General features: G+C 42.1%; 5 protein-coding genes and 2 long non-coding RNA genes across 12 annotated transcripts; 3 read left to right on the forward strand and 4 right to left on the reverse strand.

Moving 5' to 3' along the window:
* Positions 1–12,285: 12,285 nt before the first annotated feature.
* On the reverse strand, positions 12,286–20,931 carry ARPC5 (actin related protein 2/3 complex subunit 5). The gene is made up of 4 exons (XM_082702941.1): positions 20,594–20,931; positions 18,174–18,255; positions 15,440–15,616; positions 12,286–13,663 (listed from the first exon to the last, which is right to left on the reverse strand). The coding sequence occupies exons 1-4, from the start codon at positions 20,734–20,736 to the stop codon at positions 13,601–13,603; spliced, it is 465 nt and encodes a 154-aa protein (XP_082559067.1). The 5' UTR covers positions 20,737–20,931; the 3' UTR covers positions 12,286–13,600.
* A 206-nt stretch (positions 20,932–21,137) lies between these two features.
* Positions 21,138–271,398, forward strand: RGL1 (ral guanine nucleotide dissociation stimulator like 1). 4 transcript variants are annotated; one of them, XM_082702929.1, is made up of 20 exons: positions 21,187–21,593; positions 47,022–47,172; positions 113,876–114,039; positions 150,825–150,935; positions 187,079–187,287; positions 210,894–210,971; positions 227,026–227,210; positions 230,572–230,696; positions 232,107–232,322; positions 236,039–236,142; positions 239,188–239,272; positions 244,013–244,102; positions 246,616–246,702; positions 248,032–248,064; positions 249,816–249,937; positions 252,651–252,740; positions 257,194–257,380; positions 261,556–261,810; positions 265,880–265,994; positions 268,955–271,398. In XM_082702929.1, the coding sequence occupies exons 3-20, from the start codon at positions 113,908–113,910 to the stop codon at positions 269,140–269,142; spliced, it is 2,412 nt and encodes an 803-aa protein (XP_082559055.1). In that variant the 5' UTR covers positions 21,187–21,593; positions 47,022–47,172; positions 113,876–113,907; the 3' UTR covers positions 269,143–271,398. The 4 variants fall into 4 exon arrangements, with proteins under 4 accessions (XP_082559058.1, XP_082559055.1, XP_082559056.1 ...); XM_082702932.1 differs by lacking the exon at positions 150,825–150,935 and having other exon boundaries at positions 21,138–21,593; XM_082702930.1 differs by lacking the exons at positions 21,187–21,593; positions 47,022–47,172; positions 113,876–114,039 and adding an exon at positions 134,713–134,769.
* On the reverse strand, positions 32,488–38,821 carry APOBEC4 (apolipoprotein B mRNA editing enzyme catalytic polypeptide like 4). The gene is made up of 3 exons (XM_082702611.1): positions 38,580–38,821; positions 37,697–37,991; positions 32,488–34,200 (listed from the first exon to the last, which is right to left on the reverse strand). Exon 3 carries the CDS (start codon positions 34,168–34,170, stop codon positions 33,070–33,072), a length of 1,101 nt encoding a protein of 366 aa, XP_082558737.1. The 5' UTR covers positions 34,171–34,200; positions 37,697–37,991; positions 38,580–38,821; the 3' UTR covers positions 32,488–33,069.
* Positions 140,243–149,482, reverse strand: LOC309849901. The gene is made up of 3 exons (XR_014303980.1): positions 149,350–149,482; positions 147,468–147,585; positions 140,243–141,361 (listed from the first exon to the last, which is right to left on the reverse strand). It is a non-coding gene; the product is annotated as an uncharacterized lncRNA (long non-coding RNA).
* Positions 271,399–277,822: 6,424 nt separating the features above from the next.
* COLGALT2 (collagen beta(1-O)galactosyltransferase 2) lies at positions 277,823–391,221 on the reverse strand. Of its 3 annotated transcripts, none has more exons than XM_082702933.1 (12): positions 380,562–381,140; positions 320,985–321,095; positions 318,383–318,500; positions 315,298–315,432; positions 311,159–311,363; positions 305,489–305,608; positions 295,129–295,205; positions 291,168–291,274; positions 287,429–287,561; positions 286,189–286,316; positions 282,244–282,450; positions 277,823–280,701 (listed from the first exon to the last, which is right to left on the reverse strand). In XM_082702933.1, the coding sequence occupies exons 1-12, from the start codon at positions 380,822–380,824 to the stop codon at positions 280,425–280,427; spliced, it is 1,881 nt and encodes a 626-aa protein (XP_082559059.1). In that variant the 5' UTR covers positions 380,825–381,140; the 3' UTR covers positions 277,823–280,424. The 3 variants fall into 3 exon arrangements, with proteins under 3 accessions (XP_082559059.1, XP_082559060.1, XP_082559061.1); XM_082702935.1 differs by lacking the exon at positions 380,562–381,140 and adding an exon at positions 391,045–391,221 and having other exon boundaries at positions 277,824–280,701; XM_082702934.1 differs by lacking the exon at positions 320,985–321,095.
* Positions 391,222–391,646: 425 nt separating this feature from the next.
* On the forward strand, positions 391,647–426,962 carry TSEN15 (tRNA splicing endonuclease subunit 15). Its single transcript, XM_082702937.1, has 5 exons — positions 391,647–391,864; positions 394,176–394,257; positions 394,531–394,666; positions 424,899–425,040; positions 425,543–426,962. Exons 1-5 carry the CDS (start codon positions 391,733–391,735, stop codon positions 425,561–425,563), a joined length of 513 nt encoding a protein of 170 aa, XP_082559063.1. The 5' UTR covers positions 391,647–391,732; the 3' UTR covers positions 425,564–426,962.
* Positions 426,963–430,323: 3,361 nt separating this feature from the next.
* LOC309849900 lies at positions 430,324–445,449 on the forward strand. The gene is made up of 3 exons (XR_014303979.1): positions 430,324–431,248; positions 431,781–432,068; positions 443,607–445,449. It is a non-coding gene; the product is annotated as an uncharacterized lncRNA (long non-coding RNA).
* Positions 445,450–576,716: the final 131,267 nt, after the last annotated feature.

A 576,716-nucleotide genomic window follows, 5' to 3' on the forward strand; every position in this document is an offset into this window, starting at 1 on the left:
GATTTTATTTATTTATTTGACAGAGAAAGAGATCACAAGCAGGCGGGGAGGCATGCAGAGGGAGAGGGAGAAGCAGGCTCCCTGCTGAGCAGAGAGACCGACATGGGGCTCGATCCCAGGACCCTGGGATCATGACCTGAGCCGAAGGCAGAGGCTTAACCCACTGAGCCACCCAGGTGCCCCACCCCAACTCTTTATTTTTAGTTCCTTTTTCCTTCTGGTGGCAGAAAACAATCTTATTCCGTTCCAAGCATACTCAGACACCTCGGATTTAAACCCACTCAAGTTCTCTTACTCTAAAATTCCCAAACTTTTCTAGGGGGCCTGTTGTTTTCTCCTCTGAAGCTGATGACTTCTGAGAGGCCATGGCCTTCAGGAAGTTCCCCATTCATCCTGACTCTCCCTTGTCTGTCTTCTCAGGGGTGGGGAGGGGGCAGCTGGGAAGGAGGCAGTTGGAAGAAGGAAGATGGAGAGTGCAGGAGTCTGGCTTGGCCAACATTCTCCAACTCTCCATCTACCTTTCAGTGTTACCTAGGAGGACTCCTTTTGAATTTAGAAGCCAACAATCTGCTCTCTTCTCTGGCTCTCCCAGAACAAGCCTCCTCCGGGATAAAGGGGAGCCTCCTGCTTCTCCACAGGAATGGGGGAAAGGTCACCGAGGCAAAGGGAGAGTGAGGAGAGGAATCACCCATGAATACTGCATAGTGTTATGTCACCAAACGCCATTATTGTGCAGATGCTCTTTCTCAGTTATTCCGTCTCTTGTACTATTGACTAGTTACAATGGATGCAACATTGTTGAGCAAAGGGCTTGGGGCTAACACTAGTGGCTCACTTGGTACAGGCTGGAACACAGGGCAGAAGGTCCACAGGTCCTTTGTTCTCTCAGCCTCCTGGGAAGAGGTGTGTTTGGGTGGGGACAGAACACACTGTGACAGGACCCTGTCCCCTCCTGCCCCTCCTTTTCCTTCTCTTCCCTTTTTTCTTTATGATCCCTCCCTCCCTTCTTGCTTTTGAAGTATAATTTAAGAGAGAAGCAGGCTCCCCGCTGAGCAAGGAGCCCTGGGATCGTGACCTGAGCCAAAGGCAGCAGCTTTTGTAAAATGTAGTAAAATGCATACGTCTTAAGTGCACGACTCTGTGAATTATTAGCTGTGTTACACACGAATGTCATCACTCCTAGAGAGCTTCCATTTTATAGGAGATCACGAGAGCAGTCTTAGAACGAGGACAGATAGAGCCTGACTTTGCACACAAAATGGCCTGCCTTTGGGTGCTGGTTGTTTATAGGAGTTTGTGGCTTTTGAATTCCTCAGTTCCTCCCGCCCCAGCTCAAGTTGCTGGATCAGAAAGGCTCTATCATGGGACCTTCCCTGCCCAGAGGCCCAGCAGGGTCCCCCCCTGTCACCAGTTGTCCTCTACAACTGGTGGGAGTGTGGTCGACATTCACATGACTGCTCCAGATGACGAACTGGGTCTTGTGGGGGCGTCTCAGAGTCACACTGCATGCGATGTGGGCTCAGCCCACACAGCCTCATTTCTTGGTCAACTACTAGCGCAGACATGAAGCAGCATCAGAACCAGAGTCAGCTGAGAATTAATCTGAGTTTGGTTGTTGTTGTGACAGCCCTGGCCTCGGACAGAGGAATTCTGCCTCTACAGCTTTTTAGCTGTCCTCATAATTAACAGGGCCTTGGATCCCCTTGAAAGGCAATAGACCTGTTCCTCCAGGGACTTTACTCTGACAAGTACCTTCAGTTCTGGAAAAGTTGCAATTGGGACAACCTCTCTGAACAACACTTTGTAATATACTTGTAATACCCTTTGATTCAGCTTTCTGCTCCTAGAAACCTGTTCTGCACACATATATGCACACTGCAGCAATGTTTATAACAGGTAATAATTTTTTCAAAAATCTAAGTGACTGCCAATAAGGGAATGATTAAATGGATCATTTTGTGTGTGTATAGGAACGGAATGCTATAGATACATTTTCTGATACTGAAAGATGGCCAAGCTACCCTGTTAAATAAAACAACACAAAGCAAAACAAAAACCTAAAGAAGGGTTTGATACCTCTTTTTAAAAAAAGATTTTATTTATTTATTTATTTGTCAGAGAGCGAGAGCGCAAGCAGAGACAGAGAGAGAAGCAGGCTCCCCGCTGAGCAAGGAGCCCTGGGATCGTGACCTGAGCCAAAGGCAGCAGCTTAACCGACTGAGCCACCCAGGCCTCCCAAGTTTGATAACTTTTTGATAAATTAATAAGAATATGATATTAGCACATGTAATGGAAAAAGGGATGGACGTGTATAGCACAGTATTAACATTGCTAAGTTATCTCTGAGATGTGGGAGGAAAGCTAGGGAACTTTTATTTATAGTTTTATATTTCAGTATTGTCAGAATCTTACAATGAGCTTGTGTTGCTTTAAAAAAAATTTTTTTTAATTTTTTATTTTAAGTAAACTCCACACCACATATGTGGTGTTCGAACTCATAACCCCAAGATCAAGATTGGCATGTTCCACCGACTGAGAAAGCTAGGCACTGCAAGTTTGTCTCACTTTTGAAATCAGAAAAACTGTAGGGTTTTGTTTTGTTTTTCTTAAAAAAGAGATGAATTCTTGAAATTGGTGAGAATATAGAGAATTTTTCCCATGACTGCTTCCAGAAACCCGAGGTTAGGCTATCTATAGAGCGGGTTGGGATGGGCAGTGGAAGTCTCTGCTAAGCAGAGAGACACTCCCCTAACTCAGGGATGTTACTGGGGGTGGTAGGCAGCCACGGGGTCTCAATGACCCCAGCTTCATAGTATTCACACGCTTGCGTGAGCCCCTGTCCTTGAATGCAGACTGGATCTATTGCCTTGTGTCTAATGAAGAGAATACAGCAAATTAAAAAAAATAGCAATAAAAAAATAAGCTACAAACACTTTTTAAAAAAAGAGAGAGAGAGTGGGGATGTTACTTCAAAAGTAATGGCATGTTACTTCCAAGATTAGGTAACAATAGGCTGTGATTTCTGTCTTACTAGCATTCTCTCACTTCCTCTCCCTTGCTCATTTTGATGACACCAGCTGCTGTGTTGTGAGCTACACTACTGAGCAGCCATGTGGCCAAGAGCCTCTGGGGAACAGCAGTTGAGAAACTGAGGCCCTTAGTCTAAGCAGGGTGCAGAAGGGATCCAGCCTTAGCTGAACCTTGAGATGTGTATGGCTCCTGCCCCACACTGTGATCACAGCCTAAGAGAGACCCTGGGCCAGAAGGCACAGCTCAGTTATGCCCAAATTCTTGACCCATAGTAAGAGTGAGATGATAAATGTGTGTTTTAAGCCTCTAAGTTTTGTGGTAATTTGTTCTGAAGCAGTATGTAAGTGATAGAATAGGAAAATGAATGTGACCTCCTGGTTACTTGAATGGGTCAGAGGCTTTGAGAAACAGTAACTTATTAATTGTGTATGAGAAAGTTATTTTTTGAGACTTTCACTGGAGTTTCTGAATTTAGAAACCCAGTATAATTCCCAGGGAGGTAGAGACGCCTCAGGAAAGAATGCTCTGCTTTCTTTGTACAAATGTTTTCCATACATCAAGGGTATGAAAATACAAGAGTTAAACAGAGTCATTTATGGTAACACATCCCCAAGATGGCTTCCAGTTGACCATGCCTGCTGGTTTTCATGTCTTTGTGTAGTCCTACCAAGAATCAGAGCTGACCTGTGTGACCATAAGATTACTGTACATATGACTGTCTGTGCCTTCCAATGTTAAGCCATAAAATTGCAGACTTGGATAGTTTTCCCTGGTAGAAGCCAGCTGCCATGTCTTGAGGATGCTCAAGAAACTCCATGGAGAGGCCTAGGTGGAGAAGAACTGAGGCTTCTTCCCAAGAGCCAGTGAAACTTCCAGGCTCTTGGGAAGATCTCCAGCCTCAAACAAGCCTTCAGATGACTGTAGCCCCCACTGACTTGCGACTACAACCTCATGAAAGATTCAAAGCAAAAGATACTCAGGAAGCCACCTCCAATTTCCTGAACTTCAGAAACTCTGAGAGGTAATAAACGATTCTTATTGTTCAAAGCTACTATGTTTTAGAGTTGTACAGCTCTAAACAGTATAATTTAGAGCTCTCTGTACAGTTGGTTGTACAGCAATAAGAAATAAGTTTTTGGTCATTTTTATTGTACAACATACATTTCTTCAATATTTTCTGTACCTCTGCAGTACATCATCTCACTGTGCTAGTCATGGGAGAAGTGTGGTGAGCAAAAGGAGACACAGCGCCTGTTTTCATGGAGTGGACCATTTATTTAGTAGTGATACAGGTAATCAAATGATCAGATAAATAAATGTAAGTTACCAGAGTGCCAAGTGCTGCACAGAAAAAGGACTATAGCTACTCTCGGCTGTGAGGGGGACCTAATTTAGATCAAATAAGATGTGGAAAGATTTTCCTGAGGAAGCACACTAAATGAGGAGTTAGGCGACAGGGAGGGAGAGGGGAAGAGCATCTGGGCAGGGGAAGCAGTGTGTACAAACGCCCTGTGCTGAGGGAGCATGGTGAAGGCACTGAGGGGAGGCCCCTGTGGCTAAGGCTGAGAGACTGAGGAGACATAGAGTTTTGTGGCCATACTAAGGACTTTGGGTGTTATACTAAAAGCAATGGGAGGAATTTGAAGCATTTTAAGAAGTAGAGAACTATAATAGGATTTTGATTTTCAAATCTTTGATTTGGAAAAAAATTTTGGCTGTGTAGAGATGGAATGGAGAGTGTCTGTGTGGCACCAGTTGAAGGCTGTTTCAGTAATCCAGGCATTGTCACCATCAAATGGTATGCTTACATTTCCTAAGCACAGCTGGCCTTCTTGGTATTCTTTAAAAAGAGTAAGTTGTATAGACATAATGCTTGGTCTCTCAGAGTCTACCTGCTAACAAAATAAACCATGGTAGAGTCAAATAGGATGGCACGCAGACGTAAAAGATGGCTGGAAAATTAAGAAACAACTCCAAAAAAGACAGTTAGTACAAAAAGGAACTCTAACTAATATTTCTCGAAAATCTGATATGCCAGACATTTGACGTTCTTTTTTTTTTTTTAATATTTAAAAAAAATTTTTTTTATTTATTTGACAGACAGAGATCACAAGTAGGCAGAGAGGCAGTCAGAGAGAGGAGGAAGCAGGCTCCCTGCTGAGCAGAGAGCCCGATGCGGGGCTCGAGCCCAGGATCCTGAGATCATGACCTGAGCCGAAGGCAGAGGCCTTAACCCACTGAGCCACCCAGGCACCCTGACATTTGACATTCTTTACGGGTTTATGCTTCATAACAACTTTGTGCTGTAGATGACATCATTGTCACTTTGCTGAAGAATATACAGGCTCAGAAAAGGTAAAGCAACTTGACAAAGACTAAAGAGCGTGCTGGGTCTGTTTGTTCCAAAGCAAAAGCTTATTTATTATGCCATATCACCTACATCTCTTTTAAGACTCCATTTGTACTCCTTCATGTAGTGGAAAAAGTCTTGTTTATAACCAGACACTGAAATTCTAGTTGATCCTATAATGTCTATATTTCTTCAGGCAATATAATTAACTGAGCTAACCTTATTAAAATGGAGACAATAGGGCCACTTGGGTGGCTTAGTCAGTTAAGCATCTGCCTTCCACTCAGGGCATGATCCCAGGGTCCTGGGATCAAGTCCCACATTGGGCTCCTTGCTCGACAGTTGATAGGGAGCCTGCTTCTCTCTCCCTGTCCCTGGTTCATGCTCTCCTTTGTGTACTCTCTCTCTCTGACAAATAAATAAAATCTTTAAAAAATAATAAAAAATGTAAAAAATGGAGATAATAATACATATATTCATTCATCATTCAGCAAAAAGTACCTGGTCCTTCAGTGAAATATATGAAGGACCCAATTACATACAAGTTTTATAAGCTGATCAAACATAAGTAATCCATGGATCCTGCTCTGGAAGAACCTGTATATGAAATAGACATTTATTAGTTTGTGACATAAGAATCTCCTGTTTCTAAGAACTTGAGTTACAACAAGTTTCCGTATTAGTAAAGCATGATCCTTCCTACTCTTCACAGCTGATTGGTCTAGAGGTTGATTCTTGACTCAAGCTGGACCAATTAGAATCCTTCTCTGGGACTTTGGAAGTGGAACTGAAAACGAGAAGTCAGTTTTTGTCTGGGTGTCTGAACTTCAAGATGGAAAACAATAGGGGGCTTCTGATGAACACAGAGAGGAGTCTGGTTGGTAATAAAGCCAAGAATAGTGCAGACCTACAGAGAAATGCAGGCATGCGTTTTAGGGGGTTAGCATGTCAAGTTAAGCAGAACTTTAGTTACTGTCATGTTGTATGGCACCAAGGGGCACCATTTACACAGTTCCTATGAGTGGCCCCCCTGAGAACATGACTGCATGGCATGAATGGGGACCCTTGGAGTTGTGCTATGAGACAGTCCTAGTTTCAGTTGGTAGACAGAGGTCAGGGGCAAATAACTTAGGGTGTTGAATGCAATTGAGTAGCATGTGTGCCATCATTCTACCCCTCCAAAACCCACTGCAAACATCACTAATTACCATGGTCTGCCTTCCTGCTGGTGCCCGACATGTCCTACTCAGCACAGCACTCCAGAGTGACCATCAGTCAGCATGTGCCTTGTGTATATATTTCTTGGACCAACAGCTGTACCATGTCTTTTATAAGTGGCTTTGTCTCCACAGCAGATGTTTTCCCTCTGGCTAGAATCAACACTGGGAATGACATAGAAGTTAAGGAAATCTTTTGCTTTCTATCTGAGGACCAAGAAAATTTGGAACCAGTACTCAATCACTTGGTGGTACAATGGTATCAGTTAATTAACTTGACTCAATACCAAGAATGAACAAGATTCTGGAATGCTAATTGGGTGATTTCTGATACTGTACTGTTCCCTCTGCCTGGCATTCCTTTCTGCTCTTGTCTATCTGGCAAACTCTTATACAGCCTGCAAGCCTGGTGAAAAGGTTATATTCTTGCAGCTTTTCCCTGTCATACACTCTTGGAGAGGTAATTGCTCCCCATTCGGTATTCAACATGACTTTATTCCTTTCTGTATTCTAGCTTGTTTCCTATAGAATTGCAGGCTGCTTATGGTGTCCATTCCCTAGAATGAAGCTTCTGAAAGATAATGATTGTGTCTTAAATATTCTAAGGAACCCATAAGTAGAGTCAAGAAAGGTGGCGTAATAATTTTTAGTGATTTGTTGTAGCATTGTTGGTAGCATTGTTTTGTAGATTGTTTGTAATTGCCAAAGATCAGAAACCACCTTTCTTTACCTTTAAGGGAAATAAGTGTTGGGACACGTCTGGGACCTTCAAGGTGATGCCACAGAATAATGAAAGCTGTTCCATGTAAACTTCCTGGATGCCACTACTGGCCAGACGTGAGCTCGAATTCTGTCCCTCAGCCACTGTCTCTGGTGACTTGCGAACCTGCACACTACCCAGACCACTCATGCTCCCCATCGTGGCTCTAATTTCTGCCTAAGGCTGACAAATTTTTGGCCTACATGGCCACACTGAAGCCAACTGAAATTGTGCTTGGATCTAGGTTATTTGAATCCAAGGAGGATTATTTAACTCTTTTCATAGTTCTCCGTTTGTGCTTCAAATATATTATCCTATCCAGGCACCCCAGGACCTGTGCTAGAACTCAGGATATCTTAGGGGTGCCTGGGTGTCTCAGTGGGTTAAGCACCTACCTTTGGCTCAGGTCATGTCGCCCCCGCAGTAGTAGTTTCGAGCCCCACATTGGGCTTCCCGCTCAACGAGGAGTCTGCTTGTCCCTCTGTCCCTCACCTCGCTCATGCTCTTTCTCTCTCACAAATAAATAAATAAATAAAATCCTAATTAAAAAAGTAAGTCAGGATACTTTCTATGACTCTGCTCAACCAATATGATGCAAACAATAGATATTTGGTGAGCATCGACTATGTCAGGGGGTTGCGGGGAGTAAGACCTCAGAAAGGTTGCACCTTCTGGTGGAAAGTTCAAGAGGTTGGTTGCTCTAGAGCAGGAGCTAGATGCTGGGCTGAAAAATACGGGAGACTTAAAACGTGGGGCAGGAGCCGGATAGTCTTCAGTTTGTCTTTCATGCAGACAGCCTTTAGGGAACTGTTTCCTAGAGAAGAGATGTAAACATAGATAATTTATGTTTATTACTTAAACATCCAAGTAACATCAATGAAGGAAAACAAACGTTGAGAGGGGAAGCTCGAGCCCACGTGGCCTGTGGTTGGCTCATCACCGCGGGGAAGTAGCGCCCCCTTGCGGCCGATGCTGTGTGGTACCTCTGTGGGTCCCAGCCTGGCTCGAGAAGCACCTGCATTTTAGCGCTCCGGACTTTTGGAAACTGGGGTTTTCACATATTTCTCCATCAGTGATACCGGGCTGAAGTGGAGATGGGGTTAGGGAAGATCCCCGGCAGGATTACGGACAGAAGCAGCCTTATTGTAGGGCACCCCTGTCGGAAATGTTCAGAGCCAAATCAATTTCTTTATTGGGTTCGTCTTCCCATTCCCAGTCACCTTGGTGCTCTTTTTTGTACCTTTTTTGGTTTCTAAGGTTAAGTTATTTGTAAATCTAAAGGGGAAAAATGTACTTAGAAATCAAGTTTGAGATTTTGGGTTATTTGCTCAATTTCTGTCCAAAGCAAACCATGGAAATAAACCCCAGCATTTTTGTGGTTTAGAAAGAAAGGGCTTTTAAACACTTCGAGTCAGATGGAGAATTGGGGTAGGGCCTTATTTGAACGAATCTGCCTGAGAGCCACATACATGATCAGCAGCAATGAGTCTGAGTGCAGGTGCATGGAGGAATCAAGGCCGCAGGAGTAGAGAGAAGAGGGAGGGAAGGCAGCAGCAGCAGGAATGAACAGCGAAAATAATTCGGGAAAGGAAAGCAGAGCAGGAAAATGCCAACAAGGAGTGGAAACAGTACAGGTAGACAATAGCAGTTAGAGTCTCTCCAGATCCATACGAACCCACCCACGTGTGTGAGGGTCACACGCAAAGCCAAGCCTTGGTTCCTTATCCACACAGGTCTACGATTTTGATTCGGATTTCCTCAAGCCCAGTTATCTCAAAGATGTCCTATCTCCTAGGATTTCTTCTGCAAAAACTCGAATCCTCCACTGGCTTTGAAATCAGAATGAGGGCATGCCAAGATCGTCCTCCAAGACAAGCTGCTAATTTGGGGTACCTCCAAAACAGGGGACTGGACAATTACAGTGCAGGTGACCAAAGTGACTCTTACCAATTCAATTAGGCAATTAATTTTTAGTTATGACCAACAATATATTGAGCTTGGCTAATGAAATCAGAGATTGAGGCTCCGGTTCTTGCTAAATGGAATTAGGATAAAACTAATTAAAATAGAAGTTTATTAGTTAAAATACAGCAGCTGTGAGAACATGGAAAATGGAGAACATATTGAAAATACTGCATGAAGAGTGGGGTGCCTGGGTGGCTCAGTCAGTTAAGTGTCCAGCTGGATTTCGGTTCAGGTCATGTTCTCAGGGTCCTGAGATGGAGCCTCACCTTTCCTAGGGCTCTGTGCTGAGTGTGCAGCCTGCTTAAGACCCTCTCTCCCTCTCCCTCTGCCCACCCGCCCCACTCTCTCTCCCTCTAAACCCCACCCCCCAAACCAAAAAACTGCATGAAGAATGACACACAGGGATGCCTGAGTGGCTCAGTTGGTTAAGCGGCTGCCTTCGGCTCAGGTCATGATCCCAGGGTCCTGGAATCGAGTCCCACATCGGGCTCCTTGCTCAGCAGGAAGCCTGCTTCTCCCTCTGCCTCTGCCTGCCACTCTGTCTGCCTGTGCTCACTCTCTCTGATTAAAAAAAAAAAAAAAAAAGAATGACACACAGAGAAATTACAAGCTTTGAGGAGCCCTAGGCCACTTTTCTCTTTTCTAGTGGAGTTAGGCATGTTATGAGTGTTAAACTCTAACCTCACAGCTTTAAAAGTTATTGAAAAGCAAGTTAAACTCACAGTGAAGAAATAGCTATGCTCTGTGCACTGCTGGGTATGTCATTGTAGTTCCTTTTCGAATCTTCTTCTGACCTCAGCACCTGTCTACTCTCCTCACCTCTCTGAAGGGCTTCCGAGTGGATTTTTCCTCTCAACAGTAGCCCCCATGCATCCAGGGTTGAGATTTCTAGAGGAAACCCCAATCCTCTTCTCTCCTGGAAGTATCTGTATTCCCCAAGTTCCAGACTTGAGGGAAAAGTGTGGTATAATCTTAGAGTCAGGCAGAAAGAATTGGAATTTCTGTTCTGGCCCCTACAAACCATGGGATCTTCTATATGTTCTCCAAGCTTCAGTTTTGAAGATACATCATAAATACTCAACAAAGGGTAGTTTTTCTATCTTAATCCACATACTCTCACTCAGAACCTTGCTTTGGAAATTAAAAGCCGTGATATGCTGGGGGTACATGCCTCTGATCTCCTGTTACTTGTGCTCTATCTGGGTTAGGGTTTTTTCTTTTATAAAGCTCATATAAGGGGCATCTGGGTGGCTCAGAGGTTAAGCCTCTGCCTTCAGCTCAGGTCATGATTTCAGAGTCCTGAGATTGGGCCCTGCATCGGGCTCTCTGCTCAGTGGGGAGCCTGTTTCCCCACTCTCTCTGCCTGCCTCTCTGCCTACTTGTGATCTCTGTCAAATAAATAAAAAAATCTTAAAAAAAAAAAAAAAAGGATTCTATCCTATCATGTTTTTAAAAAAAATAGCTCATGTACCTCTGGACCACATGGACCCAGGCGGAATTACTGATGTTCAGCTGGCATTTTAAGAAAGATTCAACTGGCATTTTAAGAAATGCTCGAATATATTTAGAGGATAAAATTATTGATACCTGTTTAAGTGAAGTTATTACTGACAAACATACTTATTACTAGCGTACTATTACTTTTCTATTATGTTCTTCATGATCCTTGGTAACACAGTAAATGCTTAAAAAATAACAATTTGTGGGGCACCTGGGTGGCTCAGTGGGTTAAAGCCTCAGCCTTCGGCTCAGGTCATGATCCCAGGGTCCTGGGATCGAGCCCCGCATCGGGCTCTCTGCTCAGTAGGGAGCCTGCTTCCTCCTCTCTCTCTCTGTCTGCCTCTCTGCCTGCTTGAGATATCTGTCAAATAAATAAATAAATAAATCTTAAAAAAAACCAATTTGCTAATTTGTAGCATCTATAGATTGATTGCACATACATGCTACTGAGTTTCCTTACGACATCAGCACACTTACTATCAAGTAGGACTGTTGCCTACATGGTGTGGTCACCTAATTACCAAGAGGGGATGTGTGCCATTTTGCCCCCTTTAAAAATGGCAAGGGCAAAACAAAGAAAAATGGCTACAATGAAACAAAAAACCCTAGAGACTCAAGTAGAAGGGAATGGATGGGCAAGAACTACTTTTGCGTCCAAAGTGCCCCTTAGGATTTGTATTGGTTTTCCGCAATCACCCTAACCCCCTAAGCTGGTCTGGCAGTGTAGTCACCACCCCCTGGGCTCAGTCAGCTCACAGAGGAATCGGGTGAGCCAGTGGTCTCCAGCCAGCATCCACTCTGAATCAGTCCCTGTGCTGCCCTAATTGTTAAATTTTTTACTCTCTCCCTGAGTGAAGCGGATACGCTGGCAGATTTAGGAAACACCCATTTGGGGAACTATAAAATACGGAACTCCAGAATATTCTCCAATAACATTGATAGTCATGAAAATGACGTTAAGAAGTATTTTACAAAGAAGTATTGCAATACCACTTCAGTTTTCATTTTCAAGTTTGTAAGGGGTTATGCTGTACCTACTTGACTATCTATTTTTTCGCTTAACTCCCAGCCTTCTGAGTTGCCCTTTCGGTTTCTAGAGCTTTAGAGCAAGCATCTAATCAGGGCCAGTGTGGACACAAGAGAGGCTGTGGAGTGAGAAAGGGTGTACAGGCTAGGAGCAATGGACCACAGCTGCTAGGCTACCTGGCACATTCTAGTTTTGGTCTTTGGGCAGTGATACTTGGGGGCTCAGCTGGCATCCAGATGGCTATGGAATCATTCCCAAGGCTCCAGCGGTACCCTACCTTCATCAATGACTCTCTCCTTTACATGTGAGTAAAGGAGATTTAGAAATCTTCTGTACCAACTTACTTCTTGTTGAAAATACCATAGCCTACTGGGAAAAGAGGAAATCTTCCCCCTTAATTAACCCCACATTCACAAGTATTAAAAGAAGAGAAAAATAAATTATTCAACACTGACATTTTATTTCCTGAACTTTATCATTTTTACAAAACAAAACAAAAAGCAGGTATCAAAAACAGCAAAGAGGTTATAGAATTTCTCCACCAGTTCTCACATAAGACAGTTATTACAAAACTGGTGTCCAATGTAAATACTAAACACAGGCTGATTTCCCTCTTGGTCATGTGCATTCAGGTGGTTTGTTTTGGAGATACTGAATGATAACATTTTATAAGCACCGGTCATTTTTTGAGAACCGATTTGGTTTGTCCAACAAAGTAAACACTTTTTGCTATGTGGCATTTTCCTTTTTTAAAAACCACTGAGCTAAAATACAGACTGTTAATGTGTCTGGATCTGAACCAAATCTTTTAAGATCCTAATTACCCTGAAGAACACTGAAGACATTTATAGGGCATATTAAACACTAGTTATATACCTCATAATGTCTAAGGCAGCTATTATATTTCTAAAGAAAAGAGCGTTTCATTCAGAGGCTGCCCAGAGTTTGAACTTCATCATTGTTTCCACGTCTTTTCTCATTTGGAGTAGTTTCCCCACATTGGGTCATATTATTAGAACAAAGTTTTATGCTCGTGCTAAACTGGCTCTGGCATTTCCTAGATACATTTTTGTAGAGCAAGACTCCTTGCTCTGGACCCTGGAGACCACAAAGAAATCGAGAGGCCATGATTATCGGATGCAGAGAGGAGGAAGCGTACTTAAGCTCATGTGATCTAGAGATAAGCAGAAACAAAGCTGCAACTTGGGAGTGGTGTTCACCCACCACTCATTCCAGAAACACATTTTGCTTAAATAAGGGAATTCTGGTCCAGTTTTGCAATGTTAATAGCTGCCAGTTTCTCAACTGTATTTTTTATAAAGATCATTTCCTGGCTAGCAATGAGTTAGGAAACTGGCCTCAAATTCTGATCAAATTTCTCACTATTAGTCAAAAACAAAACAAAACACCTTAAAAAAATGCAAAACAAAACAAAACCCCACCAAGCCAATAGGGGTTAAAATTGCACAATTAAACTTGAAGGCAAATTGTACTATATACAGACAGGTATACACTGAAATCGTTTTTGAGCATGGAATACTCCTGTTCATAAACATTTCCTCTGTATTATCCCAATTTTCATGAAAGGAAAACTGATATGTGATTTTCTTCTTTACAGATATGAAAAAAGGAAGCAAGAAGGCAAAGCTGAGAGAAACAGATGCTGCCTGAAGGGCAGCGGTGGCATTTGGTTGTTTTGGTCTTTGTACCAGCGACTCCCACACACCCACAGGCTATCCAGTTCCTGCCGACTACACAGTTTTCCTTGCAGTCAGGACTCGAACAATGGATCCGACTCCTCCAGCAGCAAGTGCCTAAGAAGAAACCAAAATGTAAGTGCTGATGGGATCAGAAAGGGTCAATTCTCATACCAACTAAAACATTTTTCTTAAAGAAGGAATGTGTCCAGCTATCGGCTTTGGATTCATTAATTTTCACACGGATTTCTTGCACACCCATTGTGCGCCAGGCACTGTTCTCAGCACACAGAGACCCACACCACCTTCGGAGTCCCTGCCTCGTGCACCCACATGCCAGTGAGACAGTAGCTGATATTCTACTATGTTGTTTTCGCGTAACAGGATGTTCTTACAGCATGTGCTTGCCTAAAACAAGCGCTTACATATAAATTAGGAATGCATATTGCTCTCTTAGCTCTGTCAGGAAGAAATTCAAACTGGGATCAACTGCCCTAAGTTCCATTTAGATTAGCCAGTCTGTCAGATTCTTTTTATTCCCCCAAGCTAAGAATGTTATTATTCAATAGCTAAGAACTTGAGAAGTTTAATTTTGACTTTACCTTCAAAAACTGCAAGTCTAGAGTATCAGGAATTGAAAGTTCTGGCTTACTTCCTGAATACTTCTGTGTACTGGGTACCGTGGTGGATGCTAGGGACAGAGCTTCTTCTGGTCTACCAGGAGGGGACAGATATGTAAGGAGAACATGCTAGTATAATGTATGCAGTGACAGAGGTGTGCCCTCCATGAGGAGGCACTCAGGCACAGAGAAAATCCTGAGCAAAGGTCGAGGAGTGTGAAACAGTACAGTGTATTCTGGGAAAGCATACGATTATGCTGCTCACTGCCGGAGCACGGGGGTAAGGACAACATAGCAGAGGAGCGGCTAGACTTGGGAACTTGGGCTTCATTCTGCAGGTGGCTGACAGGGTAGATCTGGATTGGAGAAACCGCATTCTGGCAACCGGGTGGAGAACAGATTTGAGGGAGGCAGAACTGGTAGCTGGAGGCCCAGATAGGAAGTTACAGCAACAGACGGAGAGAGGCTGCAGAGCTGCACTAGGGAGGTATCCGAGTGCATGGCTGGAGAATTACTTAGCAGACAGAATGGCAAAAAACTGGTGACTGATGTCAGGAAGCAATCAAGGCTTAACGTGGGCCTCAGTTTCTCCATCCACCTAAACAGGTATGACAACAAGCTTTCTCTCCTAGTATTTTTATGAGGATTAATGGCGTTAATATTTGTGAAGTGCTTGGGAGAGTGCTTGGAATACAGTAAATGCTCCACCAATGGCTGCTATGATCCTGACACTGGACAAGAACCACGTGGCTTAGGTTTTTAAGTGGGCTCTTCATCTCTAAACTGAGGATGACAAAGATATTTATATACCTTGTAGGGTCATGGTAAGGTTTAAATGAAACATCAACTAATGGTACAGTGACCATATACATTACTCTCCAACTGGTACACTGGAGACTGAAAGGGAACTAGTCATAATTATGTTGGGAGAACAGGTATAAACTGGGGCCATCTTGGGAAAATCCTGGTTACCCCATCCATAAAAGTTAGCTCTCTTTATCTGGTCACAGATGAGCCATCAAATGACTTGACAAAGACAAGTTTTACAATCTCTTTAGTGTGTGTTTTCATCACTGAATGTGTTGTAAATGAGAATCTCTTAAAACCAAGGTCAGTAAGCATAAATCTAAACTTGCATTTTCATGCATTTATTTGTAAAAACAAAGATGTACAGCCGAGAAGTCAAAATAATAATTTAGGTGGTAGAAGGTGTGTCATGGTTACTTTCTATTATAAAGGAGCCAGTCATAGTGACTTAGAATTTGTAACTTACCTTTTCATGCCACTGCAATAACACAGCACTGCTATTGTCAGAGGGGCTCTCGAAGCCTTTATAAATATACTTCATTAGAAGATCCACACCATTCTTGTCCAGGGATTGAACTGCCTTTTCAATATCATTTGCTTTAAAAGAGATGAGCACCTTCAAAACAATGCTGCCTGCTCGATCCTGGGGATAAATAAAGAACAGAACATTTATTTTTATCTATCAATTTATTTATTTTTAATTAATGTCTTTTTAAAAAAGATTTTATTTTATTTATTTGACAGAGAGAGAGAATCACAAGTAGGCAGAGCAGCAGACAGAGAGAGAGGGGTAAGCAGGCTCCCCGCTGAGCAGAGAGCCCGATGTGGGGCTTGATCCCAGGACCCTGAGATCACAACCTAAGCTGAAGGCAGAGGCATAACCCTCTGAGCCACCCAGGCGCCCCAGAACAGAACATTTAGACGTGCGTGTGAAGTGGTTGTTCCAGAAAGGCTCCACTGAGGTGACATTAAAACCTGATGGGACGTAAAGAAGCATCCTTGCGTATATCTGAGAAAACCATTTCAGACAGAGGAAAGAACAAATGCTGTTATTGTGTGTCCAAGGTGTTCAAGGACAGCAGAAAGCTCCCTGGAGGCCAGAGTGATATGGCAGAATAGTAGGACAGGAAGTCAGAAAGGCAGCGGGAAGACAGACCACATAAGCCCCGCAGGCCACTGTGAGGATTCTGGGTTTAAGAGAAATGAGAAGATGTTGGAAGGTTTTGAGAAGAGCAGTGATAAACTGACTTGTATTTTAACAGGATCCGTTTGGCTGCCATGCCGAGAATAAGCTGATGCAGTGCTGGTGGGGGGGGGGCAGGGAACGAGGCAGAGCTGGCAGAGACCAGTTTGGAAGGGACTGCGATAATATAGGCTGGCTTGGGCTCGCATCGGAGCAGTGGAAGGGGACAGACTCTTGACATGTCTGAAGGAGAGCTGAAAGGATTTGCTTACATATGATAACCTGCCCATTTTATTAAATCTGTATTTAAATTTTACTTCTTGACCTCAAAAAAACCCCGAGGGCAAAGAAAAAAATGAACTACAATTCTATATTGAACCATCCTTCAATAATAATAAATAAAAATAAGCTTTTAAGAACACTCATTTTAAGTTTCATATCTACAATCAAGATATAAGATATAGTGATCTTCATTTTACGATTTTTTTTTCTTTGATAAAAGGCTGCTCCAAGAGCAAAGTCATTTTTTCACCCATGAAGGAAGCAGAGAACACTTAATTTACCCTTTCAACAGTTTCACCTCGCCTATTCAAGAGTGGTATCTTTGGCATTCCTCATATTCAGGAGTTTACAGAATGTTTCTACCACCTATCGTTGTCTTCAGTTTAAAGACTATGCAATTACCCAATTTAGAAAAATATTCTTAACCACCACACCTATAACTTCCCATCCGCAAACTGTGATTAAAAACTCACCTATGTAAAAGCAGAAGGTGGTAAAAATGGAATTTCAATGACCTCTCTCATCATTTTCAAAAACCAAAGAAAATGTTTCCTCTCATTGTTGGCGAGGTAATTATTAATACATCTACTTAAATTATTACTTGTATTCAATTAAAGGGATCCTTAGGGTTCCTATAGACAATGGGGTCAGAACTCTGGGCTTCATTTTAAACAATCAGTAAGTAAGTTCTCCAGAATTTCCAGATTTTCCAAAGATCGCTGCTGGGGATGCTAAGTCATGTTTTTCTGGCAATTATCTACCACCTGTACCAAAAGCCTTAAAAAATGTGCATTCTAAAAACCCAGCAATTCACTTCTAGGAATTCATTCAAAGAAAAAAGGTAACAATATACCCCAAATGTTCATTTCAGTACTGTTTACAACAACAGGTCAATAACCTAAACATATGACAAAGGAGATTAGTTACATGTAAACTGCAGCCTATCTATATGCAGCCATTAAAAAAGATGCTTTTGAAATAAACTTACTGCCAAGGAAAGATGTTCATATATATTTAAAAAAAAAAAAGCCAGTTATAAACCTCCATTAAAAAAAAAAAAAAAAAAAAAAAAAGGCAAGACAACTAATACAAAAACTCTGTAAGCATACAACAACACCAAAAAGTAATAACTGGCTACCTCTGGACAGGGGGATGACGATTATGCTTTCCTCCCCACTTCTCTGAGTTTTCTATAAACATTTAATACTTGCATAATTTAGAAAAATTTCTAAAAAGCAACCAAATAGAATCTGTTTATTTTGCAAGAGTTTTGTTTATTCTTCAGGCCTTTGCTCAAATTCAACCCAAGTGCCTCCAATAACACACAAAAAAGCTCTCATTCTCATAACTCAGTATTGGATTGCTGTTTTTCACATATAAATTTTTACCTATCAAACTACAGAGTAAGCTCTTCCACATCAAAGACAATAAATGGTTAAAATATTTGTTGACTTTGGGGCGCCTGGGTGGCTCAGTGGTTTAGGCCTCTGCCTTCGGCTCGGGTCATGATCTCAGGATCCTGGATCGAGCCCCACATAGGGCTCTCTGCTCAGCGGGGAGCCTGCTTCCCCCCTCTCTCTCTGCCTGCCTTCTGCCTAGTTGTGATCTCTGTCTATCAAATAAATAAATAAAAATCTTTAAAAAAAAAAAAAATTTGTTGACTTCACGACACTTCAGAGGATTCTGGTAAGAAAGCTTCGGTATCAGCAGAGATCACTGTGTGTCTGGGACTTACCTTCACTGCCTGACTCTTGGTGTTGATAGGGGGATTTTTCAGAGCTGCCTGGAGGGCAGCGGTCATATTTCCTGTGATGCAGGTTAAGGGGATAGCACCAAAGGGCAGCCCTCAGGAAAGCAAGTAAGTATCATTGGTTCTTAAGATCTGACTTTATGCATAGAAAGAAAAATTACCACGGTCACTCTGTTGAATATTGGAAAACTCAGCATGTTGGTTTCAAGGATGTCAATCAAATGTAAAATATTGAAGATATAAGAGAAAGTAATAAGGCAAAGACCAGTTCTTGTCTGGCTCTAACTACTAAATGAACACTTTGGTGATAGCCTTTTCTTTTCCTGTAAGACACAGATGCAAACATTATCCAGTTACATTTCTAAAAAATTATACGTATCTCAGAATTATCAGGTCCCAAAATGAAACAGCATATTCTCAAACAAGATTTCTTTTTATGTGATTCTGACTGGAAAAATAAAGACCAAATGTTTGCTAGAATCATATTCTATATGAATTGAAATGCGGGTAGAAAATGCTGGTGATTATTGCAGCACTCTAAATGATATACCTCAGCAATCTCTCAATATTAATGAAAAGAGGCACTATAAAAGATCTAATAATTCAAGGACCTTTAGGTAGTAGCTTAATTTTTGTTTTGTGTTATTTTCTCTTATATTTCATAAAGGTTATTGAAACTGTTTTAGGTCATACCTATTAAATTTAGTCTTTGAAAGCACCAGTGAGTTAGCAAGTATGAGACACGGAAGGCCAATCAGAGTGTCAGAATATACAGTCATTCCCCTAAAAGGAAAACCACAGAGTTCACTTGTTCCTCCATCTGTAGTGCCTGGCTCAGAGCTTGTCTCTTCTGGTTGCAACAAGAGAAGAGCCAGTATCTTTTTATTTTACTATAGTGATTAAAAAGCAGATCCATTATATGGATACAGCGGTACCAGTTAAGACTCATCACCCATCAACCTAAAGTTAGTTCACAAAACATCATTTTTACACCACAAAGAGTGTTTTCAGACAGAGTCATGTCCACTGCTTATGTCTGGGAGAAAGAGAGAAAAAAAAGTCTGACCAAAAAAAGCCCAAAAACCAAAAAACCCCTCTGGGTGGCGGTCAGCTGTTATTTTCAAGGGTTAACGGAACTTCTAGAAAAGCGTCTTTTGCAGACTGGCTCATTTTTAAGACCTAAAGCATTTAAGTATTTAAGTAATGCAAAATAGCAACAGCTGACTGTGAAAGTTGTGGAAATCAAAAAAACATCTGTATGTTGATAAATGTTTAGTGCTGTATTTTAGGTGTCTTTAAGACTAGATATAGTTACAACCAATATTTTCACTCATATTTCTCCATTATACTTTATTTAATAGGACACTGATGAGGAAAGGGTTTAGAGTCTTCCCTATCTTATAATACATTCAAGAATAATTAGAAATGAGTGAATTCAGTAATTGAGAGTCTCTAAAATTACAGCATTAGTTGCTTCAACATTTACATTCTTCTAAAAAAGATGTGATGCAAATGTGCAAATTTATGAATATTCAAATATGCAAAAACAAAACCCAGGAACTGACAGCCACATTTTAACTGAAATGGAAACGATTTCAGGGTTACAAAAATGATCCTGCTTTGAACAAATGACTCATCGTCTATTTTATTCACTGGGGTTTATTTTAAATATTTCCAGGGATTCTCCATATGCAATCCCTCTTTCCATTGTCCCTCGTTTATCAGGTAAAAAGCCTCCAACCTTCCGTCTCGGGAGTTGGGTGTTTCATACTCTTTCCCTTCCTCCCGGTTAATAAATTCTGTACCTTGCAATCTTTATCTTGCCAAATTCCTTTCTCTTTACATAATAATGCTTTAAAAAAACGCCCAGGGGCTAAAAGGACCGAGGGCATCCATTCAGCAAACCGCCCCATCCCTCCCAGCAAGGAATAAACTCTCCCAACGCTGCCAAAACCAAACCACCCAACAGAAGCAGCAGCCTGCTAACTCCCAATCACAAATTTCTGGAGCCGAGGTGACTCCGGCCAGCACCGTCCTGGGGAGGACAACGTGAACACCCCCCGAGAGCCAGAGGGCAGCCCCAGATGCCTCCCCCCGCGCCGCGGCGAGGGCGCGGCCGGCCCCGCCAGTTCCCGGAGGCAGGAACTCCGGCCGCAACCTGAGGAATCGGGGCGGGCAGGGCGCCCCGGGAAGGGCGAGTTTCCGAGGCGGGTCCCCGGGGTCTCGGGGCGACTCGGGTAGAAATGGGAGTGTCCCCTGCCCTCTCAGAGCGGAGGCCCCCAGAGAGACGGATTTAAGTCATGGGCCGCTGGGGGCAGCTCCGCGCCCCTGGCCCAGGGGGCTGCGGGGTCCCGGGAGAGGGGCGGGGCGGGACGGGGAAGGGAGGCCAGCAGACGCAAGGATATTGCCGCAGGCAGGAGTCCACCTCGCCTTCGTCGGGCCCGGCCTGCCCGTCGCCCCCGTCTTCCTCGTCCACGAACTTGTTCTCGTCGTACTCATCTACGTCCACCTTCCGGAACCGGGCCGACGACACCGTGTTCTTCGACATCCCCGATCCGGACCGGCGGCGAGAGCCTCCTCTGGGTTGCTGCCTCTACCTCGGTAAGCGAAGCTCACCAGGAACCCGCTGCCTGGCGCCTTCACTTCCCTCTTCCGCTCTGGGGCGTCGCCGGCAGTCCGGGCTCGGGCGGTTCTGGGCCTGCGCGCTGGCGGCGCTCCTTCCTCCTCAGCTTCATGCTCTTCTCTAGCCTCCTACGCCACCCCCGCTCTTCCCCGGGGAGCGCGCGCGAGGGAGGGAGCGCGCTGAACGCAGTGCGCAGGCGCGGGCTCTCTGCAGGAAAGGGGCGGGGCTGGGAGAAGGAGGCGGGGGCGGAGGGGGCGGGGCCGGGGGAGGGCCGAAAGCGGGGCCGCGGGCTGAGGGAAGAGGCAATTGGTCGTCTGGTGCCGTCATGTGATCCTCAGAGGGTTTCCATAGCAACGCTTCTCTGCGGTCCAGTCGGGGCGGGGGGTGGGGGGGGTCCTTAGCTTGGTGGCTATGGGCACTGGGGGCGGGTGGCTTTTGCTGCCGCCGCCGCTGCCGGCGACCTGTCATCTGGGTCCTGCGTGAGGTCCGGCTGGCCCGGACTTGCCTGTGAGGTGGGATGGACTGGTCGCCGGGCCGCGTCCCCTGCAGTTGGCAGGAGTCTGGGGCGGAGTGATGCGCGCCCGGGCGCCCGGCGTCGTTTTAGTTGTCAGAGACATCACTTCGGACCGTGCACTGCCGGTGGCTGCGCTCCTGAGCCGGGAGCCCCTTTCCCCGGGTTGGAACTACGCTGTGCAGCCAGCGGGAGGTCCCCAAGGACGGAGTCGAAAGGTCATATCTTATCCGTCAGTGCTGTGTGACAGCATCCCGACGGCACCTGCAGAGTAGGTATCATATCCGTCGGGAGGGAGGGGGGGTTCTGGGCAGGGGCCGGGGTGGCAAAACTGGGGCGAACCTGTGGAATTTGGGGTAGGGTCAGTCACGGACATCTTAAAATAAGTGGCTGTTTGGAGCAAAATTGTTAGAAAAGGATAGGGGCGAGTTACGCTCTCCGGCGATGTGGGGAAACAAAACGTGTGAGAATTAGTGAAAACCAGATCTTTAAGATTTATATTTGTGACTTAAGATTTGTATGATCCTGCTAGGCCAGCTTTTCCTTACATTTGACATCCTCGTTTCTGAGAGCAAAGCTCTTATAAGAAGATAGAGGCACTAGCACTAAAGAAATGGTAGTTGTGCTCTGTGTATAACACTGAAATACAGATATTTGCAGAATAAAATTATTTTGGACATTCAACCGGACGCTGCTCAGATAGCTTTATGTTTTCCTGACATCCTGTCAGGTCTAGCTCAATCCCATCTCAGCGGAAAGCCGGTTGTTGCCCTGTTAACACCCCCAATCCTTGGTTTCCTGTGCTGTATTGAAAGAGCACTGGACTCAGAGTCGGAAAACCCTGGCTCAGGTCTTTTCGACTCGTAATCCATTGGATTGAGGCATTCCACTTAAAATTCTGGATTTCAGGTTCCTCGTCGCTGAAGTGGAGCTAATAATGTGTACTTCACGAGTCTGTTCTGATGATTAAGTGCAGGAAAGTGTTCCGAAGCTCTAAAATTCTAAGCACATGTAAAATACATGTTACCTGTACCATTGATTTTGGCACTAGTCTTATGAATTATTTAATGACAGATCATGTTTTATTTCGTTCCTGGAAGAGATCAAAAGATTCTGGAGGGCAAAGACTTGTCTTATATTTATTTTGTATCTTATTTACATCTGATATAATGCTCGGCATGCAGGCAGAACTCAATACATTTAGGTACTCAGTTATTCATTGATGAATGCATAAATGTTTGAAAGTCAGAGTGAACATAATGCATCAGTAAGGAAAGGGAGAGAGATCTCAAAATCAACCATTTGTTGGACAGATACGCATACATATGTATATATGTATCTATATCTACATTGACATGTATGCATATGTATATATGTGGAGATATATACATATATATGTGTATGTATATGTATATATGGAGAGAGACAGAGGGAGTTCTCAGGAATGGAATGCATCCTTTCTTGGAAGGAAGAAGCAATATGGCATTTTTCTCTTCTCAATTAAATCACTCTTATAGAAAATATATCATTTAGGTGGTGGAAGTGACATTTCTTTAAGATTCAAGTTATGAGGGGCACCTAGGTGGCTCAGTGGTTTAGGCCTCTGCCTCTCTCTCTGCCTGCCTCTCTGCCTACTTGTGATCTCTCTCTGTCTATCAAATAAATAAATAAAAATCTTTAAAAAAAATTAAAAAAAAAGATTCAAGTTATGAGCAAACACATGATAAAGAACTCCTCCATGCTCTGTTTTCAGAGAGCAGAGGAAATTTTTCTACCTGTTGGTAATATTTATTTTAAAAGGTCATATGCCAGGGGCGCCTGGGTGGCTCAGTGGGTTAGAAGCCTCTGCCTTTGGCTCAGGTTGTGATTCTGGGGTCCTGGGATCGAGCCCCGCATCAGGCTCTCTGCTCAGCAGGGAGCCTGCTTCCCTTCTTCTCTCTCTGCCTGCCTCTCTGCCTACTTACGATCTCTGTCTGTCAAGTAAATAAATAGAATCTTTAAAAAAAAAGTCATATGCCAATGTATCAGACCATTACTATGGTGAGTGGCATTATATAATTTACAATAAAGATTTGTTTTACTATTTCCTGCTCAGTTTCAATCTTTTGCTAACTTTGGTAAGAGCTCAACAGTATACTTGTTTTGATGTGAAAGATGATTGTACTTTTTTGTTCTTCTAAATCAAGATTTTCTTTGAAGAGAAAATTGAACATTAGAAGCGCTATTGAGAGCAAACAGAAACAAGGTTTTAAGACTAATATATCCCTTCTCTTAATTTCTCTTCTTTTGTATTAGGTCTTATTTAGGAAATGTCTCTGTTCTCTTATTTTAGAACTGGGAGGAATTCTGGGGTAGAAAGCAACTTAAGGGGATAGTGAGAGGAATTTAAAAAATTGACTTGCTCAAGGGTATAATTGATTTGATTACTCAGAATTTTACTCTATATGTTGAATGTGTTAAATATAACTAATTCTCAGTTGCATAATGCATAATACATTTGAGATGTAATAATGTCAAAAGGTCCTTTTCCAATGTGGTATTTTTTATTGTCTTGCAATGATAAGTACCTAGTATAATAGGTATGAAACATATTTGTACCCAATGAATAATCTAACAATTTTGCAATCATTTTTAGAGAGTATTTCTTAATGGATACATTAATTTCCTCCCTACCCTAATCAGCTAACAGTCAAATCTATAAAGCTTTAGGGAAGTGTGTGTGTGTGTGTATGTGTGTAGAATCCTGTCCTTAATTATGTTTTAATTAGATAATACACATTATTCCACTTTCTTGCAAATTACAACTTTTTATGTTAACCATGGTACTTAATTCATTTTATGTAATATTATTCTCCCTATTTTATTTTCCAAATGAGTGTGTATCCCTGAAATAACAGATCCGTAGGTTTTAAGACATTTTATTTACTGTGCAAATAACCTGGTTTAGTTGAATACTAAAGTATTCAGACTAAATCTGAATTTTCTCAAGGTTAATGCTGCGTGATAGTATGTAGCTCCTTTTTATTATCTGTGATAATGCAAAGAGTGAAGAATCTTTTTAATTAGAAAGGATTTTGATAAAACTATTTTATAATAGGTCTTTCTTTTCAGATATTTTAAACTGAGTGCTCTACTACCATGTGCTTGTTTTCCCCAGCCTTGACACTAAATACTTAACAAATGAAGACATTGAATCCCACAGCAATGAGATGGAAGTGAGGCCAGTGTTAATCAAACACATCAAACATGTGTTATAAATATAACATAAATAAGTGAAGTTCAGTTCTGGTAATGGTGATGTAATACCACTGTTCTCTAGAAACATAATTAGTACAATATAAGAAGATTTTTTTAAAAGATTTTATTTATTTATTTGATAGAGAGAGAGGCCCAAGTAGGCAGAGAGGCAGGCAGAGAGAGAGGGGGAAGCAGGTTCCCCGCTGAGCAGAGAGCCCGATGTGGGGCTCAATCCCAGGACCCTGAGATCATGACCTGAGCTGAAAGCAGAGGCTTAACCCACTGAGCCATCCAGGCACCCCTATAAAAAGATTTTTTAGCATGTTACCTAGACTATAGTTGGTCTAATGCTTGTACATAATATCCAAATGAACTAGTTCTGTGTTGAACCACTAGCCTTCCATTCCATTTTTGCTTTGTGATTTATTTTAGCTTTATATAACTTTATGATTATACATTAGGATGGGATAGATAGGGTGAACTATTTTACAATGGGGCCTCTATTTATATGTTAGTACTTATAAGATTAAAAATTTTAATCTGTTCTCTTGTCTCAGGAAAAACGTTTAGTGCTAAATCAAACAAAAATAAATCTTATTTGTTAAACATTGTTTTGAATTGGACTCTCTGTTTAATTTTTTTACCTGCTTATAATACTAAGAGAAGGTATGGATTTAAAAATTTATTTATTCTGTATTCTTTCCCACTGCTGGGATCTCTTATTAACGCTAACAGTTGTTTTAGGGTTGCATTTCTTGTCATAGTATATAATCATAATATTTGAGATAAGGATAACTAACATTTTCTTTTCTAATATTTATATCACTTTCATTTATTTTTTTTTAATCTTATTGCATTAGTCGTACTCGCAAAAGCAGTGTTGAAAAACTGGGTGATATTAGGGATCTCTTCCTTGTTTCTCTTTTAATGGAAATGATGTTGGTATTTTACCAGTTTATATTTCCTGTTGTTTTAGGATATTTAGGAATGACTGCTGGAATTATCAAATGCTTTTTTTGAGGGGCCTAGTAACAAAAACAGTATTACTTTTTATCTTTTAATTAAATATATATACATATATTAAATATATATTTAATTAAATATATATACATATATTCATATATGTGTGTATACATATAGACTATATATATATATATATATTTTTTTTTTTTAAGATTTTATTTGAGAGAGAGAGAGCAAGCATGGGGGGAGTTGGGGAGGGGCATGGGGAGAGGGAGTAGACTCCCTGCAAGGAGCCTAATGCAGGATCTCCATATAGGCTGGATCCCAGGACCCTGAGATCATGACCTGAGCAGAAGGCAGACGCTTAACTGACTGATCACCCAGGTGCCCCTATCTATTTATATTTTTTTGCACTGAACCATTCCCGCATTTCTAGGAATAGATTGTGGTTATTTACTTGATAGTTGTGGTTAATTACTTGATAGTTTCGATTAGTTTATATTTTGTTTACGTGATTTCAGAATCGATACATGTAAGTGAGATTGCCCCATAGTATTCTTTGCCATCTCTATTCAATTTTGATATTAGAATTAGTATAGCTTTGTAAGATGAGTTGAGAAGATTTCTGCCTTCTCTTCTATGCTCTGGAAAAATATGATTAGAAAATTACTATGCTCTTTTTTCTTTGAAAGTTCTAAAATAGGCTTGCAAAATTATCTGGACTTGCTCATATTTTTAGGGTTAGATCTTTGATCATCTCTCTCTTCTGTGGTTATTGACTTGTTTGGTTTTTCTCTCTTTTTGAGTCAATTTTATAATTTATATTTTCATAATAAATCATGCATTCTATCTAGATTGCCAGTTTTTTTTTGCAAAAAGTTGCACAAAATATTTTCTTACAATTATTTTAATATCTTGCATGACCATGGACTTATTGCTTCCCTTGTTGCTTTAAGCAAAATATTAAAATCAAACTTTTTTCCTTCCCCTAACATAATTGTTACAAATCCTAGTAATAAATTGTTACTTCTTATAGAAAATAAAATTTATGGTTTTGATAGAATTTGAAAGATCCTGCAATTCCTACTTTTTCTACTGTCTATCCTTGTTCTATTAATATTTTATTAATAATAGTGACTGCTTGATGTTTGTTTTGTGTTAGACATGGTAAACAATCTATTTATTTAATTATCAGAGTAGCTCTAGGACTTAGAAGTTAGTGTGTCCATTTTATGGATCAAAAAACTAAGACTGAGAGAGGTTATGTAACTCAGCCACTGAGTGGTATTACCATACCAGTCTGCAGACTGATATGGGAATTAGGTATGTCAGATTCCAAATCTTGTGCTTTTAATCACCACAAGTCTTTCTCACTATTCCCAACTGTGCTGCTTACCTTTGTGTTAAAAATAAGGATATAACTAGGTATCAAGGTCCCAATAAACCTACACTTGAAATGAACTCTAAACTGTGAACTTAAAAAATCTTATTATTGTAATGATTTTTTTTAAAAGACATGTGTTTTTCTGGTCTTGTCCAACCTTATCTCAGTATTTTGAGACTAGACATAGAGCCTGTTACCTAATATTTAGTCTGTCACAAAAGATGTCACTTTTTTTGGTATAGGAAGAGATCAGTAGGTGTTGATGAATAATTCCACTTAATTTTTCTCAAGTTGTAGCAAAATACACATAACAATTTACTGTCTTACCATTTTTAAGTGTACCTCTAAGTAATATTAATTATGTTCACATTATTGTACAACCATTATCACTATCCGTATCCAGACCTATTTTATCTTACAGATCTGGACCCTGTACCCATTAAACAATAACTCCCCATTCCCCACTCCTCCCCCCAGCTCTGAGAGATAGCCATCTTACCGTCTCTATAAATTTGATAGCTCTAGGGATCTCATATTTGTGGATTCATACAGTACTTTGTTCGTTTCTGTGGCTGGCTTATTTCACTTAATTTGATTTCCTCAAGATTCATTCACAACTGTAGCATGTGTCAGGACGTCATTCCTTTTCAAGGCTGAGTAGTATTCCATTGTATGTATATTCGACATTCTCTCTATCCATTCATCTATTGAGGGACACTTGGATTACTTATGGCTCTTATGAATAATGCTGCTATGAATGTGGTTATACAAATACCTGAGACCCCATTTTCAATTCTTTTGGTTATGTACTCAGAAGAAGAATTGTTGGATCACATAATTCTCTTTTTAATTTTTTGAGGCACCAATTCCATTTAATTAACTAAATAGGGTAATAAAACGATGTTCCATTGCCTTAGGTCTCTCTGATTTGCTACATCCCTGAGAGTCAGAGACATCAAGTAAAGGTAATCTTAGGGTGTATATTTGGTATGAGGCTCCAGCTAAAACAAGAGTTGGGGATGGGGAGGGTGCTCAGACCGTGGGATCTAGAGCTCCTGAAGTTCTCCAGCCCAGCCCACCCAGCCTCCCTAGCTCCCATAGTCTACAGGATGCCTATTGATACAGTAGTCTGAGCAGAACTACAGAAAGGCCTCAGTGCAGGTAAAAATGGATATTGATCCCAGGCTTCGTACTGAGTCCATATTGTTGCTATTTTGAGAGCCATTAAAGTGTAGTGATTAAGAACAGGGATTCTGGAGTTAGAGCTCCTGGGTTTGCCCTTAGCTCAGCCTTTACTCCATGAGCTTTCTGTGGTGCAATTTTCTTATATGAAAATAGATATTTTAGGGGCACCTGGATGGCTCAGTGGGTTAAAGCCTCTGCCTTTGGCTCAGGTCATGATCCTGGGGTCCTGGGATGGAGTCCCACATTGGGCTCTCTGCTCAGCCGGGAGCCTGCTTCCCACCCCCCCACCCCCACCTGCTTCTCTGCCTTCTTGTGATCTTTGTCTGTCAAATAAATAAATAAAATCTAAAAAGAAAAAAAAAATCTTTAAAAAAAGAAAATAGATATTTTAGTAATACCTACCTCATGGGATTATTGGGAGAGTTAAATGAGTTAATACATGTAACTGTTTAGAAAAGCACCTGACATACAGTTCTCACTAAATGTTAGGCAGTAATAATATTATTCTTAATTAGTGTAAGTCACCATGCAGCTTTCTTTAAAACCTTTGGAAATAAGATGCATAACATGATATTGTTTGAGCTAAATTTTTTGGATTTCATGTGCTTTGAATAAAAAAACTACTGTTACACAGTAACAGATAGGATTTGCTCCCAAGCCAACAGGATTAGATGGTAGCTTGATAAAACATTAACATCTGTTAATGTACAGAGAATCTGTACTAGTCATGACAGGAGTTGGTTATAAAGGTTTCTGTGGTCTCTTACAGTCTCGGCCCCCTTCAACACTGTATGGGGGTTGGAGTCCTTGGGCAGAGCCCACCGTTTCAGGCACAGTGTCTCTGGTAAGCAGCTGGTAAGCAGTGATGGCACTAAACATTTGATTCAAATAATGAACTCCCCTAATCCACAAAGCAACCTTACAAAAAAAAAAAAAAATAACTTGGCTTCTCAGGTATCATCTCTGCATGGAGAGGTTGTATAGACAAGACTGTTTGAATTATCTGGTTGCATATCCCGTTGTTAAGTCTCACTGGAAATCAGTACGTTAGCCTTCTGTTTTTACATGTCTATCTTGGGAGCTTAACTAATCAAGGTCTTCCCTGATTCATTACAGATAGATACAGATAGATAGATTCACTCTCTGTACTGACTAAGCAGGTATCTGAGCCTACAGACTAAGAGCCAAACCTGCAGCATGGTAGATCCACAAAGGTAATGTTCCCCTTTCTCATCAGTTTCTTGGGATATAGCCCCCTTCCTCCTTTAAGTCACCCACCACTAGCTGCGTAATTTATTGGCTTGTGTTTTCTTTATTGGAGTTTCCCTAAGTGTGGGAGCAGTGAAAATTCTTCACTATCAGTAACGCCAGTGTGCTGAAGAGAGGTGGAACTTTCCCACTTTGATGCTTCCCTAAGTCCCCGGGCCAGCCGGATGTGACCAGGAATCCGTTATTTGGTGATTAAGAAGTGTAACCACTGCACTGTGAACACTTGCTCTGTGGATCTATTCTTCTGATCTAAGCCATCTTAGTATGGGTAGAGCTGAAAGGACATTATGTATGAGCTCGTTGGTATCTCTTGTTTTACCGAAGGGGAGAGAGAGGCTACATGCCTAGGGCCCTATATCTTTATGCTCTCTTAACAGTCTCTTGAAGGCTTGACTATACTGGCCAGGACTCATGACCTGTCAGTGACATTCTTCCTAGCACCAGATATCTAACTAGTACAAAAATTTAACTGCCAAAAGAGACTTTCCTGTCCTATAGTTCAGGCAACACTTCTCCCTTTGTTATATACTATTGAAATACAAATTCATCTCAGATTTCAGACTATGTTTTTTTTTAAATGTTTCTTCTAAAGATTTATTTATTTTTTTAGGGAGAGTGGGAGAGAGTGTGAGTGGGAGGAAGGCCAGAAGGGGGGAGAGAGAGAGAGAGAGAGAATCCAAGTAGATGGGCGCCTGGGTGGCTCAGTGGGTTAAGCCGCTGCCTTCGGCTCAGGTCATGATCTCAGGGTCCTGGGATCGAGTCCTGTATAGGGCTCTCTGCTCAGCAGGGAGCCTGCTTCCCTATATTTCTCTCTCTCTGCCTGCCTCTCCATCTACTTGTGATCTCTCTCTGTCAAATAAATAAATAAAATCTTAAAAAAAAAAAAAAAAGAATCCAAGTAGACTCTGTGCTGAGTATGGAGCCCAGCTTGGGGCTCAGTCTCAGAACCCTGAAATCATGGCCTGAGCTGAGATCACAAGTTGGATCTTAGCTGACTGAGCCACCCAGGCTCCCCTTCAGACTTGGTTTTTAACTGAATGCTTTGTAGCCCGATTGTTATGTCTTTTGACCACTTTGTAGATAGAGTTCCTGGTAACTATTTGAATCTACTTTCCCCCTTTTTTTTGAGAGGCCTGTAAGGTGGGCAGGTCCTTCCCAACTGCTGCAGGACATCACCAGCTAGCCTGGCAAGAGGCTTCAGAGCCAGTTCCCCAAACCTTCAGATTTGCCAATGTTCTTAGCTCAGTTGCCCACCTGGATAGAGATGCTGAATTTGTCACATTGGTTCTTTTTTTTTTTTTTTGACTCTACATCCCAAATTGTAAATAGATGGTTTCATAATCTTATAATAAACTTCAGTACTTTATAAAATAATAATTACTATATACTACAACATAATTATAGTCCAATAATTCTATAAAAATTTTTACATTAACAAGAGAATATTCTTTTAAAAATTTTAATGATGTTTATTTTAATCACAATAGAAATTTCTATTCTAAACATTTTTATTTTCTTTTCCTTCTCCTCCTCCACTTCCTCCTTTGACATGGAGTACTACTATGTGCTTTAAGCTTTTAATTTATTTTTATTTTTTTAAAAGATTTTATTTATTTATTTGACAGAGAGAGAGATCACAAGTAGTCGAGAGGCAGGCAGAGAGAGAGAGGAGGAAGCAGTCTCCCTGCTGAGCAGAGAGCCCGATGCAGGGCTCGATCCCAGAACCCTGAGATCATGACCCAAGCTGAAGGCAGAGGCTTAACCCACTGAGCCACCCAAACACCCCTATTATTATGTTTAAAAATTAAAAACAAAGTTTTCCTTTTTAAAATTTAAATTCAATTAGTTAACATATAATGTATTATTGGCTTCAGGGGTACAGGTCTGTGATTCATCAGTCTTATACAATGTCCAGTTCTCATTATAACATATACCTTCCCCAATGCCCTTCACTCAGTTACCCCATCTGCTTTAAGCTTTTTTTAATGGCAAAATTAGCTTAGCATTACTTTTACATACTTAAGAAAAAATTTGGGGTGCCTGGGTGGCTCTCTTGGTTGAGCGTCTGACTCTTGATTTTAGCTCAGGTCATGATCTCCGGGTGAGGTGGAGCCCATATTGGGTGGGGGGCGGGAGGGCCATGCTCAGTGGGGAGTCTGTTTGAGAGTCTCTCTCCCTCTGCCCCTTCCCACCATGCATGCTCTCTCTCTCTAAAAATAGGCAAATCTTTTTTTTTTTTTAAGAAAAAATTTGGTAGCCAGTTACAAATGGATATACATTTTTCTTGGAATATGTTTTTACATATTTAGAAATATGTAAAAAAAGTGAGGCCGCATTAATGAGTGAATTAAACAGAAAGTGTTTTAATGTACATGCTCAGATGGTTATTCAAGAAGCACTTCCTAGAAGTGTGTTTCGAGCAAGATTTTAAGAGATGGTATAGATATACACTGCTGAAAAGAGAAGAGGTTAGAGAAAAGGGAAGTAAAACAAATTATGCATTGTGGCGCTATATCAGAAAAAGGGGGAATGGATGCTAACAAAAAAATGATGTCCAGGGGTGCCTGGTGGCTCAGTGGGTTAAGCCTCTGCCTTCGGCCCGGGTTATGATCTTAGGGTCCTGGGATCAAGCCCTGCATTGGAGACTCTCCTCAGCGGGGAGCCTGCTTCCTCCTCTCTCTCTGCCTGCCTCTCTGCCTACTTGTGATCTCTCTCTGTCAAATAAATAAATAAAATCTTAAAAAAGAAATGATGTCCATTGCAGGATGGTTAAGCAAGCTCTTTGTTGGAATGAGTATGGAGTGTTGGAAAGCAGAGATTGGTAACATTATTGAGATGTAGATTCACAACTTTGCAACCTGCATTATGCCTGGATACTTGGCTAGATTCTAAGGGAAAACCATAGAGGGAGAGGGAGGTGCCTGACCAGTAGGAACTTACAATCTTGCGATGAGATTGGGCAGCTGGAAGGTAGAGAAGGAGCCTTCACAGCCCGGAAGGGCAGCTTGGATTTTACACGGCGTGTGATGGAAGGAGCCTTTGCAGGGTCTCATGTATCATCCTGCCTCTGCTGTCTGACCAGGAAGGAGAGATCTGTGCTGGGAAAAATCAACATTGAGCAGGTGACTAGGTTTCAAAAATCAATTTTTGCAGCTATATATGATCAATTAGCAAAAGAGTTGGGTTTTTTTTTTCCATAAAAAACTATTTTGAATCACTTTAGGAAAAAAATGGACTGCCTAAGGTCTTCTGTTCATGATTAACAATTAATGGAAAATCACTGGTTTGCTTTTGCAGACAGTACTTAATGTCAGTAACTTCAGGCTGTTTTCCAATTTTACAGTAAATTTTTATACTAAAACCAATTTAGGAAGCTGTTTAGTCCATGGCCTTTTTCGGTGGAAAGATGGGTGGGTAGACTAGAATAATGACATTTTCTTTTCCACACCAAAGTATTAATAAGGTACTAATGGCTCCATTTTGATACTGTCGCTTTCAAAATAAAGGAGAGAGGTCAAGTTGCTTATGAACACATCTTGGATTATGGTAAAAGTTGGGTAGCTTTATAGCAGTTGAGATAGCAAATATTTCAGGTTTTGCTTTTAGTGTATCAGTTCATCTCCCATCTTGGATCAGACCCAAGATTTTTCTTTGCTATTGAATTTGTCCTCTCGTAGTTGTTTGGTCTCGTGTTGTAGAAATATAGATTTTATTTTTTCCCTTTCTTCTTCTTTTCATCTGCTTCTTTGGTACTTGCAACCTGCTCTGTGATTTCCACTCTCTCCACTGGCGTTCCCATGGGAGGCCTTCTGGGGTCCTTGGTGTCCAGGAATGACATTTGAGGCATATTTAAGTGCCTCACAATAATCCTGGGTTTGTGTGCATTTTGACGCACATGGATTGGTGGTAGGTCTCTGAAAGGCACCAACACAAAAACGACAGGAACTCTGAGGTCTGGGGTCAGATTGGGTTGCGGTTGTCCACGTGTCACTTGAAGATACTGCCCAGGAAAGACCTTGTTGAAGGGGTAGCTCTCTAAAGCCGCCTGAGCTTTTATGTTCTGATTCTCTTTTGTCTGGGGAAGAACATCAGTGAAATAAGGTTTCACTCCTGTTATCCTGTTGATTTCATATGCGTTGTGCCTATCAGCCAGTGCTCTCCTGGTTAAAATGGGCTGGAAAACAGTGGGTCCTGAGACACCACTCACAAAGCTGTTGAGGAGAGAATGCCAAATTCCACCACTTATTGGGCTCAAGGTGACCTGTGGCCATAAACTGGCCAGGCTCCGGAGAGCTTCCCGGTTCCATGCCGAGGCAGGAAATTCGGCCTCAGTATGATAGAGCTGAGAAAAGTAAATGCTGAGAGTAACATCTGGATACATTATTAAGAAATTGTACATTTTGCTGATGCAGCAGTGGTTGGCTTCATTACAAGGAGAGTTGTTGGAATACAGAATGATATGCCTGATAGCATTGTTTTTGTGTCGGGCTGCGTCAAAATAACCATTCATCTCGAATAGCATCGATTCTGGATGGGTATTGTTCTCAGTGCAACTGCTAGCGTGGCCCTTTTGCACCAGGCTTCCAGAAGAAGTTTTTAGCTCATAAAACGTGAGGTGCTTTGTTTGAGGATACACTGGCCCATAAGGGAATCCAAAAATCTGATGAAATTCTGTATAGGGAACTCTTGCTTCTTCTCCTGTCCGAATATGGTAAGGACAGTTCGAACAGTCTAGAGAGAAGCTTAGCCAGTAATAAGGTTTTACTATTGTTCCACGATTTGCTAGGTATTCTTCATATATAGGTTCCATTGCTAGATTTATGGTCTTCTAGCTGCAACCCTAAACAAGGAAAAGAAATTATACGTAAAACCAGTGTAGGAAAAACTAAAGAAAGTGCACTGATTTATTGAGCCATACTTTTCTTTAAAGAAGGTAGCACAATAGGTATAGCATTTTTTATTTATTTTTTTAAAGATTTTATTTATTTATTTGACAGAGAACACTCGTAGGCAGAGGCAGGCAGAGAGAGAGAGAGGGAGGCAGGCTCCCTGTTGAGCAGGGAACCGGATGTGGGGCTCGATCCCAGGACCCTGGGATCATGACCTGAGTCGAAAGCAGAGGCTTCAACCCACTGAGCCACCCAGGCGCCCCAGCGTCTTTGATTTTTTTTTTAAATAAAGTTATTTATTTATGTATTTATTTATTTGACAGAGAAAGATCACAAGTAGGCAGAGAGACAGGCAGAGAGAGACAGAGAAGCAGGCTTCCTGCTGAGCAGAGAGCCAGATGCGGGACTGATTCCAGGACCCTGGGATCATGACCTGAGCCGAAAGCAGAGGCTTTAACCCACTGAGCCACCCAGGTGCCCAGCGTCTTTGATTTTAAAAGATAGTTATATATAGGCATAGATGAGGAAGCTCAAGATTCATCTTTGTTCATTGAGATTCTTGGGGTGTGGGGAGGAGATGAAAAAGAAAGGCATAATGCAGCTTTACCTGTTTCACAGATTGTGAGACGACACAGCAAATGGGTTAACAGTGCAAGTTCTGGAAACAGACTGCCTTGTTTCAAATCTGGGCTCTGCCCCTTACCGGCTCAGTGACTTTCTGCAAGTTGTTTAAAGTTTGGGAGTCACAGCTTTATACACAAGAGTCTATAAAGTGAGGATGAGAATTGTACCCACCTCTCAGTAAAAGGTTATCTGGAGGGTTGAATAATAGAATACATATAAAATGCTTTATTATGTGCCTGACTCATGTTAAGGACTCACTAAAGATTAGCTCTTAATAGTGACAGTACAAATCCCAGGATTATCTAAACAATTCTTGTTTTTGAAAGCCTAAACAAGCGGGGGTTTTGCAGTTTTGTTTGTAATGTTCTTCCTTTGTCCCTTTCTTGAATGATATTATCTAATTATCTGCATAGGTTTTGAATGTGCTTGCATTTAAAATCAGCTGTTTCTTCAGATCAGTGGCAGTAAATTGAAGCTAATTATCCTTTTGGGGAAAGGATCATGGTTACTGGTGGAGACTTCTCGTGGGAATGCCATTTGAGTATTCTTTGGGAAGTGAACACTTTGCTATTTGAGGGTTTTATTTCCAGTGGGTGGGTCTTGTTAGAACATTTTGGAAACTTTACCATTCTGGAAAGCACATATGGTTCTTTAGGATATTTCAAGTGAATAGTTTCTGAGATGTTAAACCACAAAAGCTGAGGTCTGTAAGTAATGATTTTTTGCCTTTAAACAAAAATTACTCAGTTACATTGTTCCCATGCAGCAACCTAGGGCATTCTAATATAGTTTCAAGAACATTTTTCAGTAACTTTGTATTATTCAAGTATTATGTATTTCTTGTAGGATATTTTTAAAAATGCTAATATATACAGGGAAAAATAAAAACTCATCCTGATTTATCTCAGTTTATGTTCCCTAACTGTTAACATGTCTCTTCCCTCCAGTCTTTTTGCTACGTGTTTGTTATTCACAACAGAAATAAAATCATGTTTTATACTTCGCTTCTCACTTAGTATAGGTCATGAGTACTTCCCCATGTTATTAAAAAGTTTTCAAAAAGCAATATTCATGGCTAATTAGTATTTTATTATGCAACAAATATGTAATCAAATATTCTGGTTCTTGCCTCTTATTATTATTATAAATAATACTTCAATGAGCATTTCTGGAAATAAAGTTGTGTTTTCTTTTCTTTTAATATAGATTACTAAAGTTGTATTATTAGCTCAGACTTTGTCAGATTGCTTCTTAGGATGGTGTCCCAATTCTATCTCATCCTCCTTTGCCCATTTGAGAAGTGAGCATCCGTATCCCTTTTTGGCTATAATTTGGACCTTTTCAATTCCTCGTGAGGTTGAACACATTTTCACATGCTTATTGGTCTGTAGTATTTATCCTTCTGTGAAATATCTCTGATCCCCACCCCCCCAAGCGCTTTGTTGAGGATTTCCTTACTGATTTGCAAGAACTCTCTTTGTTTTGTTTTGTTTTTGTTTTTTAAAGATTTTATTTATTTATTTGACAGAGATCACAAGAAGGCAGAGAGGCAGGCAGAGAGAGAGGGAGAAGAGGGCTCCCTGCTGAGCAGAGAACCTGATGCAGGGCTCGCTCCCAGGACCCTGAGATCATGACCAGAGCTGAAGGCAGAGGCTTTAACCCACTGAGCCACCCAGGCACCCCGCAGGAACTCTTTTTGTATTAAGAATATTAGCTGACATAATTTTTGCAAGTATTTTACCTGGTTTATGGAGCCATTGATTATGCTGATGGCATTTTTAATTATACCGATTTTTACATTTTTCTATGGTCTTATCTTCACCCTTAAGATTTTTTACTGTTGTATTTAGAAAAGACTTCCCCATCAAAGAGGAGTTAAGTATTCCCCATATTTTTTTCTAGTATGTATGGTTTTATCTTTTACATTTAACTCTTTGTCCAGGCAACAACACAGATAAAGCAGAAAATTAAAGAGAGATAAACTGACCATTACAAAACAAAAGAAAATATATTTCTCACTTTCCAAAATCGAATTTGTCATTTTGGGAGTATTTATTACAGTTTTCATATGGAAGCACTTGGATCAACTTCTTTCTTCCTCAACCCCAGTCAGTTCCGTCCCTGCTGTATTTGGTACCACTGAAACCTGCAATGCCCCTTTGCCAACCTGTCCTGGGCAGAAAATGGTTTAGGAGTCTCAGTCCTGCTGTCGAGGGAGTGTGATTTACTCATGCCACCATTTTCCTAATGGCTTAATGTCTTTGCAGTAATTCCGGATGCCACAAACCCATCAAATTCCAGGTTTCTCCTAATCTCTGTCCTGTCAATTTAGTCCATAGGGTCAGACATTTACCTCAGTGTCCTCCTCAGTTCTGCACTTTCCTGGCGTGACTGAATTCGTGCCCCGAGGCCTCCCAGCCCTTGCCTATCTTTTCCTCTGGGTCCCGGACTTTCTTTCTTCCCCTTTTGGCAACGAATGCATGACCTGGAGCCTCACACCATCTTGGGTTGATCCTGGGCACTGTTTTCTCCCTGGATTTCCTCCTCTTTCAGCCTTACCCATCAGACCAGATAGATGTCTCTGAATATCAAAACTTATTGAAACCAAGCCCAGAGTCCCACTTGCTTTTGAATCTGGGGCCTTGGATGTGGTCTGCTGTTGGGTGGCACAGCCTATATCCAAGGGACTACTCAGACTGCAGTTTTAAGTCCCCCATGATTCGACTGGAATGTTCCGGAAACAGTAACATGAGGCCTTTGTCTGCCTGTTTTAGGGTGGATGGGATGGGTGGAGTTAACTACACTTAATCATCCCACACTTACCCTTATGGGAAGCAGAAGTCTTTGTATCTTTCAAAATAAAGGCAGTATGGGAAGTCCCAGCTGTTTTTCTAAGTACTCTTCTCTTTGTACTCCGTCTGCTGTTTTAGCTGGGAAGGATGCATCCTTCCTGTCTTTAAGGAGATCTTAAGGACTGGTGGCCTCCATAGGGCACGGGGGTGGGCGAACTCTGGAGGTTCATTCTTGCTTTTCACTGTCAGTCAGCTGTGGTTCCCCATGGGTGGGGCCTCCACTTTTTCAGAGGGTCTTTCGAAGACTTTTCTTGGATCACCTTCATCTGAGAGGGAAGCAGGAAAGACCTCCGTCAGCTTTGAACTCTTAGAGAATTGGTGATTTGTATCATCAGTTGGCCAATGATCACAGACTCTTTTGTATCATTCACTTCTGCTTATCCGCCCATTCACTCTGTCTCTACCCAGGCAGGGGCATACCCTGTTGAGCCCAGGACCAGATTCAGGGAATCTTAGTTGGTTCATAGGCCAGGTTGGCTGAGACTTGTCTCCCCAGCATCCTCTGTCCCTACTACCTCGTCCTTTCCCCCTCCACCTTTGGCCGTGCTTGGGAAAGGCATGATGCCTTCGGTAGAGCAGGTCTACTAGTATGAAGCAGAGATCTATAGAACCCAGCGCCTTGCTACTGGTTGTGAGTGGCCCCTGGACTGCAGCCTTGGGACCACAGCCTTCCTTCCTTTAACATAAATGAGGCATACATGAGGACAATCTGCTCTCTCTTCACCCCCAGCTAGGATTAGTGAGTACTGGTAAAGCACAGTTTGCACTGGCGTAGTGGGAGAATGGAGTTTGCCCTTCCCAATCTGTGCACAATCTGTTAGCAGCTAAAAACAAATGCTAGCAGTTATAATTACCATCATTTTGTCTCCAGGCTTGGATAACATTCCAGGTGTTCTAGAAGATGGTCTGCTCCCTTTTTTCCTCCTTTCAGTACCATGCCCTGTTTCGAGGGGCTCCCGAGGCTGGTCGTGCTGGCGAGCTTCACCTCCCCAATCGGTTCGGGACTCTTTTGCAGTTTGTGTCTGTTAGTTCCTTTGAACTTTGCTGTCCCAAGTTAGAAAAACCTTGCTGAGGTGTGGCTGCCTCTAAGAACAGTGTTGAATCGGTGCCATGGTAACGTTTGCAAAGTAGCTACTGCTAGGATACGGCTCTGACACTTATTACTTTATTTGCATTTCAAACCACCTGTTCCGAAGATGAAAATATACACGAATGCATATTCCAGTCTGCATGAAAGCACACTTGCTGACGATTGCAGGGGACATCTTGGGGGTTTTCTCCCTCTGGCTGTAAGAATCAAGCTCTGAGGTCCTGCTCCTCAGCATCTTTGTCCTGATCTAGATCAGGTGCCGGGCCTGGTGGTGTGTGGACACAATTCACTGGTTCCGTTGCATGTAGATACACCAGGGCCCTTTCTTAGGAAGTTTGTGTTTTGGTGAGAGGGAGCAGAGACTCGATCTCCCCAAAGGGAGGCACTTACTACTAATAGGTCCACAGCCTCTGAAGGGAGAGCTCTTCAGTGTGTCCAGATCTGGGCCAGCAGTCTCTCTCTTCTTACAGATTCCCTGGGAGACTCTTGCAGTTGGTATGTATCTGTTTCCCTCCAGTTTAAGGCAAACCCGCCCCCTGGATCGTGGTGGCTCCTTGTTCATAGCCAACGGAAGAGCCACTCGGCCTGCTCTGTTCTGTTCCCTTGCCCCGCCTCCTACGTCTTCTCCTAGGACACTGGACATGTCGATGGTCATGACTCACTGTGCTCACTACCAATTATTCCCTCTTTCCTCTTCCTCAGGCCACTTGAAGGAACAAGTGATGATCACTACTGTGTATTTCCATTAGTTACCACCTCAAAGTTTTTTTAAAAATTATTTTTGTTAACATATAATGTATTATTTGTCCCAGGGGTACAGGTCTGTGGGTCATGAGGCTTACACATTTCACAGCCCTCACCATAGCCCATACCCTCCCCAGTGTCACCCCAAAGTTCTTCAACACATTTCCTGTGCTGAAAATAGCGCGGCAGGGACAATGGAAGCACCTAGAAGGCTTCCTGCAAGCAGCCTTAACCACTCTTAGCTAGTTTCTCAGTCAAACTCCCAGTCTCCCCAACAGCGTCTGTCCTTTCTCCTTGAGGCTTGAGGGGACTCCTTCTGGTTTAGATGTTTTATGTTGATCTTTGCCTTTTAAGGGTCTCACCTAACTATTTTTCGGTTACATTTTCTTTCATGCTTGCTTCCGGGACAACTCGCTAGGTCCCTTCGCCGCCGTGGCCGCTGAGCACGCCTCCGTTGTGCTCCCTTCCTGCCTCCGGCTTCCTGGCATCTCCTAGCTCGATGAACTTGTAAACTTAAGATCAAGATTCCATCTTTATTTAACATTAATAAATGACATCCCATTTAAAAATGTTCCCTGAAGAGGCGCCTGAGTGGCTCAGTTGGTTAAGCGTCCGACTCTGGACATACGCTCAGGTCATGAACTCTGGGCTGAGCCCTGTGTCAGGCTCTGTGCTGAGTATGGCGTCTGCTCAAGATTCTCTCTCTCAAATAAATAAATAAATCTTAAAAAAAAATCCCCTTAAAAATGAGTTTCTATCCACTGACATATTTACCAATTGGATTTTAGGTTAATTTCAGGTTTAGGCAATCCCACATAGCCACCAGTTTTAAAAACAGCTCTATTGAGTTTTAATTGACAAATAAAAATTGTGTATATTTAGGGTGTACAGCTTGATCTTTTGATAAGCTTATACACTGTGAAATGGTTACAGCAATCAAGATAATTAACATATCTATAACCACATAGAGTTATCTTTTTGGGGGGTTTGCATGAGAACATGTAAGATCTGCCCTCTTAGCAAATTTCAAGTAAACAATATTGTATTGTTAACTGTAGTTGCCATGCTGTGCATTAGATCTCCAGAACTTAGTCATCTTACATAACTGAAACTTTATACCTATTGACCAACATTACTCCAGTTCCCCCTTGCCCCAAACCCTGACAACATTTTACTCTATGCTTCTACGAGTGTATTTTAGATTCCACCTATAAAAATGGCATTATGCAATATGTGTCTTTCTGTTTCTGGCTTATTTCACATAACATAATATCCTTCAGGTTCATCCATGTTGTGGCAGATGCTGGGATTTCTTTTTATTTTTTTTTTAAGATTTTATTTATTTATTTGACAGACAGAGATTACAGGTAGGCAGAGAGGCAGTGAGAGAGAGAGGAGGAAGCAGGCTATCCACTGAGCCTGATGCGGGGCTTGATCCCAGGACCCTGGGATTATGACCTGAGCTGAAGGTGGAGGCTTAACCCACTGAGCCACCCAGGCGCCCCACTAGGATTTCTTTTTAAAGGGTGAATAATATATCATTTTATGGGTGTACCACATCTTCTTTATTCATTCATCTGTCTGTGGACATTTAGGTTATTTCCGTACCTTGACTATGGTGAGTTAATACTGCAGTGAGCATGGGAGTGCAGATATCATATCTGTGAGATACTGATTCCATTTCTTTTGGATAAATACCCAGAAATGGGATTGCCAGATCTCGTGGTAGTTTTATTTTTAATTTCTTGAGGAATTGCCATATTGTTTTCCATCATGGCTCTATCATTTTATATTCCAACTAACAGCTCCCTTTTCTGTGTCATCACCAACCCTTGTTTTCTTTTGTGTTTTTGATAATAGCCATCCAAACAGGTGTGAGGTGGTTTGGGTGTGAGCCACCCAGGCGCCCTCCTTTGGCATTTTTAAAATCAGATTGTTTGGGGCACCTGGGTGGCTCAGTTTGTTAAGCGACTGCCTTTGGCTCAGGTCATGATCCTGGAGTCCCACATCAGGCTTCCAGCTCCACAGGGAGTCTGCTTCTCCCCCAAACTTCTCCCCCTCTCATTCTCTCTTTCTTTCAAATAAATAAATAAAATCTTTTAAAAAGTCAAATTATTTGGTTTCTTTTTTGCTATTACACACATTCCTTATATATTTTGGATATTAGTCCCTCATCGGGGTTAGCAAATATTAGCAAATTTGTTAGCAAGTGTCTCCCACCATCTGTAGGTTGCCTTTATACCTTGTTGATTAAGTTTCTTCAGATGTGCAGAAGCTTTTTAGCATCATGTAGTCCTATTTGTCTATTTTTGATTTTTTAAAAAGATTTTATTTTTTTAAAAAATGATTTTATTTATTTATCTGGGAGAGAGAAAGAAATGAGCGCAAGTGAGGTGTGGGGAGGGGCAGAGGGAGTGGGAGGAGCAGGCTCCCCATGGAGCAAGGAGCCTCTGTGGGGCCGGATCCCAGGACCCTGGGATAATAACCTGAGCTGAAGGCAGATGCTTAACCAAGTGAGCCACAAGCACCCCTATTTTTGCTTTTTTAAAGAAAATTAATTTCTTATTTAGAGGGAGAGAGAACAAGCGAGCAAGAGAGCAGGGAGAAGGGCCAATGGAGAAGGAGAGGCAGAGAATCTTGAGCAGACTGGCGCTGAGACTTGGGGCTCAGTCCCATGACTCTGAGATCAGGACCTGAGCTGAAAGCAAGAGTCAGATGCTTAACCGATTAAGCCACCCAGGCACCCTTATTTTTGCTTTTGATGTCATATTAAAAAATTCATCACCAAGACCAATGTCAAGAACATTTTTCCCATGTTTTCTTTTAGTAGTTTTATAGTTTCACCATTTACATTTGTCTTTAATTTTGTGTTGGTTTTTGTATATGGTGTGGGATAAACGTCCAGTTTTATTGTTTCGCATGAGCCACCATTTTTTGCATCTCTTAGGTGTAGGAAAATTCCAAAGGAAGATCAGCTTCACAAAGCTTCATTTAGGTTGCACAAATGATTTTTTAAAATTTTATTTATTTTGTTTGTATGTGGGGGTAGTGAACCCATGAGCAGGGGGAGGGGCAGAGGGAGACAGAGCAGACTCCCCAAATGAGCAGAGCAGGGCTCATCCCAGGACCCTTAGATCATGACCTGAGAGCCAAGGCAGATGCTCAACTGGTTGAGTCACCCAGGTGCCCACACAAAAATGATTTTTAAAATTGACTTTAGGGGCGCCTGGGTGGGTCATTGGGTTAAGCCGCTGCCTTGGGCTCAGGTCATGATCTCAGGGTCATGGTATCAAGTCCCGCATTAGGCTCTCTGCTCAGCAGGGAGCCTGCTTCCCTCCCTCTCTCTCTCTCTCTGCCTGCCTCTCCGTTTACTTGTGATCTCTGTCTGTCGAATAAATAAATAAAATAAAATTGAGTCTAGCCACAAGGAAACGAAGGACTTTGATCATGGGGTTTCTGCTCACAATTCTTACTGCTAAATTGATATGTACAGGAAGGGAGAACTTTGAAGAAACATCTATTTCCCCAAACAGACTCCTTTCCTCTGTCTTCCTTTGTTACCTTGCCATCCTTCATCTTCAGTCAGATGAGTTACAGTGAATATTATCTGTAGCAAAGTAATAGGAGATTATAATGGAAAAGCTTTGCAAAGGCCAAACTCTCTCATACTGATATATATATATATTTAAAAGACCTTTATTCAGGTTAACACTCTAAAAATTGTTTCTAATCTGTGTTCTGGCTTCCCAATGTGAGGTGTATCTAAGGAGGCTTGTGTGTTGCTAGTTGCTACCTCTAAGGTGATTTGGATAACTTATATTTTATTGCCTCTTTTTTTTTTTTACTTTTATATGAAGGCATATGGCCAGTTGATTATATAAGTCACTGCTTTCATAGCGGTTTGGTAGACACTGAATAATAATGCCCACTTTTATGTAGCAGTAAGATGCTACCTACACTGAAGAAAAGAAGGAGAGGAGAGAATTCAGTAGATTTCATGGGGCTCACTGAGAGTTAGGTAGGACAAATGGGACAAGATAAGTGTTAGGGTTAGAGAGGAAAAGAAGACAAAAAAAAAAAAAAAAGCAAAGGATGGGTGTCCTTGCTTGGGATTATAAATGGAAAGGCCACAGGGTGGCAGCACAGTCTTACCAGCAGGAAACTTTCTGTTGGACCACAGTTCATTTGCTAAATTCACAGATTTGCAGAATTCCTCCATGTCGGTTTCCTCCGATGTCCCAGGTAAATACCAGCAAATGCTTAGAATGAGAGGTAACTCCTAAAATTTAGGAAACTTTAGGTAACTCCTAAAAATGGAGCAAAGTGCGGGGTGAAGCCACCATCTTTACTCCCAGAATCTGTACAGATGCTCTAAAAAAGGTTTCAGACTGTCTGTGGGGAAGGACAGTTTCAGTTTACCAACCATCGTACACTGATCATTTTGTAAAATTCAATGAAAGTGATTTTTACAAATAATTAAAAGACATAAACAGATCAAAAGTTATGAAAGTTTTAAATCACATTTCAATAAATGCAAATGGAACACCCGTCTATTTTTGCTTTTGTTGCTCATGCTTTTGATGTCATATTCAAAAATCATTGATCAAACCAGTGTTACAAAGATTTCCCCATGTGTTTTCTTCTAGGAGTTTTATGGTTCCAGGTCTTATGTTTAACTCTTTAATCCATTTTGGGGTTTTTCTGGTGTATGTGCATGGTGTAGGGTAAGGGTCCAATTTCATTTTTTTAAAAAGATTTTATTTGTTTATTTGACAGAGAAATAACAAGTAGGCAGAGAGCAGCAGAGAGAGAGGGAGAAGCAGGCTCCCCGCTGAGTAGAGAGCCTGCTGTGGGGCTTGATCCCATGACCCTGAGATCATGACCTGAGCTGGAGGCAGAGGCTTAACCCACTGAGCCACCCAGGTGCCCCCCGATTTCATTCTTTTGCATATGGATATCCAGTTTTCCTAACACCATTTGTTGAAGAGCTGTCCTTTCCCCATTGCATATTCTTGGCACCTTGGCACTACCAAAGATCATTTGACCGTATGGGTGTGGGTTTGTGTTATTTTTGTCCCATTTGTCTATATGTCTGTCTTTATGTAAATATAAACAGAACAAACATAACACAGAAAAAAAGAAAAAAAGAATTACCAAAACCATATGTGTTGTTTATTGAAAGTGTTATGTATAGATGACTAGAGTAGAGAATCACTGTTATTATTATTATATTCAACAATTATATTAAACAAAAAGCTTTTGAAGGATATAGCAATGTTCAGTGTCCGAAATATGCAGTTTGTGAACATCAGTATATTGACTTATAAAATTTTTATTGTGACCAATCAACTTGCTTCTTGCTTGTTACTCCATCTAATCTAGGTCCAACTGATGGACAACACTATTTGCAGGATATAATCATATCTAGACTGATTCTGTGTTTATTTTGGTAGCATTAGAATAGGGAAAGCCAGTTGTAAGAGGTATGCTAATTGGAATAGAAGAAGAGGCTTTAAAGCAATTTCACAAGCTCAAGGTATTCATTTTTAACAATTTTAAAAAATAAAGCAAGTGATACTATATTTTCAAAATTCATCAGTAGCCACTTCCAATATTTTATCCTGTAGTTGTATTAAATTTAAGTTATCTTTTGATGAAAGGACTAGTTTATGGTTCCACGAATTCCCTATACATAGATTGTCTATCAAAATTATTATCTATAGCATTGATAATAGTTGTTAAAATTATGAAACATGACATAACCATCTCTGGAAACTCTGTTTTTCCACACTTCTCATCTTTATTTTGACTTTTCAGTCATCTGCTATTGAAAAACATGTTGAATTTTTTCCATGTTTGGAAATACTAAGGTTATTAACATAACAAAGATTACAGACAAATAGGCAAATCTGAATGTCTAATATACTTTTTCTTTAAAAACTTGGGCCCAAACTGGTTTCTTACCCAGCAGTAATTCTGAGCATTTATTCAGCAGTTCCAACATTCTCTACAGAACTTTTCCCCTAGGTGACCATCATAAGCCAGTATGTAAAGCTGTTGTTTATGATCAACTTCCATATTATCACATAAACAGAATAATTTCAAATGTAATGCATTAGCATTTATGTAATTTGTAGTGTTTTTTAAATGATTCATTTCATCTTTTTTTTTTTTAAGATTTATAAAAAATTTATTTGTCAGAGAGATAGAGAGCACAAGTAGGGGAGAAGCAGGCAGAGGGGTGGGAGAAGCAGGCTCTCCACTGAGCAGGGATCCTGATGCAGGGCTCGATCCCTGGACCCTGGGATCATGACCCGAGCTGAAGGCAGCCGCTTAACTGACTAAGCCACCCAGGCGCCCCTGTGTAATTCATAGTTTTTAATGTGTCACTAAGCACAGTGATTAGCTTGGCTGACTTTTTTCCCTAGTAAGGTTTTCTCAATGAAGGAAATAGTGTGTGGTTTTGCATTCTGGCTCGAGTTCCTTAATCTGAGCAATTATCCTAGAACTTTCTCCCATGCAAGATTTAAACTCTAAATCACTTTTCCTGATGTAAATCATACAGGGTCATATCAAATTTCTATTAAAGTTTCTAAGTACTTTCGATTTCTGTACTTACCTTGTCGACATTGTGACAGTCTATGGGTGGGCCCTGGTTCATAGGCAGCTTTGAGTGACATTGTTTTTGTGTACTTATTCCATTTCACTTAAGTCACTATTAGGTAGTGATTCTGCTTAACTAAGTGCACTAAATTTTATTTAATTCCTCTGGCTATCTTATAATATAAATGCTAAAGAATTTGAATGAAAATACCATTCGTTGAACACAGAGGAACACTTACTGAATGCCTCCTTTGTGCCAAAAAGTTTACATGCCTGACATCCCTAAGAGGTGCGTATTATTACAATTTCCGTTTTACAAATAACAAAACCAAGGTTCAAAGTGGCTAATGCTAAGATAAGATAGCTAGTAACTGGTAGAGCTGGGATTTGAACCCAGAGCCCTCTGAAACTCTTTTATTTGTTTATTTGACAGACAAAGATCACAAGTAGGTAGAGAGGCAGGCAGAGAGAGAGAGGAGGAAGCAGGCTCCCCCCTGAGCAGAGAGCCCAATGTGGGGCTCGATCCCAGGACCCTGAGATCATGACCTGAGCTGAAGGCAGAGGCTTTAACCCACTGAGCCACCCAGGTGCCCCTGAAACTCTTTTCTTGATACCATTATTGCTCCATCACATCCTACATTTTGAGCAAAAAGAAAATAATTTCAAATTTATGACCTAGTCTTAAGATAAATGGAAAAAATTAAATTTCAGAAGTGAGGAACTGAAGTTAAGAAAGTCAAGCAGGCTAGGAAAAGTGTCATGGTGAGAAGGTAAGTGTGGGAAAACAGCTGAAAATGTGAAAATGTTTCTGTCAGAGGAAAGAAAGTTAAAAAAAATTTTTTTTTAAAAATATTTTTAGATCTTTATTTGCGAGAGAGAGAGAGCACCAGCAGGGGGAGCAGCAGGCAGCCGGAGAGGGTGAAGCAGGCCCACACCGAGCAGAGAGCCTGACGTGGGGATCGATCCCAGGACCCCAGGACCACAACCCGAGCTGAACCAACTTCACTGAGGTAAAATTTATATAATAAAATGTACCCATTGTGTGTTCCGTTATATGAGTTTTGACATATGAATATACTCATGTTACCACCATCGCAATAAAAATATAAAACATTCCCATCAACCCCAAATTTTCCCTGGGTCCCTTCCTTCCCCATCAGTCACCTTCCTTCATGGCTCTAGGGAAGTATTATCTTTTTGCTGTTACTATAGATTAGATATTATTTTTCCCCAAGTTTCACATACATGGAATCATAAAGGATGAATTTTGGCGTCTTTCACGTGTTGCTCAATGTTCATCCATGTGATTGTGTATATCAGTAGCTTGTTACTTTTTTAATACTGAGTAATATTCCATTGTATATATGGAATATATACGCTATAATTTATCTATTCATCTGTTGATGGACATTTGTGTTGTTTCTAGTTCGGCGCTCTTATGAAAAAGGTACTCTGAACATGCTTGTCCAAGTCTTTGTGTGGATGTAGGTTTCTATTCCTCTTGGACAAATGCTTAAGAGTGAAATTGCTGGGTTGTATGGTACATGTGTCTCAACTTTCTAAAAACTGTCAAACTTTTTTATCAAAGTAGTTATTATTTTATATACCCACGGGCAACATATGAACATTTCAGTTACTCTGCATTCTTGCCAACGCTCGGCCTATTGTCAACATAAACAAGTACTTGACATAGCAATTCAGAAAGACTAGTTTCTCTTACGCTTGTCATTTGACAGGATGGGAGTAAACAGTGGGTGGGATTCTGTAGTTCTTCTGTTTCTTCCTTTGCATAACCAACCCCCAATAAATCTCCAAAGAGCACCATGCTTATCAAGAAATTTGATAATTAGCTTCTTAATTGCTTCCAACTCCTCTTATGGAAGAGACTTCTTCCAAACGAAATCACTGATAGGGCTGAGCTGAGCTCAGTCCAGTCTCATCCTTCAGTTAGGACAAGAGTATGTGGAAGCTCAGAGAAAATATTATGGCCATGGACTCAGTATGGGGAGGATATAGTGATCTCTGACAATCCTCTAAGTGCTTGCTATCAAGAAGGCTGTTGTCAGTCTCATCGTTTCACTGTAAGTGTTGCCTTTTCTTTTATTCTTGCCTTTCATGTTTTATAGTTTTAACATGATGTGCTTAGGTGTGGATTCAGTTTTCTTTCTCCTGCCGGAAATCCAAATTTGGTGATTCTTATTTTTCATTAACTCTGGAAAATACTCAGAAGTATTTGAACACTTAAAATATTAGAAATATTTGTCTCCTCTGTTTTTTCTTTTCTCTTCTTCTGGAATATCGATTAGGTATATATTGAACCTTCTTACATGACTCTAAGTTTTCAGCTGTCATTCCTACTGCTCATCTGTCACTGCTGCATTCCAGACACCTCTTCCAAATCAGTCCTCTGGCTCTCCATTTTTCTCTACACGTCTGACAATTTGCTGTTTAATCCACTTACTGAGTTGTTTTTTTTAAGTCACTGAATATATATATTTAGTGTCTGTATTTTTCTCCATTTTCATATTTTTGATCTTTTTAATCTTTAATTATTTTAAATGTTATTGCTATGTAGTCTGTAACAAGTAATTCTATTACCTAGTGTTCTTGGGAATTTAACTGTGCTTTTTGTTATTTCTGCCTACCCTTGCATATGGTGAATTGTACCTTTGGGTGTTGTAAACTTTGTTTTTTAAGTCATGCTTGGTGGGAATCCTGTGTGGTCTGTGCTAAAGATACGTGCCACAGCAGTGGTTCTCAATCTTTGCTGCATGCCTCTTAGAATCACCTGGTGAGCCTTTAAAAGTTAGAATGACAGCTGGAACCCCAGACCAGGTAACTCAGATACTATGAGTATGAGACTTACACATTAGTGTTTTTCAAGCTCCATGGTCATTAAAGGAAAAAAGAAAGAAAGAAAGAAAGAAAGAAAGAAAGAAAGAAAGAAAGAAAGAAAGAAAGAAAACAAAAAAATACCCTCTCCCCAGTTATGGTTGAGAACCAGTGCTCCAGAAGAATTTGCTTTTAATTTTTATACATATTAGAAGTTGTGTTTCCAGCATATTTCTAATATCAATTAGAATTTAATATCAATTTCTTATCTCTGGGCTTTAATATCAATTTTAGTATCAGTATCAATTTCTCAGCTCTGGGCTTCTGAACTATATAGGTAGTATAAAAATTTTCTAACAGTAGAAAAACATTTTAAATACAGAGTGTCAACAAAGCCAATTTGATTATTTGTATTATTTGCTTAAAGACTGTCCCTCCAATTTTTAAATTGACACATATGAGTGTATGTATTTAAAGCATAAAATGTGATGATTTTATACATATATGCATTGTGAAATGATTAGCAAGGCATTCATCAACTAACAATTAATTCTGGGATTTTGTTTATTTGGATTTATGGTGAGAATGTTTATGGCCTACCTTCAGCAACTTTCAAGAATATAAGTATCCAAATTAACTATGGTAACCATGCCGTGCCCTACATTAGATCCTCAGAACTTACTCATCTTATAACTCAAAGTTTGTGTCCTTTGACCTGCATCTTCCCGTTTACCCCTCGCCCAATCCTTGGTAACCACCATTTCATTCTGTTTCTGTGAAACCAAGTTTTTCTTTATTTTCTTTTCTATTCTTTTTTAAAAGAATAGAAAAACATAATGCCATCAGGGTTCATCCATATTGTTTCAGATGGCAGGATTTCCTTTTTTTAATGGCTGAATAATATACCATTAAATATACTCCATCTTTTTTAAAAGATTTTATTTATTTATTTTCACGGACAGAGATCACAGGTAGGCAGAGAGGCAGGCAGAGAGAGAGAGGAAGGGAAGCAGGCTCCCTGCTGAGCAGAGAGGGGCTTGATCCCAGGACCCTGAGATCATGACCTGAGCTGAAGGCAGAGGCTTTAACCCATTGAGCCACCCAGGCGCCCCTATACTCTATATTTTATTAAATCTGTTTATCTCTTGATGGACATTAAGTAGTTTCCGTTATCTTGGCTGTTGTAAATAATGCTGCAGTGAAGCTGGGAGTGCAGATACCTCTTCAAGATACTGAATTCAGGATTTGTTTGTTTTGATAGATGCCCAGGAATGGGATCGCTGGATCATGTGGTGGTTCTGTTTTTAATTTCTTGAGGAACTACTATTCTGTTTTCCATAAAGACTGCACCAATTTGCATTCCTACCAATACATTCCCATCATACACACCAATTAACATTTCCACCAACAGTGCTTAAGGATTCCTTTTTCTCCACATCTTTATCAACATTTTTTGTCTTTTGTCTTTTTGATAATGACTATCTTGACAGGTATGAGATCATATCTTATTGTGGTTTTGATTTGCATTTCCCTGATGATTAGTGTGTTGAACACCTTTTCATGTACTTATTAGTCATTTGTTTTTGGAAAAAATGTCTCTTCAGATTTTTTGTTCATTTTTAAAAGTCAGATTATATGCTTCTGTGCTCTAGAATGCTATGTGTTCTTATATATTTTGGATATTAACTCTTTGTCAAGTATATGGTTTGTGAATACTATCTCCCATTCTGTAGGTAGCTTTTTAATTTATTGATTGTTGCTTTTGCTGTACAAAAGCTTTTTAGTTTGATGTAGTCCCACTTACTTATTTTAGCTTTTTTTTTTGCCTGTGCTTTTGGTGTCTTATCCAAAAAAATCATTGTTAAGGCCAATGTCAAGGAGTTTTTCCCTATTTTTTTTAGGGGTTTAATGGTTTCAGGCTTACATTTAAGTCTTGAATCCATCTCAAGTTAACTTTTATGAGTAGAGTAAGACAGGGGTCCTGTTTCATGTCTGTCTAGTTTTCCCAACACCCTTTGTTGAAGAGACTGTTGTTCCCGTTGTGTGTTTTGGTGCCCTTGGCAAAGATTACCTGACTGTATATGCATAGGCCAACTTTCAGGCTTTTTATTCTGTTCCATTGGTCTCTGTGCCAGTACCATACTCTTCTGATTACTATAGCTTTGTAATTTAGGTCAAAATCAAGAAGCGTGATGCTTCCAGCTTTAGTCTTCTTTCACAAGATTGCTTTGGTTATTCAGAGTCTTTGTGATTCTATGAATTTTAGAAATATTTTTTTCTCTTTCTGTGAAAAATGCCATTGGAATTTTGATAGGGATTGCATTGAATTTATAGATCACTTTGGGTAGTTTGGACACTTTAACAATAGTAATTTTTCCAATGCAAGAATGTGGAGGATCACTTTTTTGGTTAAATTTACTCCTAAGTAGGACCACTTAGGTACCTTAGTTGGTTAAGCATCTGCATACTGATTTCAGCTCAGGTCTTGATCTTAGAGTTGTGAGTACAAGCCCCACATTGGGTTCCATGCTGGGTTTGGAGTCTACTTAAAAATAAATTAATAGGGGTGCCTGGGTGGCTCAGTGGGTTAAAACCTCTTCTTTTGGCTACTGTCATGATCCCTGGGTCCTGGGATCGAGCCCCGCATCGGGCTCTCTGCTCGGAGGGGAGCCTGCTTCCCCCTTTCTCTCTGCCTGCCTCTCTGCCTACTTGTGATCTCTCTCTGTCAAATAAATAAATAAAATCTTAAAAAAATAAATTAATAAATTTATTTTTAAGTATTTTATTTTTTTGATGCTATTGTAAATGGGGTTGCGTTCCTAATTTTATTCAGGTAGCTTATAGTTAGTGTATAGACATGCAAATGATTTTGTGTCCTGCAACTTTACTGAATTCATTTATTAGTTCTAACAGTTTTCTTTCTTTCTTTTCTTTTCTTTTTTTTTTTTTTTGGTGGAATCTTTAGGGTTTTTTGCATATAACATTATGTCATCTGCAAAGAGATAATTTTACCTCTTTGTTTCTTTGTTTTAAAAGATTTTATTTGTCTATTTAACAGAGAGATACACAGCGAGAGAAGGAATACAGCTGGGGGAGTGGGAGAGGGAGAAGCAAGCTTCCTGCTGAGCAGGGAGCCCAACTCGGGGCTCCACCCAAGGACCCTGGGATCAAAGGCAGATGCTCAACAACTGAGCCATCCAGGCACCCTTCACCTCTTCATTCTAATCTAGATGCATTTTGTTTCTCTTTCTTGCTCAATTGTTGCGGCTAGGATTTGCAGCGCTCTGGTGGATAGAAGTGGTAAGAGTGGACAAGCTTGTCTTCTTTCTGATCTTAAAGGAAAGGCTTTTCCTTCACCACGGAGTATGATATTAGCTATGGATTTGTCACATGTGGACTTTATTTTGTTGAGGTGTATTCCTTCTTTACTAACCCTGAATCATGAAAGGATGTTGAATTTTGTCATAGGCCTTTCTGCATCTGTTGAAATGATCATGTAATTTTTATTCTTTTTTTAAAAAAGATACTATTTATTTACTTGTCAGAGAGAGAGAGAGAGTGTGTGTGTACAAGAGTGGGAGTGGCAGGCCGAGGGAGAAACAGATTTATTTACTTGTCAGAGAGAGAGAGAGAGTGTGTGTGTACAAGAGTGGGAGTGGCAGGCCGAGGGAGAAACAGACTCCCCGCTGAGCAAGGAGCCAGAGGAGGGACTCCATCCTAGAACGCTGGGATCATGACCTGAGGGGAAGGCAGACGCTCAACCAACTAAGCCACCCAGACATCCCAATTTTTATTCTTTTTTAAAAAAGATTTTGTTTATTTATTTATTTATTTGATAGAGAGAGAAAGAGCACAAATAGGCAGAGTGGCAGGCTGAGGGAGAGGGGAAGCAGGCTCCGACTGGGCAGAGAGTCTGATGTGGGGCTCAATCAATCCCAGGACCTTGGGATCATGACCTGTGCTGAAGCAGACACTTAACCAATTGAGCCACCCAGGTGCCCCTAATTTTTATTCTTTATTCTGTTAATGTGGTGTACCACACTGATCTATGTATGCTGAAGTATTTACGTTCCAGGGATATATTCCACTTGATCATGGTGTATGACCCTTTTAATGTGCTCTTGAATTCAATTTGCTAGTCTTTTGTTATGAATATTCAGATCTGTTCATCAGGAATATTGGCCTGTAATTTTTTCGTAGTTTGCTTGTTTGGCTTTGGTATCAGGTAGTGCTGGCCTCATAACATGAGTTTGAAAGTGTTTCTTCCTGGGATGCCTGGGTGGCTCCTTCTGTTAAGTGTCTGCCTTTGACTCAGGTCATGATCCCAAGGTCCTGGGATTAAGCCCTGTTTTGGGCTCCCTGCTCCGTGGGGAGCCTGCCTCAGTTAGGTAAATAAATTTGAACTTTGTGTTTGGGGATGCTGGGGAGTCTATGCTGAGATAGATTCCTTGTCATCTCAATAATTTTATTAAGAAAGTAGCCCTTTGAGGACTTATGGGGGGTAGGGAGGGACTCCGTCCCACTGCTCCACATTAAGCAAACCCAAGGCTTTATCATCTATTTCTGTATAGCTATAAAGCCCCAAACTTCTTGCTTATCAGTATCAACAAATAGTCTCAGGACAATCCATGTAATATATCTGTATTGATGTACTTCTCTTGTTCAGTGCTATAATTTCCCCTACGTTAGACTTCCTTGTGCATTTAAAATCTTTGTTTTATTTTATCCAACAATTCCAGATTTTTCTGTGTACTTAGGCCACAATATTGCTAGAAACAGAAGTTTTGCTATGACTGTGAGTCTATACCTTCATGGCCATGCCCTGTCCTTAAGTTCATTCTCCCGTTCATAGTGTCTGCCTGAATCAAGAGGGCATTTGCTGTGTCTTTGGACATGATATATTGCACATGCAGTGTCCTCCTGGAGACAAACCTCTGGAGCTTGTATGTGTTTCCCTAGACTGTGCCTGGCCTGGTTTGGGCTTCGTCTTGCTCCAGCTGGCCTGTGTTGCCAGGGTCCCAGCATGATTTGAATTCCAGCCTACCTGAATTATGTCCACCACTGTTCTTTTTCTTCTGTTTCCAAGTCCCTGTCTTCACGGACTTGCCAATCTAAAATCTGGCTTCAGTTTATTTCCTGGACTTGTCTTTCTACAAAGGACTCTATTCCTGATCTGAGAGTTTGTAGCATAGTTTATAGCAATGTGGGAATGGGTCCAATTTAGGATTCAGATTTCTAAGATGTCCAGATGGTCTTAACAAAAACTAACTTTCCACTTCATTTTTAAAAGAGAGTCCCAAAGACTTTCTCTTACATGTTGATAATATATGTACCCATAGTATTAATTGAAGATAAATACTGAATTACTCATTCTGTCAGAAGGAGGAGTTTACAGTTGAGGTTACCCTTTGATTTAATTTTATTTGTTTAATTCACGAGGAGCCATCTCCGTGTATACTAAACACAGCCCACTGCGGTTGGATTGTGGCTGTTCTAGACCATGTACTCTTTTGCTTTGAAACCTTGTAAGGAAATTGAGTCTGGCAGAAAGCATCCAGAGAACTCCTGGCAGTATTGGATGGATCGCTTACCCCAGTTTGGGCTTTCTTATTTCTTTTAGGGAGCCCTGGCAAGTTCACTACCAAGACATCCGTCTTACTCTGAGAACAACCCTAGCTCTGTGCCAGTGGTGTTAGCATTTGATTATGGAAAATGGCTTTGAAGATGAAACAAGGGATCTGGTGGCAAGAGTGCTCATAACAAGTCCACGGAAATTATGAGTTGAATGGTTGGTCAGTAGTCTAGTAGAATTTTTAATCTTTATTAGTCGTATCCATTGGGCTTCATGTTGGTGTCCTTTCCATCATTTCATCCTTATTTAGATTTCTCTTCATACTTTCTCTCTTGCTTTTCTTGGCAGCATCTTCAAAAGGAGTTTGGAGGCTCTTCCAGAAGTTGCCTTTGAAGATTGTTGCAATGTGTATACTTGTCAAAAAGGATTGACCAAACCCCGTGGAAAGCTATTTCACATGTTAGGTCCTGAGCCAGTCTCACTCTTCTGTCCTGATCTGATCATCCAGAATGATCCAAAAGAAAACCATCAGAGCTAATTATAGAGCCTAGAGTGATTTTCAGATGCCTTTTTATTCCTTTTTCTGATGCAGGGTACTCAGGAATCTTGTACTCTGGGTGAACCCAATTTACATTCTTGTTGGAATTGGGAAAGAAGGGGTTTAGAATTCATTTTGAAGGCAAACTTGAAATTTATGTAGTAACACTTAAATTCTATATGGTTTTCTTTGTTTCCTTTTTTCTTTTTTCTCAATCCTCCTTCCCTGTCTCCCCCACCCCCGGCTCTGCTTCTTTCTTTTTCTTCCCTCCCATCTTCCTTCTTTCCTTATGTCTTGGTAGCTTGGATTTTGTTGAAGGGAAAATATTATTTTTATTACAAAAATGTGAATTAGAATAATGAGATCTTGGGTTTGGAAAAAAAACTTCATGTTCTTCTATTTCAGCCATTTAACTAATATTTGAATCCTTTCTATTCTACCCACAGTCTATGATGGGATAGATACTTTCATTACCTACAGTGAGATACAACGCCCTCTGTTCCAAAGTAGCCCATTGCAGTTCTGAACAATGCCGACGGTTACTTAGCTGTTGTTTTGTTGACTTGAAATGTACTTTTCTGTACCATCTTCCTACCGCTTTTTAGTTTCTCTTCTTGGAAGCTTGTAAAGCAGCATTTTTCAAATTTTAGGCTAAAATCCAGGGGTTGTGGAATAATTTTCGTTGGATATGACCAGCATTAAAAGAAAATAAGAAAAAGAAGACAAAGAAATAGGTAGAATAGAAGTAGCATAGAATAGAAAAGAAAATATCAGAGTGTATTATAAGTAGTAGGGTATCCATGAAACCTTTGTCTTGATCTCATAGTTAAGTTATTTAATCATATAATTAACTATGTAGGTAAACTGAATCTCAGTGATGAAAAAAAAGTTTGAAAGCTGCTGAATAGAGTCTGACTTTTCCTCCCCATGGCCATCCTGTATTTGAGCTGTTCTCATGCCACACCAAGTCTCTTCTCCTCTAAGTTGAACAGTTCTTTTTGCTCATCCGTATACTGGTATTACGGTCTCATATCTCTCCTTGCCTTTTTAAATACACCCTAGCTTACCTAGTTGGTATGAACAATATGGACCTCGAATCAAAACCATGTTTCTGGCTGTACTCTGATTGAAATAGAGGAAATGCAGACTATTCTTTCTTGGCCTGGTTAGCAGAATGCAATTCAATGCATTTCATTGCTGCCCGAGGCTGTATGTTATGATGGTTAAATGCACAGACTCAGGCGACTGGTTTTGGAGTCTGTCCGTTCAGTTAGCGTTAGCCTTGGAGTAGGCTGACTAGTAACTTGGGGCAAGTTACTTAAACTCTCCGTGCCTCCCATTTTTTTCACGGTAGGTAGGATAACAATACTTCTGAATACTTTTGTGATTATCAAATGAGCTAATACATGAAAAGGATTTCAAATAGTGCCAGGCATATGGTAAACAATTAATGAATATATTTCTAATCCAGGTACAGCAAATTGTTGATCCACTTAATTTTTCATCAACTCAGATGTCTAGAGCTTTTGGTGTGTCCTATAAGTAGTATGATCATGTGTCTCCATTTGCTGAGGGGAACCCCACTTTGCACCCGTTTTCCTTGAGTAATTTACAGTGTCTCCTTTTACTCTCAAACGTGGCCCAGATAGAAACTCATGTTTGATTATTCTGAACTATATTTTTGTAGTAGGAATTTCTCCAGTTAAATGCCCCCCTCCCCACTAGGTATCTTCTCTAAGTATTTGATCAATTTTGGATTTACATGGAGGATCTTACTTTTTTCCCCCCTCTGGAAACTTCACCTCAATTCTCTGCCTACAAACTCTTGACAAGTGGCAGAATCAAGATTAAAAACGGAGTCTAGCTGACTCTCAAGGCTAAGGTTTCCTCACTCTGGGAAATTACCTGTGTTTCATTTGACCCATTATTCTGTTCTGTGAGGAACTTCTGGATTTTGATTAAATTATTCAGAGTAATTATTCATCCTCTCAACCTTATATTATTTACACATTTTTAATTCATTCAACAAGTATTTTATGAACTTTCATGGGATGCCGGGTCCTGTTCTAGGAGACAGGGATGGAGCAGAGGCCAGCCAAGTTCCTTCTGCTGGGAACTGATGTTCTTTGAAGGTTGCTCTGGGTCTTAATCCAAGTAAATTGGGGTTGCCCAAAGAGGATTTATATAAAGCCCAGGGACTGGTAACTAGATACTTCCTTCTGGATTAAAAATATGTATCCCTTAAAAGTAGCATTTGGCAATCATTTAATATAATGAATCTGTTTATATTATCACTCAACCTGTATTTTTTCTTCTTGTGCAAAGGATAGTATAAACCTATTGCCAAAGGCATTTTTCTTGCTACAGAATACCTCTGATATTTTCTAGATTTATTAGTCTGCTGTGAGAGCAAGGAAATGGTTTAGACTAACTAATTCCTAGTGGAAGCCCCATAGTATTCTTTATTACTATTTTTTAAATAATTGCACTTTATTTTATTTAAAAAAAATTTAAATTAACATATAATGTATTATTAGCCCCAGGGGTACAGGTCTGTGAATCGCCAGGTTTACACTTCACAGCACTCACCATAGCACATACCTTTTGCCATAGCGTTCTTTAAATGACCATATATTTTAATGGTCTATTCTAGAGTGCTGTTGTGGCCAGCAGTTCTGTAGTTTGCAGAACTTGCATTCTGTTATTTTGGAGGTTGAGACTTTCCTTCATTTGACCAGCTTCCTCTCAACTGCTTAGATTCCTTAAAGATGCCCTCTGTTGGCCCAGTGATCTCATTTGCTTAATTCTTTCCATATCCTACAATGTAGTTTGGTCAAGCTAGGAAATTAAAGCTTCTTTAGAGAAGCTAGATGCTTTCTTACAGTCTGAGTCATCTTTGGTTTCGGATCCTTCTAATGAATATATTAATGAAATTCTTCACTGAAATTTGGATGTTGTAACAGTGACTATATATCAAGTACTTAACTAGGCACAAAGCATAGTAAGCATTTTACAGGTATATCTCCCTTAGTCATGTAGTACCACCACCTCATAACTATCATCTCCATTTGAGAGATGAGGAAAGCAAAGTACACAGGTAATGAGGTATAGAGCAGGGACTAGAACCTGGTCTGCAGTGTCAGGATAACTGGAGACTGGGGTACCTTCATGACTAAATTTGGACAGAGGTTCTTGATCAAATAGCCTTCTACAATGGAAGACTTTCTCCTCCCCCACCCCTGCTCCTCCTCCTCCTCCTTCTTCTTCCTTCTAAAAGGGAAGAGAGAGGGGAAAGGGGCAGAAGGAGAGGGAGAGAGAGTCTTTAAGCAGATTCCTTGCTGGGTGTGGAGCCTAAGAGGGGGCTTGGTTTGAGAGGATCTCAGGCAGGCTCCATGCCCAGCACAAAGCCCAAGGCAGGTCTTGATCTGACCCTGAAATCATAGTCTGATTGAGCCACCCAGGAGCCCCTGGAAGATTTTCTTCTAATGTGATAAAATTAAGTTTGCATTTGTAAATTATAACTTTGTTGGTGATTCATAGTTCTTGGCTAAGATATTTTACTTCCACAAAGATGAAGCTATTAAAGCAGATGCAGATGAGGTGGAAATTTGCAGGGTCGGGAGAGAGGAGAAATAATCTAAGGAAAACTGTCCAAGCATCCACAATGTCTATTCATTTGCTTTTCTTCATAAAAATGAATACAAATGAATATGCAGCTATGAGTGACCTCCCAGGCAGTGAAACACAGTTTGCTTTCTGTGAAATAGACCAGGACGCCAAAGACCAAAATAAGTTCTTTTGAATTATTTTCTCACTCTCCATTGATTCAGTCTTCCCTGCCATGATACCATGACCAGTGAGTTTAATTTTCATTAGCTCATATCAGGCTTATTTTCTAGAAGACTTTGGGGGTGATTGGCGTATTAGTGATATTAAAATAATTATTTCTATATTACTGACATCATCTCTGTTACTACTGAACAGGAGGCTCTTAAAGACAGGGATCCAACTCTTTTTTGTTCACTGACACATTATTTGCTCTGAGTACCATTCATGGCACATTGCCACATTAATTGAGTAAATGAATGAATTGGTGAGGGGCAGTCTCCATGTTAGCTCTAAGAAATTTTCTCTATCACTTGTATTTATTTGGTTAGTGGTAGGTTGAGAAGCGCCTTTGTATCTCTTCTTAAAAGAGCAACATTCTTTTTAAAAAATGTCATGTTTGAAAGAACAAGATTACTTTTTAAGACTTTCCATTTTGGAGAACTTTTGTTAGCTTGGTGAATTTCAGTGATGCTGGCTGTTTGTGTGACCCACAGGAGGAACAGAGCAGAACATTTGCAAGGGTGAGGCAAGGGACCTTTCAGTGTCGCTGTCAGCCCCCCCTTTAGAAGCCCAAATAGTCACAGAGCCTTCTGGGGGTGGGGCACTTGCCATATTGACACATCTGGTTTTTAGGTGGAAAGACTGGGAGACTTCAGTCTCAAAGTGGACAGAAGAGCCTTTATTAGTGAGTACTAAGCACACCATAGAGGTGAAGTCCCAGACCCATAATTTGTTTGCTTCCTGCCCGTCCTGCCCTTAGGATGTTAGTGGCAAGTTGCTTGAGCAGAGCCGAAGACAGTTTTTCCTTTGGAGACCCTTACTTCTTTCCACTTAAATTATAATTATCATCTGAAAGTACACCAATGTTTGACTTCAGTATTTTTGTATTTATATTTATAGGTAGTTATATATTTAAAAACCTCATGTAGAGAACTCAATTTAGAGTAACAGGCAATTAAGGAAAGGTATAATAGCATCAAGAAGAGAACACCCTAAATTGGCTTAGAGGTCTCTTTTTTCATTTGAAATGTTTAAAATTTCTTCAGTTACTCAAGAAGTTTAACTTTGTTAACAACAAAGATTTTCAAGTTCAGCCTAAAACCTGGAAAAGCAATCAGTTGCCTGGTTATGAATCAACAGTGCCATCTGGTGCTTGCTACCTTGAATTACAACTGGAAGCACCAGCAGGGGACATGAGAGACTAACTTCTACTGTATGTTGAATGACTTACAGAGAGTTGTAAAACCTATTTCTCCCCAGGTTGAGATTTTAGCTTTACATAATCAGAGGGGTTTTCCATTTAGTTCAAACAAGGCAATGACCACGGTTTCTTCCAAGGTCTCCTTAGTGTTAAAATTTTTTAAACATGCAGTAACATTAAAAACAGTAGTTATAATTTCATAAAGACTATATGAAATCTTTTCTGCAGCAACTCTTTAGGTATTCTAATAAAGCCTTGGATAATAGGTTAAGTTGGCTAAATCGATAAGGTACAAGGGTAATTAGATAAAATAAGCAAAAATGTGGCAAGAAAATGATCAGATAATAATCTTGCTTCCTCTCTTCTTACTGTATGGCACTATAGTAGTTTTGTGATCCTTAATTTGTCTGCTGCTTTTAAAAATCCTTTCCAATAGTTCACACATCTTGATGCTTTCAATCCGAAGAAAAGGTCTACCTTTTAAGTTTATAATAGGCTAGGCAAATGTATGGGATCTTTGAAATTTCTAGAATAATTACACTTTAAAACCTCAACAACTTTGTAACCTCACCAACGCTCATTACAGTTTAGCAAGAACATTATCCAGATCAGTCTATCAGTCATTTGGTGATTCCAAGTGCCACATTGGAGCTTCTAGAAAATAGTCCACGAGTTGCTTTTTTTTTCCCCTCTTGGTTATATATGTCATGACAAATCAGCATGATTTTCAGAAATCATAATTCTTTATTATATCACCCTTTCATGTGACTTTCTTTTTCTAATTATGAGAGTAATGATAAAATTCTAAGAATTAATCAGCCCCTGGAAGTAGTCACTATTAAATATTTACTATAAAAATATTCACAGCATACTATTTTCAGTTGCTACATTTGTTAATGAAAATCTTTTCTCTGCCCAGTGGGCCAGAGGTAGGAATACCCTATATTTATTTTCCTCGGTGGCATTTTCCCTATCAGGAGATTTATTGGCAATTGGTTTTGCTCCTCTGCTAAGGTAACTGGTCACTTATTACCATGGTCAGGAAATTTACATTTTCAATTTCTGGTTTTGCTGTTTCTGTCTTTCTATGGTGTTAATTTCTTGGGAGCTTGACGACAACATGTATTTGTGTACTGGTATGCAGATTTCCTAGCACGTTCAGATACATATTTATCCTGCATAGAAAGGCTGTAGAAAGGTTAAAGACTTTGCCCAAGTTAGGTAACAATTTGAACCCCTTCTGATTACACATGTCCTGAGATGAACTCATCTGGTCCCATGACTTTAAATACTATCTGAATTCTGTTGAATCTCAAATTTGTATTTCTTTCTTTCTTTCTTTTCTTTTCTTTCTTTTTTTTAAAGATTTCTTGTTTATTTATTTGACAGAGATCACAAGTAGGCAGAGAGGCAAGGGGTTGGGGAGGGGGAAGCAGGTTCCCTGCTGAGCAGAGAGCCCAGTGTGGGGGCTCGATCCCAGGACCCTGGGATCATGACCTGAGCCGAAGGCAGAGGCTTAACCCACTGAGCCACCCAGGCGCCCTGAAATTTGTATTTCTAACCCTAAGTTCTCCCCTGAGCTTTAGACTTGTATACTCAACTTTTTTTAAAAAAAAAAGACTTTATTTATTTATTTACTTACTTGGGAGAGAGAGAGAGAGAAGAGAAGAGCAGAGGGAGAAGGGAGAGAGACAAGCAGACTCCGTACTAAGCACAGAGCCTGTTGCAAGGCTCTGTCTCACGTCACCAAGATCATGACCTGAACTGAAATAAACATACAGACAGACATTTAACCCACTGAGCCACCCAGGCGCCCCTCAACTGTCTTTTTATTTTTTTAATAAGATCTTCACTTTGACGGCACCTCCAACTTGACTTAGCAATATAGAGGATCCTTGATGTTCCTACCCCTGTCCTGTTTCTCTCAAGGTCTTTTCCGTCTTAGCCAAGGTACCCCTGGTGAGCCACACGTTTACTCAGGCAGAAATCTTAGAATAATCCTCGATTTCTCTCTTCCTCAAGCTTGACATCAAATCTATTGGCAAGTGTTAAACTGAACTATTTTTCATCAGCCTACTTTCATCTGTTTCCTGGGCTTCCGTTATCACTTCTCAGCTGCTTTCCCTGCTTCTGCTCTGTTCCCCATGATCTTGTTTTATTTTTTCATTATACTTAACAATATATAATATTATTTGTTTATGGGTTTGTTGTCTTTCCTACTACCTCTAGAATGTAAGCTCTACAAGGGAGAAAGTTGGCTGCTTCCCACTAAAACCCTGGGGCCTAGAGCACCCTGGCAATACGGAACTCCATGTTGAATTAATGCATGAGTGACCCAACCAGTGAATGAATGAATGAAATGAAGAATCTGCTCTTCTTTTCAGTAGTTGTGGATTCAGAAAAAAATTACTCCTTGACTGATTTTCTTAGGGCTCTTTTGTAAAGTGCTGAAAGAACTGAAAGACTTTTGTTTCATAATGTGTTTCTGAAGTTGATATTAGAGTCTTATACTCTTTTTTTTTTTAAGATTTTATTCATTCATTGGACAGAGAGAGAGATCACAAGTAGGCAGAGAGGCAGGCAGAGAGAGAGGGGGGAAGCAGGCTCCCCGCTGAGGAGAGAGCCCGATGCAGGGCTGGATCCCAGGACCCTGAGATCATGACCTGAGCAGAAGGCAGAGGCTTAACCCACTGAGCCACCCAGGCGCCCCTAGAGTCTTATACTCTTAAATATATGGTATCATTTGGCCTTGTTGCTTGCATCTTGTGGTCCCTGCAATCTTTCTGAGAGGTCTTCTGTGGAAACGAATTAATGGTGTTTTCTGGGAGAGAGGCCTGGCCCAATAAATAAATGGGAAGAAATTTTACTGGTTGAGGGAAGCATTCAGTATGCCCTCCAGCAGTGATATAAAAGAGGAAAAAGGAAGTGAATGCAGAACATCGTTATTTGCTTTGGACTGCCCATCGTCCAGTAAGGCTAACTGTGAATAAAGAGGAATTGGATATTGGGCTGATTAATACATTTTTAAAACTGGAAACTCAAGATGAAGGTCTCAGGATCCTGAAAAACTATATTTAAAACCAATCAATGAGTCTATTACGAAATGCAAAACAAAATGAGCGAAAGATGGAGAAAATGTTTGGTTGGTTGTTCTGTATCTGGTGTGATGGAAAAGATTATTTTGTACCAGTAAGATGTGGGCTTTGATTCCACTTTTGCATTATGTCCTTGAGCATGACACTTCTGGAACCTAGGTTTATCATCTCTGTTGGAGGTTTAGGATGATCACATGAGGTGAATCTAGGGCAAGAATGCTAATAAGTATAAAGTATGAGACAAATACAATGTGTCATCCTGATCGTCATGATGGGGGTAATCAGCCTTCTTGTATGAGATTCCGGGTCTTCATTCTCTTATGGTTTTCAACTTTGGAGTCCTAGAGCTTTAATGGCAGTGGAGAGCCAATGAAGATCTGAACTCAGTTTTGTGAAACAATGCAAAATAATTTTAAGAGACTTTCTAGGAAATTTCTGCTTGCTTAGTTAGTTGATTGTTTATTGTGTATCTGAGATTAGTAACAGGGATAAAGGCACCTTGAGTGTAACACCATCAGTGAGGCTTTGTGTCTTTATTATAAATTTCTGTGCATTCTTTAGGATCTCAGATATGAAGCCTGCTTTGGATATTTTGGGGGAGAGAGAATGAAGGCTCTCGTGTCTTTAAAAACAATTATAGGCTCAGGTCTCTGAAAAAGTAGTATGTGCCAGGAATGGCACCTCTGCAACCATTTCTTCTTGACTTTATTCTTTCCAGCTTTTTTTTTTTTAAGCCAGACTATTGATGCATTTTAATATCATTAGTATTTTTTAAATAAAATTAGTTTAGCAGTGTTACTAATCTTTCTTTTTAGAGTACAAGGCAGGAAAGTGAGCCCAAAGCAGTTTATTGCCTGTGTTATTAAGTGAGTCCTATTTCCAGATATTGGAAGGCATGTTTTTAAGTGTTCTGGAGAAAAGTAATTTTTTTTTTTAAAGTTCAAGCAGATTGTTTTGTTTTAGAAATACTGAAGATGCAATATGTGAATCATATTTGGATTTTTAAAGCAGGATATTAAACTTCACAGTAAAAGTGATTCCATGGTTGTTAAAGCCCAAAGAGAGGTTTATAAAGCCAGCAGACAGAGAAGCTGAAACGTACTTGGAGAAGTAAATGATACAGGAATGGAAAAGTTGAATAAATACTTTAAAACCATTTCTTTCTTGATGTTATTTTATCCCTTGAAGGCAGACAGAGCTTTACAATTAAAATTGTATTAAAAATCCTCTCTGTATAAAAATATGTAACCTCATAAAATGAATGTTGAGTCAGTCACATGTGTGTCATTCCAAATCCATAATTTGGACTTAGACTGGATTTCCAAATCCAAAATACTAAACTTACTTAGCATTGTGAAATTCGTATTTGCTAGGCAGTGCACCTTAGTCCATTAAAAAAAATAAATAAATCCCTGTTCAGGCAAAGAATCCAGAAGGTGAGATGAGTCGGCCTTTGTGAAATGTGGACGCATTCTGAAAGGGAGGACAAGATTAAAGAGACAAATTATTTCCATACTTTGGGCCTTTGCATTTGTTGTTACGTCTGGTATGTCTTTCCCATCGTAGTTCATCTGGCAAATTCCTGCTGATTCTTCCAACATCCATTTCAAGCATCCTGTTCTCAATGAGAGCTTTACTAACCTCTCTGCATAGATGCTCGCCTACTCCTCCTTCACTGGTGCCTTCTGCTCCCGTTCCTGCATGTAGGACACCATAGTTCATCTGCTTGCATTCTGTCACTTCTGTATGTTCAGGACCTCGCTTCGTGACTGACCCATAGTGGGAACTTCATAAATGATTGCTAAGTGATGAGCAAAATAGTGTAGTGTGATAGCCCTTGAACTCTGCATAGCCTAGATTTTGCTCAAAAAGATGTGGGTCTCGCGCATCTGGGTGGCTGAGTCAGTTAAGTGTCCAACTCTTGATTTCAGCTCTGGTCGTGATCTTGGCATCATGAGATCAAACCCCACAGCAGGCTCCGCTCAGCAGGGAGTCTCACTGAGCTCTCTCTCCTTCTCCCTCTCCCCGGGCCCCTCCCACCAATCTCTCTCTCTCTCTCTCGCTCACTAAAATAAGTAAAATAAATCTTGAAAAAAAAAGTGGGTCTTGGCCTCATCCTTCTCCTTGGGCAAAGTAGCGGTGATGGGACAGAACTACCTAGGGGGTAGGTTAGATGAATGCATTGATCATTCAGTAAATATTCACTGGCACCATGCCAAGGGCTGTAGGTAGAGTTGCAGAGATGTAAGGTGTATCTGTTTTCAGGGGTTTGCCAATTAGATTTTGATGTATAGCTTACCTGTATGAATTATTTAGAGGGAAAGTGAATGCTAAGTTTTAAGACTTGACTCTGTGGGTGACAGGAAGCCTAGAAAGACAGAAAGTGGGGTTGGACGGAAGGAATCGGGGAAGGCTTTGTAGGAGACACACAGGTTAATTTGGACTCAGCAGTACTGAGCCAAAGGAAAGGACTGAAGAGGTAGCAAGCCTTGAGCCAGGGCAGAGTTGAATGGATGACTTGTGAGCGTCAACTTGGAGCAGGGTTTACTCTGACGATGGCAGATTCTCTGTGCACCCAAGGATAGGCTTCAGAGTAACTTTGAAACCCGGGATTATTTGCAAACTGGTTTTATATGTATATGGACAGTTTTCTATGGATGGGGCTTGGCTTTTAAAGGGGTAGATGTAGAATTTTAAAAGAATTCTAAATTTTATCATTTTAATAAAAAATAGGTAGCACTTTAACCATTTGTCTTTTCAGGAGGCCTTAAAGAGAGAGCAAAAGGAAGAATTCAAGGACTGGGAAGGGAAAGGAAAGAGAGGAAGGAGATTCAGGCTAATCCTTGAAAAGTCAAAATAATGGTATAGGTATCAATATTAATGATCTTCCCCTGAAAGTGTATCAGTAATCATGACGCATCCTTAATTTATTGCCAAAAGAGATCATCTAAGCAATGAAGGCCAAAATTCTGGAGCCAATACCCCTGATTTCAGAGAAAGAAAACGCAGTTGACCCTTGAACAACATGGGTTTGAGTTGCATAGGTCCATTTATATTGGGAATTTTTATAGTACAGTGCTGGAAATGTATTTTCTCTCCCTCGTGATTTTCCTTTTTCTATGATTTTTAAAATTTTGTTATGGTAGTCACCATACAGTACATCAGATCAGGAACATGACAAGGATACCCACTGTCACCACTATTGTTCAACATAGCGCTGGAAGTCCTAGCCACAGCGATCAGACAACAGAAAGAAATAAAAGGTATTCAGATTGGCAAAGAGGAAGTCAATCTCTCTTCACAGATGACATGATACTTTATGTGGAAACCCCAAAAGACTCCATCCCCAAATTACTAGAACTCATACAGCAATTCAGTAATGTGGCAGGATACAAAATCAGTGCACAGATCAGTTGCTTTTCTATCCACTAACAATGTATCTGAAGAAAGAAATTAGGGAATTGATCCCATTTACAATAGCACCAAAAACCTTAAGATACTTTGGAATAAACCTAAACAAAAAGGTAAGGGATCTATACTCTAGAAACTATAGAACACTTATGAAGGAAATTGAAGACACAAAAAGTTGGAAAAACATCCCATGCTCATGGATCGGAAGAATAGACATTGTTAAAATGTCTCCCTTATGATTTTCTTAACAACGTATACTTTTCTCTAGCTTACTTTCTTGTAGGAATACAGTATATAATACATATAACCTCCAAGACATGTATGAACTGACTATGTTATTGGTAAGGCTTCTGGTCAACAGTCGGCTAAGAGTGGTTAAGTCTGGGCAGAATCAGAAGTTATTACAGATTTTTGGCTGAGCAGGGGTCCGCATCCCAATCGCCACATTGTCCAAGCTTCAGCTGCACTTACCTAGACGTGAGTGAAAATTTGGGGGCACCTGGGTAGCTCAGTCGGTTAAGCATCTGCCTTCAGCTCAGGTCATGATCCTGAAGTCCTGGGATTGAGCCTTGCCTCAGGCTCCCTGCTAAGCAGAGAATCTGCTTCTCCCTCTTACCCTCCTCCCTCTTGTGCTCTCCCCCTCTCATTCTCAAATAGATAAAATCTTTAAAAAAGAAAAGAAAAGAAAAGAAAATTTATCCCATTGGTATCCAAATGAAAAAATACTACATTGCAAGGCAGACAGTTCTATAGGACTTGGGATTTATTTTCTTTTATTCGTTAGTATCTTTAATCAAATAAACTTGTTTGTTTTTAAGGATTATCCTATTTAACCTTTTGAATTTAAGGAGTTATATCTAAAGATCAGTAATTTGTTCTAAAAATTGAACATAATGAACTTGACTTGGTTATTTGCCACAGATGCTGTTTCTTTTAATATTAGATGCTCAATGTAAATAGAAAATTTTCATATTGAAATTCTTTATCGGCCCATTGCCAACTGGAGGTTAACATACTAACACTTCACCAACAGGAATGATGTACTTCCATTCTGGTTTAGTGAGCATTTCATTGTTAGGAACATGCTTTGAACTCTATATGCTGTTTAAGTGTGAGTTGATGGGGAAGGGAAGAGACAGATGAGAAAAATAAGTCTGTTCATTTGTTTTTTGGCTTGTTCCAAAACGATTGCAATGAAGAAATATTTCATATCATTGGTTTATGGGATTGATAAGAGCTTAGTAAATGAGGAGCAAAGAAGCTGTACAACAAGTAATGCCACAGGGGATGTTTACACAATTCTTTTTTTTAAGGAATTAATTTAATAATTCTTAAAGAAGATAGTAATGTTGAGAGAAGGTGTGGACATATAAACCTCAGTTATACCAACATCAGTAAGCCATATTAAAAAAAAAAAATATATATATATATATATATTTTTTTTTTTAATTTATTTTCAGCATAACAGAATTCATTGTTTTTGCACCACACCTAGTACTCCATGTAATACGTGCCGTCCTCAATACTCACCACCTGGCTCCCCCAACCACCCATCCCCCACCCCTTCAAAACCCTCAGATTGTTTTTCAGAGTCCACAGTCTCTCATGGTTCACCTCCCCCTCCAATTTCCCTCAACTCCCTTCTCCTCTCCATCTCCCTATGTCCTCCATGTTATTTGTTATGCTCCACAAATAAGTGAAACCATATGATAATTGACTCTCTCTGCTTGACTTATTTCACTCAGCATAATCTCTTCCAGTCCTGTCCATGTTGCTACAAAAGTTGGTTATTCATCCTTTCTGATGGAGGCATAATACTCCATAGTGTATATGGACCACATCTTGCTTATCCATTTGTCTGTTGAAGGGCATCTTGGTTCTTTCCACAGTTTGGCAATCGTGGACATTGCTGCTGTAAACATTGGGGTACAGATGGCCCTTCTTTTCACGACATCTGTATCTTTGGGGTAAATACCCAGTAGTGCAATTGCGGGGTCATAGGGAAGCTCTATTTTTAATTTCTTGAGGAATCTCCACACTGTTCTCCTAAGTAGTAAGCCATATTTTTATATAGAATTCAGTTTAATTGGAAGAGCTGAGCAATTTGATGATGCTGGAAACTTGTTGGTTTAGGTGTATAAACCTAAAAAATGTATAACCAATGTTAACTTAATAATGTTATATTTTAATAGCTTTAAAGTCAAGTATTAAGAAAGATATTATGTAAATTCTCAAGTCATACAATTTTATAAGAGATAGAGTGTTCAACCCATTAAGATTCAACATTAAATGCCACTTTAGCAGATATTCAAAATGTATTGTCATTCCTATATGGTCTAATCTCATTTTTTTGAATTTGATAATTATATGTATATATAAGCATGTATATATATATATATATACACACACACCCACATATGTATATACACACATATATACAATGTTACAGAATCATAATATATATTTAATATGGTATTCTATGTTACAGTATATATAATATTACAACATATATAAAAATATATTGTATTATTGTATATATTGTAATTATATATTGTATATATTGTATATATTATAATACTATATATACAATATTATGTAATATGTGTATTATATATTGTAATATATAATATACTTTAGTTCTTAATATTTCATACTTAAAAAAAAAGTCATATACATGGCACATTTGTATATGCAACATTTCAGATGACTGTACTACAAGCTGGAGACTGTAGTGTCTTCAGAACGTGCCCCTTGCTCATTGACGAGGTTGGACCAAGAGAGTGTGTTGGCCTCGTGAGCCATTTGTGGGACTCGCGCTGGAAGGTGGGAGGTCGGCCCAGGTAACTTAATTAGAGAATCCAGAAGTGCACACTGTGTGTGAGTCCAAGGGGGAGCAATGGGTCAGAACTAGATCAACCAGACACACTGTCAGTTCTGAGTCGAGGCTGAGTAAAGGGCAGTTGAGAGCAGTTGTGAAGGAAGGTTCCCCCGGGAGCGAGAGAAGCTCCAGGCCTCTGTGAACTCTGAACGGGGTAGGTTTTCTGTACTGTCTGTTCCCAGGTTGATGTTGACTAGAATTAAAGGTGCAGTTTCAGATGGTTCACCTTTTTAAGTTTCATGCTTATTAACATAAATTTATATTTTATCTTGAATAAATTTTGATATGAGTTAAAATAACTGCCATATCAAGATGCTTAACTTTCAAGCTTTAAACAATGGCATTTCTAGTTTGGGAATGTGGAACAAAGAAATCTATTTATTTGTTTATTTATTTTTGAGAGAGAGAGAGATGGAGAGCATGTGTGCAAGTGGTGGGGAGCGGGGGCAGAGGGGGAGAGAGAATCTTAAGCAGGCTCCAGGTGCAGTGGCGATCCCCACAGAGCCCAACGTGGGGCTCAGTTTCACAATTCTGAGATCAAGACCTGAGCTGAAATCAAGAGTCAGACTCCTAACTGAGCCACCCAGGAACCGTGGAACAAAGTAACTATTAACGATCTATTTGTGAAGAACAGATCAGTGGTTGCTGAGGTTAGGAGTGGGGAGATAGTCTTACTCCAAAGGGATAGGCCCAGGAAGTCTTCTGGGGTCATCTTTCTGTTCCATATCCTGATGGTGGTGGTGTTTACACAAATCTGTATTTGTGTAAATTCATAGAACTGTATACCACAAAAAGTCCATTTTACTGCATGATAATTTGAAAAATACAAAAGAGAGCACAAAATGCCTACAAGGACATACAAAACTCTTTTCTTAAGTAAGAGCCAAATGATGGAGAAATGTACACTGAAATAGTCCCAGAAGGCCACGGGCAAGCAGGGGTCCTAAATGTGTAGGATTTGCATGTTTCTTAACTCTTTAGGTTGGAGAAGTGCACCCTTCAGATTGTTCTATGGAAGTTGAAAATTACTTGAGTTCCCAAGCTTTCTTTTTCTCTCTCTCTCTTTTTAAATAGATCGTTCCTGCTCCCTTCTTCCCTCCCTCCCTCCTTCCCTTCTCTCTGGAGTGAAATTCTGACTTGATGAAGTGGCGTTCTAAATTACATGGAAGGAGCGTGAAATGAGGGAGATGAGAAGCTGGTCTGTCCAGTTCTGCTCCAATCCTGAGCTGAGCCAAAATACAACCAAAACGAGAACCGTGCTGCTCTTCAGAATACACTTGTGGTATCTGACCTAACCTGTGGGCCTCCCTCGTTCAGACAACATTAAATGTTCAGACAACATTAAATGTTGTTCTGTAGCTGAGTCAGGCTCCAGAAGCTGGGCACAAGCCAGAAGTGACCAGAGGGCCTTTGGAGTAGCCGTCAGGTGATCTTGACCTTTTAGTGTTCTTTGGGCTGGACATCCCAGGGTGATTCGTGTCCGAAGTTAGCTCTCTGTCCCTTTGAACGAATAACTTTGTGTCTCGGGCCTGGACCAACTTTGAAGCAGTCTTCTACGGATTCTGGAGCGCTGTGAAGGCAAGACTTAGACCACGTGGCCTCTTCCTTCAGTTCTGTCTCTTTAGCATCTCAATTCCTTGGCAACCCGATTTCTGGTTTTCTGAATGGGTGTTCCTCTGGCCATTTGCCCAGGAAACAGCCCTGAACAAGGGACCAAAGGAGAAAGTTTTTTATCCCTTGGGAAGGGGAAGGTTAATGTTTCTTTCCAAGAGCACAGGCTGCATGAATTCTTGGATACAGGAGTTCCCAGGAGAGTGTGGTGTGCAGATGCTCCACACAGGCAGGAGGGGGCTGGGCGGTGCTGTGTAGAACCGCCTCCTGAGTCCGCTAAGTACAGACTGAGTCAATAAAAGATTAGTTTGAAGTTCTCAATTCATATTCTTTACATGAACCTTTGGTGATCTCTTTTCCTTTCCATCTTTCCCTAAGTCGTTCTGGATTTTAAAATGCTAGCTGTGAGACAACGGCCAGTGCGATTCTTGACTTTTGCCAACCCTAGCCATACGCCTTGCTTAAGATCATTTCAAAATAAAGCATTTGTCTTTTAGCTAGTCTGAAAATATATTGTTTGTGTTGCTGGTAATAGATTTCTTGGAGTTGAATCTCTGGGTATAAGGTTTGTGGTTTGCACTCACCATCTGATTTATACATCCCTGTTCCGGTAGTAACTCAGATTTGCAAATTGGGGTATCGCTAGGACTGTGGGGCTATTGTATCTGACTTAACTGCATATTTAAATGTAAGCCTAGAACTAAAGTTAAAAAAGCAGATGGGTTTAGAAGAGGAGCTTGTCCTGTTTTGAGGTCATGTGGAAAGCCAAGAAATTGCTGGAGCAGTTTTGACAAGGATTTCAGGAAAATAGGCTGGTAATATATTTCCACTTCTCTCAGCTTGCAGTCTGGCTGGAAATGCAGTAAGATCAGCCTCTTTCCCAAAGGTCTGGGTATTTCTGCAGCTGTTTTCAGAAAGCCTGTAAAACAAAAAGCAAAGTAATCCACAGAATCTCAAGTCTCCATGCCACCATCACCAAAGTTTTCAGATGATCTAAGTGGGAGACAGTTGAAGCCACATTAAGGTAGGTGTGCGTGACATGGTATATGGGTAGAGGCTGCCCTTTCAGATATGACGTCATGCCAACGGCATCCCTACATCCCCACCACAGGGAGCACCGGCTCAACAGCAAGCTCGCCAGAGAGGCCTTTTTCAGGAGCTCTGTGGGTTCTAGTTCTACTTTCTATTATTTTAGGTCCTTTTTGTTCCATTCACTTGAGTCAGCTGAGGCATCTGTCTAGGTGAGGAAATGTCCCAAGCTTCTCAGTTGGTCGAGTTAGCTCAGTCTTAATGTGTCATGTGCTCTCACTACTGAGAAACTGTGTTAAAGCCTTTTGAATGAGTGCTTCCAGAATTATCATTCTGGGCCTCCAGGAAAAGAAATGAGGGTTCAGAGGATTTATGTGACTTGTGCAAATCATAGAAACAGACCACTGGATTTTAAGAACTATAAGGTAGTAAATTTTATACTGTTAGCTGCCAGCTTTCAAGTGGTTGAAGCTCTCCATGTATGTAATATGTTTTTAAGGAAGTTTAAAACAATAAGAATGTTTGGATTGCACTGGATTCTTAAATATTTTTGGCAAATGGAATTTATGTGAAAGCCCACTATGTTAAGCCATAGCTCCTATTTTTAGCATGAATTTATAAGTGCAGTTTTCTAATTATTATCCATTTTCTAGTTAACCAGTAACACCAACAGACTATTTATGATGAACACAAACCTTTATATAGTCAGTTGGAGCCTCACTACCTGGATATATTTTTAAGTTTTGTTGATTGCCCAACATTGAAAAAAATTCCAAGAGATAAATTCTTGCCATTGGGTATAATTTTCTTAACAGAAGGTGACTCAGAATAATCTCCAATCCGATTGAGCCAGAAGTTTGAAAGATCACTGTTAGGAAGCTTCTGGTCCAGTTTTAGTCACCATATAACTCTGACAAAGAAGGCTCACTCTTTCTTTCTCTCTTAAACCCAGTACGATGCATTCTATTGAAATGGCGCTTGTCTAGGTTCCTAGACCTCCATGTCTGTCCAAAAGTTCTCAGAGTCCCCCTCAGGGGACCCATCAGCTGCATCCTCTCCCCCTCTCCTTCACTTAGCTCCCAGGTCTCCTCTCTCTCCTGGCTTTCTTCCAATTCACCGGCCACTTGTTTAGTTTTCTTTCTGCTCCCTCCTCATTGCCCTGACTAGTTTGGAGTCCCCAGTCAGCCTTTCCCAACCATGGTTTCTCATCTGAACCACACAACACACCTAACAGTTTGAAAGACTATTTTCTCAATTTTCCCAAGATAAATAATGAGTGCCCTTCTAGAAGCATAGGAAGGATGTTTATTTGTTATGTACAATGGGTGTCTTAAGGAGTGGCCTTAAGTTTCTCACAGACTCTCCGTTGAGAACGGTCGCCAGGCTCAGTCCACAGATTTTAGGGATCAGATCCACTTTCATGGCTTTAAATTCTCTCTGTATGTGGACAACTCCAGTCCAGAGCTCTACTGGATAGAACACAAGGTAGACTTTTCTATCCAACATCTATTCAGTGCCTGTCTTAAATTTCTAACTGACATCCAGACTGAGCATGTTTAAATACAAAAGTTGATCCTTCTCCCCAGAGCTGGTCCATCTGCCAGTCTCTGCATTTGAGAGTCATCGCTGACCTTCTCTCTTTCTGTGACACCTTCCATCCAGTCTTCTACAAATTTCATTGTATCTCCCTTCCCCACTCTGCTCTGCGTTGCTGGTGGGGGCCTCCTCCTTGGGCATCCTTCTGTCTGGGTTGGGCCAAGAGGAGCCACTAGTGGATGATGGAGGGAAGCGGGTGGGAGAAGCCAGCATCTTTCCTTCTCCCTCTCTGCTTCTATGAACTCCGGGGGCAGTGGTAGCTGAGTCCACTGCCCTGGCGGCAGCTCCCAGCCTGTGAGTCCTGCATGGTGCTTTGCAGGAGCCAGTGCATACCAGCTCATGAGGGACAATGCTGTTTTTTTTTTCCCTACTTCCTGTTTACTGATACCACGTTGATGACTTAAGATAAGCCCCATAGGGGCTAATGGACTTTCTCGCATTAGCCATTGTTAAACATTTCCCAGGGCACTCTGTTAGCCCAGCTGCTGGGTTCTAGTAAGCTCTATCTTCTCCTTTTCTCTCTCTAGTCTGGGAGTCATAGAGGCTTCCAGCTCTTGCTTCTGGCTGGATTCTACTCCCGTGTCAGGGACTGTGGAGGACTCAGTTCCTTGATCAAGTGTGTGAGGAATTCCCTGGGCTAAATTGTTTCCTTTGCAGAAGGAAGAAATTATTTCTGCTTTCCTGGAAAGTGACTGATCCAGTCCACGTGCTAGGGCAGCAGTGCTATATTTGAATGAACTCAGACAATCTTTAGTAGCAACACACACACAAATTTGTCTTACCTGAAATACCTGTACTGTTGCCTTGCTTGAGAATGTGAAGAAATACAACATCCATTCCTTATTTGGTTGAATTGTACAGATTTTAGCCTTTTCATTATGTACGTTGTATGCCCATTTTTGGATACTGTGAGCTATGTTATCTGGCCAGTGGTACCAATATTTCTGAGGTAAAGTGGCCGGGACATCTAATGCACTCACTGCAAGGTAGCCCAGAATTTAATGGGTTCACTCAGTGTGTTTCCCTCACATGTGTTGGTATTATTTGCCCTGAATGATAGTTTAAAATTCATTTTCACTATTGGAGTGCCATGGCTCCAGACTGATTAAGATCCTTGAAACTATATTGTACCCTCACCTAGGTACTGCGTCTCAGGTCTGTTTCAAAATGGCTCCAGGCCATGGACTTGAACTACAATTCCATGTTTTATCTCAATGCCCACCTTACAGAGTCCCTAAGGAGTATTCTGGAGAGCCCATCTTTCTCTGTTGATCGAAATATTTTGTTCTGAGGGGAGCAAGGAGGGGATATAAGAAGAAAAGTTCACTGATCTTAACACTGTTCCATCCTCTTAATATTCTCCTCAAGTCTGACGGAAATCGTGTCAGGCCCAACCCGGTTTTTCCTGTGCAGGGTTCCTCCTCTCCCCAGACGGAGCCGCTAGACTCCATGTGCAGACCTCACCTGGCTTCATGTCCCTCCCTGCGGATGGTCTGCCTCCGCCCTTTAGCTCTTGTCTGAATGTCTGAATGTTTGCTTCGTTCTCACATGGAATCCCTGTACTTTATTTTTTATAACTGGCCTTCTTAGTTCCTCCATCTTGGTTCCAGTTTACCTGCTTATTCATCTGTTCCCTCCTTGTTCTTAATGCCCCATTTCTCAGAGCCTAAAGATCTGTCCCAAATTCCCAGCTGAAGCCTGGGCTCTACCGTCTGTTGAGAGACTGATGTGAAGCCTATGGTCCGTATCCTGCACATTCTCTGGAATGTCTGCCTCTGTCCCTCTGACATTGTGTTGTGCCTGCCTGTTGAGGCAGTGCCACCTTGTTGTGTTTGCCTTTGTCCCTGGCCATTTGGACCAGTGTAGATTGACTGTGGTGCTTTGCCTGCCAGACTGAACCTGTTTATTCTCAGGATGATACCAATTCTCTTAGTGGCTGTGGCCAGGTTAATTCTGTGTTCTAACCCCTCTCCTCACTCCCACCCCCAACCCGCTCAGACCTGGACAAAGAATACGATATTACCCACCCAGTTAATAATTCCCATAATAAACAGACTCCAGCACTTACCACTGGCCTTTTCAATCACGAAGAATAGCCATATGGGAAGAAAGTCATTGCAAGCCTATGGTGGTGGCTTTGTCAAGTTAGTAACACTGGTCTGGTCCTCAAGGGGAGGATTCTGTCCAGATTTCAGCTTTGTAGTACTAAATTGGGGACATCTGTATAATACTATTAACATAGGTCTCATAGGAAGTCTTTCCACGTCCCAGGAAAATGGACAGAAAGTAGGTTTCAAGGATCTTGGGTCACAGATGGGGAAATGGAGATTTGGATGAATCCCGTGTTGCCCCTGACTCACACAGGGATTTGTTGGATAGATTCCAAGCTTTAGTTTTGGGGACTGCCAATCCACTAATAAAATCAGAGGTTCCCAACCTTTTGATGAAGAAAGGATGATTTTCAGTTTTCTGAGGCCTTGAAGTAATTTAATATAAGAGCTGGCCCAGAACCGAACTTGGAGGTCACCTGGTTATTCGTGTAAACCCTCTATTTTGAGGGGCTGCTGAAGTTCATGAAAGAAAGGAGGGTGAGCTCCATATCCCTGCATTGCTTGCTCACCCAGTGCCATATGACTGGGAGAGATGGATGGGGTGTGGTCTGTCAGGAGAGGCCTCAGGACCTACCTTAACCTACTGTGCAACCATGTTTATTAAACGGACACGATTCAATGGGAATTGAGGCAGGGCCAGTTTCCTATCCCTCCCCGATGCCCGCTGCATTCAATAACGTGCTCTTCCACTTCATTTTTCCACTTCCTCTTTTTCTGGGTCTTTTCTAGGATCAGTGGTGGAGGTGGACAATTAAAAGGAAAGGGACAAAATTATTATTGTGTATCTGGATGCCGCTTATCCATCTCTCTCTTGGTCCTTGCTGTTCTCTCTGTGTGGCGCGCTTATGTGCATCATCTCTCTGTGGGCCACTCTCCTGGGTTCCTTGGAGGACTTTCATTGGGGACGACTCTGCTTCATTCTTCTTTGACTCCCTCCTGTGCTCCTGCTCCTGGAGGTTTACCCCATACAATCTATTACTAGGTCAGCCCTTTTAGAAGGAGGTCTGTTCCATATGTCTCAAGCCTGGGCACACTTTGCAATGTGCACTTGGATCCTAGGAAACTCCACCGTCTTCATGGTGAGAGCGTAGCCTGCCGCCCTCTCTCTGCACTCTTCTTTGGTAGTTTGGCTCCAGTTGACCTCTTCAGTGGGAAGCAGGCCCAGGCTCTGTGTCCATAGACATATTCCAGGAAATAGCCATTAGTTTCTCCCCGGAACCATCCTTGGATGGAGTTCAGTGAACATTGTCCTCTGGGTAGGCGGTCACTCCCAGCCTCAATGAGCAGTTTCTGGGAGCCCTCCAGCTGCCCTCATCCCCCACTGCACTTAATGGGCGTGTAGGGGGTGTGTGTAGGAATGACAGAGCAAAACCACAGAGAGGAGTGAAATGTTACAGACCCTTCTTCCTGGGTCTCTCCAGTCCCCTCATAAGGTTACTAAGGCCTAATGGTGGAAGTCTAGGGGCTCCTTAGATTTCCCCTTGGCAAGCCTTGGAAGGGAATCCATTGCACGTTCTTTTACAATGATCTGGGGAATCCTTCTGTTGAGCCTGTGATGCTCAGTGGATTCAACAACCATCTTGAGCTTTGCCCTGGGGGGCTCTCCAGGTCATTCATTAGGTATCGCTCCAGTATCCACGGTGTTCCAGAACTCTGAGATTGAGTGGAGGAGGGAGATGGGAGCAGAGGAGAAGCAGAAGACTTTCATAATTGACATCTCTGATAGCAAATAGCTACTGTTACAGGCCACTTTATCCACGAGCTAAATGGTTAGTCAGAGATGTTAAATGCTGCGTGGTCTTGTGTCTTTTGGTTTTCCCATCTCTAAAGGCAAGAGTATCAGTTCAGATTTACTTGGCAGGGCTTTTCTGAGCATTAAAGTCTCCTAAGTCATGTAATTAAAATGATCATCAAGTGTTTTTCCAAATATGAAGAGCTGTGGAAATGAGAAAAAGTACTTCCCAAGAGACTGAGTGCAGAGCTATGCCTGGGCTGTCAGCCTCTCCTTGGGCAGCAGTCATTTATTTCCTGGCAGGAACCGGCCCAGGAGGGGCTTTGCACAGAGCTAGTTTACGAAGGCCTGATTGACACATACTTATTATTTTATCTTTGTAAAGCTGCAGTGTAAGGCCTGAGACAGCGGGAGGAGGCCATGAGGTAGTCACTTGACAGCCTGCCATTGTCGACTCTTACGGTGGGAGACGTCAGTGCCTGGAAGGACCGCCTTGGGTTGAAAGTGGTTCTTTTTTTTTTTTTTAGTTTAGCTGCAGCAACTCCTGCTGGTGATCTGATACCGTGATTTTGGAACTCCCCACGTGTGCTTGAGTGGGTGGGTGTGTGTGTGCATGCTCATGCATTCTTGTGAATGATGCCTACTTACTCACTCTGTGATTGCCAGTGGGCCACCGTCTTCACTGGTTTCTGAGGCTTGGTATAAAACACATTTTATGAGGATGACCTGGTGTTTTGGACAAGGAGGCCAACACAAGAAGTCTTGTCCTTGTTTAGTTTATGTCTTACTGTTGGGGGTGTTGGCTGGTGCAAGGCCAATGTGGTCTGATGTTATCTGAATCCTAGTTCCTAAGGCAGAATAACATGTGGAAATCAAGTTTTCTCGTGCTATCACAAAGAAATGTTTTGTAGAATTCTTACAAAAGGAACAGTTTGGGAAATCCCTGTTGAACCTTGATTTTGTGACTGCAAATTATGATAGATCCCGGGTTCCAGGCATTAGAGAGATTGGTCCCTGCCAAGCAGACCAGCGAGGAGGAGGTCATTTTTATCAGTTGACATGAACAGTCGGCCCCATAGCGGTGACCTGCATGGCCTTCCTTTACCTTTGATGATTGGATGCCAGTGGGATGCTAGAGGTTTTTAAAAGACACCTTACTGCTTTTTTTTTTTTTTTAAATCTAGAAGCATAGTGTTCCATTTTTAAATGACCCTTTTGACTGAAGCATTATCTTACACATTCCAGGACCAGAGGTAAATTAGTCACTAGAATGTGATTTAAATGAATGCAGAGATTTTGTACATTTTATTCACCAGTGGATCCTCAGGTCCTGGCCCTGAGCCTGGTGCTCAATAAATGTTTGTTTAATGAATGAATCAATCAGAAAAGGAGTATGGCCCACCACTGGGGGTGACTTCTGGGTTGTGGTTAGTCCTTGCCCTTGGGGGTTCCCTGCGTGGGTGTCATAAGTGCAAACATCTTAGGCCACAAGAAATAGGGCGTTTGTTTCCACTGCAGTGATTTTCTATGAAAACGCTACCCAAAGTTCCTCTCTCCCTTTCTGTAAATATTTCTTTAATGAATGCATATCAGGGGTGAGGGATTTTTCCTCTTTTGGGGCATACATTAATTTCTATCCTTGCTTCATTTATTATTTCATACAGATGTCTGTGTGATGTTTAACTTAACCTAGCTACCAGGTTTTTCTCTTCTTTTCTTTCTTTTTATTTTTTTCTTTTCTTTCTTTTTCTTTTTTTTTTTTTTGGTATCTGAGTCACATTCAATCCCGTGCCAAAGAATAATACAGTTCAGCTCTCTGATGGCCATGTACCATGTCTGAATAGGTGGTTTACCTTACTCTTTTTCAAGTTGAGGACCACCTTAGTGTAAAAGATCAGATAAACAACCCATTCTCTATCTCCTTCTGCTTTGCTGGCCTGCACGGAAACAGTGGTGCCAAATCACAGGGCCAAGAACTACATTCAGAGTTAAGGCAAGATGAAGCATTTGATTAGACATCAATGAACAAACAAAATTTTAGAATCAGTAATAATCTTAGCCTATTATGTAATTTATCACCCCCCCCCCCCCGGGTTTCCACCTGAGGAAGCCAAAGCACAGAGCAGGGACCTATAGGAACCAGGGTTGAGATGGAAGCCCTAAAGGGCACAACGTTTATTCTGCGACACTGCTGCAGTAAGCCGCAGGGAACCAATGTCTCTTATAGTTTTTAAATAATATATTATATCAAATGATTGATTAAAGCCAGAAACAAGACTACAGATGCTAACAGTTTTTATCTTTGTGCTACCCAGCCCCCTGGCCACCTGGAAGAGCCTCACGGGCCTCAGTGAGTCTGGGAAAGCACTAGAAGAACCTCTGCTGAAAGGCTGGGGATTGGAAGTTGGAGGCAGTCTGGTGGGGTGTGGTAGGAACCGAATTGGGGCGGTGTGAGGAAGGTTGGGTTGGGACTCTGGTTTTGTTGCAGGGAAGAAACCAACATTTATGGGGCCACTGCTATGCTAGACACTTTTTATCTCATTTAATCCTAATTACCACCTTTGTTAGGGGGACATGGTTATTCTTAAGAAGGAGGAAACTGAGGCTTAGAAAGGTTAGGAAGCCCACCTAAATTGAAGTCATATAGCCAAGGATCGGCCGAGATTCATTTGAACCCTGGTCTGCAGAGTACTACCTGAAAGTGACGGCTCACTTTCTCCTCCCGGATCTCACTGGGAAGAGGAAATATTTGGGCAACCTCTGAGAGTCCTCCTGGGTCCCCAGTTCTGGAGATTGATACCTGCTTTCCATCCCCTCTTGCCCCTGTCCCCCCTCGACTGTGAACTGATACAGAGATTTTTGCAAATGGGGCTCTCAGGAGATGGTAGTGGGGGTCGGGAGGGATCCACTAAAGACTGCAAAACTCGCCTTCCTTGAGCGGTAAGCCTTGTTTCTCAGGCTGCTCTGATATCACTAGCATCTTAGGTGATTAGGGGGTGAGTGCAATTAACACTTTATTTGTATATTTCACCACCACAAAGCTAAGAATTGCCACTATTTTACCAGTTCATGCAACTTTTAGCCCATGGACCAAACTGTTACCTCCATATACTAGAACTTTTACATTCTTACATTCTAAGACAGGTTGAAATTACTCATCAGACCAAAGGAAAGGAAGGGTGGAATGCTATATAAAACCTTGTGTAGGCTGCTATAACAAATGGATTCCAAAATGTATAATGGCACAAGCATAACAGAAGTTTATTTCTTGTTCCTAAGGAAGTACTGGGGAAATTAACAAGTCAGCAGGGACCCCAGTTCAAAGAGGCTCTTTCATCTGCAATATTCAGCTCCTGAGGTCAACCTACGGGTTGCTTCCACTGCAGCCAATTGGAAGAGAAAAGAGCTTGGGAAAGTGCCACATGGGGGGATTTTATGAGCTGGACTAGGAAGGCACACAGCATTTTCTTCAAATTCCTTTGCCAGGGTCTCAGTCATGTGGCGGCCCCTAACCGCTAGGGGTCTGGGAAATGTAGTCTCTGGCGAGAGACCCCACATAATAGACAGAGGGACATACAATTCTAGAAGACAGCTAGCCTTCTGTCACACCCTGTACCAAAATCAGAAGATCTGTATTCTAGTACTGGCATTCCTGGTAACTGACTGGTAATTTTTTCTTATCCATAATGAGGGAGTTAAACAGTTGACATCCAAGGTATCTTTTTTTTTATTCTTTTTTTTTTTTTTTTTTTTGGGTTAAAAAAAGCAGTCTTCTTCCATGGGAAGTCAGCTAGTTCTTTGGCTGGATGCAGTGAAGTCCTGGGCTGATGCAACAGAACTTCTCTCACGTTGAACTTCCATCCTGACCAAGCTGGCAGCCAAGTGGAGGGGCTCATTTGATCCCATGCTGGGATACGCTTCAGGTCTTCATGGAGCAGAGTTAGCACTGATCTGTGGGAGGCAGTCCACTGTAGCACAGGGGTCTTCTTCTTCTTCTTCTTTTAAAGATTCTATTTACTTATTTGACAGACAGAGATCACAAGTAGGCAGAGAAGCAGGCAGAGAGAGAGGAGGAAGCAGGCTCCCCAATGAGCAGAGAGCCCGATGTGGGGGTCGATCCCAGGACCCTGAGACCATGACCTGAGCTGAAGACAGAGGTTTTAACCCACTGAGCCACCCAGGTGCCCCCCACAGGGATCTTCTAAGTGGGCTGTGTGCGCCCCCACCATGCATGAAGATTTCCCAAGGGGTGAGGTCCTACAGAGTTTTAAGGGAACCAGTTATCTATAGCTTTTAATGTTCATATGTTTCTTAAAACTGATCAAAGAATATCCATGGTTAAGGCATCTTATCAGTCCTCCCTCTTTCCCCACAAAGAAAGGTCTCCTGCTTACCCGTGCTGACTCTTGCGTAACTCACTATTTCAAGTGGAAAAACCTTGAGGGCACCAAAGTGGTTTTTTGAAATAATTGGCCTTACTTATATTCAAGATATTAAACATGCTTCCTCCATTTATCTCATTAAGAGATACATCTCTAGTAAAAATTTTACTTTATATGTTTATTAAAAATGTGCATGAATTTATATTGTTTTGATCAATAATGTACTATTAGTCATCATAAATACAACTAAGAACATATTATTTAACTTACAACCTTATAGTCACAGAAATAAAATTTTTATATATATATTTTTAAAAATATTTTATTTATTTGATAGAAAGAGATCACAAGTAGGCAGAGAGACAGGCAGAGAGAGAGGGAAGAAGCAGGGTCCCTGCCGAGCAGAGAGCCCGATGTGGGGCTTGATCCCAGGACCCCGAGATCACGACCCGAGCCGAAGGCAGAAGCTTTAACCCACTGAGCCACCCAGGCGCCCCTAAAATTTATATTTTATTTATATATAAAATAATTTGGAATTTAAAACTATTTTACATGAAGATAAAACTCTATAGCAAAGGTGAAACAAATACAATTTCAAGGAGATAAAGGAACAATTATCTGCTTGGGGTGTAGTTATAATTGAGACAAACTCTGCTTTCATGGATGAATCCACCCAGGGGGGCGACAGAATGTAAATGAATACCTTCGCAGATGTGCAAAATAATTTTAGGTCATGGTAGGTACTATGAAGAAATAAACAGGGTGGGCCATCCAGGAAAGCTTCTCAGAGGAGGTGACATTTGGTACATGTGCAGAAGATGTGGTCTCTGTGTTTGAACAGGTGTATCTTTCAGTTGCAGGGAAGGAGCCGGTGAGAAGGAGAGCATGGCTCCTTTCCATTAAAGAAGAACTTGTGCGCATGTATTTTAAATGCCTGCCGCAAAGGATCCCGTTACTGTGGTATTTACATTCCACTGGATCATTTGAAAGAGTGATCTCAGTTTTATTTTAAAATACTTCAAATATTTCTAAGCTTACCACGTACCAGATATTTCATCATTTGAAACTATTTAAACTTATAATGAAATACTTTTATATCCACTTAAAACGTGTAAGTGGTGGGGTGCTTGGGCCGTTTACTTAAAGCCTCTGCCTTTGGCTCAGGTCATGATCCCAGGGTCCTGGGATCGAGCCCTTTGTCCTGGTCTCAGTGGGGTGTCTGCTTCTCCCTCTGCTCCTGCTTGTGTGCTCTCTCTTTCTCTTGCTCACTCTCTCTCAAATAAATAAACAAGTAAAATCTTTAAAAATGTAAAATGTATAAGTGACAAAATAGTTGGTCAAGATTTTTTGAGGGATACCTGAGCAAAGAATTTGAAGACCTTTGAGTCGTGGCTTAGGCCACTGGGGTTGGAATCGTGGATCCACTGTTTCGGTTATATAAACAAAGTCAGTTCCGTGAGCCGTAGTGTCTGCATCTATAAAACAATACCTTCCTGGGTGGGTCATTCGGTTGAGCGTTCAACTCTTTGGTTTTGGCTCTGGTCATGATCTCAGGGTTGGGGGATCGAGCCGCACTTCAGACTCTGTGCTCAGCGTTGGAATCAGCTTGTCCCTCTCCCTCTGCTCTTCCTCCACATGCTCTCTCTCTCAAATAAATAAAATCATTAAAACCAAAACCCAAAAACAAAACAGTACCTTTCTTGCATAGAGGAAAACTTAAAAGTTTAAGTAAATCATGCATGTAAAATGCTTAGCTCAGAGCAAGAACTCAATATATATTATCTACATGACCAATATTGTAGCTTTACTATCAGCCAAGTAGTGCCAGTCCAGCTCTGTTGTCTCCTATGGTTGCAGAGTGAGCTGAAAGGCACATCTTCACATCTAGTTCTTGGCTGAACCGGGGTAGCAGCTCCTGGAGGCAAACCCTACCATTCATGTAGTTCTTTCCTAATTGCTTCATGCATCGCAATCCAGTGCAAATTCCTGTTTTTCCTTTTTACTGATAGTGGAGGCTGATGCTCAAAGGGTTGAATAACGTATCAAAATTCGCTCAGCTGGAGAAGGTAGGGCTTGTAGGAGCTGCGATTATAACCAAGCCTTGATCCTTCTAAAATACATTCTTTTATGGCATACTATACCGCCTCTGTGATGATGTGTGCTTCTCTGCTTTCCCCCGAGTTCTGAGCTCAAGGACCATGTTTGGTCCTATTCTAAACGCTGGTGCTCCTGGTCCAGCAGTCAGTATTTGTTGCTGGATGGTCCCAGCAGAACATACGTTGAGACACTTACTGAGAAGCCCGCACGTCTGCTGTTTTGATCCGACTACCTGTGGTCTCTGCTCCTCGTCAGTGAGGAGAGAAGTCCAAGGAAATCAGATTTCTCCTTCTCTCTTCTTCAGTGTCCATGTATCCCTCTCTAGGGCAAAGTGAGATATAATCACTGGGAGAGTAGCCTCTCCCTGAGGAGAAGCTGATGGCTTTATCTCCTGCTTCCCTGGGGTGGCTTTATCTTTTGTTCTGTTTGTCTCTCTCTTTCTTTTTTAAGATTTTATTTATTTATTTGACAGAGAGAGACAGAGAGGACAAGCAGCGGGAGTGACAGTCAGAGGGAGAGGGAGAAGTAGGCTCCTGGCTGAGCAGGGAGCCCGATTTGGGGCTGGATCCCAGGACCCTGGGATCATGACCTGAGCTGAAGGTAGATACTTAACTGACTGTGCTACCCAAGTGAACCTGTTTTTCTCTTTTAAGGCCGGTGGGGCAGTGGGCTTAGGGGGAGCCTTATGCGACACACCCGAGGTTATTAGGGAAGAAGTAAATGTTTGCAAAGAGAAGGAGACCTTACAAGCAAGCTCACAGGGTCTGGCAGGGTGGAGAGAAGAGAAACTGAATGAAGATGGTGTTAGAAGAGAGGATTTAGAATGGCCTCGGGGAAGGGGTAAGAAAAGAAACTGGAGGATGACTATAAAGTATGGTAGAAAAATTCACCTTGAAAAAATAGAGTCTACCAAAAGCAAAAGGAAAGAGTCAATAAGATATATAAAGCAACAGGGAAATATAGCAAGGCCCTTAAAAATCATTAATGGAAAATTTAATACCAAAATATTAGAGTAAAAAAAAAAAATACTTGCAAGTACAGAGCTTGCCTGTGTGTGTGGCTCATTAAAAAAATGCCCCAGAAAAACCAACTCCTTTACCTCTGACAGCCGCACAAACACGTGTGCCCTGAAATGAAACCTTTCATGCCACCCTAGTACCTCCCACTTCAAACACAAGCTTTGTTGCTATTCTTCTATTTCATTCCCACTGGCCTCAGACCATACATGCGCCATGAGAACTGACCCGAAGGTACTGCCAACATGCCTGGATTGCATCCTGGGGTTGCGCCCTTCTGGCAGAGGATCAGTTGGCTACAGCTGTCCATTTCCCCGTCATACTGCTGACTTGTCCGTATTACAGGTGTTTGATTGGCGATCTCCCTTCAGTCATTTGAAGGCCCTTCGAGTCCGGGACTGTGGCTGTTTTGCTTATGTAATATTCCCAGGACCTAGTGTGTGGAGAATGGATTGGATAGGGAGAAAGCAGGAGTTTACGTTGCGATACTAAGGAAGAAACAGTGTTGGTAAGAGTGAAAGGTGGCTTGCTTTGGGAGGAGGAAGCGCCAGCATAGGAGATTGTTGGAGACTTTCAAGAGATAGGTTGCAATCAATCAGTGATTGATTGGATGCAGGTCCTCAGCAAGGCGGAGGTGTCAAAGATGATCTGGACAGAGCTCTGGATGGGTGGTGGTGTAATTGTCTGTAAGAGAGGACACAAGAGGAGGAGGAAGCTTAGGAAGGAAATTTAAAAAGCTGAGATGGTTAAGTACAGAGACTGAGTTGGCTGTTGAGTTGGACATCAGATTGGTGTCCCCTTACCCCAGTTCTCTAGACCTGACTTCTTTCCTGATTCCGCATCGCTATTCGCAGCTGCTCACTGAACATTTCCACCTGGAAGAGATAAGGCTGCTCACACTCAGCATGTCCAAATTCAGTTTATCATCTTCCTCTAAAGTCTGGTTCTTTTTCGTATAATCCCAGTCATTCAGCAGGAATTTCCTTTTCCTGCTTCCTCTGTCTATTTCTGACTGGCAAATCCAAAACACCCATGCTGTGTCAATCTCTTTGATTTGTGTAGTTCTTGGTTTTCTTCTCTCATTTCCATTTCCACTGCGTTAGAAATGCTCATTTACGCCTGCCCATTTTAATAGCTTCAGGTATGGCTCCCTGACACTAAATAAGCAAACATTTCAGACTCCATCGTATGTCAGCCAGTGTCCTTTCCCTTCCAGCCTCTGCATTATCTGCATACACCAATCCCATCCTCTCCCCTCTACCACTCAGCAGCCCAGCCTTGGAGCAATATACTGTTATCCAAATGTGTGATCCTCTCTAATTTGTGCTCAATTTTCCCAGCTTTCTCAGCTTGTCCCTCCCAGCCCACTTTTTGGTCAGTTTAATGTTACCTTTTCAAAGAAACCTCCATTGCGCCTGTTGTTTAGTTTAGCTCCTCTGTGGTTACTCTCAAAGAGCTGTTTTCTTTTTCTTCAAGGCACTTTTCACTGTGGTGATGGTATTGCTTATGTGATCATTAATTTAGTGACTGTCTCTCTTACTAGATCATAAGCCCCGTAGAGGTAGGTCTGTGAACATCTTGTTTACCACTGTGGTCCAGCATCCATGGTAGCTGCTGAAAGAATGGCTTTAGATGAAATCTTTCAGAGAGAGAATTTAGAGTGAGAAAAAGACAGCCAAGGCATGAACACTGGGGAACACCAGTATTTAAGGGGCCAGACATGCAAGCAGATCCCATGAAGAAGTCTTAGAAAAAGCACCATAGAAAGTAAGAAACCAGGGCAGAACGGTGTGATGATGAAAATTTCATGGAGGCAGTAATATAGGATAGGACAAAATGCTGCAGAAATCCACACATGTAATACTCAAGGGTGTCCATTAGATTTGTCATCTTTGTCATTGGAGATCAAAAATGGAAGTAATTTTCTTGGAGTGTTGGGCCGGAAGTCAGATTTCTGGGAATTGAGTTCATGAGAGGTCATAAGTAGAGAAATGAACACATGTTGTTGTTTATAAACACTTATTTCTGAATTGAGGGAGAAAGATTCACAGAGGTGAGCATAAAAGAAAAATACGTTTGTAAACTGTAGGAAGGTCTCTGTGAAGAAGTTTGTGTTTAATATATGAGCAAGAGATAGGCTAATCATCGGAAAGGGTCCCAAACATTATGGAGGACTTAGAGCAACATGTACAGAAATAAACTTTGATTAAGAGGAGAAACATCTTTGCTTATGAGGGTCGGATATGCCATAAATAAATTTAAAAATTCAAACATAAGAATAGTGTGCATGTAGATGTATTTGTAGGTTAGGAAGCAGATCTGATCCAAGGGAATTTTTTTAAATTTATTTTTTATTTATTTTCAGCATAACAGTATTCATTGTTTTTGTACCACACCCAGTGCTTCATGCAATCCGTGCCCTCTCTAATACCCACCACCTGGTTCCCCCAACCCCCCCCCCACTTAAAACCCCTCCGATTGTTTCTTTCTTTTTTTTTTTTTTTTTAAAGATTTTGTTTATTTATTTGACAGACAGAGATCACAGGTAGGCAGAGAGGCAGGCAGAGAGAGAGGAAGGGAAGCAGGCTCCCTGCTGAGCAGAGATCCTAATTCGAGGCTCGATCCCAGGACCCTGGGATCATGATCTGAGCCGAAGGCAGAGGCTTTAACCCACTGAGCCACCCAGGGGCCTCTGATCCAAGGGCATTTCTGCATTGTGATTCTTATAACTTCACGAAGGAAGGAATGCTCAACCATTCTTTGTATAGAAAGATGATGGTATTGTGATCAAGTGAGACTATTCCAAGGAAGCAAGATGCTTCAACACCTACACACCAATCAAGATGATACATGACATTAAGGAAATTAGGGCTTAAAATCATACAATCGTCTCAATAGATGCAGAAAAAGTGTTTGACAAAATTCAACATCCATTTATGATGAAAACTGCCAACAAAGTGAGTATAGAGAGAACATACCTTGACATAATAAAGGCAATATATGACAAGCCCACAGCTAATATCATGCTCAATTATGAAAAGCTGAAAGCATTTCTTCTAAAATCAGGAACAAGATAAAAATACCCAATCTTATCACTTCTACCTAACATAGTATAGGACGTCCTAGTCAGAACAATTAGGCATAAGGAAATAAGAGACATCCAAATCATAAAGGAAGAAGTAAAATTATTATTTGCAGATGACCTAATATTATACATAAAAATCCTAAAGACTTTACCAAAAAGATTGTGAGAACTAATAAACAAATTCAGTAAGGTCACAGAATCCAAAGTCGACATACAAAAATCTGTTATGTTTTTATACACTAATAATAAACTATTAGAGAAATTAAGAGAACAAGTCCATATACAGTTGTATCAACAAGAATAAAATAGGAGATGAAAGACCTTTATGGCATCTATAAGATGTTATAGGTATCCATAAGATATTAATGAAAGGACTCAAAGAAGATACAAATAAATAGAAAGGTATTCTGCTCATGGATTGGAAGAACTAATATCCTTAAAATGTTCACACTATCTACCCAAAGCAATCTACAGATTCCCTGTAATCCCTATCAAAATTCTAGTGGCTATTTTCATAGAAATAGAATAAACAATCCTAAATTTTATATGGAAATACAAAAGACCTCAAATAGGTAAAATGATCCTGGGAAAGAACAAAGTTGGAGGACTCACACTACCTGATTTCAAACTGTATTATCTATACTAATCCAAACAGTATCTTAATGGTATTAAAACAGACCCAGATCAATGAAATAGAATAGAGAGCCCAGAAATAAACATACACACACACATATGGTCAGTAAATTTATGATAAAGGAAGGAAAGGATGGTCTCTTCAATAAATGGTGTTGGGAAAACTGGACAAGCACATGCACAAGAGTGAAATGGGATCACTATCGTTCCCATACACAAAAGTGAGCTCAAATTAATTAAAGACTTGAATGTAAGACCTGAAGCTGTGAAACTCCTAGAAGAAAACATAGGTGGTGAACTCCTTAACACTGGTCCTGGTGGTGATTTTTTGGATCTGAAACCAAAAGGGAGGCAAGAAAAGCAAAAATAAGGAAATGGGATTACATAAAACTAAAAAACTTCTGCACAGCAAAGGAAACCATCAATGAAATGAAAAGATAACATACTGAATGGGAGACAGTATTTTCAAATCATATATCTGGTAAAAGATTAATATAAAATTCATAAATAACTCATACAACTCAATAGCAAAAAAAAAAAAAAATGTAAGACCTGAAGCTGTGAAACTCCTAGAAGAAAACATAGGTGGTGAACTCCTTAACACTGATCCTGGTGGTGATTTTTTGGATCTGAAACCAAAAGGGAGGCAAGAAAAGCAAAAATAAGGAAATGGGATTACATAAAACTAAAAAACTTCTGCACAGCAAAGGAAACCATCAATGAAATGAAAAGATAACATACTGAATGGGAGACAGTATTTTCAAATCATATATCTGGTAAAAGATTAATATAAAATTCATAAATAACTCATACAACTCAATAGCAAAAAAAAAAAAATCTGATTTAAAAATGGGCATAGAATCTAAATAGACATTTTCCCAAAGAAGACATACAGCACATGAAAAGATACTCAGCATCACTAATCATGAGGGAAATGCAGATCAAAACTACAATGAGATAACACTTCATACCTGTTAGAATAGCTATTATCAAAAGGACAAGAAATAACAAGTGCTGATGAGGATGTGGAGAAAGGGGAACCCTCTTATACTGTCGGTGGGAACGTAAATTGGTGCAGCCACTGTGGAAAACCATGTGGAGGTTCCCTAAACAATTAAAAATAGAACCTCTGGGCATTTATCTGAAGAAAATGAAAACACTAACTTAAAAAAAAATATGCACCCCATGTCCTTTGTAGCATTATTTACAGTAGTCAGCATATGGAAACAACATAAGTGTCCATCATTGCTGGGTGAATAAATAGTGTTTATATGTGTGTGTGTGTGTGTGAGAGAGAGAGATAGAGAGAGAGAGAGAGAGAGAGAATGGAATATTATTTCATCATAAAAAGAAGGAAATCTTGCCATTTGTAACAATAGACCTTGAGGACATTATACTTATAAGTGAAATAAGTCAAACAGAGAAAAACAAATACCATATGATTCCACTTATATGTGGGATCTAAATACATTGATACAGAATCGTGGTTGTGAGAAGCATGGACCTGGGGTGGATGAAATGGGTGAAGGAAGGCAAAAATTACAAAGGTCCAGTTATAAAATAAATAAGTCATGGGGTTGTAGTGCACAGCATGATGACTGTAGTTAATAATACTGTATTTTATATTTGAAAGTTGCTAAGAGAGTTGATCTTAAAAATCCACAGCACAAGGAAAACTGTGCATGGTGACGGATGTTAATTAGACTTCTTTTGAAGATCATTTTGAAATAGATACAAATATTGTACACCTGAAAATAGTATAATGTTATATGTCAATTATATCTCAAATAAATAAAAGAAGAAAGACGATGATATTATGAAACCAGAATGAACTTCAAGTGGCAGGATTAGTTTTATGCCTGGTTTACCCAGTCTTTCACCCATTCTTTTTTGAGAGTTTAAATTTAACTTGAAAGGATCGTGGATGTTGGAGAGTTCTGTGAAAAGCCCAATTTGGACTTAGCAAACTAACCCTGTGATTAAGAACACATGTCTGGCTGTCATGTGAACCGGGGCTTGAATTTTGGCTCTGTCACTACAACCTGTTATGTGGCCTTGGGTACTGTAGTTAGTCTTTCTAAAGTTTACTTTCCGTAATGAAAAGAGGGAGTACAAATACCCACTTTGCAGATTTGTGAAGATTATATGAGGCAACACATGTTCAATACTCAATAATGAGATTTTTGAATTAGAAACATGACAAGGATTTCTTCCCCCTTATGATACCCGATTATTCTGGCAGGGGATTTCTTTTAGTTTCTGAGACAACAGTAATAAAAAAGCTCTGCATCCTCAGGGCAATCAGATGCTCGGCACCAGTGAGCCTGTAACACTGCATGAAGTTTGTTGAGTATGGCAGGGGTATTGAGTAGAATCAGTGGAAAATTTGGCTTGTGCTTTTGCCCTTCACCCAACTATGGAACAGTTGCCTAGCAATGTGCTGAGATGCCACTTTTAATCCAATCTTTAGTACCAAATGCAGGTCTACAATGGTCTTTATGCTCATAATGCAGCACCTCAATATTTGTGGCAAACAGAGGACAGGTGGTATGGAATCCACAGTCCTTAAGTTGTGCTAAGAACATTCTTAGCTATTTTCTCTTTGAAAAAGATTTCTCCCTGAGTTGGTGTGGATCCTGCACAGAATTTCTAACAAATAATAAAGCACCTCAGAAAGTCTCTAACACATTGGAAAAATGCATTTCAAGTTCTAATCAACCAGTGTTATAAAAAAGTTTGTATATTAACCTCTGTGCAGGCTGGGATTAGTTGTATAGTAGAGAGAGTGATGGTCTTGTTGAAAGAGTGTAGGGCATCACGGATTAGAAGAATCTCCATCTCCAATAAAAATAAAGACAATATAGAATATTTTTTTCTTGATTATTATGAGCCTTAAAGGAAGAGTCTGTTTTCTAGAAAGACATCTAGTGTTATAAGAGATCTTCTATTTAGTACCCTTGTATGAAAACCATCTCTACATTTCAGAAAAGTGGAAACAGCCAAAAAGAGAAAAGACATGGTACAAGGAGAAAAGACCAGCATTGATGATGAAATATTAGGGAAATTGGGGCTGATGGTCAGAAATATTTCCCAAGAGTGAAAAAACACTAGGTAGTTGAATATTATTGGATGAAATGTTGACAAAAACTACCAAACAGAACTCTGCATTTTGCAGGATTGAGAAGACAGAGATTAGATTTTACGTGGATTGAGACAGGCAGAATTTATGAGAGAATACTGGAGGAGGGGGTAGCTATGCTAGGAAAGAGCACCAGAAATCTGCATATGGCTCCCCTTGAGTCTTTGACTAAATAGAAATCTGTACGAGAGGAGAGTGAACCTTCTGGCAAAGAAAAAAAATTTAGGTATATGTAAGGTGAACAATTCTAAAGGCCAAACAGGACCAAGAATAATTTGAGTTTTTACCAACAAGAGAGAGAGAGGGAGAGGGAGAGATCTCATTCCACATGTAGAACATTTAATAGAGATCTTGTAAGACTTGAATGTTAGTTGGGGCGCTAAAATAACCCTAGAGTAAAGAGTAACCTAGACCCACACCTAAAATCGTAAAAATAAGCATGAGGATAATCAAACTAATCCAAAAGAGATTTTATTTCCTGTCAGAGCAGTGTCCCAACATTTTTAAAAGGGATTGAACAAAACCTAGCACTTAACGATACAAGATTTACAATGTTTAGCATCTAAGAAAAAATTATAAGACATGCAAAAAAGCAGGAAGATGTGACTCAAAGCCAGGAGAAAAAAATCAGTCGATATAAAAAAGCTGAAAGATGACAGAGGTAATAAACCTAGCAAGTAAAAACATGAAAACAGGTATTATAAATACACTCCATAGGACCAATTATTAAACTGAAAATATGGGTAGGATGAGGTGAGAAAAGGAAAACATTCAAAGAAACTAAAGGGGAGTTTTTATCTAAAATGAAAATTTTACTTGATAAAGAGATTAATAGTAGAACAGACATGATATTTTAAAAAAAAGATAATGAAAGTTGAAGATAAAGTGATAGAACCTTTTGACAACATAGCAATAGAACCTATCCAAAATGAAGCTTACACAAAGAGACAAAAGAATTAAGAAAAATAGACCTTTGGGGAAATATCAAATTGAGTAATATGTAAACTGGAATCTTTAGAAGTAGGAGAGAGAGAAAAAGAGAACAAAAATGATGTCTAAAGAAATAATGAACAAAGATTTTCCAAATTTTGTGAAAAATATAAACTCACAGATTGAGGGAACTCAGCAGACATACATAAGCAAAATACATTCTACAAAAACCACACACCAAGAGCCTCATAATCAAGCCACAACAAGCTACTGTTTCTGAGAAAAATCTTAAAGGTAGATAGAGGGAAAAAAGGGTGGACATTATGTGCAGAAGAACAAAAGATAAGAATTACATAGACTTTTCTTCAGAAACCATGCAAGTCAGAAGATAGTAGTGTATTCGTAAAGTACTGGACAAAAATTTGTCAATCTCGAATTCTATACCCAGTGAAAATACCTTTATAACATGAAGATAAAATAAAAGCTTTTTTCAGACAAAAAAAGCTATAGGGGTTTGTGACCAGCAGACCTGTACTACAAGATCTATAGTTCTTCAGGTAGAAAGAAAATGACACCTGCAGAAAATGTGCATCTACGTAAAGGAATAAGGAGCTTTGAAAATACAGAGGTAAATATTAAGAAGTTTTCTCATTATTTTAAAAATCCTTAAAAGATAATTGACTGCTTAAAGCAATAGTAATAATATATTGAGGGATTTATAACACATGAAAAAGCAAAATGTATGACAACAATATCATAAAGGACAAGATAGGGAATTGAAGGTATATTATTCCTGTATTCTTATATTATATGTGAGGCAGTATATAAAATAAAAATGCAAGGTGTTGTAAATCCTAGGTAAATCCTTAGAAAATAAAGAGATATAGTTAAGCAAACCAATGATGGTGATAAAATGGAATTTTAAAATACTCAGTTAATCAAAAAGAAAACAGGAAAATGGGGAAAAAAACAAAGAATAGATGAGTTAAAAAGTTAAACAATAGCAAGATGGTAAGTTTAAACACAACCCTGTCAGTAATTTCATCAAATGTAAATGGTCTAAACTCTGCACCAAAAATCCAGAGATTGTTAGATTAGATTGTAAAAACCCCAATTTTATGTGATCTGTAAAAATTTCTATCTATATATAAAGACACCAATTAAAAGGGAAAGCTTGGGAAAAGATAAAGGTGTTTTAACTAAAATAACAGAAAAAATAGACTTCAGAATAGGAATATTACCAGGAATAAACATGGATATTTCACAATGATAAACGGGTCAAAAAATCAAGAAAGCACAACAGTTCTAAATATGTATGCACCTATTAACTGACTTCAAAATGCTTGAAGCACTGACAGATCTGAAAAGAGAAAGAGAAATCTACAATTATAGTCGCAGTTTTCAACACTCTTTTCAGTAATTGATAGAACAAGCAGACAGAAAATAAACAGGGATATGGAAGATTTAAGTGACATTTCAACAGCATGGACTAGTTGACATTTATAAATGGAATATTCCACACAACAAATGCAAAGTACAGATGCTTTTCTAATACCTATAGGACATCTACCAACATAGACCACGTGCTCAGACATTAAAAAGCCTCCAGGAATTTTAAATGTTTGAAACCATATGTAGTATGTTCTCTGATCACAACAAATTAAATTAGAAATAAGTAATAGAAAGACATCCAAATATCCCAAAACATTTGGAAATAACGCAGCATAATTCTAAATAATGCATAGTTCAAAGCAGAAATCACACAAAAATTGGAAATGTTTTGTTCTGAATGCAAAGAAAATTTGCATTATCAAAATTTGTGAAGTGCAACTTAAAGAGAAATGTGTAGGTTTAAAGCTTATATTACAAAAGGATAAATCTCTATATGTATCAGTCTAAGCTTCAACCTTAAGCTAGAAATATAGGAGAAAACTAAACCTCAAATCAGTAAGAAACAAATAATAAATCAATGAAATAGAAAACAGAAAAATAATAAAGAACATCAATGAAATTGAAGGCTGATTCTTTGAAAAGATCAGAGTAGTAAATAAACTTCTAATTGATTTGATCAAGAAACAAAAAGGATACATATATTACTAATATCAGTAATGAAAAGGGGCTATCCCTAAGATTCTTCACACTTTGAAAGGGTAACCAATAGAATGTTATAAACAACTTGGTGCCAGTGAACTCCACAACCTGTACAAAATGATTAAATTCTTTGAAAGAATTTCTATTCTATTCTATTTCAGAAATCAATAGGAAATCTAAATATCAACTAAAAATATTAATTCACAATTAGAAACCTTCCCTCAAAGAAATTTGTGGGCCCAGATGCCTTAACTGGTGAATTGCATCAAATACTCAAGGAAGACAGGAGCCTGAGTGGTACATACAGTCAGTTAAGCATCTGACTCTTGGTTGCTCTCTCTTTCTCAAACAAATAAATCTTTTATTTTTAAATTTATTTTCAGAAAAACAGTATTCATTATTTTTTCACCACACCCAGTGCTCCATGCAATCCATGCCCTCTATAATACCCACCACCTGGTACCCCAACCTCCCACCCCCCACCACTTCAAACCCCTCAGATTGTTTTTCAGAGTCCATAGTCTCTCATGATTCACCTTTCCTTCCAATTTACCCCAACTCCCTTCTCCTCTCTAACAAATAAATCTTTTAAAAGAACCACTCAAGGTAGAAAAACTACCAAGCTTACATAAACTTGTTTTGAGAATATAGCAGGAGAAACACTTCTCATCTCATTTTATGAGGGCTACACTATCCTGATATCAATGCGAGACAAAAAAAATTACAAGAAAACCACAGACCAACATCCTCATGAGAATGAATCACAAGGGGCACCTGGGTGGCTCAGTCAGCTGAGTGTCTGCGCTGGCTCAGGTCATGACCCCAGGATCGAGACCCACATCAGGCTCCCTGCTCAGTGGAGAGTCTGTTTCTCTCTCTCCCTCTGCCACTTTCTCTCTCAAATAAATAAATAATACCTTTTTTTTTAAAAAAAGGAAAATGAATAAATGAATCATAAATCTTTAGCAAAATATTAGCAAACCAAAAATGAAATATATAAAAAGCATAATACATCATGATTAAATAATGCTTGTCCCAAGAATACAAGGTTGATTAACAAAAAAAATTAATGTAGTTCATCTTATTACTACAATAGATGAGAAAAACTATATGGCCATTTTGATTGATGCAGGAAAAGCATTAAAAAAAAATCAACATCCATTAACAATAATAATCTCCCATTAAACCAGGAATAGAAGGGAACCTCCACAATCCAATAAAAGGCTGATGATTGCACACCTCTATGAATATACTAAAGCCACTGGATTGTGTACTTTCAGTGGTTGAATTTTTTGACATGTGAATTATATCTCAATAAAGCTGTTTTTAAAAAAAAGTACAAGTTATTACTAATGTATCACTGGTGGACCTGAATGATTTTGCCCTAAGCTCAAGAAGAAGACAAGGATGTTCATTCACTATCTTCACTTCTAGTCAGCATTCTACTGGACATTTTTACCAGTGCAGTAAGACAAGGAAAAGAAATAAAGGGTATACAAATTAGAAAGCTACAAATAAAACCATCTCTATTTGCAGATGACACAATCAAACATGCTGCAAATAATCAACAAAAAAACCTGCTAGAACTAATAATATTTTTAGCAAGATCTCAGGATACAAAATCAATTTGCAAAAATCAGTTGTATATCTGTATACTAGTGATAAACAAATAGAAATCTGAATAAAAAACAAGACAATATCATTTGCAGTAGCATCCCAAAACATGAAATATATGAAATCTCTACCCTGAGTGCTAGAGATATTTCCACGAGAATTGAGAAAACCTAAGTGAATTGATTTACTGTGTTTATAGCTGGCAAGACTTAGTGTTGTTAGAATTTCAATTCTCTCCAAATTGATTTCTAGATTCAATGAAATCCCAATAAAGTCAGTATTGCTATTGAGTCAGTATTATTAAAATGTCACTTCTCTCAGAGTTGAGTTATAGATTCAATGAAATCTCAATACGAATTCTAGCAAGCTTTCTTGTAGAAATTTCCAGGGTGGTTCTAAAACTTATATGAAAATTTAAATGCCTAGAATAACCAAACAGTTTTGCAAAAGAATAGAGTTAGAGGATTTAGACTTACTGATTTTGACAGTTACTACAAAGCTATAGTTAATCAAGATAGTGTGTTATTGGTGTAAGTTCAGGCATATAGATCAGTGAAACACAATAGAGAGCTTAAAAATAGACCCATGTGTGTATGGTCAACTGATTCTCAACAAAGATGCCAAGGTAATTCAATACAGAGAGGATTACTTTTTCAACAAATGGTCTGGAACCAACTTATTATCTACATTAAAAAAAAAAAAAACACCTCAACTCTTACTTTATCACACACAAAGATTAACTTGAACTGGATCATAATCCTAAGTGTAAATGCTAAAACTATAAGACTTCCAGAAGAAACTTTGTAACCTTCATGTAGGCAAAGAGTTCTTAGGACCCCAAAAACTTAAACATAAAATGTTTGAATTGGGCGACATGAAAATGGAAAACTTTTGCTGCTCATAAGACAGGGTAAGAAAATGCAAAGGAAACCTCAGACTGGGAGGAAATATTATCAGTACATATATCTGACAAAAGACTGCTTTCCAGAATATATAAAGAACTCTTATAATTTGCTAATAGAATCAATAAAAAGTCTCTAAAAATGGACAAATTTGAACAAACTCTTTACCAAAGAAGATATACAGACAGCCAGTATGTGCATGAAAAGATGCTCAATATCACTTATCATTAGGGAAAGAAAATCGAAATCACCAATGTGGTATTACTATACATCCACTAGAACATTAGAGTGGGATCACCTGGGTGGTATAATTGGTTGAGTGTGTTGACTCTTGGTTTTGGCTTGGTTGTGATCTCAGGGTTGTGGGATTGTGCCCCTTGTTAGGCTCTACACTCAATGTGGAGTCTGCTTAAGACTCTCTCTCTCTCTCTCTCAAAAAAAAAAAAAAAAAAGAAGAAGAAAAAAGAAAGAAAGAATATTAGAGTGAATAAAATTAAAATGACAATACCAATTGTTGGTGAGATTATGAGGTAACTGGAACTCTCATACACTGCTGATGGGAATATAAAATTTTATAACCTTTTTGGAAACTTGTTTTGACAATTTCTCATAAAGTTAAACACATGCTTACCCCATGATCAAGCAATCCCACATTTAGGTATTTAAGAGACATGTAGGCATATGACCACATAATGATTATACACAAATGTTCCTCGACTTTTATCTAAAGTAACCCAAACTAGAAACAACACAAATGTCCACCGACAAGTAAATGTATAAATAAAATATTGAACAATGGGATACTATTCAGCAGTATAAGTGAAGGAACTACTTAGACTGCAACAACGTGGTTCAATCTCAGAATAGGTATGGTAAGGGACAGAAGTCAGATAAAAAGGTGTAGATATTATATGATATTCAGTGACATGAAACTCCAAAGGAAAAATGTACCATGTATTTATAGAAAGCAGATTTGCGATTGCCTGGGTACAGTGATGGGGTGAGATCAACTTGGAAGAGACCTAAAGGAATGACCTTTCGTGGTGAGGGGAATGTTCTATATTTTGATTTTAGTGTTGTTAACATGGGCATAAACATTTGTCAGAAGTCAGAGGGTACATCTTTAACATGAGACATGTAAACTATACCTTATTAAAACTGTCCTTGTGTATAGTGGTCGCTCTGTTGTATTTTTTTTAATTTTTTACTTTTTTTTAATAAACATAATAATGTATGATTAGCCCCAGGGGTACAAGTCTGTGAATTGCCAGGTTTACACACTTCACAGCACTCACCATATCACATACCCTCCCCAATGTCCATAACCCAACCACCCTCTCCCTACCCTCCCCCTCCCCATCACCCTCAGTTTGTTTTGTGACAGTGAGAGTCTCTTAGGGTTTTGTCTCCCTCCCAATCCCATCTTGTTTCATTTATTCTTTTCCTACCCCCCCCCCGGTCCCCCACACTGTATCCCTACTTCCTCATATCAGGGAGATCATATGATAACTGTCTTTCTCCGATTGACTTATTTTGCTCAGCATAACACCCTTTAGTTCCATCCACATCATTGCAAATAGCAAGATTTCATTTCTTTTGATGGCTGCATAGTATTCCATTGTGTGTGTGTGTGTGTGTGTGTGTGTACATATACATAGTATTCCATTGTGTATATATATATGCATATATATACATATTTGTGTGTGTGTGTGTGTATATATATATATATATACATATACATCTTCTTTATTTGTGTGTGTGTGTGTGTATATATATATATACAACATCTTCTTTATCCATTCATCTGTTGATGGATATCTAGGTTCTTTCCATAGTTTGGCTATTGTGGACATTGCTGCTATAAACATTCGGGTGCACATGCCCCTTTGGATCACTACGTTTGTATCTTTAGGGTAAATACCCAGGGTAAATACCCAGTAGTGCAATTGCTGGGTCGTAAGGTAGCTGTATTTTCAACTTTTTGAGGAACCTCCATGCTGTTTCCAGAATGTCTGCATCAGCTTGCATTCCCACCAGCGGTGTAGGAGGGTTCCCCTTTCTCCTCATCCTCTCCAACATCTGATGTTTCCTGACTTGTTCATTTTAGCCATTCTAACTGGTGTGAGGTGGTATCTCATTGTGGTTTTGATTTGTATTTGCCTGATGCCAAGTGATGTGGAGCACTTTTTCATGTGTCTGTTGGCCATCTAGGTATCTTTTTGGCAGAAATGTCTGTTCATGTCCTCTGCCCATTTCTTGATTGGATTATTTGTTCTTTGGGTGTTGAGTTTGATAAGTTCTTTATAGATTTTGGATACTAGCCCTTTATCTCATATGTCATTTGCAAATATCTTCTCCCATTCTGTCAGTTGTCTTTTGGTTTTGTTAACTGTTTCCTTTGCTGTGCAAAAGCTTTTGATCTTGATGAAGTCCCAATAGTTCATTTTTGCCCTTGCTTCCCTTGCCTTTGGCAATGTTTCTAGGAAGAAGTTGCTGCGGCTGAGGTCAAAGAGGTTGCTGCCTCTGTTATCCTCAAGCATTTTGATGGATTCCTTTCTCACATTGAGGTCCTTCATCCATTTTGAGTCTATTTTCATGTGTGGTGTCATTTTTCTGCATGTGGCTGTCCAATTTTCCCAACACCATTTTTTTAAGAGGCTGTCTTTTTTCCATTGAACATTCTTTCCTGCTTTGTCGAAGAGTTGAGGGTCTATTTCTGAGCTCTCTATTCTGTTCCATTGATCTGTGTGTCTGTTTTTGTGCCAGTACCATGCTGTCTTGATGACGACAGCTTTGTAATAGAGCTTGAAGTCCGGAATTGTGATGCCACCGACTTTGGCTTTCTTTTTCAATATTCCTTTGGCTATTCGAGGTCTTTTCTGGTTCCATATAAATTTTAGGATTATTTGTTCCATTTCTTTGAAAAAAAATGGATGGGATTTTGATAGGGATTGCATTAAATGTGTAGATTGCTTTGGATAGCATAGACATTTTCACAATATTTGTTCTTCCAATCCATGAGCATGGAACATTTTTCCATTTCTTTGTGTCTTTCTCAATTTCTTTCATGAGTACTTTATAGTTTTCTGAGTATAGATGCTTTGCCTCTTTGGTTAGGTTTATTCCTAGGTATCTTATGACTTTGGATGCAATGGTCTCTCTGTTTTTGAGGGCAAGTTCTTGTAGGGAAACTTTGTCATGGTGTTGACAGTTTCATTATTGTATAAAGCCTTTTTCTGTATTGAGTACTGTGTCAGACATTCCTGTGACTTTTGTGCTTATATTTAAGCTGTGATGGGGCATAGTGAATTGAGGGGGAAAGGTAAGGATTGAGGAGGGACCAAAGATGTGTAAGTTGATTTATTCAACAAATATTTATTGAGCACCTTATATGTGCCAGCATGCACTAGATACCCAACATATGCAGGGGAGTACAAATAGTCCTTGACCTCTAAGAACTTGGTCTCCGAGGGTGCAAATTAAAGTACAGTGTTGTAAGTGCTGTGATAAAACTGTGAACAACTTACACAGGGGGAGTCATTAACTCTTTCCAGTGGGTTTGGGACTGAGGGGGTGATATTTATATTTGCTTTAAATTTAATGCCCAATGGTTAAAATCATATACCTTAGAACAAGAGAGATAGAGATTGGAATTATGGCTCTGCTACCTACTCTCTGTATCAAATGAGAAGCAAAACACGGTGCCATGAATAATGTATCACAGTATCAGGCATGTGTATGCCAAAGAAGTAAAAGTATTGTATTAGGAGGATATAGACTCAGCTGCTATTACAGAGACAAAGAGGAGATGGGGTAGGGGGGTGAAATATTCTGAGTTGAAGTAACAACATAACAAAGGTATCAAAGGGCCCTATTTGGAGAACAATGAGTTCAGTGATGCGAGAGAGTAGGGAACTGGCTCAGGCCAAGGTGAATATATGACTTGAAGGTCAGGATCATGACAAACTGGAATAGGAGCCTTGAGCTCTTTCCTATGGGTGCATTCCTACTGCAAGTTCCTAAGCAAGGCAATTTCCTAAAAAAAAGATTTTTAGGAAAACTACTCTGGTGACAGTATGGAGAATGGACAGGAAGAGTCAAGTGCAGAGAGTCTAGTAACTTGGCTCTTGCACTGGTTCAACCCAGATATGGGTTGAATTCTGGTTCAACCCAGAGATAATGGAAGTATATGTCAAGGGCGGTTGCTATCATACAGAGGAGGCTCTAGCCTGAGATGCCTCAAAGAAGTTGTCAGTAGAGGACCCCTTGGATATAGAGCATTTGAAGATGACTCTGGGATAGCTAGTTTGGGTTTTTGGGTGGATGGTACTGCCATAGGTAGAAACAGGAGCTTCATGAGGAAGAGAAAGTTTCTGTAGGGAGTTAAGAGGCATGAATGTGGGGGTCGCCTGGGTGGCTCAGTGGGTTAAAGCCTCTGCCTTCAGCTCAGGTCATGATCCCTGGGTCCTGGGATCGAGCCCCTCATGGGGCTCTCTGCTCAGCAGGGAGCCTGCTTCCCCCTCTCTCTCTGCCTGCCTCTCTACCTGCTTGTCATCTCTGTCTGTCAAATAAATAAATAAAATCTTAAAAAAAAAAGAGGCATGAACGTGGATGCTTTATTTGTGGAAGGCAGTGATTTTGAAAACGTTTTGGTAGAGTACTCTACTCATTACAATATTTTTGAGTATCCTTCGTTAGATACACAATTACTTGTAAATTGCATACATGCACTGTTACTCCAACATTTATATATGTTATAAGACATATACAAAATGGGGAAAAAGATGAGATGAGATAAACATATAAATCAAAGTTGTCATTTTTTTCCTGCATACCAGTCCATTGTCTTGGGTAACAAGTGGGGTGTCTTCATTCTGCTTCGGACTCACTGGAGTATGACACCAATTGTTGGACCTGCCTGTAGCATTGTGGAGTAGAGAAATGGTGTCTCTTTCTCCCCTTGGGGGACTCTCACTGACCCATCTTTTCTTCTTTCTTTCTGGATTTTTTTTTTTTTTTTTTTTTTGGAACAGATATACAAATTATTACCCTCTAGGAGCGACATGTGTGAAATTTTCTTAACACCTCTGGTGCATAACCTGAGAAGGTCATTATAATTCAAGCGAAGCAAGATTTTAACTGTTTGACCTGTGATACAAAGTAACTTCCCCCTTACAAACTGGCTAAGACCAAGTGACAGGGGCTCTGCACCAGAAGTCCCAAGCTGGACCCAGAGGAAAGTGTGCGCGGTCAGGCCCAGCAGAGAGGATTGTGAGGAAGTTTATTTACTTCATTACCCCTCCTCCCTAAGATCAAGGTGGAGAAAAGGAGGGTGTGTTAGATTGGCTCAGTGGCTCAGACCAGAGCATCCGGGACTCTTATATTTAAAATTGATGTCCCTGCGAATGTGCTGCTTGAGTGTATGCAAAGTCCTGCCTTTCTATTTCAATTTCCTTTTTGGTTACGTGAGACCAGCTATGACAGCCCACTGTACATGGAAGGTTAGCGTTGCCAGCTTTTAATTTGGAGAATACACCACTTATTCTTGATGAATTGGTCCACTAGGACTTGGAGTAGAATCTAAAACAACTCTGGAGGTCTGTGGCAAGGAGACAGAAGGAGAGAGAGAGAGTTAATCAACCTTCACCCAGGCAGCCTGTTGACAGATTTCTAGGCAGACTTAATCAATGCACTTAGTTCTTAAGGAAGACCTGAAAATTATCTGGACTGGTTTCACCATATTTCATCCTTCTCGTGATGTTATAGCTATAAAGTAACTAGCTTGGGATTCCTTTTTAGGGCACACAGAAGAAGAGAAGAAAACCCCGTATTTTCTTGTGGTCCAGATTGAAGTGAAAAAAAAGGAATGAGTGTATATAAGTTGAGATTCTGAGCCAGCTTAAGCTTCACTAGCATGTAAATCATTTTTCAGTCTACGATAAAGTTAACAATTAAAATCTCTCTGGTATCCAGAATCAACGTTAACCACAATAGAATTGGGGCAGTGAACCAAGAACTGCATTCACTTGAGCTGTAAATCATAAACCCATCACCCTCCAGAGCAGAAGCAAAAGTGAAGAAGTCAGTGAGTACTGTAATAGGTTCCATATGTTGTTTTAAAGAGCCTTTGAGAAAAAAAAAAAACAAAGAAGAAAAGAAACGAAAACCCATAGACTACAGATCAGCATACTTTTGAGCAGAGATTTACATATGTGAATGAGAAGTGAAAGAACTAACAATGTCAATTTTTTGCTTCTGTTTTCTGCCACTTTTTAAAAATAAGGAAATAATTGTTTAAGTCTGGAAGGGTAGGGCTGGGGAAGCATGATTGGAACCCCAGCAAGTAGAAGAAGCGCAGAGGGGACTTGAAAGGAGGGAGGAAGAAGCTGACTGTCAGCTTTGGTAGATAAGGAAGCATAGATTAGGAAACACAAATTCTAATAACCCTCTTGGCTTTTCCCCTGTGACATGAGTGCAAGGAACTGGTGTTTCTCTTTAAGCATTAAAGTTACAAAGCCAAAAATTAACATGGCCACATTTCTGTGAAATTTTGGAAACGCCACGACAAGAATGGAAAGGGCAGCCGTGTTCAGAGTCAGACAGATCTGTTTTCAAATTTGCATTCTGCTGTGTGATCCTGGGCAATTCACTTACCTGCACTGGTCTTCGGTGTCATCTAATGGGGAATTAATACCTCACTCTCAGAGCTCTCACTGTAATGTATCTAACATTCACCGATCATTTTGAAACGTATCTGTGAAGTGTATCCTATCCTTTTGAAATCTTTCCTTTTCTCTTCCTGTGATTAAGGACTTCGCAGTGATTTGGATTCAGAAACCCTAGCATGTAAGCCAGTGAAAGGAGTACCTGTGTTTATTGATCTTTTGTGCCCCTGCCTCATACACACCTGGCACAATGACTAGGCTGTAGCCAAATAAAATGTTAGGGACTTCCCTTCCCTCAGTGCTGAGCAGGGCTGAAGCAGCCTGCCTATCCTGTTCCCTGGAAGTCGCCGCTTGCTGTGCTAAGTCACGTCTGCCCATGGACCCCTCAGCGAGGAAGTCAGGGATGTGGAGTAGTATATTTGCACAGTTGCTATCATGCTAAGAGGTCTGAGTCCAAGATACCATGTCATTCACTTTCTACTTTGGTTTGTTGGAAATAGCAAGGTCAAACTGTGGTCATTGCAAACACCGGAGGAAGTGGAAAGTCCTTTGAAAGTTTAAGAAGGGAAAAATCAAGGAAAGAGAAAAGAACCTACAGCCCAGTTGAAACGGAATGGTGACACAGAAGGAAATGACCCTATTTTTCCCCAGACAGATGCCTTGGTGGATTTCACAGTGGCTCTGAGACTAAAACCACACTGAACGGAGGTCTTGAGCCCCACATTCCATCCACCCCTCATTGGTTGCAATCAGAATGAAGCCATTTCACAAATGTGGCTCTCAAATACTGTTTGTGTCCGTAAAATGGAAGATAAAATTGGCCAATCAGACCACAACCACATCTGTCAAAGCTCTAACCCTTGGCCTTCGTGAAAACGTAACCTAGGACCAAACACAGAAACCCAGCAGAGGTACGCAAGGCATTTCATGCAGCCTTTGAAAAGTCGGTGACGGATGGCTGATGCTGTTCTGAAGGCCTGATGAGAAATCCAGGCTTGGCTGTGCTCAGAATGGTTGCAATTTTAAAGAAAAAGTAGGTTCAAAGTCAGTACCTATTTAATCTGTCCTGGCAAGGCCTTCCCCACCAGATGAGTTGAAAACACTCCTGATTCTCGCTATGCAAAGCCGTTTTCAAATATGTTTTGGAAACTTCTTTAGGATTTGGGAGTAGAATTTGGTTTTTAGTTGTCTCATTTAGGCTTCATATCCTTTGGTTCACTCCAAAGTAAAGTGAGGATTCTATCCTTAGTGACCATGGAGGGTAAGTTCAATAGCAGCTTCTCAGCCAATACACATACCCACGAATGTGGGACCACTCGTCTATGGCACACGCGTGCAGAGCTTGACATGAGACAAAACAAATACAGAAGGAACAGGAAGTTGAGCATCCTCACCAAGTTTGCTAAGACTGTTTGAAAACAGCTGAACATATTGAAGAAAAATATTTGAAAATAATGATTGCGTCTTTTCCGATATACGTGAAACATGACCAACATCACTGCCTTTCCTGATAGAAATGTCACGATGCTGCAGCAGCCTCAAGCCGATGGGAAGGTTTCTTAGAATTCCAGAGGATATGGCTTTGACTTTCAGTTGTGTTCGCTCAGGACACACAGATCACCAGGGGACAAGCTCGCTAGATCTATGCAAGAGTCAAGAGTCAAGAAGCAGCATCTCTAGTGATTTCTCCTCCATTTGATTGTCTCTTTAATGCATCTGTGTCTATCTGGGTCATCTTGAGTTTTTGATCCCACATGGGTTGTTTACCATGTTACATCGTGAGTGCAGACCAAAAAGCTGAGAAGAAAGTAGAAAATGTGACTCAGTGGGAGAACTCTCCCTAACACAAGGCGCAGAGATCCCTCCCTCTCCCATGCTCGATGAATATTGGATCCGTTCTTTTGGCCTTGGCCTCTCTTACAGGCATTTATGCCTATTTTAAAGGTCAAGATCAGGGAAGGCACAACATAGTTAGGTAAAAATGAAGATGCTGCCCTGATTATAAAGCTTCCTGTACTTAGTTAGCCCAGCAAATTGGTGTCTGGTATTTAGCACTACCAAGGAGATTTAATCATTACTATGTGAAACTCATCAGAGTTGTCCAAGTGGGACAAGATGTTATCTGATATAATGAAAAAAGAGTTTAATTAAGAATTTGGTGAAAAAATGAATATATGGTATATGGAAAAACCATGGTGTCCTTGCTGCTTGGAGATTGAGAAAGAATAAGGAGTGGCCTAGTGCCAGGTCACTGTCCATGCTTCTTCCGGAAGTGTTTTCTTTCCTTTTCTTTTTTTTAAAAAAATATTTATTTATTTATTTGACAGACAAAAATCACAAGGAGGCAGAGAGGCAGGCAGAGAGAGAGGAGGAAGCAGGCTCCCCGCTGAGCAGAGATGTGGGGCTCGATCCCAGGACCCTGGGATCATGACCTGAGCTGAAGGCAGAGGCCTTAACCCACTGAGCCACCCAGGCGCCCCTGGAAGTGTTTTCTTAAAAGAGATCTTCCCCCATAGGGACCTGTTGTTATCCTATAGCCTAGTAAAGTGACTATAATTAAGTAGATTAGACTTCTGTTTTTAGTCAAGTAAAAGATTGAGAACAGACTGCCCTTTAACCCGAGATGTGGAAAGGCCAGTCTACTTGGAAGTTAGTTAAAATGATGTTGTGTGTTAACTGATAACCTCAACAGACTTTATTCCCTGAATATAATATTTTCAGCTTTTTGCATTGCTCTTATGAGAAGCCCACCTCCAGATCTTTTCAAGGGCTTAGATTCCTGCAAATTCAGATTTTCCACCATTTACACGATGCTATTTTATAAGTGGAACACAGGTGATTACAGTGTGGCAGCATGTTTCCCAGGAAGGTCGCAGTTCTGGGGTCTGGAGGGCTCAACAGAAACCCCAGGCTTGTTCCCTCATCTGTCTTGATCTGAGCTTTTCCCAGGCTGCTGTGAGTGCACTGAGGCTCATGATGGGCAAGTCTAGCGCCTGGCACGGTGAACGCTACCTCACCACTGAATTCCTACAGCCATTGTTGCTACCAAAAGAATGACTCCGACCTGAGTCAGCTTGACTTCCTTCAACTCAAAGATAAAGATTAGCCTGTGACCATTGAACTGTGTGATGCTCCCCTGATGGTTTTTTGCATTTTGCCCTCATTCAGCAAGTTAAAGCTGGAATCCACAGAATTGTGAAACATTTGAGCCTGGGATGGTCATGTGATTTACAGTTTCATCTCATTCTTTTCAAGCAACAGAATCGCTGAGCCTTTTATTGTAATAAAAATGCAGGCCATAAAAAATTCAGTCCCTTTGAATTCTTTCTTTCTTACAACGCCGGGGGATTTTTCCTGATCTCGGGCTCTGTTCTGTTTAGGTATCCTCCCTCTCCCTCCCCCACGTCTGCTTTTGCAGATCTGTTTCCAGACTGCCCGCACTGAACGGGGGACCAGGAAGGGAGCCCAGCTGTTTTCCTTGTGTTGGCTTTCTTAGCTGAGCAGGAATTGCTGAGCAAAGAGCAACATTTTCTCCAGGGAGGTTCACAAGGGTAGTACAAACCCAGTCTGGGTTTTTCTTTTTTGGAGTTATTATTAAAAACTGCCAAGTACTATCAGTGGGAGGGGGAGGGGCTGGTAGCATATAAAGTCTGAAGTGCACATGGACCAGCCTTAAAAATCTATCAACTTGTTGGGACGCCTGGGTGGCTCAGTGGGTTAAGCCTCTGCCTTCGGCTCAGGTCATGGGATCGAGCCCTGCGTCACACTCTCTGCTCGGCAGGGAGCCTGCTTCCTCCTCCCTCTCTGCCTGCCTCTCTGCCTACTTGTGATCTCTCTGTCTGTCAAATAAATAAATAAAATCTTAAAAAAAAAAATCTATCAACTCGAGTGAAGCAGGAATGTCTTGCACTTCTTCAATGTTCCTGTTTAACAGGAGACAGTTGCTGTCAGAGAAAGTCCCTTATGGTTCTGTAGACTCTATTGTGCAACCTTGCTCTGTGCTCAGTAAGACAGGACATAATTAAAATTCCTTTGAAAATGGTTTCCCAATGATTGACATTTGTTCCAAAATACATCATGATAGTAAATGTTTAAACTGTTATTCCAGTGAAGTTTTTTTTTTCTTTTAGTGGAAGGAAAATAAAATGATTTTTTATAAAAGGGTGATTAAGCTTTAAAAAAAAAAAATCAAGGAATAGGATACTTTTAGTTTCAGTCTCTCAAAGAGCTGCCAATCCAGCAGGGGAGTCTGGAGTAAATCGAGAAGAGCAAAAGAAACCAATATGCAGAATATAAGTGTGTTGCCTTATAGAGACTAGAATGCTGTTGGGTTTCCAAGGAGGAGGAGATAATGATGATCTCTTTTGCTCCTAACACGTTGACATCAACTCTCACTTCAAACACACCCAACTTTTCAGTATTGCTCTGAAGCAGTCTGACCCTGCTTTCCCAGGAAGAAAGCTGCTCAGTGCTAGAAATCTATGCCATGACTCCCTGTAGTTCTTCCTGTCTGGTGTCTGTCCGCACTCCAGTCTCCGTTTCCACGCAGAGATTCTAGATTCCAGACAGCTGCTTCTGTCTCTATTTTCAGAAGGAAGAGACCACTAGGATGCACCCCAGTACCGGGAAGGCTGTATCTTAAGACCTCCTTGGTTGCCCCAGTTGATGAATACTGCAGTAGCAATTATGATTAGAGATGTCTACCTGAACCAGGATTTGGACTCTAAGGATCATTGAGCTCACCCAAACACCAGGCTTACAAAGCCTGGGTAAATTTACAGTTGACCACGCATTAGAGAATTTTGAGTTGCTCCTGAAATCACAACTCAGGTGTTCAATCTGTGAATGCCACGGCGCTGTGATAATATCCTACTGTTAGATTTTTGAGTCGTGAATGCGTGCATCCTGTGGGAATAAGTACAATTTGTGAGGGACCTATAAAAATTACAGCATTTCACCGTTGTGTTTGGTAGTATAAATCCCTCCATTCTACTGGGAAAATACTTTAGTGCACAGTAGTTTTGCTTTCTACATTTAGGGGGATGAGGGGAGTACTTTATTTTATATCTGTAGGGGGCCTCAGCGGGGTTATGGTCTCTTTATTCACATTAAAGATGAGGAGCCGGGGGCTGAGAATAGTGAAATGGTTTGCCCAAGCGTTACACAGAGAACTTACTGCAATCTTAGGGTTTTAGCCCAGGTCTTTTCCAGCGCTCTCCGTGCTGTGCCGTTCTCAACCCTGTAAATAGATGCAAAGACCGTTCTTGGCACATAGACACTCAGATGAAAGACTTGACGATAATCAGAGGTAAGGCCTTAAGTCTGTCTCATCTGCACAGAACCTGAGCTCATTCGGAGGCAGAATGAGGATGAGAGAGGGTAGGAGGAAATAAATGGCAGAAACACGAGTAATCGTGGGAACAGACTGAAACAGGGCAAATACCAGCATTTTCAAGATGAGAAGAAATCTGAGTTGAGGTAAAAAAAATATCAAGAGATGTTTTTGTTTTTGTTTTTTAGGCAGAAGCAAGAGAGCATGTGTGTAAGGGAATCAAGTGGAAATGCCGTATAATCAACGCATAGGACAGAATCTGCAGGGGCAGGAGAGAAACATGGTTCTACTGGACAAAGACTAGAAACACCAAACCATTCCAGTAAGGTTCTGAATATTAAGTAGGTTCTGAATATTCCCTTCCAAAAAAAATGGTAGGGGAACAGGAAGGGAAAAAAAAGATAATGATTTAGAAGAATGTCTCATATGTTATTTACTAAGATAGAAGGGAAAGTCAAATTCAAAAAAGTCAGGACTGATTTATCAAACCAAGTCCAACATAGGGATTAATAAAATAAATGCAGATTTCAATGAAATTGTTCCCTAGCACTGACTTTTAAAGCCATGCTTCAAAAAGGTTGTATCTGTGAGAATTATAGATATTTTTTTACCAGATCACAAGAACTGTTACTAGTAATGGCAAATGTTTATGTTCTTAGATCATCACTTGTTATTTAACTTTTTAAAAAAGATTTTATTTATTTATTTGACAGAGAGAGATCACAAGTAGGCAAAGAGGCAGGTAGAGAGAGGGGGAAGCAGGCTCCCTGCTGAGCAGAGAGCCCGATGTGGGGCTCGATCCCAGGACCCTGAGATCATGACCTGAGCCGAAGGCAGAGGCTTTAAGCCACTGAGCTACCTAGGTGCCCCAATACTTAACAATTTTAAGATTAGCCCCTAGGTTGCCTGAGAGGCTGAGTCATTTAAGCCTCTGACTCTTGATTCCGGGGGCTCATGCCGCACCAGGCCGCATGCTGGGCGTGGAGCCTGCTCATGATTCTCTCCCTCCCTCTGCCCCTCTCCCACCATCCCACTCACGCACATGCTCTCTCTCTCCCTCTTAAAAAAAAAAAAAAAAAAAAGATGATCTTTGGATTTAACCAAATTGAAGAAAAACAAAACACAACTTTAAAATTTTGTGGGAATGTTAGGGCTCTAGGATTTGAAGCAAACTCATCTTCAGAACCCTTACTTGGCTTTTATCATCGGCAGGTTGTTCTCAGGGTCAAGCGGGATAGAGAAAAGAAGCTGTTTGTATGGAAAAGCAGATACCTGATCACAGATACCTGATACCTGATCACAGAGAACACAAAAGCAAAATTAAGTGCAAAGTTGTAAACAGAAAATTGCTGGAGAAATGCCTTTTCTAATTGTAAAAGGGCTATGACTGTACACTGTCTCTACTTCATGAAATGGAAAAGAAAAGTAAGAACAGGGGAGATAAGTTTGGTGGAATGAAAGCATCTGAATTCCCTGGTCAGAAGCCGAGATGGGCTGGGGCACCTGGCTGGCTCCGTCGGTGGAGCATGGACTTTTGAGGGTTGTGAATTCAAGCTCCACATTGAGTGTAGAGCTAACTTAAAAAAAAAAAAAAAAAGAAAAGAAAAGAAAAAAAAGTTGAGATGAGGGTAAAAAGGAAAAGGAATGATCTAGTTTTCTAGGATCTGTATCAATCCCACTCTTCCCTCATTGACTCATCGGATGCACCTCCTCTCAAGTGGGCACTACTGGGCCAGTGAGCTAAGACAGTGACACTTTAACTCTAATCCGTGGGAGAAAGAGCAGGAGAGGGTGGTCTCATTCTACTAGTGACGGGGTCGGGGCTGGGGGTTGAGGTTTTGCTGACCTGACCTAGGAGAGAAAGCACCTGGGGCCTCTACGACTTTCCAGCAGTGTATTAAACTTACTTAGCTGCCTTGAGTAGAATTTGTCCTAGGAGAGGTCCTGAAGATGGGTAATAAGACCTCAAATTTCAGATGGGGTGGAGGATCTTGAAGGGCTTGAAGGGCGTCCTAAAGAACTGGCTGCCTTTCTGCTTCCATGCCTAGTTCCCAAGGACCTCATAATGGTCTAAAACTCATTTAGTTGCATCTTCTCCCCAAACAGGGCAAGGAACAATCTGTGGGAAGCCAGGACACAGTAGAGTTCAGTCTCCAATACTGACAATTTGCCAACTCTCACCCACACGGCAGCGATGAGAAAGCAGCTGTGGGCAGCGGTGGAGTGGGGTCACCGTGGGGTCACCTGGATACATTACACTTACAGATGTTCCATTGTTTGCCCTGAGATTTTGTAGTTCGTCTATTTCGTCCAGTTAGGTTTCCATGATCCGTGGAGGATAGAGCCCAAACCATCTTCTGTAGTTTTTCCACTTTGTTTTGATTTATTATTTGTTGTTTACAGTATTATCTCCAATAACAATGATGGAATTTCCTTCTCTACCAATCTGGCCTGTTTCCACTGTGCCTGTTTATTTTAATTTCCTTTTTTTGGACTGAAACCTCCACATGACTCTGCTCTGTTTATTTCCTTGGCTGTAAGTGTCGGCATCATTTATTAGCATATCCTCTCCCGTGAATTTGTTCATTAATTATGAAGGTTTTGTTTCCTGCTTCCTAGTAGGATTGTGTTCTGTGTTGCGCGTGTGGAAGGGCTGCGGGTGGTTTTGGTTAGCAACTTCCTCATCATGCCTCTCTGCAAGCAGACGGTTTGCTCTCCACGGTTTCCAGATGGACCGTGTGAGGCAGAGAAGGGAGTCAGCTGCCGAAGAAGCTTTTCTCAAATCCTCTGACCAACCACCCCTGCTCGGCTTATCAATACTCACTGTTGTCTACTTTTATTTGGGCTGTAGGTTAAGTGAGCAAGACCTGCTTTTTTGCAGACAGGCTCCGATCCTTGAAGCCATTTCCATGAAAACTAGTCCGTTAACTAATGAGCAGTGAGCTGCTTGGGGATGCGTGATGAACGTTAGACTTGGCTCTTCCTCTTGAAGACCCTGCAGCCCACTAAAGAAATCAATCAAAAAGAGAAGACGTAATTTGGCTTTTACATCTGTTATTTGAAAATATTGGCTCTGCTGCCCGATTTTCACCGGATTCTCCTGATGTCCTGAGTTAACTAATTCCTCAAACGTTTGTTTAGTACTTACTCTGTGTATGACACCATCTCTAGTGTCAAGATGCTTAAAAGACCAGAAGGTGGAAATAGAGCTAAAAGCAAATAAACGTAATGAAGTGTTAGAGGTGGTCCCATAGACACCTTTCCAGAGTATATAGAGGGAGTAGCAGAGGAGGAGGGGGGCTTTATTCCCTTGGAGTGAGGGCTGGGAGCAGATGTCCCGAAGAAAGCCTGAAGCTACGGGATACATTTGAGATGCACGTGTACCTTCCGAAGGCAGGAACGGTGGCTGAGGAGGCAGCCTGGTATGGTGGAGGAAAGGAGGGCCTGGTTGCCATTTTGAGGAGTTAGGGTTTCATTCCCTAGGGAAAGTTTTAGGTAGGTGGGATGTCATTACCAGATTTACTTTAAAAAAAAAAAGAAAGAAAAGTTACCCTGAGAAGCATAGATTCAGGGGGACTTGAATGGAGGCGAGGAGATTCCTTAGGACAAGATGGCGCGGAGCCGGCACCATGTGATTCCAGACAAGCCAGTGGCGGATGGAAAGATGTCAAAGAAGCAAACTTTATAGAATTGGTATCATTTTTTAAGTATTGGCTTTACAGCAACTGCTGATGAAACTAAGGCTCAGAAAAGTAATGCAGCCGATAAATATCAAAGGGAATATGTCTCTGTGCTTCCATTGCAGTTTGAAAAAAAAATGGTGTTATGGCATTGCGCACACAGTGCCGTAATATACCATATTGTGATTACTTGTTTATAAGCCTTTCTGGCCTGAGACATTACCCTTCCTAAGGTTAAGAGCCAAACTACCAAACGATTTGTGTATGCGTAGCATGGAACCTTGTACAAACAAGTACCCGATAGATGTTTGAAGAGGAACACGCCTCTTTCCAGTACTTTTTCCACGTGCAACACACAGCATGGACATACAAAGACATTTCTCTCGGGCTTCTCTTACATCTACCTGAGGGGGCCAGAGCAAAGAGGCAAATTGGGATAATAGGCAGATGATGCTTCTTCCTTTGCTCTAAAATTCCCATCATTAGGGGAATTAGGTGCATTTCAGAATGCACTCCTTCCTCCAGAAGCCTGCATTAAAATAGCAATAATGAATATTTAAAATATAAAAAGGGGCCATGAAGGTTGATGTCTATTGTGACACCATCCTCAGTGGTCTCATTATCCACAAATCAAGCACGAGAATTTGCTTTCATATCTTTTTTTAATGGTAATTAATGTTTTAACCTGGATCACACTTTATTCTTCCTCTCAGGTCCGTAATGCCTCCTGCCTGGCTCTTTCAAGATGGAGGACAAACCTATGGGAGAGCCTACTCAAGTGGCGTCTAAATTCAAACTTTCCAACAAGGTCGAGAGCACAGGACACTGGCTGGTGGACGATCATGCTCGGATATGGGAAGTTTTAAAGACAGAGGAGGTAGGACAACTCTAAATCACTGAGTTTGTACAATAATAGATTTTCTTTGACTTGAGACTCCCAGTTCTTAGTACGGTCAGCACCACAGACAAGCTTGGCAGATTTTTATTCAGAGGCCACCCATGAATGGAGAACAGTAAGTTAGGAGTGTGTTTCTTGGGTATTCATAGTGCCACGGTGATTTAGCCAACAGAGGTGGCACTGACAGAGAGTACTTAAAATACACAGGTAGACATTCTCCTTCTAGAATCCTGCCAGTCCTAAGTGGGAAATCAAATCAGTTGATTCCTAAGGATCAATCATAACAAGTGGAATTATATAGATTCATTGTTTGACAGGATGAGCCTCAGTGTATCATTAGGGCTCTTTGGTTGCAAGCAACAGAAATGGACCCTGACGAATTTAAGCAAAATGGGAAATTATAGGAGGATATTGGGAGGCTCATAGAATTGATGAGAAGCTTTGAAAACTTGGATTAGAAAGAAGACAAGAGTCAAGTCAATAAGAACTGTTCAGGGCACTACCCCTGGTATAAATTCCAATCTTTCCCCATCCTCTCTTCATTCTCACATGTATGTATCTGCTCCAGATGCAAAGCCGTGGAAGAGAGGGCCTCACTGCCAAGCTCAGTCACATGTCTTTTTTTTCTGGTTCTTCTGTAAAGAGAAGAAGAATCTTCCATGAGAGACCATTATAGCAACTCCTCACAGCACTTGTGTTTGGAGTCCAAGTGTCCCGTATCCACATATTGTGACCATTACAGTTCAAGAAAGTAACTTGACAAGTGCAGTCTTAAACTGCCCGAGCAAAAATGTGAACCCTCTCTGTAGGGATACTTGCCCAACAGATTTTTTTCTTTTTAAAGGAATAAATATACACACAGAGTAGTTGAAGTCTTTACAAAACCTACCTAATAGGACCAAGACTCGGGTCAGTTGAGTGAGGTGCCAAGGGCACAACATTTAAGGAAGCACTCTCTCGTAGGTTTGTGTCCTGCACTTGCATGAACTTGGGAGTCAACACATCTTTATATTTTGAAGTGCCTTGCTTGCCTCACCCTCTTGCTGGCTCTGCCACCTGGTTTTATTCTTCTCCTGTATCCTCTAGGTAATTCTTTCCCCAAATTAGGCATTTGCCATTCTTATGCATATTTCAGTATATATGGTACATACCTGTTATCCACATATCGAATATATAATATTGATTTACATCTTGTCAATTTTGTGTAAGTTATATACTCTATATCTACTTCTATAGCTTGCTTTTTTTTTTTTTTTTTTTTTTTACTTAACATTTGGTTTCCACTTTATCTGTTTTCTGTGCTTGAAACAAGTAGTTCTAGCTTACTCACATTTTACTTTTAACATTTGTTTATCTGTTCTCTTATTAATGCCAGGTTTTTTTTCAATACAAGGTAGTGTAGTACATTTCTTTAGCATAGACACCTGTAGATGGCCTGCTGGATTATAAAGTATGAAAACCTTCAGTTTTACTAGTTATTACCAGATTGATTTCCAAGATGAAGATATGAGTTTATATCCCCACTAGCAGCATATGAGAATTCTCCCCGCTCCGCATCTTCACCAGTTGCTGATCTTATCAGACCTTTAAATACTGGCTGATCTGATTGTTTTGAAATGGGATCTTGTTGTTTTAACATGAATTTTCCCATATGACTAGTCAATTATCCCAGCACCATTTTTGAATGTCCATAATTTCTTCTTAAATTGGTGATGTTCTCATGTATCATATTTCTTTACGTACACCTTCCGATAGTGTGATGCTTCCTTGACTGTTTTAGCTTTAAAGGAAACATGGGTATCTAATTGGGTATGTCCCACTGAAATATTGCTCTTCAAAATTGTTTTGGCTGTTTTTGGAACTTGCATTTTTGATATGAATTTAGGATGAGCTTGTTAGGTTCTGTGAATATGAAGAAAAAGGAAATCTGCTGGAAATTTGACTAGGGTTGAAATAAGTTTGTTGATTAGTTTGGGGTATTGTCTATCATTATGATAGTCAGTTAATATCTTGTCTAATTATTGACTTTAATGGGCATGCTTCAATAGTTGACCCTCACTATTTCACCAACATTTTATCCTATACCCCTTTGCTGTAAGATTTTTACTTCTAAAATTAAGGAAGTTTTCTCTTCTCCTTTTCTTTTTTTTGTTAAATGTTAATTTCTTTACATTGTAATATTTGATATCTACAAAATAATATACATCTAAGTTATAGAACATAATATTAAACAGACACTTGTGAATTCATTATGAACTTAAGAACTACAACTTTACCAATTTGTTGAATACATATGTGGACTCTTCCGTATCCTATTTCCTTTATTCCTTTCCCTGCAAAGTTAACCATTTTCTTGAAGGCTGTGTTTGATCATTCTTTATGTTTTTAAAATATATAGGTATCCCCAAACAACATTGTTTAGTTAAACAAACTAGTTATTTGGTCATATATATATATGATATAGGTCTTATTTCTTTGGTGACTCACTTCTTTCACTGTTTATAAGATATTTAGTAGTAATTCATTAATTTTTACTGTTGAATAATATACTATTATGTGGTTATGCTATGATTTGTTTATTCATATGTTCATGGACATTTTAATTATTTATTTTTTTGCCATTATGAACAATCTGCTAAGAATATCGTTATGCATGTCTGTGCCCTGGTGTAAGAGTACTCCATGCATAAGAATTTTTCTAGATTAATACCTATTAGGTGAATTTTTAGTTGGGTACATCCAAGTTATTGCTATATTGCTTTCTAAAACAGTACCAATTTACACTCTCACTAGCAGTGCATAACATTTATCTTATTCTACATCCTTGCCAACTTTTTAATTGTCAGATTTCTTAATTTTTTGGACCTCATTGTTATAAAATAGAATCTCATTCTTTACTCATCAATTCTTGATATATATCACTCCATCGTAGATACTTTTTTCTCTCTCTCTCTCTCTCTTTTTTTTTTTAGAATTTACTTTTCTGAGGGTCTAACTAGAGCAAGAATCTTTTTTTTTTCCTTTTTGTCTGAAGATGCCTTTATTTTGAGCCTGCTCTCAGAATGATAGTTTAGATGGGTATAGAATTCCAGGTTACTTTCTTTCAGTACATTAAAAACATCCCATTGTCCTCTGCCTTCCATTGTTTCTGTTGTAAACTAGCTAAAAGACTAATTTTTTTATTCTTTTGGATATAATGTCTTTTCTAACTTGCTAGATCTTCTCTACATTTTTGCTGTTTTGTAGTTTCATTCTTCTGTGTTGAGGTGTGGGTTTCTTTTTATTTAACTTCTTGGGTTAAATAAAACCCATAGGGCTTCCCAAATATATGAATGCTCTCTTCCATCAGTCTGGAAACATCTCTGTAATTTTCTTTTCAAATAATTGCTTTTGCTTCATTTTACTTCTGTTACTCCCACAAGATTTATATCTGATTTTCACACTCTTTGCATATGTCCCTTAACCTCTCTTTTGGAGTTGCTATCTTTTTTTCCTCTCTGTCTTATATTCTGATTAGTTTTAGATCTACAATTCATTAATTCATTAATTACAATTCATTAATTCTTTCTTCAGTTCTATCTAATCTGCTTTTTAACCCAACCAATGAGTTTTAAATTTCAGTTATTCTATTTTTACTTCTAGAAGTTCTGCTTTGTTCTTTCTAAAATTTTATAGTCATTTTTTAGTGTCTTCATTTATATTCCTGTTTTTAATTAGAAGACTATTTGTCAAGAACTGTGAAGGTTATGAGATCTTATGCTATTTGCAAGTTTTCTTGCCAAGGTAATAGATACTGAAAGAAGACATGAGACTTCTCTGTCTCAGAGACAGAAGAAACAGTAACCAGAGTGTCAGCATGTTTTTATTGGCTCCTTATGCTGTAGTTCTTCCAGGGCCTAGATACCTGCCTGCACAAGAAAGGATCACTGACTTTGGGAAACTTTCCAGTTTATAGTAGACAGTAAGTAAGCCTGCACTTTCTCCTAGTAGGAGATGTTACCTTATCCTTTAAGGTTAACAATGGGCTACCAACACAGGCCTGAAAAATGATCTGGATAAGGATCAGCCAGGCCTTGATCATTTGGCATAGAAATCAAGACATACAGAAACAAGAGAGATTCATGGAGGAGTGTTTCTCCTCCCTATTTAAATATAATAGTCTTATATTCTGAGTTGGCAATTCTAATAGCTATTGATCTTATTTTGCTATCCGTTCTTTCTGTTTTCTTTTGCACATGATGTTTTGTTTCTTTGTGGTTTTACGATTTTTGACTGTGGGTTCATTTTTCTTGGAATAAAGGGAGCTTTCTCTGTTGAGAAAGTTACTTCTGGGTGCACTACCAACTGGAAGTCGCTTTAAAGGAAATTCTTACCTTGAAGTTTTCAGACTACTCAATGTGAATATAGGCTAAAAGCCTGTGGGTGGGTGTATTTGTGATAATTAGTTCCAAGGGGAATTGACTCCTCCCTTCCCAGCCCATCCCTGCTCATATTCAGTGCCATATTTTAAGATAAGCAACTTTCCTGGTATTGCTGTGGAGGGCATGTCATTCTTGGTTCATCTGAATGCAGAGGGAATAACATTTTGGGGTCCTAGTTTGATGCAGTGGGGATTCCCTGTAGATTCTCTCTCTTGAGCCATTCCTGGGTTTTGTTTGTTAGTCTTGGGTTCATTTAAAGGAATAAAACCTATATTAGTTAAAGTAACTCTAATGCTTTCTCAAATATTGTCAAAAATTTAAGTGGCTTAATACAATAAGAGTTGATGTCTTAATCACATAATAGCCTAACACTTGAGTTCATTTTTAAAGGAAAAGCATACATGAGCCCAGCATGGGCTTCTTTCAGAAGAAGAATGAGAGAAAATATTCCTGGAAGAGTGAAAACTGTGTAAGGGGTAGTATTTAGGGAGAATATCCTGCAGTTTGGAGCATTTTTAGCAGAAAAGGGATGGCAAGAGATGAAGCTGAGAGGAACCAAGTAATGAAAAGTCTTATGTGCTCCACCCAGAATTTCAGAAATTCTCCTGTGGGCTTTGGGGAGTCAATGAAGGGTGTTAGGCGGGGCTAGTGACATGGTTGGGTTTGTTTTTTAGAAATGTTACTTTGTCAGACATGTGAAGGATAGCCTCGAGCACTTCAAAACCTCACACACTTAGGTCTCTTTCTTTTCCATCTACATTGTGCTAGTCAGTGCTCAGTGGGGAATAATTTGGGATTGTTCTTTTTTTCTGGATGGGAATTCTCTCTCTCAGCTAGATCCTTTGTCCTTGAGATCATTTCCTTAGTTTTAATTCTATTACACTATAAACCCAAAGCATGAGGATATAAACCTGATGACTGATTGACAAAACATTTTCATAGTCTTTATGTAATCATATAATCATTATTTTACACTAATACATTGTTTCTATAAATTGTTACATCCACCAAAATATTGCCAGCTGTGGGTACAAAGGCAATTCATTGGATTCACCATAAGATAGCACTTAGTGGTGATGACATTTTGTTTTTTTGCTCATTGCTGATTGAATTTGCATTGAGTCATCTGCTGTGCCACTGGGCTTATCTGTGTTCAGTGTTTTACATTTGTGAGAAGGCTGCCAAGATAAGCAACATTGTCTTGTGGCTATGGAACAGAGATGTTCTCTGTGCGAAATTAAACCAGTGAATGCCTGTATGGAGATTGGACATATGACCTCTTCTTCTCTATCCGGACCGGGACTGGGACCCCACATTGTAACATCACATTCTTGGAAGAAGAAATAGTAATGTGGTCATTATGCATGCTTTGGAGATTAAATCACACTCATCATGGAATGAGTAAAGTAGTTGTATCATCAGAAGTGAGAAATGGAATTTTATATATTCAGTTGTGGCCTGTAAGCGAGGGAAAATACCATTGATCGAGCACTTTCTCTGGGTCAAGAACTGTATTTAGTTGGCACTTTCATATTTATCAGTATATCTGTCACAGCTAAAGATATTTTTTCATCAGGATTTTGAAGGTTGGAGGTTAAGGCACATACTCAAAGACACATAGCTGGTAAGTGGCAGAGTAATGTTCAAACTCAGGTTTGTCTCTCTTCATTTTTCTTTCTTTCTTTTTTTTTTTTTTTTTAAGATTTTATTTACTTTGCAGAGAGAGAGAGAGAGATCACAAGTAGGCAGAGAGGCAGGCAGAGAGAGGGGGAAACAGGCTCCCCGCTGAGCTGAGCAGAGAGCCCGATGTGGGGCTTGATCCCAGGACCCTGAGATCTTGACCTGAGCTGAAGGCAGAGGCTTTAACCCACTGAGCCACGCAGGTACCCCTCTCTTCATTTTTCTATGCTTATTTTCTCACAAAGTTGTCTACCAAAATTATTTAAGTCAATATGATTCTACATTTAGTTTCCTTGCCCAGACTTTAACTAATCCTGTCCAGGGCAGGACCCTCAGCTCAATAAATGGTACCAGTTTTGCTTTCAGAGGGCGTGGCTCTGCAGTGTCTGGTATGAGTAAACACCAGTGTGCCCACTGAGTCCTGACTTTCTTCCACTCCTCAAAGCACTGGCCCGGTGTGTGTGGCTGGAATTCCATCGCTCTCTCTCATACAGTATACCAGTATCTCATGGAGAACTGCACCCTGCCCTTAACACTGTTCTATTTAAATGGGTCCCTAAAACTCTGCTACATTCTTGGTAGCTCTCTTTTCTGCACAGCTGAGCTCTAAGTCACATCCCCCAAGCTGTTGATTGGGGTCCAGCTGTGAACAGTCTGATTGTTTGGAACCTGGATATTTTTATCCATTTCCTGAGCACTTGTCACTTCCTTGGACATTAAAACCTGCCAGAATCACATCAGTGTTTTCCTGTGCCCATGAAACACTGTTCACCAGTCTGTTGTTACCAGGGGGCACACTCTTGTCATCAGGAAGTCTCTCCAGTTCCAATCGGCCAACTTTATATCTTCTGATTTTTTTCATTGGCTCTTGTCACCAGAGTCCCAAGTTGCCCGGTATAAGATCATGTTACGGTAAGACCAGGGCATAACATTTTTAATAAGTTTCACAGTCTAAACCAAAAGGGGGTCTTTTGCATATCAGATCTTAGTTCTAGTTACATTTCAGCCTTGGTATGAAAAGGTGCTTGTGTACCACCTCTTCAAGGAAGACCTCCTTGACTCCTCTGGTCCGGGTTAGTGACCACATTGTGTGGTCTCATAATACGTCTGCTTATCGATCTTATAAAACTCATCACGTGAGTGGGACTCATATGTTTATGTATTGCTTTCTCCTAAATTAGAATGTAAGCTCCTCAAGGCCTCTGTCCTATTCATCTGTATATGTCCAGTAATATTCATGGTGTTTGGCACATAGTAAGTACTTGATAAAAATTTACTGAATACAGAGAACATACAGAGTGCCTAAGAGCATGGACTCTGTAACCAGACTTGCTGTGTGAATTTGTCAAATTTCTTAACCTCTCTGTACTTCTGTTTCCTCCTCTATAAAAATGATATACTTATAGGGTTGTTATGAGAATTTTTTGAGTTCTAATATGTAAAGTGCTCAGAACAGTGCCTGCTACATAATAAGCAATAGAGGCAGACTTTTATTATTGTTGAACAAATCTGTGATGAGGGAAGAGTACAAAATGTTACACCATATCGGCCTCTCCGTTGGACAGCAGCTGCTTTTAATCCCTGCTATCTGGAGTTAGGATTTCCCCTACCATCTGGAAGGCCCCACACTCCAGGATCCTTTCTATGATTTTAAGTGACTGTAGAATTGGAACTGATGGTCACAACTGCCTGACTGTAATGAGACTTCCCTAATTTAAAAAAAAAATTATTATTTTATTTGACAGAGAGAGAGATCACAAGCAGGCAGAGAGGCAGGCAGAGAGAAGGGAGGAAGCAGGCTCCCTGCTGAGTAGAGAGCCTGAAGCGGGCTCGATCCCAGGACCCTGGGATCATGACCTGAGTGGAAGGCAGAAGCTTAACCCACTGAACCACCCAGGTTCCCCTCATTAAAGTTCCTACAGAGCGATCCCTCAGGCAGGAAGACAGTCAAGCCCAACTAAACAGCACTGTGTTGAGATACACAAATATCCGTGGTGTAGTGACCAGATAGGGGCTTTTCAGAACCACTCAACTCGACTGCCCCCTTCCCTGTGTGTGAGGTGGGGTGACAGGTTAGCAGTGTGCGTACTCGCTCCTCAGGGCCGTGTTCGGGGATCAGAGTGCACGGGCGGTGTTCTAAACCTCGTGGTATGCTGGCTGCTGATTCAGGTGGTGCAGGTGATGATTTGAATGGGACGGCAAACCCTTCTAGAGGGTAAAATTAGTCAGGATTGAGAGGAAGAGAACTTTCTCCTATAGAAAGCTCTTTTGTAGTAATCAATTTAATAGCAGTTGTGATCAATTTATCCTGCTCTGTTGGGGTCCAAGTTCTAGAATGAACCCTGCCTTTACCATACCAGATATGAACATTTCTTCATATTTTAATAGAGAGAGTAAAGGAGACTGCAGGTAAACTTAGGCAAAAAGGAAGGAAGGGAAGGGGAGGGAAGAAAAGAAAAAGGAAGGAAGGAAGGAAGAAAGGAAAGGAGGGAGGGAGGGAAAAGAAAGACAAGTTTCTCGAGGTCCGGGAAGTCATTCCTTCATGGGGCTTGCATTCATGGGCATCGTAAGTCTCCAGGAAAAAGTTAACAAAGCAGTTCTGTTTCAGCCCATTGTTTTCCACAGTGTGTTCACCGTAAACCTCCGAATCTTGTTGTTCCCTTGAAACCCCCATTATGTCAGGAAAAGCTTGGCGTGAGGCAGTCAAGAGGCAGGGGGTGAGGGGTGGGGGAGAGGAGTTTACAAATGGAAATCTTTCCCATGAAAGGGAAAGGAAGTGTCTTCAGTCCTTTTTAAGCGGGTTTCCCCTTGAAGGGGGCACACATGAGGAAGAAATGACATTATTGACATTTGTTCGTGGGTTACAAATGCAGGGTCTGTGGGAGAGTTTGCATGTCTTCCCACAGCAGTGAGTGGCTATTTTAAAAGCCCATCCTTTCTCAGGGACCCAGGAGAGGAAATAGTTGAAAATCTTCACTACAAACTCTCTTCCTTTGTGACCCGGCATCTGAGCAATTCACCTGATCTACGTAATGGGAAACCCTGATCTAGGAATCCCAGGAAACTTTATAGATGAAGAAAATATCAGTGAGGTAAAGACTGGTGGAGGGGTGGGCTTTGCTGTTTGGAAAGGGTTAGCATTCTCTTTTTTCACCTCCTTGAGAGAGAGAGAGAGAGAGAGAGCTCGAGTGCTCGAGTAGGGGAGGGGCAGAGGGACAAAGTCCTAAGCAGACACCCCGAAGTGCAGAGCCCTATGTGGGGCTCAGTCTCGTGAGCCATGACGACCATGACCTGAACTGAAACACTGAGTTGGAGGCTCAACTAGCTGAGCTATCCCGGTGCCCTAAGGGTTAGCATTCTTTAAAAAAATGCATTCCGATGTCAATAACCCCAGTGTCTTTGCACATCACACTGTTCTCTCTGTTTAGAATGCCCTTCCTTCTCCTTCCTTAGCTAACCACTCACCTTAGCTTCCTTACCTAACTACTCACCACTCACACTCTGGGAATCTTCCTTGTTCTCCACACACTGTGTTACGTGCCCTTGTCATTTTCCCCTAAATTTTTTTTGAAAAGCACTTTGTGCCTTTTTTATGTATATTTATCACATTATATTGTAAATGCTTATTTTATCATCTTTTCCACTGTACTGTGAGCTCCTAACAGGAGGAACTATGTTTTTTTTTCTTTTTCAATGGAATATAAAACTATTTATTGACCACTGTTTACCAGTATTTACAATAAAATAAATAATATACAGTTGGATAACATTCTGACTACAAAGTTATTGTTTTTCCTGGTTTCTGCTGAGCTAGTAACTCAAATACTGGAAAGATTGAGCCTACATGTCAAGAATGGGTGACGGTTAAGAATTTGGATTATAGAAGCCTATAATCTACCCATTTATTCCAGCAGGTGCTATGTCTGTCTTGTTCAAAGTTACATCACTACACTGTTGAGGTGTTTCTTGAATGAATGAATGAATGAATGAACAAAGGAAGGGACAGATAAACAACCATTTTCATATGTTGATACGAACACCTGAGAACACCCAAGTGACAGAATTGGCGGCGGCTTGTGGGGGGATGGGGTTGGGTTAGTGGTGGTTTCTCTGACATCGTAAAAGGGCAGACTGAAGATCCAGAACTGTATGTTTTATTCTGTGGCATGTACTTGCCACTAAGAGGAACTATTACAATTTTATTGGAATTCTGAGAAATCAACACCATATGTGTATAGTCAACATACAGCGACAATAAAAACAAATTGCCTGATGAAAAGAGTCCTCAGTAAGCACATAACCCCTCCACCCACTCTTGTTTACCCTTATGGTCAAATCATGCTTGTAAACCAACTCATTGTTGCCTCAAAACTTTCATTTTAAGTAGGATGAATACAGGGCGAAAACAAATCTGAATTGTTTCAAAGTAAAAATGTTGATCAAGGGAGCTAAAAATGGCAGAGACTTGAAACATTGTGTTGGAAGGATCCTGCCTATCCAGGTGGGAGGAGAAGTTATTTTTAAGGAATAATTGAGAGTAGGGGATCTCTGAAAGCAACACAGAGCTAGGATCTCAAACTGGAGTCCCAGAAGTCGTATAATTTACTAAGTGAAATGCAGATCGCTGACAATAGCATCACAGAAAGTGAGTGATTTCCAAACAGCAGGACTTCTCATAAGAAATGTAGCAAGCTCATCGATACAAAGTATACATATAAGGACACACCATCCCTTTAGGACAGCGATCAAGGTGTCACCCCTTTTCTGAAAGGAGGCAGGAACCACAAGGAAGAGGATGCAGAGGTTAACTAGATCAGACTTGGACTTGAGAGCCACACAGATGGGACCATTAAGCAACCATCAGATTTTGAACTGAGAGCTGAGTTCTATGGAGAAAAGAGCCAAATTATTCATCCCTTGGTTTCATTTCTTTTTAATTATGAAAACAAAAACACAGGACACTAAAGAAGTCATAAGTGACAGGCCGTTTTTCAGTATGACTCTTAAATATCTAGTCACCTTGTAAAAGCTTTTCATATACATTTGCAACATTGTAGTCATTGTAGGACCAGGAGAAACGTTCAGGGGCCAGTCCCATCAGAATGTAGCTTGTCTGTTTGTCATCCCTAGCCCCCTTGGGGTCTCTGCAGTCTTTTGATGCTATTTTCTCATTACTCCCATGGTTGCATATTTCTTGTGTGGTGGAGAAACATCCATGGCATTGGCCCACCACTTAATTCTTATTCTTTAGCTAAATTAACCAGAATGCTTATGAATGCAGTGCCCTGGTTAACTTAATTTTCTGCGCATTTGTGAGCTAGCAGACATGACATAGTAAGCCCTTAATTGCCGTTTCTAAATGATTGGATATATAACATATGTGAAAGTACATTTCTCACTCAAAAAGTGCAAGTTGTGGGGCACCTGTGTGGCTCAGTTGTTAAGCGGCTGCCTTCGGCTTGGGTTATGATCCGAGGATCCTGGGATTGAGCCCTGCATGGGGCTCCCTGCTTAGCGGGAAGCCTGCTTCTCTCTTTCCGACTCCCTCTGCTTGTGTTCCCTTTCTCGCTTTGTTTCTCTCTGTCAAATAAACAGATACAATCTTAAAATAAAAAAGTGCAAGTTCCTTCCAAGCATGAGAGGATTTGAGGTTGTAGGCCATAAAGGGGAAAGCCTCATGGAGTTTTGGATTCAGCTAGAATTTGGTTTGAGCATAGATACATCCAGTATTTATTGTAGTTAATCCTCTTAGCTTCAGTTTCTTGGTCTGCAAAGTGTGGATGATAATATTCTTTTGGGGAAGGTTGAGTATACAATGAATATGAACCATTCAGGACAATGACTGGCCCATAGCAAGTGCTTGATTAATATTATTTCCATTTTTCTGTCTCTAGTTAACTCAGGATTGATCACAAAACCGTTGAGTTTGGGCCCTTTGAAAAGTCTTGAATAGAGTGAAAGTAACATACAAAACTATTAACATTTGTCAATTATAGATAGTGGTAATAATGAACATGATTATATATGTTTATGTTTCTGTGCGCATGTTTTACAATTCTAAAAATTAAACATGTCAATGGGGCACCTCGGTGGCTCAGTGGTTTCAAGCCCTGAATCAGGCTCTCTGCTCAGCAGGGAGCCTGCTTCCTCTTCTCTCTCTCTCTCTGCCTGCCTCTCTGCCTACTTGTGATCTCCATCTGTCAAATAAGTAAATTAAAAAATCTTAAAAAAATTAAACATGTCAAAAGTGAATAAATAAAACTAAATCAAGTGGCAGATATCATTACATGAGCCATCTAAAATAAATCAATTTCTACTATAGTAAATATGGAGTAGTGGACTTGAATCATTTTGCAATCAGTATTTGTTGAGTAACTACTAGGAACAGGATTGATAAAACCCCTGCCTCATGGAGCTTACAGTCCAACGAGGAATACAGATGAAAACTAACAAACATAAAGCCATCACACATGGGATCAGGTCAGTTAAAGGAAAGACAAAGGTTGTAAGGCAGCACAGAGGAGTCACATTTTACCTGATTTGGGGGAGGTGAGGAAAAGCTAAGGATGACTATTGATGTGTAGGGGGCATGATGTATAAGACCTTTTTACATGTCATTGGAGAATGAACAGGGTGAATGACATCAAGAGATGCAGGTGCGGAAGGAAGTCCTTGGCACATGCAGAAGGAAAAGCATGTGCCCAGGTGTAGTGCCTAGAGGGATGGAGAAGGAAGAGTAGTTCAATGGGGTGGAAGATGGGCTTCAAAGTGGAAGGTGTAGGGGGAGATGGAGATGAGTCTTGAAAAGGGCCGATCAAGAAGGGCCAGAGAAGTTTCATGCTTCTTGGGGAGGGTTCGCCCACCAAAGTATCAAGACCATTGTCTGCCCCTGTTGGTGGGGTCTCCATTTTTGTACCACTACTGTTGGTGCTCAGAAACTGATAATTCAGTCTTCAAGTCTGATGGAATGCTGTGTTTTCTGGGAGAGGCTGAAATCATGTCACTTGCTATTTTTAAGTGGACAGAAACATACTCTAACTACTTCCGGGGAATAAAATGAGTATGGAAGTTCTGTTTTTTACATATTGTTTTTCCTACATATTTTAAATGTAGAAACTTTCACTGATGGACTGAGGCTGTCCTGAGCTGCAGCCCATTTCTGCCTGCCATCAACAGATTACGGGCAGTGGCTTGTTTAATGTCCTCTTGGACTTAACAGAAAAACAGACTTGAAGATAGCCTTTGGGAACCTAACTTGTAAGTAGATGAGCTTTGTAATAAAATGTTAACTCTATCACATTTTTCCTAGCCTGCTGGTATCCTCTCGAATCATATGGATCAATGTTTGTGTCCCCAGTCTTGAGGTTAACTAGAGTTTTTGAAGTCAATACAAAATCTTACAACCTGCTAGACTTTTCTTTAACAAAAGCAAAAGCATTTGTCCGTTATCCTCTGGAGCTGGGACAAATAGCATTTGGTTTGAAGAATCTGAAACACCGTTGCACTGGGGCAGAGATGAAGAAGGGTGATTACATTCTAATGACAGTCATTCACAATATCTGATCATGTTCAAACACAGGACCATTACACATGGTTTCATAATGGAAAATAAATGGGCCAGACGATTCAGTATACACAAACCATCTGGTGACCTTGCCCGTGACTCCTCGGGGAGAGAGTTGATAGGAAAACTGATGATCTGATCTGAGATTGTGATTTGCCCAAAGTTAGAGAATAACATCATTATCCTCTGATTACCAATGGTTGCTCCCTGCACTTGGTTTTCTACAATTGTGTGAGTCTCAAACATCCTTCTCGCAAACTCCAGTTACATGATAAATTTCCTGGCTACTCTATTTTAATTTGGGAGTATACTTTCTATTGTCACTTGAATTCTTCATGATGACACTCTTCCTTTCCTTCACTCTCTGCCCTGACCTACCTTCCCCCTCATTAATATTGAGAGAATTAACATTAAATCTAGAACTGGGATGTTTGAAAGAGTAGATCATCTTTATAGTTGGTTCTATGTGTCCAAGAAAAGTCTTTAAGCTACAACTCTGGGTAGCATTTTTCTTTCCTCCAGTTGCATTTTTTTTTTCTTATTTAATGTGATCAGTAGTTCAAAGCAGAAACTATTCTTGGCTCAGTTTCCTCCCCACTAGTTATGACTTTTAGATGTATATGTGGAATCTTGTTCTCAGAGGAAGATCTAAGGAGACCCTGTTATAAGTATGGGGTTAGCCACCATAAGGCACAGCTGGTACAAATCAGCATGATACAGCAATAGCTCAGGGTTATTGGCAGAGCCTGTGTTTAGGATTTAATAGTAAAGAAAAGGGGCTCTGTACTGTGGGACAGAGAAGAAGGGAAAAGCTAGGGGGGGAGGAAGGGAGGATATCAAAGATAAACAGAAGAGGGAAGACATTAGAAGACGGGGGGGGGACCGTATAGTATATAAAGTTTATTAAATAAAATTATATTCATATATAATCCTTCCTGGTTTAGAGCGATTTGGGGGCACCTTATTTTATATACTATATTCCAGTCCTTTAGGAGGGTAAACAGAGGAACTGTGGGGTAACTGGATAGCCCATGAAGAACTGGGAGAGATTTTTTTTAAAAGATTTAATTGTTTATTTACTTACTTATTCATTTGATAGGGAGAGAGAGAGGGCACACACACAAGCAGAGGGAACGGCAGGCCGAGGGAGAGGGAGAAGCAGGCTCCCCACTGAGCAGGGAGCCTGATGGGAGACTGGATCCCAGGACCCTGGGACCATGGCTTGAGCCAAAGGCAGATGCCCTGAACCGTTCAGGAGCCCCGAACTGGAGAGATTCTTGAAAGAGATTGGGAAGAACAGAAATTCTAAAATGAGAAGAGAGTATGGATTCAACAGAGTATGGATTCTCCGTCCACAGTCTGCTTTGATGTATGTCGTCCCTAGTTCAGTCATGTCTCAGATTTTGAATAAAGATATACATGGTCAGCATAAATCTCTCTGAGTAGGGTGACATACTTTTTTAGATCATTAAGAATAGACTCAGGCTCCAGAGAATTAGCTGTATCCTTCCCCAAGGCCTGGCTTCAGTGCCTTTGAAGGCAATTGAGCAGTGATAGGAGGAGCAGTTTTTGAAACAGCAGGTCCTCCTGTTCCATCCCCCTGGCAGAATTATACACCTCGCCCTGTGGATCCGAGAGCCTCTTGTAGATTCTTTTCTCGGTCTTTCAGGGGATACCTGTAGGTGGCTGAGAGGAACAGAGAAGGCAAGACTCCCTCCTCCCCTAGCAGACAGACAGTAAGGGGGCAGGGTAGCTGCCCATTTTCTGGAATAAGGGATTCAAAGTGGAGATTCTTATTGGTGGTGCTGCAAACTTTAATTATCTTGAGATCAGAGAGCTTCCAGGTGCAGATGTGGTCACATATCAAGGTATGTCACATGGCCCCCAGGGCTAATTCCGGGTCAACACGAGTGTTCGAGATAGTCCCCAAGGCTAATTCTGGGTCTTCATGTGACTGGATTCCACTGGAAACTTCAAAAACAAGGAGATAGATAGAAGCGTGAGGAAAGATTTGTAAGTTTGTTTCTTTTTATGAATGCTGAAAAGGTATCACTGCTGGGTTCTGTGACCTAGCTGAAAAAAAAAAAAAAAAAAAAAAGAAGGTATTTTATGGTCTAGTATGTGGGCGAAAGAACATATCTGTGAGGGGAGGACTGGGGTAATTTGAAGAACTATCAATTTATAGAAGAAAAGAATCAGTATCTAATTAGTATGAAAAATGCTCAGATCAAATAGTGACTAGAATGTTCATCCGGTTTAGTTTTTACACAAAATACTCCGTGAGTTATAAAGGTCTAGAATTTGGTTCTAATTTCCTCTCTTTGGGAATCCCTGTAAACAGGTAGTGTATTCTTAACATGGTAAAATAAATAATTTCCTTCCTTCCTTCCTTCTTTCTCTCTCTTTCTTTTTTCCTTCAAGATTTTATTTATCTATTTGAGAGAGAAAGAGAAAGCATGTGCTTGGGGGATGGGAAGAGGGAGAGGGAGAAGCACTCTCCACTGAGTGGGGAACCCAACTGCAGGGCTCCATCCCAGAACCCTAAGATCATGACATGAGCCGAAGTCGGACACTTCCAGGTGAGCCACCCAGGTGTCCCAAGAAATAATTTTCTTTAAAGAATTATCTTAGTGGAAGATGAATTCATAGTAGGGTAGCCTTCTTAAGAAGATATGGGATCTCTCTGAAGATGTAGCTCTTTTCTGTATGATAACCAGTCTAACAGTTTTGTGGATCATTGAAGTTAGCTTGGTGTTATTAATCTTGATCTCTTTGGAACAAATACTAGGTAATGTCATTTTAATGTTTTTAATATGTTTTGTGTTGTTTTTTCCCAGAGCATGATAAATTTGAACTAACACATCTATTTTATTTTGGACCAGTACCCTTTGCTATCAAGAGCATCCATTTTTGAAGCAGCTGTTTGGGTTGAGGGATACAGAATGTGGCCATGAAACAGATCAAAGCTGATTGGCCCTCAGGGTAATTAAGCTCATGACCTTGGCCTCATTAGCCCTGTGCTGTAACTAGCTGTAACTGCCCTGAGGGGAGGTTCACTTCCCTGAAGAAGCTCCAGCATTTGGAAATTATCCAAGAAGGCTTATAATGCTGTTGACCCACTCTTTTCTGCCCTAAGGATGAATGACTGGCTGGTTGAGGGAGAGATGGGGAAATTCTGTGCTTACTCTGGGACTGATGGTCCTGGGATCACCACCAGATAGAAAATAATGCTAGAGTTGGGCTATTTCGTAGGATTTGTATATGGCCAGTGCCAATGGATATTTTACTCAGCTAAATGTTGATGAACTTGCTCCAGAATGAAAACCACTGAGGTGGGTTTTGACCAATAGAAAACCTCCACGTGTGTCACAAACGTTGTGTGACAGGTGAGGCTTTCTGTGCAGGAGACTCTCTTGAGTCTTAGCCTTGCCTTATCTCTTCACACCACTGGGATGAACAATTGTGTGTGCACCAATGGGATGTGGAATGGATTGATAAGTACAACCTCCAGACTGTGTGCAGAAGCCAGAGGTTTTCCCAGGCCCAGGAATACAAAGGAGTCATGTTGTTCAGTAGCAACAGCAGCTCTTAAAGTTCTGTCTCTGAGGCTGGTTTATATTCCTCATCCTTTAAGGCCTATTGCTAAGTAGCTTTGTCAATATTCCCTCCTAAAACCCCTCTTCTAGCCTTCTGATTGGCCAGTGGGGTGGGGACGGGGGATAAGAGTGCTCCTTCTGACTTCTTTCTGGAGAGCTGGGACAACATTGTGGTCCCTCATATTTGTGGTCTCAGGCAAGGTCTAGTTCCTTGTAACCGAAGTCCTTTTCTAAAGCACAATAAGAAAAAATGAAATTCAATAAAAAATCCAGATGGAGCAATGATTACCCTTCTTCTTTCCACTTCCCCTCCACTTTGACACCCAGCGAACACGTTCTGCAGAGGCCAGCTTCCTCCTTAGTGTGGGCTAGAGAGCTTCCTCTTCAGGTCAGCTGGCTGGGGTATTATCGATCGCTCTGTGGACAGTCTCTTTTTTCTGTCCTCATTAGCCACATAACCAGTTGCTGTTGAAGACGCTAATTTAGAAACCCTGTAAAATAATAATTGTTATATTTTTAATAGTGGGGGGTACAATTAAGAAACCCAAACTGGTCCCTGATCTCTCCCCCAGATGGTCCCTATCCTGGGAAGCCATCTTTTCACCCCATCTCAGAGACTTTTCCCAAGTTAGCCCCTGCTAACCATTTGAGAGTCTTTCACACACATTCCTGTATGTAACTATGTGCCCATCTCTGCAAATGTGTGAGTATTTTCATACAGAAGGGCTCACGCTATACACACTGTTCTATAGCTGGCTTTTTCTCCTTAATGATATATCTTAGAAATCTTTCCATATTGGCACACACGATCCATCCCAATTTTTTAACCAGTCCCTAGTAATCTGTTATATGGATGTGCCCCCCCCCCTTTTTTTAAATCTAACCAGTCCTTGTACTGGTGGACATTTTGATGTATTTTTAAAACCATGAGAAATAACACTTTGGTGGCCAGCCTTGTACATATGTTTTGTTGAAATATTCCTTGAATATCCACAGATAAATTCCTAGCAGTGACATTCCTTGTTCAAAGGGAATGAATGTTCTTAATATTGACAAGTATTGCCAAATTGTGCTCTAAAACGGTTATGCCTGCTCATACTCTTAAGATGTCAAATATCTATTTTGGGTAGAAAGAAAAATCACATTTTCTCAGACTTATGTAGCTGGTTTCTGTTTATGTTCTTAAAGTGCCCTCTATGTTTCAGCCTCTGGACATCTGCTACACAAAGCAGGGATGCCCCCGTCATCTCCCTTCACCACTGCTCCCCTGGAGGACCCACCCCACTCGGAAGCCATCAGTAGAATAATTCTTGTCCTATATCTTAAGAATGTGCTGGGCCAGAAAAGGATGTGAGTTCTAATTATAAGGACTGCCCATTGATGGTACTACATCCAAGTACCTGCCACAAGGACACCAGGGCTTCAATTCCAGCGAAGCATCTGGAAGATAAGGCTTAGCCATGTCATGTCAACCCAGGCACACAGCATTTTGAGAGGTTATCACCAGCTCTGCTCCCCATCAAGTCTGTGAGGCAAGAGAGAATCTTCTTTGACGCTTCTAAAGGAAACGTAGGACCTATAGCTTCATCAGGGGAATGGAACTCCTCACCCAGTCGGGGAAGCAGGGAGGAATGATTAAGCACTTGAAAGCACTTTGAAGAGTGTTTAATCACAGTTAAATGCTTCTTCATAAAAGCTGATATTTTGATGTCTGGCTAACATCACGAGACTCCTGACCACGGCCTAGGATTGGACACTTTGCATTTTTACAGTGGAACAAGAAAATAAGACATGGAAGCCACTAAGATGGCTAATACTAGAGAATAATGGAGGTAGTACAGACGTCGCGGTGGGTGGATTACAATTACCTTATTTTTGTTGGTAATGTGCTCTGATTGCATACAGGGATTTGGCGAGATTGTTGTCATATTTTCTTTAAAAAAAATTTTATTTATTTATTTATTTATTGAAAACATATAATGTATTTTTATCCCCAGGGGTACAGGTCTGTGAATCGCCAGGTTTTCACACTTCATAGCACTCACCATAGCACATACCCTCCCCAATGTCCATAATGTTGTCATATTTTCTAAAGCGCCTGGAGTTCTGAGGAGGAAAACTGGAAAATGAGTATAAATAATGATGCTCAATCCGCTTAAGTCATCCCCATCACCCTGTGGCATAGACCTTGGCAAAATAAGAAGGCCGTAGGATTTCCATGTCGAGATGTACTGCTATACGGGGAACCAGAGCCTGAGTTTTCTACAGGGTGCAAGAAACCACGTTGCCCACTTTAATCAGAAACAGAAACACCCACTGGTCAGTCTGGTTTTCCTACCAGTGCCTTCTCCACTACCATGGAATGTTTAAAAGACAACCAGAGGAGGGTGCAGCTGTGTTCCCTGGTCCTCGAGTTGCCTTGTGTCAGTAGGGAAACTGCTGGGCCTCCTTAATCACACCTGTGGACCCAGTTGTTGCCCGAAGGAAGGACTGAAGGGATTGGAACTGGTGATTGAATGTATTCCATCTGTTTTGGGAAGCCATGGAAATTTGGGGTTGGGGGAGGGGGAGAGAGAGAGAAAGAAAGAGGGAAGGAGAGACAGAGGGGAGATGGAGAGTCTTACGTCCAAGAAGAGAGCTAAGGGAGTGTCAGTGAATTTCCTTCAAGTCTGTAGGGACAGGGGTCCTTATCCCCTCGGTTTCAGGAATGATTTGATTCAGGATGCTAAGCAGACACTTGAAAATGTGAACTGGTTCAGCGTTGATCCTGGATGGACCATGACTCATTTTGCAAAATTAAGCCAAATCTCTCTTTCCTGCTCCCCTGTCTCCTAACAGTTTTGCTTTGCTAAGTAATCAGACATGGATCTTATTCCCAAGATGTGTATATATAGCCTTAGAGAGATAAGACATTTAAAACAAGTGGGAATGCAATAAAATCCGTAATCAAAGTCCAGATACTGAGCCACAGGTGTTCAGAGGGGGAAGATGTCATTTCCAGTCAGGGTGGGCAGGAGATCATGATATTCATATTTTGGGGCTTAATACTTATTAAGAATTCCTCAGTAAATGGGGATGTGATGGGAGAAGGCCCCCTCCAGGCTGAGCGGTTGGCAGGAATATATCAGGGAGGTACTGTAAGTGGGAGGCATGAGTAACAAAGGCAATTAGATTGTTTTGACCGGAGGAAAGGGCACACAAGGGTAGTGAGAAGGATGTTTCCATGACAAGGCGTTGAATGTCCATTGTGACAGCTCACAACCGTGTTAGAAATAGCCTGGTTCACTGCAAAGGATGGTGAACTGGCAGGGGCTGGCTCTGCCCCCAGCGCTGGGGCAGGAGTGGAGAGCAGTATAGGACGACAGGCGCAACATCGGAAGGGAGAGGCCTGGCGATATGGAGACAGATGACGCGTAGTCGCCTAGGCAAGGAGAGCTGGTATGGCAGGGTAGGTGACAGATCTCTCGGGAGGCGCTGGGACTGAGAAACGGAGGCACAGGTGGCACTGGGAAATGTAATCTGGAGTGAGGGAATAAGAAAGTGTGTCAGCAGTTAGAAGGCTCCAGCTGCCGCGCTCAGGTTTATGGGCAGACTTCCAAGCTCTGGAAGGAGGAAAGAGGGGAATGGAAAGCAAGAAGTAGGGCCCCCACCCTAGAGGGACGGGGCAGATTTCCAAGCCAGGAGTCAGACCTGGAACGGGGGGCCGGCCTCGCGGTGGGAGTGGCTCGTTGCTCCGTTCCAGAGCGCTGAGCAGAGGGCTTCTCATTCCTTCTGCATAAGGTTATGACTGCTCTGCGACGTGGGGTGTGCAGGGGGGCGCGAGGAGGCCCCGCCGTGGGGAGGGGAGGGTCCAGATGCTGGGCCGCTGCTGGCTCCGGAGCTGGGGCTTTCCTTGGTAGGCAAAAGGGGAAGAACGGAGAAATGAAAACAAGTGGCGATCTCAAACAGAGCTGTATTTCAGGAAGATTCATTTGAGGCTAGTGCGTAAAATGAATTTAATGAGTCCTTACTGTCTCAAATTTCTTCTCTTCCCAAATACTTCTCCAGTGTGTTCACGTCTCTCCACACCTCTTTCTAATGCTGTAGGTTAAATAAACCATGGTGTGAAAATTAGCATATTAAGTTAATTAATACGATATTCATTTCACCTGTTTATTTTTACATTTTTAATGTGGCTTCTAGAAAACTTGAAGTTATGTAACTAGCTGACATTATATTTCTTTCTTTTTTTAAAAAAGATTTTATTTATTTATTTGACAGAGATGTCAAGTAGGCAGAGAGGCAGACAGAGAGAGAGAGAGGGAAACAGGCTCCCTGCTGAGCAGAGAGCCCAACGCAGGGCTCGATCCCAAGACCCTGAGATCATGACCCGAGCTGAAGGCAGAGGCTTAACCCTCTGAGCCACCTGGGCGCCCCTAACATTATACTTCTATGGGAGAAGTGTCCCTTGAATCCTCTCTCCGTATCACAGTCAGATCTTTTGAAAATACAAGTCTTCTGTAACTGTGCTGTGTGGAGGCTTTCGATGGTCTCCAGTGCCCCCAGGATTGAGTCCAGACTCTTCAACATGGCTCGCAAGCTCTTGTCATCTGATGAGGTCCTCATCTCTCAACTACCCCTCCTCATTGCACTCATCCTTGGGGCAGATCAAACCATACAGAGCTCTGTCTGTGAAGTCACTCAGCATTCATGCCAGTTGACTTCCTGAACTGACCATTTCTCCCCCTTCTCATTGGCTAACTTTTGCTTCCTTCCCATTAAAGTCCCTGACTCCTCAACTCTAGAATATGTGCCTTTCCTTGATGCTAGGGGGGCCCCGCCATGTGCCTGCTGCCTTGTAGCCTTCTCACATTCTCAGTAAGGTCTGATTTACCTGCTTCTATCCTCCCTAGAATGTATCTTTGAAAGCAGGGACTCTCTGTTGATCCCCGCCTCACGCCCAACACTTAGCACAGCACCTGAGTCACAGCAGCTACCTGCATGACTGTGTGAATGAAGAAATGGGGCCATGATGCCAGCAGTGGGGTCCTGAGCCAGATAGTGCTACCAGGAATGAAAAGGATGAGATGCTCGGGAAAAAGCCAGTAAGGACGTAATTCTTGAGTGCAGGCCACTATGTGATGCGCCTCTGATTACTAATGTGTATGAACAACTGATGAACTTCATCAGGTGCCAGAAGGTCCTATATCATATAAGCAACAGCAAAGAAACAAACAAATGTTCTAAGAACAAGAGTGTATTCTTACTTTATTTTTTTAAAATTTTAATTCCAGTGTAGTTAACATATGATGTTACATTAGTTTCAGGTGTACAATATAGTGTTTTAGTAATTCTGTACATTACTCAGTGCTCATCATGGTAAGTGCAAAAATGTCTTCTTTTATTTATTTATTTATAAACATGTAATGTATTTTTATCCCCAGGGGTACAGGTCTGTGAATTGCCAGGTTTACACACTTCACAGCACTCACCATAGCACATACCTTCCCCAATATTCATAGCCCCACCCCCCTCTACCGGCCCCCCTCCCCCCAGCAGCCCTCAGTTTGTTTTGTGAGATTAAGAGTCAAAAGTGTATTCTTTTAAAAGTAGCATGGTTTTGGGAGCCAAAAGACTTGGGCTCAAGACTTGGCTCTTGGATTTACATTGTCTCTGTGGTCTTGACATTTCATTTTCTTAGGTTATAAAATGGAGCTAGTACCTCTGCTTTGGGGGTTGTGGTGAAGATTAAGGAGACTAAGACACGTAAAATCACTTTGTCAACTGCAGTGACAGAAAGCGTTAGCCAGTTACCAATGCAAAAACACTTATGCCTTCAAGTAGGTGATATTCATGCGATGGTGACTAAATTGTACATAATCTTGACCTACCCCAAGGCATGTAAACCTCAAGAAAAGCACCCTGGTACAGAGGAACTTAGGTAGTCTGCACCACGTGAAGTGCCCCATTTCCATCAGTATGATTCAGGGAGTGCTCTGGGGAGGGAGTGAGCCGGGTGGTGCTGCAGGCGCAGGCACCTGGGTGGTGTGGCTGGGCCAGGCGGCCTCCTGCTCTCTGCCTGGTCTTTGACGACCTCCCGTTTGACCTATGGGCTTGGGCTCATGCCTTTCCCTCTGCTTGGACTGCTCTCTTCTCCTCATGGGCCCGCTTCCCGAAACCCCTTCCCCATCATCTGGAAATTCTATTCCTACTTCAAGTCTGCAGGAGGCTGACAGTCTTTAGTATCTAAAGTTGCCTTCCCCTACCCGCCTCAAAAGAGAGCCCACTATTTGATCTTCTCTCCCATTCCCTGGTTGGGTATAGCACTGGACAGTCTCAAGAAGCCCTTCCACCAAGCCTGTATTCTTGCCCCCAGAAACATGCCCAGCTCTTACGTGGGGCGTGCCGGGATGGTTGTTCTTAGTGGGACAACCTGCAACACTAGCATTCTGACTTGGAATTTAGTCTGAGTGGTTCCATGCCGGGCCGGGGTCACACCCTTCCCTCCTGCCTGCTTTGTTCTTCTGCGTGTTGGCCTCCCTTACTTTGGATCCATGGCCAGTGTGTGTAATTCAGTGCTTTACACATAGTATATGCTCTGGTAAAGTCATTAAAATAGTTATTTATTTACCTGACCCTCATAGAGGATTATGTGAGGGATTATGGGATTACATAAACTAAAACAAAAGCTTGCCTTTTGTTTCCAGGGGACATACATTCAGTTGGTACAGTATACTATTACGATGAATTAGTGCTCACAAAGTGAAGATACAGCATTACTTCTTTTTTAGGAAAAATGAACAGCCCACTTGGCACGTTTTGTGAACTAAGGGCCATGCCTAGGATTCTGTTTGATCTGTGATTCCTCTTTTGGGGCCTTCCCTTACTCTGTTCCCTCTGCCTGGATGGCTCTCTCCTCCTCACCCCACCCCCTTTTTTTTACTACTTCTAAATCCATCTCGACTTCCAGGTCTTACCTTAGAGCCCATTTTCTCTAGGGATAACTCCCTCAATCTTATAGACACAGCCTGTACTGCCCAATGGCAATCTTTCTGTTGGCATTTATCATTCTGTAATGTACATGCTTTGTCTATTTCTCCCTTCAATCCATTAGCACCCCGAGGAGGGTACTGCAACTGTCTTGATGAAAGCTATTTCTGCAATGCCTACCTAGCACAGTGCCTGATAAATAGTAGGTGCTTTATAAATATTCGTTGCATGAATGAGTTAATAAATAGCTCAAGGAATCCCTTTTAGAGCCCAGAGCAGTATTTGAAGCAGAGTATATCAGAGTAATCTTAGAATGTTATATTTTAGCCTCTAGAGAAATGACTCTCTTACCTTTACTGATTTCTGTTCTGTTTCATGGGATATAGGTTGGGCTGCTTATAACAGAAAGCCAAATTTATAACACTTGAAACAAGAAGGAATTCTATTTCTCTCTTACAAAACAGTCCAGAGACAGGCAGTCCAGGACTGGTCTGGCCACTTTGTTCCATGAGATAACAGAGCCAGGCTTTTTCCATCTTGCTGCTCCCCCACCTGGGATGACAGCCTTGTCCACATGGTTCCCTGTGATGACCTCATCCTGGGAGGTCCGCTTTTGTCCTGGAATCCTCAGATTCTGTACCCATAGTGAACTTAATCGCTTTTCAGTACCTGGAACTGATTCTAGGGCCTTCTGTACCCTATTGGGGCAGCTTGAATCTGGTGTAGATTTATAGAACTAACCCAATTGAGGAATTTCTCACTACTTGCCCAGTCCCCACTTTCAGGTGGGGAAGACCAGGTTGGGCCAAGAATGCCAGCTGGTCTTCATGCTAAGGTCGTGCAGCCTTCAAGCAAGGCTGGTGTGGTTTCCTGTGGCACAGGGTGTGCTCATTTCAGAGGACGGCATCCTGGCAAGTTACAGGAGAGAAATTCCTTTGAATAATGTAAAATATATGACCTATTTGGCTATAAGGAAAAAGTATATTATTTATGTAGTTATAAGGTTGCCACGTAACTTGCAGTTGCTCTATCTTTCCTTACAGTGGCTTTACGTTATTTTGGAGCCGTTATTATCTTATATGATTAGGGTTCAAGATGAAGGCCACCTTATAGATTCTCCTTCCCCATGTGCACACATGTGCTCATGGGCATGCACGTGCACACACACACACACACACACACCCAATGTTCCACCTTGCACTATGTCCAAGCCAAATTCCTCATACAACACACACACACACACACACACACACACACACACACACACACACACACACACATTATCTTTGAAGGAAAAGGAGGAAGGGCAGTATGCAGCTTTCTAGAGCAGTAGCTATTCACCTATCTAAAAGATCCTGGATAAACCCAGGTAATGACTCCACCCCATCTCCTGCCCCAAATTAAACACATTTTCACCCTATAAACCTTATTTCATTCATGTCTTAGACACAAGAGGATCAGTATGGGTTAGCATGAGTTGATTCTGCCAGTGTAATAGGCAAATAATAAGAACCAAAGATCTGCTAAATTTGTTCCTGGCAAAGGCAATGTATGAGATATTTTCTGGTTTTTAAAAAGACATTAGATAATTGATATGCAACCCGCAATCAGCTCTCCAAAGTGGTAAAATTCACTTTTCTTTGTGTTCTTCTGTGTTTCTGTGGGAGGAGTTCCCCTGTTGCACCGTACTGGTTAATTATTATTAAAGTGATACTTCCATTATATATGTTTTTCTTTTCTTTCCACCTTCTCAAAAGTTTTCCTTTAAGGCAGAAACTTTCCATTCTCAATTTCATCCAAAAGACAAATATTTCTGGGAAAACACTGCATTTAAGCTATTCAGCAGTTCTAGTGTTATGTAACTGACCACACTAAGACTCTCAATTAACTTTGGTTACATTTTATTGAAGAGTGTCACAGAACAGAATAGTCAGTGATAATTTAAAAAAAATTTATATGTTTTTAAACAGGAAAAATCCTCTTAAAATATGCCTAGCATCTTGTGATAAGGACAGGAGAAAAACCGCTTGTCATTTGAAGTATTCTAAAGTCTACTTGACTGTATTCCAAGACTGACTTGAGTGTATTTGAGAATTTTTAATCACAGTGAGCTTTCCTGCAGCATTAGTTTCCGTAACTCAAACTCTCCTTCTCTTGCTCTCCTCTCTGGTTATTTTGTTTGGTATCCAGTTGTGGGTGCATCTTGAGACTTGTTTATATTCTGCTTCTCTTCCACTCAGGAGGAATCATGTGAATTCATGGTTTCAAACAACTTCCTGTATACATAGTAACTTACAAGTACTTTCTTCTAGTCTTTATCTTTCCTTCCTATCCCTCTTCAGTATCTTTTTCTTTCTCCCCAGAACTGAGCTGATGATATCTTCCAGAAAGCAGAAAGTCCTTCCCATTTTCTCTTTATTTCCACGTCCCCTCGACAATCCCAGGCTTAAAACCTTGCAGGGTTTTTCTTTCCCCTCTCATTTACTGGCAACATGCTGCCTATCATTAAGTTGCAACATTTACTTTTCCAAAATGTCATCCCGATTCCTTCCTTTAGTTCAAAACCCTGTCGCAGCCTACGTGGTAATTGTTTGGCACGTTCTGTATTGTTTCCTATCAGGTCACTCTAACTCTGTGTGGTCCCCCTCTGACTAACCTCTGGACTTATAATCGTTTTGTTCACCCTCTGTTTTATCATTTCGATCTCGTCTTAAGAAAAATTCCAGAATCTCTGCCCTTGAACCTCATGTCCCTTGACCGAGCTTCTTCTCCAAAATACCATCCTTTGACCTGCTACCTCTCCTGCTGGAAGTCCATCTTTTCTTCCTCCTAGTCCGTGTTTCTCTTTCTTCTCAAAGGTCGTGGTCGACACAATCTCCATAAAAACTCCAATGATCTGCAAGTCCTTTAGAAATGCGTGCCTCCTGTTGGAGGTGGCCGTGTCCTCTCAGTGGCACGTTGCTCTGTTGGTCCTGTTTGTCTTCACCTGGACTTGCTGACCTGTGGCTTTTTGAAGTCACTTTTCAGTTTCTCCCCTGATGTCCTTTCCTGGCTTCTAGAGTACAAACAACCTTAAGGTAGAGACAACATCTAAGATTTATTTAGATCACTCAACAGCCATTACAAAGCACTTACTGAGTGTACAGCATGGCTTTATCTGTGTGCCTGTACCTATCAATCGATCATTCTTACTTACTGAGTATCTCCCAGAAATGCTAGAGAACCATGAAGAGAAAAAAAAAAAATTAAATTGCTTCTGCCCTCATAGAGTTTGGGGAAAACAGAGATTTATCAAATAAGCATACAATGATGGGGCGCCTCGGTGGCTCAGTGGGTTAAAGGCTCTGCCTTCGACTCAAGGTCATGATCCCAGGGTCCTGGGATCGAGCCCCAAATCGGGCTCTCTGCTCAGCACGGATCTGCCTCTCTGCCTACTTGTGACCTCTGTCTGTCAAATAAATAAATAAAATCTTAAAAAAAAATAAGCATACAATGAAATGTAAAATTATGGCTGTGGTAGAGTTACAAAGAGAAGGTCATGGTGCCAGGAGAGCACATAATAGGGGGATTTAACCCAACTGAGAGAGGAGAAGAGGAAGGGATGTCCCAAGAAGGAGAATTTTAATGGACATGGGCCAAATGTAGTGAAGACATTGAAAGCAGACCAAGGTTTCTGAAGCCCAGAGAATGTATGTGGAATGGGGTAGAAGGAGGCTGGAGAGGCAGGCAGGGGCCAACCTGGGCAAGACCCGGTGGAACGTGAAAAGAATTTAGGTCTTTATCCTTCGCAATGGCGAGCCATTGGAGGGATTTAAGAATCGGAGGGGATACTGTGGTGATTTGAAACTATCACTCTGGTCACTGTATGGAGGTGGAATGAGGTGGGCAAGAATACCAGGCACCGCATCTTTCTGTGCTACGTAGCAACTCAGTAAATGTTGCTCATTGACTCAGCAGTCTGTGGGGCTTACAGTTCTTTCTGGGTTCACTGCATCATGAATTTTTGGCTTCAAGCTGCAAAATCTTGAGTTACTTGATATAGATGTGTGTGTTTCAATATAGGTGGTCTCCTTTAGCTTTTGAAAATTGTTGAACTGACTAAAAACCACAAGAGACAACATCTGCTGAGAATTTACCTTGGTGCTGGATGCTGTGCTAATGCCTTGATGTGTATCATTTCATTTAATTCTCAGTGTGGGCCAGTGAGGAAGGAAGGTGTTTGTACTCCTATTTTGTGTGGGTTTAGGGATGTGAAAGTTCTTGGTTCAGAGAGGAGTGAGGGATCTGGGACTCCCATCTAGGTATTTGTGGCAGCAGCCATCAGCCTTAGCCACAACGTTCTAACAACTGTGGTTCATTCAAGCTTTCAGTACAATTTCAGTACCATTATAATAGAAAAAGGATGTTCCTTTAGCCCAGAAACAAGATATGATGTGGCTAATTGCCCCACAGTTCCTCCCAGAATCTTGGTCAAAGCCCTTCATGGCATCAGGTCACCCATCCTTCCTTTTGCAGAAGGTTTAATTATAAATCCCACATACCTGGCATCATGTCTGAGATGACTATTGGATGTTTTGATCTTTTCAACCACCTGAATAAATCTCTGTCCTTTTTTCTTTTACAGAAATCTATAATTAGATGAGGTAATAATGCTCATTAGCCCAAGTTACAAATAGTATTCCAATAATCAACTGTTTCCTCAGGCAAGGATCATCTGCATCAATTAAGAGTCACTGCCAGCAATTGGTAAACTATTAGTTGAAAAATGTTTGCCATCATGGCCAGAGGAGTACTTCCCCTTTGGCCTTCCATCTGTCTGGTGCTTTTTGTTTATGTTTCTTCTGTCTTCATTTTCTATCTCCTGTGGCCGGCTCTTCTTTAGCTCTAATAGGTCCATCTAAAATTGGCTTGTAAGTCGCTTGCCTAAATAAGAGAATCTCATAACAGAGCATTGGGAATTTTTAATTTGTAGTATCTCTATGATAATTAATAAAAGCACTGTGGGCCCTCAGAAAATGGAAGCAAGTCATCTTTGACCAACCCTGACTGGTCTTTACCCTTTGCAAAGACAGGGCTGAGAATCCAAGCAAAGAGGAGGTGAATGGGGCATTGCTGGTCAGCAGAGCTGGGAGCAACCTTAGTGGGATGCCCAGCTGACTGTGGGAGGCCGAATATGGAAAGTTCGTTGAGGAATCACCCCGCCTGCAAGACTGGAAAATAGGAAGAAGTGTCTTGTAGGGATGCTGAAAGGATTCAGCCATTTGCAGTTTGACAGTACATTGATATTGTTGGAGGGAAGGAGTCTAGAATTAGCTGATTTATTTGCTTCTGCCCTTCACCCAAAAGCTGTAGGAAACTACAAGTTGCTGAAGATGTAACTTATGGATAAAGTATTGCAAAAGGAGCATTGTTGATTTCACTCAAATTGGGAAAGATTTTCAAACTCATCTGTTCAGGTAAGGGCTGTGGGCAAGGAGGGTGGTGTGTGTTCTGCACTGCTAATGTGTGGAAGGAGAATCCTGACCTCTGTCTGGCTTTTTAGTTTTTTTCACATATTTGTTGTTGTTGTTGTTATTCTTACTGCTCTCTTAAGACTGTTTTCCTCTAAAGTTTTGACTGGGCCTAAGACATTATAGTCCAACATTGAGTTTGAGGTCAAAACCAAGGCCTTCCCCTCACGCCGATGTTGCCATTTTCCAGACAAGTCTGTAAGGACTTATTTCCAAGCACAATGGCCCTTATACCTGCACTGTCCTTATTTTTCTGTCATGATTATCCAAGCAAACAACCAAACATGCAAAGAACATGCTGGGAAAGAGTGTGGTGGGTAGGGAGGGGAAGGAGATATATTTTTATTCAAGGCCTCTTATGTTCTAAGAATTCGATTTGGTGCTTTATATAATAGTTTATTTAACACTCCTGATAAGCTTGAAGAGGAGATGAGGACACTCATCTGTGATGGTCAGCAGTGACGGTCAGAACCTTGGGTGGAAGGCTTCTAGAACTGAGATTCAAAGTCTGGCTCTCAGATGCCAGAGGTCCCCTCATTCACCCAGGCACATAAGCATTACTCTATGTCATTCTGCCTATGTAAGTACTCTCTATCATAGTTTTATATTTTTCACTTTTTCTTGCAGTCAGAGAGATAGAATAAAATCTAGGAAGGTGTAGTGTCAGAGAAGTCAGTGACTAGATAAATGAATGAAGAATATGGAAACTACGTATTTCCTCTCGTAGGTAGATTCTCTTAAAGAATCAGCTGCTTATGTCTGCTCTTAACCAACTAGCTCTTTATTGGCTCTGGTGAAACTGTCAAGTAAGAAAGTTTTTCCCTCCAGTTTGGGGTTCTTCCATGTATCTGTCCTCTTTCCTTTGAAATCCTAAGATCCTTATTGCTTATTGACTTATCAGTGACCACCAATTATGGCAACATGAAACGATTCCTAGCAATATCCTATGCTTTCAGGCTAAGATCTTTTCTTCCCTCCCCACATCAGATTTGTAAGTGAACAGCACATAATGTTAACTACAGTGTTGTATGATAGATCTCCAGAACCTTTTCATCTTGAATAACTGAAACTTTATACACAGTGAACAGCAGCTCTCTGTTTCCCCCTTCCCCCAGCCCCTGACGACCACCACTCTACCTTCTTTCTTTCTTTTATTTTTTTTAAGATTTTATTTATTTATTTGTCAGAATAAGAGAGAGAGAGCACAAGCATGGGGAGCTGGAGGCAGAGGCAGAGGGAGAAGCTGGCTTCCCACTGAGCAGGGAGCTGAATGTGGACTGGATCCCAGGACCTTGTGATTGTGACCTGTGCCGAAGGCAGATGCTTAACTCACTGAGCCACCCAGGCGCCCCGTGTACCTTCTGTTTCTATAAGTTGGACGACTGTAGATAACTCACCTCAGTGAAATCATGCAGTGTTTGTCCTTCTGTGACTGGCTTATTTCACTTAGCATTATGCTTTCGAGGTCCATCCGGATAGGACGCATGTGACAGGATTTCCTTCTTTTTTAAAGGTGAATAATATTCCATTTTAGGTGTGTCCATATCACATTTCCTTTATTTGTTCATCCGTTGATGTTCCGCTGTGATCATGGAAATGCAGGGAGCTCTTCGAGATCCTTGCTTCAGTTGTTTTGGATGAATGCGCAGAGGTGGGGTTGCTGGCTCATGAGGTAGTTCTATTTTTAGTTTATCAAGGAAACTTGGAACTCTTTTCCGTAGTGACTCTGCTAATTTATATTCCTACCACCCGTGTACAAGGTTTCCCTTCCCTCCATATCCTAGCTAACATTTTTTTCTTCGTTTGTTTATAATGGCCATCCTACAGTTGTGACGTGATATCTTACTGCGGTTTTGATTTCCATCTCCCTGATGATCAAGCACAATAAGCATCTTTTCATGTACCTCTTGGCCATTTGTATCTCTTCTTTGGAGAAATGTTTATTCATTCTGTGCCCATTTTTAAATTGGGTTGTTTTATTTTTTTGCTTGGTGTGTTCTTTCTTTTCTGTTGAGTTGTAGAAATTCCTTATATGTTATGGATATTAACTCCTATCTGATATGTTGTTTGCAGATATTTTCTCCCATTTGGTATGTTGCCTTTTAACTCTCTTGATTGTTTTCCTTTGCTGTGTAGAAGAAGCTTTTGAACTTGATCTTGTCTTACTCGGCTATTTGTGCTTTTGTTGCCTATACTTGCAATGTCATAGTCATGAACTCAATGCCATGACCAATGTCAAGAAGGTATCCCCCTATGTATTCTTTTTTTTTTTTTTTAAGATTTTATTTATTTATTTGACAGACAGAGGTCACAAGCCGGCAGAGAGAGAGAGGAGGAAGCAGGGTTCCCGCTGAGCAGAGAGCCCAATGTGGGGCTCAATCCCAGGATCCTGGGAGCGTGACCTAAGCCAAAGGCAGAGGCTTTAGCCCACTGAGCCATCCAGGCACCCTCCCCCTATGTATTCTAGAAATTTGGTGGATATCCAGTTTTCCCAGTACCATCTTTGAAGAGACCATCCCTTCCCCATGGGGAAGGGATGTCCCTTCCCAAACTGTTTATTCTTGGCACCCTTGTAGCAGTTGACTGTATGGTTTGAGTTTATTTCTGGGTGTTTAGGTTCCATTGTTTTATTTTTTGTCTGTCAGTATGCCAGTTGCATGCTGTTCTAATTACTATAGCCTAGTAATATATTTTGAAGTCAGAAACTGGGACACTTCCAACTTTGTTCTTTTTCAAGATTGCTTTGGCTCTTCAGTATCCTTTGCGGTTCCATATGAATCTAGGATTTTTTTTTTCTATTTCTGTAAAAAATGCTATTGTAGTTTTGTTAGGAATTGCATTGAATCTGTAGATTGCTTGGGGTAAGCATGGATATTTTAACAGTATTAAGCCTTTAAATCCATGAAAACAAGGTGTCTTTCAGCATTTATTTATGTCCTCAAGTAAATTGTTAGAACTAATAAAGTTTATTAAAGTTGCAGGATGCAAAACTCAATATAAAAAATCGATTGCATTTCTATACCCTAACAATGGACAATCCAAAAGTGAAATTAAGAAATCAATCATATTTACAATAGCATCAAAAAGAATAAAAACTTAGGAATAAACTAAACCAAAGAGATGAAAGACTTGTACACTGAAAATTACAAAACATTGCTGATCTCCTTTTAACAAAACTTGACCTGTCCTCTTAGGACCATGTAGGTCATAGGCAAGGTAATCTGATAAATAAATTAAAACTTAATTATAAATGGCTTACTGGTTTAGCCTTCCCACATATTGGCCAGGAGTATTTTAACCCAAAGGTATGTGTAACAAGGTCATACTGTCTGAGCTGCCTACAGGTGAAATATTTTTAAATGAATATTTTTAAAATTGTAAAATACAACACTTGATTGCACTATCTGGTATAACTAGATCTGAGTGAGTGTGTGTGTATGTGTGTGCGTGTGGTTCAGCATTGAGCAAAGTCACATGCACATTATCAAGTATGAATACAAACAGTTATTCTTGGAAAACCTCTCTGAAATTATAATGTAATTTAGTAAGAAGACATGATTTCGGAGTTCCCCACATTGCATATATACACAACTTTTCAGTGAGTTTGGGAAAATACAGCTTGGGAGGAGTGCAATGATATGGGAATGGAACTTTTTTGATCACTTACCATGTGATAATTTGCCTACATTTTTCATTTACTCCTTCTTCAAACTTATGAGATAGATGTTTGTCCCATTTTACAGATGAGGAAACTAAGGCTCAGGGAGATAGCAGCCAAGTTCACTCTTAAAAAAAAAAAAGATTTATTTATTTATTTATTTGAAGAGAGAGAGAGCGAGAGAGAGCACAGGGAATTGGGGAGAGGAGAGAGAAAATCCCAAGCAGACTCCAGGTTGAGCACAGAACCGGATGCGGGTTCGATCCCAAGACCCTGAGACTACTGCCAGAGTGGAAGGCAAGAGTTAGATGCCCAGCCGACTGGGCTGGCCCGGCCGCCCCACGCCCGACTTCAGTCTTAATGTAAGTGTGGATTTGAAGCTGGATCCACTTGCCTTGAAGCCTATGTTTCCCCTTTATACACCAGGTGGCCAGCCAGGGAGTTGGTGGAGTAGAAGAGAGGGTGATGAGACCTGAAACCCAAGCGAGGCCTTGTGAGCTGTAAGCTGCTCTGTCTGGGAAGGCTTCCTGTGAGGGGCGGGGCTGAGAAACTACCTGATACCCCTGAGGTGAAAAATTTTCAGTAGTCTCCAAATTTACAGCCCCAATTTGGGTTAGAGTAGTGGTGAGGTTAATTTTGAGGGTTGCTTAACTGTCCTCAGGTGCATCTTGTGGTCTTTGAGATCACTGACTAGGCAGGTCCTCTAGGGGTGGACCAGGGGACCTGGGGGATGGCTTAAGGAGGGGGAGGGTGGGGCCACCACGTGATTTTCCTCTAGGCACTGGGGACACTCTCTCCTGGTGATCACAGGAGGATCTAGTCTATGTGCTTTTACTTTTTAAGTTATAGAAACAACCACTTTGGTTTTAGAAAAAAAAATATGCACTCTCTCCACAGTTACTGAGTAGGGTAGTTCTGGTTGTCTGAGGGAAACTTGGCCGAGTTACTTCAGGATGGTCTCAAGTGTCCAGAATCCTTTTGCCTCTCCTCGGAATCCTTTTGCCTCTCCTCGATGTGCCCTCGCTGTCGTTTAGTCTGCTCTTCTGGGACGAGGAGTACACAGGATTTTCTAGCTTTTCAGCTCATGATCTGTTTATCAAGAACCAAATCCTAGCCTTATGCCTTAGCATGGCAATTAGTGAGAGGTCTTTAAAGACAAATTTGAAGGTGATTGAGGCCAATTAGGGGGGATAGTATTACAGACATGAACTCTAAAGTTTCTTGTAACTGGTGTGGAATTCTGTCATGTGCTGAAGTGTGACTACATTATCATCTGGTGCCGTGCTGTTGGTTTATTAAGATGGGTTCTAGAAGATGTTATAATCTTTGGTCCTGGTGGCAGATCGATCTGTTATGACAAAACTCCCTTGGGCAATCTCTTCATGAAGGGCTCTTTCCTTGCTGTTGTTATCCCGCTGTGTCCCCTCAGTAGGAAAACTCAACCCGTGGCTGTCTCACTGAGATTCACACAACCTCTGGGGCCAGTGATGGCCCACTTTTCAGGCTGTTAGTCCCAGCAAAACCCTTTCCTGCTTCGCCCCTTCCCACCCACAGTGGCCGGTTACTAGGGACGAGCTTTATCATAATGGGTGGTAGAAAAAAGTCCAGAGCAATTTCCTGTTGGCAGCATGCTGATGCAGGAGCGGGGACGGCCGCTGGGCATGGGTTTTGGAATATCCTCCGACCACTTCTTTTTTGTCCTAATGAAAAACTTCCTGGCTTGGAGGGCTGCTCTGATTTAATCTAAATTCAGGAGGCAACAAAAGTTTTCCCGACCCTCTCCTCCCATCCTTTTGGCACTGCCCCCTCCCCCTTTATCCCTTAGCAAAGGAAGAAGACACACACTTGGATCCTCCACAAGCCCATACCGCACCCGGTCCCTTTTCGGCACCTGGTGACCATGCAGGAAACCCGAGCACCTTGAAAGGGTTGTGTCCCGATCGCCTTCGGAGCTGGAGAAACTATTGCTCACTTGATGCACGGGATCTGTGCAAAGGAGAGTGTGCTCCGAGCACAAACAGGAAAGCCTGACATCACGGAGCGGCGGAGCGGCGCGGGGAGGAGTCTGCGGCGCCCTCGCTCGCCGCGCTCCCTTTGTGGCCCGAGTCGCGCGCACCGGCGGCGGCGGCGGCGGCGGGGGCAGCGCGCGGGTCTGTGCTCGCTCTGGGCGCGGCGGCCGCGCGGGCCGTGGGCTGGGGGCGCCGCGGCCGCGCCGGCCGACACTGCGTGGGCACCGGGAGCAGGGCGCACCATGCCGCGGCCGCGGACCGGAGAGAAAACTGAGAATGAAATTGCTTTGGCAAGCTAAAATGGTAACGAGAGCCCTGCCTTCTCCCGAGGCTTCTCTGCCGGGGAATCTTCTCCCGCTTTCTCTGGGCGCGTTTGGACTCCTCGGAGCGGACGGAGCCGCCCGACCCCTGCTCGGGAGCCGCGGCGCTCTCGCTCGGCTTTGTAAGCCTTCCTCTCCGCGTTGTCTCCTCCCTTTCATCCACACTGACTCTCTCGCCAGGAGCCTTTGGTGTGTCTGGGGCAGATGTTTGCGGGGAAGAGAAAACTTTTCAGGACGGGGAGCTGTTAGGCGGGGCGGCCCCGGGAGCGCCTCTGCGTCCCAGCGGCTCTTTAACGCGACTTCAGGTTTCGCTGCGGACGTGGACATCCCGGCGCTCGCCGCACGCGTTTTCCGTGCAGTTGCGTGATGCTGTGTTGCCTTTTTTCTTTTTTTTCCTCCTTTAACTTCACTTGCCAGATTATTTTACGGAAATAGAAACTTTTTAACCCCCCGACCGCGCTAATAACTCTTTGGGTCTCAACGCAGCAAGAGGAGAAAAAGACACGGGAAGCATTTCACTTCCAAAGGAGAGAGGACTCTTGGCATTTTAAACACTTGTTTGTGCCTGAGTATGAAATGTAGTGTGCTCCAGTGACTGAGCCATTATAAAAGTAGTACCGACTCTTGCTACCAGCGAATGATTTTTTCCTTCAACTTATGTGGGGCTGGGGGAGGGGTGGGGAGAGTTAACCAGGAGTAAATCACAGTGTCTTAAGGAGTGGGGGGGGGGGGGGAAGACTTAAAAAAACAAAAACAAAACCCCAAACCCTAAGATACGTGAGTGAGTCAAGGAAAAAGAACTACATGGAAAAGTCCAGGGATCCTGATACCACAGCAAAGGACGGGGAGCCAAGAACATTTCAGCATTCCCTCTATCGCAATGTGTCTTGTGTTGCTCTGATTGTAGTATTTATTTTGAACAGCCCATCTTGTGCCCCGAGTGCTGGTGTAAGCAGGAAAGCCGCTGGGATAGATTGTGGTTAGCGGAGAGGAAAAAAAATACTCTTTTTCTTTCTCTTTATCCCATCCCCTGGCAGAGCTCGATTCAGGACTGGGGTGAAGAGGTAGAGGAAGGCGCTGTTTACCATGTCACCCTCAAAAGAGTCCAGATTCAACAGGCTGCCAATAAAGGAGCAAGATGGCTAGGGGTGAGTAAAGCCGGAGAGACTGTGAACTTTGGAGTTGGAGTGTCTGTTGTTCTGTGAATGTCATCATTATTTAGCAGAGGCAGGCTTTTCTTTGCCTTCTCCTTCTCCTTCTTCTCCTCTTTTGGCCTTAAAAAGGAAACTGCCAATGGCTGAGTGTTTGCACTAGCTGTACAGGTCTGTTTTTGTACTTAATGTTTTCCAAAGCATCTTCCCTCCGTTTGTCAATAATTCAGAACCTCTTAGAAACATCTTGAGGTCTTTGGCAAACAGTGGGGGTGGCGTGGCAGAAAGTGACACGCGGTAACCGGACCAGAAAGCAGCACTCTCTCTGTTAGACAAGAACCATAAGCACTTTGGCCCAGATGGCACCCATTTCTCTCTCCGTCCTCCCCCTACTGATGCTGACAGCCCCTCTGCTGCTGTACCTTCACCAAGTACCCAGAATGCTCAGGGGACAGACCATTCGGGATCTGCTTATCTTCTTTCGGCCGGGTGGAGGGGGAGTGGCAGATTTCCCATTTCTACGTCCTCTCTGCAGCCAGTGAGGAGACATATGCATGTATCGTGCCCACGATTTCATGTGTAGCGGACACAGAATGTTGCGTCTTTGGAGAAACACTGCTTCCATAAACAGGACTTTTTCTACCGAGGTTCTAAAATCTTGGTTGGGATCATGTGACTTATCTGTTATCACCTAGTGGCTCCTGCAACACATCCTGGGGAGAAGTGGAAAGCTTAGTGACAGGATCACTCCTTGGGCAGATACCCACATGTGGAAGAACGAAGGGATTCTCGATCTGGAGATAGAAGGAGTCCTCAGCAGTGAGAGGTGACACAGAGAGCCTTGAGAAAGAAAATCAGGGTGGGCTGAAGAGAGGGGACGGACTGTGGTTTCACCTGGCCTCATTTGGGCCACACTCAGGCTTCATAGGGGATGGACTGGAAGGCGGTGATGATTTCACACTTGTATTCAGTCTTCACTGGCTTTGCCTCTCCCAGAATTCAGTGCTTGAGCAGATTCAAAGGGAGGGTGTGAAGGCGGACAGGAAACAAAACTGCCCAGGGCCTCACATGGAGACTTCAGGCAACATGTGACATGTAAGTCCTGAGTTTCAGGTAGGATGGCTTGCAGTGGGGGCCGCTGCTGGGTCCACTGTTCTGCTGACACAGGCCTTCGCTTATCCAGCTGCCTCAACTCAGGCGTTTCCTCCTCTGTACTTTGGGCCGAGGTACCACCCACGAGGGCTGTCACTTGTTGGTGACATCTGCAGGTGTGGCCTGGAAGGGCAGGGATGTTTCCTTTGAAAACCGGAGCCCTTCACTTATCAACCAGGTCCCTTCTTCAGAGTAGGACTTTCAAGTGCATCATGTGCATCCCCAGCAGACCTGATAGGGAAGGAAGGCAGATCCAGAATTCTGACGAGTCATCCCTTTGTTTTGGGCGGCTGTGTATATGCATTTTATTTGACTGTGGTGTTGATGTGGTTTGGCCTGTCTTGGTGTTTCACAATGATTCACAAGTTCTAAACCAGCTGCCTCGGGAAGGGTCATTACGTTCCCTGATGCTGAGTTGTTCCTCTCTTTCTAAGGACACTGATGTTGCTTGGGTGACAGTTTTAGTTTTTAGCCAACACAGCAGCCATGAATGGAGAAGTCATGGGGAAATGGAGGGGTTAACTCTGTAGGCCCCAAACCACAAAGTGTGGCTCTTTGAGATGTTCACAGTTATTTCGTGATTCTCACTGGCTGTTCTATTTGCTGGACTCGGCCTCTTTTCTCTCCCCGTTCTTGGTGTTCGCAGATTTATACAGAGTTCAGAGTTGGTTCACCTGGGCTTAGCAGTAGAGCTGAGATATTGAGAGATGTAAAGATTTCTTCTGGTTGGTGGAAGAATCTGTCTCTTCCCTTCTAGTGCCACAAAGTGTGATTTGTGGCCACCACCCCAGTCCTTAAGAGCATGTTCTTAGGAACTTTCCAACTCTAATCCTACTTGTTTTCTTGTCATAGGTGTCCTGTCGGGAAGCTCTGTTTTTTGTCCTTGGAAATTCCAGACTTAATTAAATGTGACTCAACCAATTGAGCCATAGTAATTACAAAACCCTTCTTTTTAGGACCAAGTGGCTTCTCCATATTTGTTTTCCTACATTCCAGTAGCCCTTTCAAAATTCTCCAAAGCAACTGGTTTTAGTGTGAATTAGAGATTGAGGGGAGGTGAGGGTATTACTGAAATATGTCAGTAATCCTATAAGGAAGGTGGTGGTGTTGTGATTATCTCCCCCCCCCCCCATAAAGAAACTAATGCCTAGAGAGGTTAAATTGCTTGCCAGTTTCACACAGCTAGGAGGTGGTAGTGGTTGGATTCAAACCCAGTTGGTTAGTGCCTTGCTGTCAGGAACTGCCTGGAGCCTTCTAGCTGTTTCCATGAGAGTAGAAGAGAACATTGGCTCAGAAGACCAGGGATGCATGGGGCTTACTTTTTGCCTAGATGCAACACCTGCCACGGGACTGGAGTGGTGGGGCTTTCTCTTTTTGACGCCCTGAATGATAGTTTGACCCACAAATTGAGACATTTGTTGTGAAGATCTGTATCTTAGTTAGAGAGTCTCTATTTTGGGTGTGTCAGGTGTGGAGCCCCAAAGAAATGTATGAGGTTATGCAGTGCACGAGGGTGGACATAGCTCTCATTACAGGTCCGTAAGGCTTTTTCAAAATGCCTTAAAGCCTGAGTAGTACAAGCTTTGAATTTTCTGCTACTGATATCTCAACATGTATTGAAGATTCAATTTGGAAAGGATAGTAAAAATAATTACACATCCTTGGACGGGCAGTATCATACAATCCAAAACATTAGAACATTCTTTTTTTTTTTTTTTTTTTACTATTTGTTTGCTAAATTTTGTGTTTCATTGATCTTTTGAAGTAAAACCCTCCACCTTTGGTTGTAAAATATACAACTGAGTATGGCCCAGGCTGCATTTCCTTCTCTGTGCAGCTGTGGCCTTACCTGTTAACAGTGAGGTTATGTTGGGCAAACTTTGAAAAGCCAAATATTATTGAAATACTGACCCGATTCTCCCTTTACAAGAACTTCTTAGACTGGGACAACTTTTCCTAGCCCTCAAGGAGAAATGACTGTGGTTATGTCGTAGGATCATGAAGTCCCCAGATTGGAAGGGGCATTAACAAGTAATTCCATCCAACCATTCAGTCAGCTTGTAGAATGGCCAGTGATTTCTGGAAGGGCAAATGGTCAAAGCTTGTTATTTTTCTTTGGCCTCAGTGTTGGGTTTTATGTTGGCAGTGATATATAGAGATGATTTAAGAAAACATCCATATTCTCTGGACTCATGAAATGTACCATTTTAGGAAGAATACTCAAATGGACAGAGGTTGAAGATCCAACTGTTAGGGAAGGGGCTTTGGGGTCAGGAGCCGGTCTGCATCTTTGGACTATAAAAGATGCAGGGTACAGAGAAATGTGTCCAACCTAAGATAAATTCAAAGTGGGGACATTTGTTTCGCAAGGAGCATTGGTAAGCGCTAGTGCAACGCTGCAAGGTTTGTGGGGAGTGGCTACGTGGCTTCTCTCAGTTGTATGCTTCTGTGGTTATGTGGTCTTTGAGGTGGGGCCCCTGTTCCTCCCTTCCCTGTGTCTTCTACCTATCATTCTGTCTCCCATATAGGCCTTGGTTGGGTTGAGTTGAAATGCTTGATAGTTGGGAGGCTGGTAAAGATAGTGAACCAGGATAGGAAAAAGCAGAATATATTTAGAAATAAAGAGAACTGGAATCCCGTTACAGAACCTAGTGTTTGGGATGAATTGTGGCCAGTCCGTGAGTTGTATGGGTACAGTGACAACGTGACTACTTGTCCCATCTGGATGGAGAAGTTGACTCTCACTGGATACACTATGTGGATTGGCTCCATCCGGTGTTTTGGTGGCGTTGCTATCATATTACCTTCAAATAGTCTACGGTTCCTCAAGTTTTCAGCTAACTTCACTTATGGGAAGCTTCTCTGATCTCCCAAGTCTGGAGGAGATGCCTCTTCTCCAGGTTCCATAAGCATTCTCTATTTCTCTGTCATACGTTTAGCTCACTCTGTTGTAATTATCTGGTTATTTGTTTCTATCCCTCACGAGACTGCTAACTTGGTGAAGTGGGAACGGTGGCCATCTAGTTGGCAGAAACTCAGTGTGTGTTGAATGAATGGATCCAGCTTCCTTCCTTTCTGGGACACTAATATTGTCTTGATACATATGAATGTGTGGTTGCTCCGCGTTTAAAATACAATCAGCATGAAGATGTTAGCTTATAAAGAAGAGGAGGGGTGTGTGGGAGCGAGAAAAATCAATTAGGTGATGATTATAGCTATCTTGCATTCTCTCCGGAACAAAGCGGGGCACAAACAAAGGTAGTGATTATTCGTTTTAAGAAAAAAATTCACAGCAGTGAATTAACGAGACTCTTCCCCAGTACCTTTCAAAAGCAAGAGACCCTATTGTACTTGTCTCGCTGCTGAATGTTGAAGAAAGAAAGGCAATGCATGAGTTAAAAAGTGTTGGCAAGCATTATAAATATGTGTGGTTGGAAAGCTCAGGAGCGGGATTTTAGAATGGTAAGGAACTAAGCCCTAGAGGAGCCGTTAGTTTACAGTTGGTCATCCTTGTTTTCATCTAGGAAATCAGGCCTTTGGGTTGCATTATTCCTGTCTATCAGAATGTTGAATTTAGGCTTTAGAAAGTCAGTTTCAAAATTATCAGCCATTGGTAGCCAAATCAACTGATCTTTTTCTTTTTGACCTTGGGAACATGTTTCTGAAATAATCTGCTAATATGGTAGCTTGCACCAGTAGAGAAGATGTCAGTTTCAAGTGCCCAAGATATCCTTACGGTGTTGGATCCTTTCATTTCTTGTAAAATCCGTTGTAATCTGAGTCAGGGATATTCAGTCTGTAATTAAGAATATCCAGTTCAGTTCAGCAATTTGGGGACTACTCAGCTGAATTCCAAATACGTGTCTACCCTTGTCACATACATGATAGTACAAATGTAAGAGTACGTTGACTCTGTATGCTTAAAGTATACATTCTGTTAAATCAGTCTCATAAACACATCTTACTCTTATTTCCATGAAATTATAAAGAGAAAGTTTAGTGATGTTTTCAGTTTAGAAAGAAAAGGAGGGCAATACAGTCAATACTATGCTTTTCTCCTTGAGTGCCTCGCTGGGATTTGTCCCTGCCCTATCCTGCTTGTTTGTTTCCTTTGTCCATGGCATATATTCCTTTTACACCTCCCCCTTCTAAATAATTAAAATCTTGTAGTGACTATCTTACACATTTTAAGTTAAAATACACAATAATAAGCTGAATTGAGTAAGACATTAACATTTCTACCATGGTATATCTCATGATATGAAAAAAAAAAAAAAAGATTTCTGTAAATAGAGCAAGGAAAGTTCTGGTTAAATGGGGGAAGATACCAAATGCGGCTTCACTCCACTGGAAAGGCTCTCCTAGCTCATGTCTTTTGCTGATGGGTGGGGCTATCTCCAGAGTTGATTTGGAGTCTGGAGTTTTTGGCAGTTTCTGGGTCCTTTGCTAGTAAACACATCCAGTATGAACTTCCTCACGGCTGCTCCTTGTCTGTTTGTGGGATTCTGTCATCTGTGTTTGAGTCAGCTAACGTTGCCTTCAATAACATTCCTTTATTCATCCAAAACCGACATTATGCCAAGCACCATGTTAAGTCTTGGGAATCCAAGGTAAAATGAAACACAAGTCGTTCTGAAGGAACCTACAGGGAGTAGGGGAGACAGAAATGTAAACTGATTATAGTATACTGAGGTGAGTATGATCAGTGCCATGTGAGAAATCTGTGTGCTAGGGGAGCCCCAGAGGAAGGCATGTAAATTAGGTGGTAGGTGGTAAGTGGGGAGTGGATACTCCAGGAAGGCTGCCTGGAAGAGAGGGCTCTTTAGTGACGAGTTGGGTTGACAGATGAGTAGGAGTTAAAGGAGGTGTGGGCGCTGGAGGCAGGCTTTCCAGTCAGCACAGGTTGGGGAAAGCATGGAGGCCGGAGGTGAGAGCACTGTGAGGGCTCAGTGTAGGGAAGAGGGAAGGATGCCTGGTGGGAAGGTGACAGGAAAGAGGCTAGAGAGAAGGGTTCAGTCATGTCCCTGGGAGTCCGGAATGCTAAGCTATGGGTTTTGCTCTGTCCTGAATGTTGGGTAGTCACGGAAGGGCTTCAGGCAGAATGGCATGGCCGGATCTGCATTTTAGAAGATGACTGACCCTTGAGGGGTGGACGTGGGAGGGGGCGGAGGCTAACATGGTGGTGACGTGAGGAAAGGGACAAGGACCTGAATGGCAGCAGAACAGAGGGTGGGGTGGGGGGATGGCAGTCAAGGAGGGAGGAGGGTGGGAGTGGGGGAGGGAGGCCTGGCAGGCGAGCATCTTGGCACCTGGCTTCAAAGAGCTCGTCAAAACTGGGCCTTCTGGGATCCGCGTCACCCTGTGCTCCCTGGGTGAAATGTCCTGGGGACTTCCAGTCAGCCTTCCTCATGTATATGCTAGCAGAGGCCTCCTTTCTTGTCAGAAGGCCCTGCAGAATAACCAGACCCCGGCGTGCTTGAGAAGTCCCATCCAGAGACCCGACCTCAGGCTCACCATGAGCTAGGCCACGGGCTGTGCGTGGTTCTCAGATTCCAGAGAACTTTGAAGAGCTGGTGGTTTCTTTCTCTCTCATTCTCTCTCTCTTTCTTTCTAAGTCTTCTGTTTCCCTACAAACTAAACAAATTAAATCTGTAGGCCACAGAGAGAGACAGTAAATATGGGACCCACAGGACTATGATTATAGAGCTGTATTTTAGACAACAGCAGTTAAACTTCTAATTGTCATGTTAGAGACACAAGAAATTTTATGGTTGGGTGTCTTGGCCTTTTTCCTCTCCGCCTTCTCTGTCTTTAACCCCTCTCTGACACTGTTTGTCTTGGTTCCCTGCATTTCTGGTCTTGGAGGCTCAGTCTGATTGCGAATTCCACCCATGTAAAAGAAAAAAATCTTTCTCTCTTACACACACACACACACACACACACACACACACACACGGCCTGCATTAAGATGTCTTTTCACATTTTATTTTTTAGGATTTCCCACATCTTTGGAATGTCACTCCGTGGCCTCTTCTATATAATTATTCAAAGCCTGACTTTGTCATGATTTGCTTGTTTTCCCTTAATTGTGTCATTTTTGGGATGAATTCGCACTGTCTAGGAACCGTCTTCGGTTTAAAAAAGAGTAAAAACAGAGAGGGAGGAAGGAATAAAGGCAGGGCAGGCTTCCAACATGAGGAAGAAGACTCTGCCTTGGAGAATCTCAGTCAGTCTTGTGAAGAGAGAGGCTCACGCCATTTATTGCTGATCCTTTTGCAGAAATACCTGCGCCTTTCCACAGATGTGGCTGTATATTGTGTTCTGAGGTTAGGGTTCCTGCCTACTTTGCTCCCACCGGGCCATCTCCTTCATGTCCTGTAGTGTGGGACTTCTAAGGGTAATAACAGTGCTACCTGGGGGTGGATCGTGGGTTGTCGGTGGTTCTGTATATTTTTCCCTCCTCACAGACTCATTACCCTACATTTTCCAGTATTTAATTGCTTGTGCCATCTGTAGGCCGTTCATTTAAATTCGTTTCCACACAGTTAATCTTGTCCCATGTAAACTTTCCCAGACGTTTTCTGTTTGTTTGCTCCTTTCAGCAAAGAATTGAGCAATTCAACTTTTTCCTTTATTTCGTTTCCTGCTGATTTAAATATCCATTCTCCTCGCTTATAAAAGCGAAGCCAAGGCTGAGTCCTTCCAGTTTCATAATTCTAGAGAAAACTGGAAAAACCAAAACCAAACCTTTTCTGCTAAAAGTAGAACGTCTTTGGTCAGAAGCGTCAACTGGGGCCCTTCACAAGCTTCTTGCTAACACTTTCCCTACTTACGTGCCCTTCTCGTGCCCATAGCTTCTGCCACTGCCGGTGAGGAGGCTAGAATAATGGAGACAGTTGTCATCTAACGAAAGAACATTGAATGGATATAAATAAAAAAATCAAAACTGGATTATATATTGGCTTAAAATGCTTAATAGTCATGACTTTTCCAATTAACATTACAACACTCGAAATTATTTTCTGAGATAATGGGCACTCCTAACTAGAAAACTCGGGAAATTGGAAGCATTGCGTTAGTTTGTGAAGCACACAGAAGGCATTTGCTATCTTCTGTCCCCACTTTGCCTCCTCCCAATGGCACAACACCATGAGAATATCTATTTTAAAAATGACTTCCACAAGTATTGACAAGGCCCGGCGCCATCAGGGCCGGGCTGGGGAATTAGCACATGGTTCTTCCTTTTCAGTTGGAGCCTTGGCAAGGGGCTGACATCTTCTGGTCGCTCTTCCTTCTCACGAGCTCGGTTGAGGGAGGTCCTAGGGCACTGGGGAAGAGCCCCTCGTCAGTCGTATTGTAAACTCTGTATGGGGACAGACGGCCACTACACTTTTTTTGTGGTGAGCATTTTCGAACTGTACAGAATTGCCAAATCACGGTACTGGACACCTGAAGCTAATGCAATATCGCATGTTGGCTGTCCTTCAGTTAATGATAGAAAAAGAGAGAGGCTGGGCTCTGGAGCCAGGCAGACCTGAATTCAGAACCCGTCTCTGCCACGTGTTAGGGGTGTGGGCTTGAGCTGTGATGCTACAAAACTTGCACTTGGAGAGAGGATTCTAGTAGTTCCGTCTGATGGAAAGACTGGGGGGGGGGGAGTGAATGAATTATGTATATAATATGCTTGGCACAATGCCTGGGATATGGGACGCCCTCTGAGTGTGGGGCTCTCCTCAGGACCATACTGTCAGGGCCCTCTCTTGAACTTGGCCGTGGAATCTTGTGGAACCTTGTGGAAGCGTGGGTGCCTTTCTTACCTGAGTCCCCCAAACCTGGGGTAAACCGGATTGTGTAAGAAACAGCTTTAGCAAGGCTTTAAGGCATGTTCCTGACATCACTTTCTCCTTTTGCACATCTGGGAGGAAGGAGCAGGGCAGTGTTTAGTAACCCTTGTTTATTAGAAGCAGCATCTGTTGTGTTCTCTCCGTCTGGCTGCCTGTACAGTGAAGGGCATTATTGCTTGGGCTCCAACATTTCGCATTTTCAGTTTCTCCAGTTTTCCTGTAGAGTTAATTCGTTGCTGTGCTCATTTTAATGCCTTAAAAATATTTTACTGCGTAAAAATTATGTTTGGTATTTCTAACTGAAAAACAGGAGGGTAGGAAACCACATCTCTATGGTGGTAAGCATTATGCTAATCATTCTTTGTCGGGCGTAACTTAGGATGTCAGGCTGCTGTGCTTGCCCCATAAATTTCACATTCTGGACTAAACTTCATAAGTTCAGATGAAGATAAAAATTTCTCACTGTACCTCACGTCAATTAGCTAATGTAGTACTTGAACCCCAAACTAGGAATGAGCTGACTTGCTCCTGAGGTTGTAACTTTCAGACTGTCTCATGACTTTTTAAATCTTCGCTTTCCTTACAGGTGATGTAGGGCAAATACCTGCTTTTCCTTCTGCTTGTAGGTTTTGTGAGTTAATGTATGAAAGTACTTTTTAATATGTGAATACAAGGGTATTCTTCCTGTTATTTAACCTAAAGTCTTTTCTTCTTTCCTCTCTTTTTCCTCCCCACCTAAGTGCTTGATGGGCATATGGTCTGTTCATTAGTCCTCCCTTTCTTCTTCTATGCAAGAGAGAATCTTTTCTGTATTTTTTTCTCCCCACCTGCTGTTTACCTAATGATACCTTCATGTTCAGCAAGGAGTAGTGCTTCCTCTGCCACCACCATTGATATTCCTAGAAAATGCAGGCAGGGCTTCTCTTTGTAGATTGGATGTGGGGAAAAAAATACCCCATATTCATAGAAGTCTAAAGACAAATGCAGTAAATATCTTATAGATGAGGGGCGCCTGGGTGGCTCAGTGGGTTAAAGCCTCTGCCTTCAGCTCGGGTCATGATCCCAGGATCCTGGGATCGAGCCCCACGTTGGGCTCTCTGCTCAGCGAGGAGCCTGCTTCTCCCTCTCTCTCTGCCTGCCTCTCTGCCTACTTGTGATCTCTGTCTGTCAAATAAATAAATAAATAGATAAATACATCTTTAAAAAAAAATCTTACAGATGAAAACTTTCTTCTTTCTCTTTCTTTCCTTATTCTCTCCAGTATGATTTTTTTTTTTTTTTTTTTTTTTTTTTTTTTAGATTGTGGCTGTTGGTTTTCTTTGATTCACCCTTTCTTTCTGGTACTTTTAATTTGGTGCAGAGCAGGGTGGTAAAGTTAATGCGCCAAGGAATGGAAAGTGCTTCCAGCCTTCCAGAGCTGTTGGAAAATCAAAGCTTGGTTTGGGGCCAAATCCTGATGTGGGACTTGAACTCATGACCTAATGCCAGAGGCAAGAGTGTTACCAGCCGACCCATACTGACCCTCATAAGATGTAGGCATTTAAAATACTTCCTCTGAGTAGTCCTATTGTTACTTTCTGTTTTTTCTCCTCTTTCAGCCTTTTCCTACAGCGTTCCTGGCTTCCCTGTTAGGAATACAATTTTAGTTTTCAGATCTTTTTTTCTCACTTCCTTTCCATTTGCTTGTTACTGTTACTTCCTTCTTGCTTTCCATTTCTCCTGGGTGAGTTCCTTTTTTGTTGTTGTTGTTCCTGTTCCTTCCTGTCCTTCTTCTGAATTAAAAATAGTCTTCAGGGTCTCTGGCTGCTTGCCCATGAAGCTGGCCTTCCTTCTATTCATATAGGGTTCCCCCTGAGCCTCTGAAGATCCTTTCCTATTCTCTCAAGATACTCGCTAGCACCTATTCTCAGCGGACTTATGGGCTAACTGACCCTTGTCCTCAGAGCTGTAAATGAAAATGAAATCTCTTGTACAGAGATGCAAGCGGGTGCTTTGCTCACGTTAAGTGTCACTGACGAACGCTGACTTCCGCCCGCACCTGCTGACTCTGTGTGTGGTGCTAAAGGAGGAAGGAACTCTTGGGCACTGACTTGGGCACCGACTTGGGCACCGACTTGAGGAGCACATTTCATGTTCATCTACATGAACATGACCGTGGCTCCACGGTCAGCTGCGGCCCAGGAAGCAGCTTTCCTTCAGCTTGCTGCTGTGGGCATCCCGGAGGGACCGGCGGTCCTTGTGCTCCCTCAGAAGTGTTTCTCAGGGACTTAAAATTGATGCAGATGTTTCTTCATGAACATTGTTTGGTTAGAGTTGGAAGGTTATAATATTCTTTACAAGAAATGACTTTCTACCCAATGTTGACCTAGACTGTCCACAAATGAGTGTCTGCTTGAGGTTTTTTTTTTTTTTTTTAAAGATTTTATTTATTTATTTGACAGAGAGAAATCACAAGTAGATGGAGAGGCAGGCAGAGAGAGAGAGAGGGAAGCAGGCTCTCTGCTAAGCAGAGAGCCCGATGCGGGACTCGATCCCAGGACTCTGAGATCATGACCTGAGCTGAAGGCAGCGGCTTAACCCACTGAGCCACCCAGGCGCCCGACTACTTGAGGTTTTATCCCGTGTGCAACTTCGGGATGGCTGGGCCAGCGAGTGCCTATGGGTCCCAGCTCTGATTTCAGCCACCAGCCCCAGCCAGAACTCCATGTTGCGCTGAGAGTTCCAGCAACAGGCTTGATGAAGGGTTAAAAGCGTTCCTTGCATCTGTCCCCCAAGCTCCCTGTGTGGTTATGTCTTCAAGAAGAGAACTAGCCATATCCTTCCTGGAGAACCCAGGGTTGGTGGTTTCATTATCCCTAGTGATGTCCACGTTTCTGCGCAGCTCTGTCACCCGCCTGTCACTGCCTATGCCACCGAATAAGCTTGTAGTGCTTTTCTCTTCCCTGATTGACTGATGAACTCCCACTTACCTTTCAAGTCCCAGCTCAGATGTCATCTTAACTCTTCTACCCTTCCTGATCCCTCTTCTGGAATAATTACCCTTTCATCTGTGTCTCCTTAGCACTTTACCGAAAGCTCAATTACAGCGCTCATCACAACATATCTTTTTATTTGTTATTTTTTTTTTTCTCTTTGCCCTGTTCCTTTGTGTGCTTCGGGGGTGGGGACCCCATTGAATCAATCTTTGTACTCCATGTCTGAGCCCCATGTGGTACCCAGTAAGCACCTTATAAATGGTTTGGCCTTATCTCTATTATAAAACATGTATTTTTATGACTTTTTTTTTTTTTGCCATTTGGTAATATTATGAATCCCATTTTTGAAACAAAAAGGAAAATATTGAATAAGTAAGCTAGATTTAATTAATTAATTATTTTTTAAAAGATTTTATTTATTTGACGGAGAGAGAGACAGCAAGAGAGGGAACACGAGCAGGGGGAGGGGCAGAGGGAGAAGCAGGCCTCTCGCTGAGCCCAACACTGGGCTGGATTCTGACCCCAGGACCACGACCTTAGATGAAGGCAGATGCCTAACGACCAAGCCACCCAGGCGCCTCTAGATTTAATTTCTATTTTGTATGTCAGCGAATGACACAATGAAGAAGGAAGATGTTGCTTTTGCTGAATTTTTGTTATTATTTATTTGATCGACATATTTCACGATCTCAGAAAACTTGACTTAACTGTGATGGTGACCTCTATAGATGGAAAGACATGGTATTTAGAGTTCATCCATAGGCTTTGTGGTGACATACAGGTTTGAGTCACAGGTCAAAGACAGACTTTTGGGAACCTAATTTCTGCTTTGAATTTCAAAGTTATCTTACTTAGGGTTTTCACGTATCTTTTTATATCTTAATCTGATGGCTCCAATTTGCTTTAAGCTTGCATTGACCCAGTGTCAAGCCAATTTGGCTGTGCTCTGTGCAACACATTCTTGTAAAAGGATCTGACACCCTCCATATGCACATGACCACTCGGGTTATGCACATCCCAGTGAAGGCCCTTGGAGACCTCCGTGGCAGGCCTGTGGTGTAGGGCCCTCTCTCAGGATGTGCTGTTCCTCACTAGGATTCACTGGCAAATGGGGAAAAATATGTGATGTAAATTATATGTTATTATATAAACATATTATTTGTATATATTTCAGTTTTCACGAGTAAAACTCAACTCCCTTTGCTCTCTTACCCTCGCCAATGTTCCTCTTCTCTATGGTCTTTCATTCTTAACTCTTAAATTTCTACTTCAAGCAAAATGCAAAGCCCGTGCTGGAAGTTTTCAGGATTCCAGCTGTTGTTAGGTGCTTTCATTCAGACCGTCCTGATGTCTTTGGTTCTGGCAAGAGCAGTTTTCTAACTGTGTCTGATCTTTCTTGCCTTTTTATGGAACGTGCTTTCTTCACCTTTTTTTTTTTTTGAAGATTTTATTTATTTATTTGACACAGAGAGAGATCACAGATAGGCAGAGAGGCAGGCAAACAGAGAGCCTGATGTGGGGCTTGATCCCAGGACCCTGAGATCATGATCTGAGCTGGAGGCAGAGGCTTAACCCACTGAGCCACCCAGGCATCCCTTTCTTCACTTTTTCTATGTATAGGGATTCGATGGCATCTGTATTTGCTTTGGATAGAAGGAAACACCTTTTTAAGCAGTTCTTAGAGTTATTCTTCAAAAAGCGATGCAACAACATTATCTATATATATATATTTTTAAAGAATCCCCATCCTGCCGCTGCAACACAGTTGTTTATACATTGGTTCTTTATCTTCTCGTCTTTGTCCACATAGTTGCTGTCTTGCTATTTGTTCAGTTTTATAATCAGCAAGATATATTTTTCAGAACAAATTCTCTAGAAGTTACTTTCTAGTTTGAATCTTTTGTGACATTTGTTGTATTTCTCATGTCATAAAAGACTGCATTTGGACTTTGAGTTGGAGGAGTTTCAAGGTCATAGTGCCTGTTACTGGCTAATGAGCTTCATTTCTGTCCTTTTTCCTGTGAAATCTCCTATCCTTTATCAGGGCTGTGGAACTTTTATGGGGAGCCTGATAGTACAGTGAGGTGAGGGCATGTGAGGAGTAGAACACACGCCTTTCTTCTCTGGGGTGTGGGACCAGAACTTTCTAGGGCTGCGCTGTTCAATATGGTAGCTACTAGCCACATGTGCCCATTGAGCATTTGGACATGTGACTAGTCCAAATTGACATGATTTGCAAACCCATTGTGTTAAATAGCTCAGTGAGTTTCTGTGGTGAGCACATGTTGAAATGGTAATAGTTTGATATAATGCATTAAATAAAATATATTGTTAAAAATTCATTTCATCTGTTTCTTTTCACTTTTTTAAAAAAAATGTGACTATTAGCAAATTTGAAATTACATATTGTGACTGACATTTTTCTGTTGGTCAAGGGCAGGGTGTAGTTATTAGTGGGTTCTGAAATCAGTTCAGTGGGTCAAAATTGGTATTTTAAGATTGGAACAGAATGGGAATAGAAAATATCAGAATGGTATTATTGTTTTAAAAACGTGCATATGTGTACTGAATCACTTGTAAAATACATCTTTTCTTTTATGAATTGTCATGGAAAAGATTGAAAATCATTGTTGTAGGGGTGGTCCAGCTTAATTTAAAGCATGACCAGGAGGCCTGGTCTGCTCTGTAAGAGGACAGGTTGGTACTATGAATACCGTGTAGATTTCAGGTCTGGTTGGTGGAAGCTCTTCCAGAACTCTTCAGCTAAACCAGACCCTGCATCAAAGTAAAGGCCTGAGCACCAGGGCTCATCCTAAAAGCAGTATCTTCTCAGGACCAGCTGAGAAGGAAGGGTCAACTAAGGACGCTGCAGATCTGCCATCTGAGGTCAGGACCCGTGTTGCCCAGCACTAAAATGTCCCCGGAGCTGGAAGTGACTTTGTCTGATTAGTTTGTTCTAGAAGCTTCCTCAAAATGGTCTCCTGGGTGGGTGCTGGTACTTTCTAAGAAGCAGGGTGGTTTCTTAATTATCTTGGAGTCAAGCTGGGTTGGACAAGTTTCCTTTGACCCTTAGGTCCTATTGAAATCAGAAGAGGCTGTACTCTAATCTAGGACCACACCAGTCCTTTTCCCTTCTGAGAGAAAACATGTCCTTATGGTACACAAGTCCCTAGGGTGCTGCCTGTGACTAGCTTCTAAATAAAGGGCCCCGAAAGTCACAGAGAGAGGGGTGGGGGAAAGGCTCCAAAAATGAAGTTTATGGGGTTGCATGGGCCTTGTATTTATTCTGAAAGTTGTAAAAATTCTTTGGGGCTGACCCATTTTTCCTTTCTTAATTAAAAAAAAAATTTGGCAAGCATGAAGAAGAAATGTAAGACACGTGACTAATGCTTCAGCGTTTTCTCCTGGAGCCATATTCTTTAAAATTATACCTTACCCATGCTTAGTGTTTTAAAAACAATTGCCCACAAAAGCCACCAAACATTTGTTTCTGAAACTTGTAGACTTAGATGGCATCACTTCCAGGAAAGAGTCCAAAAGCACAATATTTAGGAGTTACTGAACCGAAATCTTCTTTGGAGATTTTTGCCCTGGTGAATTAGATTACCGTAGGAACTGGCAGAAGGCCAGGCAGCCTTTTGCCTTTATTTTGCTTGAGTATTTCCAGTCCTGTTGCTAGTCACCCAGAAATTTTGAGGGAGTTAGACGAAATGACCTTCAAGATGGAAAGTACTGTGATTCCAACAATGGACTGAGTTGGTGGTAAGGAACAGTGTTTATGTCAAACTCCTGTTCTGTACTTTTCACCATTCATTCATTCATTCATTCATTCAGTTTTTCATTTAAATTTGAGCCCATACTAGGTGCCAAATATTTTCTCTTGGCCTTTGTGCCAAACTCACAGGATTTTAGAGCACTGGTCATGGTGCATTGCAGGGCCTTTAAGGTCCAGTTCCACCCCCCTAACGTTATTTCCTGCGTCCCACCTTTGCGGGCTCCCCACTTTAACCTAACGAGGCTACTTCCCTTCCCTGGGGTCTTCTCTCCCCACTGCTGCCTCTGTCTGAAATGCCTTCCTTTCCGCAAATACTCCTCTGTTTGAATCCCAGCCATCTCTCAGATTCCAGCCCCCCCACCCCGTGCACTGCTCCAGTCTCCCGAATGGCGGCAAATTATCCTTTTCTGAACCTCAGCAAACTCAGCTCTGCTCTTGTGAAATCACATGTCATCTTGGATTAGGTCAGACCAGATGAGATTGCCATATTTATAAGTTTAAAATGGTGGAATACTGACATCTTTCTGTGGTTCTTTTTAACCTTAGGGCTGTTTTCTAAGTCCCTCCAGTTAGATCTCTGCATTATCCTCAGGACTTACATTGAGCTAAGATTCAGCGAAGAATGCTTGATCTTTTTAGTTTTGTCATGTTAATTGCTGTTAAACTACGTCTCCTTTAACCTGTACTTGGAGAGTTGATTTAAGAAAATCTAAATGTTGGGCTGCCTGGGTGGTGCAGTGGGTTTAGCCTCTGCCTTTGGCTCAGATTATGATCTCAGGGGGATCCAGTTGGGCCTCTTGCTCAGTGGGGGGCCTGCTTCCCCCTCCCTCTGCCTGCCTCTCTGCCTACTTGTCCAATAAGTAAGTTTAAAAAAATCTTTAATTAAAAAAAATCTAAATGTAAAAAACACAATTTTGTTAGTTGTTTTTTTCTAGCTTTTTAAAAATCTTCTAAAATTCTGATTTGGTAAGGCAGTGTATCCGTTATAACTTTCAATTCATTTTAATAAGGTTTTATATAATTACGTGATTTAATCAACATGGCCAAAGACAAAACTGTGTTCTCTTCCTGGAAACAGTCTCCCGTCCTAGCAGTACCCCAGAGTTCACGTTGCTTCACCAGTTAGCATCCCATGACTATCTGGTTTGGATACACTTCTAGCCAACTCTCCATCTGTTCAACTCACAGAGCGCCACCGTATCTATAAAGATCTAAGGGGAGAGTTGGTGGAATGGTGTTTTGAGTCTGTGAACAAGTCTGGAGCATTCCATGGTACTTGCCTAGGACCTGAACAAGATGGGAAGTTAGTTTGATATGATTTTTTCCTCATGGTTTATGTTTGCTCCTAGTGATCACGGCTTGTAAACCATCTGGGATATTGGCAACAATGGTTGGCAGGCCAACCGGTCCACTGTTTGCAGTCTACCTTAACTCCTCTTTGAAAATTGGTGTGTTTTCTTATTGCCAGTCTTTAGACACTTTTGTGAGTCTCTGCTTCTGCGAATATTCCACTCATCAATATTATAATACCTGTTGGTTCTTTCAGCGCCCTTTTAGGACACTTACTGGCTCTGGAGACACGAAGTTTCTTAAAGGGCTAACCGAGTGCTTTCTTAGTATCACCTTTTCTATCTTCGACTCTAGTTTCCTCTTTACTATGTAGATCCTACCCTTTCCAGTTTGAAGATTATTTTCCTTGATAGCAAACATAGAAGCATATGAAGAGTGAAATAGTTCTCTTTTCTCTGTTATCAGTTAGCATTATCCGCCCTCCCCCCATCAAGCAATGAGCCTCCTCCCTTCCTCATTCTTGCTCCCAATACAGCTGAAAAAAGCTCTTTTACTTGACCTTACCCTTTTCACAAGACTCAGCTTATTATGACTGTTATCTTTTCCTGTGGCCATGCTTTTCGATCTGTGCTACCGTAAGTAGACAGGGTTAAGCCCAATGCCTTCTTTCTATGTCCAGTCACTTGGAAATCCTTGACCTATTTAGTTGCTTGCTTTCTTTTATTTCATATTTGGAATATTTGTCCTACCTTTCTTGAATCCTCTTCCCTGGTAGAGAAGGTTTATGCTAGCTTTGAAAAAGCATTCTTTTCCTAACACCTGGCCAGCTGTCTGACATTTCTAGAACAGGATCCCTTTCTCCCAAGGTTTCTGTGTATTCTGCGGCGATCACTTTTCATTAGCGATCATGATCTTGTCCAGAGTAATAGGTGTTTTGACTTCCTTTAGCAGGGCAGATACAAACCTTGGGGAAAGCATCACTAGCCGTGGTGCCTGCTTGTACAGCAAGAAGGGGGAGTCAAAGGCGGTTCTGAGAGAATCATTGCATCATCAGCAGAAGTAGGGATGCTGGGAAGAAGAACTTATTTGGGGTGCTGGTGGGGCACACTGATTCCAAGTTCAGACATGGCATGCTTGGGCAGTTTTCTGATAAGAAGAGATTCGGGATCACAGGGATGTGTTTGGACACCACTCACCTGTATGTGAGTGAAGCAGTATGAAAGAAAATGGAAGGAGGCTGAGGGCCAAGCCTACCGTCACACTCAGGAGGCAAGAAGGTGGAGAGCAGTTAGTCCAGGAGGCAAAGAGGTAAGGTGTCAAGCAGGCTGGTTGGTTACCCTAAGAGAAAGGGGAGGCCAACGTTTTCAGATGTTTAGAGGCCTGTGCACCCTAAGAAACAAGAGTAACACCTGCTTGCTTTTGGTTATTTCAGCTTTCCAGAGTATATTTGAAAAACTGAAAGTTCATGAAAAAGTTCTTAGAGTAACCCAGATGGCGCACTATGGAGGGAAGGCCACCATTCTTAATACATACCATGTTAATTTCTTAACAAAATTGGCTATTTATGTATCGTCATAATGAAGGTTTTTGTTTACAGTTGGGTAGATGTAGCGTATTTGAAGAGAGGGAGGCAGACGTGGTCATAAGATGAAAACTGACTATCCCAGTGGTAGGTTGTGTTCCAATGTCACCTCTCAGCGAGGCCTTCTCTAACTACTCATTAAATTGCATCCCCTTGTCCTCCTGTCCTGTCATGGACCCCTTCTTGCCTCTTAACAGCTATCTGGTATACCCTTTTATTTATTGTTGATTGGTTGCGTCTCTCCTGCATTAGAACCATGCATAGGGTGTTGCTGGTTCCTCCCCTGTTGCCTTCCTAGAGTCTAGAACAGCACCTCGCAGGTAGAAGACCCAGCACGTATTTGTTGAATAATTGAGTATAAGAAAGTAAAGATGATTATACATGCATGTGAACTAAAAAGGTGTAGGTATTTGGGATGATTTAGTTTGTAATAAGCCCTACTCTCTAGGTCAGTGTCTCCAGGGACAGATACTGTAGTCCCTTGCAACATTGGTGGCCTACTGAGCTATGAATGAAACGTTAAATTATGCTCAGAACATTCTACTTCTGAAGACAGAAAAATAACACATTTCAGAAACATTCCCAGCAAATAAATAAAGCTTTTAAAATACTAGTGTTTAAAAGGCTCCACATTGGGAAAACAATTCCTTCTGTGTTGAACATTGCATTTCCCTGTGTAGGATTGCTATTATGTGATTTAAATGTTCAGCTGACCCTTGAACAGCAACAGGGGTTAGGGGCGTCGACCACCCACAGAGTTGAAAATCTGTGTATAACTTTTGACTCTCCCAAAACTGAACTACTTACAGCCTACCACTGACTGGAAGCCTTCCTGAAAACGTAAACAGTGGATAATGCATATGTTGTATATCAGCTGTATTATATACCGTATTCTTCTAATAAAGTAAGCTAAAGAAAAGAAAAACCTATGAAGAAAATCACTTAAAACACTGTATTAGTCAAAGAAATCCACACAGCAGTGGACCCACTCCCGCTCAGACCTGTGTTGTTCAAAGACCTGCTATACGACTTCCTTAAAAATTGCATTTTTCCTTTTCCACATTCACACCTTGAACAACTTCCTTCCAGCTCAGCCAGCAGTGAACATGAAAGGTACGGCCTCCTTCCTTCCTAGTCTCAGAGGCCTTTGAAAGAGGTGTGGAATTAGCAAGAGCCTCGGCTTCGGAGGAGTTTGTGGTGGCTACGCTTGCACATGACTGAACCAGAAAGTCTCTCCACTGGCTTTTCTTCCACACCAACCATGGCTGTTCTGAGACATCAGTGGCCTGTTTGTGCCTCTCATGCTTCCTTGGCAAAATGAATGAGTACAGACTTCTCACTCCCTGCTAGGTGCCCATCCGATCGCGTAACTAGGTTTGAAAGATGCTCTCTTTCCTCTCCAATTAAGACACAGCTACAAAGCATAGCTCTTCAGTCCAGTCCTAGCCTGGCTGCCGCCTGCACAGTCGTACCCTCTTCCAAGTGGCCTTTCAGTCCTTGAAAAAGCATTTCTTTCTGATTCCCTTTGCTCGTTATTTACTTGGGGCACAATAACTGTTTACGCGGTTTCCCGGGGAATGCGTCTAATTTTAAGTTTTTTAACCTTACAAGCTCCGGAAGCGAGTGAAGAGAGCTTTTCAAGGGGAAAGGGAAGCCCCCTGCCCCCACTTTAATTCGAGTGACCACAGCAGCCTGACAGCATGGTGGGTATCCACACAGCTCGGCACATTACATAATGGAATGGTCCACCCGTGGCCAGATCCTTAACCCATCCCCATTCAGGACCATTGTGTCCACTTGGGGAGACAGGACTTCCTTTGTTTGCATGAATAAGCAGCTAGTGATTATTAGCTTAGCTATGAAGTTAAATCACATTCCTGGAAAGGGAAATGTTGTAGCTTTTTTTTTTTCTTAAATGGGAGAGGATAATGCATTTTCGAAAATCCAAACAGACAGTTACCACTAACGACGTGAGCATTACACCTCTTTGACAAGAGAAGTTTATCTTTCGTTTGATTAAGACAGTTACACATGATCTCCTGTAGTGACGGCTTTTCTGATAACACGAGGTCTAAATATTTGCCTTTAAGCTGCTGTACTGACATAGATCAGCCATGTCCTAGCTGGCCCACACTCTGGGGTTTTTTCCCTCCCAGTAACTCACAGAGGGAATTTGGACTTGCTGTTGAGTGTAGGACCTGAGAGTGTGTGTTTCATTCACAGCACCCGACCTCGAGTTGGCTCTCATTGTTTGCCGTAAGTGAAATGTGAGGTATGTGGGGGACCTTCAGGGAGCACATGGGGGCCTTACCTCTGGAGTCATCTGGCATTGCTCCTTTGGAGCTTTGTGTGGCTTTGGAATGCAGGGGTCTGGGTTTGACTGTGGCCTGTCACTTACAAGCAACATGACTGGGTAGATTACTTTGCCCTTTGAGCCTCAGTGCCCTCATCTTTAACTTGAGGTTGAGCTTCTTTCCCACAAATCCCACTTTCATTCATTTATTCAAAAGTACTTGAGCTTGCCGTATGTTCATGGCACTATTATAAGACAGCGTGATACAGAAATGAACACAGACATGCTCCCTCACCGACCCAGTCACCATTCAAGCAGAGAAGACAGATATTAAGCAGATAATTCAATAGTTCGTTATCTAATGACAGTAGAGATCATTGCTTCCCCAAAAAGGAGCTAAAAGAACATATAAGAACAATAAGAGAATGGGGTCAGATTTTGTCACAGTGATCGGGGAAAGTTTCACAGAGGAAACAGAGACCAGGATAATCAGTAGCTGTTCATCAGGTAATGGAGAGAGAGAACATTTCAGGTGAGGAAACTGCAGGTGCAAATGACACGAAACAGAAAGAAACTGGGCGTACCAGAAGGCTAGAGAGAAGTCGATGTGCTCAAAGGAGAGGGAGCCGCAGTGGCAAGAAATAAACTTGGCCAGAAGAATTCTGATCCTTAACCTAGCATCAGTGGAAAGCACTAAAAGGTTTTAGGCCGTAAGTACACCACGATCAGATATAATCTGGGTCTACATAAAGAACGAACTGTCTGAACGCAAGAATGGATTCAGTTAGAAGACTACTAGAGAAGGCGAGGTTCTCAAAATGGGGACCATCCTCCACCAGCATCAGAACCACCTGGGAAACCTGTTAAAAGCAGATTCATGGGCCCATCCTCCAAGCTAACAATCCAAATCCTTGTAACTGGGGAATCTGCAGTAAGTCCCAGATTATTATAAGAAACATTAATGATTAAAAAGCACAGTAACACCACCAGAGGCATTCCAAAGATCATTAAATGAAATAAACCATGACTGGAATAAAATAATCTGCTTTTACTTAGGCAAGAATTCCCTCTTCTAAAATTTTGCTGTTACCACTCTCCTCTCCGACTCCCTTTCTTCCTTACCTTAGCAAGAGACCACTTAAGTTTAATGACTGGGGTTGCAAATGGACTTTGTTATAAGGTGGAAACCATCCTCACTTTAGAATTCTAGAATGAAATGTTTTGAACACGTACTTGTTTCAGTAATAAAAATTATCATAAATAGAGGCCTCCAACAGTGGTCTTAGTGTTTAAGGCTTAGAACCTGGCATGGGAGAAAGGGGAAGTTAAAAGACTTCAAATGAAGTCCCGGCTTACTTTATAACATATCTTTCATGCAGGAAGTATTGGAAGCTTCTCGGTTGTCTAATAACCCTCCCCCCACCCCACTGCGAGCCGTGTCACCTTTTTACAGTGTATTTACCCTTATGTCACAGAGCTGGTTGATTAGTTCATGTATTCATTTTCTGATACTCCCACTTGGAGTTGTAAAATATGAAAACAAATGCATATTCCCACTCTGTGTTTTCAAAGCGAGCAATTGGCTCAAAGGCTTTTATGTCCGATAGAACAATGAAAGCAATGTCAGTCTCAGAGAGTGAGAGATCCTTGTTCCATGTGCTTGATTCCGTATCTCAATCGTGATGGGAAAGAAATTCTGGAGAAAAAAACCAAAATCCATGATTTCAGTAATTTTGAAAATCATGATATTCAAGTATGGAACTGAGATTTAAAAAAAAAAAAAAAACTCAGAATAGTCATTTTGATAAATTCACTAAAATTCCCACCTGCTGTGAATAGATCTTTGTACATAACCTCAGATTTTTAGTTCAGAGGACAGAGTTTTTTGTATGCTTCAGTACATCTTTGGAGTTTACTAAGCTTTTAATTCAGATTTCTAAATCATTTGCAATTTACTTGCATTAATTTGTTTTTCACTCATTACTACAAACATGCAGTCGTTGTTACACATCGTTCCGTGTGCCAGCGACACGGGAGTGGACAAGGTCGATAAGGGCTCGGCTGTTGCGGGGTTGACGGAGAGCAAACAAGGAAACACGTCAGTGCTGTTAAGAAAGAAACCTAGATCATCTGATCTGGCCTGGCGGAGGAAGATGGGTCGTGTGACGCTGAGGAGATACTCCACGTCCAAAGAAGTAAATGAGAGGAGGGACCCATCATGAGAAAGTCAGGCAGAGTAGAATTTGAGGCAGAAGGAGCAAATGCAGAGTGGATTAAGTGTGAATGGGCTTGCTGTGTTTTGAGAACTGAAAGATGTGTGTCTGGGGCTTAGGGAGGGAGGTGGTTTTGGTGGTGAGGTCAAGGAGGTAGGCAGAGGGGCCTTGTGGGCCATGGTGCAAGTCTGCATATTATTCCAAGTATTTGGGGAAGCCAGTGAGAGGTTTTAAGCAGGGGAGTGACATGCTCTGATTTGTGTTTTTAAGAGATCACTGTGGTGGGGGTCTGGCTGGCTCAGGTGATAGAGCATACGACTCTTGATCTTGGGGTTGTGAGTTCTAGCCCCGTGCTGGGTGTAGAGATTACTTAAAAATAAAGTCCTTAAAAAAAAAAAGGTCACTGAGGGTGCCTTTATTTAAAAAAAAGGCATTTGCTTTAGCAGTCCAGCTAAGAGGTCATGATCAAATATTACATACTTGCATTGTTTCTGTACACACTTTTCTTACTTACATGTACAGACTTTCTTATTTGACGGAATTTAGAATAATTAAGTAAATCTGGTTTAGGGAACATAATGTTAGATTTCTTAGATAAAAAGCTCATTCCTATCTTAAAAACATTCATTTAATACTCATGAAGTGCTTGTTGGTGTGGTTATAGGCTGATTTCTGGAATTATAAATACAAATATGACCAGTCTTTGCCTTTAAAGATTTCACGGTCTACTGGAGGATGCCTGGAAGTAACCAGATACTGACAACATACTGTGGAAAATGTGTGATTACCACAGATGTTTCTGTCTGTCTCTTGGTAGACATGCACAGTCATCTCTTTTGGGAAGGTACGTAGGAGTGGAATTGCTGAAGCATAGCATAGGCTTGTTTGGCTTGAGTGAATACTTGGGCTTTATTCTAAAAGTAGAATTTGTGCTTTGGAAAGAACATTTTGGCAAGACTGGAGGCAAACAAGCATCATTAAGTGCTTGTTACACCCCCCCAATTAAGAAATGAGGTCTAAATTAAGGCAAGACCATAAGGAGGGTGCATAGAATGGGGAAGATAAGGTGGAGACAAGGATGACTGGCAGGTTTATGACTTGTACCATCGACTAAGTCAGAGGGTAGAGAAGGGGTGAGATTTTAGAGGAATGAAATGAGTTGAATTAGAGTTCCTTCTGGAGTACCCAGAAGAAGAAAAAGTTTGAAGGAAATTAAGAACTCAAGATAAAGATCTGGAAGTTGATATGCTTGTGTTAGGCAGAACTGTGGGATTTATGTATGAGGTGGCTAGAAAGAAGATGCAGACTAAGAGGAGGCTGGATGTTAGAAATGTCCCCATATTGGTGCTTAAATGAAGAATCAGGAACTAGCAAGGAACCTGTAGTATGGAAGGAGAGCCTTGAGGGCCATGAGCTGGAATTCTGGTAAAGTGTGACTCTGGGTCCAGACCACCTAGATTGACTCCTGGCTCTGGCTCCTTTTTAGCTGTGTGCCCTGGGACAAGTCATTTAGCTTTTCTTTGGCCTTTGTCTATAAAATGTGTGTAAAATGCAGATAATAAATGTATCTGCTTTATAAGCGTATTATGGGATACATAAAAAGTGCTTAGAATCATTAGTTGTTATTGAGAAAGGGATGTTCATAAACTAAAGGGGCAGAGATTTCCAGAAGGGAATCAGTGGTTGCCCGATCTGTAGGGATACCGCCGGAGGGGAGTGCAGGAGCATTTTCACAGGGTTGACAACCAGGGGGAAGAGTACTGAGGGCAGAAGTAAAGTCTGTAGGCTAGTCTTAGTACCTTCCCTTCTTGTAGGAATGCGCATTGAATTTCAGAGCATATACATGTCAGAAAGATCACATGGTTTGCTTGAGAGCATCTCAGGTCTTTGACATGAGTGTTAATAGCTTGGTTTATTATAGAGCTCTTTTATCTCAAGCAGTTCAAAGTGCATCCCACTTTTTTTTTTTTTTTTTTGAATCATCCTCACAACATCAAGGTGAGTTAAGAAAGGTCAAGGTAGCATTATTCCAAGTTGACAGATGAGGACCCTGAGACTAAGCGAAATCCCATGGCTTTGTCTAAGCTTATATTAGTCAGCTTCTCCTTTATTCTGTCGATGGAGTGTACCCCTCTCTCTTCTCGCATTGTCAGGCACAGGATTCCTCAGAGGGTGGTCAGGGAATCTTCTGCATTTAGCATCACGTGGGATGCTGGCTACAGTGCAGATCCCTTGGCTTTATTCTAGGTTGACTGATCAGCGTCTCTGCAAATATGGGTTCAGGAATCAGTGATTTTGCCAGCACTCCAAGCGATTCTTTTGAAACTGTTTAGTGTGTTCAAGGAAACAGAAATAAATCCCCAAGTGCACATTGTTCTTAGTGACATTATTCACACACACAAAAAATCTTGAAGTATTTTATGTTTAGAAACTCAAACTATTGTAACTAAAACTTTAGAGCTGTTTCTGAACATATTGCCTGATTTATTATCTTTGTGAAATGGCGTAGTATCTTTGGACTCGAAAGTAAAACTGATTTGACCTACACACATGAATAGGACAATTTATTGGTGTGTTACCATAGCACTGCTGGGTGTGTCACAGAGAAGCTATGGCCAAGAATTCTTCATATTTACTTCATTTTGGTTAATGGTTCCATCTGCAATTACTGTATATAGTAAACTTATATATATATATAAATTTATAAGTATATAAATGTATTTATTAGTTACTATATTATATATTAATTACTATATATTATATATTAGCTACTATATATCAATGTGTATGTTAGTTACTATATATATAGTAAGCTCATATATATATATATATATATATATATAGTATTGATCAGAAAGAGTTGCTTTCTCTGTATTCATAGCTTCTGTTTTCTTTTTTTTTTTTTTAAAGATTTTATTTATTTATTTGACAGAGAGAAATTACAAGTACACTGAGAGGCAGGCAGAGAGAGAAGGAAGCAGGCTCCCTGCTGAGCAGAGAGCCCGATGCGGGACTCGATCCCAGGACCCTGAGATCATGACCTGAGCCGAAGGCAGCGGCTTAACCCACTGAGCCACCCAGACACCCAGAGCTTCTGTTTTCAAGTGATAATGAAATCACCATATCTCTCTATGGTACTTCCAGTGGAGCAGCACAAGACTCTCAGGGTCAGGTAACTTGAAGACTGATGCTAGGGGATGGACTTCATTACACAAGCCTAGGACCAGGCAGTGATGGCTCATAAATCACTTTCTTCTTCTTTAGTTGTAGGGGAGGTGGATTTTTCTGGGTGAGTTGGCGGTCTTGTCTCTCTGGTTCTCTATTTTTACTTTTGGCTTCCAACAGCCACGTAGTAGGGACTCAACAAGTACATGTTGAATGAATGAATCCACTCAAGTGTATTTAGGAACTACCAAACACAACCAAGCGAAAAAGAGTTATTCTAGCCCACTGCTGAGAGGAGTAGAAGGCACTGACAAGTACTCGATGATTAATTGAAGTGGAGCTAGAAACAGAGTCTGGTTCTGTGGGATTCCCCCAACCCCTGCTCTTCTTACCATTGATTGTCCTCCTTACCGTTGACTCAAGAGGTCTTTATCTGAAATTCTCACTGGAAGGCCTCTATTATTTACCTGGAATTATTTAACAAAAATATGCCCTAATCTTAAGTTCTGTCCATCCCTTCCCTTCCATGCCATTAAGGGAGAAGATTCATATTCATATTAGATAATCTCCACCATAGGTTTTTAAAGAATACAGTCCTTTTTTTCCTTATAGATACCCTTAGCACCTCATTTGGGTTCTTTGTACAATGGAAGTTCTTTTTATACTGTTTTTACTGACTTGAGATCAAGAATGGGTCATGACCCATGGGAATGATGAGCATATTATTAGGAAGATAAATATTTTCCTTATGACTGACATGCCTATATTTTTACATATATTTTTGACACATTAAATCTATTGAATGGAATGGTTGCTTTTTCAGTTTCTGTTCATTTGAGAAGTTGGATCTATGTTTTTGCCAGCTATCAGTCCTTCTATAATCCATCTTCTCCTTTATTTTTGTTAAGTGTCAGCATTTACAAGCCTGCCACTTTGGCTGAATCTTACAGTCAATCACATTGTCATTCTTCTTTCATTTTCCTTTCTCTCTAAAGCTAGAAGGAAATCAGCTCTTGGCTAGAGAGATTTATAAAACTAGCAGGTAGGAAAATTAATTAATAATCTGGAAATTAGAGGAGAGCATGCGTGTTCCCCATGGGTTCTTACTCTGTGTTATCCAGTAGCTTCTCATATGGCTTACTGACATTTTTTTCCTGGCCTCTTTGGAGCCCTTGGGTGAAGTCATTTGTCTTTCTTAGGGTTAATTTACTCATTTAAGAAACTGTAATAATGAGGGGGATTTTTGTTTTCCTCTGGAGAGGGTGTGTAGCACTAAAACAATATTTTCCCCCTTAGCTGTTAGAGATCTCGGTCAGTGTCAGGAGGAAGGAGGCATTTACTACAATAAGACCCAACTGTTGGTGAAAGTAATTGAGGTAGGGGAAAAAAATTGGAAAGAGGATGTTAGTATAACATACAATATTTTCTTTTAACTATAGAATCCTGAGTAGTTCTTACAACTGTTCAACAGGCCTTCAGGTCTGTTCTTTCATTTTATCTTTCTTAAAACAATGGTATAAAGTATAGAGATTCTGGGCTATTGATGGTTCTGATAGCCCTGGGTACGCAGATATGGAGATGGAATACCCAGTACTGTGTTGCTTTGTGTTTTAATGCAACACACTATATAGAAAGACAGGGCTGGTTTTATATCCTGGTTCTGTCCATTATGCTAATGGGCTGGGTACCTTTGGGCCAGGCCTCTCACCTCTCGAAACCTCAGGTTCCTTTATTAAATGAGAATATAAATGAGAATAATTATTGTTCTGGAAGATTATTGTAAAGATGGAGTGTCTGACCCATGCCCAGTAAATACCTATGAACCCTCTCTTCTCTTCCTTTTCATTTAGGGCATGAGGATGGTTTTCTTAGAATCTATTTATAGATTATGAGGAGGAAAATCTCCTGCGGAAAAAAGGCAGTTTATTTCAGAATATCTTTCAGAGTGATGTACTCAAGATAAACTAAATTGTTCTTCCCACCTTGCCCTGGATTTGATCACCTGAGAGCACGTTGAAAGACACCTGCTTGCTCTGTACGTAGCCATGTCTACAAATCCCTGACCTAGGAATATTACCTTGTCAAATTCAGCTCTGAGGACTCTGTCCTAGAGCTTTGAGGGAACAGTAAAGTTAAACTGTACCTTTTTTTTTCTTTAAACAGGTTTTTTTTTTTTTAAAGATTTTATTTATTTATTTGACAGAGAGAGATCACAAGTAGGCAGAGAAGCAGGTAGGGGGTGGTGGGAAGCAGGCTCCCTGCTGAGCAGAGAGCCCGATGCGGGGCTTGATCCCAGGACCCTGGGATCATGACCTGAGCTGAAGGCAGAGGCTTTAACCCACTGAGCCACCCAGGCGCCCCTAACCTGTACCTTTGAATTTGTAAGTCCGCATAGACTTTAAAGACTTAGTTTTGGAGGGGAGAAGAAGCAAGTTAGACAGTCATTACTTGAATTCTGAAATCCAGGGGAATAATGATTTGTTGGCATTTTGATAATGGCGCTTTGATTTTTATGCTTTATCATTATAAAGGGGATAATAATAGTGGGAAAGAAGTGTTTACTTTGCTTAAAACGGAACTAATCCCATAGGGGAGGAGAAGGGATTCTTTAGTGTGGTATGTAGAAGAAGAATCAAACTAAGGACTATGTTTGGGAACATTAGGCAGTTGCCACCCCTGCAACCTACCCCTGCCCCTCATGCCCCAAGGATTGGTGAAGGAGCCCTTTAAGTCTGAGAAGGAGATAAAGCCCCATGGAACTGTCTATGGGCTTTATGGGGGGCTGGGAAAGCCTCCGGGCTGTGGAGAAGCTTTTCCATTCATAGCAGGCTTCATTCACAGAGAATGTTAGGTCACACGGAAGCTCACTACCCCCTGCTGACCTTTCCAGACAGAGGTTGGCTGGGCCGCCCAAAAACAGAATGAGTTCCAGAAAGCCAGGACACCTGTTAACCTGTGACCTCAGGATATGATGACCTTGGCTATTTGAGGCTCTGAACGAGAGAGAAAGAAGGGAGTCATACATTTTGCAAATTCATCCTGGATCCTAAACTGTCTGTGACTGTGCCATGATTTGGTAAATGCAACAGACTATTTCAGTTCAGACCTCCCTCCCCTCATGCAGCTCTAAATCCTTGAACTTCTCAAAGTAACACGTGATTTCTAAATTTTATAACACAGATGGGCGAGACATGGAGGCATTAAGTTACTGTCTTAGGCTCCGTAGTAACTTGGCCTCGGAAATGGGGATGGAGCCCAGGTTAATTCAGAACATCTTTATCATTAGCATTCTGAGTTTTAAGCACAAAAGTAGCATATAAAAGTGAAATTATCTTTTTGGGAAATGTGATGTAGCAAACTCCCTGAAATCCATCTGATTTTTTAATTTGGCCCCTGTAAAGACTTTGGGGTCCTGCCAGGAGGACCGGAATGTCAGATGTGGGGATTTGCATCAGCAAGATGGAGTCTGTGATGGGCTAACACTGGACTGAGCAGCAGGAGGACTACGTCTTCAGGCGATGGAAAACACAATTTCCTGTTTCGTCCAGGACAGTTCCTGGACTGAAGGGGGATCTACGGAGCCCAGTTAAGACAGGATGGTAGCGGGAGCTGGGGTTTCTGTGTGATAAAACAATGGCCTTTGTTTGTTGTCACAGCTCTCTTAGCATTTTCCCGAGGATGAAGGGTACTCATCCTAGAAGTCTGACCACACTGTGACATGTGGCTTCAAGTAAAGTCAACTCTTGGGGACCCTGTCATTGTTTTGAGAGCACCTTCATGCTCCGCTACTCTGCTTCCTTCACATACCTACATTTATTCTTAGCTCAGAGGCATCATTTCTGCCTTCCCCAAGGTCAGAGATCACAGTGACAACACAGATGCCTTAACCGGAGTGGACACAGATTGAGAAAAATATTCAGCCTCCCCGTGTGAAGGTCCCTCCTGCATTTACTATAGCATCATCTGGGAGGGGCTCCTGGGCAGTGGCAGGCTGGTAAATAGCTCTCCAGAACAAATGCCTCAATTTGTGCCCAGTGTGCCAATTTCTAGGTGTAAATCTTTCCACAATGACCGAATTTACAATACCAAGGCGGTATCATTGAACATGGAACTGAGAAAGGGTGTGCACAGTTGGCTCTTCCAAGCAGGGCATGCCGGTTCCAGCACATCACTGGCTGGACCTTGTGTGTTTTTGCATAATTAGATGGAAGGTTGGGTTGGCCTGTGTCTAAATCTGGGAATGAAGACTTCTTCTGAGTTCTCCACCTAGAAATGTTACCAAGGATCAGGCGATGCATACGTTTGCTGCTTGTGCAGGTGCTTCTTCTGGTGCTTGCCATCTCTGCCCTTGGGACCTTCTGAATTTTGGTCTTCTTCCAGATGCCCTCCTCAGTCCTCTGTTCTTCCTGTTCTACACAGTCTGCCTGTGACAGTGAAGCCATTTTAATTGACGTAATGTCTACGTATTTCCATCTTAGACCCTGTCCCCAGCTTTGATATTCTAACTGCCTTTTGGACTGTCCTATTGGAAAAATCCCCAAGATACTTTGCGTCCTAGGTCTCTAAGTTGGAATTCAGTACCTCCGTGCCACGAAAATCTGGCTTCACTTTCTCAGTTTTCGTTCATATGGGTGGCGCTGTTACCATCTCAGGCATTCACACTAGAAACCAGGGAAATGTTCCTGGTTCTTTTCCCTTAGCTTCATCCTCTGCATCCGACTCTTCAGCACGTCCTGACAATTCCTGACTAGCCCCTAAATATGCCCCCTCCCACCACTTTCTCTAGCTCTGTCATCATTAACGCAAGTTGAGGCCCTTCCAGTTATGTACCCCAAGTATCAACAACTTTCTTACTGATTTTCTCAGCTTTGAAACTTCCCATCACATCTGTCTTCCACACTGTGATTTCTCTGACCACACTTGAAACTAGAGGAAATGACGCCTAAGCTCTAGAGGATTTGACCAGCATCCTCCATGATCGGGTAGTTCCCTGCTGACTCTCTAGCCAAGCTGTCCATTCCTTTGGTCTTATTGCTCCTGTAACCAATAGGATGTCAACTCCTCCCGCCCCCCCCCATATCTCTTTTCTTAATGCCTTTGTGCTGGTGTCTCTGCTACATCCTCCCCAACGTTGTTAACTCCTACTCATAACTTAAAACCCACTGCAAGCATCCCCTATTTAGGATGTCTTTTCTGATGCCACCTTTAGGCTCTTCCATGGTGTTTGTCTATCTATCTCTGCTCCATTTTGTTTTTTTTACTCACTTTGCATTATAATGGTTTCTTTGAGTCTCTTTCCTCCACTAGACCCAGCAGCCTGGGTGTCAGAGCTGCACGCTCTTTACCTTTATGTCTCTCTTACCTTGCACAGTGCCTGGCACATAGCACGGTTAGTTCACTGGGGCTGAATAAGTAAGAGAGAGATCCATGCTGTACTCCTCGTATGCACTTAGCCCAGCCTTCCCAAATCAAGATAAAGATACAGGATGCTAAGTTGAATTTGAAATTCATATACATAACAAATACCATTTTAGTATGAGTCCTAAATACTACAGAGGACATACTTATGCCCCCAAAGTATCCTATTATTCATTATTTATCTGAAATTAACATTAAACTGAGATTCCGGCAACCTTAATCTAGAGAAAAAATGAGCTTGCTCCCAGAGTAGTTCACCCAACACAGAAGTTCAAACTGAGCTTGACATCACTTGCCCTAGGGTTTTGTGCGGGACTGTGCCTTGTGTCTCTGAATGGCTTATGGGTGCATAGCTCATAATTCTCACAAGTACTGGCTTTGCTATAACACTGTGCTGGCAGCCATTACCTACATGCATGTTTTCCTTTGTATGGCAAGGACATTTAATCTATACATACATACATACATACGTACATACACCTACATGCATACATATACAGTCCAGACAGATGGTCAGAGCGTATTTGTGTAGTGTCTCATGACATTTCATGTGGCTAAATGATGCGTTTCTCTCAAATGGGAATATTACACACAGAGCTAGCAGTGTGTACCTTCTTAAAGTCTATAAAACCCTCAATGTGGCTTTTAGGTTTTGTTAGAGAGTTATGACTGGAAAATAACTCGCTGTTGACATTCCTGCTGAGGCCAAGATGCCCCAGAACTGATGTTCTGAAGGTTGAGCATGGCTTGGAGAAGGACTTCGTACCGTCTCTGTTTTAATGAGGTTGTTTACTTAGCATGTCCACTATTAAAGTATCAGATGACTGAAGTATTATTTTGATTGAAGGACTTTTTTTTTTTTTCAAGTCAGAAACACCCAAGTTGTTAACAGTTTATGTTTTCAGAAAGTGAAAGAGTGTCTTTCTCCATGACTGGAAACAGGATTGAAATATGGCACATTTCATCTCTCACATTGTTTTTCTCCCGTTCTCCTTGTGCCAAAATGGATAATTATGGAAATTCCTCAGCTAGGACAGTCGAGCAGAGTTTTAGATATTTACCCCATAGGAGTCAGACATGTTCTCTCAGGAAGTAGATTCTAATGGCAGAGAGATTGCCGCCCTACCCCCCACCCATAAAAAAAAAATCCTGAAACATTTTTGTGGCCTCAGTATCATGATCTTGTCAGTAAAACGATGGTCTCTGATTAAATCCAGATTGAGCTGTTTCCTGTTAGCGTGCTAACCCAGAGGGCAGGCTCCGCCCTCCATGTATTCCTCTCTGAGTCTGGGGTATTAAACACTTGTCTGCCAAGGCTCTCCTCCTGCCTCCCCCACTTTCCTTTTAAACTAGAATTCAAAGGTATTGAGATACTACACACAAAAACAGATCCTAAAGTCTCTTGAAAGGTTTCTGAAGCTAGAGAATATTTTGCTACAAAAATTAAACAAAAATTCTAGCTTCTCCAGCGTGAACTGTACAGCAGATTTGGGTTTTCTGTTTCACTTTTGTATAATTTTATTTCCATGTAATTCCAAGAATAAGTGGATAATTTCAAAATTTTTGTTTCACAAGAATGTACTATGTGAGGGTTGGTAAATTTGAACTCGTCTCCAAGAACCTTCCCCCCTGCTCTGGCAAGTTGATATTAGGGTGTTTAGCGAATGGGCAGAACGGGACACGAAGCGAGGGCTCTGATACCTTAACACACATTGTGAATTCTTGTGAGAATGATTGTAGGCACCAGACCAGTTCCTGTACCTAGAGAATAATTTTTAACATCCAAATAGTCAAAGTATTTTATGAGCTGTTCTGTTAGCTCCAACATGGTTCTTCCTAATGCACAGATGCAAACACTGAGGAACAAAAACCATCACCAGGAGGTATGGGGGACAGGCGCGCATATGGAGATTTTTTTTCCTCCAGAGGAAAAGGAGGACTAAAGGAAGCGACTGGGTTAATGAATAGCAGGACTCCATTCCCAAGGGAGAGCCTTGGCTTCCTGCCAAATCTGCTTTCTGGCAGGAAAGGGGACCCCCTTCATCAGGTCCCTTGACAAGTATTTTTCTCAGTGTTTGAATTTTTGGCCACAGCAGTGCTCAGGGAAAAATTAGTTCTTTTAAGTCGTTTTTACTTTCAAGAAGAACAGATTTAAAGCAGAATTTGCGTGGTGAGTAAAATAAGAATCCTCAAATTACAAGATTGTTTGGTAAGGAAACAGTGTCTCAAGGTAAGGAAGTTTGATTTAGAATTAGAGCTTGAATATCCCTGGAGAATGAGAAGCCGTTCTTTTCATGGTTGTTGTTAACATTTGACATCGAAGCACGTTTTTTAACTACTTTTTAATATCATTAGGCTGATCATTTTTCTGGAACCAGATTGTCTGAAGTGATAAAGGAAAACATAGAAAACGTCCGTGCATTTTGGTATTAAGGAAGAGGTCAAGTGGATAAGGATATTGGAAGATCAAAATTAGACCTTGTACTTTATCATGCTTTTTTTTTTAAGTGAAAGGTAGCAGAAGTGAAATATAGTTTAAATGCATCACAGTGATTTACTTAGTTAACGTTTTTCAAAGTAGGTTCTTTCTGATGGTCTGCAAGATGCTAAGACAATACAGGGAAGCCCATTTGAAGGGATCGTGTATCATATCCTTCTCTTGGAGTTTCATAACACGTTAGCCTGTTAAAGACAAATTCTGCAGTAAAGAAATACGCTTGACTTTACTCTGGAGTTCCCAAACTTGACCATGGGACCTTTTGTTTTAGAACTTGTGTTTACAGCACCCATGTTGGGCAACACTGTACTAACCAGTAAAAAAAGTAATTATATCCTTTCCACTTGCTGTTTCTGCTTCAAGTGGACTGTCACCCCTAGGATGACAGACGGATACTATTAGGCCCGTTTTGAAACTACATGTAGAGTGATAAAGGATGGTTACTAAGCCATGATCTGAGTCAGCAGGCCAAAGAGGCTTACAGACAGGTTCGGTATTTTGCCCGACCAGATCCTGTTCCTTCGTAAAGCAAAAGTATCCTTCGAGAAGTCAATAAAGAAAATCACCCACCATGGAAGGTGGGGTCTTACTATTCGTTCCCACTAGCATTTAGACATCATGACGTTGAGCTACCCTTCCTCTTCTCTGAAAGTAATAACTACCGCTTTGGTCCTACTGGACGCAGTCTTGTCAGCTAATTTCCTTCCACTGGTTGAACATGGGACAGGCCAGTTGAAGAAAAAGAAAACGTGCAGCCTCGTGAGCGCAGGCTTACCATTCAGAGATCCAGTTCCCTGTTCTTTGCTTCTCTTCCTCGATGTTCACATGGCTGGCTATTTCAGTTTAGAAAAATCTAACATGCCACGATTTAAACTCACCATTGAGGAAAACGGCCTAGCGATTGTTTGCCGCATCGGCACTCACTGATGATTTATTTTAGAAAAAGATCCTCTTGGTAGGTCATCTTCGTGCCTGTGAAGGACACATTAAGCTGAAAATTGCATCTCTATAGAATTTGTGAGGCAGAGATTTATGGCAGGAGGTAAGGCACATTCTTATTTTTCTTCCTTTTAATTCTCTCCCCTCAGACTCAATTTTGAGCTCTGCATATCTTATCCATAATCACTTGTTATGTTTTATGTTTCCCAAGGGGCGGTCATACCTGCCAGTACTATCTGCGGCGTCATTCTTGTGTGACAGCTACTTCTCAGGAGCCCATGTCCTTTGTTGTTGGGCACAAGTCTCCAGGAGGCAGGGATCATACACCCACGCACCCTTTCCACTACTCCCCAGGGATGAGCACAGGGCTCCCTGGTCTAGCCACTTCCTGGTCAATTCCACTGACTGCTGATGACATTGAATCAGGAAGGCTGTTGCTTCTTGTGGGCTGAAGAGTACCAGACCGTGGTCAGATCTCCAGAGATTTCCATGGAGGACACACTCTGGCCATGGCTGGTCTTTCAGCCCAGTAACACGATGTCAGCGGGGCTCATGCAAGTCCTGAAAATCTCACAGTCGCCTCTTCAAAGCCAGTGTGTGTCAGCCCCAGCACACCACTGTAGGAGATGTCTGTAAGAACGAGCTTGACAACTCACCATGGAAAAACACAAAGGAAATGATTGATTAAACTTCTGCTGAGCTTGATTCTGGGCTCACGGGAAACATCCTTGGCCAGTTTAGCCCAGCAGTCAGGTTCTTGATAGGGCATCAAGGAGAAGCAAGTGTAACCACCGTGAAGTAAAGTAGCGCCCCCCCACCCCATCCCCCACCACCTCACTATTACCCTCCCAGGTGGGAGAACTGCCTTCCATGGCTCGTCGGGAAATGAAATAAGAGCAAGGAAAACGTGACAGGCTGTGTTTCAGCAGTCTCAGCGTTTTGGGTTTTACTTTGGGGAGCTCTTTCGCCTGATCCTCATCATGAATTTATTGTACAGGTTGAAGGGGACCAGCTGCCTCCGGGACATACCGTCAGTCAGTACGAAACCTGTAAGATCAGGACCATCAAAGCTGGAACCTTGGAGAAGCTGGTGGAGAACCTGCTGACGGCTTTTGGGGACAATGACTTTACCTACATCAGCATCTTTCTGTCAACGTACAGAGGCTTTGCCTCCACTAAAGAGGTGCTCGAGCTGCTGCTGGACAGGTAAGAATCCAGCGGAGTTTGCGAGAGGAGAGAAACAGTGGGGGAGGGGGGAGGCTTTCTGCGGAGGGAGGGCGTGCCTTTCAGATTCCCCTGCACTCGGGATGCCGAGTGGGATGCGTGAGGAAGGAGTACCTGGAAGGAACAACTTCTGGAACAAGTGGCACAGAGGCTATTCAGGAGCCATTTTATGGTCTATTTCTGGTAGAAATACCTTATAAAAAAATCTATAAAATATTTAGGAGTATATGCTATAAATCTAGGTTCAGTTGCCTGCGGATTTCAGTTTCTATTTTCTCCATATGTTCATAATTTTATGTTATTCTAGTAAATAATCAGTCACCAAGAATCTTACTGGGTTGTTTGGAGAATTAAATATGCTAATAGAGGGTCACCTGGGTGGCTCAGTGGGTTGAAGCCTCTGCCTTCAGTTCAGGTCATGATCCCAGGGTTCTGAGATCAAGCCCCTCATCGGGCTCTCTGCTCAGTGGGGAGCCTGCCTCCTCCTTTCTCTCTCTGCCTACTTGTCTGTCAAATAAATAAATAAAATCTTTTTTAAAAAAATGCTAATGTATGTGAAGTGTGGAGTTCAGCATTAGACCCGTAGGAAGAAGCTAGTGGATGGGAGCTTCAATAATGATGGCGGTGATACTGTGAACAGTCACTGTGCATCGACTGCTCTGCGGACAGGCACAGAGATACTATCCTGGGTTTATGTTGTCAAGTCCCATGTTACATATGGCAGAGCAGGGTGTATTGTAATTCACATATTGATAATTCTATTTCCCCCCTCATTTTGGCTTTATTTATAATTAAGCTTGACCTTTTAATAAATTATTATTAAATTGACTTGATATTGGGAGGAAGAAAGCCATCCGTCAGTTGTTCTAGACACATGAGAGCTTTCATCTAAATCCTCACATTCTGGGGGTTCCTGCCTAAGAAAGAATGTGAGATAGGACATTTTTGTTGGAGTAGTTGAATGATGACTTTTAGGTAGGTTTTTAAAATATTTTGAAGGTACTATACACTCATGTGCTCATAGAAGGGTATAAAAAGGAAATATTCATGTTTTTCTCATATTGCTACATTGTCCCAAATATCTTTTATTAGGTTTTTTTTTAAATTTAGAAGTAGAAAAAAAAATTAAATAGACCATAATCTAGTTAGGCAGATAACACATATTAACATTTTAAGAATAGAAGTAATAGAGACTCTTGGGTAACTCAGTCAGTAAGCGTCTGCCTTTAGCTCAGTCCTGGGATCAAGCCCCACATCAGGCTCCCTGCTCAGTGGGGAGCCTGCATCTCCCTCTTCCTCTGTCTCTCTCCCTCTGTTCATTCTTTCTCTTGCTATCTCTGTCACTCTCTCTCAAGTAAATAAAATCTTTTTAAAAATGGAAGTATTCCATATATAGTGAAAAGTTCAAACAATTCAGAAAATTATGAAAGTAAACATTTTCTTTTCCCCCAAGTCCCATTCCTCTTAGGTAATCACTGTCTACCATTCCTTTTGTATTCTTGCCCAATTTTTCTGGGCATATATACATATATATATATATACACATACACATACGCGTATATAAATATATATAATATTTGTTCATATTTGATATTTGTCAAAAATATATTTTTTATATGATACAGATAGAATCATAGTACACAGTCTGTTCTGCAACTTTTTAAAAAAAATTTATCTATCTTGGAGATTTTTTTTTAAAGATTTATTTATTTTATTCAGGAGAAAGCACAAATCTAGGGAGGGGCAGAGGAAGAGGGAGAATCTCAAAGAAACTCCCCCTCTGAGCCCAGAGACCAATGTAGGGCTCAATCTCATGACCCTGAGATCATGACCTGAGCCAAGACCTCGAGTCCAACACTCAAATCACTGAGCCACCCAGGTGTCCCGTCTTAGAGATTTTTTGATGATGGCGGTGATACTGTGAACAGTCACTGTGCATCGACTATGTGAAATAGTCGTATGTGAAAAGCTTAGAATAGTGGCTAGCATATTGAAAGCTCAAGAGATGTAAGATACTGTTATTTCAGAATCACATATGGATGGATTTACCATATTCTTTTTAGTGGCTTTATAGTATTTATGGAATAGATTATTCTGTGGGTGCGCAGTTAAGGTCTCTCTAGTTTTTTAGTTGGTTTTTAAATTTTTTGAGCACTGCAAAGAGTGTTTTTGAATATATATCTTTGAGAATTCTGTAGGATAGTTTCGTAGAAGAGTGATCAATGGGGCAAAATATATAAACATTTTGAAGTGTGAGAGGTATTGCTAAGTCCCCCTCCAGAAGGCTGTATCAACCACGCCCCTGTCACAGAGAATGAGAGTTGCCTGTTCCTTCGCTTTCCCCACACCCGTGTGAACTGTGGATGTTTTCACCGCTGTCATTGAAACCATCTCTATTATGATCTGTCCATTGAAAAATAGCTCATTGCTTTTAAGTTTATGTTTCTTACATTTGTGACTGAGGTTTAGCATCTTTAAAACATTTACTGGGCATTTGCGTTTTCTGTTTATGTCTGTTCATATTCTTTTCTTATTTTTGTTTTGAACTATTATCATCTAATTATTGATCATCTAAGTGTAATTCTTTAATATTATGAAATTAGTTTTTTGCCGGTCGTAGGTTAGACATATTTTTCCTAATTTGTCCTTTTGTTTTATTTATTTATTCATTTATTTATTTAAGAGAGAGAGAGGGCATGAGCAGTGGGGGTGGGGAGCAGGGAGGTGAGGAGAGGGAGAAGCAAGCAGGTTCCCTGCTGAGCAGGGAGCTGAACGTGTAGCTAGATCCCAGGATCCCAGGATCAGTACCTGAGCCGAAGACAGGTACTTAACTGGATGAGCTACCCAGACACCCCTGTCCCTGGTTTTAAAAGTTCTTTATTAATGGGTCACCTGGGTGGCTCGGTTGGTTGGGTGTTGGACTCTTGGTTCTCAGAGCCTGCTTAAGTTTCTCTCTCCCTCTGCCCCTCCATCCCACACTCACTCACATGTGCTCTCTCTCTCTCTCAAATAAATAAATATTAAAAAAATAAAAGTTGTTTATTAATATTTTTCATGGAGACATTTAAAGCAATTTTTTGGGCGGTCATATCTATCAGTCTTAAGTAAGGCCTGTGATAATAAAGTTCTATTCCAGTGTGATTAAGGTTATTGATAACTGAGTTTTTCTCAAGATATTTTCCTCATCGGTGCAAGGCAGAGTGACATCATTTGGACCGATGGTTATTCATATGTTGTTCATATTCAGGAACATTGGCAAAATGTCTCTCTGTCCTTTGTCATGCATTGATCTGGATATGATAATTCTGGACTTCAGCACAGAAAGTTCTGTAGTGTTTTTGCATGGCAGCACTTACAACGTTAAGCCTGGTTTATGAATCTGCGGGATTAGTGAGTCATATCTTTCATGGTTTGTTTGCTTGTATAGTATCTCACACCTATAAATAGAACTTGGAGAATTATGTGAATTTTCTTCTGGCTATTTCATGTGTATATAAAGAATGAAGTATATGGAGTATACAGTTGGCCAGCAGTATGGGGAAATAGGTCAGCACTTCAAAAACTCCTACAAGTTTCCTTTGGAATAGGCAACCTCTTCTACTTACGGGGCAACTCCACTGATAATAGGCCACAGATGTCTGTAGTCAGTAAAAGAACGCACATGAATTCCAGCTGTTCATCATAAATAGTGGACATACACACAGGAACTAGCGTGTTTAGTCTGTGACTCACGTACATCCAGCTTTTATTTGATGATTTTTAAAATCTCCTCTTTGTTCTATTATAGGAGATACCCAATTTTGGATTTTTTAAATTTTTTTTTTTTTAAAGATTTTATTTATTTGACAGAGAGAAATCACAAGTAGGCAGAGAGGCAGGCAGAGAGGGGAGGAAGCAGGCTCTCCCTGTGGAGCAGAGAGCCCGACGTGGGGCTCGATCCCAGAACCCTGGGATCATGACCCAAGCTGAAGGCAGAGGCTTTAAACCACTGAGCCACCCAGGTGCCCCCCAATTTTGGATTTTTAAAAGATGAACCGGATAACAGTTAACTAAGTAACACAATCAGCATGAATTCAGATTTATAATTCAGAATTCAGAACTTGAATTCAGAATTCAAATTCAGTTTACTTCAAATTATCATTTAAGGTGTAACTGAACAAAAGAGTTAAGATTTATCTTGACCTGCTTGGCTAGGCCATGGTTGGCCTTAAATTTCATCTCCTAGTCCTATCCTTTGCTTCCTTCTGAAATGAGTGGAATCAGTGAGCGCTCAATACCTGTAAAATACCCAGTACTCTGCAAGACAGCATTTGTATGAAACAGAAATACAAGACTTGGTTGGTTCTCACCCTTGTGAATTTACTGTGAAGCCATTGGTACTTAACCTTCAGGGTCACTCACTCACTTGCAATACTGCTTTACATAATTTGTATTCACAATTTCATATTCTTTTTCTTAGAGAGGACCCTTCAAATTCCATATGCTCTGTAAAAACCTGGATCTACCCCCGAGAACTTAATATTTTACTGCAAAATAAGGCTTACACTCATAAAACAAGCAGGCAACCACTTAAGATGGTGTAAAAATCAAACTCCAACATGTTCTGTAGAAGTTCAGAGAAGTAAATCTCATTCATTGTGCTGCTTCTGTGAAAATCTGATTTGTCTATGTGTATACAAACTTCGACGTGAATATTTCTTTCTCCCCATTTCCTACTCACTTAGATCGTGTGACCAGATGTTTATCTTTGTTTAATTTTAACCAAAATGCAGATACTGTGGAACACGGGGTCCTTACATTGGTTGCTGGGAGTTCTAATGTCTGTAACTGGGAGGTAAGCAATTAAATTGCACAGACTTACCTTCTCTGAAGATAAATTCAACACACTCTTTTCTTGTTAGTAAATCGTGGTCGGGTTGTTTGTGAGTCTCTGATGTAACCTTTTTATGATTTCTCTTGGTTTCTTAATAGTAGATTGCTTATCTTTTGTGGAATCAGTACTGAGAAGTTATTATAGGATGTGCTAATCCTAACCAGTCAAGAATGGATGGAAGGCAGATGCCGCAGTCTTTGTTTATACTCAGGGGAAAGCTTATTTGTTTCTTGTTTTTTGTTGTTGGAGAAAGCTTATTTGAAGTCAAGCTTTGATTTTCCTTAAGATTTCCAAGCCTGTGGCTTTTCTCATATGGAACTTTATGTGGTTAAAAAAAAATTTTTTTTTATAGTTTTTTTCATTCTGCTAATATGAGTCTTTGTGATTGACCAATAGACAGTGGTTTGAATTCATGTATAGTAATTCCATGTGTTTGCTTTTTCTCTTGCTTGGGCTTATCAGCAGTTTGCCAGAAATCCTGTTTTCTGTGCTTGTCACCATGGCTCAGTTAATTCTAGGGCTCATTGGCTTCCTTTTAACCTAAGAGAAAGTTTCAAATTGTGGCTCAGCTATTTGTGTTAATGCTTTGAGATTTTATTTTCCCTAACTTCAAACATACATGCCACTTAAACATACATTTTTCCCACCATACCATTAAAAAATAGGTAAGGGAGTTAGGTCCCATTGAAAATACCCAAGCTCAAATGTAGGGAGAAATCTACCTCAACTGGTGATCCTCAAGGAAGACCATGAAATGTTTATACCCATACCTAGACTTTTCTTTAGACACCTGTCCTATTAGCTACTTTGGGGCCACTTCCTGATCATTCTCTGATCTGTATCTCTCCTATCAGAAGTAATCAGAATGCCAGGGACAAGCAGAATAGGGGTGAATGTGTCTCCAGAAACTTTTGCTTAGCCACTGTTGGCTCCCAATTTGCAGTTTGGAAAGAACTGAGCACGTGTGAACTACCCCTTCATTTCCAGTGAACTCTCCCAGTGGAGGCCTTTTGGAGAGGATAAAGGTTAAAGGCATCCATAAACATGATACTTCAAGATCAGTCTGACTTGAATTTGCTTGCTTAGGTCACAGAGACGACACTACTTCCGGAGGTCTTTCAACTTATCTCTTCTTTTCATGTTTTCTTGCCATGCATTTACGCAGACTTCGTCTCAGTTTGTCTATCATCGCGTTACCTCTCTGTTTACAGATAAGAAAACAGGCTCAGAAACATTGAATCAGTAACTAGCAGAGCTGGAATTAAAACCTACCTCTTTCTGAGTTGGAATCTTTTTCCAAGCATACCATATTACTTCCCATGATCTGTTAATGCCATTTTAAAAGAAAGGGTGATTTGGGGATCCCCCTCAATTCTACTCAGTTGACTTTCCTTGGAAACTACATTACTCTCTTCACATGCACATCAATATTCCTGTGTGTTCATCTTTTCAAATGATAGTTACGAGATGTTTAATATGTACTGTAGAAAGTGCCTTGTATATAAAGGTGGACAAACTGGTCGTAACTCCTGTACTCTTCATATTTAATGGCTAGTGGGGGGAAAGTAACATTAAATTCCTATACAAATAAATGCATATAATCAGACTTTGTACAATCCTTGGGGTGTAAGAGCTAGATTCTGTGACAGAGACAATTAAGAGATGATTTGGGGGCTGGATATTACCCAAACAAAACTGGATGTTGGCCAGAGATGTAGGGGGTTGAAAAGGCCACGGACCATCAAGGTCACTCTTGGGTCTGTGTGTCTAGAGTGTTTCTGTTTATTTGATGTGCTCAGGTCAGAACCACTGACCTGACTCTGCTGCTTCCCAACGAGGATTCTTTTTGGCGGACAGGGGTATAGTAAATGAGAAAGCTTGGGAGGATTTATGCAAATATATTATCACTATGGCGATAGTAATCTTAAAGCCATGCTTCTGACATCTGGTGTAGTAACACCTGGAGTAGTAACGATGTAAAAGATGCTGTTCCAATAACCAGCAAGAATGGAGCTGACCTTGCTGAGTGAAGAGAGGAGTCGATCAAATGTAAAGCTTGGCAAAATAAGTCAGAGAAAGACAAATACCATTCGATTTCACTCATGTGTGAAATTTAAGAAACAAACAGGGAAAAAGTGAGAGACAGACACAAATCAAAATATAGACTTAACTGGAGAGGCAAACTGATGGTCACCAGAGGGGATGGGGTGGGGGGATGGGTGAAATAGGTGGTAGGGGTTAAGGCGTGCACTTGTGAAGAGCACAGGCTGTTGTACAGAAGTGTTGATTCACAACATTGTACACCTGAGACTAATATAACACTGTGTGTTAACTAAGTGGAATTAGAAACTTAATGTAAAGCTTGAAAACATTTCATTAATTCCATAAACTTTGTTGTAAGTGCCAAATATGCTTTCGTTTCCTTTCAGAGTTTTAGAATATTTATGGAAAAAGCGGTCTTTCTGTCTTTCTTTTAGGGGATTCATGGAATGAATAGAGTGAGCATGAACTCAGAAGTAAGAAAATGAATTTGATTACAGTTTTGCACTTCTTACTTGCTGCTCAACATTGGGCAAGTTACTTTATCTTACTAGCTTCAGTTTCCATGCCTATAGTGTTAGAATGAAAAATAACCCTAATACTTAGAGTTATTATGAGGTTTAAGCTTGATGGTACAAAGTTCTTAGTATAGTGGTTGGAGTGTTTAAGAAATTGCCGTCAGTTTTTCTTTCTTCATGGAACTTTCTACTTTTGGAAATTCCCTTTTTTATTTATCTTGCTTATTTCTTGCTGTCTCCATGCCTCTGCTGTTCACAGCTGTATCCTTAGGAATGGTATCAGCCATTGGTTCTTAGGAACTATCTGTCCAAGACGGCTAAATAATGGTTTATGTATTATTTATGCCTATTATGAGCCCTTGCATTGAAAGGTACAACCATGAACATACCCAGCATCTGCCTCCATTTGGTGGGACAGACAAGTAAATCTAAAGACTCGTACCATTACTGTCAAGGCAGTGAGGAGGGTTCAATATGTACTTTAAAAAGAGAGACTTTTTTAAAAATAGAATTTAAGGTTCGTAGCAGAATTGTGGAAAGTACCAAGAGTTCCCACATACCTCCTGCTCACCATCAACATCCCACATAGAGTGGTACATTTGTTACAATTACAATGACAGACATGTCATTATCACCCAAAGTCCATAGTTAAATCGGGGTTCACACTTGGTGGTATACATTCTATGGGTTTGGACAAATGTATAATGATGTGCATCCATTGTTACAGCATTATACAGAGTAGTTCCACTGCCCTAAATAGCCTCTGTGCTCTGTCTATTCATCTTTCCCTCTTCCCACCCAATCCCTGGAAATCACTGATTTTTTTTTACTGCACCCATAGTTTTGCCTTTTCCAGAATGTCACATTGTTGGGATCATGCAATATGTAGCCTTTCCAGATTGGGTTCTTTCACTTAGTAACATGCAATTAAGGCTCCTCTGTGTCTTTTCATGACTTAGTAGCTCTTTAATTTTTAGTGCCAGATAATATTCCATTGTCTGAATATGCCACGGTTTACTTATTCATCCACTAAAGGGTATCTTTGTTGTTTTTACATTTTGGCAATTAAATAATAAAATAAAATGAAAGTGTTGTAAACATCCATCTATAGGTTTTTGTATGGACCAAAGTTTTCAACTTCTTAGGATAAATTTATCAAGGAGCAAAAATGCTGGATCATGGGGGAAGAGTATGTTTAGTTTTGTAAGAGACTGCTGAACTGTCTTTCAGAGACAGAGAGGTGCATTCCCACTAGCATTCAACAAGAGTTCCTGTTGCTCCACATCGTTGTAAGCATTTGGTATTGTCAATGTTTTGGATTTAGGCCATTCTGATAGGTGTGTAATGGTATCTCACTGTATTTTAGATTTGCAGTTCCATAATGACATATGATGCTAAAAATCTTCTCATGTGCTTATTTATCATCTGTCTATCTTCTTTGGCAATGTATCTGTTTAGGTCTTCTGCCCATTTTTAAAAATTGTGTTGTTTTCATATTGTTGAGTTTTAAGAGTTCTTTGTATATTTTGGATAACAGTCCTTTATCAGGTGTGAGTTTTGCAAATGTTTTCTCCAAGTCTTTGACTTGTCTTCTTATTTCTTAACATTATCTTTTGCAGTGCAGTAGTTTTTAAAATTTTAATTATGTCCAGTTTATCATTATTTTCTTTCATGATTTCTGCCTTGCTGTTGTATTTAAAAGGACATTGTTGAGGCACCTGGCTGGCTCAGTCAGTGGAGCATACAACTCTTGATTAGGGATTGTGGATTTGAGCCCCACATTGGGTACAGAGATTACTTACAAATAAACATGGAGGACATTAGGAGAAGGAAAGGATAAGTGAATTGAGGGAAATCGGAGGGGGAGATGAACCATGAGAGACTGTGGACTCTGAGAAACAAACTGGGATTTTGGAAGGGAGAGGGGTGGAGGGTTGGGTGAGCCTGGTGGTGGGTACTAAGGAGGGCACATATTGCATGGAGCACTGGGTGTGGTGCATAAACAATGAATCTTGGAACACTGAAAAAATAAAATAAAATAAAACAATTAAATCTTAAAAAAAAAAAAAGAAATAAAAGGACATTGTTATACCCAAGATCATCTAAGTTTTCTCCTATGTTATCATCTGGAAGTTTTATAGTGTCATCTTTTACATTTAGGTCTGTGACCCATTTTGAGTTGATTGATGTGAAAGGTGTAAGGTCGTGTCTAGATTCATTTTTTTTAAGTGTGAATATGCAGTTGTTCTATCACTCATCATTTGTTGAAGAGACTATCTTTGCTCCATTGTATTGCTTTTGCTCCTTTGTTGAAGATCAGTTAACCGTATTCATGTGAATCTATTTTTGATAGATAGATCTGCTCTATTGGATTTATTCCAAGTATACCAAACTGGTTCAACATTTGAAAATCCATTCATATAATCTGCTCTATTGATCTCTTTGTCTGCTTTCACCAATACCATATAGTTTTGATTATTATAGCTTTATACAGTTAAGTCTTGAAGTCAGGTAGCATCAATCTTATGACTTTGTTCTCTTTCAAAATTGAGTTGGTTATTCTGGGTCTTTTGCCTCTCCAAATAAACTTTAAAATCCATTTATCAATATCCACAGAATAACTTGCTAGGATTTTGGTTGAGAGTGCATTGAGTTTATAGATCAAGTTGGGAAGAACTGACATTTAGACAGTGTTGAGGCTTCCTATCCATGAACATGAAACATTTCTCTTTTAGTTATTCTTTGATATATTTTATAAGGGTTTTGTAGTTTAGCTCATATAAATCTTTTACATTTTTTTAGATCTATACATAATATTTTATTTTTGGGAAGGTGCTATTGTGAAGGGTTTATGTGTTTTTAACTTCAAATTCCACTTGTTCATTGCTAGTATATATGAAAGCAATTAACTTTTGTATGTTAACCTTGTATTCTGTAATCTTACTATAATTACTTATTAATTCCCAGAGTTTTTGGTCAATTTTTTTTCAGATTTTCCATAGATAATTATGTTATCTGCAAACAAAGATAGTTTTATTTCCTTCTTCCCAATCTGTGTACCTTTTATTTCCTTTTCTTCTTTTTTGTTTTTGCTTTTTGTATTAGCTAGGATTTCCAGAACAATGTTTAAGTGCAGTGGTGAGAGGGGACATTTGCCTTGTTCCTGATGTGAGTGGGAAAGCTTTGAGTTTCTCATTGTTAAGTATGATGTTACCTGTAGATTTTTTTGTAGATATTATTTATCAAGTTGAGGAAAATTTTCCCTATTCTTGGTCTGTTGAGAGTTTTACCATGCATGAGTGTTTGATTTTTGTCATCTACTTTTTCTGTATCTATTGATTTGATCATGTGATTTTTCTTCATTAACTGTTGATGTTATAGATTACATGAACTGATTTTCAAATGTTGAACCAGGTTTGTATACTTAGAATAAATCTAACTTGGTTATGGTATATAATTCTTTTTTATATTGTTGGATTTAATTTTTTTCTTTTGATATTTTTTGCATCTATATTCTTCAGAGATGTTGGTCTCTAGTTTTCTTCTAATGTTTTTATCTGGTTTTGGTATTAGGTTAATACTTGCCTTATAGAATGAATTAGGAAGTAGTCCCTTTGATCCTATCTTCTGAAAGACATTGTAGAGAATCAATATAATTTCTTCCTTAAATGTTTGGTAGAACTTACCAAGGAATCCATCTGGACCTGGTATTTCTGTTTTGGAAGGTTATAGATTATTGATTCAATTTCTTTAACAAATACAGGTTTATTCAGGTTCTCTATTTATTCTTGTGTGAGTTTCATGTAGATATGAATTTCTGACCTATATCATAATCCTTCTCTTTTTTAAACCTTTCTTGCAAGGCAGGTCTACTGGCTAAAAATTCCCTTGATTTTTGTTTTTGTTCATTTGAGAAAGTATTTCTCCTTCGCTTTTGAAGGATAGTTTCAAAGAGTACAGAATTTCAGGTTGGAGGGTTTTTTTCTCAACACTTTAAGTATTTCACTTCACTCTCTTCATGCTTGCATAGCTTCTGAGAAGAACTTGGATATAATTCTGATTTTTGCTCCTTTACAGGTAAGGTGTTCTTGTTTTGTTTTGTTTGCTGTGATTTTTCCAAGATTTTTTCTTTGTCTTTGATTTTCTGAAGTTTGAACATGATACACCTAGGTGTAGTGTTTTGGGCATTTATCTCTCTTGATGTTCTCTGAGCTTCTTGAATTTGTGGTTTTGTGTCTGACATTAATTTGGGGAAATTATCATTTATTTCTTCTTCATTAGTCCTTTAGATATTGTTTCTGTTTCCTTTCCTTCCGATATTCCCATTATACATATGTTAAACCTTTTGTAATGGTCCCATAATGCTTGATATTCTATTCTTTTGGAGGAGGATTTTTTAAAATTTGCTTTTGTGTTTTGTATTTGTTTATTTGCTTCTCAGTTTTAGAAGTATCCATTTTCATATTCTCAAATGTAGAGATTCTTTCTCTACAGAATCTACTAATTGGGTCCCTAAAAGACATTCTTCATTTCTGTTAAGATGTTTTTGATTTCTAGCATTCTTTTCTTATTCTTTATTTCCATTTCTCTGCTTACATTATCTATTCTTGTATGTTGTCTACTTCTTCCCTTCAGTTCCCTAAGAAGCTAATCATAGTTTTAAAAAATTCCTAATCTGATATTTCTGCTCTGACTCTGGTTCTGATGCTTGTTCAGTTTCTTCACAGTGTGTTTAGTTATTTTGTTTTGTTTTGCTTTCTTGCCTTTTAATATGAATTGTAATATTTTCATGAAAGGTGGATATGATATACCCAGTAAAAGGAAATTTTACTTTGGTCTTTCCTAGGGTACTTGAAATGTAGGGGAAGGGAAGTTTTCTGTAATCCTATGATTAGGTTTCACTCTAATGGTGAATATCTGCCCCTGGACTGAGCTTCATCAGTGCTTAGTTGTTTTTTTCTCTCCTCCCTCTCTTAGTGAAAGGATAGTGGGGGGGGGGGCTTCAAGATGGGTATTTCCCTTCCCCCACATGGAAGGCTAGAGAACTGTAGAGCAGACTTTTTCCTTTCCCTTTACCTAGGGTCTGGTAAAATAGTTTGTCTTGAGAGCAGGTGTTCTTAAAAAGAACAGAATACTTGGTGTATTTCAAGATGGTTCCTTTTCACCTTCCCTTCCTAGAAGTACCAGGAGACTTTATTTTTAAAGATTTTATTAGTTTATTTATGTAAGACTTTTTAAAGAAAGATTTTATTTATTTATTTGAGAGAGAGAGAGTGTGAGCATGAGGGAGGGGGCAAACAGGGAGAGAGAGGCGGACTCCCCACTGAGCAGGGAGACTAACATGGGGCTTGATCCCAGGATCCCAAGATCATCACCTGAACTGAAGCCAGACACCTAACTGACTGAGCCACACAGGTGCCCTTGTACCAGGAGATTTTTCTCTGATACTTACTGTGGGAACCTGGTCAGTCTCCTGGAGGTAAAACTCAAAAAAGTGTGGCAGTACATCTGTGACTGGGTCCTCCTATAGTTTGTCTTTCTTAGTTGTGTCCACACTGAGCCACCAGCAACCTGTAATTGCATTTCAGGTTTTCCTACTCTGGCGCTGGTTTCCATGGAATGTCTGCTCTGATAAGTTGTGATTCTTTGTATCTGCTTGTCTGTCTCTTCAGTTATGAAGAACAGTGGTTTGCCCATGACCTCACTTTTCTGATGGATCTAAGAATAGTTGTTCATTTTTCAGTTTAGTCAGCTTTTCACTTGTTGTTAGGATGGAGTGGCTACTTGTAAGCTCCTTACGTCCTGGACTGGAAACTGAAAGTTCTTTTCTGCCCATTCTTTAATCATGTTTTTCAGTTTCCTACTATTGAATTTTAGGAGTTTTTGTATATTTTGGATAATAAATCTTTATCATATATGTCTTTGGACAATATTTTTTCTACCTCTCTATGGCTTTCTTCTCATTTTCTTGAGCAAATGTACGCTTTGAAGAAAAATCTTTTTTGCCCCGGGAACTGTGAGGTGGTCATAGTAAAACACCTTTCAAAAGATTGTAACACAGATACATTCAGCTCTCCAATACCTTCTTATCATGAGCATTTTGAGATTTTTTTTGAGATGTTAAACCTCATTTTAAAATAATTTTTTAACTTAGTTCTGGAATAGAACTATGCACTTGCCTAGTAGTCCTAAATTTGTGCTTCCATGCAGTGCTCATGAGACTCTATTACTTCCTTCTTTCTCTTATTTTTAAAAGATTTTATTTATTTATTTATTTATTTGACAGACAGAGATCACAAGTAGGCAGAGAGGCAGACGGTGTGGGGGGGGGAAGGCTCCCTGCTGAGCAGGGCTTGATTCCAGGACCTGGGATCATGACCTGAGCCTAAAGCAGAGGCTTTAACCCACTGAGCCACCCAGGCACCCCACTTCCTTCTCTTTTAATGGGAGGCAGAGTCTCTAATATCTTCCCTCTGCTCTTTCAGGTGCAAGGTCAGAGAGTTATGAACAGAGAGCTCTTGGGAGTGGATACTGGAATCTAATTTCCTTAGACTAGGGCTCCACAGCATCTTACAGCAGTAACCATAAGTCAACTCCACTTGCTGGTCTCTTACAGCAGTAACACATGTATTAAATGTTACTATTGAGCTCATAATGTGATTTTTCCTATACTTTGGCTTCTTCTGAACGTTTTTTATATCTAACTTCCATCACTTACATAGGAAAGTTTGTCAAAATAGTGCCGTGCCATTCTCTTTATTTATTTTAGTAACTCCCCTCTCCGGCTCACCACAAAATCAAGAGGAAACAAACAGAGTGGTTCACTTATTGAGGCTTTTGTTCTAGAATCTGTGAGAAAGTTGAGCTTATTGGTCAGTTGGCTCCAGGATGCTCATCCCGTTCATATAGTGGGAAAGCTTTCAGGAAATCCTAACATTTCTTTGTTTCCTTTTCTAGCTTAAAATACAGACATACTGGATATCCCCCTAGGGTGAGAATTTCTTAGAAAATGAAAGCCATTTCTCAGATTTGTATTAAATCAGATGAGTTTAAATATATTTTCTCTAGTATTGAGTGTTGATGACCCCATAGGCAAGAAAACCCTTGGATGGTATAGATGTTATGGGTTTAGGGGGAAAAAAAAAAGGCAGTTTGTTGAAAACCACATTGGACTCATATCTTATTTACTGTGACTGTATGGAAGATAAAAATATTTGAGAATCTTTTGGTTTCAGTGCTTCTGACATTGAAAAGAGCATTGAAAATTTTTATAGGGCACGTCCTTCACGAAAGGTCCTATACTCTTGTTGGTTCATGCTTTGTCAGGTGGAAGAAAATGGTTCAGCTCATAAAATTATAAAGGATACAACATTTACAATAGCTTACATAACTATGCATGGCAGACAGTATAATGCCCCCTGGAATATGAATAATCGGGTTCCGGGCAGAGCAGAATTAAGGTTGCTGATTAGCTGACCTTAAAATAAGGAGATTATCTTGGATTATCTGAGTTGATTCAGTGGAATCACAAAGGGTCCTTAAAAGTGAAAGGTAGAGGGGCATCTGCATGGCCCAGTTGGTTAAGCGTCTGCCTTCAGCTAAGCTCAGGTCATGATCCCAGGGTCCTGGGATCGAGCCCCTCCTGGGGCTCCTTGCTCAGTGCGGAGCCTGCTTCTTCCTCTTTCTCCGCCTGCTGCTCCCCCTGCTAGTGCACCCTCTCTCTCTCACTGTCTCTCTGTCTAATAAATAAATAAAATCTTTAATAAAAAAAAAGTGAATGGTGGAGGCAAAAAAGAATCAGAGAGAAAAAGATGTGAGGACGAAAGCAGAATCAGAGAGATGCTGTGTGGCTGGCTTTGAAGCTGGAAGAAGGGGACAGGAGGCCAAGTACTGGCAGCCTCTGGAAGCTGGAAAAGGCAATTAAGTGGATTATCTCCTAGAGCCTCTAGAACGGAACACAGTCCTGCTCATACCATGTATTGGACTTCTGACTTATGCAACTATAAAATAATAAATTTGTGTTGTTTAAGCCACTGAGTCTGTAGCAATTTGTTATGGCAGCAATAGAAAACTGATACAACATCAGTAAAATTTTAGGCTGCTCCAGGAAGCTGAAGGTCAGGTGTTTATTCACTCACCTTCACCTTTGTTCTGGACAGAGCATCATGCCCTGATGAGCCATGGCTCCCAGGCAGAAGCAGACTCCCAGGAAACAAAGGGCTTAGCCTCAACAAGACAAACACTGTCCCTCTTTACTCTCTGTGTCTACACCAGTGCTTGAGGTTAACCGGAACAATTTCATTTGGTACTGTTTTAGAATTACACCCAGCCATAATTACTTGAGGGAAAATGAAAATAAGTTCTCTTCCATGCTGGGTTGTCATTCTCTGGTAAACCCCCCCCCCCTTCTTTTTTCCCCCAAATGGACCCAAGTTAACTTCTCTGGGAATTCTCTGTGGGAACATGTGGTGACTGTAGAACCCTAGCATTCTGGGGCTCTTGGTGATGGTGCTGTTAAGTGAAGGGATCCTGTTGAAGACTTCACCTCTAGTCATAACTAGGCTAGCTTTCTTTCTTGACATGAGATAAAAGTGTTTTCTGTGAAGTAGCTTTCCTCTTCTTCCTTTCTTCCTTTTCCTTCCCTCCTTCCTTCCTCCCTCCTCTCCTCCTCTCTCTCTCTCTTTTTCAAAAAGATTTTATTTATTTATTTGAGAGAGAGAGAGAGCATGAGAAGGGAGGGGTTAGAGGGAGAAGCAGACTCCCTGCTGTGCAGGGAGCCCAACATGGGACTCAGTTCTGGGACTCCAGGATCATGACCTGAGCTGAAGGCAGTTGCTTAACCCACTGAGCCACCCAGGCGCCCGCTCTCTCTCTCCTTCTTCGTTCTTTCTTCGTTCTCTCTCTCTCTTCGTTCCTTCCTCCCATTTAACAAAGGGAGAGAGGACGTGTAGTTATCCTTCTTTTGTAGAAAAGAATACCAAATTGCTCAGCAGGTTTTTTGTTGTTGTTGTTGTTTTGTTTTGTTTTAATGTGCATTTGTTTGGAAACCACTAAACAAAATGGGCAGAAAAACAGAAAGGCAAAGTACATATATCCTGAACAGTAACTGGAATGTGTTCCAGTTTTCAATTCAGCTTTGATACTCTAAAGAAGTGGTCTCTCTTTTTTTTAATGTTATGTTAGTCACCATGCAGTATGTCATTAGTTTTTGATGTAGTGTTCCATGATTCATTGTTTGTGTATAACGCCTAGTGCTCCATGCAATAAGTGCCCTACTTAATACCCATCACCAGGCTCATCCATCCCCCACCCCCTCCCTTCTAAAACCCTCAGTTTGTTTCTTGGGGTCCATAGTCTCTGATGGTTCATCTCCCCCTCCGAGTCCCCTCCCTTCGTTTTTCTCTTCCTTCTCCTAATGTCCTCCATGTTATTCCTTATGTTCCACAAATAAGTGAAACTGTATGGTAACTGACTCTCTCTGCTTGTCTTATTTCACTCAGCATAATCTCCTCCAGCCCCTAAAGAAGTGGTCTCGACCGTTTTCCAGGAGGTGGAGGCAGGGATTGATCACAAGCCTCTTTAGGAGTTTGCTAGAAACTGTGGATCATCCATACAGAAAAAAAGCACATCATCAAATTTTCCTACTGGTTAGGGATTTCCAACCTTCTATAGGTTCATCCAAGGACCCTCCAGGGACAGGCTTTCTAGCATGGACGATGGGACATGACATATAGGTGGCCATTATGAGTTATATCATGGTGAAGCCGGGAAGTATGGTTCTTGAAATTAAATTCATTAAAATAAATTAAATGGTCTTAAAAAGGCATAGGACTGTTTTTGAGTTAGTTTTAGCTTATCTTATCACTTTATCTATCTTACCATTTTTCTTACTTGATATTTGCCTTTTTTTACACATGTATGTGTTTGAGTAAAGGAGAGAACTTAGCCCTTGAGAACAACATATAAATTGATGTGATATTGAGTTTTTGTAAGCTTAGGGGAGACAAGTAATCCTGAAAATGGCGATTCTACCATTTTTAGTCCTACGCTCCTATGTATGAGGTTCTGTGTAGCCTATTTCATAAGGTCCTTGATGGGATCTACAGTAACACCTTTTCGTGGTTGGGGAATACTGAGCTTCAGGCTTGTACTAATTTGTTAATAAAGTATTAATTCATTTTAAGCCTAAGACAAATCTTGACCCGCTAACAGACTCTGTGGTTGTCAGAGCATTTCCTGCTCACCACCCCAGATGTATCCCCGTTTCTTCTGTTGCCCTTCATGTGACCATAGCCACTGGAACATACTAGCAAGATGTATATGCTGTTGACTGGAAGGAAGAGATACTGATGGGCCACCAAGCTGTGGTGGCGTAAAATGGGCCAAAGAAGAGAAATGGATGACAAGGACTTGGAGTGGAAAATAGAAGAAACCCTGTAGCTAGGGTGTAAAATCCATCACACTTAAGGAGTAATCTTAAATTTGGATGCAAGCAAGTTATGGTGTGAGAAACCTTTTGGGTTTCTTGTTCTGGAAGAGCAGGGATTATAAAACCTTTGTCCTTTTGGCCTCTTCTTCAGACTGTTGTGGGTTGGGGCTAGGCGTGAAGATTTTCTTCTCAAGGAAAATTTATAACTGTGAAGGATTTTGTAACTGTGAAGTACCACAGGAAGACTAGGCACTCTTTGCTGTTAATGTTGCCTTACCTGTCAGGGACTACCATGATGGTAACGTGGAGAATGAAAGCACAACAAAGATGGAGGGCCCTTCACAGCAAAGGCCTAGAGTGGAGGATGGCATCTCTTTCTGGATCTTCTAGCTTTTTCTAATTGTGGTAAAAGTGCCTGGAGTTCCACATCTTATGAGTGGAAAGCACATTCTGTGCTCAGCATCACTGGCCCCTTGCAAGAGAACAAAGAGTCTTTGACTTTTGTCTTCTCCTTGAATAACAAGCTCCATGGAGGTAACAAGACCTTTCCAAGGTAGGCTTGGTGGCAGCGACCCAGTTCTGAGGTCAGACTTGGGTGGAGGATATTATTTGGAGTGATTAAAAACATCCTTCTTACTGATCTGTGGGATACAGTCCATAGTTGTAATCAAAGCTTCCTTGGTGTTCCAGACATCTGCCGGCTCTTTGACCCGTATCATTCTCCTGAGTCAAGGTCAGCTTCTGAACATTTTCCTCATACCTGACCTGTGTTCCCATGGGTCAGTTAAAGAAAACCGCCTTGAATGTTCATGGGCTGGGGTTTATTAGAGGAGCAGAGCCTCCCAGAGGTCCAGGAGTCAGCAGCTTCATGTGAGGTCCCGCTTTTCGGTCCTTCTTCCTCTCTGTTCTTTCGTCCATCCCCAGTAAGTGGCTTCCTCCCTTCTCCTCTTTCCCCAGCCTTTCCTTTCTTTCCCCAGGAGATAGTATTAATTCATTCATTTAGCAAATGTATATTGAGTGTCCACTAAGAGCAGGCTCCATTGCTGCCTCAGGGGATGGGACAGTGAGCAAGGTAAGAGAATGAAACCCAAGTCCTCGCCATGGCCTGTCAAGCCTCATGATCAGTCCCTGTCACCTCCGTGCCTCATTTCCTTCTCTCCCTTTACTTACTCACTAGTGTTCTTGATGCTTCTCAAGCACATCGTTCTGCCACTGTGCTACGGCCTCTGCCACGGCTCCTCGCTCTGCGTAGAAGATGCTTTAGAGATCTGTAGAGCCCACTCGCCCACCTTCTAGAGGATGTTACCTCGTCGTCAGGTTCACATCAGGCTTTGTCTGAATACCTCATGGGTGGGAGCCACTTTAGACTCCCCTTATTGTGTCTGATCACCCCTACCTGTTTTATGTTTCTCCATTGCACTTTTCACTCTCTGACTTATTATGTGTTAATTGATTATTATTTTATTGTCTACCTCCACCAACTTCAGTGTCCACTTCCTGAAAACAGGGCCTTTGGTTTGTTCACAGCTGTATGCCCAGTGCTGGGAATAGTACCTGAACATAGGCCTTAATGGGGACTGAATGAGTAAAAGGATGAAAGATTGGTAAATAAATGCAAAGAATAAAGTTTCTGACCTCAAAGAAGCTATAATCTAGTGCATTGGGGCACATAAAATTAAGATAACTCGAGCTCATGTGATCTGGTAGTGACTCACAAGGAGACTGGGCTGTAAAGACTGACTGTCACGGTTCAAATCTCTGCTCCATGTATTAGCTGAGAATTGAGGGCAAATTACCTCAGTCCCTGGGCCTCACTTTCTTATTTGTGAAATATGAATAATAATATCACATAGGATTCTTGTGAGAATTAAATGAAACCATTCTTATAAAGTGCTTAGTGCAGTACCAGGCACTTGGTCTGCACTCAGTAATTATTATCTGCTGTCGTTACTGGATTCAAGCGGAGCCGGAGAAGTTCCTCAGGATTACCGCCATCTTGGTCTGGAGTTACTGAGCCTTTTCTGTCAGGGAGCAAAAGTTCAAATATCTCCCCCAACCAGAGAGACTGTCCCCGAGGACAACTTTATCTTAGGATTTCTTTGAACTGCAAATACCCTGTCCTCCCTTCAAACACATATTAAACATTTCATTTGCTCAGATAGACTCCAAACAATAATATCTGTCCCCTCTGGAAATAACTGTTTCCTGTTTAAATATCAGCAACCAGTTAAACGTTGTGGTTTTGTTTTTCTTTTTCCAGCAATTTTTAGGCCACGGTAAATAATTGCTGAAGACTGTACTTTAAGAGGCATCTGTAAATCTTTCTTTTGCCTCGTGATACAGGGGAAACCATGTTAAAAGTCATTCTGACAATCTGTATTTTAATTTAAGTTTTATGAGTTACCATTTAAAGAAGACCAGTTGCTCATTGGCAAGCCTTTTTCAGAGATTGATGCTTTGATCTTAAATCCTGGGGAGACTTTGCAGAAATTGGAGGTGACGTTGTTGACAGGTTCATCTGTGGCTATTCTATTGCCATTAATTAAACATGCACACACACCCCTTTTATTTACTCCCCTAGAGTAAATGAATTGAATTTGACTGTGGTTTTTGGTGGGAAGCTATGAGAGGGTCCGGGAAACATCAAAGAAATGCTCTTAATCTAGTAAACTAACTCTCAAATGACCTAGCTTGAACATTAAAGAGTTCTTGATTCCAGTGCTGGTCTAGTTTCTTTTCTGTAAGGCGTTAATTCTCTCTAATGATTAGAAAAACGCAGGGGCAAATATCCATCCCCTCCCCATGAAATTCCAGAGGGTTACAGGCTCTTTAATTTTATCTTGCTTCTGAAGGTCTCCTTTGTAAAACCTTATATACATTTTTTTTTTTTTTTTGCCTTTTCATACTGCTTATATTTTCAAGATCTCAGCTTTAAGATCTTAAAACTTTATTTCGTTTACATTTCAGTTTTAGAGTTTTGGATCACAGCTATCCTAAAGCTTATTTTTATGATCCCAGAGTTGAGGAATGAAGACACAGACAGGTTAAGACACCAGTATAAGCAAAAAGCCAGATGGTGCCCTTGCAACAACAGTTGAGACGTCTGTTTTCATGTCTGCTTAGGGAACCCCACCAGACCATTCATTTGCTCCCAACAAGTAGCCATCAGTGTGCCTTCTGGGTGCCCAGCATCATTGGAAGCACTAAAGAGTAGGAACAAAGTGGACAGGGATCCTGTTCTCATGGAGTTTATGTTCCAGCGCACAGTAAACACAGTAACTTAATTATACCGTATGTGAGAATGTGCAGTACAGGAAAATAAAGCAGCGCTTTGAGTGTTGGTCTTTTTTTTTTTTTTTTAAAGATTTTATTTATTTATTTGACAGACAGATCACAAGTAGGCAGAGAGGCAGGCAGAGAGAGAGGGGGAAGCAGGCTCTCCACTGAGCAGAGAGCCCGATGCGGGGCTTGATCCCAGGACCCTGGGATCATGACCTGAGCCGAAGGCAGAGGCTTAACCCACTGAGCCACCCAGGTGCCCTTGGTGTCGGTCTATGGAGGGTGGTCTGGGAGACCTCACCAAGAAAGTGACATTTGAGCAGAGCCCCGCAGGAGCCGCAGGAGCAGAGGGAGGTGCTGTTGGCCCCCCCGGGGGCGGGCAGGAAGAGGAGCACCGAGATTCTGAGTCAGGAGGATGCCCCGGTATGGTGAAGCAGCAGGGGGGTGGGTGAGGCTCAGGGAGGGTGAGCAGGTGCAGTAGATTCCATCAGAGGTATCAGAGCAAGTCCTTTAGGGCCCCGTGAGGCAGGTGTGACTTTTGCCTTTCTTCGGTGTAAAACGGGAGGGTTCTGAGCTGAGTGGTGACGTGATGGGATGCACATCGCACAGGATCGTGCTGAGCTGAAGCCGGGAGACTGATTTCCCACTGAAACAGCAGTGGCTGTTTCCCTGCTCTAGACTAAAGGTGGTGGTGGTTTGAGCCAGGGTGGAAGTGATGAGAAGTGTTTGGATTCAGGGTATGTTATAAAGGCAGAGCCAATAGGATTTCTCAGTGGATTGGGTAGAGACGGGACCATGCACGCAGCCGCACGTGCCTTGTCTTCTTGATGGTCCTCACTGGTCTCCAGAGCATCATCATCCAGCCATTCTGGTCCTGATTAGGGATCTGTGCTCCACTCTGGCGGCTGAGAGAAACATCCCTGGGGTCTTCCGAGCACACGCTCTGAGCAGATGGTGCCGGATTAATTAATGAGAGCGAATATCGCTCACCCGCATAAGTTGCTTGGTCCGTCTCAACAGCATCTGACTGCACCTGTCGCATCCCATTCTTGGATGCGACCTGGGATAGGTGCTCCTGTCATCCCAACCAGCAGCTCAGCTCCAGAGTCTGAGAAATGCAGAGCAAGAACAGCCGTCCCATCGTCGGATGGGCGGAAGGTGCAGCGGCTCCCCCAAGGCCCGCTCTTCACTGCGCCTGCCCTAATCTTCCCCACTCACATAAACCACAGATGCTGTTGTGAGAGGAGATGGAGACTGGTTCCCTGTGATGGTGGCCAAGGAGAGAGCCAGAAAATCTGTTCGTTTAGGAGAAGTTTCATTTCCCATCCCTGCCTTGCTCACATGGGGCTGAATAAATCTTAATCTGACTAAGTTCTTATCTCAGAAGAAGCGAAGGGTGGCCCTGGAAGCCCTCTAAGTAGCAGGTGCAGGCAGAATAAGAGGAATGGGGAGGGTGGAGGCCAGTGGAAAATAGGCTGGAGAGGCCAAGAAGTCCATAAGGCTGATGAGCTCAACAGAGGAGCAGGTGGATGGGAGGGGGCTGGTGCCTCGGGGTGCGGACTGGAACCTACCGGCATAGGGCGATAGGGAGACCAGATGGGCTGGCACTCAGTCAAACCAGATGGTGGGCTTTTATCTCTAAAAGGATTTGTAAATCCTAGGAACACGGAACATAAGGGTACTGGGGCCTTTAATCCCATTAGTAGAAGACAAAAGTGTTCTCTTTAAAAAATGTAAACCCACCAATTACAGAATTTCTATGATCAAAACTTAGGGACAGAGTACCAGCTTGCGAAACGCCAAGGCATCTCTGGATTCTTCACTGAGAGGAAGAGAAACTGCAGAAATCGTCAGGGTCAGGGCATTCATTATAAGTTAATAAAAAGACACCCCTTCGAGCAGTTCAAGTGTATGCTTGGAACCAAACAAAATGTGATGCATTTGTATGCAGTAGGCTTGCTTACATGCAGAGCTGGAAGAACAGCTAACTGCAGTTGGGAACTGATTAATTATTCAGTAAACTTTGAGAAGAAGACACATTTAAAAATTTAAGCACCTATTGCTTTCTAAAAAGTCATCCTCCTGTGTCCCCTTGGGGTCTCCTTGGGGGTAAGTCCAGGAGGAGAAGGGTTATGGAAGTAATTCTTGACCCTCAAGCAATGGCTGAAACAAGGACTGAAGAACAGGATTTGTCTACAAACAGGAGAGCAGCTGTGGGGACGGGGAGGCCGGCAGCTGGGCAAGGTTTCCATTTCAAACACGAGATGACAGTTTCCATGTTTCAGGAGTAATTAAGGAAAGAAATATTTATGAAATAGCATCAAAAAGTGATATGATGGGATATTAACTTAATGGTGTGGGAAAGCAACTCAGTTCCATTTCAAACATGAGATAACGGTTTCCACTTTTCAGGAGTAATTTGTTTGTTTGTTTGTTTTTATCTGTAAAGGTATGGAAACCTGACAAGTCCAAACTGTGAAGAAGATGGAAGCCCAAGTTCATCAGAGTCTAAGACGGTGATCCGGAAGTACGTATGCTTTTTCTGTGTATTATAAGCTTTCAGTCAAGACTCATTACCCTAAAAGAATGTAATTTAGTAGAGCTTCTCTTTTTTTAAATTTCTTTTTATTGTTGCCATTTTCCCCCATAATGCGTAAAACCATAGAGTTATTTTTTGACCATCCAATGATAGTCATTTATTCATCCGGTAAAAATGTTTTGGGCACCCGTCATGTGCCAGGCCCTGCACTAAGGGAAACAGCTACCAACAAAACTGACTTAGGCCTTGTGAAGTGTGGATTTTAGCCGAGAGACGGCGCGTCCACACAGAAAGGCGGTGAAGGAGGGCAAAGGGACTAGATCCTGACGGAGAGGTTGATTCACGCAGGGTGCCAGGAAGGGGCTCTCTGATCTGGTGACACTGGAGCAGAGGCGTGAATGGGGTACAGGCTGGGCCTGGTGAATATCCGAGCAGAGAAAGTGTGGACGAAGCTGTGAGGCAGGAGCAGGAGGCAGACGGATGAGTGAGGCTGGAGCCGAGCGCATGAAGGGACCAGTGCTAGGGAATGCGATCCGGAAGGTGGTGGGGGTTCCAGATCACATGGGGACTAGAAGGCCCTGGGCAGGATGTTAAATTTTATCCTAAGGAAGATAAGCAGCATTTAGAAGGGTTTTGAGGAGAGCAGTGCTATGGCCTGATTAATATTTCAGAAGGCTTTCTCTGGCTCTACGTGGAAAACAGACTCTGGCAGCGGGATGGGGGACAAGAGCGGCAGCAAGGAGCCTGGTTAGGACCCTCGCAAGGATCTGGGCAGGAGATGCTGGTAGTGTAGGCTGGAGGAGGAGGTAGGGGAGGAGGTGATGGTAGTGGTAGTGGTGGTGGCATCCACCACAGTAATAGTAGTAATAGTAGTAAAAGTAGGAGTAACTTGTTGTAAGAAGAGCTTCTGCGGAGATCTTGAAGGTATTGCCGGAAGGTTGTACTGATGAAGTGGATGGGGCATGTGAGAGAAAAAGAGGCGGCATGGACACCTCCGAGGGTTGTGGTGTGAGTCACTGATAGAGCAGAATTTAGGTTTTATGAGATAGGAAAGGCTGGGGAGGAGGAGCAGGTGTGGTGGGCAGCACGTGTCAGTAATTTCATCGTAGACATACTCACTTTGAGACGATTGGCTAAATCTAGAGTTCAGGGAGAAGTCAGAGTGGGAGGCATAATCTGGGCATCCTTAAGTTAGACATGGTAGTTAAAGCTATGGGGTTGAGTGTGCCCCCCCCACCCCGTGGGAAAAAAGGCTGTCAGAAGAGGAAGGTACAAAGACTGAGCCTTGGTTCCTTCCAGTGTTCAGATTAGGAGGATAAAGGTCCAGCAAGAGGAGGCTGGGACAGAGAAGCTAGCGGGGAGCGAGAAGAAAGAAGTTGTGTCCAGAAGACAAGTGAAGAAGGAGTTTTGAGGGGGTGTGACCAGCCATGTCTAAGAGTGCTCAGATATCAAGTAAGAGGAGCCTGGGGAAAGACTCCTGCCTTTGTAACACATCGGTCCTTGGCCCACTTGACAAGTGCAGTTTTGGTGGATGGCGGTCTGGCTCAAGAGAAGACAGAAGTTTGGAAGAGAAATGGACTGGAGGATGATCTGGGGCAAAGGAGGGTTTTTTTCATCATATATGTGTTTGTTAAACCTGGGTGATGGTTTAATCTGATGAGAATAATCTAGAAGACACTGACAAAAAATCCATGGTGGGGGTTGCAGGCCGCTCTAGGAGTGATGTTCTTGAGTTGATGGGATATATGCCAGGGTTGCTTGAAAGGACTCTTACTAAGTATTCATCTTGGGGTCTGACTGATGAAATCCTTTCTTCAGAGCCAGGGATGGGAAGGTAAGAAAATTGAGTATCTTTTTAAAGTCTTGAGTGAGGCAGTTTTATTATTTTGTTGGATGGACTGTAACCTTCTAGAAAAGCAAACACATCTGTGTAGATATTTGAATGTCAAAGCAAGATGTGTGGTGAGTAGAACTAATACTTTTATTCTTAGAGGGCTTGGGGAGGCTTCTTGGAGGAGTTGACATTTCCAGGAGGGCGATGGTTTTGGTGGTAGAGCCATCCAAGCAGGGGAACAGTGGGACCGAGTCACGGAGATGCATTTTGGGAACAAGACAGATGCTATGGCCACTTCCTGATGGCGTATGTACCAGGTTGAGGGGAGTTGTAGAGCCAAAGCTATTGTGAAGGGAGGTTCATTCTCCCAAGAGAGTAAGGGCCCTCCGTGGTAAGCAGGAGTCAGTCAGCCCTGAATAGTTTCTGCAGGAGGGAAACAGTATCATCAAATAGGTGATGTGGGTTGGGGGGTGGACTTGATTGATAGACTTCTTACCGAGAGTGTGGTACATGGACCAGGGGCATCGGCACCACCTGGGAGCGTGTTAGAAATGCAGAATCTCAGTCCTCACACAGACCTAGGTTAGAATCTGCGTTTCAGTAAGATCCTTGAGTGATTCCTATGTACTTTAAGGGTTTGAGAATCATAGGATTAGAGAGGTTTTGTTGTTAATTGTGTTTATCCCTGAAAACTTACTGAAATAATAATTTTTTGAAAAAAACCTTTTTATAATGAGTCTTTTTAAGCATCTACAAAAGGAGACTTGAGTCGCTAGCTTGTCACATGTAGTCTCCCCCTGGGACCAGATTCAGAAATAAGTGTGTTGTTCTCCACAAACTTTGGAATTGAGTCAAATCTGGAGCTACCATTTAACCAGCCACCTGAACGCTCCAAGGAGGGTAACGGTCTGAAAAATATCCAGAGCTTTTCTGTTTCCCAGGGGGTGCTTTGAGATTAAGCAGGTTTCTGGGAAGTCGCACATTAAAGAAAATTGGTTTGTACCTTAGATGTGAAGAATTAAGCTCGTTATTTGAAAGTTCTATTATAAAACTTTATTCTACTTCATTGTACACCAGGAACAGTGTGATGTGGGTGAAACTCCAGGATAAGCTGTTGTAAAGGGCTTTCCAGTTTTAAGCATATGAGTCCTTAACAAAGAGCTTCACATAGAACTCCCCGGAGGGGGTCCGTCATCTGGGGACAATGGTCCTTTCCTAAAGCCTCACAATGAATTGGTAGAAAGTGCTTGACCCTTTTCCTCAGACCGACTTTGCTTTTTATAAAAAAAATTATGCCTGCTGAAAATACGCCACTTTATCTTATAATGGGCTACTCTGTCCTACAAATACTGGAATGCTGAAATCCCTTCTCTCAGCTGACCTCTTTCTTCCCTGTGTTTTCCTTCTTTCGTATTGCTTCCTCCCCATCCTCCCCCATTTCTCCTTTTATTATTTTTCATCTCATTTCACCATCATCTGTTTGCTCTGTCAGAGGTTGCCCTTCTCCTCATCATTTCTGCGGCTGGCTAGGGTCAGTGCTCTGTCTTTCTGAGAGGAAATCAGGGTAGCACCTTCTTCATTCCATATGTAACGTGTGGAAAATTCCTCCACCAATCCCAGAGCTCTGGCATCTGACCTGGAGCCATGACCAAAGGCCTCCTGATGGCTGATGTTTGTGTAGGAGATATGGCTCTATGGCCGTTCTCAGTGGGCTGGTTTTGTCCCCAGAAGATGTTTGGCAATGTCTGGAGAAATTTTTGTTGTCTTAACTTGGTGGGGGGATGCTATTGGCTTCTGGTAGATAGAGGCCAGGACTGTTGCCAGATAGTCTACATGCACAAAATACGGCCCTCCCGCAGAGAATGATCTGCCTCAAAGTATCCGTGGTGTGCAGGCAAGCTACACGGTGAGGACTGCAGCCCTCAAGTGAAAGCTGTCTTTACTTAGGAATACTAGATGTACATAAAAATAGGACCCTGCTTATTTGTGGGGGTGGGGGGGAATCCCAATGCAGAGGTGGCCTGGGAGCCAGCTCAGAGAAGGCGAAGGGCCTTGAGTAAGGAGCCTGGAGAACTCAGATTCGAGTCCCTCTTCACTCACTGTCACTTTCTAGCCGTATGACCTGGTCACTTCACCTCTCTCTCACTTTCAGTTTGTTGACCCGAAAACTGAGTGCTCGGAATATAGGATCCCTGGCGGCCTCTCAAGTTTAATGGCCTCCGGGATAAAACTTGTTTAGGTTTCCTCTTTTCCAAAGTGAAAATGAATATCAGAAGCAGGGATCTTGGGGCGCCTGGGTGGCTCATTCGGTGAAGTGTCTGCCTTCAGCTCAGGTCAGGACACCAGGGTCCTGGGACCCAGCCTTGCATGGGCTCCCAGCTCAGCAGGGAGTCTGCTTCTCCCTCTTCCCCTCCCCCAGCTCTGCTCTCTTATTCTTTCTCTCTCTGGAATAAATAAATAAAATCTTAAAAGAAGGGGAAAAAAAGGAATCAGAGATATGGCCCAAATAGTATACTGAATTTTTGAGAAGTCTCCTTGACTGCTTTTTTCAGTTGGGGGAGTGGGGGCTGTGCCACTAGTTTCGATAAACTAGAGAACCAAAAGGGCTTCTTTGGCCTGCTCGTGAGTATTCGCGACATCATGGCGGCTCACTGCGCTTCTCAGTCTAGAGATGAGCTAAAGCATTGGATTGTGGGGTCAGGTGACAGGGGCAAAATGCCAGTTGTTTTCCTTTGCCGTGAGTCTGTCTTCTTGTGATTTCAGGTGGGAAACAGGCGGCAGGAATTCAGTAACTTTCTAAGAAGTAAACATCCTGTTTTAGGGCAAATGCCTGCAGGGTTGCAGATGGGGTGCGGTGTGGGTGGGGAATCACTGGGAGGCTTAACCCTGACCAGAAAAATCCTCAACTCTTGTTTGGTTTTTCAGTTTTTAATGTAAAGCATAGAGCAAGGCTTACATTTCATACAGGGTCCCAAATACCAAGATAACAGTCTTCCTTGTATTTCTAAATATGGATCTAATCAACCTTTCAGAGGATAAAAGAACTAAGAAAAAGGAGAATGGGGAAGTACAAATGGAACTGCCCAGATGAAAGATTGGCTTCTGGTGTCTTGGACCACAGCTGACGAGTGTTCTTCATGAATTTCAAAAAGTGTCAGATTGTGCTGTGACTCCCACTTGTAATTTCAGGCCTGAGTGTGCCCGGTTCAGGCTTTGTGCAATATCAGGGACCTTTGAAGTCATCTAGCCAAAATAAGAATTCCTTAAGTTGCTAGGAATGCAACTTCCAAGGCCTCTAGATGTTGGAATCTGCCACACAGTGATCTCTGATGTTAGCGCGAGACTGTTGTATATAATAAGGCATCCCGTGTTTATTTCTACAATCCCTAAACTTGCCACTATTTGGAAGTCAGGAAACTGACTTCCTGTGACAGGATAAAACATCTCTGCCCACATCCATTCTACCTGTGCCCCTTTGCTCTTTCCTGCTAACACTTTTACATGATAAAATGCTGTCTATTTAGAATAACAAAATCAGAACCAGATGGAAAAGGAAACTTTCCTTCCTGCAGATTTATTACAATCATTGAATTCAGAAGTGAGGAGAATGTAAAGGGATATTAACCATGCCGAAACCTGATACCATGAATCTTCATACTTTGGAATGGATCTGAAATTAGACTGTCTGTCTGTCTATCTTAGATACTTTAAAGCGGTTTAGGAGGTTTAAGACTCATCAGGAAATGACACTTTTTTCTTTCCTTTAATACTATTATTATAACGTTGAAAGAGTTCTATTTCCTTTTCTTTTATGGACTGTCTTCACTTCCCTTCTGGAGCGCTGTGTTTTGTTTTCTGAAACTCTTTACCACCGCAGTGCTTTCAACTGTTGAAATCATTCTGCTTTCATCTCTGTACATTCAGACGATATGAATGCCATTCTCGTAATCTTTTCCCAGAAGTTGCAAATAGTGACACTAGATTTTAGTCTGGTAAGGAATCAAATAGTGGTAATCCAAGACATTGGAACCACTTTAAAGGAAAGTGGGGTGAGTTAAAGAAGCCTGGCTGTGATTCCTTAATGCCCGAGAAACTTGACGGTGGAAAGTACTAAAAAAATCTTCCCAGAGAGTTTGCAGTCAGTATTCATTCCAGCGAACTCAAATACCCTACGAAGGCAGTGGGAGGAAATTAATCTGGCTATTTTAACAAAAATGGGGCAAAGAAGGGGGTAAGGAACAGAGCAAAAGTAAGATCTAAAACTTGAAATTTATTTATTTTTAAAGATTTTATTTATTTATTTGACAGAGAGAGAGAAATCACAAGTAGGCAGAGCAACAGGCGGGGGCCAGGGGAGGGGAAGCAGGCTCCCCGCTGAGCAGAGAGCCTGATGCAGGGCTCCATTCCAGGACCCTGAGATCATGACCTGAGCTGAAGGCAGACACTTAACCGACTGAGCCGCCCAGGTGCCCCTAAAACTTGAAATTTAGAAGAATGAAAGGCTATAAGGTGAAAGGAGCATTTCTAAAAAGTTAAAGTGGGATGGAGGAAGAACTGGAAAAATTATACACAACGTAAAAGAGCCTGGCATTGTCTTTAAAACGCCCATACTGGACAAGGAAAAGTGTAAATTATCGTCCTAAAAGTCATTGAAATCTTGAATCAGAATTGCGTGTTTAAGGGAAGAAAGTAGGTTCCCAAAGCAGAAATTCGTTTTCTAAAAATTCCGGAGAAGTGAAACGTCGATGGTCAGTGGTTCAGAAAGAAAAATCAGCGACTTAAGAATCTCTTGGGGTTCTTGAAGTGTCAGAGAAAGGCAAACAGGCCACCCAACCGGACCCTGTCATTGACTGACCCTGCAGCCCAGCAGGGGATGACAAGGTGATATCGCTGTCACCAGCCTGGCCTGTGCCTTTGGCTGCAGTGTATGGTGTGCTTACTAGCGTGAGGCCTTCTGCTGGGGGCCTTGTGTCTTCCTTTACCGTCACAGATTTGCTGTGAGATGTTGGCCTCATTGTATCAGTGTGTAAATGGAAGCTCCAGAAAAGTATCATACACACTTTGACTAACATCAAGCTGCTGGTTAAGCAAACCCTGGTCAGACCAGGGTTCAAATACCAGCGAACTCTGGTATTTGAACTCGGGTCCAAGGCGTGGGCTTCTCACCATTTTGTTCTTGGACGTCCCATTTCACAAGAGCATCAGGATCTCAGGTGCCTTTCCAGGCCACATCTGTCTAGATCACAGTTCCCAGTCGCCACCAGAAGTCCACGAAGAGCTAAGGCATATTATCACCATCGTGACGGGTGTTGTAGTGTGTTAGCCTCCTGACATCTCGTAATTTGGGATCATTTTCCTTGCCCTGTGTTGTTTTGCCTGGCTTTACTACTGAATGAACACCCTGAGCCAGGTCCCTAGACAGCTGTTAGAAATGGGGAAGTTGGGCTTGTTTCCTGGGGAAGGAGATGGGTTGTAGGATGTGAGGAAAGAAGAAGGAAGACCGATGGGTCAGGCCCGTGGGTCTCAGTGCCTGCTTCCTGTTCTTGGAGCCTGGCCACGTCTTTCCTTCCCAACTTCCCAACTTCCTCCATTCTAATGGTGCAAAATGGAGAAACCCTCAGCAGTTTTTTCATTAGAGGACCATTTATAACATAAAAACGCCTGCCTCAGATGGTGAGGAATTGGAGAATACAGAGCTACAGAGGTCCTTGAGAAGTTGTTTGGGTTGGAGTGGCAGTACCCTTTGTAATAGCAATAGCTAGAATTCACTGATGCTTAGTAGGGATAGTCTCTGTATATCCTTTCATGATTCCCATAATTACATGATGTATCTTACACGTGAGGGGTCTGAGACAGAGGTTAAGGAGCATGTCCAAGGTCGCACAGGGAATCAGGGAAAACTGGGATTTCAACCCACGCCTTGCCCTCTACACTCTGGCCTCTGCTTCTTTTCCCTGTGATAAAAATGAGATATTTTCTCTTAAGAACTTAGGTCAGACTCTCCTGGTCATGCTTTTTTCTTAAAATTAAGATGTTTGTCTTTTCTTTTCCTTTTTTTAAAAAAGATTTTATGTATTTATTGGAAAGACTGAGAGAGAGTCTGAGCAGGGACAGGGGGAGAGGGAAGGGAAGCAGGCTCCCCACTAAGCTGGGAGCCCGACACGGGGCTCAAGCCCAGGACCCTGAGATCATGACTTGAGCTGAAAGCAGATGCTTAACCAGTTGAGCCACCCAGGCATCTGCTTAAGATATTTTCCCACGACAGTTTTAGATTTGTGTAAGGACTAAACAGTGAGTACAGCAGAGTGCCCGGATGTCCCCCTCACAGATTCCCCTGTGGTTCTTACGTGACTATAGCGTGTTTGTCACAATTAACAAACCAGGATGGCACATCATTAACTGACGTCTGGAGTTTACTCACATTTCCCTACTTCTACCTCATGCCTTTTTTCTGTTCCAGAATCCCACCCAGGATACCACATTACATTTAGTTGTCATATCCACCTGCGTTCCTCTTGGCTGTGACAGTTTCTAAGACTTTTCTGGGTTTCAATGACCTTTACGGTTTTGAGATCAGGTATATTATGGAATACCCCTTTATTGGAATTTTTCTCATAACTACACTGATATTTTTCTCATAATTAGACTGAACTTATGAGTTTTTGAGAGGGCTATTACAGAAGTAAAATGCCACCTCATCACATGATATCAAGGATTCCTACTGTCAGTATGATTTATGACTGTCCTTGGCCTCGATCGCCTCCCTGGGGTAGTAGTTTTGTGATTTCTGCATGGAAGACATCGTCCTACACAACCGTGTTGTTGGAAGGAAGTCAGAGTGTACAGCCCCTGGTTAACGAGTGGGGGTTATACCCCCCCCGGGAGGATAAGCTATCTAATCAATGTATTGGGGAGACTTCTGCATGGGAGATTTGTTTCCCTCATCTATTAATTTATTTAAAGATTTTTATCAGTTTAGACTCGGTGAGTAAATTTTTTTATGCTTTGGATCATAATCCGATGCCAGTTTTTTGCTCAGATTGTTCCCGTTTAGGCCGTTGGGAACTCTTTTGATTGAGTCGTATGTCACTTTGAGAGGTGTTTCTGTCGTTGTGGGTATGTTCTGTTGTTCAAGCCCTTCTGACCTTCCGGCACAACAAGGTGCTCTGGGCTCATCTTGTATGTTTCCGGCCCCAGGCCCGGAACCAGCCATTTCTTCAAGGAAACCTGATTCTTTTCATGGCAGAATGAACGGTACTGGCAACCAGGATCCTAGGTGCACTCAGTGCTGCTGAGCTGTCATTTCTTCTTAGCCCTCTCTGCCGATAGGACTAGGAGATTTATGTTTACTTGAATTATGAAATACACATCTCTAGGAGTATTTATATATAACCATCTGTATCTATATCATGTTAAACACAAGTTCTCGCTGATGTCTCCAGCTCTAATCCATGACCGTATAGATGGCTCTAGCCTGCTCCCCTTGCTTATTTGGAAGTTCTCTCTGTGACAGTGAGAACAGTGGCGGCCCCCGTCTGCCATGCATTTGCTTAGTTGTTCAGCTCCAGGAGACTTGGTGGGCTGTATTGGGGTTGTCGGCTCATTACCTGTGGGAAACAACTCTATCGAGTAGAGTGCGGTGCTTATGTGCAGTTCCGTTCGCCTCTAGTCCTTTGATAGAATGCCCTTCTTAACAAAAGTAGCTAGTATTTTTTGAGCACTCATCGTGTCCTAAGAACTCTTCTAAATATTTAGTATGTATTAGCTCTTGGCCTCCCAATCCTATGAGGAGGCATCCATTATTGTGCCCATTTTCCAGGTGAGGAAGCTGAGGCATACAGAGGCTAGCTCGCGGCTAGTGAGCCACAGAACCAGGGCCCCAGCTGGGCACTCCAGAGACTGTTCAGCCACATTGGCTGAGCTGCTCATGAAAAAGCAGGCATTTCAGAGCTCCCTTAGTTTCTTTTCCTTTTCTAATGGAGCGCAGACTCTGGCACACCAATTAAGGTTGGTGATACGGGGTTAGGTCTGTGCACGATGAATTCTCTTCAGTTTCTGTAAATTTGCCTTCAGATGCCAAGGCCCGCGCATCTAGTGTGGGAATAAAGGACAGGTGTGTAAACACTGCTGACGTTGGGTGATTGGTTTCGGGCTCATCTCCTTCCCCTCTGGGCACTTCCCGACCCACATGTACTCGGTGTGTCTGTGTCCTCGCTATCACGGTCTTCCTCCTCCTCCTCTCCTCACCTCGGAGCTTTTTCCCTTTCACTGCCTCCTGGCCCATCACTGGCTTCTGTGCTCTGTCCTTGCTGTTGCTTTGCTCTGATTCTGGTCCTCTCTGCACCGATTTCCCTGAGCCTCTCGGCATTCCTCTCTCACTTTTCCTCCCAGCCTTCTAATCCCTGCTCAGCCTCTGCACCAAAAAATGCACAACGGACAATGTAAAAGAAAGCACTGCAAGATGACCTTGACAAGAGCAGATAGTCGTATTTCCATCTTCTCCAGGCTTTTTCAGAAAAAAAAGAGACACTGATTCTCTCTGCCTCCCTTTGTTCTTTCTTGTCAGGGAAACCATCTTTCCAAGGGTCTCCGAGGCAGCCTCGCTCCGGCAGCCTTCTCTGAAAAGGAAAAACTCCGTGACTAGGAGAACAAGGTGGAGGGGTCTAGCTCAGAGTCGGTGTCAAGGTCACTTTGCTTCCTTCCCCTGAAGAGCAAGGTGCATTGGCTCTCACCCTCCGGGCTTGGCAGTGTCACCTGCCACATTAATTCAAAGGCCCACCCTCCACAAAGATTTTCTTATCATCTATCTGTATAGGAAAAGATCCAGTTTTTGGAGAATATCTTAACATAGAAAAAAAACATTTTGCTGCCTTTGAAAAAAAATGATCTCAGATCGATTTCTGGGGAGAGAAAAGAGCTCTAAATGGACAGGGTTACCCATTTTGTCCTGACAGTCCTATTTCTTGGCTTGGAGGTTACACATCAGGGGAGAGATGACTTCGTATTTTGAAAATTTCTAATTAAGCCTTTTACCAGTTGTAGAATATTTTACAATGGGATTTTAATATGATTTAGTACCTGTGCATTCAGATCCCTGTATGTATTTTAAAATCTGTGGTTCGAGCATCCTGGCAGCCTAGACACTTACCTCGGGCAGCCCAGTTACTCTGCACTCAAGGCCCCCATGGCAGCTCGTAGTTCTGTACTGGTTCCTTGTCCCTCTCAGCGAAGGCATCTGTCTCCTGTTTTCCAACCAGGTATTATTAAGTGTGATTTCTGTTTGGCTAAGAAGTCAGATGAGTATAGCAAATCTCACCGTGGTGCGTTCCTCGCCTCTCTTCCTGTTCGTTAAACAGGGCTTCTGTGTGTCCCTTGAAACTGTTTTGCCCTCTCTCACCTCAGGATCTTTGCTCATGCTGTTGCCACTGAGTCTTCACCCCAGTAACTCTTTTATACCTAAAATCTCACTGAACATTGTCTCCTAAATCCTTCTGTGGGATCCCTGTTGTGACGTCCGTCATATACATGGTTCTTGTGAATATGGAAACAAAGGGCACTCAAATACTGTTAGTGTAATTAGTGAATTAATTCTCCCCATGGGTCTGTTTTCTTAGAAGTAGAAGCCTTAGACACTGTATCTGTCAGTTCCACACATGGATGTCTGAGCATGTCCTCCTGTCCCTTAGAGACCATTGTGGTAGGTTGCAGACAGTGGCCAGGATGGCCTGGGGTAGAAAAAGCAATCCTGGTCGTCCCGTTGGCTGTCATTTTTGGGATCCTGCCCTGGCCACCTACCCAGCATGCTTCCTTGGGACCGAGGGTGTGTGGCTGTGGCTCTGTAATACATTAAAGATGACTTCGGAAAAGGAGGTCACGTACTGCCTTTCCTCCTTGCTGAGTTTAGATTAGTTCGCAGTCATGATCTTTCCGCTTGGTCTCAGAAAGCACTTCTTCAGTCGTCACAGGTCATTCAAGAAGCACGTCTTGCAGTTTGTATTAGAGTTTGGGGTCCCTGAGTTGATCTGTCCCAAGGAGGGTGCCTTAGGTGGGGTGTGTGTTCGTGTGTGTGTGAGCACACGTGTGCGTGTGTGCACAAGTGCAGGCTCTGTTCCCAGTGACTGTCTTCTTTCAGCAGGCCTGGGGCCACATGTGTTGTACCACAGTGCGGATTCCGAGTCTTCCTTTCTGTTCTAGGTAGAGGATTCTTTGAGTGATGTCCGTGAGTGCTGACTGATTTTCACTGAGCTCTTTTACCTTTAGTCCCTTCCTCTCGTGATTATGGCAAGTAGTTTTAAGACTGCCACAGCCACGTTTCTCTTTAGGTACCTTGAAATGTCTGCATTGCCCTGCTGTCAGGTGAACGCACTGAACAGTGTCAGGGAGCTGCAGGCAGGTGTTGCTGCATCTGTCCTCCAGGGAGGGGTCAGTGGAGTTGAGGGACCCAGCCAACTCCCTTTGTTCACAGGTGGCACAGCTGGGACCCATCTCAACTGGTTTTTCTCCTTCAGCCTCCTTCCTCGTTCTGGTGCAGAGCCAAGGAACCTCTCTAGCTTACCAGTCACACCGTTTCTGTAAATTTATGATCTTAAACCAGATTTCCCTTTCCTTCCCAAATAATCAATTCTGGTTGGGACCTAAGTTCAGTCTCAGGGGTGGAGCCACAAGGGGTGAGATGGAAAGGCGTTGGCCAGCAGTCCCGTTGGCCGCCATGATTGTGTGATGTTGCTTTCCTTTTTGAAATCTTAAATGTTTCACATTTTATCTGCCTTATAGTCTCTCAAGAACGGGAAGTTTCTTCCCAGGACTGGTAAACATAAAGCTACTGTGAGCTTTGGGCATGTGTCCAGACCTTTCCAGAAAACCTCCCTTCCTGGCATGCTGATAACCACCCTGCTGATAGGAGGGCAGGGGTCTGCCGCGTGTGGTATTATTGTGCTGTTTGTGAGTTTCTTTCTCTTCCTTCTGCCTCCCCTCTCCCCTCCCCTTCATTCCTTCTTTTCTGTGAAAATGCTTTTTCAAGTCAAGTCAGTGTCTGGGTCTGTAATGAGCTCCCAAAGTCCTCTTAGGGTAAGCTGTGGGCACTGTCGCAAAGGGTAGAACGAATAGATTACCAGAGCTATTAAAAACATCAGACTGAGGAGGACGGAATGTGCGCCTAAAGGCAAGTCTGATCTGGACTCGAGTTCCTCTTTAGAACTCCCCCAGCCCTTCCAGGCTGCAACTTTCCATGAGGCCAAGCTCTAAATACTGTGTCCCATAGAAGGAATGGAAGTACTCAGAGATGTAAACAAGGATACACATTTTGTAATCGTTTGTGATTGTGAGAACATGAAAATAACTTGAATATGTGCATGCTAGTAGAAGAACGCGAACATTAATGATGATGTGCCCATGCCGTGGAATAGTACATGTAACTCTGGGAAACAGGTAGATCTCGAGGCAGTGAATGGTGAGGTGTTTCATACTGTTTCATCCTATTCAGTGGAGAAAAGAAAATCCATGTTGGCTTATAAATACATAGTACATTTATTAAAGTATATATACATATCCACTGAAAAGTCTAGAAGGATATAGGACGCCTGGGTGGCTCAGTTGGTTGGACGACTGCCTTCGGCTCAGGTCATGATCCCGGAGTCCTGGGATCGAGTCCTGCATGGGGCTCCCAGCTCCATGGGGAGTCTGCTTCTCCCTCTGACCTTCTCCTCGCTCATGCTCTCTCTCACTGCCTCTCTTTCAAATAAATAAATAAAATCTTAAAAAAAAAAAAAAAGAAAAGAAAAGTCTAGAAGGATATACTCCAAACTGTTAATAGATAGTCCTGGAAATGGGATTAAAATGAAGAGGATGTAGGTATTTTGTTGTTTTAGTTTATATATATTTGCAATATTTACTTTTTTGCAATAAAGAATCAGCTTTGTGATTTTAAAACTAATAATTATGGGAGGCCAAGAAAGCAATGAATTGATATCTTTTCCTGTCTGACTGTTACTTGTGATTCTGGACTTCTGCCTTGGTTTTCTTTTAAGTTAAGAAACCGAGGAGTCACTAGGGTCATCGCATCGCCGGTCTTTTCAGGTGGAGGCTCTTTTTTAGTTTTATTGATTGATACGAATTATCTTCCCTCCATGACTATTCTTCCATCGGTATCATTGGAAGAGTATCTTCTCCCTGAAGTATTAAATATTAAATGAGTAGTTCTTCTCATGAAATCAATTCACCCTTCTTTTGAGCAGGACAGAAGTGTCTGTGAGAATCAATGTGATGGAGGTAGAGATCAGGTTTTCCTGCCCTCCCGGCTGTGCGCAGCTGCGTGCCTACCCCGGTTCCGGGCTCGGTGCTTGCCAGTCAGGAAGAGAAGGAATTCATAGAAGAAAGTCTCCTTCCTTATAAAAATGATTAGAATGCCACTTCGTTGTCTTCTTTAATTCATGATATTCATCCTTTGTGAAGAGAAATAATGAATGCTTTGTGTGGGCTCTCAGAAAGGAGAAGTCCATCAATTTTTGGGGGGAGGGTGATGAGGATTTCACTGGGTGAATGGCGAGGGGACACAAGCATGGATACGTAACAGATAAAGCAACAGGCAAACCAGGGATCGCAGGTCCACTGACTAGAAGTGGTTTTCATTTACTTGGGTTTTCCTTTAATCCCAGAGCCCATATTAATTTCTTCGAACTTTTTGGAAGGGAGGGAAACTTTTGTTTGGCTTCTTATTTAATCTGGACTAAAGATTAAGAGCGTATTTTAATCATTTCTGTGGCTTTAAATTCCAGCATTTATTTGATGGCTTTATGTCCCCTGCTTCCGATGTACACATGTGACTATTACGCTTCCAGACACCTTCATGTCCTCGTTAGTAAAGTGACACTATCCATAGCAGTGAAGACAGTTAGTAAATTTATTTTTCTTCTCTTGGCACTCGACTTCCAGAAGTGGAGCATTGAATTGGCTTTAGCTGTACATATGCCTGGATGGTTGTCGAACTCCATGGTGGGAAACTGGGACGTGTGGAATTTAGACACGCCCGCAAAAACCCGACCTGCAGGCCCACGTACTTGGATAATATCACCTCGTGGTCTCTTTATAGTTTGTTAACTAAGTAAATAGTTTGTTTGAAGTATGCTTAAGTGATCATTTAGAAAGGTGCCAACATAGGGTCTTCAGCTAAAAGGAGGTGTCCTGTCACTGTCAGTAACACCTGGGTTAATTTCTAGCCCCTGTCACCTGCAGCCATTGTCAGTGCATTCACCTTAGCAGTGGGGGCGGCTAGTCAGCACAGAGGCAAAGTACTGTGTTTGCGTCTTACACAGCCCAGCACGTCCTCTTTAAAGATGAAACGTAGAGTCACAGCACTCAAGACTTTTATCCTTTTTGCCAGTCAGTTGTTTGTCTGTTCCCCTGGATGAGGGGCTGCCCCTCACATAAAGACAGCATACCCATGTTGTTGGTAGCGCGGCGGGGCGGGAGTGGTGGGGGGGGGGGATGGCCCTGGCTCGTCGTGCCCCGGCCCTTGTCTCATCTGACACAGACCCCAATGAGCCATCAGAGGGAATCACCTTCATGGGGTCTGTGCATCTCCACATTTTCTCCCTTACCTTTTGGAGACCCCCCCCCCCCAATAGGGACTGTTTCTCCTATAGTCTCCTCTTGTAATTTGAGAAGCAAAAAGATAATTTGAGGAGGATGTTTTTTTGGCACTTAGACTGAAATCCTGGGAATCTTTGTAAAATTAAATAAGTTGCTTTTATCTTTTCCCAACGTAGGCACTTCCTGTCAGTAGACAGATTTCAGGCCCATTGTCACTCAGTGATTTCCTAAAATGTTAGTCCGGTTGATTTTGTGGTCACTGACTTGAGTGAATCCAGAATTGGAAACACATAATCTCACTCTCACAGATTGCTTTGAAGTCCCTTCAGGACTCACTAAATCTTCTTCCACATGTCCCCCCACCCCCACCCAGTGCAGTGTTTTCCAAAGTTGATAATTTGATGGTCCTTTGTCTTTTTGGAACTTACCGGGCCACTTAAAACAATAAAAATGGAACCGGCTTGTTTTCTAGTGCTTTAACTTCATTGACATTGCCAGTGAATTCTCTGTTGACCCCAAGTCCCATGGGGTGTTTCTGGGTGAGGCCACAGTATCCAGGCCCTGTTTGGAGTCCCCATAGCCCAAAGGTGGGTGAAGTGACTGTCCCTTTCTCTTTCTCAGTGCCATCGCCTCCATCCTGAGGGCCTGGCTTGACCAGTGCGCAGAGGACTTCCGGGAGCCCCCGCACTTCCCTTGCTTACAGAAACTGCTGGATTATCTCAAACGCATGATGCCCGGCTCTGATCCAGAGAGAAGAGCACAAAATCTTCTTGAACAGTTTCAGAAGCAAGAAGTGGAAACTGACAGTGAGTACTTGCTTGGTTCCAGAGAACCAAGCTAGATTCTGATTCTGCAGCCTCCGTGTTGAAGATAGGTTCTCTTTATTTTTTTTTTTTTTTGAGGCTTTATTTAGTTGTTTGAGAGAAAAAGAGAGGGAGAGAGAGAATGCAGGAGGAAGGGGGAGAGGGAGAGAGAATCTCAAGCAGACTCCTCACTGAGCGCAGAGCCTGATGTGGGGCTCGATTTCATGACCCTGAGATCACGACCTGAGCCAAAACCAAGAGTCGGAGGTTTAACGAACTGAGCCACCCAGGCACCCCACGCTGTTTTCCCTGTACTTGATGAATGACCTCAGTTTGTCTCACAGAGACGAGTTGCTGGGGAATTGGCGGTGGGTAAAAATTCTAAAGTTTACCAAAGTGCTAATTACAGAGCCTCAGACTTTTAGAGCCAAGAAGGAGATTTTCAAGACCACCTAGTCTGGTGCTCTCCTTTTATAGAAGAGGAAGCTGGCTCTGAGAAGCAAAGTGATTTCCTTGGGTTTCTCCTAATACCATAAAGAGGATCTTTTTACCTTCTCTTGTCAACATGTCCCACGCTGAACTTGATTTTGCTTTTTATTCTCTGCCTCCTGGCTCCCCAGCTAATTAATGGAAACCCCTCACAGCCACCCCATTCAGCAGGCAAAGAATGAAATCTGGTTGTGCTCCTGCCCTCAGAAGAGCTCAAAAAGGCCCGAAAAGGTGTTTCTCTGTCAAGCTGGAAGACATTGCCGTCACTGAGCATCGCTGATGGCCTCCTCAGAGGAAGTTTCTGTGGCTGTTTTTTCCTATTGGAGGAACTGACTGCCTGGTTCCAAGGACAAAGGAAGGGCCACCACTGCGGGTCGTGGGCCGCTTGACATTATCTTTGAAGAAAGTCAGAGCGAGGTTAGGACAGGCTTTCAGCCTGACGATTTATTCCCCTCGCTGGCCTGCTGGGTGTTGGTTGCCATGGCAGCTGACCCACTTGGAGCTTTTGACAGGCATTTCCCTGAAGTGACACCCGATTTCCTCGGTGAGGGAAAGGAAGCGGTTCCTCACGACCGATAAGGGAAGCTGCATCGGTGCCAAAGAAAATAACCTTCCATTCCCAGCAGTACCTGTGGAATTGTTTCTCATTTGGGGGATCCGAGCAGGGGGAAAATGCAATCACATCATGAGAAGCCGACTGCCGAGTACTCTGTATCTCAGATGACTTCATCCGCCGGGAATGTTGGAATACCAGGGGCTCTGCTCCAGCTGCCGGACCTCCGCTCCCTTCAGGGCCTCCCTGCCTGTCTTTGAGCCGGAGTGGAAAATGCTGTGAGAGAGCCCAGCTCTCCCCACTGGGGCTGCCCCTGGCTCCGGGCCTAATTGGGGAACCGGTGGGACCAGTCGTTCATTGTTTCCGACCCAGCGACTGGAAGGCAGAGCGCGTTTGGCTGAGGCAGGGGAGAGGGAAGTGCCTGACTTTGGAGAGGCTTTCAGGCAATGCTCACAAATGAGTTTGTCCTGAGTTTGGAAAATTTTAATCAAGAAAGCTCTAAACTTTGTTTATTAAGTCCAGGGGTCGTTTGTGAAAAGGGGTTTCAGGAGCTTGGTTCTTTGGGGCACATTTTGCCCAGTTTCATGCTGGCGAAAGCAAAAGTTCGCCTACCTTGTTTTCGAGTAGTAAAATTGTGCTCGGAGTTTTTACTTCCTTACCTCTGGAAGAGAGCCAAAAGCAGAAACAGTGAAGGCGTGGCCTCGGGCCCAGAGAGAAAGGACAACATAATCTTCACCCACAGGCACATCCCGGACACATATAGGTCACTGGGAGCGTTCGTTGGGTGGATGAGAGGATCTGACCTTACCACACATCCTCTTGGGCTGAAGTGGGTCAAACCTCTGCATTCCAGAGCCACTGGGACAGAGCAGACAGCAGCTAGCAAGAGGGATGGGCGGCCCATTGTGAATATTTGGGATTTCAGATTTCTTCCACCGCTGAATCAGAGAGTACCCCCAGAGCTGTGTGGAGGCAGAGTGGTGAAGTCATAGGGTTTTAGCTTCTTTAGCTTGTGCCTGCTTGTGCTTTAGACTCCAGAGGCAGGCAGCGACTCCCTCCTGCCTTCTCCAGTCATAACCCAAGCCCACTGGCATCAATACCTTTAGCTCAGCCATGGTGGGGAGGGGACTGTGTGTGGGGGCATCCTTAAATCCCATGCCTGATGCTGGAGTTGGCAAGCACCCCTGTGGTGTTCTGATGGGGGATGATGTACGGTCACTGTCAGCACCCCTTTCCCCCTGGAAAACCAAGAAGAAAAGGCCATCCCAAGATACGTCAAAGTCTTACTCTATAAAGAAAAAGAGAAAAAGCTTAAAATGTAAACATCCTAGGGGAGTAGTAACACACTGATTTACATTTCTGCCAAGATATAACTGAATGCAGCTAGGTTTTTTGCGCTTTTTTTTTTCTTTTCTTTCTTTCTTTTTTTGGCGAACAAGGAGTGTGAAGGGGATGAGATAGGGGATGAGGTTGGAAAACAACCCGGGAATTGGGAAAGGTTCCAAGGAAGGGAAGCTCGGGTTCAGGTTCAACGTCATCCATTTCCACAGTCTTTCAGAATGGAGCCTGGAGTTCCTAGTCCGTGGGCTGAGTCCTTCAGCTTTTGGTTTGGAATCCTAGCAGTTATTATAGTGATTTTTTTTTTCTCAGTTCTTCAGTCTATGTCCTGTGTAATTGGCTAATTGTGCATCTTATTGGTCATAGGGCTCAGGTGAATTTAGTTTCAGGCTATTCTACTTCACACATCCTTAACTTTAGGTAGGAGAGTGAAAGCTGCTCCAAACATCTTGAGAATTCTAACAACTTTCTTAGAATTCTGGGGACTTCATCAGCATTTCTGAAATCGGCACGGCCCGTTCTACTTCCCATAGCCTGGCCTGCTTTCATGCCCCGTCCTTCCAGGCTTCTTGTTATAAATGGCCAGTGATTATGAATGGCACAGTTGGGACTTAGGAAGTGGCTTGATGGGTCCTTAAGCTGAGGGGAGGGTATGAGAGAGCCCAAGATGAGAGGAAACCCCCAGAATGTAGCCCAACTTTGCTTCTCTAGACTTTGCCTAATCTGGCTATGTCCTGGGCCTAAGAATCTGGTTTATCAAAGGCATAACATGAGGCCTCTGAACTTAATAAAGAATCTACAAACAGAGAGTAAGCAGACCTCCATTTCACCCGGATTCACTGTGCTTAGCAGCTCTCCCTGTGGGTTTTCTGAAGAATTAGCCCTCTTTTTTCTAAATGCAGGAAATGCAGTTTGACTGTACTAACAAGGTCATAAACAGTGGCACCAAAATACTAATTTTTTCTTCTTCCCATCTGTGAACAGATGGGTTTCCCAGCACCATCTTCTTCAGCCTGGAGGAGGAAGAGGAACTGGAAGTTGGAGGGCCTGCAGAATTCACGAGCTTCCCAGAAGATCTCGTGGCAGAGCAGCTGACCTATATGGATGCAGTATGTGTTCTCTTGGTGCCCCAGACGGGCTTCTGCTTAAAATGTGGGGACTGACAGACAGTACTGGTGGCCTGGGGAGGCCAGTGGGGTAATGTGATTTAAGTCTTTTGTGATCCTTGAGAGAGGCCATGCCTGTAAATGCAGAGTGAAGATGTGACTTGAATCGATCATCTGAATAATTCAGGCCCAAGCTCTACTTGCAATTCTGGGTGAAGGTGTTTTCTCCTTGGTACTCGATACACAGAGGGAAATAAGAATTCTAATTCTCGTGAAACAAAATCCACCCTGTTCCATGGGTATTTCTCTCCCTCCAGACTCATAAATATTTCAAGATCTGAACTGTTTATCTGAAGGATGGTAAAGTGGCCTAAGTATAAATTAGGAGAAAATAAGTTTGCTGAATCCACATGTGGCTCTGTCTGGCAGTTCATGTCTGTGTGTGGTTCCCATACCTTTGAAGTTTGAATATGTTTGTTAGACGTTCATAGTTGATGACATCGGTCACATGTCTTAGTGCAATGTTAGCTGGTAAATATCAGTTGAAGAAAAGAGGGCTGTTACAAATTATCATGATGGTTTTAGCTCTTTGACACTTAGCACTTTGAAGAAAGCAGTGATGGAGTTTCTGTGTAGGGAAAGAAAACGTGATGGAGTTTCTGTGTAGGGAGCATGCAAATAAACTGTCAGAAACAAATCCGAGAGTCTATGTAGAGTAAATCCTGGTGTTCTCTCTTTCATACAAACCCTTGTATCTAATTGTCATACAGATAAGAATCTGATTTGGCCAACGAATTTGCTTTGATTTTGTTCCACAATTGACAGCATCAGAGAAAGTTAGGAAACCTCATTGGTGATGACTTTTAGGCAAAGACCTAGAAACCAGGCTGTCACTTCCTTTCTTCCTTTTACTCTGTGACGTTGAATGGTATTTCCTTTCACATGTGTACATTCTTCATTTTAGAAATCCTGTAGAACGCATTGATGATAATGCCACATGCCCTGTCCTTCTTTGGATCACTTGTCACGTAGTCACTGGGCGTCCATATGCATTGTGCCCTGTTCATGATTGTGAGTGCCCAGAATAATACCCTTGATAGGATTTTGAGGTCAAAACCCTCTCCACCGCTAGTATAGATTTGTACCTGTCTTTTGAAATAGAGAAGTCAAAATGTGGCCCGTCATTTAAAACTCTCGTTCGATCATCGTGTTCCGTTTGTGCAGTTGAGCAGATTTAGAAGGAACATGTCCAGTTAACATATTAATTATTAACTTTTGTCCATTGAAGTGGACACAACGAGGCAAGTCAAATGGGAAAAGGTGGTTTGTCCAATTCACTGATGACCCAGATGATGTGCTTTGCCAAATGAAATGTCTGTGTGGTCCTTAAAATCAGTTTCTCTTTTGTTCTAGCAACTGTTCAAGAAAGTAGTGCCTCACCACTGCCTGGGCTGCATCTGGTCTCGACGGGATAAGAAGGAAAACAAACATTTGGCTCCTACAATCCGCGCTACCATCTCTCAGTTTAACACGCTCACCAAGTGCGTTGCCAGCACCGTCCTGGGGGGCAAAGAACTCAAAACTCAGCAGCGAGCCAAAGTCATCGAGAAGTGGATTAACATTGCTCACGTAATTGTCTTTTTAAAAATATTCTTTGTATTTAGTAGATGTCGGAGACTACTCCATCTCTGTGTTGAAAGGGGTCTACGCGTTCGATTGCAAGGCAGCCAAATGACCATTTGCAAGGGACTCTTGGGTTTTTGTTGCTGTTACTGTTCCTCCAAAGTAAGGAGAAAAATTGCCTTTCTTAACTTAGGAGCTTATTTTTCCTCTTTAAAGAAAATTGGTCCCTTGCACACTTCCTTCTTCTCAGGGGACTGCTCATTGCTGTGTCTCCAGGGTAAGACTACCATCTGCTTTTCCCCTTATTTTCACCAACTGTCAGTTCTGCCCATGTTCAGTAAATAGAACTTGAGAGTCTAAGTAAGTGTCAGACAGACTACTCTTTTTTTTTTTTTTTAAAGATTTTATTTATTTATTTGACAGACAGAGATCACAAGTAGACAGAGAGGGAGGCAGAGAGGGAGGAGGAAGCAGGCTCTCCATGGAGCAGAGAGCCCGATGCAGGGCTCGATACCAGCACCCTGGGATCATGACCTGAGCCGAAGGCAGAGGCTTTAACCCACTGAGCCACCCAGGCACCCCAGACAGACTACTCTTCAATGCAGAACGATTACCTACCTAAAGCATCCTTCCAGAACCCTGAAGCATGACATCTTCTATCGATAGAAAGAGCTGGCATGTTCTCAGAATCCTGAATCTCTTTTCCAAAGGACTGAGATGTACAGATTTCACATTAATCTGGGACTTTTCAGGAGAGCCTTCTGTCTGAAGTCGGACGGACAGAGTTTATTTAGGCCTGAGTTACATTCTGCTGAGTGTCAGTCTGGTCTCTTGGGTCAGCTGCTTGTATGCCGTATGACCTTCGCTTATCAGTATCTTCATGATCCGGAAGAGGTGAACGGTATTCCCTTGGTCACCAGGTATTTCATGAGCTCTTAAGTGCACGTGAGCTACAGTTTTATGTACTTTGAGGACATCATTAGGATAAGCACAATTAATGTGGTCTTACAGGAGCCCGTAGTCAAACAAGGAAGCTAAGATAGCCTGGAATGATCTCAGCCGAGGCAGAAGAGGAATGGGGCCCTATGAGATAAGCTATGGTTGTGGAGGAGGGAGAACTCGCTTCTGGCTGGAGGGATCAAGGAAGGCTTCACAGATGGGGTGACATTTGGATTTAGCTTCGAATACTAGATAGAGTTTTTGGTATTTGAAGATTGGACAAGTTGTGTTGTTTTTGTTTTTTGGTTTTTTTGGTAGGCAGAAGTTACATCAGCAAGAGCTATGCAATTAACAACGACTTTGAAACACAAGTATTATGTAAATATCTTATTAGTGTTCTGGGTTATATGGGTCAGCCCTCCACCAAAACCCATTTTGCTTTCTATGCTAATATGTAATTCTTTCATTAAGCCTTCATGTTTAGGGCATAATGCTTAAATTTTCACACGCACTCTCTCCTCTCTGTCTCTCCCTCTCCCCTTCTCTTTAACATTCTCTTTTGTTATCTTTGATTAAAGAGCAGGGCCCTGATTGTGCTATGGAATTTGCCTCATTTTGAATTTTTAGGTGGTCTGTTACCACAGATGTTTTAGTATATGAAAAAGGAAGGAAAACAGTATCTTACAACGTCGGTTTCTCCTATTCTGAATTGAGCTATTTCTCAAGAGCTAAAGAAGAAGTTCTGATAGAGTGGAGCAGAGCATGGAATTTCTGTCTTCTTAAGATGATAAGAAAATATATATTTTTTGCCATAAATGCTATATCCTTTAATCCATTCAACTGCTTAGAAAATCTATAGTGAGAATACAGCATCTGTGTGTTTGACAGTGTGGTTCAAACAATGACTTTTGGTCCAAATTAAATATAAACTGTGCATTTATGTGATAATAAGAAATACAAGTTGAACAATTTGAGGTCTCTTCCAAATCCCATAGCACATGCTTAGAAGTCAGGGGTCCTTGCTCTTGGCAATGTAGTTTCCTAATACTGAGCATGTTGTGTCCCTTGAAATTGTGTGGAGTAATTTAATAAAATAATGAAACTCTTAAGTGGTTTCCTGCCAAGATTTATTTTACTTTTCCTGCATTAATCACAGTTAATTTCTATCGAGAGGATATTGGAAAAACGATAATAATTTTATACAGAAAGTATTTGTGACCTAATGTGATCATATTTTCTTGGACTGGCTTGGCTGCTGTGTTTGTGTTTTACTTTTGCATCTCCTGGAAGATACCTCCCTTTCTAGAAATGGGGCCAAATGTCTCTTCTCTAAACCCATAACTGAAGCCTCTTTCTGGATAATGTGTTCCATATGTCCATTGCAATTTGCATGAAGTATCTGTGCCCGAGTTCCTTTATTTATTGCAAGTTTCTTGACTTTTGGAACATGACTTTTGGATTCTGAACCTTTGTTGAACCGTGCTCTTGTGGACTTGGGTTTCCAGACTGACCGTATTTCAGAGGGCTTTCTCTCCCTCTCGCTCGCTCGCTCACACTTTCTTTTCACATAAGGGGAGGGCATTGAGACATTTAAAAAGAGTGGGCATGACTTTTGTAAAATACTTTGGCACTGACTCTAAGAAAAAAAATGTTTGGAGGTTGGTTTGTTTGTTTGGCATAGTTTTAAGTAGCCAGATTTGGCAAGCTAAGTCGGAGAAGGCTGTTTTCCCTTCTTATTCAGGATTAGCATGACTTCATGAAATGACCTTCGAAGCAATGTGCCTTTATGTCCAACCACCCTGGGGTCTTTTGCTTCCGACGCTCTGCACAGAGCCAAACCCGGGCTCGCACAGGGTCCTCCGTGGGTAGATTACACACCCCAGTGCCTCTACATGGAAGCATCTCCCTTGACGTAGGGCATAGCCCACTCTCCCCGTGTTGCCAAGACTGGGACTCTCTCCCTTACGGTTCTGCGGTCCCTGCTGGTCACCCACTGCCAAGGCCACAGATGCAGACTCCATGCAGTAGCTTGGGTTTCAGGATCACAGAGCCTCTCTCCTTACCCAGAAAATGCCATCCAGAATAGTTCCTGTTCTCTTTCTGTTTTGTTTTCAAATGCTGCCAAGGCGAATTTCATTTCGAAAGCCCAAGTTATTTTGGAAACACCGAAGGAACCAAGGTGTTTCTGAATGTTTATGATCACGGCCCAAGCCAATTTGAAACCAAATGAATGTGTATAAAAATATTCCCACTTGGCAAAGAGCATAAAAGCCAAAGTTCAACTGGTGGTGAATTTTTATTGCCAAGTTGTATACACTTCTCTGGGCAGGGTTTGGCCGTGAGATGTTTAATACCACCTGAGCTCACGGAGGCTGCTGCCCAGCTCCCTTTGGTGTGTCTGAAGGAGATCGTGATCTTCCACATGTGTTTTCAGGGCATCTGTGTGCTTTCCGCAGAAGCAAGCTTGTGTTCCCGAGCACAGCCCTGCAGCCTCCCCTCCATTCGTTGTTTTTACTGGGAAAGCTGGAAACCATAAAACTGTAACAACAACGCGAAAAATATATTAAAGGGAGAAAAACAAGCGCATGCTGCCAAAACCTATAAAGTGTTTCGGTGACTGGGGTGGGAGTAAGGAGCCACTTTTTGATGTTCAGTATTTATACAGCTGCCTATTTAGTGGTAAGAATTCATAGCAGCTGTGATACCTCTAAAACAGGAAACCACCAACTCACTGTATTAGTGATATTTAAATGCCTTTTATGTTCTAATCACTCTCCGCACAGGAATGTAGGATCCTGAAGAATTTTTCCTCCTTGAGGGCCATCATTTCTGCACTGCAGTCCAATTCCATCTATAGGTTAAAAAAGACCTGGGCCGCCGTCCCCAAGTAAGTTCCCAAGTGTCCTGCTCTGCTTTCTTTGGCTGGGGTGACTGGTCGCTGTATCAAGGGTACGGGTCCTCACCGTCAAAGCTCATATTATGTAACTAGAGAAACATATTTGAAAGCCTCTGTGTGTCCCAGGCAGAGCACGTGTTACACGGAATCATTAGTAAGTTTTAGGCGGGGCCACTGCAGGAGTCAAGGCACATCAGGCAAAATGTGCTCGAGCGGAGGTTATTGGCTTCGGGGAGGATTTTAAGGATGTGCTTATGGTCCAGATTCCGAGGGGTAAGTCTGTGGAATGATGAAGTTGTAGTAGTTTGCTGTTACTTCTGGTTATTTCTTGGCCACATTCCAAAACCCTGAGCTGTGTCAGAACGTGTGCGTAGATGGGACATTAGTTCTTGCCATTTGGCAAGAATCAATTCTGTTCCCTTCTGTCTCAGCATGCTAGAAGCTACCTGAGTGATATTAAAACCCCCCCAAGTGTTCCTTCCTAGGCACCTGACCAAAGTTATCAACTGGCCACATTTTATATTGGTTTTCATTTTGTATTGTTTCTTTTTTATATTGTTTTCATTTTATGGTGTTTTTCCTATTTCTTGGTGGAAACTTTGAAACAATTAACAACTTCTTGTCCTTATTATTTTATTCTCTTCCTTCCCCTATTTCCAGAGCTTCCCTTGTGGACCGGAGAGCTTTTTGTAGCGGAGGGAAGGGTGAATGAGGAGGCAGCTCTGGTTTCCTGTCAGTACAGATTTAGAACCTGGGGAAGGTGTCATGGCTACTAACGAGGCCACTTACATTCAGCAGGTCTGCTGGGGTTGAGCTAATCAAGAAGTCAGGCTGTATCAGGGAAGAATGTGTAAACTGTTTATAGTCTATACGTGTGTGGTATAGTCTGTTTCAGCCAGGAGGGGCGCCAGCTGGTCCCCCAGGCAGGCCTGCCCTTGTGGGATTGGTGGCTTCAGTCCTTAGGAGTAGAAGGTCGCGGCATTCGGTTTCATCGGTTCACTCAGAGCAGATTAAGACCTAAGGGACCAACACTATCCAAACTTGCAAGAGACTCAGATTGGTACACCAGAATTTCCTCAATTTATGCTGAGAAACGAGCGGCAGAGTACTCATACAGACCAGTGGACTCCTATTCTCAATCAGAAGAAAGGAGACTCGGGGGAAGTCAAATTATTTATTACACAAGGCTTTGATGAGTCAGTAGACAAAAACTGAAGTAGCTGATCGTAATGCCTGGTGTTACAGAGCCATAGAAGCTACAGCCACTGGGAGCCTCCAAAGCTCGTGCTGTGCTGACAACACCGTTATCTACCAGGAGAAAACCTGGCAGAGAGGCTTTCCACAGTCTGATGCAAGTTTTTTGATCTTCCTCCTCTTCATCAGCTTGAATAACCCAGCTGACCTTGTATGTGAAGGAGAGATTAGTTGATTGGTTTTCCTGCATCTAAATCTGACGAAAGAGAGGGGCCATATAAAATCACGAGATGATAGGCCTTGGTAACATGCTAGGGGGCAATCAGATGCATACAGAGTTCTCATCCTCAGTAGCGCAGACCTTCTCCTTCCCCTCCGCGGTGCTCCCTGGTCATGGGATCAAAAACAAAAAGCAGGGGTTGCTCGAGGCTGCCTCCTCTTTTGGCAGCGTAAGGCTATCCTCTCTGTCTTTGGTGGGGGATAGGTAGCACACCGTGGAAAGTCACCTAACCGGCCAAAGATTTCTTCCACAGCTCGTTTGAGGTTAGAACACTAGTGAAAAAAAAATTAATGGAGTTGTGTCTTAATCTCTTGGTCGCCCTCTGAGTCCCATTCTTCCAGCTGGCTTTTTAAATGATTCCACCTCAAAACAAACCTCAGAGTCTGCTTCTGTACCATGTGGGTGTCTGGTTCTTTTCTTAGCTGGTCGGTTCATGTTTTAGCAGAGATGCTGCACAGGGGTCATGAGGAAACGCTTTCATATCAGTTTTCCATAGTTTTCATTGCTAAATTCAGGGACAGGTTAGGATGCCTTATTTGGTGATCACTTTCCCTAATGCTAATCACTTTCAGTGCAGAGAGAAGACGTCTGTTTATTCTCTTTATTTAGGCCCACATATAATTAAGTTCTAAATTATTTTTCCCAAAATACAAATAGCTTTACTGGTTTTCTGTATTACAATAATATTACCCTCATGGTAAAACAAGTTAATAATGGCTTTCCCGTGATCATGACGTGCTGCCTCTGGAATGATTTGGCCCCATTAATTCTCTGCCTCCAGAGTCCGCCACTCAGCAACCCTGGGAGGCTGGAGAGAAAAGCCTGAGGCCGGTGGAGAGGGACAGGAGCCCCAGAAGGGACAGGGCAGAGTAGGCGCTTTAGGTAGATGATCCTGCTAACCTTCACAGTGGTCCCTCAAGGGGACTCTTAATATGTTCCTTGTATAGGCAAGAAAAATGGAAGCTCAGGACCGTTAAGCAGTGGGCCCAAGAGCCCTGGTGTTTGGGATTTGAACATGGGATTTGAACCCTGTCCCCTGACCAGAGCTCATTCTGCTTCCATCTACTCGGTCTCCAATTTGAGAATACTGGCCTGTGACTCAGAAAGTTTGGCTTCTACACCTGCCGTGCTCAGCGCTTAGTGATGGAAACGTCAGCAAATCTCTGACCCTGGCATCTTCATCCCTAGATGAGGGGGCTGGCCAGTAGGATTTCTCAGAACCCACGGGGCTCTGTGTGGGCATTGCTAAGACAGACTTTTTTTTTTTTTAAATAGAACATGTCCCAGTTGAACAACTTGATGCCCCAATTTAACTCTCTTTATTTATGATTATAACATCTGTGGTTAGGAGCACCCCCCCTTTCACATAGGTGACCATGTGTACCTTTTAAAAAACAAAACAAACAAAACCAAAGCCAGCCAGCATGAAAAGTCGTTGGCTTCCTCTCTGCTCCTGAGATGAGTCCAGTTCCTCTGTAGCCACAGGTAACGGAAGGCAGCACAGCCAAAGATGTGGGCCTTTCACTGACTCCGTGTGAGTATTTTCTTCATCTCTCTCCCAGGGACCGGATGCTGATGTTTGAGGAACTTTCAGATATCTTCTCAGACCATAATAACCATTTGACCAGCCGGGAACTTCTGATGAAGGTGAGCTCTGGGTGGGGGTGCCGGGCCCCGTCGCTGGTAGCCTACAGTGACGAGAAGGCAGCACTTTTGTTCTCGAGGGCAAATTGAAGCAGCTCGGGGCTGAGAAAACCCAACGTCTAGCTCTGTAGTTTCACGGCTATTACAACCAGATTGTGGAACTTGTGCTCATCAGTGTGTCCCTTTAACAAGCCGCTCTGCGGATGCCAAGTGCAGGCGGAGAGGTCAGTGAGAGGCCCTGGAATATTCCTTCTCAGCGAAACGTCTTCTAGAGTGACAGAGGCCAAGCCTGCAATTCCACATCCCGTCTGTGGACCAAGTTGCATGGAGCCATCAGCAATATTTATTGAACACCAAGTGAGCACTGACTTCCAGAACCATAGGAAGGTAGAAGTGTAGCTTGGGTTGATTTTATTTCTCCAGACGTTTGTTGAATGTCCAATATTCGTGAAGCATTGGAGCAGCCTCTGGGAGTATGAAGGTGACGAACCCAGAACCTGTTCTCAAGAATTCACCCTCTGGCTGGTGGTTAGAGGCACTCAATGAGAATAAGTAGTCAAATAAGGGTACAAATAGCAGGTTGTAAATGGTCAGCAGAGGGGCACATAGGCCAGATATTATCTTCACAGCCTTTCTACAAAGTAGATTTTATCATCCTTGTTTTGCACATGGCCAAGACTCAGAGAGGTAAGTGGCATGTCATAAGTTACACAGCGGGTAGGTCACGGAGCTTGAGTGTGAACCCTGCCCTACCTGGCAAGACTCTAAAACCTGTCCCTTCATCACATGGGCATAAAACTGTTTCTTCTGGCCACTTGGGAGTAAGGGGCAGGGTCGATCAGAGAAAACTTCTCAGAGAAGGTAAATCGGTAATTGAATAAGCATCAATTGAGCATTTGCGATGTGCCGCTTAGTGGCCAAGTGCAGAGTCTCTGATCAGGAAGAGGTTGCATCTCACTGGGGAGGCAGGGAAGTAGACTATTATAAACTCATAGGGCAATTAGAGGGTAAGATCCTTATCCATAGTCTCTTTTTCTGTAAATTGGGGGTAATAGTAATTAGTCCACTGACCTCAGAGAATTATTTCGAAGCTTGACTAAGATAAAATATCTGAAAGCAAAGCCAAAGGATGCCTCACAAATGAAAGTGAGTGAGGGACGAGATACGGACACAAGCTCAGAGCACACTTGGAGTAGAGGCGAAAGTCCAGTGGAGGTGGGGGTCCTAAGAAAAGGCATCTACCTGACACCTGTCAGTCCTTCCTGTAAGGGCATCTGTTCTGGTCTTCCTGACCGTTGCTCTCCTGAGTCCTACTCTTCCTGCCTGCCTGTCTCATCGTGGGCTCTGCCGGGTACTCAGCCCGTCTCCCTGCTGGCCTGCAAGCCTCTTGCCGGCAGGAACTGGGTCGGTTTTGTCACTGTTCCAGCCCTAATGCCTGACACGGCGGCTGGGACGCAGCGAGTGTTCAGAAACTCTGTTTGACTATATGAACTGGTGGGCTTTCGGAGTCATGGGATTTGAGAACCAGCCCCCTCTTAGCCCTTCTCCGAGCAAGGCAGTTTGTGCTGATGTCTAGCCCCGCATCTGGCCTACCTCATTAACTGCACACTAACCAGTGCTCGCTGAGATCGCGTTACTCCCTGCTTCACTTCCCCCTGGACTGCCCGACTTGAAATGGAAACTCATCTGGCTGGGAGGAGATGGCTTAGTGGTCTCCTTGTCCGGAGCACAGAGCTAGACTAACCGGAGCCGTATATTCAAATCCCGATAGCTCTGAGTCACCCTTCCAATGCAGATAAACTCAGTGCCGCGCAGCCCATTGCCTGGTGGCGGTGTTCTGGCCAAAACCCTAGAAGCAAAGCCATATCTAGACATTAAAGGTCCCATAAACCTTTCTTAAATGTAGAAGTTGGCCCTTGTGCTCTAAGTTAAATTTCTTCTGCATGGCTCCCCTCCCAAAGAAATGAAAAACTTGGCTATAAATTCCTGTGGTCTGTGTATTATCATCATGAGGGTATAACATTCTGGGCAGGCTGTATGTATGTGTAGGTCCCTTTCCAGTCACCTTTGTTGATCATTCTTCATATGACGCCTGTAATTCTGAGTGTTAATTTTCAGCATGTTGTTTAAAAAAGGAATCAAGGTAGTTAGGGTCTCAAAAGAACCACTGAGAAAAACTGCTGGTCTCTGTTTTTAATACGCCATTCATGAACTCACACTGATTTACAGTTGGATAATCTTAGTCTTAGAGACTGGTCTTCTCCTCTACTTCTGGGTCGATGTAATGTTCTACTTCTGTGATGTGCTAGCTGAGGCAACATAATAATTAGCAAAAATCTAAAACAAAAGAAAATGCAAAACAAAACAAAAACCAAGGTTTTCATTTTAATTGTTGGGGAAAATGTTTTTTTTTTTTAATTTTTTTGGTTTGTTTTTATTTTTATCACAGGTTACCTTAAACCTGTGATAGTGAACTTAGATAACTCTGAGCAGGTGAATTGTAGAGTCCATAAATTTTAAAGCAGCAGGAAAGCAGAATGCCACCAAGTTGTTCTGGTCCTTGGGACTCTTGGATGAGAACTCCCCTTGGTGGAATTGATGTAAACAACTGTGAGAAAGGCCCAGGAATTTGGCTCTGGTGGAAACGTATGTGTAGTGAAGCCCTAAAACACAGTCAGGTTGCTTTTGGAGCAGAAGGTTGTTAGGACTCTGAAGGCCCATTCAGATCATTACCATTAACTTCTGGGCAGGAAAGTACCCAACACTGAGAAGAATCCAGTGCCGGCGTCCATCTGAGGCCCGGGAACAGGATGGGTGAGGGCACCTGAACTCACAGAGGTAGAGCAAAGATGGGACTCCGGTAAGAAATTTTCACTAAAGAGAGAGAGAGGAGGATGGCGGAGGGGAAGATACCGGAGGGGAGCAGGAGGTTGGTCGAAGGAGAGCGAACAATTTGGAATTCATCCAAACATAGGCATTCGTTAAGGGTGACGTTTCCAAAGACCCAATTATAGCAAAAAACAAGAAGGTGACTTTGGCGGAAGGAAGAGACACTAGGAGCATGAGTGGGGCCAGAAAAGGAGTCAGAAGGAAGGAACAACGTGATGCTGTCAGAAAATTTCCAAGGGGTTTCAAGGGATTGGTGGTGTGAGAGCTGCAGAGCAAAAGCTTTACGGCCAAGGAAGGAGAAAACGGACACCTTGGATATGAGGAATCATGGGTTTTGGGTTGCCACCTCATCTGGAAGCACTGCCGCTGGGCCGTGTCTTCAGTGACCCAACCAGGAATGGAGTCTCACTCTCTCGAAATCATGAGGTCATGGAATCCACAAGCCTGCGAGGCCTCACCTCAGGTCTTCAGCCCCCTCCCAGCAAGGAGGCTGTCCCGAGTGCTCTTCCTTTCCTTTTCTGCTATTTCTTGGTTCTCGGGAGCCTTTTAACTGGTCAGAAATCCTTCTTAAGAATTTGAGATCTGTCTTCTGTGACTTCCACACATGGTGCCTCTGCTAGTGTCCGAAAAGCTGGAAGGGAACCGGAGGGACCCACACAGGAGAGAGCTGGACACTTGCCTTTAAATCAGAAGTGATTTCTCACTCCAAGCAAATTCTCAAGAACGGGGGAGGACTCGCCATCCCTTCGCTTGTGAAATGGCTCGTTTTAGGTGGCTTTCATTCATGCCCAGGACAAGCTAGATACAGGAGGTTACACCACAGTACTGCTCCTTATCATCATTTGTGACAGGGAGACTTGAAGTAGCTTGTGAGTCATGTGGGTCCTGGACCCAGGTGAGGGCTGCTGAACGATACGAGGTCTTGGGGCCTTGCTCCGTGGGGAAGGCCAAGTCTGCAGATGACGCTCCTGCGCTGTGTGGTTGGCAAAGGTCACGGGTTCTGGTAACATCACGGACTCTGGGAAGAACTGACCGAGGAAAAGCTACCAGAATGCTTGTCCCTAACCAAGTTGTGAAACATGCCTCCCGTCTATACAGTTCCTGGAAAATGAGAACTTGAAAGACCCTGAAACCACAAAACCCCAAAGCACCGTGTTCAGTCAGCAGACTGGAGTTTAGTCACCATCGTGGAAGAGTTTGTTGTGACAACAGACAGGAGCAGACAAATGGGAGCCATCCATCCCCAGGCCCCAGGAGGAAGGATTGACTCGTAAGAGTCCCGGGTCTGAGAAAAGTAACTTGGGAGGATGGGTTAGGGGAGGAACATGGGGGAGAAAAAATAGGCAAAGGTCTGGCCTTCGTAGATTCCTGTTGTTCCACAATACAGGACTTCCTCAGAAAACTTCCGGCACAGAAGTTTCATTTAGCTAAGAAAGAACCACAGAAAGAAACCCTTTTCCTTCACAGAGTGCTGGCACATGTATTTCAGGCCAAGAGCAAGAAATCACAACATGTCCCGAGGAAGAACTCTTCACTTCCGGGGCATGTGATCAGTCCCAGAGAAACATGGGATGTGCAGAAGTGGCCTCTGGTTCCTGGAACTGCGGGCCTGGTATTGACCATTGATTTTATCACCAAATCAGGGGTGGTTCTAACAAAGCAGGGGGAAAACAGGATCCCCTGAGGCCACCAGATCTTACTGCACACTGATGCCCGCACCAAGCCCGCCAGACATGGACATAATTCAGCCCGAGACCACTGGAGCCTCTTGGTTCCGCCTGGCACGCAGGCCCCTTCTCTTCCTTCTGCTGCCACTCACCATCGCTCTCCTCTGTGTGCGCTTCTGTTTCTTAGGAAGGAACCTCAAAGTTTGCAAACCTGGACAGCAGTGTGAAAGAAAACCAGAAGCGGACCCAGAGGAGACTTCAGCTCCAGAAGGATATGGTACGTATGGCCCTCGGTCTTCCCTGAGGACCCATCAGAAAGCAGCCCTGTGTGGGCGGCGGGGTTCCTGCATGGCCCCAGCACCTTCGATCTGTGCCCCTGCTTTCAAGAATGTTCTCCGTCCTTTATTTATTCTCCACAGCATTGCGGGGGCTGTAGGGGCATCTTGTCACTCCCATTTGACCCAGTGGGAAATAAATACTTTGAGTCGCAAAGGATAGTGTTCTCTGGAACATTTTTTTCTTCTAGAGGTGAGGGGCGAAGTCTGCGGGAGGTAGATTTCCTTCCCTCTTGCTGCCTTCCTCCATCCACTCCTGTACTTAGAAGCTGCTGCTCCCTTGGCCCTGAGACGACCTGGGGCTTCAGTTCCCCATCAGGAATGCCTCCTGTAGCCGACTTCGGACACACGGCGGCCTAGGACATGGGTGCCGAGGAGAGAGCGTCTGTCTGTTCCCAGGAGGACTTGGTCTGAGTGCTGATAGACCTTGTCGCTTGTTCCCAACCCGCTCTCTATTTCCCAGCTTTCCACACTGATCCCAAGGGCTAACCAGCCTTTTTTCCTAGTTTTTCAGTACTTGAAGGAATACTGTACTTCCTTCCTTAAAGATAGTGACTATCTTTGGCTTTAATCTTAAAGCTTTATTTTAAAAATTCTCCTTTTAGCATGGGAGGGGGGAAAACCAAAGAGAGAGGAAATTAGAGACTGACAACCTCTAGATCTTCTCATCCCTGCTTTGGGAGGATTTTCTCCTTCTTTGGAAGGCTGGACATAAATCAGAAATGTTGGGTTTGAATGATAGGACTCTTCTGTACCAGAAAGCCTATGAAACGTTTCACAGCATTTCAGACTTTTTTTTTTTTTTTTTTTTTTTTTGGTTGTTCAAAGATAAGTTAAAAATAGCTGCTAAAAAAAAGATTATTTTAGTTCAGGATGAGACCTTGTGCACATAACAGGGAAGGACAGACTGCGCCTGAGCATGGGTCCTCGGGGTGAACCTCTCCAGTCAGTTCTGGCCAGCAAGACAGCTGGCCTCCCGTGGAGCAACCTGGTCCTGCCCTGGCTGTGTTTTCTTCCAGAATGTCCTAAGTGCCTGAAGGGAAGTGAGGAGAAGGTGTCCACGGAAGCCACTATTTATTTTCTCTTTAAAATGGTTAGAGCCTCAGTGGCCTTACAGAGAATTGAGATGATCTCAAAGGAAATTTGTGAGATGAATACTATATATTCATGCAATTAAAGTGATTCTACCTTCATTTTCAAGGGACAGTTTAAAAAAAAAAAAAAAGAACTTTTTATGATGCCCTCAGCCCGTGTCCCCCATTGTCAACACCCCCTCTAGCCATGGCCCCTCTGTCAAGCCTGAGGTACCCACACCAGCCTGTTACTGTGAACTGAAATCCACACTTGATTGGGATTTCGTCACTTCTGCAAGAGAACCCTCTTTCTGCTCCAGGAGCCAGGCCAGGACCCACACAGTAGGATGCTATCCTGTCTCCTCAGAGCCCTCTGCTCTGTGAGAGTTTCTCAGTCTTCCTTGTTTCTCCTTATACACGGTCTTCTGGAATACTGTCCTGGTATCTTTGGAATGTCCTGCAATCAGAGTGCATCTGTTGTTTTCTGGTGAACAGGCCGAGGTTATGGGTTTGGGGGAAGCATATCCCAGAAGTAGAAGTGCCATTCTCGTCACATCCTGTCAAAGAGTCACTGGTGATGTTAACCTTCATCACTTAGTTAAAGTAGTATTTTGCCAGATTTTCTACTTCAGAGTTACCATTTTTTTCCCTTTCCCATTTCTCTCCTTTGGAAGCCTAACCCAAGAGGCCATTTTTTAGGAAGATTTTATTTATTTGAGAGAGAGAGAGAGACAGAGAGAGAATAAGCAGGCAGAGAGAGAAGCAGGCTCCCCTCTGAGCAGGGAGTGGGATGTGGGCCTCAGTCCCAGGACCCTGGGATCATGACCTGAGCTGAAGGCAGACGCTTAACTGACTGAGCCACCCAGGTGACCCCCCAAGAGGCCATTTTAATAGTGACACCCCATGCTTTTGTGGTAACATTCTTCCCCAGTGTACAGTTGCCCACCCTTAACCAATGATGAGGCCATTCCAAACCCCAGTGGTACCCACACACTCTGAAAGAGAAAAGCCAATCCTTGAAACTGCCTAAGCAAAATATGAATCCCCCGTGAACACTCTTGACCATACTCGTATGATCTGGATTTGGGGCCTGTTTTCATAACTTTGGAAGTTAGAGATTAGGTGGTAGAATTCCCATCCTTTTTAAAAATCTGAAAAATTTCATTCATGGCGGTTAACACTGACGGTCTTCTGTGGTCCTTCATTTTCTCCGAATGCTGTTAAGGCTTACCTGGCCATTCAAAGATGGCCGCCATCATCTATGAACAGGCACTTGGCAAATCTAGCCAGCAATATGCGCATTTGCTCTGGCAGGGAGGCTCCTGAAACCCTTCCACTTTTTAGTCATGACAAAGGCCGTTTGGCTGTGCTTTGCTCCTCAGGGTGTGATGCAGGGAACCGTGCCCTACCTGGGCACCTTCCTGACTGACCTCACCATGCTTGACACTGCTCTTCAGGACTATATCGAGGTGAGTTGTTTGCATGGGGTGACTTGGATACCCAAGAAAGAAATTCGCTTTATTAGTGTCTGTCGAGCACCCATTACGTACGCGGCATTTGTTAGATGCTGTGAGGAATACAAATCAGAGTAACACCCCAAGTGACTCACAAGCCAGCGGAAGCTATGTATCAAGGCTGGCAGTGACTATGGGAGTACTCGGAATTCAGACAGAAAGGCAGTGAGAGATGGGGGAGGTCACAGTCTGTTCCAGGTGCGGGGATGGGGAGGCGAGTGATGGCAGGGCCTTGTAGACGAAGTTGATTCCAGAAAGTCCTTGATGTTGAGTAGCACTTGGGCAGGTAGGGCTGAGGGGGTGATGTGCCCTAACATTCTACTTGGTGGGATAGGGAGGTGGTCAGATTTGTGGATTTTTAATTATTCTTTTCTTTTTTTCATATAATTACCTGCCCTGAGGCACTTTTGTGTTTTCTGTCATGTGCACGCTCTTTCTCTCTCAGAGGGAAGAGAAGTGAAAGTTAAGCTACCTGTCAGTAGCTGTAATAAAATACTAACTGGAAGAAATTTGACATTTGAAGTGAGATTTAAGGATTGATTGTACATCTAAGTTTCCATCTCCTCCCTGGTTCTCACATGCGACGAGTCTGCTTCTACTCTGTCCGAGTTAGCAGGCCTGGTGGTGGTTCTGCATGTGCCTCCCTCCAAGCTTGTCATAATGCTGTGGGCATTCATTTTGCATTTCCCGAGCTCTGTCTCTTCATGTCCTCTGCCTCAGCTTATCTCAGGAAACACTCATTAGCACTGGGGAATTTTGGGGGAGTGCCCAAGGATTTAGAAGTTATATTCAGCCTACTGAGAATAGGAGATAGGGGATGAAGAATTGAAACTTAACTTTTCACAACGCTATGTAGAAGCAACTTCCCTTTTGATAAACCATTGACAGTATGGTTTCCAGTATGAGTCAATGACCATCTGTTTTTGTTGCTTTGGGTCAAGAAGTAAAGTGTAAATGGAACATTTACTCAAGCTTTTGCCCTATTGGCTCTACAGATGTATTTGGATTCTGAATTGTAACTTCGTTATCATTACTATTTTAGTTGGTTTTGGACATCTCATGGGAAGGCTGTCTGCCGATCCTGTCCTATTAGAATTCAAAGAATGTTTTTCTTGAAGCAAACGGTGCTTCTCTTCGCCCATATTAGCCAGAACTGTAGTGTCATTGATCACTGTGACTTCAGCATCCCTGTGATCTATTGTAATGATTCATAGAACAACGTAGGGCTGTATTTCAAAGTGCTTTGGTTTGTCACTATTTTTTTTTTAATTTAATTTCTTTCAGGGTGGGCTGATCAACTTTGAGAAAAGGAGAAGGGTAAGTAAAGGTCTTGGCTGCAGTGTTCCATTTTACTTCATCTGGGCACGAAAGAAGACAAACAGGGACTTAAGGCTTTCTTTGTAGAAGCAAAAAAAAAAAAAAAAAAAAAAAAAAAGAATTTGCGTTTATCAAGCACTTATATACGATTGTGCCTTGTGTGAACCTGTGTATTAGTCCCCCCAGAGTGCTGTGAAGTAGGTTTTATCTTCCTCAATTCCCGGATGTGGAGACCTGGCCCCAGGGACCGAGGGTCACCTGGTAGTGGAGCCAGGCTACAAACCCGGTCCTGCTCCTGCAAAACTCACGATTCTTTTAATATACAAATGGTGTGTTTAAATACATACTTAAATGACACAAAGGAAAACGAGCGAACAAAGGAATGACTGAGGAAGCTTACTCATTCCTTCTTCTTTGATTCTTTCATTTCCCAAATATTGATGGTGTACCTCACATGGGCCAAGCACTCTGATAGGTTTGGGGGTTGCTGCAGAGAAAACCCAGCGCTCCCCACCCTCATGAACTTCACACACCAGGAGGAAGGTAGACAGGTCAGCAGTTATAATACAACTGATAAGGGCTTATGAGCGGAAGTCGTGGGTATCCTAGGAAGATGGTGGAAGGGCATCTATCCCCGGCTTATTGGGGTCACTAGGAGGAAGTGACAATGGGTTAAAACCAAGCCTTCGGGAGCCCACTAGGCTAAGCTCATTACTAACTAGATATGCTAAGATAGACAAATGTAAGTCTTCTGTCCCTGGTAGCGTATACTTTCTTCTTTAGCATGATCATAAATATTCCTTGAGGATATCAAGACCAAGAGCTGAAGTCACTGAATGGAAAGCTGATACCCACAGAACCTGGCTATTGTTGAGTTTCTTCTGCCGTGTCCTATAAAAATAAAACAAGGTCACTTACTGGCCTCCAGAGTTACCCATCTTTGTCCTTTAACGTCAGAATCAGAGAGTACTAGATGGTGCTCTCTTCCCTTTTAAGACTAGCATTTTAAACTTCTGGAAAATTTCAGCTTCAAACTTAAAGCTAAGGCTTATACCCTTTGCTGACTTAAAAAAAAAATCTTTACTGAAGCATCTAAGGATGAATAAATAATTTTGGACATGATTATATACTTGCTTCTCTTGTGAGCTTTAAAAGATTTCGTTAAAGGATTTACTGGAGTAGTAAAATCCCAAGGATTCGGGAAATCCAAACATTCAAGTTTATGAGGCTCCTGACTATTTAGATATCCAGCCCTACCCAAACTTATTTACTGAGGGGTAAGGCTTGAAAAAGATGGTGATGGGCAACGTAGGGGCCTCCTGACTTAAAGTAGCTTTTTTCTCTCTCTCTTAGGAAATAGAAATGGAAACTTAAAATATACTTTAAAAGTACACAACTTTACAAACTTAGTTTTCTGTCCCTAGAATGAAAACATAAAAGAGAAAAAGGGAGCCACTGTGGCCTTGGGTAATAACTAGTTTGGGTTGCTCTGCTAGCCTGTTTCAGTTGCATCAGTTTGCTTTTTCAAGGAGAATGGGAGGATTGACAAGCCTACAAAGCCTTCAGGGATTTGGAGTTAGAATTTTTAAGAGTTACTCAGTTCTCTTATTTGTAAGAAAGGCAGGACTTCAGAGTCATCCTAGATGGTTTTCTCCATTGTGTATCCTAATGTGGTGTGTCTTCATGTTGAAAAGAGAGATATTGGATCGGCCTTACTATGTACTTTCTCTTTGGTGTTCTGTCTGCTGTAGGAATTTGAAGTGATTGCCCAAATCAAGCTCTTGCAATCCGCCTGCAACAGCTATTGTATGACACCAGACCCAAAGTTCATCCAGTGGTTCCAGAGGCAGCAGCTTCTCACCGAGGAGGAGAGGTAGGCACACGTGTTGTCCATCAGGGTGGAGCTACAGTGTCGGCGAGAAGAACACTACCGCCATTTCCTCATTGGCCCATTTTTTTCAGTAGCTATTTAGTGAGCAGCTCCTAGATTCTAGAACCTCAGTTTTTGAAGGAGAGTGGTGTATCAGGAGAGGCTGGTTGGATGGCATTAGAAGGTGTGCTTTCAGATTCTTGCTCCACCATCTGTCTTTGTTACCTTGTACAAGTCACTGATTGTGCCTGGTCTTGAGAATACTCATCCATAGTGTGTGTTTGTAAGGATTAAATGAGGTCGTATTTGGAAAAGCGTTGTTCAAGTGCTGATTATCAACGTCTTCATCATCGCCACCACGGCCACCTCCATCGGCTCCTAGTTTGTCGTTTTTGTTCATTGATACCAGCTTACCAGGGAGCTTTCAGTTGGGAAGGAGAGACAGATTCACGAAGAATTGAAATCTAGCAGGTAACAGAAGTGCTACAGGATCCATGGGCAGGAACAATGTGGCCAAGGATGGGGGAAGTAGGGGAGATCATCAGAAAGCTGTGGACGTTTGGACTAGGCTCTGAAGAAAGATAAGATATCACTGGGAGAACCGGAGAAGAACATTCTAGACAGAGGGAAGAACGTAAGCAAAGGCTTTGTGGCCTGACATGGTTGGCATTTGGAAGAATGGTGAGAACTCTGTTGTGGCTGGGACATAAGGGACAGGTTTCAAAATCCTGGTTGACAAGCACAGAAAAGTACATTAACTCCAGTGCCTTGAATGTCCACCCAGCAGGGGGGTAGTCTTCCCCTGCGGTCTAGCAGATTAGACTCTGCAGGCCTTATCCGGCCCACCGCATGTTTTTATATTTTTAAATGGTTGGAAGAAAAAGAGAGGGAAAGGAAGATTATAATATAGAACAGATATTTGAGACTCAAGTTTTGGTATCCATAAATAAAGTTTTATTGGAATACAGCCCATTCATTTACATCTTATTTATGGTTGCTTTCGTGCTTTAAAGGCAGTTTAAGTAGTTGGAAGCGAGACCATATAGCCTGCAAAGCCTAAAATATTTGCCATCTGGTGCTTTACAGAAAATATTTGCTAACCCCTGCCATAAGACCAGGGGATTTCCTTGAAAGTTTATCATCGGGGAGAGCAAAGTCGACAGCAAAATAAGTATTTTGCCAATGAGGAAATTGAGATTCAGAGAATAACGGAACTAGCCAATGATAGAGTTTGGATTTAAATTTTGGTCTTCTCGACTCTACAACCTCAGCCCTCAATGTGGTTCATATAACCTCTGTATAACTCAGTTCCCTCATTGGAAGAGAGATGATTTCTGAGGTCCTTTTTTTTTTGTCTTTTTTTTTTTTAAATCCCAGAGTGGATTGGTTCTTTAACATTAAAACAAAATCTGTGATTCAGTAGTCATTGCTTGATGAAGACTTCTTTCTTTGCCATGTAGAAAATAAGGCAGCTACTGCCTCTCCATTTCTGATCTGATGGTCGGTGTGTCGGAGTGAACTTCCTCTCATGTGTCCATCCTTCTCACATGCGGAGCCGACATGCCATGACTGGGGATCCTGGATCAGAAAGTTGAGGATCACGATATCAGCTGCAATAATTAACTTTTTGTCAGTTGTTTTAATTGACTTTTTAAAAAAGGATTTTATTTATTTGACAGAGAAAGATCACAAGTAGGCAGAGAGGCAGAGAGAGAGAGAGAAGCAGGCTCCCTGCTGAGCAGAGAGCTCGATGTGGGGCTCAATCCCAGGACTCCGGGATCATGACCTGAGCCGAAGGCAGCAGCTTAACCCACTGAGCCACCCAGGCACCCTTATTTTAATTGACTTTTTAATGATTAGAGGAATCTTGCTAAATATATCCCATTTTTTTCTTCCTCTTTATAACCACATCTAGAGCTTAAGTTAATATTTGAAAAATTCGTTTATCAGTGAGTGCCCACACGTGAGCAGGATGCACATGATACATCATTAGGTTTCCACATAATTCACAGCTTACCACGCTACTGTTGACCACACTCACCCTTCCACACCACCCCAAAGCCAGATACAGCCTCTAGTCAGAGCTACGAGCTTTCATAAAAGACATTTCAAGTCACATATAAATCCCTCTTGTGCTTAGGGAAGTTCTATCTGCCTGGCATTTAGATGTCTGAATTTGGAGTCTTTTAAATTTAGGGTGTTTTAGCAAATAAAAATCATATTCAATTATCTTTACCAATAATATAACTGACTATATCTCTTCACTAAAGATTAGATAGTTTGCAAAAGTCTTGTCTTCCATTTCTCTTAGATAAAAAGTTGAGCACATGTACACACATACACAGAGTAACGGGGGGAAGTAGCAGTTAAGAAATAATCCCCCCCACCCCCGGCTTAGTAGTGGGATGAGAATGGTCAAGAAACAGAGCAGAGTTGGTCTTCGGTGCTGCCAAAATGCACAAGTCCCTCTTTGAGGCATGCAGCACTAAAGGGGCTCAGTCCGTAGGCCAGGACGGGGATTAGGGCAGGAGGTGTCCAGGTAAATTTGTAAGGTCTGGTCATGAAGTCCGTCCCCTCTGACATCGGTGTGGGAACAACATGGTGTAGACGTCTTTACTTCGAGCCGTCAGAGACTTCCTCTAAAACAGAATCAGCAAGTTATGTGACTTTCAACCCGTTCTCAAGCTCTGACCTCATCCCCTCTCCTCTTCCCCAGCTACGCCCTGTCCTGTGAGATCGAAGCAGCTGCTGACGCCAGCGCCACGTCGCCCAAGCCTCGGAAGAGCATGGTGAAGAGGCTCAGCCTGTGAGTGTCGCCCCGGGGTCCGGGGCCCCCAGATGGTCCCGTTCGAGTGGGGGGAGGGAGGACATTCAGTACCACAGCCCTGAGCCAGGCCAGACGTAAAGACTGTTCACTCACCGGTTAAATAGTTGACCTTTGTGTCGTGAACTTACTAAATCTCTTCCTTCTTCTCCACTGTTCTCTCTGGTATGAACCACTGTCATCTCCCGGCCTGGACCACTCTCGCAACACTCTTAATGGGCTTCTGGCCCTGGCCTTGCTCAGTGATCCATTCTCCCCCAAATAGCCTGATAGTCTCTTAAAACATATACCAGATTATAGTTCCTTGCTTCGAAACTTCCCATTGGTTTATTTGAATATAGCACCCAAACTCCTTATCCTAGCTTAGAAGGGTTTTCATGATCTTCCCCCAACCTTCTTGACCACCTTCCTCCCATCCAGCCTTGCCCCTTGTTCTCTAGGATCCAGCCATACCCATCTTGTAGCCATCCATCAACCACACCAGACTCGTTCCTGCCTCAGGGCCTTTGCACCATACATTTCTTTGGTCTGACATGCTTTCTCTGTGGCTGGCTCCTTCAGGTGTGGACAACAGTGCCTCCTCTTGAGAGAGCCCCCCCTCTGACACTGCTGGCTTCCCCTGTCACACTGGTTCTTTCCCGTGGTGGAGCATTTGCCACCAGAGAGCAGGAGCCTTGTCTATGACACTCATGACTCTGTGCCCTGCTACGTACTAGGCATGCAAGAGACACTCCAGGTCTAACTTCATAATACCTTCCTCCCTTTGAGTAAAATCAGGACTCTTGGTCCTCAGGACTCTTCAGAAACTGCTGTGTCATCCCAGGCCTGCCCCCACGCCCCACTGTCCCATACCTGTCTGTCCTTATCTTTCCCGGCTCGCTCTAGTCTGCATTCCAGCTGCACAGACCTTGCTGAACATGTTCAGCTGCCATTTCTTCTGCTGAGAACACTGGTCCCCTGATGGCTGGGGGACTCACTCTCACTCCCTTCAGACCTTTGTTGAAATACCGCCTTCTCAGTGAGCCTTCCCCCAGCCACTTTATTTGATACTCTAAGGTATGTGCCCTAGCCCATGGCACCCTCTCTCACCTGCATCTGCTTTGAATTTCTCCATTGCCTTTTCCTGCGCGTGACATGTACACGAGATTTATGAGCTTGCAGATTGACCTCGATAGAATTTTCCATAGTGTCTTGCTATCTTTTCATCACTGCAATTATGGTGGAGAAAAGAACTCTCTTTTGAGATAACCCAAGGGCCTGACCAAGCCTTGTCAGCTGGTAAGATCGACACCTCCACAGGGAATCAGGCTCCCTGCGAGGTGACTCAGGGAATGCCAGGCATCTCGACGGTCTTCTGCATCAGAAATAATTGGAAATTTCTGGACCTGCTCTGGCAGTCAGCACAGGTAGATCCAATCCTAAGTGCTACGACTTTTGCCCTCTTGCTTTTCCTACCATGCCCTTATGCAGTAGCTACTGCAGACACATTTTTATTTAACTGCTTCCCACTACCCCCTCCACCCCAACCATCCTTCTCTACTGCTCTAGGACCCCTGGGTCCTCTCTCTGCACCACCTCTGGCTCATGCACAAACTGCAGGGACAGTCCCATGAAATCTGGAGGGGAGCAGGGTCGTCAGGGCGCAGTGTGCTGCATGAAGTGTGGTTGACATTGAGTACGTGTCTGTCCTTGGTGATATCTTGCTGAGATGCTTGGATTTAATGTTTTTGCTATCTGCAGTTGAGTTAGAACATTTATCATGAATAAAGCAGGCCACCATGTCACCCATCGTATTTCTTATACATATAAGGGTATTTGTATACCTGTCGATTTCCAAAATATTATGTCATCTTAGCATTTTTTAAAAATATGGTAAATGTACTTTTTGCTCTGCCCACATTTAATGACCCATCTTCCAAAGAGCTGGAAAGATTTTGGGGGCCTTTGGGGAAGGCATGTTTGGTCTGAAGGTCATAGATGCCTAGTATTGAGTTAGAATTAACCTTTACGAAGCAGAACTGACCTCATAGAGTTTACAAATGGAAGAAGGTTCTTCCGTCTTTGAGCACATTCATTCTAAGCTAGACTCTCAGATGACGGGCTGAGGACCAGGCATCCACAGCCTTCAGAGGTCTACTCAGAATTCACGGAGGAGTACAACAGCGGCATTATTTTTTCTCCTATGAACTGTGATCAGAGTTGAGCTCTTTCTCCTCTAGCCCCAGTAGTGCTTGGAGGTCCCAGAAAGAAGACAGCATGGAAAACGGGACAAGAGGTGGGAGGGTGCAGCTGGAGATCAGCTGGAGATGAGGCAGAATAAAGATATGCTCCAGGTCTTGGATCTTGAGCAGGTAATGCCTGAAATAATGAAAAATCAAGCGCATCATTTCTACTGCTATTTTATACAGTCAGTACGTGTTTGGGGTTGGCTGCATTTACTAGTTTCTTTACATGTGTTGCTCCTTCCCTCCTTCCCCTTCCCTCCTTTTGCTCCTCTCCCTGTCATCTGATCATGTCAACCCTCTCCGTTGCTGAGAATGTCTTTATTCTGCACTCACTCTCGGAACTCTTTTAGTTGGGTATAGAATGCAAGGAGGCGCATTCTTTTCACTCAGCACTCTGAAGACATTATTCCATGTCTTCTGACTTCATTTGTTGCTTCTGAGATGTCTGGTATCTGTTTACTTCCTGTTCCTTTGTATCACGTCCCCTACCCTGTTGCTTTTAAGAGCTGCTTTTGTCTTTGATATCCCCTTAGATAGATGAAGTGAGGATTGGGTCTCATTTTTCCTGTTCAAGGTGTGGTTCCTGGGTCTGAGGCTTCATGCAGTTCATTAGGTCTAGAATCTTCGTAGCCACCATCTCCTCACTGTCCCACTCTCTCGATTGTCTTCTCTTTACACACATGTCTGCATTTCTTATTCCAATCTCCATGTCTTTTAATCTTTCTTATTTCCATGTCATGTATTTTGATGCTGATTTCTGAAGATTTTCTTCACTTCTCTCATCTAGTTCACAATTTTTCTTTCCAGTGGTTATTTAATCCTTCCACTGAGTTTTTCCCTTAAATCACTACATTTTCACTCTAGCAGTGAAATTTTTTCAAATTGTCTTCCTGTTCTTTTGTCAAATTATCTTGTTCTTAACTCCTGTTTTCAATTTCTTTTGTTACGTCTTTAATATCTTAAACATATTTATTTTATAGCCTGGCCCATGGTAGTCACTCAAATATTTGTCAAATTAATGACTCAATTATTAGTTTTTTTCTGAAAATTCTTGTAGGTGAGAAGTTCTGAAATTCTCAGGAGTCTAAATCTGCTGTTTGTTGTGCTTGTTTGACTCCCTTTGATATTTCCTTGTGTATATTTTGTAATTTTGTATTATGAGCACATCTCTATCAGAAAATCCTCTGTATCCTGGTTTGAATGTAGATTCCTCCAGAAAGTTTTTTTTTTTTTTTTTAATTTCAGTTTGCACAAGATTATTACTGAGAGTTCCTAGTTCCTACTCACATATGTAGCAAATCTGAGTGAGGTGCTGGTCAGGATCACAGGTGATTTCAGGGGAGATGGTTTTCTTTCACCCAAGCTCAGGCCAAGACAGCTAAGCTTCGTCATTGTCTCCCTGTGCCAATAGGATGTTATTTTTCTAGACCACTTTTTTACATCTTTCTACAAAGACCCCTTTTCAAAACCCCTTTGAGGGTCTTGGCTCTATAGGAGAGGTTTCAGCTTCAGCGCCCCACCAGAAACAGGAGGCCTCCTCTTCGGGCCTGTGTCTCTATTCAAACCCCTGTCCCTCATTTACCAAGACTGGTACTTCCCGCTCCGCACCCAGAGCAGCTGCAGAATTAGCTCTCATTGCTTCCAGTTTTCAGTTCCCTGTTTATTTGTGGCCTATAGGGATTTTCCTTCCTGTCTTGCAAGCTCATCTTTAAAACGAGTTTTTAATATTTCTCGTCTAGTTTTATAGTGAAGTGGTTTAGCTTCCTGCAGTTCACCAGATGTTTGGAAACAGAAGTTGTCCTCTTTGGTTCCTTGACCAAAGCGGTGCCATCCTCCTTCCTTAGCCTCACTCGTGGTTCATTTCATGATGGGAAGTGATGGGGGGTGTGGCGACGGTATTTTGACCCAGCCGGAGTGGTCTATAGCATGTTAAAAAATAAAGAACCGTTGTTCTAGAGGGTCCTTAGATTACGGCGGCCCCTCTTCCAGCTAAGCAATCTGTGCGTTCTTTGAGGTTGGAAATTACCTGTTCCGATAAGATGTTTACTATGATCTGTGAGACACTTTACAGGAAACATTGTCCAATAATGCCAGCGCGTGCAAGATTGACCAAATTTGGCTTAATTTGGGTTAATTAATACAAAACATTTGCTGAATCATGGATTCCAGATTTGTAAGAGCCCAAACACCTGGTGTCATGTTTCTTGCAGACTCTTTCTGGGGTCGGACATCATTACCAGTAGCACTCCCACCAAAGAGCAGCCCAAGTCCACTACCAGTGGGAGCTCTGGCGAAAGCATGGACTCCGTCAGTGTGTCATCCTGCGAGTCTAACCACTCGGAGGCGGAGGAGGGCTCTATCACTCCCATGGACACTCCTGATGAGCCTCAAAAAAAGGTATACGTGTATTCTCTTCGCATGATTCCTAACAGAGACACCTGACGTAGTGTTTGCCGCATGAGAATCTCTGTTTTCAGGTTTATCTCTCTTCAGTGTTTTGAAAGTCGTGTTTATAAGAGCTGTTAAAGCCAGTTCAGTCTGGGGACCCATTCCTTATAGAAATAGGTCTAAACATATCTGGCCTTGGAAATACTGTACTGGACCCATATCCAATGGTGGCTGAAGGATTGTGGCCTGTACATGAGTTATGGTATGCTTTATTGAGGAGGTGTAGGATTTTCTTAGAGGTAGTGAAAAGTCAAGAGGCAGAGGTCTGTCAACCTCTTGATGTCATACCTTGTCTTAGCCATGCTTCTACCACAATCATCTTAACAGAGCAAACCACTCCTAAAAAGTCAGTGACTTAAAACAACCACCACTTACTCACTCTCATGCATCTGCAGGTTGGTTGACGTGGGTTGGGCTTGGCCCTAGGCCATGGGTTTGGTCCAGGTCTGCTCTCCCTGCCTCTCATTCTTCTTGGAGTAATGGGGCTCTCCAGGCCATGCCATTAGTATGGCAAATGAGCCGGAGAGCAAGCCCAGCTCCACAAGTATGTTTCAAGACTCTACTTCAGTCATACCGACCAACATTTCATTGCCTGAAGCAAATCATGTAGCCAAATCTCACCTAAATAAATGAGACAGACTCCTTCTAATGGGAGGAACTGTGGGGTCACAGGGCAAAGGGCATGGATGCTGAGGAGAATAAAGAATTGGTAGCATGGGCACCGGGGTGGCTCAGTTGGTTAAGCATCTGCCTTCAGCTCAGGTCATGATCCTGGAGTCCTGGGATCGAGTCCCATATCAGGTTCTCAGCAGGGAGTCTGCTCCCCCCTTTAACCCTTCCACCACCTCGTGTTCTCTCTCTTGCTCAAATAAATAAAATCTTAAAAAAAAAAAAAAAAAAGAATTGGTAGCAATTATGTAATCTGCCATGGCCCAAAAAAGAGAAAATGATGAGAGGTGATAAAGCACTCCTGTTTCCGCAGAGAGGTTCCATCTACCGTCGGCTTCCTAGAGAAGTAAAAAGGAAACAAGATTTGTCTTAATCTTCTGTATACAGCTGCCTCAATCTGTTGGTCAGGAGGCTTGGGTCAGAGATGTCAACTGTGACATGACTAGAATCTGTGCCATTTCGGGGAGATTTTTGGTTAGCCAGACCTGCTGTGTGCGTGACTATTGGCCCCTTAGCTTATGCGTAGGCCGGTGATGGGGAGTGTTGGGAAGAATGTCCCCATTTTGTTTGTGTCTGCCATTCCACAAGGGGATTGGTGCCCGGTTTCACATTGTGTTGTGAACAACAGCAGTATGGGAACCCTCAAGTGACCTTGTTGCGGAGAGCCAACCCCAGACAGACTTCACACTCAGGAGTCATCAGGCTGCGATGTCTCAGGTGTTGCCCCTGCAGGATTTCTTACCTTCCTACTTGGAAATCCAGAGACACATCCTCCAGACATGAAGGAAAAGCTGTGCAGACTCTTAAGAATCTGTTCTCCATTTTCTCAGGTGTATTTCCTAAACCACTGATGTAATCATTTCCCATGACTTGATACGTAGTATTTAATTTGTTAAAATCTGGAGTGAAGCTTCATTATTCACCTATTGACAGGTTCTTGTGCTTCGTTCGTGGCCCGCTTTTCTGACGGCAGACATTGGCAGAAGTGACAAGAGAGGTATCGCACACGTCTTTGTGAGATTCCTCCCTGTCCGTTTCCTCCCGTGCCAGCTGTCGGTACACTGGACGTGTGCATAGGTCCCGACCACGCCTTTGAAAATTACCCAGAAGCCCACTGGGTGTCATTTGCACACCCCTTGCTATGTCCTTTTTGTCTTTTCCCTTATCATGCTGGTGTTTCAGTTTCTTATACAAATCACGAATTTTTAGTCTCCCAACGAACGTTTCTCAGAGTCAGGAATTTCTCTAGGTTTAAAACTGAATCGTTGACTTGGGTGCAAGTAGTTGCTGGGCTATAGCCTCCTTGAATGTCAGCTGGAGAGGCCCTGGTTCCCCGTGCTCACTGCCTGGTGGGACCTGGGTGACCTCCCTCGTCTCTCCCTATGCTGGATGCCACAGCCGTCAGGATGTCCACTGTGCCTTTCCCAGGGTTCTCCAGGAGGTGGCTCTTTGCAGTGAAGTGTACTTTGCATTCCTTTGTCTTGATCCCCCAGCTCATGATTTCTAAACATTTATTTTCTGTCTTTTAAAAAAGATTTTATTGATTTATTAGGGAGAACAAGTGGTAGGGGCAAGGGGCAGAGAGAAGGGGAGAAGCAGACTCCCCACCAAGCAAGGAGCCTGATGCGGGACTCAATATCAGGACTCTGGGATCATGACCTGAGCCGAAGGCAGATGCTTAATGGACTGAACCACCCAGGCGCTCTCTACACATTTATTTTCACACTTGCTCCTCATAGTAAATTCTCAGTAAGACTGGATTTCATCAGGTGGGCCATTTAAAGCTGCTGTAACCCAGGCATCTTCAAGGCTTTATCCTACTCATAAGTCATTAACAGAGGAAAATCTAACAGAGGAAAAGGGATTTATATAGAAGAAAAGGGAGGTGAAAGAATTGAACCAATAATTGGAAAATGGACCCTCTTGGCTGGTGTGTGGTACATCTTCAAGCAAAGTCATGCTGTTAAAATCATGAACTCTTGGCCCCCAGATTGAGCTGCAAAGTTGATTCACTTGCAAAAATAGACCAAAAATGTTACTAAACCATATTGTGATAGATCTGCAGGTAGAGTGGTCAAATCAGCTTTCTGGTTCTAATTAAAGTAACCCTACAGTGGAATTTCCTGTACAGTTATGCCATAGGACGAAGTCCATAGGAAATAAAATAGAGTACTTGGAAGCTCGAGGATCAGAATGCTAAATTTCTGTACTCTGTTTCCATGGAAAGGCAGACAGGCATGAAAGAAATTTATGTTGTTTATTTTTTAAAAGAATTCCAAAATATTCGATAGGATTAATATAGTATAACTTAGCTTCATACACTGAGAAATTATTTATAATTTTCTACAGTAAGAATTGATATTTAAAATGATTCAATTTAGTGACTTTTTTTTTTAACACAACCTTTGGAGTTTTGGGCCATTTCCTTGGTAATTTTACATTGTTCGTGGTAACTATGGAGTTAATTGGAAAACACATTAACTATAACACTTCATTCCTTAACTGTCCTTGATATAGGATGTGAAAATGTATACAGTTGGTTCTAGAAGCAAACGTAGAAAGTAATGGAACCTGCTCCTAGGCCGTATTCCATTTGGGCAAGTCATTCTATTTCCCTGAGTCTTTTTTCCCTTTATAATGCTCTGCGTTTTGTTCATAAGACAGTTGTGAAAGGACCGTGAGATGAGATCTGTGAAAGCTCATCACAAACATCAGTGTTAACCACCACCAAGGTAGTGGTGTACTATGTTCATTTACCACTTCTCGTCAACTTTAGACTGAGCCGTGACTCGGTGCTCACTCTGTGAACCCAGCCATGAGAGTCCGGGGATTCGGGAGCCTGTCATGGTGGTGCTGCCGACACTTTTCTCTCTGGCCTTGGGGTCCTCAGCAGCAGAGAGTGACTGGGGCCAGGTCATCCCCAGGGGCCTTTCCAGGACTAGTATTTCATGCAGAGCTGTATAATCTATGGTCCTTATCGTAGAAACCTGTAAAGCACAGACATTTCTCTCCTGCTACAAAATCTTACCGTGAAGTGGAGCCAGGATATGAGAGATTTTGGCTGGGCTCATTAAGCAGAGTCCCACTCAAGGCAGTGGGACTGGATAAACTGTTGGTGAGGCTCTCCTCAGCCCGGAAGCTTCCTCCCGGAGGCCATATTGCCTCCAGTTTCTGGTGTTTGCTGCCATCTGCTGGCCACTTCCTTAAAACCAGCTAAAACCGAAAATTGCGAGACCTGGATGCAGAGGAACCAGGGCAAGTAGGGAGTTGCTGATAGGCATCTGCCAAAAGTGTGCTTGCATGGGGACAGCATCCGCGTGTGCTGCGGGCTGTTACAGAGGAAGTAATGGACGTTTATTCATCTCAGCATCTACCTCTGCTTTGACAGTTGTGAGGCACGCCCTTGGTTAAGGTTCCGACACTGATGTTCTCCTGGGGTGTGTTCACTTTTTCAGCTCTCCGAGTCTTCCTCCTCATGTTCCTCTATCCATTCCATGGACACAACTTCCTCAGGGATGTCGTCCTTAATGAACCCCCTCTCCTCCCCTCCGTCCTGCAACAACAACCCTAAAATTCACAAGCGCTCAGTGTCCGTGACGTCCATTACCTCGACAGTGTTGCCTCCCGTTTACAACCAACAGAATGAAGACACCTGCATAATCCGCATCAGTGTTGAGGACAACAATGGGAACATGTACAAGAGCATCATGGTAAGGCACCCAGACCCGCACCCTCACTCTTCTGCGTTCGCCCAAAGTGAGTACGCACCCAGATAGATCTCCCTGGGTAGACACCAATAATGGATTTATATACATAAAAAGATCTTTGTACCAGCAGTGTCTAGAAGATAGAGTTTCCACATCTTAAAATTTGCTAGAACTTACTCAGTCTGGTCAGTGTCACTTTTCTCAGAACAATCAATTGGGATAAGTGTAGAAATGTATTCTAGGAATGATGCCGCCCCCGCAGGCCTTCTCGGAAGTCTTCCTGGGGAGTCACATGCCTGCCTGTATCATGAACTCCCATGCATGCTCAGCATTCAGCTGTGTGCTGGCCCATTTTTCTCCTTTTGTTCTTTGGAATCAAACTCAGTATGGTGAATGATCAAGCTGGAGTGCAGTTTGAGTCCACGAGGAACAATGTTTACAAATGAAAATGAGACTGACTTTTTGTGTTTCTTTATAAAACTGTGTTTCTGACACAATCCCCACAATGTTTGGAATTAATGGCGGGATTGTTGGAGTCACACAGGGCCTCTCCTGGTAAGAACCTTGGGCATGTTGTTACAGGAAGAGACTCCTTTGTTTGTAGGACATGTAAGACATGTATTCAAGAGCAGGGTCTCACTGGCAGTGAATCCCACGGCTCATTCTCTGTCTTTCCTCATCTTTGTCACTCGCCTTCTTGTGGGGGGGGAGGTCACTGAGGGCTTACAAGTTCAGCTCTGAACATGGCATAAGTGATATGGAGGTACTCACTGTTTTCTCACATTCCAAAGGAAAGCTTTCTTATGTCATTCATCAAAACAGCGAAATATTTCTTGAACCTTGGTTGTGTGCTAGTCACTGGACCAGGCTCTGTGGATGGGGAGACGAGTGGGGCATCTCTGTCTTTGAGAAACTTACAATCATAAGGGAGATCATAAAGCATTGCTGAAGATGTACCCAGTTCTCTAGTAGAGGTCAGACCAGATTGTAAAAGGGCCGCAGCCTTCCTGAAGGAGTTTATGTCTTCTAGGCAATTAGCATCTTACTGAAGGCTTTTAAGTAGTGATCAGCTTAGCTCACGGGGATCAAGTAATTGACATTGCAGGGGTGGTCCTAGGGTGTGGGGTTGGATTGGAGGTGAGGAAGCAAGATAAGAAGTAGCTGTCATAGTCCCCATGGGAGATGATGAGGACCTGAATGACAGCGGTGTGGCTGGAGATGAGATGGATTTTTGAAAGATTTTTGTGATGTAGAATCGTAGAATCCATTAGTTTAGTCATCAACTTCAGGTTGTTGTGGTGGGTGATGAGGAAGAGGGAAAACTGAAGGCTGTCCAGGCAGCTTGGTGGTTGTTGGTCCTATCAAGTGAGGTATGAACTATCAGAGAAGGAGGGTTTGAGGGCGCTGAAATTGGAGGGACCGGTGAGACATCCAGCTGGCTTTGTCTAATAGATGGGCAGAAACCCTGTTGGTGTCAGACCGGTTCTGAGGTCAAATCTTGAGAGGTAGTCTCCGGACCACTGGGTGGATAGGACACTCACACAAGGAGTGAGAGAGAGAGATGGGGGAACCACCGGGAAACTGTGTCATCAGGTTATTATTGTGTTCTCTGCGGGGCTGCCTTGCGTGGGTTCTCTTACACACGCTGACCAGGTCCTACCTCGTAACTTTAAAGTGTCTGACGTGAGAGCGAAGAGCTGACATGTGCAATTCGGGGGACGGGTTTCTAAAACACCACATGGAGCTAAAGAAACAAGACAGAGAATTACATGCTGCAGGAGTCTGCTCTTTCAAAAACAAGCCAAACTCACCTGTGGTATTAGAAGCGAAGCTCGGGGAAGAGGCACAGGGAGTTCCCTGCGTTCTGTATATAAGGAACATGAAGGTGACACTCCGCTGTCACTCCATACTGCGCCACCCATACACTAGCCACCAGCCAGGTGTGGCGGCTGAGCACTGAAAATGGGAATAGTCCAAATTGAGATGTGCCGTGAGTGTAAAATATGCACATTTTGAAGACTTAGTACAAAAGAAAGAAAGAATTTCTCACTGGCAGTTTTTGTATGGATTACATGCTGAAACAATCGTTGGGATGTATTGGATTAAATAAGATATATTAAAATTAATTTCCCTTCTAAAAAGCTTTTTTAATATGGTTACTAGGCACTTAAAATTAGTAATGAGGCTCTCTTTGGTCTACTGGACGGTGCTTGTTCCGCCTGTCAGCCAAAGGCGGCGCTATTGAGTGTTGGTACTAACTGTGATCCTCCCCTGCTCTCAGTACTTCTGATGGGACCGAGTAATAAGTTCAGAGCTCACAAGTTCAGAGCTGAACTTGTAAGCCCTCAGTAACCTTCCCCCCCAAGGGAGGGAGGCCCTTGGCCCTGTCCCACCTCAGTTGGACACACCTGGGGAAGCTTAAGGTCAAGAAAATAAGGGTAGCCTGAGGTGGGTTTAAAGTTGACAACTCAGCCCAACATTAAACAACTGAACCATTAACATTAACTTAGCCTGACATACATCCCCAGAGTGGGGGCCTTTCTCTTTAGCTTTATGCTTCGGGTCCCGTTTGATCCAGCTGTGGGAGTATTTTCTTTAGACTATCAAAACACAGATTTCCTCTTCCAGAATTTGGTGTGCATCTATTTCTCCCTTGGAAATGAATACGCCGGATGTTTAATAGACAAATGAACAAGGTCTTTGTTGCTTACAAGAACCCCATTGTACTGCATGTTGTTTATTGAGTCACAATAAACAGCTGCTGCTCCAGACCAAGGGAGACATCTAGGCCCTGTCCTCTGAGGGCTCTCGATGACAGTTTCTTGGAGCACATTCTTCCTCTCCTCCTCCTTTTCCTCCTTTCTCTGTCTTTCCTCTTACCTCCTGAGGAGAACAGCTTTTATTTGTAAGTAACAGTGATCCATGTTTTCTTATGCATCCTTTCTAATGTAAAGAAATCACTCAAAGGATGGTATAAATTTTTCCCCTTGCCCCAAGCGCCCTCCCAGTGGTTGGCTGATGTGCAGAGATCCAGGGGAGAAAGTCAGAACCCGGGTTGAGGAGAACCTTTACTTGTACATACAAGATGTTAGATTTATTATTTTTAAACCTTTAGAAGCTGATTTTTATTGAAGCCTAATTTACATACATTATATACACAGAACTTAAACATTTACTTCTATTATGGTCTGTAACTCCACCCCAAACCTAAATAAAGAACACTTTTCATGTGTTCTCAAAATTCCCTGTGCCCCTTCCAGTCAGTTCCCCCCTTAACCTTAATGAAGGTTAAGGTTTGTCTTTGTTAGTTTTCTAACCCCATAGATGAGTTTGGCCTGTTTTTCCAAGAATAGACTCCTGCAGCATGAAATTGTTTGTTTTCTTGTTTTTGTTTTTGTTTTTTCTCACCCTGATGCTTTGGGGTCCACCCACATTGTTGTGTGTCAGTTTTTAGTTTATAGCGGCTGAGCTGTGTCTATCAGGAACGCAGTCGGGGCTTTTTGTCCATTTCCCTGTTCTCCCCTGCTGAGGGAGATTTGGGCTGATTCCACTTTGGGGCTACTAGGAGCGAATCTGCCGTGAACATTTCTGTAGGAGAAGTCCTTTTGCGGACACAGGTTTTCATTTCTCTTGCTAAATACCTAGCAGCGCCATGGCTGGCTCACGGAGGAGTCCCTTGTGCTTTTTGAAATGGCCAGCGTGCAGAACTGGGACCATTTCTAACCCACAGGTTGTAACTGGTGCTGAACACGTCAGGCTAATTTCGGCCCAGGACCAAAACCCTGTGCATTTTTCACTATACCCTCCTGTTTTCCCCCACCCTGGAACCTCAACCACTGTGGGGGAGATAGACAAGGAGAGGGGCACACGTTCTGTTTTACTAAGAGAAGATGCTTTGTCATGTGGCTACGCAGGGCGGGGCCAGGACTAGAACCCCGGAGTTCTGGCTCCTGCTCCTGTCTCATCCTGCTGGGCCTGCGGGAGACACGCGGCAGCAAGAGGAGGAGGGCCCGGAGCACTCTCCCAGGAAGCATGAAGCGAGTACCTAGAGACCCTTCCGTTGTCTTTCCAGCTGACGAGCCAGGACAAGACCCCCGCGGTGATCCAGAGGGCGATGCTGAAGCACAATCTGGACTCAGACCCGGCCGAGGAGTACGAGCTGGTGCAGGTCATCTCGGAGGACAAAGGTGGGCGCGCTGCTTCTCGGGGCAGGGACCCCAGTCTTAGGAATCGGAAAAATGAATGCAATGTTTTTGTGCTTTTGTTTTGTTTTGTTTTAAGATTTTTTTGAGAGAGAGAGCACGAGCAGAGAGAAGAGACAGAGGGAGAGGGAGACGCAGGCTCCCCGCTGAGCAGGGAGCCTGATGTGGGGCTCGATCCCAGGACCCTGGGATCATGATCTGAGCTGAAGGCAGACGCTTAACCCACTGAGCCACTTTTTGGGTTTTTTTTAAATGGAACTAAGGAAGGGTTTTTAATTGTGCACGAGTGGTATTGTGTGGGGAACCCGTGTCATGACCTCCCTCCTAGAGAAGCACCTCAAGCTACTCTCGCCACAACCCTGTTTTTCCTACTGTTTTGCTGATCACCCTCCTGCCCATTCTCTGTAAACTGTGTATCAAGCCTTCTAGAAAGAGGTCTCTCCCTGTGTCTGGAGGTGGGGGAGAGGTGGGGCCTGTTGGGTCTTTGCAGCCGGTCGCACACCTCCTCTACCCAAAAATGTAAGTCTAAGTTGTACGTGCATCTGAAATGTAGTGGTCCTTATAATAATTTCTCATTTTTTTCAATGTCTTATGTGTGAGAGGTTTCTAGGTTTATCTTCCAGTTTATCTTTATTCGTGATTGACCTTCAAGTAGCCAAAGCTTCTAACTCCAGAATCTGAAGATTTTTTTTTTTAAGATTTTATTTATTTATTTGACAGAGAGAAATCACAAGTAGATGGAGAGGCAGGCAGAGAGAGAGAGAGGGAAGCAGACTCCCTGCTGAGCAGAGAGCCCGATGCGGGCCTCGATCCCAGGACCCTGAGATCATGACCTGAGCCGAAGGCAGCGGCTTAACCCACTGAGCCACCCAGGCGCCCCAGAATCTGAAGATTTTTTTTCCAAATATTTTATTCACTTATTTGAGGGAAAGAGAGAGAGACAGAGGGAGAGCAGACTCCCTGTTGAGCAGGGAGCCCCACATGGGGATCGACCTCAGGACCTGAGATCATGACCTGAGCTGAAGGCAGACGCTTCCCCAACTGAGCCAGCCAGGTGCTCCTGGAATCTGAAGACTCAATACCTCACAGTTCCTGAGGCAAAGAACTGGTAATCATACTTCAGGATGCCTAGAAACCCACTGTTCACAGAAATTCCTTTTATGAAAATGCTGGGAAAATACTCACCCAAAATGTATCTACTTTTTGCTGGTTTGAATTGGGATTGTATTTGTCGAGAGGAGGAGACAGGCTGGTAGGTGACTCCTCTGGACCCTGTCACCTCATAAAACTCAGTCACACTAAGTCTCTTTCCAAGTGCAGTTGTTGACCGAGGCCAACCCCATCTGCTGGCCGACCCAACACTAACCGATTCAAGCATCTGAATGTAGGGCTGTTCACCGACGAGAAGCGCCCCGCTCATGACAAGAAGAATTACACAAGTTGGGGGTATGAGAGGGGAGCAGCTCTTCACACTCCATTTTGCCAACAGATCACCCAGGGCTGTGTCTTGAGCCCAGAGAACAGTGGCTGTACCTTTTCCTAGAGGTGAAAAGTTCTATCCTCTGATGAAATTATTTTTCAGTTACCTCTGAGGGGCTTCTCATTCGTTCAGCTGAGCCCTCGCTTGAGGGGCAAACCCATGTCAGTCATATCTTTTATTGTCATTACATGTAAAATTCGAAGCCTACAATGTAGTCTCTTGAGTTGGACCATATTGCCCACAAAACAACGCTAAGGTGAGGCCGATGAGTCTGAAGAACCAGGAGCCCTGAAGTGTAGTCTGGGCCCAGGTTTCTTCACTACTTGGGTGGGCTTTGGTGGGCTGTCTGACCTCCTGTGGCTGTGGTCCTTAGTGAAAAGGAGGCAGTACCCTCCTAGTTCTTCGTACATCACTGAGTGGCTGTGAGGATAACAAGAAATAAGGTGCCCACAAGTATTTGGAGGTGTGCTAAGTGACATAAAGCTGTGAGGTGAATTGTTACTGACCCAGGACTATGTAGGCAGGAGACTGGGGACACTTTAAGGGAGTTATTCTTTATAGAACATTTGTGAAAATGTACCAGAGTCACTTAGAACCTGATGGCATCAGTCCTGCTATAGAATTTCCGTGTTTGAAGTTGACATCGGCCTCGCTGAATCTGCAAGTAGATGCCCGTCTGTTGATGGCCTCCCCAACTCTGCTGCCACCAGTAGACTTTCCATCTTACCTCTTTGATTCCCCATTTGGTTTTCTTAGATACCCATCACCCCTTCTTCTTTAAAAGAAGGTATAGTATATACCTTCTTTTAAAATGAAAAATGAATTCAAATAACTTTGCTTGATGATTTTGTCTAACACTTGGCATTGTCCTTGTTCAGAAATTGCAGCTGTCTGGTTGGGAATCACTGGGGTAGATACAGTTTAAATGTTAACAGATACACACTGTCTTATTTGGATGCTGTATATTAAACTGGTTTGACTTGGGACTACTTCAAAAAATATTTCAACATTCCAAGTATCGAGAGTTCTGGAAAAACCTGTTGATTTTTCGTTTCTCCCCCATGTCGTTGGATCCTCTGGGTGTCTGAGAAAGGCCGCATGCTAGAGCAGGAAATCGACCATGGGAGGAAGGACGCCCGGGTTGGTGTCCCAGCTCTGCCGCTGACTGGCCGCAGTCCTGGGAGTCCTCATTCCATGTCAGTTGGCCTGTGTTTTCTACTCTACTTTCTTCTAGCTAAAATCGTCTGCAGTTGGTCATCTAGTTCATGGACCAGATTTCTAAGATCATATTTGTACTTCATTTTTTAAAATTGGGATTGAGGAGTTGAGCAAGCCAATTTGGGGACGGTAGTCATTGCCTGGTTCCATCCATAGCCCAGGGACACAGGGCCATAGTCCCTGCTGTGTGGCAGTGCTGGGCTGACCTACACCAGCTGACTGTCTTCTCTCTCCTGGTCTCTTTCAGAACTCGTGATCCCGGACTCGGCCAACGTCTTTTATGCCATGAACAGCCAAGTGAACTTTGACTTCATTTTACGCAAGAAGAACCCCATGGAAGAACAAGTGAAATTGCGTAGCCGGACCAGCTTGACATTGCCCAGGACAGCTAAGCGGGGCTGCTGGAGCAACAGGCACAGCAAAGTCACCCTCTGAAGGGAGGGGCTGGGGCCCCCTTGCCGGCCAAAGGCGGAGCGGGGCTGAGAACAGGCCGTGGTGATCGCAACGACCATCCAGTGTTAGAGCATCGTGGTGAAGTCAGCTGGTATTTATTGAGCACCTCTGGTGTGCAAAGGCACGAGGATAGGCATTGTGGGGAGATTGGAGATGAGTTTGACAATGAAATGGATGAATGCTTCACTGGTTCTCTTTGACCTATTTGAGACTGAAATGCAAAATTACCCACTTTTATAAATATATATATGTACACATATTAGGGAAGTATGTGTGCATATATAAATATATGAGGGACTTATGGGATATTCTGGACTATGGAAAAACAAATTTGCACAATGGCCTGGGATGTCGAGGTCACTTTTTACAGGGAAATAGAACTGAAAACCGAGTCTCATACCTTCCAACTAAACCGAATCAATCCTAGGAATACAGAGTGTCCTTTGTGCCAGTATTATAAGAAGTCCAAACCGTTTTTATCAAGGGAGAAAACTTCCCTTTTCCAACAAGTGCCACCAGAACATCAGAGCTGCGGAGGCGGGGCGGCCACGGCTGAATGAAAGGCCACTTCAGGAAGGGTTTGGATAAGCCAGTGGCTTTCGACCTCTGCCCGCATCTGCCGCTTCTGCCGCCTTCTGCGACCCCAGGGGGCAGAGGGCGACAAGGAGGCCCATCTGACCCGCCAGTTCTGCCATCGTGACACCTCTGGAGTCAACATAAGCCCATTTTGATTTCTGGCACTGTGTTCTGCCCCCTCCCTGACCCCAACAAGCAGATCGCAGTCCTGACCGCACAGATAGCCATGCTCTTGGGTACCATCTCAGCCAGAAGAGAAAGCACAAAAGAACGGTGACTCATTTGGACTCTTACCCGTCTCGGAATGCCACTACTTCGTTGCCATTTCTGATTGCCTTCTTCTGCATGTAGAACTGTACGTCTGGAGTGTCTCGCCATCTTGGATCGTCGAACCTCGCTGTGACGTACAATGTGTTCCTCAGGTGTAGAAATTCCTACTTGCGATGGACTCTGTCGGATCATTTTGAGGCTGTGAAGCTTTCTGAACAGCGAGTGCTCTGTCAGCCGCCCCTCAGAAGAGGTTCCCCGCTCACAGCAGCGTCCTGTTTTACCTACTAACCTTTATAGCATTACTGTGCCTAGTCCCGGGGAAAGAAACGGGGCCACCTATATCATTGAGATCATTTCTAATGAGGTACATTTCTTTCACATGGAATCAATAGCATTTTTTTTTTCAGGTCCCCACAGTTGCCATCACAGTGTTACTGTTAAATGACATTTTTGTCTCTTGGAACACCATCACCCTCTCCCTTACAAATTTGAGCTGTGCTGGGGTTTGACCTAAAAAGCCATAATGTGGGATATCGACATGTGTAAGAAGCACTTTCAGAATGTCCTTTTTAAGAAAAAAAAAAAAAAATCTCAAAATATCTGTTTTTATTCCAAAAATAAAGAGAACCAACCCAGATACAAAGTATAGATTGTAACATGAAGCTTTTTTTTTTCTTTTTTCCTGATCCCGTTAAGATGGCTCCCAAAGGTTATGTGAGATTTCTGTCATGTAAATAGCCATATGAAATCTGCAAGAAATACCAGGGAAGTTTAGAGACGTGTGGCGGTGGACCAAAGAATGAGCCAGGAAGGCCTCACATTTCCTTTAGGTCTTTCTAGCAGCTTAGACCATGCATTGGAAGACCGACCGGGTTTCAACTGGTCGAAAAGCACTTTCTTCGGTTTGCAAGGCTCGTCCGATTTGTGCTTCTGTGCTTGGAGGAGAGATCGCCAGGGTGCTAGACATCGTGGAGATTGAAGTAAACGTAGCCTCAGCCTGAATTTCTTGGTTTGCAGGTCGCAAAATATTAGGACCGTTGGCCTGGTTTAGGGTGTGGCTGCGAAGACCTAAGTGTTGCGCCCGTGTGCTCGCCCTCTGTATTGTACTGTATATGTAGAGTCTAGATTTATATACTGCAATGTAAAAATATATATATATATATTTTCCTTTTTTAAAGACAATGGAAATTCCAAGTAGATAAAACATAGCCTCATTTATTTAATGCCACTTTCAATGTGTTAAATTTGTTTCCTGGTGGACAGCCGGGTAATGCTCTTAGCTGCTCGCATGCTTGTCTTTCTGCATCTCCATCGTCTGTTTACCTTTTGGTTAAACTAATAAACTGGTTTGGGACTTGGTTGGCCTGTGCTGCCAGACCCCAAGGGATCGTATCTGGAGTATTCATCAGGTGGTTCTGGGATCCAGGTGTGTCCGTAAGCTGGTTGGAAGCGCACTCGGGCTTGGCTGGAGGGAGCAGAGGGGGGAAGCCAGGGACAGAGTTGGGACGGGGTCCTCTCCACTGCGGATGTCACCGGCATTGGAGGGAGAGAGGGACCTCCTCAGGAAACTGCAGTCTGCTATGCTGCCTTGCCAGACTCCTAAGAGCAGTCATGTGGGAGGGAACACTAAAAGAAAAACCTGAACTTAGGATCCAGGGTAGTCCTTGGCCTCCTTTCCAAGAGCCTCTTCCCTGGTCTGCAGTTGCTACCATCTGTGTAATTCCTGAAACCATCCACGGTGCTGTAGAAGGGCCTCTATGGAGAGGCGGACGGAAGGAAGGCTTTCGCAAAAGACCATCAGAATCAGGCCAGCTTTCCTCAAGAGAAGCACATGATTGTCATTTCATCATATTTCCAAAAAGTTTGCAAAATTACTTCCCTTTGAATTCTTATATGGAGCCAAATCATCAAATTTTCTGGACCCTTGTAGGATTTTGGAGAGAGCCAACTGGGTGTTTTAATCACTGGTAATGTGGGGTGGGACAGGAAAAAGAAAAGGATTTCTACCTCTGGCACTAGGTGACTATCTTTTCAAGATCATTCTAGAACACTGGTCCCCTTGTTTTGCCTCTTTCTAGAAACTGGGATTGGTTACTTTCTGCCCAAAGAAATAGTGTCTTAAAACTTCCCTCTTTGGAGCCTTTTCAAATCCCTCACGCAGCACAAGACCATGAGGAGGCAGACAGTACTGTTCCATCCCTGATAACCATGGTATCAAGAAGGTTCCCTGGTACCCATCGTCTTGTTCTACAGGTGCTGCTGCGGTGGCCCTGGTTACAGCAGGTACCCCCATTTCAACAATGAGAAGGGATTTCTGTCGTGTTTTGCATTCCCGTTTCCTCTAAAATCTCTCTGAGAGCAAAAGACTTCTGGAAGGGAGGATGGTTTAGACTAGGTTTGGTTGAGCTGAGGTAACAAACCATGAAACCTCAGTAACTTAAGACAGTTCTGTATTTCGTCACGTTGTGGTATAATGCAAATCAGGCAGCTCTCCTGAGGGGCTCACAGTGGCTCCAGGATCCAGGCAGCGTCCATCTTGCCACCCTTCCATCTCGGGCTTTCCTTCAAGTGACAGTGATGGTGGTGGAGGGAACTCCCACTGCTCCTAACTGCCCCAGACTTAGGTCACGTGCTACTTCAATGCACAGTCCACTGGCCAGTCTGTGGCCCTGATCTAAGTGCAGGGGCGTGAGGGGGGATGTGGGAAAACGTCTGGAGTAGTGCGGGGCATTAACTATCTCTGCCACAAAGCATTAGTAGGGTGCATGGATCTGTCTTCTTTTCCATTTGGATTTGGAACACGGCAATGAGGACTTGAGGTGGGGCTGAATAGAGCAAAGGAAGGGTTCACGAAAGAGAGGTGCTCAAGGGAGAAAATACCAGAAAGAGTCTCAATTTTGTCCAGAATTGGACTTAACAAAATTTCTGTTTAGCTTTTTCGCTACAGTGACCACCAGTTTACATGCTTCTAATTGTGGTTCCCTACTTTGCCTAAACTAGGAGTCACTTTATGGATGTGGTTGTATGTCAAGTTACAAGAAAAACCTAGAAAACTGAAAGAGTTTACACATAAACCATAAGATAGACAGATTTAATTCTTACAGACTCAAATTTTGAAATCCACGATTTTGGTGTGATCTCTCAGGACCCCTACCCAGAAAACTGGGAAAGGAATTCACTTATTTAACAGTTTGAGGAATACGGTGAATTTAACATTTCCTTAAGAGTTGAAAGCCAGGGGCGCCTGGGTGGCTCAGTGGGTTAAAGCCTCTGCCTTCGTCTCAGGTCATGATCTCAGGGTACTGGGATCAAGCCCCACATCGGACTCTCTGCTCAGCAGGGAGCCTGCTTCCTCCTCTCTCTCTCTCACTCTGCCTACTTGTGATCTCTGTCTGTCAAATAAATAAATAAATAAATAAATAATTCTTTAATTTAAAAAAAAAAAAAAAAAGAGTTGAAAGCCATATTCTAAACACACTCAGTCCCCTTGGATTATGGATAAGAGGGGCCAAGTCCCAGAGCTGTCCAGTCAGTGGCTCAAGGTGAGGGGCAGTACTCTAAATTATCAGAACCCCACTGTGTGCTTGCCACACTGGGCACCGAATCCAGAAGGCTCTCCTGACAGATATTCCTCCACAGCCTCCTGGACTGGAAGAGAATGCCTGGAGTCTGTTGGCTCCATCCCCAGCCTTCCGGCGATGGGAATTCACACGAGCTGTCTTGGATCGATGGGCATCTAGTTGTTTCTTTAAAGACCCCAAGGAACGCCCTGCCGCTGCTCAGAGCACTGCTACCTATTTTCGTGGCCTTATCCCGCCTCACAGATGAAGAAACAAAGCCAAAAGGGTTAGGATTACGTTAGATCCCCAGCTACGATTGGAATCCATTTCTGATCCATGAACTTGGCCCTGGCCCCCGCTCCTCCCCACCCACCGTCCCCCGCCCAAAACAGTACGGAGTCTCCTGCAAAAAGCACCAAATGGATGAGGAGCTTAATGGGAAGTGGGCGTGACCGGGGCTTGGCTGCCACCCGGGAGCTCCGGACCTGGCTCCGCCTCTCCGTAACCCAGTTACCAGCCCCCAAGTTCTTCATCTCGGCTTCTCAGAAGCAGTCATTTTTATTCCCACCATTGTTTAAGCCCAAAGCTTCCGTTTGTGATGCAGTTCTAATTTCTCACACAAAGGACACCAATAAATAAAATTTTTTTAGAAAGTGAATAAAGTGTTTTGGCTTGCGGCAGCCATTAAAAAAGAGAAAATCAAGACCCCGTTTTCAGAATGGGAAAAGCAGTCCAGGGGAGACCGTTCGCTCGCGCCAGACATGTATTTGTGATCCTGGGGTCTACAGTATCTGACACCCACGCCTCCGGCCAAGTGTCCGCAAGGAACCCGGTTGGTCCGCTGGTGGTCGGTATGTGAGATGTCATAGGTGTGGGGTTGGGGCTGCCAGCTCCATTGTGACCCGGACTCGGTGTGAGGGAGAGAAGCAGACGCAAACGTGAGGTGTTGGCGAGAAAGGGAGCAGGACAGACTGCACTGCTGGCTTTGCGTGGAGCTGGAGAGCGGGGCCCAGGCCACGCACTACCTCACGTATGTCGCTTAATTTAGCTATTGTCTCATCTGGAAAGTAGGGACTGGTAATAAAAGCTTGAGGTTCACATAGCATTAAATTGTACCACCCAGGTCGAGAAAGTACTTTTCACTTTGTCCCACACTCCAAGAGTTGGCTGCTGCTATTCCCAGGAAGCTTCTGGCCTAAGGTCTTCCCTTCCACCCCCCACCCCAGGGGTGAGCTGCCCCACGGTACAGAGCCACACGGCCCCAGACGTGGGGTGTGGGGAGTGTGAAGGCACCCTGGAAAGCCTCACCTGCGGCCGCTCTGGGGAGACAAGACCCCCGGGGCCTGTCCACAGCCGAGGCCCATCCACAGCGGAGGCCCGGGAGCTCTCGGAGGTGGGTGGGCCCGGCCGCCATGATGGTGGCCTCTGCGGCTGCGCGCCGCCATGGGAGCGACCTGTTGGTGAGAAGCCGCCCTGTCTGAGCTGGGGGTCCCTCCCAGGAAAGCTCAGCCACTACACAGAGTGGGTGGGGGCTCCCGTGAGGGCCTCCATTGGATTTCTTCTGCAGTTGGGGGACAGTTTTCTTACAGGAAGACCCCACACCCTGCTCCTATGTCCTCCTCCGTCTGTGCTCACATGGGCCCTGTGCTCTCCCTGGGGAAGGGGTTCTCTATGCCCATGGGCGTGAGTAGGGATGATGTCGATGCACAAGGAGGCGCTGCTTTTCCATGGGTTTGGGGAGGTGGGAGGCGGGTTGGGAATCCATCACAGGGAGGACAGGCATCCGGCCCCTTCCTCTGGTTCCTCTACAAGCCCTTCCGCTCAGCAGCACCTGGGCTGCTGTGAGCACCCTGCGCTCTCCCGTCTACTCTCCACCTCCCCTGCATGCTTTTTCCCTCTGGGTCCCTCCTTCCTTCTCCTGGCTGGCACACCAGCCTCACTTTCTCTGCTGTGGGGCCTGAACTTGGCTCTTGCTCCCCCTTGCAGTTTTCTCCCGGGTTGAGTGTGCATGGCCTGGAAGCCACCACTACCCTCTCCCCTCAAATTCCCTGCCCCCCCCCACCACTCCCCTCCTGCACACTTCCTCCCTGGGCCCAGTCTGAACAATCACAGCCCATTCAAGTCTTCACAGTCAGGGCAGGTGGTTTCCAAAGCAGCTAAGACCCCGCAGATGATACTGTCAGCACTCAGAGGTCCCAACTCCTGCCGGGGCTGTCTGGGGGCCTTCTCTAAACTGTCAGCTGTGTTGTGGGAGAGGACGCTATGTTGTCAATTATCTTCTAAGCTTCTCTGAAGACCGGAGAGCACACCACCCACTGCACTCTGAAGATAAATTTCCCCCGGGAGCAAGAGCCCACACGTCTGCCCAGCCTCCCCTAGAATGGGAAACAGCAGAGAAACCCCCTCTGGGGGCTGCAAAGCTGGGCCCCAGAATTGCTCCAACATGAGATTTTATGAAAAACGCCCATTCCAGAGGCAGCCAAACTGAAAAAAAAAAAAAAAATACAGAGAGGGACATAAAAAGAAACCCAGCAAATTAAAAATCAGGACAAAACCAATGCTTAGAGAGGATTCTTCATTGTTTCCATCCTTTTCGTGGGTAGACAGGAGGATGGCCTTGGGCCAGTGCAGCTCAGCTGGTGTTGCCCAACGGACCTGAGCAAAGATCATCACAAGAATTAATAGATCTATGGGTGGAAGGAAAATTCCAGGCCATTTTAGGTAAATCCACAGAGCGGAAGGAAGCCATTCTCCTGCCCAGCCACACATCTTAATGGAGTCACCTGCCTTGGAATCCCATTTAGTGCTGACTAATTCTGTCAATATATTCTTCCTGAAAGTTCACCTGAACTCTTTATGCTATGATTCAAGCCACACCCTCTTACTCTGTGCTCCTAAGAAGAGGGGCACCATTTTCTGTGTCAGCTCCTAGGATGCAGGGCACTAACCCACCATCATCACTTCTCTCTTTTCCAACCAGCCAGTGAGGACTTCCTGGCCACCACCCATCAGACTCTTCAACCTTGTCTCATGGCCCTGTGTCAACTCGAGACCGCCGTCAGCCTGTCCACAGACAGACCCCCTCACATGCCAGTGCCTTCTCCTGGCCCTCCTCCCTCTGTCACATTTAATCAGACCATCCTGGGAGGGAAGGTTCTCTCTAAAATAACAAACCTCACCCCAACACATAAAACATGGGCATAACCATAATCTCCAGGGCAGCCTGTTGTTTCCTGTCACCCATAACACGCTATTTTCTGATCGAATGACCAGCCTCATTTTGACTTTCCCTTTCTCATTAGTTAACTCCTCAGTGAACTGATTTCTTGTCAATCGTGGATATCACTTTTTTTTTTTTAAGAAGGCTACATGCTCAGCACAGAGCCCAACCTGGGGCTTGAACTCACAACCCTGAGATCAACACCTGAGCCGAGATCAAGAGTTAGATGCCTAACTGACTGAGCCACCCAGGCACTCCATCCATGGATATCACTTTGGGATCTTTTCTCTACCACTTTGTTTACTTGGGGAGAATGTCTCACACTGTAGGAGCCTCTTGGGAAGACTCACCTTTACATTACACTTTATTTCACCGTAAGGGAAAAGACCCAAGTTTGTAGCTGAATGGGAACTATCTCTTGTTTTGGCGCCAACATTTTCCTGGAAACGTCTGCATTATCTTCAGGAAAGAAACCAAACCTAGCATTCCCGCAGAAACAATGGCCTCTGATAGCCCAGGGAGGGTGGGTAAGGGCCTTGTCATCATGATCGGGTCTCCATCTTGCTTCCTGTCACCTGCCCCAACACATCCCTGACGTCTCAGAACCTCCAATCCCCTGTCACTCCCCCAGCAGGCCCCTTCCCAATCCCACACCTTTGCAGTGCCTAGAACACATCTGAATTTTTTTTTTTTTTTTTGCCCCAGGATTAAGTTCTTTGGCCTTGGACAAGCTGGTATCTTTTGATGAATGGTTAGACTGACTTACAATACAAAACTATAAGACAGGCCCTCCCGTCGCACCTTCCCACTGGGGACTCCTATCTTTCAGTAGCCTAGAAAATTTTTCTGCTTACTCACCTCTACCCAGCAGCCTAAAACAACTCCCATGGACAGGAAGGTCAGTGACCACCTTTTCTTGTCCGCCATGGGGGTGAGCAGCCCTGATGGTCATCTCTGGCCTCCGACATCCTTGGTCCAGAGCACACTGGAAAGGTCCACCAGCGATGGCCATCAGCCGCCGATGTCGGCAGAACCAGTGAACAATCACAGTGATGAGCTATTTTTTTTTTTAATTTTTCACCAAGATCTCTAGAAGGTAAGTAGTTTATCATTTCCCCTCCCCGCAATGACACAGCGTGACAGACAGTGTAGGATGCTGGGATGCCGGCTCTTTCTCGTGCCCCAGAGCTCCTGCAGGAGGCCCCAGGGAGCCCAAAGCAGGACCCATGCGGTGTGTCCTCTGCAGATCGTAGGTGCTCAGTCCACACTCAGTAGCACCAGCACCGCTGATGTCCTCATAGTCCAGAAGAGTCCACCTTGGATCCCTAGATCCAGAGAGCAGTCCAGATCGGGATTTCAGACAGGGGTTATCTTCCAGAGGCAAAGAGCAGGTGCCATGGCCGAGGCAAAGTCTTCTGAGGCTGCCAAAGGCAAATAACTGAAGACCAGAGGGGAGGCAGGAAGAACAGCGAGGTCAAGGAACCCCAGAATTATGGGAGAGATGACTTTTTAAAAACAAACGCGGTGTGCGGAGCACAGTGTTCACAACAAAAGAGCACTGCTTGGGATCCCAGACCCGAGCAGGCGGAAGCAAAGGCTGGGCTAACAAAGCCAGAACTTGGTTCACAGTAGACAGTCCTAATCTAAAATTCTAGAATTTAAGATCAATATCTTTTAAGAACAAGAATTCATAACCCCATCAGACCAGCTGACAGCAAAAGGAAAAAAAAGAATGTTCTCCATTAAACAAAACCACACAAAAGTCCACGCAATCTTTCTTCACTCCCAATCTCCCGACCACCTCCCACCCTCTTAAAAAAAAATATCGTGAAAGTCAGGCACACTGGCACGCACGCAGATACACAAACAAAATACAAAATAACCCAGGAAACCTTAGAGATCACCTAAGTGTTTTTCACTAGCTCCCCAGATGTTCCTTCTGTTTTTCTAGGAAAAAACAAAAAGCGTCAGGCTCTGACAGTTATGCCTAAGCATAAAGACTGAGGCCGACCGAGATCCCCTTCCTCAGCCTCCTTGCTTACTAGTCAACGTGAACTAGTATCGACAGTAAGTCAAGAATGAGGGCCAAGGCTGGTGTCCGTGGAAGGTGAGCTGCCTTGTTGTCCCGCAGCCCGGGGGCCCTCACCGGGGAACGCTAAGCCAGGTTCACGTGGCAACCTGCCCGTGGGCTCTGCTCCAAAGCATGAAGCTCACAGAGGAGTGTGTGGGGAAGCTATTTCTGGAGGCAAAGTCTTACTGCTTGCAGGAGGACGAACACAAACCTGAGGCAAACCATCGTGAGATATCTGAGGAACACAGATTGCAGAACTGGCAAAGAACATGTAGCCCAACACTGCACTTTCCAGAAAATCACTCTATGAGGAAAGCGGGGAGGACATCGATCTGTCCAGGAGGCCGATTCCAAGAGTTTCCCTGGTCGTTGGCCTAAATCAGTGGAGCAGTCCACTGTTTCTGACCAAGGTCTGTCAACTGAAACACAAAAACATTTGTTTCCAGATGGTGAGACTCTCCCACTCCACAGGCCTCCCTGAAGAGCCGGGCTGGGAAATTCGGGAGAACCAGATTGCATACTTGGGGCTCCCTGGGGTGCAATGAAAGCTTGAAAAATCTGTTTCTCAGCCCTATCTTACAGGCCTCTCCCCCACGTTTTGTAGAATAAATAATTCAAAATCAAATGAAAAACTCAGGCAAGGACAGTTGCTGGCCTAAAAATGTGCTCTGCCTCTTAAGAGTGACTCATAAAAGTCACACTCACAATTCGTTCCCAGGCTCAGGCGTGGAGAGGCGCGCGAGACGTGCCGCGGCAGCACAGGGTGCCCTGGGACAGAAGACACCAGCGAGACCCCAGTCCGAACTCTTATATATTAAATTTATCTTCATAAATAGAGCATCCTAACTCAAGTGACCACAATAGAAGGCCAAAATCTGAGTTCTTGTTTTCCTCAGAGATCTACACAAACCTTCATATGTCTACTAAACTCTACCCACATGGCAAACTTGAGGCCTCTCTAGGAGAGCTTCAGTCGCCATGATAGTCAAAGGCCAGGTTTCAGACAGACCGAAATACCCATCCCTATTGGATAACGAGGACTGAGATGAACAGCTCACGTTGGCTCCTGAGAGAATTCCTTTAAACCAACGCCAATTAATTTGCTTTCAAACGATTTGACCCCCCTCCCTTGCAAACATGTTACATACACAAGGTTTCAAGGTCACACCTATGATATGAAATGGGCCCATGAGACCAACGGATGTGGTCTAGTTGGCTCAGCTGCCTTGCCTACCCGTTTGTTGACTTGACTACGTTTCTCAGGGATGAGTCTCTGGGCCATACTGTTCATCCTTAATGTAGGAAGCAGTATCATACTGATAAAGACGAAGGGCTGGGTATCGGGGTTGAGGTGTATCTCGATGGTTGCCTTAAAGCCTATCTTCTAGCCATCTTGGGAAATTTGGGTTAAGTTTCCCTCTTATCCTCCCCTGTCAAAAGTATATCCATTTTGCTCAATCACAGTAGACCACTTTGGTTAGAGGACTGTGACCACTACAAGACACTGGAGCAAACAGATGAACAGCCCATTGGAAAAATCAAGGGTGGGGAATCCCCCATGGAGACTTCATAGCTCATCCCTCGAAGGCACCGTGTCCAGGGAGGTTGGCGACGGCAGGGCCTCTGTGTTCTTGGCGTTGCGGTGGATGTGACCTTGCTTCCGGGACTTCCAGGAATGGGTCCTGTCCCAGTCGGTGGCTACTGTCTCATTGTCCCAGATGGTCGAGGTCTCCGTGTCACTCAGATACCCAGGCTGGCCCGTGTAGTGCGTGGGGTAGATGAGCAAGGGTTCCGCGGAGAAGGCTTTCAGGTCCCTGGGTTCATAATACTCCTTGTACTCAGCTCTGCAAACAAGAGGAGTATGCGTGCGTGAGTGAGGGGCTTCGACATTTAGCAAATGGTGCGGGGCAGGAAGGGCAGAGAGGCTGTGCTGGTCAGCTCTTACATTGTCATGGACATCTCTGATGATTTTTCAAGTTGTGCCCTTTGGGGAAACATTTAGTCTACAAACACAATAGAAGTTTCTTTAAAAGTTTTCAAATGATCTAAACAAACACGCAAAAAGAAAGGTTATTTCTGATGTATTTGGTTGGATTCCACTAAAAGATGAATTTCAGGTCTCACTCTAAAAGCTAAGAATTATGCTCTGTTGGACCATCCTGAGAGATAAAGGTGATCACTTTGCAGAAGATGCCCTATTCTTGGATTAATAAATCAGTTGAAATCTGAACAGCAGTGGTGGGATAAGTCACACAGTTAGGCTTGGAGGTACGCCAACTTGGCTTTGCATCCCAGCACCCTGTGGGTGTGAAGGGGAGGATGACTCACTCCCCCTCCCCCATGCGGATTATGCGAGGTGACATCTGCTTGGCTCCTAGCTCAGTTAGTACAGTGTAGGCGTTAGCTTCCTGTCTGTCACAGGGATGATGGTGACCTCCATATTCCTGATAGGACATGGATATAAAGTCAGCGGTATCAAAGCAGGTGAGGACACCCATCTTCACCAAGGACAGGGACAAAATAAGTCAGATGCAGGACACAAATTCTTAACTAGTGAAATGAAGCCCAGTTAGTAAAGAGATCACCTGGCAACCGAGAGAAGGAGCCAAGGTAGAACCTGGGCTCCTGCTCCATTAATGAATTTAGGACTCATTGATTGAGAAGCTACTATGGGTAAAGTTGGGATTAGGTTTTCAGGACATGGGGATGTGAGACTGTTCTTGCCTCAGTGGGCTCACAGGTTAGTGGGGAGACTGACAGATAACCACACATCTCCATATCCTTCAAACAACGCTAGGTCTGAATAAGGTCCTGTGTTAGGGCAACCTTGAGCGTCACCCTGACCGCCTTCTTCCATGGACACCCTGCTCAGGGGCCACCTCCCACCTCCCCAAGACTCAGACACACTGCTGTGATTGCAGGTCTCACCGTACATCACGAGGACTGCTCATGAGTCTCAATTCCCAGCCAGACTGCGAGCTCTGCAGGGAGTGGGACCCCTGTCTGGCCAACGAGTACACACAATGGACTGAAAAATGAACTGAATGCTTGAAGGTGCTCAGGAAGATGACCTTCAGTTTCACCTTCGGGTGTGTGAGTTTATGGAAATGAGAAGATCAAAAACAAGGGAGGACTGAGCACAATATGTCTGGGTAAACTACATACTGGGTTTATTCCAGAGGAAGCCCCCCAACCCCGCTGCCAAGCCTCGGCTTCCCCATCTCTAAAAGGGGACAGTTACTCTGGTCAGCCTTTCTGAGTCATGATTAGGGGAAGATCATTTAGGAAAGCAGCGCAGCTTAACACCAGGCACTACTGAGAACCCGAGGAGCACGACATACGAGTGGGGTGTGCCCGCGACGGGCAGGCAGTGTGGGGAGACTCACACAGGATGCTTGTTGTACATGACTGGCAGGAACTCGTCCACTGGCAGCATCTTCCCGAAGGGATCAGCTCCAACCAGCTTCTGTGCTCCTTCCAGAGAGATGACATAGCCCAGCGTCCAGTAGGAGTAGTCGGCTTCGACCAGATTCCCCACGTTGGGCACCGCTTTCTCCGGCTCCTTCACCTGCATCCTCTTCCTGCCTATATAACTAGAAGAGAGCGGATGGAGGAGCAAAATCCCTATTTGAATATCAGACCTCTGGAAGAACAGAGCACAGGTTTTGCAGATTCTTTTGAAAGCTGGGACCCACTGTGTCTTACACCAAAAGTATCACCACAACCTGCATCCAATCACCAATGATGACTGGCACCTTCCGTGAAGGCGGCCATTTTCCTGGCCCCGTTTGCCAACATCCCAACTGCTCCTGCTCTGCGCTGTGCTCCAGCCCGGAAGTTCAACTCTAGGGAGACTAAGAGATCCCTCTGATCATTTCCCAAAGACGGTGTGGGACTTCCAGCTGTGTTTATAGATGTTGGAAGTAGACAAAAAAGTGGCAGAGGTGAGATCCTGAGGTTTCAAGTCCCTAGAGTTTCAGCCTTTGATGGTCTCCAGAAAGCTCTCCAGATGCTGGTGGTAAACACAGGACAGAAAAGGCTGTGGGGAAGACACAGTCTACAGTCTATGGTCAAAGACCTTGCAACCTAAGTGGCCCCAAGGGAGTCCTTCCTGAGGAGAAAGAGTGACTAAGCTTGCCTGGCTTTCTCTTCCTCACACACATCTAGCTCTGCCCTCACTTTGCTCTGAGAAAAGCACCCAGGCAGGGCCGGTCCTTCTTCAACAGCTTCTGCAACAGAAGATATACACTCGGCCAGTCAAGCTTTCCCACAGTCTACTCACGGACCTGTGATCCGTCACCTTTCTCTGGAACCTGCTTGTTTTCCACCTGCTTGGAGCAAGCTGAGGAGGGGAGGGCCTCCTGCCTGGGTGTGAAGTTGCTTTCCTCTATTTTGCCTTAAGACACTCTCTTTCAGTATTGAATGGATTGCTCTTGTCAAGACTTCTCGGGATTCGTAGCACGTGTCGTTGCTCACCTTCTCAGGACACCAAACACAGACCCTCTCGGCCACTGTCCCTTCAGACCAAACCATCCAGAATTTCTCATGGACCATTAGGGAGAAGAGAAACTCCCACTGAGCGCTGGACATGGGGCTAGAAGGCAAGGGCCCGAGTTTGTACTCAATGGGTTCGTTGAACATAGTTTAAGTTAAAATTTTAAAAATAAAACTGACGAAGTATAAAATATTTTTTCCATTACACAAAACTGTTTTGGTAGGACTGCAGTTTATTGCAGCAGCTGAAAACTTAGCATCTAGGCTGAGATCTGTCGTAAGCATAAAATACACACTGGACGTTAAAGATGGTGGAAAAGGGTGCCCGGGCGGCGCAGCCAGTTAAGCGTCTGACTCTTGGTTTTGGCCCTGGTCATGATCTCAGGGTCCTGAGATCAAGCCCCATGTAGGGCTCCATGTGGGGTGTGGAGCCTACTTGAGATTCTCTCTTGCCCTCTCCCTCTGCCTCTCTCTCTCTCTCTCCCTCTCATTCCCTCTAAACAAACAAAAAATGAAAAATCTTTAAAACAGACACAAAAACAAAAAGCAATGTAGACTATCTCATTAATAGTTTTAAAATATTGATTACATGTTAAAGTAATAATATTTAGCGATGTTAGGGTAAACAAAATGTATTATTAAATTCACCTAATGTATTTTTTACCATTCAAATGGGATCACTAGATATTTTCAAATAATGCATGTGGCTCCTGCCATGTTACTGTTGGACAGCACTGCCCTAGATGATTCCAACGGTTTGTTCAACTCTTCCCATTTACTATTTCTTTTTGCGGGGAGAAACATAACATAGCAGCCATGGACAGCTTATCAGCTTTCATGTTTTGAGCTTCAGGAACATTTTTTTGTTGTTGTTCATTTTAGAACAGGATAGGTGAGGGGTGCCTGGGTGGCTTAGTCAGTTAGGTGTCTGACTCTTGATTTCAGCTCAGGTCACGATCTCAGCATTGTGTGATCAAGCCCTGTGTTGGGCTTTGCACTCAGTGCAGAGTCTGCCTAAGATCCTATCACTTCCTCTTGCTTACCCCTCCCCCCCGGCAATGGCTTGCATCCTCTCTCTGTATCTCTCTTGGAAGGAAGGAAGAGGGGGAGGGAGGAAGGGAGGAAGGAAGGAAGAGAGAAGACAAATTTGAAACCACCGTTATTCTTTAAGAGTATATAAACAATATTAATGGCATATTTTGACTTGATCAGTCTGTGAAATTTAGAAAAGATTTTTGTTTTGTGTCCCTATCATTCCCTGTATCCATGTCCTTATCCAATCATTCTGCTTTCTTGGATCTGTTTTCAAGATTATTTATTTCTTTATTTATTTGTCAGAGAGAGAGAGAGAGAGCACAAGCAGGGGAGAAGCAGGCAGAGGGAGAAGCAGGCTCCCCACTGAGCAAGGAGCCCAACGTGGGACTCCATCCCAGGACCCTGAGATCATGACCTGAGCTGACGGCAGATGCTTAATTGACTGAGCCATCCAAGTGTCCCCAATTTGTTGGTTCTTTGTCCCAAGAAATGTACCAGCTAAACCACAGGTGGACAAGGACATGTGTCAGTCATAGGGCTCCCCAAGTTGAGTCCTCTGATTCCAAGTCTGAAGTAAAAGTTGCTTTTTCAGGTCCTGTGAGCATAAAATGACTTCTGGGCTCCATGCCCGTGAGGAGCAGCCGCAGGCGGCAGAGCTAGAGACTCAGACCGAGGTGCGGGGCCTTCTGGAGGATTACAGGAACAGACAAGGATCCTAAGGGACAGCCCAGAATCTAATCACACGGCTGACATCTGAGACGGAGCCAGTGTCTTGATATTACACAGTGCTGATTTCTGGGTCTATTCCCCATGGGTTAGTTGAGTCACTACTAGGTTTCGTTTGGGCTCAGAATGGTACGTTTCCTGAGAGACCAAGTATTTCACTTGGGCCCATAGCTCCATTTCCCTCCGAGGATGGGAGGAGCAGGGACATCTTGCCTGCTGCAGCCACTCCAAAGGAACAGGCTCTGCTTTGATGAAATTGCCTTTGACACACAGCTGGGAAGCGTACATAATGCTCGGGAACTTTCTGCCTCACTGGAGAGAAGTACAAAATGTCATTCGGTTTAAAGAGAAAGAGAGAGAGAGGGAGGGAGAGACAGAGAGAGGCGAGGAAGAGAGGGGGAGACGGGAGATGGAGAGAGAGAGAGAGAGAGGGCGGAAGGGCGCGAGGGAGCGTGAGGGAAAGAGAGAGGCCTAGGTCCCAGAGACGGCTCTCAGAGCAACAGTAAGTGTCAACTCAGAACCAGCATTGCCTTGGGAAGCCTGATTTTCCCATGACGAGCTCTGACCCTCCACCGAACCCAGCTCAGTGTTCTTACTGTTTGCACACTTCCCTTCCCAAGAGAGGCACTCTCCGGCTGACCTTCAGCCCCCAGACTGTCAGAGGCGACAGAGGAAGCCTGCTCTCAAGTGTGACACAGGACTCTTGGCCTTGAATGAATGCCTCCCCCTCTCTCTTCCCACCTCCCCAGGCACTGCTACCTCACTGGGGTGGGGGGTGGGGGGTTCTGCTGCGCTTCTACACGAGCGCTCAGTCTGAAGACCCCTGACCAGCAGGCAGACTCTGGGTCTCCCAAAGAATCTCCCACAGTTTCTTTCTCAGCCCACAGAGTACACAGATCCAGAAACAGGGGGCTACCGTCCACTCACTTCCTGTTTGTGGGAACATCTGTGGAGAGAAAGTCAGGAAATGGAAGCGGGAGCTGTGTCTCCCATCAGCTGGGGAGGCGGGGCTTGCTGCCCCTTGAATAGGTCGGAATCCTCTCACTGCTCTGGGATAAGCTTGTCTTGTCACTCACATCAGTTCCCAATCCAGCTGAGCCCGGTCAATGTCATCCATCAGCTTCATCAGCTTCTTCTTGAACTGATGCTCGAAGCGCACGTCATCTTCAATAACCAGGGTCTTCTCCAGCTCTCGGTCGATCACCTGTAGAGGTCATCAGTGGGAAGAGATCTCATGAGAAGTCCAGTGCCTATTTTTTATTAAGGTAAATATATATTAAAATGTTGAGAAGACAGAAGCAGAGTAGGTAATAGCTCATTACTGGAATCTAAGCAAATGCCCTCAGAGGTAAACTGGATAAATAAACTGGGGTCTGCTTACCCCAGTGAGGATGTACGATCTATAATCAAATGCACTATTATAAGATGAACCTCCCAACTGTGGTCCTGGGAGGATGTACCTCAACACCCTGCGGTTCCATTCGTATAAATGGAAGTACAAAAGCAGACAAAACTATTTTGGGCTGTTAGAAGTCAAGACGGTGATTACCCTTGGGGACTGTTTCCCTAGAAGGAAATATGGAAGATGTGCTTTTGGGGTGCTGGTAACCTGTTTCTTGACCAGGGTGCTGGTTGACATGGCTGTATTGTTATCCCATTTATGAAATTTCATTGGCCTATATTTTACGATCTATTTAATTTTGTATTTATCTATTACATTTCACTTAAAGTTTAAAGAAAAAAAAAAGATTGGCATAGACTAGGTCATTCAAGGAGGGAAGGCATTCAAGGGGCCCTTCTTTAGGGACTTTCTCTTTTCTTGTGGGAACTGACCCTTAATCAGGAGGCCCACACTCACATACCTCCCTCCAAGCCATGAGTTCACGTCCTGTCTTTGCCACTTCTTATATAGACAAGATATTTAATTATTTTCTCTTGGATAAAATGGGCCCATGTGTCCTGATTCACTTCATATGATTTCTGTGTGCCTTCTTGTACGAAATCATTTAATAAATGATGACATGCTAGATACACACAATACAAGGCATTCCTACTACGGACAAGGATACAACAAAAGGAGTCTGGCCTCTTGAACATGCGTGTCTTCCCCTGTCATCATCCCAAGTGGCAACAAGTCTCCTTCTCCTTGTTTGTCACTTGCCTTGTGTCAGAGGGAGACATGAGGCAACAGAAACTTCCAAGTGTACTTCCAGAACAGAATGGGTCCACTTTATATCTGGCCCTAATTCACCTACAAAGTCCCACTTTCCTTCTTCCTCATTACACAACTGCCTGTCTAAATCAAGCACTATTTACCTCTTTCCAGACAGAGTAGTGGCTGAGAAAGCAGCCGATTTCACCCCTGGTGAGAGGCCTAGAGGAGTAGGGATCTCGATATCCGGGCAGCATTTCAATATTCAGGGCCTTCAGCTGGCTTGTGTTGAGTGCTCTGCGTGACAGAGAACATGGCTGAAAATTAACAGTTGAGATGTCCCCACTACAGAAGCCAGAAAGAGAGAGTTCTGGATGTTCCTCAGAACATCTGGATGTTCCTATCCCATCATTCCTCAGGGAAGGATACAATGATGTCTTATACCTGGTATATCCCTCACAATTGCCAACAAAGTTCTAAGTATCACCATTTTGTTGACAGTTTGAAAAGGTATTTTCCTAAGGAAGGACAAGTGGCTAATAGCATTAAATACTGGATGGGATGACAGGAAGAACTGTGAACATGTGCGTGTCCTTTCTTTGGACCTAATTTTCTTTTTTAACTTAAGAACAAAAAGAGACAATCTTGTGAGCAGAAAGAGAAGTGACTCACTACATATAAAGTATTCGCAACAAGATTAATAGCTGATTCTCAGAAACCATGGAGGCCAGAAGGCAGGAAGCCAACATATTCAAAGTGCTACTTGAAAAAGACTGTCAACCCAAAATTCTATATCTAGTCAGACTATCCTTCAAAAATAAAGGAGAAATTACATTATTTCCACATAAACAAAAGCTGAGGGTTTGTCACTAGCAGATCTGCTCTACAAGAAATGCCAAAGGGAGTTCTAAGGCTGCTATGAAAGGAAATTAGAGAGCAACCTAAATCCATATTAAAGAAATAAAGAGCACAGGGTCATGTAACCACATAGGTAAATATAAATGACAGTTTAATGTTTTTCACTGATAAATCTTTTTTTCTCTTTAAATTTTCTGATTTAAATTATAGCTGCATAAAGCAAAAAATGGTAAGGCTCTGTTATAAGGCTTTTAATATAGAAAGAAGTCATTTGTTTGACAACAATAGAACAAAGGATGGTGAAAAGAATGAAGCAGTATGGAAGCTAAGCTTCTGTAGACCACTGAAATTCAGTTGTTTTTTTAATCAAGATATAATTGACTTATTATATTAGTGTCAGGTATACACCATAATGACTTGATATTTGTGCATACTATGAAATGATCACCACACTAAGTTTAGTTAATGTCCATCCCCTCACCTAGTGACAAAATTTTTTCTTATGATGACAATTTTTAAGATCTACTCTCTTAGCAACATTCATACATATGCAATGCATATTGTTAGCTATGGTCACCATGTGGTACATGACAGCCCCAAGACTTATCTATTTCACAACTGGAAGTTTGTACATTTTCATCCCTTTCACCCATGTTACCCACCTTCCAACCCTGCCTCTGGTAATCACCTCTGTCCTCTGTATCTGTGAATATGGGTTTTTTTTCTCTTTAGATTCCACATATAAATGAGACCATATGGTATCTGTCTTTTTCTGTCTGATTTATTTCACTTAGCATAAGGTCCTCAAAAGCCATCTTTGTTCTTACAAATGGCAGGACTTCGTTAATGGACGAATAATATTTTCTTGTATATATTTACATACTCCACACCTTTCTAATCCATTCATCCACTGATAGAACTCTTAGGTTCCTTTTGTAAATAATGTTGCAATGAACATGGGGATACATATATGGGTTGGTTTTTTTTTTCCCTAGGTTGATTTTTCATTTTCTTTGAATAAATACCCAAAAGTGGAGCTGCTGGGTCATACGGTATTTCTATTTTTAATTTTTTGAGGAACCTCCATACTGTTTCCCATAGTGGCTGCACCAGTTTGCATTCCTACCAACAATACATTAGTGTTCCCTTCTTGTTACATCTTTGTCAACACTTGCTATTTCTCGTCTTTTTGATAATGGCCATTCTAACAAGTATGAGGTGATATCTCATTGTGGTTCTGATTTGCATTCCCCTGATAGTGATGTTGAGTACCTTTTAATGTACCTGTTGATAACCAGCATGTCTTCTTTAGAAAAATGTCTACTTAGAACCTTTGCCCATTTTTGAAATAAAGTTATTTGGGTTTTTTGTTTATACTATTGAGTTATATGAGTCTTTATATATTGTGGAAATTAATGCCTTATCAGGTATATGATTTGCAAATATTTTCTCCTATTAGGTAGGTTGCCTTTTCATTTTGTAGATAATTACTATATTTACTATATAGTAATTACTTACTTTATAGTAATTGCTAATTTACTATATAGTCCCACTTGTTTATTTTTGCTTTTGGGGTCAAATCCCCCCCCCCCAAAAAATTGGCACAACTAATGTGAGGACCTTAGCCCCTATGTTTTCTTCTAGGAAGTTTGCATCAATATAAACTAGATTGCTGTACATTGAAATGTTAATTGTAATCTCCATGGCAGTCACTGAGAAAATAACTAAAAATATATATAGTAAAAGAAACAAGAGAATTAAAATGGTAGAGTAGAAGGTATCTTTTTAACACAAGAAGGCAACAACGAGGAACAGAATGTCAAAAATTTCATAGTATTGTATCTCCGACAAGAGACTTGAATGAGGAACAAATAAAGAACTCTCATAATTCAACTCACTACCCTTGATCCACGTGGCCTATAAATAAAATTTGGGCTCTTAAGTATTTGAAGAAGTGGTTCCCCAACTCCAGTGCACCAAAGAACAGGGCTGCCAGATTTAGCAAGAAAAACATGGAACATCCAGTCAAATTTAAATCCCACATAAACAATGAGTAATTTCTTAGTGTAAGTAAGCCCATGCAATGTTTGGGACAAATTTAACTGAGTGTCCTATATTTTATATTTTAACTGAGTGGCAACCTTACCTAAGAATCAACCTTACCTAAGAATTTGAGGCTTCTTAAATACAGATTCCCAGTCCTAGCCCTAGAGATCAGGATTCAGCAGCTGTAGGCAGGGGCCCAGGAATCTGCTTAACCCTGGAGACTCTGACATGGGTGTCCAAGCCACATTCTGAGAAACTAATTAAATTCTCCCACAGTCATAAGACACTTCACAATAGCTTCTAGCCATATTCCTTAGAGCCATTCGTGTTCCAAATTACCTAAAACATGGAACTGCAGGTTTTGCAAAAATCGACGCCTTGAAATAAAGTGTCAAATAAAAGGGCAAAGGAAAATGAGATAATAAACAACAGCCATAGCAAAACTCTTGAAGGAATTCAACCAAGTTCCCTTTGTGAATTTCCTGCCATATTCTTGGGAAACGTGATCAACCCAGGCAGGCTCTGGCAAGGTCTCACGCAACAGGACATACAGATCATTGTGCATGTTCCCGCATTTATTCTCCTCCCCATTTACTCGCCTCAGGTGCCCCAGGTTTGGCAACTTTGGTCTAAATCAGGCTCTGAATGCAACTCTAAATGCATTCCTTCCAATATATTATATGAAGCTGGAAACCACCACAACCATTGTGAAAACCCCCAGAGAAAGGGGGAAAAATCACTTCCATTGCAAGCCTTCAGCATAATGAAGACCAGAGTTCGCTGGATGATGACTGGATTGCAGGCCTACTCTACCTGGTGAAATTAATTTAAATGCTGCTCTCATTCATAACGCTTTTCCCAAAGTAGACTGCGTGTGGCGGTTAGAACAGCATGTCTTTTAATGACTCTAGATTCCTCCCGCAGAGCACTAACCCTCTGTCAGAGAGGGCACCTTCCCACTCCAACCACAACTGCAATTCAAGAAAAAACCCAACCCACTTTCCATCCACAGCCTCGACAATCTTGACCTCAATCTCTTGCTCGTACAGGGTGCGTAACATCCGGTCCCGCCTGTCCTTTCTGCGCTTGAGGTTGATCATGAAAATCTAACACAGGGAGGAAAAAGGAAAAGAAACACAGATTATTCAAGTCTTCCTTTAGGCTGTTTGAAAAGTTAAGTAAATGTAAGGACCAAAGTTAGTTAGAAGAAAGAGTGGGAAAAAAAAAAAAAAAGGAAAACCGTGGTGAAGATCTGTTTACATTTCATATCAAGTCAAATGATATTAATCCAAACAGAATGACTTTCAAAATTGAACCACCTGCAGTGACTTCACCCTCTCTTTGTTTCTCTGATGCCTGTTGGTGGACAGGTTTGCCCTGTTCTTGAGATAGGAAAGTTCACAAAGTTACTCTTGAGGAGGCCAAGCGTGAATTAAACCCCAAACAGAAGACTCAAAGGTAGGAGGCAGTCGGGCATGTGGTTAGACTTATTAGCAGCCCCAAGTTCTGACTGTTATTTACTAAGTATTTTCCTTGGCCCAGTTCCTATGCCTCAGTTTCCTCATCTGTGAAACTGGGATGATCCTGGTCCTATCTCATGGGTTCTCAATATTAGCTATTCTTAGATCTCATATCCATTGTAATAAATTTCAAGTCATTCGAAGAATGAGAAAAATCTAGTCTTAACACATTCCTTGCATTTCCAAAGGATTCAAACAGAATTATCAAGATCTTAATGTTGGGAGATTCTTTGCCAGAATTATTCAACTCCCCTAGAGACAAGGGGATTTTTTGGAAAAAAGTAAAGAGAAGGGGCTCTACTCTTAAAGGCAGCCCTTTGAGGGAACAGAGAAATGGAAAGGCGTCATCTCCACATCATACTCGTCCATGAAGTCTCCAAAAATATGCTTCCAGATTCCTTTCCCATGAGGGCTGGGTTCATCTGTAGCCTCTCATCTTAGCCCCTATGTTCCTGATGGCTGCCTGAAATACATACATATTATGAAACCACAGCAGGGAATTATGCGTAGCGAGATGGTCCTGACTATTCTCAGATTTAAGGAGCCATGGAAATACCTCAAGACTCATGAATGCTCTTATAGGTAAATATGTGTATTCCCAAGGTCTTTTTGCTACAAACAATGACAAACTCACTCTGAGCATTAAACTAGGCCTCTAATAGTAGGAGATTTCAGCTGCCGGCAAGAAATACTGATGACACGTAGTCTGTAGCATAGAAAAGGAGACCCTACAGGAATAAGTGGGATGGCACTGGCTTCATCCTGACTTAACGACCCAGATCACTTTGAGGAAGACATTGGATGCTTCATGGTCCAGTTCCCTTGTTTGTAAAAGGGAGAGTTGAACCACCTCACTTCACAAGAACAACACAGATTAAAATGCCTATGCTATGTGGTTTAGACAAAGCTTGCTTTATGTCAAGCCCAGAACAAAAAAGAAACTAGGTCTTGTAACCAGCCTGGGTACTGGGGATGAAGCTTTGGTTCACTTATTCTGAGCATAACCATCAATATGTTCTATGTTTTACTGGATCAAAAGCTACACTAAAATTTCAACCCATCCTTCTAAAATATTCTCACTTCCATCCATTTATATAGCTCTGGGCCAAGAAACTGATGGGAGAACAAGATGTTCTCTTTAAAGAAATTATCCTCTGATTTAGGGCAAAGTGAATTTGGGGCATCATGATTTCATTACTTCTCTGATGACCTAACTGAGTTGATTTCATTACTTCTCTTGATTCCTTAACTGAGTATTTATTTTTAACATAATTTCTGTGGTGACTCTACTTGCCTTGTAACTTGGGACCTCATAACTTAATGGTTGTGTTCTTTTACATTTCATGTTCTTCCTGTTTAGGATCACAGTGTGATGGGCCATGTTTCATCCCACAATTTTAAAAGATACGGAAAGGAAGGGGCATTTATTTCCTCCCGTGTGTGCATGGAGCTGCCCGAGGTCACTCCAGGAGAACAAAAACAAACCCGAACAAAAAAATGAACAGAAATACAACAAAAAGTCCCCTCAAACCAGAGCCCGCTAGTCTGGGAAGACTTTAGTAAATAATAATTCAGTCCCAGCTTTTGCCAGGACAAGCGCAGTAAAAATTGTAGCCATGAACGAGAAACACAGACGGCTTGCTCATGCTTTGTGGATAGCAAACAGAGAAAGAACCACAGAGCCAAATGCAGCCCAGACACCACCACCAAGGTCATGGAGTACTCGAAGAATGAAAAAAGCCCATGAAAATCCCCCTTCTCCACCATGTTATCTCTGTTCTTACACCCGCAGCACCTCCTAGAGTTGGCATTTTCCAAAGACTTCCAGCAGGGACCCAGTCCTTACAGCCCCGTCCAAATGAAGACCAGAGCTAGAAGATCCCAGTTTTGTCCCATTTGATTTCCCCTGGCTTGCTCCTCTGAGGAATGTGTTTATTTAATTAATTTATTTATTTTTAGAGGAATGTGTCTAAATAGAAAAATGAATCTATGTAGAGACACCTGGGTCCTTTCACTTGGAGAACGGAGGGCTGACGAGGGTTGCCGGGAAGGACAGCTCTAGTGAGACGTGGAAGCTGGTCCAGTGCGTGATGGCGACCACACCTCTCTGCAGCCCCGATTGTTTTAAAAAATTATTTGCACTTTATTCTAATTCCTCTCTCCCACATTAAAATCATCTCTTCTCATCCTACCCTCCGTGGAAACAGCATCATAGCTGCTAACTCTTTCCATTTAATATTCAGGAAATATTCTTTCCCTTTCCTGAAGCCCAGATTCACGACAATTTTATACAAGAATTACCAGTGTTCCTCCCAGCAGCTTTTAGATGGCTGTACCTGGGGACATGTGTGACCCGGCAAAGAGCGATAAACAAGGCTTTTTTTTTTTTTTTTTTTTTTTTTTTTTGACTGGAGCGGTGGTGGGAACGCACAGCACAAAGCCAGGCCTATACGATACCCAGAATCCATGGAAAAATTCTATCTCAGTTTGCGGATTCCTGAGGCACTGTCCTACCCTCTAGATCACCAAAGGCTTGAATACTGATCTGCAGCTACATGACCGAAGGGACCCACAAAGGATTCAGTGACTTGGGAGTCACACTTTGGGTACTCGCAAGTAGCTGTAGTTGTGTTACTAGGAGAGGTATCTCTTTATACTCCTGCTTCCTTCTTCATGCGATCAAAACTGTACAATAAATATGGCCCTCGGGGTGTTATGAAGTTCTTACCCACTAAAAGGAGGAATTTCACAACAAATTTCTTTTTTTCTCTTTTTCCTTTCCCTCTCAGTCCTACCTTCAACCTTTTTCCATGGAAGAACAGCACAGAGAAAACAAAACACAGACTGTGCCAGAATGGTTTCTATGCACTCAGAATAAAGTTAAGGTCTTCGAATACTTAAAACATTATCCTCTTTACCCTTGAATCTTGATAGAAAGGTTCACAAAATATAGCGGTATCTGCTCCTAGAAAATATAAAATTTGCTCTTGATTAAATAGTAACTTCTTTCCAACCCAATGACTCCTTTTTAAAAAAAGTTTTTTTGTTTGAGTATCGCTGACACACAATATTACATTAGTTTCAGGTGCATGTGATTCTCTTTTTTCATCTTATATCTTTATTTGTTTATTTTTTTTTTTTTATTTTAAGTAGGCTCCGCACCCAGCGTGAGGCTTGAACTCATGACTTCTTGAGTCCAAGAGTTGCATACTACACTGACTGACCTGGCCAGGCACCCCCAAATGCTCCTTTTTTAAGATGAGCAAGCTGAGACACGTCACAAACTGAGAGGTTTCCCCAAGACCTTGGTGCCTTTTCAGCCACCAAGCCAGTTTCGTTGGCTCTCAGATGTAGGATCTGGCTTGCCCTCCAATACAAACATGTAAGCATGCCACATACATGCACATACGTGCACATGCACACACAGACACCTTTCCTACCTCATCGAATCCCATCTTGTCTGGATATTTAGGGACAACTGAAACAAACTGTGAGGGTTCCATTGGAGGACCGTCAACTGGAAGACACAAGAAACACACAGAGGGCTTTGTTAGTGAAAGGCTCAGGGAAGAGGATTCCATCCACACACCTGGCGTCTGGGAACACAGTCTGGATGTCCGGGCTGGGGATAACTGCCTGGCAGTTCTCCGGGACTGAGTGGCTACACGAGAACCCTGATGGCCAGGGTTTCCAGAATGCTTGTTCATATGCAGGCTGCAATATTCACTCCATTTCCCTTAAGACTTATTTTCAGAGGAGATGACAGTCAGTCTAGGGTAATGGTTAAGAGTGAAGGCCCTGGAGTCAGATGGTCTGGGTCCAAACTTTGCTCTGTGAAGATCTGGAAGAGTTAAGTGACCTCTCCAAGCTTGTCTCCTCATGTGTAAAATCAGGATGATAAAAGTATATCTCTCGTATGGGCTATGGTAAGCGCTGTGAAGTGTGTAAACCTGGCGATTCATAGACCTGTACCCTTGGGGCTATTAATATATTATATTTTAATACAATTTTTTTTTAAAAAGTGTATCTCTTAGGGTGTTGTGAAATTTAAGTGAGACCTGCACACAAAGCACTCACCACAGTAAAATGGACACTGGAAAAACTCAGTAACTTTTCAGCTGTTACTTAATGTGGCTCATAATGAAAGACCTCAAAAGTAGGCCAGACTTCTTCTAAATAATGCTTTCTCTGTATATTTTCAAGGGCACTAGTCTAGGACCATTTTTATCCCATTCAGGCAGGTTTAGCTACAGGTATGCAAACGGTCCTTTATTTTAACAGAAACTTGCCTTTGAGGGCCAGCCCACATCCCAAAACTTGGTACAGGGCTAACAGGTAAATTTCCAGGTAGGGGGACACTGCATCTTAAGTAATACAAGATTCTCTTATTTCATACTCCAAAAAAAAGTTTTCTTTACAAACTATACATTTGAAAGTTCGGAGGCCATGTTGAGTGGGGAGTCTGGAAAGGTTTTGAGGATTTGGGGAATTGCAAATCCAAAGTACTCCTTTGGTTTTCCTTAAAGGGGTAATACAAAGAACACCCGGTGAGAGCTGGTCACTTGGGTGGCTTGAGGAACTGCGGGTGGCGGCCATCACTACTGCTCAGTAGTCGCCATCTCCTCCACTCCAGGCAGATGAGAAGAATCACTTCCTCACACTTGAAGTTGGTCATGGGCCCATGAATCTCTACTTCTCAGCTCTCCAAGCCCTCCTTCCACCCTGCCCCAGCCCACCACAACGGTCACAGTAGCAGATGTTTATAAAGGAGAAGCCACACACATTGGAAGCAGCCTAGAATCATGTGCCAGCATCTGGAGGACAGGTGCCCAGAAGGACGCGAGGACCACTGTGGACTTTGTGTTGCAAGAAATAGGCCATTGCTGTAGGAAGCCAATGGGATTTTTGTCACTATTTGATACCCCAGCATAACTTCTTCATCCTTCTGACTGAGATACTGTCCAAAGAGTATTATTTGTTTAATGTATCCTTCCCTGGGGTATTAAAGAGAAACCACGACGTCCAGTTTCACTTATGATCGAATGATGTGAAGTTCTAGAAGGTAGTGAGACGGGTTTCCTCAGTCCAACACAAGAACTGGTCTTATTCCTTCAAGCTTGACCCCTATGGTGACATTTTTGTGAATACACAGTGCTTGTGTTTCTGTTTCCATTAGAAGCTCAGAATATTTTGTTCCTTTCTGCTCCACCCCACTCCTCATTAATTTTTTTAAAATCAACAAATATTGTTGGAGGAGCCACCATGTACAGAGTTAGGCTTTTGAGAGAAAAGAACTTAGCATACAAACTCCTTCTTGTTCATAATGTTGTTGGAGGGGCTGCCTGGCTCTTCCTCCTTGTGTCTTGCAGTTGGGAGGGGGTTACATTTTGAGTTCCCCTTTTCACGCTGTTGGTCTCTGTTTGGCACTCACATGGCCTGCGTGGCTTTAACAATTCATCCAAAGAGACTGCTTTTAGCCACTTTGCTTCCATCAAACATGGGCAGTCATTGCAATCACAGGACAAGTGTCCCCCACAAGTCACAAGTGGTTGGCTTCTGAAAGCTACCATTGAGCAAAAATATGAGAAATATGTCTGGGTTTTGTCCCCAAAGACTGAGCAAAGCCACGGGGAAAGACAGGGAACGATAAAGTTAGAACTAAGAAATTAACTGTGCAAGAAGAAGGGATGTGTCTTTGCCTCATCAGAGTTGAAGGTTAGGTATATCCCAGCTTTGGTTTGGGGTCATTTCTGACTCCATCATTCATAATTTGAATCCCTCTCTAGACATAGCCCCTCACTGTGCCATACCAACTGAGACAATATGCTTCATTGGCTCCTGGATAGTTTCAAGACCTAAGAATAATAATCACAGTCATTATGATAGAGATCTTATTAACTACTGAACTCTGGGCTACACTCTTGACGTATATAGTCACAGTTATTTAATTTTCACAAGTCCCTATTTTTACAGATAAGGAAATAAAGGCTTCAACAACTTGCCCAAGGTCACTGATAGAGCTGGTATTTGAACCTAAGTCTGCCTCCTAAACCCTTTACCCCCACTCGGCTTGCCCCCGAAGCTGGTCCTTCGTAGTCACTGGCATCAAGCTGTGTTGGCAAGTGGGCTGAATTCACAGTTCAGTTAGCCAAGTCTTTCTCCTGGGTGACCATTTTTTCTGTAGTCTACACTGGACACACACCATCCAGCAGCATACAATGCTCCAGCCCAGTCATGCCCTCCCATCAAAATATTTGAGAGATCATGTTTGTACCAAATCCTAACTAAATCATAATCATTTAATCATAAACCTAAAGTTGTCCTGAACTTCTTTGACTGCTGTAGTCACCACCCTAGCTCAGATTCTCATTCACCATGATTGGGCTATTTTTTAAATTTAATTAATTAATTTACTTCTTTTAGAGAGGCAGAGAGTATGAGCTGCTGGGGATGGACAGAGGGAGAGGGAGAGAGAATCTTAAGTAGGCTCTGCATTGAGCATGGAACCCAACGCTAGGCTGGATCTCACGACCTTGAGATCATGACCTGAGCCAAAATCAAGAGTCAGACACTTAACCAACTGAGCCACCCAAGCGTCCCCATTCTTGGGCTATTTTAATATTTTCAAACTCTCATGCACTTAGTCTTGCCTCGTCTTAACTCATTATGCACACTATTGTCAAAATAGTCTTCTTCAAGCACGATGCTGTTCTCAACAAAAACGGTCACACTCAACACTTGCAATTTGTTAAATGCTTTCATATTCATGACATCATTTATCCTCATTTATCTTTTGGTTGTTTTTATAGATGAAGAAATCGAGACCCACCCAGATGGGGACTTGCCCAAGGTCAAATAGGGAGTAAATGGTGCCTAGATCCAATAGTGAGTAATTGGTAAGATCACTGGACCGCTCCAACTTCATGTCCAATAATCTTAATAATCTTTACATGACATTCTGTGGCTTCAGAATGTTGTTACTGAGAAGGGGCACCTGAGATCTCTCATCAGCTCATGCTCTGAATCGCAAGACCAATCCCCACATGCCTCATATAACCCTTTGACTTCTTTCACCTTTATAAGAAGTAGCCTCCAATTTTCTGAGCAGGAAGCACATTCCCAAATTTTCTATATGGCTCCTAACATACAAAGTGAGTGAGTCTGGGTAGAGCAATGGACAGAGTGCTTCTGCAAGCCTTAGCGGGTGCTACACCCCAGCTCCCAGCCCACCCCAGCTCCTCACTCTGCTCTCTGAAACTCCAGTCTGTAGTTCATCAACTCTTTGACGTTTCAGTCCCTTACTTTCTCTGGATGTCTCTTCACCTTTTTATTTTAACTAAAACTTGGTTTCCTTTGGAGGACACTGCTTCCCTTTCACCCATCAGGGTAGAAGCTGATTTTTCTTATCGCCCCCAATTCCCCTCCCAAATTGTTTCCCTTTCATCCCTCAAAACTCCCAGTTTCTTGAAGTGTTTATTAGCCCCCTCTGCCCCCTGGTCATGCCTCTTCAGCCACTGATGATGACAGCCTTTGGCTCACAGTCTTGCTGTCCTTACCATCATTATTTTTTTTTAAGATTTTATTTATTTATTTGACAGACAGAGATCACAAGTAGGCAGAGAGGCAGGCAGAGAGAGAGAAGGAAGCAGGCTTTCCGCGGAGCAGAGAGCCCGATGTGGGGCTCAATCCCAGGACCCTGGGATCATGACCTGAGCTGAAGGCAGAGGCTTTAATCCACTGAGCCACCCAGGCGCCCCCTGTCCCTACCATCATTCTTAAAAAACTTCAGCATCCGTGTGGTGATCCACCGGACGACTGGAATTCTAGTTCCTGCCCCAACCATCATTCTCTCAGTGACCCACTACCGTGTCCCCATCACCTCTTCATGTCCTCAGGTCCATTGGTATCCAACCTAGATTTCTTGGGCTGGCACTCTAACCCTCAGCTCCTTTAGAAAGACTCTTGATTTGCTTCCCTGGATCTTGCTTGGTAAAATCCCAGGCCTGCTGCAACTTGATTATCCACTGACTCAATCCCAAGAACACTGCAAGAAAAATTCACACAGTTGTGTTGACTGAATCACTTTAAAATTACAACCACAGATGTCACACTGGCACTCGATGCTGCCAAATGATGCAACTATGCTTCCATAGTAAATTCACTTTCCCACTCTCCGAGCGATCTGTTTTATGCCTTGTCTTCTCTCCCAACACCTCCAGCATCTCTCTCGAGCTGATGAACTATATACCTCATAAAGAAAGTACTCAAAGTAGACCTACCTCTTCCTTCCACCTCAAGCCCACAAACCCAGCTGCATCTGGACCTACACATTCTGCCTTCCCATCTGCTAGTGTGCAAGAAGCATCTCTGTTCCCACCTTGGACAATGTCTCCAATTCCATCCTAGATTACAACGCCTCTTGTTTTCTCAAGGACTTTAGCCTTACAACTGCCTTCTTCTCTTCTACATCACCCAGTTCTCCTTATATATTGTATCCTTCTTGTTCATATATGAATATGCTAGAAATCTATCTTAAAAAGAACACAACAAAAACAACCTCTCCTTTAATCTCTCATTCCCTTTCAGCCACCATCCTATTTCTCTGTCCCCATCTCAACAAGATTCCACTTTCTCATCTCCCCATTATCCTCCCTTTGACCTACTCCAGTGGGTCTGTGTCCCCATCATTGCACTGTAGTGGCTTTTATCAAGGTCATCACAGATCTTTATCTTGACAGAACCAATGTTAAAATTCCCTATCCTCATTCTATTGGCCTTCTCGGCTGCATCTGGCTCCTTCCTGAGACATTTCTCAATCGTTCCTTCCAGCTTTTTGGCTGTTAGTCTCCCCCAGGGATCTGTCCTATTCCCTCCCCTCTTCCCTTTCTATGATCTTTTACTAAACAAGTTCGCACTGTTCCATGACTTCAAATGTCCTTTTAATGCTAATGACTTTCAAATGTCTGTCTTGAGCTGAAGTATCTTCCCTGAACTCCTCAATCATATCCAGGTATCTCCTAACTTTTTCACTGAGATGTTTTAAAAATATCATAAGTTTACATGACCAAAACTTCCCTCCCCACATCTTTTCCCATTTCAGTAAAGGGTATGCCAGGACAAAATCCTGGTGTCATCTGGATTCCTTCCTTTCCTTTGTTGGCTGCATCCAGGTCTCTGTAAGTCCTGTTGGCTCCACAACAAAATATATCGTAACTCCTCCTGCTTCTCATCATCTCCCTGCCACAGCTTGCACCCCAACCACCATTTTCTCTCACCAAGAGAGAGGTACAGCTCCTCCTATACTTAAATGTCCACACCACCAACTGAGTGATTTTTCTACATGCACATATCACATTATGCCACTCTCTCTGCCCCAGCCCAACACATTATCCCATTACTTTTAAAATAAAATCTAAATTCCTAGCTGTGGTCCCAAGGCTCTGTCTGATCCAGACACTTCTTCCATCATGACCTCATCTCCTTCTACTCAACTCCTCTGTACTCTGACCACACTGGCCTATTGTTCTTGGAGCATCACAAGCTCTCCTAATAGCCTTTATAGGTTTTTTTTTTTTTTTTTGGAGCTTTTTGTTGTTGTTTAGTTTTGTTTTGTTTTAAGTAGGCTCCATGGCCAGTGTCAAGCCCAATGCAGGTCTTGAACTCATGACCCTGAAATCAAGATCTGAGCTGAGATCAAGGGTCAGATGCTTAACTGACTGAGCCACCCAGGTACCCCTGTAGTTCTTTCTGCTTGGAACACTCTTTCCCCAAATATTCATGTGGCTGCTCCCCTGATAGATTGTCTATGTCTCTGTGTTGGAATACAAAGTCATTGATGGTGAAGTTTCTGCTGATTTTGCGAACTGCTATATCTCCAGCATCTTGAACAATGCATGGAATATAGTTAAGTGTTTAATCAGTACTTACAGCGCCACTCTCTCTTCTAAAATATTCCCTGTCTCCTACTGCTTTCAGAATGAACATTCTGCCTTAGGTGGCTAATTCAAGGGCCACAACAGTTAAGTCACCCCAACCCTCAAATTTTATTTACTTCTACTGTTCAAAGCCAGCCCTCTTCGAGGGTGAATATGCTTTTTTGGATGGTATCTTTGCTCGGTCTGTTTCCTCTGCCTATAGTGCCTCACTGCACCACTTCTTCTGTTTAAACTTCTAGCAAAGCCCAGTCTGAGAAACACCAGGGCTTAGTGGACTCTTAGAACACACCTGCCCACAGCAATTTCTCCCTATTCCAAATTCCAACTACTCTTATATGTGCTTACAAAGCACTATACTGCACTATTGGGATCTTTTAGTGGTTGTCCCATGTCTTCAGTTAAATATCTACACCCAAAACAGAGAATGGTTGTAAAATGTTTTGAATCCCCAGTATCTTCATAGAGTGACTCATAGATCGTAGGAAGGCATTCAATGTTTGTACATAAATATAATTCTTGTTCTAATGCTGAAATTGGTATAGTCTATTAGCAGCCATTTCTTTAATGCCCTTTGGGTTCCAGGTGCTGTGCAAAATGCTTTTAACATCTGGATCATCTTTCCTGAGGACACTTGACAGATATGATTTCATCATTAATCTTTTTCTTAATCCTACAGTGCCCTCTAGTCTATATTTCTGCACTATTACCCTCAAAGTTTTGTTTTTCTGATCATTTTTCTTACTCCAATTATGTTCTACTTTTTAAAATTCAGAATCTGAAATGTTAATAAAATTGTAACTGAAGAAGGTAAATATAAGAATTAAATAAAATGCCGTATATAAAGTGCCTGGTACTAGAGTTGGTGTGGTTTGGGAGGTCAATAATGAGAGCTATAAACTACAGATTCTTCTCAGATGAATTCTACTTACATAGCATGGTGTTGTGCATATTTGTAATTTATAATAATTAAAAACTTTATTGACAATGTGTGTGCTTCTACATATGGGTTAGCTTCTGTGCTCTCAGTTCAATGGGGAAAAACAAGAGAAGGCAAGGATCTCACTGGTCCTCTCTGAGCTGACATCTACTTGGAGTCAAGTCTGATGGCCATGAAACAGGGGTGATAAGGGGCTGCCCATGACCAAGGTCAAACTGATCCCTAATAACCACGTTTCAATGTTTTATGGAGTTGATGTCCATTATTTTATTTGCCTCTCCCAACCCTGCAAAGTAAGTGCTATTATCTTCACTCTACGGATAAAATAACCAAAGCTCCGGGAGGTGAATTCTCCCTTCCTCAGAGACAGAGCTTGGTTTGAAATTCACTATTTTGGAATGGAGTTCAGTGCTCTTTGCAATACAGTTTTCATGCATTTTCTGTTCGTTCTTTCAGTGGTTTGGTCATCCATTCAGCAACAAGTAGTTTAATACCAACCGTATATCATGCACTGGGCTAGGTGATTGGGATAAAAGGCAGTAAGATACTGCCCTTGTCTAGAACATAGACAACAGGCAGAAACAGTATGTATTAAAGAAATTCACACAAAAAAATGCTAAAGACTGGTTCAAGAAATACCGTCCCAATGAAGCAGCTCCCTATTCAATTCTCATCCCCCCACCACAAAGGCTGGATTTTTGTTGTTGTTGTTGTTCATTATCCCTATTATTCTCTATATAGTTGAGAATAGTAGTCTTTCCTGTTGCTTTTTTCAAACCCAGGGACACGGGGATGAGGAGAGACTGGATGGCTTACAAGCTACAGTGCACACCAGCACGCAAAGGTTGTGATGGCAGGGGCTCTGCCCTCCTCATTCCGAGTGTCGGCTATGGACGCACTTTGCTCAGCACCACTGATGTGCTCCAGGTACACTGAGCTGACCGATGTTTTGCAAACAGAAGCTTACGTAAATAGAGTAAAAGAGCCTGTTATTTAAAGGACTCTTATGAATCTTTTAAATTATTATTGTCTTTATTACCTTCAGGTCCCAACCATGTTTCTTTAAAAAAACAAAAAACAACAACAAAAAAACAGTGTTTCTTCTCTATTTTCTTGCTTCTTAGTTACTTCTCAAACACTCTGAATTCTCATTCAGCCTTTTCAAAATCATCCTCATTATGGGCATTAGCTGAAAAAAATCCACTGGACTTCTCGGTATTTCTCTTACTTGAACTTCCTTCCACATATCACACTCCTATTTTATTGAAATTCTGGGATGTCGCATAATCTTGTGGATGAATCTCAACTCAATGTCTTTAGGCTTGGTAGATTCACCTCTCCATTTCCTCACTGGACATTTCAACCTAAACTCATTCATTCTTTTACTCATTCAATTATTCAACAAATATTTACTGGGTGCCTACTAGGTGATAGGCAAAGGACTATACCTTGAGCCAAATATGATCAACAAGGCATTTACTGTCTGAAGGTGGGAAGCAGGAAATAAATATTCATAAACAACTCAGTGGGTCTAAAAATGAACTCATGGTTTTTCTCCTTTATTCTATAAGCTCTATACCATTTAAAACTCCGACAGTGATCCCAAAGCATTCAAGTCAGAACTTAGAAACTTTTCTCTGCTTCCCTTTTGCTCAGCCATAGACTGTGGCTGAGTCCCTTCAAGCCTATATCACAAGGTTCTCTTAATCTCTTCCTTTCTCTCCATTCCCCCTGGTCCTACCCTAGCTCGGATCCTTACCTTCTATCGCCTACTTTACCGTGTAATGTCCAAAATGATCTCTTCGCCCCTGGCCTGAGACCAGCCATCCCCACCCCACCCTACTCCAGCCATACTTCTCTTACCATGAGAGAGACCTTTCTAAGTTCAGATTTCAATCAGACATTCTCTGCTAAAAAATGTCTTCAAGAGTTCCCCTCCTTTCAGGAAAAGTCCAAACACCTTCTTATACATTAGAGGTCCTTCTGGCTGGGTTCCTACCCACTGTCCAGCCTCACTTCCTGCTGTGCCTCCCAACCATCCCCACTGCCCCCCCCACCACATCCTACACTCCCATGATGAATAATGGAATTTCTCAGATGTTACGTGAAAAAGATTCCCGTCCTCTGGGAATCCATTTCCAAAATCCTCCCCTAGGCAGAGTTTATCCATTACCTTCTGCTTTAGCCACACTGCACATTCCACATCCTAATTAGTACAGCAACCGGTAATTGAGCATTTACCAATTCTGACATCATGCTAGACCCAGAAGTGATAAAGGACATGAGCTTTGCAGGTAGCAAGATTGTTTCAAGTCCCAATTCATTGTTTGTTGAGCAAAGTGATCTAGGGCAAGTTGCTGACCCTCTCTGTACCTCCATTTTGTCATCTGTGAAATGGGGATAATGAAAACCCTTTCACTGAGTGTTGTAAAAATTAACGAGACTACAGACAAAAAAGGCTTGCCTAGTATCTGTTATACAATAAGCTATTATTAAGTTGAAGTCATAATTATTGCTATTGGACTTTTTATATATATCATGGAAAATTTGCTCCCAAGCCCTAAGGCTTTATCTCCATTTCACAACTAAGGAGGTTAGGTTGCTTTTCCAAAGCCATACAATTAGAAAGCAGTAAAAGTTTAGAGTTCGGATCCACATGACAAAACACCATTCTGGCTCTTATGACCTTGTGCGAGATGTATTTCCTGTACGCCCAGCTTCACCACCTGGATCGGAAGCTTGCTGAGGGCAGACCTTGTCCTATTCATATGTCATATTGGAGAATTTTAAGAATGAATGAACAAGTGAATGTTTCAGCCAAGGCAGACTGATGGCTGTGAGATCTCAGTCCTGGGCGAGGGAAGAAGGGCTGGTATGGTTACGGTGGCAAGGGAACGAGAGTTATCCCCCAGGCTCTGGGTCACTCACTCATCGCCTCTATCTGCACGTGGATGAGGTTCTCGATGTCCTCCTGCAAGGTCTGATGGGGCTTCAGGGGGATGGGCAGGTAGCCGTAGTGCTCTCGGTTGCAGACGTACATCTGGATGCCTGAGGACCCAAGACAGCAAAAAAGCAACCAATGAGAAAACACAGTTCTTAGTTCTCTAGAGACAACTAAGGGGAAACACACACACACACACACACAGACCCCAAAATCCTTAGACTGTGGCTGGAGCTAAGTTTGGCACTGAAACTGAACAGTAGTTGTTTCAGACACTGTCTGTAGACCTCAAAAATGCTCTTTATTAAGAAAATTTAACACAGCATTGGGGACTAATAAAAACCATGGGCCATTCTTCAGCTCAGAGGAAATTGATTTTTTTCTCTCCAAAGAAAAAGCGTACCCGTGATCTGAAAAGGACCACGAAAGGCATGAAGGGATCAGAGGAGGCAAGGAATTCCCAGCCCAGAGAACAGACCGGAACACTGCAGTCCGCCGACAGGAAATAACAAGAAAATGAGGAATGAAATCCACATTTGATATGAAAGCCAACAGGAAGATCCTGCGAGGCTGACAGATTATTAAAGCTAAATCTAGGCATATGGAGAACAAAAAACAAAGGAAATTTAGAATTCTCCATGGCGTCTCCATGGTTTTATTTCTTCTCTTAGCAGGCATGGATTGGGAGTCAACCCAGAGATCTGAAACTTGTGTAACAGATTCATAAAGGGGCAAAAGTCTGCATTTCAAGTCCTGGTAAGGATCTGCAGTGTAGGAATACCAGAAATAATCACCAGCCCCCTTGTATTCAACACTGGGTCTCCAGGCCCCATATGGTTAACTCCAAGAGCTGCCAGCACCTCTGTTTAACCAGGCAGCTGGGAATATAGGAATCAGGATGGTCTCAGAGAGATCCAACAATTGACAGTCCTGCCTAATGAAAAGATTGCTTAATTCAAAGGATGAGTCTGCCAAGCTCTGGTCCATGGGTCCAAGCTTCTGATTGGTTAATTGCTGTAATCATCTTTGCTTTCCAGACACAGAATTACCTGCATAGTGACTTCTCTATGTTGTGCAGATGAAATTTCCTCCAGTCAGTTCTCTCACCTGCCAAATCAGGTGAAGCCGTCTCATGGCATTAACAGAGAAGAACGGGGGAAAGAAAAGGGCCTTTATCCTCCTCTTTACTGAATCTGGCTCAAATCAGGGCTGCTCCAAGATGCACCGTTGCTTCTCTTGCTTCTCCAAGTGAACTCACTAACTCTGCTGTTTGTCCACGCAAACGCTTCTGAGGAGCTTCAAACCCAATTGTAGCCTCTTGCAAAGTGATGATGACATCAGGAAATGGAAGGAAAGTGATTTTATGTTTCGGTTCCCTCTCGATCCTAATTAGGTAAATCATTTTACCATTCACCTTTCCAAAGCTTCAGTAAAAAGGGAAAGGAGACCTAGAGAAGCTGTCCATCAAATGTGGAGGGACAAGAAAGGTATTTTCACACAGGCAAGGTTATACGTATTTATTTACTCTCGCACTTTCTCGAAAAGCGACTAGATGGTGCGGGAGAAAGAGAAGGGGGGAGGAGTAAAGGGAAGGAAAAGAGGAGGGGGTGGATCACGGGAAACAAGGAAGACTTGAGACATAACTGACAGGGGCGTCCCTGTGGGGGGGAGGGGAAGGGGGTCTGGGGTTGGGGCCAGGAGTTGTGGTACCACTCATATGCGAGCACATCGGAAGGCTCCAGGAGAGACATCTTCACAAACATGCAAAAAGAACATCTGCAAAATCGGACCATTCTAAGAGAGAGGGTTGAGGTTTTAGACAATTAGAGCTTAGTTTTAGATTGTATAAGGAATAATAAAACTAAGCAAAAACCCAAAAGGCCATTTTTAATTTAAACACAGAAGGAAAATTAACATAATCTGTAAGTGACTCAGCTTGGAATTAGGTTTGCATCACTCTATTATTTTTCTTTTTTAATTAAAAATATTTTTAATTCAAATTCAATTAGCCAACATATAGTACATCATTAGTTGTTGATGCAGAGTTCAATGATTCATTAGTTGCTTATGACACCCAGTGTTCATTACATAACTCTAACAACAAAAACACTGGCCACGATCTATCTTAAATCACCATATAATTCTATCAAGAGGGCAGGGGAGAATGTGTTTGCACTGAGGGGGCACAGGGAGGATAGAGAGCTAACTCCTCACCTTCCATAGTGGACAGTAAATCCATAATGCCTCAAGCAAAATCAGAGAATCGAGAAGTAGCAACATGAGCACATTATTTAGAAACACGGATATAATACTACACATCTACCACCATCTATTAGAGTTAGGTGTCTGTCTCCTAAAAGAGGGGAATGTTGGTACAGGGGGGTAATGTGTAGGGGACTTCTAATTTTATAATAAATCTCGGAACACTTATTGAACTCTTTCAACTACATACATGGGTAACTTGATAAAACCATAAACATTTTAAAAGGAAATGTGTTGATCATTAGTTAAAGTCTATGAAGGAATCTGGTACTCTCAGTGAAAGCTACTGCTGGAGAAAATTTTCTGTCCCTTCGGAAAAGAATGATAAATGAAACTATACCTCAAAGCTCTGTACTTGTCTTGTGAAAATATCACACATTTTCTTGTGCTCACATAGTACCTTAACACAACAAATTGACATGCTTATTTTTAATTGATTTGATGACAAATCAGATTTGGAAGGGCTATGACTTGTCTGAGGTCACACATAAGTCATTAGCATGAAACCTTGGTCCCTAAAGAGCCAAAGCCAAGTAAGGAGAGCTTATCTGCCCGGGGTTCCGAAGCCAAGTCTCAGAACCAGAACTAACTCTTGAGTTGCCATTCTCACACTTGGGAGGCACTTTGATTACTACCACTGCCATGTAGGAGGCAAATCTGCCTGCCCATCACCCACATCTCTTGCTTTTTTTGACTCAACAGCAGACATTCAGAAGATGACTGACTGGCTGGCGCCAGAGATGGCTCCTGTGGCCACGATACAAAGCCCACATCCCTGGCCACAATGGGAAGTGAACTCCTGACTTTGGCTTCCTTATAGCCACAGAGACTTGTCTATGACCCCTGTGCTCCCCTCCGGGGCCAGATGAGCGGGAACTCCCCAGCGCAGCAGCACACTGGGTTGCCCCTCCCACTCATCCACCGCATGTGGCCATGACTGGAGTTAGAGGTGAGAGGTTAAGGATCAAGGTCTGCGGCTAGACAGTCCTGCTGGGTACCTGCAGGCTGTTGATTGCTTTTCGAACATTTAACAAATGAAGCTTTAATGGTGAAACACAGCTCAGAAGCTTCACAGAGTGAGAGTAAGAGAATGAATACCATCTTTCATCAGGGGAGAAGGGGAGTGCTTTTTGCTCTGAATCTCCCAAGCTCCCGTGGGCCGTACAGGGCTCCTGGGCTCATTCTTGTCTCTCCTGGAAATACTTCGAGAGAAGTTCAAGTGCCACCTTGGAGCTTGACTGTCAGGAAAGCTATTTCATTTCCCCCAAATGACAGTAATTCTTTCCTGCTTGACCCCTGACGCATTCACGGTTTATGCCACCGGTGTGACCCTCAGCTTGTTCTGCCTCAATCCTAATAATTGAGTGCTTGGGTCACAATAAGACCCTATGCACTATCAATGTTTCCACATGTGAAGACCTTATCTTCCCCCGTAACACAGAGCCTAACCCGATGCCAGGCATGAAGGCAAGGCCTAGGGTATTGATTCCCTCTCCTTTCTCTTCTACCTCTTCTCTCCCCTGTTGAATCACTAGATAGCTTTGGGCCTCTCCACCTGTTTCCAATGTCCTGGGAAGGCCTATGGGATTCTGACCCACAAAAAAAAAAAAAAAGGACGTTTGAGTGAACAGGCCAAGCAAAGGACAGAAAGGACAGAGCTGAAAAATTCCTGCTGAGCCCTTGTCACTCTCCAGTCCCAAATCCAGTTCTTGATTTAAAAAAAAAAAAATCCTAATAATTGAGTGCTTGGGTCACAATAAGACCCTATGCACTATCAAAGAGGGCTCCGTTAGGCAAAGGCCATTACGTGACTGTGAACCGTTCACTTTCTTGGAACATCCTTACTGCAGGCTTGGAAGCAAAGGGACTGGCCAACCCAAGGGAATGAGACGGTCCCAAGTCTGCTTCCCATCCTGGAGAAGTCAGAGCAAATCACCGATGGGAGTTTTAAAAAGGCAGTTTCCATTAACTTTGACCCAAGAACCTTCATAAAAACTCCTAATCCAGATGAGAATCCTGCTTTGGCCTTGACCCAGGGTTCAAGAATGCCGACACCTGGCCCAAGAGTCTAAATGGCTGTAGCAGCCAAGAGAAAATAATCAGCTTTCCCCATTTCCACAAAACATTCTCATTCCTACCAAGTCTACAACTGATGAGTGGGATACGGATGGCTTTAAAGATGGCCCGATGCGTGCACTATAGGTTGAGCTGGTATTAATATTCTTACCTGCCGGCAACCTGCCTCAGTTTCCTGGGGTCCTGATCCCAACCCCCCCTCCCCCCAGCTTACATGGCCACATGAGTTTATGCACCACCTGTCTGGTTTCTGAGCTCACTTTTGTTGGTGGTGAAGTGGCACTTTTCTGGCTCATGGATAGTGGGACCCGACTTCTCTCAGGAAGGTCTTATCTTGAGAATACAGCCTTGCTTGAGGAATGTCGTGTGTCTTCCTGCTGAGTTGCCATAGTGAATGAAAGCCTCCCTGGTGGCATGTGCAGGGTGACACAAGAGAAATGACTTACCCTTCTACTGACTTGTCATCCTCAAAAAGCCTACCAACCCCACTGGTAACATTTCCCAGTGGTTCGTGAAAGACTCTGGCTCTGCCTTTCCTTCCATGGGGACTGTGGCAGAAACTGCTGGTCACCTCCACAGATCTGTCCCCTCCTCCTTTAGAGTAAAAGAACTGGGGGTCTAGACTGCACAGAATCAAAAGCACATTCTGAGCCCTGCTTCCAGTTATGTGTTGACCTGTGACTAAGTTCTGGCTAAGGGGACCTGCATGGAAGTGACGCGTTCAAGTGCTTGAATGAGAGTGCCCTTCCCTCTCCAACTTACACTCACTAGCTAGAACGCATCCATAGCGATGAGCTGTCTGGGGTCTTCCAGTTAGGGGCGATATTCCTGGAGGATGGAGAAGCAACAGAGAAGGAGCCAGGGGCTCTGAAAACTTTGGGAGAACAGAGCCACTCTGCCAGTTCAGACTTGTTAAAGAAGAGATGAACTTCTATTTTTAAAGTCTGGAGTCTTTGCCAGTGTTGTTTTTGGGCTTCTGTCACAGTTTCCTAAATAATTAAAAATTCCTGTAGGGAACAAAATGATGTAGCAGTATCACAGAGAAGAAATCACCTGCTCGTGGTGGCCGCCACCAGCACTGTCTCCCCAGCACTCAAAAAAAGAGAGAGTGGATATCTGAGGAGGGGCCAGCCCTGGCTCTTGGTCATTGGTGCTTGCAGGGACAGAAACAGATGGTCCTGAATTGCAAGTAAGTGTCTCTAATACTACCTGAAAGGAAAGGTTAATATAGGCCCGTTTTATATGAAGATGCACACAATAAAGGAGCTGGGTATTCGCAGTGTTTCCATGGTGACAGAACAACTGAACACAACCAGTACCTGCTTGCCGGCTGGAGAAGGCAAAGACAATGATGTCATCAAAGGTCCAGGTATAGTCCTGGTGCGGGGGATAGAACACCAGCTTGTCAGAGGCTTCCTTTCTGAGGTCAATCAGGAAGGTGGAGTGAACCATGGGGACAGGAAAGCAGCCCATCCTCTTCCATTCTCTGATCTGAAGGTAGTCTGGGGTGCGTTTATAGAAGCCCTGGAAAAGAGAAATAGGTGGGCTTTGTTCTCTGAGCTGAGACCTTCATCTTTCCCAGTCTTCCACTAGGCTCCTTCCTTCCAAGCCACCACCAGAGCTAAGGAGATATCCCCAAGTAGAGTCATTTCTCTCTTCTCATCTGGGCCTAAGAATTTCCAACAGAGCTCAAGCAATGCTATTTGCAAAGAAAATAACACTTCAAGGTTCTTGTTATCAGAAATATTTTTGGTTTCAGCTTATCTCTGGATTTAATGACTTCATCAAAGTATATTTTATGTGGATGTATGATTGAATGTGAAGGGTAGGTATTAAGAGGTGGTGGGGCAGAGCAGTTAAAAGCACAGGTTCTGGTGTTTGGCTGCCCGAGTTCAAACTCTATCTCAGCAGCTTATGGTCTGGAGGTACGGGTCAGGTGACTCAACTTTGCTCTGCCTATTCCCTCATCTGTAAACCAGGAACAATGGTCTACTCCATGGGCTTGCCTGTAAAAATTCGGTAAGGTAAAATCTGAAAATAGCTAAGAATAGTGCCTAGCACCCAGAAAGCATCAAAAAAATATTGGCTAATACTAAAATCACTACGTTACGTGGCTAATATTTTTAATGAAATATGCAGTACTTAAACATAGAAACAGGGTCCTTCTGTGCAGTTACTTACTCAATATTCTGGTGAAGCTGTCCCTGCTCCACACTCTTTTTGGGGATTCGCCTTTAGAAAGTTCTTTCTGGATGAGCACACGGGACAATGAACCTCCTCACTCTGTGGTTTTGAATACACTGGCTTGGAAAAACCCAGCTTGGTTTCCCCCCAAATTTAACTGCTTATTCAAGAAACATCTACTGGGCGCTTGCTGGATCCCGGGCACTGTGTTTAGATGATGGAGACTTAGCAGTGAACAGGCATGCCCAGTCTCAGCCCTCATGAAATACGGCATCCAAGGGAGCTTCCACTCCAGTGGCACCAATTATATCTTGACTGTTGCCAAAGCTCAACTCTGTTCCAGAAAAGGTGATGATGTATGATGTATGTGAGAAGTTGTTACATGGATGTGAATGTTGGAGGCTTATGGAATGAGTGTGAGCCAGTACCCTGAATGGTGTCACACTACTCCGTGGACAAAGAACTTCTCCCATGTTCATTGATCGTCACCTTATTTTATGGTCACGTTTTCTGCTGAGATGTCAGCACCCACACATTAGGCACGGCAGCCTCTTCTACCTCTGCAACATTTCCTTCAAGGCTGTTCTGGCTGAGCTCACCCTAACACTGACCATGGGATGATGCCGAAGGATCACAAATTAAGAATTTGAAAGATGCGAGTGTTAGAATCCTCTTAACCTTCCTTTAGCTGTTTGATCTCAGTCCCTGTTTAATCACTTTGAGCTGACTTTTGTCTCCTGAAAAATGGGATTAAGGGCTGATTGGTCTGTCTCGTGGGATTACAGAATGGACCACACATGATAAGGTCTGTGAAGATCCTTTGATAACTGTAATCCATTACATGAAGTAGTATTTTGGCTACAATGTTTTATTAGCCTTCAACTTAAGGATTGCTTAATATCCTTCAGTTCATGAGCACTCTTCCAAGGGATAAAGGCAACACTGGTTCTTTGAAGGACTGCCTAAGAACATATGTCAAACCCAAAGTTCTAGACTACTTAGGAACAATATTCTCAGAATGAGAAGTTTGGAAAACTCATGACAATGAATCACGGAAAATCCCGAGTGTGAGCAGAAGGCAGCAGAGAAGATGAGAGCGAGAGAGAGAATGAATACGCCTTCTGCAGACAGCAGAGGTGACAGATGTGTCTTTTTTTTTGACAAAAAATGAATGTTGTTGGTAATAAATAATTCCTGTTCTTGGCCAGACAACACCAGGGTCATTTTGTTTTGGCTGTGTTTAAGGTCTCTGGAAACCAGGGCTTGCCTTTAGCTTATGAAGTCATTGGCTGCTTCTGTTCCTACCCTAGCAGAAGTCTGACTAAGGATGGTAGAAAGCCAAAAAAAAGATAGAACAAATTAGAATTGCCCCTAAGTTGCTCTCTATTTTACTGTGCAAAATAAGTGAGCACATTTCTCCTGTTTGCTTTTAATGATTAAAGCAAATAAGGAGATAACAAAAACCTAGAGGCTGTAGTTATGAGAGTAATCTGCCCGTTTTCCTGGTGTCAACACATAACTCATTAAAAACAGCCCTCGAGTGATTCTACCATGTGAAACACTGAAGATTATTAACCGGAAGAGTATGAATTTAAATGAACTTAATAAAACATCCTCTCCCCAAGGAACCGAATGTCTTTTATAAATACGAACTGAACGTCTCCTTAAAAGAGATGTGGAGAGCCTGCATTCCCGATCTCTCAGAACTGCAGGAAATAACTGGTCCCACAGTGGGCTAGAGCTACTGTTTGTCAGAAATTTCAGAAATTTTGCAAGCCAGTTGACATTTTGGTAGCTTAAAATCTGTTTTTTAAAAATCATGTTAATTCTCACCATTCTAAAATACCACAGACGGTAGCTTTGCATATTTTCTTTGTCATTCTATCACCAAGTGGCTACACTGCAATTACTTAACTTCCTCTCTGACAACATTTAAGTTGTTTCACCTGGTGGGAGTAGCCCGCCTATCAAAACCGGCAAATGTGACCAATCAGGGTTTTTCCCCAACAGAGAGCTAATTGTCAAACATTTATCAGCACACCCCTGAACTCATTCTGCATCCAAAACCAAACTAAATATAAAAGAGGGACTCAAAATTTGGCCCTTTGAGCATCAGAACACAGTTAACATGCATTTTTTCCCCCTTAGCACAGCTTTATTCCATATTGATAGAAACTACTTTGATTGGCTTATCTCTTAAGTTTACCTAACTTATTAACTAGAGAATTAAAAATATAATCACCTCCAATCATTCACTGTAACAGAGTTCTAGACTTTGAAGATTTTACAACAGAAAAGAGAGATGATGGAAATATAAAAAAATGTTGTGTTTCACTTGAATTTTGTAAAAACCAGCTACCCTAGCAGCTCTGATCCTTAGACGTCTTTGGGGATAAATTTGGTAACATATATCAAAGGTCATCAAAATATGTATATTCTTTGACTCAGTAATTCTACTTGTAAGAGACTATCCTAAGAACATAATATTAAATACAGAAAAATGTACACTAATCATCACGGTCATTATAATAGATAGAAGTTGCAAACAACTTGACTAATTTCAGACTCAGAGAAAGGTTAAGTAATTTGCATTACAGCCACTTGATGATATAGTTATTAACAACATGCTGTTATCTAAGATGTTAGAGTGGTGGTGTGGGTCACATAAATTTTATTTTTTTTACTTATTTCCATTTCCAACTTTTTCTATAGTGTTCTTATGTTTTAATACCAAGAAGTCCTATTAAAAAAAAAGTCTCAGAATTGGGGGTGCCTGGGTGGCTCAGTGGGTTGATCCTCTGCCTTCAGCTCAGGTCATGATCTCGGAATCCTGGGATCGAGCCCCACATTGGGCTCTCTGCACGGCGGGGAGTCTGCTTCCCCCTCTCTCTCTGCCTGCCTCTCTGCCTACTTGTGGTCTCTCTGTTACATGAAGAAATAAAAAATCTTTGAAAAAAAAATCTCAGAATTGGACAGGAAAAAAGTACAAGTATCAGTAAGTTTTACTGAACTTACCCTTAGTTCCCTCACCCTCTAATGAACTTACCCTTAGTTCATTAGAATATTTTCTCCAAAATTCATTAATACAAAAGAGCTCATTGGATTATGCATTAGACATGGACTTTCCTCTTTTCCTGAACATGCTTACTCCTGTAATACCCCGACACACAAGTTTCAAGGGAGGAAGTGAGCAAAAAGGCCAATGGGGCCATGGTTGACACAATGGCTTCCTTGCTAAAACCCATAGCCTTAATCCATCAGCCAGAAGACTTGCCTGAGGTGTGATTCCACACCAGAAATTAGAGTACAGGCCCCGAGACTCCAGCATGGGTGCCACAATGGTTCTGTTTTCTGCAATCATCAGACTGAGGGTCTGTGGATTAGTCAGGAAGTTGTCCACATCTATGAACTAGGAAAAGGAAAGGATAATGTCAGGTGAAAAAGTACTTTTCAGTGTTGGGTTCAAGACTAACCCAGCACTTCTGAAGGATCACAGAAACTTGCCCATGAGAAATGGAACCGGTTATTTATGTTCTCCTTATTGAATCTTGATGAGGCCGGATGGCATTCATTTGGACAAAACGTATCTTTAGACTCATGACCACATGTCTAGCTCTGCATAAGGCACCAAGCAATAACTTGATGTTACCATACCGGGTTCACACTCAACCAGCACTCAACCCACACCTTGGTTGTGGTTAATAACCACTGATAGATCCCAAGAGCTCTTAAAGGGTCATCCAAAAATACCCATTGAGTGCCCAACCTAGGTACAAATGACCAGGCTTATTTAGATTGTCCATAGGAACGCCAAAATGGCCCAAAACAGATCCATCAATGCCATTTTAATGTTACAAGTATAATTTTTGTTGAACGTACATAATATCAACCCATGAAACTTTTTGCTCTATTAGCAGAAGCTATCTTCGCAGAAACTTTTTGCTCTCTAAGCAGAAATCAGTGTTAACACTGATTCATATACAGGGGTAGTTTTTATCCCTAGATTCTATTATATAAATAGATCCCAATAGATTCTATTATATAAAACAAATAATCTCACTGAACTGTGCATTTAAGAAATTAAAATGACAGGTTTTGTGTTATGTATATTTTACCACACACACATAAATAATAAATTCTTATGATACTCAATCTGTTTCCCCAAAAACTTGGGACTCAGCATATGTAAGCTTTAATGACAATTAAACAGCTTTATAATGTTAAATGACATTTTTAAAAAGATTTTATTTATATTTTGACACAGAGAGAGAAAGAAAGAGACAGAACACAGGCAGGGGGAGTGGGAGAGGGAGTAGCAGGCTTCCTGCTGAGCAGGGAGCCTGATGTGGGGCTCGATCCTAGGACCCTGGGAACATGACCTGAGCCAAAGGCAGATGCTTAACGACTGAGCCACTCAGGCACCCCTAATGTTAAATATCATTAACTTGAAAATGTATATGAAATTATTTGTACTGAATAGATGCATGTGACAAATTATTGGGCTGATTTTTATTGTGATTATGGGCTGGGATGGACATAGGTCTAAAGTATTCCTTTTAGGAATCAGAGTTTAGTGAGATGGAGAGAAGATATTGACAAGTCTAATAAAACCATATTGTGTTTGCTTTGATATTATTTGTAATATTGTACTGGAAAATGCTCACCAAAAGAATTAAATGGATTTTGGGGCTACAGATGAAGAACTTGATTCCCAGAAGCTTGTGGGCAAAAAAGCCCCTGTCAAAAAGGGAAATGGCGACTGTAACAACTTGCTGCCTAGGTAGATGTCCTCCTTTCCAAGTAAGTTAGGTTCCTAGAGGACAAGGACAGAAGATAACACTGATTTTTATCATTAAGTCCAGCATTTTTCTGGACTGCTCCCAAAGTTCTAAGAAAAGTGATGGAACCTCTCCACAGAGAGAAACTCTCCACAAGAACCCAACATAATTAGGAGCAACCAAGAAGCCCCACAAGAGATGCCATTCCCTTTCCAGGGCTGCAGGGCCCTGACTCCTCCTTTAACTGGGCCATTTCTCAGGATTGTTTGTGAAGCTGGTAACTTTGAAAGACGAAGTCACATATCTTTCCCAGAGAACAAACATGTTTGCTTACTGCTTGCTATAAATGCAGTGGGTGCCCTGAGGTCTGGGTTTTTCAGCTGTGCTACCAAAACCACTGGACGCAGAGCACCCATCTCAGCCCACAACATCACCTGTGTGAGAAGTGGGAGTCAGGGAATGGCCACAAGCATGCTGATGGACGTGCTATTTACTGTAAGCAACAATCCATTGTCTCTTAAAAATAGAGGGATGACATCCCCCAAATCACTGAGGGATAAAAGGGAATGGAGTTTTGGAGTTCTTCATTTGAATCTTTTTTTTATAGAATTAGTTTCCTGTAACTGAAAAAAATTTCTGAAGAGTTATTAAGTATCTTCCCTAATAAATCTTTTAAAAAGGTGGAGAGGGGTGTGCATGGGTGGCTTAGTCAGCTAAACCTTTGACTCCTAGTTTTGGCTCAGGTCATGATCTCATGGGTCTTGAGATTGGACTCCAGGTCAGGTGCATGCTCAGTGGGGAGTCTGCTTGAAGGTTCTCTCCCTTTGCCCCCTCACTCACTCACTCTCTAAAATAAATGAATAAATCTTTAAAAAACAAAAAAGAATCTTCCCAAGCATTCCCTATGAACTGAAAGGATTTAGAATCTCTTATCCCTATTACATGAAAGAGATCAAATAATCCAGGAGTTTTTTTGCTTTCTCACTGAAAATGCATGTCAAGAGAGTTTTTTTTTTTTTTTTTAATATTTTATTTATTTATTTATCAGAGAGAGAGGGGGAGAGAGCGAGCACAGGCAGACAGAATGGCAGGCAGAGGCAGAGGGAGAAGCAGGCTCCCTGCTGAGCAAGGAGCCCGATGTGGGACTCGATCCCAGGACGCTGGGATCATGACCTGAGCCGAAGGCAGCTGCTTAACCAACTGAGCCACCCAGGCGTCCCATGTCAAGAGAGTTTTGAGATGAAATCCAGGTACCCCAATATGGAGTTCCCCAAGTTTTCCCCTGTGTCTTTATTAAAAAGTGGAGGAGGGGCTCCTAGGTGGTTCAGTCAATTAAGCCTCCAACTGTTGATCTCAGCTCAAGTCTTGACAGGTCTTGTTCTCAGGGTTATGAGTTCAAGCCCTGTGCTGGGCTCCACACTGGGCATGGAGCCTACTTAAAAAAAAAAAAAAAAAAAAAGTGCGGGAGTTGGTTCTTAAACAAAAGGTTGTTTGAATGGCTCCCATAGTCTCAAGTTTCAGACAATTGATTTAGACATATTCTAGATAAGAGTTGTCAATAAATCAAACATCTTTTTTTACCAGAATGTAGTCTGACCATTTTTCCCTCGCAGTTCGAAGGGCCGCCTGCCGTAGTTTCATCACATGGGCAAATCGGGAGCCTGGCCAATGCTTTGGTCCAATTTCATCAGGGTAAGACCTAAAATATAATAATAATAATAATAATACTAATAATCACAATCATAGCTTATAATTATTGAGTGCCTATATATTCCAGGCTCTGTCCTAAACGTTAATATGCACTCATTTCAGCTTCCATCAACCCTAGGAGGTAGGTACTATTATTGTTATCATCTTCAACATATTATAGATAAAGAAGCAGAGATTAAGTAACCTGTGGCTTACTGTACACAAGAATCCTTATAGTTCAGTGGCTTCTAAGAAGAACCTACAGAGTCCTTACAAGATTAGTACCTTGCACATTTCACAGACAAGGAAATTGGCTCTGAGTGGTCAAGTCATTTGCCTAATGCTGCACAGTTCATAAGGGGCACGGCCAGAATTTAAAACCAAGCATCACCCCAAAGCTCATGGTCCTAAGTCCTTTTTAAAATAGTCTGCCATCAAATAAATTTAAAGATTTTGCAGCATAAAAAGATGAGTTTCCCAGAAAAAAACAAAGTTAAAATTACTTTATCAAGTATCAGGAAAGGACTCCACAGAGCTGAACAGACTGACTTATCCCAGGAGAGTGAGATCATGGAACAGATGCATAATATCATTGGAATCTTTATCAACACCTACAAAGCAGCCAGGGAAGAACTCTCACATGGCCACATTAGTAAGTGGGTTTGGCATACCCTCAAGAACCCTTCGGAACTTCCAACTGGTGTGGGTGTTGATACTGTCACAGCAGCCATCGTTTCAAGTTCTAGCTGCTCTAGCTGTAGGAAATAAACAATATGCCAACTATACATACCTATGTAATCATGAAAACGTAATTATATAAATCATATTAACAAAACTATGTCCTGTACAGGGCCCAAGATGTCTTTCCAATTGTTGCTTCATTGAAAATCAGTGGGGTCCTGTGTTTCTCAATATATTGCCCCCAAAATGCCTTCACTAATATTTTTCACACTGACCTTGACATTCAATATATTTAGTCAGGATCTGGGAATAGAGAAAATTACCAGGGTGCAAGGTAGTTACATAGTCTTTTTGGCTGTTCTAGTTAGGCCAAATTCCATTATAAGAAACTTCAAAAAAGCATTCAAAATATTTTATAGTGTTCAGATTTCATTGGTAAATTTTTTTTGATCTATGGACCATATGCTGGGATTTGAAAAATATGTGTATACATATATAATAAAACTATTATATATAAAGAGACTAAAAAATCTGTTCTGGAATGGCATTTATTATTATTATTATTATACAAATTTGGCTTTCAGCAAATGATTTATCCTGGGCAAAAACTCAAGCAACTCAATTTATTCTACTTCTACAATTTCTTAAGCTAGAATTGCAGTAGCCTTGGGAACATTTACAATAGTTGGTTTTAAATACACTTATTCATGTTGTCATTTGCTCATTTGCTTATCCAACAAGTATTAATTTAGTGACTGCCAAGAACATAGCACTGGGGAAAAATATGTAGTATTTATATACTGTAACCTCTGCCAAAGAATCCAAAAATCACTTCGAAGAAATACATAAATTACGCAGCTAATTAACAAAGTTAGTTGCATGTATTGCTGTGTCAAAAAGATGATGTAGGAAATAAACAATACAAGTATTGAGAGAAAGGTAGATCTTTGTAGCTGGAATGATTAGGAACAGTTTTCTGTAGTAGATGGTGTTTGGCATAAGAGCTGGTTACAAAGACAGAAAGAAAGGGCTTTCCTGGAGAACAAACGTGCATGGGTAACAGCTTGGGGTTGAAAATAAAAGGAACATTCTAGACAAAGCAGTTTTCTTTTGGGAAGAAGCAAGAGATATGGGTGCACCGCTGTTGGTGTTAAGTTCATGGAATCTTTAAAAAGTGTAAGTCTGAAGAATTTGAACTCTGTTCTGTGAAGTCCTTTAAACAGAGAAATTAAATCACATCGTTAGTGTTGTAGTTAAGTTGATTTGACAGTATGCTATGTAGGAGGATCTTGAGGATGGAAACAACCAAGAAATTGCTATGGTTAAAGGAAGAAGTGACCTAAATGCCCATCAGTAGGGGACTGACTACTCATTATCATTATGGTACATCTATATAATGGATACTATGCAGTCATAAAAATAATGAAGAAACCCCTAAATTATTGCTATGGGATGATGATTAAAAATATGATAAGTAAAATAACGTGATATATATATAAATATGAAAACTTTTTACTATGATCCAGCAAATATCAAGACATACACAAAATAAGAGGAAATAATATCAATATTTTATAAAATATATCCTGTGGCAATTTATTTGTGAACTAAGCAGTACCTGAACTTGGCTGGTGGCTGCGGGAGTAATATGAAGATCTGTCAAAGGGAGAAATGGCAGGCCCTTGTAACTCACTAGATACAGAGATAACCAATAAGTCATAAAGGCCTCGAAGATTAGACACTTGAACGACTGGAAAACTGGTAAAGGGAAGTGGGATGAATAAAGTTCCCAAAAGGCGGTCTTTCTACTCACTCTGGTTCATGCATAGGCCTCCATTCCACGTAGTGATAGAATCTCTGTACATTTTTCAACCACTCCCTGAGTATTTCTGTGGTATTATCCACATTGTGGTCTGTGGCTGCCCTGCATGAGAGAAAGTACAATATAGCTCAGTTGCCATCCAAAGAAAGAGGGGAGGAATCCCAAAGACCCCAGACTAACTGAAAGGAAAATGGCCAGTTCTAAGGGGAAAAAAACGTATATATGAAAATGGCGTTCCTCATGGTTCAAATTAGACAACAGATTCCTGAAGTGAGAGATATTGCTTAGAATCATTTTTGTGTCATTAGGTCCTTAAAACAGGGCTCAGCAAATAGCAGAATCAATAAGTGTTTGTACTAAAACTGTATAAGCGAAAAATGAATTAAAAGCAAGTTAACAAATCTTTTTTGGAAATTTTCCTACTCGGCTTAATTTTTAGTTATCCAAGATGTAAACTCTGCCTTTTGACTTCTGTGACAAGTACCATCAATTTAAGCAATAATTCTGTTGCATTTTCTTTTCAAGTTTGTTTGCAGATCAAGTTGATTTGATAATCAGTGGTATGGTAATCTGCTAATTACAGTTAATCTACAGTATCACTAATCACACACAGGGGAAAGCAATAGTTTCCAAAATAAAACACAAAAATCTAAGTTATCATTACCTGTTTTGGATTATTAATGTTACCATTACTTATGCAAACTAGAGTACCTTCAAAAGTCTTCAAATAATGTATACAAAACTTGTTGGTACCTTAAATGTTTAACAAATTGATCCACGTATAAAAGCTTAACTCACTTATTAGAACAAAAATACTTTCAAGTTTTATTGCAAAACAAACCCATGCTGTATACAAAATACATGACTGAAAGTTATTCGAATATGTAAAAAGGAAGCTATATAAGTCAACTGGAAAGGAGAAAGAAAGCGAGAGTTAAAATCCTGACATCAAATTAGGTGGAATTCTGGCCATGACCAAGAAAGCTACTTTATAATACTAAAGGATACAACTGACATCAAAGATACAATAAATACGGGGGCGCCTGGGTGGCTCAGTGGGTTAAAGCCTCTGCCTTCCGCTCAGGTCATAATCCCAGGGTCCTGGGATGGAGCCCTGCATCAGGCTCTCTGCTCAGCAAGGAGCCTGCTTCCTTTCCTCTCTCTCTGCCTGCCTCTCTGCCTACTTGTGATCTCTGTCAAATGAATAAATAAAATCTTTTAAAAAAAAGATACAATAAATATGAACATCCATGTAAACTTCACAGAGTACAGGAGTTGACAAATTTTCTTTAAGAAGAGCAAGACAGTAAATACTTCAAGCTCACAGGCCATACACTCTCTATTACAACCACTTCAATTTGCCTTTGCAGCAGGAAAGCAGCCACAAACAGTATGTAAATAAATACACATTGCCGTAGGCCAATAAAGCTTCATTTACAGGAATAAGCAATGGATCTACAGGCTGTAGTTTGTCCATGCTTGATATAATGGAAAGGATGGAAATTGCAAGGAGAAACAGAAACACCAATAACAAGAATGCTAGCATACAACTTTTTTTTTTTTTTTAGGATATTATTTTTTTAAGTAATCTCTACCACCCAGCATGGGACTTATAACCCCAAGATGAAGAGCTGCAGACCATACCACCTTCAGGGAAGATGGTGCAAACAGTAGGAATACACAGAGGATCTATAGAACACAATGAGAGAGAATATGCTCTCCTGTCCTGTGCATGTGGAACGTTCTCAACAAGTGACCAACAGTTATACTACACAGAAAGCCTCCACAAAACTGAAAGAATATAAACAGCATTCTGCGATAATAAAGCCATAAAACCAGAAATTGGTAATAAAATAAAAAAGCAAGAAATTCCACTAAGAATTCTCTATTTAATAACTATTGAGTGAAAGAAAAAGTACCAATCAGTTTCAGAAATTCTAAAAAAATGAACAGTGAAAACACTACGTGTCAGAATTTTTAGACACAGTTAAAGCAATGTTCACAGAAAGATTCAGTTTTACACCCATCAGTTCATACAAGTAAGTGGGTTGACTTCCTGCAAGGAAGCTAGAAAAAAAAGCAACAAAACAAACAAGCATAAAGAAATTAATAATAAAGGAAGATTGTCCAGAAGCATAAAACAGAAAAGGGATAGAACTAATAAATTAAAATTCTGCTTTAAAAAAAAAAAACTTTTATTTTCGTAAACTCCAGTATAATTAACATACAATGTTGTCTTAGTTTCAGGCATATAATATTGTGTCTCAACAATACTCTGCTCGGTGCTCACTGTGATATGTGAACTTTCAATCCCCTTCACCTATTTCACTTATCTTCCCACCAAAATCTCTAAAATTTTGCTCTTTTTGAGGAAAATCAACAAAGCAACCCTTTATTCATCTATCAAGACAACACGATGTATAAAATAAGAATTGCCAAGGATGAAGGGAATATGACTGACATGGAAGAAATTATTGAATTACTTTGCACAACTCAATGAAAAATAGATTTGAAAACTTGATATAATGGAGGATTTTCGGGTGCCTGGGTGGCTCAGTGGATTAAAGCCTCTGCCTTCGGCTCAGGTCATGGTCCCAGGGTCCTAGGATCAAGGCCCGCATGGGGGGGGGGGTCTCTGCTCAGCAGGGAGCCTGCTTCCTCCTCTCTCTCTGCCTGCCTCTCTGCCTACTTGTAATCTCTCTCTCTTATTTATTTTAAATAAATAAAATCTTTAAAAAGAAAAAAAAAATGGAGGATTTCCTAGGAAGATGCATGTTAGCAAAACTGACTTCAGGAGAGATATAAAACTTGAACAGAACAATTACCAAAGGAAGAAATGAAGAAAGAGGAAAAAGGAAATAGGCCCAGATGGTTTCACGGGGGAATTCTAACAGCTTTCTTAATAGACTAGATAATTCCAATGCTATGTAGCTTGTTCTCCAGGGTGTAGGAGAAACAAATGAAAATTCCAAGTTCTTTTAATAATGCAAGAACAATATTAATATCTAAACCTGATGAAGAAACACACACAACTACAGACCAATATCTCTCAAAGAATATGCTGCAAAAATCCTAATAAAATATTAGCAAACAGAATCTAACATCCTAATTAAGAAAATATTATACAGCATAGCCTAGGCTCGTTCATTATAAAAGGAAATCCATTAATATAATTCACTATATTAACCGAAGAAAAAGCATATAATAACTTCTGTAAATGCTAAAAAGGTCTTTAATAAAATCCAACATCTATTCCTGATTTTTAAAAACCACATTGAATAAAATTAAAACAGGAAGGAAGAAAGGAAGGGAAGAAGGAAAGAAAGCAGGGAGAGTAAACAGAAGAGTCATGGAAAGACAGAGGTGTCTGAGACTCTTGAAAGGGAATAAAAATGCTTAGAATTTATGGGCAATTTAGCAGTCCCTCCTGGAAGGAAAAGCCATTCTCAGCCGTAGTGGTTCTCTGGGAACGTGGCTTTGATAAGAGCAAATGAAGAAGTGCAAACAGTGTTTGCTTCTTCCATATACAGGCAATTTCAGTAAATAGGATTTTGTTAAATCCAATCTGTGATGGCTTTTGTTCTTTCTATTTGAGCTTTTGGAAGTCACAGTTCCGCCAAAAGTTAACAGAATCTTTAAGGGAGAGAATATTCAGAAATGTTCAAGAGAAAAAAAAAAATTGTTAAGCAAAGCAGAGTGGAGCCCCATGTTACAGAGGGGGTAAGTTTCTATAAAACACCAAGTAACTCAAACCTACATAATTGAAGTCATAGGGTATAGAAAAATGGGGGATAGAGGTATAGGACTAATTGAAGATTGCTTTATAAAATGGATAGTTGAACTAAAACTAGCCTTACTGAAAATATTATTCCAAAAAATAGAAGATTAGGAGCGGATACCAATTGCCAATTTAATCTACCTCCTTTTTTTAAAATATATAAGATTTATTTATTTATCTTGGAAAGAGAGAGAGAGAGAGCATGAGTAAGAGGGACAGAGGGAGAGAGAATCTCAAGCAGACTCCTCGCTGAGCACAGAGCCCACCGTGGGGCTTGACACCAACCCAAGATCATGATCTGAGCTGAAACCAAGAGTTGGAGGCTTAACCGACTGAGCCACCTAGGCACCCCTCGATCTACTTTCAAGTCTCTTCTGGAAATCAGATTAGAATCAGTTCCTCCCTTCAGAACAAGGTCTAGGAGGGAAGAGACCCACGGGCCCACCCGGAAATTCTACTACCTGGAGAGAGAAAGCAGTACTGTGTGTGGCTGGTGTTGAGGGACAGCAGGTGAGCACTTAGGGACAAAAATGGGGTAACATAAGGAGGCAGGAAAGTGGGCCAGAAAGCAAGGTGGGAAAGGACCGCGGGCTTCATCTAGCTTGTGATTCTACTAAGAAGTGAAGAATGTTAGTGGCAATCGCATCCACTGTGACACAGGGCCCCCTGCCACCCATGCCCAGCGAAGTAGCCATGAAGGGCACTTGGAAAGTCAAACCACTCATATCACTGTAGGAAGCACTTAGAGAGCAGTTCCTGAAACCAAGAATCAGCCCAAATGCCCACGAGTCACTGCTCAACATATTATGAGCAAGAGTAAATTAAAACAAAACAAAATTAAAAATATCTTGACTGCAGTATTAGCTAAAAATTATGGGAAATCTACATTGTTCCCCAATTGTTATGAAGAGTGTAGAAGAATTCCTACAGCATCTACTTCTTTCCTTTGTTTCTGGTTGTTCATTACGCAGGACTTAAACAATGAAGGAAAGGCACCACTGCGTCGAAGCCCTTCCTCATCATTTTAACAAAGTCAGTCTCACTGTATGAAATTTATTTTCCATCTGTCCAGACTAAACAACTCCAAAGTCTGCCTAAGGATCTACGATTCACAAACATCCTTAGACCAGAGCTGCTTGGGTGTATGCAAAGACAGAGACGTCTCATTAAGAAGAGAAGCACCGTTTCAAAATCCTCTCCTGGAGTGAAAACAGTTTCCTATTCAGGTACTTCCCCAAATTCTTAAGATGTTCTTTGTTCTCAGGCTTCCCGGGAAATGCACAAATCCTCAGGCTGTGGTCAAAAGTCCAGGGACACCGGGGTTTGATGTGTGGGGCCGATCTCTTGCGCTGCCCCACGGGGGAGAACAGCGCTGACCCCACCGGCCCACTGAGGAAGACTAGCGTTCCTGCCTCCAGACCAACTGCCCTGCCCCTCCACTCCCCCAGCCCAGCAAATAAACAGAAATCCAGGCAGACTCTTCTTACTACTTTTTTTTTCATCCCTCTGACCAAAAAAAGAAAAAAAAATTTAAAAAGAAGTGTTTCTCTTTGAATACATAATCACAAAAGCAGGCAGGCGCTGGTCTACTTGGAGAATTGGAGAGAGAGATAGCAAAGGCCCAGATGTGAGGTCTTGGGAGGAAACAGGAGGTTTTATGAACAGCTCCATTTTCAGAGCCCTGGAGCATAGCACCAAACAGGGTGGTGCTGTCCTTCTGGGAGTTTCCACAAGGAGCTAGGTGCAGGCAACAGTGAAGCCAAAAAGGACTTTTCCATCAAGCTGAGAGGCTGAGAAGACAGAATGTGTGACCCTCTTCGGGGAAGTCGAGGCATCTCTCCCAACTGAGAGCTCCTTCCAGTCCCATAGAATAAGAGCCTCGGGTCGGCAAGCATCCTCCATCAGACCGGGAAGGACACCCTGCAAGATACCAGCATCACTCAGGGAGTCCTTGAAGAAACCCAGTGATGTGAAGAAACTTCCAGACAGGCGACGTGCAAGTGACTGACAGTCGCTCGTCAAACTGGAAAACCAGGGCTTGTGGAAGCACAAGCAGGCCCTGGCGGGAAGAACACACTCCCTGGAAGCGAAGCCTTTGGATTTTGCCACGGTGCTCCCTGCTGAGGGGAGGCACACTTAAATCAGCAGCCCCCTCCCTGTCTTCCCTGGGGCTTTCTGGCTTGGGGTAAGACAGCGAGGTGAGCTCAGCTCTTGAGCCCAGCCAGTCCTCACATGATGGAAACTTCTCTGCAGGCCATGATGCGACAGTGGCTTCCCTTTACCTCTAACAAGCACCAGGCCACTAGTGGTCGCCCTCCACCTTTGGCAGAGCCGTGGCCCCGATATGCCCGCTGTGTTCGTGGTCAGTCCTCTCTCTGTGCATTGGTCCTCGCTGGTAGCGAGTGTTTGCAATGGAAAAGCTGGTAGACACAAGTGGAACATCCGCTTGGCCTCAGAGGGAAGTCTGGGCCATTACTCACCATGATGCTGGCCTGCCCATCCATTTTCTCTTGGATTCTGCTTCTAGTTCCTGTCTCCTCTTCTCTAGCTGTGCCCATCAGCAAAGGCCTGTGAGTCTCAGGTTCAAAACCAAATTAGGACTTAGGTAAACCCAGACTGTAAATGCCATCAACAGCCGGGTGCAGGGCATCTCCTTGGTGAAGGAAGTTCCCCGGTGCCAGCAAGGGCATTGTCACTGTCACAAGGAAAAGTGAGAGCTCATGGAGCAGACCAGTAAATAAACACGTCTGCAGGATGATACAATTTTACTACTTGGTGGTGCCAGAAAAACAACACTGCGATTTCTCTGGCAATGTCTTGCACACACTGACATTTCTCCTCGTTCCAGAAGGTCAGTTTTCATTCCTCTGTCTTGGCTCTTACACTAACAGCCAACTTGAAATAATTAGAACAGACTCATTTATTTTCACCGTGAGTCCTTCTGAGCTTGTGAGGGCTAAGTGCAGCACTGGGGAGCGTAGGGGCCCGGGATCCATGTTAAAGATACCTGCGGGCGCTCTCAGCAGGGAACCTAGATGCTGAGGGCACGGTGCTCCTGATAACGTCCCTCTGCACTAACCCTCCGGGATTGCTCTCAGCTCCCTGGCCACCCCAGAAAGCCTAGACTTTTGAGGAGACAGAACCAGAGGACTGCACTCAGTGGGCCAGAACTAAGGCAACGCTGAGCAGGGTCTGCTCTTTGCTGCCCCAGAACCTGCAAAATACAAAGGCCCCAGAGGCTCACGGGAAGGACGATGGAATGAATAACAAGATGAGTCATTGCCTCAATGATTCACGCCATGACTAGTAAGTTGGCAAAAGTGAATTTTCCAACATGGAACTTCAAAGCCCGAACTACCCTCTTAGCTGCCTCTGGTGTTCCTCCAGCAAGGAGAGACTCACGGGGATAGAACATAAAGAGCCCCCACCCAAAAATAAGGCTCCCCCTTTTGAAGCAACGAGTGAAATTAATTTTCTAGAAAGCTCATGTCATCAAGTCCTACCACTTTGGTCTCTGCTCTCAGGCAAAGCCTCACCAGCAACTATTCTGCCAAGAGAAAGAGCTAGGCTTGGCCACTTGGCAAAATATGCTGATGGATTCTTGCTTCTTGGTTACTGTGTAGAGTTGTTTAAAGATCTAGAATCGTCTGCTGGGTGAAAACTAGATCTGGGTACAATTTAGGATATGGACATGGACTGGGGAGCTGCGGATTTCTCCCAGCAAAAGCCTTTTCCTGGGTCTCACCAAGGGTATCAGCAGCAATTCTTCCTAATGAACTAAGAAATCAGGAAAACTCACTTCTCATGAAACCCTTCTGACCAACAAAAGAAATGTTTCTATTCCATCAATGTCCCTCCTCGATACGTTCCATTTTAATCCCAGAAACAATCATAGGCCTTACACATCTGAAGACTGGCTAGGAGTGATGTTAAAAAAAAAAAAAATCTGTTTCTGGAAATGCAATCAAGCAATGAATCAATTTCATTCCTAATGGATAGGAAAGAGAAATGGTAATAATTGCCAACTGACCAGTTAAAAGTTAATTCAAGGCCCAATACATAGTATTAAATTGAAGAAGAGCTTAATTAAACTTTACAAATGAGCCATTCCTTGACAATTTGGTTCTGAGATACAGTCTGCCTCTCTCAATGTCAAGAACCCCTCACCTGTGTGTCATGCACTCTCCCATGTTGAGCCCTATAATTAGCTCAGGTAGCATTATTTTTCTCTCTCCATTGTATAGAAGAGAAAGCTGAAGATGGAAGGCAATGACTTGTTCAAGTCATGCAAATAGCAGATCTTAGAGCCTGGACTTTTCCTTTCAGAGCTGGGATGCCCCACACAACCCTACTGCAAACTCCCCTACCACACTCACCCATAGAGACTTCAAGTACACATGGAGGATTGGAACAAATTCTCTGTCTTGTCAAGGACATTAATCAATAGGACCAGAGTGATCATCTCAGAATGAAAGGAGGGACTTGTCCCAGCAGGAAACAAAGCAAGAAAGTGGGAAGATCCATTAGTTCCCTTTGAGCTTTCTTCTTAATTGAAGTACAGTTGGTGCACAATGTTACCTTGGTTTTGGGTGTACGACACAGTGATTCAACAACTACATGTTACGCTGTGCTCGCCACAGTACAGCTAAAATCGGTCACCAAGCTTTGTTGAGGTTTGCTACAGCATCATTTTCCTTGGAGTCAAAACTCTTGGAATTCTATGCAAATATCAGCGGCGGTGTCTGAGACAAGATAAATATGTTTCTCATCTGTGTAAACACTCTTTTTCCTGTGTTTCTTCCCCTTTGCCCTTTGTCTATTCTTCTCCCTGTTCTTTTTCACCCACTCCTCATTTCCTTTTTTCTCTTCCTTGCTGGATTTTCCAGATCTGTTGAGTTTTTTCCTATGTGGGTGTATCCTAAAGAAATGGAATTACTTGTGGAATATATTCCTGCCATGTCAACAACTAGAGTCCTGATACTAAAGAGAAGACACACAGGACCTAGGGACACACTCTCCAGGAGCCCTAAAGCTCTCCAGCACCCAAACACCTTGGGTTGGAGGCGATGCCTGAAACCTGTATTACACAGGGATTCTCTGCCCATCCTCTCAGCATTGTAATTAACTCGTCCTCTGTCTCTCTCCATTGACCAGAGTCTCTTCCGCAAGGATAGGAGCATCCCAGCACCTAAGAGAGTTGACTGTGTAAAACAGGCACTAATCTGGGCCTGGTGAATAAATGAATGAATGAAGAATTTAATAAAACTTTCCCCAATCCAACCCAAATATCCACGAAGGCCGAGCACAGATAACGTCAAGGAGTGAAAGGGACCGTGTATGAGCTAACACTGTGAGAGAAGAGACACCTGCAGGCTCCACTAGATTGTTGCCATGTTAGAATGTGTGTCCAGAAAGGCTAGATTTTCTATTGTTTCAAAAGGAGCTAGATATCCAGGTTTTAGAGATAAATGTCTGCTGATATCCTGTAAGAACTCTCAGGCTGAATGCCATGATCAATTTCCACCATACAAGGGACCTCTGGAAACCAGGGTCTTGGCACAAAGGCCACATTAGGTCGGCTCTTAACCGCCACAGTCCATCCATCTGTGCACATTCGGGACACATAGCTCAGTAATTAAATATTTCAGATATGGCCGGGAGGGTACCAATGCCACCCCCTGCTTTCACAAACACCGAAAGCATTTTCAATGAAAAAGGAAAGACAAACATGCAACGGGCTGGGCAAGGTCTAAATAATTCTCACAGTCAAATTGTAATAGAATCAGAAAAAGAAGGCTACAGCCACCACCGAGTGAGCATAAGTGTGCACGTCTCACAAACACCACACAGAACCTCTTTTTGCATTGCACCAGAGGCACATTTATTGCTCACTTTTTTTTTTAAGATTCTATTTATTTATTTGACAGACAGAGATCACAAGTAGGCAGAGAGGCAGGCAGAGAGAGAGGAGGAAGCAGGCTCCCTGCTGAGCAGAGAGCCTGATGAGGGGCTCGATCCCAAGACCCTAAGATCATGACCTGAGCCGAAGGCAGAGGCCCTAACCCACTGAGCCATCCAGGCGCCCCTTACTGCTCACTTTTAAACATAATAGCTTTTCTGAGATAGAATTCACATATCTGACATTCACCCAGTTAAAACATACAAATCAATAGTTTTTAGTATATTCACCAAGTTGCACAACCAGGGCCATGATCTAATTTCAGAACATGTTCATCACCCCCAAAAGAAATCTGTATCCACTAGAAATCCCTTCACCTTCTCCGGCCCCTCGTAACCACAGGTCTATTTCATGTCTCTCGGGATTTGCCTCTTTTGAACATGGCCTATAAATGAAATCATACCATTGTGGCCTTTGGTGTCTGACCATTTTCATTCAGCATGTTTGTAGGGGTCACCTACAGCATGTGTCAGTAACTTATCTTTATGTCCAGGTAATACTCCGTGGTATGGATATGCCACAGTGTGTTTATCCATCCATTATTTAATGGACATTTGGGTTGTTTCTACTTTTTATTGTAATTATTGCTGTCATGAACATTCATAGACGAGGTTTTGTGTGAACCCATATTTTCATTTCCCATGGGGTTGCTGCCTCCACTTAAAATATTATGGAAAATGAAGAAAATGTCTTTTCTTTTCTTTTCTACCCCCTGTGGACTGCCCTAGGTCCCAGGCACTGGGCGTTTTACCTATATGACTCTAATCCTTCCATTAATTCTCAAAGAAGGTATTATTATCCTCATTTTACAGAGACAGAATGTGAGGCCTCGAGGCTCTCTCCCAAAGCTTATTCTCTCTCCACTTACCCTCCGTCTCAGATAGGTATTTTTCTCCACTTCTGAAATTCTCAGCTTTTGTTCCAACCCAGCCAAGAGCGACACTTGACTCTTCGGGATCCATGTACTGATTTCAGGTGACAGGAGCTGATGGGACGCAAGAATGAGGGGGCGGGGGAGCGTCCACAGGAAGGGGCAGGTCTCAGCAGACCGAGCTGAGCCGGGCAGATGCCACCAGTGTAAACAGTCAGCCTTCGGGCCTGGCAGGGTGATGCCCTGGCGAAACACCGCGCCCATGAACCATGAGGTCATGATGAACGGAGGCCAGGGTGACCACAGAGAGAGTCACAGCCCGAGGACTGGGCTTGCTAAATGAGGCGCTATGGAGAACCTCGCCCTTGGAGCCACTCTGAGTGTGGAAAGGAAAGCTGGCCGGACTGGGCTCGAAATGGGAAGGCGAAGTGGTGGTTGGAGTGGAGAACCAGGAGAAAGTGGAGAGAAGTGTCCATGTTCTACGTAGAAAGGTTTAGTTTGGTTCATTTGTTTCTGTACTTAAAATTATGACAGGAAATACTTGAGTCACCGTTGATTCTGAGTTACTTGACACTATTATTTGATGAACCACATTCTTTTTTTTTCCAGTTTTTAAAAATACATAGTTTTTATTTAAATTCAATTAACATATAACGTATTATTAGTTTCAGAGGCGGAGATCAGTGATTCACTAGTTGCATATAATTAATATATAATAATTCACATATAATACCCAGTGTTCATTACATCAGGTGCCCTCCTTAATGTCCATCACCCAGTTACCTCATCCCCTCCCCCACCTCCCCTCCAGCAATTCTCAGTTTGTTTCCTATGATTGAGAGTCTCTTATGGTTTATTTCCCTCTCTGCTTCCACCTTCTTTTATTTTTTTCCTCTCTTCCCCTATGATCCTCTGTTTTGTTTCTTAAATTCCATTTATCAGTGAGAGCATATGATGGTTGTCTTTCTCTGATTGACTTATTTCGCTTAGTATCCTACCCTCTAGTTCCATCCATGTCATCGCAAATGGCAAGAGTTCATTTCTTTTGACGGCTGAGTGATCTTCCATTGTGTACATATACCACATCTTCTTTATCCATTCATCTGTCGTGGACATCAGGACCCTTTCCATAGTTTGGCTATTATAGACCTTGCTGCTTTAAACACTGGGGTGCAAGTGCCCCTTTGGGTCACTATATTTGTATTTTTGGGGTAAATACCCAATTGTGTCATTGCTCTATTTCCAACTTTTTGAGGAACCTCCATACTGTTTTCCAGAGTTACTGCACCAGCTTGCATTCCCATCAACAGTGTAAGAGGGTTCCTCTATCTTTGCATTCTCACCAACGCATGTTGTTTCCTGAGTGACTAACCACATTCTTAATCAAGTAAAAAAGTATGAAGTCAGGAGACATGGCTCTTCTGCCAACTAGCTCTATAACCTGAATGAATTTACTTGAGCTCTCTGTACCTTGCTTTTCCATCTGTAAAATGCAATAATGACACCTGTTGCACATACCTAGCTCAGTGACTTATTGTGAGCAGCCAGAGGCATGTGAAGGAGCTTTCAAGAACACTTCCTTTCAAGGCTGGCCTTTCCCGCACTGTCCCCAACACCCACATGCACACACACACACACACACACACACCCTCAAATAAACCAGACAGCCTGTTGACTAGGTTCCTGAGATGCATCCAACAAAGTTCAACACATGCATTTAAGGCGAACAAAGCAGAACTATCACAATCCACCATTTTTTCTTTAAGAATAAAAATACACCCGCCCATTGAAATACAGAGAACATGAAAGAATAGTGTGGCAATGACTACTAATTGTCTCAGTATTGGCCTTCCTCCTCTTCCCTAGGAATAGGATATTTAGCTGAGCCTGTGACCATCCAGCTTAAGGAGTACACTGCAAGCTCCACGACGACCAGGTGGTTTGCTCTGTTCACTGCTCTACCTCTAGTACTTAAAAGACTGCCTCGGACGTAGTATGTGCCCAACAATTATCTATGGAATGGTTCCTTTCTTAGCAAATTTCTAATCTGCGCCAGGCATCATGGCACTTTCTGGAAAACAACACTTTGTCACTGATGTTAAGGTACTCTTAGTTCCTCATAGTTTAAAAGAAAATACAGATATATAAATAATTGTAATTTGGTATAATGTTCCCCAAAACGGCTACATAACAAGGTGGCCAGGTGCCAGAGAGGAGGGAGTGGTTGACAAGAAGGGGAAGGTCAAAGGATGAGAAGGCTTAATGGAAATTTGAAGAATAAGCAGATATTTATAGAGATGTGGAAGGTAGACTGAACATTCCAGAAGAAGGAATAATATGTGTGGAGGCAGAGAAGCATGCAAACACAGCATGACGTGTTGGCACAGCCACGTGTAATTTTCTTGGTCTACACCTTACAGATCCAAGGGGTTAAGTGGCTGCAAATGGTTAGAGATGACCGTTTTGTCATGGGAATGGGAGGAACAGTGAAGACGTTTGTCCCACTTTTCTGGGTCCCCAGCATCTGGGCCCACTTGAAAAAAATAAAATGGGTGAACAATTCTCTGCATAAGATATTTTGCCACACTGTGACAGGTAATACCTTTAGCATCTACAGAAGGATGCTGTAGAATCTATTTGAATTCCTCAAAGAGCGCGCTCCAATTACATACGAAGTGCCGGTCCACTTCATTCCATTTATGGGCGCAGGTTCTGCTGCCATACACGAGGGGTTTTCTGGGGAAAGTGTCATTTCTAACATTCTAACTCGTTTTCTTCAAAACTTCCTTTATACTTCTCAGTCCATGTGTCCAAATTTCCCACTCCAAAACAGTGCCCAGTACATAGTAAGCGTTTAGCCTGTGCTTGTCGGGTGACATGGGTAAATAAATGCTTGTGGAAATGGACGACAAGATAAAAACACGGTGCCCATACTTATTAAGAGTCTACCCCTTAAGCAAAACAAGCGGCAAACATAACAGCATTAACACTAAACCTGTATAAAGCACTTTGATTTCCGCCCCCAAATTCATCAAACGTCTTCCAGCTATCATACTTGTTTCCCCATTGAAAACACTGGACTAGGAACATGAACAAAGTCGGAAAGTATCCAGCTTGCAAACTGAATTCAAGGCTGTTTTCCCACAGAGTCACCTAGACTAAGAACTTGGCTCTAGTTGACGAAAAATCTCTGTCTGGTCCATCCCGGTTACCCGATACCTGCCGTCTTGGGTCCAGGAATAACACTCCCGCCCGCTCAGGGCTGGGAGAGGAAATGTTTGCCTTGAATTTACCTGCTTTGAATAGTGTTAAGTCTGGCCTCCCCACATCACTCCGTTTGCGGTTTCTTTTAGGGGGCGTGGGGTCAGGGACCACTGTTTAGCAGGTGTAAGACCCAGGCTCATATTTTATACTCACACCCATGCAAATCAAGAGTTCTCAGAAATATTTTGTAGGAGTTTTGAGTTCTTTGACTCTTATTCTTGCTGTCAGAGGCAAACAAGAGGCTAAGAGGGGGATGGTATTTTTTTCCCCATCTTTATTATGGAAAACGGATGTTGGAGGGAAGGAACGTTCTGTGCTCCTAACATTTCCAGGGTCTGTGTGGCTTTGCAACAAGCTCCTGACGAGGCAAACATGCACAAGTGCACAGTGCATGGATGTTTCCCTACTGCCTTGATTTCCCACCACAGTTTGGCAGAGAGGGACAGCAAGAGAAAACCGCGGAGCCCCGAGCGGGGACCCTTGCGTTGTAACATCTCACTGAATCCTCACCACAATCCGATGACATGGTGGTCTTCTTAACCTCGCTATAAAGATGAGGACCCTGAGCCCATGAAGGGGACGCATCAGGTCCCAGGTCTCAGAGGCGGGAAGAGTGAGAGCCAAGCCTGAAATCTGACCGGCCTCGGATACTTGTGAAGGCCTATTCCAAGAGTCTGCTTTTAAAATTGTATTTCTGGAGTGAAGTTGAAGACAGAAGGAAATATCTTAAAGAAGGTGAGGAGTAGGGCGCCTGGGTGGCTCAGTCATTAAGCGTCTGCCTCCAGCTCAGGTGATGATCTCGGGGTCCTGGGATCGAGCCCTGCTCAGCGGGGAGTCTGCTTCTCCCTCTCCCACTCCCCTGATCATGCTCACTCTCTCTCTCACTATGTGTCTCTCTCAAACAAATAAAATCTTGAAAAATAAAAAAAAAAAGAAGGTGAGGAGTAAATTGTAATCTTGTCTCCAAAGTGCTAGCTATATCGACGAGCTTTACGTCATTCCTAAGATCGCCGCAGCCACGGACACTTAACATTATTTTAGAGCCCCCACGGGTCACGGGCCCCCTTGTTTTCACACCTTGGGAATGAATGTACTTAACTCAGCTCATAATTTTGAATAATGTCTCGAAGAGCGAAGGGCACTTAACAATAACTGAGCGATTTCTCTGTTTCCCAAAACTTTGTGTTCGCTTGGTTATCTCTGCTCTAACAGGTCACCGTAAGGATCTTGTTTGCTCTTTCTGTGAAGAAAGGATGACCGAGACATGAGCTTTTTAAAAAGTCACCCCAAATTTCACCTGGTGAATCTGGAAGCTAGGGCAGGGACCCTGGATCTTGGATTTACAAGATGCTACAACCTCCCTGATCTCCCCACATGGGTCCAGTCCCCTGAGTCTACGTTCTTTTCATACCATGTTATCTCTGATTCTGAGTACTTATCGGAGTTGCAATTCTCTGTTTATTTCTACGGTGCTGAGTAATGTGTTTCTCCCTTTCTGGTCTCTCGGCTGTGCAGGGCAAGAAGAATATGTGTGTTTGTCTTTGCTCATCATTGTAACCGGAAGCCCAGGACAGCACCTGGCATCAGTACCGAGTCATGTGTTCCTACATGAATAAGTGAGCGCAAGATCGCTGTCCCCACCCTCCTTTTTAATCACTATATATTTAAAATGTGGATAGTTTATTACTTGTAAAATTGAAATGCATAATCAGGCAGTATTGGGAAATGTCTTTGGGGGCATTTCCTGTTTTATAATCTATATCCAGAACGTTTGACTTTCAAGTGGGCCCCAGAAACAGGCAGCAGTCAGATGCTGTTTGGTACTGAGCTCTTGGGAGGCTCTGGGGAAGCCCAATAACCCATCTGCTAGGAAGTGGGGAATGAACAGCTGTTCTGAGGCAGAACTTGGGAGACATTTGGCGAGGGCAGAGTTCAGGCAGATGAAACTGTGGTCGATGGTGAATATGGCAAAGGTGAGTCATTCTTCCCGGCGTCCATTAGGGTGTGTCCTTTCAGCCAAATTAGAAATCCAGCAAAAGAACTTGGCACTCAACCTTATAGAGTCTAGTTCCAGCCGATGCAGGGAAAAGACTGTAACCTCCCTTTCAGACCTAAAAGAGGGTGCAATGGCTTCCCCAGGACCAAGCTGCCCTTCCTTCTCCAGCCTCGGATCAGACCATGTCTCAGGCATGCTTTAGGTTTTAGTTGCCGCCATGTTCTTCTGGAGGCACTGTGGGAAGGAAGTTGATGATAACCAATGTTCAAAGTTCATTTTTCCAAAGCCTCCTGACAAATTTTTCTTTTTTTTTTTTTTAAAGATTTTATTTATCAGAGAGAGAGAGGGGGAGAGAGCGAGCACAGGCAGACAGAATGGCAGGCAGAGGCAGAGGGAGAAGCAGGCTCCCTGCTGAGCAAGGAGCCCGATGTGGGACTCCATCCCAGGACGCTGGGATCATGACCTGAGCCGAAGGCAGCTGCTTAACCAACTGAGCCACCCAGGCGTCCCTGACAAATTTTTCAATTGCCTCTGTAAATCATCTCATAACACGTCACTGGTGAAAGTCTCATTTTCATTCCCACACAGGAGACTTTTATAGAGGGAATCAGGCATTACCAGAATGAGATTCAAACTCACTGCCCCCAAGGTCCTCTGGTAGAGGATTAGAGCCTGAGCATTAGAGGTAGAGGATTATAGCCTGAAAGGAACAAAAATTTTCGCCAGGACTACTGTCTATATGAAGACCTAACAAGACTTTAAGCACTCAAGATTTGCTAAAATGAATCACATATATATATATTTTCTCATTTAATCCTCACGATACCTTAGAAAGTAGGTATTCTTTCCATCTTATGGATGAGAAATCAGTCATAGACTTAGCAAGTGATGGACCCAGGATTCTGGCCTAAGTAACCTGCAAATTAAAGTTTTCAAAAGCAATGGGTGCAGAGATCTCTTTGTGATAAGGTCTAAAGGACAGGAGTAATAAAATACCTAGCATAAAATCAAGAATTTGATATGAGGTAAGACTTTAAAAATATAGAAAATAAAAGTCAAGTATGTCTACATTTTGTGCAGAAGGATTCCCTTGTATCAAGCAAGTAGCCTGTGTAACTAAGGTATGTTCTGGACTCCTACAGCTGTTTAATCCTGGCTAAGTTACCTGACATGTCTAAACCTTCACTTCCTCATCTGTTTTGTTGTAAAGACTAAGAAACAACTAAGAATCTTTTGGTTTTGCTTCCACTTTTTTCATTTACTATTCCAATTTACCTTTAAAAATTCCAATTACATTAGTACATTTAAGTGTGCTGTCTTCATTTACGTTCTCATAATTATACATTTATGGGGTATTCCGATTGATCATCTTCTAATTTCTTTAAGATTCTTACATTTTTCTTTGAAAAGTATAGCCCTGTTTATTTTTTCTTTACTCCTAAGTTCTTACTCCTTTTTCCTCATCCTTAATCTTCAATCTCAACTCTGATAGATATGTTTTTAGTATTTCAACATACTGATTTAAATCAGTATACTGATTTAAAAAAACCTATTTATCTCTCAGAGATCTCATTAAGCAAATCTGTTCTTTTATTTTGAATGTTTTAGTACTATTTTTCAGCCTTATCCTAACTAGGACATTCCAATGCTTAATACCATGCCAGGCCCATGAGAGACTTCTGTGATCCCTCTGGGATAACAAAAGAAAACCTATATGAGGAAGAGAATGTGTAAAGTTCAAGTTGATAATGTTTAGAAGCTACTAGAAGCTGGAAAATTTCATCTAATGATAAGGTGATTCTAAGTATAGTGATTGGGTTTCCATGTTCAATAAAGAGACCCCAAAATCAGGACCAATGAGACAAGTGAGAGAAAAGTCTATGAGGATGTAATACAAAGACCTAGGAAGGGGCATAAGTCCCTTAAGGGGCAGATATTTTCTGCCAAGTTATCTTTCTGGAGACAAAAATAAATGTGATGACATTCCTGCAGGCTCAGTGAATTCTCCACCTTGTGAACAAAGGCTTGGCTGCCTGGAGGTGAGGACCTGTGAGCTGACATGCTGTTTATCTGCCTTTGAACCTCAGCACACTGGTTTTCTTTAAACTTGGGCAAGGGTGTTGAGTGGAAGAGACTGCAGTTCTTTTTCAAGTGGGAAATACCTGCTGGGACAAAGTGAAGGTTGGGGTTGGACACACAGCAGGTGTCTGAGATACTGAAGAAAGAAAATACTGAGTGGGCTGAAAGAGAACTATTGGAAATAGGGTGAATATGTAGCCGGAAGACACTGCCTCACAAATAATCAAAATATTAATTATTTAAGCTTTTTACATTCTTGAGCTTTATCCCCTTGATAAATAGTACAGTGAATTTCAATAATATACAGTGTCTGAGTCAAGAAGGGGGTGCTATACATATTAAGTGAGTGAATGAGTAGACCAGCAAATCAATGAACAAATGAATTGATGGCATGGGACCATGGCAAGTCACAGAAATATCTCCATAGAACAAGAGGCTTGACATCTGCCCCCAGCCAACCTACTGGTTTCAAGCAAATAAACGTAAAACCCAAATTTATTTTTTGTGCAATATAATTTCCTTTTCTTAAAAGAGGTACTATGAAGATAAATTCAGATAAAAATATGTATTGGACAGCATTATATAAAAGTAAAAAATTATAAATTGTATTTTTTTTGCTCTAAGTGATATCATACAAGGGTGAATACAACATATGTTTCAAAGAATAGGAAATGTACCCATGTACACCACACCTGTGAAAGAGGCAAATCATTATCAAAATCTTGAAATCCTTGATGTTCCTTCCCTAGTTATTCCTCTATCTCCAGTCTGAATTTTTGGTTATTAATTATTTTACTTTTCTTTATAGCTTCACTACAAATGTATGTAATACTAAACAAAGAATAGTTTGGACGGTTTTTGAACTTTATATAGACTCATGCAATATGTGTTTTCTGTGGTTTTTACATTGACTTTAAAATTCAGACATGTTGATGTTTATATCTGTAGTTAATTCATTATCAATGCTGTAATTTAGTGATCTATTTGAACGTCAATGCACATTTAGGGTGTTTCCAGGTTTTTGATATTAGAACAATGTTGCTATGACCTTGGTTGTATGTATCCTCTGATGGACAGAAACAGTAATGTAGTTGTGAGTGGAATTCCTGGGTCAGAGATCTGAGAATGGTCAACTTCAGCAAGCACACCAAGTTGTCTTCAAAGTAGTTGCACTGATGATCAGCAGAACATGTGAGTTCTTGTCATACATTCTCAGCAATACTTGATATTGTCAGGCCTTAAAATTTTGGCCAACCTGACTGGCAAGAAATGATATTTTACTGTGGCATTTAACTGCATTTCCTTTATTATGGATCAGGTAGTACAATGTTTCATATATTTGTGGTCATTTATGCTTTCTTTTTTGTGGGTATTTGTTCATGTTTTTTTGCTCATTTTTCTATTGGGTTCTTTGATTTTTCTTATTAACTGATAGGTATTCTTTATTTATTCTCAATACTATTCTTCTGACAGTTGTAAAATATTTTCCCACTATTTTTATGGGGTTTTTTGATTAAAAATACCTACCTCCACCATTTATCTTTTGCTTTAGGAATGACTTATATATTCTTGGTCTTTTGTTCTTTCAAATAAATCTTATAATCAGCTTGTTAAAGTTCATGAAAAATCCTCTTAGGACTTTGATTAGAACTGGATGAAATCTATAGATCAGTTTAAAGAGAATTAATATCTTTATCAAGTTCTCTTTCTTCATGAGTCATATTGTTAATTTTTTCCCAAGAATTTAAAAATCTTCCCTAATTCCTCAAATTTATTAGTGCAAGAAATGATATTGCTTTCAGTTCTTAATTCTCTTTACTGTTGCTAATATTAGTTGTATCACTATTTTTATATATTTTTTCATTTCTTATACTTTTTGTATGATCAGTCCTACCAGGTTTTGTTGATTCTATTAATATCTTTGGAAAATTATACATTGGATTTGTTTATCCTTTTTATTGTATCTTCAGTTTCAATTTGATTAATTTCTGTCTTTACATATATTACTTTCTTCCTTCATCTCTCACTGGCTTTATTCTGATTTTTTTTGTTTTTCTCTACTATCCTAAATTCACTAATTAGCTTATTTGGTAGTGTTCAACCCTCAATGTTTTCTAAATTCCATTATTCTTTCTTCCTTGAGCCCATGAGTTATCTATAAATTTAATTTTTATTTTCCAAAATATATGGCAAGTTTTGAGTTATCTTTTTGTTGTTGATATCTGTCTAGTTGTACTATAATCTGAGAATGTGGTTTCCATGATACCAATTGTTTTAAATTGTTTAAAACTTTCTTTTCAGCATAAACACATTTAACCTTTATTGATATTCCATGTGTGTCTGAGATAGAATATGTGTTCTGTAACTAGCTATGGTAGCTTTTGTTTTGTTTGGTTGTTATTTCTAATTTTTCTCCCCTGACTTTATTTTTTTTAAATTTTTTATTATTTATTTGACAGACAAAGATCATAGGCAGGCAGAGAGGTAGGCAGAGAGAGAGGAGGAAGCAGGCTCCCTGCTGAGCAGAGAGCCTGATGCGGGGCTTGATCCTAGGACTCTGAAATCATGATCTGAGCTGAAGGCAGAGGCTTTAACCCACTGAGCCACCCAGGCGCCCCACCCCTAACTTACTTTAGATTTAACTATTTTCCACTCATTTCATTATTTTCCCTTCCAATAGTTAGTGGTTATGTAGTTAGAAATTAGAACATAGGTATCTGACTTATCAAACTCGGAATGTAATAAACATTTTTACTCTCAATATTGGTCCTAATACCAATATTAGGACCTTAGAATGAATTAACTCCAGTCATTCCACATCCCAAACTAAATGTAATTGTTGTATCATATTTTAGGTCTAGCTTGATTTTTAATCCTCTAAATTAGGCATTATTGTTTACACCTTACAAAATTAATAATTTGCTAAAATTCATCTGCATGTTTAACATTATCCTTGTTCATCATTGCTTTCTGTGTCTATTTGTATCTGGTATTATTTTCTTTCTTCTTTAATTACATTCATTTAGATGCTTTGGCAAATGGATGTTGACAGTAAATTCTCTTAATTTTTGTTTGTCTGAAAATGTTTCCATTGATGTTTCTTGTTGAAAGGAAGCTTTGATCGGTAAAGAAATCCAGGATGGCAGTTTTATTTTAGCACCTTAAAGATGTTATTCTGGCTTTGATTTTCGCTCTTGAAAAGTCAGCTGTAGTGTGCTGTTCTTTTTTTACTATTCTATCTTTTCTCTCTGCTGTTTTTAAGGTTTCATTTTTTTAAAAAATGTATTTGACGGTTTAACTATGAGATATCAATTTGTGCATTTCTTTTGTTTTATTTTGGTTGGGATTCACTGAAATCTGAATATGAAAATTGGTGTCTTTTACAGATTCTGGAAAATTCTTAACCATTCTCTATCTAAATATTGCCTCTTCCCTATTCTTTTTAAAATCTACTTCTGGAATTCTGACAAGCGTATATTAAATCTTCTCATCCATTCCTGCTTATGTCTAAGCCTCTTTTTCATATTTTCCATCTCTCTGACTTTCTATACGGATTCAGGATAATTCTTCAACTCTATTTTCTTGGTTATTAACTCACTCTTACACTGTATTTACTGTTCTAACCTAAAGCATTATTTTATTTCTAGAAAGGACTAATACATCCTTATTTTACATTCTTATAGATTCAGAGAATCCCACCTTTCCAAAACACTTCCATTACAGGCCAATTCAATTCATGTATTTTTAAAATTATTATTGAACTTGGTATATGATTCTCTTTGTTATTGGGAGAGTCAGCTAGAATCACATAGAAATATTCTGCCTCATCTACAAAATCCCATGAAACGCCCTGCTCCAGAGCCTTCTTCCCCCTGAATCGCAAAGTCATTACAGTCTTCTTAGGTCACGTCAGAATTCCAAATGCTTAGTTATAGTCAAGAATATCCCACAGGTGTGTAGCCTTGGGCTTTATGCTTCTCTGGCACCAAACCTCATTTCTTTATAAGTTTCTTCCAATTAGAGCTTTGGAATGACAAAGTTGAAATCCTCTAACTGTGCTACCCATGCCCCCTTTTTTCTCCTTCACACTCTATTTTGAAGACTACGATTTTCCCAATTCCCTGCTACAGAAAGCAAACACTGGTCCACTAGGAGTCTGGGATGGAAGCCCAGTGCTCACTGCACATCCGTCCTGGGCTCCCACAGGCGGCGCTCCTACTACCAGCCGTGTTTGTCAGTCTGAGCCCAGGAGCAAGCCGGGTCCACTTGGACTGTGGTGGCCAGCTGTCAGGTGAGTGCCACTGCAGACTGCTAGGAGAAACCTGGGTCGGACTCCAGGCCTGTAAATAAACTTGTGGCCATCTGCATTCCCTTTCGTGACTCAGCTGTTCTTTATGAAAGGATTCACTGTGTGAGGAGCAGCAGGCTGGGAGATCAGAAAGAAGCAACAGCAGAAGAAAGCTGTGCAGATTATGAAGTCACTGAAACCAGGGTGCAAAAGCTGCCGTTCTAGGCTGTTGCTGCTTTGTAGCAGCGGGAAGAGAATTTTCCAGTTAAAGAGTAATCATTATGAGAAAGTTCATCTTTGCACACAATGCAAACACCACACAAGACCAAATCACCTTATTGGGATCTCAGAGAAGAGCAGTAATATTTTATTTTATTTTTAAAAAATTTATTTATTTTGAGAGAGAGAGAGCGCACATGTGGGAGGGGTGGAGAGAGAGACTCCCAAGTAGACTCCCCACTGACTGTGGAGTCCAATGCAGGGCTCGATCTCATGACCCTAGATCAGGACCTGATCCAAAATCAAGAGTCGGACCTTTCACTGACTGATCCATGCAGTGGTGCCCCAAAGAGTAAAATTTTAGAGCAAGTTGAAGAAATGCCGAGTCTGTAACCTAAAGTTCTATCCCAGTTCGGTGCAGTAGAAAAAAGACTTCAAGTCTGAATTCTTGTTCCCATCTTTCAGACCCTGTGTAAGTTTCTTGCCATTTCTGAGCCCCAGCTCCCCACACTGAAAAAGTGGCATGATGATAACTATGCCTTTGTGAGAATCAAAGTTGACACATATAAAGAAATGTTATAAATTGCTAGGCACCTGTTCTCCCCTCTCCATTCTCCCCTTCTTTCCTAGTAATAAGAACTGGGATTGTATCTGGGCACTTCACCATTCAGATAAAAGGAGACACTCCCCCAAATCATGCACCTGTGTATATAGAAGTTTGGGCAAATAATATATAAGAAATGTTGCACATGATTTCCATGAAGTGATCTTAAAAGAAGGGAAGTAGGTCACCTTTCTTCCTTCATTAGTCCATTTTGCTGCCTAGAACTTGGATGAGATGGAGAGCAGACATTTAGAATTAGCAAGACAAAAGACATACTTATCTCTGATTCAAATCAAAGTGGGTATTCAGAGAGGAGAGTTGGAAGAAGACTGGATTCCTAAGGATACCACAGAAGCACCATATTGGCCTTGGGCTCTTTATCTCCAAATTCCTTTATGGAGGAAGAAGAATTTTCTTGTGTGTTTATTTTGAAGATTTTTTTTTTAAAATCACACTCAACCAAGCTTAATCCCAAAGCAAAGAACTAAGCTTCATATCTACCAAAATTAAAATTTCACATTCTCTGATTCAGCAATGCCACTTCTAAAAATATACCCCAAAAATGTTCTGGGATATGTGCAAAAAAGACACAATCAAAAATATCTATTGCATCATTTTTTGTGATATCGAAAAACTGGAAAGAAACTAAAAGTTCCACATCAGGTGACTGGATAAGTAAGTGATTTCTACTCAAGCAGTGTATTACTGTGCAGCTGTTAGCCTGAGAGATCTATAAGGAATAATCTACAATGAATAATCTCTAAATGAATTTCCATTTGGAGGGAGAAAGATAATATGCTTAATATACTGTGTTTCCCAAAGACAGCTGCAACATTGTTTCCCATTTCCTGATGTGACATTCCATCCGCCAAGAGATGGGGGCTGGTTTCCCCCTCTTGAATCTGGACAGCAAAATGACACTATGTGACTCTCAAGGCTAAGTAGGAAAGGTGAGGCAGCTTTTTCCTTGTTGACCAAGACTCAAGCCCAGAGCCCAAAGTTGTCTATAAAGTCTGCCATGCTGTGAGGAAGCCAGGCCACACGGAGAGGCCATGGGTAGATGATCTGCTTAGCAGTCCTTCTTCAAGTCTGCCCTGCCCAGAGACCAGATGGGAGTAAACGAGTCTTCAGATGATTCCAGGTCCCTAGCAGTCAGGGTCCAGATATTTGAGCTAAGGACCCAGATATCATGGAGCAAAGGAGTCATCCCTGCTGTGTCCTTTATGAATATCTGAATTATGCAGTTGATGAGCCCAGCGAAATGGCTGTCTTTTTATGTCACCAAGTTTGGGGTGGTTTATTACACAGTAATAGCAAGGTTTTATGTGTGTAAAAAATTTCAGGAAGACCATACAATAAAGCCATTAGCCTCAGTTGTTCCTGGAGATGAGACAGATGATCTAGTATGGGGCAAAACTTGGTTTTCACTGTATGCGTTTCCGTACCATTGCAATTTTTCTTTCATGTGAACAAGTATTATTGAAATTTTTCAAGTATCTATGAAAAAAATGACATTTGATAGGAAGATGTATGAGACAAAAACAAGAAGGTCTGCCAGCTCCAACTAGCAACATGATACTAAAAGCCTAAATTCCATTGAGTACATGTGCTGAAAAGTCCAAAGAAGATGAAAATATTCACCCATCCAAAAAAAAAAAAAGAAAGAAATCTTGCCATTTGCAATGACATGGATGGAACTAGAAGGTATTATGCTAAGCAAAATAAGTCAGTCAGAGAAAGACAATTACATGATCTCACTCAAAGTGGAAATTAAGAAAACAGAGGATCATAGGGGAAGAGAAGAAAAAATGAAACAAGACAAAATCAGAGAGGGAGACAAACCATAAGAGACTCTTAATCATAGGAAACAAACTGAGGCTGCTGGAGGGGAGGGAGTAGAGGGTTGGGGTAACTGGGTGATGGACGTTAAGGAGGGCACGTGATAGAATGAGCACTGGGTGTTATACAAGAGTGATGAATCACTGAACTCTTACTCTGAAACTAATAATACATTATATGTTAATTGAATTTTTAAAAAAGGAAGATCGATAATAATCTAAGCTTTTAAAATCAGATAACATGTTACCAACTTTAGCAACTATAGTATTTCAACATAACACATTCATCAGTGTTTTCCATAATAAATTATTAACTTAAAAAATTACCATCATCTAACCCAGTGCCCAGGATTTAAAATGACATTGTTTTAATATAGATTAAGGTGCATGTTGGACACAACTTTCACTTTACATCTTCAAAACAGCAAGCCAGCCAGTCTTAAACCCCTGTCCAGTCATGCCAAGGCGGGCGTCGGCATTCAGAAGACAATCTCACCTCTGGGGAAGGCCATCAGTCACCCTCCCCAACTTATTACAGGAAAGCATGCATCTTGGAAATCATACAAGTGTCCTGAAATCTGGTAATGACAGAAAAAGAAACCTCTTACCTATCTACTTTACTAAACTGTAAAGTTAAATGGAGAAAGTGGGATGTAACTAGTAACTCAGAATTTATTCCAAACAGTACCAGGAAATACGAATAGAAATCATAAAGCAGAGCAATTGAAGTTCTTGACTGGTGGAATGTTGGAGCAAAGCTGCAGCAAAAATGCTCAGCAGGTACCCATATGCCCTAGGCTAACTGTAACCAGGGCAGACCAATAACACAGTGCAGAGTAGCACAGAGCAGAGGCTCCAGAAACATTTGCTGATGAATGAATGAATGAATGAATGAATGAATGAATGAACGAACAGCAAGGAGTCCCCAAACTCCTCCAAGCTTCCCCAGTTTATGGACATAAACCCATCAGTAAGTGTCAAGGGTCCAAATTGCCTACTCTATTCTTCACCTTCTCACACAGGACCTCCAGATCTTGCTGAGGTTCCCTGGACCCCATCACCTCATGTGAGCTGGTTATCTTAATCTCTCCTAGGCACTTAGTCACTCCCCTACCGTTTGCTCCTTCGTTAGTGGTGGGATGACTAGGAGTAGGGGTATTTCTGGTGAGTGGGCTCCAAAGTGATACTGCTTCTGCTCCAATGCTTTCTTAGCATCCTGCACAGCCCACCCACACTGTGCCTCTCCACCTCCACCCCACCCAGCCCCCACATGCCATGCAGATCTGGTCCCTGGGTGCTGGTATAACTTGACTTACTTCCCAGGAGACTCCTCAGCCCTGTGCAAATCAGCAGACCTCTCCTCCGTCAGGCCTGTCCTCATGGACTGAATGTTCGTGTCCCCTCCGTCCCCAAATTCATACGTTGACATTCTAACCCCCAATGTGATTATATTAGGAGCTGCGGTCCCCAGCAGGTTATCAGGTCATGAGGCTAGAGCCTTCTTTTTCTCTTTTTTAAAAATTTTAAAAGAGATTTTATTTATTTATTTGACAGAAAGAGAGAGCATGAAAGGAGAGAGATCAGTGGGAGAAGCAGACTCCCTGCCGAGCAGGGAGCCCGATGCGGGACTCAAACCTGGGACTCCAGGAACATGACCTGAGCCGAAGGCAGTCGCTTAACCAACTGAGCCACCCAGGCGCCCTTCTTTTTCTCTTATAAGAAAACACATAAGAGCTTATTCCTGCTATCTGCTCTCTGCCATCTGGAGATAACAACGAGAAGATGGCTATCTACAAGCCAGGAAGCAAGTCCTCATGGGACACAGAATCTCCTGGAGCCTTGATCTTGGACTTCACAGACTCCAGAACTGTGAGAAATAAATGTTTGTTGCTGAAGCCACCCAGTCTGTGGTAATTTGTTATGGTAACCCAAGTGGATTAAGACACTTATCTCATAAGTAAACAACATGCTTGAGGAAGAAACCACAAGTTATTGATAGATAAGAAAGTCACTGCATAAGACAAAGTCAAAGGATCCAGTGGTGACAATAGGTAATCTGTTGCTGCCATCAGAGAAATTTGGGAAGGGTTTGGGACCCATAAGTGGGGAATGGCCTTCCCATGCTGTCTGGGGAGAGTTACTGAAAAGAAGTCAGGTTGGCACCAGTTTCTTTCCCTATCCTGCTATCTTTCTCTACCCTTCTAATATAGTTAAACAAAATCGGGAACATACTATATGTACAGTTCTGTATCCTTTAGGGACACTTGCTCTTTTTGTTAAATATTCTCTAAAAACATTGCTTTGTTTCATTCCCATATGTTAAACGTTGGTTTCCAATTTTACATTTTTAAAAAATAATGATAGGATGAATATCGGGCTCATAAATCTTTAACTACATCTCCTGTTATTTTCTTAGACTAGAGCTCCAAAAATAAGACTATGAGGGCAAAGGACACCAACCCAATTAAGGCTATTTATGCACATCATTAAACTATCCTCCAGAGGGAAGGAATTTACACTACTGAGAAAAAAGCGTAAGAGAGTCTATGTCTGATTTCATATCTGCACGCTTTACATAATTATTATTGTTTGTTCTGAAAATTACTTTTAAACTCATGATACCCAAGTTGCACGTCATTGATTGGAAAACTCTGTCTCTCCCCCGCATTTTTTTGAAAAGATTTTATTTATTTATTTGACAGAGATCACAAGTAGGCAGAGGGATGGCGGGGGGGGGTGGGGGAAGCAGGCTCCCCACTGAGCAGAGAGCTCGATGTGGGGCTTGATCCCAGGACCCCGAGATCTTGACCTGAGCCGAAGGCAGAGGCTTTAACCCACTGAGCCACCCAGGCGCCCCTCTCCCCCGCATTTTAACATCCTGGAATCAACTGGCAACTTACAGGAGCTGGAATCTGCAAGCTAGCCCATCTGTACCAAACAGCAGTCACAACTTCGTACCCAACCATGATGAGTGAACTTGGCTGTTCGTTCTGACTTTGGGATTGGCTGACTACTATTCCTCAAAGCATTTAGGGACCACTTGGGACAGAAATGTGAGTCCCAGATATTAACATATTCTGATAACATTGACAGAGACAGCATTAACATGAGCAGGACACATGTATGTGACTTAGAAGAAAACCTGGGAACAAAAAACAGAGCACATTTTCAGCAGAGTTGCAGCCCCAATCTCCTGATGGCACAAAGAATAAAAGCACGTGTGAACACAGACCATCATAACTCCAGGATGAAAGTGATTCTCTCATATTTGCATTTGTTTCTTCTATGTTTTTCCTCTTAGATTTTTCTTTTTATGTGTTCACAAGAGACAAACGTTTATGTAGAAAGTAACTCGAAAAGAGCTCTTTGAGTAAGTCTAACATAAAAATTTCAGGTGATAAGAAAAATTAGGTGATAGTTTGGCTTGCGGCTTTTTCTTTCTCTGTAATATATGAAGTGATGGCATATTTTAGATTTGATGAAACACTGTGTTTTAAAATTATCAGCATACTCAGCAATAAATTTTTTTTAATTTATTTATTTGACAGATCACAAGTAGAGAGACAGGGAGAGAGAGAGGAGGAAGCAGGCTCCCCGCTGAGCAGAGAGCCTGATGTGGGGCTCAATCCCAAGACCCTGGGATTATGACCCGAGCCGAAGGCAGAGGCTTAACCCACTGAGCCACCCAGGCGCCCCTCAGCAATAAATTTTTAATGCTATTTTATACTTGCAACGAATCATGTCTTTTCTTACTAACCCATTGTCGTTCCTTCCTTATATGTTGTCCCTCCTTGAAGAGGAGCTAGAACAAGGGGCACATTTCCTGGGGACTGTGGATTCTCTGAGATTTAAGACCACAGCTCCATTTGGTGTAGAGTTCTGTGAAACTGGTTTACAGTGCCCATAGACTCCTGGGTTCCTCAGGCAAAACCTAGGGCCTTCCAACAAGTATTTTGAAAAGAGCCCTACCCTCATATTCTCCTTTAATCTTTCCTTAGCCAAAAGTTAACTCCTTTGTCTTAAAAAAAAATCTCTCAGAATGACTAAAGTAGAAATACATGCTCGTATCCACTTTATCCAACAAACATTCAGGACTCATTATCGCCAGGTCTCACGCTCAGCGCTAGAGCACACTGGGGAACACAGAACACTTCATGCTAACAAGGGACTTAAAATCTAACAAGACAAATTACTTATTAATTTCAAAAGGAAAATACTACTATAAATGAAGACATCAGAAACCTGTCAGCCAAATGATCAAAAGTAACATCACCAGAAAGGAGCAGACATCAGCCTCCAGACAGACAGTGAAGACACGTGACTTACGGTGTACTGCAACCCAAAATGCATGGCCAGAAGAAGCTAATCATGAGGGAACATCAGAGAAACCAAATGCGGAGACATTTTGTAAACCAATGGCCTATAAATATATATATATATTTTAATGTGAATGATATGAAAGAAAATGAAAAGTTGAAATTAAGTATTTATTCCGATTAAAGGGGGCTAAGAGAATGGCTTAATGCAATAAACGATCATGTTCTAAGATTTTTTAAAAAGACAGAAAATTCTATGAAAGACCCAAGCAGATCAATTCATGAACTTAAAATGTAGATCGCAGATTAAAGAATTGTATGATGTTAAATTTCCTGACTTTGATAACTAAACTGCCGATATGTAAGAAAATACTCTTGTTCCTAAGAAAAACACACAAGTATTCTGAGGCAAAGGAGGTTTGCAATCTCAAATGGTTTAAAAAATAAAAATATGCATACATACACAGAAAGAAAGCAGATATAACAAAAGGTTGGTGTGTGAGATTTCTTTGTATTTTTCTTATAACTTTCCTGTAATGTTTCAACTTCTTTCAAAATAAAAAGTAAAAAATAGATAATTCACATGAAATTTTGTGTCTATGTGATAGTACAACTAAAGAGAACTCTATTCTTAAGCTGAGAGAAAAAAAATCTAATGAGAACCACGGGCAAGTACAATTGCAAATCCCGCTGTTAGGAGTTCCAACACATTAATCTCCAGATCTTGAGAAATGAACCTTAATGAAGAAGTCCAGATCAGAGAGGAATTTGTCAGCATGAAACATGACTCATTAAATGAGAATTAAGATGAACAAAATTTCCCTCTGTTGCAGCATTTTTCAAATTGCACTTTATTAAGAGATTGACATTTTTCCCAATTAATGTAATTCTCTACAAATCCGTTTTGGAAATAGATGAGGTATCAGTAAATTAACTGATGAACGACTCTGGTTTTGATCTTTCTCAGACATAGGCAGTCCATTTGGCCAATTATTCCAGAAGCTTCATAATGCTGGGTTGTAAATGGCAACTCCTCGAATTACATACACTTTATACTCTGCCCTTCATATGAATCGCTATTCCTTCCTCTAGACATAAATCTTTGGATTTCTTTTGGATTTTACTTGATTTTATTTTTTAAAGATTTATTTATTCATTTGAGAGAGAGAAAGCAGTGTGGGGCGGGCCAGGGGGAGTGTGGGGGCGGGGGGCAGGATGCGGGCAGAGGGAGAGAGAGAGAGAGAGAGAGAGAATTTTAGGCACATTCCCTGCTAATCACAATGCCTGATGCAGGGCTCAATCTCACGACCCATGAGATCATGACCTGAGCCAAAATCAAGAGTTGGACGCTTAACCTACTGAGCCACCCAGGTGACCCTGTGCTTCTTTTGGGTTTTAAAAGAAGAGTTATGAGTAGATCATCTTGGGAATGATATTCATACAGTTGACCGGAGATGACACTACTTTTTTCCAAATCACGGAACATCCAGAACACTGATGATGATGATCCAAGAAGTCAACACAGAGAGAGAGAGAGTTAAAAACCAAAAAGATTTTGGCTTACACTTAAAATTTGTGATTACTAGGGTATTTATGTATTAATCTATGTATTATCATTATTCTTTTCAGAGATGGAGCAGGGAGGGGCAGAGGGAGAGAGAGAATCTAAAAACAGGCTCAATGACCAGGGCAGAGTCCAACGTGAGGCTCAATCTCACAACTCTGAAATCACAATGTAAACCGAAATCAAGCGTTAGCTGCTTCACTGACTACGTCACCCAGGCACCTCACACCATGGTATTTTAGAACATGACTCCTCTCTTGGGACATCATTTATATTCACTCCATCTTACACGTGTTCTGTAGTCCCTCAGAGCAGTGGTTATTGTAAGGACAGGAAGGAAACTGCAGTGCAACTAAAAACCTGAGCCTAAAGGAGTCAAGCACCTGGTTCTTGACAAAGTCATGGAGGTTCCTCTGGACTTGCCCGAGCTTTTGTTCCAAAAGTCCTGGCCACCTGTCACAGTGGCACCAACAGAACTCCCTGGCCAGATTTTGGGCAACGAAACACATGATCATCCGCTCCTTGGAGAGGGATCACAGCCACTGAGCAGGGAGCCGATGGTGCCCTACAGCCAGCATAAGCAAATACAACAGGCTGCTGGGAAGTAAGCTCTGCTCCCACACAGCAGCTCAGCAGAGGGCTGTGAGTTGGGAGAAAGCCGTCACTTGACATATAATTACCCATGGCAGCAACCAATTGCGGAAGCTACTGGAGATCCAAGGGTTGTTGAGTTTTTTCAAGAAACAATTCAAAACCTTGCCAAGATAACATTCATATTTCATCGCCCTCTTTAGTGCGTGTCCTGACCTCAACCAGACAGTGTGAACACTTCTAAGTGAATGTTCGCTATGCAAGTGTCGTCCACATGGTTTGTTTTGGGAGCTGATTTATGAAAGCAGGAATCTGGACCAGTCAAGCTTTCATTTCTGCATCCCTTCTCCAACCTAGCTCTCTGGAGGATTTAATGGGGAAAAGAAATCATCCAGAAAGATATAGTGGACTGACAATCATTTTGCTATTCACAATCTCTTGTTTCTTTCCAGCTCATTCTAGAATCATGCCAACCTCCAGCTGAAGACCTTTCAAGGTCTTCCAGCTGAAGACCTTTCTCCTCTTTGTCTGCTACTATCTGCTACCCAGAAACCCAAGCAGCCTCCATCTCTACTACTAACTCTTATTGAAGGGGCCAGCCAGTATGTGCAAAACCAGTTTGTTCCAATCAGCTGCCAAGCTATCTGACATATGATCGGGGATCAAGATGTCACAATCTTCAGTGTAATTATGAAGTCACAAGCATTATGTGGTTCCCTCCACTGTCTGTCTCGTCTCACGTTCAGAATGTGTCAACCCTACAAGTAATATCTCTATGTGAGGCACAAGTGGGCCAAAGTCTGCTTTATTGGTTCATGTGTTCCCAAACTGTTATACAAACCATAATAAATGTGACCAGTATGGTTTGGCAGGAACTACAAATCATACAAATTCTGTTTACACTGGTTTTTGTTATAAAATATTTTATTATAATTCAGAATGCTGTTATCTCTGAGAAGAATATAAGGAAAAAGACAGAAAGCAACAGTGTTTCTTTGTCCTTCCTCATGCCCACTAAGCATGCATTTCTCAGACCTTCTTACCTCCGAAAGAAGAAGTAAAAATAGAACAGCAACGTGAAGAAAGAGAGTAGAGATTTCCCAAGATCTCTGCTTGGGCCAGCCCACCAGGTGTCCCGAGCCCGACAGCATCTCTGCTTCCTCCTTCTTTAGGATGCTGAGTACAAATGATTTTTTAAATTCAATATCCTTACCAAGAATTGTTATGCAAATGCATTCATAAATGTTTAAAAACACTATAAAATTTTATCTGCAAATACAAACATATTACAGAAACTTCTAATCAGAAAAAAAGCCCTCCTGAATCAGATTTTGGCAGTCACTAAACATGAATCAAACTGTGTGTGTGGTATCCTGCAGCATCTAGGATTATTAGAGGAGAAAATAGTTTTCCATTAAAAACAAATGAAGACACAACTATGGGTCACATTTCAAAATCCTTTTTCTTATAAGAGGGAGGAAAAGACTGAATTTAATTTTCATAATGAATGTGCCTCATGCTTTGACACAATGAACTGTTTGTGTTTATTGAACTTAGTATTGTGTTAAAGAAAAAGGTATTCAGTGTGGATATGGGATTCTAATAGATGTGAAATGTATCCTCAAAGTACTCTTCAAAATGCATCTATTCCCATTCTCAAATAAACAAAATAAGGGAAAGGATCTCACAGAAGAGGATTCCAATTCCCTTGCTTCTGGAAAAAAACAGCATTAAGTTCTCAGTTTGGGTCCTAACTTTGTAACCAGATATGCCCTTGAGAAACTGGCAGAACTATTAGTTGTCTTTGGGGACCTTCGTTTTATCAGTAAATATAAATGAAGTAGGTTTTGATGTAAGAATCTATTTAAATAACTTATTTATCCTTTCTCAAATATTAATTAAGCCCCTTCCTACTAGGTACCTCACTGCCAGAATCCAGGGATACAGTAACGAGTGTCAGGACAAGCCCTGTTCTCAAGATGCTGAACCTGGGGGGCAGGTACAAAAAGTATAGAGGTAATCAAAAACTGTTACAAGAATGCTCTGGAAGATGCATGAGACCACACCAATGAGGTTGGGTCCCAATTTCAGTCCCTAGGAGGACCTGTTAGAGTAAGGTCTGTTACAATCCTTGATAAATAAGCAAGTAAGAGTGGAGAGGGGCAGACTGGATCTAGCAAAGTGCATTTACAAGGGCCGAGGCCAGGAAGAGGTGTGGTCTCCTGGAAGGCCACCCACGTGATTACAGCCTGGGGCATTAGGGAGGAGTGGGGGAGAATGGGGCTGGAGAAGCAATCAGAATCCCCCTATCTGGAGGGACCTTGCACGCCATTTCAAGATACACAGATTTTACCCTCCAGAGCCACTGAAGATTTGGGAGTAGCATGGTCAGATTTTATCTAAAGAAAGATCGTGTCACTTTCAGTTGGGTAATGGATGTTTAGGGGGTTGAAAGTGAGGTCAGAGCAATCCGTTAGGAGATGGGAGATGATGGTACTTGAACTAAGGAAGTGACAGACAGGAAAGAGAAAAGCAAAGCAAAACAAAACAAAACAAAACAAAAAACAAACAAACAAACAAAAAAACCCTAGAGGATTAGGAAGAAAGATTGACAGAATATAAGTAATAACTTCATGCGAATGGTGATGAGAAATCTGTTTTCGTTTTGGGCAAATGGGTGCATGGTGATGGGAACGTGGGATCTAGAGCTGATTGAGAAAAGAGATGAGAAGGCACTGAGCTCAGCATAAGACTTACAAACTAGAGGAATCTATGGACTGTCCACATGAAGATGTTAAGGAGGGTACTAGGTCTAGAGTTCAGGAAAAACGATCAGGGATATCAGAAGTCATGGGCACATACATGGTAACTGAAGCTACAGGAATGGACAAAACCAGTGGGTTGTTCATTGAAAACACTGCATCTAGATCCCTGGGGAATACCACTTTTTAAGAAACATGCAATGAGAAAGAAGTAAGTCAAAAAGGAGGCAACAAAAAGAAAATTGAGAGGGGGAATTATGGATCTGACTGAAGACACTGTTGTAGAAAAGTAAAGTGTGGTCCCCATGATTAAATGCAACAAAAGATAGCTGTAGCTAGGTTGTCAACGTGCCACCAGATTGAATGACTGGCAAGGTAACTTTCCGTGCAGTGCTGACTGTGGAAACCAGAAGAGGAATGAATGTCAAGAGAGAATGAAAAAGTGACCAACGTAGACCATGCTCTCAGAAAGCTTAACTCTAAGTCCTTGAGGGCCGATACTCTAGTATCCTCAGGTCTAACACATGACAAGTGATAGACATCTGTCGAACTGACACTAGGTTAAAGGGAAGAAGATGAGGCAAATCTACTGGGAGGAGAGACGTCAGGAAGAGGATGGGATCCACGGTAGAAACTGAGACGTTGACGGGCTCTTTCCATCGAAACAGGATTATGCTATGTGAAATAAGTCAAGCAGAGAAAGACAATCATCATATGGTTTCACTCATATGTGGAACATAAGGAATAGTGCAGAGGACACAGTGGAAGGGAGGGAAAACTGAATGGGAAGGAATCAGAGAGGGACACAAGCCATGGGAGACTCTGGACTCCAGGAAACAAACCGAGGGTTACAGAAGGGAGGGGTGGGGGGATGGGGTCACCGGGTGATGGGTATTAAGGAGGGCACTGGGTGTTACATGCAACTAATGAATCACTGAACACTACATCAAAAACTAATGATGTACTGTATGTTGGCTAACTGAACATAATAAAAAAAAACAGGATTAGAGAAGGCAAGGAATTTGAAATAATTGTCATCAAGTGGCTTCTCTCTTCTTGGTGAGTTCAGAAGCAAGGTGATCTGCTGAGAATGGCAATGGAGATGATGACGTAAGTAGCCTTAGAAAAGTGGAGAAAAGAGCTAGAACTAACTGGGGAAACGGAGGATCCCTGGGGAGCTGAGGGCCTACCTGAAGGCTGAGAGCTCAACCTGTGTGGCAGCAGAGCAGGTGTGTGTCGAATGGGGGTGCACAGTGCCCCAACATCGAGACCGCAGGAGGGCTGACCTGGGACTGGGCATTTTCTGGATGGATGGGGGAAAAAGGGCATCCAGGGTATCTGAGATTGGTCCATGTTACAAGGAACTGACGATGGAAGACTTTGGTAGCAAGTAGAATGACACTGAGGTGAGAGTGTCTCACATGAGTGAGAACTGAAGACTCATCATGAAGGAGAAATACAGCGTCGAGGTAGGGTAAAAACACATGTGACCCGGTTACCTTTCTGTATGGCTTGTAACGGTGGAGCCAGAGCCTACCCCTTCAACCCTGTCTCTGCCCCACCAAGCTCTCAGAACTGTGCCTTTTTCCTGAACCCACTATGCTTTTTCGTGATGGTGGGCTTCCAGAGGAGAGAGAGGCAGTGTTTTCTCACTTCCTACGAGCTTAGTGCCTGCCATTGGAAAGATTCTTGATATCTTTGGTGAGTGGATTAAAAAAAAAAAAAATACCTCCATGCGTTTGCATGACTTCTAACTTAGCAAAGTCCAGACTATTTGCTCATTTTCCCTGCAGAGGTCCATACAGAGCATTCTTGGTTCGGAAATCTGCATGGCAGATCTCTGGCCCTGGGTCACGAAGTCATCATATAGCAGGTCAGGCAAGAAGCTGCAGAAGGAACCACGTGCCTGATCAGAAGAAGGGATGCTTGTGTAGCAGGTGACAAGCCAGAGTTCATAGGGCACCTCCTGAGGGGCGTAGAGGATTTGGTACATTAAATAAAAGGCCATATGCGTGAAACTATGAAGAGCTCCTCAAGTCCCAGCTGTGGGCATCCCAGAGGCATGTGAAATTCAGGCATGTTGGAAATTCTAAATCATTATAATTTCTTGACAGTCTCTAGGGAAGATGCTGAAAAACGTAAAATGTCAAAGGTGATGTTATGAGAATGAATTTTTACTCCAAGCCTCAAACTGTCATGGGAGCATTATTTATAGGTACACGGTGGTTTCTGAGACCATACAAAGTGAATAAATTACGACAAAATAGGGTTTTTTTATGGACTAAGTGACCCCTGATTATTAAATTTATCTCTGAGTCAAAGCGATTTAAAAATTTCCACTGTGGTTATAAATTATCAGTCACTAAAATGTAAATCATTCACTGAATTAAACCAAAGATCCAGGAAGGAATTATACAGCCGGCCTGGAGCAGGCATGTTGTGCTAAGAACTGCCCTTCAGTGCGGCAAAGCCGCTGAAACAGAATGTTTTCAAAGCATTTTATTGTGGGAAATGAGTCCGGGTGTGAAAATGCTATTTATAACTACAAATTCGGGGATGCTATTTTTTTAAATGTTAAATAAGGATAAACTTCATTAATTGGAGAGTGCTCCCATGAAGCTGTAATTGAAAGAACAGCTGGTTTGTGAGACAATTAAAAGTAAAAACAAGGTTTTAAAGGGAGTATGTACTGGGCACCTGGCTGACTCAGTTAGTTAAGCATCTCCCTTCAGTTCCGGTCATGATCCCAGGATCCTGGGATCGAGTCCTGCATCGGGCTGCCTGCTCAGTGAGGAGTCTGCTTCTTCCTCTACCTCTCCCCCTTGCTTGTGATCTCTCTCTCTCATGCTTTTGCTCTCCCAAATAGATAAATAAAATCTTAAAAATAAAAATAAAGGGACTATGGTGTTACACGCCAGTGGCAGGGTGCTGAAGGAAGCCAGGAGTTGGGTTTGAAATCTAAGGATGTAGACAGGACCAAATCAAAGCTTTGTTCAGCCTGAAACCTATATAACTTGGGGGAACTCATTTTAAGAAAAAGAATATAAGGATGGGTGCTTCCCTGACCCAGTGTAGCATGCAACTCTTGATCTCAGGGTCGTGAATTTGAACCCCACGTTAGGGACAGAGATTACTTTAAAAAAAAAAAAAGGGCAATATAAAGTTCCCAATATAAAATTCAGTATTAAAGCCAATATGTATTTATAATAAAAAAACTTCACATAATTATAACAAATTAATAAATTGTTTTGTAACTAATAATTATAAAAATATAATTAAATATAAATTATTATATAAATATAATTAGTGATTAAGACATAGTTATAATTATTCATAAAATTTTTTCAAGAACTAAGAAATGCCACGAGCATCTAAAATTCAGAAAAAGATTTTATTAATTAATTACCTGACATACTTCTATAAATATACCTTCTTAGGTTTTTAAAAAAAAAGATTTTATTTATTTATTTGAGAGAGAGAGAGTAGAAGCCGGTGGAGCCCCGGGTAGAGGGAGAGGGAGAAGGGAGCCAGACACAGGACTCGATACCAGGACCCCGAGCCTAGGGCAGATGCTTCACCGACTGAGCCACCCAGGCACCCCACCTTCTTCGATTTTTGTTCACACACTCTCTATATGTAAGTCATACCTCTTCATAGGACAATAATTTTACCACAACTCTTTGTATAGAGAATACAAATATAATTTGGTCTTTCTCAACCAAAATTGATTGAAATTTGCTTTTTTTTTTTTAAAGATTTTTTTTAAAGATTTTTAAAGATTTTATTTATTTATTTGACAGACAGAGATCACAAGTAGGCAGAGAGGCAGGCAGAGAGAGAGGGGGAAGCAGGCTCCCTGCTGAGCAGAGAGCCTGATTCAGGGCTCGATCCCAGGACCTGGGATCACGACCTGAGCCAAAGGCAGAGGCTTTAACCCACTAAGCCACCCAGGTGCCCCTGAAATTTGCTTTTTATTAAGAGTTTAGAAAACTCGTGAGCCCTTTCACTGCATGTGTGACATTTTTGTGTGCCATTTCCACCGGAACGGCCAACTTTGCCTGCTCAAGGTGCGTTCGGGGTGCTAGAACACAGAGGGCGCGTGCTGACCCGCCGAAGCCACATGTGTCCTCAGGCCCACTGCCAAAGGTCTGTGCTCATCAGACACAGCGATTCTGATATATTTTATTTCATGTGAAAAAATATCAGAGGAAAAAGGAAAAAAGGAATGTCCCATGAGTTTCCAATTATATTCAATTCTATTCACTGCATCATCACATATGTTTCTGATAGAAGAGAAGTCTAGTTTTGCCCAGAAGCTAATGAGAACTAAATCATTCTTTAAAAAATTTTCATGGCTGATGATGGGAAATAGTTTCAATCATTGCTTCTCCTCCAAACCTCGCTTCCTTCTGATACCAGCAGCACAACACAGCCTTTGGCTCTTTACCTGTGTGTCCAGTAGACTATAAGGGCAAGTAATACATCCATGGAAGTGACTTCAAACCATATTATTCCCCTAACTCCAAACTAAATGTATCCCCAAGTCAGCTTCCCCTTAACCAGATCCCAGGATCACCCACTGCCCCTCCAATACCAGTTATAATAAGGGCAAGTGTGTTGGAGGGGAAACTGGCTGAGTGGTCTCAGCCAATTACTGATAAACTATTTTCCTTTTGCACATTTTACCAAAACAGATGTTGGATACATGGCAATGGGCCCCCTAGCCGGGAGACTGGAGCTCAAAGTTCATTAGCTCCACGGTCAGCCCACATCTGTGCCTGGCTCGGGTCTCTGCTCTGCCCCTGATCAGATGAAAACTCCTAATTTGTCTGGACTTCATTTTCCCTTGGTCAGATGAGGCTACTAATAACAAGAGGTGTCTAATGCAGTTGTTAGGATCTCTACATGAATTCATTCATGAGAAGTGCCATGGTAATACCTGGTACACAGTAAGTATCCAGTAAATATCAGCTCTCATTATTAAGTGAAGGGTATTAGACTGCAGAGAACCGTATAATATAATTAACTCTTTAGAAAAATCATTCATACACCAACAACAAAGACATTAAGCAGACACAACTGTCAAATATTAATTAAAAATGATTTTCCAAGGACAGCAAGAGCATTACCCTAAATTACCAAGTGTACTTGGAAACAATGAAACTACTTATAAAAATTATACTTTGAGGGGCAGCTGGCTGGTTCAGCTGGTGGAGCGTGTGACTCTTGATCTCAGGGCTGTGAGTTCGAGCCCCACACTGGGTGTTGAGATTACTTAAAAATAAATTTTTTAAAAAATCATACTTTGAGAAATTTAAGTCATATCAACTGAACACCCCTTCTTCCCATCTCACTATGTCTGAACTGGGGGACGGGTGATTTGTTCCACTATTATATTATAGGGGGAAGAAGGATATGTCTTTTCTAGTATTAATTATTCTAAATGGTCTGTTATATTGCCTTCCCTAGGAAGCATATAACTTTTCTGTTCCCAGAAATCAAGGTTTCGAAATATCTTCCAAAGCAAAGCAAACAAAATGGAAAACAAATCTTAACAATGATTTCATTCATGGAACTCTTTTTATTGCTAATAAAATCAAGGAATAGTACAAACCTTTTCAGACTACACACACCCTTTGTTGTACCTTAAAAATGTAGATATTTGCTAAAATATACACGGAATTACTGCACACAAAAATATTTAAGAGAAAACCTAAGAGATTTTACAGCCAAACTTGACACAGAGGCCATTACAAAAATAAATATGTGATCTTTCAAAGTCATAAATTCATATTCTGGAAGATGTTCCTGACAGGAAGGATCAGAATAAATTGAGGAGGTAGAAATATTTTCGGTCAGTAGCAAGCCATAAAAATGCCAAAAGCACGGCAGTGGGGAAGCTTTTAAAAATAAATAGAGATCATTGTGGAACCATACATCTGCTTAAAGCAAACCAGATTACCATCATTATTTTATTAGAGATTAGTTTTTGAAACATCTTGAATGTGAACACTTGAATTGGAACGACTAGGATCCTTTCTTAGAGCCCCTGTGAATATGCCTCTCCCTTTGAAAACAAAGGAATCATTGCTCTCTGTTCTTTTTTTTTTTTTAATTTTTAAAAATTTTTTAATTTGACAGACAGAGATCACAAGTAGGCAGAGAGGCAGGCAGAGAGAGAGAGGAGGAAGCAGGCTCCCCGCTGAGCAGAGAGCCTGATGCGGGCTCGATCCCAAGACCCTAAGATCATGACCTGAGCTGAAGGCAGAGGTTTAACCCGCTGAGCCACCCAGGCGCCCCTGCTCTCTGTTCTGATTCGTGGCTTCTCAGTATCAACTTGCTTCTAGGTTGCACCCTACAAAGGCAGAGAAAATGTCATTGGCCTAAAGAATCTAAATCGTAAGGGGTGAAAAGCAGCATTTGTGAGGGCTCAGGTATGAGACAGAAAAATCCTGGCAGTTATCTTATTTTTCATGAAGAAACCAGAGCTGAGCTTTGCCAGGCAGACAGCTATGAGCTCACTGGTCTGAAATAATTACTCATTGAGACTTTTCCCCAGGACAGAAGTAATGGGTTTATGCAGCAAGCATAGCTTGAATATTGGTTTATGGGGTTTTTCTTTATTAAATCAGTCATCAGTACCCTTGGTACTTGGGCCTCACAAAGTTTTCGGTTACATTAATGGACAAAGTAGGAGATTAAAAAGAAAATAAATATTCAACCAAAGCAGATTGTTTTTAATTCCCGTTCTTTATGTCTGGTGATCTCATTCCTGACTTGGGAGATAAAGAAGTCAAAGCCTCCAACAACCTGGAACTGACAGAAGAGTTGTTAAGGGTTTAATATCCCACAGTTGATACTCAGAAATTAAGCGTATATTGAAGCAAACCCAAAACAAATTGCTCTGTTTAGCCCAGAGCTGATCTGAGAAATGTTCTTTTCAATCAAGATGAGATGGATTATGATGTTAGCTGAGGGACCGGGGATATCAAAAGTGGACTGTGTTCAAATGATTTCTGTGGAAAGGTACAGAGCAAGATCTAGAACACTGATCTATATTTTTTGCAAATTTCTGCTTCATGTCTAAAGAAAACAAATTGAAATACAGAAAATAATTCACCTAAAACTCAGGGATGTAATGTTAGCAGGTCCTTTCAACACCCATAGCCTGTTGTAAGAGACGAATTCAGATCTGATGATGTCTAGCACTTACTCACTTTCTAGAATCTTGGGATGGCTGTATAGAATGTCCTCATTTCTTGTTAGAATCGCATGTTTTGTTTAGTCTTATTTTGTTATTTTCAAGTAAAGCACTTTCATTTTGGCCCTCTGAACCCTGTTAGTGGATGGCATTTCCACTGATGACAATAGAGGGGAGAGAAAGTCTTTTGAGAACATTCCACTGTGAAATCAGGATGCAGGAGAGGCTGAAGTAAGGAATTTGCTGACATTTTAATTTACTGACCTTTCACAACACTCAGAGACTGGTAGTACAAATAATACTTATTTCCACTAACTAGTGGCACTTCAACTGTGTAGTTAAACTGATCAATAAGAATTAAAATAAAAGCATGTTACGCTTTTGTTGATGATATTGAAAACTGACCCTATTTCCCCCAAGAAGAAGCTCAAAGAACAGAGCGCCATTCAGAAAGCAAAATAGACATATGTCCAAAAGAGACTAGCTACACCAGCCTTGTTTGCTCTCTTCCAACAAGTGAAATCTTTTCTTAGAAACCTGACTGGTTACCTTTTTGTCCTCTTTCCTCCCCTCTCTACCATCTTGACAAGGTAGGTCCCCATCATTCAGACCTCAGCTCAAATATCACCTTCCCCAAAAGCCCTTCTCCCCATCTTCTGTACTTGTCTATCATCACTGTCCCCCAGTACAACACAAGCTCCACAGGAGCAGAGTCTCTATCCACAGCACCTTTAACAATGTTGTTCATTGTGTTCTTAGACTGTAAGGGTCAGGAGTTGATGACATTCTTACTTGGAGTCTCTCAAGAGCTCCTACTGAGATGGCATCTGAAAGCCAGACTGGGCTCTATAGAAGGTACGCTTCCTAGGTAGATCACTCTCATGGAGGCAAGGTGGTGCTGGCTGTTGGTTACAGGTCTTAGTTCCTCCTCCCATGAGAAGCCCATGGGCTTCTCTTCAGGACTTTTTCAATGCCCTCAAGGCATGGAGTAAGCAATCCATGAGACCATGACAGAAATTGCAACACCTTTTATGACTGGTCTTTGAAAGGCACACTCAACTGCCAACAGTACTTTTGATCACCTGATTCAGCATGGGGAAAAATCCCAAAGGGTTGACTACCCAGAGGCAAAGATCATTTGGGGCCATCATGGAGCTTGGTTACCATCCTACTGGTTACAGTTTACTATTGAAAAAGCAGGACTTTAGGAGTGCCTGGGTGGCTCAGTCGGTTAAGCACCTACCTTCAGCTCAGGTCATGAACCCGGGGCCCCTCCTGTCTGTTTGTGCTCATTCTCTCCCTCTCTCTCTCAAATAAATAAAATCTTAAAAAAAAAAAAAAAAGCAGGCCTTTAAGGTAAGAAAATATCCATGGACCTTGTATTTTTACATAAGACTTCGATTCCGAAAATATTTTTTAAAGACATAATCACAGTTTTCTACTTTTCTATGGAGCCTGGAGAAAGTACGTATTTCTTCTCAGTGACAGGATTAAATGAAAAGAATCATAAAATAACAACTGCTGTTCCTCTCACTTTTCATTTCATAGCAGGTTACTGGGTTTTGTTTTATGGTCTTCTTGGTTGTGGATAGGCAGCACTCGAGCTCTTTGAAATGTAAAAGCAAGAGGAAGGCCAAGTTCAAATTAAGTTGGGAAGAGTTCAAACAAGTCTTTGGAAGCAGGTCCCCAGACAGGATCTGCAGCCCATGTCTCTTCTGAGACAATGACATACGTGATTCTTCTACCAAAAATGAGCTCACTTATTAACGGTTGATTGTTCAGAGGTCTGGAAACCATAGTATATTATTCTACCACTGTAAAACTGCAGACCGTAGCCATGTGTAACCTTGGTCTTCTTGGGGATCAAAGGCCAAGGAAGGGAAACATTTTTTTAAAAGTTCCTCAAAACAAGGGACGCCTGGGTGGCTCAGTTGGTTGGACGACTGCCTTCGGCTCAGGTCATGATCCCGGAGTCCCGGGATTGAGTCCCGCATCGGGCTCCCAGCTGCATGGGGAGTCTGCTTCTCCCTCTGACCTTCTCCTCGCTCATGCTCTCTCTCACTGTCTCTCTCTCAAATAAATAAATAAAATCTTTAATAAAAAAAAGTTCCTCAAAACAAGACTTAACCTGTCTGAATTCTGTAAAGTCCTAATCATTTTTTATAGCGTATATGAAGAATAGCTTCTCTTAGTTCTTTCAGATAAGATACCTGAATTTCTAGCACCGCCAACCCTATCCATAAATAAACAAGAGCAATCAGTCCATAAATAAACAAAAACTTATCAAGAAAAATGCCTCTTTGAAAAAATAAAAATGAGATAATTGGAAAGAATTGGAAAAGAGACAATGGAATGAAATCCAGAATGAGTTAGAGTAAGAGTAAAAGCAGTGAGGCTTAATTAGAATGAGAACTCCAAAAATCTACTACAGAGAAATGGTTTCAGAAGGTGAAACACAGACTCTGGTTTATTTATCTGCTGCTCCTTTGACATCCAAAAGATTAACTGTTCCCTTTAGGGAAACTATTTGCTTTCTAGTTCAAAGCTACAGAATGTCAACGCAATTTCTTTTCTTTTCTCTCTCTCTTTTTTTTTTAAGATTTTATTTATTTATTTGACAGACAGAGATCACAAGTAGGCAGAGAGGTAGGCAGAGAGAGGGGGGCAGAGAGAGGGGGGAAGCAGGCTCCCCGCTGAGCAGAGAGCCCGATTCGGGGCTTGATTCCAGGACCCTGGGATCATGACCGGAGCTGAAGGCAGAGGCTTTAACCCACTGAGCCACCCAGGGGCCCCACTGCAATTTATTTTCTAAAACTTGACAGCTGATACACAGATTAGGGGAGGCAACGCCAAACCTTGGATACGTTATTACACAGAAGAGAAGCTTCAAAATCCACTTGACTTCAGGGCAGAAACTCTTTGACCCTCTGTCCCTTAAAATCACATTTACTGTTTTATCAGAAAAAACACTTCTTAGGGCATACAACAGGCTGAGCCCCGGTATTACGGAAGTATCCTAGGAGAGACAGAGACTCCAAACAGCGGGCCCTAGACTGTGGGCAATGGAGGCAGCCAGACGAGTAGCTAAAATCAGAGAGACCTGAGAAAGACCACCAAAGAGCCATGCTTTCTTAAGATAATTCTGATACAGTGGAAGGCGTTGTTTTTTATTTGCTGGTTACAGCTCAGAAAAGAGCTCGATTTTAGAAACTGAACCCCAAGAATATCAAGTCAAAGAATCACCACTAGGAATCATCTTCGGGGGGGGGAAAAAAGAATTTTTGCTTTATTTTGTCTTTCTGTAGCATATAATTTCAAAATCAGGAGACAAGGGATTCAGCCTCTCCCGTGTCTACTCCCTTCACTTATTCTGGGGCCCCTAAACTCTAGCAGCAGTAGCAGGGAAGGACAAAGCCCGACCTGGCTTCATGTTACAGGCGGCTTTCAGGGGCACTCATGTTCCAGACCTCCGAAGGCATCAATGCAGACCAATCTTCAGCATCTCTACTGTATAATGACACCACTGTGTAGTAAAGCTTCTCCCTGGGGAAGGGCTAACACTTCCGTGCAATAATCCAGTAGTCTGGTGAAACTTGGCCTTCAACCGGCAGGTTCTCCCAATGTCCAGGTTGTGCACATAAGCACTTTCCTCACACGATAGAGCAAAACACACAGGCTCATAGCCTGGCCAGAGGCTTCTGCAAGAATAAATGCGTATCGTTTCCCATCATGACGGAAAATGTTAAACTCCCATTTTCGCCTTTTCCAAAACCAGGGCAACTTCCAGGGCAAACTTACATTTACTTCTTTTTGCAGGCATGAGAAAAGGCAAATTTAATGAAGCATTTGCAGTGTGGGTACTCGTGTTGCAAACACTCTACCCTAAGCGCTGATTTTCTCCGTGTTCAGGTTAGGAACCATCTCTTCTGACGGTAATTTTCTGGGTTCCTTTCCTTCTTATCACACTCCTTATTTTGGCTGTTGTTGTTCATAATGGGATGATATTTTCTTTTGGATGAGAGATTATATTAGTCAAAGTTCTCATATACATATGAGAGAGAGATTTTTAAGGAATTGGCTCACAGTTCCTGGCAATGGTGGAGATTGGCAAGTTCAAAGTCCATGTGGTGGGCCAGCAGGCTGGAGATCCAGGGAGGAGCCGATGTTGCAGTTCAAGTCCAGACTCAGTTTAATAGCAAGCACAATTTCTTCTTGGTCGAGGCGGTCAGTCTCTTGTTCTCTTTGTACCTTCACCTGATTGCACGAGGCCCACCCACATTATGGAAGGCAACTTTTACTCAAAGTTCACTGATTTAAACGTAAATCTCATCTAAAAACAGCCTCTTAGAAACATCCAGAATAATGTTTGACTACCTGCCTGGGCACCATGGCCCAGCCACGTTGATATATAAAATTAGCCATCGCGAAGGGCAAACATTTTTTTTTTAACTTTATAATTTCATGTAGCAACAAACCATTAGTCTGTGCACCAAGGATATGAGTCATGGATAAGTCAAAACTACTGAATAAGTAAAATACAAGTACAAATAAAGAAATGAAGGCCCAAATGGCATCCCCAATAATAATTCGTCAACAGAGGAAGTTATTTCTTTTTTCAAATACCTAGCACGCTGCAGTTAGAAAAGCTTTTCAAGTTCAGCCCATCCAGAACTTATTGTATAGATGAAGAGACCAAGGCAAGGCAAAGAATTCGAGAAAAATCTGAAAATATGGTGGAGCATAACACAGAGGGCACAAGAGAGCAAACAGCTAAGAGGCCAGATACCACTGCTGTTGGAACACCCTGTGTGGAAGGTACCAGAATACCTTCCAACTCATTTTCTGAGCCCAGATACAAATTACCCTCTGTTGTCTGAACAACAAGGGTGTGCTGGTGGATTGTACCAAACAGACCTGGTTATCAAAAACTGGCCTTGGTATATCCAAAATACAGATAATCCCATCACGGGTAACTGAGAGTCCAACTACTGTCTTTATTTTGATAAGATGCACAGGAAAAGGAGGGTTTGGCCTTTCCCATGCCACCATCAGCAAAGACTGGCCAGTGTGCCTGGGGTTCCATGCTTCCCAGAAGGACCCTTCATAATCTGCCTTTCGTGGGGAGGGGGCGTCCAGTCAATCTTGGTGAGTTACTGTCCTTTCCTCTTCAGACAGATGCTGGCACTTCTTCAGTTCACCAGGGTTGGCACAGGCCTTAGGAAAAGCTATTAAGATTCAGCACCATTATCAAAGGGGACTTGGTGGAATCTAATCTTCTTGGGAGACAGAAGGCTGGCCCAGAAGTGGGGCTGTAACCTTCAGACACCTGCTGGTGCTGCTGCCATCTGATGCCTAAGAAATGAGGATCCACGTTGTCTGATGCCCAGACGAGGCTTTGAAGCTGAGTCAAGGCCACAGGACAAAGGCGGCACTGTTTATGCAAATCGAGAAACAAAAGAAGCAAAAATCCAAAGCCACTGAAAGTAACATCAGAAATTCAATACCCAGAGATGATTAGAAGCTCTGCACCAGCATGAAACAGAGCGCCTAAAAGCAGAGCTGGGCAACACACCAGAACACATACCGCGGGAAGGAATTCTGAGTGGCCGGAGTTTGGCAAGATGTGCTTAGAAGCCTTGATAGACAAGGCTCCCTTAGCCAAGGGGCAGCATCTGTGCGCCACAGGCAGGAAGCCCTGGGCTGCGGCTGCCCCTGCACCTGGTGCACGCAGTCCCTTCGTGAGAAGCTCCAGTTTGTGCCCCCGCAAAGCCCGCCCTCTTGTTGCCATCCCTTGGCAGTTCGGTCACCCCGTAGCACCTGTCTTCTGCAGGAGACCACACTCTCAGTGAACACCATTGTGCACACTATACAACAGCCTGAAATACAATGAGCTTCTGAGAAGACTTCCATTCTTGCCTTTTAGGCCACTCCAAAAAGATCTGAGTTTAGGCAGCGGGTCCAGGAAGCGCCAATCATGCAGAGTTACTATTCACGAAAGCTCTCCAGATATGGTGACTCCCATGAAGGGCACACTACTGTCAGATCGGGAAGGCACTCCAGAGAACATCTCAGCCAAAGGTTCTCAAGCCTGGCAGCACAGTGCCACCCACCTGGAAAGTTTTTAAAATATGTCACTTGCCCTGATCCTACCCCAGATGTCCAGACATGAAAGGTTTGGGGGTGGGGCTGGGGCATCAGTGTCTTTTCAACCTTCATCAGATGATTCCAATAAGCAGCCACAGTTGTGAAACGCAACTGTAGCACGCTCCTCTTTTGTTCCAGGAGAGGAAACTGAGGCCCAGAGAGAATAATGGGCTTGTACAAAATGACACAGTGCAAGGAATGCCTCCAGCCCTTTCATGAGACAACACAAAAAACAAAACGATGCTATCTGCACACTGTGGGGAAAATGAATGAGCTTCTCTGAGCTGGGGGCAACTGTCCTGGAGACACCCAGGTACGCCAGACCTCACCTTTCTCCCCAGGTGGCTGTTGTTTCTTGGTGGGAGGCACTCAACAATGGAACACAGATCACATCCTTGAGAAGAAAAAGTACTGAAAAAATAAAGTGGATGCATAATTTGAGAACTTTTATTATGGAATTTTTCATAGACCTGTCACCAAAAGAGCACGGTAAAGCTAGGATATGGAACAGTAGATTTAGCAACTGAGCTGTGATCGATCCCACAAGGCTGCCCTTGGGTGCACTTGGAATAACGCAACTATACCAAGTTAGAACGTAACTTTGGGAGAGCGCCGAATCCTAACCACTAGACAACCAGGGAGGTTAGAACGTAACTTTGGGAGGCAGCAACCAACTCAGCACAATCCTTTGTACGGCAGACTAGAAGAGCGTGAATTCCCAAAAAGCTAAATTTTGATTCCATAAGTAATGAAGACCCCGGGCTTAGGGACTTTATAATATCATGTAATTAAGGCCAATCTGCCAACTATTAGCCCAGGCTAATTTAATAGACTGCTTATATTTTTCACAAATGAGGGGAGGAGGTTTTCATGACGTGCCAAAGAGAAAATCAAAGGTAAGAGAATTAATTACAAGCAACAAAGGAACCAAGCCTTGGGAATACGAGGACTGAAAGGTTCGACATTTTTTATTTAAAAGACAACCCATTTTTTTTTTTTAAAGATTTTTTAATTTATTTATTTGACAGACAGAGATCACAAGTAGGCAGAGAGGCAGGCAGAGAGAGAGAGGAGGAGGAAGCAGGCTCTCCGCAGAGCAGACAGCCCGATGCGGGGCTCGATCCCAGGACCCTGGGATCATGACCTGAGCCGAAAGCAGAGGCTTTAACCCACTGAGCCACCCAGGCGCCCCATTGATTTGATTTGCCTCCACTCTATTAAGAGACATTCATCCCTAGATGTCTTTTCTTCTGTGAAACTAAATGCTTGATGAACCCAAGATGGGAGATTCACTGAACAAAGAAAAGGGTTTGAAGGAGGATCATTTTATACTGTGCCCTAGGGCAAGGCACTCCACAGAGTGGGCAGGTTGGGGCACCGCCTTTAAAACACAAAACAAAACATAACTTGTTTAAAAATAGCCACTGTTGGAAGGAGGGAGAACACACGCACGTCACTCAATAAAAAACATGAAGGACGCATACTTGGCAGAGCTGCCCCGTACCTAACTACTTCTCTTATTAAAAAAACCCTTTGGCCTTCTTGATTGCTTAAGCAACTGGATCCTGAGTTTCAAAGTACTCGAACACAGTACACCAACTTCCCAAGTTCTGAAAATCCCATGGCCTGTGCCTTAAATGGATACACAGCTTTCAGCCCTTTCATGAGCCCCCCATTTCTCCCCCCATTCCTCCCACAGCCTTCTGGGAGCTCAGCCCTTGCAATTCCCAAACCCACAGGTACATCCAAATCATTCATATACGTGTTTAAGATACAGATCCCAGGCCTTTCCCACAGGCCAACTGATTGAATGTGGTTGAAGAGTGGCCCAGAAACCCATGTAACTAATAAAAGTTGTAGGTGTTTTGGCCTCTAAGCCAGTATTTAGGAACCACTAGTTGAAGTTCAGCAGCCTTCAACCAAAAGGTCTGCAAAACGGTGATGAGGACCATGTCCACTCATGGCCAATGAACTTGACTGATGGGGTGAGCCACTTTTAGGCTACCTCAACTACTAATTTCAACATGATCACCTGGACTTATCCACATAGAGAATCTGTGATGGCCAAATAAATAAAAGCAGGTGCATAATATTTTTTAGTCCATGGCTTTATAAATTCATAGTTTATCTCAATAAAGAAAAATTTCTAGGATGGAAATCAATGTGCCCAATCCATCTTGAAGTCTAGCAAGACTGAGAAAAGGCAGATTTTTAAGTTTCTAAAATATTTTAGTATGCTGGCTGTTTCGAGCCTTCCATGCCAGCTCCACGGAAGCCATCTGAAACCCCAGACACGGTCTGACGGTCTGAATGTTCTCGCACCCCCCACCCCCGCCCGTGCTTCCAGCAGAGGGAATGCAGGACTGTGGGGGCTGCATTAAGCTTACTGTTCAACGGTGTGGTGATGACATGAAATATCCTGATTCCACTTGGCAGTAACTTTCCCCTATCTTGGCGGATCTCAGCCGTAATCACTGTGGTGTGTGGAGCTTGAACAGATTATGGGGCTGGCTGGAAACCAAGAAGCTGAAAAGCAGTTCAGTGGTCCAGCAAGGGGCTCTGTGTTAGGAATGTCACAGCTGCAAAAGTCCACAACCACATTTCTCACACGTATCCCAGGAATTTAAGTTCCAGCCTTAGTCCCCAGAAAATGTTGCCTTTCCCAAGACCCTGAAAAGCAGCAATTTCTCACTTGACATGACTTTTTAGGGAAAAAATGCCAAATGATGTACATTCATTATATCCCCCTTTTCAGAATCCTCTCTAGTCCTATGAGAATGGGAAGCTTGCCATAGCCCACCCCCTCCTCACCTCCAAAATATATACAGTCACTTTTTGAAAGAATGGGGAATGGAAAGAGAGAGTCCTGTTTCCCTGTTGTCTAAAATATGGGCACTTTTAGCTACCTTCATGGTTTTCTTGGACTTGACCACTGTTGTCGTCTATAAAGACTTAGGCTGCCGTAAGAACATACCACAAACTGGGTGGCTTATGAACAGTAGCTTTTTCAAAGCTCTGGGAGCTAGAAGTCCAAGATCAGGATACCAGCATGGTTAGGTTCCTGGCGAAGACCCTGTTTGAGGACGCAGTCTTTTCTCTGGGTCCTCACATGGTAGAAGAGGTAACCTGTCCGGAGCCTCTTGTCCCAAGGGCACTAATCCCATTCATGAAAGCTCCTCCCATAAGACTTAGGCAGCTCCCAAAGGCCCCACTTCCTAATACCATCATCTTTGGGGGTCAGGATTTCAACACATGGATTTTGAGGCAGAAACAGTGAGACCACGGCAACAGCCAAAGTGGCGGAAGTTGCCACTGACAAGCCTGACAAGTCCTTCAACAGACATTTAAGTAATTCAACCTAGAGGGTAAAGAATGCTTCCCATGCAGCCAGTGGGTCATCATTTAACCCAGGTCCTCATGAGAATGCTTTAACACCAGACCTCACCCCACACTCATTCCCCCTCCCCTGCCATATTTTTAGGGCATATGCAGCCCAGGATCATTACTTATATTATTATTTATATTTCCAAAATGTACATCTTCTCAGGGGTCTTGAATCATGAATCAGAAATGCTGGGGGGGCGGGTGGAAGGGGTTATTTTTCATTGTGTTTGCAGAGGAAGAAATCCCATCGGCTAAACCAACAAGTCAGGGACAGCCCTCAGCTTGATGAATTTGACAAACGACAAAAATATAATAGCAATTGTCTCGGTTAAATGAGATGTGTTGCGAAGTCATAAGTTCAGCCCTGGCAGGATGTCATGAAGTTATTATTGGAAGTCTAAGTCTGAAAAGATTACTGTATGTGCTCCTAGAGAGGAAAAGAAATGCCCTCCAGACAGAGCTAAGGTTTAATTCATGCAAGAGGCTTGGCTAATGTCACCAACCACAAACGCTGCATTTTCATGGATCTGAAAGGCAGCATGTTCCAGTGAATTAATTAGAGCCACTCTATTTATATTCTGCATGGCTTTTCAATTATTACCTATAATGGGATTCTTTTTTTCCTTTTATGAACACTAACACACAGTTTTTTCTACCAGAGGAATGGAGAGCTGAGGGAAAAGTAACATGATCTTTTACCACTAGGTCATTCGCTGGCAGCTTGCCAAGCCTGCTCATTCTAGAAGGGTCGAGTCTTAGGGCTCCTGAGGATCTGAGCAAGGGTCACCACCCAAATTTCTACAAGGGCCAGGCAAGCCACGTCAAAGAGCCAGACAGTGGTGGGTAATATTACTGCACAGAGGATGGGCCTGATGGGGACGTGACCGCCTGGGCAAAGGTCAGGGGACAGTGGCGACTCACTGTTGTGTGCAAATGCACGCCTGGCAAGGCAGGGGCTGGTGCCACAGGCTTGTTTAGTTTGTGCAAAGTTATCCAGCTAGACATTTCGGATATAAGCACTCTGGGGATGTCTATTAGCCTTCATTTAAAGAAAGAAAAAAAAAAGGTTGTTTTGTTTTTAAATGGGCTTAGGACCAGATTTTCTAGGGCCCAGAGACACAAGGACAAGAGAACAGGATGAGTGTAACGTAGGAAGTGTTCAGAGTAACAACCTGGAATGGGTGTTGTGTTAAACTGGCTTTTACTGAGCCACCCAGGGCATGGGGAGAGGTGGGCTGGCAGAGTTTTAGAAAGTGGGATTAGAGACCGAGATTTTAAATCGTCACACTTAGGCAGAACATGATATATAAAACACTCATTTGGGTTGACATTAAAAGAACATATGTCCATGCTCAGAAACTTTCTAGGAGAATGTACAAGGAGCTGTCAATGTTGGTTGTCTCTGGAAGGTGGCATAGAGTAGAAGGGAGATTTACTTTTTATCATGTTTCTATTCATCCTGTTTGAATCTTTACTATGGGAGGATATTACTATTTCAGCTGAAAGAAAAAAATCAGGAAAGTTCTTGTAATTAAATTACTATTAAATAAATCTATAAAATCCCTAAGGGATTTCAGCATTTTTTAAATCAGCAATTTTTGATGTGTCCACAGTGTAAGTGCAGTTAAATGAACAAATTACTCCTTTGAGAATAAAGATGTCAAGACATACACAACAGACATATTTCACAATTCTTGTTGAATAATAACTATGATTTAAACATATATAGTGAACTTCAGAATATGGTAACTGTGGAATAGAGAGCAAACAACCATGTTACAGGCTAATCAAATTCTTTAAATATTATTTACTTGAGAGAGAGAGAGTTGGGGGAGAGGGGCAGAAGGAGAGGGAGAGAGAGAGTCTTAAACAGACTCCAAGGTGATCACAGAGTCCCACTCAGGGCTCGACCCCATGACCCTGAGATCATGACCTGAGCCAAAACCAAGCATCATACGCTTAACTGAATGCACTACATAGGTGCCCCTAATTAATGTTTTTCAGGAAGACAGTGCCACACACTGATATGACCCATGTGTACACTTAAGGGTTGGACAAAGGGCCGGGGCACAGCCAGCAGCCTCCCTGGTTACAAAGCTTCCGACGTTCATTCCTCTGACCACGAGAGACAGTCAAGGGAGAAGCCTACTTATGCACCTGGAGCCACAGAGAAGCTCAGTGGTAGAATCACCTAGAGAAAGTTGCTAAAGACAAATCTGTAAAAACCAAACCCTGCTTGAATAACTGGCATATGCTTTTAAACCATGAGTTATATTTGTTATAAAGTAATCCAGGGGTGCCCGTGTGCCTCAGTTGGTTAAGCACTGATTCTTGATTTCAGCTCTGGTCCCAATCTCAGGGTCATGAGCTCAAGCCCTGCGTCAGACTCCATGCTCAGAGGGGAGCCTCCTTGAAATTCTTTCCTCTCCCTCTGCCACTCTCCAGACTCGAAATAAATAAATAAATAGACTCAATCTTTTAAAAAATCAACATTAAACAGCCACACTGGGTTTAAAATCTAGAAATCTGTTATCTCATCCCAAGACTTATTCACTGTATAATATACTAGGGGAAAATCTTTCAATGGTCCTATGTTTTGTGTTCCCCATCCATGGACATCAATTAATAAAATAGAACCAGGGGAATCTAGGCATCCTTTTATCAGTCATTTCAGTTTTTACTCAAAGGAAATACACAATTCTGAAGCTCAGTCATGTTTTGAAATTGAAGGGTGGGGAGATGATTGATAGTTTTTTCCAGCCATTTGGAAGAAGGTTAAGTTTAAAGGTCAACTAAGTCTAAGCCCACTAATTAAAAAGGCTTAAAAACTGAAACTGTTTTACCACTATGCACCCAAGATGTTGTAGCCACCATGCCTATCAATAGTGCTGCCTTATTCATTTGCCACTAACAACACTTGATAAATATCTTTCTTTTGCTATTAGCGGTGATCATAGCAAGTGATCTGCATAATAATTACGTACAATTCATATATTTAGTCTTACTCTGTACCTATGAAATCCGCCAATATAAAGTCGAGTTTGGTAACTAGAAAGTGGCTAAGCTAAGTGACGAAATTATCAAGACAGCGGAAGGGAACCACTGAGTCCGTTGTGTCATTCAAGCAGAAGGGGCCATTCTTGTTTGGAAGAAACACTGGCACTCTTATCTTCCTAAGTTGGGTCAACTGACAAAAGCAAAAACTAGCGCTAATTGGTCCTTTCTTGATCTTAAACAGACCATCTGTACTCAGTCTGGGACATTAGCTGCTTGGGTCACATCCTTGCTCTACCATGCACTAGCCTTGTGACCTCACGCAAGTTATTTAAATTCCCTGTGCCTCAGTTGTCTTCTGTGTAAAGTGAGAAGAGTCATAACACCTCTCACCCAGGGCTGTTGTCAGGGTTAAATTAGTTCTTTTTTTATATATATTTTTTTTTAATTTTTATAAACATATAATGTATTATTAGCCCCAGGGGTACAGGTCTGTGAATCGCCAGGTTTACACACTTCACAGCACTCAACATAGCACAGACTAAATTAGTTATCTTATCGGAGTGTTTAGATTTCATTAGTAAATGAATGTTAGCTTTCATTTTGCTAATACTTTGTTTTGTTGGAAAGAACATATATTCACAAGGCGAGACCGCCTTGAGAATATATATTGTTTTGAATATCTTCATTTGGAAAGAGAAAGGAGATGGGACCAAAAGGAAAAGATGGATAGGAAATAGCAACTCTTGTCTATCTAGTAGCATTTACATGAAAGACATAGTCCATGCATTATTTCATTTGTCTAAAAACTTGTTTAAAAAAAAAAAAACTCTTGGAGGTAGGTGTTATTATTGGTCATTTCCAGATGAAGAAGCTAGGCTTGGTTAGAGGTTCACCAATGTGCCCGCAATCACACAGGAGATTCAAACCCTAGCATAACTGACTGTAAACTTGGATACGCCCTCTCTGATACTACTAAACTACCAGGCTGGGGCGGGGGGGAGAATAAGAAGAAGAAAAAGGAGGTGGAAAAGTGAGGAAAACAGACTAACAGAGAGAAGGGGACCAAAGTTTCATCTAATTTTTCACCCAGGAGCCTAAATGTCTATTCATAGGTATAACATAAGCATTGAATGTCAAGACTGTAATGATAAAATGTAACATTGTTCTTGCTGATGCTAGAAACTATCACTAGTAGTGGTCTGAAACATTTTGTAAACACACCTACTTTAGTGTGTGTCTCATTAAACATTCCCCAAAATGCTACTGGCTGAGCACCAAAAAGTGAAGAATAATCCAAGGTAATCTCCCAAACACTACAGCAACAAAGTCGTGTGCAAAATGTGGGGATAGGCACCCCAGAACGAGCAGAAGCCCACCAATGTTTATGTCGATGTCAGCAGAAAACAGTCTCTTGATTTAGAAAGCCATACAATGGTTCCCGATGTAGTATGCTACTTTTCAAACATCTGCCAAATGAAATGCTCAGACTGTTCTATAATTACATGGCAGTTACTCCTTCTGATGGCACAGACTGAGTCCCCACTGTCTTCCCACAGGCAACCATAGGCTCCAAGAGACAAACTGAATGTGTCTTTTGGGTCAAATGTTTTTCTTCATGCCCTGCTCCATTTTTCATTATCATGGCAACTTGGCACTCCTCGCCTTAATCACAGGTTTGGGAAGGGGGATGAGGTCAGCCTTCCCTCTGTTGCTAAGGGCACTGTTCATGGCTCCACTGAAGTAAAGCGCACCCACCGCAGTGCATACGCCACAGGCCAAACGGGTTGCTCTCGGCACAGCTGTGATTCTCATCAACTCGGTGCAGGTTTTAATTAGAACACAAGGAACATCTTAGTTCCTTATCACCGTTATGATATTTGAAGGAGAACTATTCACTCGATGGGGGTTTTGAGATCAGAGTGGTAAATGCGACAGGTTTTCCCTTTGCCTGGTACAAAGTGTCTCTAAAACACAAACTTTCTTTAATTCAATCTAATCCAAATAAACTTAGTGTTAACTGAGATAACTGTACTCAGTCTCTGACAGTAAAAATTTTCAGGGCAATTTATTGATACTGATGGCAAATATGTTCCAGAACTTTCAGTGGGAAAAAAAAAAAATACAGCAATGGGAAATCTGAATGCTCAATGAACCATACCTCTCACTCCTACAGGAAAGAAGTCTTACCAGATGTTCCTCTAGCCAGTGTCAGAGGTAAGCAGATGAACGAGAAGGATGAGTGTGCACTGAGCTTCAGAGATAAGAGTAAATGGAAGTTGGCAGCCCAGGCTCTATATGCCACCTGGTTCTGTTGTGTAAAGTTTTGGGTAGCTAATGCCAGTTTTGACATTGACCATCTTTGACATTAGTGGATGCTGGCTTCGCAGGTAGATACTCAGTCCGGCATCTCAGAATATTGAGTAGAGCTTGAGACCAAGAGACTAAAAGGAAGTAACTCACAGAAGCTCTTCAAAGCTATAGCATCCTAAATTGAGTTACTGCTTCCTTCTGGAGGATAATATCCCGTAACATTCACAGCCAAATACTCGCCTAATGCCAGTCTCGAAGTTAGCAGCTATGGTGGTACAATGCAGTGAACTGGAGATATGCACTCAGGAAACCTACCTCCTGCTCTACTGCTCCTGCAGGAAACTCTGGTTAATGTCCCAGTGTCTTCATTTTCCCCTCACTGTTCCCTCTTTCCTTACTTTCCAGGTTTTAGTGAATTCCTATTTGTCTTGCAAGACTGGCTTCTAACTAAGGGTCAGCTGTCCTCAAGAAGGCTTCCATGACCGACCACATAACTGCTCCAATCTAATCTAGAAGTCCTTTGTCACGCCCTTAAACCCTATAAATGCTATTCAGATCACATTACACTGCCCAGTAAAAAGAGCCATATTTGTCTGTGAGAAGTCACACCTTACTCAATTTTTTCTTAGCTGGAACCTGGCATAGTGCCCTAATCTCACAAAAGCTGGTCATTAGGACTGTGTGCTTGCATAACCTCTCTGTGCCTCAATTTTCTCATCTGTAAAAGGGTATAATCACAGTACATACCTAAGAGTGAATATAAATGCTCAGAATAAATACTTAGAATAAATGTGAGCTCTTCTTATTTGTGAAATTAGTAAATAAGTGTAATCTTAAGTCAGTTACTTCAGGTACAGTGTCTTCTTCTGTAACATGCAGGTAAGTTTATTTCTTTACAGAGTAGTAGTAAGGATCCAATGAGATGACACAGTTAATGAAAGTATTTTGAGAGCTATAGAGGACTAGGTTTAAAGATTTTATTTATTTGTCAGAGAGAGAGAGGGAGCACAGGCAGACAGAGTGGCAGGCAGAGGCAGAGGGAGAAGCAGGCTCCCTGCCGAGCAAGGAGCCCGATGTGGGACTTGATCCCAGGACACTGGGATCATGACCTGAGCTGAAGGCAGCTGCTTAACCAACTGAGCCACCCAGGCGTCCCGAGGACTAGGTTTAAATGGCCTTTTGGTTATTAGTACCTAATAAATGATATAAGGTTTCTAAACCAGAACTCAAGAGTCTTTAGTGACTAAGGCAATGGTGGCTCAAGGCCTGTTCAAACTTTAGTTTTTTCCTAAACTTTGCAACTCTGGCCATAAGGGACAAGGCACAATTACATGGACTATGAACAAGGTTAAGGGAAAATGGATCCCAAAAGTCAATGGAGAACTGGAATACTAACCATCTGAAAAGAATGTCAACATCCACAAAATATTGAACATCCAGAGAACTTAGGATACAGAATCACTGCTAGTTGATTCTGATCATATCACAAAATCCATGGAATTCAAGAGCTGGGAAGTATATTGGTAATCATTTCTTCCAATTCCTTCATTCTACCGATGAGGAAACTGATGTCTATGGGCCCCAAACAACTGACCCAAAGCCACCTACCAAGCGAGCGACGAACAGCTTGCCTCCTAATTTGTAGCCTATAGGTTTAAATTAATTTTGTTTGTATCATGTTGCCACCACTATTTTTGTAGGGCGGACTTCAGAGGCAAACTTGGGTTCCAATTCCAGTTTTACCATTTATTAATTCTGTGACTTTAAGGGAGTTCTTGAACGGATTCACAGTTGCTTCATTTGTAAAATAGGGATCCTAGTGTCTCTTTTAAAACTTCATCCTATGATAGAAGAGAGGGTGTCTGTACATCAGGTAGCAAAACCTGTGCTTCCTACCTGCCGCAGCCTTCACGAACTTCCTAGAGTAACTTAAAATGGAACAATGTTCTTTAAAACCAAACAATGCATAAAGACCAAGACCATATTGTAAAACATCTCTCCTGAAGAGAGCATCTAAGAACTGACATTTGTGAAATTTTCTTTGGTATTGAAGTGGTTAAAAAAAAAAAATCCTTCTTCCTTCTGGTTTAAAACCTGGCTGCACCCCCGTTCTCCCTTTCCCCATCCCGCGCCCTTCTGCGTGGCAGCAGTCACGTATAACAGGGTCATAGTAAAGCAGTGTATAGCACAGAGCGGCTCTATATCTCGTGTTTGCGCTCTCACCTCCGCACCTCTACCACCAGGTATGGTCAGGCTGCCAATTCCGGCCACTGCCCTACCCTCCTCCCTTCTCTTTCTGCCCAACCGCAGCTCTAAGGATGTGTCTTGTGTGAGGACGGCTGCCTTCATCAACGCAACAAGAACTGCTCCGGAGCGAGCTGGGCTCTGTCTTCCTCGGAGGACCAGAGCTCTCTTGTCCCGTTCCCGGCTGCCTACCCCCGCGGCCAGCGTCCACCTCCTCCAACACCGGCCTTTCGGCGGGCCCCCCTGACCACCAACGTCTCGCCCTCTGATACCCGCCTTTCTAAAGGTGCGAGACCAGACCGAGTTCTAGAAGTCGGTGCGGGCAGCCACCGATCAGCCGCTGATGTCCCAGCCCTCCCCGCAACAAACACAGTACCGGGCGCCGGGCTCTATCCCGGGGCGACAAAACTTGGCTGTCTGCCTTCTAGAAGGCAGCTCGGTCCCCCCGGGGCACCCCGCGTGCTTTGCATCTGTGGCGAGGAATGAGCCCCAGGAGGGAGCCCAGGACGCGCACTGCCAAAAGCGCGCGGCGGCGACAGGGCCCGCCTTGGTGGCGCGGTTGAGAAGACACCGTGAGTCCCACCTAACCTCAGACTCGGAGTCCACACCTCCTCTCCACCCCGACCGCCACCCCTACTCCCTGGGAGAACCAGGAGCCACCATGGCCTCTGAGGTGTGAGAGCAGTAGCCGGACCCCGGGAAGCCGGGGCGGCTCACACTGGTCGCCACCCAGCCGCTCCGCAGCCCCCCTGCCAGCCACAGTGAGGCTTCCCGGCGCGTCCGGACGACCAGGCGGCGGTGGGCACCCCTATTCCCTCACTCCAGGGCTAGGGGTATGAGGCGGGGAAAAGGAAACCTCGCGAGTTGGAAGGCAGCGCCGCTGGCCCTCTTGCGGGGTCCCCACAAGCCCTTGTCGGGGAAAGGGACGAGGCCACCCCGACCCACAACACCGCCCCTCTCCCCGCACGCCCAGGAGCTCGGGCGGGGCTGGCCATCCCCACGGGCACCCCAGGCGCACGCAGCCCCGCGCGTCCTTCCCCAACGCGACCTCCGGCTAGGATCCGCCCGGGAGCGGCGCGGGGCGTCCGGGGGTGCGCGCCCCCCGCTCCCCGCGTGCCCCACGCTCCCGGGCCGGGCGGCGGCAGCCCGGCGCGCTCACCAGATGGCCATCCTGCTCTTGGGGTAGTCCAGCCGCTCCAGGCAGCCGAGGAAGTGAGGCAGCGCGTGCGCCGCGTTGCGGGCGAGGATGGCCACGAGCACGGTGGGTCTCTGCACCGGCGACTCGGGGAAAACCTCCGGCTCCTCTTCGTCGTGCTCCGAGTCGGGCTCCGCGGCGAAGCGCGCCCGGCAGCCGCGGCGGAGCAGAGCGGCGGACAGGAGCAGCAGCGAGCAGGCGAGGGTGGCGGCGCGGCGCGCAGCCATGTTCGCGGCCGCGGCGGGCGGCGGTAGACTGGCGGCCCGAGGGCGCGGAGGCCGGCTGCGAGCGCCGGACGGGGGACGCGGCTGCCGGGTCGGCTGGCGTGCGCGCGCGCTGGCACCGGGCCCTGCAGCTCCCCAGCCTCCGGCCGCCGCCGCCCCCGCCAGGCCCTGAAGCGGGGGCGCACCGAGTACCTGCGGCCGCCGCGCGCGCTAGGGCTCCGGCTCGCGGACAGCCGCGTGTGGGGGGCTGTCCGTGCCGAGTCCCGCGGAAAGTTCCTCCAGTCCAGGCTCAGCTCCTACAGCTGAGGTCTGTGGCTTCCCCCGGGGCCGCGAGGTGTGGCCGTCTCTGCCAATGAGCGTGTGTGTGTGTGTGTGTGTGTGTGTACATAACGGTGCAACTCCGAGAAAATTTATTCTGCTTTTGCAAACCGCAGTCTAAAGTCCTTCACAGTGATGCAATGTATCCAGTTTTGCATAATGCACCTATTGACTGGACGGGTAGAGTTCTAAAATGGAAAGTCACCCAGGTATCCATTACTATGGTAAACATTTTTTTTTTTTTTTAACTTCCACAAAGGCAGAGTGTTTGCATTTCCCTATGCACTCACTCAATTCCTCTTGAAGTTCATCCTTGACTGAGCAGAACCCCATTATGCCAAGCTTGCAGACTTGGAGAATGAGAGTCAGACTGAATCCTTCGCAATTAAGAGGAAGCCCCTGAAGGCGCCTTAAGAACCCCCACCTCTCCCCCCCCCCCACTCCACCAGGGTCCTGTGCTTCCTCACGGGATGGCATAAAAGACAAGTTTCATCTAAATGATTTTCTTTTTCCTTAGTGACGCAAAGATTAACAAATGCAGGGAAAATTCATACCTGTTGGAGTAGGAGAGAGAGAAATAAGGAAAGAGAAGAAGGGGTGAAGGAAGAACACAATTAGCACATAAAATGTCATTATTAGGATAGACTGCCACAGGATATCTGCTCTTCGAACATAACATAGGAAAGAGAGGAATGAAATCTGGAGTTCCTTCTTTATGGAATTGTGTAGCCTTTGATCTATCTATGTGCAGGATGGGTTGGTACCACCGCGCATCCATGACCTCCAACCCCAGTTCACCCTCAGCCCTGTCCCACAGATTTTTTTACTTCTTTTGTGTCTCTCCTTTGCAACTATTAGAAGTCTTCATCGCTCTCCTCTCACCCCCTCAGGTCCTCAGAAGACTTTCACCTCCTTTGCTGAACTCCCTCAATGGCCTGTCACTAATATCCCTCCTTGCAGGCTCCTATTCCTAACAGAGATTTTGACCCCATCCTTTCCGTTCTCATCCATGACTTGGCTTTGCTCCATCGTTTATCTTTACTTTCTACCAGCTCCTCCCCCTCAGGATAAAAACTTAGTCCTCTCCTATCCTTGAAAAAAAAAATCTTCTTTTAATCCTGTGTCTTGTAGCAATCCCCTCAGTCTTCACCAAGCTCCTTCAAAAAGGGGTCTACACTTGCTTTATCCACTTCTTCATCTCCTACATCTCCTGCTTCTTTACAGAGGCTGTTCCGGCAAAGCCAACAGATGACCTCAGCATTCTGGAAGATTCAGTGACCTCTTTTCAGTTCTCACCTTCCTGGACCTGTTTCTACCTGTGTTTGCACCCTGTCACCAGGTGCCCCTTCATAATGTGCTTGCTACTCTTCTAGCACAGTATGGTCTCCCAGCATAATTGCATCATGCAAATCTATGTTTCCTGGTCTAACCTTTTCTCTGACATAAACTTTTATATAGAGTGGCCTATGTATATTTCCTTCTCCTCCATCCTCCTTTGGAAACTGCCATTGCTATCCTGCATATAGACCACAGGGACTGTTAGTGTGCCCTTTCCCCGGGATGACATGGGATTGATGGACACTAGAGCCTAGTCTTGCAGGGTGTATTCAGTTTTCTGAATGTTCTCCTGGCTGATTACAAAAAAAAAAAAAAAAAGCCTGTTAACCATTTATGGCCTGGCAAAGAAAATGAGATTTTCCCTGATGGTGGGGATTTGTAAAAAACACATTTCACATTCTGTGAAATAATCATAAGAACAGGCATATAATATGAAACAATAGTTTATATGTGTGAAATGTAGTGTATATTTAATTAGTCTGCAGACAAAGCTTGGTGCAGAAGCAAATTCCATAGCAGCATATATAAACTTTGCAAAACTCTATTACCCATTGGGCTAACTAATGAATTCAGTAAAATTACAAGATACAAAATCAATATGCAAAAATAAGTTGGGTATATACACTAACAACAAACTACCTGGAAAAAATCCAATTTTCAGTGGCATCAAAAACAATAAAATATTTAGGAATAAATTTAATGAAGGAAGTGAAAGATCTGTACATTGAAAACTATTGATGAAGGAAATTGAAGATGACAAAAATAAGTGGAAATATATCCTCTGTTTATGGATTGGAAGACTTCACTAGTGTTAAAATGTCCATACTAATCAAAGCCATCTATAGATTCCATGCTATTTCTTTCAAGATTCCAGTGGCAATTTTAAAGAAAAAAAATCCTAAAATTCACATGGAACAACAAAAGACCCCGAATAACCAAAATAATCTTGAGAAAGAACAAAGAAGGAGGCATCACACTTCCTAATTTCAAACTATCTCACAAAGCTATAATAGTTAAAACAGTAAAATACTGGCATAAAAGGGGACACATAGACAAATAGAACAGAATTGAGAGCCCAGGAATAAACCCATGTATATATGCTCCACTAGTGTTTGACAAGGGAGCCAGGAATGCACAATGGAAAAAGATCATCTCTTCACTAAATGGTACTGGGAAAACTAGATATTTGCACACAGAAGAATGAAACTGGACCTTTATGCCACTTGAAAAATTAACTTGAAACAGTTTAAAGACCTAAGCGTAAGAACTGGAACTGCGTAATTCCTACAAGAAAATACAGGAAAAAGCTCCTTAACATTGGTATTGGTAATGACTTTTTTTCAAAATGATACCAAAGGCACAAGCAACAAAAGAAAAATAAACAAGTAGGACTACCTTAAACTAAAATGATGAAAAGAATGGAGAAAATGTTTCCAAACCATGTATCTGATAAGGGGGTTAATATCCAAAGTATACAAGGAACTCATGCAACAATAGCACGCCAATAATCCTATTTTCAAATGGTCAAAGACCTGAACAGATATTTTCCCAAAGAAGATATACAAAATGTATGAAAATGTGCTCAGCATCATCAAGGAAATCATCAGGGAAATGCAAATCAAAACCACAACGACATATCACCTCACACCTATTAGTAGGACTAGGATTGAAAAGACAATAGGTAACAAATGCTGTCAAGGATGTGGAGAAAAGGAAGCAATCTGTACACTATTGGTGGGAATGCAAATTGAGGTAACCATTATGGAAAACAGTATGGAGTTTTTTCAAAACATTAAAAATAGATCATGTAATCTAGTGATTCCATTTCTGCTTTTAGATGTGAAGAAAATGAAGTAATAGTCTCAAAAACATATCTGCACTCAGATATGCACCCAGATATTCATTGCAGCATTATCTATAGTAGCCATGACATGAAAAAATAAGTGTCTGCTGATGGGTGAATGGATAAAGAAAATGTGGCCTCTGTGTGTGTGTGTGTGTGTGTGTGTGTGTGTGTGTGTGTGTACATGAAATATACATTTATAAAAAGAAGGAAATCCCTTCATTTGTGACAACATGTGAACTTTGAGGCTATTAAGCTAAGGAAAATAAATCAGAGAACTCTGTTATATGGTTATATATGGAATCTAAAAAAGCTAAACTCACAGAGACAGAGAGTAGAATGGTGGTTGCCAGGACTGGAGGATGGGGGAATGGGTGAAGGTGGTCAAAGGGTACAACCATCTGTTTACAAAAGGAATCAGTTCTGGGGATGTAATGTACAACACGATGACAATAGTTAAGAACACCATATCATACACTTGAAAGTTGCCAATAGAATAGATCTTAACACAAAGTTCGTTCGATATTTTAAAAATCACTCAAAAGAATTTTACAAAATCCAATGTGCAGTCTCATATTGAGCTCACTCAACCTGATAAAGGCCATGCACAATACCCTACACCCAACAATATATTTAATGGTGAAAGAATGAACGTTTTCCTCCTAAGATCAAGAACAAGACAAGAATGTCCTAACTCAGCACCTCCATTCAATATTGCAGTGGATGATTTCGATAGGGCAACAGAGAAGGTAGGAGGGAAGGAGGGAAAGAAGGAAGGAGAAGAGAAGGGAGAGAGAGGTGGCAGGTATAGAGTTAGGGATGGAAGGAAATAGGAAGGTTCATTTAAAACAAGCTAAGTATGTCGGCAGATATATTTTAACATGAACGTGTAGGGTAGATTTAGTCCTTCTATGCCAGTGGTTCCAAATTCAATGATTTATTGAAATCTATTTCATTAACAAGATAAAAAATATGTTGAAAATGGAAAAAGGAAAAAAAAACTATCGCAAATCTACTACCCCACCACAACCTCTGTTGAATGTTTTGGGATAGTTTTAATATGGCATTTTTAATTTGGGTGTTTTAATTGTGAGTTTGTTCTCATTCCTGCTAGTGAAATTCAACACTTATGTTGACAGAAAATGTGAATACACATCTAGAGACAGAGATGTGATTTTTTTTGACTGGGAATTGCTTTTGGTACCTTTTCACATTTACAGAGCCAAGTATTATTTAAGACTGCATGTCTGCAGCTGTTTAAGTATTTTATATACAGAAATGACCAATTTAATATCACTTTTAGTCTAATTCTTAGACAAAGCCAAAATAAAATATTTAATAAACATGGAATACATACATTATCTATTTAATATTTTATATATTCAAATACTACCAATAAAATCAAAGTCCACATGCCTAGCACCCATCCTGAGAAACAGAACATGAACCATCAACTTTGACACCCTCTGGGTATCCCTCCCTGTCACAAAATTCTGCTCTACTCCCCAGAGACAAGCACTCGCCTGAATTTTGTATTAATCAGTTTCTTAATTTTATTTAGAACTTTACCTCCAGTGATGGTAAATTTTGTGGGTCAGTTTGGCTAGGCAATGTACCCAGTAGTAGATTAAACAAATCTAGATGTGTCTGTGAGGTATTTTCTTGATGCAACTAATAATTAAATCAGTAAACTTTGAGTAGAACAGATTACCTTTCGGGCACCTGAGTGGCTCAGTGGGTTGGGCCACTGCCTTCAGCTCAGTTCATGATCTCAGGGTCCTGGGATCGAATTCCGCATTGGGCTCTCTGCTCAGCAGGGAGCCTGCTTCCCCCTCTCTCTCTCTGCCTGCCTTTCTGCCTACTTGCAATCTCTCTCTGTCAAGTAAATACATAAAATCTTTAAAAACAACAACAACAACAGATTACCTTTCATAGTGTGGCGGCCCTCATTCGATTAGTGGAAGGCCTTATGAGAAAAGATTGAGTCCTCTAAGAAGGAAAGAACTCAGCCTCCAGGCCGCCTTTGAGTTCAAGACTGCAGCATCAACTATGTCCTAGGTATCAAGACTACCAGTCTGCCCTACGAATCTTGCATTTGCCAGCCCCCAAAACTGCACGAGCCAGCTCCTTAATAGAAGCTCGCTCTCTCTTTCTCTTTGAGTCTGTGTGTGTGTGTGTCTATGTGTGTGTATGTACATGCACACACGCAGCCTATTGATTCCGTTCATCCGGATAACCCCTCCTAATACACCTCCGAAATATGTAGTCGTGTTGCCTACTTTTGAATATTTTTTCTAATTGCCATACAATTTACCGAAAGTATGCAATCCAATGGCTTTTAGTGTATTTACAGTTATGCAACATCACCATAATCAACTTTAGAACATTTTCATCACCCCAAAAAAGAAATCTCATATTTGTTAGCAGTCAATCCCCATTTCCTAGCCCGAGGAACAGCTAATCCTAACCGTCGGGAACAGCTAATCTACTCTGTCCCTATAGATTTGCCTATTCTAGACATTTCATATAAGTGGAATTATACAACACACAGATCTTTGTGACTGTCTCCTATCCCTTAGCATGATGTTTTCAAGGCCCATCCATGTTGTAACACACATATCAGTACTTCACTCCTTGAAGTTGCTGAGTGATATTCCATTGTATGGACAAACAACCTTTTATTTATACATTCATAAAATAATGAAATTTTGGGTTGTTTCTACTTTTGGGCTGTCATGAATAATTTTGCTGTGAACATCTATATACACGTTGTATTTGAGTTTTATATAAATCACATCATATTTTGTATATTATTCTGTGACCAATATTTCTGACAGTACATTAGGGTTTTTGAGATTCATGCAAGTTGTTGACAGAAGCTAGGGTTCATTATTTTCACATAGTAGTATGTTGTATGATTATACAACAATAAATGTACCTATTCTGTTGATAGATATTTGGGTTGTCCTAGTTGTTCCTATTCCAACCAATACTTCTGTAACTATTCTTGTACATGTCTCCTGGTCCACAGATTTTTTTTTTTTTTACCATAACCTTCAGGGAGAAATCCACTTGATATCATGGTATAGTACAAATATATAACAGAGACAAAGTGTTTCCTAAAGCAATACTTACTAACAGTTATTCTAATTACATGCTGTGCATACTGATACTTTCTCTTCTATTTTAAATAATTCATTTTTTAAAACTGGGCCCAAGTCACTCATTTTATTTCACAACCTGTAAGGATCCTAGCCCTCCATTTGAAAAATACTACTCTAGGCTATGTACGAGGGCATAGGATCACAAATCATAGGATTTGTGCATCTTTCCTCTGCTCTACTTTTTGGCCTACTCAGCTTTTGTTACCCATCTCATGGGTATTTTATGGTATCCCCTTGACTCAATTTACATTTTCTTCTTCTACCAATGTAGTTGAGTACCGATTCATGTTTGCTAGCCATTCATGTCCTTTTAAAAATGTATTCCCATTTTTTATAGAGTGTTTTGTTTCATTTCTTAATTTTTTAGGAATTCTTTATATATTCTAGATGTGAATCCTTTCTTTCAATTATGTATCACAGATGCCTTTTCCAAGTCAATGGCTTCTTTTCCCCATACAATCTCTGTGTCAGAAATTCTTAATTGAAATATAGTCAAATGTAGCAAACTTTTTTCATATAGTTGGCATTTTTTGTGTTTTACTTAGGAAATCCTTTTCTATCTTGGGGATCATAAAAGTTCTTTTACATTTTCTCCTAAAATCTTTACTTATTTGTTTTTCATGTTAAACCTTTAAGATATCTGGCATCTATTTTGTTTATAATGCAATTAGGAATACAATTTTATATATATATATATATATATATATATATATATATATATAACTATATATATAAGTATATGTATATATAATATAAGTATATATATAGTTGTTTCAACTCTTCCCAGCACCTACAACCTTACTCTGTCCATATTTGTATGACTCCGTATTTGGTTCCATTGGTTTATCCATCACATATCTGTACCAGTATTACATACTCTTAATTATAGGCCTTTTTAAAAAAGATTTTATTTATTTATTGGACAGACAGAGATCACAAGTAGGCAGAGAGGCAGGCAGAGAGAGAGGAGGAAGCAGGCTTCCTGCCGAGCAGGGAGCCCAATGCGGGGCTCGATGCGAGGCTCGATCCCAGGACTCTGAGACCATGACCTGAGCCAAAGGCAGAGGCTTTAACCCACTGAGTCATGCAGGTGCCCCAATTATAGGCCTTTATAGTAAGTTCCCTTTGCTTGTTCATCAGAAAGGTCTTCGTTATTACTGGCCCTTTTATGCCCATTATTTCAGAACCAGTTTATCAGATATTAGGGAAATTCCTCTTGGGACTGTGATTAGAGTTGCTAGAATTTATAGATCAGTGTGGGGGTACTTACCACCTTTATGATACTTAATCTTTCTCTCCAGAAGCACAGTATGTCTGTCCACTTTTTTAGGCCTTCTCTAATTATCTACAATAACATTTATAATCTGTAAAGTGTTGCTCCTCTTTATCCTTGGTACCCTATTTTTGTTGTTGTTTTGGTTCCAAATGGAAGCAGTATTTTAAAAATTAATATATATATCCTGATTTTGTAAGTGAGGGGTTTAGATTGTACTCTTAAATTTGAGAAATTGGAGATAATATTTTGGATCATTCTAAATTCTTTTTATATAATAGAGGTCCCTCATATTCCTCATACACATGCATGGTAAACTATCATAACATCCTAAATATTTTACTAAAGGTATAAACATCTCATGTATTCTCCTCAAAATACAGAGGATGGGAAATTGTATGCTTTATGTGCAAAAGAAGGAACAAAATATATATGAGCATTCTTACAACCATTGTATTAAAAGCTGACACAGAATGCTGACTTCTCTTTTTCAGCTTGAGATCACTGTCTTATATGATACTTTGTAAAACACCTTTTCTTTTTAAAAACACTAAAAACTCACATCATAATTCAAGGTTCATTTTTTCCCTTGAGACTCTAGTTGAATTAAAATGTCTCTGCTTAGACATTACTGGTTTTTTAAAAAATAGGAATAAAATGGTCTGGCTCAGATATCAAAATGGGAAATCAGTAGAGCCAGTGCCAGATTACACTGAATTTGATTACATCCAGTATACTCAAGGAGAATTTTATTTGTTGTTACTTACCTAGCTTTTCCCCCAGCCACTTTATTTCTCTAAAATAGTTAACTATTGAAGCATTATAAAAGGAGAAATTCTTCAGTCCCTGAGAAGCTGAAATTCTAATCAGTTCTCTTGCGGGTTTCACTCTAGATGGCCACAAAACTCATTTTGAGTCTATACTTTAAGTTTTCCCAAATCCTTTGTTCTCTGTTTTAGACATTCCCAGTAGCCAAGAATTTTATTCATGGTTTCATTGTTTAAAATGGAAATACTGTCCATTTTGTCTTTAACTCTTTGTATTAGACAATGACATTAAAAGTCAGAATCATGCTAAAATGTTTCATGCTTTTTCTAAGGTATAGAATTTCATTTATTTGCTGAAGGGTAGCATTAGCTTTTTTAGTCTATGGTTCTTTCTGCATCCTTCTGGATTCCTTCACTCCCTTTTTTCCTTAAGCTTAAAATCACAATCTTCCCCAGATGTTTGACCTTGTTCACACAGTACCTAATTCTACTGGATCTCCTTACTGATTTATAAAATGTTCCCTCTATTCATATTAGGAACAAAATGCTGTTAATTCTTCCGTAAATACCATCAATGGAACTGACTGTGATCTTTAGGAGTCAGAAAGATTTACCTACTTCTAATAACTTGAATTAGTGTCGCTGATCAGTGCTTCAGGGAGCCTACTAATTTCAGTGTCATTTGCTTCTTTGGGGGTTAGCTGCTGCTTTGTGGAAATACAGTTTAATGGCTTCATTTAAATGAAATACATTCTGGGACAATTTGTGAATCTTCATGTGTGGTTTTCCCTCACATCAGGAATAGATGCACTTCTTTTCCGTGTATGGCAGGCACTGCTTTCTTTTTTCTTTCTCCTTCCCTCCATGCTTCCTCCTCCTCTCTTCCTCCCTCTCTCTCCCTGATGCATTCAAACTTTTCATGTGGCTTTTAACAAGTTGACCTCAGTATGGGCTTCACCATGTCTCTTTTGCTTGTTATTCATGTAGCATTTTGTACCTGCAAATTTCTCTTTCATCAGATTTGGTGCAATTTTTCATTATTTATTTTTTTCAATTTTTTTTTTTCCTGCCCCATAGTTTTTCTTTTCCCCTTCTGGTATCTGATTTACAGGTATGTTGAATTGTTTGATGTCATGCAGCAGGTCTCTGAGGTTCTGTCCATTTTTAAAAATGATTTTTCTGTTTATTGTTTATTTTGGATGATGACTCTACCTTCAAGTTCACTTAATTTTTCCTCTGTAATTTCCATTAGGCTTTAAATCCACCCAGCGAAGGTTTTTTTTTTCCCCCTGAAACTTTAATTTTTCACAATTTCCACTTGCTATTTTTTCTTTTTCCCTTATGAGACTTCTTATTTGTGTCCTGAGCTTTTCATTTACTGAAAACATGTTTTTGTTTTACTTTATTGAGGAGAGTTGTCATCGTTTAAAATCCTTACCTGTCCGTTTCAATCTCAGGGTCAAACTAAAAAAAAAAAAAAAAAAAAAAAGGACTCATCTTCTTGACATTTCGAATCCTACCTTGGGTCTTATGAGTAAGCTGCCGAGGTTCTGGATTCTACTGTCTATGCCTCAGATGTCCTCCCCTGCCTCTCTGAAACTCCGCGTCCTGGGTTTCCAGGTCACCCGCCCAGGCCGGTTTGCACCTCGCTGTCCGGACCGCTCACTGCACAGTGTCAACTCCCGCTCCTCCGCTCCCGAAACCCGGGTCCCGCCGGAAAACACGGTTCTTGGCCGTCCCGGTCTCTCTTCTTTCCCCTTTCTTCCACAGAGAGCTCAGCGACGTCCACACTTCCAGAAGTCACCTGGCAGGGACCGGAGCGAGGCTCTTCCTGCTCCCAGGAAGCGGAGACCTGCGGCCGAGGCGGAAGGCGCGGAGGCGTTCGGTGGCTCCCAGGCTCTCAGCGGGGCTGCAGACAGCACCGGCGGACCGAGAGCGCCGGGCTTCTGGGCTAGGCGTCCCCTGGAACGGTCTCCCCGCGGCCGTCCGCCCAGGTGTGAATTCTCGCCGAGCCGAACCCGAGCCGCTGCGCACGGGTTCCAGCCACACAGGCCAGGGAGCGGGGCTCATCTCACTTCCCGCCCGGGCTGTGCGGCCCTCCGCCCGCAGGCGGCGCGCGCCGGGGAAGCGGAACCCGGACGCGCGCGCGCCCCTGCTTCTGGCCGGGCTCAGGGCGCGGTGCACCAGCGGCTCGGCCCCCTGCCCGGCATGGCGGAGCGCGAAGATTCCGAGCCCACCCCGGGCTGCAGCGGTCTGGGCCCGGGCGGCGTTGGCGGCGGCGGCGGCGGCGGCGCCCACCCATGGGCTCCGGAGGACGCCTGGATGGGCACCCACCCAAAGGTCAGAAGGCGCGAGAGAAGCCGGGCGCCGATCCTGGCCCCTTCCCTAGAGGGACCCTCGGCCCTCGCCTCCCTGCGGGGCCGGGTCGTCGAGTTTGTGCGCGAACCTCCGAGAAGGGGACCCGCGTGCACAGTGCGCGTGGCGAGCCGTCTAGGTTTTGTTTGCTTAACTGAGTTGAACTATTGTTCTGACACCCCCGCCCCGCCCCGGCCCCGGCCCCGACCCCGGCCCCGACCCCGGCCCCGACCCCGGCCCCGACCCCGGCCCCGACCCCGGACACACACCCACCCAAGCCTTTCCAGAGCCAGACGTTGAACCAGCGCCTCTGCAGGCAGAGCCCAGTAAGAACCATCCCGCCAGTGCCTGAGTTTGGCTGTGCGGGGCCCCTTCTGGGGAGGGCCTCGTTTAATCCTGCAGTAACCAGGGAACCGCAGGACCCACAGCAAAGCAAAAACAACAAACAGCTTGCGGGCCTTGGTTAGTTAACAACGTCAAGGTTCGGGCACAGCCGTGTTTGCCCTTGGCCTTGAGTCCACTGTGATTTAGCTCAGGGCGATTTCCTGATTTTTCTAATTTCTTGTCCACTTTGAATAGATTCTTCCCCAAAGCTGAACTCCTTAATATTTGGGTGGTTTTTTGTTTTTGTTTTTGGTAAAGCACAGAGAATATGTGGCCTTTGCTTGCTTCTGCTTGGCAAGTTGCTGCTTTGGACCAGTCCTGTCCCATGAATGGACAGTGAACGGAGATGCGGGTTGTGTTGGAATCTCAGAGACTGGCCTAGTTATTTCAGTACAATTGCAGTCTTCTGCGGGGAATTAGTATTTTATGGATCATTTTCTAAAAACAGTCCCGAAAAGAAAAATTTCGAAGATGTAAATCTGAAGACTTAATCCCTTTTCATGTTCTCTTTCTAGATTTTATTCCCCTTCCCTATCCCCTTACTCTCTGTCAAGGTGAGAAAAACAAGCATGAACATGTTATTCGGTGTCATAAAAAGAAGAACCATAACACCGTTTACTAGCATGAACCGGAGAGTTCTGCCTGAGACTTTGAGTAGACTGCTTGAGTTTGGAGACCCTGTTAGGTCACCAGCTTTGTGGGTTTTTTGGGGGGGGGGGGGGACGGTTGGTTTTTTTCTTTTGGAAGTTTTAAAATCTCATTGTTCCTTGGTTTCCTCATCTGTAAAATAGAGATAAGAATTTACCTTACAGGTTTGTTACAGGATTAAATCAGTTACTATTTGTAAAGCACTTGACATACAGTAAACACTATATAACATATGTAAAATATATAGTATGCAACATTAATTTCATATTATTCTCATGGTTAGAAATCCTCAGGGTTTCTTTATGAATAAAATGCAAACTTTTAGCTTGGCTGTCAAGACCTTGTTTTCCAATTACCAATTTCAGTGTCATTTTCAAACACATTTGAGGTGTGAGGAAGACGGCCAACAATACCACTGTTCTCCTGCACCTGCCCATGCTTAGGATGAAGCTCGTGGGAGAGTATGACCACAGGTCTGTACCCATGCCAGTCTGCCAATGCCTCACCTCTGCATGAGGCCTGCTTACCCACTGAGTCATTGGGATAGCTGGAAACCTCAGACTTCCCTTACAGGGGTAGTCCACTGAAGAATGTTCTCCAGGGCTGACCAGCAAGTCTGAAAGAAGACAGGAGTCGTATTTTAGTGGACTTTCTTCATAGGCAAGCAGAGGCCATGGAAATAGTAGCTCTCACTAATGTGCTACAGCAGAAATCCTATTCAAAGATATCTGTGCTCCTGGCAGATAGATTTCTTTATAGGCCTTATACATATAGAATATGTGTGGCCTCTTCCCACATATAGAATATGTCTGGCCTCTTCCCACGTATATGTGATTACTCACACTGTTACCCTGCCTTCACTATTTACTCAAATCATATCTGCCCTTTAGGGCCTAGTCTGTAATCCACTCTGCCAGGAAACATCCACCAACCAAGCCATCTGATTAGAGCTCCTCTGACATGTTGTCTCTTGTTTTTTATTCCACATGCTGGTTTTTAATCACTGTCATGGGTGGTTATTTGCCTAACAGTTGCAAGTGTGCATGTGTTTACCTTAACAGTTGCAAGTCTTTTAGAGATGGGGACCAGGTATTAATTGCCTTCTAATTCCCACTGTACCTAGAAGAGGTAAATATAAATATATACTTTATATATATATATATATATATATATATATATATATATATAATGAGTAGTTGTTGATTGGGTGAATGAAAATATTAAGAGATTCTTCCTTCTCTGACAATTACATTTTGATTTCCAGTATTTAGAAATGATGGAATTAGATATAGGAGATGCCAGCCAAGTTTATATAGCATTTTTGGTTTACCTGGACCTCATGGAGAGTAAGTTATTTGTTTTATTGTTTCCTTGTTGGGGCTACGGTGGGTGAATGGGGAGTTGGGTTGGGATATGGCATTTAAGCATTTTCTGTTAATGTTGTCAGTTTTGTAATTTCTTTGTTTACGTTGGGAATTACTGGGTAACAGAAAATACTAGAAAAGTAAAGAGAAGATAACATTATGGGTGATGTTTGCTCAGTGGAGTATTAGGTAGAAATTTAGAATTTTATCTTTTATTTTTGATAAATTATTGTCCATTCAATGATGCACTTTCAGGTAAAAGTTGGCATGAAGTAAACTGTGTTGGATTACCAGATCTCCAGCTCATTTGCCTCGTCGGCACTGAGATAGAAGGAGAAGGATTACAGACTGTGGTGCCTACACCCATCAGTGCTTCCCTCAGCCATAACAGGTGGGCAGCTGATTTTGGTCTTTAACAGGTTAGTTCCTTTCCACTAGGAACCATTGAATTCGAGGTAATAATATATTTTTAAAGGAAAATAGGTTACTCGGATCATAGCTTTACTCTTGGTTATTTGAGGAATAAGTTAAATGGGAGCATTTAACAAGTATTTAACACTTACTGTATTATCAGTACTTTTTCAGAGAAGGAATATATAAGATAGAAATACTATCCTAAAGGTAACAGAAAATGTTTTCATTCTTATAAGGAGGCAAGACCATTACACTTCAAACACAGGTATTTTAAGAGGTACTGTAATAATTGATACAAATTATATTTGCTATAAGTGGTGGCGAAGAGTGTTCCTAACATGCAAGTTGAAATGAAAGGAAGTCTCATAAAGTTCATGGGATCTTTTTAAAAAAATCTTTGCTACACAGAATTGGATTAATCGTATCTTTATTTCATGACACATTCTCTCAATCAACCTCACGAAACGAAATTAGATTCTTGGCAGTAACTTGTGTCTAACTGAACGGGTCTCCTCCTTCTTTACTTCCACTGTCCTGAGGTAATCATCCTGATCCCATAGCCATTGGGAATTTTTTTATTTTAGATCTTTTTTACTTTATAAAGAGCATATAATCTTTTGACACTGACTTTATATACTCAATATTATATCGCTGAGATTTATCCATTGTTGCATGTTTGGTTTTCGCTGCTGTATCACATTCCATCGTGTGATTGTACCCTAGTTTTTACATCCACTTGCCTGTTAATGGAGAGGTGCTAATGTTCGACTTTAGGGGATAATTTCAAATTATTTTCCAAAGTGGTTCCTTCACTTTACTTTCCACCTGCAGTGTAAGCAGCATCTCTTGGAGCTGTATTGTTTCTGACATTTCAAATTGTCAGACTTTAAAGTTTTTGTTAGTTGAATGGGTTATCTCATGGTAGTCTTAATTTGTATTTTTCCTGATCTCTGATATATTGAACATCTCTTTATATATTTATCATTTCCTCTCTTGAGAAATTCCCATTCATATCCTTTAAAAATTGGGTTGTTTGTAGTTTTCTCACTGACTTATAGGAGATCTTTATATATCCTTGACGATAGTCCTTTTGGTTGTGTTTCCCAGTTCTTAAATCTGTTTTCAGGTATTTTTTGATGAATAACAGTTCTTAGTTTGACTGTAAGCATATTCATACATTTCTTACAATCAGTGTCTTTGAGTCTAGGTTAAGAAATATTTCCTATCTAAAGGTCTAAAAAAAAATCACCCAAATTTTCACTAAGAGTTTTGAAGTGTTTTTTTCTTTTTTTTAACGGCGTGAGAGGAAGGTTAGGGACCTTGTTTTCATGTGGATAACCATTTTTTTCCTACTTACGTTTGCTGAGTAGTCTCCCCTTTCCACATCATCTAACATATCACCTCTGTCATTTTCCAAAGCTCCATCTATGCATTGACTTGTTTCTGGGCTCTCTTCATATTCCATTAGTCAGTGTATCTGTCCTTATGCCACTAGCACATTTTCTTAATTCCTGCTTCAGAAGTCGTCCTGATATTCCTGGCATCTAGCTACCAAATCTCCCTTTCTGCTTTTCTTCTTCAGCAGCTGTAGCACGCAGCCTCTAAGATGACTTCTTGGACTGTGACCTCCTGGTAGTCCTACCCTTGTGTCATTCCCCTTCCTTAAGTGTGTCTGTACTCGCTGACTTGCTTTTAACAAATAAAATGAGACAAAAATGATGGGATGTTCCTTCTAAGATGACATTACAAAAGACTATGGCTTCTGTTTTGGACAGTCTCTCTCACTTTCTTGTTTTGAGGGAAGCCAGCTGCCCTGTGGACTGTCATTTAGAAAGGCGGGAAACAGAGGAATAAAAGTAATTATTGATGGAGAGATGGGGAGGGCTGGATTCCAGAAAATAGTTGAAAAGATTAATATTGAGCTAAAGGAAGAGGATCTCAACTTCAGAGATAGTGAGGCAGGAAAAAAGGACAGGTGAAAACATGGTTATATTTGGCTGGGTATATGCATTTACAAGAGGGCAGAGTACCTTAAATTCCGACATAAAGGGCTTTGATGAATACCTTTGTTTTTCTTGTTCACTGTGATTGACATAAAAGAGCACCGGACTGAGCCTTAAGACCTGGGTTCTGGTCTTGGCACTGACACTTAACATTTTGATCATTGATGACACACCTAATTTCTCTGGGTTTCAGTTTCTTTGTCCTTCAGTGAAGGATTTAGATTGTCAGTGGATAATATGTAAGATCCTTTGCAAATCAAAGCTACCATAGTTGGCTATTTTCATTAGTGTATTCTATAAAACTACAGTAAACTAATTTTTAGATTTCTAGTAACATTTTGGCACAATTTTGTATAATTCATTATAAGAATTTTTTGTTTTCAATATGTCAGGCTATGACAGGGTGTTTACTGTGAGATTTTTCTGTGTTTCAGAATCATAAATAGTTGATGGAGTTGACATCAAATTTGATCACTGATACTTTCTGTTTTTTGCTAGCATGATTTCCAAGCCTCTCTATTTAAAAGACTTAATAATTCATTCATTAAAACTCCCCCTATGTGTCTTTTAGTTACTACAACAAATACTTATTATTGTTTGCTATTTGTTTGAACAAGGAACCACCATTGGGAATTAACCTGAATTTAGTCCTAAAAATTAAAATCAATAGTCTGTTTGAATCAAAATGATTTTCATAAGTCTAGAGGTACAGTCTGAGTCCTGTTACATTCTAGTTTTTTCTAACTAGTGATTATTGATTTTCTAGCTTTATTACATAAAGCTTGTTTTCCTCTTTAAATAGAATTAGTTGGGAGGATAATTTAGTAAGCCATTTTTACCCTCTTGGGTTTAATAACCCAGATGGCTTAAGCCTTTGTGTTTTGGTTTTTATATAAATATTTATACTTACATTATGCAGTAGAATAGTAATGTAGAAAATAGCACAAATGAGGCCCAATACCCACTAGGTTTATTATGCCTTTTGTGGCATAAAATTTTCTCAATTCAAAGTATACAAATAACTTTTTAACAAATAAAGATTTTGTGTGTGTGTGAATGAGAGAGTGTGTGTTTGATTTTATTCCTCAGTCTTTAACAGGAGTGATATTTTAGGTAATAGGCATACTTTTATCTATTTTTACCTCCATGCATATTTTGTATATAAAGTGTCATATATCTAACAGTAATGCTGTGATTTCAGACATTTGTTGTTAATATAGGAATTTTTCTTCATTAGTAACTCAAAGAAAATGGTTAACTTTGAATCTTTGGTAACCTTGCATTGGGAAGAAATTTATGTTCTAAAAATATTTGGGTAGGACCTTGTGAGGGTAGCTCACTACAAATAAATATATACATATACATATATATAGAGAGAGAGAGAGAGAGGCTCGTATAAAAATAAAATGTTTTATATAAGAAAGCTTACTGCTTTCTTTATTCAATAATAAATCATCTATAAAAATAAATCACTGTGTTCACTTTTAAGCAGCATTTTTGTCAGGTGATATTGTTGAGGCTTTTTAGTTTTTACTTACCAAATATTTGCTGAGTGACTATTATGTGTCAGGTAGTGATCTAAGTGCTGGGGATACCATGTTGATCAAGACAGTTCCCTTTTTGGTATAAATGACATATGACATTATATTAGGTTTCGGGTGTACAGCATAATGATTTGGTATTTGAATATATTGCAAAATGGTCAACACAAGAAGCCTAGTTAAGATCTGTCACCATACATAGTTACAGAATTTGTTTTATTGTGATAACATTTAAGATCTACTTTCTTAGTCACTTTCAAATATGCAGTACAGTGTTACTAACTCTAGTTGCCATGCTGTACATTATATCGCCATAATTTACTTGTATTATAACTGGAAGTTTTGGCCTTTTAACTCCTTTAATCCATTTTACACACTCCCTGCCCCCTGCCTCTGACAATCACTGATCTGTTCTCTGTATCTATGAAAATTTTTTTTAAGATTCTGGATATAAATGGGATCATATAGTATTTTAGACAGCCTCTTGAAAATGGTGTTCTAGCACTAAATGTTGGTTTGGAAAATGAGTTTTATTTTATTTTTTGGTAACTGTTGGATGGGATCTAATAAAAACAGAATTCTTCTTTGTTCTGAGACTTAATGAAGTGTAATTTGGGACTGCCTCCACTTATTTTATTGTTAGGTAATTGAATAACAGGGATAATGGAGTACTGATAAGTACTTTATAGAAGGTTGTAGCAGGACTCAGAGGAAGGACGGGAAAAACCTCCTGTACATGGTAAGAGACCATGTTTTAGCAGGACAACTGCAAGGAGTTAAGCACGATCGCCTGCTTGTAAGCGTGGTGTCTAGTTCAGAGCTGGTGCTCCATGATGTTGGGTAAGGCAGCTAATGCATAAATGAGAAAATAGGGAAGGATAGGAAATGAGGTGGGAAAGTTTACCTAGATCATGAAGGCCATCACTGTTTTCAGTGCTTTGCTATTAAAAATTATACTATAATGAATAGCCTTGTAAGTATATCTTTGTTCTCATGCATGACAGTTTCTCTAAGGTGGAAATCTTGAGGTGAAATGGCTGGGACTTCAAGCATTTCCACCTTCCTCTATACTGGTCATTACTGTATTGCTCCCCTAAAGGTTGTCAGTTTAAAGTTTCATAATATGTAAGTTTTCATAGAGTAGAGGAAGAGATTTACTGACATATACCTGACAAAGATTAATTGATAGTACCTAAATAACTTCTGTGTCTCAAGGAAAACAACCTAACAAAAAACACGGATAGAAACAGGCAGTTCACAGAAAAGGAACTCAAATGGCTCAAATCCATTTATAATCAGGGCAATAGAAATATAAAATGTGCTCATTCGTGGTTTGTCTTAACTATGCAGATGCTTTTCAGACAGGTTAACATTGTTATTGTGTGAGAAAAAGAAGGTATTAGTTTATGGAGGAATCTTTGAATAGGACTACAACTAGCTCAGAGAGTACCTTTGAGTGAATTAGAAGGAGACATACAAAAAAAGTCTCTTCCCCAGAGTTGAGGGCCTGGTAAACAGCATAAGCCGGATTTCAGACCCACTTACAACAGACTGTCTTGTGCAAGGCACAATCTGTGCAGTATACACAATTCCCTGCCCCTGAAGCATGGCTGTTGAGTCCTGGCTTTCCACAAAGAACACCAAAAATTGCTGCTGCATGGATGGTGTCACTGAAAGGCTTTAGGCAGGGGAGTGATACTGTAGATGATTCCACGTGGTTATAAGAGTATTTTGCCTTTATAGACAATGTTACAGTATTTCAAAGTACGTTCCTAAGTGTACTCTCATTTCATCAGCACTAAAATTCTGAATGGTTTATAGGGTACTTCTCTTATCTACTTTCACATTAGATAAAAGAGCTGAGGTTAAAAATTTATCCTTATTTATACTCTACTGTTTCCAAAAGATTATGCAGGATTAAGTGAGTTATATCAGAGTCTCATAGTAGATAACAAAGCCTCATAGCTATTAAGTTCTGTTTCTATTTCTATTGGTGTTTTTAAAATCTTTTTTTATTGAACTATAGTTAACATACAGTATTATTTAAGTTTCAGGGCCACAACATAGTGATTCGAGAGTTGTATACATTACAAAATGTTCAAAATAAGTGTAGTTTCCATGTGTCACCATACAAAGTAATTATAATTAACTATAATCTCTATGTTGTACTTTTCATCCCCCATGATTTATTTATTTTATTACTGGAAGTTTGTACCTCTTAATCCCCTTCACCTATTTCGCCCATCCCCCCCAACACCCCCCCCCCCCAGGAACCACCAGTTTGATCTTTATTTATAAATCTATTTCTGGGTTTTTGTTTGTTTGTTGTTTTGTTTTTTAGATTCCACATTTAAGTGAAATCATGGTATTTATCTTTTTCCGTCTTATTTTACTTACCTTAATATCTTCTAGGTTCACCCATATTATGAATACCAAGATTTTATTCTTTTTTATGGCCGAATAATATTCCAACATATATAATACATATATATGTATTATATATGCACACACACACACTCCCCGCATCATTATCCATTTATCTACTGGTGGACACTTGGGTTGCCTCCATATCTTGGGTATTATAAATAATGCTGTATTAAACATAGGGGTGCATATATCTTTTCAAATTAGTATTTTCATTTTCTTTGGGTAAATACCCAGTAGTGGAATTACTGAATCATATGGTATTTCTATTTTTAGTTTTTTGAGGAACCTCCGTACTGTCTTCCATTCTAGCTGCACCAATTTACATTTCTACGGGCAGTGCACAAGGATTCCCTTTTCCCCACATCCTTGCCAACATGTTGTTTCTTGTCTTAAAAATTTTTTTTCAAGATTTTACTTATTTACTTGATAGAGATCACAAGAAGGCAGAGAGGCAGGCAGAGAGAGAGGGGAGGAAGCAGGCTCCCTGCTGAGCAGAGAGCCCGATGAAGGGCTCAATCCCAGTATCCCAGTACCCTGGGATCATGACCTGAGCTGAAGGCAGAGGCTTTAACCCACTGAGCCACCCAGGCGCCCCTCGTCTTAAACCTTTTATTGTAATATAAAAACAGATACAGAAAACCACACAATAAAAATGTATAGATTGAGTTATATGGTAAACATCTTGAAGCCTAGTAACCACCATCAAGTCAAGAAATAGAACTTTTCTGGTAATCCCCAAACCCCTTCCATGGGCTTTGTTCCAAGAATAAGCCTCTGTTTCCCTGTTTTTCTTTTCCTTAAAGTAGCTGTTAGTCATACTTTTATAGTAAAAATTTCCATGTGTTTATTTGTGATTTTGTTGTATCTTTTTTTAAAAGATTTTATTTATTTGAGGGGTGCCTGGGTGGCTCAGTTGGTTAAATGTCTGCCTTCCACTCAGGTCATGATCCCAGGGTCCTGGGGTTGAGTCCTGCATGGGGCTTCTTGCTTGGCATGGCAGGGTGCTTGCTTCTCCCTCTACCCTCTACCCTTACCTCTCCCCAGTGCTCATGCAGTCTGTCTCTCTCTCATGCTCTCTCTCAAATAAATAAATAAAATCTTAAAAAAAGAAAGATATTATTTATTTGAGAGAGAGAGAGAAAGAGAGAGCACAAGCAGGGGGTAGGGGAGAGAGAGAGAGAGAAGCAGACTCCTCGCTGAGCAGGGAGCCTGACATTGGGCTCAATCCTAGGACCCTGGGATCATGATCTGAGCCAAAGGCAGACACTTAACCGGGTGTGCCTTTTTTTGTTAAGTCAGGCTTTTTGAGGTTAAAGTTATATAGTAAAAATCACTTATTTTCAGGAAATAGGTGAGTTTTTAATGAATCTATATAGTCATGTAACCAATACACAGTTCCTCAAAACTCCCTCATGCTCCTCTGTCATCAATTCCTATAGTTTTGTCTTTTCCAGGGTGTCATAGCAATAGAATCATAGCCTTTGTGTCATGTTTCTACCCCTTACCATGATGCTTTGGAGAGTTTTCTGTGTTGTTGCATAGATCGTGCCCTTCTTTATTGCTTACTAGTAGTCCATCGTGTGCATTTGCCACAGTCTGTTTAACCAGTCACCACTGGTTGGACATTTGGATTGTTTCTGGTTTGGGGCTTTTATGGATGGAAGCTATAAACATTCATTTTAGGTCTTTGTGTACACAAGTGCCTTCAGTTCTCCTGAGTGAATATTTAGACACTGAATAGCTAACTAGTTCATATGATAAATGTATTTTTAACTTTATAAGAAACTGCCACACTGTTTTCCAAAGCTACTTTGCTATTTTCTGTACCCACCAGCAAAGTATAGAAGTTCTAATTGCTGCACAACTCAGCAACATTTTAAATGGTCAATTTATTTAATTTCAGTCATTCAGTTAAATATGTAGGGATATCTCATTATGACTTTAAATTTTGTATTTCCCTAATGACTAATGATGTTGAACAACTTTTAATGTATCTATTTGCCACCTGTACCTCTTCTTTGGTCAAGTATTAGTTCAAATCTATTGCTTATGTTTTAAAGATTATGTTGTGTTCTTAATAAATTGTAAGAGTTCTTTGTGTGTTCTAGATGCAATTCCTTTATCAAATATTCTTTTTATAATATTTTCTGCCAGTCTGTGACTTGTTTAAATTCTTTGGAAGAACAGGTTTTAATTTTGGTTGATTTTCAATATATCATTTTTTCTTTTACAGTTTGTAGTTTTTGTGTTCTGTGTAAGAAATGTGTGCTTAACCCACAGTCATAAAATTTGCTCCTACATTTGCTTTTCAGAGTTTTGCAGTTCTTGTTTTTCCTTTAGGTCTGTGATTAATTGAAAATTAATTTAGTGAGTTGAAATTTATATATGGTGTAAACCAAGAGGGTTAAGGTTCTTTTTTCTTTTTGCAAATGCGTGTCCAGTTGTTCCAGCATAATTTAATTGCTGCAGCACCTCTGCTGAAAATCACTTGACCATTTGTGTATGTCTGTTTCTGGACTCTCTAGTCTATATTCTTGATCTGTATGTCCGTCCTGTTGTCTGTGTCATACTGTCTTGATTACTCTAACTTTGTAGGAAGACTTGAAATCAGGTAATGTAAGTCCTCCAACTTCATTCTTTTTCAAAATTGTTTTTGGGGAGGCTATACTAGGTCCTTTTATTTTCCATATAAAATTTAAAATAAGCTTTATCTCTGCAAATAATTTTTGGAGTTGTTTGTGTCTCAAGACTTTTGCACATTAAAAAGTTTTTTTTTGGTATCTTATAAATCTCCATTAGTCTGCACCAGAGATTGGCACACCTTTTCTGTAAAGCTCTGGATAGCTAAGATTTTTGGTGTTGCAGGCTATTTTGTCTCTGTCATAACTCAGCTTGGCCATGTTAGTGTGAAAGCAGCCATAGACAGTATAGAAACACATGGGTGTGGCTGTGTTCTTATAACTTTATTTATAAAAAATAGAGGGAAATTCAGATTTGACTCACAGACCAATAGTCTCTAACTCCTGATGTATGGCTTCTGCATCTATCCCTTTGTTTTCCTTACAGTTTTCCTGTTAAAGAACCTGGACCGTGTAACCTGCATACTCTCCCTCACTCTGGGTCTGCCAACTGCTCATTCGCGGTGCATTGCAACATGTTTCTCTGTCCTCTGCCTTTTCTGCAGATTGGCAGCCGAAACCAGAGGGTTGGTAGATTTAATTTGATCACAGTAGTAAGACCATCATATAGCTGGTGGTCTGTTCTTTGATCAGTAGGCATATAGTATCTCTGTGTAATCTTGGTAAGTATTGATATTTAATGCCTAGCATTTCCTGGTGATTTTAACCTTTGTTACCACCATTGTTCTGCCTCAAGATTCCAGTTCACCTACCTCGGACTGCAGCATAGATGCATAGTATTAGTATTAGGGCTTTGGTCATATATTGTTCCCAGGACCTCTTGGTGCTGACTTCCCTCTTTGACTCTCAGGAAAGCATGGTGGAGAGTGAGTGGTTGAGAATGATAATATATTATAGGGAATATTAATTTTATATTAAAACATAACCTGCCAACTTTGGTACTTCATTGTTAGAAAGAATTTACTTGTCACACAGTGCACAGTCTACCTGAACATACCAGTAGTAAATCTGTTCTGTGCTGCTTAATATATGGGGTGTGTGTATGTGTGTGTGTGTGTTTTAATGCTCTGTATCCTTCAAAAACATTAAATAACATTTTTATTATTAGGGAATCAGGGTAGTATACAAACATCAGAGCCAGAGAAATTGATAATTTGCTGGGGCTGAAAGCTCATGTTATTTACAAAAGACATACAGCATGTAAAGTGTAGTAGCTCTCTCCTTTATTCAAGTCCTGACTTTGGGAGTTTGTTGTTTGTAAAACTGGACTAAACTCTATTCTTTGCGTAGGTAACTACCACTTAGCTATAAAATATTTCCCCAGTGACGACAATAAATCATTTCCTTGTGTCTCTCAAAGTCACTACAGTAGCTATCTTGCTGTTTGACTGCTGACTGGCTGAGTAGCATATATATTCACATGGCTTATATTTTCCATTATTTATTTTATGGTGTATATATACTTGCTGACTCCTTCTAGTCAGCCTGTAATGATTTATCTGTGTAAATTTCTAAGAATGCCGAAACAGTTTTTGTATCCATTTCCTATGTGTTTTTCCAGGCGTTGGACCTGATTTAATTTACATAGTTTCTGGCAAAAGTGCAGGATGAATGTGTATTTGAATGGAAGTGAGTGAATGCATTACTTTGAGCAAAAGGATGTTTTGTGACTGGTGATATCTGTAAAGCAGTTATACATAATATATGTTTATAGTTAAAACACTTTGACATATATTTCAAATCTCAGAAGATCTCGTGTATAATCGTCCATTGTGAAAATATTGATTTAACACTAATTGCTGATCTCCAGTGGGAGAATAGACTTGGTAAAGAGCCCATATATGACTATCTAGTAGGAAAGTTATGCTGATGGAGTAAGAGGTTGTTTGTGTTTCTTAAAGGGAAGGACATATCTCCTTTTTCTTTCATCTGAAAATACTTCTGCAAGCTAATGTAAATTGATTTTTAGCCTACATTTTAAAATACTATATTAAGTTATATATTTGGATGGTGTATGCATATGGAAAGTACTCTAGATTATTTCTTACTAAAGTGAATCTAGGAATCCATGTAGCAAGTTTGGTAAATGACTGTAAATGTTATGAGTACAGTTTCCCCAGACACAGCAGTGGTATAAAATCATATTAATAAATTCATTGAGATCAAAGAGCTCTGATGAATTTAAAGATGAGACAACCAGAGGAATCCTAATGAAAGCCAGAAGACTTTTTCAGTGCTAGGGTAGCAAATGAAGTCAAATTTATGTTCAGATAGTTTAATTAGCTTTTTTTTGGTTATTGATATTTGTTGAATGTCCCTAAATGGGAGAAGTATATCATAACAAAATTAGGATAGGTTTCTATAATAGTAGTATAGGTAGTCATAAATAGGAAAATGTCTTAAGTAACTCACACAAGGATAAATAAAAAATTATGAAGAAAAATTTTTTTTCTGTGTGTGTGTTTTTTTTTTTAAGTAACCTCTGTGTCCAGTGTGGGGGTTGAACTCACAACCCTGACATCAAGGGTCACATGCTCTACTGCCTGAGCCAGCCAGGCACCTTGGTTTTTTGTGTTTTTTTTTTAACTGTGAGCTTTTTTCTTTTAATAGAACCCATGTCATCTCTCAATTTCATTGTCAATTTAGTTTCTTCAGTAATATGTGAAAGATGTGCTGAAAACTAAAACCACAGTTGCTATATTTTAAGTTTATCTGTATTTATAGATGTTGTAAGTTTCAAAAAAAAAGTGAGTGAAGTGTTTTGTGCAATTATGAAATCCATGCACAGTTAAGATACTGTTTTTTTTTTTTAATGATCTATAAATCTCTTGTGTTACAAAGGATCATAATCTCTTGCTTAGTAATAGGAATAAATCTTTCATCCTTTGAGACCTGACTAAATTAGAAACAGTCCTCTCCTCTTGGTGCCAGAGGATAGTGGCTAGCTTGTGTGAGGATGGAACCTCTCCAGCTGCTGTTTTATCCCCCTACGCCCACAAATGAGTAGCATTTATTCTGATTTATGGTGATTGATAACCTCTCTAAAATGGGTACCCTCAGCCTTTTTATCTGAGAGAAAATTTTTCTGAATGTTCTCTTTCTTAGCATCCTCCAATCTGAATATTACTCTAGAGACTTAGAAAAAGCCTTCAGTATTCTGTATGCCAGGTTGGTCACCTGCTAGTTTGGCAGCCATAAAGCCAACAGTCTAAGAACTTCAGTCATTTGGTTTCATGATCCTACAGTTAAGGCTAATTTATGTGGTAAGAGAAGTGAAAACAGTTCATTACACATAGAAATGAGTGTCAGAGCCAGAGTTAGGATTCCTAGTCTGTGATTTTTTTTTAATTTAAAGTTTTTAGTGAATATATAGTATAATACTGGTTTCAGGAGTAGAATTCAGTGATTTGTCACTTACATGCAACACTCAGTGCTCATCACAAGTGCCCTCCTTAGTGCCCATCACCCGTCTAGCCCATCCACCGCCAGCCACCTCCCTCCAGCAACCCTGTTTGTTTTCTGTCATTAAGAGTCACTTATGGCAGGTTGCCTGGGTGGCTCAGTTGGTCATGATCCCAGGGTCCTGGGATCAAGTCCCGCATGGGGCTCCTTGCTCAGTGGGGAGCCTGCTTCTCCTTCTGCCTGCTGCTCCCCCTGCTCATGCTCTCCTTCTCTTTCTCTAGCAAATAAAATCTTTTTTAAAAAAAAAGTCACTTATGGCTCTTCTCTCCTTTTTTCTTTTCCTCCTTTCCATATGTTCCTCTGTTTTCTTTCTTAAATTCCACATATGAGTCTAATTTTTAAAATCTGATGCCCAGCTTACTAAGCCATATTAACCTGTCTCCCACACCATTGTTTTCAAAAGAATATGCCTTCCCTTCTTCCTACATCGAATCAAAAACCCTGCAGTTCATTTTCTTTGTCAGAATTAATGTAGCTTTTAAATATTCTCTTTAAAAGCTATTAATAGTAATTTTCCCTTTTTAAAGAACATGATTACTTTTAAAATAATTAGCTGTTCATGTGTTATCACAGCAGTAAGCCAGATAATAAAAATGGACTAATTGTTTATCTTTAAATGTTCTATCACTGTTCTTATAGGGAAAAGAAAAAGACCCCATATTTTAAAACACTGAGGGGTGTAGGGAAAATTAAAATTTTATTTATTGTTCTTACACCAAAATAATATGCCTTTCAGGAAAAATGTTAAAAATGTATATAATTATACTTTTTATTTAAGCATTAAATATAATAGATATAAATAATAGACTATCTAGAGGCAAAAATAGAAGCATGTTTTAGTTTTAGAGGTAGATAAAAAGGCAAATTGCAGATTACTCCAGTATTTTCTAGGTTTCCTGTTCATTTACTGGGTGGCTGTTGTGTACTTGACTTAAGGGACTGGACTTACAAAGCATCACAGTTCTTGCCCCCAGGATGCTCACATCTAGAGCTGAGACAGCCATTTATGTCCAGTATGGTAAATGGAGTGAGAGGTAGGTATAGGGCACTGAGGAAGACTGCAGAGGGGAAGATCTGACCTTGGCTGGTAGCATGGGAGGTAGGGAAGACTGAAAACGGTTCCTGCAGGACAAGTTGCTTGAAATACCTGTAGGTGTTCCATATGGAATGGGGATGGCAATGGATGTTCCTGAAGGAAGTAATACCAAGAGCAAGGGATTGAGGACTGAGAGAGCCTGAAAACTGCAGATTTGTTCATTATGTCTGGGTATTAGTAATGGCAAGGGGAGTACCTGCGTGCAGCTGGTAAGAAAGCCCTAGAACGGGGGGGGGGGGGTGCATTGTGTGCATGCGTGCATGGGAAAGAGAGAGAGAGATGGGAACAGGAGAACGATCCCCATAGGCAGTAGTAGATGAGGAGAAGCAGAATGGATTAAGGAATTAAAAGACAAGAGAAAAAGGAAAAGTTTTGCTCCTTGGATGTCTTTGAGGGACACAGGCATCCTGAAACAAAGGTGGGGAAATTATGTGAATGAGAAGACTAAGAATCATAATGCTTGTGTCCATTTTCTCTAAAGACTCTGATTAAAATACACATGTCTGAGAATCTAGGAAATGATGAGCTATTAGTGCAAAAGCATAACTTAGGGATTTGAGGGGGTTAAGCCATCTCCAGCACTTGCCATTTATTTGTCTCCTTCCTTTGCTGAACATTTTCAGGTTTCTAGCTTCTAAATGTTAAAAGTTCACTAGATCTCTGAGCTTTTTTCTGTTCTTCGTCGTCCCTAGACAGCCTCATCTGGTTTCATGGTTTTAAATATCATCGATGTATTGAGGACCCCCAAATTTTTTTCTCTACCTCAGCTTCTCCTTGAACCTAAGACTCCTATTTGACTGCCTATTTGACCTCTCCACTGGAATCTAAAAGGTATCTCTAACGTGTCCAAAAAGAACTCTCGATTTGCACCCTAAACTGGTCCTTCTGCGGTTTCCCCCATGTCCATCAGTGGCAACTCTATTCATTCTGAAACTCGGGCCAAAACCCTTGGAGTCATTTTCTGTATAGGAGGACTTTACTTTTGAGAATAATTTTGCGTTTATGGAACAATTGAGCAGATAGTACAAAGATTTCCCACACAAGCCCCAACCCAACACTGTTTTTAGTGTTGATTAGTGTTATTGTTAACCTCTTGAATTAGTGTGGTACATTTGTTATAATTAATGAACCAATATTGATACATTGTTTTAACTAAAGTGTGTAGTTTACATTAGGGTTCATTCTTTATGGTACAATCTATTGATTTTGACAGGTTTATAATGTCATGTATCCACCATGACATACAGAATAGTTTCACTACCTAAAAAAGCCCCTATGCCCCATGTATTCATCCCTTTGCTCCTACCCTGAACCCCCAGCAGCCCCTAACTTTTAACTTTCTGTATGGTTTTGCCTTTTCCAGAATGTTGTATAGTTGACATCGTACAATGTGTAGCCTTGGCTTCTTCTACTTAGCGATGTGTATCCTTATTACCGTGCATTATTAGTTTTTTGAGTTTTAGCTTTGCTAATAGGTGCATAAGCAGTATCTCATTTTTTTTAATTTGCTGTTTCCTAATGACATATGATGTTGAGCATCTTTTCATATGTTTATGTGCCATCTGTATATCTTCTTCAGTGAGGTGACTGTTCAGATCTTTTGCCCATTTTTTTATTTGTGCTGGATTTTTTTTTTCATTTTGTTGTGTTTTAAGTATTTATATATTTTTGGATACAAGTCCTTTTATCAAATATGTGTTTTGCAAATATTTTCTCCCTCTCTCGTATTAATGTCTTTTGCAGAACAGAAGTTTTTAATTTTAGTGGAGTCCAGCTAAATTTTTTCTTTTGTGTATCACACTTTTGGTGTTGAACCTAAAAACTTCAGAGTGGGGGTGCCTGGGTGGCTCATTTGTTAAGCGACTGCCTTATGCCCAGGTCGTGGTCCCAGAATCCTGGGATCAAGCCCTGCATTGGGCTCCCTGCTCTACGGAAAGCCTGCTTCTCCCTCTCCAGCTCCCTCTGCTTGTGTTCCCTCTCTCTGGTGTCTGTCTCTGTCAAATAAATAAATAAAATCTCTAACAAAATAATAATAAAAATAAAAAATAAAAACTCATCATCCAAGGGCACTTAGATTCTCCCCTATGTTATCTTCTAAAAGTTTTATGATTTAGTGTTTTACATTTAGATCTATGATCATCTTTGAGTTAATTTTGGTGAAAAGTGTAAGGAGTATGTCTAGATTCATTTTTTTTATGCTTATATTTGGTTGTTCCAGCACCATTTGTTGAAAAGACTATTCTCTCTGTTGACCCATTTTTGCTCCTTTGTCAAAGATCAGTTGACTCTTTGTGTGGGTCAGTTTGGGACTCTCTGTTCTTGTCCATTAACCTATTTGTCTATTCCTTCACCAGTATAACATGGTCTTAATTACTAGCTTTGTAATCTGGAATTCGGGTATAGTCAGTCCTCTTACTTTGTTCTTCTCCCCTATTGTGTTATTCTGGGTCTTTTGCCTTCCCATATAAACTTTAGAATCAGTTTGTCCATATCCACGAACTTTGGTTAGGATTGTGTTGAATCTGTAGATCTCATTGGGAAGAATTGGCATCATTACAATATGGAGCCTTCCTATCCAGGATCATGGACTTTCTGTTTATTGAGATTTTCTTTGATTTTTTTCATCAGAGTTTTTTAGTTTTCCTTTTACAGATCCTGTGTGTATTTTTGTTAGGTTTACGCCTAAGTATTTCATTTTTTTAGGTAAATGTAAATAGTGTTGTCTTTTTTATTGCAAATTACAATTGTTCATTACTGGTATATAAAAAAGCACTTGACTTTTGTATATTAAGTTTATATCCTATAACCTGGCTATATAATCTCTTACTAGTTTTAGTCCACCCAGTTCTCATACCCCAAATTAATACATCAATAAATTCTGCCCATTCTTTCTTAAAGGTATATCCAAAATCTGTCATTTCTCACCACTTCTGCTATACTGTCTTTACTCTTTACTCTGGTGTAAACTGTTATCATCTCACTCCTTATACAATTGCAGCCTGCGGAGTAGTCCTCCTTTATAACACTTACCACATTTATTGCTACTCAGTATCCTGTATATTTCGTTGTCTCTGATTGTTTCCTATCTTCCTTCCTCCACTAGAAAATAACCTCTGTGAAAGCAGGAGCTTTGCTCTTTTCATTGCTGTTGTCCCAGTGTCTAGGTTGGTACCTGGTACTTGGTATTAAATAAGTATTTGTTGAATGAATGAATAAATGAATGAATGAGTGAACTTTCTTAGATTACTCGGTTCCTACAGCAGAAACTTGCTTAATAACATTTTAAAGAACATAAGGATATGCTACAGGCAACCTCCCAAGAGTTTCAAAAGAAAATTAGGATGTCTGCAGAGTTCATCCACTTGCAAATTTTATCACTACTTCCCACACTTTACACTGTAACTGTATATGCATCTGCAGATAGAGAACACTCACAGGTCTGAGGAGGCACTCCGCCAAGGCTCCGAATAGCTTCCTTACCTTTTTGTTGAATTCTTTTTCATCTCTGTCCTCCCCACCTCTCCCTGTAACCACGTTTCAGCCCTCCTTTTCCTTAGTGTCTTGGGGAAAGGACTTATATTTATGGTGGAGTAAGGATTACCAGAACTAACTGAGTTACCTCTTGAGGACATTTTTTAAGATGTTCTTAGTTATAAGATTTAATCCTGAAGTGCTGCATATTTTTTTGAAGGATACTCCATTACTTCCCTGTAATCAAAATATATTTCTTCTTTCCAATAGTATATTTTTTATTACAAATGCATTTAATGACCATTATTTTACTGGAGGCCTAAAGTCTAATAACTGGTAAAATAATTTCTATCATTTGGTCTCCCTGTGTATCAAAATGTGTGCTCTCTGTTGGAAATCTGTTGCTGGTGAAACCCCCAGTTCCAGCAGTGTCTTGCAACTGACACAGCATTTTTTCTCTTAGCCTCAGAAAAAAGGCTTGCAGTTTATTTTAGCAGAACGACTTCCCACTGGGGTGAATGGCCACACCGGCACTTAATTATTCACTAATTCAACCCTGGAACTTTAGCTTTTTTAACTAGGAGGGCACTGACAGGATTCACAAGGAAGTGGTCTATGATCCTTGAAACTTTTCTTTAGTATTGCGCCTGTGGCTGAATAAGGCTTCTTTGGTACCTTGGGCACCAATTTCATTTTGCATCGTGTTCAGAGTTGCATTGCATTTTCTTGTGCTGTTCCAGTATCTCATAATGAGGCAGGGCAAGAATTGTTTCATTGCTGAGTCTGTAGTATGTACCAGTTTGGTCACACTGAAAAGGACAGAAGGAGATAACTGCTTTCTGTGGGTTGAAATTAATAATAATTTTAACCCACGATACATTTTATTTTAACAACATTTAAGTTTAAAATAATGTTTTCAACTTGCTTGTCCTCTGTACAAATCTTCAGAGATTAGTCTCTTACAGGATTGTCACCAAAAAATTAATGCTAAGATTTATGGAAGATATATTATATAGCTTGGAGGGAGGGCAGTAGCCAGATAATGTTACCTATGGATTTGCTTCGGGCTTCTTTTCTTTTCTTTTGTAAGTTTTTATTTGTTTATTTGAGAGAGAGAGCGCAAGCCCGGGGGTGGGAAGGGGTTGGAGAGGGAGCAGCAGGCTCCCCGACAAGCAAGGAGCCCGATGTGGGACTCGATCCCAGGACCCTAGGGTCACGACCCAAGCCAAAGGCAGACACTTCACTGATTGAGCCACCCAGGCGCCTCTGCCTCAGGCTTTTTCAATGAGTTTTATTAAACTTAGGAATTACTCTGTGTTCAGTATGTTGAGCTCCTCTCTGAACAGTTATGAGAAGGAAAACCTGTTATAAACATTAACTTCTGTTACTGCTGATCAATGACTGTGATTATTACTGATTTCTTTAGGTTTTTTCTTTGAAATAATAAACTTGAGAACCTGAACTTCTTATTATGAATACATAGGTTAGGCTTTTCATGTATGGATTTCTATCGGTTATGAACCATCAATAGTTTTTTTATTATCTAAGTTATTTTAGATTGTGTAATGAGGCATCTCTACAAAATATTTCCAAAGAACTGAACTTTGAAAAATTTTACATGAGGTTTCTGAATTAAGACTTCAAGCTTTAAGCTTATTAGAAGTTAAAGTGAGATTATAGTATTTTAGTGATGCTTCATTGTTCTCGCCATCTTTAGAATTGTGTGTGATTTTTTAAAAAGTAGAATTTTGGAACCTTTTGTTGTGTTCTTTCTGTTGGATTGAGAAAGCACAATCTGTTGACTTAAAGGCAAAGTAAGCATTTTTAGGAGTTTATCAGTGTCCCATAAAGGAAACAAACAAGAAAGTCTTGAATAGGGAAAGATGATGGCATTACTTTAAACATATGTTAAAAATAGACCAGAAGAGATCCTGAACAAGAATCTTTGTAAGCCTTCCTTAGTGTGCTTTCAGTAACAGAAGCAGACAAACTATTTTTTTCTGTAATTACTGAGAAAATTCACTGGTAGTTTTCCCCACACGCAACCAAATAGCATAAACAGAGCTCTGAGATGGGAACTTCCATTTCATTTTTGACAGTGATTTCCCTCAACTCTGAAGACAAAACCCCTTTTACAACTCTGAGCTAATTTTCAAACATTAGTTTCCCACATGGGTGTTTTAAGTAAATTTGAAAATGTTTTGCTGTTTATATTAAACTCTGGAAACAAATATGAATGAGATGGAAATTTCTATCCTAAAGTTTAGTAGATGGACTAGAATTCCTAGTTTCCCTTAGGAAAAAACCCACATACATGCACACACACACACGTATGTTTCTGATTTAAACAATATCAGATCTTAAGAAATGGAAACTATGTAAAAGTTGCCTTAATAGGGTTTTTTTCCTTCCATCTGTGTCCTATCCTTGTCATACTCTGCCAGTTAGAGATATTTAAAGAAAAAAAATTTTAAGTTTTTTTAACTTTAATTTCTGTTAGTTACCATACAGTGCTAAATGAGTTTCAGCTGTACAATATACTGATTCAAACTTGCATACAGCTCGCAGTGCTCATCACAGCAAGTGCATGCCTTAATCCCCATCACCTGTTTAGCCCGCCCTGCAACCCCTCCCCTCTGGTAACCATAGTTTTTAATAATTAAGAATCTGTTTTCTTGGTTTGTCACTCTCTTTTTTTTTCTTCTCCTTTGCTTGTTTGTTTTGTCTCTTAAATTCCACATATGAATGAAATCATATGGTATTTATCTTTCTCTGACTTTTTTTTAAAAATAAAGGTTGTATTCATTTGAGAGAGAGAGCACAAGCGGGGGGGGGGTGGTGGTAGAGGGAGAAGCAGACTCCCTGCTCAGTTGGGATCCCAACGAGGGGCTCCATCCCAGGACCTGGAGATCATGACCTGAACTGAAGGCAAATGCTTAACCATCTGAACCACCAAACCACCCCTTTGTGACTAACTTATTTCACTTAGCATTTTATGCTCTAGCTCCATTCATGTTGTTGCAGATGGCCAGATTTCATTCTTTATGGCTGAATAATATTTCGATCTACACACACGCATCTTTTTTTTTTTTAATTTTTTATTTTTTATAAACATATATTTTTATCCCCAGGGGTACAGGTCTGTGAATCACCAAGTTTATACACTTCACAGCACTCACCAAAGCACATACCCTCCCCAATGTCCATAATCCCACCCCCTTCTCCCAAACCCCCTCCCCCCAGCCACTCTCAGTTTGTTTTGTGAGATTAAGAGTCACTTATGGTTTGTCTCCCTCCCAATTCCATCTTGTTTCATTGATTCTTCTTCTACCTACTTAAGCCCCCATGTTGCATCACCACTTCCTCATATCAGGGAGATCATATGATAGTTGTCTTTCTCTGCTTGACTTATTTCGCTAAGCATGATACGCCCTAGTTCCATCCATGTTGTCGCAAATGGCAAGATTTCATTTCTTTTGATGGCTGCATAGTATTCCATTGTGTATATATACCAAATCTTCTTGATCCATTCATCTGTTGATGGACATCTAGGTTCTTTCCATAATTTGGCTATTGTGGACATTGCTGCTATAAACATTCGGGTGCACATGCCCCTTTGGATCACTACGTTTGTATCTTTAGGGTAAATACCCAGTAGTGCAATTGCTGGGTCATAGGGCAGTTCTATTTTCAACATTTTGAGGAACCTCCATGCTGTTTTCCAGAGTGGCTGCACCAGCTTGCATTCCCACCAACAGTATAGGAGGGTTCCCCTTTCTCCGCATCCTCACCAGCATCTGTCATTTCCTGACTTGTTGATTTTAGCCATTCTGACTGGTGTGAGGTGATATCTCATTGTGGTTTTGATTTGTATTTCCCTGATGCCGAGTGATATGGAGCACTTTTTCATGTGTCTGTTGGCCATCTGGATGTCTTCTTTGCAGAAATGTCTGTTCATGTCCTCTGCCCATTTCTTGATTGGATTATTTGTTCTTTGGGTGTTGAGTTTGCTAAGTTCTTTATAGATTTTGGACACTAGTCCTTTATCTGATATGTCATTTGCAAATATCTTCTCCCATTCTTTCAGTTGTCTTTTGATTTTGTTAACTGTTTCCTTTGCTGTGCAAAAGCTTTTGATCTTGATGAAATCCCAATAGTTCATTTTTGCCCTTGCTTCCCTTGCCTTTGGCGATGTTCCTAGGAAGATGTTGCTGCGGCTGAGGTCGAAGAGGTTGCTGCCTGCACACACACGCATCTTTTATCTTTTATCTATTCATCAGTCAGTGGATGCGTCCGCTGCTTCCATATCTTGGCTGTTGTAATAATGTGATAAATGTAGGGGTGCACTTTTGAGTTAGTGTCCTTGTATTCTTTGAGTAAATGACCGTGCTGGATCATAAGGTCGTTCTATTTTTAACTTTTTGAGGAACCTCCACACGGTTTTCCACAGTGGCTAGACCAGTTTGCATTCCTAACAACACTGCATGAATGTTCCTTTTTTTCCATATCCTTGCCAACACCTGTTGTTTCTTGTGTTGTTAACCATTCTGACGGGTGTGATGTTATATCTCATTATAATTTTGATTTATATTTCCTTGATGGTAAGTGATAATGACCATCTTTTCATGTGTCTGCTGGCCATCTGTATGTCATCTTTGAAGAAATGTCTGGTCATATTTTCTGCTCATTTTTAAATTGGATTATTTGTTTCTCGGCTGTTGAGTTCTATGAGTTCTTTATATATTTTGGATACTAACCCTCTATCAGATATGTCATTGTGAGTGTCTTCTCCCATTCTTTAGATTGCCTTTTAGTTTTGTTGGTGGTTTTCTTCACTGGGCAGACGCTTTTTATTTTGATGTAGTCCCAATATTTTATTTTTGCTTTTGTTTCCCTTGCCTCAGGAGACATGTCTAGAAAGAAGTTGCTACCTGTTCTCTTCCAGGATTTTTATGGTTGTAGGTCTCACATTTAGGTCTTTAATCCATTTCGAATTTATTTTTTGTGTGGTGTATGAAAGTGGTCCAGTTTCATTCAGAAGAATGTTGCTATGCAGTTTTCCCAACATCATTTGTGGAAGAGACCATCTATTTTCCATTGGATATTCCTTCCTGCTTTGTTGAAGATCAATTGACCATACAATTGCGGGTTTATTTCTGTGCTCTTTCTGTGCTCTTCTGTTGAACTCTGTGTCTATATTTTTTCCAGTACCATACTGCTTTGTAATATAACTTGAAGTCAGGAATGATGATGCCTCCAGCTTTGCTTTTCTTTCTCAAGATTGCTTGGGCTGCTCGGGATCTTTTGTGCTGCCATACAAGTTTTAGGATTATTTGTTCTAGTTCTGTGAAAAAATGCTGTTGCTATTTTGATAGGGATTGCTTTAAATGTGAATATTGCTTTGGGTATTAGAGACATTTTAACAATATTTGTTCTCCCACTCCATAAGCATGGATTATCTTTCCATTTCTTTATGTCACCTTCAAATTCTTTCATCAGTGTTTTATAGTTTTCAGAGTACAGGTATTTCATCTCTTTGGTTAGGTTTATTCCTAGGTATCTTATTTTTGGTATAATTATAAATGGGATTGTTTTCTTAATTTCTCTTTCTGCTGCTTTGTTATTGGTATGTATAAATGTAACAGATTTCTGTACATTGATTTTGTATCCTGTGACTTTACTGAATTTACCAGTTCTAGCAGCTTTTTGGTCTTTTGGGTTTTCTCTGTATAGTATCATGTCATCTGTAAGTAGTGAATGTTTTATTACTTTTTTACTCATTTGGATGCCTTTTATTTCTTTTTCTTATCTGATTGCTGTGGCTAGGACTACCAGTACTATGTTGACTAAAAGTGGTGAGAGTGGACATCCTTGTTTTCTTTTTGAGATTAGGGGAAAAGGTCTCAGTTTTTCCTCATTAAGGGTGATGTTAGCTGTGGGTATTTCATACATGGTCTTTATTTAATGTTGAGGTATGTTCCCTCTAAACCTACTTTGTTGCGAGTTTTTGTCATGAATTGATGTTGAACTTTGTTAGTTGCTTTTTCTATTTCTGTTGAAATAACCATATGGTTCTTACCCTTTCTCTTATTGATGTCATGTATCACACTGATTGATTTGCGAATATTGAACCACCCTTGCAACCCAGGAATGAATCCCACTTGATTGTGGTGAATGATTTGTCTAATGTATTGTTGAATTCAGTTTGCTAATGTTTTATCGAGAATTTTTGTATCTATATTCATCAGGGATATTAGCCCATAGTCCTCTCTTTTTTTTAATTTCTTTTTATTATGTTCAGTTAGCCACTGTATAGTACATAATTAGTTTTTGGTGTAGTGTTCAGTGATTCATTAGTTGCATATAATACCCAGTGCTCATCACAACATATGCCCTCCTCAATACTCATTACCCTGTTACTCCCACCCCCCACCCTCCTCCCCTCTGAAACCTTCAGATTGTTTCTCGAGGTCCATAGTCTCTCGTGGTTCATCTCCCTCTCTGATTTCTTCCACTTTGGATTTTCTTCCCTTCCCCCATGGACTTCCTTCCAGGGGGAGGGGCAAGAGCAGTGGGGGACTCCATTTCAACCAGGCCCCTGAATTTAGCTGGATATCCACCAAGCCATTCTGAACACCCATGAAATCAGCCTAAGATGTAGAATTATATGTCTGCCCTCTACGGTGGCAGAAGGTCATCAGCTGGGAGGTACAAAGGACAGAGTTGTGATTGTGTGGACAGATGTAGTTCTCTTTTTTAGTGGTGTCTTTATCCAGTTTGGGTCAGGATAATGCTGACCTCAGAATGAATTTGGAAATTTTCCTTCCTTTTCTGATTTTTGGAATAGTTTGAGAAGAATAGGTATTAATTAACTCTTCTTGAAATGTTTGGTGGAATTCACCTGTAAAGCCATCTGGTCCTGGACTTTTGTTTGTTGGGAGTTTTTTTGATTATTGACTCAATTTCTTTGCTGGTTATCAATCTGTTCAAGTTTTCTATTTCTTCCTGTTTCAGTTTGGTAGTTCATATGTTTCTAGAAGTTTATCCATTTCTTCTAAGTTTCCAACTTGTTGGCCTATAGTTTTTCATAATATTCTCTTTTGCTTATTTGTATTTCTGTGGTGTTGGTTATTATTTATTCTTTTTCATTTGTGGTTTTATTTGAATCCTTTCTCTTTTTTCATTAACAAGCCTGGCTAGAGGTTTATCAAATATACTGATTTATTTCAGAGAACCAGCTTCTGTTTTCATTGATCTTCTGTTGCTTTTTTTTTTTTTTTCAGTTTCTTTATCATTTATTTATGCTCTATCTTTATTATTCCCTTCCCTCTGGTAGCTTTGTTTTGTTCTTTTTCTAGCTCCTTTAGGTGCGAGGTTAGGTTGTTTGAGATTTCTCTTCCTTCTTGAGGTAGGCTGTATTGCTATAACCTTCACTCCTTAGAACAACTTTTGCTGCATCCCAGAAGTTTTGTACTGTTGTGTTTTCATTTTCATTTGTTTTCATGTACTTTCTTATTTCTTCCTTTATTTCCTGGTTGACCATTCATTGCTTAGTAGTATGTTATTTGACCTCCATGTATTTGTAGTCTTTCCAGATTATTTTAAAGAAACTTTTTTAAAGTTGGTGTACTTTAAAGTGCTTTAAAGTTGATGGCTTTAGAGTATCAATTCCCATGAGTGCTGTGCAGTGAAGTTCTGATCAATATCTATGGTTGCTCCATCTAAATATCTCTTTCTAAAGTAAATCTCTCATATGAACAGGAATCTAGCTAATTGTCATGTGATTCAACACATGTGGAAGTTATTTTTCAAGGGGAGGGCGGTAGATACAGACATGTCCCAATTTGCAAGGTGGCAAAGCTGGTGTAAGTACTGTATAACAATATTTGTATCCTGTGACTACTTGACAGTTTTTGAAGACTCTTCATGTATGCCACCCCCCACTGATGTGTATAATAATCCTATTTGTAATTATAGCACCATGTGTTGAAATGACTTTCTCTTTTGAATTGCCCATGTACCTCTGTTTAAAATCACCTGACCATGCTTATAGCATATTAAGAAGTAATATATATATATATATTATAATATTAACAAAGGATGGGGGAGGAAATGGAGCTATATAGAAACAAAGGCAATTATGATACGGTTTCACTCATTTGTGGAATATAAGGAATATTCCAGAGAACCATAGGGGAAGAGAAGGAAACATGCATGGGAAGGAATCAGAGAGGGAGACAAGCCATTGGAGACTCTGGACTCTAGGAAACAAATTGAGGGTTGCAGAAGGGAGGGCAGTGGGGGGATGGGGTAACAGGGTAACGGGCATTAAGGAGGACACGTGATCCCATGAGCACTGGGTGTTATACGTAACTAATGAATCATCGAACACAACATCAAAAACTAAAGATGTGCTATATGTTGGGTAATTTAACTTAAAAAAATTTTTAAATAAAAAAAAGGAAATGATATTAGGGAGTAACTTGAAGAAATGAAGAGTACCAGAAATATTAAATATATAGGTTAATATGGTTTTTTATCCTTTTCCTCTTTTTTTTTTTTTAAGATTTTATTTATTTATCAGAGGGGGGTTGGAGAGAGCGTGCACAGGCAGACAGAGTGGCAGCAGAGGCAGAGGGAGAAGCAGGCTCCCTGCGGAGCAAGGAGCCCGATGTAGGACTTGATCCCAGGACGCTGGGATCATGACCTTAGCCGAAGGCAGCTGCTCAACCAACTGAGCCACCCAGGCGTCCCCTTTTTCCTCTTAACTTTTTAAAAAGATATAAGATTGTATAAAGCAATAATTATAACCCTGTGTCATTGAGTATATAATATATAGGCATGATATATATGACAATAGGAGCACGAAGGAGGGAGAAAGGAATGAAACTATTGGAGTCATTTCTATAGTTTGTTAGAATTAAGTATTAATCTGAGATTAATTATGATAAATTTGGAACTACTGGAACTACTACTTAGAAACTTTAAAAAGTATGGTTAAAGAAAAGATAAGGAAATTAAAATGCACTAGAAAATGTCTACTTAATAAAAACGAAAGTGGTAAAGGATGAACCAAGAAACGAGAAAGACATGTTATATAGAGAGAACAAATAGCAAACCAGCAGATATAAATCAACAATATCAATATTAATTTAATTTAATTTTTTTTATTTTTAAGATTTTATTTATTTGTTTGACAGAGATCACAAGCAGGCAGAGCAGCAGGCAGAAATAGAGGGGGAAGCAGGGTCCCCACTGAGCAGAGAGCCCTATGTGGGCTCAAACCCAGGACCCTGAGATCATGACCTGAGCTGAAGGCAAAGGCTTAACCCACTGAGCCACCCAGGTGCCCCTCAATATTAATTTTAAATATGAATGATCAAGTACTTTAGTCAAAGAGCAGAAGTTGTGAGATTACATATAAAAACAAGATCCAACTATATGCTCTCTGTAAGAGTCACTTTACATTCAGAAACACCAATTTTGGAAAAGTTTCAGCAATTTCTTCTACACTGCTAGAGTCTGAATGTGTCCTCCAAATTTCATACATTGAAATCCTAACCACCAAAGATGATATTAAGAGGTGGGATCTTTGAGAGGTCAGGTCATGAGGGTAGAGCCCTCATGAAGGGAATTAGTGCCTTATAAAGGAACCCATGAAGATCCTTCCCCTTTCACCACGGAAGGACACGGTGAGAAGGTGCTGGCTTTGAAACAGGAAGAGGACCTCCACCAGAACAAGAACAAGGTCAGGGGACCTTGATCTTGGGCTTTCCAGCCTTCAGAATTGTGAGAAATAAATTTCTGTTATATATAAGCTACCCTAGTGTGTGATACTTTGTTATAGCATCCTGAATGGATTAAGACCTACACCATTTTCTTTCCTTTCCTTCTGTAATTCCACTTATACATGTTAAACTGATATTGTACCAAAGGCCTCTGATGTGTTTTTTTAGATTCTTGTTTCTCTTTTTATTTCAGTTAAGTTTCTTGTGACCAGTTTTCAATCTTACTAAGTCCTTTCTTTGGTCTGTATCTAGTGTATCATTAAGCCTAGTCAATACTTGGAGGATATATATATTTTTTAATTTTAGAATGTCAGTTTTCTTTAGAATTTTCATTTTTCTACTTAAATTTTTCATCTTGTTACTCATTTTCCTCGATATTCTAACATTTATAATGCTTATTTTAAGTGTCTTTAGCTATTAATTCCAACCAACATCTCAGTTTTTCAACAACTTTAGTTTTTCTGAAGGTCTTCTTATATTGACTTTTGCTCTTGATTATTAGATACCTTTTCTTGCTTCTTCACATAGCTTAGACTTGTTCACTGTATCCAGATACTGTGTGTAAGTAAAAGACTGATGTTGATGTCCATGCTCCCATGGAACTCATCCTTCCTCTCTCTGGCAAGTAGGGTCATGGCCTGATTTAGTCAATCTAACCAGAAGTCAAAACGAGTCATGGCTGAGTTGCAACTTTAGTTATCCCAGTTTTCTTCTGGTTTCAGAATGGGATCAGAACGCTCTCTTCATCAGGGCTTTGTGATTAGAGCTTGCTTGCTATTTTCCAGTTCCTTCCCCAGCTTCTCATGCTGTCATGTCACTTAAATGCAGTTTAAGTCCCATAAGGGAGAATTGGTGAACTGGAGGGACTGGTGTCACTCTGGATTTCAGTCCACCATGCTAGTTCATGCGTAGCTGTTCCCAGTATTGATGGTTTCCTTTTGTCACAGTGAAGTTGCTTGCCCATGACTGGCTCATTCTTCTAGCTACTGCGCCTGCACACAGCATTTGCCCTTAGAGATAGAAGTGGCTTATCTCTTGGTCTCCACTTACCTGGAAAGGGCTCATTTCTCATTAGAATTTATTTCCTTTACCCTTGTTTGTGTTTACATTTCTTTGATGTCTTTAAAGAAAAATGTCATATTTTTAAGCAAATCGGATTTTTTAATTCTTTGTTGTGGTAGGAATAGTGGTCTTTGATTTCTTCTACATTCTTTTTTTAAAAAAAATTTTATTTATTTATTTGACAGAGAGAGAGATCACAAGTAGGCAGAGAGAGAGGAGGAAGCAGGCTCCCTGCTGAGCAGAGAGCCTGATGCGGGGCTCGATCCCAGGACCCCGAGATCATGACCTGAGCCGAAGGCAGAGGCTTAACCCACTGAGCCACCCTGGCGCCCCGATTTCTTCTACATTCTAATTAGAAGTAGAACCTCCTTCTCTGATAATATTGGGGAAAAAAAAGTACACTGCCCTTACAAGCATTTCTTACAATTCTTACTTTGAACCTTTTTTACAGTATGAAATGGGGGTCAGCAAACCTTTTATGAAAGGGCCAAGTAGGAAATGTTTAGGCTTTGTGGACAAAATGGCAAAATCAAAGCTATTATGTAGGTACTTATACTGCCATTTCAAATGTACCATTTACAGATCTAGAGACCATTCTTAGCTCAAGGGCCATGAAAAAACCGATGACTATGGTATACCAAGTTCTGTTATGGAGAAACAAGTGATAAAATGTTTTGATGAACAAAAAGCAAGCAAATTTCAGGTACTTTTAAGAAATTGAATTCTAGGGAGTTCTTTGGTATACGACCTACTGTGGTATCTACAGTAGTAAGTACCAAAAATGATAATCCTGATCTGTCAAGATAGAGCTTTTATTTGGTGTAATAGAATTACATAATAAACTTTAGAAAAGTATTTGTCAGAAATATATTTAGCCATATGAAATCTTCATTCAGAAAACCTCACTCATTCACTCTGCCCAAGTATTCTACTACAATATTGGGCATATTGGGCAATTTTTTTTTTAGCTTTGATACTCAAATGGGTATAATGCAGTGGAAAACACACTTAGAAGTATGAATGCAAGGTAGTGTATAACATAATGTAGGTTCGCACAAGCTTCCTCCAAGATACATAACTTGGCCTAGAGTTTGGGGTAAGGTGACCTGGAAGAATTAGGAGAGATGATGATGTTTCTTTAACTCTTGAAAGGGAATTAAGATTTTGCCAGGTGGAGAGATTTTATACATCCGGTAAATGTTGCCTGACATTTATGCTTAACTGAAGTATTACCATATTGTTGACTTGACTCACTCAAGGTCATTTTAGAAATGCTTTGACTATGAGGGAAAAAACTTAGAAATTCAGTCTCTCCTTAAATAATTACATGTCTGTGTAAACTTAAGTAAGCAGCCTTTTGTAACTGTTTTAACAAACTAGTTATCACTGTATGACATATTATAAGTGATTAAGTGAGAATTTAGCAAAAAAAATTAATTTCAGCTTATCTAGAAGTTTCTTGCTGCTTTTAAATCACTGAAATCTCCGGTCTCTGCTACAGATTTTTTTAAAAAGCATTGTAATTATTGTAGTAAGAATACTTCAAAGCAGAGATTTTTTTTTTTTTTTAGATTCTTTATAAATTCAATAGCTAATAGGATGGGTGAAGAGTGACCATAGAAATTTTGCTAAGTGATGGGAAAGAGAACGTAAGGGGATAAATTACACATTTGCTAAAGAAAAGAAGAGTATTGAGTTATTTACGTATTCATTTTAGCAGGTTAATGTGCCAGTAAATCTTTTTCCAATTTCTGGAGAATTGGTTAGTTTAATGGGAAAAAAACCAACAAAATCAACTGATCATTTTTTATTTGTCTTTTTAAGAAAGCTCCTCTGGAGGTTACACTTTACTGAATTATTGAACACAGGCTTTGTAGAATAGGTAATAAGGATTTTTAGTTTATAGTAAATAAAAGTTAATAGCACTTGGAAGTATATAGGAGATACTAGATTATTTTCCATATCAAGCAAACTGAAAGCCTTTATAACATTGATGCTCAATAGACAACTTTACAAGAAAAAGTTTTCTCTCTCCATTTTTCTCTTAGCTTTTATTAAGTATCAGATACATACTGAGAACCATGAAAATGTCTATATTCATAAGTCTGACCTTAGAAAGACTGAACAGAAACAGCTACCTACAGAAAGATCATAATCACATCTTTATTAGTACCTTCTCCCCACAAGAGCCCTGAAAGAACTTTATAAGGATCGGGAAATAATTGGGTAAATTTTGAGTCGATAGATAACGTATAGCCATTTAAAGGTGGTAGTGATGGACACCATATGGAAACATAGAAATGTTTATTATCTATTTTCTTTAAAAGCAAACCCCAATAACATGTTCCACGATATGCTACCAAGTTGGAAAATGAATGCCCAGTATCCGTGGGCCATAAGTGCACTGGATATTGTTAGTGCCCCATTCTGTAGGTTCCTGAACACAGTCTGCTTCTTCCATGTGTGATGCTCAGGAGAGAGGAGTAAATCCTAAAGAGGACTGAAAGTCAGTAAATGTCTCTTATTTGCAGGATTTTCTACATGAGACAACTTTAGAGGTTTATATTTGAGCCTTCAGACATTTCCTTAGTATTATAGATATAATGTTATTGTCTACCTCTTCCCCAAGATTTTACAGCATTTGATCTTATTAATGATTGAGTGACTATGAATCCTAAATATACTGTGTTTGTTTGTTTGTTTGTTTGTTTGTTTTTCAGGATAAGGGAGATTTTGAAGGCATCTCGGAAATTGCAAGGTGATCCAGATTTGCCAATGTCTTTTACTTTGGCCATAGTGGAGTCCGATTCCACAATAGTCTACTATAAACTTACTGATGGATTTATGCTGCCAGACCCTCAGGTCAGTTTTGAGCAACTGTCAGTAAACAGTGAAAAAAAAGAGGAAAATAATGACATAAGCTTAAGTGTGAATCAAGCCATTCAGCTTCCTTTGCAATATGAAAATTCGAAAAAATAATGATCTGATTTTCACACCTCAGAAATTTGGCTGTTTTGTTTAAAGTAATATGTTCCTAGTTTCCACAAAAATAATTAGACCCTTAGTCTCCCAGAGTACTTCATAAAGTCATGATATTATCTGATAATTAACTGAGGTGGGATGTAAAGGCTTATAATAGCTTTAGCCAAAAGAACACTTCTTTAGAAAGTGTTAAATTGGTTGACATTTTGACAGAAATCTTTTAACGAAATAAATGTGTTATGTATGATTTCCTGATATACTTTGTTGGTGTATTTGGTATAATTACATTAAATATCTTTCTGATTTTGCTTTTAAAATACCTTATATATTGGGGGAAAAGTCCATCCTGATTTTTTTTTTTTTTTTTTTTTTTATGTTGCAGAATATTTCCCTTAGAAGATGACACCTGTACTCCCTGATGCTCGCTGTGGGATTGGATTTGAGACCCATCAGCCTGGTTCATCTTTTATCTCAGAGATAGTTAGGGTTGACTTAGCTGGTCCCATTCCATAGATTTTTCTTTTTGAAGAATAAAACTTTCCCAGATAGAAGAATTTTTTTGTTCATAAGTATAGGGTAGTTGCTCTAGAACTTTTTTACCTGGACACAGTTTAATTACAGTTATATACAAGTTGGTGCTTAGGATGTGTTCAGAGAGGTGGAGCACGTGTTTCTTCTCTCATCCCCCACCCATAGCTGCCTCATTGTTCCTTGCTGTCTCTGCTAACACATTGTTGAGACTGTCACCTTTCTCTAATTCAACCCTCTCAGTGCCTTTTGGCCACTTCAGGTAGCCCGCGATGGCATTTCTTGGACACATGGACACCTGGAGAGTTTGCTCAGTCTGCTTTTAAATCCCCATTAGAAAGTAACAGTTTTCTTTCCATTGGTTTTTATGTGGCATTTACTGTTGACTTTAAATCAGAAGAAAGGTATGCTTATCCAGAGTATAAAGTTATATACATGCTAGATTCATAGGGACCAGAGAGGTGCTACTGATTAATTACTTCCTACCTAATAAAGGAAGTACTAGGCCTTGCTTTCCATTCTTATCACCACCACCCTTATTATATCAGAGTTAGAGTATTACAAGAAAGATAGTAAGGGACAGTGTCAGACTTAAAGACATCTTTATTAAATAGACTCAGTTACTCCACTTTTGTGGAGTTACTCCCAATAACTCCCAATTATGTTGCCTAGAGTATAAAAATTATATGCACAGAGACATTCTAAGTGGCATTAATTATAATGGCCAAAATAATAGATCCCTTAAAAGTTTTAGGAGTTTTAGGAAGGGGTCAGCAAACTTTTTCTGCAAAGGGCAGAAAAGAAAGATTTTAGTCTTCGCAAACCATATAATCTCTCTTAAAACTTCTCCAATGTGCGTTTATAGTACAAAAACAACCATAGACAATATGTAAATAAATAGGCATGGCTGTGTTCTAGTAAAACTTCATTTACAAATGCGTGGCCATAATGTGCCAACCCCTGGTAAAGGAAATGGTTAATAAACAGATAGATAGCCAATGAATGGTATATTATATACTCATTAAAAATTAATAATAAATGAAAAATTAGAAAATATTTAATTAGAAAAGCAAGCTATGAATGGGTAAGGTCATGGCTGTCAGCGACACACCAAGCATATAGTAAAAGGGTGACAGAGTAAATGACTGTTCCTATAATAGGGTGGCAGAGCAATAAATGGGTGACTTCGTCTTTCTTTAGTATTATAATTTTTTCTTTATTTGTATTACCTTTTTAATAATGTTTTAAAATAAAAAATAATCTTGAGATCTGTATTAGCTACCTGTCATTGCATAATATTACCACAAAGTTAGTAACTTACAACACCCATTTAATATCTCAAAGTTGGGTCCTTTGTAAGGCTGCAGTCAAGCCAATCTCCTCTGAGGCTTGTCTGGGCAAGAGTCAGGTTCCTCCCTCATGGTTCGCAGCTTTCTGTTCCCCATGGGCTTTGGACTGATAGTCTATTTCTGGGGGGCCATTGGCAAGGGGCCACCCTCAACTCTTTGCCATATGGGCCTTGCCAGCACATCTGGTTGCTTCTTCGAAGCCAGCAAGGAAGACAGTTTCAGCAAGATGGATCTCGTAATCATACTATGTAGTCAAGTACATCCTGTTCTCTTGGTTAGAAGCAAGTCACAGCTACCTATAGAAGACAACAAGAACAAGAATGGAAAAATGGCAAAAAAGTGGAAACATTATAAAATGGTGTAAAGTATCATTCTTGGTCTGCAGTAGTTCCTGACTGCTTTCCTTTGATGATATTTGAATTTCACATTTATTCTTGATGGAGTATCTTGGCAATTCTTTCAGATTCCCTCTGCTTTCCCAGAAGGTCTGAAGATGTACCCATTCAGAACGATATATGTTTCTGTGACTCTGGTTAGCACTTTGCAAATCTAAGGATCTTAAAATGGTTTATGATCAATTCTTGGGGTCTCTGCCATTTGATTCCTTTTGAGGCTTTTCATCACAGTGTGAGAAAAACATTCTGCAGTCTGTCTGCATTCTCAGAAAGAAATGTAAGGCTTAATGAATGTTAGATTTGTATATCCAACCTGGTAACCAATGAGTCCCTAGGCAACTACAAGACCTGAAGTATCTTCTGGAGTTGACTCGAAAAGAGGATTCCCACAGAAATGCTTAAAATTAGGCCTCAGTCTCATTGTATGTCCTGGGAAGTCTTCTCTGTTTCAGAATATTTCCTGTGTACCTCACCATAGCTGTTCTGCCCAAAACCAGCCAGATACCTCCTAATATTGCGGTCTGGAACAGTTTGGAAAGGGAGACAACCCAGCTGTTGACTGTCTCATTCCACTAGGTAAAGTGATTTGTCTTGTGTGATCAAGTCACTGTGTAATTGCAGTTAATTTTGTCTCTTCTTAGGCTCTGGGCTGCTTAGAAACACAGCAAGGAACCAAGTCCTTTTTTTTTTTTTTTACATCTCTGTCTCCCACCACATACCACAAACCCACACACACTAGGCTCTCAGTAAATGTTTAGTGAATGAATGAATGCAGACTGAAGACCCGTTAATTAACAGTAGCTTTTACTCTTAGACTCAGGGCAATCTAAAGTGATCCATTTGGACACCAGAGGGCAGTGCTAAATAAGCACCGAATTTTCAGACTCTAGAAGTAGGTTAGCTTGAGAAGCGGTGCACTTCAACGTTTATCTTCAATCTGTGGGAAATAGGCATAAATAAAAATATAAATGAGTTTTATGTGCTTGCAACCCCCTCTTTTCCTTTCTGGCATGTCTCTAAAATTACACTCTACTGACATTAAATATGCGGCTTGATTCATGCTCTGTTCAAAATGTAGATCTCTATTTAAAAAACAAAAACTTGTTTGGGGCAAAGGTTGGTGGGATGCGTGTTTTTTTCTAAACTGTGGTTTTGTTCGTAAGCACATGAAATAATGCATTCCTTTTTTTTTTTCCTCGCATAAGCCTAACTTATTAAATAAACTTCAGAATTCCTGTCCCACAGCAAGAGACCCCAGCTCTGTAACACTGAACTGGCTACATACCGGTGGTGAAAGTCATAGATTGCTGCCATCATAAACACAGACTTTTCCCATAAGGGGGGTCCTCTCTGGGTGGGAGCAGGAGGAGGGGAAGGACGTTGTTGACTTCTCTCTAGTGTGGTCTTTGCCTTTGCTTTTTGGAATCCGAGTCAGTGCCCCTCTGTGCTGGGAGGGCTCAGTGGAACACTGAATGACCTAGGTCTGAGGAATCCAGACTAACCTATTTTGCTTCCCAGGCCTCCACGCCTTTCTAGATGAATGTGTTCCTAAAAGGTATTGATCTCTTGTGAAGAACATGAGGGCAGAGGCACTTCGGCATTCTAAGCTCCACCGAGAGTAGCAATCTCTGACAAAGTTCATGTAATCTGCATTATTTTTTGACTGAAACTTTTATATGCCTGAAACCAGATGACTTAACCAAAACTTCATGGTGTGTCATCTTTTTCTGAGCCTTTCTGTGCTGAATTCCTCTCTGAGGTCACGTTTTCCACCGCAGCCCTAGCAGGAGGCCTTTTACTGGTGCAGCCCCGTGTTCCTGCCAGAGCCTAGAGTTCTCTATAGAAGCTCTTTATTCAGCCACTGTATTTATGTTTAATGTGCAGGATGGCGCTGTATCTGAACAATTAGTACCATTTTCCTTTCTTTCAGACCAATGGTGGCTCTGGTCCTTACCACTCTCACTCCTGCAGTCTGATCCTTTTAATGATCTTTAAATAAGAACTGCTTGTGCTCACGAAGGAAAGAGAAGACAAAAATCATGTGACTTCCCGGGGAGGTGTACTCATAAAATGCTTAGATGATTCTGCAAAATTAAAAACCAACTTAACCAAAATCAAACAAAGATTGGCTCTTTCGGTTTCAGGGAGACTGAATGGAGGTAAGGTGAGGAAGCATTTAAGTAAAGCTGGCTTCATGCATTTATTAATTATCTGCAGACGTTGCTGGGCTCCTCCTCTGTGCTTGCATGACTAAGGAATACGAAGGTTAATGAGATATGACGTGTACCCTCAAGGAACTCAGATTAGCAATTACAACTCTCCTTAACCAGAACTCTAAAAGGTTGTCAGGGTGACAGTTGAGTGAGGAACAGCTGTCATGCCATGTATGTTTATGAAAGTTCATACATTTTACTTAGCAGTGAAGGGGTTCAACAACTTTTGGTAAATTAAACTGTTTTCAGACAGTCATGGTATGTACATTATTTGTCCTAAGGGACTGAAGATTGGATACCATACAAAAAGATAGTGCACAACGCACCTCTTGAGACTTATTATCTGGCTAGAGAGGAGAAAATCTATGTGTGTGAGATAATTTGAGAGCATTTCAAGGCAGTGTTATATATGAATGCTGAGCTACCATTGTGTAGGCCTCTATTTATGACCAAGTGCTTCGGTACTCTTTATTTTGATTCGCACAGTAGAGCTGATATCGTGGACTTGTTACTAACTTACTATTTTCATTTAATAGATGGAGAAATTAGTGCACATTAAGCAATGGCTTTGTGTGGTAGCAGGTGAGTGGGTAATGAGGGGCTAGCCCCAGCTCTCCCAACACCTAGCTCACTGTTCTTTTCAGGAGACCATACTACATATGGTGCAGAGAAATATACTAACGTCAAAGAGCCTTTGGGAAGAGAAAAAGAGCTCCAGTTAGTCCTGGAGGGAGATGGGAAGTGATTTAGGGATCAGTTAGATTAACTTCTTGTTCTCTTGAACAAATGTGTCAAAATGTCAAGCTGTCTGTGGATAATTTGGAAAACCATATTCATCGTCAATATATTTACAAAGTTTCATTCCAAAGACCAAATAGTTTCATGTTCATGCTTTTATATCAGCAAACTTAAAATTAGATTTAGTGTTAAGTGAGAAAGAGAAAGAGCTCAGGAAGGTTCTCTGCTTGTGTTGGAGCTAAGTTCTCTCACACAAAGAGTAGACTCTAGGAAATTTTATTTCTTTTAATTTATTATTTTTTTAAGATTTCATTTATTTATTTGGCAGAGAGAGAGACAGCGAGAGAAGGAACACAAGTGGGGGGAGTGGGAGAGGGAGAAGCACACTTCCCACTGAGCAGGGAGCCTGGCATGGGTCTCTGTCCCAGGTCCCTAGGATGACGACCGGAGCTGAAGGCAGACACTGACTGAGCCACCCAGGTGCCCCTCCAGGAACTTTTGAATGACAGTTTCACATGTGACGAGAAAGGGTCTTACACCCTAAATGTGCCCTAGTTCTGCTTTCTGTTGCTTGAACTCCTACCATAATTCTATTTCTTAATCACGAAGGTTTGGTCCAATTTAGTTTGACAGACAGTTTTATAGTGCACCATTGGGTAAGGCACCATACTAAGATTTGAAGAGACTATGAGCTCAAATATTTTATTATTAGACTCAGTCAATAAAATTAATCTGATAAATTATTATAAGAATTTCTGAATGTTCATTCTCAATTTCTGTACTTAGCTTCATTGCAGAGCAGCAGTATTTTGTGGATTGATACCCTGTGCAGACCACCCTTTGAGTAGCGCATGTTAGAGCTCAGGTGAGAAGTAACCAGGACCCAGGCGTACTAGTCAGGATGCGCTGGACTATGATGCTGTTGGTTCACAACCCAAGAATTTCCCTGGATGAAATCTGAAACTGGCCCTATACGCAGAGGACAGGGAGAAAACATAGCAAACAGCTCCAGATTGGCAGTTTTAATAAACAAGGAAACTTACATACAAGGTTTATCTTGGGCGGCCACAAGATGAGTAGGTCTCCCCATCCACCTTGCCAAAATCTTGGAAGTTTATACAGAGGCCTTAACTAGATTCAGTCACATCTGCTGTTCAGATGGTTTCAACAACATGTTGCTGTCTCAAGGCTGCATCCTTGAGATGGCTCCCACTGTGGAAATGGTGGGCAGAGTGTATGTGCCAAGGATAGGGGAAAAGGTGAGGAGCCTCTGATTACCTGGTCCAGCTCTTGGGTCAACCTGTGGTCATGTCCTCTTGATGACATGCAGTAATAATGAGTGAATTAGTTTAACAAATGTTTATTTCTTCCTCACATTACAAATCCATCGTACATAGACTTGGAGTCCTTACTCTGGAATCAAGTCAACAGAGCCTCTGTCATCTGGAATGTGGTCAGGTCCAATGGCAGGAAGAAAAAGTGTGGTGGTGTCACAACTAAATACTTCCTCCAAATGCAACAGATGTCAGCTCTGCCCACCTTCTATTGGCCAAAACAAGCCATATGGCCGGCCCTGATCAACTTCCAGGAGAGGAGGTACAATTCCACCTTGTTCCTGGACCAAGGAGAAGAAATAGAGAACAGCACTTTCAGAGAACAGGAAGGAGAGGAGAAATAGCAAGGAGGTAGGTGTAACAGCTGATTAGCTGTGAACACTGAGGGGGGCAGGGGAAAAGGAAGCGTTGAACCTCAAGCTGTTCTGAGTCCTTTGACTTTAATGTGAAGGAGTGTCAGGTTACATTGGGAAGATGGAGGACGTTGTGAGAAGGCTCAGGCGCTAGGCACGACCGAAGTGGGAAAAGGGCCAACTCAGGAGGCTGGTGAGGAGAGGAAAGCTTGGAAGACAAACTTTCCCCCATTTTTCTGCTCAGATTCTGGATTTAGTATCTGAGCAAAGAAGAGAGATACTGTATGTATCAGGAACCTAGGATCACTGTAAACCTACTCTTCTTTTCTGATGCCTGGAGGGTTGTTACACGGAATATGTTGCCTGGTCTTTTCTTTACTTCCTAAGAATGAAAAAAAAAAAAAATGTGTGCCTACAGTGTAGGGGGTGTAGTTGAGCCCTGTGAGAGTATTTCTGAAGGAAGCTAGTTAAACGTGGATACATAGATGGGGTTGGGTTTGTGAGAAAGATCCTGGGGGCTTCTTTTCTGGGATGGAGAATTATCTAGTGGGATCATGAACCTGAAGTATTTGTATAGATCTAGGGGGCTATCTGGGTGCATGAGCATGGGATGGGGAGAGAAAGTTGGGGGGTAGATACCAGTCCTCAAGGTTCTCATCAGTCCTCGGGGGCGTCTGCTGAACAGAGCGTCATGCTGCCGTGACTGCTGTGCGCGAATCACCAATGTACCCCCTCAGTCCCCGGCCACAAGATCTTCTGGCTCTATTTCTCTTAGATATTCCTCTCGGGCACTTGGGAAATACTTGGTTCTGTCCCTGAACTCTGTGGGCATGTGGGGTAATTTTCAGGCTTTTTTGGGTCCTCTTCACCTAGACACGCCTTCTCAGCCAGGCTTTCTTCTCTCCTGTCTTCCCTAAATGCAGGGTAAGTGACCCTAAGGGCCTGGGGCCTGTGAGGCTTTACCTGAGCCTGTAAGCAGCAGGCAGAGGTGAGAGGCTGCGAGCTGGCTGCGGATTCCCCTCATGTGGATGAGGCGATCGGCGCAATGTCCTGGAGTATCTCTTGTGTCCCTCTGCCCCCCAGGAACTCAGCTCGACAGGACAAGGTGCAGGGAACAGAACACAGGTCTCAGTTTAGTGGCCCATTCAGTCGTCTAGCTCTTCTACTTTTGTTCACCCCTCTTCCCGCAATTTCCCCCTAGTTTTACCTTACCTTAGGGTTAGAAGAACTATAACCATTTCCAGATCTATTTTTCTTCCAAACATATTGTTTTTGCCAAGATCTTGGGTTTTGAAATTCAAAAGACAAGAATTTGCCTCTCTTGTTCTGTAGTAGAATCCCATCCCTGAGGCAGCGGGCCAAGAAATCCTGTATGGGAAACAGTTCGCAGGTAACAAGAATTACTGAGAAGGGAAAACATATCATTTAATATATCAAAATATTATCCAGCAACATTCACAAACAGAAGGTGTTAATTATCATTAACATGCATAGTTATACTCACAAGAACTATTTAATTTTCTGAGTGTACATCTTATGTTACCCATCAAACTACATCCTACCTATCAGTACTACAGTACTGGGCACAGAGTAGGAGTTCAATACATGTTTTATTTGCTAGCATTCGGATGTTCAGAGACAAACTCCTTCTCAGCCCATCCTATTCCTGCCATCTGCAGGACAAGACACAGATTGGCTGCCTCTCTGCCCTGTCAACCCCATATAGAAAGAGGAGTCCTAAGTTCCTTGGGCCACCAGAGAGACCTCATCCCATGCTGTGTGCTCTTGTAAACATGCTTATGCTATGAGATCTGTTATATTTTGATCCTTTGCCTTAGTAATTTTGAGAAATCAAGACAGGGATTTCTAAATGAAAGTATATCTGCCCCAAAAGCTTACTTAATATTTTATTACACATTCTGTTCTATGCAAAAGCTGTTCATTTTTATTTATCTAACAATTTTGGAGGGGAACAAAGACATGTGAACACTGGTAAATTTAGAAATTCTTCTTAGAAATGGTAATTTCCTACTCAACTATAAAATTATGGTGATTATACCTCTGTTGATGACTACAGATGAGGCTACTGTGGGCGAAAATTGGTCACCTCTTCTCTTATCCCCTATTAGAAAATGTGGTTCCTATACATATAATCATGTAGGTGTGCATCTCCTGGACTGTAGATTCTCATCTTAATTCTTTAAGTTTGAGTGCATAGAATTCACCCACACGGGGCCTTGCTATTCCACTTCTGCAAGATGAAGGAGTCGGTGCAGGCCCTCCCTGAGATAGTCTGTCTCTGCATTTCGGTGGGCCTCCCTTTTCATGAACCCCTTCATCACTCTCTTACACCTCCACCTGGTTTTGAAAAAACTCCTTCCCTCCTGGGCGTGGATAATCCATCATCAGAAACACGTTCCTGGGCGCCTGGGTGGCTCAGTGGGTTAAGCCGCTGCCTTTGGCTCAGGTCATGATCTCAGGGTCCTGGGATCGAGTCCCGCATCGGGCTCTCTGCTCAGCAGGGAGCCTGCTTCCTCCTCTCTCTCTCTGCCTGCCTCTCTGCCTACTTGTGATTTCTCTCTGTCAAACAAATAAATAAAATCTTTAAAAAAAAAAAAAAAAAAGAAACACGTTCCTTTGAATTTTTGAGGTTCAGGAGGATTGGAAGGCAGAGCTTTGACTTTAGACCATCCAGGGCGATGGAGAAGAGTTATGTAATGTCCTTGAGCCTCAATTTCTCACCTGGAAAATGATGGGCAGAATATGTCCTTCTAGGTTGTGTTTTCCTCACACACTGAAATGCTTGTGGGGGATAAGTGGAGCCTGGTGCATTGTCGGGGACCGCCTCCAGCCGGGAAAGTCCCCGCCATTACAAGATGGCGCTTGGCTCACTGCCAGCAAAATACGCTGCAAGTATACAACGAACTTTCTGGTGAAACTCGCCTAAAGGAGGACATAGTCATTGGCTGTTTCAAATTGAATCAGCATAGTAACAGGACTCTCATTGGTTCTCCCCATTGCTTGGCCCCTTATTGGTCACCCTGCTGTATATAAGCTAAGGAAGTTGACGAAATAAAGGGAATGAAGCATTAAATAAGGGGAATGAAGCATTAACACCGAACCAGGCTTCTTGTCGTCCTTCCGGGTCGAGGGCAACAGTGCATGAGAAGCTACCCAGGTTCCCTTCCCTTTGCAGTCTCCAAGCCCTTCCTACTGAGGGGCACACTACCACCTTGGGAGGAAATGCATGATGACCAGCTGAGAGCCAGGCCTGTGAGAAATGGAACCTACATGTGCAAGAGAGTAGGAAGAAGGTGCCAGATGAAGTGAGAACACACCAAAGTTTAACTCTGCCCTTTGAAAATGTTATTAGGCCTAATCCTGCTGCTGCTGCTGCTGTAGCTGCTGGTGGTCGTGGTGATGATGATGCTGATGATGATAAGATTTTTTGGTCCCATTTCAGGAAACCCTTTGAATTCAGATAAAGTGCACAAGAATAAGACCAGCTATGTAGTTGGAGGCTCACACTAAGCAGGGGAAATTTCCACTGCAGGAAGCCGTATTGGGACAATTCATGGGGAGTAAAAACAACCAAGTTAAACTTAGCTCAACAGAGCACAAAAGCACATTGAAAAATTCCCTCTAAATAGAAGCTGACTGTTCAGGGTGGGTTTAAGTCATGGGAGCTGGCATGGAGCCTTCCATTGGTGGTGAGGATTGGGCCTCTTCTTGAAGGAATGAATAAGTAAAGAAACATGAAATAGTAAGTAACAACTTATATCTGTATAGCATGCTTCCATTAGAGTGGAGGATGTATGGGGCTTTATTTTGTTCTCTTCTGTTTTCCCGGAGCTTAGAACATGGCCTGACACATAGTGGGGTTCCAAAATTATTTGTGGAAGGAAATTAAGAAAATGCATACATATAAAATAATGTCAAATAAGGATAATACTTAAAGAAAATAAAGCAGGGTAAGGGAACTGGGTGCCACAAGAATGCAACTCCAGGTAGGCTGGTCAGGAATGGCTTTGGAGATGACATTGGAGCAGAGACCAGAATGCAGTGAATGAGTGAGACATGCAAGTAACTGGAGGGTTAGCCTCATAGGCAAAGGAAACAGCATGTGCAAATGTCCTGAAGTGAAAGCATGATGACTGGCATCTTAGATTCTGCATTTCTTCTCCTCCTCCTCCTCCTCCTCCTCCTCCTCCTTCTCCTCCTTCTTCTTCTTTTTCTTCTTCTTCTTTAAGATTTTATTTATTTATTTTTGAGAAAGAGAGGAAGAACATAAGCAGGGGAGCAGCAGGCAGAGGGAGAAGCAGGCCCTCCTGACCTGCGGGGGCCTTCCCTGGAGAAGCAGTGACCCTGATGCAGGGCTCAATCCCAGTACCCTGAGATCGTGACCTGAGCCGAAGGTAGACGGTTAACCGACTAAGCCATTCAGGCCCCCTAGATTCTGCATTTCTAATAAGCTCTCAGGTGTGGCCAGTATGGCTGGTTCCATGAACCATGCTTTCAGTAGTAAGGATTCAAACTAGGGCTTGATCATGGAGTCAGTAGCTAAAGTGAGGAGGTCATAGAACTGAGAAATGAGGTCACTGCACAAGAAAAAGGGGATAAAAAAACTGCATATGCAAAATAACCTTTTCTATATAAAATATGTATGCAAAGATAAATATTTAAAATATAGTGTCTTTCTCAGGTCACATTTTAGCTAATTCAAATTCTCTTTAGAATATTGCAAAAATTATTTTTAAGAAGTTAATTTACAAACTATCATATGTCTTTACTTAAGACCCTGAGTTCAAAATGTGCACAAAATTTCCGAAATTAAAAAAAATAAGTATAGGGCACCTGGGTGATTCAGTGGGTTAAGCCTCTGCCTTTAGCTCAGGTCATGATCTCAGGGTCCTGGGATTGAGCCCCACATCGGGCTCTCTGCTCAGCAGGGAGCCTGCTTCCTCCTCTCTCTCTCTCTACCTGCCTCTCTGCCTACTTGTGATCTCTCTGTGTCAAATAAATAAATAAAATCTTAAAAAAAATAAGTGTAGACATACGAGAATTGGCCAGGGTTTTCCTAGGAAAGGCTTCATAGAGGGGATTATTTTATTTTATTTTATTTATTTTTTTAGAGGGGATTATTTTAAACCAAATCTTGATATTTAAGTAGGTGAAACATAAGTTTGAGCTTTCAGCAATTTCCTGTTCTAATGTGGGAATGGGGAGGGAATGTGGGGCACGAGTAATATACTAGTTATTTACTGCTGTGTAAAAAATTATTCCACAGCTCATCTACTTAAAACACATCACATTTATTATCCTACAGTTTCTGTGATTTAGAAATTTGGGACCTGCTTAGCTGGGTGGCTCTGGCTCAGGATATCTCATGCAGTCATCTTGAAGACATTGGCTGGAACTGTAGCTATCGGAAGGCTTGACTGGGGCTGGCTGGGGCATCCAAGATCGTCGGCAGGAGGCCTCAGTACCCTGTTGTGTAGAACCCTCCATATGCCTATTTGATTTTCTCTATGATGTGGCAACTGGCTTCACTGAGTGAGTGATACGAGTCAGAGAGAGAGAGAGAGAAAGAAGGAGAGGGAGAGAGAGAAGGAGGAGAGAGAGCCTTTTATGACATATAGGACTCTTCAGCTTTCTTCTATTTATTCATAGACACATGTCACTAAGTACAGTCCATACTGCAGGGGAGGAAATTTAGAGTCTACCTTCTGAAAGGACACTGTGGATATATATCTTTTTAATTTTTATTTATTTTTTAAGCAGGGTTAAAATCATGCTTTAATCCTCTCAGCTGAGGAACTTGGGCAACTTCATTTATTTATTTATTTGATATATAATGTATTATTTGCTTCAGGCCTACAGGTCTATGAATCATCGGGCTTACACATTTCACAGCACTCACCATAGCACACACCCTCCCCAATGTCCAAAACCCAGCCACCCTCTCCCTATCCCCTATTCCACCCCCCAGCAGCCAACAGTTTGTTTCATGGGATTAAGTGTCTCTTGTGGTTTGTCTTCCTCCCGATCCCATCTTGTTTCATTTTTTTCCCCTACCCTCCATGACCCCCCACCCTTCCTCTCAAATTCCTCCTATCAGAGAGATCACATGATAATTGTCTTTCTCTGATTGACTTATTTCGCTCAGCATAATACCCTCTAGTTCCATCCACATCATTGCAAATAGGCAAGATTTCATTTCTCTTGATGGCTGCATAGCATTCCATTGTATATATACACACCACCACATCTTCTTTATGTGGATATATTTTTAAACCACCACAGGTAGAATGGGATGTGAGTTAGAGGACATTCTAATTTTCACAGGAACTGAAGTGTATGAGATTATAGAATACTGTGGCCTGCTTTGCTAGTCATCTGGCATGCCTGATGTTTAGCAGAGTACAGGGTAGAAAAGATGAAGCATAGGGGGATGTGCTGAGCAAAACATCTAGAACATAATGTAAGCCACAACATAACCTTAAGTTTTCTAGTAACCACACTGAAAGATGTAAAATAAACAGGTATAATTAATTTTAATAATATATCATTAGCCCAATATATGCAGAATATTCTCATTTCACGTATACTCGATGTGAAAGTTATTAATGAGATATTTTATGTTCTTTTTTCTCTATACTAACCGTCTGGAATCTGATGTGCATTTTAAACTTTTAACACTTTAAATTTATAGCACCTTGGATTAACACTCTTCCAACTGGTCAGTAGCAACATGTGGCTAGTGGTCACCATATCAGGCCCCTGAGAAAGAACCTTGGGCACAACCCAATATGCAAATAGTGGGCCCAATAAAAGGGCTTAAGCTGAACAGTGATATGATCAGACTTCCATTTATTTTGAAATCACTCTGACTGCCTGTGCTTAGGACCTGGAGGAATGAGCAGGCATGACTGGCCTAAGAGACTACTGGAATATTCTTTTTTTTAATTTTTTTTTTATTTTTTAATTAACATATAATGTATTATTAGCCCCAGGGGGTACAGATCTGTAAATCGCCAGGTTTACACATTTCACATCACTTACCATAGCATGTACCTTCCCCAATGTCCATAGCCCAACCACTATCTCCCTCCCCTCCTCCCGCCAGCAACCCTCAGTTTGTTTTGTGACATTAAGAGTCTCTTACGGTTTGTCTCCCTCCCAATTCCATCTTGTTTCATTGATTCCTTTCCTACCCCCAAACTCCCCACGTTGCCTCTCAACTTCCTCATATCAGGGAGATCATATGATAATTGTCTTTCTCTGATTGACTTATTTTGCTAAGCATAGTGCCCTCTAGTTCCATGAGACTACTGGAATATTCTGTGTGAGAGTTTGAACAAAGCTGGTTACAGTGATGTTGGAGAAGAGAAGATATAAATAAGGTAGAGAGCAAGGCGGTGGTTTGTCCTCGGTTCACTGATCACGTGGATGTGGGCAAGTAGGTGGTCAGAAGAGAGAGAAGCTTAGAGGGCTTCTAAGGTTTGGGTGATTGACAGGATATAAAAAGGAAATACAGGACACAACAAATTTTGTCCTGGGAAGATGGCAGGAGAAGATGACATGTGTAGATATGGAAAAGTTTTGTTTGAGGTAATTGTGCAGGAGATAGATAGAGATGTCTCACAGTCAACTCAATGGGTAAATATGGAGCTTAGCAGAGAAAAACCCGCCTTCAAGCAGAATCATTACCGAGCTTCTTCCTTCTATGTAACATCACTAGGAAACTGCAGAGCACTTTGGAGATTTCCAGTCTCTCCTTGCTTATTGTGGAGGCAGAATTAGCTGAGGAGGAAGGAGCAGAACCACATCAGGTATAGTCCTTGGAGCAGTGGGCACCTGTCTGGGAGACCTGCTTTCCTAGCCCCATGGCCCAGTTTCTTGGAAGCCAGAGAGACGCTATGGGAACAACACGGAGTGGTCATCTTAGAGGAAGGCAGGAGCCCCTCTGCCTGAATACTCTGTTGTATTCTGAGGAGGAATAGAGGAAGAGAATGTCTGGAAGTTAAGAATTTCTGTCCTGGAATGTGGTTGTCTTCACCTCTGACTGATAGAAGCTATCCTATGAGTGAAGCGTGTCCAACAATTTCTTCTTTGTTACTAGAAATGATGCCTTAGTGCAGGGGTTGCAAACTGGAAGGTCTGCAGGGACCAAACAACAGGTCCTCTAGGGGAGCAAAGTGAATGCAGAGAACGCACAACAGGCTCAGCCAAAGGGACCAGCTGCCACTCAGCTCCAAGAGATTTTTGTGAAGTGGCAACAAGAGTCTAATTGCCAGGTAGTCTGATCTTTGTGTGCGTGTGAAATTTTTTGTGACGTTTTCTGACTTTTAAATATTGGATAAATTTTATTTAAACACTAAAACCAAACAAAATATGTCTGTGGACTCCCAGCCCACAGGCCACCAGTTTTTGACATTGGTCTAAGTGCTTTATTTATATCATAATATATCATGCTTTCTTGTATTTTTCTACTTATGTTTCCTACTGCAACCACCATTTTTTGTATGGATTGTTTCTGTTTGTTTGCTTCTTTGTTTTTGTTCCCTTTCTACAATGGGTCAGACCCTATTTGTTGATTAATTTCACATTTGGAAGGTGGACAGAGCTACAGAGGCATTGAGACCCTTTGAGACCTAACATGGCAGACCATATGGAAAATGACACATTCCCCTGGCAGATTCAGGCCTCAGAACTGGGATGAGACAGGGGTAGTTAAAGATGCAGTTGGCCATATTTTGCTGATGACTCTTATAATAAACTGGAAGATAATTTAAAGCAGATCTGTATTTAATAATAAAATGAAACATCAGAGTCATTTGTGAGAGTATTAGGTATTATGATGAAAAAAAAGTTACTTTTTCCAGTGCTCAAAACTAAACATTTCTTTTTAAAAAATGAAGAAGGAAATAAAATAGAAAATATAAGAAGAGGGGCACCTGGGTGGCAAAGTGGGTTGGGCATCTGCCTTCAGCTCAGGTCCTGGTCTCAGCGTCCTGGGATGGAGCCCTGCGTCGGGCTCTCTGCTCAGCGGGGAGCCTGCTTCCTCCTCTCTCTCTGCCTGCCTCTCTGCCTACTTGTGATCTTTCTCTCTCTATCAAATAAATACATAAGATTTTTTTTAAAAAGAAAGAAAATATAAGAAGAAAACTAGTGAGGGAAAATGGGAGACTAATACATGGGATAAATGGATTTATTACACATTACCCATGGATATTGTGGTGCTGTGTGCCTTAAGTTTGTAGAAGAGAAGTGATGCTCTCATCACGCTCCCTTATTCTTCCTCCCTCTTTCCTGCCTATGGACAGAGTTGCTGTAGATGGTGAGATTCTAGGACACTGGAACTTATTTGCCTGTAGGTCCATTAAAAGATCATGGACTGTTCATTTAAAGATGGTGCACATTGTGTACACAAAGACTTAGACACAAGTATTCATAGAAGCTTTATTCTTAATAACCAAAACCTGGAAACAGCTTGAATGTTCATCAGTAGGTGAATAGATAACTGAACAGTAGTGTATCCATACAAAGGAATAGTACTCAGCATTAAGAAGGAACAAAAAGTATGATATACACAAGAACATGAATGACAGGGTGCCTGGGTGGCTCAGTGGGTTAAGCCGCTGCCTTAAGCTTGGGTCATGATCTCAGGGTCCTGGGATCGGGTCCCGCATCGGGCTCTCTGCTCAACAGGGAGCCTGCTTCCTCCTCTCTCTCTCTGCCTGCCTCTCTGCCTACTTGTGATCTCTCTCTGTCAAATAAATAAATAAAATCTTTAAAAAAAAAAAAAAAGAACATGAATGACACACAAAACATTGTATTGAACAAAAGTCAGAGCCCAAAGAATTCATACTGTATGATTCAATTTATATGAAACCCTACAAGAGGCAAATCTAATCTATGGTGACAGAAAATATATCCATGATTGCTTAGAGCTTGGGGTGGTAGGCATGGAATACAAAAAAAGCATGAAGGAATTTGGGGGGAACGGTGGGTGACAGAAGTGATTTCTATCTTTGTCGGAGGCAGGCCCCTGGCCAGGGCGGCCTCCGCCATTAAAAGATGGCGCCTGGCTAGCTGCCAGGTTAGGATTGCCTTGTGAGACTAAGCGGAACACCCAAAGAGGAAGTAAACAGCATTGGTTGCTAGCGAAGTTGTTCCTTTAGGTGCACAGCCTGATTCGCTCGCTCCTGTACCCTGCTCGCTGATTGGTCATGTAAGCGTATATAAGTGTGTAGACTTGCGGAAATAAAGAGAGAGAAGATGCATCTGAACTGGGGCTTCTTGTCGTCCTTGCGGGGCGAGGGCGATAAATGGCGCCGGCACCTGGGAACTAAATAAAGGAATCTTGCAAGGTAATCCGCAGGAAAGCGGGGAGTAAAGGTCCGCAGGTACGCAGGGACATTAACCACGTTCAAAAGTGGGAATTCCGCGGTAAAGCGGGGAGTAAAAATAGAAAAACCATGCAAGGGAGAAGTCTGCAGGTAAGCGGGGTAAAACCACGACAAAGGTGGTGGGAAACTTGTACAAGTCCGCAATAAGAAGCGGGGCGGCCTTAGAGCCGGGATTTAGCGGCGAGTCTTTAATGTCCGCGTCTGTTGTCTGTGTGTTCATAATGGGATCTGAAGTATCTAAAGTGCGGTTGGAAGGGTCTTTAGAAGACCTGCTGAAAGCCAATGGAACTCCACTAAAAGCAAAAACTGCTCGGGCCTTTTTGAATACAGTGGAAAAGGTGGCTCCATGGTTCCTAGATGAAGGCTTGCTAAACATACCTCAATGGGACCACTTAGGGGAGGATTTGAAGAAACAGGATGCTTTAACTCTTCGCCTCAAATTTAACATAACAAAAGCACAGGCAGGGGACATAGTAGTCTCCTGCAGAAATTGCGTGATCTTACTACCTGCATCGTCCTTGGGGGTTAATCCTAAGGGTTTGTAACCTAATCATATATGGCAAATGGATGTCACACATGTTTCAGAATTTGGAAAGTTAAGATATGTTCATGGCTCTGTAGATACCTGCTCTGGAATAATTTTCGCCTCAGTGCATGGGGGGGGGGGGAATCCAGAGATGTTATTGCCCATTGCCTACAGGCTTTCGCGGCATGGGGAAAGCCACGCCAATTAAAGACAGATAATGGTCCAGCCTACACCTCACAACCCTTTAAAGCCTTCCTACAACAACTTGACATTCACTTGATACATGGAATACCCTATAACCCACAAGGACAGGGTGTTGTGGAGCACGCGCACCTTACAATAAAAAATGCGCTTTATAAACAAGGGGGAATAGGGGACACCTTCAGGTCCCCTAAAGATAAGCTCAACACCGTTCTCTTTATTTTGATTTTTTTAACGTTGGACAAAACGGGTAAATCAGCTGCAGACAGACATGGCAAGTGATGCTGCTGCTTCTCCTAAGCCTTTAGTACTTTGGAAGAACATCCTCACAGGAAAGTGGAATGGACCAGATCCAGTGTTAGTATGGAGTAGGGGGTCTGTATGTGGTTTTCCACAGGAAAAGGAGGCTCCAATTTGGATCCCAGAGCGCTGGTGCGTGTAGCCTTGCCTCCAAACACCAGTCATGATGCTGAAGATGCTGATGATAACTCTAGGGATGCTACACCTCCTGCGGCAGACTCAAGGCAGAGAGCTGTGAGCAGTGGTTAAAGCATGGCTATATCCTTTACCAGTGACTAACTCTTCTCTCATATTCCCTCCTCTCCCTTGGATGCATGGCAGGTCTGTAACTTGCTAGGAGCATGTACTGATATCTCAGCAGTGTCCATGTTAAATGGTGGCAAATTCCTCAACTGTTCTTATAAACAAAATGACTCTAGTATCATTGAGACAACAGTTAATGTGTCTTGTCCCAATAGTATTACTTATCAGCCCACTCCCATATGCTTCTGGCCACCGTTCCCTTTCCTTGTAACAAATGCTAGCAAGCTGAATGATACGTTGAATTGCACTAAGAATTGCTGTCTTTCCCAGTGCTGGAATGTCACGGCCTTCAAGCTGGCTGTGATTATGCGTATCCCTACCCATGTTCCTATCCCAGTTTCCATTCCAGAGGACAAGTTACCGGTGGTGCTATCCAGAAAGAAGAGAGATTTTGGTATCACAGCCACCATTGTGACAGCATTGGCTATATCTACAGCAGCTGCCACGGCAGCAGCAGTCTCGCTTGCTACAGCTATACCCACTGCGGAAGCTGTGAACACCCTTGCAGAAGGAACGGCGGCTGCCCTTCAAACACAGACTCAGATTAATGCACATCTGCAAGCAGGAATCCTGACAGTCAACCAGAGAGTGGATTTGGTTCAAGAACAAGTGGACATATGGGGGGCCCTATGGGGACTGGGATGTATAGTACCCTTCCCGGCAATTTGTGTAACTCCCATAGCCTATACTAATATGAGTGACTTAAAGAATGTCTCCCAACAGCTCTCCCAATACTTGCGGGGGAATTAGTCCGCAGGATTCCAAAACTAGACTCAGCACCTGGTACTAGGCATAACAAGGATAAATAACACCAAAGTTGAGCTTGCAACCCTCCCAGAGATAATCAAAACATTGCAAGATGTGTTAACCTTTACGAAACAATGGGCTAGTGTAATTGGTCTGATGATAATCCTCGTAGTGGGCTTGATTCTGCTAATAAGGAAACTGCAAATTTGGAGGCGACAGCAACCTAGGCAACAGCAAGCCATGGTGCAGGCCTTGTTAGCCATCAAGGCTGGAACATCCCCCCAAGTGTGGCTAAGTATGCTGGATCGGTAGTCAACGATGGGTAAGATTGGTGGGGGAAATATACCAACCTAAGACAGGACGCAGATCATTGATATCTGCCGTCTGATGACGAGTAAGGATGTTCCCCGCCACTGACAACCTAAGACAGGCACGATCCCTGCCATTAAAAGGAAAAAGGGGGAGATGTCGGAGGCAGGCCCCTGGCCAGGGCGGCCTCCGCCATTAAAAGATGGCGCCTGGCTAGCTGCCAGGTTTGGATTGCCTCGTGAGACTAAGCGGAACACCCAAAGAGGAAGTAAACAGCATTGGTTGCTAGCGAAGTTGTTCGTTTAGGTGCACAGCCTGATTCGCTCCCTCCTGTACCCTGCTCGCTGATTGGTCATGTAAGCATATATAAGTGTGTAGACTTGCGGAAATAGAGAGAAGAGAAAGAAGATGCATCCGAACTGGGGCTTCTTGTCGTCCTTGCGGGCCGAGGGCAATATATCTTGATTGTGGTGGAGGTTACATGTGCAGTTATAGTTTCAAAACTCACCAAACTTACACTTAAAACTAAGTACATATTATTTTATGTAAATTATACCTCAATACAGTTGATTTAAACAAAAGGGTTATGTGCAAAGTCTATCATTCTCTCTGATGCTTTCCTGCACTTTTTCACCTGTGCAGCAGAAACAGTTACTAGACCTAGTTTTCCTTTCTGCTTCCATGTGGCATAACTGGGGAGAAAGGCAGGGCCTTCCTGCTTGGGACATGGCCAGCCAACCTTTGGGTCCCACCTTGAATCATCAAGCATTTCTATCTCCACTTTTGGCAGATGAGGTGTGCTGAAATCCTGAAGTTGAATTTGGGCTTATGGGGAGGAAAAGTGTTCCTGCTCTGAGCTTTCAGCCTTATGCAGGCACTCTAGCCCAGCTAACAAGTAGTCCACATCAATAGGTGGACGGATAAATGGTGTAAGAGCCCAACTTCGACTAAGAATAGGACACTTACTTTGCTTGCCTTTACCATTGTTCTGTAGGTGGATAGCTCCCTCAGTGGCATTTGGGAGGGGGTAACTAAGGTTTAGAACATGACATGATTTGGGTATTTCTAGGACCCTTGGGTAAATGCCATCTAAACATCATAATTATTTCTAAGATAAGTCTTCCATAGATATACCATTTTCATTCAGACCCCAGGACCTTTGCACATGTTACTCCTGCAAAACAGAAACCATTCTCCAGTCTTAATTCCTGTCTGGCTGGCCAAATGCTTACTTTTCAAAGTTCAGGTTGAGTCATTGACCCTAATCCTTTCCACTGATCAGTCTCAAAGCAGATCTGTGTATATCTTGTTATTTGATACAAAAAAAGGGAAAGGGGCTTGGAAGTCACACAAGTCTGTGTTTGCATTTCACCTGCCATTCACTATGTGACTTTGAGCAAGCTATTTATCCTCTCTGAGCCCCTGTATATATAAATATATATATTTAATCAATGAGGTCAATATATATAACTGTGTGTGTGTGTGTGTGTGTGTGTGTGTGTGTGTATGTGTATAGTCAGTGAGGCTTAAGTGATTGATATTTATATTTAAGTACTTTTAAATTTATGTTAATTCCTGCTTTTTAGGGTTCTTGAGTATATTATATGAGAAAATATATCATTTACAAAATTAAGATGCAGAATATATTCTAGCTATGATGGTTATTAGATTTTGGTGGCAATAACAGCCACCAGCCTGTTCTTGCATATAAGTGCGGACTTGTAACGTGGAAACCATAGAACATGACTGCAGTGTGTCACTCCTGGGGTAAGAATTTTAGAAGAAGGGGTGCCTCTCCACCATCTCTGACACCAGCAACACCTGCATTGGAAGAAACAAGCTTATTTTGTGTTAGGTCCCTGATCCCAGAGTTTATTTATTATATCAGCTCATGTTAACTACTCTGGTGAATTTAGAAATTGGCACTTTGAGGTGAAGGGTTAATGCAAGAGAAACCTAAAATATGTTGCATTGCCTGCAGTTGGGTGGTGGGTGGCTCCGACACTGATATGGAAGGCTGGAAAGGTAGATACCCATGGAAGTGATGGCAAAACATTTGGTGAATCTGTCGATGGTGATAATTTAAAAGTAGGTCAAGTGCCGGAGAAGCTTTTTGTTCCCAGAGGCTGGTTGTTGCTTATTGTGTTCAGCAAAGTATAACAAGACAGAGATATGCTCAGGCAAGATTTGGTTTGTTTGAAAATAGAAATGAAGGAGACTAGATAAGAGCCCAGAAATGTGCATCTTCATGGGAACCAGAAAAGAAAACTACTTATTGACCCCAATTAGTAGATGATAAGCCTGAAAAAGGCTTTGAGCAACAGAGGTCCACTTAAAAAATCTGCTTAGTAAATGCCATGTTAGTTTCCATGGAGATTATAAAATAACTCGGGATTGTTCTCTACCCTCAAAGAGTTTGTAATTTACTAAAGGAAGAAGAAGAAAAAGGAGAAGTAGTAGTAGAAGTAGTAGTGGTAGTAGTACTAGTAGAAGATATGCACAAATAACTGTGGTGAAGACAGTTAATGATTGAAACATGTTCCTTTAAATAATGGAAGAATTCCAGCCTTCTAGGAGTAGCCCGGGATGGGGTTATTGAGGGGAAGAGGGAGTAGGGACCTTGGTTATCCATCAAGCCCTTAAACCCATGAACGAATGAATCTCAGTTACCTTTCAAACTCATTTTCATCTTTTTGAAATTTGAGGGTTCATATTTGGTCTGTGGGGTACTAGCATAGAGGGGGTCCCTTCAGCCAGCCCATGACTTCTCTACTGACTTTCTTCCATAACTTTACAAGTAGTCTGGACTGAGACTTGAATAGATTCCCCTCTCAGAGCCTCATTTTTGTAAAGGCATAAGAGGACTTTGCTGCCCTCCTCCTTCTTCAATTTCCCCCAGAGTACGAGATGCCCTAGACCTTAAAGCACAGTGTTTGCAGAGATTGCTTGTTTTTATTGCCTCTTGTTTTTTTAAATATAGTCATTCTCTGGGCAAAGAATGAGAACTTTCAGCTTCTTATTGTTTCCCGGCATGAGCCTAGTACCTTTTCAGCTTGTTTTTATTGTCTTTGGTGGTGCAGAGCATTTATCTAAATATAGAATGGTACAACACTGTGGACAGGACTGGAATAAGATAAAATTTTCTTTCCAATCAATTCCCTTGCATCTTCTAGTGAACACTGAGTACTGTTCTTTTCTCAGAGTAGTGAGAGTGGGCAGCAGAAAGAAATATTGAACTGTGGCACTTTCCAAAGCAGAAGTCAATCACTGAAAGACCTTCCAAGATAGGAAGTCCAAGGTAGTCGATGCTTGGGATGCTGGCTCTCCTGTGACCTTGGGCAGACCACACAGTGATTGTCAGAAGCATATACCTGCCCCCTGGAGGCAGGGTGATGTCCTGGAAAGGGCCCAGGCATCAGCAGACCCAGATTGGGTCTCCTGCCCCCCAATTACTTTAGGGTGACCTTGGGTAAGCTACTCAACCTCATCTGGAAAATGTGTGATACTAATAAAACCTGTGTCTATGGTTCTTACAGGGGTTAAAGGAAATGAATATATGTAAATTATTCAGTACATTTTCAAGAAATGGTAGCTATTATTTTTTGTAGGCTGATATTTTACAGTATTAATGTTTTAAATATGATCACATCTTTAATTTTGTTTCTGGGAGAAATAATCTATAGAAATTTATTTATGCTATTAATGAAAAGCAGCTCTTACCTTCCTTGTGAATCAGATACAAGTCCCTTACTACCTTCATTCATTCTGGTAGAGGGTTTCATTACCAGAGGCAGTGCTTTGTAGCAGTTAGAGCAGGGACTCTGGCACTAGTCCTTGGGGTTTGAATCCTAGTGTGTGATCTTGAGCAAGTTGCTTAACTTCCCTGGGACATAACCTTTATCTGCAATTGTGTTATCACACAATATCGATCTTTATATTTTTGGTGCAGAAATATTGAGTCTAGGGAACTCCTTCAGCCCCTGATGGGGGTTTGGCTGTAATGTTACATGTTATTTTTTATTAAATCTGAATTCTGAATTCCATCAGGCTCCAAGGGTTTTGGATAAGGGATCTGTGATATACCCTCCTAAGTTTATTTTGAGTTACCTTAACTTCATGTAAGCCTCTTAGAACCTTTTTAGCTATGACGTCATTCTTGGAACAGCCCTTTGAGAGAGTAATTATTATCCCATTTTATGGATGAGGATACTAAGGTGCAGAGAAGTTTAGTCATATAGCTCATATGTGGTAGAGCTGGAATCCAATTAAGGCATTTCTGACTACAAATCCCATGCATTCTGTTGAAACAGATTAATTCCCAGGGCCCTGTACATGCCCCAGCAAAACCAACCCTGGAGTTAAGATTCTACTGAGAGAATTAGGGTCCAAGGTTAAGGAAACACTGTAATCTGGGACTGCCCTCTCCCAGCATCTCCACAGGCAGACTCGCTCTGTGGGCTTTTCACCCTCTTTCTATAGCCATGCAGAGTGGGGAAGAGTGGAGGGCAGCCAGCCACACGGCACGACGAGAGCCAGTCCTGCACACTGTCCAGCCGCACTCCTGCGTCTGTTCGGGTCTCTCCAAAAGCCAACAATAACAAAAGGATTTTAGTGTAAGTAGCGATCTGTGAAACACAGGAAACACCATCCGCCATTTGGTAGTGGAGAAGTAAACCAGAGAAGGGAAGGCAGCCAGTAATAGGTACGTGAGTATGTGATTTCCCACAGTGAGTGGCTGAGACTCCACAGGGAAATGTGAGGTCACAAGTATAAAACACATGCCTCAGAATGATCCCACCCCAGGGATGAGGGAGCTGAGGTATTTATACTCCATCTCTGGAGAATCATTGATTGAGGGTTACTCCCAGGGATGTCCTTGGCTGGCAACCAGAAGTGGCATGGCCTCCCTCATTCTAAACCATACGAGTGAAGCACTGACAGGGTCTGTGACATGCGCTTCAGGACGGTTCTGTGCAGTAGCAGAAATAGCCTCATTTGTGAAAAGCCCAAGATGGATGGATGGTGTCCCACTCACTGCGTTTGATATCTACAGACAGACCTGCCTACCCTCAAAAAGTCCCCGCTGTGCTTCCTGCTATGATGCCTGAGATATGAGCTGTAAGTCCCCAGTTCCCCAGAGGCCATCAGTAAAATGTCAGTACACTACCCAGAGGAATTAACAAATGAGCTCTGACGTTCCTCTCCTCTCCTAGCTGAGAGACTTGCCTCTAGGGAATGGGACTCAGAACAAAGATGTTTTAATGGAAGGGAAAAAAAGTTCTGGATAAGGGTGAAAGGAAAGGAAGAACCATGAGAAATGAGTCACCACCAGTGAAGAGCCTAGGTAATCTGTGGTGCTAGCTACCATGTGGCAGATGGACACAAAGTGGGGTGACACCAAGGGTGACCCAGAAGGCTCTCTTGGAGAGGGAAGGGGTCCAAAGGGACATTTTCTTGTTTCCCAGTTTTATGCAGATCAGGGCCTGCGAAGGAAGACTCCCTTCACTGCTGCTGAGACTGTGAGCTCCGGGAAAACCGTGACCATGTCTCCTTGTCTGTGTCCTCAGAGCTCAGCACAGGGGCCCGACTGAGTAGAACTGCCATGAATCCAGTCCTCTGCTTTCTTTTTTTGCCTGCTGCTTCCTTTCTCACTTTTTTTTATTAGCAACCCTGCATTCATACCAATGAACTTTCTGTATCACCACTTCTCCTTCTATAAGAAAAGAAACACCACCATCACCAACATACTTATTGGCAGTGGACTTTGGACTCTCAGTTTACTCAGTAATAAAGGTAGAGAATGCCCCCTGACTTCCTGAGCTTGGAGTAAAGACTCAGTGAGGTGGTTATAAACTGAATTGTGCACCCCCTCCCATCCAAAATTCATATGCTGAAGATCTAATCCCCAACATGACTGTATTCAAAGTCAGGGCCTAGAAGGAGATAATTAAGTTAAAACAGGTTGTATGGTGAGGCCTTAACTCACTAGGACTGGTGTCTTTACAAAAAGAGAAAGAGACAACAGAGGTCTCTTTCTCTTTCTGTGCACAGAGGAAAAGCCTTGTGAGGACACAGCAAGCCAGGAAGAGAAGCCTCACAGGAAACCAGATTTTCTGGCATCTTAGTCTTAGACTTCTGGCTGCCTAAACTGTCAGAAAATTGGTTTCTGTTGCTTAAGCCACCCAGGCTGTGGCTTTTGTTATGGAAACCGTAGCAGACTAATACAGAGGCGACTCAGAGGAAGGCCTTTCCTGCAGAACCCGACACAAGGGCGAGAGTCATTCAGTGCAGCTCTTGGCATTATCATGGCCTCGAGCAAGAATACCTGCCTTCCTAGAAGAGAAAGAATCTGGAAATCCTGCAACCAAACAGTCTGAAAATCCACTTGAAGCTTCCGAGGAGAAATCGAGGACGTCAGAAAGAAGGCTCTGGAAGTTTCCAATCCTGTTTCTGTGTGGAAGGCGTAGTAACTTGTGTCAAATAGTGTGACTGCTTCTTTCCTCTGAGGAGCTTAATGTGCTTATGGCAACTACTTATCCACCAGGCAAATGTCTGCATCCTGAGGATGAGCTAAGGGAATGTCTGGGAAGGCCTGGTGCCGGAGACGGGGACCAGGCACCGAGGGGCGCTAATAAAATAAGGTAATTGTGTCTGCTCCGCCCTCTCTGTAGTTTAGGCTGGGCTGTCAGGAAGCAGGCCAGGCTGGCCGGGGTTAAGAATTTCAGAGTTAAGTTTACAATCCAAGACAGATTTTACTTCAAGTAGGCCTTAACTAATAATGGCCTTTTCAAAATACAGCTCACTGACTCGTGGGCACATCAGGGAGGGAGACCTCCCCAAACTCCATTCTTTCACTGAAACCCTGATTCTGTCTTCTGAATGTTGTTTGCATTCCTTGGGGATACCCCTGTCAGGCCCCTCCAGGCGGGCTTCTGGGCCTCAGACCTCCTAGGAGCAGATGGGGGCGGGGGAAGAGGAGGCCTCCCAAGCAATCGCAGTTCTTTTTGTTTTCATTTTCAATCCACATTAATGCGCTGGAGATGGTACTGAAATCTGCTGGGGAAAGCAGAACCATCTGGGATCATTGGTCAGAGCTCTAAATGGTGTAGAAAGGGGGGAAAAATGTGGCTTCTGATAAATGGGAAGGAGGTAACGTTGGCTTAATTGAAAGCAGTTGAAATGATTCTTGTGTCTGTTTTTCCCCCTCAAGTTTCTCTTCAAATCAGTGTTGTCCAACTGTCCTCAGAGACTACATAAGGCGCGACTGAAACTTCTATTGTCCTTTACTGGTACTGCCTCTCCGTCAACCCTGGCTTCACAGGGAATGATGTTGTTGCCTAGACGATTTCTTGCCATTTATTCCTCCCTCACAGATGAATGAAGTGCTAAAATGTGGATCATTAAACTCACTGCTTTTTGTATCTCCCAGACACTAAGTATTTGTTCTTTGATTCAATGTTGATTCAATGTCTTCATCAAGTCCAAACATTTACTCAACACTTGCCAGGTTCCAGACCCCTTTAAAGGCAGTGGTTATGCTAAGGCAAATGAGACACAGATCCTGCCTTCAAAGATCTCCCGTTTCGTGGGAGAGAGAGAATTCATTCCTAACACATGACCACAGAGGAGGACAGAACACGGAGCAAGTCTTTGAAGAGAGTACCAAAGGATAGGGAGTGACCTTCTAGGAGGGAAGAAAAAGAGAGGAGCATTCGTGGGAGGGAAGATGTACTGATGAAAAAGAAGAAGTCGGCAAGTTGTTGTTGAGAGAATCAATCTTCTTTATGGACGGATGAAGGCAGCTGGTGATGTTGGCAAGTTTAGTTTGGGCACCAGGAAGGGAGCCTCCATAGGTGAAAGCCTGAATGGAAGAAACTTTCTCATCTTGAACAGTACTATGCAATCATTTAGCCGAGAAAGGGAGCATAGAAGGGAGGAAGGAAGAAAGGAAAGGAAGGAAGGGAGGGAGAAGAGAGAGAAGGGAAGAGGGGAGGAGGGAAGAGGGGAGGAGGGAAGAGGGGAGGAGGGAAGAGGGGAGGACGGAAGAGGGGAGGAGGGAAGAGGGGAGGAGGGAAGAGGGGAGGAGGGAAGAGGGGAGGACGGAAGAGGGGAGGACGGAAGAAAGAAAATCACCAGCTTGAGAAAATATCCTACATGAATGGCTACCTCCATTCCATAAGTCCAACCCCTCTTGCCAGAAGGAGTTCAGAGATTGGTCTGCCAGAGTTTCTTTTTAATATTTATAAGATACAACTAATCAACACCAAATTCATTGTTTCCCTTGCTTTTCAGAAGATTGGGGAATGGATTGACCTTGGCTTAAACCCATGAGAAGTGCACTGACTTAAGAAAAGCAATGACGGGGCGCCTGGGTAGCTCAGTGGGTTAAGCCGCTGCCTTCGGCTCAGGTCATGATCTCAGTGTCCTGGGATCGAGCCCCGCATCGGGCTCTTTGCTCGGCGGGAGCCTGCTTCTCTCTCTCTCTCTCTCTGCCTGACTCTCCGCCTACTTGTGATCTCTCTCTCTCTGTCAAATAAATAAATAAAATATTTAAAAAAAAAAAAAAGAAAAAGAAAAGCGATGACGATATGATGTCTTATTATATAGGGTGATATTAAGATGGATAAAATTAAATACCTACTACGATATGGTTTGAACATTATAGTAAATTAGCATGCAGCTTTGAATTTGTTATGCTGGTGGCCGAAATCTGTTATGGACACGTTGAAATGCTGTTCAGTTTGTGTCATTCCAAAAGTAAGTTTCCAGGAAGGTGTCCTAGCATATGCCTACACAAATGTACTGCTCACAAGGAACAGGGAGCTAAAAGGCAAGAGAGAGATCTACTAGCTACTAGTTAAAGCTCAGTTTCAGGATTTCTATAAGATTTTCATATGATTTGGGGTCAGTAGTAGATCTTATATAAAGGCCATTTGGGGAGGAAGGGCCAGCAGGAGCAGGAAGTCTTCCAGAAACCACTCATACCCCTTCAGAAATACATGCCTTCAGTTTTCTCCTTTCATCCCATTAACTCATTGGGCTTCACTGACAGGATCTGACTTTATTATAACACGTGGCTATTTTGTACCTGGGCACCCCAGGTAACAGTAGTAAAGATGTTCACTCAGACTTGCTCAATCCAGAGATCAGGTGACTGAAATCTTGTTTGTACATCCCAAGTACCCGGAGTAGATGCCCAGTATGTTCAGTGTCTAAATCAACAGGCTTCCTTGTTCCACCAATTATACTAGTGGAAAACCCACTTCTTCAAAAAAATATTTATGAATTATCTACTCCTTCGCAGGTATTGTATCTAGGTATACAATACTAGGAATATAAGAGTGAGCAAGAGGAAAAAAAAATAAGAGGGAGCACGAGAGGCTCGGCTCTATCTTCCTGGGGCTTGTTGCTCATAAAGAGAGGCAATGATGAAATCAGAAATTATAAGAAATTATGAGAACATCATAATATGGTAAGTGGGGTGCTTTTGAGGTCAGTACCTGAGAGACCATGTTTGCTGGGGAGGTGGATCAAGGGATGCTTCCTGGTATAAGTGACTCAGATGAAGTTAGTCAGAATTCTCAGCTCTAATGGGATTTATAATCTCTTTGGAGAAAGAACACTGTCACACATTCACCAGTAAAAAAGAGTAGGATATAAGACGCTCCAGGTTCAGTGTTAGAACATGGATTAGACATGGTAGAGAGGGCAAAGTCAGAGAGCAGAACATGGAGGTCTCTTCAGGAGGGAGGGGCACCTAACTGTCCTTGAGAGTCGTGTAGAACAGTGGATTAGAAGAAGAGGAGAAAAGGCAGGGGCACGTGGGTGGCTCAGTCGGTTAAGCATCTGCCTTCAGCTCAGAATGTGATTCCAGGGTCCTGGGATCCAGCCCCATATGGAGCTCCCTGCTCAGTGGAGAGTCTGCTTCTACCTCTCCCTCTGCCCTTCCTCCTGCTGTGCTCTCTTGCCGTCAAATAAATGAGTTAAATCTTTAAAAAATAGAGAGAGGGGCCCCTGGGTGGCTCAGTGAGTTAAGCCTTTGCCTTTGCCTCAGGTCATGGTCTCTGCCCAGGCTTGGGCTCTCTGCTCAGCAGGGAGCCTACTTCCCCCTCTCTCTCTGCCTGCCTCTCTGCCTACTTGTGATCTCTCTCTCTGTCAGATAAATAAATAAAATGTTTAAAAAGAGAGAGAGAAGAAAAGGCAGAGATGGGAATTGGGGAAAGGAGGTCTAGATGAGTAGTGGCAGAAAATGGAGAGGCTGAATTATGCAAGACCTGGAAAGTCAGGCAGAAATGGAAGAATAGACATAGTCATGTTATAGTTATTATTTTAAATAATGGGATAAAAGCTACCCCCTGTCACATCCCAGTCTGAGCTAGATGCTGGAAAGAGAATGTTTAGTAATAAAGGCTGCAATCCATCTCTCTCTTTACGAGGGGGAAGTTCATGGGAAAGAAAGAAGGAAGGTAACAATCAAACTTCATGTAAACACGCTAATGATATTTGCTAGTATAGGGTTCTTATCTATGAAATGCTTGTGGAAGGCGGTACGTGGCCTGCCTGGGTTGCTCATTTGCAGCAAACTTGGAATCCGTGAATGTACTGGGCATGGATCCTGGGAAAAGGTGAAGTGAATTATGTAATGACCTGAATATAATGTGAAGAGACTTGGTGTGTAGGTAATGTGGCCACCTACGTGGCTCAAATTTTTTCTGTGAATCTGGGCAAGAGAATGTCTTGCTGTGGTGTGAAAGGCTGGGGAACTGCATTAATCCCAGCCCACCGGCTGCTTTACCTGAGGTTTGTGATTGCTTCCTTCCCTGAGGTTCTTAGCAGAGCTGGATACGGGGTTAGATCCCTATTTTTATGAGTCTGCTTTAACGTGAGGATCCTTTGTGTGTTCTTAGGTACATGACTTGTATTGTCTCACATCAACCCCCTATGGTAGACACTCAGAAAAATTAGTTAATTGGTCCAAAATCATACAATGAGGAAGCAGCAGGCTCCAGATTTCAACCCAGATCTGACTCCACAGCCCATACTTCCCACTGTTCTGCATTGTTCCCCTTTTTAAACCTGAACAGAACACAACTGGCCATGGAGCCCCAGGAAGGCTCAAGGGGACCAGTAGGAAGCCCATAGGCCCTTTGAAAGCCACTTTCCCAAAGTACAGTTTTAATGGAAAAAGTCTTTCTGATATAAAACCCGATTCAATTGAGATCTAAAAGGTAGTATTTGTGTCACATTTTCCATGGAAAATCCCATTTTCACCAGAGGCAAACACTTACATCCCCACTGGGACCCTGTGATTCAGGGAGGGTTTGTGTGCTATCGAGGGAATCATATCACAGTCTTTGAATGCTGAGAGAATGGCCAAAAGATTCTACCCTTGATCAGAATCAGATGATATGAATCAGAGTTTCTAGTTCCATCTTTAGCTCTAAAACAAGCTGGAACCTTGTGGGAAGACTCACTATTCCCTGATGGGTTGGACCAGCCATATTTCACATGGCTTCAGCGTATGAGGATTTTCGTACGCATTCATTCATAGCTCTGAGGGTTATTTGTTTGTTTGTGTTTCACATGATCTTTTACGAAGCGTTAGGGTCACTTTCCTGTTAGGAACTTAAGATTCCCTTTTTGAAGAAACCGGCATGTGAAGGTGAGGAAGGATATAGGCCATATCAAGGAATGCACGGTTTCTTTTCTGGAGAAGTAGTTTAATTCTAGTTGCCTCAGGTCAAGCAATCCCATTCTCAGGGGCCAGCTGACTAGTGTAGCACCTTGGTTCCTGTTGAAAAGTGCCATAGGACATCCATAGCTGGGATGTGATGGATTGCCCCAGGCCCGGACCTCTGTCTCAGGGCTCCCAGCATTGTTCGTGGACAGATGGGACCATCTTCCCTTCCTTGGCTGTGTAGGTTTAACCATCTCTGGAGGTGGCTATCATACCACCGGCTAACACAAGTGCTTAATAAATATCTAAATTATGATACCGCCAGAAAGATGTTCACCTTGATAGAAAAATCTGATAAAAGAGTACCAGAATCTTTATTTCAACAATCACAGCAGACCCATACATACTTGGTATCTATCTATAGCAGTATGTCGAGGGGTACTTTACTTTGGGTCTTTACAAGAAAAGCAAAAACTTAGTTGAGAATTACTGAAACCCACAGAGCTTAGTTGAAAGAAAGCAGTATTCTGATGTGAATTTTAAGTTTCTCTTTTTCTGGATTTCATTGATCTCTTCTTAGCTTACACTGTTAGGGTTCTACTATGTCTCCCCTGAGTTATTGCCTTCTTGCTTCTGGACCCTTCCACCTCCAGAGTCTTCAGTCTTTGATTATGCTCTTACCCAATCTTCCCTTTATATACAACCTCTCTCTACAAAGGGGAATTTGATTCTTTCTAATGCATGGCAGAATACTGGCTCTTTGCTTTTTTGATTTGGCGGCGTATTTGCTGATGCTCCTGTGTTTTTCCAAACCCAGCACTAGGCGTTTTATGTCGTGGTGCCCTCCTCCTCATCTTCATTCATTGGCCTTCTGTGTAATGAAGAAAAAAATAATAAACACCTTTTTGCTGGTGGAGGGAAGAGTAAACTACAGCTAAATATGGATTCCCTGCCATGTGCCATAGAACAATCCTTGTAACACCATAGTCGGTTGGAGTCATCAGATTCAGTAAACAGAATATCTAACTACTGGCTTAAACAAGGAGGTATCTATTTTTGAGCATAATGAATATAGTAACAAAGTTATCAGAATTCCAGATTGACTTATCTGTTATTGTTTGTCTTCACACTACAACATCCAGAGGAAGACAATGAGAAAGCTCATCCCCTTGGAGTTCCCTCCTTTTTTTAAATAAGGAGGAAAACTTCTCGCAAAAAATACCCCCTAGTAAGTTTCCCCTTAGTATCATGGGCCAGGATAGGGTCCCACGCCTCTGCGGCCAGTAATGCAGCGGAGAGGGTTACTGGCGTCTATCCTGGAAGTGGACTTTGTGTGCACAGATGGAGGGAAAAGGCTATTGAGTAGCTGACTACTGGTACAGATGGAATATTGTGTCCTTCCGCCACCACCAAAATTCCTGTGTTGAAACCTTGTCCTTCTGTGTCATGGTATTAGGGGACGAGGTCTTTGGGAGGTAACTGGAATGAGATGGAACTGTTGAGAGTCAAGAGAGAGCTTGCTTCCTCTCTCTATTTTTTCCACCATGTGAGGAGAAGTCTGCAACCCAGAAGAGGACCCGACCTCGCTGGTACCCCAGTCTCAGGCCCCCAGCCTCCAGAGCTATGAAAAATACATTTCTATCGTTTATAAACCAACCAGTCTATACTGTGCTGTTATAGCAACTGCAACAGATGAAGAGGACCACCACCACCTAATATTCATCTGAAGGGCAACAGCCCAGGGGTTGTTTATTAAATCATTTCACACTTGCTGTCACATGAGCCACACATAAGTTAATATAGCGTCATAAAAGAAGAGACCTCAAAAGCTGGGAAGTCCTGAACTTTTGGCAAGACTTTATTTTTTAACAAAAACTCCCTCACCTGGTTGTGAGTTAATATCTGCTGAAGCCCTGAGGATATCACACACACACACGTACATACACACACACACACACACACTCACACATTTTATATAAACTATGCACATTATTGGGTCATTCCTAAAATCAGAACAGGAGCTTACCAGAAAATAATCTAAGAAGTCCAGGGATTATAACAAAATCTTGGATGTAGCAAGGGCTAGATGTGGTTTAGTGTCTGAGTATTGCTGATTAAGTTACTAAAAAGATTTCAGCAACTGGGATTTTCCAGTAACACAAAATTGTTCTTGTGTGATTGACACCAGCAAATTTAACAGAAGTAATTGTAAAGAATGGGGATTATAGATGTATCTCAACCTCGTTTTTCTTCCCCAGCCTGTAATAAAAGGCATGGAGCTCCAACCACTAGGGAAAGCAAGAAGCTGGAGCCGTATACTTTAGGTAAGGACAGCCTGGTTCCCTTCTCAGGATGATGTGTCTGCAGAGTCATTTGGAAAAGTAACTGTGAGGGAGATAATCTTCTTACTTAAAATATCCTGACATTGCAAGAAAAGCAGATGTGAATCTCAGAAATTGTGTGAGGTGGTTGAATGGGTTAATCAGCATTCCATGTGTCCAACTGGCTTGTTGAGGGATTTCAGGGGACACCTTTCCTCTCCTCTGAAGGACCACGGAAATTGCAAACTGGTTGGGTGAATCAGGGGTCATAGCCAGGACACCTAGAAGGGAACCTCTGTGGAGACAGTTCATGAATTTTCTCTTTGGTCTGATTGTGTTTTTAAAGATTTGGGAACAATCCAAAAATGTTAGGCCTGCTTCCTATTAGTTTATGAAACACCCAGTGGTGTAATAATGTTTACTGAAGAAGTTGTGTGTTTTGCATACAGCAGATTCGACACAGCAAGTAAGGAGGAGCCAGTAAGTAGCACCGCGCCATCTCCGATCAGAAGAAAGAGCTCGCCGGGACACTTAGCATTTAGAGAGGATGCGTTTGATCCTTGAGCTTTGGTTAGCCACAAAGGGAAGCTTGTGGGGACAGAAAAGAAAAAATAATCTACCCTATGGGGGAAAAAAAAAGGGCAAAGGGGACACTTAGAGTAGGTTAAAAATAAGAGTATTAAGATAACATTTTCTCTTTGATCAGAGTACGTAGACTGTTACAGTCTTTTTATTTAGACCACAGAAGTTCTAGAAGTCCTGTAACCAGCACAGTCTCACTGGAGAACCCAGACAGGCACTTTCATGATGTTCATCCATTTGTGCACTCATTTATGTGTTCATTGATCGTCTGTCCCAAATCATTGATTAGGGCCCTCTTATATTTCAGGCCCTGGAGCTGTGATGATGATGAGTAAGAAGTCCTTCATCTGGAGGAATTCTGGTTGTGGAATTAGCTGGTCAGGGTAAACACAGGTGCTATACGAGATTGAGGAACAGGTAGCTGTGGGCACACAGAAACCAGAACCCCTGACTCCTCTCGGGTTGCTGGGGAAGAGTTCACAGAGAGGGACATTAGAAGTGGGCTTTGAAGGATGAATGAGAATTCAGCAGGTGAAAGGAACGAGAAAGGAAACCCACTGAGGGAAAGGCAGTTCAACAGCACTGAGGCATGACTGGGCATGCAGAGGACAGGGAGCGGGGCTGCAGTGATGGGACATGGCACTGGCTCCAGAAGGTGCAGGAGGGGGTGCGGAGGAAGAAACTGCAGTGCCCGAGGAGGCCCTCCACCCCCTCTAGGAGGCCCTCTACCCTCCAGTGTGCCTCTGAGGCCCACCTCAGGGGCCAGAAGTTACAAGTGCACCTTACAGGATGCAGGCCCTCCTGCCACACACACACACACACACACACACACACACACACACACACACACGTTTTAGTTAGCCCCCTCCTGAGAGCAGAGGTGACTCTCTCTGTGGAACCCTCCAGAGCCCAGCACTCGAGGAACATTATAAGGTGCTTTGGTCAAGACGACACAACAACAGTTTTCAAGCATGGGACTGACACACAGTGTCTAGGCTGGAAGTCCCTGAGTCAGGACTAGGTCTGAATCGTGCACTGCTCAGTCTCCTGGGAAGACTTGACATGGAGAAGGTCTTCCCTAAATATCAGCAGCATGAATCAGCGACCTCAGTGAGTAAGCAGAGTGGAGAATGGACTAGTGAGGGGGGAGACTACTGTCTGCCCAGCTGAGAGGTTGAGACCTATGAGTCCAAGTGAAGGACCACAGAGGAGTTAGGGGGGAAGGGCCACTATTGAGACCAGCACCATCCAACAGAACTTCCTGTAGTGATGGAAGTGTTCTGTGTGCCACTAGTCCCTTACACCAGCCACTAATCACATGTGGCCTTGAGGACTTGAAATGTGGTTAGTGAGACTAGGGAACTGAACTTTTAATTTTAATTAATTTAAATTTAAATAGCCACGTGTGAACAGCCACATTGTAGAGCACGGAACTGGATATATTCATTAAGCCAATCAACAAAAGTTTATTGATTATTTTCTAGGTTCTAGAAGAGAAAATGAGGGCCAATTTGTGGTGACTGTGTACCATGCTAAGGTGTTTAGAATTTATAATACACCGTGGAGGAGGGTGGACTGGTTATTTTAGCATGATTGGTCAGGGACAAACTCTCTGAGTGACAGGTTGAGTTGAATGATGAGAAAATTGTGTGGATTAAGAAAAAGAAAAACCCCAAACAAGAACTAGAACCATTGCTGATAAAGGGAAGCAATAAAATCCAGCACAAAACAACACTCAGAGCAAGAAGGGACCTGTATCATCTCTAAGTCTAACTCACTCTTCCTTTCTCTAGGAAGGCAACCAAAGGCCAGAGAGGTAAAGTGACTTACCCAAGGCCACCTAGCTACTCAATAACACGGCTGAGAACAGACTCAATCCTGACTTCCTGCTCCACTCCCTACTGGGTTAAGTCTATTTAAGCATCTCAAATCTCATTTTCCTTACTAGTAAAAAGAGTGATTGTGAGAAATGAAAAATGTAACAGAGACAAAGTGTTAAAAATGGTAGCTATTTTCATGACTGGATTTGTTTCAATCTTACAGGGTCCCCTCAAGTAATTATGTGATTAATAACAACCATTGCATTCTTTTAGTAATACAAAAGCATAATGCAAAAAAATAGTAATTTGGTAATACGAAAAGCATTAAGAGAAGTAATGAGGATTCAACTCCTAGTTTGTTTTAGTTGTTTTTTGGGGGGACTCTCAGCCTTGATTATGTGCAGTCAACATCAGGTCCCACTTGCCATTTGCCTAGAGCAGCTGCAGGAATGATAAAATCTGGAAGTATTGCCTTCTCTATAAGGGAAGAAATCACCAGCCTGAACACGGCTGACCTTACAACCCCACCTTGTTAAGTGGTGGCAAGCGTCACCGTGTTCAGATACTTCTGAAGAGAGAAAAGTGAAGCCTTGATTTTCCCCACAGACACAGCTGTCATCAAGCTCTTTATGGAAAGCTGCCTTAGACAGGGGCTGAATAAGTGAGGGCTCTAACAGGATGTGCAAGTGGAAATGATGACAAGTGTGCACCGAAAGCGTATGACAGGAGGAAGGATTTTCTGCCTTAGCATTAGACCTTCGTTTGCTTAGTCATCTTCTTGTTTCTTCCTCCCCATCCCACCATGCCTCTGCCCTTTGAGCTTATATTTTTGTACATATTCAGACAGGACAAACAGTATGATAAGTAGGGTCGTGTCTTTGCCAGAGTGACCGTCCGTGTTGACATGTACATGTTGACTATGATTTCCTCGGGCAGTTTGACTTCTCTGACTGTACCTTTGGTGTTCAACCCAGGCATGGTCAAGCCAGGCCCATTCTCTATCCATGCTGTTGTGTTGCATCTGAGTTTAGTGACTACGGAACCACCTGTGCAATGATCATTAATCTTGATCGCCCGAGGAGCAAGGACAGTAAGACACTGGTCTTACTGTGATCCAGTGAGCTGACAGCCATATCTCAGGCTCACTGCCCACTGACTCGCCACTCTAGTCCCACCTGGCTGGGGTCGGGACACTCCCCCCAGATGGAGCACTGTCACCTCTGTCATTCCTGAGCAGCAAAGACCTATCAAGATGGTGCCTCTGCAACCTGCCAGCCCTCCAGTGCTCCCAGTGCGCCTTATAGTGCACACCGTGACATACTTAGAGCCACAGAGGCAGAGGGTCCAGATCCTTGGCCCGAGTCTAGCAGGTCTGGATTCTAGACTCTCTCTCCCTCTTAGTTTGGCTTGTGAATCTGGAATAATGTCTACCTCATAGGGTTCTAGGTATCAAAAAATGTATTATTGCATGAGAAAATGCTTTGAAAAATAGAAAATACTACTCAAGTGAGAGCAAAGTATTATTCAGTAGTCTACACCATATGGTTATTTTTGTGGAAAAAATAACAACTAATAAATATTACATTATATTTACATCATTTCATTCCCTTCACCCATTCATCCAACCTATTCATTCATTCAGCCAGGTTTGATGAGACAAGCAATCCGGGCCAGGCGCTGTGTTGTGCTAGACAGGTAAGCCATTGTGAACAGCTCGGATGTTATTCCTCATGGAGCTGACAGTCTATTTAGGGGAGGGGGACACTGTAAACCAATAATCATGCAAATGCATTTATTAGTACAAAGTGTACTAGGTGCTGTGAAGAAGAAGGGCGTACAGCCATGAGAGAGGATAATTGCAGAGGTACATAAATGTGAGACTTGGTTGAGTTGACTGACTTGGGACAAGGACCTTCTTGGCAGCAGGAAGAACACAGGCGAGACGCTTGAGAATGGAACACATTTAGCAAACTCAAAGACCAAGAGGCCAGGGTGGCTGCAACACGGGAAAGAAGGATCACGTGGCCAATTCGGGCAGGTGGAACAGGAGCCGCCTAGGATTCTCTTACGAGAGAGCTGGGAAGTTTGAACCTAGTAGAGAAAGTACAGAGCGGTTAACAAGACTGCGAAAAGGAACTTACTAGAAAAATGCAGACATAGACGTGTGCAATCCATTTAAGTTGAGATAGGATAAACTCATAAAGATTCTAGTCTCTGGGTTGTAAGATTTTTTTTTACGGCCATGGTCAGCCTTCAATGCAGTCCTATAAATTAACTTTGACATTGTTAGTTGTGACTTTCCACTTTGGACCATTCTATATAAACACTTCTGGGTTTGTAGTCCATAGACTTGCTATGTTTAGTAGCTGTATGCTGTCCCGTCGTGGTCTCCATCAGGATATCTCTGGCCCTTCTGCACACTGGTGGGGTTTTGTAGTTTTTTGTTTTTCCTTAAAAATAGTGCTGCTGGGAATCTGTTTTCTTTTGAGTTATTTTCTTGGGTTTCATTCCCCTCGTGAACCGCTTCTCTGCACGTCAGATGGCCGCTGTGATGCGCTCAGTCTTCTGTTGTCTCATGCTTTCATTTGTGTGGACGTGAGCAAATTCTCCTGGTTCCAGCCACTTCTGGGAGCTGCAGGGAAGGGGCCGGGACAGGCGGGAAGAGACCGTCCTCCTTAGAAGTAGAGAAAATACAGGCTGCTGCCTTAGTATGCTTTATCCTCTCTGGTGGGGCCTGTTTCAGGGGTTCTGCCCTCAGAACCTTTATGGCCCTTAACCTGACAGGTGGCTCATTCACCTCTGTCACTTTGCAGTCTTCCCGCAGGGCCAGTGACATTCCTGGGGTGCTGTATGTGGGACGGAAAAGTGTAAGGTGTGGCAACGGATGGAGTTGTCGTCAGCGGGAAGTGCTTGGGAGAAAAGGCATAAAACCTCTCGGACTGTAATGAACTCACAGTGGTATTTCTATCATCCAAGGCAAATGGTTCCCTGAGTGTCACTCTTTTAACTTATTTCTTTATTTATTATTTCTTTTAACTTATTCTTTATTTATGTCTTGAGATATTGTTCAGAAATTGGTCAGGGACCAACTCACCAAAATCAAGCAGACATTAGGGAAACAAACGTCTTTTCCTTGCCCAATCATAGCTCACCCGCTGATTCCATCCAGCCGTGTCTCTTAAGCATTTCTTTCTTTTTTTTTTTTTAATTTTTTATTTCTTTTCAGCGTAACAGTATTCATTGTTTTCGCACCGCACCCAGGGCTCCATGCAATCCGTGCCCTCTCTAATACCCGCCACCTGGTTCCCCCAACCTCCCCGCCCCCGCCCCTGCAAACCCCTCAGACTGTTTTTCAGAGTCCATAGTCTCTCATGGGTCACCTCATTTGCTTTTAACATGGGTCAGAAAGTTAATGGAACAAAACAGAGTAGCTGAACTTAATGGATTTGAGATAAACGTTTAAGTTCTGTTCTCTGGGGGAAAAAATATTCTGTTCCCGGAGTCAAACATAATATCATATAATGACAAGTCAGTCTAAAGTTTTTGAAAACTGGAGAATAAATCCCAAACGTTTTCTCTATTTATCAGAGAAAGAGAGAAAGCAAGCAAGCAGGCATATAATAACCATTTGTCTTCTTACTCAAAAATGGTATGTAGGAAAGAAGACAAAATTATCGCCATTTTGATGAGAACCACCATCACTGATTGTCAGGGATAACTACAGTTTTAATAAAACATAAAACATACGGCATAAAACAACTGTGAGTGTTCACTGCGCACCAAGCAGAGTGCTTCACTTACGCTCATCTCAAGGTCACACAGCTAGTGAGTGACGGACTCTGGCTTCGAAGTGTGACTCCAGAGCTAGTGCTCTTTACCTATTCTCCACCCTGGAGCTACAGTGGCTGGAGGCGTGTGGGTTGGCAGGACAAACCTATGCCAGGGCACAGAGCATGGAGATCACCTGTCCTGTTAGCCTTCAGTCTGTTAGGTGAGTTTAGGTAAATCACACAAATTCCTTACTGCTGTGAAGCGGAGAGGACTCCTCTTTTTTTCTAATTCCCATTGTAAGGGCATGCTAGGTAATGGCTATGAAAGTTCTTTGATAACCAACCGTAAAATCCTGTAGAAACAGAAGGACTTGTTATTTTGTATTATGATCGCTATGATGATGTCGCAAGATCCTCATATTTAAAATAGGAGGCACGCGATAGCTGCCGTGGGGTCAGGTTCCTTAGCGGGGTCAATTTTGAATGTCACATCTAGTCAGCTTGTGGTTCAGTATTAATCATCTCATACAGCGACATGCCAGAGAATCAGAGAATATACAGCCAGGAGGCAGCCGGAGTCATGTATGCTGTGTATACGCCTTGATTGATGTGGTGACAGATGTGTTCAAAGCATCACCAGGCTCCCTAAACAGACCTCCTTCTAGGAAAACTGATGGTCGTGGAAGGCTCCCTCCAGCGGCTGCAGGGAATTGATCATAACAGATCATGAGGTTGATTTCTCGAAGAAGACTGAGGGGTAGAGCAGGAATCAGGTATTGTTCAGAGCAACCTTGTTGACCATATCCTGACCCAGACTCCACCATGCCTGAGGAAACCAGCGCATCTCAGTTCTTGGGTTTTCTAGATGCTGAAAAATACATTCCATAGCTGGTCCAGGCAGCAGGACATGGAGGCCAAGGCAGAAATTTCATCCGTATTTCCTGTAAACCCAGCAGACGAGTGGGTCTCAAACTCCAGGGAGACTAAAATCTCTTAGAAAATTTTTTCAAAGGCAGATTTCTAGGCTCCATTCCTGGAAATCACTATTTCTTTGGTCTTGGGTGGTACCCAGGACTCTGCATTCAAATAAACACTTAAATGACTTTGTTGCAGATATGTGCAATTTCTATTTTTAGGGGGAAAATACAGTCGAAGAGAAGAGAGCTACTGTGATCAAAATTAAAAAGCTAACATGTGTGGGGCACCTGGGTGGGTCAGTTGGTTGCGCCACTCTTGATTTTGGCTCAGGTCATGATCTCAAGGTCATAGAATCGAGCCCCGAGTCAAGCTCCACTCTGAGCATCCATGCTGATTAAGATTCTCTCTCTCTCTCTCCTTCTGCCCTTCCCCTGTGCTTAAGCACACACGTGCTCTCTCTGAAATAAATAAATAAGATCTTAAAAAAAAATTTAATGACCACTTACTTTGAATGAGGTAGTCTCCTATGTGTAAATTATCATAAGACATAAAGTGTTGTATATAAAGTAACTCACTGAACCCTTACCATGGTCCCACGAGATACACAATATTTTCTCCGCTTTATCAATAGGGTAACAGAGACACAGATTGCTTAAGAAGACCTGTGATATCACATCCTGGTTTCATGGTAAAATGTAAAAATGTTAATATCTCTGAAGAACTTTGCAGGAAAGGGACAGATTGCTCAAATCCCACCCAGAGGGAGAACCATTACTCCTACCGCTTGATTCTAATGTTAAAGATTCCTGCCAGCCTGGTAACTTACGGTAAGAAGGGAGCTTGGGTGGAAGTGCTTGCCCTGGAGTCTGTTTCACACTGGGACTGGGGACCATGAAGCCCCATTAGTCCAGCTTTGTTCATAGGGCCCAGCCTCTAATGAAGAAGTTGCCCTTCTCCCAACCAACATTTTCTTTAGCAGGGTACCAGTAAAATGCTGCAGGCCTCATACTTAACTAACAAGTTTATAGAAATAGGAGTTTTTAAGCCTCGATTCATTAAAAATATAATGCTAACCATCTATGGTCAGTTAGCTCATTTAATTAGACTTGGTTTAGAATAAGGGTGAGCTCACTGAATTTACTCTCCACTATAATAGAATTCATTAGAATCTCTTTCTTTTCCTTGGCTAAGAAGAACAAAGAGGCAGGAGACTTAGGGGACACCCTTAACTGGGCCTAGTGACTAGGACAAATCTGCCAGCCCAAAGAGGGGGCCATATTTGAATGGTTGGTTAGAAATGCTCTTTTCTGATTTCATTGTTATACTATGATTTTAATAACACTGAAGTTCCCTGAAGATTGTTTAAAAATGGGAAGCCCCAGAGTTCCTGACCTACATTTCTGTCTGACTGCTAAGAATGTTCTGCCAACATCCCATCCCCAAAATGTGTCCCAGAGCAAACCCATCATGTTCCCCACGAAGTCTGTCTTCTCTGGATGACAGTTTTTGTTCACCACCACACCATTCGGCCCGTCTAAAACCACAGCCATCTTTGAATGTACCCTCCTTAGTCAGCTGTGAGAGAAGTTTACAAGTTCTCCCAGCTCTGCTTTTACTCTTCCAATACTACTGTCACTATCAGTGCCACAGTTCAGATCTCTTTCCATGTCATGGTGTCTGGACCCCATTCTGGAACTTCCTGACTAACGTCTACTTCCTTTGTTCATTCTGTAGCTTTTTCTTACCGTGGCTCTGGCAGATTGGAACCATATTGTTCTTTAGCTCAGACTCTCTCATGATTTTTATTGTCTATTAAAATGTTCTTCACTCAATTCCCGTGTGTGTGTGTGTGTGTGTGTGTGTGTAGGGTGTGGGAGAGTTCTCTGACACCAACTGAGTGCCCTACAGTTCAACTCATTTCTTACACTGTCTACCCAGAGTCAGCATCAGACTCCACAGTTTGAGGACTCAGTCCCACAGGACTGCTTTCCACTACAGATGCCAACTCCAAGTCCTATACTTCTGACAGACTGGCTAAAAATAAGAGGTTCCGATGGCTTCCCACTTGGGTTTGATGAGTGTTCGAGAGCATTGCACAGAACTCAGGAAACCAGTTTACCCGCTAGATAGCCAGTTTATTACTAAGGCATTAAAGGATACCAGTCAGCAGCCTGAGGAAGAGATACAAAGTACAAGTTCCTGAACAAAGGAACCTCAGTCCTTCTGGAATTTGGGGCCAGATGTTGCTACTTGGAAGTGTTCTCGTTCATCAACCTATAGGTTCTCCGAACCCGGTCCTTTCAGTTTTTTGTGGAGACTTCATTACATAGTCGTGACTGATGAAATCATAGGCCATTGGCAATTGAACTCAATCTCTGGCCCCTCACCCCTCCCTGGAGGAGGTTAGATGGGACTGAAAGTTCCAACCTTCTACCCTTGTGGCTGGCTCCTCTGGCCACCCGGCCCTCTCCTCTGGAAATACAGGGTTTTCTAATAGTTACCTCATTAACATAAAAATACTTTTATCATGTTCCTGACCTAGGAAGTACCAAAGGTTTTAGGAGTCTTATGTCTAAAACAAGGAGGAAGACCAAATATGTATTTCCTATCATAAAGTACAATATCACACCTACTAAATAAAGTTCAAATGTATAAAATTTGAAGCCAGATGTACAGCACCTTCCACAGTCTTATTCCATATTGTTTGTCTAGGCTTGCTACCTAATAATACTTGAAAAATACTCTCTTATTCAAGGGTTGACTTATCTATTGAGCACAGGAGGCACAACACCTAGGGCCCACAATGCTTTTCAGGGTCCATAAAATATTTTCATTTCTTTCAATCAGAACAACAAAAAACTATTTTCCAGCTTGGATTGTATTCATATTTATACCAACACAGTCATAAGACATAATTTGAAATGTGTTCTGTGGAGGAAGGAGCCAAAAAGCAAATTATCTAGGGAGCATGAAAATCGTAATGCAGGGACACCTGGGTGGCTCAGTCGGTAAGCATCTGCCTTCAGCTCAGGTCAGGATCCCAGGGTCCTGGGTCTGAGCCCTGCATCAGGCTCCCTGCTTCACAGGAAGCCTGCTTCTCCCTCTGCTTGAGTTCTCTCTCTCTCTCTCTATCTGACAAATAAATAAATAAATAAATAAATAAAAATCTTTAAAAAAAAAAAAAAAAAGAAAGTCCTAATGCAGCCCTGGCTTTTCATTCATACAGCCAATGAATATTAATTAGGCACCACCAAGCAAACAGATATGGCCTCTGTCATCAGAGACTTTAGATGCAGGGCACCTGGGTGGCTTAGTTGGTTAAGCATCTGCATTCAGCTAAGGTCATGATCCCAGGGTCATAGAACTGTCCCACATCTGGCTCCCTGCTCAGTGGGGAGTCCACTTCTCCCTCTCCCTCTGTCCCTCCACTTTCTCTCTCTCTCTCTCAAATAAACAAAATAAATAAAATTTCTTTTTTAAAGAAGGAACTTTAGATGCAACTGTTAGAGACAGGCAAGTAAATGTATCAACATTATGACGATAAACTATGATACATGTTATGACTTAAAGGAAGAGACACTGAGAGTGGGAGAGAACATTGACAGGAAAGAGCCCAGTCGCGGATGTGGAGGTCAGAGGTGGTCTCTTTTGAGGAGGTGATGTAGAACCTGAGAGTTGAAAGATGACAAGGAGTTAGTCCTACAGAGAGAAGAGGGAAGAACACTCTGGCAGAATCTCTGGGTGAGATGTGGGAATCTGTGTTGCTGCTGTTTTCTGGGTACTTCAAATGAAGGAGCTTCTGGGTTTGATGATGTTCTGTCCTTGCCAAATGACAAGACAAGGACAACTTGGGAATGGGTTGGATGTCCTTTATTCAAGGGAAAATCCATGGATTGGGTCAGTGCAGTGCCTCACCAACAGTGCAACACTTCCCAAGGGATTTGGGGCAAGAACAGGTGTTACAGAGCATCAGAACATCAGAAGAGGCAACTCAGAAACAGGGCATGATTGGCCAGGAGTATGAGGAGTCTCTGATAAGGCCACCAGGTCTTTTTTTCTAGGGTAAGGTGAGCTAGCTAAAACTGAGCCAGAGGATGATGATTGGTGTACGTTAGGTTTCCTTGACTGGTGTTTCCCATAAGTGCAGGCTGACTTAGGTTTAGATTGGTGATGTGGGCAGGGCCACTGGAGTGGCCTCCCTTTTGTGGATGTCCATATTAACTTCATCATCCTCAAACACAATTTAAGCCTTTCTGCTTCCATGGTTTTGTTCATACTCCTCCCTCTTCTTAAAATTCCTTCTCCTTTGCCTTCCGTTCTCGGTTTTTCTTTTTCAAAAGATTTTATTTATTTATTTATTTATTTATTAGAGAGAACGCGTGCACACACAAGCAGGGGGAGCGGCAGACAGATGCAGAGGGAGAAACAAACTCCCCACTGAGCAGGGAGCCGATGCAGAGCTCAATCCCAGGACCCTGGGATCCTGACCTGAGCCGAAGGCAGATGCTTAACTGAGCCGCCAAGTCACCCCCCCTTTCTCTGTCTTTCAAAGTCTTATTCAACCTGCAGGTCCCAGTTTAAGTGCCATGACTAAGCCACTGTCTCCATGAGACTTCCTCTCCATAGCCCAGCTGAAATGATCTTGTGCTCTCTGGTCGCCAGTTTCTTTCATCTCCCTCTCATGTCCCCTGCCTGCCAGGAAATTCCTTGAAGGTAAAGAGTTTTCTATCTTAGCATTTTAGAAGCACCTCCATGGTGAGCTTCACAAATTAGCTAGTAACTTACTACAGTTTTCTGGCTACGTGGAAAATGAATGACTGAGTCCAAGGCAGAGCGTCTCAGCATTGCATTCCTGCGATCTTTCCTTTATTTCCTTTTGCAGACCAGGACAGCTCTGACTGTAATGAGACCTTGCATATTTAATGCGAGGCAGAGAGAGGAGGAGGAATGACGAATGAGCTCAGGAAGATGTGTGGCTTCAGCAGTGACACTAATAAATGGAATGTAGAACCAGCTCCAACATTTGGGACTGGAAACTAGCTACAAGCAAGCAAGCAGAAAAATGAACATGGTGGTGGTGAAGAGGGCAGCATGTGCAATAAATGCAGAGATATGAAGCTACATGCTGCTCGTGGGACAGAAATAGGGTTTGGAGGGTTTTACATTAGGATTGTTCTATTTTTCTTTTTCTTGCCTTTAAAAAAAAATCATGGGAAGCCAGTCTTTGAAGAATTTTACACAGTCTGGAAGACTGTGGGTAAGACAAAGAGCTTGACATTGTAGGTGGTCCCCAGCAGACCTCGGATCTAAATCAAGGCTGGTACCCAATGAGCTGTCAGGCTGGGTGCAGCTGTAAACAGCACATCTACGGGAGTGGAGCCCCGTGGGGCAACGCAGTGCTACAGGGAGACAAGAAAACCATTCTCCAAATAAAACATGCGTTTAGACATGTAGTTGTCACACTTTGGGTTGCTGGATTCTTAAAAGATGACAAGTGAGAGACACTTCATTCTTTCAGTCAGAAATGCAAAAGAACAGAGCACAATTCTAAAGAGAAAGAAAGGAAGGAAGAAAGGAAGGAAAGAAAGAAGGAAGGAAGGAAGGATGGATGGATGAAAGAGAAAGAACAAACGAACAAGCCATCGGCGTAACAGGACTTGACGAAACAGTGTGACTCCCAGGAGCCGTTCTTGACCAACTGGTTTCAAGACTGAACTTTCCCAAGATGTTCAGATAGGATGAAAATATGGTCTGGTCTCCAAAGGATCAGAGTCACTTATTGAAACACACTGTCATGAGATGTGGTGAGGTGTTGCAGATGGGGCAGGTACGGGGGTGTGAGCGAGCAGATCTCTCTGGGTGCAGAAAGTGATTCGAGTCAAAGGGCCTCTAGGGTGACCCTGTCAGTGTCTTGAGCACTCCTGCTTTCTGTCCCCTGCTTGTCAGCTGCTCATTCCTGCAACAGGTATTTATTGGCCCCTGAATGACAAGTACTGTCACAGACTCTGGGGAACAGCTGTGAATAAACAGGGCAAATGGGCACTTGGGTGGCTCAGTGGGTTAAGCCTCTGCCTTCAGCTCGGGTCATGGTCTCAGGGTCCTGGGATCGAGTCCCGCATCGGGCTCTGCTCAGGGGGGAGCCTACTTCCCCCTCTCTCTCTGCCTGCCTCTCTGCCTACTTGTGATCTCTCTCTGTGTGTCAAATAAATAAATAAAATCTTTAAAAAAATAAACAGGGCAAAAATATCTGCCCTCGTGGAACTTGCATTCTAAAGGGTTAAGAATGTATTCTTACATTCTGAAGATTCTAAAGACAGTCTCTAAATGATTATCAACTAAAGATAGATGACTAAAAAGATAAGAAAAATGCCTTGTATGTCAGATGGTGGTAAATAGTATGGAGAAAATAAAGCAGGGAAGGGGGGACTGGAGGAGTTATAGGGATTCAATTTTAAATGGGGTCAGCAGAGAAGTTCGCACTGAAATGGTGGTTTTTGAGTCAAAGCCTGAAGAAAGTGAGAGAGTCCAACACAATGGATATTGGAGGGAAGAATATTCTAAGGAGGGGAAACAGCCAGTGCAGATGCCCTGAGGTAGGGTGTGTCTGGTGGGTTAAGGTTACCTGCCAAGAAGGAGGATATGGCTGGAGCAGGGAGAAGGGGAGAGTATGAGGGATGAGGTGAGAGTTCACCGGGGACAATCATGTAAAGCCCCAAGGACTGGGGGGCCTACATGAAGACCTTGGCTGTGAGTGAGATGCCCTTGGACCAACTGAATTACCTTGTAATAGAAGCAATGTATATTTCCTCGCTCCCCTTTTCAGAGGACTCTGGAGTCCTCCTCCTGCAAACATGGTTTCAGCATCCTCCAATCAGAGCCATCTTCTGGACTTGAGTCAAGAGACTAGTATTATAGTCCAAGGAGAACTTACTGCATTTTGAGTGCTAACTTCCTCACTTTCAAGCCTGAGGACCCCAATGATAGATCTGGGAGCCTTCATGCCAAAGGTCTTCCTGGCATATGAATGCAAATTCTCTTATATTTTCCCAGAATTTCCTAAGAAACAGAGATCTGCAGTAACATCCATGGTGGGAAAAACAAAGCACAGTTATTGTTTTTATCAATATGTTGATCTATCGCTTTTTTTGCACCTACAGAGATGATCATGTGTGGTTTTTCCTTTATTCTATTAATGTGGCATATTACATTAATTGATTTTTTAAAAAAGACACAGTGTCAGAGGGAACACAGGGGGAGAGGGAGAGGGAGAAGCAGGCTTCCCACCGAGCAGGGAGCCTGATGTGGGGATCAATCCCAGGACCTTGGAATCACGAACTGAGCCAAAGGCAGATGCTTAACAACCGAGCCACCCAGATACCCCATTAATTGATTTTTGAATGCCAAGCCAACCTTATATAACTTCTACTTGGTGGTGGCTTATAATTCTTCTTATATGTTCCTGGATTCACTTTGTTAAAATCCTAAGGATTTTTGCATCTATTTTCATGACAGATTCTGATCTTTAGGTTTCTTTGCTTGAAATATCTTTGCCTGACTTTTATATCAGGGTAAACCAGGCTCATAGTAGGCACTTGGAAGTGTTTCCTTATCCTCTGTTTTCGGTATTTGCAAATTATTAGAATTATTTCTTTTTAAAAATATTTTGTAGAATTTACCAATGAATCCATTTGAGCCTGCCTTTTGTCATTGTAAGAAGATTTAAAAATTTTTTTTCATTTAAATTCATTTTAGTTAACATATACTGTATTTTGGGTCTCAGGGGTAGAATTTAGTGACTCATCAGTTGCATAGAACATCCAGTGCTCATTATGTCACATGCCCTCCTCCTTAATGTCCATCACCCAATTACACCATCCCTCACCCACTTCCCCTCCAACAACCCTCAGTTTGTTTTCTATAGTTAAGAGTCTCTTATGGTTTGTCTCCCTCTCTGTTTTCTTCTTATTTTATTTTCCTTCCCTTCCCCTATGTTCATCTGTTTTGTTTCTTAAATTCCATATATGAGTGAAATCATATGGTATTTGTCTTTCTCTGACTCACTTAATTTGCTTAGCATAATATCCTCTAATTCCATCCATGTCATTGCTAATGGCAATGACATTCTTTTTGGTGGCTGAGTAATATTCCATTATGTATCTATATCTATATGTATAGCTATTTATCTCTCTCTATATATCTATATGTGTAGATGTATATGTGGGAAGATTTTAAATAACTAATTCAATTTTTTTAGTTAATATTCTATTCAGATTTTCTATTTCTTATTGAGATAACTTAGGTAATTTGCCTCTTTCTAGAAATGTGTCCATTTCACATAAGTTGTCTGATTTGATACAAAGTAGTTCATAATAGTCATTTATAATCCTTTAATTTTTTTTGTAGGAATGGTGGTAAAAAATTTTCCTCTGTATTTCGGATTTTTTTTCTTTTTTAAAATTTTATTTATTTATTTGACAGAGAGAGAGAGATTACAAGTAGGCGGGGCGGGGGGAGCAGGCTCCCCACAAGCAGAGAGCCCAATGCAGGGCTCGATCCCAGGACCCTGAGATCATGACCTGAGCAGTGGCTTAATCCACTTAATCCACTTAATCCACTGAGCCACCCAGGCGCCCTTTTATTTCTGATTTTGATAATTCCTGTCTTCTCTTCCTATTTCTTGGTCAGTCTAGCTAAAGATTTTTTTTTTAAGATTTTATTTATTTATTTGACAGACAGAGATCACAAGTAGGCAGAGAGGCAGGCAGAGAGAGAGCAGGAAGCAGGCTCCCTGCTGAGCAGAGAGCCCAATGCGGGGCTCGATCCTAGGACCCTGGGATCATGACCTGAGCCGAAGGCAGAGGCTTTAACCCACTGAGCCACCCAGGTGCCCCAGTCTAGCTAAAGATTTATCAATTTTGTTGACCTTTTCAAAGAACCAATTTTTCGTGTCATTGATTTTCTCTATTATTTTTCTGTTTTCTACTTCATTGTTTTCTAAATATTTGGATTTAGTTAATTCCTCTGTTTCTAGTTTCTTATGGTGGATGTTTAAGTAATTGGTTCAAGATCTTTATTGTTATAATATAGGCATTTTATAGCTATATACTTCCCTCAAATCACTGCATTAGCTATATCCCATACATTTTATTTTTATATGTTGACTTTTCATTTTCATTCAGCTTAAAATATTTTAAAAATTTCCTTCTGGTGTTTTGTTTGACAAATGAGTTATTAAAAAGAGTTTTCTTTAATTTCCAAATATTTGCTAACTGTTTCCTTCTGTTGTTGATCTCTAATTTAATTGCATTGTAACTAGAGAACACACTTTGTATGATTTCAAACCTTTTTAATTTATTGAAACTTTTAAACTAACATACACTCTTACATACAATCTATTCTGGAGAATGTTCCATGTGTGTTTGAGAAGAATGTTCTGCTGGTCATTGGGTAGAATGTTTTATAAATAACAGCAAGGTCAAGTGTTGTTTACATTTTCTATGTGCTTGCTGATTTTCTGTCTAATTGTTCTATCAGTTACTGAAAGTGCAGTATTAAAATCTCCAAGTGTCATTTTTTAATACCATCATCTCTTGCTTAGGTTATTGTAATAACTTAGCACTCCCTGTCCACCTTCCCTGTTTAATTTTTCTGCATAGGACTTAATCATCATCTAACCTAGGATATATTTTACTTATGTGCTAGAATATATAGGTCCCATAATAGCAGGGATCTTTATAATTTTTCATCACTGCTATACTCTGGCACATTTTACAGTACCTAACACATATTATTTGGATGAATAAAAAGGTTACAAAATAAATGGCAGCCCCTATTCTCTTGGGCAAGTGCAAAATCATCCTCACCCTCTGGAGGAGATCTGAAATGGGTCAATACCCATGGGAATACTGAGATAGATTTAAGGCAAAGTGTGGGAGATATAAGAGGTACTTATGCTTTTGGCCACAAGTGGAAACTCACCCTCTCCCCATATGCTTTTCCTTTGGATTTATCCCTCCTCGAATTTTCTAGTCATAAAATTTAGTAGGCACTCGAGAACCAGGACTACATGGAGGTCTTGAGGAATTAGGCTACTGTGCTTGATTTCGACCCAGGTTATGTGGCTTCCTTCTCCAGGCAAAGGAATCCCACTGACATCAAGTGGCCCTGTGTAGCTCAACCCTGTATAGCTCATTGGGGTTAATTCCCAAGTGCAGAGGGCAAGGTGGGGCTAAAACTTCAGAGTAATAAACAGAGTGGTTTTCTTTTACATATAGATTTCCTTTCTGAACCTGAGGGGGGGCAGTGTGTGGTTCAAGATACGGTGTTCAGCATCCCAGTCAAATATCAATCCATCTCAGCATGACTGATACATCTCCTGAGACACACACCTGAGGTAGCTTTTGAACTTTTATGTTTACCCTCCTTCCAGGGCTATATTATACAACAACATCAGAAAAAAACAAACAAACAAACCCAGTGTATAATATTTCTTGAGTGCTTGACATATGATATGCTTTCTATGTATCTGGCATATTAGATACTTTATATGTCTATATGCTTAATCAGTGCAAAATAAAAAATTGACTAATTTTTTTTCTTTTACTCATTAAAGTTGGGCTTAAGTTTCATAGATTGTTCTTATAAGGTCTGTCTAACCACCTGGAGCTCAGAGGGGAGGTCTGGGCTGGAAACACCAGTTTGGGCACCATGTATAAATACGTGATAATTAAAGCTGAAGGAATAGAGAATGTGCCCTTGCGAATGGGAGGAGGAGCGCACCTGGGTGAAAATTTTGAGGAATTTGACTCTTAATGGCTGATTAGGGGATGAGGAGCCTGAAGAGAAAGAGACGCGTCCAGAGAGGCAGGAGGAGAAGTAGGAGGATAGTATAGACTGGAACGTACTTGTCAGCTTTCTGAAAACTTCCCATTCTCACAACACGCCTGGCTTTGGGGGAGTGTATCTCTCAGAAAAGTATCTGTCATTTCATTGTAAATTCTCTTAAGTGAATCATCTTGAAATTGTTCCTGACACTAGATAAATAGTTCAGCCAGAGGTATCTAGACCTCTGGAAAGATGAAGATTTTTGTGTTATTAGCATTCTATGTTTTCATCAAAATTACTTTACTCCAATTCTTGTGTCCCCCTTTAAGTGTGACATACCTTTCCTGATGGCCCTGTACCCATCTATGAATTTAGCATTCTAGTAGTAATATGAATACTCCCTCTCAGTGAAACATGACAAACAAGGATTGTGCAAATCAACTTGAATTATTAGTGCAGCATTCCCAGGAATCCAAATATTTCTTACTTTTGTGTTTAATGTTTGTGGCAGTAAATTCACGATAAATTTTTATTTTATTGCTTTAGACTCAGTAACAAATTTTTTTGTAAGAGTACTCTTTTATTTGGTTCACCTACTTACTCCTCCATCCACTAAGTATATATTTGGCGCCTACTCTATGTTGGATACTGGAACTGTTAGACACACCAGGCATGGTTCTCCAACTTTGGTGTGCATCAGAATCAGCTGGCAAACCTGTTAAAAATCTGTGTGCCCCAATCTACCCCCCATGTTCTGCAGGTCCAGGGTAGTTTCCAGGAGATTCCACAAGCTCTCCGTGTGATTATGAAACACAACAAGGTTTTAGAGCTATTGGTCTATGTAAAAAAAAAAAAAAAAATTGGTGAGAAATTTAAATGTAATAGACTCCAAGAGGCATCGAATAGAAGTATGCAGGGGGTAGAGTGTCTATTAAATTGTATTATATTCATATCTTACTGTAGCAGTAGACTGTACATTCAACAGTATTATTGCAATTTTCAACCATAATGGAATTTTGTGTTAGGGCTTTAAAGCTTTAGAAGTATGATTTAGTTTCATTAATATTGGAGAAATTTTGGTATCTTGGTAAATGATCATAAAGCTTAGAGAGTGATCTAAACATACAAATGTCGTGATATTTGTGCATTTAACTTACTTTAGCAGGAATGAGGAAAACATCAGGCAGTTCCTGCTTAAACCCTGGGGAGCCTGTTATATGGTCACTATGGGGCTGGGCCTCTCGTGAATGAAAGTGTTCTTTCCTTTTCTTGTTTTCCTTTGTCTACTAGGCTCATTGGCTTCCTGTTGATAGGACAGGTTCAAACAGCACTACAGGAATAGTCACAGCAGTTTCTACAAACCCCAGCAATGATGCCATGTGCAAAACTCCAAGTCTTACATTGAAGGAAACAAGCTTTCTTTTAAAGAATAGTCAGTGTTTTCATCTTCAAAGAAAGTACTCATTCACCGTGCCACTCACAAGGACCCTTAGATTGTGAGAGATAGATCACCTCTGCTTTTATTGTAGGGAACCTGGAATGTCCTTTGATTGCAAGACTTAATAGGGGCGCCTGAATAGCTCAGTTAAGCATCAGACTCTTGATTTCAGGTTAGGTCATAATCTCAGAGTCCTGACATCGAGCTCCACGTCAGGCTCCGTGCTCAGTGCTGACTCTACTGGAGAGTCTCTCTCTCCTTCTCCCTGTACCCCCTTCCCCTGCTCTCTCTCTCTCGTATATGCACCCTCTCTCTGAAATAAATACATAAATCTCAAAAAAAAAAAAAAAAGGAGTTACTGGAAGAGATATATATAGATTAGAAGCAACTATTTAACAAATCTAATAAAATAAAATTAATTAAAAAAACAAAAACAGTGAAAATAGCACAGAGAATCAGAAAAAAAAAGTTCTATAACTTCTTCAAAATGTTGCTTCCAAAAGTTCTCTTGAATTAGCTTCAAGAAGTGTGACACAGGGCTCACCAATCACCAGCATTCCTGATCTGCCTCTCCTCCATGGACACGGAGATAGGCTGCACTTCTCCACCTCTTTTGCAGGCTATATGGTCATGGGACTACGTTCTAGCCAAGAGATGATGCAATAGACACCTCTTCTAGGTTTGACCCATGAAAACATCCCACCATGGTTCTCCAAGCACCTTCTCTGTTCGCTGCATAACGACACCCAGGCAAGCTTGAAAACCACAAGTTGAAAATTAAAGGGCCCCTGTTAGCTTAGGTTCTTAAATAACTGTATGGAGCAAAGAAATCCCCAGCTCTACCCCCCCCCCCATCTCAATGCCAATGGGCTTTGTTTGAGAGGGAAGTAAGCTTCCACTCTTCGAAGCCTCTGAAATGTTGGGGCTTGTCTGCAGCGGCAGTTAGCCGACTTTAACTAATGTAGGGTATAAGGATATAGGTAAGTCTGTGCCATGAGAACATGCACTGGCCTAGTATTTCTGGATCCAGAGCCCTGAATAGAGTTCCATAATTCTCTCGCAGAGGTGGTTTTTCCCACAACCCCCCAGTGAGAAAACCCTCTAGAAAAGAATCCTCTGGCTCTAGGGCACAGCACTTCGGCTGTCAGGAATAATGCAGTCCTGCAAGGACAGTTCAAAAGCCAACACTTCTCTTGGCCGATGGACCATGGTCCTAGCAGCACACAGAGGAAAAAATACGGAGAAATTCTAACTCCAGAATTTGGAGCAAACAAAATTAGATAGAACTGATGCTAGGCCCCACATCACCAAACCCAGAATTACGACTTAACTTAATTAGCCTCTCCCCAGAATGGAATCTTAAATCAATCAATCTGGACTTACGCAGTCAGCACTAGTGGGCTAATCTGCCTGATAGTTCCCTGCCATCCCCTAAAGAAAGGTGTAGCAGAGACAGAACCCAGAGCACAGGACCACAGGATCTTTCTTCTAGGCCCCTTACTTTCACCTGCCACAGGCTGGCCTATGCTGTCATTATAATCGAAGAGAGAAATCCTCCTGGTTTTTAAATGTTTGACTGTATGGAACAGATAGCGAATTTCACAATGTTCAAAATCCTCGTCCTTATCAGTTATGAAGAGAGAGGTTTGCCTTCCTTTTTAAGATGATGATGGAGCCTTTGCTAAATATCTCCTCTCTCTCCCATGGAGGGCAGCCTCTCCCACACCAGCACCTTACCCCTCTGTGATTACTTCCCACTGGATAGCTATTTATAGTAATGCCCATCCCAAATATAATCTCAGCGGATATAGAAACTACTTAAGAATTCGCAACCTGACTTTATTTTTAATTTTGCTGTCGTTCTTATCCAAAATATTCCTCTGTTAAAAAGAGACAGTAGGCCAAAAATGAAGTCACTGATGCTAAGCCCCACATCACCAAACCCAGAATTACGACTTAACTTAATTAGCCTCTCCCCAGAATGGAATCTTAAACCAATCAATCTGGACTTACCCAGTCAGCACTAGTGGGCTAATCTGCCTGATAGTTCCCTGCCATCCCCTAAAGAAAGGTGACCTTAAGATAAATTTTTTGAGGGGGCACCTGGGTGGCTCAGTTGGTTAAGTGGCTGCCTTCGGCTCAGATCATGATCTCAGAGTCCTGGGATGGAGCCCCACATTGGGCTCCCTGCTTGGTGGGGAGCCTGCTTCTCCCTCTCCATCTGACCTTCTCCCAAGCTCTCTCTCTCCCTCTCTCTCTCTCCCCCAAATGAATAAATAAAATCTTTTTTAAAAAGCAACTTAAAATTTTTTTTTAAAAATTTTTTAAAGATTTTATTCATCCATATGACAGAGATCACAAGCAGGCAGAGAGGCAGGCAGAGAGAGAGGGGGATGCAGGCTCCCCACTGAGCAGAGAGCCGGATGTGGGGCTCGATCCCAGGACCCTGAGATCATGACCTGAGCCGAAGGCAGAGGCCTAACCCACTGAGCCACCCAGGCGCCCCAAAATATATTTTTTAATTGGGTGAAATGGTAACTAAGGTGCAGATGATACTTCCAATTATTATTTTTGAACATTTGGCCATTGACAATATTGAAAAACTTAAGGAGGTGCCCTTGTGGAGCACTGGTTCTTAATCATCCCCCTTAAGAGGCTGTTTTGGGGGCACCTGGGTGGCTCAGTGGGTTAAAGCCTCTGCCTTCAGTTCAGGTCATGATCCCAGGGTCCTGGGATCGAGCCCTGCATCGGGCTCTCTGCTCAGTGGGGAGCCTGCTTCCTCGTCTCTCTCTGCCTGCCTCTCTGCCTACTTGTGATCTCTGTCTGTCAAATAAATAAATAAGATCTTTAAAAAAAAAAAAAAAAAAAAGGAAGAAGTTGTTTTGAGGATACCCATTAACTTTTGCAACAGAAGGGAACAAAAGAAAAAAGAAAGGTGGCCTGACCATAGCCAATTTGCTTTAGGGTAGTCTAACTAGTCCTGCTCCCTTCTACCTGTAAGTGTCTTTCATTTTGTACAGCTCCTTGGAGATCCTTCCTATCTGCTAGATGGGATGCTGCCTAATTTATGAATTGTTGAGTAAAGCCAGTAAGATCTTTAAAATTTACTCAGTTGAGTTTTGTTTCTTAACACCTCCAAACCCTAAAACTCTTCAGCCATTTTAGATACCTTTCTCTCCCTCTTATTCTGTTAAATAAAGTTGCTCCCATCCACACAACAGTGACTCTGTACCAGGCTTTGTGCATGGCCTTTACATACATTAGGATATTTAATCTTCACATGAGATAGATAGTATTATCATCCCATTCTGCAGAGAATAATAATAATAATAATAATAACAACAACAACAAACACTGAGGCACCAGAAGTTTAAGTAACTTGGCCAAGCTCATGTAGTTAGTAAGGAACAAAACTCGGGTTCAAGCCTGAGCACTCTGAACCCCCAAACCTCTGCTCTTAAACCACTGTATTATACGGCTTCTACTTTCATTCAGCAAATTTTTGCTCATGAAAGGTACCTCTTGGAGGAGCAGTTGATCCCTCAGAAGATCTAATAAAGAAATTCTAGTTCATCAAACCATATCTTCACCCCTTTCTTTATCCCAGCACCTGTGGCACGTGGCAACCTCTTGCCATGGGGCTGGTGCCCGTTCTCAGAGCTACCTCCTTCTCGACGTCTTCACAGCTCCCTGGCATGGTGAGATCCTGGAGCTGTTGCCACAGTCTTCCGGAAAAGAGAAGCTTCTTGGCTCCAGCACGTTCTTAACGCTCGGGGGAAGAGCTGTGGGGCCGATCTGTCACTGTGTCTATATTTAGCCCCATCTGCCAGGAATATTTCAAGCGGCCTATTTTAGTACAAGCCGTTTTGTGCAAATGCCACTGTTCCACCACTAGTTCGTGGGAAACCAAGGGCATGAAGTGGATTTTCTGGTGTTTATGTTAAGTGTTGTGGGTTGGCCCTTCAGCCAACCTTCACGTGAGATGGGGAGAGGTTGGAGGCGGTGTTTTCCCAGGGTGTTGGTCCCAGGGGCCCACACGTTTCAGTGGCTCAAGAGTCATCCAAGAGTGGCAACTGTAGAGGGGGTGGTGGAAGTCGTGGCGGGGGGGTGGGGAAGGACTATAAAAGACCCAAGACTCTTCCCCAGCATCCCTGAGGCGATGTGAAGGCCTCGCCCATTTCAGAGCTCCCCACTCCGGCTCCGTAAATTCCTGCATAGACCCTTACAGCCTTAACCAACCCCCCATACAGCCTAGTGGGTCCATGTCAGTGAAAGACAAAGGCTCCTGTTCACTGAGGGCTTGTCTTGTGCCAGTTTTCGGCTGGCTTGGACATTCAGCATTTGTTTTGTCCATATGACATCCCTACGAGAGCAGTTCTAGTCCTAGTCCCTTCATAGCTAAGGAAACTGAGGCTTAGACAGGCTGAGGGACTTGCAGAGTCAGATTTAGGACTCAGGTTCACTGAAAGCCAGACCTCAGGATCTTAGCCATTATTATCATGCTGACCCATTCTATGTGCCCTACCCAGCCTGTCCTCCTGTTTTCTTTCTCCAGCTATAGACGTTGGAGCTTTTGCATCTATTTCCATCTCCATTTTCCTTCCAGACTCAATGCTTAACTGCATTTGAGCAGTTCTGACCACGAGTCTGTTACTCACTTCACTGTGACAAAACACCCACCCCCAGATTGAGTCCAGCAACAGCCCAGTGAGGTAATGGGGCTCTGGGACCTGCCCTTGTCCTTGAGTAAATACTGGCTGGAAGAAGCAGTTGAGCAGCCTTAGGAGAGGCTGCCCCAGATGCAGAGGGGAGTTTGACTGCAGATGTACAGAACCTGGCTTTCGTCTGGCAAGGGCTGCTGGGGAAGGAACGGCCGCCAGGGCCTGGCATGGGGCTGGGACTGAGGAGACAGACATCGGGATGAAGTTCATTAATCCGGCTGTCTTGGGTAATTTATTAATCTACAGAGTGGCTAAATCTAAGTGAATTCTGAACTGTAATAAATAGGAAAATCTTGAGATACAGATATACCTACTTTTTTTCTAAGCACAATTCCTAAAGATAAGTATGTTTCACTAAATCACCCTGGTATGAAGGTTAGAAGAAAGTGGCGACACTCCTAGCCTTGGAAGTCACATGGTGTCCCATTATAGTACCATAATAGTAACAGACCAGCCTAGATTCAAGAGGAGAGAACATGGATACACTCCTCAAAGAAGAAGTATCAACATCAATTTTTAAGAGGGACATGTGAAATGGGATATATATTATGGTGACTATCTTTGAAATATACAATCTTTCATACCAACTGCATTGGACTAGGGGGAGAACTTAGGTTTGGAAGAAATTGGGGGAAGGTGGGCTAGCTAGTATTTGTGTGCTGGAGGTTAGCATGGCAGTGGAGAACCAAAACTCCAAGAAATTCTTTCATATAGTCAACAAATGTTGAACTTCCTTACGTATTCACCATAAGCCAGAAACTGGGGATACACAGTGAATAAGAGACAAGGTCCTGGCCTTCATGTAGGTTATGGTCTAGTAGAGAGACAATGAGCAGCTACTGAAATAAATACAGAAATGCCATTAGGAACTATAAAGTTAGAAAGGACACTGGCAATATTGGAGAGAGTGTCTATTCTAGATAAATTGCTTAGGGAAGACCTCTTTGAGGTGGGAACATTTGAGCAGAGGCCTGAATTGAAGAAGGGAGCAAAGCATGCAAACATCTGGAGGAAGGGCATTCTAGACTGAGGGAAAAGCAGGTATAAAGTCCCTGCTGAGGGATAAGCTTGGTGTATTCCAACAGGAAGCCCAGGTTACTACTCAGAGTGTAGAGACTGAGTTGGAGAAGGGTAGGAAGTTCTGTACGAGAAGTTGCTAGAGGTTGTGCTTAATTTGAGGCCAAATCCATTTCAAAACCTTGTTTTTGTTGGTATTTGTTTTCCTAAGTGTTAGGATGGAAGGACAAATTTTCATTAGAAAGTATCTGTCACTAATACAGATTTCCTTTTTTTCTAAATGTAAATGACCATGCTTCCACTGGGGGCAGAGCTGACTGAATACAAATTTCAGGAAAAAAGTCCCTGACATGAATGTAGAAGCATCTGGCCACCCTCAGGGTACCTTCCCACCACTTACAGCAGCCAATCTGGTCTTTGTCAGGGCATCTTTCTTTTCAGAGAGTAACTATGACAACGGAACGTGATGCTGTGGGTCTGCAGCAGCCCTCTATTTGCACACAACATGTGATGCTATCGGAACACAGAATCGTGAATCAGGATAGCGTCAGCCTCTCCCTTTGTAGGGAACAAGTAATCTGCTATTTGATCCAATTAATGTTTTGTTATTGGTTCTGTTTTTACTAAGACTCTCAGCAAGATGAGTCAGCTGTTCTATAATCGATACCACCATTTCCCAAATTAATTCGATCAAAACCTCTGTATTAGTTCTCTATTGTTGCTGTAACAAATTTTTGCAAACTTAACAGCTTAAACAGCACAAAGGTATTATTATACAGTCTGTAGATCAGAAGTTTGGTGTGGTTCTCACCAGGATAAGATCAAGTTGTCGGCATGGCCATGTTCCCTTCTCTAGGTTCAATGAGAGGAGCTATCTACTTTCTTAGTCATTCCAGTTCTTGTAGAACTGAGTTCCTTGTGGTTACAGGAATGAGATTTCCATTTACTTGATGGCTGAAGGCCATTCCCAGCTTCTGTGGGCTGCCTAAATTCCTTGGCTCCTGGGGTCTTCCCTTATCTTCAATGTCTGCAATGATGGGTCAAATCCCTCTCAAGCTTTGAATCTCTCCTCCTTCTTCTTCTGTCTCATCTCTCTTGGACCACATCCAAAGAAGTTGTTCAGCAGAAGGATTCATGTATTAGATTGGGCCCACTTGGATAATCAGTGATAATCTCCCCAGGTCAAAGTCTGTACGCTTAGTCACATCTGCAAAGTTCCACTTGCCCTGTAAGGCAACACAGTCATGAGTTCCAAGAATTAGGGTGTGGGCATCCTTAGGAGAGACAGTATTCTGCCTACCACAACCTTCATTCCCTAACTTCCATTAACCTAGATCTTAATGGACTACAGTTTGGGAAGCCCTGCACTGCTCAAAGGTATCAAAATGGCTGACTGATAGATAGAAAAGAGACTAATTTTTTAGGGGCAGTGACAATAGCCAAGGCCCTGGGTGAGTAGGAGACCAGGTGCAGGTTTGATTCCTCTATATGGTTGGGATGGAGGTGCAGAGGAGTAAGGTTATGATGATGGGTTTTACCTTCTCTCCGAGCTAGAATATGAATCAGGTAGATTTTTGGATTGGCTCCATCTGTCAAGAACTTTTGCCTCTTAGTGCCGGAAGGGAGAGGAAGGGACAGTTACTGTTCCAGGTACTTTTCCGAATCACCTCCTATAATGGTCATGCTAACTTGTGAAGGTGAACCATGTATTTGAACCTGTGTGTGTGTGTAATGGATTCATTTGGTGTCCCACTCAGGTCCCTCTTACCGGACTGGTGCATCCATCCTATAGCAGCAGTGTGCTAAGAGCTCTTAGGATCCCCTTTCTCTATAAATTACCCTTAGAGTTGATGGGAGATGCCTCAACTGTGAGGTCATATTTCCACAACATACACACACACACACACACACACACACACCCCTTCCCAACCCACAGAAGTCTGGCCCTCATGCTTCATGGTGGGACCTCTTCCGTGATACAACTTATGCCCCAGAGTCTGCTGTGGATCAAGTCTGGCTTTTTCTGGGACCACAGCCTTGCTCCATTCCTCCCTTCACTTTTCTGCTTCCCTTCTTTAGCTCCAAGCTTTTCCTGAAAAATCAATAAATCATACGTCCCCAGAACTTTGCCTTGGACTCTGCTTCCAAAGAATTCAACCTAAGTTGTGATAAAACTGATGTGTATATCATGACCTATGAAATGGAGGCCACTGCAGTGGCCCCGCCCACATCATAAAGCTGAACCGAAGTCAGCCTGCCATTCCCAGAAGCGTTCGTCAAGGAAACTTAACAAACACCAAACACAATCCTCCAACTCAATTTCAGCTGGCTTACCTTACCCTAGAAAATAAGACCTAGGGACGTCTGGGTGGCTCAGTCAGTGAGGCATCTACCTTTGGCTCAGGTCAGGATCCCAGAGTCCTGGGATCAAGTCCTGCATCAGGCTCTCTGCTCAGTGGGAAGCCTGCTTCTCCCTCTGCCTGCTGCTCCCCCTGCTTGTGCTCTGTCTCTCTCTTTTTCTGACAATAAATAAAATCTTTTTAAAAAGAGGATAAAAGGGGCGCCTGGGTGGCTCAGTGGGTTAAGCCGCTGCCTTTGGCTCAGGTCATGATCTCAGGGTCCTGGGATCGAGTCCCGCATCGGGCTCTCTGCTCAGCAGGGAGCCTGCTTCCCTCTCTCGCTCTCTACCTGCCTCTCTGCCTCCTTGTGATCTCTGCCTGTCAAATAAGTAAATAAATAAAATCTTTAAAAAAAAAAGAGGAAAAAGGAAGGAAGGAAGGTAGGAAGGAAGGAAAAAAGAAAGAAAAGGAGACCTGCTTTTCTCATTAGGAAACCCCAGCTCCCTGGGCAACCATGCTCTGTCACGCTGCTCACTGCCTCTACTGATGCTCCCTAACACTTGCTTTCGCCAGAAATCCCTTGGGAAGACTGATCCACTGCGGTGAGGCACTGCACTCTCCCAGTCTATGGCTCCCTACTAACAGAGTTCTTGTTTTTTGCAGGTTTCTGGGCTAGAATTGACAGCACTGAGAAAATACCTGGAGAAAAAGACACACTGGGTGTGTGTCCCCTTCCAGGTATGTGGCTGAACAGATCAAAGAAAGCTTGATGGTTTCTTGGGGACCAAAAGTTGGGGTGGAAATTCCATGCAGGATTCTAAAGACCTAGTCTGTGGCAAAGGGTACAAAGTTGAGAATAGAGTTGAAATACGATGGTCCACGCCAGTGCAGGTTCCTTGGGGGCAAGGACTGAGCCCATCATGCTCATGCTTATCCCTGTGCTAGCGCAGGAGTTGACACAGGGCAGATCGGCCGCTCGTTGAATAAGTAAGTGAATCAAGTTGAGAGAAGCAATAGGAGGTGGGGTCTCTATGAGCCAGGAGGTTAAGCAGGAGAAAGCTGGGAAAAGAGAATCTGTTCTCAGTAACACATGCTCCTTTGGAACCTTCTGAATTCCTCTGTGATCACGCTTCCTGGAGCCTGCTTGTAGATTCCAGGAATCCGTGGCCACAAGCCCTCACCTGGAAAAGTGGCATTTCGGGTCAGCCCTTCCCCCTAGCCAGGCTGGAGTCCCAGCAGCCTGCTCTTGTACCCGGGCCAGGCCCTGCCTTGAAGAGTTCTAGCGGACCTCCTACATAAGCTTAAATGATTTGTATTAATATGTTATTTAAACGTGTGCAATAAAATACCAAGTATTAATCCCTTTTACTTTAATGCTTAATAAGCACTAAAACAAATTTCTGATTCAAAAAACCAGTACAATTTGCCAAACCAGTAAAATTGAAAGTAATAATAGGAGTGAAACGTGACATGAGATCGTTTTGCTAAAACCCAGTCTCTCTTCATCACACAATGTGGTACTGACTGTCCAAGCCCAGGCTCTTTCCAGATCAGCCCATCGACCCCCCCCCCCCCCCCCCCCGCCAGCCAGGTGCGGAGAACCTCTCATGCTTAGCCTTCCTCAATTCAAGCTACTTCTAAACCTTCCTTTCCGTAAAATGCACCCTGCTGCTTTCTTTGAGCTCTCAGCAGGTACGAATGCATTTATACATTAAGTCTACCTCTATTCTTTCCTCATTAGGGGAAAATAAATAAAGCAACTTGACTTGGCATTAATGTGATCACAAACACAAATGTAGCTGAAATTACACAGTGATTGGATTCGACATATCAATAACTTAAAATACATAAACTTGTAAAAATATAAATGTATCATGTATACATATGTATGCATATATCCATATAAGATCATCAACACTTAATTTTAAAATAAAAAATTAAAACATGCTCTTAGAAAATGTGTGAATCCTTGAGGAAACACGGCTTCAGGCACAGCTGGATCTGGAATCCTGCCTCTGCGTATATACAGCTTCATTTCTCCCTCTGCATTTTCTCATCCCCAGAAAGAAATCAAACTAATTACCTTTACCTCCCTCACTTGCATATCTAACCATCAGACTTATTTATTCATTTCTTCTAGAACAGTCAATCACCAACATCTATCGAGCATCTATCATAACTGCTTCTCGACTTCTTACGAGCTCTGTAGATAATATTATTATTATTGTGATTCCATTTTTAAGATGAGAAATCTGGAGCTCAGTGAGCTTAGTTTAAGAAACTCGCTTAAGGGGTACCCGGGTGTTTCAGTTGGTTAAGCGTCTACCTTCAGCTCGGGTCATGATCCCAGAGTCCTGGCATCCAGCCCCACATCAGGCTCCCTGCTCAATGGGGCATCTGCTTCTCCCTCTCCCTCAGCCCCTTCCCCCACCATCACCCTGCTTGTGCTCTCCTCTCTTTCTCAAGTAAATAAATAAATTCTTAAAAAAAAAAAAAAAAAAAGGCAACTTGCCTGAAATACAATTACTCATATCTGAAGCAGGGCTTTGATTCAGTGTTGTCTGACCTCAGACCCCACATTCCTGTCCCTCACAGTATGGAGAAGTGCCTCACACATAACAGGTACTCAACAAATATGTTTGGAATGAATATAAGAACAGTGACCTGTTCGCATTGTGCCAATCTGCCTCTACTCATAGCCTGTAGGAATTGGGTCTTCCCTAGTTGACCCTACATATTGTTCCCCTATAGGCAACAAGGCCCTTTAGAGTGGAAGCTAGGGGTCCTTACCTTTGACCCCCTCACCCCCATCTTGCCTGGCATAGAGTAGATACCCCAATAGGTATTCATCTGAATTGTTTTGAACTCCTAGGTAGTCATGGCCCAGCCTGGGACCTTTCTCCAAGGATGATCTAGAATTAGAAAAAGAGACTTTGAGGAAGAGAGTGTTTCTGACAACATGTGTCACTGGCTAGCCTTGGGAAGGGAAGAGGAGGCGCTGGCAACCTCCTTCTGAGGCTGGACTCCAACCTCCAACCTACCTAATGTAGGTAAAAGCTTGTGATTCAAGAAAGTAGCAAACTCATGGAGCAGCATGCCAAGTTCAGAATCACTGAAGCAAGCGGTGTAAATGATGAGATTTCAAAGACCTTTTTAGAAAAAGCCCGGGTATGCAGAAGTGACAGCACCAAAAGCTGGGTTTGGGTGGAAATGAGAAGTCCTCCCCCATTCCCGTGTAGGAGGGCCTTGGTGAGTGGCTTTTAAATGCCCTTTTAAGTCCTGAAAAGAGCTGCCGGCTGGATCAGCAAAGGCTGGAAGTTCCTTGTGATAGTTTGTAACATAATTGAGGTTCTCACATTCTCTCCATGCTGGCTGTTCCTCCAATCTGATAGATAGAATGCCCCAGGGGCGCTCTGCAGTTCTGGTTGGGTTCCCATTTTCCCCTTTACTGCCCTTCATTGAATAGGATACTTTGTTTCCTCCCAGACTTCGCTGCTTCCTCTCTGCCCTGTTTCCAGCCAGAGAGAAGCAGCCTAGCCCCTTGCTCGTTGGAGGTGGGCGCTCCGCAGCCGAGCCGTGTTCTCTCCTCATCCACTTGCCTGAGAGAAGGAGCGCTTCCCAAGGAACCCCCAGATGTCTGCTACATTGCAAGGTGTTTTCAGGGACTGGCACCTTCCTAAGTTGAGACATCGTCTTCCATGCATTTTGAGGTGGGGTGGAGGAGGAACAGGAGCTGATATTTATACATGTCTCAGCCAATGCCGGATATTGGCCTAGGTGCCCAGGGGAATGACTGGACCTGTCCAGTCCCTGGTGGGCTCAGTACTGTCCTGGCTTCGCTAATGAGGGACCCCAGGTTTGCCTGAGACACAGACACACGTAGGACAGAGAAGAGCAAGGGTTCAAGTCAAGGTCCCTGGTCCCAGTATCCAGAGGGACATCAACTTCTTTGCCCACACCCCTACCCAGCAGAAGGGAACTTGTTACCCCCTCATCCCCTCCCCACCCACTCCTGATTCATGAAGAAACTAACAAATCCATGATATGTAGAGTTCTGTTCCTCAGCTCTGCTCAGATTGGCTTCACAAAACACAGTGTGCGTTCACGCCAGATTCTCCAGGACACTGCCAATTTCATACAGTGCTATAATTTGTAATAAATCCATTTTGTTACATTTATGATCAGTCTGATTGCATTTCATACCATGGTAAAGCATTCCAAGTACAAAAATTCAGAAAGCAGAAATTTGTTTTTTCTTGGATGCCATGCCCTGATTTTTTTTTTTTTTTTTTAAATCAGAAAATGCTTTTCTCAGTGAGGCACACACCAAGGCTGTAACGTTGATGGTCCTGGTCCATCTACTGGCATTTTTCTGAAGGAGGCAGTTCTCTGTTCCAGGTTCTGGAAATGCTGTTGTGCACCCCTCGTTACAGTGTGGTTCCTTGGATACCCCAGCCCAGTCCCTTCTCCAAACAGATCCCTAACGAAGCAGTCTCAACCTCCTCTCGCACATGGAGAGTCAGCCTGGCAGCAGATGAACAGCTGTTCCGTCGCAAGACTCTCTTCTCCAGCCCCCATTCAGGGGGCATGTGGGGCAAAACCCTGAATGGACAGTGAGGCTGGTTGCTTTGTCTTGGTGCCAAAAAGAAAGTCCCGCCCCTCCCAGATGCCCCCCCACTTCCCCCCTGGGCTGACTCTCCCCTCCCTCCCTCTGGATGGGGCTATACCTGTGTTGCCTCTTCCCCACTCCCCCACCCCCCACCAGCTGGAGCTCACTCTTTCCAGACCATTGGGTCATTTCCTCTTAGGGACTTTCTCATTAAAACCTTCCTGTTTGCTTTTGCTCTGGAGCTCCACTCCGAGGTTCTGTTTCCTTCCCGTCCCCACGGAGCTGTAATTAATGGCCCCACACCTTTCAGCTTGCCCTCCCTTTGCAGTTTTCCTTCCCACTCTCCACTCTTGGCTGGAGTCTCTCCACTTGGTACACATTTGTGCAAAGCTCCAGAGCTCATAAAGCTGTGAGGGAAATGGGGGGTTGCTGCTCTTGTCCTACAAAGTTTCGCCTGAAGGATAAATTGGAAAGATGAGTGTCTACAAACAGGCACCAGGGAGAAAACCCTCTGACCAACAGCTTGTCCCAGATCTAACTGACACAGCGAGCAGAGCGGTGGGGAAGAATAACATCTGATTAACACACTCTGAGCTACTCGACCCCGAGCAGCTGTCAGATGCCCCGGAAGACGGCTGTGGTCTCTGTGAAGCCCCAGTTTGGAGTGTTGCATGCACATCTGAGACCTGCTGACCCGGGGACAGTTTGCTCTTGTGGTCAGCAGCAGAGGGCAGGACTGGGTGGGGCAGAAGACACTGGAGTTTTCTGATCTAGTGATGGGGCAATGGGGAGAGAGTACTGAGAAGGAGAGGAAATGATCAGACTGAATAGTGCACCTTTGTTCTTCCTTCAGGCTTATTTATTTCAGGGAGGCCCTTGTCTGATCGAGGCACGTAACTGTGGTATATTTCTCGTCGCAGGTACAGCCCCAGAATATTCCAGCCCCTTCTCCAAACAGATTCTGGGCCAAGTGAAATGTCATGGGCTGTACGGAAAACAGTGCCCTTTTGACCCTGTGGGTATTTGACGAATGTTCACTGAAGCTAGTCAAACTGTCAAAAAGTATATGTGACAGATGGATGGTAGACTCGTCTGTGGACCCCAAATCGCACACTGTCTGTTCACTTCATCACACCGGCTGTCATTAAGGAAAAGCCCTTGGGAGATATTCCCAGGGTGATGTGGCTTCGGCCGCCCCTCAAATCACATCCTGCCCCAATAACGTGTGAGGCCACATGCTCTAGTGCCGGCTAGTGGGGCTTTGCAGAACTCCAAAGCGAGCGCGCCAGCCCTTGGAAAATGTGCTTTCCAAGTATATTTGTAATTGCTAATCATCACCAGTTTGGTGGCGTGAACAGAAGCTGAGAGTTGCCTGGTTTGGGCCCTGGGTCCTGAATGTTCGCTCTGATACTGAGGGAGCCTGCCTCAGTCCCACACAGGCTCGGGCCTCCACTGCTGTCCACTCGGTCCCCTTCTCTGTCACCGCGGCATCCCGGGCCGTGAATGACCCTTCCTTCTCCTCTTGGGTTTTCATCTCTTCATTCCCACCGGCCTCCAACTCTTCCCTCTGTCTGCTTCAGAGAGCCTTCCCTGGGCGTCCTCTGGGGGTGCCTCTCTCGCTAGATAGAGGAGTTGGGAAGGGGGGAGGGTTCCTTTACTGAAATCTTGACGTTTCTGAAATGCTGCGTTCTTAGCCCTTAGTTTTCATAGCCCCTTCCCTGGGCAATCTCACTTACTCCCTTGTCTTAGGCTAAAATTTATATACTCGTGACTTTCTTTCCCTCTTATTAAATTAAAAATCTCTTATAATTACAAAACATCACAGGGGCAGGTAAACCAAAATAAGAAAATAAAAATACTGTTTCCATCAACTAAAGATTACTAGTGTGAATCTGATTGTATACTCTTCCAGTATTTTTTATGTATTTTTACTTCTTTTCCCAAATGCGAAAAATACATTTTCTAAGCTGTTACAAACTGTTTTGTAACGGCTTTCTTTTTTAGATTAATAATCTGAAACTTTCCATGTCAATACATCTTATCTAATACCTGGTCCACATTTGACTACCCAATTCATCCCCCAAATGTCCTTTCTAGATAGTTTGTCCAATTAGGGACCAATTCAGGCAGAATTTGTGTATCATTATTATTGCATGGGTGTTTCTTAAGCTCTTTTGCAAGCATAGACATGATATGCTTGTTTAATGAATTTGGGCAATTATCTATAAAATATCCCAACTCCTGGATTTGGCTAGTTGCTTTTATGTGGTATTATTTAGCTTGCTTCTTCAGCCCACTTATTATACACTGGAAGCAAAACACAACGGCATAAGGAATTCAGGTTAAGCCTTGTTAGCTAGCTTGTATCATAGGAGAAGTGAACCTCACACCGCATTTTATCATAACGTATGTATGTTCTGATTGACCTACCATGAGGGAATCCTAGCACTGACCATTGAAAGCAACTGGCAATCTTTTTTTTTTTTTAATTTGATTTATTTATTTGACAGACAGAGATCACAAGTAGGCAGAGAGGCAGGCAGAGAGAGAGGAAGGGAAGCAGGTTCCCTGCCGAGCAGAGAGTCCGATGTGGGGCTCGATCCCAGGACCCTGGGATCATGACCTGAGCCGAAGGCAGAGGCTTTAACCCAGATGCCTCACAACTGGCAATCTTATCCTTCCCTCAGAGCATGAAGTCTTCATCCCAGTGGCTAGTAAACAAACAGTGTGGTGTTATTTTGGCGATAATATTATCAGTGTCCAGTGTCCCGATCACCATACACCTAAAGCCCGTACCTCCAGCTTATACCTGAGTCAGTAACTCCATTAAGAGTTTAAAGTCGGGCGCCTGGGTGGCTCAGTGGGTTAAGCTGCTGCCTTCAGTTCAGGTCATGATCTCAGGGTCCTGGGATCGAGTCTGGCATGGGGCTCTCTGCTCAGCGGGGAGCCTGCTTCCCCCTCTCTCTCTCTGCCTGCCTCTCCAACTACTTGTGATCTCTCTCTGTCAAATAAATAAATAAAATCTAAAAAAATAAAAAGAGTTTAAGGTCATTATCAGTTAAGGTTCTTCGTCAGAGATGGATGACCCATTTTAATTAATTAAAGGTTAATTAAGAACATTTTTACGAAGGACCCATTTCCTGAGGCGTGGGCAGGACTATCAGTGTTTGCAGCCATAAAACAGTGATAGTCATTATTCTATTGCTTACAGAGAACCAGGTTCAATGAGGTAAAATGGATAAGAATGGGTTCTGGGGTCGGAAAGACCAGAGTTCAAAATGTAGGTGTCCCTTCTTACAGATTGTGTGAAATTGGACAAAGTCTGCTGGCCTCTGAGCATTAGTTTCTTCGCCTATAAAACAAGGGAAATCACAGAACTTAACTCATAGGTTATATTAAATATTAAATGCTGTGAAGCACTTAGCACAGTGCTGGCAATGGATACTCAGATGTGGTCTACGGCCATACCACCCTGAACGTGCCCGATCTTGTCTGATCTCGGAAGCTAAGCAGGGTCGGGCCTGGTTAGTTCTTGGATGGGATACTCAGTTGTGTTTCCTTATTGCGATCAGCTGTCCTAGCTGCCGGAAGTAGGCGGGATCCCCCAGTATCACGCCCCGTATAATCCCCTTGAGTGCAGTGGGACCTCCGAATATGATGAGGTATCACCCTCCACGACGATGTCATGTTGTATGGCAGAAGGGAGCTCATCACGGTGGACCCGACCTGGTCAAAAGCAGAGACTTTTCTCTGTTGGGTCACAGGGAAGAAGTCAGAAAAGGGCGTCCTAGCTGGCCTTGAAAAATGTCAACATCCTTGTTGTGAATGGCCTGTGCGGACCCTGTGGCAAGAAAAACCAGTGGCCTCTGAAAGCTGAGCATGATTCCCAGCTGGTGACTAGCAAGAAAATAGGGAACTCTTGCCTGCAGCCACAAGGCATGGAATTCTGCCAACAATCTGGATGAACAGAGATGAGGAGCCAAGTCTCCGGTGATAACTGCAGCCCGACCCCCACCCCCACCCCGCAGCCTTGTGAGACCCATAAGGTCCAGAGGGGCTCTGTTCAGACTCCTGATCCACAAAACTGTAAGAAAATGAACTCATGTTGCTCTAGTCTGCTCAGTTCGTGGCAATTTGTTCAGAGCAGTAGAAGACCAAAATCCTAGCTGGAATTGATCGTCACTGCTTCTGCCATTCCTGCCATGCTCCTTGCTCTTGCTAACGGCTGTCCTCTAAAGCAGTCCTGGACTGCAGAAATCGTGACAATGCAAGAATGACAAGAGGTGCCATTCTTCAATACAAATCCCATAGAATGTGATTATTCTCCCCAGCTTCTACTGCTAATGGACTGGTGGTGGTCATGGACCGGAGTGGTTTATAGACCTTTGTGGTTTTAGAAAGGAACAAAAATATCACTGGGGCTGAGCTTTTCCTGGAAGACTCAACTCATTATGCAAAAGATCTTTTCTTCATTGGTTTCCTGTTTGACACGACAAGTCTCTCAACTACAAAGGGCTTATCTGGATCTGAGGCCAAACTTAGCCAAATGACCCAGTGAACAGTTTCAGTCCTCACTGAGTTTACAGTATGTTGGGAAAAGCAAATATTAAACAAGTTACAAAAACTTACCACCAGCAACTGTATTGTGTGCCTTAAAGCAAAGGCATTGAATCATGAAGGTTTTCCTGATGAAATGATGCTTGAGATGAGATCAGATGGGTGAAGAGGGATTGACAAGGCCAAGGGATGTTGTTGAGCTTTCCCAGGGAGCCAGAACAGCTTATGTAAAGGTCCTGAGGCAGGAAGGATCATGGCAATATTAAGAAACCTTGGGACTGGTAAGCTAGCGAGGAGAATGAGAAGAGCATGTGTGAGCTGACGCTGTAAAGGTAGGGACGAGCTGGGTGTTGCAGATCTTATTTGGTGATGCTAAGGATTTCAAGTCTCAATCAGATTTTCTCTTTGAAAAAACCACCCTCCCCTGGCTGTGATGGATTGTATGGAGCAGGGACAAATGCACAAAAAGTAGTCAAGAAACAGTGACCACAATCCAAAGAGAAGTTCAGGATGGCTATGACTAGGGTCATGGTGGTGGAGAAGAGAAGTTAGATAAGACAAATCCAATTCCAGGATTTTTTTTTTTTTTTTTTACTTTTGCCAGTTTCTAAAAGTCAAAACATTTTCTGATCACCTCTCCCACTCCAGGGAGAATTCACATTCATTCATTCACTTATTTAGAAATATGTGTATTGTTTCATTTTTATGGGCCAGGCACTATTCTAGCCCTGGGAATGCAGTAGCAAATACAACTAAGCCAAGATCCCTGCTTCCAAGGAGCTTGTGACGGAGCTAGACAATAAGCAAGAAAAATAAGGAATATGTAAAATATATTCTGTAGTAAGTGCTAAGGAGGAAGTTCAAGTTGAAAGGGAAAAATAGGTTGTGTTAGAAGAAGATTGCATTGTATATGTTCAGACAAGGTCTCACTAAGTAGGTGACACTCAAGAAAAGTTCTGAAGGAGTTTCAGGATCAAGGCATGTGGCTCTTGGGAAGGGTGGGTCAGGGAAGAGGAATCTAGGCAGAGGGAACAGCAAGTACAAAGCCCCTAAGATACGAATGTGACTGGTGTTCTCTGGAAGGCTATTAAGGCTGGAGAAGAATGGGCAAGGGGAATGTATCCATCATCTATCCCACAAGAATGGTGAGTAACGGGAAACCTCAGTGGTACACAATAGCACTTAGTTTCACTCATGAGTCTAAAGATCATCTGGGTTGTTCTGTTGAGCTGAGCTGGGCAGGGCTCACTCATGCCTATGCAGTCTGTTGCAAATCAGCACAATTTTGCTGACTTTGCCTGGGCTCTCTCACATGTCTCCGGCTTGGATACTCCTGGGTTGACTCAACTCTGTTCCCCGTGCCTCCATGCTTCACCTCCTCCAGTTGGATTGTGTTCTGTTCTCATGTCACAGCAGGAGTATTGAGGGAGGAGGGAGATGAGAGAAAGGAAAAGAAAGAAAGAAGAGAGGAAAGGGAGAAAGAGGAGAAGAGAAGGGGAGAGAGAGAGAGAGACAGAGAGAGAGAGGAGATGGGAAGGAGAGAGAGTACACACAAGACCTCTGGGTTTGGAACTGAAATAATGGCACTTCTGCCACATTTCACTGACCAAAGTAATTCATGAGATCAGCTTAGTTTCCAGGGATGGAGGACAAACTCTACTTCATGGGGATACCCTCAAAGTCACACTGCAAAAGCTGTGACTCTAGTGAAGGGAGGAGAATTAAGACCAGTTTTTGTCATGCATCTACCACAATGAGCTAATGGGAGATCGAGTCGGAAAGGCAATGGGAATGTAGATGGTGCAGGGGTTTCCAGGCCAGTGTAAGTCCTTTGGCTTTTACTATGAGATGAGAAGCCATTGGAAGGTTTCCAGGAGAAGAGTAACACCTCCTAACTTCTTTTTTAGTGGAATGGCTCTGGCCATCAGGTTAAGAATAGACCAAGTTGGGAAACAGACAGTGAGGAGACCATGGCCGTCAGCCAGGCGAGAAACAGTGGTAGCATAGCCTGGAAAATAGTAATAGTAGTCCTGAGAAGTAGTCAGATAATGGACATATTCTGAAGGCGGAGCAGAATTTGGTTTACAGTGCTAATGTGGGATATTAGAGTAAAAAGATGAGAAATGGTGGACTTCAGAGCTCTGGCCAGAGTAACTAGAAAAACTATGTTGCAATGTACTGATATGATTAAGGCTATGGGAAGAGGAGGTTTCAGAGAAAATATTCTTTTTTTTTTTTTTTTCTTTTAAAGATTCCACTTATCCATTTGACAGAGAGAAATCACAAGTAGTCAGAGAGGCAGGCAGAGAGAGAGAGAGAGAGTAGCAGGCTCCCTGCCGAGCAGAGAGCCCGATGCGGGACTCGATCCCAGGACCCCAAGATCATGACCTGAGCCGAAGGCAGCGGCCTAACCCACTGAGCCACCCAGGCGCCCCAGAGAAAATATTCTTGGTAAATCCCTGACTGACTGCAGGTTTTTCTTTTTCAGTATCTTTAGATGCAGTGAATTCAGTCAGAAGAGTCGAGAACTCTCCCGCAGTCCTTTCTACTGTCTTAGACTTGGATTCTCACAGCTTTGGAGCTATATTCACCTGGAACAAGTGATACAGCCTGATCAACCGTTTGCAGCCCTTCTCTGTGGCATCTGTTCTGATTGGTTGTAATACCCATTCTTGTTCCTCAACCCATTCTGATTAGTTGGAGCCAAACTCAATTATCTTTCTCCGTGGCAAAGCCAAGACAAACACAATATGAGTGGAAGTGCCCCACTTCTGAAAAGGCGGCCTGTATCTTATCCAACTTTGTACTTCTAGAGGAGAGAGGGTGGATAGATCCGCTCAGATTCACTCCATTCGTAGCAAAAGCATCGTATAATCTGCCGTGGGGCGATTATAACTTTTTCTTTTCTTTTCTTTTTGCTGTGAAGAAAGGCAGTTTCAAAGATAAAAATGACTCTTTGTGATTAGCATTATTTATGAATTAGTATAATTCATCAAACACTTTGCAGACTTCTTTTATTAAAAAAGAAAAAAACTTACTGGATAATTAAGGGAAAAGTAACCATTGGAAGGGAGAACATTTGTATTCTTTTTGTCTCCCTAAATTCCTATCTTGGCTCATGAAGGAGGGAGTTAACACTAACATTTTGGTAGTTTTTTCATATCAGGAGAAGTAAAGAGGAGGAAGCTTTTACCCCTCTCTCTTCTCCCCATTGCTCACTCCTTCTTGATAAAAAAAACTCCTTCTTGATAAAAAAAATGGCAAATGTGGCTGGCAAAAGTCTGACAGCTACTAGGACATGTTTTACTAATGAGCAGGGACTTAACTCTGTCTGCCGAACAAAATCAGTCCAGAATGTTCTCTTCACCGGAAGTGTGCTGCCAGCTAGTGGGTTTCTCCTCTACCCTCTGGTAGTTGAGGTTGTAAGGCAGCCCTGGTCCCGACAGCCACCTGATAAGTGAACTTGGATTGACTCTTCACACCCAAGTCTCGGATACACACTGGGTGAGCAGATCCCAAAGGCTGGTTGCAGTGAGAGTAGGAAGTTAGCTTCGTTTGACCTCAGCCTTTTTCCTTTGCATGCAGAATCACTGGGCCAGTAACCCACCTACCTCCCTTTGGGTCAGTTCCCCAGCGGTGACAAGAGAGGTGAGTCACAGAACCTGACATTGACATCAAGCTCGCCTGAGAATTTGCTGTCATTTTAGTCCTCGGCATCGTCCTCCTCCCTCTCTTTTTTCTGCCTCTAGAGTACCTTTCTTCATTCCTCTAACCCTTTTACTAAGCCACTTTTGAAAGAATGTGAAACTACATTTTTATCAGTGATAACTCTCTTGGTTTCAAGGAAAAGAAATAAGCTCTCTTAAAGACAAAAAGCGAGAATTTATTTTAAAGAAACAAATTTGTCTCAAGAAGATCTTAGTTAGTAGGTAGATAGTAGATTTCAGAAATAAACTAGCGCCAAGTTTCATAAACACTCAGGACTTTCCCTCCCATCTCTAGAGATGGCAACCACATACCCTAGTTGGTGCAGAACTATCCTGGTTTATATCTGCCAGAAGTAAACATCACCATACTGTGATTTAAATAAGGGAAGTTTAATATAAATATTTTTAAATTTTTGATAAAAGAACACTTATAAAATGAAGAGAACTCTATATGGTACCTTAGGGCTGAGGGCGAGTACCTAAGGAGGGACAGATATAAAAGGGGACCCCCTTCCCAAGCCTGGGACTGCAGCCACTGGATGGCAGGGACATTTGCCCAGACCAGAGCTGGTCTGCAATCAGTGGGCAATCAGGAAGCAATTCTCTGGGGTACAGGAGGAACACAGAGAAACTGTAGCCAGTGGTCAGGCACAGGGGCATGCAGAGAGGATATGGTGCCGCTGTAGATAGGAGGCCTGGAATATATGGTGTCCGTGTTAAGAAGGCCACAAGATGGTGATCATTGGACAGGTTGAGATGTAAAGTCACCAAGGGACTGTGAGATCTGGGCCTGTGCCTGGGTCAGAGTCCCACCAGCTGACAGGGTGGCTGTCAGAACGGGCAGGAGGTCCCTTCCTCCTACATTATCCTTCTAGTACCCTCTGCTGAGAAAGTGTAACAGGAGCTCTTTGTAGAGGAGAAGTGCTTAAAGGAATCCCATCCGCTGTTGCAGATCCTGTATTGGCTCTGAGAGACAATAAACTGCTGGTGCAGCTTTCAGGAGTACCCCGGTAAGAATGATTAGTTCCCAGAACAGTCAGAGAAAGAACATAGAAGAGTATTTACGAAAGACTGGGTGTATGGGGGAATGGAGAAGTATTGTTTAATGGGTACAGAGTTTCAGTTTGGGACAATGGCAAAGTTTTGGAGATGGATGGGGGTGATGATTGTACAACAATACAACAATGTAATGTACTTAATACCACTGAATTGTACATTCAAAAAGGATTACAATCGGGGCGCCTGGGTGGCTCGGGTAGTTGAGTGTCCAACTCTTCGTTTTGGCTTTGGTTGTAATCTCAGAATTGGGAGATGAAGCCCTGAGTTGGGCTTCACACTGAGTTTGGAGCCTGCTTGGGATTCTCTCTCTTCCTTGCCCTCTGCCCCTCCCCCACTCCAATGGGCACACAAGCATGCACCCTTTCTAAAAAAAGAAAAAAAAGATTATAATGGTAATTTCTACATTATATGTATAATACCACAATACATAAAAGATTAATTCATGGTCACTATATTCATCTCTTACCTCTGCTCCTGTCTGTACCTTGACTTTCTTCTTCCTTTCTCTGTTTCTCAAACACACACTAGAAAATACGGTCACCAATGGCTCCTGACCTTAAGCGATTTCTTTTTCTCCAAAAACCTGCCCCATTGAGTCTAGTTCTCACAACTCCCTCTTTCAAATTCTCATGGAAATTCTGCAGTTGCTTTGGTCCAGGGCTCACCTTGACCATTGGATATCACCTGATACGGACCAGTTTTCAGAAATGTTTGTGTGTGGCTTTAGGAATAGGATGGAAGAGGGAGAGGAAACTGCACTGGCAAAACAAGAAGAATCTACTATAATCATTTGATGGCTTCCCTCCTCTCCCTTTCAGTGTTTTAACTAAATAGGAAGCCAGGCAAATAAATAAATACATATTTTAAAATTCACATTAAGAGTGAAATCAGTAAGTAAAATGATCCAAATCAAATATTTTTCCTCCTTTCCACCTGTGCTAGTAGTCTGAATTAATAATAGTAGCATATGGCATAATAATCACAATTAGTCACCAAGCTAATTAGCCATACATAGTTTCCTAAGGAGCCACAAAATGGCAGAAATCTTTATATATATACAGTGAGATTTAAAAATTAATCGTGGTTGTTACAGCGATGGTTATTTTTTATCTTTGCAGGCACAACTTCTTGAAATGATATATATTCCCATCAGGTGCTGCAGAGAAGCAATGGCCTTTTTCTTGACAGCCAATGTGCGTTTTGGCACCAGAAAATCAGATGGAAAAATACAAGCTTTTTCCAAGCCCTAAACACAGAGTATACCACCTATTAGTTTGGATTTTTTCCTTAACTATCCTCATCCTAATATGCGGTGGTTTTTCCAAGAAGAAATCAATCCAAATCTATCTTTGTCCTCAGAATCTGGGAAGCCTGGGTTTGATCACTGGCTGGTCACAGATGCACTGAAAATGGATAAGTCACTTCCATCCTTGTCTGGATGCCTCCATCTGCTAAATGTAGATTCTGACACTTACCATCAGATAATGTTTGCAAAATGTTTGATGGTCCTTGCTGGTAGACAGTATGTAATTGCAAACAGTTGGATCATTTTTTCTGTCCTAAAAATTCTTCTCTTTTCTAGAAACTATTTTTAAATTAAAAATATCACTTTTAAAATGTGGGAACATGGCAATAAAAATTCAGTTGGTACTAGAGAGTAATTTTTTTTTTAAGTAAAGGTCTTTCTCAATGGCATTCCCCAGAAATAACAGCTTAAAAGTTTTCTATTTTTAATCCTTCTGAGGCAAACCTGCACAACAATAACTTATTATCCCTTTATTTTTGGTGTATCAACTTCAAAGTATAGCTGATGGGCCCCTTATGACAGATGAGGACCTTGTCTCATTTATGCTTTCCTTCAACAACCACGGCCAGATATATTTCATTTTTTTATTATTCCTTTAGATATGTCCAATATATTCAACCCTCCATTTCTCGATCTATCCATTTTAGGCAGGATCTCATGACTTCCCTCTAAGATAACGAGAGATTTAATAGTCGTCCCTTGCCCTGATCCTCTCATGGTCATCCCCAGGGTCACAGTTTCAGTTCATCATAGAGTTAATTTACATTGTCAAAATTCATAGAATTTATTCTTTCTGATTTAATTAATTTTTCTGTGTTTTGGCTGTTTATTAAGTCTAAAAATAGCCAGAATTTGTAAGATTTTAATTAAATGAGTATTACTGATTATATAGTTTTATTCTATTTAAATTTTAAAAAACTATGTTTATTAATTGCATATGTTGTACCAGCACTGCGTTAACTGTTATGGAATGTATCAATGAACAGAACAGAGAAAAAAAAATCCCTGTCTTCACAGAGCTTGCATTTTAATGTGTATGTGGACTCAGACAGAGTGAAAGTGATTAGCTATTTCATTTAACCTGTGCTGATAGAAAAAGAAATGCACATAGAGGAGGAAGAGGAAGCAGGGCACTGATTTAAAAAAAAAAATTTTTTTTTAATTTATTTATTTGAAAGACAGAGATCACAAGTAGGCAGAGAGGCAGGCAGAGAGAGAGGGGGAAGCAGGCTCCCCGCCAAGCAGAGAGCCCGACGCGGGGCTCCATCCCGTGTTATTATCCTACGGCTTCACCTTCTCACTAAAATAATAATCTAGACTCTGCAGAACTTTAAAGATTTAATTCTTCTTGAAGCTGTTCTTTCCAGGGCCTCCTCATTTGCTAACCTAATTTGGGATGCTAACTTTCTAATCCTACTTTTCAATATCATTTTGGTTTTTGGTTTTTATTGCATGAATTTTTGTGGGGTTTTTTGGTTGGTTGGTTTGTTTTCCTTCCAATTTTGCCTCATATTAAGCTGGGCTTGGTCAATTGCTATTTGAATTGCTTCTCTCTCTCTTTTCTTTGTCTTGCTGGGATAAATTCTCAAAGCATTATTCAAGAGGCATCATATATTCAGATAAAGACTTTATTTTTACCATCTTACTCTCCCATTTCATTGATAGTTTTTGGTGGGTATAGAATTATTTGTTTAAAATCAATTTCTAGGGGCACCTGGGTGGCTCAGTGGGTTAAGCCTCTGCCTTGGGCTCAGGTCATGACCCCAGGGTTCTGGGATTGAGCCCCGCATTGGGCTCTCTGCTCTGCAGGGAACCTGCTTACCTTCCTCTCTCTCTGCCTGCCTCTCTGCCTACTTGTGATCTCTGTCTGTCAAATAAATAAATAAAATATTATTTTAAAAAACCTATAAAATCAATTTCTATCAGAACTCTGAAGGTGTTTCTCTCTTTTCCCAATGTAAAAGTTTGATGCCAGCCTGATTTTCACTCCAGCAAGTCTGCCTTGTCCTGCTTACTCATGACCACACAGTCATGAAGTATTTTTGTCTTTAGCCTTGACTTAATATATTTTACAAAGATATATTTAAGTGTGAACATTTTTTATATTAATTGTGCTGGGTACCTTATAGGCATCTCCAGTCATAAGATTCTTATTTGTCTTCAGCTAGGGAAAAATTTCCTCCATTATTATTATTTTTTTTTTTTTTTACAAATTCTTGACCTTTTAAAAACCATACTGAGTAGATTTATGCTTTTATATTACTTCTCCATATTTTTTCATTTCTCTCATAATTCACTTCTCTGCTTTTTTGCTCCATGTTCTGGGATACTTATCTAACCAAATGGATTCACTGGTGAATTCCACCAAACATTTAAGGAAGAAGTTATACCAATTTTCTACAATCTCTTTCAGAGAATAGAAGCAGAGGGAATACTTCCCATCTCATTCTATTAGGCCAGTGTAACACTAATTCCAAAATCAAAGACATTACAAGAAAAGAAAACTACAGTATTTCTCATGAATATAGATGGAAAAATCCTCAACAAAATATTAGAGAATTCAACAATGTATAAAAAAAAACAAATTATATATCATAAACAAGTAGGATTTATACCAAGTAGATAAGGCTGGTTCACCACTTAAAAATGAATTACTGTAATCCATCATATCAAGAGGCTAAAGAAGGAAAAATCACATGATCATATCAATAGATGCAGAAAAAGCATTTGACAAAATCCAGTACCCACTTGTGATAAAAATCTTCCAGGAAACTAGAAATAGAAGGGAATTTCCTCAACTTGATAAAGAATATCTACCAAAAAACCCTATAGTTAACATCACATATTTAATGGTGATAAACTTGAAGCTTTACCACAAAGATCAGAATAAGATAAGGAAGTTAAGTGGTTGATGGGTATCAAGGAGGGCAATTGTTAGGATGAGCACTAGTATTATAAGTATGTGATGAACCACTGTACTCTGCTTGTGAAACCAATATTGAACTGTATGTCAACTAACTAGAATTTAAATTAAAAAAAAAAAAAAACACACACAAAACCAAAGTAAGGAAATTCCCTCTCACCACTGCCTTTAACACATTGTACTGGAATTCCTAACTCATCCAATAAGACAAGAAAAAGAAATAAATGGTATATAAATTGGGAAGGAAGAAATAAAACTGTCTTTGTCTGCAGATGACATGATTATCTATGCAGAAAATCGGAAAGAATCAATAAGAAAAAAAACTCCTAGAACTAATTAGTGCTTATAGTAAGGCTTTATGATACATAGTTAATATTAAAAAGTCAATCACTTTTCTGTATACCAGAAATTACAAGTGGAATTTGAAAATAAAAACAACACCATTTTTATTAGCACTCCTAAAAATGAATACTTAGGTATAAATCTAACAAAAGCTGGACAAGATCTTTACAAAGAAAACTACAAAACTCTGATGAATGAAATCAAAGAACTAAATAAACTAATTTAGTTTTTAAATTAACCAAATGGAGAAATACTCACTCTTATCAAGATGTCAGTTCTTCCCAACTTGATGTATACATTCAATACAATTGAAATCAAAATCCCAGGAAGTTATCTTGTGGATATGAATAAACTGATTCTAAAATTTGTATAGAGAAGGGCACCTGGGTGGCTCAGTCAGTTAAGTGGCTACCTTGGGCTCAGGTCATGATCTCAGGCTCCTGGGATTGAGCCCCACATTGGGTTCCCCACTCAACAGCAAGTCTGTTTCTCCCTCTCCCTCTGTGGTCTCTCTTGCTTTCTCTCTTTCAAATAAATACATAAAATCTTTTTAAAAATTAAATAAAATTTATAGAGCGGTTTAAAAAAAAACTCAGAATAGCTAACACAACGTTGAAGGAAAAGAAGAAAGAGGACTGACACTATCCATCTACAGCATTTACTATGAAGCTAGAATAGTCAAGGCAATGCGGTATTGGTGTAAGAAAAGACAAATAGATCAATGCAACAGAATAGAGAGCCCATAAATATACCCAAATAGGTACAGTTAACTCATCTTTGGCAAAGGAGTTAAAGCAACATAGTAAAAGATAGTCTTTTCAACAAATGGTGCTGGACCAACTGAATACCCACAGGCCAAAAAAATGAATCTAGACACAGACCTTACACTGTTCACAAAAATTAACTCAGAATAGACCAGAGACCTAAATGTAAAACACAAAAATAAACAACTAGAATGTAACAGGAGAAAACCTATATCATCTTGGGTATGTCAAGGACTTTTTAGATACAACACCAAAGGCATAATCTATGAAACAAATAATTGATAAGCAGGACTTTATTAAAATTAAACACTTGTCCTCTGTGAAAGACAATGTCATGGGAATGAGAGGATAAGCCATAGCCTGGGAGAAAATACTTGCAAAAACATGTCTGATAAAGGACTGTCATCTGGAACATGCAAGGAACTCTTCAAACTCAACAATGAGAAAACTAACAACCAGATTGAAAATCGGCCAAAGACTTAACAGACACCTCACGAAAGACGATCTACAGCTAGCAAACATGTACATGAAAAGATGCTCCACTTCATATATTATTAAAGAAATGAAAATCAAAGCAACAATGAGATACCACTGCATACCTATTAAAATGGCCCAAATCCAGAACCCTGACAACACCAAATATGGATGCGGATATAGAGCAACAGAAATTCTCATTCATTGCTGTGAGTGCAAAATCGTACACTCACTGTGGAAGACAGTTTGACAGTCTCTTACAACACTGAACACACTCTTACCATATGATCCAGTAATCATGCTTCTTGGTATTTACCCAAAGAAGTTAAAATTTATGTCCACAGACGTTTATAGCATCTTTATTCATCATTGCCAAAACTCAGAAGCAACAAAGATGTTCTTCAGTAGATGAATGGATAAATAAACTGTGGCACATCTAGACAACAGATATTACTCAGTGCTAAAAGGAAACAACCCATCCAGCCATGAAAAGACATGAAGGAAGCAAATGATATTACTAAGTGAGAGAAGTCAATCTGAAAAGGCTGTATACTGTATGGAAACCATATGACATTCTGAAAAAGGTAAAATTATGGAGACAGTGAATAGATCAGTGGTTGCCAGGGGTGGGGGAGAGGGGAGAAGGGAAGGATGAGTAGGTGGGGCAGTGAAAATACTCCATATGATACTATTATGATGGATGTAGGTCGTTATACATTTGTCCAAACCCAGAGAATGTAACCTTGACGGTCATTCCTAATGTAAACTATGGACTTGGGTTGATGATACTGTGTCAGTGTAGGTTTATCAGTTGTAACAAATGTACCAGTCTGGTGGGGAATATTGATAGTGGAGGGGGGTACTTTTATTTGTAGGGGCTTGGAACATATAGGAACTCTCTGTATTCTCCTTTTAGTCTTTCTTGGAACCTAAAACTGCTGGTAAAAAAAATATATTGTCTTTATTTTAAAATTGTGCTAATTAAAAGAAACCAGCTACAAAAGACCAATATTTTATGATTCCATTTATATGAAATGTTCAGAATAAGCAAATCTGCAGACAGAAAGTAGGTTAGTGGTTGCTGAGGGCTGGCAGAATAATAGGTTAAGGTGTCGGATAAAAGGTACACGGTCTCTATTCGGTGATGAAAATACTGTAAAATTGATTGTGGTGATGTTTGCACAACTCTTAAATATACTAAATCCCACTTACTTGTAGTTTTAAGTAAGATGGAGTCAGAAGGCAATAGTGAACAGAGTTTAAGAACATACATAGACTTTGGAATTAGGCTAACCTGAGTACAAATCCTGACTTTACTACTTACTAGTTGTGTGACTCCTCACATAGTTCTCTCTGAGCCTCCATTTGCACATCTAGAAAATACAAATAAAGATAACATACACACACGCGCGTGCGCGCGCACGCACACACACACACACACACACACACACACACACGCAGTCCTCAAAGAGTCCGGACAGTATCCTGAGGAACCAGGGCATTGGAAGCCAAAGGCTCCTGCTCCAGTGCCCACTCTGCAGCAGCACTCGCCTCCCTAACTCTGTGCCTTGGCAAAGGGCAGCTGCCTGGTGCCCTCCTTGCCTCAGGGAGGGAAAGCAGATCAGATTCAGTGAGAAACCAACTAAACCTTCTCTTGGCCCTTTCTTTTGCTGTGAGTTTTATCAATACCAGTCCCACATCCATAAAGATCCTTCCTCAAATTTGAAAAATGGAGAGGGGAGGAAAGAGAGCAAGAAATTAACTTTAAAAATTTCTCACCATCATGATGTTATACCAAAGGTCCCGGGTGTACTGTAGACAAGGTTGGACATTTATCAAGTACAAACTCCAAGCTAGGATGAATTACTTCATTGGATGTAGAAATTACAAGCAGTACTTAGATGCTAGCTGATTTTGGCACAGACCAAGTGGATTAATCATTATGGTGTAATATAAAGTCCAGATGAAACAAAGTCAGCCCAGCAATTTTAGCTGGAGAGGGCAGTGTAAACACTTCAAAAACAACCAGGCAAAAAAATATAAACTGTGGAAAGCAGCCATTTCGAAAGTCACAGCAAATGCAGGAACCAGTTTTCTAAGAGAATGTTTTATCTCAAGCCAAGTGGACCTAAGATTAAAATCCTAACATTAAAGCCTGTTGTATCTACGAATCCATGGTTAACAATAAAGAACCACTCAACCAAGGGAAAAATATCCTAATTCTTCTTCTTCTTCTTTTTTTTTAAACTTACTTTACTGCGACCTATAATTGACTCTCACTGAGAAGACAACAAGGAAGCCATGACTAATATTTGGGCAGGAAGCAGATCTGCCCCACGTGGCAGTACACCGCTAGAATTAGCCATCAGGGGTGGTTGGCGCTAAGCAAGATGATAATGATGACACAGAGTCATGAAATTTCCAAGCTAAAGGGAAAACGAGATTATTAAACATGATGATGATGATAGAATGATTATGGTAAACATTTATTAAGAACTTATTAAGTCCAGGAAGTATTCTAATAATTCATATGCTCATTGATTCCCAAGCATAACTCTATAAGGTAGGTACAATCAATATTCCCATTATTCAGAAGACAAATTTGAGGATAGAGACCAATCTCTCACTGAGCACTTCTCAGTATTGAGGTCAAGGGAGGTGAGAGAACTTGCATATAGTTATTAAAGTTGTATTTGCCTTCAAATTTCCTTCATAATTCTTTATCTTCTTCCTCTTCACTCCATTTCAAGTGCCCAATTCTCTTTCTCTTTAATAAGGAAACCCATTATCAGGAAAATATCCTGTATTACTGTTTACCCCTTAATTGTCAAGACCATAGTCATCCACATAGTACTGAAGTCAAATCCAGTGTTTGGTTCTCCATCTTCCTCTTGTTTGTCCCATCAGCAGCATTTGACATAAGTGATCTCGCTTTCCCTTCCTCCTTGGAAATCTTTTCTTCCTTTGGTTTCTGGTGTACTATTCTCTCTTGAATTTCATTCTACCTCAATGATTGTTACTTCACTGTCTCTTTTATTGGTTCCTTCTCTTTTTTCTAACTCTCAGCCCTGCATTTGGTTATTGGACCTCTTCTCTTCCATAACTACATTCATTCCCTTGGTGATTTGTTATAGCTGCACGGCTTAAAATATGATGACTAAATTTATATACTCAGTCAGGAATTTGTCCCACAAGCACAGACATGTATATTCATTTACCTATTTGACATTTCCACTTGGATATCAAGTTTTCAAATACACATGACCAAAAGCGTGATTTCTCCTATCAAACCTGTCTTCCCCACATCCATAAATGGCAACTCCGCCCTTTTAGTTGCTTAAGTTAAGAATCTTGAAATCATTGTTGATTCTTCTCTTTATTCCATATTCATTTGAACAAATTCTGTGACTCTACTGTCAACTACACCTACAATTCCATGCCTTCATACCATCTCCACAATTATTGTACTGATCTGGTCCAAGACTACCATCTCGCCTGGATTGTTATAATGGTATCCTAATTCCTCTGGTTTTCCAACCCCACTGCACTGCAATGGCTAGAGGGCTTTTTAAAAAATATAAGTAAAATTCTCAGTGGCTTCATATGTCACTCAGAGCCATGATCAAATTCCTTCACTGATTGAGAAGCTCTATGTGCTTTGCAAGTGTTTTAAGCCCACCCAGATATCTCTCTGACCTCTCTCTCCTATAACTTCTCTTAGGTCAATTGCTTTTGGTCTCTTTGCTGTTTTTGAATTGAGTCATATCCCTACCTCAGGGTCTTTGCATATGCTATCTCTCAGTCTGGAACACTCTTCCCCAGATAAGTGCATGACTGGCATCTACTCTTACTTTACTTAATTTTTGCTATGCTCAAAACTCATCTTACTAGAGAAACTATCTACTATAAATAACACCACAACATTTCTATATTCCTGATACCCTATATCTTGATTTATTTTAAGCCTCAGTGATCATAATACTTGATTATTATATTTACCAATTTGTTGTTAGTCTCTCCCAATTAATTATGAGCCACATGAAGTCCGGGATTTTGGTTATTTTTTTCACTATAATATTCCCAGCACCTCAAAAAATGCTTGAAATTATTGAATGAGTGAATGAAGTTAAATCAGACTGTTACCTATTGCAGGCCTACTAGTAATTAAGACTTATTTCTCATTGGAAAAATAAAGGCATCTCTCCTATCAAAAAACTTCAGGACTTAGATATGGTGAAGGTGAATGTATCCATGAAATTATTCTCCCTGGGGTCCATGATTCTGCCTTCATATGGATTTATCCCAATACTATTTCTTGAAAAATTCATCTAAAAATTAAAATTAATGATAAAAGGATGACTATATTGTTTTAGTTTGGACAGGATTCTTTCAGGCATTAAAATAAATTGATCATAATGGCCATTGGCTTGACTAGTCTTTGTGCCAACTCTATGCTGTAGGAAGTCTTCGCCCTCACCCCCTTCACATCCCTTGGAGCAAAACATGAAGAATTGAGAGAACAATGGCTACAACTGTTCTCTGGGAACAGACTTAAGGGCTATATCCCTTCCTTTAAAAAGCACACTACATATAACCACTGCTAATATAAATACAATAACCAGGAGTCTGATTGCCATGGAGACCCAGCTGCACCACAAACCTTACGCCACATGAACAGAAGGTTAAAGGAAGGAATCTGCTGAAGAGGCCAAAAGTTTGGTTTGCTTACAGGCTTTTTTTTTTTTTTTTAACCTTTGGCCATTCAGCAATTGTTAGCTGTTTTGTCTCTCTCTTTACCTGACAGTATGGTTCAGGGTCAAAGCATCCATCAGTGACTTCTATTACCTTTCTACATTTTTGCTGTTTAATGTGGTTGTGCTTGATTAGGGTAAACAGAAAAGGAGATTTGAATGAGTTTCCTGTTTCCAAGGAAAGGGGGAGCCCTGCTGATGCCCCACCCATATCCCCTTCATCCACCCTGAACGTCAAGTACCGGTGGTTCCCACACACTTTTGCTAGATTACAGTAGCTCAGCCTGAAAACATTGTCTAACTTTAGGACTAAGCTTGACTATGTCCTCTGATGCCATCAGCATTGGAGCAGGCCAACAATGCTGGGAGCCAGTGCTCCAGGAGCTGTCCCCCACCAATGAAGAATGCAAGTAGATAAATAAAGAATTTAGTTCTTTGTTCCCTCACAGGGACAGTTCTCAGGCATGTTCCATCCATTTTCTTATAATGTCCCCAGAAGTATTAAGCCCCAGCCACCCACAATTCATTAACTCGGAATGTATTGGCTTTATCCCTTTTATGTCATTTTCCTATTCCCACAATGTTCTTCCCAGAATCACTTCTCAAATAAATGACTTGTTCTGAAATTTCTTTCCTAGATTCTGATTTGGGGGAATCCAAACAAATAGGGGCATATTGTACTACCTGAAGTGGCCTGGATCTGCATTTGCTCTTAAGGCGAGCAAGCATTTGGAGCTACAGAATTTCTGAACTAGCTGCTGCTGCTGCCACCTAAAAATTGTCACTGAGCTACATGAGGTGATAGGGCAAAGCTGAGACTGGAAATGTATCTTATCACTTGGATAATAATAAAATTACTTGTCAGTTAGTAAATACCAAAGAAATAATACTTAATTTCTTCACTTATGTTATTGACTTAAGGACACGTAAATTATCAATATGAATAACATAGTCATGCATGTAATCATTTGAGTGATAATCAGATTCATTGTTTATTATAGGATACTTTTAAGAAATAACAATCAATTATTAATTTAATTTATTGAATTTTATTAACATATTTAGGAATGAGGACACTTTGGGGGAAAAAAACACCCTCAAGAAATCTGTATAAAGATTCCTTCAAATCGTTGATAAGTACTGGGCTACACATGCACAGACTGAAATTACACAAATTGTTCAAAGAATGCTGAGGAGTTGTCAGCTTGTGTAGAGATTAAGGTTTTCAAACTTGATTATCCATGGTGGAGAATTGTTGGAGATGACTTGGGACATTCATTAGTGAGTCTTGAGGGGTCATACCTTAGATGTAGGAATAAACTACTCCTGAAGTGAAAACTATTTTAGCAGTAATTAGAAAAGCTTAAAAACAGTCCTCAGGAAGATTACTTTGATTTAAGAGTGACATAAGCATCTACGAATACAAAACCCATCCCTCTTGGGGCGCCTGGGTGGCTCAGTGGGTTGAGCCGCTGCCTTCGGCTCAGGTCATGATCTCAGGGTCCTGGGATCGAGTCCCACATCGGGCTCTCTGCTCAGCAGGGAGCCTGCTTCCCTCTCCCTCTCTCTGCCTGACTCTCCGCCTACTTGTGATCTCTGTCTGTCAAATAAATAAAAATCTTAACAAAAATTAAAAAAAAAAAAAAAAAAAAAACCATCCCTCTTTAAAAGAACACAAGAAAACCCAGACACTCAGCAATGCATGATCTACAATGTCCAGAGCCAATAAGTTTTCCTTTACTAGATATAATAAGAAGAAGGCAAATGAGATCTCTAACCAGGAAGAAAAAAACTATAATAGAAACATTCAGAAATTACAGAAATGCTGGAAGTAACAGATGATAGAACAGTTATTAATATAATGTTCAAGTATATGAAGAAAGACATGAACGTGTGAGAAGAGAGTCAGAGATATAAAAAAGAATAAATTAGAATGAACTTTAGGAATGCAAAAACCAATATTTGAAATGAAAAAAAGCCATTGGATAGGATTATCAATAAATTTCACATTGCAGAAGAAAAAAACTAATGACTTTAAAGATACAGCAATATAATCTATCCAAAATGAAGTAGAGAGAAAAATAACTTTAAAAGAATGAACAAGAAGCTCAGGGACCTGTGAGTCAGCATCAAGAATTCCAAGTACATGTAATAGGAATCACAGAAGAAGGAGAGAAAGGTAGGGAAAGCAAATATATTGGAAAAATCAATGGCAGAAACATTTCCAAGTTTGATCCAAGAAGATTTCCACAGATCCAAGAAGTTCAAAGGACCTCACACAAGATATCACACCCATATACAGAGTGACATAAGATGCATGACAAAGTGCCAGAAACCAGTGATAAAGAAAAATATTTTAGCAGCTGCCAAAGAGAAAAGAAAGTCTATATAGAGAAACAAAGCTAAGAATTATTAATACCTGTGGTTACAAACTAGTTAAGCCACAAGACAATGAATTGACATCTTTAAAAATACTAAAAGGGGAAAAATAAAATCTGTATGTAACTAAAATACTCTTCAAAATGTGGTCATTTTTTAGACAGAAGCTATGGCAATTCATCATCAAGAGAACTACATTATAAAAAACTTAATAAAAGGGGCGGTTGGGTGGCTCAGTAGGTTGGGCATCTAATGCTGGATTTTGACTGAGGTCATGATCTCAGGGTCATGAGATCAAGCCCTGTATTGGGCTCCAGGCTCAGTGTGGAAGCTGCTTGATATTATCTCTCTCATTCTCCCTCCGTCCTTCCCTGGCTCATGCTCACTCTCTCTCTGAAATAAATGAATAAATAAAATTAAAAAAAAAAAAGGAAAGTTAGAAAAAAAGTTACTCTAATAGGAGATAATCATACAAGATGGAAACATGAATTTAAAAGAATTCTTTAAAAGAATTAAGAAAATCAGTAATAATAATTCTTAGATAAATATGAAATATTATTTTCTTATTTTTAAATTTATTTAAAATATTATTAACCTGTTACAGTATAATAATAATAATAATAATAATGTATTTTGTGCTTTATAACAGATGTAGAAGTAAAACATGACAATAAGGGTATAACAGAAAGTAGGAAGAAAGTAGAAACATAATGTAAGGGTCTTACATGTCAATTAATATAATCTTATTTGAAAGCAGTTTTGATAAAGTAAATTTGTATGTCATAAACCCTAGGGCAACCAATTTTTCTTTTATGTATAGGTAATAAGATAGTAAATAAATAAAAACAAAATTGATAGGCTAAAATTGATATAGAGGTAAAAGTCAATTGTAAAACATAATGAATTAAACCAAAAAAAGGCAGAGAGAAAATAGATAGATAAATAGCAGATAAAAATAGTAGAAAAAAGTAACAAATATATAGGTTTAAACCCAAATATATTGAAAATTGCATTAAATGTAAATTGTCTAGATATTCCAATTAAAATACAAATTCTCAGATTGAATAAAAATATAAGATCCTGTCACACACTATCTATAAGAAACCTATGTTACATGTAAGCACACAGATAAATTAAAGGAAAATGATGGAAGATTTGGCACAAGTGACAAAAGGAAAAATAGATCAATTGGATATCATCAAAATTAAATCTTTTTGATTCAAAGGACACCATGAAAAATATGAAAAGACAATCCACAGTATGGGACAAATACTTGTAAATTGTGCATCTTTTCTAATGTTCCTGGCACATTTAGGCTATATAAACTGTTACAACTCAATAATAGCAAGACAACCCATTTTTTAAGCGGGAAGGGATCTGAATAGACATTTTTCCAAAGAAGTTATATAAATGGCCAATAAGCGCATGAAAAGATGATCAACATCATTAGCCATCATAGAACTGCATATCAAAACCATAGTGAGGTATTACTTCACAACCATTAGTATGGCGAGAAAAGAAAGATAATAAAAAGAAGACAATAAAAAGAATGTTGAGAAATTAGAACACTTACACACTGCTGGTGGAAATGTAAAACAGTGCAGCTACTTTGGGAAACAGTATGGCAATTCCTCAAAATTAAAATTACTGTGTGACTCAACAACTCTACTTCCAGGTATATATATATATCCAAGAGAAAGGAAAACATATCCACACAAAAACTTGTACATAGATATTCATAACATTATTCACTATAGCCAAAACAACTTAAAAGGCCATCAAAAAATGAATGGATAAATAAAATGTGGTAAATTCATATAGTAGAGTATTATTTAATGATTAAGAGGAACAAAATACTGATACAATTTACAGCATAAATGAACCTTGAGAATATAAGGCAGACAAAAGGCTACATATTGTATTATTCTATTTCTATAAAATGTTCAAAACAGGAAAATCTACAGAGACAGAAAGTAGATTAGTGGTTGCCAAGTGCTGGATAAAAAGGGAAAATGGGAGTGACTGCTAAAGCATATATGGTTTCTTTTTAAGGTGGTGAAAATGTTCTGAAATCAGTTGTGGTGATGGTTGCACAGCTATGAATATACTAAAAACTATTGAATTGTACATTTTTAAATGAGTTAATTGTATGATATATGAATTATATCTCAATAAAGGTATTATAAAAATAGTAAAATGATGGGAAAAAAGTTATGCCATGCAAAAACTAATAACACAAAGCTGAAGTAGCTTTGGAACAAAAATATTACCAGGGATAAAGGGGAACTATTTTATGAAAACAGAGTTAATTTACCATACAGATATAATGGTCCTAATGTATTTGCACCCAAAAATAGAGCTCTAAATACATAAAGCAAAAGTTGACCAAACTAAAAGTGAAATAGCAAATTCAAAAGTATGGTTGAAGATTTCAATTTTTTCCCTCAGTAATTGAAACAGCAAGTAAATAAAAAATTAAGTCTTGAGCAACTTTGTCAACCAAATTGGCCTAATCAGCATTTATAGAATACCCCACCCAATAACAGAATACACATTCTTTTCTAGTGTTCCTTGGACATTCACTAAAATTAAAACTATTTTCTGGGGCATAAAGTAAATCTCAATAAATTAAAAAAAGAAATAAAAAATGTTCTGTTTATAATGGGAATTAAATAAAAAATCATAAAAAGAGAGTATGTGGATATTTGGAAATTAAGAAAACATTTCTAAATAACCCATGGGTCAGAGAAGAAATCACAAGAGAATTCAGAAAATATATAGAACTGAATAGTAATGAAAATGCAATATATCAAAAGTTGGGGGACACAGCTAAGATACTTAGCTGTTGAGTATGCAAAGCACTCTTAAAGGGAAATTCATAGCTTTAAAAGCTTATGTTTAAAAAGAGGAAAGGACTAAAATCAATTATTTAAGCTTCCAAGCAAAAATCTAGAAAAAGAAGTGTAAATCAAAATAATGTTATAAAACATACATAAAAATTAGGGAAAAAAAATCAATGAGATCAAAAGCAGTTTCTTTAATCAATAAAAGCAATAAACCTCTAAACTGAATTATTAAGATAAAAAAAAGAAATCACAAATTATTAACATCAGTAACAGGAGGAGGCTTCACTGCATATCCTTCAGATACTAAAAGGATAACAAGAAAAAACTTAATAGAAGAAATTACAGGCAACCATCTTCATAAATTTCAGATAGTCAAAGATTTTTTTGTTAAAAAAAAAAGCATAAACCCTAAATGAAAAAAGTGATCAATTTGATTTTATCAAAATAAAGACCTGCTCTTTCAAAGACACCTTCAAGAAAATAAAAAGACAAGCCACAGACAGGGAGAAAATATTTACAATATGTTTATCTGACATAGACTTATATCCAGAATATACAAAGAACTTTCCAGAATGTACAAAGAACTCTCTCAAATCAATCAGTACCTACACACAATGCAAGAATGCTCAATAAGCACATGAAATAAAAATGCTTAACATTAATAAGAAATAGGGAAATTACAATTAAAACCACAATTTTATACCTCTACAAACACATAAAATGATCCAAAATACTAACAAATATTGGGGCAAATGTGGAGCAACTGTAATTCTAATATATTGCTGGTGAGAAAGTAAAGTGATACAACCACTTTGGAAAACAGTTCGGCAGTTTCTTATAAAGTTCAATATACATTCACCATACACACAAACCAATAATTCTAGATATTTCCCTAAGAGAAATGAAAATATATTCCACGATATACACAACTGTATAATATGTATACAGGTTTTCTTGGCAACTTTATTCATATAGCCAAAACTCAGAAACAACCCAAAATATCCATCAACAACTGAATGGATAAACAAATTGTGATATATTTACACAATGGGCTCTTCAGTAATGAACAAAAATGAACTTTTGATATACAGCAGCATAGATGAATCTCAGGAACATTGTTCTGAAGGAAAGATGCAAAACACAAAAATATACATACTGTATGATTCCTTCTTAAAACTTGATATGTGTTTGAGTGTCTTTTAATCTACAGTTTACTACTCCTCCATCCTTCTCTTAAAAAAACTAGGCCATTTGAATGGCAATTTCCTACTGTGGGTTTTGCTGATCCTATTCACAGTTCAATTCAACCTGACCCACATATTTCTTACAAATTAGAAGCTAGATCCAGGGGCTTAGGCAGACTCAGACTTGATGTCTTTGGAATCAAAGGATGACATGTTTTTTCATCAATAGACACATAATGTCTAGTTATTATTCTTTTACAATGTTAGCAAAATGATGATGTTCTAATTTTATCATTTTACTGGCTAGTATAATTATATAAAGAGAAGCTTCATCTGCTATTTCCAAGTTGATGACTTGGCTTAGCATAACTGACTCCATTTTGGGTTTGTGGTTTTCTATGTTAACACAACCAAACCTAAAGAAATCCCATAATTAAGTTTCCATGTTCCATGCACTCACTGAAATATTTATTGCACACATACACAATCATAAATGAAATTCGACAAAAACAGCAAGTCACAGAATCAGACCTGCAAAACTGATGATATTACAATTATCAGATACCAAATATATAATAATAAATAAATATGTATAAATTAAGATATATAAAGAAATAGAATTTTAGAAACATTCTGGGAAGAATCTACAGAAATGAAAATTATAGTAACAAAGTAAAATCTGGATGAATTGATTTAACATTATGTTAAACACAGTTAAAGGAACAATTAGCGATTTGGAAGGTAAAACTGAAGAAGTTACACAAAATGTGGGACAGAGAAAATGCAAAGGGAAATATGAAAAAGGATTAAGAAACATGCAAGGAAGAGTTAGCAGGACTAACATACATATAATCTGAGTTCTAAGAAGAAATAATATTGGGCACACACAACATTAAAAGACTCCATGACTGAGTATTTTCCAGGGGAGATTAAGAACCCAAACCTCAAACCAAGACGTTCCCCCAAAGTGCCAAATACCACAAGTAAAAAGAAATACACCCAAGTGACAAATTCAAAACAATGAAAACACAGAGAAGGTAAAGAAGCAGCCAAATAGGAAAGAAAAAAAAAAAAAAAAAAAGAGGAATGACTGATAGCTGGCTTCTCAGAAACAACAGTGGAACCCAAAAGAATTGAAAATAGATTTTCAAGGTGCTGTCAGAATATAACTTTCAACCTAGAATTCTATATAGTTAATCCTCAGACAACAGGGGTTTGAACTTATTGTGTCCATTTATATACGGATTTTTTACAGTACAATAATGTAAATGTATTTTCTCTTCCTTATAGTTTTAATAAAATTTTCTTCTCTGGCTTTCTTTATTGTAAGAATACAGTGTAGAATACATATAACCTACAGAATATGTGTTAATCAACTGTTTGTGTTTTTGGTAAGGGTTCTTGTCAACAGTAGGCTATTTAGTAGTTAGGTTTGGGGGGAGTCAAAAGTTATACCCAGATTTTCAACTGTCAGCACCCCTAACTTCTGTGTTTTTCAAGAGTCAACTGTATTTAGTGATAAAACCTTTCAAAAATAAAGGCAAAATAAAAACATATTCAGACAGAAGCCCAGAAAGGTTTACTATCAAAAGAAATTTCCTGTGAAGGTATATTGTGTCAGAAGGAAGATCTGTGATACATGAAAATGGAAAGCATAAATATTGACCGTGTGCAATGGCAAAATTGGTGCTAATGTGTGAGGCTGCATATCAAGAGAGAATAATACATAACTTAAGGAGGGTAATGATTGGCTTGAAACATTCTGATTCTTACATGATTCCAAAGAAGGGTAAAACTAGTAATATTAAACTCTGTTAATTATGCATGTTAAAATTTCTAGGCTAATCATTAAAGGAATAGAAATAACTATAAAAGTTAGCATTTATCATTATAATTGTTGCTATTGTTATAACTATTATGTTCTAGGGATCTTATGGGAAGAAAGAGAGGGAGAAAGAGAAAAGGATTCTATAATCCATTTTTTTTAAAAGATTTTATTCACTTGACAGATAGAGATTACAAGTCAGCAGAGAGGCAGGCAGAGAGAGAGGGGGAAGCAGGCTCTCCGCTGAGCAGAGAGCCCGACTCGGGGCTCAATCCCAGGACCCTGAGATCATAACCTGAGCCGTAGGCAGAGACTTTAACCCACTGAGCCACCCAGGCGCCCCCAGTTGTTTTTCTTAATCAAAATAGATTTCTTGCTTGATTTCTCTATTTTTTTTTCTCAGATAATGGGTATTATAAATCCCCAGATGGAGATTGTAGAGAGTCTGCAGACTTTCCTTTTTTTACTTGACAGCAGAACCTTTAGCTCATTGAATATTTATTATTATCTTGAGAGACTTGAAGGCTAGAGAACACCTTCCAAGTTGAAGCTGAATCTACCAGCATTTGATTTGCCTGTTGGAGGGATCAATAGAACCACGGGGGCGTGAAGAGTGTAACAGACTCAAGTAAGGAGGTCAATCTTAGCAAGACCTCAGGTCTGGTAAAGCAAGACATTAAGGGAGAGTTGAAAATACTATTGTCCAATGACACCAGGAAGGATGGGACATAGTGCACATTATTAAATGGAAAGAAAAAACTTAAAGCACTACCTAGCAAATGGAAATCTCCTGCTCCAAGGCTGTTGGAACACCTGGGAACACTGCCAAGCAATTCTGGGGAAGAGACTTGGCACTGATTATGGCCTTGTGTTCTCTTTGAAAGAAAAAAGATTATTTTAGAAGTCATAATATGCTACCTAGAAGCCAAATTGCCAGTTAAAATTCTATTTACAAGCAGGTGTAAGGTTTCAATATAGCTTTCACCTAACATCATAGAATACTGCCTCTTTGTAATCAAATATGATGCCAACGATCTTGGCAGCTCCATTTTTTGATGTTTCAAATGTTCAGAGAAATGGCAGGTTAGGAATGTCTAATTATAATGGGGACTTCTGTATCTGCGCTAAATGCAGCTGTTTGGTTGAGACAGTGCAGAGGAAATAAGTCACCACGTATAGAAAGGCATTTTTGCTCTTATCAACCCAATTAATGATTTCCTCTAAAAGTTAACATTTTAAATGTATCCAGGCAAAGCGAAAGGTGAAAAGTATTTGTTGGCTAGCTTTTTAAATTCTATGCTATTTTGTATCTTTCTTTTAAAGTCTATAATACTTTAATTGCAATCATGTAATATAATCCCATTGATGTTTTAGGTAACTGTGCAAACACCAGGCTTGTTTTCTCTGAAGACTGAAAGAAATCTGGAGGCGTTAATCCTCACATCCCTCCTGGTGGAAGACGGAAGAAGAAAGCCAGATCTGAGCTAGTCTGGAAGGAAGACATACCTTTTGCCCTATTCTCCGCTACTGGAATGCCCTCCACACTCTTTTCTCTTGCTCTCCAAATCCTAGTAAGTCCAGGGCCTGCCTTGGCCAGTGAAGCCTCCCTCCATACCTCTGGCCCATCTTAATCTTTTTTTTTCTTTTTCCGAAGGAAAAGCCAGTATCTTGTGTTCTCTCCAAGGTAGCACTCAAATTCTACTGCTGCCTGGTCTCCTGATTATTATAGGATCTTCTCTAAACAAAGACATTCTTGCACACCCAGTTCTTGTATTTCTGATTCTTGATCACTTCAGTTGGTGGCCCATAAATACTCGTTAATAAAGTGACTAATGAAAGACCAGAGAGGTCCACGACTTAGGAAACAATTATCCAGGCTGATCCCTGACAGCAGGGAGGTTTGGGCTTATCTGTAGTTTAGAGATGACTTGTATGTTATCATTTTCGTTATCCATTGTCAATGAGTTTAAGGAAACCCGCTGCTCCGGGGAGCACTGCCTTGTTTCTCATCTGTGCTTATGATCGGATTGGACCAAAGTATGAAGGACCTTTCCCAGGGATCCACAGCCCTCACCAAGGTGAGGAATTGCCCTGCTGGTTGGGGGATGGGGGGTTGGGGGAGCAGGGCGGGAAGAGCGTCTGAAGACACGCCTAGTTTTCAGTTCGCCTTTGTCCTTCAACCACCAGACTTTGCTGCCTTATTTGTTCTTCCAACCCTGAGAGCCCTCTTCTACGTTTCTTTCCTAAAGGACTGCGTCCAAGAGGAGGATTTTGAAACGTGCCTTTAGCTCTTGTAAGCTCCTCCCTGAAGGCTTTGCAAAGTCAATAGGAGGCGTGTTGATTGTCGGTGTTTGCTCTCCACACACAGAGTTTGCAGAGAATTAGAGGTCAGCCGCTGCTGCTTCTCGTCGTGGCTCCCCTAGGCCTTGTGCAACTATTGCAAAGCCCGCGTGCGACTGGGCAGAGCAGGGGGAACACGGCCCTGAACCCTGTGGCTTTGGGGGAGCCCCCCCGGAGGAAGGACCCAAGCAGGCTCTGCGAATGCGATGCGTTCCTTGAAGGCGGAGGGCCCACTGTGGCCCCAACAGCTGTCTGATTTATTCCAGCGCTAGTGTTTCCGTGGGAATGGCAAATTATTTCTTCTCAGCTCCTTAGCTGGCTTCCTTTTACGTAATTTCCGTGTCTTAAAATTATTTGCCCTTTGGGGGAGCTCTAGGGCCCTCCTAGACCATACAGCTGTGCAGACCGTACAGGTGTGTACTTTTAAAAAAACACCATTTATTAAAATCTGAGCTTACAAAATTGACAAATTATGAGGATGGCTTTTTTTTTTTTTTATCACAAAGAGATTTTGTGATCAAATTCAAGGTCCCTTTTATTAATCCATGAGTCTCTGTGGTGTATGTAACATCACATTTGCGGATTTGTCTTGACTTCAGAAGTAATACATGTTCCCAGCCATGGTGCATCATGGCAATTGAAACCATGTTCTTTGACTTAAGACCTAGATTTGAGACCAGGCTCTGCAGCTTACTTGCTATGCATTTGAATAAGTTTCTTATCCCTTCGAAAATACAAACTAAAATTGTTGGAGGTATTAAATGAGAGAACATAGCTCAAGCACCTAGCACACGGGAAGCTCTCACTGTGTTAGTCTTATTAGAGTATTTGTAAAGGTTGGTTTACCCACCTCTGATTTAAATACAGCTTTTCTGTGTCTTGTTTAAGTGTGATAGCTACCTTTAATGCTGTGCCTTACAGTGACCATTCGGCCCACTCTCTGTCCTGCCCAGCGGTTTTGGTTCTAGGGCTCTGGGATTCTCCCAAGGACTAAAGTCCTTGCATCACAGGATGGGGTGGGAAGGGGCTGCTCCCAGATCATACTGGCTGTACGCTGAGAGTCCATAACTAGATGGAGTTTCTCTCTAAAACAGTGCTTCTCAAAGTGTAGCCAAGGAACCCCTTTATCAGAATCACTTAGGAGTGTTTATTAGGACTCAGAGGACTAGAGTCCCCCCAGAGCTTTCGAAGCAGACTCTTTTGGCGGGTCGGGGTGGGGGGGCAGATTCTGGGGTAAGACTCTGCATTGTAATAAGCACCCAGTTACTCTGATGCTAACTAAGTAAAATTCTGGAACTGCTCTAGGGAAGTCCTCAAGCTGACCCGATTGTGGAATGGCCCGGGATGCTTAACAGTAACAGAGTTCCTAGGCCCCTGCCCACAGTTTCCAGGGAGGAGCCTGAGGATGTATATTTTTAATAGGCATGCCCAGGTGATTGCGAAGGGCTGGCAAATACAGAAAATGCTCTTCTAGAATGACTGCCCAGTGGCGGTAGTGGTTAGGGAGGGGATGAGGGTTTGAATGATCCAGAGAGTGACTTAGGTCAAAAGTTGAGCCCCCACTGTCAGGGCTCATCTTTGCTTTTTAACGTCTCCCTCAGGGTGCGAGAGTCTGCGTCCGGCCCCTCCCGCCGTGTTTGAGGAAGCAAAGCGCAGTCCGTCTGGGGCGATGAACCCACCCAAGAGTGAAGCGTGAAGCTCGTGGGCAGAGACCGGCCACCCCCATGAAGCACCGTGGGACTCCGGGTAAACGGACAGAACGCTGCTTATCGTAACAGCCATTCCCGGTTCTGTCTTACAGCCCGGCTCAAGCTCCCACTGAGCTTTTCCACGGATTGCCTCCTTTCCTTAAGACAGTTTGGGTAGGTTTGTAACCCAAATGGTTTTAATCCAAACAATGTTCCATGCCAGGAACTGCCGAGCCACCTGTAACCGAGCTCTGCCGTACCTCCTGTCTTTCGGGGCCTCCCTTCCAGCCTCTGCGGCCAGACTCTTCCTTTCGGGACCTCTTCTGCTTTCTTCAGGGGCTTGCAACAGCAGTCCGGTGAGGACAAGCTGTCAGGCTTTCTGCACAAGTCTTAATCTGTGGTGAGTAGAACAGTAACCTCGTATTTTATTGACAGATGCGGCTACCAGGTGAAAAAACCTACTTGTTAACAAAGACGTTCTCTTGGGATACCCATCCCTTCTCCACGGTGCTCTCCTCACTCCCAGCAAAGCTAAACAATCTTCTCTTAGTCTGCCGTCTACTTAGGGATGGGAAGGCAGCCTATAATCAGAGCAGAGTCTGCTTTCTCTTTCTTCAGCTGATGGTCACACGGCATCTGTTCTGTAATTCTGTCCCCCAATTACTTTGTACCTGGGTCGACCACTTCGTGACGATACTGTTTTTCCCTTTCCCTCTTGGAAGTATTACCCCAGTAATACCCCAGTGGGTGTTAGAACTTTGCAGGGAGGAAAACTCTGATACCAACAGGAGTCCGCCATCTATCTTTTTGTTTGACGTTCCAGCCAGCCAACATTTATCAATATGGGCTTGATCTTAGTGAGATATTGTAGTGGGTTCAATCAAAGGTAAGTAAGATAAAGTCTCAAGCCAGAAAGAAATTTGAATGAGGAGTGCAGTAACATTCCAGTGGATGATGTATCCAAGGGTCAGCCATGATATGAAAATATGAGTCAGGATATTAAGAAGAGAAATAATATGGGAATTCTTTAGTTGTGATATCTGTGTGTATCTTTATCTTTACAGAAAATGAAAATATTATCAGGAAAAAGCATTGATAATATGCATTATATTAAGTTCTCTGTTGTCAACGAATCTAAAACAATTCAGTCATTCATAACTGTTGGGTTCTTTAAACAAATAACAGGGCCCATCCATGACTGAAGGTAGAAGAAGGGTCTAGGTCTTGTTTCCAACAAATTTGCTACCAAGTGGTACATTACAAGGAGAGCAAACCTCAGGCTAAATCCTATAAACAAACCTAAACATTTACAGCACACAAACACAGTCACACAATATGCTCTTATTGGCTCCCGCCCTTTGTCCCTATGCTGGTTCCCTTTCATGACAATTTCACTCGTGGCAGATGCATAATAAATCCTTGCTTAGAGATGGAACACAGGACCAAATGGGACTTCTAGGCTGGGACATCCTATTGGAGATACTGGACTGCGGAGCAACACAGGTTCACGCCCAGGCGAGGGTGAACCTCACCAGTCAGTTCACGTACACTGAACACTCTTCACATCGCCTTTGAAAAATTACTTCTAACTCACTTATGCTAATGAATAACCCTTCGACTACAGACAGAGATAGAGATAGTTGAAGTTCTTATAGAATTCTGGGCTGTGATCTCCTGAGTGGGCCTTTTAAAATAGTAGCTTAGCACCCCTGGGCAGTTTATCCCCGATTAGGAAGGCAAGTCAGGTACCCCTAGCATACAGATTAACACCAACACACATACTTACATAACTTATATCACAATACATACACTGACGTATTTCAGGGAAAATCAGACTATGTAAGAAGTGGACAATAAAACAAATCTTCAGTTTACTTGTCATAATAATGTCAACAAGAGGATTAAATGAGGATTAAATGCACATTATGTATGGAAAAGCAATTAGAAAAAAAGAGCTAATTAATAGTTAATTTGAACAGACGTAACAGATGAAGGAACAGATAATATACCGTTTGTTCAACATTCAACTCCAATTCTGCTAAAGAATATCACATCGGGCCAAGGGATAGGACTCTGCCTCCTTCTGTCCACTTCCTCATCCTTCACCATCCGGGGTGCTCATTCAGTCATTTTTTCCACTTAACCAACATGTACTGAGTCTCTACTCTCTGCCCAGATTGAGGTTACAAAGATGGATGTAAATGGTCCGCGTTCTCAGTGAGTCTCCAGATGAATGGAGAGCTGCTGTTTATTTATTTATTTATTTAAAGATTTTATTCTTTTATTTGTCAAAGAGAGCGCAAGCGTATAAGCAAGGGGAGCGGCAGGCAGAGGGAGAAGCAGGCTCCCTGCTGAGCAAGGAGCCCGATACGGGACTCAATGTCAGGACCCTGGGTGATATCATGACCTGAGCTGAAGGCAGATGCTTAACTGACTGAGCCATCCAGGCATCCCGAGAGATGCCTTTTAAATCAGGGCCACAGTCTTGGGCCATAAATTCAGGATAGCAAAAATTGTCAGCTTTTCCCCTCTAATCACATTTAATTTCTACCTTGGTCCCTCACTGTGTTTGTAGTGAGAAGTTTACTCTTGGTCAATGCACAGTCATAGACAATTCAGGTTTTCCCTCTTGCCCTCCTCCCTGGGGCTGCATTTAGACCCCACTAGTTCTATGACACCAGCGGGAGGAGCATCACTGTCCAGCACGTGGCATCAGCTGTGGTGAGTGGACTCCTGTCTGATTTCCACTTATCATTCCCACTCAGAGTCCCCGTCACAACCTACTCCCAGTCCTCCGGTTCCCTTTTTGGGTATAAGAATTGAAACTGTCCAGGCTCTCCTACCCTCCTGGGCCACCTCTCCTGTAGCCTTATTTATTTATTTATTTATTTATTTATTTATTTATTTATTTGACAGATAGAGATCACAAGTAGGCAGAGAGGCAGGCAGAGAGAGAGGAGGAAGCAGGCTCCCTGCTGAGCAGAGAGCCCCGATGCAGGACTCCATCCCAGGACCCTGGTATCTTGACCTGAGCCAAAGGCAGAGGCTTTAACCCACTGAGCCACCCAAGCGCCCCTCTTGTAGCCTATCTTTGTGCACCGTAGCCCACCCTCATGCAACCTCAGAGTCCCTCACCAGTGGCTTACTGTTTCTTGCTCCTGGTCCCTAGGCTGTTCCAAATTAGTTGTTCAGGAGAAAAAAAATTTGTGCTGTAGAACATTGAAGACTTAGGCCTTTGATCCTTAAAAATATCCTCCTTTAAGCCCTGAACGGCCAACTTGGGTCTATTTTGGGAAACTCAAAAGGCTGTATTAACTCATTTCCTGCTCTTTGAATTTTTTATTGAACAGTCTACCTCTGGAGGTTAGTGAGTAGAGCATGCCCCTTTGCTGTAAATGGGGAAAGAAGAGGAAAGAAGAGAATATGTGGGAAAGGAATATCGGTTTTTCCTAAATGCTTTCCCTCCATGTGGGTAATTCTGGTAGAGTGTGTGAAGGGCTCTGATAGAGGGGACATGAGAGGGGCACTTAAAAGTGATTGGGAGGCTCAGGGAAGGCTTTCTAGAGGAAGGAGTTAGCTGAGTGGCTAGGGGAGTGCAGGGGGCAGAGAAGGTAGAATAGTAAAACGCCTGAGGCATGAGCGAGAACACGTCATATTTGGGAGTCTGCAAGCAATTGAGTGTGGCTGAAGTATAATTTATGGTGGGATGGAAACTTGGCAAAATATGAGCTTAAACTGGCAAACAGAGTTCAGATCATGAAATATACCATCTTAGAAGCAATGGGAAACCACAAGGAGCGTGACTTTATCAAATCCACACTGCAGAGAGGTCGATCTGCCACTGGTGAGAATTTGTACAGCAGGGAAGCGGGTGAAAACGAACTTTCAGGAACCAGGCAACAGCTTAGGAGGTTCTGATCGCACATAAAAGCAAGTGGAGGTGAAAAGGAAGGGAGACATTGGAGACATACTTGGAAGTATGAACAAATAGATTTAGTAATGGAGGGAATGATTCCCATATTTTTAGTGGGTGGTGGTGTCATTCTCCAAAACACAGAATGTACGGGGAAGAACTAGTTAGGGAGGATAAAGGAAAAATAATGTCTGAACAATATCTAAACAGCTGCCCAGCAGGGTTGCCAGCAAAGGCAAACAATCGGGGCTGGAGATGGGAGTGGACTTCAGTTCCCTAAAGACGGTGGGTGAAGTCTAGGGAGTGACTTTAAATCCTAGAAAGAGAACATATAATGGATATAGAGAAGAGGACTCTTTCCAGATGCTTAAAGATGCCCGACATTCAAGAGTCCGTTCTTCTTCTGCCTTCTCTTCTGTTTCCAAGCTGATTTGCACCAGAAGGGTGATTCTCCTGTCTTGGGATTTAAATGCCAACAGCAGAGTTTACAATTGGTGGAAGTTCTGTTTTTTAAGAACATCTTCAACAGCTGTTTTCAACACTTTCAAGATCTGGTTGGAACATGGTTTTTTCCTTACTGACCCTATTGCCGGGCGCCTGGGTGACTCAGTCAGTTAAATATCTGCCTTTGGCTCAGGTCATGATCCTGGAATCCTAGGATTGAGCCCTGCCTGGGGACAGGGGTGGGCCCCGGAATCCCTGCTCAGCGAGGAATCTTCTTCTCTTGCTCTGCCCCTCCCCCTGCTTGAGCTCAAGCTCTCTCCCTCTCTCTCAAGTAAGTAAATAAATAACATCTTTAAAAAACAAAAAAACAAAAAAACACAAATCCATTGTCAATGAACTGACAAGCAGCAGCCTGCTGATAATGGGCATTTGGTAGCTCCCACTCTGGTCTGTCCTGTGGTGAGGTGAGGAGCAGGAATGTTTTTATGGTTCCCAAACTGAAAGGAGAAAAAGATATATAAGTTCTGTGCTGCTAAAATGAACTCCATTTCTTCTCAGAAGTCTTACTTTCACACCTTCTCTAGTACATGATGCAGTGCCTTCTGGTCTGTAACAGAGCATTTCTTAATGTTTTCATATCACAAAACACCAACTGATAATATTTTTATGCATAGAATTATAAAGTGTTTCTTTAAAAACTCTTTATTCTGTTAAGATAACAACAGAAGCCCCGAAGTAATATATGGTAAAAAAAAAAAAAAAAAAAAAAAATTAAAGTAATTTTATCTTGAAAGGTAAGGAAATAAAACAAAATCCCTTCACTCTTTTTCACGGTCATGATAAAATAATTATTAATCATAAGATTTGAAAGTAGCTTCCCATTTACTCCCGGCACATCTGCAGGTTATTTGTGGAACAGCAGTGTTCTGTGGCACACAGTATGAGAAACGCTGTTGTGGTGATTTTGTTATGCTCATGATGTGGGAGTTCATCATCTTAAATCTGAAAGGCAATTTACAGGAAAGAAAAGGGATGGTCCCAGGAAGCTGGTTAATTCTGTCCTTCGGTCTGTACCGTCCTTGTCTTTAGTGCCCTTGGAGAGAGAGCCAGGCTCTGGAAGGCCATGGAAAGACCCTACAAAGACCGGCGAGGTAGGAAGCGATACCAGGTGATGCTGTGGAAGCAGCTGCAGCAATGAGAGGTGTAGGCACCATCACCAGACAGGCCTCCCAGAGGGCAGAGTGGCCAAGCCTCTGATTGTAACCAGCAAGAGGCCCCGCATCCCAGGAGGGGTGGAAACGGCTGGTGAGGTGTCTGGGCCTTTCCATCTCCCGCTGTGCTCACACCAGCAGCAGCTGCATTGCAGGACTGTGTCATCCTCTTCCTCTCCGGAATCCTGTGAGTGTGGGTAATAGATTGTTAAGGAATATTAAAAAAAAAAAATGAAGACCTGTCAAATATTGTGCTTAATGTAATAAGTGAGGGAACCAAGAAGACATTCCTGCTTCTTTAAAGAACTCCAAGAACCACATAGAAACAGGGAGGGAAACCTCCGAAATGCATTTACTAAGAGAAGCAAGATGTGCCCACCCACAGGGCAATAATCAATTTATTTGCATTTCTATAGATAAGAATCATTTGCATTATTATCCGGTCTCACAACACACAGGGTTGCAGAATAGCTCAAAGAAGATGAAAGATGGAGATTATCCAAATGGGTGAGCTGCTTACTTTCTAGTTCACAGTAAATTCAATGTAAATTTTAGCTATGATGTATTGTTACAATAATAGCGTATCTGGAAGCAGTCAGGCTAGGGTTTGAATCGCATCTCAGTCACTCACTAATTGGGTGACCTTGGGCAAGGAAATTCATCTTTCTCAGCCCAGTTTTCCTACCAGTGTGCCATTATTTGGGGACTAATGAGAAGTAACTAGAATAATGTTTGTAAAATACTCTATGTAAGGTTTCGCACAGAGCAAACATTCGATAGTGGTGGTATTGTTTTTCTTATTAAAACTGGCAATTTTAATAAAGCTGAAACTTCTCTTTATGTGACCAGCTGTTGCTTTTTCATTACTAGTGTACTCAGCTAAAATTAACTTTTGGTGATGAAGTTTTAAGTCATCAATAGATAAACAAATGGACCTCAAAGATTGAGTCTGGCCAAATGGCACTGTTTCCAAAGCTAATTAATGAGTAGGTCTGTGTTTTGGCTTTCTTGCCTTTTTAGAAAGTTAGGCGTATCAGCAGCATACAGTGGGTTTTTATCTTAATAGATTGGAAATAAATGGTAGAACATTATAAAACAAAAAGTTAGGCATAAGTACCCCTCGTCTCTAGACGCAGAAGGCAGGTTGTCAATGCTCCCTACGCACAAAGCACACAGCACACACGCTTGTATCAGTAATTATTTATGAAACAATCACTCAACATGGTGACTCATTAACTCTTACTTCAAGAAACCCATTGTTTCAGAAAATCAGAAAACTGACCGGAAACTTCAGGACTACCCATTCATCCGTGCCTTTATTTTAGAGATAGGAACCTATCCTTCGGAGATACTTAGTATATAGTCCAGTGTCACACAGGTAGCAGAGGTGGGACCAGAAGCCAAGTCTCTGGACTCCTAAGTTATTTTTCTCTGAATTTCCCTACATCATATCCATCGAGTTGACTAAAAATGCAATGGCTGGCCGTCCTCTCTGTATATCGAATTGAGAAATCAAGGCCCATAGAAATGATGCACAAGCTTCCCCACAGTGCTGAGGACAGACTGGACAATGCCAGAGAAGGGGGTTCTGCTTGACAGAGCTGAGCAACCATTGTCCAGAGTGGAATGAGCGACGCGCTCCTCTGGAGCAACTCATGATTTATTAACTGCCACTGGTGCCCATGAAATATTCATCCGCTCTTCCCTGCAGTTACTGTCCCGCCACATCAATAAACCGGTGCTCCCCCATCTGTGTAGGTGTGCAGCTTGCAGAAGGAAAGAAGGGGCCTCTTCTCATGTCTGGCCCGGAGGCAGAACTTCTAGGTTTCTTGTCCTCTTCCCAAAGGGCCAGTTTTCGTGGGCTCCCAACGGGGAGAAGACGTGACATCTTTGTAAGGGGAAGCTGCTGATGGGCTTGCTGGTTGCAGTTTCAGGCTGAGCTGAGTTTTCCTTGCCAGTAAGAAGGCCGGGCCCAGGGAGCCAACGCTTGTCTGTCATGGACGCTTGCTGGACGTGGATTTCTGTTCCGTACGAAGAAAGAACCTGGGTTGCTCCATGTAGCCTCTCGTTCCCATCCAGAGTAGAAAGAGTAAACCTTTTGCCCTGCTTTCCTACTCTTGAGGCTTCTTCATTGATTTTTTTTTTCCCCTGCATCCCTCTTTGCTGGAACCATCTTCTCTTCTCCTGTGCATATTTCCCATAAGAGTTTGTATCTACGATTGTGCGTTCTCCTCCTGTCAATAATCATTTGCAGATCTCTATCTCCAGTCCAGGGTGCTCTCTTCAGTTTCAGATCTATACGTCCAACTACACCATCTTTCTCTATCAAGATAGCCCACTGCCCCTCCAACTCAATAGGTCCCAGCCTGAACCTATTATTCCCCTCCAATGCCCACTCTCCCTCCTCTACTCACCAAACCTGCTCTCCCTGGACTGGATCCAGTCCCAAGATGACTGACAACCTGGCTGGCAGGATGATGCTGGTTGTCAGTAGGTTGCTTACCCAGGGCATTTGATCAGAGAGTCTCAGTTCCTCTCCATTTGGGACTCCACTGGGTTCCTCACAGTGCACTGCGGTGGCTAGCTCTGATAGTGTTCCCAAGAGACAGGAAGGGGAATATGTAGGTCTTTTTGGGCCTGGGCCTGAAAACTGGCACAGCCTTACCTGTGTTGGTCAAGCAGTCACAGAGCCCACCCACATTCAAATGGAACCCTGCCTTTATGGAGAGCGCCAAGGTATTTAGGGCTATCTTTGATTTGCCATACTCTGTGTCCAAACTCTTGCCAACCTGTCTCTGCTTCCTAGTCTTTCACATGCTGTCCCTTTGGTCTTGAATGGCTTTCTCACCTTGGTCTCTTTTCTGCTCTCTCTTCAAGATTCTGCTCAAGAGTTATCTCCCTAAGTTTTTCTTAACCCTACGCCCTCCAGTGTGTAAAAGAACACCCTACATTACCATTTATTATTTTGTGTTTTTCCCACAAGACTGTGTACACTATGAAGGCAGGAACTGTCTTATTCTTATTTGCATCCCTAGAACCAAGCATGGAGTTGGGCAGAGGAAAGGACCTCAGCAAGCATCCACTGAGTGGGTAAATGTTTCCTCACTGTAACATCTCATGGTGCTGCAAGGTGGCAAAAGTTGAGTGTTACTCCTATTTTACTGCCCCAACTTCCTCATCTTAGATTAAAAGAAATAAACAAACAGGTATGGCGAAGAGTCATATTACCCAAGGTCTGGCTTGTAGCCAGGAAGATGATTCAGTTGAGTCAACGGAAGTTCAATTTCCCAAGGTAAGTCTGAAGCATAGATCGAGGGACAAGTTTGGAAAGGCCAAGAAAAAGCCCCACCATGAATGGAGATAGTTGTTTAGCAGAAGGTGAAGTTAACCATTCTATTCTGTGTTCACTGGGTCAATGCAAATGACCTTCTGTCTACTCTCGGGAAACTACAAGTAGCAAAAGAGTTGGAAGATAGTCTAAAAGAATCTGTTAGAAAAGAGAATGGGCACAGTGCAGGGCTATGCGCAAATAGGAAGATGGATCTAATGTAGATTCTCAAAATGACAGTGGGAGAGTGAGAGTTTGCCAAGAATTCTCAAGTGACTCTTCAGAGTGGAGAAAGACAGCTATTATCAGAAAGACTGTGCCTAGAGGCCCAAGTGTTAGGGTCAATTGGATAATTCATTGGAGGTAAAACCTCAGCGAAGATAAAATATCCCTTAAGGACATCTGACTTTCTGTGCTCTGATTTCATGCTTAACACGTCCCTTCTGTTCACTAATTTGGGTTCTTAACTTTTTTTTTTTTATTAGAAAAATATTCTCTTGATATGAGATAGGGGTATTCCAGTCACTAGAAAGAAGACTTCCTTCTTGTAAATTCATTGGTGTTGCAGCTTTTAAGCCAATTTCTTTTTAATTTCATTAGTTGGGAAGAATGCTTCTATATAGAGTTGAATGGATTTTTTTGAGTTTGATGCCTTCGTTTTTTAAAATCCCACAAATAAGCCATATATGCTTTCTCATTTTAAGAGATTGAAATAGTTGAAATAAGTTTACACAAAAGCCCCTTTCACCACCAGGCTCCCATCCAACTCCCAGTCCCAAAGATAATCACTGTTATGAGTCCAATATGCAGCTTTCAGTGTTTTTCTATGCATTTAGATAGAGAGATGTTTGAGTTAATATATTTATAAATGTCCTTTTCAATTTTTATACAAGTAAGATCATGCTAAACATTTCCCTTTTTCATGGAACTCTTTCCCATGAAAATCCTTCTACATGGTGCACAAAGCTCTGCCTTCTTATTCCGTATGGCCACATGTTGTTGTTTTTTTTATAGGATGTATTAATCAGGATTCTCCAGAATAACAGACCCAGAAGGTGTATGTATTAGAGACCAGATTGGAGAGGGGAAAGGTTTACTGTAAGGAAGTAGTTCACATGCTAATGAAGGCTGGGAAGTCCCAAGATCTTCAGGATGAGTTAGCCCGCGGGAGACCCAGGAGAGCCAGTGGATGTCCAGGCTAAAGGTCTGTAGGCTCCAGCTCCAAGAAGATCTGATGTTTCAGTGTGAGTCCAGGGACAGGGAAAACCCTAAGTCCTAGTTAGAAGGCCATTGGGCAAGAGTTCTCTTTTACTGTGGGGAAGGTAGCCTTTTTGTTCTACTCAGGCCTTCAAGTGATTGGATGAGGGCTACCCACATTAGGGAGGACGACGTGATTCCCTCAATGTATCAATTAAAATGTTAATTGCATCCAAGAACACTCTCGCAGAGACACTTAAAATACTGTTTGACTGGGGCGCCTGGGTGGCTCAGTGGGTTAAGGCCTCTGCCTTCAGCTCAGGTCATGATCTCAGGGTCCTGGGATACAGTCACACTTTGGGCTCCCTGCTCAGCAGGGAGTCTGCTTCTACCTATCCCTCTGCCCCTGGTGCTCTCTCTTTCTCAAAAAAATAAAATCTTTTAAAACATAAAAATAAATAAATTTTGATGGATAATGAAAATGGCATCAACCAAAAAAAGATTAAATAAAATTTTAGGAAAGTGTTTTGATTTACAATTCAATCATTAGTATAAGAGAAAGCCTATTTCCCAATACCATCACCATCACTGGATTTCATCAACCTTTTTCACTTTTAATAATTTAGTTGGGTGAAAATTTATTATTGTTTTGTTGTTGAGCTTGAGAACCTTTTTACACGTTTTCTTCCTTATTTACAAATGGAATATTTATCTGTCCTTATTTCTATACAAGGTTGATGATATTCTTTCTTATTGACTTGTAAGTGCTTTTTAGATATTGTGGCTCTTAATCCTTTGCCTTTCATATACGTTGCAAATATTTTCGCCCAATCCTTCACAACTATGTTAACTCCAATTAAGGTATCTACTTTCATATAGACAAACAATTCCTTCATGACTATGGGTTTTGTGTCTTATTTAAGAAGAAAAGATTAATCTCTTAACTGTAAAAATTATAGATGTCTGTCTGACTCAAGTGATAAAATAGCTTGAGTGACCCTGAGTAAGCCCAACACCCCAAGGAGAATTAATTTTCTTATTATAGTAATGCTTTTACTCATCAAAAAGTTATTTACTGGGAACCATCTTTTTTCTTTTTAAAGATTTTATTTATTTATTTGACAAAGAGAGACATGGTGAGAGAGAGAACACAAGTGGGGAAGCAGGAAAAGAAGAAGCAGGCTTCCCATGGAGCAGGGAACCTGATGCAGGGCTCGATCCCAGGATCCTGGGATCAGGACCTGAGCCGAAGGCAGACACTTAATGACTGAGCCACCTAGGAGCCCCGACTGAGAACCATCTTATGCCATGCACAGATGCTGGAGAGACATAAGCAAATGTAACACTCAAGGAATATACAGTCGAAATGGAGACGTGGACAAGGAGACAGCCATAACAACAAGAGAGCATCATAAGCTGTGATAAAATTTGTGCAGAATCCCACAGGAATCGTGGGAGGAGCCCCATACCCAGACCAGGAGGATTCACTGGGCTTGTCCAGGGGAGGTAGGAGAACAGGAAGAGCATACTGGACAGACAGAACCGCAGGTGCAGAGGGATGGGAGAAGAGCAGGGGCTGCAAACAGTTCACAAAATGGGGGTGATGATGAGTGAGTCTGGAGGTCAGCAGGGACTGTTGCAACCCATAGTATTCAGTTTAGTCTTTTTCCTGAAATAACTAAAAAGGCTTTGAAGTTTGAAGCAGGTGGGTGAGATACAGACTACCCTTAGTAGACACCATTTGGGCTGCTCTGTGAAGGGGCTAAAAGGGAGCATGATCACAGGCAGAGAGGCCGGTGAGGAAGAAGGTTGTTATACTAACTTAGCAAGGATGGCAAGAGAGACGATAAACTCATGGCAGGGGAATGGACACACGGGACGGACTGAGAAATCCACTCGTATCTGTCATATGTCAAAGGCAATATGTAGTGTTTTTCTAAGTAGAAGTTCTTTGTAAACTAAAAAATTCTACTTAACCGTGGAATCGTAGGCAGCATGACAGCCAGTAGAGATCTTTCTAGATACAGAAAGCTTTCCAGGGAGAAGTAGAAGTCATCATATTTAAAGTATAAAATCATGCTTATTTTGTCCTTCCTATTTTGATCTTCTTTATATGACTGTGAATGTATAACTCCAGGATCAGCCCTTCCTACCAGCCCCTTATTATTCGTGTTTCTTTTCTTCCCATGTATGTGTTCAGAAACAAGGGGGCTCACTGTCTGTGTTTCCTGATATTTTTGACTGTCAATCCCTGGCCTGCTACTGGCTGCCATTCACCTCACTGCAATTCACTTCCCAGAAATGCTGGAGTAGGGGGTAAGATTCTGCTTCCTTGACCAACAGACCAGCGAAGGCGTGAGCGGGGGAGAAGAAACGTCTCTGATACTTTTCTTTTTTTATTAACATACAGTGTATTATTAGCCCCAGGGGTACAGGTCTGTGGATCGCCAGGTTTACATACTTCACAGCACTCACCATAGCATATACCTTTCCCAGTGTCCATAACCCAACGACCTTCTCCCTACCCCACCCCCGACAAACCTCAGTTTGTTTTGTGACATTAAGAGTCTTCTATGGTTTGTCTCCCTCCCAATCCCATCTTGTTTCATTTATTCCTTTCCTACTCCTAAACCTCCCACGTTGCCTCTCCACTTCCTCATATCAGGGAGATCATATGACAATTGTCTTTCTCTGATTGACTTATTTCACTCAGCATAATACCCTCTAGTTCCATCCACATCATCACAAATGTCAAGACTTCATTTCTTTTGATGGCTGCATAGTACTCCATTGTATATACGTACCACATCTTCTTTCTGATACTTTTCCATCCCTTCATTCTACATGACACCACTTCACCAAGTGATACAGGGACCTCACACTTTACTGAAGCATTAAATTTAGCCAAACGGAATTGTAAGGTAGAAGAGCAAATCATTAAAACTATTGACTAACATCTTTGCCTTGCTCCAAAGAACAAATGCTTCCCTCTGCTCCGCTCTCATCCCTAGCTCTGCTTCTGTTTCTTGTTCTCCAGTGAGTGACCCAACAACAGTGAGGGAGGGGACATGCAGGAGAGCAAAGCTTTCCTGATTACAGTATTTTTCTCTCAGCTCTCTCTCTCACTCAGAAATGGAAAAAAATATTGAACAGCATTTCCCAGATTCACTGCTGGCTAATAGCTTCCACTGCTAATGCTTTATGAGATCCATCCCAGCCAATGTGGTGCATTAAGCAGAGCCCACTGGTTAACATTTGCCCCCTTTCCTGCTCTCTCCTCATCATTGGCCCTGTCCTGCTGTATGAAGAGGCTTTGTAGGATCCAAAGCTTCTTTCTGCTCAGCAACAGGATAGGGAATGACATTGCTAAATGCACTTTGGGACTGACGTTTGGTGGGCCTTCCAGAGAAAGCTGAGTTTATGAACACTATGAGTTTGATTATCACCCACTTTTCTAGGACAAAAGCCCGAGGCAGTCCCTGCTACCATTTAATTGGCATTAATTTTATCTATTTCTACTCCTTGTGATCAAAAAGAGAAACTGATAGCAAAATAAGTCAATCGGAGAAAGATAGCTATCATATGATCTCTCTGATATGAGGAAGTGGAGATGCAACATGGTGGGGTTTGGGGGGTAGGAAAAGAATAAATGAAACAAGATGGGATCGGGAGGGAGCCAAACCATAAGAGACTCTTAATGTCACAAAACAAACTGAGGGTTGATGGGGGAGGGGGGTCGGGAGAGGATGGTGGGGTTATGGACATTGGGGAGGGTATGTGCTATGGTGAGTGCTGTGAAGTGTGTAAACCTGGTGATTCACAGACCTGTACCCCTGGGGCTAATAATACATTATATGTTTATAAAAAATTTTTAAAAATTAAAAAGAAAAAAAAAAGAGAAGCTGATTCATTGGTGCTTTGGCATAAAGATGCCCATCTCATCCATGGGACATCGGGCCTTAAATGACAACAAACGGAGGCTAAGGAAGGAGACAACTGGAATCCCGAAAGTTGTAGTGATAATCATAATAAATTTACATGTGGTGTCTTACCTTATCATTATCCTTAAATGAGATAGGTATTTTTATCCTTCTTTTTAAAGATGAAAAAACTGAAACTCAAAGGCTTTAGAAATTTGTCCACCAAAGTCATACATATTGGTTGGAATTGGCATATGGATATTTTGTGATCCTGGGCCTAAATGTTCCAACATCTTAGGCTTGGTCCTATTATGTCCCTCTGCCCTGCCCTGGGGGCTCTCATCCAGGAAAGTCAGTGACCAGGTCCAGGTGAGTTTTGAGTTTGAAGAAGGAGAGAAATGAGATCTGGCCAACAGGAAGGAGAGACATTCATTTTGGGGCTGGGGGGTAGGGATCTACGAAGTCCTGGGCACGTACTGCATGGGATTGGGCGATAGCATGAGCACCACAGATCCTACCAAAAGGGCTGGTGTAGCCACCCTTGTCCTCAGGGGATTTTTGTGTTTAAGCTGCCATCGGTTTAGCATTAAGGACTGCTAGCCTCAGGGTCCGTACATGGTCATAGTCTCCAGTAGAGTGGTCTCCAGTTCCATTAGGGATAGGGGAAAGATAGGACTGAGATGGGCAGGATGCTGGAAACCTGACCCTTTCTCTTAGAGCTTGAAAGGGTGTCTGGCGCCACACGCAGGAGCATCAGCTGGGTGCCATGGGGCTATTTGCAGCTTGACAGCCTCTGATGAATTATTGATGCCCCTCACTACCTTGGGACCTCCCCCTTGTTAACAAATCGCACTCTGTATTAAAATTTAAAGAGGCAAGCGAGTGCAATCTCTCGCCCTATTATTCCCCTCTTCTTTTGCCATCTGAGGTCTAATTTTTAAGTCAATCAGCCTGAAAGGTATCTCTGGGGAGATGGCATAGCTCAGAGAGCCAAGCCCAGGACAGGAAAACCGAAGGCCATGAGTAAGACCATGACCCGAGTCCTGAGTCAGTTAATGGAGCCTGAATGGATCTGGGCAGGGTGAGCACTGATTCTCTCTGAGTCACCAAAACACGTAAGAAAAAATCTGTTCACCTCCTTACTGGGACAGCAGTGCCTCTGCTGAGCTGGCCACATCCCCAAAACTTCCCTAAAACAGAGTATGAATACTTTGAAGTTGTGGTTCAAATTTGGATTTGGATGTTTTGTTTGGCCTACAGAGTCATGTTGTTGTTTTTTTTTTAATGAAAATAATCGCCCCCAAATTTTTAAATTAGGAGGTTTTACATAAACAACAGATTTGTCTGACTTTTCTTGAGAAATCAGAAAACTCGGGCTTTCATTTGCACATTGTACCTCCTTCTGGGCCTGCCAGGTTCCGCTCTTCTCAACGCGGTAAGGCTTTTTTGCCTCAGTTTCTACCATGTCCCATGAGTGCTTGACTCTGTGATGCCTGGACCTGAGAAAGACGGCAAACAAGTGTTTCTGTGCGCCAACTCACGTCTGTAGTGGGACTGCTGGGCTACTGTAATGGATCTGATCAGTTATAAAAGACTGCATTGATATTTATAGTTACTCACCTCCCTCCCCTAGAAGAGGATTGGACATCTCAGAACCATTGTCATGTGACTATGTGCAGATTATTGAAACAGATGCTTTAAGAGGCATTGTGGGTTATCCCTCATTGTCTGGCTCTTTCCCTCTGCCATGGGAATGACGTAGCCCGTGATCCTTCAGCCTAGATCCCAGTAGAAGGACACGTGGTGCAGACCAGCACTGACTTACAGGTTGGAGCTGAGCCAGACATTGGACCGAATAGCAGCCAACTCCCAACCTTCAGTAACATGAGTAAGTCAGTTCTAAGCAACTGAGAACTGGGGAATTATTTGTCACTGTAGTAGAACTGCCTGATACAGCAAGGCCAGGCTTGCTAGAAAAAGAGCAATATTTTCCTGTTTTCTGAGAACAGAAAAATGACGGCCTTAAGGAATTCTGAAACATTCATTTTAATTGTCTTTAATTTTTAAAAAATAACTTCAGAGGATGTTGGGAATATAATGGCAGTGCCTTCAGAAGAACTGGGTTGAGTTCCCATATGCACATTTATCTTTTTTATTTTTTTTAAGACTTTATTTATTTATTTATTCGACAGACAGAGATCACAAGTAGGCAGAGAGGCAGGCAGAGAGAGAGGAGGGAGCAGGCTCCCTGCTGAGCAGAGAGCCCGATGCGGTGCTCGATCCCAGGACCCTGGGATCATGACCTGGGCCGAAGGCAGGGGCTTTAACCCACTGAGCCACCCCAGCGCCCCCCGTATGCACATTTAATGAATCACTTTCCTTTTATTAGAAAATTATATTTTTAAAAACTATATGTATTGAGGTTGTATTTTCAGTTAATTTCACTTTGTAATAGTAAAGAGGACATTGTGAAATACTTGTTATTTAAAGGGTGTCTAGCATCTGAAAGAGTCTTACCCACTGCTTTATTGTGAGGATTAAATGATCCGAGCTATTTGCCAATGCTTCGTCAGTACTACATGAGTACTAACGCTTGTTTTTACTAGGGTTATAGTGATGTGATGACATTTTCTCATTTTCTCCTGCATTAGAAGGAGATCAGGCATTACTACCCCCATTTGAGAGATGTGCAGACTGAGTCAGTAGGCAGGGACTTGCCAGCTGGTTAAGGAGAGAACTGAGGGAGAGTCAGTTTATCACCTAGTCTGGACCACAAGCAATCTGTCTGTTGCCTTATATAATAAGGGGCTAACCAGGGACTTTTGAATAATTTTGCTAATATACAAATTTCTAATCTAATGGTGTTAGTTTTAATGAGATCTGGCCTGTGCTGATTTCTTAGTAGTAGCCAAAACCCAATTATCTACTTCCGTATATATCTACCTTCTGCCTCCTTTGGCCCACGGCATTGCTTCTAATTTACATTTTCAGTTCATACTGAAGGATGGGCCAACCCGTTTCGATCCTTGATTAACCTGGTCATTCTCTGAACCATCTGGTGGTGGGCATGGTAGTTATTCTTACTTAAGAATTTGTACATGTACCATATTAGCTTGAAATATCCGTGGCATGTGAAGTTAAATTCCAAGAGTTATTATTTGAACAGTTTGGTATCATTCAGAAATTTTGGACTGTGTTTTCTGTTATGACTGTAAGTCATCCCTTTGGACATGAATGGCATTTTTACCTATCTGGAAGGCATCTCTATGTTATGTCCCTTGGGCAGCCAGAAAACTCTGAAGGATAGGGACCAAGACCAAGTGCCTAGTGCTAGCTGGCCCATCCTCCTTTCAGGAAATGCTGGTTTGGGGCAGAAGCTGGATCGCTGGTTGGACTTCCTCCACTGCCAAGATCCTATGGGTCTCCTGGAGCACATGACCCCCAGAATCCTCAAGGGTTTGGGCATGCCACATCAGTTGCTCAGGATTGGAAGGCAGTCAGGCCATGTGGCATGGTTCTTCCTTTGGAACGACTACATTTGAGATGAGAATTTAACCTCTTGTGTTCCTCAGTGACTTCTAACTGCTTCACAGAAAGTGGGTTTATGATGTGGCCCCATTAAGTAAAAGATATCTTTTTCATTGACTTAAAATGTGTTTTTTTTATCAAGAGGAAAGTGTACTGGCGGATCAGCAATGAGCAGGTGGTGGAGATGTTTCCCAGGCTCCGGGAGAGTTCAGAAGGGCTATTTGTGGGGTGGAAGCAGTGAGGCCAGAGGCTATCCTTGTCTGAAGAGGAATCTTCACCTGGAGACATCAGATCCTTAGGGTAGCCCCTCACTGACCCAGCCACGGTCTTGCCTTGCATTTTTTACCACCTCCTTAATGTTAACATGTCTTAAAGCCCCAAGACCTTTGGTAAATTTTTCTCAGGGTCAGGTGTGAGGACAAGGGTCTCCTCAAAACTCCACATTCAGTATGCTGGTCCCCCACCAAACAAGTATCTGACTCCCAACTTCTCTCCCTATTCAGTGACATGGCCCATTTCCTACCCACAGAGAACAAAAGTGCCCCCATTGGACAGATTCCTGCCCACGCAACCCCCACTTAGCATTTCCAGTCACCTTTTCCCAGGAAGCATTGGCACAAACCAGAACCATGTGCCCTGACACCCCCTCAGCACATAGCCAGCATGCGGGAACTTGCTCACTCCCAACCCCGCATGAAGAAAACAATTCACCATTCCTAATATTTCACAGACACCCTGGAGTGTGTAGCGTGATTCGATACAACTGACCACACTTCTCTACCTCAGCCACTTTTGAGGCAGCAGTGATTACCGCTGTCTTACGTGTAAGAAAACCAAGGCTCCCATTGGTTTCCGTGCTAGAGGAGGAAACACTGTCAGGAACCCACAGAGCCAACAGAGTCAGAGCTTTCACTCTGAGTCCCATCTTCTCCTCCAGAGGTCAGCCTCCTGGGCCTATGAAGGGCAGGCTTTCCCCCTATGCCTACGAAAATGCCTTCTGTTTGCCCCCGGTTCCCATGTCCCTCCTCTTCAGTCAGTTGCCACAGTAACCCTTCCACCTCAGTTTAGCTTCAGACATACTCGGAACCCTCCTACCACAGCTGTATTCCCTCTTCACCCTGGACTCTCACATACTATATCTTTCTAAACATCTGTTTCTTTTACAGTCTTCTCTGATGAATGGCTTTCTCTCTTCCCCAAGCCTTCAACAAAGACCCTCCACTGTCTGACTTCTCTTCCCTGAGATTCTTTAATAACTCCATATTACCTACCTGATAAACTCATAATCTAACCCAGCATACGAGCCATTTCTCCTAACCTATTTCTATTCTTACCCCTCTTCCCTGTGAGTCCTGTATTCTAGTCATCTTTCTTTGACTGGTGTCCCTTACTGTCAACTGTCAACTCGGAATCCTTCCTCTTAGGGCCTGAAGGTCCTCACTCCTACAGAGTGCTGTCCCTGACTTCATTCCCCTCTTCAGGCCCAGGGCACTTGGTTTGTGTCACTTGTAAGAGAGCACAGTCTAGGGTGTCTGGTTACTTTTTCCCATGTGTGTGCACACATGTGTGATCTCCACTACCAGTGAGGAAAGTCCTTGGGGGGAAGGGACCCCGTCTAGTACATCATCATTTCTTGCTTTACAGTGCTCCTTGCACACTGCTAACACTGAATAATTCCTGACTCAGTAACTGAGTAAATCACTATTCATGACCTTGGCTCTGGCTGTTGCTTCATTGACAACCAGTCATGTGGCCACAGCTCCTGTGTGTAGAGCTCAGAGAACACCAGCCTGATGCCTACTGCCCCTGGGAGGCCTCCCAGTTTGCCTCCTGGGATATAGTATCGGGGTATAGAGTACATGGACCTTAAGGGTCTCACTTGCTCACAGATTATCTAGAAGAGCAAGGTGCATGTGAGAATGGTTTGGAACTTCCTTTGATTTCCTGAGATCTGAGCAGGTACTCAGGCAGTAAAGTAAATAGTGGCTGCTATTATGGTGGCTAAGTCTATACATATTATGACCAGAGATAAAGTTGGAAGTTAAAGCTAAAACTAAAGAAAAGAAAACCTTCTCTTCGTCCCCCTCCCTTCTTAATCTCCTCTTGCTAGAAGTTAAGTGCCGAAGGAAGCACACTGCTTGGAGAAGAAATGCAGAGAGGCTGAGAATAAGGCACAGATATACAAGCACGCACAATAATTACTTCATTCATATCAAAAAACTCATTCCAGACGGCTGGGCTGAGCCAAGCTCCTTCGCGGAGTCTCTGGCCAGTGTTCTAAGTCCTCTGAGGTGTGGGACTGGCTTGCAGTCTTTCTCCAGTCCCTGCAGCTGTGGGAGAGGAGCTGTGACCACTGGAGAGCCCCAGCGTCCCACCTCCGGCCCTCACCTTCCTCTAATCGCTGCAGGTGCTGACTTCGTAGTACTTGACGTTAGCCTGCACACGCGCTGCCCCACGCCAGGGCCGGCGGTGCTGTCATCCTACCGTAGTGATGAAGGACTGACCTGTGGACGGATGACGTGACTTGCCCAAACTTGTCTGCAGTAGAAGACACTGAAAGAAAACATGGCAGGAGATCACGCTCGCAGGCATACAAACTGTCCTTGGACCAGCCCAGAGTACACTTGGTTGATTTTGTGACTCTCCTCCATTGCCCTTCTCACTGCCAGCCTTCCAAATGTTAGGTGTCCCCTGTGTCCCTAGCACAGCAAGAGCCCACAGATCGGCTTATGTTCTTTCTTTCAGACTACACTGATTTCCTTTCCTTAATAAAAGCCCCCCATGGGCCTCCTCTCACACAGAAAGGAACAGATGTGTCCAGGCTGTCTGGAGTGACTTACTTGCTCGAGCCACTGAGCAAGGGGTGACCAAGTCAAGTTTCTACTAGAAGCTGCTGATGAGAAAGTCTGTCCTCCAGCCGGCAGGCGGGGCTCATGAGTATCTCTTCCTGACATATTTTTCTCCATGACTCCCTTCATAGCACCTAATCCAGGCTGTCTTCTTTAATCACTTCTTGTGTAATCTGTTCCTCCGCACTTACCCTCACCCTTGCCAGCATTTACTGCCTCTTCACGCACTTCCTTAAAAATGTGCGTGTTCTGTCATCTGGCAAACACTGTCGTAGGTAGGAGAGATCTCTGTCCCGTCGGTCTCCGCTCCCGCCTCACTACTCATTTTTCAGAATGAAATGAAATGGACCCTAAGCGTCCAGAAACCACTGGCTAATGGAGCCATTTCATCTTTGGAGTTGACTTCCACTTGCCCAGTGCCACAGCCCACTGAGGGCTCGAGAGCATGCAGTGGGGACGAGGATTTCACTGGAGCCTCTTGCCGGCGCATCCCAGCTGTCTGGCCGGGAAGACACGGTGACAGGAACAGAAAGTAGGAGTGGGAAGGGTTTCCCTTTGTAAGTTGCTTTTTTTTTTTTTAAACATTTTATTTATTGATTTGACAGACGGAGATCACAAGTAGGCAGAGAGGCAGGCAGAGAGAGGAAGGGAAGCAGGCTCCCTGCTGAGCAGAAAGTCAGACGCGGGGCTAGATCCCAGGACCCTGGGATCATGACCTGAGCTGAAGGCAGAGGCTTAACCCACTGAGCCACTCAGGTGCCCCTGTAAGTTGCATCCCGTAATGGACATCATAAAGGATATCAGACAAATCACGTACCTGGTCTTTGCTTTAGTTTCTTCTTTGGTAAAATAAAGAGGATACTGATTTTAATTTGGTTGCTTTGTCAGTAAGTGCAAGATATTTTTTAACCATTTGAATGTCTAGGTAAGGCCTGGGATATGATTGGAATGAGTTTAAGCAGGTGTGCTCTGGCTATGCCTCCTAACAACCCGGGGACCTTGACCAAATTACCTAATACCATGAAACCCCAGTCCTTTCAACTAGAACAAGGAAGTAATCATTAGTACCTACCTCAGAGGTTGTGTGAAGTTTAAATAAGTCAATGTAGACAGAGCACTTAGAGTTATGTCTGGCATTTCTTTATTGCTTAGTATTGTATAGCTAGCTTAGATGAATAGAGTTATGGGTCTAGTCTATTCATTGCCTGATGGCATTTGAAAGGCTGATCTTAAAATTTTTATGGAAGAACATAGGACAAAGGATCAAGTGAGGTAGTTTGGAAAAAAAAAAAAATAGAAAACGTGCCTTGCCAAATATCAAGACTTCTTATAGTGCTATGGCAATGAAGAGAGATGGTACTGGTGTAGGAATAGAAAAATAGACCAATAGACCAGAAAGCAACAACTAAAACACTCCTGTGCTTTGAAAATTTGATATGACAAAGCAGAAGAAGGATGACAAAGCAGAAGAAGGATGGACAATTAGTTATACACACAAAGAAGGATAAAAACACATCACACAAGAAAAATTCATTCTAAGTGCATTAAAAATCTCTACATGACAGCAAAAATGGAGGTGCCTGGGTGGCTGGGTCGAGGTCTGACTCTTGATTTCCACTCAGGTGGTGATCTCAGGGTGATGAGATCAGATTGAGATTTCCTTGGCTCTGCCCTGGGCGTGGAGTCTGCTTAAGATTCTCTCTCTCCCTCTGCCCCTTCCCTCCCTACTCCCCCCACCTACCCCCACCACACCTCTCTCTCCTAAAAAAAAAAAAAAAAAAAAAAAAAAGAAAAGAAAAGAAAAGAAAAATAATAACCTTATAAGGAAATATAGGAAAGCATCTCTGACTTAAGGGCTAAGGAATAGTTCCTTCGACAATGTATGAAAAGAAAAACCATAAGGGAAATAGTGACAAATTTGGCTACACTAACATTAAATTTTAAACTTACTTTTAAAGACTGTCTCCAGAAGCAAAGATTAAGAGAGAGACTAGGAGAGAATATTGGGAATCAGTCATTCATAGATACCTAATATTCAGAATTTAAAAACCACTACAACTCAGTAAGGAAGAAAAAAATAGAAAACAAGCAAAACATAAAACGATCATCATTAATTCCCATAAACACATAAAAAAAATGCTCAAGGTCCCCAGTAACTAATAAACTAGAAATTAAAACAACCAAGAGATACTATTACTTATTCATCATATTAACCAAAACTTTAAGTCTGATCATAGTAAATAATCAAGGATAACAGATAGATGAAAATTCTCCCATCTTATTTTGTACTTAGGTATAACCCATTTGAGTCCTTGCAGACAAATAATCTAGTGAAACTCTGTCACATCTGCTTGGGAGATTTATAGAGGAATGTTGGTTGCAACACTATTCGTCCTGGGGGGAAAAGGGAAAACTAACTAAATGATCATCAAGAATGGATAAGTAAGTTTTGGTATAGTCATACAATGGTATATCATACAGAAATTTAAATGAATGGACTAGAATTCCATGTATTAACATGGAGAAATCCCCCAAACATAACGTTCAATGACAAAAAGCAAATGACAGAAGAATAGGGACACTAGGATACCAATTATAAAAAGCTTAAATGCATGTGAAACAGTGCTACTTGTTATTTATAGACTGACACCAAAGTCCATGTGAAGAGTAGTATAAAACATGAATGAGACCAATACTCATCAAATTTAGGATGATGGCTGCCTGTAGGCTGGCTTAGTGGAGAGGGACACAGGAGACCTCAATTATGGCTGTGATATTTTATTATTTTAAAAAATCTAAAGAAAATAGGTCAAAGTGTTCAGATTTGATAAAGTTAGATGATGGGCACGCCAGTGTTCATTATGTTATTTTCTCTCACTTTGCATATCTTTGCAGGATTCTGTAGTCCATAAAAGATTTTAAATTGACTTTAAAAAAATTTTTTTTAATTTTTAAAAACATTTTATTCATTTATTTATTTGAGAGAAAGACACACACAGAGAGAGAGAGAGAGAGCAAGCGAGAGCACAGGAGCACGGGGGAGGGAGAAGCAGACTCGCCAGGGAGCAGGGAGCCTGATGTGGGGCTCCATCCCGGGACATGGGGTTCTGACCTGAGCCAAAGGCAGACGCCGAGCCAACTGAGCCACCCAGCCGCCCCTAAATTGGCCTTTGCTTCCAAAGCACAGGAAGATGAGGAGTAACTGTTTGCCATTCAAGTGCTAACATATGACCTGCCACCTCCTTCCAACAGCCCGGGACAACATCCCCAGCACGTCCCACAATGCCTGGCTCCAGGAGGACATGCAGTCAATGAAGATGGGAGAAGTGAGTAGATAAAGGGGTCTGTCCTTAGAAAAAGAGTCCTGGTCCTAAGCTTACTCTGCCTTTCCTGTCATTAAATCACACAAGGAGAGTCATTTTCCTCCCATCCATCAGCCTGAGTTCCCAGCTAGTGTAATAATTCGGAGGGATTACCTTCAGGGTAATCACTGCTTGCAAATCAGTCCTGGCCATGCTCTGAATTCATTAGTGTTTCTCCAGCATGGTGCGGGACTCAGAAGAGGGATCCTCTCTCAGATTAGGGCATTGCTGTCTTTCTCATATCATAGCAATAATATTACTCATAACCAAAAACAAACCCGAGGAAGTAAAATCACCAGGGAGGCCTTTCTTTTTAATTAAAGGGTTCTAATGAGTCACAGTCCTACCATCCAGGTGACTCGATTTTCCTTTATAAATCAAGTGTTGTGAGCCTAGGCGTGTTTCCTCTTGTATACCTGCTGCTTTTCATTTCTCGCTCCTGGTGCTGTGGCTTCTCTCTATACATGCATATCAACACACGTGAAATACAGGCACAAAGATTTATACCTCTTTATTCACCTAGCCAGCTCGCAGTTCTAAGATTCTCTGGGTGTCAACCAAGGAAACGTAATACGGTAACTTAATTGGTGGTGATGGTGCTAATAAAGGTAGAGTCTTCCGTTCCAACCCCCAAAAGCCAGATGATTTTCTTTGTTCAGTAAGATGCAGAGGGCATCTCAAATCTTGGCATCTCAAATGTATCCTGATTTACATATGGCGGTTTGGACAAGTCAGGGTGGTGAGAATCTTGTCCAATGCACCACTACTATTAGAACTAAAGAGTACCGTCACCCTGGTGAGTGTGTGGATTCCTTTTATGAGGAAAGGAGAGTAGCTGATGTGGTTAAAAAGGGTTCGTAATGTCCCAGCTCACCTATACATGTGAAACTGAGAAAGTGGTCTGGGCCAAGATTCCCATCTCTGTCGCTGAAGAGTAGAAAATAGATTTGGTCATTCTGACTGTTGTTTTTGTGATTTTTTCTGATTCTGAGTGTATAATGAGAAAACAAATGTGACAAATTCAAGCAAGGAGAAATTTGGGCTGAATCTCTGGGGAAAAAATTTCATGGTGAAATCCATTAAACTGTGTAATAGTTTCCCAAGGGAAATGACATAAACCTCATAGTTTTGCAGTCATTTAAATTTAGACTAAACCATGCATTTCCAAGCGGACCCCAGGGAACAATCTTGCATTGAGGAGGGAATAGGGGAGGTGATGGGCCAGATGACCTAATAGCTCTTTTTCAACTTAATTTCCAGGACTGTGGGATCCTAATTAAAATGAACTATATTGCCTATTATGAACCCATTCCATTAATATTCTGTAAGATCTCCAGGCAAGCCAAGAGGGTTTCAGCTTTTACTTATTTCGGTGGAGCTAAAGTCTATGAGCCGCCTTAACCACGCAGCTATGCCCATGCAACTTCCTCACCAATAACGTTTGATTTAAAGTCTTTAAAAGAAGTTAGAGCACATATTGTGAACTAACATTTTATTTGACCTTTTAAAAATATATATATTTATTTATTTTAGAGAGAGAGGGGGAGAGAGCACATGCACATGCATGCAGGTAATGGGAGGGGTAGAGGGAGAGAACCTTTCAAGCAGACATGGAGCCCGACCTGGGGCTTGATCCCACAAGCCATGAGATCATGACCTTGACGTGAGCTGAAACCAAGAGTCAGATGCTTGGCCAACTGAGCCACCCCAATGCCCCTGAATTAACATTATATTCAAAGAAATCCAATGGAATGAGGATCGTTATGACGTGTGCCACAGCAATAAATATTCTTCAGGGTAATAACCCCACAGTGAGCAGGCTCTGTGATGGGAACACTCACCACCATGCAACATCTAGGATGAAAATCTGCTTTCTCACATCCAGCCCTGACTTTTCCTTTCAGCTTCTACTGATGTTTGAAAAGAAATGATGATTACTGGAGAAATCATAGCATTTCTGTTCAGAGATTCTGCCATCATGAACTTTGCAAGTCTCCATTGACATGAGCCTCTTTTCCTGACTTTCTTCCAGAAATGGACTCCAGTGGGGAAGCTCAGACAAAGCCAGTGGGAGGCTGGCCAAGGCTGACCTGAGAACACCAGCCAAGGGGCAGAGAGCCCTTTAGTCCCAAAGGGACAACAGTGGGGCAAGTGGAAGAGATTGGTGGTTCAGTTGCCCTGTGTCGTATTCTAGGTGAGTACCCCTGGTGGATAAAAAGAAAGGCTGGTGACATCTAGCTGGTGAGCTCTTTCATCAGTCTTCCTTGAGGATCGGCAAAAGTTTCTTGCTGGGTTATGGAACTCTTCCAACAGGAAGTAGACACTGGCGTGTGTCAGAGAATTATCAAGCTCTACCTATTTTAAATTTAAAGCTGGATTCCAATTAGCTTGCAGGGAGTTCCTATGGAAATAGAAGATATGACTTTCCAATAGGACAGGAGGAAGGTAGACAGAAGGACTGGAAAATCGCTATTCCTTCAAAAGTCACTTGGTGTCACCTCATTATGACATTGTCCCTTACTCCCTTGGGCAGATCCCAGGAACTCTCACTTTCATTATAATATTTGTAGTATGTAACTGATGGTGTACATATCCATATCCTACAGACAGGGGAGACACTGGCATTTTGTCTATTCCCCCAGAATATAGCTTAGGCCCTGACATAGAAGACTTAATAATTAATAAAATCGTGTTCAGTTACTATAACGATATCTTAGAACCTTGGGGTTTTGGGGGGCTCCTGGGTGGCTCAGTGGGTTGAGCCTCTGCCTTCGGCTCAGGTCATGATCTCAGGGTCCTGGGATCGAGCCCTGCCTCAGGCTCTCTGCTCAGCAGGGAGCCTGCTTCTCCATCTCTGTCTCTGCCTGCCTCTCTGCCTACTTGTGATCTTTCTCCCTCTCTGTCAAATAAATAAATAAAACCTTTAAAAACATCTTTAAAAAAAAAAAAAGAACCTTGGTTTTTTTTTTTTTTTTTTTAATCTGTAAAGCAGCATAGTAATATTACCTCAAACAGCTGTTCTTAAGATAAATACCAGAATAAATAAAGTCCTTAGGACAGTGCCCGGCACTTAAATAAAATGCAGTTCCTCCTACTTTTTTGGTATGAGAAGGCTTTTATTTCTGGTTCTAATAAAAATCAGGCCCAAAGTGTTTTTTAAAACAACAAATCACGTTGCCATTTAATTACACTTCAAGCATAGGTCAGTGTTTTGTACCCTCTCAGCCCCATAGAGGCTAGACGAGCCCCAGCCCAAATTCTTGGCCATTCAACCTTCTCATCACCCACTTGGTTAGATGTACCCGATGAATAAGGGAGATTTTCTGGGATGTTCATACTTGATTCTATCTCAGACCTCCATGAAATACACTTGGAGAATGAGTAACTCAGTGATAACAATGAAGTCTGGAAGATGGCCCTGGTGTTTGGTTGATCATCAGAACTTTACCTTTGTTGTCCCAGAAAACCTCCAGGCCTTTCCTGAAAACTCCCCTAGAGGTATTCTCCCTCTTCTTTCTTACTTTATTTCTACAGAACCAAAAGCATCTGCAGGGTGACTTGTAAAGGAGGTTCCCAAGCCGGGATTCCACTTTCCCACCAGCTCGGAATTCATCTCTTCTAGACAAACTCACATCACCACACGGCCTGCAGAGACATCCTCTCTCTTGTCCTCTGATGGCTTCACCAGGCACTGGACCTATAAGAAGCAAAGAAAGCCAATATGGGGAGGACGTAAGCACTACCAGCACCCAGTTGCCACCTGAGGCATTTGCTCCACTGTGAGCTCGGTACCCAGCAATGAACTGGGCTCTCCCAGCCCGAGCACCACGCCCTCCCTGGGCCCATCAGCCACTGGCTTCCTGCTTCTTCCAGGTCTCATCTCTCAACCAGGTGAAATCTGTGTTGTTTTCCTATAGTCCATGAGCAACTGCTTTCTCCATTTCTGGCTTGTAATTCCAGGTGAACTCCTGGGTTCTGATCCTGAATTCTCATCTATAGAATTGCCTCCTTGGAGGGCAGAGTCTCTTCCTCCACCTCCTCCTGTTCTGTGGCCCCGGCTGTCCCCACTGGCCATCCATGAGTCCCCCTTGTCACGCATAGTGTGCACCAGGATCTGTTCCTTTGCTCTTTCCTGATCCTCGTGTTTTCTCTTTCTTCTTTTTAAAACAGTCAGTGGAGAGTCTCAGGGTTTTACAAGCGACCCTGAGACACGACATCCCCTTGCTCCCAATGACGGGCTCGTGGCTCTGCTGTGACACCTCTCTCACAGCATCTAGCACCGGTCAGGCACTGGGGGAAGCTGATCTTTGGCATCTGAAATGGTGATGGAGTTCTATGCGGGGTTTGTAAGCTGGAGGGCTTTATGTCAGAGCAGGGTGTCTCACACTCAGCACTGGTGACATTTCTGGCCGGGTCATCCCTTGCGGTACGGCTCTCTCCTGGGTATTGCAGGACGCTTAGCAGCTGCCCTGGCCTCCAGTCTCCAGATGCCGGCAGCACCTCCCCCAAGTTGATTGTCCCCCCAGACACCCAAAAATATCTTCTCCAGGCACTGCCAAATGTCCCCCACAGGGCAAAATCCTCCCTGCTGAGAACTGCCCCATGAGGTGTTGGGGTAGACAGACTTCTAAATGCTAGAAGGTGCTGGTCTGCTCTCTGGGGCCACGCAGGGCTTTGAAGGACACTCTAATTTATTTCAGAGATGGGTGCTCAGGTGCTGAATATGCTGGAGGGGAGTGAGGTGGTCTCATAAACAGCCTCTCTCATGAAGACTTCTGCTGAACGCTCCTGTTTCCTGCTGGCTCAGTTCTGTTGGGCCTGAGTCCTAACTTCGGAGCCCTTCTGAGTCTCTCTGCTCAGTCATGTCCCGCTCGCTCCCCTCTCTCACCTTTCCCCCTCCGCGCTCTGGGCACCCGGGGCCGCCATCCTAATTGCCTTCTGTATCCACTTCTGTATCCACTTTCTTCCTTCCATTGCTTTGAGAAATCTCTGGTCTGAAGGCATCTCTCCCCTTATTGATATCATCATGGCGGGTTTATACTCACAAGCTTATTTCATGATAGTCATTGGGTGTAATCAGTTCTCTCTCCCTTACGTCCCAGGAGAAAGACAAGTTAACCCCGTGGAGCTGCCTGGTGATCTTTGACAGGGAGTCCTCCCTCCCGCTGCACTGGAAGCCTGCGGTCCATCTCCCGCCACACACGGGACTTAGCCTCTCCACGGCACCTGCCGCCCCACGGTGAGAACGCCGATCTCCGTCAATCCTCCTGATGGGACCATAAGCTCCTTGCAGTCAGGGATCGTATTTTTCTCTCCCTTGACAGCTCCGGGGCTCAGGAAAGGTGCTCACAGTGCGTGGGACAAGCTCGATGAAAGATTACTGAGTGCATAAGTAACTTCAGCCTGGGAAAAAGTTCTTTAATTTAAATTCAGCAGCACAAGGCGCCTGGGTGGCTCAGTGGTTGAGCCGCTGCCTTCGGCTCCGGTCATGATCCCAGGGTCCTGGGATAGAGCCCCGCGTCGGGCTCTCTGCTCAGCAGGGAGCCTGCTTCCTCCTCTCTCTGCCTGCCTCTCTGCCTGCTTGTGATCTCTGTCTGTCAAATAAATAAATAAAATCTTTTAAAAATAAATAAATAAATAAATTCAGCAGCAGGCTTTCTTGAGCTTTAAAAGAAAGAAAGAAAGAAAAAGAAAGAAGAGAAAAAACTAGGGACAAAAGGCTTTGAACTTCTTGCCCAGGTTTCTCTTCTCAAGAAACATATATTGTCAAAACCTGCATTCAGCTTCTGGGGTTTACTAGAATCTTGGGCTGGGAACTTCCTGGTGTGTTAATGATCCACTGTGTTCCACGGTGGGGTACCTGCAGCCCAACCCCCGGCACCCTGGTTGGTGTTCCAGTGCTGATGCCGCAGGCAGACATACCGTGACACGGAGACACCTTTTTCCCCCGGTCGTAACTAACAAGATATTGATGGCGTCCCCTTATCTAAATACAAATAAAGCAGGATGAGCCCAGAGGATAAAGTATAAATATCAGTTTCTTTGTGTGACAGTTCCCTAATATTATCTGGGAACCAGCCCAACCTTATGGAAATCACTCAGAAGAATCAGATGGTCTTTTCCTTCGGAGGGCAGGTTTGCAAAACCATCACCGTTGTCATTAATATTGACTGATGCGGATCACCATTTGTTTTATTAACTCTTGCCCAGAACTGTCCTCAAACTTCAGGCCTGCCGTTGCGCAATTGGGGAAGCAGAGGCTTGGACGGCTTTGGTAACTGGCGTAAGGCCACAGCTCAAGTTGGGTGTCGGACGGACACCAGGAGGCCTGGATCTTTACTATCGAGTTCCCCTGCTGAGAAGGGCGGCTGTTCCGGGCGGCGATGGAGCAGCCTCACCTTTGTTCGCCCGTCACACGTCACACGAAGTGAGCCACCTGGTCGCTCTCCCAGACACGTGGCAAGAAGCAAGCTTTTGAAGAGGGAGCCAGTTCCCTTTCCTGACACATGTCACATCTCCCAGCGAAGGGAGAGACCCACTGCTGCCTGGATTGTCCACTGGGGCACAGTCACAGTCTAGATGGCATGTGAACGACAAAAAGCTCCCTTGTTATCTGCCTTTCACTCCACAGAGAGGCAGCCCCGCAAGTGTGAGACGCCGCCTCCCATATTAATGAGGGGGAGCATATGTAGCATTTGGAAGCCAGGGGCCGCGTGTGGCGGTGGCAGCCACTCGGGAGGGCGTGAAGACAGTAGCTAAAAGGAGGATCGGGCAAGGTTTGGGAGGCGGCTTCTAGGCCCAGGTGCTGAAACTGAATCCGTGAGATCCTCTCGCCTGCCCCCATCCAGCCCTGCCGGACCCCCTCTTCCCCCCATTCCTTGGGGCCATTCCGTGCAGTTTCCCGGACTGGAGCTCCGCTGTTCCATAGCCCCTGGGACTGGCGGGACGACGAGGCACCTGCCACCCAGTGAGCAAGGCTGGACGCGCAGAGCAGCGAGGGGTCAGCAGTCTGCACACCAGAACACACGCAGCATCTTCTAGTGCATCTGTTTTCCGCCTCTCACACATGTCCTGTCCCCGTGGGCAGCTCCACGTCTGCAGAGTCCACTTTCCGTGGATCTTCTGTGCTGCGTCCAAGACACCGCTCTTGAACAAAGGCTCTCTTTCTCTCTGAGAAGACATGAGGCGCCTCCCACCCTCCTGCTCAAGATCCTTGGCGCGGATCCCACCCTTTCACATCTTGAAACCAAAGAGAGTAAGTCCTTTTACTTCCTCGGGCCATTGTCCGGACGCTGGTGACAGCTTTTGGCATCTCTCCCTCACCGGGCTCCCGGTCCCCCGGCTCCAGCAGCCAGTGCCCGGCGACACACAGGGTACTTTCTCTGGTCAGCTTCGAAGGTGGCTGAGTTGTTCTCTCCCCCCGTTAACCAAAGCCAAAACCAGCACAAGATTTACGTAACAGTTGGAGGCAGCGGAGGATTTGTCACAGGGCGGTGTGTGATTAATGGCTGAAGAAAGGACACGGGCAGCCTCGTGGCTGTGGGAGCGGAGCCTCCTCTGGTCCTTTCTGGAAGGAAGCGGGACGTGCATTGTAAACAAGCATAAATGAACAAGTTGGCTGACAGGAAAGAGGAAATTAAGTAATGTGCCTGTGAATGGCCCGTGACCAGCTGGGCCACCCCGGAAATGCTGGGCCATGAAAAGATATTAACTGTCTCAGTAAGTCAAAAACCAGTGGGCCATTGATCATTTCATATGGTTCAACTTAAACGTCGTGGTGTTTGGTAAACATCTTTATACTCGCCTGAAAAGTTAACATGGCTCTTTCTGTGAATTAGATGCTAAATCTGGGGCACAGTTTTTATCTCTTGTTGGTTATTGGCACTGAGCTCTCACACTTATTCGTGGCATCCTCTCTGTGTGCCTTACATACCACATGAACTATCTTATTTCAAGCTTATTAAACCTGTGAATTAGATTATTTTTATTCTTTTTTTTTTTGAGATTTTATTTATTTATTTGACAGACAGAGATCACAAGTAGGCAGAGAGATGGGCAGAGAGGAGAAAGGAAGCAGGCTCCCTGCCAAGCAGAAAGCCCGATGCGGAGCTCGATCCCAGGACCCTGAGATCATGACCTGAGCCAAAGGCAGAGGCTTAACCCACTGAGCCACCCAGGCACCCCAGTAATTTTTATTCTTCTTTCATGCAGGAAACCGAGGTTTGGGAAAGGTAAGTAACTCGCCCGAAGGTACCCAGTGGGCACGTGGTGGAGCAGAGATGGGACCAGGCTTCGTCTGTTTCCAGAATCCCCGTCTGGAATGTAGTCGTGCTTCACAAGTTTACATGATGCTTCATGTCGCTCCAAGCCCAGCTGCCCAGGCAGCTTTCCTTTTTAGAGTGGATGTTTAAGAAACACTTATTGAATCAGGCTAAACACACACGTTCAAAAGTTCAGTCACTGCTCTTCCTCCAAAACACAGGGTTCCCACCCGTGTGCCCTCTCGCGCATGCCCCGCCCCGCCCTGCCCCGCCCAGCTCCTGGGCCCCAGCGCGCAAACATGCAGCGAGTCCGTACTGTGTGAAATCTGTGGTCTTGGGTTTGCTTTCTCGTGTCTTTAATTTCCTCAGTCAAAGAATTATGAGACACACTCCTGTATGTCCGTCGGCCCCCACTGTGCGCCAGCTCCTGTATTCTGCAGTCACAGAGACCAGTGAGTCATCTCTCCTGCTTTCCATGAACGCAGAGAGCAGCAGAGGAAATAAACCCTAAACCTTACCCTGTCCCTGTCCAACAGTGTGGGTTAGAGCAAAAGAACCAAAGAATCCACTGGGTACACAAAGTAGGATCCATGGAGAAGAGATTCACTCAAGGGGACCAAGGGGCCTTCCCAGGGGGAGCGGAGACTCCCTGTCCGATAAGCCCAGGACATGGTGCCAGGCAGGTGGGACATACCCAGTACATTTTTATAAACAGAATCACGTTAACTAAACCTACTTTTGGAAAGGGACATGACACGGAAGGTGGCTGGAGAGTTTATTTGGCTCAGTGGATCGTTCTCTGCTGAGCAGCGGAGAGTCCCCAAGAAGGTGAAACGGAAGAGCCCGGGATCCGATTGGCGGGACGTGTGGCTGGCGCCGGTGACATAGAAGAAGAGGGAGAAGGAGATAAATGTGCTGGGTGGGAACATTCCAGAGCGAGGGACAGGACTGGGGGGCAGGGCTGGAACGCAGCGAAGGGCAGAACTACCCGCCGCCGGGCAGGGGACTGGGCGTGGGGAGTTTCTTCCGGATTCAGCCTCCCGGCCTGCTGTGCCTGATTTACTTCTGGACTCCGCTGCCGCCTTCTGTATGCATGTACCTACATTTATATCTTCCTTTTGAAACTTGAAGTGCTTTCCAATAGGAGAGATATATATAACCAATGTATTACAATAAAGACAGATTTCATCCATCTCAGATGACATATATCATATATATAAAATCTATTATGTTAAGCTTAAGAAATACACATATTTATTGGTACTTATTATTGGTATTTATTGGTATTATTTATTGGTACATATTTATTATTTATTATATTAAAGATAATGAATATAAGGTCTGTATTAGAGAGAGGTATTAAACCTGTGGCCTAAACCACTCTCGTTACTACTTCTGAGCATTAAGGTAGGTCCTCAGCTTCCAAGCAGCAAAGCAAAAGAGTATGTCACAGAGTTACGGAGCCCTCATTGCTGTTTGAGAGAGACATCTTCCCTGGCACGAAATTCTGAGAGGAATTTCTCAAATTGGACTTATTCGAGGAGCTAACATCAGCACCACCGGCATGTTTCCCTCAGGGCTGTCCTCTGAGAGCTCCCGTCTGGCAGTCCCTTCTGGAACCGCAGCCTTACTGGAGAGTGAAAGGAGATCTGAGCTCTGGTTCTCCACGGTCTCTGGACCTGCTTGCTGTTTAGGGCCATGTACTCAAGCCCTGTCAGGAACGGGTATGCCCATGAAGCGTCGTCCTGTGTTTGCTGGAAAACTGGTACTGAAGACATCGCCCACGGTTTGTGCAACAGGGACTGGGGACAACCCCCCACCCTTCGGTGTGACGCTGGTTTGGGCAAAGGTCATGGAGCAGGGAACCAAACGGATCAAGTTCGGACTCCCTGGAGCCCACATTTTGGTGGGAGGACAGACAACACACGGACACGTTTATGACGCTAGACAGTGAGAGGTACTGGAAGGAAAGAGAGCTGGGGAAAGACAGCGAGTGTTGGTTTAGGGAAGGTTCGCTCAGGACCCTGCCTCTCACGGTGGGATCTGACTACATCGCCTTCTCCTTAGCAATGGAACACAGAATAAGCATTACCGAACTAAATACTTTTCATCACATTGACCACTGAGGATGGTAGGAAAATATTCTGCTACCATTTGAGGCCAAGGCTTTTGCCAAATTGTTCATAACAAAAATAACTGTTCATACCAGCCAGGTCATTTCAGTAAGTACAATCTAATCTGAACCTACGCTACTACACCCAAAATCTTTCTGAATTCCCTTCCAGGGGGTCAGAATAGCACCGTTTATGCAGCACTTGTATGGGCCACGCTCTCAATGTATATTAGCTCATTGAACGAGAGTCCTGGTAATCAAGAAAGGAAACAGGCCAGAGACCAGATGGTTAGGAAGCTGGGCTCTAGAGCCAGCCTGGTCCCCAAGAAATTCCTAGCTGGATGATGTTAGACAAGCTATTAAATCTGTCCGAGATTGGTCTTCTTGTCTATGAAATGGGGGTAATAATAGTAAATACCTCATGAGATTGTTATAAGGATTAAATTAGTTAATATATGTATGGCAACATATCTGGCATAAAACAATGAATAGGTGATGATGATGATGATGATGATGATGATTCCAATTTACAGAAGAGGATATCGGGGCTTCAAGAGCTTAAATAACTTACCCCCAAGCTCAAACAGGTGGCAGATTCAGAATGTATACCTAGTTTTTTCTGACTCCAAGCTCATGTTCTTCTGGCTATGACCTCCTCTGTCACTATTAATAGAAATTAAAATAAATTTTCCTAGAAGAGATCTAGATCCAAATAACAATATTAAAGTAGTCAGGAGAACTCACGAGAAACCGGGATTGTACCTTATACCAGTGAAAGAGGAGTCAACAGTCTTTATCAACCGCTATTTTGCCCAAGCTCTTCCAATCGATAAAGAGTGGTAACTGAATGCAAATGGATGTTCGCTTTGCCTGGTTATTCACTTAATTCCTTCATGTGTTTGTCTATATAACATTTACTGAGCTTTTGGAGATTCCCAGAAACAGATAAAACAATCCTGTTCTCAGGCTGGAGAGGAAAGGGCAGAACACATATACAAACGACAAACCAGCAGACACTTTGTTCAGATGCTCAAGATGATAGGTTCAGTCATCACGGGGCTGCAGTGAGAAGAAAGAGCATCGTGGTTGGTCCTGGGTGGGACTTGTCACAAAGGGTTTGGTCTAGGCCCTGCGAGAAGTGACCAACGTGAATTAGCCAGGTGTTCTCTGGAACAGTGATGTCAAGTTTAACACCTAGAGATTAAAAGTATACTGAATAAAGCTCCCTGCACAAACATTACTCATTCATTGCATGTTTTCAAGGTAATTTTTTCTTTTTAAAGATTTTATTTTTTTAAGGGATCGCTACCTCTGATGCAGGGCTCGAACTCCTGACGCCCAGATCAGGAGTTGCATGCTCTACAGACGGAGCCAGCCAGGCACCCCTAGAGGTCAACTCTTTGCGATGGCTCCATGTGTTATAAAATAATTTTTACTCCATTGGTATTTTTATGGGAAGAAATCTGAATTAGACACCCTCCCACTAAAGGAGTTCTTCATTTCAGTAATCATTTTTCAGTCAGGGTGTGGTCAAAAATGGAAACCACACAGTAAACATAATATAAGGAATTGCTAACCAGATATAGCTATTAACTAGATCACTAAAAGTAAAAAAGAGAACTCTAGAGAACCAGGGAGGAGGCAACAGCAGGAAGCAGCTCCCACCTCCAAGCCTGGGAGAAAAGGGAAAGAAATTGGAATTATTCAAACTTAGAGGCTTGGAGAAGGATTGCCTGGTACTGGGACCCGGACCTCCAAGAAAGGGGGTGCTGACTCAAGCTGGTGTTCGTTTAAAGGACCCAGTGAGGTTGGTTCTGCAAGGGTTGGAGAAATTGCAAGTGGGATTCAGCTGCTACTTCAGGAAGGCAAGGAATTATTGCTGGAGTGCTGCTCACAAGAACAGGAAGCAAACAAGAAGCCAAAAAGTGGCAGACAGGAAGGAGCAAGTCCCTTCTTGTCAGGAGCCCGTATAGGAGGCCTACTCTAAGAGCCGTAAGGGACTGAATATGATTGGCTGTTCATTTAGGTCTACTCTCGCGGGAGGTGCATGAGCACTGCATTGTGATTGGGTAACACTGCCTGTATAAAAACGCATGCGCCGAGGGTAAAGGGAGGAAGAAAAAAGCGATTAAAGAAGAAGGTTCGCCGCTACGTGAGTCTCCGAGTCGTTCTTGCGGGCCGAGAGCGACAAGTGGTGCCAAGACCCGGGAATCTCATCGTGAGAGACGCACGGAGTCGGCGACGATCAGGTAAAGAGTGCACCTATTTCTTTCTAGTGACAGGGAAAGTTCCTCAAGTCGAGGACGAGCGTAGAAAGCTTTCCGGGATGGGAAACGAGATGGCTGCAAAGTTCCTAGGATAAGGACGAGAGTAAAGCTTTCCGGGATGGGAAACGAGATGGCTGCAAAGTTCCTAGGATAGGGACGAGAGTAAAGCTTTCCGGTATGGGAAACGAGATGGCCACATATAAAATGCTGGGGCCGCTTTCTGATATCCTTAAAGCAATTGGTACTCCTTTAAAAAATAAAACAGCTTGTTTGTTTTTGAGAGAAGTGGGACAAACGGCTTCCTGGTTTTTGGAAAGGAGCAGAGGAGGGAAATCGCCCAAAAGCCAAAAGGTGAGCAAGATGCAAAAGGAGCTTGCAAAAAAGGAGGAAAAGCTAAAGAAGGCTATGGCGCAGCTCAAAATGCAGGGGTAAGTTATGGCGCAGCTGAAATTAAAAGCGGAAGAAGGAGCTATGGCGCAGTTACAAACAAAGACGGAAGTGGTAGATAACTTAGATCTTATGCCCACGCGCCCAGCCCCAACAGCGCCACCTTACGAGGGGCCTCCTCCATATAAACCTTGCTGCACCAAGGCCTGCTATTGTGCGAGCTGCACCGCACGAGTGGCTGCCATAGTAGCCTCTCAGAAGTTTGGGTGGGAACAGGATTCTCATTCAGTCCTAAAATCCCCACTTACTCTAACTCCACCTTTTTTGGCTATAATTATACCTACCAAGACCCGGCGCAAGGCGCGTCAGCTCACCTTCTAGATAGGTGGCTGCTCTGCAACGCTGCACAGGCATGTACAGGCTTGGAAAGCCTTCACTTTATTAATGGGTCTACCAGGCGTAACTGTATGTACAACTATCACGTAGGCTCTCGATTTGAAACAAATGTTACTTGCAATTGCACCTCAGCTAAGCACATAAGTTACTCACCAATGCCCGTCTGTGTTAGAGCTCCCTTTCTCTTCATAGTTTTTAATGCTTCTACTATTAACAAGTCATCTAGTCTCTCTTGTGAGTCCCAGAATTGTCTGCTATCAGAATGTTGGAACGCCACGGTGGGAGACTCAGCAGTAATAGCCAAGATCCCGACGTATATCCCAATGCCAGTACAGGTGAACCCCGACAACCTGCCGGTGCTGCTTCGACATAAATGAGACTTTGGAATAACAGCAGCCATTATTGCAGCTATCGCAGCATCCGCCGCCGCTGCTACTGCTGCCGCGGTAGCGTTGACAACCTCGGTACAGACAACAGCTGCCATGCTCAACAACGTCACAGGAATGGTCGCTGAAGCATTGGCTACGCAAGAACAAATTAACGGACATTTGCATGCTGGGATCCTTATTGTAAATCAAAGGGTTGATCTTGTACAGGAACAACTTGATATCCTAGAGTCAATTGTGTCGATAGGATGCATACATAATATGGCTGGACTTTGTATCACCCCTATAGCTCATAACAGCTTATCCTTAGCAGCTAACCTCTCTAGACAGTTAGGAAATATGCTTAATGGTACCTGGAACAGTCAATTTCAAAATTTAAGTAGGCAATTACGAGCTCAAATTATATCCATAAATTCTACCAAAGTAACTATTGCAGCTGTTAGTGAGTGGGAAAAAAATGTTACAGCAATCTGTTTTGTTCCTCAAATAGTGGGCCGGACTTGGTGCCATGGCTGTTCTCTTAATCACAGCTAACGTACTAATGTTACGTTGGGTGTGTGGCCGTGTCCATCGCAATCAACGACAATAACACCTCATGGTTCAAGCCATGATGGCTCTTGAAGCTGGTACCTCCCCCCAGATATGGCTAAGTATGCTAGATCGGTAGTCAAAGACGGGTAAGACTGATCCCACACCATAGCAACCTAAGACAGGGGCTCTTCGACCAGGGAGAGTACCCGATGACGGGTAAGCATGTGTGCTGAGGATTGGCAACCTAAGACAGGCACGATCTCAGCCATTATAAATAAATAAAAAAGGGGGAGATGTCAGGAGCCGGTATAGGAGGCCTACTCTAAGAGCCGTAAGGGACTGAATATGATTGGCTGTTCATTTAGGTCTACTCTCGCGGGAGGTGCATGAGCACTGCATTGTGATTGGGTAACACTGCCTGTATAAAAATGCATGCGCCGAGGGTAAAGGGAGGAAGAAAAAAGCGATTAAAGAAGAAGGTTCGCCGCTACGTGAGTCTCCGAGTCGTTCTTGCGGGCCGAGAGCGACACCTTCTTCCTCCACCAGTCTTGCAACTTCTTTCTAGTGCTGTCTTTGGCAGAGCGTAACATGGAACCAAATGACAGTGTAAATATGAATACAATCTAAGGATAAATATGGCATCATCATCCCTCATCTTCAGCCTAAAAGGGAAGGCAGACATGGAAACCAGAAAGCACAATGGGTATAAGTGATACTAGAAGACTGTGTAGGCTTGAGGGGAGCACTGTTTAGAAATGATTCTTCTTAAAGGAATAAACAGGAAAGACTTCCTAGATCATTCTTTCGCTGACTCTTCAAAAGTGGGCTTTGTTTAGGTGTCTGGTTGGTTCAATTAAGTCGGTGACTCTTGGTTTTGGTTCAGATCATGATCTCAGGGTCTGAAATCAACCAGCCCCTAGGTGGGCTCTGCACTCATCAGGGAGTGTCCTTGTGGATTCTCTCTCTCCCTATGCCTCTGCTTCTCCCCCTACTCATGCTTTCTGTCTCTCTCATTCTGTCTTTCAAATAAATAAATAAAATGTATTTTAAAATATATAAATAAAATCTTCTTAAAAATCTTTTTAAAAAATATTTTATTTATTTGAGAGAGAGGGAGAAAGACCAAGGGTGGGGATTGGGACAGAGAGAGAGGGAGAAAACACCCTGCTGAGCAGGGAGCCCTATGCAGGGCTTGATCCCAGGACCCTGGGATCTGAGGAGAGCTGAAAGCAGACACTTAGCCAACCGAGCCACCCAGGCACACCAATAAATAAATCTGGAAGAAAAAGTTGGCTTTGTTGACCAGGTAGACATGGTCACTGAGGGGAGTATTCCACACAAGCACAGCCTGGACAAAGGAATGGGATACAATCAGAATCATAAAGACAATTCAGCCTGGCTGGACTGGGAGGTAAGAAATGGGAGGTAAGAGAAGAGATAAGGTTCATGAAGTAAGCAGGAGTCAGATCACGAAGACTTTTCTATACCAGTGGAATTATTTGAACCATGTCTTAGAAGTAGTGAAAGATTTAACCTATGGGAGTACCATTAACAGGATCATACCTTTGAATGATAACTCCTGGATCTGTTATGGAAAATGAGTTATAGAAGAGCAAAGGAGGCCAGTCAGGAGACTGTTGTACTATTCCAGTTGTGCAATGGTGAGATCCTGATTAATGGCAGTAATAGGGATAGGGTAGAGGTCACAGACAAGAGAAATGCTAAGGGAGTGAAAATGAAAGAAGAGGGAATTGCCATGAAGAAAAAACATGGGAATCTGGGTTATTGGCTTAAGGCACTAGATAGATGGTGGTACCATTCTCCAGGGTGGGAGGTTAGGGAAGGTTGCTATGGGGAAGGGAAGAAATTAAAGGGATAATATGACATAAGCTTTGTACACACGGCTTGAATATTTCAAGCAATGAGACTGTTATTATTTAAAAGAGTTGAACTCTTCTTTAATAGGACTCTCAGTCGATGACATCAACTACTGCCTTCCTAAAGAGGTATTGCTCACTGAGAAGATGGAAATCATTCACCGATTCCAGGAAAGATCTCTGAGATCTTCCATACTTACAGGAGTTGTACTCATCATTTTCCATATTAAAATTTTTTCCCTTCTGATCCCATGATGATGTTCAGGTCTGTGTTGGCAATATGACAGCTGACCACAAAGACTGACCTGGGAATGGATTTGTCCTGGTTCTTAATAACTAATTCCTTAATGTCATTTATGACTGGAACACATGTCCAGAAAAATTTTTTATAGTATTTGACATTGTGCCCGAAGTGAATTCGAGTCTCAAATGATGATGTACCAGATATTATTAAATTCCTGGGAAGAATTGCTCTTGCCTTTTAGTTGGTTACCATCATGACTATGATTAGAGTCTATATTTTTCTTTTTTTCATAATGTCTGCCTTGATATAGCAAATATACGCACAAGTCAGCACTACAAGAGAATTATTCCCTTTATGGAACTCCAGGAGACCTCTCTGGCACTTGGTCTTCTTTTTATTCATTCAAATCATCTTCCTTTAAACATGGCGTTATTGCCTGAAAGGGAGGGATGAGGAAATGCAAGGGGTCCACAGATGTCCCTGTCTATACAGGAGGCCATCTCATCTGTCTTTCCCCTCTACCTTTCTGACTTCCCTTCACACACATTCTCACCCACTCAACCACTCAAAATTACTCTCTCCACAAAGCCCGGCTCAAAACCACTCTTTCTCCCCAACCACCCAAGCCTATAGCCATCCTCTGAGCTCCCACAACATCAGGACTGTACCTCCTTTAGCCCTGATGTGTCAATATTGGACATACCATAGATCTTTCTATGTACATAATCTGTCTTCCTAAGAGTATCAATCTTTCTAGAGTACAAATCTCAGGAGGGCAGAGACTCTCTTATTGACCTCACTATGTACTTTATGCATACACTGCTTCAATGATAGCATCAGCCTCTCTGTGCTTCCAGGCTCAGCTCTAGAAGACACCAAGCATTTAGTTGGTAGCTAGTCTCTGTCCTTTGCTATTAGCACCCATGCCCCTTGTAGCTCTTAGGGAATCTTGCCTCAGTAGTCAGCTTGAGTAAGATGCTTTCTTTCTTTCTTTAATCACTCTGTTCATCTCATTTATTCCTCCCCATCGGGGAGCCTCTCTTTTTTAATCTACATCATATTTATTAACTCTCTGTCTCCCAGCAATATAACACACATGTCAAGGCTACACACAGCCTTGATAAATGGATACACGGCTCCTCTCAGAAGGAAACCAGCTGCTATGAAAGTTAATGTGTTTAGTTCACAACAAAAAATCTTCCCCCACACCACGGTAGGTTGGAAACTGGTGTATTCACTTTATGACCTTATTTATTAGCCAGAATGATGCCCTGTTTGATCTGGGAAATTTGTTTAGGGTCATTAAGAAAGGGCTCCGGAGTGTCGATCACTGACGAACGCTAGCCTTGCCCACAAATTTTAGAAATAAAGACTAGAGAAAATGCTGTTTTTACTTCCTCTAGGGTGAAATTTCTTCTCTCCACCCAGTTAGTATCTGAATACTTCTCAAGTAGTTTGCATTTGCAAACGATCCGAGCATCCTGGCAAGATTTTATTAGTTGATCATCCCTGCTTTGGAGAAGGGGGTAGAGTCACCAATGACAGAGAGAGACAATTGGGGGATACCTTGGTTCCTCAGAAAAGTCGCCGTCAGAACTGAGCTCCCTACTCCACTAATGAATATTAATTTCCTTTTTAGGTAGTTCCCTCTGCCTGAAAAATTAGAAGAGAAGTATACTATCTTCCTGATCTTATACATTCCTGGCCAGCAAGAATAGAAAGAATTTGAAAGAGCAGCTTAGAAAATGTGAGAAAACCTGTTTGCTGACCACTGTTCCTACCTCCTCGGGTGCTTTCTCTGTCACAGAGGCTGAATGGGAAAACTATATCCTATATAATTTTTCACTTTAATTCCTCCTTACCTTCACATGGCCACAGCCCTCCCACCCCCTGCCCAACACCATCTTGCTACCACAAACATGATATCTTACCTTCACTTTCAACCTTGGTTTTTAACAGCAATATGAATGTTGGGTGAAATGAGCTTTTTGCCCTCCATTTATATTTTAACTGAACATTGTTTATGTACTAGAGGATGTGGTAGATTATTTTCCAAGAAGGATGTAAAATTTGCACTATTAACTGTTAGTGATGCCTTCTGAGCTAGACCAACACCATTATCAATTTGTAGCAATTCGATGATGAGGCTAAATTTATTAAATCCTGGGATTGTTTGAATTTCAGAGGAGGTTGATTCAGTGGCTCAGTCTTGTCCTTGATGACCTGATTCTTCTGCCTTCTATGGGTAAGCATCATCATAAGGCTGTCTTCCCTCATGGTGTCATCACGGCTGCAGCAGTCCCAAGCTTTAAGTCCACACAGCATTCCAACCAGGAGAGAATACTTTGCTTTCCACCCATTGTAATGAAGACTATGTGGCCATGTCTGAGCTGACTGGGGTCAGGCTGACAGGCTTTGCTGATTGACTTAAGCATGTAGAAACTCACCCCTGGGACTCTGGGTTGGGTCAGCTTCTCCAGAGGTATTTTACCTGCCTGTCGTACTCATTTCTTTTTTAGAATATTCGATCACCCCAGGCCAGGCCTTATCAGATCATGCCTGGTTACTTCAGAATTCCTCAGCTAAACTCAGAGATCTCACTTCTCTGGTCACTTTATATTCATACCTATTATTTATGTGTTGCTTGCTTGTCTCTCCTGTGTCACCCCCTTTGTATCTTTATTTCCTCTTCTTTGACATGTCCTGAGATTCTGTTTATGTGCTAATGGTTTTTTTTTTTTTTTGGCAGTACAGTTGAGACCTTCTCCCTTTCTGGCAGGATTATTCCTCCGTCTTCTTTATTTTTAACAAGTTTTCCCCCAGCTGCCTGCTAATTCCACCTTAGAACTCCCCAAACACACTCTTCCACCTCTGCTCACACATTAGCCAGAACACAGACGAACAGCACCGAGAGTAAATGTTCCATATTTTAGACTGAAATGTGAACTGATTTGTGTTTCCATTTCAAAAATGGCTATGTTATTTTTTTTTCCACTTTACTACCTTTGCACTGAAGATTTGACGGGCCCTGGCTCAACATCTCCTTTCAATAAGTAAGCAGTTCAACAAGAATCCTGATGTCGGAATTTTGAATCAAGAGCTTGAATGAAAACCACAAATCTTACAGTGAAATCTAGTCAGTAAGGATAGAATGCGGGGCGGGGAGGTGTGGCTTAGTTGGTTAAGCATCTGCCTTCAGCTCAGATCATGATCCCAAGGTCCTGGGATGGGGCCCAGGGTCTCAATGGGCTCCCTGCTCAGCAGGGAGTCTGCTGGTCTCCCTCCCTCTACCCCTATCCCCACCTGTACACTCTCGCTCACTCTCTCTCAAATAATATATAATGAAAGAAAGAAAGAAAGAAAGAAAGAAAGAAAGAAAGAAAGAAAGAAAGAAAGAAAGAAAGAAAGAAAGAAAGAAATGGAATGCAATGTAGGGTGTGTAAATTATCTTGGTATTTCAATAGCCCTCAGGAGTTGGGATGTTTATCTGTTGCTCAAGATTGGGAGTATCCCTCTGTCGCTCTTAGGGTCTTTCATTCCTCTAGGATTTGATGACCAGATGTGAGAATCTCTGTGGTTAATTCTGAAACAGATTTCAGACATTTCGCAAAACCTATTATTACTATTATCTAGGAAATGCCCCATCCACATACTCTTCTGGTTTTGGCTCACTTCAGTCAGTGAATTCTTCCTAAGAACTCTTCTCCAGTCATTTCAAAAGCAGTTCTCTGAAAAATCTATTTTAGAGACATAGTTAGAAATGATAGAAGTCAAGGAACCTGTCAAAAAGAACAGATGGTTACATTCTGTGAGAAACAAATGCTTTGAAAACCTCTTCTACTCAGCGCATTAAAACCAAGAGAAACTGGCCCAACCCCTAGCTGTTGTTGAGAACTGTCAGTTGGTTCTTTGCTAACATTGATGGAAAAGATTCTGGCTCATTGTAAAAATCTTTGTTAATCCATTAAGATACACTGTTGTCAAATAGGGGTTTGAATAGATGCATGCGTGGACAGACAGTTGGGTAGATACGCATTAAAGCACATAACCGAAAATACTAATGGTAGAATCTAGGTGGCATGTTTATGGGTGTTCACTGTCCATTTCTTTCATTTTTCATATATGTTTGAAATTCTTCAAAATGTAACATTGGAGGAAAAAAAACAGTATGTTGGCAGTCATTGGGCAGAATAAGAGGGGAGTTAGTTCCGACAGTTCCTGTGAGAGACCATCAAGACAGCCAGTGGAGGATAAATTCTATTCAATATAATATTTCCTTCAATACTATTCAATGCCCCTCTTCTGAATGCTTTAGTGGGAGGGAAGAGAAAGCTGTGACTCCCCTGTGAAGTTCTTTGCCTAAGTTATCTCTTTTCCTTTTTGTAGCATGCATGAAACCACGTTTCTTGGTGTTCATTTCCTTTTTGTCTTCACAGCATCCCTTAACCCATTTTCGGGTAAAAGCACACCAGTTTTCCCAAGGAGACTAAGCCTCCATCACCAAATGCAGATGTGATGACATCCCTACTGAGTTAAAGGTATGGAAAGTAGCATGAGCAAGGCCAGATCAGTACCCTCTTCAGGGAATTTGAATCTTGAGCAGTCAGTCATGGATGGACATGGTTGGAACTGAAAACATGGAAGCCTTCAAGAATGCATTCATTAATTGTTACTACCTTTAGAACTCTCTGGAATCCTATCATTTGGATTGTCTAATGTTGTTTCTGTTGCTTGCAAACAAAGAACTCTAACTAGCAGAAGCAATGTAGTTCCCATTTTGGAAATAAGGAAATCTGAGCTCAGAGGGATTGAGTGTTTTTGGCTCAGGTCACCACTTGATACTTGTCACCAAGTCTATCAGACTCCAAAACCTGCCTCCTGTACTTATTCTACCATGCTCTCTCAAATGCAGCAGACCGGATTCCAATCTCATCTGGCTAGGTAAGTTTGGGAAAGGTGTGTACCAATTTCTAAATGTCAATTTCCTGCTCTCTAAAACAGAATAACAATAGTCATGTATACCACAGAGTTGTGGTAAGGATAAAATAAGCTAATTCCTGTGAGTTGTTCGGGCACAGTGGCTGGGACATAATAAATGCTCTGATGATGATGGTATCAGTGAGGTTCCAGCAAGAAGAAAGGGGGTATTTGAAGAGAATGATGAAGGGACTGTTTAGAAAAGTAAGGGCAAGGTTTAGGAAACCCAGAAAGGGGTAGGTGGAAGGACCCCAGGGCCAGAAACAAGAGCAAGCTGTGGAGAACGGCTGTCCAGCATGAGCTGGGATCTCTCGCTGTGCTTCTAAAATAGGGGCCGTGCCTGACACAGTCCACTGTAGCGCTGCAAGGAGAGAGCCAGGAGAGGAAATGCCCTGTCTTTTCCCTCCCAGCTCACCTCCTAGTCTCCAGCCAGTGCCTTGAGTTGGCCAGACCTAGCCAGAAGCCAGAGGACAAGGAAGTCTGGTTGATGCCATCCATAGAGGTTAGCTTCTCAGGACACAAGGAAGGGTGGAGAAAACTGGAGACACACTTTGGTCTTGAGATACATTTTACCTCAGCATCCTTTTATTTGGATAAAAAACAAACAAACAAACAAAAAACCCCACAAATTTGTCGGGCGCCCCAGGGGGCTCAGTCAGTTAAGCATCTGACTCTTGATTTCAGCTCAGGTCATGATCCCGAGGTCCTGGGATGGAGCCCTGTGTCAGGCTTTGCACTCAGCAGGGAGTTTCTTCTCTGCCTCTCTTTTTCCCTCTGCCTCTTTCCCTGCTCTCTCTCTCCCTCTCTCATAAAATGAAAAAATGAATCTTAAAAAAAAGTTGTGTCCTCAATACAGCGGACCCACAGCTACCATTCATTATATGTGGTATGAATTCAAACTCCTACCTAACCCTAAGTTGTTAGCCACTACCAGTGCCTGTTATATAAGGTTGCAGAGAAATAAAGTAGAAGGAAAATAACTAACATAAAACATAGTTGCACAGTCCTGTTTCTGAGGCTAACCTTGACGACTAAGTTGAGAAGCACAACTTCTTTCAGCTACCACCTCTCAACCAGATCAGGGTGCTTATACGCAAGAAAGTTTTAAGACAATTCAGGGTTCAAAGTTCCTAGCCTTCTCTGCGTCTACCCAAATGCTCACATCCTATGTCTCAAGGTCCCATTCCCTCCTCTGCTCCTTAATAAATCAGACACTGAAGAAGCAACTGTCAGACTCTAAATCGATCCTTACTTATAACAAACATGTTCTAAAGAAGGTAAGTACTGTTTTTAAAGCTGCCAGAGAAGTTTTCTAATTTTCTACTTGTGCTCTGACTAGATCTTCGAATCGGCACTTTTTTCTGAGAACATTATTTAAGACTGACAGAAAATGACACCTCACGCCACTGTCTTGAAAATTTCCACTGTCATGGTAGCACTTAAGGACCATAGCTAACTGACCATAGATAGTACTTAAGGACCCTCCACCAGCACTGCATCCTAATCTCTGTTACTAGTAATAATTTGAATAGCATACAATGGATTATACATTTCCATTTACCTATACCAGGAAAGTTCTATGTTCTCATCACATATGTTAGCAATCTGTATCAGTCTCCAATTGTTACCATAACAAATTACCATGAGCTTACCAACTTAAAACAATACATATTTATTATCTTACAGCTCTGTAGGTCAAAAATCACACAGGTCTCAGGCAGCTAGGTGGCTCAGTCAGTTAGACATCTGCCTTTGGCTCAGGTCATGATCCCAGGGTGCTGGGATAGCGTCCTGCATTGGACTCTCCGCTCAGTGGGGAGTCTGCTTCTCCCTCTATCCTTCCCCCCTGCTCATGATCTCTTTCTCTCTCACTCTCTCTCAAATAAATAAATAAAATAAAAAATCTTTTTAAAAAATCACACAGTTCTCACTGAGCTAAAATCAAGGTGTCAGCAGGGCTGTATCCTTACTGAAGACTCTAGGGGAGGATCTGTTTCCTTGGCTTTTCCATTTCTAGCGGCTGCCTTCATTTCATGGCCATGACCTCCTTCCATGTTCAAAGTCAGAAATGGCTGGTCGGTCTTTCTTACGTTACACCACTCTGACTCTGGTTCTTTTGCCTTTCTCGTCCACTGTATGGACCTTGTGATTACATTGGGTCCACCTGAATAATCCAGGATCATCTTCCTCTCTTGAGGTCAGCTGAATAGCAACCTCAATTCTATCTGCAACTTTAATTCCCTTTTACCACGTAACATATTCATGGATCCCAGGGATTAAGATGTGGACATTTTGGGGTGGACATTATTCTGCCTACCACACAGTACAATCCCAATATACAATTTTGGAGATCTATTTCTTCAGGCCATTTATAGTGGGGTTACTGCATCTGTCTGGGTCCTGCCAGAAAAACACATGGTACATTCAAAAGGGACAATTGGAAAACTTTTAATGGAGAGACAATTTTCAAAGATGTGGGCAGGGTTAAAGGAAACCAGCAAGGGATAATAAAGTTCCCTAAAGACAATAATAGAAAGGAGCAAGGACTGGAGGAAGCAGTTACCAGAACCAGGTGAGGGCAGTGGCCTTAGGTAGAGAAACACAGCCAGCGCCAAATGATGGCCCAGGAGGGAAGGAGCAGGAGATTAAATACCCTAACCTCTCCTGCCACTCTTCGATTGCCTCCAGCCCTGCCCATTGGCAAAGTGTACCCAGTCTAGAAGGCAAGGGAGTAGGTTGACGTGGACAAAAAAAAAAAAAAAAAAAAATCAGCATCTCAGGACACAAGGCAGGTGGAGAAAGGTACATAACTGGTCTGCAGGTGCAGACTATACACACATATTAATAAGTTAAATAATTCTTACTGAAAGAGAAATGGAGCCTACCACCCAGCGGGGCATGTGTATTTTCAAATAGCCAGTTTGGCCCAAATTAATCTACAGGTGGAATTTATGGGGAAATATTTTGGAGTTGCAAGGCCTAAAGGAAGTCCCACTTATGAAATTGCACTATGGAACGAATGCATCTACAACTAATAAAACTCAAGGGGTACCATATATACACAGAAATATATGGACCAGGGAGGATTTCATTTCATTACAGCAATGATAGCCCTGATGCAAAGGGTTTAGCCATAAAGGAATCATAACTTTCCTATCAGTTCACCAGGACTTTATGAATAAATAGTGGTGGTCAGCATCACATCCTGAACAAAATGTTAGTCTGGCAGTGTATGTGGGTTCTATATCACTTTTCTTCTTGCTAGTGGTTACCCAGACACATCATGCCATTTTTCCAATAGCTACAATGCAGATATAGGTCCAAAATGAGGGAGAGCAAAGAAACCAACATGTGTGGGTTGGTCGCTCACATGCCACGTGCATGAAAAAATTACCAACCAAGCAGACAAAACCACCAGCTTGGCTAAATACTGGCTCTGGGGAAAGAGCTTTCTGCACAGTGGAGAAATTTCTAGTGGGAGAGAGAGAGAGAAAAAAACACACAGTTGTAGAGGAAAGAGCATTTTAGCAAATGGGAAAGTCTTCCAAGGAAAACTCAATGCAGAAAAACATTGTTTTTCCTTCCTCAGAACACAGAAGTCAATAAATCCTTACTTCTGAAGCTTCTGGAAAGAAGAACCGCACAGAGAGCAGTTGCTCTCTTTTCAAAGTGAAGTTGGGAAGAACTTCCCTTCCAAGGCCCTGCACTGCATTTGTCTGTAGAATAATTCCACTGGCAAGAAATAGTGAAGGCATTTTTAGACACACAGTGACTAAAATCTGGATAATTGAGGTCAAGGTAAACCTTTTCACTTGATATTTTTTTTTCAGAAAAGGTTAAGAACAATACATGCTCCTTATTATGAAACTTTTAAGCAGTAAGGAATACTAGAAAGTTAAAAGCAAAAGTTTTCCTCTTTTCTCTCTTTCTTTTCTTCCTTCTCTTCTTTCCTTCTCCTCCTTCTCTCCTTTCCTACCTCCGCGCTATCTATCTATCTATCTATCTATATATCCCCACATTTTGTTAAATTTTATATACGTGTGTGTGTGTGTGTGTGTGTGTGTGTGTGTGTGTGTGTGTGTGTATAATTTCCCCCTTGAGAACCAGGAATAGAAAAGCAGGCAAACACCTAAGGGTTTCCAGACAGCTCTGAGCACCACCAAGTCCATGCCCCAGAAATGACCCATGAAGCTGATGCTGCTGGTCCGTGCCACGCCTGGGTACCTGTTGCAAATACACTTGAAAGCGCCATCACTGGATACTTAACAGCTCTGCTCACATTTTCTACTCCTCTACTGTTGCACAAATGGTCCCTATTCTCTTTGCATCTTTACATTCCAACGTTCATATCTGCGGTCTTGGGTAGAGGAGTTGGATTGTCGAGACTTAGTCTGACGAGTCTGATGAGCTGAATCAAAGCTTCCAGAGGTAAGGAGAGAGAATATTTGGTTACTGGGGTGGGTGACAGGATGCTGCCACCTATTAAGGGTCAAACAACAGAGATCTCAAATTGGAAGAGGGTTTGGACGCTGAGCAATCCAAGACAAACAAATGCTTATTATACAGGCTCTGTCCTTTGGGTGGAAAAGTTGTCTGTCAAGAGATCCAGCTCAAATCTTCCCAGGTAGCAACCCCAACAGAAAGAGATTATCTTTCTAACAATATGCATGTGTTAAGCTCAGGAAATATTTTGACACTGTTTAGGTTCTCATCCCTGCACCAATCACTGAGGTCACTAGCATGGAGGATTTTGATTGGCTTACCCTGGACAAACAGTCCCACATTTGTGATGGGGATTGGTTAGGCAGGCGCCATAATTGAAAACCATTCATAACCCAGGAAGTGGAGAAAGGATGCTTGTTTCAAGAAAGGGCCACAGAAGGGAACTTGGGTGGCTCAGTCATTAAGTGTCTGCTTTCTGCTCAGTCATGCGAGTCCCATGTTGGGTTCCCTGCTGAACGGGGAGCCTGCTACTCCCTCTCCGACTCCCCCTGCTTGTGTTCCCTCTCTTGCTGTGTCTGTCAAACGAATAAATAAAAATTAAAAAAAAAAAAAGAGAGAGAGAGAGAGAGAGGTACACAGATAAAACAGAAACATAATGCATACTTTAAGAGGTTTCATGAGTCTCTGGTCCATAGTTTGACTCTCATTTTCTTTCTTTCTTTTTTTTAAATTCAGTTATTATACCTTCCTTTTTTGTTCTCCTGAATACCAACATAAAACCTCAGAAGCTCTTCTTAATGATCTCAGATGTCATTAGGTAGCTCTTTCAAATTACAGATAAGATTTGAGCTGTGATAGGACAACTAGTATGGCATTAGCCTTCCTTCCATAAACAACTATAAGACTGTACAAAATGCATATGACAACTGTTTTCAAGCATTGGGGAATAGACAGCACGAGTCTGTGATCCCTGAGACCAAGAAAATTCACAAGGTGATCCTAATAGTTGTCATCTCTCTCTGTCTGGGGACAACTTCAGAGTTTGAAGTTGTTGAACTGGTTAGGATTTTTAGAATAAAAATAGAAACAAACAACAACAACAACAACAACAAAAACCCAGGCTCCTAGTAAGGAGAAGTTGCATAGAAATGAGACTCAAAATTCTGGGTGAGGGTTCTTCATGAGACCTTGGCTAAGGACTGAGCTGTGCATGTTCTGGGTAAGACCATGCTAGGTTTACCAGAGAGTGACTACTATGAGAGTGGGAGAAAAGGATGTTAGAGACGAAGCTGGGAAATACTAGTGTGCCCACCTAGCCAGAGAGTAGAGTCCTCACTGATACTCCAGGTACCTAGCTAAGACATGGGAAACACCATGCTTTAGGAGTAAGGACTGTGATATAGCAAAGCCTCCAATAGACCCACCCTAACAAAACCTAAATACGAGACTTAAGATCTGTAAAGCCACCAGAGTCTTGATGTTGACTCGACCCAGATTACGGAGTCTTAGAAAACACCAACCCTTTCCACATATCTGCCATAACAAAGCATAAAACAAGTCCACAAAGATTCAAGGTGATCAGTTAACAATTAAATTGCCTCCTGGAACAAAAACCATGACCATGAAGGTGGCTGACAGCTGTGTGCATTTGTTGGAACTCATCATGCTGTATACTTAAAATGTGTACATCTTATTGTGTGCAAATTATTTCTAAATAAAGTTGACTTACAAAACTAGAGGTAATAACTTAGTCAAGATACTGCTTCAGACATCCTAATTTATTTTCTGTCCTATTTTCATGCCTTTAGCCTTTATATGTTTATTCATAGAAATCCTACCTGCAACAGAATAATCTGGACCACAAATGAAATATTTAGACGCACAAATGACATGTTATTTGCCTTCCCCTGCCCCTTATTTAATAGCAGACCTCAGTCTAGTGAGGTCAAGTTCACTCACACAAATCACACCCAACTATATGGCTTCTTCTGTCATTCAGTATTTAATCTCTTAATAGAATGTTAGTTTCTGCATCTACTCATTGGATATATTACTTTTACTATACATTAAAATGCAGATTATATAAATTTTTAAATATTCATACATTATCAATGAATATGAAAGTGCTGTAAAATCAACATGTTGTGTTTATAATTTGCCTTTTTGTTTCCTGTTGAATTTTTTAAAAAATTAAAACTCCAATATTTTGGAAGTGACGCAAAATTTCGGCTTATGTTTTAGAAGTGTTCTGAGAATTTTATCCAATACAGACAGATTTTTAGGTAATTCATACGGGAGTAAATTGCTTTAAATTACTTCGGAGATATGATGGTTTGGAAGGCAGCTATGCTCACCACTATACCACCAACGCTGCACTGGAGATATGATGGTTTGGAATTGGTCTTTCCTTCCTTCCAAAAAAATTCGTTAGCTGTAGATGATGGCAGACTCTGGCTGAGCTTCTATGACGTAAAATTAATGATTAACAAAACACTAGAGAAAGGCAGAGGGAAGATAGTCTCAGTGCACAAAACAATGGTAGTGGGCCCTTGGGGTGGCTCAATAGGTTCAGCATCTGCCTTCAGCTCAGGTCACGGATTTCCCCCCACCCCCCAGGATCAGTCTGGCATCAGGCTCTCTTCTCAGCTTGGAATCTGCTTCTCCCTCTGCCCTTCCCCCCAACTTGTGCATTCTCTCTCTCTCTCTCAAAAAATAAATAAAATCTTTTTTTTTTTTTTTAAGTGCTTTCGAGGGGCGCCTGGGTGGCTCAGTGGGTTGAGCCTCTGCCTTCGGCTCAGGTCATGATCTCAGGGTCCTGGGATCGAGTCCCACATTGGACTCTCTGCTCAGCGGGGAGCCTGCTTCCCTCTCTCTCTCTCTGCCTGCCTCTCCATCTACTTGTGATTTCTCTCTGTCAAATAAATAAATAAAGTCTTTAAAAAAAAAGTGCTTTTGAGCTCAACAGCTTAAACAAAGCAAATAAACAAAAACCACAATGGTAGCAAGCAAGCCTGTGAAGTTATTTTAGTCAGTTCTACTAAAACTTTTTAAAGGATGAGCCTATAGGAATGAAACAAGATGATATAAGCAGAGAAGAATAGTATATTATATTTGATAAAGTACCTCTGAGGTGAAGAGCTTTTGTATTTAACAAATACAGGGCAGGAGAATGAAGATAAACTTCAACCATAAGCTTACAGTAGACCAGATGTTCTTTTTCAGTCTAGAATTTGAAATCGGCACGCAGGCTTTAAATCCGGATTTCATTGCTTAATACCTATTCGATTCCCTGAAGTCTCTCTCAGTCTCATGTTTGAAAAACAGCTCTAATAATGGTTCTTTTTGCCTTCTAAGGTTATTTTGAAAATTAAGTGAGATAATACATGCAAATTGTCTCCCATGGTACACAGCCCAGAGACAGACACATCCCTCAACAGCAGACCAAGAGAAAACGGCTGGTATCCTTCACATAGATGACATCTTGGTGGAGGATGTGACAAAGGAGTTTCTTTCTGGCTCCTACAAAGGTGTAAAAGTCAAGCTATATGGAAAGGATGCCTGTCATTGTGCTAGTCCTGCTTCAAGTGGCCCCATTGCCCAAGATAGAAGCTCATACTCTAGATTTTCTGGGATCCAACCATTGTATGATGTAGAAGGAAGTTGGAAGCAAGATGACCTTCTTCTGAATGACAGAGAAGCTGTTCCTATGTGCCATGATGATGATGTTAGCAATGACAGCCGTTTCCCTAACCAAGTTGACTACTGACCCAGAAATGAGATGAAAAACTATCCCTTTTTGCCCGGAGCCCTGAAAAGCCTGAAGAGAGGACTAAATAAGAAACAGCCTTGAGACTTGGATGGCATCCAGGTCAGTGACTACAGAACACTCTTCTAATTGTTTTGTCACTTACAGATTTAATGCTCACAATATGCCAATGTCGGCACATTTTTATTTAGGACATGAAATAATAATTTAATAATGACAGGCAGTTCAAAATGGTGACTACTGTATTTTTGTCTCCTTAAGAAGTGT

Source organism: Mustela nivalis (genome assembly GCF_964662115.1).
Source record: "Mustela nivalis genome assembly, chromosome: 16".
Taxonomy (NCBI): Eukaryota; Metazoa; Chordata; class Mammalia; order Carnivora; family Mustelidae; genus Mustela; species Mustela nivalis.

Coding starts and splice junctions, on each gene's coding strand:
- ARPC5 (XM_082702941.1), bottom strand. CDS start 20,736: ATGTCGAAGAACACGGTGTCGTCGGCCCGGTTCCGGAAGGTGGACGTA. Junction 15,617..18,173: donor CCAAGAGTCAGGCAGTGAAG/GTAAGTCCCAGA, acceptor ATTTATCCCCAG/GATCGAGCAGGCAGCATTGT. Junction 13,664..15,439: donor TATTGCAGTGGCATGAAAAG/GTAAGTTACAAA, acceptor GTTTCTTCTTAG/GCACTTGCTGCTGGAGGAGT.
- APOBEC4 (XM_082702611.1), bottom strand. CDS start 34,170: ATGGAACCTATATATGAAGAATACCTAGCAAATCGTGGAACAATAGTA.
- RGL1 (XM_082702929.1), top strand. CDS start 113,908: ATGGAGGACAAACCTATGGGAGAGCCTACTCAAGTGGCGTCTAAATTC. Junction 210,972..227,025: donor TCTAAGACGGTGATCCGGAA/GTACGTATGCTT, acceptor TCTCTTTCTCAG/TGCCATCGCCTCCATCCTGA. Junction 257,381..261,555: donor CTGATGAGCCTCAAAAAAAG/GTATACGTGTAT, acceptor TCACTTTTTCAG/CTCTCCGAGTCTTCCTCCTC.
- COLGALT2 (XM_082702933.1), bottom strand. CDS start 380,824: ATGGCTGCGCGCCGCGCCGCCACCCTCGCCTGCTCGCTGCTGCTCCTG. Junction 311,364..315,297: donor GGTGTGGAATCACACCTCAG/GCAAGTCTTCTG, acceptor TCTCTTTTCCAG/GGCTTCTATAAACGCACCCC. Junction 295,206..305,488: donor CGTGCAGATAGAGGCGATGA/GTGAGTGACCCA, acceptor TGTGTCTTCCAG/TTGACGGTCCTCCAATGGAA.
- TSEN15 (XM_082702937.1), top strand. CDS start 391,733: ATGGCGGAGCGCGAAGATTCCGAGCCCACCCCGGGCTGCAGCGGTCTG. Junction 391,865..394,175: donor GGATGGGCACCCACCCAAAG/GTCAGAAGGCGC, acceptor TTTGATTTCCAG/TATTTAGAAATGATGGAATT. Junction 394,667..424,898: donor GCTTCCCTCAGCCATAACAG/GTGGGCAGCTGA, acceptor TTTGTTTTTCAG/GATAAGGGAGATTTTGAAGG.